The sequence below is a fragment of the Trichomycterus rosablanca genome, chromosome 15, assembly GCF_030014385.1.
Source record: "Trichomycterus rosablanca isolate fTriRos1 chromosome 15, fTriRos1.hap1, whole genome shotgun sequence".
In the NCBI taxonomy this organism is placed as follows: domain Eukaryota; kingdom Metazoa; phylum Chordata; class Actinopteri; order Siluriformes; family Trichomycteridae; genus Trichomycterus; species Trichomycterus rosablanca.
The window spans coordinates 8,012,634-8,432,756 of NC_086002.1; the positions used below are offsets into that span (position 1 = coordinate 8,012,634).

The following is a 420,123-nucleotide window of genomic DNA, read 5'->3' on the forward strand; positions in this document are numbered from 1 at the left end:
GACCCTGCACTCTGACCCCAGTATTTCAAAGAAGCTGGGATTCACAGAATAAGAATTTAGTTGTACTGTAGACTAGTGTATGTATGTATGACAGATAAAGGCTTTCTTTTTCGTACTGGTCAAGGTCACGGTGGGTCCCCAAAAACACTAGGCGCAAGGCAGGAACACATCCCAAACAGTGCTTGTCGTGTACTAATTAACATACACTCCATATCCAATGTGACCCTGAATATCTTTATTTTCTATCCTGACACAAACAGCTGCATAAACAAAAGATGCACCAGTACAACACACAATGCACATTTGTTTATTATAAGAAAAAGTTTAAAATTTTAAATGATAGACAACAATAATTTTATCATTCAAGAACTACATCAAATGATATGACTGACTTCAACTTCGTTAAGGCTGATTCTTAGCAAAACACATTTGTTAGCGCATTAAGAATGGTTATTGGCATAGTTGGAATTTTAGATGTACACATTCAAGATGGCACTACATTTCATATATATACAAATTTTAAATCTTTTTAAAATCTTGATAATTTAAAATAAATGTAACAATATAAAAAGTTTAAAAAGCCCACCTAAAAAATCTTGCTAGAGTCTTAAACATCTGTATCTTATATCTATATATGATTTACAAGTAAATCGTCAAGTGTACCAAATGTGCTAGGACAACCCTGTACAGAATAGACTGGCATGTCACAGTTCCCTTCATGTAAAATTGGATGCAGGATAAGAGTTAAAATAACTGAAGGTGTTAAATAAAGAGATAAAATGCATACATTCTGACAACCAAAACAACAAAAAAGTATTTATTAAATGTAAGCAGGTTACATTTATAAGTAACGCACTAACAAGCTCAAAGTACTGTACATAAAAACAGTTAATAAAACAAAAATAGAAAAAAAAACATCGAAGATCAAAGATGATAAGTTAAGATAAAGTAATTTTAGCCTTTTTTGGAAAACTAAAACCAAGAGAGCAGACCTAATATTTAATGGTATGCTCTTCCACAGACTTGGTGCCACAACTGCAAAAGCACAGTCCAAGTTTCTGGTGAGTCTGTGGAACAGCTAAAAGCAGATTTTCTAAGGACCTCAAAGACCTAAAACCTAAGTGACACAATCAGTAATATAAGAAAGCATCAAACATTGACTTAAAACAATAATAATAAAAAATTACTTTAAATGACCTTTAAGGAAAAGAAAGCCAGTATAGGCAGTTTAGGTGCAGGTACATGTAGAGTCATGCAGATGACACTAATTACACTAAGATGACATTAAGGCATTAATGGCCTTTTCTAAATTATGAGAAATCCCTCTGAGTTGTGGAAAATGAAGAATTATTGGGCAAACTCATTCAGTATAATGTAAAGTATATAAAGAAATATATTTGTAGAGCAACATTAAGAATACCAGCGCTTGATTAGAGTGATGTTCACTTGTTGGGTGTCCACTGAAAGTAGATGGAGTTAACTTTTTCTTCATAGCCTTTTCTATTGTGTCTTATGTTGGTTCTCTCTTGGCGCTTTGTAGAACCCTTAGTGAGCACAATAAGATAATGATGTTATAGATGCAGAACATCCCTACTAATTAATTTAATAGTTTAATTTACAGTACATAGGTTATTAAAGTCTTGTGGTTAATAGGCTGGAGATGTTGCGCCTGAGTGTGCTGGCCATCTTTATAAACTAAAAATGAATCCCTTACTGACTAATTTTTGTGGTTATGGCTTACTGCTAACTTTGCATAAAATAACATTATAATTAATTAATATTACAATAAATAATTGAGCAAAAAAAAAATGGTGTGGCAGTGACGCACACTTTAAGTGAATATCTGTCTTAATACAATTGTCCTGTCAAATATAAGTGCTGTTGTAATTAAGCTTAATGATCTAGATGCAACAACAACTCAACTGCAAGCCAGTGTATACTATTTTTCAAAACAGGACAGTTAAGTGCTAGATTGCATTTTGGTTTAAAGTCATCTGTCATGTGTCAAGGGGCTCTGTTTGTTTGGATTAATCCCTTTAGACATAGTAAAAAACCTAATGCTTTAGCATCCAATAAGACTGTAAGGCCACTTTGGCAAAGTCTCTTTAATGTTGCATGGCAGTATGGCAATGCTCCCTACCACAAGGCTAAATTTTGTACTTTGGCATGTCTGATCTGGACTGGTCTGTACAGGTCCTCATAATCAACATTATGTTATACAAATTTAGGGTAAATGAAAATTACTACTAATAGATGGGGGTGGAGGAAATTTGGTATTTGGTAAGGAATAAAAAATACAGACAGGCTTAAGTGCTTAAGTGTAAATATGTTTGTGTGTGTAAGTGTGTGAGTGAGATGCCCTTTGATAAATCTGACAGTATATTCTTGTCTTAGTCCCTGATTTTGGTCCCTGATGTTGGCAGAGGAAATACCTCCCTGAATAATGCAACACAGTTTTCTCTTCAGAAGACCATGTAAAATGCAGGTCTTACCTTTAATGTTAACTCATGGCTTTCAGAGTTCTCTGTTGAGTTTTTGCTCCTAAGGCAAAATTATGCAGGACATGAGTAATAAATACATGACACCAACTATTGCCAGTAAAATATGCTGTGTGACTCACCACTGCTGTTTTAGTTTATAGAGTACAATAATTAGTAACCATATTAGAACCAGAAGAATAGATGCCACCAGGCACAAGACGATTAACTGAAAATGTCTGAGCATGAAAGAAGTGGCTGGAGAAGTTAAAAAAAAAGGTAATTACAAAATGATTTCTTAATATACAAAATGAAGAAAGCATGCAAGCATGTTGTTACAGGAAAATAATAATTATTTTGATACAGCATGTCCCTGACGGATTTATTCTTCTTACACCATGTCAACCTTTCAACATTTTTTGGTAAACACAATCATAATTCTAACAATTTATATATCAGTAATAAAAATACAATGATGTAAACATCTGCAAAGCAGAGGTTGTACACAGAACAAAATAAAACAAGACACATTAGCTAACAGTCCTCTAGAAAATGTATTTAGGCACTAAGATTAAGCCAGCAATATTAATACAGGCATGTAGAATTTAAAGCTCAAGTTTCTTTACAACCAAATTTGGACTTAACCAAAGCTCAGCAGCTTTAACACTGTCATCTCACAGCAAGAAGGTCCTGGGTTCGATCCCCAGGTGGGGCAGTTCGGGTCCTTCCTGTGTGGATTTTGCATGTTTTCCCCGTGCCTGTGTAGGCTTCCACCGGGTGCTCCGGTTTCCTCCCACAGTCCAAAGACATGCAAGTGAGGTCAATTGAAGATACAAAATTGACCATGACTGTGTTCGATATAACCTTGTGAACTGATGAGTCTTGTGTAACGAGTAACTACAGTTCCTGTCATAAATGTAACCAAAGAGTGTAAAACATGACGTTAAAATCCTAATAAACAAACAAAAGCTTTAAGGCTCCATAGTACTGTATTTCATTGAGAACATGGTGGATGTAGTACACAGATCTACCCACAGGGGTCACCATTAATAGGGCTCAAAAAATCTGCATCATTCAAAAGGTGGCAGTGTTGCATAACCCAAGCTGGATTATTTAGTGTATTTCGAATATATTCAGACCCCTTGATTTTCTACACATTTTATTGTGTTGTACATTTTAAACGGATATCATTGCTGTTTTTATCCACCAATCTACAATCTAAACATTGTCATCACCTGTGATAATGTGAAAACGTAAACCTTTTCAGACTCTTCAGATTTTAATGGCTTTGTTTCACATCTGCATTTCAATTTTTTAAAGGATGTGACATCATGTGCTTTTTATAGTCAACATATCTGAAAGTAATTATGCCTGGAATTGAAACCAATTGTCTAAAATGTATACACAGTTTAATAGATGTTTACTTTGGACTTTATAAAGGTTGAATTAAATTACAGTAACAATGTGTAGTATGATGTTCAAATATAATTTATATTCCTTACTTGATGTCCATATAAATTTAGTATTTAGCACTCAACTTGACAAGCAGTTAGAACTGAGGCTTGCTGTTGTGAACATTTGCATTGCAGGATAGATAGACAGTAATAGACAATGAAAATTAGTATAACACTCTCCAAGAGACATAAAAAGAGCAGTAGTAAAGTAAACATTATAGTTATTTACATAAAAATGTTTACCATAATTTAATCTTACATCACTTTAGTAAATATGGTTTCATGTTTTAAGCTCATTTTTCTATGTCTTTAAACATAGAATAGAATTTTATAAACATTTTTGAGGGGGTGGCAATAATTCTCAAGCTGGCCAAATGGCAATATAGAATTTTGTTGCAGCTGAAAAAAATTCTATTGTATTACATTGGAATATTTTAATTGAATATTTTCTTTATATAAAGTTTTATATAAAGAAGGTAAGGTTTTATGTAAACCTTACCTGGATAAGTAGTTGTAGACATTCTGTTTGTTGGGACTGATGTGTCTTTTTATTCCACGTTCATGTTAGAAGACAAAAATGGATTTCAGGTCATTAAAGCCACATTAAATTCTTTCTAATAAAATATACCATCATAAATATTTTAGCTTACTTGCAGACATCCTTTCACTCTGTGGGTGTTAAGGTTAGTTAATAACCCACCAAGGACTAGGGGGGAACCCAAAGGCGAGTGCACAAACAACAAAACCCAGAAGTGATAATACGATATTTATTTAAACAAATAATAAATAAACGACCAAAACAAACAACCAAAAAGATAACAGAAAACGAGAGGGGAGCGGCAGGAGCGGTACTGGAAGCGCCGGGGAACTGCAGGGCGGACTGATGACCAGGAGTGATGAACCGGAATGCAGGATGACCAGGAATGGCAGGAGAACCAGGAATGGCAGGAACGCAGGAGAACCAAGAACGGCAGGAATACAGGAGAACCAGGAACGGCAGGAACACAGGAGAACCAGGAACGGCAGGAACGCAGGAGAACCAAGAACGGCAGGAATACAGGAGAACCAGGAACGGCAGGAACACAGGAGAACCAGGAACGGCAGGAACACAGGAGAACCAGGAACGGCAGGAACGCAGGAACGGGGGGGAAGGTCGTATGGCAAGCAGACAATCTGGCGACGAGTGAGAGAAAAGCCGGCGTTTAAATGCAGGAGTTGATGAGATGAGGAATGAGGCGCAGGTGTGTGAGGGGTCCGCCCTCCAGCGATCTATTGGCTGGTACCGCAGCAACCTCCGAAAACAGTACCGCTCCAGGCCGCTAGGGGGAGAAGGGAGCAAAACGGGAAAACAAACGCAAACCACCACCAAGAACAAAAGCGATCGGGGAAACTAAAGAAAACGGAGAAAAACAAAATACAAACCGGAATAAAAACAAAACGCTGGGAAACCCTGAAAATAAAAGGTAAGTGCTGGCGGATCCTAACAGTACCCCCCCCTCAACGGCCACCTCTAGGTGGCCTACCGGGTCTATCGGGATGTAGACGGTGGAACTCACGGACCAGGTTGGAGTCAAGGATGGCAACCCGGGGAACCCACGACCGCTCCTCAGGCCCATAACCCTCCCAATCTACCAGGTATTGGAGGCCCCGACCACGTCTACGGACATCCAGCAACCGGCGAACCGTGTATGCCGGATGCCCATCGATGAGCCGGGGGGGTGGTGGGGGTTCGGTCGGAGGGTTCAAGGGTGAGGAAACCACGGGCTTGAGCTGGGAGACGTGGAATGTGGGGTGGATCCGCATGTGGCGGGGAAGTTTCAGTCGTACCGACGTGGGGTTGATGATCTTCTCGACGGTGTAGGGGCCGATGAAGCGGGGGGAGAGTTTCCGAGACTCGACACGCAAGGGGATGTGAAGGGTGGACAACCAGACAGCTTGACCAGGAGCATAGGGGGGGGCCGGTCTTCTACGACGATCGGCCGACTGCTGGTTGGCGTCCCGAGTGCGCAGGAGGGTGGTCCTGGTGGAGCGCCAGAGTCTTCGGCACCTGCGAAGGTGGTGCCCAACAGAGGGGACTGCCACATCGGCTTCTTGTTCGGGGAACAGTGGTGGCTGGTAGCCTAAGGAGGCCTCGAAGGGGGACAATCCTGTGGCAGATGACACCAGAGAGTTGTGGGCATACTCGACCCAGGCCAGGTGGGAGCTCCAGGCCTTGGGGTTGCGAGCAGCCATGCACCGTAAGGCCGACTCCAGGCCCTGGTTGGTCCTCTCCGCCTGACCGTTGGACTGTGGGTGGAAGCCGGAGGAAAGGCTGACTGTGGCGCCCAGCGCCCCGCAGAAGGCCTTCCAAACCTGGGAGGTGAATTGGGGTCCTCGGTCTGACACAATGTCCAATGGTATTCCATGAACGCGAAAAACTAGGTTAACTAAAAGTTCTGCTGTTTGGAAGGCTGTGGGGAGCTTCGGCAGAGCAGCAAAATGTACGGCCTTGGAAAACCGGTCAACGATGGTGAGGATGACTGTGTTCCCGTTGGAATCCGGAAGGCCCGTGACGAAGTCCAAGGCAATATGGGACCATGGGCGACTCGGGATAGGGAGAGGCTGAAGTAGCCCCGCAGGAGATTGATGGGATGCTTTGCTGCGTGCACAGGTGGTACAGGCCGCCACAAATTCCCCAACATCCTTCTCCAAGGATGGCCACCAGAAATGCCTCTTTAGGAAGGATACGGTACGACTAGTCCCGGGATGGCAGGCGACGCGGGACTCATGGGCCCATTGAAGGACCGGCGAGCGAGCTGTGGCCGGGACGAAGAGACGGGTTTGGGTTCCTGTCCTGGGGTCTGGTTCCTGGGCCTGGGCTTCGGTGACTAGACGACGAACGTCCCAAGTGAGGAGCCCAACAAGTCGACTCGGCGGGAGGATAGTCTCGGAAGAGGTGAGGGCTTCCTTCGGGGCAAACTGGCGAGAGAGGGCGTCCGGTTTGATGTTCCGGGATCCAGGCCGGTAGGTCAAAGTAAAATCAAAACGGGCGAAGAACAGTGCCCATCTGGCTTGCCTGGCGTTCAGCCTCTTTGCCGTCTGGACGTAAGACAAATTCTTGTGGTCCGTCCAGACGACAAAGGGCTGAGCGGCCCCCTCCAGCCAGTGCCTCCACTCCTCCAAGGCCAGTTTCACCGCCAGTAGCTCACGGTCCCCGACATCGTAATTGGCCTCAGCTGAAGAAAGGCGACGTGAGAAAAAGGCACAAGGGTGCAGAGGGTTCTCGGGACTCACCCGCTGGGAGAGCACAGCCCCTACCCCAGTATCGGATGCATCCACCTCCACCACGAACTGCTTGTCGGGGTCGGGCTGGATGAGGATGGGGGCGGAAGTGAACAAAGTCTTGAGCCGGAGGAAAGCTTCCTCTGCCTCCCGGGGCCAGGTGAAGGAAATCTTAGTCGAGGTGAGGCGAGTGAGGGGTGCTGCCACGTGGCTGTAGTTTCGGATGAATCGTCGGTAGAAGTTAGCGAAACCCAGGAAGCGTTGGAGCTCCTTCCGAGTGGTAGGGGTAGGCCACTCTGTGACCGCTCGGATCTTGTGGGGGTCGGCTCTAACCTGGCCGCTCTCCAGAACGACCCCGAGGAATTCCACAGAGTCGACGTGGAACTCACACTTCTCGACCTTGACGAACAATCTGTTCTCTAATAACCGAGAGAGGACCCTCCGGACATGCGCTCCGTGTTCTTCCCGGGACTTGGAAAAAATCAAAATGTCGTCAAGGTAGACGAACACGAACCGGTTGAGGAAGTCTCTGAGCACATCGTTGACCAAGGCTTGGAAGACTGCTGGGGCGTTACAAAGCCCGAAGGGCATTACGAGGTACTCGAAGTGGCCGAGCGGGGTGTTGAACGCCGTCTTCCACTCGTCGCCTTCTCGGATCCGCACCAGGTGATACGCGTTACGCAGGTCCAACTTTGTGAAGATGGTAGCACTGTGCAGGGGTTCAAAGGCCGACGACATCAACGGCAGGGGATACCGGTTCTTGACCGTGATCTGGTTGAGGCCCCGGTAGTCGATGCATGGCCGCAGGGTCTTATCCTTCTTTTCGACAAAAAAGAAACCAGCTCCTAAGGGAGATGATGAGGGGCGGATGATTCCGGCGGCCAGAGACTCCGAGATGTAGCTCTCCATCGTGCTCCTCTCAGCACGAGAGAGGTTATAGAGCCGACTGGTAGGCAGTGGGGCACCAGGCAGCAAGTCGATGGCACAATCGTAGGGTCGGTGAGGGGGTAGAGACTGGGCCCGGTACTTGCTGAACACCTCGCGGAGGAAGTGGTACTCCCGGGGCACCTTGGACAGGTCAGGGGATGCTGCAGAGGGGGTGGTGCTTGTCCCGTTCCCCGGCTGAGGGATGGCGGAGACCAGACAATTGGCGTGGCAAAAGTCGCTCCAAGCCACAACTCGTCCACGAGCCCAGTCGATGTGGGGGTTGTGACGTGCCAACCAGGGGTAGCCTAGGACCAGGGGGGTCTGAGGAGCTTTGATAACTACGAAGGAGAGGGTCTCCCGGTGGTTTCCTGAGAGGATCAGGGACAAAGGCGCGGTACGGTGGGTCACCCGGGCAATGATCCGTCCATCCAGGGCTCGCGCAGTGATAGGAGGGTCCAGGGGCTCCAGGGTCCCCCCCAGCTGACTTGCCAGCCCTTCGTCTAACAGGTTGTCCTCCGCACCCGAGTCCACCAAGGCCTGGAGAGGGACCGAGCAGCCATGGCAACAAAGGGTTGCCTGCATGCGGAGGTGGCGTTGCTGGGAGGATTGGGATAATTGTGGGAGGGGGGATAGCTGAGAGTCGCCCGCCAGTACCCCCACGGCTACTGACGGGCGCCCTCTTTTGGCCGGACAGGGCATGCCCGGAGAATATGGCCTGCCTGACCACAATAAAGGCATTGCCCGGCCCTGAAGCGGTTAGCCCGCTCCTGGGGGGTTAACCGGGCACGCCCCAACTGCATGGGTTCAGGCATTGGTACTAAGGGTATAGGGGCAACACTGGAGGCACCTGAGGGCTCTGAGGGGCTCGAACAGGTCAAAGGGGAAGGTAGCCTGGAACCGGTTCTGGCCGCCCTTTCATGGCGGCGGCTGCGGAGGCGGTTATCCAAGCGGATGGCCAGAGCTACCAGGGAGTGGAGGTCGGGGCTCTCGTCCCTTGCCGCCAACTCATCCCTCAGGGAGTCGATGAGACCTTGCCGGAAAGCCTCCCGGAGGGCCTTGTCGTTCCACCCCGAGTCGGCGGCCAAGGTCCAGAACTCAATAGAATAATCAGCCACGGACCGGGAACCTTGGCGCAGGGAAAATAGTCGGGAAGAGGCACTCCCCGAATAATCCGGGTGGTCAAACACTGTCCTGAACCGGGCGAGGAAGTCAACAAACGAGCCCTCTCGAGGGTCCGTCTGTGACTGTACCGCTTCGGCCCAGGTCAGGGCCCTGCCTCTCAGGTGACCAATAATAAAGGCCACCTTACTGGCCTCGGTGGCAAAGGTAGTGGGACGCTGACGGAAAATGGATTCGCATTGGAACAAAAACCCTCTGCACCTCTCCAGGTCTCCACAGAAGGGCTCGGGGTTGGGGACAGGTGTTTCCACGGAGGACCCTGGAACCACGGGACCCGTCGGAGGTACGACCGGAACCTGGGAAGGAGCAAGAGGTACAGGATTAGGAGGTATTAGACGTACTACCTGCTGGGTCAAGTCAGCGAGCTGCTGGCTGAGTGTCCCCAGCATCTGGTTATGGCGGATAAGGATCCCCTCAACTGTTTGTGCACCCGTGGGTTCCATGGTGGCCAGATTGTACTGTTAAGGTTAGTTAATAACCCACCAAGGACTAGGGGGGAACCCAAAGGCGAGTGCACAAACAACAAAACCCAGAAGTGATAATACGATATTTATTTAAACAAATAATAAATAAACGACCAAAACAAACAACCAAAAAGATAACAGAAAACGAGAGGGGAGCGGCAGGAGCGGTACTGGAAGCGCCGGGGAACTGCAGGGCGGACTGATGACCAGGAGTGATGAACCGGAATGCAGGATGACCAGGAATGGCAGGAGAACCAGGAATGGCAGGAACGCAGGAGAACCAAGAACGGCAGGAATACAGGAGAACCAGGAACGGCAGGAACACAGGAGAACCAGGAACGGCAGGAACGCAGGAGAACCAAGAACGGCAGGAATACAGGAGAACCAGGAACGGCAGGAACACAGGAGAACCAGGAACGGCAGGAACACAGGAGAACCAGGAACGGCAGGAACGCAGGAACGGGGGGGAAGGTCGTATGGCAAGCAGACAATCTGGCGACGAGTGAGAGAAAAGCCGGCGTTTAAATGCAGGAGTTGATGAGATGAGGAATGAGGCGCAGGTGTGTGAGGGGTCCGCCCTCCAGCGATCTATTGGCTGGTACCGCAGCAACCTCCGAAAACAGTACCGCTCCAGGCCGCTAGGGGGAGAAGGGAGCAAAACGGGAAAACAAACGCAAACCACCACCAAGAACAAAAGCGATCGGGGAAACTAAAGAAAACGGAGAAAAACAAAATACAAACCGGAATAAAAACAAAACGCTGGGAAACCCTGAAAATAAAAGGTAAGTGCTGGCGGATCCTAACAGTGGGGGCTGTTTATCTGTTCATCAGTGCTGTTCTGAAGAAGCTGAGATATTAGTGGTCTGTTTTTACGTGCCTTGCATGATGCAAAGGAAATGGTGGTGTTAGTTTTAGCACTTCACTTTTTCCAAAGCAGCACAGTCATAAAAAAAGAAACAAATTAGAAATGATGTGGTAATTTAAATTATGTTCTTTATAGACTTAATCATGTAGTTAAGTATAGTTAAATGAGAAGCTTGGTCATTGCATTACAACACTGTGAAAATAATCTCTCTACTGGTATGTAAATATGTGTACAGCATGTAAGCAACAATGTCATATCCTCAAGAAGTAATTTTAACATTAATTTATACAATTGTTCTGAAATTTGTACCTACTGCAGTGCGTACATAAGTTCATCATTCACTTCATCTAACTAAAGAAAGGGGATACTTTCTATTTAACTCATATGACTTGGGTATCAATGTGCTTTATATTCCTCTTTTAGGACAGTGGTATTGCTCAGTGTTTAGGGCTCTGAGCTATAAACTGGAAGATTGCAGGTTAAATCCCAGCTCTGCCAAGTAGCCACTTCTGAGACCTCCAAACAAGTTGTCAAGCTGGTGTATGTGGAAAAAGAATTCCAGTGTACTGTACATGTATATGTATATTCAACACATATTTTTATTTCATTTTTAGCAAAGGTTTTCCTGTTTCAGCTCTGCATTGGATGCCAGTGTGACCATGATCAGAATAAAACAGTTAATATTAATAAATAAATGAACTAATGAGTAAGTAAAGTAATGTGACTTTCTTTCGCACAAGAGCATATTATATGACCAAAATCATGTGGACAACCCTCCTAATTATTTAATGAAGGTGTTTTAGCCCACACCGTTTGCTAACAGGTAATAGAATAAATGACATAAATTAAATGCTTTGTGACAACAGTTTAGGAAAGACCCTTTTATGCTCCAGAATGACTGTGCCACTGTGCACAATAATAAATTCCTGCACAGAGCCCTGAGCTCAACCCTACTGGACACCTTTGTGTACATTAACACAATCCAAAAAATACCTTTCCCAGAGGAGTGTAGGGACAACTGGCAACTCTATATGCTGAAACTGTACAATCACACTGTAATTATTAATAAAAACTTGTCTCCCCCCATGCTATAATTCCAGTTATGTTGTCTTTTCTGATGATGTTGTTTCTATCACTGTTTCAAAAGCTTGTAGTATTTCCTGTTGTATCAGTATTTAGATGAAAATCTTGGTTCTGTTTTAAGTCTGGACAGTTGGCAGTGATAATCACCTTCTTTCGCCACTAGTCTGTGCTGTCTGTCTACCACCACAGAGAAATCAAGTCTATTTGGCTATATGCAGCAATGAGCATAACAATATGTATCCATTTTAAGTAACCACTTAATGTAGATCAAAGTAACGACGGGTCTAAAAACACTGAATCCACCCTGGACCTGGCACCAGTCCATCACTTCACTCACATCACTTAACCACGTACACATCTAGGGTCATTTAGAATGGCCAGTCTGCCTACTGGTATATTTTGCAGGTGAGAGAAAGCCTAAACAACAAAAAGGAATTCATATGGACACTGAGAAAACATGCCAAGCCCCTAGAATATTGCATATTTAAAACAGTATACAAAGTATAAAATAATTAAGGGTCTAAAAACATTAATAAGACACTGTGACAACAAAAGTTAAGTTTAGATGCTTTATTTGTGACAATGAATTTGATCAGAACTTGATTTAAGCGGTGCACAAAATGAAGCATATAATAAAGAATGTAATCATTAATAAATATGGTAAAATAAGTTTTAAAACTGTGGAACACTAATGAGTAACTTAAACAAGGTTAATAAACAAGAACATTTTTCTTTCTAATTTAAAATATTGTACTCTCTAAAAGACACCCAGCATGTACTGTATTATATTTCATATAGTTGGTATAATTGTATGTCATTTATTAATGTATGCTTAATAAACTAATTAAATAATGTTGTTTTCTTTAGAAAAAGAACGCCCAGTTTTCTATACTCCTGTTTTTATTGGTCAACCAAAATTTTACCTGATTCGGCAATTTTTTATCTTTATCAAAAACAGTTAGCAACAATATAAAGATTAAAAAAATTAAAACATTATGTATAATTATCACAATGTGTTCAATTGCCATGTTCAAGTAAAGTCAAGCATTCACATAAACTTGTAAGTGATACTGTTAGTGTTAGGATTTTAATCATGTTACATAAAACATAAAAATTTAAGATCAGAAAAATTCAATAAGGGAATTATATGTTGTGTAAAGTAATTTAAAACCGTGGATTGTCTCCTTTTTCTTTTTACTTTTCCGTGCCTGTTAAAATTGACAGCACCCCTTATTCCACTTTCCATCTTCACAGAGCTTTCAAGCCTTAAAAACTAAGTTGTTATAGTTGTGGCTCAGTCTAATAAGCACAGTTAAACAAGCCACCAGCTATAGTCAATCATGATCACTAAGAAGAAATAAAGAAGCTGTGAGTTGTCATAAGTTAAATTATTAAGTCGGTGGTGTCGAAAGTTTGTAATTGTACTTAAGTTGCTGTATGAAAGCTTTTGACCCAGCAGATTTTGTCAGTTTGTCAGAAAACCCACAACTACAGAAATGACCAAAACTGTCATACATCTTGTCACAAGTGTATATACTTTAACTGCAGAGATACAGATTTTACCAAAGTTCTTACAGAAATACAGTGTTTAAAATGCAACTGCATGTAGGCCAAGCCAGATATTACAAAACACACATTACACACATAGATCGGCTGTTTTAGGATGAGTTATTGAGGTGAAAATATTGTTCCCCTGACTGCTTTGCAGATATAATCTGCTGATGCTTAAAATAATAATAGCAGTAAAGCATACATATACAGATCTAATAAAAAAATGTAAACAATATTTAATTAATCGTAATTTAAAATAAAAATTGGGATAGAAAATGTTTAAGTACAGTACTTTCATGAAACATAAAAATGCCAGTATTTATTCATTACTATATGGACCCTTTTTGGAATTAAAGTTTGGTATGCGTTTTGAATAAATGTAATTCAATTATAATTAACTAAAATAATGCTTAATGAAAGAAAAAACCTTTTTTAAAATTCCAAACTGATGTTCTGTCAGTCGTCATTTCTATTAATGTATTTCTAATTAATTTCTTTATACAGTATAATTTGTTTATACCGTCAAGTCATCTGACCTTGCTCTGCTGCTGGCCTTGCTCAGACTACTGAGAGGTCTCATGTCTTCTATTGTCTCACTGGCTTCCACGTCTCCTTCCACCAGCATTTCGTCCTCATTCACCTGAATAGTGCTGATAGCTCTGCTCGGTTCCACCATGGTTGTCTGTACATAAGAGGGTAATGTCTCATCATATGCCTTCGACAAGTCTTCCCTTGGCGCAGTTGTTTCATCTGTCTTTCCCACAAAAGACTCATAACAGGTAGGAAGCCTCCCAGTCTCAATGCCAACCACTTCACTCATGGGAAAGAAATGTGAAGTGGTTTTGTCCTCGTCCAGCAACTTGTAACCTTTTGATTTTTGGATGGCCATGGAGTGCAGCTTCTCTCCTGCCCCAGGTCCTTCAATTTGCGACCTGGCTGGCTTGCGGAAGACAAGGTGAATCTTCTTGAGACCGAGGTGGCTTATTTCTACAAAGTTGAGGAAAAGCGAGACGCAAGCCACTGCCAACATGAAAATAATGAAGACTGTCTTTTCAGTAGGTCTAGAGACAAAGCAGTCAACGGTGTTTGGGCAAGGCCAACGGCTGCACTTGTATAGAGGTAGGATGCGAAAGCCATAGAGAAAGTACTGACCTACAACAAAGCCCACCTCAAAGAGTGTTTTGAAGATTATGTGACAGATGTAGGTTCTGAGAAGTGTGCCTTCCAGGCGGAACTTCTTGCTGCCTTTGGTGCTGGTCTCTTTTGGTGTACGAATGCTGCCCTGGTCAGGTGCGAGCAGTAGCCGCTCCTCACTGGTCTCCTGCTGCTGGCTCAGCTCAGCCTCCTCGCGCTCTTTGCGCTTTTCCTCCATGTGGACATGGTGCACGGCATGGCCCACATACACAAGCGATGGCGTGGAGACAAAGATAATCTGCAAAACCCACAGGCGGATGTGGGAAATAGGGAAAGCCTCATCGTAGCAAACGTTCTCACAACCCGGTTGCTGTGTGTTGCACACGTAATCCGACTGCTCGTCGCCCCATACGAACTCGGCCGCAGTACCCAGGATCAAGATGCGAAAGATGAAGAGCACAGTCAGCCACACCCTGCCAATCACTGTAGAGTGCTCGTTGACTTCCTCAAGGATGTTGCCCAAGAAACTCCAATCACCCATGATCAATGATCGTCACTGTAAACCGCAAAACAACACTGATAATGAGTCACTGGAGGCCTATAAGGGTAAAAAGTTAACTCTGCATCAAACCTATGGTGGGCGCACTAGAACGTTACTGTTTTTGAATAATGCATCATGCCAACTAACAAATAAAAGACTTCTTTAAAGCCCTAAACATTTAGAAAGTCTTAAAACATCTTCAAAATGTTATGGATATGAACTATTACAACATATTAATCCCCCATTCTTAAAAAGCTACAAGTCCAAAATTAACAATTAATGCAAAAGACAAAGTTTAAATCCCAAAACTATCAGAACACCAAAAACTGCCAACAGTACAAATAATTACACAAGTTAATAACTTTAAAATAGCACAAATATAAGCAGTAATAGATTGGAATCAAATGGGCAACTTGCCACAGTGAGAGCTCCAAAGTGATCGTATTCCCCCTTCTCTCGACGCCCTGCAATATGAAGTGAACTTTTTTGCAATTCACTTCCCACCTAAGGCCCCCACTTCTTGACGCATCACTGAGCAGAAGTGAATGAATCCAATTTGATGGTTGGTTTTTACTTCGCTGCAATATTTAAGCTAGGAGCCAGACACCCTTTATTCAGGTGGCGACCATCAGTGACCGATAGAACAATAGACACCATCAACACAAACGGGTATATGTCTGACTCCACTTTTAGAAATGAAAGATGTTTTAGTAGTGTAACGAATATTTATTAATATATATATTTTAATTGCCTATTTTACCACTTCTTCATCCTGGTCAGGGTCACGGTGGGTCTGATTTATTGGACAAAAGGCAGGAAACTCCCCAGACAGGTCACCAGTCCATCACAGGACATACAGACAGACAGACACACACACACACTTAAGACAATTTTAGTAGCTCCAATTGGTCTGCCTGCATGTCTTTGGACTTGTTAGAGGAAACCAGAGCATTTAGAGGAAACCCATGTGGACACAGAAAGTTCATGCAAACTTTACAAAGAAAGGACCCTGGACACCTGGCTGGGGAATCAAACCCAGGTCCTTCTTGCCCTCCTCCGCCTTCTTGCCCTCCTCCGCCTTGTTAATAAACACAGAATGTGTATTATTTTATTATTTGGTTCTAATAGGAGCATAGACACGGGAAGTATAATTAATCATTTTAAACAGTAGGTTAAAAAATAAAGAAGATATTTCATGTGATATACAGTATTAAACTGGATACATGTGGATGCTGATAAGTGGATAAGTTCAGGTGCTTTTTAATATTAATCTATAAAAAACAGTGTATTACTGGACAAAGTACTACCATCTGTCTATTTGTCTGTCTGTCTGTATGTCTGTCTGTCTGTCTCTATCTTTCTATCTATCTATCTGTCTGTCTATTTTAAATCTTTGAGTTTCAGTTTCCCTACATTTGGTGCCCTGTCCGTTATGGTTTTACACTGAGTTTACCCTTTTGGTAAGCATTATTTGTTTATTAGGGTTTTAACATCATGTTTTACACTTTGGTTACATTCATGACAGAAACAGTAGTTACTCATTACACAAGGTTCATCAGTTCACAAGGTTATATCGAACACAGTCATGGACAATTTAGTATCTCCAATTCACCTCACTTGCATGTCTTTGGACTGTGAGAGGAAACCAGAGCACCCAGAGTAAACCCAGTTTGCCCCTTTGGTAAGCATTGAATGCCAAAAAATGAGCTCAACAACCAACAATGTAAAATTCTATTACACTGTATGTAAAATGGCTAAGGTTACAATATCTTAAGAATTGTCCTAGACTTTGAAGCTCAATATCAACCTGTAATTTCAAAACCAGTAATTTGCAGTGCTTTGCACTTATAGTAACCCAAGTGCAACTTTCCAATATGTTCAGTTGTCTTCCATCCATGCCTAACCCTGAGCATCTCTCTATAGGCACTACTGGTTGTAGTTGTAGGTGCTGGTGGCCTAAACCCATAGTACTGAATAGGTGCAGGGATTTCACACAAAAGCTTGATGTCATGATAAAACGTGCTGGCTCTATTGAGCACATGCACTGATGCGTGATTTCAGATTGTGTCAGTGAAGCAGACACAGGCACAGCTAAGCAGAGAAACATCCGTCTAACAAAGTTGTCTCGCAATCTGTCTGTGTACTGTTGCACCACAGCTTTTATGCTAATAAGGGACAAATTAGCTGACAATGGTAAAATTGTATAGGATGAAGATGCGGGAGACAGTTAACTTCAGTTTTAAGGAAGGGCAGAAATCCCTTAAAAAGGTGGCATTGCTATGTTTGAAGTCACTGTTAATGTTTGTCTATGAAGGTTTCATGAACATGCACTTGATATTTTTACATTTGTAAGCAATGGGCGAGTCTGAAACATGTGAACTCAATAATGAGAAGGGGTGTCTACATACTTTTAGCTATATAGTGTATGTCTGATTAATTGGCATGATTTTATTTGTCATTTGTATACTTTAGATTACACAATATTTGAATTAAACAGTATATGTGCACTTTTTCTGATCAAAAGTCATCTAGTGTACCACCAGTGGTACTAATACTGTAGGTTGAGCATCCCTATAGGATGGAATACTACGGTACATTTTCCTCACTGCCCTACTGAAGTAATCCCCATTAATCTCTGTATCAGTCCTAGTCTTTTTATGTTTCCAGTGTGGGTGTCTGTCTCTTCTGTCGTTTGTGCATACCACAGATACCAACTACAATAAAAAAGGATTTACCAGATTCAGTCTACATCTCTTCCATGTACTAGACAGAGCACAGTGAAGAGAGGATGGTCTGCAGCTTTGGTCTGTAAAACTTCTGTTTATGAATAAAATACCAATTTTTCTACCAAAGTTCTGTTTTCAATAAATTACCTAATAAGTAAAAAAATAAAATAACAGAGTACAAAGTGAATCTGTAGAAGTACCAGCAAAAGCTTGATGATTTAAACTGTTTTTAAATGTTCATTTTCTTCACAATTTAGTAAGTTCCAATTCCTTTTTACAATTCTTTTGCCACTTGCACCACCTCCATGCTGGCCAAGCAGGGCCACAGACTACACCAACAAGTGGTGGACTATTTCCCCAGACAGTTCTAATTGTTTGCCAAGCACTCAGCCAGGCAGGTAGCAACACTAAGACTTAAACTTGGTAACCTGAACTTTTCAAGGCAATTTTGTCTAACAGGCAAATTATTAATTCCTTGGCTTTCTAATTTTCTAATTCTAATCTACAAACATGTGTACATCAAAACACAGTTAATATATTATATCGTGTAAGGTTTTGTTTCCATTAAAAAATTACTAATATGTTAATGGAACTATACTTTTAAAAATGCACCTAACATTAGTTAGCTCACAACCTGTGTTGCTAAAGCTAAAATGCTGTGTTTCAAAGCATGCTCCAACTAAGGTGTCCACAGAAACGCAAGACAAAAAAGGTGGGGACTCAACTGTGGGGACTAATCAACTGTTCCCTGCAATCTACCAGGAAACTGACTTGTGCCTTCCTCTGTCTGTTTGGGTTGAGTGCAGGAAAGCAGAATAAAACAATAAAAAAGTGGAGGAAATAAAAATTGCAAATGACAGGGTGACAGATATAGACAAATACACAGGGTACAATGCGTTACCCTTAAAAAAAAAGTTTAGTTTAGGGCCGACAATATTTAAAACCATTTTTCTGAGAAATTCTGACCATTATTTTGTCTGTGGGGTTGGAATTACGGAAGCTGCTCACTGGTTAATGTCCAGCAATCTTGAAGATTTGGGTCTTTCCAAATTCCTCTGTATGCCAAGTTTCTGTCAGGGATGTGATACAGACCGTTCTGTGACAGTGGACCAGTGACAGGGATGTACTTTGTCAACAGATAGCCTTGGTCTCTTCTGGGTGTTGCTATCACAGATTAGCATTTTGCGTAGCCTGAAAGCTCTTTAAAAATAGGATGCGGTGATTTGTTTATGCGGTTTATTTCACACCCTTCCTCAGTTATCAACCTGATAAAAAAACAGCATGAGGCCAACAATTAAAAATATCAAAGACGTATGTCCTTGCTTAGCAATTGTTTCCTTGCAACCTTTATACTCAAGTACACTACATGGCTGACACCTCTTCCAGCTAGTCAGTTTAGCTACACACTGTTAATTGTTTTTGCGTTTTAAGATGCATTTTAGTGTAATAATAAAATAATAAAAAACACATATGGCATGAATTACATCTGTATTGGTGTAAGATTAAGACCAGATCTTAGGCATGTTTTGGCTAACATTAAATCTGCTTGTGAAGACATTTATGTAGTTATAAACTACTGTTGAGCAATCCTGTATTTAAATACTACACAAAAATATTTCCAGTTGATGCTGAAGAAATCATAAGTATAATGTACAGAAGGGGTCGCCACAGCAACCATTTAGGTTCAGGCTTGGGACAGGTACTTAGAGCGTACTGAAAATGCTCCCATCCAAATGGCTAAAGGATGACTGGTTGCTCAGTCTGGCAGTGATGACCCGGTTGATCTGGTACCTTTTGCCAGACAGCTACAGGTAAATGAGTTAGAATTAGGTGGGGTTGTGTCATCCAGAATACTGGTTGCTTTGTGGATGCAGCGCGTGTCATGAATGTCCATGATGGAAATGAGACAGACCCACTTACTGTACATTTGGCCCAGGTATGTATAACCAACTAGGCAAGTACAGAAGTGTACAGTGTTTCTCAGTCCAGGTCCTGGAAAAACCTGGGCTACATAGTTCAGTGTTTTCTTTACTTCAACACACATAATTTAGGGCACACAATACAGGACAGTTGTAGCCTAGCGGTTAAGGTATTGGACCAGATGGTTGCTGGTTCAAGCCCCACCACTGCCAGGTTGCCACTGTTGGGCCCTTGAGCAAGGCCCTTAATCCTCATTTGCTAAGACTGTATACTGTCACAGCTGTATGGGAAATGTCAAAAATGTAACTTGTTAGCTGAAAGCACAACACTCATTGCAGGTAGTCCTACCCTCCTTCCAATCAAATGTCTTAGGAATTTGGCATATTCTCTTTGTGTTTGTGAAGGTTTCCATCCATTTTGGTTTCCATCAATCTTCCAATAATTTAGTCACTTAATTTTTACTCATCATCTGGTCTTTACCTAGTTATTTTCATAATTAACAATCTAAAGAATATGGTGTATTTAAAGAAATGACTAAGTGTCTGTTTTAACACTTTAAAAGGAAAAAAAATCCCCCTACCAACCCATGCACAAATATCTTATTTATTGTATAGCATTTCTTTCATATCATTTATATGTTAACAAAATTAAAGGTAAAATGCATTTGCTCTGTTTCAATAGTATGTTATGTAAAATTTGCCCAGATGAGTAAATTGAAATAATACATATGTACATAATGACAGAATGTACATAATGACTGTCACAAAGCCAAGCAATTACAATAATTCACAGCTGTAAACATTCGTTATGCCTAATATGAATCATATTTCCTCTGTGATAAGGTAGAATAAAGAAAAACATCTTGTGAAACCGACATGCAAAGAGAAACTAATTCACAGCACACAGCCAGAGGTTGACCTTTTATTTTTGTCCACTTAGCTGAAATGCATGGAAAATAAAAAACAACTTTTGTTTAACTTTTAAGAGAAGTAATCCAGCTTCCTTTCTACAACAGCAACAGGTTTAGCTCTTATAAAAACAGAGGAATAAGTATATAATAACAATGCACCAACACAGGCAGTGAAAGTCAATGGGTTCATGGAGTCAGTGAGCTCAGAACAACACGTGTTTGCATGCACAGTGGATAGTGGGAAAAGAAAGTCCAGAATACTATTAAAATATTCAATATATAAACTCACACATTATAAATATAAAAAAAAAAACATGCATTTATTATTATTATTTCAACCCTTAGTTAATTTAAGTCACCTGTAAAAAAGAGACAGAATATATATTCCCAAATATTGTCTTTATTTATGAGTGTAACAGCTGTAAAGGCACCCCAGAACCAAAACTTTGCAACATACAGTAACCCTATGAGAGTAACACATTATAATAATGTAAAATACCTACAGACTGTTTCAATAAGAACTTTTTCCACCTAAAACAAAATTTTATTTTTATAACATATCAACATAAAGCCCCTCTAACATAAACCTGTTTTGTGCACATATCTGTGCCAACATTGTTCACACCCACTGTGACATGGATGAAATATAGTAGAAGGCATTTTATCATTGTCCATATGACCAGGACTAAAGAAGCACGATAAACAAGGCGTCTGGAGTCAGTGTTGTCGACAAGTACAAGTGCTGTGGTCAGACCTCACTTCCCAAACAGCTTCTGTACCCAGAACAGTGGCGACAATGTATTATTTCCATTGTTTTACTAATCAACATAATTTCTTTTTGTAATATAAACACATTTAAAATTTGATGTCTGTAGCACATCTGAAAAATGTGCTTAAAGTTACAAAATACAATTTAATTGGTCAGTGAAAACATTGAAAGTCTTTTGCCAGTTAAATTAAATCACAGTTTCTTTTGCAAGATGTCCCAACTTTTCAGGAAATGCGGAATGTTTTGTATCATAGACAGAGCATGGATCTATACTGCAATTTGGTAAAGTGGATATTATGCATATGGTCCGTGCCATATGCACCCATGCCTAAGTGTCTAAGCAGCTCTTGAATATCTAAATAAGTAATGACATAATGTACAACTTATAAAACTTTTTCCAGAAAGTAGGTCATTGTTGGTTAAAGTAATATAAATGTCTCTCATCATAAATGAGAATAATAACATCAGAAAGTGAGCTATATTTCAAGTACATGAATGTCAGCCCTAAGCTACTTAGGTCACATGGCATCTGTAGTCCCTCTGCCTAAAGCCAAATAATGGTCTTACCATGTGCTGGCCATAAAACCAACCACCGAAAACTCACTGTCCAAGTTTATGAAAGAAACTATTATTTAGAAAATGACTCTTTTTCCTTTCTGGGAGCCTTTCAGCAATGAGGAAACAAAACAGACTTGTTTTAGAAGTTGTAAATTTTACAGAAGTGTGATTGAGGTCGGGGTGCTGTGCAGGCCGGTCAAATTCTTCTACACCAAAATTGGCAAAGCACTTTTTTAAAACCTGTATTAATGTATTACCACAGTTGTCAAGTTCTCAGATATCTACGTATATACCATCACTAAAACTTAAGTTGTGCATCCCTAATCAATAAAAGCAATTTCACAACAAAATTGTGATATGCTTTACCCCAGCAATTGTTCAAAACCTCTTTCTGATTCCAGGCTTGTTTGTGGATGCTTAGCTATAAAAATCCCAATCCATGATGCCCTTGACAAACAGTTCATGTGTTGTACAGGAAGTGTAACGACAGATGACAGTACTTTTTTCCTTCAACCTATTTAACTAAACCTGCCGTGGTTAGCACTGAACAATTACATTAACAGCAGTTACTTTTAATCTGGAAGCTCTTGCTGGTCAGATGATGACCAAACACTGAAATTCTCAAGGACTAATGTTTGTTAACTACCTCTTAATTACCTTAGAAGATGCATCTACTAATGTTCTGTGCATGAACAAAAAGCTAGTCATCATCACAGTGCTGAGATTCTGAACACCCGGTTTGAATCTCAGCTCTGCTTCCGGCCGGCTGGTAGCCATCTAGCGGGCACAATTGGCAGTGCCTGCAGAAAATGCATATATAAAAAGAAAAAAAGCTAGTCATCGGTACGCTGGTGTTTTAAAAACGTATCTGGAAATGTATGTTTACTGCATTTCTACCTGGCTATCAGAAAGTGAAACCCTGGTAATTCAAATACAAAAAGGACTTCAGACTGTGACAGTATACAGTCTAAGTGATTAAGAGTTAAGGGCCTTGCTCAAGGGCCCAACAGCAGCAACCTGGCAGTGGTGGGGCTTGAACCAGCGACCTTCTGAGTACTTGTCCAGTACCGCTAGACTACAGCGTCGCTTTTTGACATCGCGTGTCTTGCTAATATATTGCCACATTAATAGTCACTAAGATTTTCTGTAAATCCCATTCTTCTACCAATGCTTATCCATGGAGACTGCTTGATTGTTTACTTGTTTTCATGCACCTGCTAGCAATTGGTGTGTTTAAAATAGCTTAATAAAAACAATGGAATTGTTTAATGATTTTTCCCATAAATTGTAGTACTGAATAATTGTTTAACCACATAATGGCAGCGTGAATTGTTAAGATGTATGTTCAAATCACCAAGCTGTACAACTAGAGTAAGCTTATACTAACAATAACTATCAGGGGACTTAAATGCCTAGGTTGAATTCCCATTGTTTCCCAATGAAAATTTTACTTCCCTTTCTGATCTTGAGATAGCCGTCTAAACAAAAATAGAGTACCATGGAGGCAGACAGGGGGCATTGTGACTTGATAGAGGAAAGAGAAGGAGGAGAATACATACGAGGGGGAGACAGTGGGAGGGTAAATAGAAGGATGGGAAGGAGGGGTATGGTGCACTCTAAACCATGGTCTGAAGCAGCTGTTTGACAGAGATCCATCACTATCTGCAATATATTTGAGAGCCCACGCCGCCGCTTAATAGTGGAGGACACTGAGATCTTAAGGTTCTTTGCAAAGTTCTTTGCAAGATGGATTCATATTCAGCCAACAGGAGAACTAGAATTGAGCATCTAACAGCCTGACTGCAATCAAGAACATCAGGACGAGAACGAGGACAACCAGAAGGAAGAAAGAATAATCTCTTTAACTTGAGAGATTTAATAATAATATGTGGACTAGTATCTCCCTAGGGCAGCACAAAATTAAACTCATCTATTAATCCAAAGATCGTAAGACTTCTTTTCTTTTGCAGAGCAAACGAAGGACTCTTCATCCTTATTACCAACACATTCAGTCTAGTACCAACTCAAGTACATAACAAGGCTGAACAACTTCATCAAAAAGACATTTCTGCACAGCTCAGAAAACACTGATCCCCAGAAGTTATTGAAAATTGATCTCCAAACTTCACTTTACTAAATTGAGAAGTCATCAAGATATTCACACAGCTGACAGACAAGCTGTGGGACAGCCTTGAGGAATTTTACATCAATACCAAGGTTGCACATTTACAGACGTGACAGTCATCAGTCCATCAGGTGAAAGAGAGAGCGGCTGACAGGTAACGTATCCTGACCCATTTTATGTGCACTTTAAAATAGAACTAACACTAATATTAATACTTCGTCTTTGACATTTTCATTGGTATCTTAATGTCAGGCTAAAATTTGTAAACATTCAATTATTTAAATCCAACCGTTTTAATATTAATCGGTTTTAAGCAGAGTTGCAGTAATAATTTATAGACATACAATAGTTGGGTACAATTACAAACCCAAGTTGGGACCGTAAGAAAAAATGTAAATAGAATAAAAGAGAGCGTTGATTTTCTAATTCATTATGAATTGTATGCAGTTAAAAATAGTACAAAGACAAAATCATTAGGATTGTACTTAATGAGCTTTTTATACATATACATGCTTAGTCTTAATTTAATAACTGCTACACGCACCACATAAGCTGGGACACCTTTTCTCTTAATAACCTTTTATTGTTGTTTGAAAACTAAGGACTCATTTTATTGTAGGTGTCATTAAGCAGCAATTTATAAAAAATGTAGCAGACAGAAAGTGGCTTGGTATTGTCTTTCTGAAACAAAGAATGGACGTCCCAAAAACATGGCAAAAAGATGTTAGAAAATGCTGTTAGAATCATATCACTTTTAATCCTTTAACGGTCTGCTCAGTCATGTGGTTGAGCTTACTTTGAGTCTAAATATTCGGGTAAAAATAAGCTGTATTTAAATCACCTTGTTTGGGCTGTATCTACTTCTTGGTTGACGTGTTAAACTCAACAATAGTGGTAGATGACACAAAGCTAGCAGCTGAAAAATCATCCATGAAAAGTTGCATCATTTTTGTGATTATCAGAATCATCAGAATCAGAATACTTTATATCTCAACTGTTTGGTCGAGGCTCATAAAAGAATACTATGTGCACTAGTAAAAAATATTAACTGTTTTTGGTATAGTCCCAAGAAACTAGGAAATGCAAGGAAATCATTTTATAAACTTTATTTATTTGCTGAGACCATTAAAGTGTTAATGCTTTGCCATCTGCAGGATCAAAGTTCACAGGTAATATATTAAAATACAGAATCTTATACTTTATTATGTAGAATTATTTTGGAATTTTTGCATTCAAAGTCATAAACTGAAACAAAGTAATACTATTTTACATTATAAACTTGAATTCATACATCATGTGGCATATGTGGATCCTATTTTAATTTGCTTTTAAGAAAGGAAAGGGCAGATATTGCATTATCTTGAGGACTTTAAGTTACAAGATTAGCAGAAGTTCCTACACATTGAAAAAAAAAGATCTTTCAGTCATGTAATGTAGACACAACAAACTTTACTTTATAGCATGTATTTATAAACATTGACCTAGCTGAGACTCAATTTATATCTAAACAGAGGAGTGAAAAATCAGTTGCCCTCTTACTGATTGCTGTTATTAAATTTTTACTTGTGAAAAATCTTGATTACTCAGTTTACCAGTTCACAATAAAATTTTATTTACTTCGTATTGTTTTACCACCGTTTTATCCTGTTCAGGAGAGAAAATACCCTGGACAGGTTGGCAGTCCATCACAGGGCAGACACACACACTGATAATTTTCAGTGTGATGATTTTCAAAATTGAACATTATTGAGTCACAGAAAAAGAACAGTTGCAGAAATCATCAAGAAATCAGACTTCCATGATATACAAATCCCTCACTAATGTATGGTTGGCTTTTAGGTTGTTACTGCTTCCAAGTTCAAACACAAAACGGAAGTGACTGGTCTCTGCACTGCATTTACGAACCAGTTGCAGTCCCCATTCCTATCTACACATTCCCCTACTGCAAAAAGAGCATTGTTCTTCTCTCAAAAGGTAAACAAGTAGAGGGGATGGGTGTGCAGTGCGCCCTTTTCCTCTCTTCAGGTCACAAAAGTTTTCTATTCATTCATTAAGAAAAATGTCATTACATTTCTGTCATGTGTTTTAACTACAAAACTGATTCTTAAAAAATCATAAATTTTTTATTATACACTGATACTGTATTTGCCTAGTTTAGACCGGTAAGTATTATGTAAACCTCTGGGCTAAGAACCTTTTCAAAATTCAGATATTCCAAATATAAAATAATATACAACACACACACACACACACACACACACACACACTTTTGTAAGATGCAATATACCCATCTTAACAGCAAAAAATCAGGTATCCCCAGCAGCAGAACACAAACTGACTACACTAAAATGGGAGAAAATGCATAAAATATAATAATAATAATAATAAAAGAAATGGTGTTCATCATGAACAAGACAAATTCTTAACAAATTAAAAAAACAGTAATGTTTCTACTGTCTCTATAGGAGAGGGTATATTAAAAATACTCTGTGAAGCATAGTGAAGATAGCACCACAGTTTGGGGCTGCTTTATTATTGTCATTATTAAGGGAACAATAAACTGTGCCAAGAGAACTGAAAAACAATTGTTTCGGAATGGTCAGTTTTAACATTGCTATATACTATACAGGGTCACGGTTGGTCTGATTCACTGGACAAAGGGTAGGATATACCCTGAACTGATTGACACTCCCATCACAGGGCACACACACACACCAATTAACCTGACTGCTTGTCTTTGGAAACCGGAGCCCCCGAAAAAAACTCACACAGACACTAGCAGAACATGCAAATTCCACACAGAATAAACTCCACCTGTTAATCAAACTCAGGACCTTTTTGCTGTGAGTTAACAGTGCTACCCACCGAGTCATTGTGCCGCCCAGTTACAGACTTGTAACTTGTAAGAGAAAGGCTCTTCATGCAAGAAATAGCAAGAAAAGTTCTTTTCACTGCTGTTACTGGTAATAAAGGGTACATATAGCTTTTTCAGTAAATGATTAATCAGTGTTTTTAATGGACACGGAAAGTACAAACTTTATTTGTAGCTGTCACTGAGTCACTGAGTGAGAACAATACTGGAAAAGTTGCTGTAAGTGATTGATATCTTAGCTTGCCTTTCATGGGTGAAGAATTACTACATTGTTCACATGTTCTATGAGTCGACTACATTGTAGAACAGCTATTTATTTAACAGATGGCTGACATTTACATGGGCTCTTTGTTTGTAAGTGCTAAATGTTGCCCTTTTTGGCCTCGGCGTCCCTAAAACATAAGCTTCCTTTCAAGTACTCTGTAAGAGGGAAATTATATTGTTTGAGATTGCTTCCTTAGTAAGAGGGAGCAGAATGGTAACTTGGTGGCACATACCTCAGGAACAGGAGCTCAGGTTTGGCCTCTGTGACCTCAGTCTACCCTGTTGAGGGTTCCACGCTTATTGCCAGAGCTGCAGCTTAAGATACTTATTAAATGTCCTAATACTTTTAATAGGAAATAGATAGAAAATAGAGACAGTCACACAAAAGGTGCAGGGTTTGAGTTGTTTTGTTCTTTTTTGTTCTGGTATTAAACAGTAAGTATGACCATTTAACAAATTCCATTATTTCACTGGAAGCTAAAGTGTTTCCAGTGAAGTCCTGTCTGACTAACTGCTGGATTAAACAATGCATTTTAGTGAATGAACTTTTACAAGAGCATCAACTGAGAAGTTGCCAACTATTTTCTGTTTTGTTATATTTTTACATATCATTTAATAAGTCCAACAAAGGATATTTAAAACCCTTAAATATGCTGCTTATTTAAGCAGGACAATGCCAAATCACATACTGCACAAGCTACAACAGCATGACTTTATGTTAAGAGCAGGTGCTAGATAGACTGTCCTGGAAATGTTCTTAGTTCAGGAGGGATTTTATTGGTAATATAAAAGGTGTTGTGACACTGGTAAATATGCCCCTGTCCCAGCTTTTGTGTTGCAGGCATCCAGTTTGGATTGTGTGTATATATACAAAAACTAAGTTTTAAAATGTAATACTGGTTAAACATTATGTGGGATGGCACGGTGGCTAGGTGGGTAGCACCTCACCTCTCCTCACAGCAAGAAGGTCCTGGGTTCGATCTCCAGGTGGGGTGGTCAGGGTCCTTTCCTTGCAAAGTTTGCATGTTTCCCCCGTGTCTGCGTGGGTTTACTCCGGGTGCTCCGGTTTCCTCTCACAGTCCGAAGACATGCAAGTGAGGTAAATTGGAGATACTTCATTGTCTATGACTGTGTTCGATATAACCTTGTGTGAACTGATGAACCTTGTGTAATGAGTAACTACCGTTCCTGTCATGAATGTAACCAAAAGTGTTAATAAACAATAAACTAATAAACAACAAAACCATTATGTATGTTTTAAAAGCATTTGCAAGCCAATACTCTCTGTTTAATTTGCATTTTTCCTTCTGTTCCAACTTTTTTGGAATTGGGTTTGTAGTTCTCTTAAAGAAAAGTTTCAGTAAACAAAAAGCTTTATAGCAGGTTGTAACGACAGGGGAAAAACAGCTATTTTTATAGATCACTGTTAACATGTGGAATGCTATGGGTCTGAGAGTATTCTACCCAGACTGTTCCCACAAAATCCCTTGAGGACTGAGACAGTAGCCTCAAACTGTCCACTAAGAGAGCATAAGTGGCATGCATATAATAAAGAATCATTGCTAACCCATTAGAATCAAATATGTAAAAAATTGCCCATTTAGTTACCTAATCAACAAATTACTGAAATGTACTTGTGGTTGGGTTTCATCAGACTACACCCAGGTGTTATTACTGTTAGCACAGTTGAATCTAAAGATAACCTAAATACACCTTAATTGTGTCATTATTTCTCTCTCCTGGCTTTTGTTCACACATGAGGACATTTAATAGATCTTGAGACAGTAAATTGCTGTGTCAGTTTACCTGTCCTTATACTCCAAGGTGTTTTTAAAAGTAACACCTATTCAGTAAATTGCTGGCTAACACCCAGGTAAATGTGCATGTGAGAAAGGGGGCATTAAATAATGTCACGTACATAAACAAAATACAAATACAGATAACCTTTCCCAAGACAGGGGAAGATAAGCCATATAATATTTTTGACTCCGTTTATTTTTAGGACTTCCTTACAACCATCAACCCATTTTTCCACAGTCTTAAGGCATGTGGGTGTATGGGAAATGTTTGTCCTCAAGTGTAGTGGTACTGCACACCCAGACAGGCACAGACACAGAATCATTAGAGCTTATTCCATTAATACCAACACTGAGTTAGACACTAAATAAGAGTGCAAATATACACCAATTTATACACCAATAGGCATAACATTATGACCACCTCCACTTTAGTATAAGAAGACTGTAGTCCATCTATTTCAGTACATACTTTTTTAGCCTACTTTCATCCTGTTCTTCAATGGTCAGGATCCCCACAGGACCACCACAGAGCAGATATTATTTAGATGGTGGATCATTCTCAGCACTACAGTGACACTGACATGGTGGTGGTGTGTTAGTGTTAGTGTGTGTTGTGCTGGTATGAGTGGATCAGACACAGCAGCGCTGCTGAAGTTTTTAAATACCGTGTCCACTCACTGTCCACTTTATTAGAAACTCCTACCTAGTTGGTCCACCTTGTAGATGTAAAGTCAGAGACGATCACTCATCTATTGCTGCTGTTTGAGTTGGTCATCTTCTAGACCTTCATCAGTGGTCACAGGACGCTGCCCACGGGGCGCTGTTGGCTGGATGTTTTTGGTTGGTGGACTATTTTCAGTCCAGCAGTGACAGTGAGGTGTTTAAAACCTCCATAAGTGCAGCTGTGTCTTATCCACTCATACCAGCACAACACACACTAACACACCACCACCATGTCAGTGTAGCTGCAGTGCTGAGAATGATTCACCACCCAAATAATACCTACTCTGTGGTGGTCCTGTGGGGGTCCTGTGGGGGTCCTGACCATTGAAGAACAAGGTGAAAGCAGACTAAAAAGGTATGTAGAGAAACAGATGGACTACAGTCAGTAATTGTAGAACTACAAAGTGCTTCTATATAGTAAGTGGAGCTGATAAAATAGACAGCCTGATCAGTTTATGTCATCAACATGAAACAAATAGAAGGAATAAAGAAGGGGCAAATACTTTTCATGTCACTGTATTTGTCTGTTTCTATAGTTATACCAGGTAGTGTAGGCTCAGAAATTGTGTCTTTCAAAAAATGGGGCAGGTTTTCGTCAGTAAACATAAAATGGACAAAGAGTTCAGATCTTTCTCTTGCAATGTTGTACTGTACTGCCCAATAAAGTTTAAGATATAATCTGATTTCCTCTCTTTATTCCTCTAGCAAATTTCCCCCAACTGCTTATGGCCGACTGGAGTTTGCTCGGGAACTTTCTGGAAGAGGTGCAGGAGCACTCAACGTCAGTTGGCAAGGTGTGGCTTACCATCCTCTTCATCTTCCGAATCCTAGTGTTGGGCACGGCAGCGGAGTCCTCCTGGGGCGACGAGCAAGAGGACTTTACATGCGACACAGAGCAGCCAGGATGTCAGAACGTCTGTTACGACCGTGCCTTTCCCATTGCCCATATTCGCTACTGGGTGCTGCAGATCGTCTTTGTCTCCACGCCGTCTCTCATTTACATGGGTCATGCTATGCACACTGTCCGCAGGGAAGAGAAGAGGAAGAAGAAGGAACGGAAGAGCCGGGAAGACGAAGGCGGAGGAGGAGGTGGTGGTTCAGAAAAGTACCCAGAAGAAGAAAGAGATTGTGGAAATGATGAAGGTGGACAGGTAAGGGTGCGTCTGCGAGGGGCACTCTTACAGACCTATGTGCTAAGCATTGTCATTCGCACCTTTATGGAGGTTCTTTTTATTGTAGTTCAGTATGTCATCTATGGAATCTTCCTTGATGCACTGTACATGTGCAAGGGCCAGCCATGTCCGCACCCGGTCAACTGCTACATCTCACGGCCCACCGAAAAGAACGTCTTCATCGTCTTCATGCTGGTGGTGTCAGCGGTCTCTTTGTTTTTAAGCATTGTTGAGCTCTACCACTTAGCGTGGAAGCAGTGCAAAAGATGGGCCAAAAAGTACTGGGCCAAAAGGTACCAAAGATCCAGCACAACCGTGGCAATTTATTCTGTTTCTCCAGAACCTTCTACACCAAACCAAGCCCGTACCCCGCCTCCTGACTTCAATGAGTGCCTGGCGAAATCGTCGCCACCCCAACACACCTTACATACACATTCAAGCTGCACTCCATTCAACAACACACTGGCACACCAGCAGAACTCTGCCAACATGATAACAGAGCACCACTGCGACGATGACAATCTTGGTCAAGAAGATTATCTTAAGATGAGCTACTCACAGGAACCTACAGATACGCATAATTTATGTGCGCCACCTACGCTGCTTAGCAACGGATTTCTGACTGACAAGAGAAGGTTTAGCAAGAGCAGCGGGAGCAGCAGTAGAATAAGGCCAGATGATCTATCGGTATAGCCTTCATATGGTATAGGACAAGTAGCCATTAAGAGTTTAACATACACTGATCAGCCATAACATTAAAACCACCTCCTTGTTTCTACACTCACTGTCCATTTTATCAGCTCCACTTACCATATAGGAGCACTTTGTAGTTCTACAATTACTGACTGTAGTCCATCTGTTTCTCTACATACTTCTTTAACCTGCTTTCACCCTGTTCTTCAATGGTCAGGACCCCCACAAAGCAGAGAAACAGATGGACTACAGTCAGTAATTGTAGAACTACAAAGTGCTTTTATATGGTAAGTGGAGCTGTGGACAGTGTGTGTAGAAACAAGGAGGTGGTTTTAATGTTATGGCTGATCAGTGTAAATGCCTTAACTTCAGGATTTAACTGTACAAAACCTGCTTTTCAAATGTCAAAATATACATTATATAAGAATACTTGAATATAAAGTATAAAGATATTTTGAATGGTAGTACCATACCAGATCAAACATCATTTAAAAATAGGAAATCGCTGCATGCTTTGTGGGCAATTTTAAAACAATAGAAATTGGCACATTCCTTAGTTGGTAAATGAGGTATACAAGCTTATAATCTAAATAGACACCTTGAGTTCCTTTTAAAATTGTGATCAGTTTATCTTCACTGATGATTTAAAAACAAAACATGTATGTGGGAGTATAATAAGTTACTTTGTTCAGCTTTAAAGGGCCTGTTTTTTATTTAATGTCAGTGCATTTGTGCCTTGCTTTTATACAATAACCAATTGTACTATAATGTTTCAACTTTAAAACAATTAATACTGATCAATGAAGCTTTTTTTTTACACTGGATTGCAATTTTAATTTTTATTAACTTTTATGATTTCTAAGGTCTTTGATTAGGTTTTGATCAGTGCTGAACTTTTTCTCAGCTAATATACATTGAAACACATATAACATATTTTACATTAGCATATGAAGTTCAAGTTAATTGGGGTAGTAACCTACCAAACACTAAACAAAGTTCATGAAAGTTTATTATGAAATTAATATAAATTAATATTATTATTTAACCTAAAATGCAAAAGTACACAAGCTGAGACACAGCATTGATCAAATTGAACTGCTAAAGGTAGTCTGATAAAGCACGACTTAAAAAAAAAAAGGAGGGATCACATTTTTTATACACTGATCAGCCATAACATTTAAACCACCTCCTTGTTTCTACACTCACTGTCCATTTTATCAGCTCCACTTACCATATAGAAGCACTTTGCAGTTCTACAATTACTGACTGTAGTCCATCTGTTTCTTCAATGGTCACGCCTCTCCCAGATCCACTACAGAGTAGGTATTATTTAGGTGGTGGATCATTCTCAGCACTGCAGTGACCCTGACATGGTGGTGGTGTGTTAGTGTGTGTTGTGCTGGTATGAGTGGATAAGACACAGCAGCGCTGATGGAGTTTTTAAACACCTTACTGTCACTGCTGGACTAAGAATAGACCACCAACCAAAAATATCCAGCCAACAAGGTGGACCATCTACAAGGTGGACCAACTAGGTAGGAGTGTCTAATAGAGTGGACAGGGAGTGGACACGGTATTTAAAAAATGCAGTGCTGAGAATGATCCACCACCCAAATAATACCTGCTCTGTGGTGGTCCTGTGGGGTCCTGACCATTAAAGAACAGGGTGAAAACAGGCTAAAAAAAACATGTAGCGAAACAGATGGACTACTGTTAGTAATTGTAGAACTACAAAGTGCTCCTATATGGTAAGTGGAGCTGATAAAATGGACAGTGAGTGTAGAAACAAGGAGGTGGTTTTAATGTTATGGCTGATCGGTGTATATTGTTTAACTGTGTTTTAAAATCTGAATCAGAACTGTATTTAGGTATTATTAGAAACTGTTAAAGGCTGTTCTGAATGCAATTATCCCAGATGAGATGTACCGACCGATGTGGGGAGGCAGTGGCTAACCCCGGGATATTCAACTCTAAATGAATAAAGACAGTATTGATTACTCTGGGTCCTGTGGCACTTCCTGCTGCCTGACTTAAGAGACAGGAATTTGCCCCAGGTAAAACAAGACAAACTATTATTTGCTTATGATAATAAGAAGAATAAGGCAAGGCTGTTATTTTATTTATTCTTATCTAAGATGGTGTTTCTTGCATGCTGGAGATTTACGTCCCATACTTTTATTAATCCATTCATTGTATGTTTTACCACTGCTTTATCTTGGTCGATTTATGTTGGCACTTTCAGTCTGGCCCTCAGAGTAGGCTTGATCTCTGCTTGCTGGCAGTCATAGGTTAAGCTTTTTACATACTTTTGTACACTGCTGTTGTTAATTTAACACCACTGCTATTAAGTACATATTAAAAGTCTGTTTTATCTCAACAAACTAAATCACATTGATAATGGGTAAATATGAACAGACATTCACAAATGCTTACAATCCCAAAACAGACACAAGGTCCTAACTATACACTCCAAAAATCAGATAAGGGAAGGCTGTTCTGACTGCAGGGAGGGTGGTCTGGGAGTGGGACTTCATATTAATCCCTTTGGTCTTACTTTTTGGAACTGAATAAACAAGTTTATGATCAGGTGTCTACATATTTTTGACCATATAGTGTATGTTCAAAACTTAAGCAAGTAACTTTTATTTTTGTTAAAAAATAAAATAAACCTCAGTGAGTTCTAATTAAAACATGGTGTTGATGTGCAGCAAAGAGTCTAACTAGAAAGTTTTGAAATGTAAAAATCCTGGGCTGGTCAGATCAGACCTTCTGAAAGACATACTGAGCCGGATGGTGTGATGAATAGAGAATTAAGAGCAACTAAAACTGAGTAAAAGCATTTAGTCTAGACAGCATTTTATTAACAAATTTAAATACTTATTACTACAAACTTGAATTTAATACTTTCCAATTTCATCATGATTGCCCAACTGTGCACAAAATAAGGTCAGTAAAAACACGATTTGCCAAGTTTGTTGAGAGTACATAACTCCATCGAAACCATCTGTAGTGAATTGAGATGTGGCGGCACGGTGGCTCGGTGGGTAGCACTGTCGCCTTACAGCAAGAAGGTCCTGGGTTGGGACCTTTCTGTGTGTCCGCATGTGTTTCCTCCCACAGACCAAAAACATTCAGTCAGGTTAATTGGAGACACTGAATTCACCTATAGGTAAATGGTGTGTGTATGTATGTCTGGCACCCCGTCCAGGGTGTTATAGTGTGCCTTGCGCCCATTGAAAAGCTGGGATAGGTGCCACCAACCCACAATTGGATAAGCGGTTACAATAGTGAGGAAGTGAATTGGGATGTTGATTGTGAGCCAGGCCTTTTATTGCAACAAAAAAGCTTTTTGGGTGGAAACAGGTAAAAATTCCCACAGACACAGTTAAAAATCCAAAGAGTGAAGTATGTAATAGCTGCAGAGTGTGAGCCAACTACCGATTTAAATACACTGTTTAACAAACTCATGTATCCACACTGTTTACCATTTAGCCTAGTTGTTGACATTCTAGGAACTGATTAGGACTGCAGCCAGTCATACATATGTGGTTTTTAAGAAAATAGTTTGACTTCTAGCCATAATGGGAACATATGGACTTATATATATATATCTATAACCTTGTGAACTGATGAATCTTGTGTAATGAGTAACTACCGTTCCTGTCATGAATGTAACCAAAGTGTAAAACATGACGTTAAAATCCTAATAAACAAACAATTAGATTGTTTATTTATTGATGTAATTTTGAAAAAATATCAGGCAAATAGAACACATCATATTTAGGTTTAAAATAAAAGATTGAAGACTATTTTAGATCAGTGTGGGTAGTGCTCAAATTAGTCCCGAACCTCTGCATTGTTGCATCACACTGCTGGACTCCATCAATCACATGACTTTGCCAATCTGCAATATTGTACTACAGTATTGCAGAAATGAAACCTCTGCAGCATATGTCCACCTGAGGGCACCTAAAACTGCCAGTGTGGTTAAGTACCACATTGCCTTTACTTTTACCACTAGATGGAAACAGTCCTGTTCTCACAGTGTCACTCGACCCTGCGTGTAAAACAAGCCACATATTTATCTAAATACCCCTCCAAAGCTAAAAGGTCACACATGCTCATCTGGTTACTCAAGCTCTCACGTTCTGGGATTTCTTGGCCAGAAACTGACATGCTTGGCTTTCTACAGCTGCTAAACAATCTTACCATGGCCTAAAATTATCCCTGTCCGCCATTTGTCTCTTATGGAATGCTGGGTAATTATAGACATGCAGAGCTAAAGCTTGGGAGCGATATGGAGAAATTGGATTATTCTGTGTTTATGAAAATGGTTCAGATATGCAGAAAAGAATAGAAAACACTGGGATGTAATTAATTGAAATAATCGAATCATAAAACATCCATATATTACAAAAACAGTTTAACATTGGGGTTGTAAATGCAATCTGTGTCTCAGTAAGAGTTGATTGACAGATACAATTAAATGGGTGCCGATTTAATTACCATTAATGAAAAGAATCATGAACAGTGAAACAATAAGAATAAGGGTTTGATCCCCAGGTCGGGCGGTCCGGGTCCTTTCTGTGTGGAGTTTGCATGTTCTCCCTGTGTCTGTGCAGGTTTCCTCCGGGAGCTCCGGTTTCCTCCCACAGTCCAAAGACATGCAAGTGAGGTGAATTGGAGATACTAAATTGTCCATGACTGTGTTTGATATACCCTTGTGAACTGATGAATCTTGTGTAATGAGTAACTACCGTTCCTGTCATGAATGTAAGTGTAAAACATGACGTTAAAATCCTAATAAACAAACAAAGAAAAATAGTTTTTAACTAAATCAAAAACTTTTTGATGCATAAAGAATGACTCCACCAGTAAATTCAATATAAAATGCAAATAATAATGTTTACAGGTTATATTTTTATATACTATATTATAATGTATTTTCAGTCATAATAACTAATGAATCTCTTGTTTTATTCATTCTTATTAAATTTCTACTGGTCTGGCTGGGTCTGACAGCACCCAGGAATACTGTGCACAGAGTATGAATACACCCTGGACAGTGCTCCAGTCAATCATTGTGCACAACAAGCTCTCATCGTGAGATAATTTAAAGCACCCAATCTACCTAATACATGTGTTTTGAGGAGATGCAAAACTCTTCAGAAGTCCTTTTTATTTCTACCAAAGACTGAGAGTTTTGCTGAGAGCTTTATTTTTGGTAACCTAGGCCACAACGATTGGGTTTTGGGCAATGTAGTACTTCACCGGGACTATTTAAGGAGTCTATTAAATGCAATTTGCCAGTCTAGCCAGACAGGAGCAAATATGAGGGATCTTCAAAAAAGTTTCCTTTTATATTTTGGTTTGAAACGGTGAGGGTAGGAGGAGTAGTAATTGGTCGTGTCTGAGAGACAGAGAGAGCTTATAGTCTGGATTTAGCGGCATCATTTCTACCTTTTTGGACTCTCAAAGAAGCTTTAAGGGGAAGAAGATTTTCATGTGATGCATCAGTGGCTACGTGCTCAACCAAAAACATTTTTGCCTATGGCATTAAAAAGTTGGTACATTGCTGGGAAAAATGCATCAGAAGGTAACTATGTAGAAAAGTGATGTCATTTGTTTTTGACATTCTTAATAAATAGAGTTTAAAAAGGTGCGAAAACTTTTTAAAGAACTTCTGTACTAACACTGAAGCAAAAATTAGATGATCCGCTGTGGAGACCCCTAACAGGAGCAGCTAGAAGAAGATGAAGCAAAATGGAAAAACAGGTGGTAAACAGTTCAAATTCTTCAATGTTGAGTGTGGAAAATGAGTTTAGGGCTTCAGAACCAGTAAATCTAAATATGTTGATGTAAAAGCAACTAAATAACAATGTTGCAATTTTGTTGCAATACAGTCACCCAAGATTGCTCTTGTTCATTTATTCTTCAAATACCTGTAAACATAATGAACCTGTGGCTAATATTAATAATAAAAAAAAAAAAACACACCCAGCTACATTAAGCAATAGTTACAGTGTTTCATTTAAAATATTAGGTTTTAGTGCCACCAAGTGGCTGTACACTTGAAGTGACACTGAAATAACAAGTAAAGCGCTTTCAAACGAGTGGTCACTTATCACCACAACTCTTTACATCAGATTCATAAAGCACATAAAACCAATTACATAAAATTAAATATACACCTTAAATTTTGTGGTAAGGCTGTGTAGGACTTTACCCATGTGCACAAAGTTAATATACAGTTTGCTATGAAGGATCTTCAATGACCTACACAAAGCCCCTTACCTCAGGCCCATCAAACATCTTTGGGATAAATGTAATCAATATTTATTCAAGTTTTGACGCATATTTTAATGCACATGCTGTATTTTTTTTTTTTTTTTTTGATCGACTGTATGCCAAGCATTTTTTTTTAAACATAACTGACCTCCCAAATGCTGTTTTGACTGCATGAGCACAAATTCCCACAAACCTAATTAAACCTTACCAGAACAGAGGAGGCTTTTATAAAATTAGGGGGAGGGGAGGGGGTGTTAAATGTTCATAGTTTTGAAGCAGAATGTCCAACAAAATATGCAATAAATTAAGAGCCATAACATTAAAACCACCTCCTTGTTTCTACTCACGGTCCATTTTATCAGCTCCACTTACCATGTAGAAGCACTTTGTAGTTCTACAATTACTGACTGTAGTCCATCTGTTTCTCTACATACTTTTTTAGCCTGCTTATACCCTGTTCTTTTATGGTCAGGACCCCGACAGAGCAGGTATTATTTAGGTGGTGGATCATTCTCAGCACTGCAGTAACACTGACATGGTGGTGGTATGTTAGCGTGTGTTGTGCTGGTATGAGTGGATCAGACACAGCAGCCTACCTACCTACTTAACCCTCAATTGCTTAGATTGTATACTGTCATAACTGTAAGTTGCTTTGAATAAACGCGTCTGGCAAATGCTGTAAATGTTAGAATTATTGGCCTTTTTATTAGGAACACATACCCTGGGTGTCTTCTTTTTTTCATGCACAATTTGCTTTGCTGTGAATGTGGGGATCCTTTTCTGTTTATAAATAGATTTCGTGGGTAATGGGGTGATCGTGTACAGACCAAAAACCAGCAACTGTAAACAGAAATTCCTTCATTCATCTTCTGATTTTGATCTGATGTGATGTGGACAGCTAAACAGAGGTCAGATATACTTCCGAAACATCACTTTTCAGGTTGCATAGCCGTATCATCCAACAGGGGGCACTGCAGGACCACTTACCCCAAATTACAGAAGGACACAAGAGTTCCCAGACACTTTATACCAAACAATATATTTTATTTGTCTTCCAACACCACAGCCCAGCCTTAGGAAGTGGTTCAGTACCAAATTCAATGGAGTTACACATGACAAGCATCAACACAGGAGGACTGGGGACATGGGGATAACCTATTAGCTTTTTCTGTTGTTTTTTTTTTTTTTTTTTTAATTATTTGTTTTCTACAAAAAGAAAAGAAAAAAAGTTAACCACCCATCAGTAATCCAGCACTGCACTTTGGAACCATCATATGCGGCTAAAACAATTCATAATTATTCCCTCTCAGCATCTTCCAGGTATTTGTGTGTTTCATTATCAAGACTCTGTGGTCCTGACAATAGCCATTGTGATGCTGTGTGGAAAGATGTGTAGTGTCCCTGTTACAGAAAAAAATTAACCACACTCACATCATACATCAGATTACCGCTGCTACCGCTGCTGACTGTCCCAAAAGTGTTTTCCTTTACAATACAAAAGTAAAGAAAAAAAAACACTTCTTAATCTTTACAATTAATTCATGTTTGTGCTTGTTTTTTAATAATACTATGATCTGTATGAGGTCTTAGTTTGGTTTTATTATACACGGGAGTAGCAAAGGAAATTAAATTTAAAATATTCTGTATGCCCCCCCCATGTTACACAGTATTTTTGTGGTGGTTTGGTGGAGGTACACCATATCGGCCATTAACACCTCCCAAACCCTCCCCTTTACAAATTAAGATGAAAAAAAAAACTATAGAAGTCACTGGTAAAATCCCTTTGACAGCACAAGTACAGTACACACATACAAAGAGCATTTCATGACTCGGAGGAAAGTGATGCGATGAGATGTAAACATACAGCCAAGACGGTGCAACTTGTGACAAAATGTTCCTTGACTTTTTTTTTGTTCCGTTTCCACGGCTGTTCACTCAGTTCGGGTTTTTTTCTCGAACCACTTTTACTGAGTTAACCATATCTTTAACGTTTCAAACAGAAGTACAACGATAAACCGCTACCTTAAGGTCATCATCCTTTACTTGGTTTGCTGCTGACTTTTTTTTACGTGGTCTTACGCCTTTACTATAGCCACGTAACATCAGGCTGGTAAAACCACCACACTAAGAGTCAATCTGAATACATTCCTAATGTTCTGGAAACCATTCAGTTTCAAACTGTGCTTAAATCTGGACCAAATGGTTAGGAAAGCACGTTATTGTAGTGTGCAGCGACAAGTCCCCTCATAGCACTTTATCTGCAAAATGATACATCCATTTTAATGAATGAGGATTCCCTCTTTACACAACCAGCTGTTTTGTGTGTGTGGGTGTGTGTACACACCAGCTTTGTCCTATCCAAGTTACCAAGGTGTGTATGTGCACGAAAAGTGTCCTGGTTCCTACACATTCTTCTACCAAAACACAAACCCACACACAATTCACAAAGGTTCCATAGTTTAAAAAGTCCCTATTTTTCACAGGTTGTACAGTATCCAGATGTTTGTCGATTTGTGGCAGAGGCTTGTAGGTTCCTTGTAGCAGCTCAGAACATTATATTCCCTGGGTTGCCGGGTCCTGGGTTAAACACCATTCCCATGTCTGCTGCCATTCCCCGGGGCCTCATCTGAGGAGGCATCATCATAGTCTGTTGAGGCCCTCCCATCCCTTGTAGTGACATCATGTTAGGGGAGCCTACTGGGCCAGGATGGCTGTACATGGGCCTCTCCTTGCTCTGCATCATTCCTGGGCCTCCCATCATACCCGGTTGCTGACCTGGCGACATCATCCGGTGCTGGGATCCCATCATGCCCTGGCCCATAAAGCCCGGTGGCCGCATAGGGTTGTGGCCAGGATTCCCCATTGGCATGTCCTGGGGCCCCATGTGGCCTGGTGGACCTCCCATGCCCTGCATGGGTAAGCCCATTCTAGGGTTGCCCTCTGGCATCATCCCCTGCATCGGAGGAAAGCCGAGCGGGCCGGCAGAATGTGGCTGCTTACCACCCGGCGCTTCTCCTCCACGGGGAAAGTAAGACAGAGTCTGGCTGGGCTTTTCAGAAGGGATGATGCGCGAGAGGTCAAATTCTGGAATTCCCGACGCACCTGGCCTCATTACCTCATGTAAATCGGAGTCGTTAAAAACACTTGGCATGTTGTTAAACTCCTGGCCCCCGGGCGTGTTGGGTTTGCACATTCCAGGTTCTCCACCAGGTCCATGAGGCATGTTTCCCATCCTTCCCATTGGACCTCCTTCTCCTTGAAAGCCCATTCCATGTGGGAAGCCACCCTGGGGCCCAGGACCGTTGTGAGGAAAGGGCAGCTGCTGCGGTGGTGACTGTCCAGGAGGGAAGCCCTGTCCTCGGTGAGGGAGACCCATTCGACCTTGGGGCATCATCTGGGTATTACCCATGCCTGGGTCTTGGGAGACATTGGGCATCATCATTCCATGAGACATCATGCCACGACCCATGGGCCCGGAATGAGGGGGCATATTAGGACCCATGGGATTGGGTGAGGGCATCTGGTTTGGCATGCCGTGAGAAAGAGGCTGGGATCCCATGGTGTTCATGCCCATAGGGCTAAGTGAAGGCATGGGGCCCGAGGCGTTAGGGTTCATCATTCGTGGATGGCCTTGGTGGTGATTTATCATACCTGTAACTCACAAAAATAACCTGAATGAGAAGCTTTCAAGATTTTTTTTAGTAATACGACAGAAAACTCGACAATGCACAATTCCAGAACTAGTCTTTAACTAGTATAATTAGAATCCAGACTGACAAATCAAACAACTAGCTGTGCTTTTTAATCCGTTAAGTATGTGCTTACCAGGCATGCTATTGTTCATGGATGGAAGGTTTGGAGATCTTGCAGGTGGCGAGTCATCATCCGAGCTGGCCACGGTTTTAATAGCATCGTGATAAAGCGGTGTGGAGCTTGGCATGGCAAACTTGGACATTTGCGACATCATGATGGACAGAGGGTTCTGGGATAGCGTGGGCTCTGGAGTCATTGTGTAAGGACTGCTGGACGGAAGACTTCCTGGAACGTTAATAGATCCAGGCTGGCTGGCAGAAGTATTGGAAGGAGGTGCGGAGGAAGGACAGTTTCCACCTAAAGAAAATATACAAGTTCATTCAGAAAGATCTAACAGTTTACATTAAATGTATAATAAAGTTAAATAAAAAATGACATTGTACCTTGATCCACATTGCCCATCATGTTAGGTGAGGTCATACTCAAAGAAGGTTTGTTGTTTTGGGGGATCCCCGGACTTTGCATGAGCGGCTTGGGCGATGACGTCCAGCTAGGCGAAGGGGCCGGAAGCGACGGTGACTTCATATGGACGGGTGACGCCCCAGCTGAACCCATCATCGGAGGAGACTTGATGGAGGCTGCAGCAGCAGCTGCTGCGGCGGCGGCTGCTGTTGGTTGCCCACTGAGCATGCTGGCCAACTGTGAAGGAGTCTGTGGAGACTTGAGGTTACCCGACGGGGAGCCAAGCATGGGTGACTGGACTTGCCGCAACGTGGGAGACTTAAGTGGGTTTACGTTGGGTGAATTGGCTGGGCCAGATTGAACGCTGAGGTCTGAAGGCTTCCTACCCATGTTCCTCTGGTTGAGTGGAGGACCCGAAGCATTGGGAGGCTGGTTAGGAGGTAAGGGTGGCATGTGACTGAGACGACCATTACCACCCATGCTGCCTCCTCGCTGGTCAGGAACGAAAGGTGGCTCGCCTCTGGGACCTCTTTGATTTCCAGGTCCGTGAGGGCCCATGCCTGGGAATTGTCTGTTCGGCCCCATGTTCCCGAAGTCACCCGGGTGTGGCTGGTCAGGAAATGGGGGACCTTGCATCATTTTTTGTTGTTGAACCATGTTCTCAGACATAGGACCTCCACTGTGCCTCATCTTCATAATCTCCTCTGGACTCATGTTCATCGGTGGCTCTCTCATCTTGGAAGGCATCATCTGAGGATTGGGCCCCATGTTGACACTGAGGTTGCCAGGTCCCATTCCAAATTCACCCATGTCTCTGCCCAAACCTTTTACAAACTCCATCCTTGAGGAAGGACTCATTGGACCTTCACCTGGCATTCTGGGAAACATCATACCACCATTACCAGGCTCCATGGGTCTTTGGTTACCCATCATTCTGTTCATATCCATCATCATGCCTGGTGGAAGACCCATTCCTGGCTTGTCACCCATACCTTGATGAAACATGGCTTCCTGTACAGACTGAGGGTTAGGGAACCTCTCCACACGCCCACCCGGACCACCAAACATTACCTGACCAGGTGGGAACACCCTGCCATCCCCCATCTTGGGCATATCATCAGGCCAGTTCATACCAGGTCTAGGCATAGGATTAGGTCCTCCCTCCATTTCAGTGTTCATCATTCCAGGGAAACCTGGCATTCTCTGCATGTGTGGATGCATTCCTCTAGGTCCCATGGGGTTCATTTGCTCAGGAAACGGCTCTGGACCCCCAGGACCCCACATATCACCAGGGTTCATTTGGTAGGGAGGAGGTGGCGCACGTATCATGCCCCTAGGGCCCCCTTGATGAAGCATCATGTCTCCTCCCATTGGCCTGTGCTGCATTTGCTCCTGCTTGCGCTTCTTCTCTTCATAGAACTCTTGCTGTAGTTTAAGCCAGGCAACCTGCTCTGGTGTCATGTGGTCACCATGCTCTCCACCCAGGTGTGAATTCATGGGTCCCGGACCTGGCGGAGGAGGCCCAAGCTCATCTGGGGAGAAAGGCATGTCCCTGGGACCTGATGGCCCAAACGGAGGCCCATCTGGTCGTGGACCTCCACCAGGTTTTCCCGAGCTCTGAGACAAGGCCATCATAGCTTGAAGTGGACCTTGTTCAGGCTTCTTGGGGCCACCCTCCATCATGGAAGCATTGGGTGGGGGTCCGATCATGTTCCCTTGTCCCATAGCTGCCATGTCTTTGTCATCCGGAAAAAGCATACGTTGAATGTCACGTAAAGTCTGTAGTGAACGTTCTCGATGCTCTAACTGCTCCTGGGAAAGACACTCGGGGTTGTCGCCCATGCTTGACATGATCTCGTGAGCTAGATGCTGGTGCTGGGCTGTTAGCTTAGCATCGGCTCCTTTAGGAAGGTCAATGGAAGAGAAGCTTTGCTGAGGGCCAGCGTTTGGAGCTTGGTTGGGACCAGGTGTCCCTGCAGGATTACTACCATCATGTGACCCAGCACCATCATGAGGACTGCTACTAGGGAGGCTCTTTGAGTCCATGCCCCCTGACGGCGGGCCATCTGGTGTAAGGCTGGCTGGTTTAGCCCCTTGAGCTGTCTGTTGAGGTTGAACTGGTTGAGCTGGAGGCTGCTGCGGCTGACCCGGCTGTGCTGCTTTAGAGGCTGCTTGGTGGTTCTGGTCAGAGGAGTGTGTTGATGACTGTTGCGATGGTGGCCCTTGTTGTTTGGAGTCATTTCTGTGGGGTCCGTGCTGATTGTTCTGAAAACAGACAGAGCAAAATATCACACTTTAAAGATTTACTCCCATAAATAAACCACTGCTAGAATGTAACCTTTAAAAATAAACACTTTTTTTTTTACCTGGGAAAGTTGTGGCTTGCCACCCTTGCCGTTGGAAATATTGTTCATGTGATAAGTGATTATGCTGTCTGCACGGCCTGTTATTACCGCTTCTGCCGCCCTGAAAAGCAAGAACACACACAGTGCCTAAGTAACAGTATACGCCGTTACTGTACTAACAACTACGCCCAGGGACAACATTTTTCACAAAATTTAAATAATATAACCGAGACACCTCATTAAATTCCAATTTCTAATTAAAGTTATGCATCGTAATCGGAACCATTTGCAGGACCGATTAGTAAATTGCTCTATATTCAAATTTCTATTCACAAATCTATCAAACGTAAGCCCTGTGATGACAAACTACTTATTGAGACACTCTCCTTATGGCCCCAGCATGCTTCTCCAATAGTGTATGTCACTGACATTTGGCATCCTGCTGTTGTGATCTAAGGGTTTCCTCTAGTTACAGCTATGACGTTGTCACCGCTCGCATTTCTCACACTTTGAACACCAGAAATGGCAAAGCTTAACCTAAAGCTTTTCAAGTGGGTTGGTATCAACTGTGGTTAACTAAGGCATCATCACTGGCTACTTTATTCATTTATAACATTAAAACCACCTCCTTGTTTCTACACACATTGTCTATTTTATCAGCTCCACTTACCATATAGAAGAACTTTCTACAATTACTGCCTGTAGTCTATCTGTTTCACTGCATGCTCTGTTAGCCCCCTTTCATGCTGTTCTTCAGTGGTCAGGACTCTCCCAGGACCGCTACAGAGCAGGTATTATTTGGGTGGTGGATCATTTTCAGCACTGCAGTGACACTGACATGGTGGTGGTGTGTTAGTGTGTGTTGTGCTGGTATGAGTGAATAAGACACAGCAGCGCTGATGGAGTTTTTAAGCATCTCACTGTCACTGCTGGACTGAGAATAGTCCATCAACCAAAAATATCCAGCCAACAGCGCCCTGTGGGCAGCGTCCTGAGACCACTGATGAATGTCTCAAAGATGACCAACTCAAACAGCAGCAATAGATGAGCGATCGTCTCTGACTTCACATCTACAAGGTGGATCAACTAGGTAGGAGTGTCTAATAGAGTGGACAGTGAGTGGACACGGTATTTAAAAACTCCAGCAGCGCTACTGTGTCTGATCCACTCATACCAGCACAACACACACTAACACACACCACCATGTCAGTGTCACTGCAGTGCTGAGAATGATCCACCACCTAAATAATACCTGCTCTGTGGTGGTCATGTGGGGTCCTGACCATTGAAGAACAGGGTGAAAGCAGGCTAAAAAGGTATGTAGAGAAACAAATGGACTACAGTCAGTAATTGTAGAACTACAAAGTGCTTCTATATGGTAAATGGAGCTGATAAAATGGACAGTGAGTGTAAAAACAAGGAGGTGGTTTTAATGTTATGGCTGATCGGTGTATGTCAAAGTACATGTCACAAAACTCTCAGTAAACAGAGATTTACTCTATTTATTTATTAGGATTTTAACGTCACAGTCGTGGACAATGTTTTGTCTCTAATTCACCTCACTTGCACGTCTTTAGACTGTAGGAGGAAACCGGAGCTCCCGGAGGAAACCCACAACCTGGACCGCTTGACTTGGGAATCAAACCCAGGATGTTTATGCTGTGAGGCCGCCATTGTGCCGCCCCAATTTTGATAGTACAATTTAATTAAAATTGTCAACTTATATTATTCACTCCCCAGGCTCAGTACTTGGTGGAACATCCTGCCTTGATACCAAAATCACATTGCTGAGAGGTTAAGCGCTAACCAAACATAATAATATAACCCTAAATAATTACAACTGTCACTTATTATAAAGACTTACTTGTTGGCCATTTCTGTGGTGAAGACGTAAACAACCTTTGACCCAGCTTTCTGACTGCTGCTCAATTCAGATGGGGTATTCTGTGCTCCAACAGCATTATGGGTAGGCGTCGAGCCAGCTAGGGCACCCGGATCTGGTTTGATATCACTGGGGTTGCAGTCTGAGAACAAAGAGAAGAATTAAATACTGAGGACAACCAGTTCCAACAAAGAGCTCAGTTTATTACCTAAAAGTGTTAGCAAGTGATGCAAAGGTGATGTCAAAATTAAAGGACAGGATCTTTCTGGAAAACATAACGTCATTAAATGTGTCCTACAGATTATTCTTAGTGAGATGTTCTAGTAGTCCAGGCAGATTTAGCAAAACGGATTAGATACAAAGAGAAGATCTTGCTCAGTCCAGCACTTACTGAAGAATCCTGTATCGTCTTCATCGCTCTCTCCTCCTGAACACCAGTCGGCTCCGCTGTAGGGTGGCCGTCGCTCAGCTACACATAACCTCTTAGCCCTAGTGCTTATCTCTGCAGGAATAAGAGAAAGACAAGTTGTTCAGGGTGCATTTCCCTTTAAAAATTTATTTATTTATTAGAACTTTAATGTCATGTTTTACACACTTCGATTACATTCATGACAGAAACGGTAATTACTTATTACACAAGGATCATCAGTTCAAGTTTAATATCAAAAACAGTCGTGGACAATTTAGTCTCCATTTGAATTTATCTCCAATTCACCTCACTTGCATGTGCTTGGACTGAGGGAGGAAACCGGAGCTCCCGGAGGAAACCCACACAGAAATGGGGAGAACATTCAAACTCCACAGAGAAAGGACCCGGACCACCCGACCTGGGGATCGAACTCAGGACCTTCTTGCTGTGAGGCGACAGTGCTACCCACTGAACAACCCATTTCCCTTTAAATAATGAAATCAAATACATGATTTTTTTTTTTTTAAATAGACATCCCATGGTATCATGTCTGCCACCTTTTTCTATAAAAATTGTCTTTTTATTTATTTACTTTTACATGGATTAAAGAGAGGGAGAGAATATAAATATACTGTACATCTAATATATATGTATATATACTGTGTATATATATATATATATATATATATATATACAGTGGGGCCAAAAAGTATTTAGTCAGCCACTGATTGTGCAAGTTCTCCTACTTAGAAAGATGAGAGAGGTCTGTAATTTTCATCATAGGTACACTTCAACTATGAGAGACAAAATGAGAAAAAAAAATCCAGGAAATCACATTGTAGGATTTTTAAAGAGTTTATTTGTAAATTATGGTGGAAAATACGTAAGTATTTGGTCAATAACAAAAGTTCAACTCAATACTTTGTAACATAATCTTTGTTGGCAATGACAGAGGTCAAACGTTTCCTGTAAGTCTTCACCAGGTTTGCACACACTGTAGCTGGTATTTTGGCCCATTCCTCCATGCAGATCTCCTCTAGAGCAGTGATGTTTTGGGGCTGTCGCTGGGCAACACTGACTCCACAAATTTTCTATGGGGTTGAGGTCTGGAGACTGGCTAGGCCACTCCAGGACCTTGAAATGCTTTTTACGGAGCCACTCCTTCGTTGCCCGAGCGGTGTATTTGGGATCATTGTCATGCTGGAAAACCCAGCCATGTTCCATCTTCAATGCTCTCACTGATGGAAGGAGGTTTTGGCTTAAAATCTCACGATACACGGCCCCGTTCATTCTTCCCTTAACACGGATCAGTCGTCCTGTCCTCTTTGCAGGAAAACAGCCCCAAAGCATGATGTTTCCACCCCCATGCTTCACAGTAGGTATGGTGTGCAACTCAGCATTCTTCTTCCTCCAAACACGACGAGTTGAGTTTTTACCAAAAAGTTCCATTTTGGTTTCATCTGACCACATGATATTCTCCCAATCCTCTTCTGGATCATCCATATGCTCTCTGGCAAACTTCAGACGGGCCTGGACATGTACTGGCTTAAGCAGGGGGACACGCCTGGCACTGCAGGATTTGAGTCCCTTTCGGCGTAGTGTGTTACTGATGGTAGCCTTTGTTACTTTGGTCCCAGCTCTCTGCAGGTCATTCATCAGGTCCCTCCGTGTAGTTCTGGGATTTTTGCTCACCGTTCTCATGATTATTTTGACCCCACGGGATCGAGGGAGATTATCAATGGTCTTGTATGTCTTCCATTTTCTTACAATTGCTCCCACAGTTGATTTATTCACACCAACCTGCTTGCCTATTGTAGATTCACTCTTCCCAGCCTGGTGCAGGTCTACAGTTTTCTTCCTGGTGTCCTTCGACAGCTCTTTGGTCTTGGCCATGGTTGACTGTTTGAGGCTGTGGACAGGTGTCTTTTATACAGATAACGAGGTCAAACAGGTGCCATTAATACAGGTAACGAGTGGAGGACAGAAGAGCTTCTTAAAGAAGAAGTTACAGGTCTGTGAGAGCCAGAAATCTTGCTTGTTTGTTATTGACCAAATACTTATTTTCCACCATTATTTACAAATAAATTCTTTAAAAATCCTACAATGTGATTTCCTGGATTTTTTTTTTCTCATTTTGTCTCTCATAGTTGAAGTGTACATATGATGAAAATTACAGACCTCACTCATCTTTCTAAGTAGGAGAACTTGCACAATCAGTGGCTGACTAAATATTTTTTGGCCCCACTGTATAAATGTTATTCATGCTTGTTTTAATAGTTATACCTGAACATGTTTACATTCTGTCCAGTGCATCAATTTAGAAATAGGATTACATTTTTGACTGGATCTGATTTTAAGCTAAATTGAAGACTGAACAAGAAACGAATCACTATACCCAGTGGTACCTTGTAACTCGACGTCCACTAAACTCAAAATCTTTGAAACTCAACGCCCTTCATCAAGAAATTTGTACCCTTAAACTCAGTGTTTCCCTTAATCTCAATGTGTTCAGTTTTTTTTTTTTTTTTTTATTTATTTAATTTTAAATTAACAATGAACAGTTGCTTTCTTCAGCGCTTGGCTTGAGCGGTGCGGTAATACATCATCAGTGTGTGCATATGAGACAAAACTGCATGTGTGTGGAATAACCATCAGATTCACTTTGAAAGCGTCCACATGTATCTGTGTTTAGCTGAATTTTCCTCACGGTTTCACTTTTAAACTTGTATTACAGCTCGAGGTTCTGAGAAATTGTAAGAATCAGCTTTTTATTTCAGTGTTTTTATATTATACTTGTGTTATTTTCAGTGTATACATGTTGAACAACTACATTATTTTACATTAGCCTAAAATATATGCAAGTCCAAGGGACCATGGAATGCATTAATAGGTTTCTCATACATCTTTATGGGAAAAAATACATTGAAACTCGACGCCTTTTAAACCCAATGCCAGTCCCAGAAACAACTGACGTTGAGTTTCAAGGTACCACTGTAGTTTGTTTTTTCATGTTTTAAATAGTAATTATTGAATATCGTTTTGACCATCAATAAATAGTGTTTAATTATTTAAAAACAACCAACTCTGACCCCTTGGGTTAATTAAACCACCCTCACAAACTCTCTTGAACATGATGTGCTTTGATTTTAAGTGTATTCAGGACATATACAGCATGCTCCCATTAGTTCCCATTCTTATTTTGTTAATGCCAAATAGATATAAAGAGATAAAGGCTCTGTTAAGAATTTTATCACCTCTGGGTAACTACTATTGTTTCTGCTTATGACCTTGTACTATAGCCTGACAGTCGGTACCATCTGTCCATATAGCACGTACATACAAAGCTTCCCTGTAGCCAGGATACAGCACACCCCATAACCACGACTCAGATAATAGAGTTGAAATAAAGACGACGAACATAACAGGACTTCCTGTGTGGAGAATACACTCACTGCCCAAGCAAACAAACGCCATGAGCAAACTCCCGACAGCAAAGACAAACACACAAAACCAACCTAACAGGCTGGCTCATGCAGACGTGCAGCCGCACAAAGCATCCCAGAATAATTCACTATGTTACCTGCCAATCGAGTCCATCAACACATGCACACACACAGATTTTTGCTGTTTATTTGATAATGCATTATTTTCATTACAGTACTGTGCGGTTAATTTAAGTCCATATTTAAAGTCTAAACAGCCCGTATTCATCTCAACTTTAAAGACCTGAGTGATTCTGCACAAGCTATTCCACATGTTTAATTAAAACGGCCAGTCTCGAGGCAAATAACCTCTATGCAGATGCATAAACCACCAGCAGGGGTCCTTCACAAAAACAACACAGAGACTGAAAAACGGCTCCCCCCTTCTCAGCTAACAAGATGGTACATTCCTTAGCGTTTCCAACATCTGAATCTACACTGTGATGTTTCCACTAGGAGACATATGGGGGTGTAGATGTCTTTATGCAGCACTACAGTCCTAAGCACAGTGCCTGGGGACAAGGGGACAGGACATGCTAACTCTCTGGCCTAAAACCGCCACTGTGTAAAAATGTGACTTCAATAACACACCACACATTAATGTCCTGAGGGGTTTAAAAAAGCTAAATCACATTTTGGACATGTATTACACAACGAGTCCAAACCAGTATTTATCGTTACACTGGGATTATTATACAGTTGATATTTAATGATTAAATTATTTCCTAATTTTAGTAATTACTGATAACCGAGAAAAAAGCCTTATGAATTAGTGTTTTGTGGTCAGATTAAACGAATGAATGTACAAATTCGGCCATACCGACCAGAGTTGCTTTAGGGTTGTTTTGTGGAAAGAATTATCAAGAGGGAAGATTAAAATTGTGATCACAACCTCAAACTCAGACTGGAGGTTTGTTTATTTATTAGGATTTTAACGTCATGTTTTACACTCTTTGGTTACATTAATGACAGGAACGGTAGTTACTCATTACACAAGGTTCATCAGTTCACAAGGTTATATCAAACAGTCCTGGACAATTTACCATCTCCAATTCACCTCACCTGCATGTCTTTGGACTGTGGGAGGAAACTGGAGCACCTGGAGGAAACCCACGCAGACACGGGGAGAACATGCAAACTCCACACAGAAAGGACCCGGACCGCCCCACCTGGGGATCGAACCCAGGACCTTCTTGCTGTGAGGCGACAGTGTTACCCACTTAGCCACCGTGCCGCCCCAGACTGGAGGTTAAACCTTAAAAGAAATCATACAGTCTGTGTCTGAAAACCAACAAATTTGGTTAAACCAGTTCAAATAAATTTCATTCCAATATGAAGACAAATTTGCTACAGCAAAGGAAGTTTGAGTTACTGTGTGCTTATTATAAGTGCATGTTTCTGTCTATATAGGAAAAAGCCAAGACCTAATGGACAGAAATGGAACTGTACAAAATGCCGATCAATTATAAACTGCTTTAATGGATTTTAAACAGAAAAAAATCTCAAATTAGGATCATTAATCTTAAAAACATTAAACAAAAGTTGAATTTAATAATTATAATAATTTAGTCAAAGATGGGGATTCCAACTCAGGCTGTACCAGGCTGTGAAAACGTCAGTACAACACTAGTGCAGTAACAAACCTAACATTACTTTCTGAAACAACACAGGACTTGTAAATGTAAATGCAAGCTAGAATTAAAATGAAAATTTCCCAGCATTTACATTAATGCAGGATAAATGTCAGAATATCAGTGTCTTTTTTTTTTTTCTTCCTTTTTTACATTTACCACCACACCAAATTTAACCAAAACCTAAAAGAACCAAGTCAACAACAACACACACAAGGTCCCTGTGTGCACTGAATGCTTCTGATTTCACTTAAAAAAATGAGCCACTTTTTGCTTTCTCTGTACTGTAAATTCCAAACTTATAAACTTTGTAGTTCTGTAATGTAGCCATTAATCAACACCTGCTAAAAATTGTTTGGTCCATGTGTCAGGAATAGCACATCAAAAGAATCCTGTCTGACCAATCAGTCCTAGCATCAATCCACCTGTTATTGATTCATGTAAACCATGCATGGCATAATGCTTCATTTATTGATCGTTGGAGGTTTTTTAGAAGGTCTCGGGTAATGAGGCTTGGATCTTGAGATTGGGAAATTGGGTACGTTGTCAAAAATGTGTGTCTTTTGAAAATGTTAATTATTTGAAATAGAAAAAGTTCAGCTGGCATTGCAGCTGAAGGTGCCCCACAAACCCACATTGGTACCCATTTCACAGTTTAAAACACACTGAATTAAACCATTATTATAACGTGCTCCTGTGTGCTATCTGTTGTTGGATGTTTGAAAATTTTTATCTTTCCTACCTTTCTGGTCCCCCTCGTTGTTGGGCGTCCCTGTATCCCGCTGCTCAAAAGACTCGATTGAAGTGCTTCTCTCCCTCTTGATCTTGCTTTTTGAATTGCCCGAGTTGCTTGTATTAAGACCCTGTCCATTTTTGAGTCCGATGCTACCCTGAGGGCCTTTGGGTGTGTGGCTTCCACTCAGTGCCTTGGGCTCGCAAGGGGAGGGCTGCGACTGGCTGCCGGCACCCCCTTGCTTTCCCTGATTTGGCAGTTTAGAGTCCATCTGGGCGGCGCTTGAAGGAGACATCACGGGTGGTGAGCGCACCATGGCCTCCTGTTTGGATTTTGGACTGCTAGAAGACAGGAGAGAAGAAATTGTGAGAGAAAATCTTATATTTTAGCGATTCACATCATTTACATTTAGTACACATAGCATAAATATTTAAAATAAAATAAGTAAAAAGGTTTACAACTTGGTTTAAAAAAAATGGATCTGGGTGCTGACATTTAACCCCAGTAAGACAAAGTCTAGGGATATGTCCAGAATGAATCATCTCTCTTATAGACTCCCAGATCACACCATGTAAAAATGAATGAAACCTTGTTGTTGTCCTGGATAGCCAGTTATCCTTCTTGGCTCACGTTTCTTCTAGATCAGAAAAATTCAGTAAGGCCTTTAAATTCTTGTCCAGTTTCTTGTCATTTCAAAACTGGACTTTTTGAATTTCCTCCTGACAGGTATTCCCAAGCCCAGTATCAGACCTCTGCAATCGATTCAAAATGTAGCCACATGTTTGTAGAGATGTGCTCACTTCACTGGAATTCTGTAGCTGCCTGCATTTAATTTAAAACAAATAATGCTGCCTACAAAGCTAAAAACAGACCAGCCCCAAATGACCTTAAAGCACTTATTAAACCCCGATTCTCTACATGCACCCTTCAAGCCACAAGTCAGTCTCATTTTAAACCCATCAGAACTTGGGGAAGACAGGTATTAAGGTTCTTTTCTGTACCAGCACCCAGGCGGTGGAATGAACATCCTGTGTCTGAGTCACTTGTTTTTATAAGGTAAAAAAGACCCACAAATTTACTAACTATTTAAATGGTAACCAACCCTGGCTTAACTCTAACACACCCTTATATTCTACAAATATCTCTTTGTTCTTAAAGGATTCCAGAAAATTTGTGTTCAGACTGTTGTCTGCTTGAACTATTCAGTCAAAAGAGCTTTTGAATAATTGGGCACTAATGTTGGGGGCACTGATGTTCAGGGCACTGATGTTGGGCAATAATGCCTCAACTGATGTTCCAATTCATTCCAAAACTGTTCAGTGGGGCCAAGGTCAGGGCTCTGTGCAGACCACTGGAGTTTCTTTAAACTGAACTTTTCTTCATGTCTTTAAACAGTACACCTTGCTTCGTGCACATGAGCACAGTCATGCTGAAACAGGAAAGGGACTTCCCTAAACTGTTGGCGCAAAGTTGGAAGCATATAATTTTTTATAAAATTGATGCAGTAAAAAAAAAACACATGAATCTAAGATTAGAATGGGTGTCCCAATACTTTTGTCCATAGAGTGTTAGCCTAAAGGGTAGGGCTTTGGGCTATCAGCTGAAAGGTTGAGAGTTCGAATCACAGCTTTGCCATGCAGCCACTGTTGGGCCCTTAAACAAGGCCCTTAACCCTCTCTGCTCCAGAGGCACCAAACAATGGCTGACCCTGCGCTCTGACCCCAGCTTCCAAACAAGCTGGGATATGCGAAAAAAGAATTTCGTTGTACTGTACACCTGTATATGTCCAAATATATGACAAATAAAGGCATTCCATTCCATTGTGTAGGTGTTACACCAATCCCAGCACACTAGTATCTTAAACCTGCTCTCTCTCTGTTTCCTATTCTTGTTGTCAACACACTGATAAGTTAAAAAACTGTAAAATGTAAAAATAAAGAAACCCTGTTTGACCAGATCGGTCACAAACCAGAGAGCAGGTTCTGAATCTCACGTTACCATAGTAAGAAAAACATCTGCACTAGATTTGAGATTACAAAGTTATTTACACATATCGTAGCTAAGGAAAAAAAATGACAAATCCAGTTAATGAATGTGCTAATATGCCAGCTAACATGTGACAACACACTGCAGGCTTAAAAAACACATCTGCCGCTCAGGTGGCGCAGCGGTAAAAAGAAACGCGCTGCAACCAGGGCTGGATTCTGAGAGCGTGGTATCGAATCCAGCCTTGCTTTACCGGTTCGAAGCTGAGTGGCTATATGAGCAACGATTGGCCGGCTGCTCATATGGGGGGTGGGACAAAGAACCGGATGTGGGTCTCTCTCTGTCAGAATGCGATTGCGTTCTCTGCCGGCTGATTGGAGGCGCTTACACAGAGATGGGAGAGGGTGCCCTTAGGGTGTGTCTCTCCGCATGCAACGCTAGGTGGCGCCAAACTCGTCAATGTGTGGGTGGCAAAGATGCATCTGGCTGCTGCTCGTGTTTCGGAGGGGATACGGGTTAGCTTCAATCACCTCCGTCAGGGCAGGGTTCGGCATAGACAGAGAGGAAGCACGATGCTAATTGAACAATTGGATGCGCTAAAAAGGGGAGAAAAAGGGGTAAAAAAATTAAAAAAAAAAAAAAAAAACACATCTAGGAATGGCATATCATATTATACCTCAAAATATTTACATTAAGAATCCAGACCTAAAAGTGGAAGCAAAGCAGTGATCAACCACTGACAAGCACTGAAATATAACTGGACAGCTTGAGTGTCATATCAAAAGCATTTTTGTTTTTCCATAGGCATGGTGGGTAGCACTGTCGCCTCACAGCAAGAAGGTCCCGTGTTCGATCCCCAGGTGGGGCGGTCCGGGTCCTTTCTGTGCGGAGTTTGCATGTTCTCCCCGTGTCTGCGTGGGTTTCCTCCGGGAGCTCTGGTTTCCTCCCACAGTCCAGTCAGGTTAATTGGAGACACTGAACTGCCCTATAGGTGAATGGGTATGTGCGTGTGTGTCTGCACTGCGATGGACTGGCGCCCCATCCAGGGTGATACTGCGTGCCTTGCGCCCATTGAAAAGCTGGGATAGGCTCCAGCAGCAAAGTGGAGCTGATAAAATGGACAGTGAGTGTAGAAACAAGGAGGTGGTTTTAATGTTATGGCTGATCAGTGTATGTATAAACAATAGCCTTCTTCTTCTGTTTTGTATCCTGTTTAATTTTAATACAAATTGTGTGTTCACAGACCCTCTAAAGTGGTCTCAGACACCCTACAGCTACCTCAATTATATTGCCAAATGCCCCTAACAAACAAACTGCTACATTAGTACAAAATCTGGCAACTACACCAAGTCTATACACAAAATGGAACCCATGTGAGGACCTAAAGGCAAAAACAACCATCAAGGCAGGACCTGGCCCAGCATGACTATGAGTCACTGCGCAAGACGGGCCGGCAGGATCCTGGCAGACCAGCAAGCCGTTCCTGAACTGGCCACAGAAACATAAGTCAACGAGGGCTGTAGAGCCTGGCAGGCATGGGATGGGGTGAATGAAGCAGGAGTTCTGACTGTACCTTAATGGGTCAATTACACAGGTGTTGAGTCAGACATTTGGGACAACGTCCAGAAGCTATGCTAAGCTTTTGCCCAAAAACACACTGCTAAAGTGGTTACCTCCATCTGTCTAGCTTTGCTTTGAAGATAAGCACACTTAGGGTGTGTTCGAAAAGCTAGTGTGCTGTCTACATAGACGCATTTTACGTCATCCTGTGCGCGCTCCCGAGAAGGAGGCTGTTCGAAATCCTAGATGCCTTAAAATCCACACTTCTGAGGCATCTTATTATTTCAATGTTATTTTGGCTCGAGAACGAGTGAGCATCGGACGCTGCCTTAGTGATCAAGACAATCCCAGCATTCATGGCTGACGGGGCGGAGAAACGAATGGAGTTCTTTTCAAACGTAAATAAAATATTACTGATTTTTAACTTGTATAAACTTGTACCGAGTGTTTTTATTTGCAAGTTCGGGCTTGTCAGGAAATTTAACCGTTATCGGTACATGAAGGGAGATGTTATATTGACGTTAGCGTGCTGTGCTACCTCAGTTTATTGGTTTTAATGGCCAACCAACCAAAAACATCCAGCCAACAGCGCCCCGTGGGCAGCATCCTGTGACCACTGATGAAAGTCTAGCAGATGACCAACTCAAACAGCAGCAATAGATGAGCGATCGTCTCTGACTTTATATCTACAAGGTGGACCAACTAGATAGGAGTGTCTAATAGAGTGGACAGTGAGTGGACACGGTATTTAAAAACTCCAGTAGCACTGCTGTGTCTAATACACTCATACCAGCACAACACACACTAACACACCACCACCATGTCAGGGTCACTGCAGTGCTGAGAATGATCCACCATCTAAATAATACCTGCTCTGTGGTGGTCCTGACCATTGAATAACAGGGTGAAAGCAGGTTTAAAAAGTATGTAGAGAAACAGATGGACTACAGTCAGTAATTGTAGAACTTCAAAGTACTTCTATATGGTAAGTGGAGCTGATAAAATGAACAGTGAGTGTAGAAACAAGGAGGTGGTTTTAATTAGGGATGCACCGATATGGGAATTTTGGGCCGATGCCGATATCCGATATTATACACGTACTTATCTACAGATGCCGATGCCGATATACACATTTATAACTTACAGAGAGATCAGACACCCCCGATTTACATTATAAACAAATGTACCATTTATTTGCATAACTTTTTAGCTTTCAACCAACTGTATGCAAACAATAAAATAAAAGGTGTCTCCTGAGAAAATTATTAGGCACATTTAGTTAGCTAACTGGTTCTACACAGACTGGTCACCACTTTTAAATAAAATAGATCTATTCAAACTAATAATATATAAAAAACATTTTAAAAAGTGATCTTATATCAAAGGATTTTAAATGAACAACTTAAATAAAATAATATCTACTCAAATTAATAAAAAATAAATAGATTTAAGTAAAATTAAAGCAAAGAAATGCCAGTTGCCTTTTAGCAGTGTAACTAATCAACGATACAGTAACAGTTAAACTCAGAATACTCACTGGACTCACATCAGATGTCCAGATGTCCGTGGTAAGGCTAATGGAGGACACATTATCATCAATGAGCTTGTGAATGTGAGTCGCTACCAAGTTGTGTAGCTCCGGTAGGGCTACGTCGGAAAAGTAACGACGGCTAGGTATGGTGTAACGTGGCTCAAGATGCTCGAGCAGCCGGCGAAATCCAATATCCTCCACAACAGAGAACGGCTGATCATCGAGAGCGATGAATTCCATCACCTTTGCTGTAATAGCTGTAGCTTTTGGGCTGTTTTTGTCAAATTTCTTAAATTTCTGAAGGAGTTGGTCAACCAGCTGAGTAGCTGCAGATTTTGCTGGCATGCGCGGTGCTGTGCGAGTCTCCTCTTTCACCGTGAGGAACAGTATATTTGTCAGGATGGTGTGCCTTCAGATGTATAATTAAATTTGTGGTGTTGAAATTTCTTACTTTGCTCCCTCCACGCAAGACGTTAGTTGAGCAAGTGTTGCAAACTGCATGCTTTATGTCATGCTCGCTCACTTTGAAAAACTTCCATACCACACACATTTTTGCTGCACTGCTGTAGCGCGGCCTGCGTCACCCCGTCTTCTTCCGGCAAATAATAAATGCGTCGGCAAATATCGGTTTGAAACATCGGCCAAATCTAAGCATCGGCCCGATGCCGATTGTTCTTAAAAAATATATTATCGGCAGATACAGATAGAATTCCGATATCATCGTGCATCCCTAGTTTTAATGTTATGATTGATCAGTGTATATGCTCATACATTTCTAAACTAAACTATACTGAGACACACCAATGTAACATTAACATTTTAGTTCATCCCAGTTTGGATGTAAGCAACAGCATGCTGCTTGTTCACTGAAAGCCACACAGTCCTCACCTCTGAGTGTTAGCTGACGGAGAGTTTCTCACTTTGGGGTTGCTGGAATGCATTGACGACAGGCCCAGTGCTACCGAGGCTGAAGCAGTAGTGTGCTGGTGAGGGCTGGACGTGTGCGAGTGTGTGTGTGTGGAAGAGGTGCTCTTGGCCCGGGCACTGCGGGGCCCAATGTTGGCGGCTGCAGCAGAGCCACTGCTGTCCTGGCCCTCCTCCTGCCGGTCTTTGGCTCGCTCCTTTCTAGCCGTGGCGCCCGGCGCCGTTCCGCTGCCTGTTCCCGTACCTGCTGCTGCTGTTCCTGCTCGCTCCTCCTGCACCTCCAGCATCTCCCCACGGAGCCCTCACAGCCCCTGGCCACACTACGGGCAAACAAAGAGAAAGAGGGCTAGTTTAGAGCAAAATCCTTTTCATTTTAAATATTCTAGAAGTAAGGCATGGTGTCCGAGAGAGTCCAATTAAAGGTATATACATATAGGTAATAAAAGCATTTCTAAATACCGCCTCCTTAGAAAACACCCCTATTGTGTTAAACTGCATTGGGTTAAATTAAAAACACCTCCAAACAACACGTGAGACTAAAAAATATTAACAAATAAAACCCTGCATATTGTTTAATTTTTAATAAGCTAATCAAATGCAAAAGAGGGACAGCACCACCTTATTATTAGGAAATGCAGTTAAACCACTAGCTTAAATACGATGGATCTTCAAAAAGTTGGAAAGTTCGTTGGAAACGGTGGGGGTGGGCTTCCTCTCCATTGATGCCAATTCTATCTAATCCCCGACCTGATTAAGGAGAACGAGACTGACACACACCCCCTCCGACACGTGTGCAGTAGCCGATTGCATCTCTTTACCTGCACGAGGCGAGTTGATATGCGGATCAGCTTTGTGTACAGAGATCAACCCTGATCAACACATCATCCCTTGAATTTGTGCAGGCACCACCAATCAGCCAGCAGAGATCGTAATTGCATCAGTTATGAGGTCCCTATCTTGCTCCCATCCTGTATGAACAACAGTCAATTGTTGCCGGATGGCAGAGCTGAGTTTTGAACGGATAAATTCTGGTGTGCTAGCATGTTTTACCGCTGCGCCACCCGAGCTGCCAGCATAATGCTTAGTTAAGATAAGGGTGTGAGTGCGGAGGGGGTGTGTGTCAGTCTCGTTCTCCTTAATCAGGGCGGGGATTAGACAGAATTGGCATCAATGGAGAGGAAGCCCACCCCCACCGTTTCCAATGAACTCCACACAGAAAGGACCCGGACCGCCCCACCTGGGGTTCGAACCCAGGACCTTCTTGCTGTGAGGAGACAGTGCTACCCACTAAGCCACCGTGCCGCCCTGTAAAAGAAGTATGCAGGACACAATGATCAGTGTTACATGAGTAGCACATCAAGAAGATCAAAAATCTAAAAGATCTAATTTTGCTAAATTCTGTAAACCTTAAATGATTACAAGCTTTTCAGGCCCCAAAGAGGCAAATCAGCTCTGCTTTACAGGTAAAATATACAGTGCCTTTATTTATTTATACAGAGTGGTGTGTGTTTGTTTAAACTGTAGTTTTAGTCTAATCTATTCAGAGAACATTGTCCCAAAAACATTGGTACATTTTTAAATAAGCATTTTTCTCTGTGGAGTTACTTAAAATATAGATATCATAACCTGTCGTCTTCCTTATCATACAAAACAACACTATCATATATACACTGATCAGCCATAACATTAAAACCACCTCCTTGTTTCTACACTCACTGTTCATTTTATCAGCTCCACTTACCATATAGAAGCACTTTGTAGTTCTACAATTACTGACTGTAGTCCATTTGTTTCTCTGCATACCTTTTTAGCCTCCTTTTACCCTGTTCTTCAATGGTCAGGACCCCCACAGGACCACCACAGAACAGGTATTATTTAGGTGGTGGATCATTTTCAGCACTGCAGTGTCAGACATGGTGGTGGTGTGTTAGTGTGTGTTGTGCTGGTATGAGTGGATCAGACACAGCAGCGCTGCTGGAGTTTTAAATACCGTGTCCACTCACTGTCCACTCTATTAGACACTCCTACCTAGTTGATCCACCTTGTAGATGTAAAGTCAGAGACGATCGCTCATCTATTGCTGCTGTTTGAGTTGGTCATCTTCTAGACCTTCATCAGTGGTCACAGGACGCTGCCCATGGGCCACTGTTAACTGGATATTTTTGGTTGGTGGACTATTCGCAGTCCAGCAGTGACGGTGAGGTGTTTAAAAACTCCATCAGCGCTGCTGTGTCTGACCCACTAATACCAGCAAAACACACACTAACACACCACCATCATCATGTCATTGTCACTGCAGTGCTGAGAATTATCCACCACCCAAATAATACCTGCTCTGTAGTGGTCCTGTGGGGGTCCTGACCATTGAAGAACAGGGTGAAAGCAGACTAAAAAAGCATGCAGGGAAACAGATGGACTACAGTCAGTAATTGTAGAACTACAAAGTGCTTCTATGTGGTAAGTGGAGCTGATAAAATGGACAGTGAGTGTAGAAACAAGGAGGTGGTTTTAAATGTCATGGCTGATCGGTGTATATTACCACACTTTGCTTAGACCATAACTTTATATCATTAAAAACCGAGCTTCAGTAATGATTATGTAACTGGATATGGATATGAATGTGAAGTAGACTGTAGACCGGCTGCACAATCCTCTGCCTTTTAGCAAAACAGCATATGCAAAACCTTACCATGTAACCAGCCTCTAGCCAGAACACAGCACTGCTATTAAAAACGAAACATATGGAAGTATTTAGCATTGGGCCTAAGGGTCATACATAGCTTTTCATACCACCAGTAACAATCCTCTATATGACTGACAGAAAAGTCACTAAAAACTAATACTTTTACTACAGGACCCAGGAGTTTTCTACAGGCTTCTAAACACAAAACAACTAGTTACTTATTTGGGTATTTTAAAGGTCATTGTTAAAAAAAATAAATCTTCCTCTTTGTCTCTCAATGACTGTAAGGTCTTCAGGCTTAAGACAGAAATACAAGCCCACAACATGGATGTTCCTTTTACTATGCTTCACAGCTGTGATAAGGTTGTGATCCTGGTGTACAGCACAATTTTTTCCTTTAAATGTGGCTTTGGTTCCACCCAGAACATTCACAAAGTTTAAATTGTGCCACAATGTTTTTATTTTCTCTCACATAGTGAGACTTTAGAAATGTCCAGAGATTTCTGAAGGGATTAGGAGTTCCTTGTTATCTTTACCGTGGTACAATGTGCTTCGTGTGATCAGGTAAACTACCAACATTACTAAATTCCTTCTCATTTCTGCCAGTTTGTCGCATTCTAAAATTGCACAAGGTGGAGGGTCTGAGCTTCGTATGTGTTTAAGGACAGGGCACTTCTATAACCGACAATCAATCAATCAATGACTGATCAATAAATAAATCAATGAAGGTATAAAGTACTAATGTTTGTGTTTTATTAGTTGCAATAATTGTAATTGCAATTGTTTACTATAACGTTGTTGATCACACTAAGCATTTAATGCACAAACCCCGTTCTGCAACACTGTGCCAACTGGTTGACTGAACTATGGGAAAATGACATTACATTTGTTAAGCATTACATAAAAGCAGTCGGACGGCACGGTGGCTAAGTGGGTAGCACCGTCACCTCACATCAAGAAGGTCCTGGGTTCGATACCCAGGTGGGGCGGGTCCGGGTCTTTTGTGTGTGGAGTTTGCATGTTCTCCCTGTGTCCGTGTGGGTTTCCTTCGGGTGCTCCGGTTTCCTCCCACAGTCCAAAGACATGCAAGTGAGGTGAATTGGAGATACTAAATTGTCCATGACTGTGTTCGATATAACCTTGTGAACTGATGAGCCCTGTGTATTGAGTGACTACGGTTCTTGTCATGGATGTAACCAAAGTGTAAAACATGACGTTAAAATCCTAATAAACAAACAAAACATAAAAGCAGTCATATTAATTAAGAAATACATTTAGGACACCCAAGTGGCATAGTGGGAGCACTCCAGTACTGGGATACTGAACTCGAGTTTAAATCTCAGCTCTGCGACCGGTTGACTTGGGGGCTCCCTAGCTGGGACAATTGGAAATGCCTGCAGCAGACAAAAGTGACCACTAGTCTGCAGGGTGGGAAAATGCCTGACTAAAAAGGGGGTGGGGTCTTAGATGCTGTGTAAGGACCCAGGTTAGTAGCTCGATATTTATTGATATTATTAATATTGATGGCATTTAGCAGACACTGTTATCCAAAGAGACTTACAGTACTGTGACAGTATACAGTCTATGCAATTGAGGGTTTAGGGCCTTGCACAAGGGCCCAACAGTGGCAACCTGGCAGTGGTGGGGCTTGAACCAGCGACCTTTCGATTACTAGTCCAGTACCTTACCTGCTAGACAACAACTGCCCTACAAAGGCTACAAAAAACGTACAGAAGTGGAGGAACGTGGAGATCAGCCTGTGACTCTCTGGTGGACTTGAGCGTAATTCCAGTCTTGCACACAAAGTATGGGCGAATAAGAGGGGGTCAGTGGACTGCACACACGTCAAAGACAGCGTGTGTCAGGCAAACATACGCACCCAAAACGTGATCAGGGTCCCAAGCAATGGAAGATGGTAAATGCAAGAAAATGCATTAATAATACAAAAGAAAATTATGTAATTAAGTTCAGCAATTTCTCACTAGAATCAGTTTCTATTTGGTGCCACTGTTATTACAACAAATCATTAAAACCATGCAAAACCTTGCATGACGTGCGCTTGATAAAATCATCCATTCACTCCCATTCATCACAAACACACTGATGTTACACATACACCAGACCACAGTGTGCAAACGATTACCAGGTATCCGTGTAGTTGTGATATATGATTGAATGTTTGCATTGTGAATTTTTCTGATCCCCAAGTGTGTACATTCTCTTTACATTGCTCTGTAGCCTCTGGTCAGAACAGGAGAAACATTTCACAATGCTGCACCGTCAGATTCCGTTGTCATCGAGAAAATATTTAGGTCGGCTTCCAAGATACACAAATGATGTAAGCTGCAGCCTGCCACCCTTCGGGTAAAAAGGGAGAACTGAACCAACGGAACTCATTTCATCTGCTCTTTCTCAACTTAAGATCATTAAAGATTCTCAAAGATTATCAATGCACAGATAAAAGAATGAAAAGCAATAAAACAATGATGGCCATACTTAGGCTGTACTGAAATGAATTACCATACACTAATCCACAGCATAGCAACACTAATGCAGACGCAGCATTTCCTGACACACTACAAATGCAAAACAAACTAAAAAGGCTCAGCATTTTAACTCCAAGTTAACCCAGTGAGATTAGTGTCAAAACTAGATTAACTGTTTATTTTACTCCTTCAGTTTTTTTATACTAATATTAAAGTATCTTTGGTCATATCAAAGACCTGCTCTGATTATACAACCACTTATTGTACTAGACTTCGGGATCAACCAATACGCTGGCCGCCTAAGCCCTCAGGCCAAAATCTGCAGCCGATTAGAGTTTGTTTGTTTATTAAGATTTTACCGTCATGTTTTACACTTTGGTTACATTCATGACAGGAACGGTAGTTACTCATTACACAAGATTCATCAGTTCTCAAGGTTATATCGAACACAGTCATGGACAATTTTGTATCTCCAATTCACCTCACTTGCACGTCTGTGGACTGTGGGAGGAAATCGAAGCACCCGGAGGAAACCCATGCAGACACGGGGAGAACATGCAAACTCCACACAGAAAGGACCCGGACCGCCCCACCTGGGGATCAAACCAAGGACCTTCTTGCTGTGAGGCGACTGTGCTACCCACCGAGCCACTGTACCTCCTCGACTTATAATTAGACTGAACACAGTTTGAGCAATTGTGGGTTAAGGGTCTTGGCAACTTGGTGGTGGTGGGGCTTGAATCTTAAGATTACTAGTCCGGTACCTAAACCGCTGAGCTACCTCTGCCCACAACATTGCCATTCATGCCAAGTTAGCACACTAAAATTAAAAAGGAGGGAACAGCAACTCCTGCTGTCGGTTAAAGGCACTGATACGAGCTTGAGAAAGGCATGTGCTAGCATGCAGCCCTCCTCGACCAACAAGGGTGTTGTGCAAGCGACAGGGGTGTCAGAGTACAACAGGCCTGGGTAAATCCAAATCAGGAAAATGCAAAAGGAAAAAAAAAAAAAAGTGCTTTACCACATTATAGATGGCTAAAGCACATTACGTCTTGTGAACTCCTGTTAGCGAACATTGCTAATGTTCAAGGTTGTTGTCAATTGACAATTTGGTCATGGCTTTTCTGATATAGAGCATTTTTTTATATCAGGACCATGTAACGATTTTTCTACACCAGTGCTTTTTTCAGAGCTTTCCCCTTCTGTAACACACCCAGTTTAACTTAAGTCAGACTGTTAATTAGCAGGCAAGTTGAAGCAGGTGTGTTGAAAAGAAAACACTGAAATATGCTGAAATAACTGAGGTACTGTAGAACCAGAGTTAAAAACTATCATTCTTTACAGGCCTAGTTAGTCATTTGTCCAAATATGTTCAATATATCAGTAATAATTTATAGTGTGAATACATTTTCTCTATCTACAAATGTTAACTGAATTTAATGCTGTTGATTTTAATATCTTTTTACATTTTTTATGAATTTATTGTGGGTCTGGTGTAAGCAGTCTGACTGTAAATACGCTCATCAAGCCCTCTTATTAGGTACACTCACATTTAGTGATTATTTTATAAGCTACATCTAAGATTAGAGTGACCATACATCCTCTTGTTCCCGGACGTCTCATTTTTGGACCTAAAAATTGTATCCGGCCAGGATTTCTAAATCACCAAAAATGTCCAGGTTTCGTCTCTTGTAGTCTGCGAGGGCTAAAATGCCCAAGGCCGCTCCGGTGGCACAGCGGTAACACACGGTAGCGCACCAGAGCTGACATTTCAAACTCATCGGTATGAAACTCAGCTCTGCCATCCAGCTGTGCTGGGCTGGGCGGCTACACAAATAGCGATTGGCTTGTTGTTCATAGGGTAGGATAAGCCGGATAGGGACTCCTCATAACTGAGCAAATTACGACCTCTGCTGGCTGGTTGATGGCGTCTGCTGATCAGGGTGTGTCTCTCCGTACACAAGGCTGATTCGCATATATGCACTCGCCTAGTGTGGGTGATAAAATGCATACGGATGCTGCCCACGTTCTCCACAAATCGAGGCGGGGGTCGGCATTAGCGGAGAGGAAGCGCGATGCAATCGGGCAATTGGACATGTTAAAAAGTCGGGAGAAAAAGGGGAGAAAATGCATAAACAGAATAAAATAAAAATTAAAAGTACTTTGCCAATTCTAATCCCCCCTCTACCCAGTGCAGGTGTCCACAAGTGTCCTCTTTTTTGAAAACCAAAATATGGTCACCCTTCCGAACATACAGATTTCATGAATTGCAGACATACAATTACTGACTGTAACTCATCTGTTGTTCTGTACACCATCACCTCCTGTAAGTCATTTATCAGTTGAAGAGGACCTTTATAGTAAACCACTAACCAGATGTTTTTTTGGGTGGAGGACCATTCTCAGCACTGCAATGACGCTAACAAGACAATGACATGATATGAGCGTATCAGGTGCAGTAGTGCTGACACCATGATGCCAATGCTGGGAGGAGGACAGCACTCCAACCAAAATTATAAAGCCAACAGCATCATGTGATTAGAAAGTGTCAAGTGATAAAAAAAATAAATAAAGAAAACCAACAAAATGTGCATAAAAGAAGTGGAGACAGGGTATGTCTCCCTAATAAAGAGGTCAGTACATTTAAAGTGTCTAAAAACACCAACAACACAACACACCACAGTGTCATTATCATGCAGTGCAAAATGATAACTGATCATTTTAATTGATAAAAGGAAGAAGGGGCTACAGTCAGTAAATGTATCACATACCACACCGGACATCTGTGTAGTACGTGTAGCTGAATGGTGTTCCTAATAAAGTGCTCAGTAAGAGTATACCATGGTCAGTGAAAATTTGGTGCTAACATTTTATTTATTATTTGGATTTTAATGCCATGTTTAACACGTGTGTCATTTTATGGCAAGATTTATTATGTTTCTGCTTATTGTATCTTGTCTGTATATTTTGGGGTCATTCTAAATTTCTGTGTTACTGTTTTAACTTGAAAAGATAAAGATAATTTGCTGAGGTTTTGTATCGACCAATTAACTAATCATTAGCTTAACTGTTTTCTAAATGTTTGTAATTAGTAATTGACCAATGTGGTTTTAAGTACCTGTTTAAATCATGGACCCTTCACAGTGGTAATCTCTATTTTACATTTTATATTTTACTTAAACACTCTTACACATACACCCTTAAATCAGGAGATTTACAAAAACCACGGTGGAATTTCTGTATATTAAAAACAAAAATCAAACCCACTTAATGTATTTATATAGACTCCGCGTTAGACCAACAACCACAGAGCCTCAGGGGAGAGGCTGAAAACGCCATTGCTGTGATTCATTGAGCAGTCTGATTGCATCGCTGCCTCCCCCCCCGCACACACACACACACACACACACACAAACAATAATGAGATGCTTGCAGTCAAACTAAGTTTATTTTGCATAGCTCCAGCAGCAGGAGACAGCTCTGCCGTCAACGCTCCTACACAGGCCAACCAGAGACGTCGCTACTCTCATACCCAAACCCACTGATGGTATTACCATGGCAACATTCATGGACCGGGCCCTGAAGCTGCATCACCTTAAGGCACATACACATCCAAGACGGACTGAATAATAATGTCTCCGCATTCACACGCACGCACGCACGCACGCACACACACACACACACACACACGCACACACACAGAGTGTTTTATCCACATTTAATCATCTTGTTTTCTCTGTATATTGAGTAGGAAGCATCTTGAGGATGAGAAGCAAAGTGATCAAGGTTGTGTAGGACAGACAATCTCTGAACACACATGCACATTACAGCGTGGAACAGCACACAAGTAAAGCACCAAGGGTTTTAGGGTGGCATGGATTAAATTGCATACAATTTGAAGCGATTATCGCCAAAAAGACACTGTGATAGCCAGATTGAAAAGGTGGTTTTTTTTTTTCAAGTGCCATTGTTGTTTTAAATAAATACTGCCCTCCTACCCCCCCCCCCCACTTTAATATCATTGTAAAACTGCACAAAATGCAATAACTTTATAAACCGTGTATATATATATATATATACACACACACCAATCAGACATAACATTATGACCACCTTCCTAATATTGTGTTGGTCCCCCTTTTGCTGCCAAAACAGTCCTGAACTGTTGAAGCATGGACTCCACCAGACCCCTGAAGTTGTGCTGTGGTATCTGGCACCAAGATGTTAGCAGCAGATCCTTTAACTCCTAAGTTGCAAGGTGGGGCCTCGTTGTTTGTCCAGCACATCCCACAGATGTTCGATTGGACTGAGATCTGGGGAATTTGGAGGCCAAGTCAACACCTCAAACTCATTGTTGTGCTCCTCAAACCATTCCTGAACCATTTTTGCTTTGTGGCAGGGTGCATCATCCTGCTGAAAGATTCCACAGCCATCAGGGAATACCGTTTCCATGAAAGGGTGTACATGGTCTGCAACAATGCTTAGGTAGGTGGTACGTGTCAAAGTAACATCCACATGGATGGCAGGACCCAAGGTTTCCCAGCAGAACATTGCCCGAAGCATGACGCTGCCTCCACCAGCTTGCTCTTTTCCCATAGTGCATCCTGGTGCCATGTGTTCCCCAGGTAAGCAACACACACGCACCCGGCCATCCATGTGAGGTAAAACAAAACGTGATTCATCAGACCAGGCCATCTTCTTCCATTGCTCCGTGGTCCAGTTCTGATGCTCACGTGCCCATGGTTGGCGCTTTCGGCGGTGGACAGGGGTCAGCATGGGAACCTGACTGGCCTGCGACTATGCAGCCCCATACACATCAAACTGCAATGCACTGTGTATTCACAGTGACACCTTTCTATCAGAACCAGCATTAACTTCTTCAGCAATTTGAGCTACAGTAGCTCGTCTGTTGGATCGGACCACATTGGCCAGCGTCAATGAGCCTTGGCTGCCCATGACCCTGTCACCGGTACAACCAACAAATCCAGCAAATACCTTCAATAAGAAGTTCATTCTGGATTTAGAACTCCTACTTTAATTAATACTCTGCAAAACCAAATCTCATAATAAGCACAAGGTTATTATATCTTATGTAAAAAAATAAAATAAAAAAAAAAATACCTATAATGGCACAGCTGCAGGGCACCAGGTTAAATCCTTGATTCTGATATCTATACAGTAGGGCTGGACGATATGGCTAAAATTTATATCACGATATAACTCCTAATTTCGGTCAATACGATATAATTCCGATATCGATATGAATAATACAAATTTCAGAAAAACTGCCAAAAATACCAAAATTGGATGCCGGTACCTGCAAACCTGTTTTCTGGTTTCTGGCAAAAAATACAAGCTGAATACACCACTGAATTAGTCCTTCATCTCTTATCAGCTATTTCATCTGCTTCTTTTTCAACTGTAGACCGTGGCAAAGCCAGACAGTTTTCATAGGGGTGGCCAAACTGAGACCATTGCTCACACATGGGGCGGCACAGAAACTGTCTGATATCTTATTTTTTTGTATGTGGCTAGTAGCTGTTGATCTAGTAGTGTTTTGGTCACTTACTTGTTTACCTATGGCAGTGAGTGCCATGTAGAATTACATCAAGCCTAGCATAATAAGCTTTTTTATTTTTTTCTAATTTTCCCTGACAAGTGAAAAACTAAAATATAGCCTATAACCTTAACATTATGAGGAAGAATTTCAAAGATATTCCTTTGCAATACTTAATCATTTGACTGCAAACTTGTGTGTACTGATGAGACTCATCTGAACCCCAGAACATGCCAGTGTGAATGCATGGAAAACAAATTTTAATTTTCTTTCAAGAACATGATACATTCTGACCAACACTATTTTAACTACTTTTAACAGCCTTCCACAATGTTGGGGCTTCTTAAAATTGAATATTTTCTTTTAAATAGAAGTGTTATTTAAATGCTATTAAATTGTTTTTCTAAAAAAAAAAAAAACCCACCCAATTTGGAGAAAAAACGCCCAATCTGGCTACAGTGGAACGCGCAGAGCCCGTTCGTGCCTTTACTTGTAGCGCGCCACAACTAATATTAGTTGTATTAGTACTCACTAGTATTAGTACTCACTAGTATTAGTACTTAGTAGTATTAGTACTTCTGTAATAGTGTTGGTGGTTGACATTTATGTCGAGTGTATTACTGCACTGTTTTGGTGGAGAACTACTCGCTTCAGGTGCGCTGTTGAATTGCTTCCCTGTGGGAACACCTGCGAGCAAAAATGCTTCCGCAAAAAAAGTACGCACGGATATAATATATATTGTTCGAATTTGTTTAAAAATCATATCACTGTTATTGAAACATTTTCTATCGCGATATATATCGATATCGAATTATTGTCCAGCACTACTATACAGTGTATTTCTGTTGTACGCCCAGTGTTTACAGCAGACACTGACTCTATTGTGACCTTAACAAGGGTAAAGCAGAAAAAAGAAAGAATAAATAAATCAAGTGTGCACTACATTTAAACCGAAACCAGTTGGACTGACTCTACATGTGTTTTGGGGAAGCCCCGTTATCAACACATATGCGGCTGCTGTGACATCTGGCGTCATGAATGTTTGCTTGACAGCTTCCCACGTCCTCTTCCTGCTGAAAGATGACTCTCTGCTGGTGCTTTCTGTTTCACAACGATGATTTTTTTCTGCAGACTGATACATCTACCTGGTAGCAAGTCACTGGCCTCAGTATTAGGTATATCTAACATACAGTGACCAGCCATAACATTAAAACCACCTCTACACACTGTGTTTCTACACACACGGTACATTTTATCAGCTCCACTTACCATATAGAAGCACTTTGTAGTTCTACAATTACTGACTGTTACTACTCACTGTCCGCTCTATTAGACACTCCTACCTAGTTGGTCCACCTTGTAGATGTAAAGTCAGAGACGATCGCTCATCTATTGCTGCTGTTGCTGTTTGAGTTGGTCATCTTCTAGACCTTCATCAGTGGCCACAGGACACTGCCCAACGGGGCGCTGTTGGCTGGATATTTTTGGTTGGTGGACTATTCTCATATCAGAAGTGACAGTGATGTGTTTAAAAACTCCAGCAGCGCTGCTGTGTCTGATCCACTCATACCAGCACAACACACACTAACACACCACCACCATGTCAGTGTCACTGCAGTGCTGAGAATGAAGAACAGCATGAAAAGGGGGCTAACAAAGAATGCAGAGAAACTGATGACTACAGTCAGTAATTGTAGAACTACAAAGTGCTTATATATGGTGAGTGGAGCTGATAAAATGGACGGCGTGTCGAAACAAGGAGGTGGTTTTAATGTTATGCCTGATTGGTGTACAATTACTCAGTGCAATCCATCTGCTGCTTTGTGTATTTCGTCACACCCTCTACCCTATTGGTGAAAAAGGATCCTACCAATGAGATGTTATTTGGGTGGTGGACCATTTTCTGAACTGCACTGACACTAATATGGTAACAACATGGTACTGAGTGATGTTCTACTCTAAGAGTATTTGGAGCAGCATTGTTGTTTATACATGGTAAAATACAAATACAACAACGATGATATTAGCACCAAAGAGAAAACATAATTACTAGTAACTGCGTGCATTCACAAATATATAAAGTCTCTGTGAATGATTATACATACAAATCTCACTATAAACCTACAATGCAGCTGATTGGTTTAAAAACACTCCTGTCCGTCAGTCAAAGATCCTGGATCATTATATTAAATTCTCGAAAGAAATCAGGACCCCCAGCAAAAGACAGACACACACACACACACACACACAATCTAACTATAAATGCATACAGTTTATCAGTATAGACCTGTTTTCCTTCTAACAGTAGTTCAGCTAAATATATTACCAGCTTTAAAATTTAATATCTGCAAATTATTTGCTGGGTCAGCATGTCTAGCCAAGCTTTAAAACCTTAAATTGTACATTTTAAAAATAGCTGCACATAAAGATACCTTGTTTTGGTCACTATCCAATAATTCAATGCATTTGCTATCTTCCTTATTGAATTTCTGTTTATTAAAGTCAGTAAAATTGGTTCTTGGCTAGAATGATATTAGAGTTTAATATTTTGTAGATGATTGTTTGCAGAATGACCAGTCTGAGGCACAAATACATTTTTCAATACATCCTTTTTGCTTAGAGCTAACAGTTTGAATTACTTGAGTAGGTAAATTTGCTGTATATAGTCGTATAAAAAAACAAAATATTGCTCTTATACTCAACTGACCAAGTCATTGTTTAATTTTAGAATAGACTGACCTTATAGGCAGTATGTGTGTGCAGTACGTTGAAGATGAAATCTCTCGCTGAAAGAAAACTACACTCTATAGCCAAAACTATGTGGACACATGACCGTATGGATTTATATGGAGCTGACTATCTGTGGCAATAACATCTACATTCATGGCATTTAACAGACACTTTTGCAACTTCAAGCAGTGGGGCTTAAACCAGCAAACTTTTAACCTTTTTACAACTAGAGCAGCGCCCCCCAAATCTTTTTGCACCATGGACCGGTTTCATATAAGATATAATTTCATGGACTGGCAGGGGCAGGAGGATTTAATATAGAATAACTATAGAATGGAAAATCAATTTTTATTTTGTTTTATGCATTTTCTCCCTTTTAGCATGTCCCATTGCCCGATTCTGTCATGCTTCCTCTCCACCAATGCCGATCCCCACTCTGATTGAGGAGAACGAAGCTAACCCACGCCCCCTCCGACACGTGGGCAGCATGCCGTATGCATCGTCACCTACACTTTGACGAGTGCAATGCGGATCAGCACTGTGTGCAGAGAGACACACCCTGACATCAATCAGCCAGCAGAGGTCGTAATTGCATTAGTTATGAGAGAGACCCTATCCAGCTCAATCCCATCCTTATCTGAACAACAGGCCAATCGTTGTTCATGTGGCCGGTCGGCCGAGCCCAGCCGGCAGGAGACTTGATACGATGTATGCGAGATCCCAGCTCTGGTTCCAGCGTGTCTTGGTCATTTAATTGCTCTTGTAGCAATCTCTAACTATTTATTCTTTCTGTGCAGCCCAGTAATAAATGACTAGTGTGTCCGGGGGAATTTGTTCTTATTCAAGCAAAACAGCATTTGTAAGGTCAATTACAGATTTTGGATGCGAAGGTTTGCAATCAAAGTTCCAATTCATCCCAACAGTGCTTAATGGAGTGGAGGTCAGGGCTCTGTGCGGGTCACTAATTTTTGGATTGTCAGTGGTTGTAAAAAACTTTAACAGTTTACTTAAATGCGACTTGATGTACCTCCAGTACAGTCATTTTAGCCAAAAAAAATGGAAATTGTTAATTCAAAACAAAAAGAAAAATAGCAAATTATTTTTACTTGTAAATTTTATAAAACAAAGTTATTAGACAATTGGACCAAATGTTTTCCAATTACTGAATTATAAAATAAAAATGTAGCATATTTATAGAAATTTGTAGATTATGTCCCACCAAAAACATCCCTGTTTACAACAGTGTAAGACTGCTTGCTGGTCTCAGGTGGTCTTCCAAGCTGGCCAGTTAAAAACAGCCTGACTAACATATAAAACTCTTTTAAACGTAAACTATACCAGCCTGACTAGAATCATACTAGACAGTTGAGAACTGTTACCCGATGAAACCACTTTGTTAGCCGTTTCCCCACCCCAACGATTTAATCCTCCACACAATGATCATCAAACATGCAACTTCATACAACTGTAAAAAGTTGCAGTGAAGCATCTTAATTTGGTGCCTTAATAACCAACAAACTATGTTCTGACCTTTGTTTCCACCAAAAAGGTTGCATAAAATTTGCACAAGCTCTAAATTAGAGAGGCAAATTTCACCTGATCACTTGGCAAGCCAACAGGTTTAAAATGCCAGATCGCTTTAGTATTAACCACTGGATAGCAGGTATTATATTAAAGTGTGCTGTTTTTTAACATCTAATTGAAAAAAAAACTTGATTTGATTGTCACTTCAATCCACAGGAAATTACATGGTCAGTTAAATATTTTCCAGCACATAAGTGATACAACTTTCCAACAAAGACTACATAACCAGTACGTATCAGCCTTCAGTATAAACTTGGTTAAGTTAATTACTGTAATATTAATATGTGCTGGGTAACTTTGGCCCCTGTAGATTGTGAGAGGGAAAATAAATTGGAAAGATTCCATAATAATAATAATATTCCCATATAGTATTTTATTGGAAATAATGCTAATAAAATGCTTTAAAGTGTTCTAGTATATGCATGCCAGACATTGGTGTGTGTGCTTTTTATCTAATACATAGGGCTTTATTGCACATTAAATCGCATATTATGCTGCTACTGAAACCCAATTGTGACTAAGCTGGTTTACCCCCACTTCCCTTCCTCACTAACAGGCAGAAATAGTATGTAAGCTTCTAAAAATTCAACTCTGCTGCAATTTCAAAAGGAATTAACATAAGTGAGTAAGAAAGAAGGCGGTAAAAAAGCGAAAGCCATTTTAGCACACCAAAGACTCCCACAGTTTTTTTCATCCTGGCAGCCACAGACGAAGTCACGTTCAAAGGTACACAGAATTTCGGCTCTTGGGAGCTTAGAGTGAGATTCATACCCACAGAAAGGTTGAACATAGTACAGACTGAATAATGCGTATACAAAAAAACCCAAACAAACTACAGACCAAATAATGTGTATGGTTGGTAAAAAAGGACCAACTCTGGGTTAACTGAAGATATTACACTCGTATAATCTGGGTTATGTTTGGTTATCCATCATTGTTTTAAATAGTGTAAAAACTGCAGTATTAGGCTTAACCATATGAAATAGAACTGGCAGAAACAGCAAAATAACAGCAGCAGCTAAACACAGGGTGAAGATAAATAAGACCTGATATCTATAAATATTCAATAATAATTAAGGACCGTGATCAAGATTGCCATCCTTAATTGAGTAAACTTATTGGCTTGTAAGTGTTGAGCAACTAACCTCATTACCTACAACCTGATTTATGCTTAGTTGCTTAGGAAAACCATCAATAACAAACCATGAATGCTAAAAAAGGATGAATGTGCATGTGTTGCTAAAACAAAGTGTGATGGCATTTGTCAAATGATGTGGAATAAAACATGTAAAATATGCCGTGTAGAAATTAAGTGGCTTAAAAATATAGTTTGCCCTCCAAAAAGACAAGAATCAGCTCATTGTACCAAAATGGAACCTTGAAGAAATGACACAAATAAGAGTCAAATAAGAGAACAAGGGGGGGGGGGGGGGGGGGGGACTGTTGGAGGAAGCCCACGGAGACACAAGGAAAACATGCAAACTCAACAAAGAAAGGACCCGGACCGCCACACCTGGGGATCGAACCCAGGACCTTCTTGCTGTGAGGCGACAGTGCTACCTACTTAGCCACCGTGCCGCCCAAGATTGAATCAGATCAATCGAATATTGATCTGCACCACTTTCTGATCAATACACAGTTTAACTTTGGCTATATTCTTTAAAAAGGAACCACACTCCAACCTCAATAGTGGGAAATGTAGATTACTTGAATAGCTCAGCATCACTGACCCAACTCAAATGGTTTGAGGACCTTTTATACAGAGTGTTTACATTTACGAAACTTCACATACCTTCACATAAGTTTTTTCACTGCTGAGTATGTCGAGGCCTTGAATGCCTTGGTTATCCTGATCCACGTCCATCTTTAGCTTATTTTTCTACTCTATCCTATCCTTAGAACAACTGACTATCATAAATGAATCTACAGTCTGAGATCCATCAAGTTCACAGCAGTGCTCACTGAGGTCATCAATCTGCAATATTAATTACCTAACTCAACTACACTGGGAACTGTAAAAGATCAATCCTATAGAGCTACTGGGAATGCCCAAGAACTAGTTATCTTGTTTGCAGGATCCCTTGTAGAGACTCTTCTCAAACCCCCCATCTCTCCATGCGTTTCTCACCCCACCCCCAACACACTCATATGCGAGGCTCAATCTCCGGCCCTGCGGGGCCCCTGCAGAGAAACCTTTGTTTGACAAGGTTCTGAAGACATCAGCAGCAGTTCTACTCACCATGTCTCTGTGTGTCACGATATAGCCGTGGCCATGGCTCTGTCTGCACTGCAACGGGACACCACACTAAAATCTAAAAGACAGAAAGAGAGACTCCAAATAAGACCAGCGCCCAAGTATTTTTTACATTAATATGCATAAACCATATACAGGTATGTAAGAAACATGCAAAACCAAAGCATAGCATCACTTAAACTCAAGTTAATAAGTAACTATGCAGTTACCCAAATAATTGCTTAAGAGTAGTCAGACAAATAAAAGTAAAATCATTGTTGCCTTTATAATATTGTACCTCAAATTACAACAAGTGGAAATATGTGAACACACTGAAACCCAATTGTTGAAACATTTTGAATAAAGTATCATATGTCTGAGAAAAAAGTGCTATAACAGCTCAGGACTGGTGTGTTTCCATTCCATCCATGAGTCAGGTTATGGATACACCTCTATACTGCACTCCCCATAATTTACCATGAAAATAATGTGTTATAGACGGTATTAACTCATCAATAAAGTTGAAAACCCAAACAAAGTAGGTAAAGGTCTCATGTAGAATTAATTTATGCTCTACTGCACCGGACAGTGGTTTGTTTAACAGTAGTGCTATAATATTTACCACAGATAAAACACAGAGGAGGAAATTGACAGTTTGTAATTGTTTTGGTAGTATTAATATTAGTAGTATTAGTCATTTCTCTGCTCCTTGATTATTTTAGAGTGCTGCATGTTCCCTAATTCTTACATTTTAAAATTGTGGCATCTATTACAAAATAATTGTCGGCCTGTTGTCCTTTACTAGTTCACAGGCTGTCCTGGCTGTAAAACTCACCTCCAGCATGAGATCTAATCAGTTTATTGGCTCTGGGAATCAAGTCCATCACTACTGTCTGCAAGAGTCGTGCTGGGCCAGATTGAGGATTAACATTTACGCAATTTATCCTCCATTAACTCATGGACGTGGCCAGTACAACTGCAGTAATAATATCTGCTTTAAAAGAAGTACCAAACACTGTAAAGATAGGTTTAAATGAACTGCAATGGTCTTTCTTAGAAAGTTATTTTAGTTTTTAGTTGAAGCTAAAAGTATCTAAACTTTAAAACAACTAAAATGAACTTAACCCCTTCCTATTGGTGTCCACTAATGCCTAGTTCACACTACACTTTTTGCCCTGATTTTCGATCGCCAACTGGTCGGCGCTAGATTTGCCGGCTCGGGAGCAACTCTGTGTTTGATTGGCGATGAAAACTTGGCTCTCAAACTCTATGTGTGAACTGCTCAACAGCTCGATCTGAAGATGAATATCTAGCATGCTAGATATCTGGATACGAGTCGGGTGACTGGCAATGAGTGCAGTGTCAAACAGCCAATGAGAACACAAGATACGGGGTGAGGGGAAATGCAGGGGAAGAGTTGTAAAAAGGTGGGACAGGGGCATGATATAGTTTATTTCAGAATACATCGGCACGCACCGTGAAACCCCCTATCGCCGATCAGTCGTGTAGTGTGAAAGCCACACCGACTTGAAAGACTCCCGATTACAAGAGATCCAGCTGTGTAGTGTGAACTGTACAGTGACCTGATGACTTGGAAAGTCGTGTACTGTGAACTTGGCATGAAAAGCCACAGACAAAATTATTTTGTGCCGACTGCCTGACAGTTCAGTTTGCTTCATCCTCCAGTTGACAAAACCCAAAGCAACAAAATGTAGACTCAAGAATTACAATTCCTGGGAAATTATCAGCCCAGCTATTAACAAACCCACTACATTACAGTGTAAAATATAGCAGGTTTAAAATATTAATAGTCCTGTGACTGACAATGCAAAGTATAAGTTTAGATAAAGTTTATAAATTCCTCAATTTCCTTCGGGATTAATAAAGTATCTATCTATCTATCTATCTATCTATCTATCTATCTATCTATCTATCTATCTATCTATCTATCGAAGTTGTTGGCCATTTGTGCTGAGGCTATTAGCTGTAATTAGCTAATCACTCGTCAGATGATTAGTGGAGTAGAAAAACTCTGGTAATAAGTGTTAGAAATCCCACCATATAGTAAGTGTGTGGAATTTGTTCTGCACCTTATTTGGATCAGACAGGTCTATAGTGGCAACAGATGACTTGTTAATAGCCCTGTTTAAATATGATAAAAGCTGCTTCCTTGCCATATTACATATACTTGCTTTATTTGCTTCCCTGCCATACTACATAGGGCAGCAGTTGTAGCCTAGTGGTTAAGGTACTGGACTAGTAATTTAAAGGTTGCAGGTTCAAGCCCCACCACTGCCAGGTTGCCACTGTTGGGTCCCTGAGCAAAGTCCTTAACCCTCAATTGCTTAGACAGTATATACTGCCACTGTACTGTGAGTCACTTTGGATAGAAGCGTCTACTAAATGCCAAAAATGTAAATGTAAATATATTGTAGCTTAGTGGTTAAGGTACTGGACTAGTAACCAAAAGGTTGCCGGTTCAAGCCCCACCACTGCCAGGATGCCACTGTTGGGCCCTTGAGCATGGCCCTTAACCCCTTAATTGCTTAGATTGTATCTTGTCACAACTGTAAGATAAAAGCATTTGCTAAATGCCAAAAATGTAAATGTAAATAATTTATGTGTTTATTAGGATTTTAATGTCATCTTTAACACACTTTGGTTACATTCATTACATGACAGGTAATTCCTGGTTACACAAGATTCATCAGTTCAAGTTCATTATCAAACACAGTCATGGACAATTTTGTATCTCCAGTTCACCTGACTGCACGTCTTTAGACCGCGGGAGGAAACCAGAGCTCCCGGAGGAAACCCCCGCAGACACAGGGAGAACATGCAAACTCCACACAGAAAGGACCCAGACCACTCCACCTGGGAATCAAACCTAGTACCTTCTCGCTGTGAGGCGACAGTGCTACCCACTGAGCCATCGTGCCACCCTGCCATTCTACATAAAATGGGTGTAAAAAAAAAGTTACAAGGAGCTGTAATGCGGAGAACCATACACAGTCCTGCAAATTTAACGCACAACAGACACAATACAATTTCATACCTTACTCCTTACTAGAGATATGTTGTAATTAACACAGACATTAGGATGCATCACTCATTTCAAAGCAAGTCAACTTCATTTCACAACTTTGTAGAACATTTAGCACTGACCTTAACTGCTTTACCAAAGTGCTTTACAAAAAGTGTTTTTCCATCACAGGGTATGGCAAGTAACTTTATATAATTAAAGGTGTACTGGACCATTAACAGCATAAAATCATCCAGTGTAATTGATCCACATGCACACACGGGAAAAAAAGCTCTACTGCTTAATTCTCTAAAAGCTCATAAAAACTTCTGTAACCTCGATACAAAAAGTACACCGATCAGCCATAACATTAAAACCACCTCCTTGTTTTTACACTCACGGTCAATTTTATCAGCTCCACTTACCATATAGAAGCACTTTGTAGTTCTACAATTACTGACTGTAGTCCATCTGTTTCTCTACATACCTTTTTAGCCTGCTTTCACCCTGTTCTTCAATGGTCAGGACCCCACATGACCACCACAGAGCAGGTATTATTTAGGTGGTGGATCATTCTCAGCACTGCAGTGACACTGACATGGTGGTGGTGTGTTAGTGTGTGTTGTGCTGGTATGAGTGGATCAGACACAGCAGCGCTGCTGGAGTTTTTAAATACCGTGTCCACTCACTGTCCACTCTATTAGACACTCCTACCTAGTTGGTCCACTTTGTAGATGTAAATTCAGAGACGATCGCTCATCTGTTGTTGCTGTTTGAGTTGGTCATCTTCTAGACTTTCATCAGTGGTCACAGGATGCTGCCCACAGGGCGCTGTTGGCTGGATATTTTTGGTTTGTGGACTATTCTCAGTCCAGCAGTGACGGTGAGGTGTTTAAAAACTCCATCAGCGCTGTTGTGTCTGATCCACTCATACCAGCACAACACACACTAACACACCACCACCATGACAGTGTCACTGCAGTGCCGAGAATGATCCACCACCCAAATAATACCTGCTCTGTAGTGGTCCTGGGAGAGTCCTGACCACTGAAGAACAGCATGAAAGGGGGCTAACAGAGCATGCAGAGAAACATCGGTGTATATTATAGTGCAAAAACAAGGATACGTATACTGTATTAACATTCACTCTGCTACACAGTGCACAAGCAAACTTTAAAGCCATATCAAATGCAACACAAACTCTCACATGAGAACCTCCCCAAGATCAACTGCCAGCACCTAAGGGCAACAAACCAAACACGTGTGTAAACAGTGTGAAAATCAGGTGATCAAACATAGTAATAATAATGATAACAAACGTCACCTACTGTAAACCTGCTTCAGGGAAGGGTGTGAGCACAGTACGTACCACAGGAGATTCTTATATTGACACAAAAAAAGAGAATAAATGCCAACTTTAACACCTGGTGCAGTGCCAGCACCTAAGGCCAACTATTTATCATATTAAGCTTCATGGATATTGCCGATAAAACACCTGAACTGGAATCTAATATACCAAACGTCAAAATTCAAAAAGAGTAAAGCAAAGCAAGCATAGAGCTCGACAGAGCAGTAACCAAATTACTGTGTATTGAACCAGGTAGGAACTCCCTAAACAGCCTATTTACTGATCAATTATTGACCATTTATGCAACTTCATTTATTCTCATGAGTTTGAGAATGTTCTTCCCCTGCATGTTAAAGAAAATATGATGTTTTGACAATTGGTTTGATAAACTAAACATATAACATTAAAACCACCTTCTTGTTTCTAAAGTTAATGTCCATTTTATGACCACCACAGAGCAGGTATTATTTGGGTGGTGGATCATTCTCAGCACTGCAGTGACACTGACTGGTATGAGTGGATAAGACACAGCAGAGCTGCTGGAGTTTTTAAACACCTCACTGTCACTGCTGGACTGAGAATAGTCCACCAACCAAAAACATCCAGTCAAAAGTACCCCGTGAGCAGCATCCTGTGACCACTGATGAAGGTCTAGAAGATGACCAACTCAAACAGCAGCAATAGATGAGCGATCGTCTCTGACTTTACATCTACAAGGTGGACCAACTAGGTAGGAGTGTCTAATAGAGTGGACAGTGAGTGGATATGGTATATAAAAACTCCAGCAGCGCTGCTGTGTCTGATCCATTCATACCAGTACAACACACACTAACACACCACCACCATGTTATTGTCACTGAAGTGCTGAGAATGATCCACCACCTAAATAATATCTGCTCTGTGGTGGTCCTGTGGGGGTCCTGACCATTGAAGAACAGGGTAAAAGGAGGCTAAAAAGGTATGCAGAAAAACAGATGGACTACAGTCAGTAATTGTAGAACTACAAAGTGCTTCTATGTGATAAGTGGAGCAGATAAAATTGACAGTGAGTGTAGAAACAAGGAGGTGGTTTTAATGTCATGGCTGATCAGTGTATATAAATATAATTTTTACCTCCAAGTCTTACCTGCTATCATGTGTTTGGGAGAAACCCAAACGGAAATAAGAAAGAGAAACATCAAGGAATCAAAGCTGTTTGAAAGATGTTTGGCATCAAAACTACCTCCTGTGGTATAACGCTGTCCACAGACATTTGTTTTAGTATGTTACATTTTAGAAATCAGTGCCAAATTGTTAAAATCATCATTAAATGTTTAGCATTTAACTTAAAACATGGCAGCATGTCATTCATCTTTTTACAACAAGGACACGTTACTTTTCCCACCAACCACCACGTATAAATAAATGATTTGGACATGTGCTTAATTACTAAGCAACAGGACCAGAGAAGAGTGCTTCCTAACTACACATTACAACCATTTTCCTTAGTGAAAAAGAAAAAGAGAGCGAGAAACAATTCATTGAAGATCAACTGGCTCTATGGGATCTTACAGTCCAAGCCAGGAAAAACTAGTGCCATTCATGACCAAGAAGGATTACATGTACAGGTTATAATGGACTACAGCTGACACTTTGGACCCATGTGAAAGGAAATAGCTCGACATACCAGAAGGTATGGACTGTACCACACTATATACTACTGTGCTAAATACATATAACAGAAAACCACCTACTAGTACAGATGTAGCCAATCAAAACAGCTCTCATGCCAGTATAAACCTGTTTAAATGATTTGCAAGGCATTTCCTTAAAAATACAGCTTGCTACAGTAGAGCTTTTCTTCTTATTACTAACCATAGTGATAAAAAGAATACTGCTGGGTGAATGATACCAAGTGGCCGTTAAAAAGTAGATGAACCAAAACGAAGTACTATACTTGAAGTAAGGCATGAGTGACATATGGTTGACATAGAACTTGACATTTCACTATTACGTTACATTTTATACACAAAACCAAAATTGTTCTACAGCTCCAGATCAACCACTGTTAAATATTTATCTCCATTCATATTTAACCCTTACATATTTCTCTAGTGTCAATGTGAAACACTAATAAATTCTATAAAAATAAATTGCACTGCAATTGGGCCGCTCAGGTGGCGCAGCGGTAAAATACGCTAGCACACCAGAGCTGGGATTTCGAATACATCGCATCGAATCTCAGCTCTGCCATCCGGCTGGGCGGCAAGCCAATCATTGTTCATAGGGTAGGATAAGCCAGATAGGGACTCCTCATAACTGAGAAAATTACAACCTCTGCTGGCTGGTTAATGGCGTCTGCACAGAGTAGAGGAATAATGTGAGCGATCAGGGTGTGGCTCTCCATTGGAGAAATGTAAACATCATTTTAATCATCTTTCATAGCTCGCTTATTTACAAGCTACACAGCAAAGCTCTTAGGTAAAAGAAGAGCAAATACATTATACGATACTATACAGTACAAATAAAAAGATCTGTTCTGAGATAGGGTGCCATGGTGGCTTGGTGGGTAGCACTGTCGCCTCACAGCAAGAAGGTCCTGGGTTTGATCCGCAGGCAGGGCGCTTCGGGTCCATTTTGTGCAGAGTTTGCATGTTCTCCCTGTGTCTGTGTGGGTTTCCTCCGGGAGCTCCGATTTCCTCCCACAGTCCAAAAACATGCAGTCAGCTTAATTGGAGACACTGAATTGCCCTATAGGTGAATGTGTGTGTGTGTGTGTGTGTGTGTGTGTTTGCCCTGCCATAGACTGGCGCCCCGTCCAGGGTGTTACTGTGTGCCTTGCGCCCATTGAGAAGCTGGGATAGGCTCCAGCAAGTGAGAAAGTGAGTGAGTGAGTGAGATATTTTCACACAAAAATATTTGGTTTATAAGAATTGAGGAGGTGGTGGTGAATGTGTGACTTCAAATGTATTAATGTTGTTGAGAACTGAGGAACCAACTCCAAAATTATGCAAAGACTAAAAAGACTCATTACCACACGTCTCTAATGTAAAAGGTAACTGAGTAAAAATTCACAAGTGCTTAAAACTTGTTACAGTATAAATAGTGCAGTCTTATAATCAGTTTAAAACATTCTAACACTATTTAGTGCCTAATAAAAAAACTCTATAGATGTGTGAATGTAATTTCAGTTGTAAAATGTCCAAATAAAAAGAATCAGGTTGACAAAACATTCTTATGATTTAATATTGCTATAACATTAGTTCATTGTGTAAGACAATTATACAGTAGTCAATCTTGTTACTGTAAGGTGCCTGTAAGCTAGCAATTACAGTGGCAGGCTCTTTCTTTCCAGCTCCAATGAAAGGCATTAATAAGTCAAGTCAGACAGGTGATGGTGTACTCAACTCGACACGCACGCGCGCACACAGGCGTGGTCCATGTCATAACAACATGACGGTATTGCTTATTTTAACTGCTTGATAGACACAATAGAACATTTAACACGTAGGTGTCCTGATACACACGTACTGTGTAAATAATAAACATACAAAAAAACTGCATCTGATAGGCTGAAGTGACGCACACGGATGTGGTAAAAATGAGGCTTTCATTGTACTGCAATTTCACAACAGCATTCCACACACATTTAACAAACCAGTTCAGCCATGCTAACATGTGAGAATGGGGTTGTATGTTTATCTGCTTGTAGGAGAGCAACCAGACGACAGTGGACGATTTCCTTCCATCTTGACTGAAAGGTGTAAATTGTCGAAGTCTTTGCATCTGCCTATTATGCAATTATAAACAAGAATGAAAACCTCAGGGCAAGCAAAATTAAATCACAAATTAATATTCTCCGATGGTTATATAAAGGCCAGTATAACAGCATTCTTGTTCAATGTTAAACGTCATCAAAACCTTTTTGACAAACTGAAATAATTTACCATTTAATAAGTTCAATTTGCTTAGCTGAGAGGTTATGACAATGTAAAAATGTTACATAAACATAGCTAGCTTTTGATTTAGAATGCAGTAGCTTGCAGTCCTTTTTTTAAGATGAACTAGCTAAACAGGCTTATATTAAAATATGGACGCAAATAATAACCTGCTGACTTTAAGCGGCGTCGACTTCTCTGGGCTCGGAGGCATCTAGGATGGACCATCGCACAGCAGAAACAAATGACGCAGTGTGCTCCGGACCAAAGACAAAAGGACCATCCAGACTGTTATCAGCAACAAAGGCCAGGGTCTGTCATGGTATGGGGCTGTGTCTATGCCCTTGGCAAAGGTCATTAACACTTAAGATGAACTAGCTAAATAGGCTAAAATTAAAAATTGGACGCAAATAATAACCTGCTGACTTTAAGCGGCGTCAACTTCTCTGGGCTCGGAGGCATCTAGGATGGACCATCACACAGCGGAAACAAAGGGTGCCATGTGCTCAGGACCAAAGAGGAAAAGGACCATCCAGACTGTTATCAGCAACAAAGGCCAGGGTCTGTCATGGTATGCTGCTGTGTCAGTGCCCTTGGCAAAGGTCATTTACACTTCTGTGATGGCAGCATTAATGCAGAAAAGTACTTTGAGATCTAAGAGCAACATATGCTGCCTTCAAGACGTCATCTTTTCCAGGGACGTTCATGCATTTTTCAACAAGACGATGCAAAACCACATGCTGCACACATTACAAAGACATGGCTGCGGAAGAAGGCGGTACGGGTACTGAACTGGCCTTCCTGCAGTTCTGACCGGTCCCCAATAGAGAATGTGTGGAGAATTGTAAAACAGAAAATGTAACAAGGACGACCCTGTACTGTTGCACATCTTAAGACGTGTTGGAAGGAAGAATAGGACAAAATAAAAGCTGAAACACTAAATCACTTGGTATCCTCGGTGCCAAAACGTCTTCTAAGTGTGGTGAAAAGGAATGGCAACATTACAAAGTGGTGAATGCTTTACTGTCCCAACTTTTTTTGGAATGTGTTGCAGGAATAGATGTTTATTAATAAATAAAATGAAGTTGACCAGATAAAACATGAAATATCTCAGTCATCCTGTCGGCAATGAAATAAAAGTCAAAGTAAATGTAAGAAACTTTTCTTTTTTTTAATTATTATTTGCATTTTCCATGCTGTCCCCACTTTTCCTGATTTGGGGTTGTATTTCAGGACATCACTCACCAACCCACCCTCTTAATCATACCTGTGGGCAATTTACCGCAAATACACTTCCTTTTTTTTGTTTTGTTTATGCATTTTCTCCCATTTCAGTGCGTCCAATTGCCCAATTGCGTCATGCTTTCTCTCCACCAATGCCGATCTCTGCTCTGATTGAGGAGAACGAACCTAACTGTATGCATCTTATCACCTGCACTTTGACAAGTGCAGTGCAGCTCAGCGTTGTGTACGGAGAGACACACCCTGACAGCACTCTTTTCTCATCTCTGTGCAGGCGCCATCAATCAGCCAGCAGAGGTCGTAATTGCACAAGTCATGGGAGAGAGACCCAATCCGGCTTAGTCCCACCCATATCTGAACAACAGGCCAATCGTTGTTCATGTGGCCGCTCAGCCTCAGCCGGCAGGCAGAGCTGAGACTCGATACGATGTATTCGAGATCCCAGCTCTGGTTCCAGCATGTGTTTTTACCGCTGCGCCACCTGAGCGGCCAGCAAATACACTTTCAACTGGCATGTTTTTGGAAACTGAAGGAAACGGTATAAACAATGAACCCAAGAAAACACATCTGGACACAGCGAGAACAGACGGTGACCAGTCGTAAGGATCAAACTCGGATCCCCCCAGCAAAGCGAATCGCATCATTTACTATGCATAATAAACCTGACTAAACAAGTGGAAGTGTTCTGGAGGAGGAAGAGGAAAGCTTTGACGGAGGACAGTGGATGGTTTCAGACTAAATTAACTGAGCAGACACTGTAGACGGCACTGACAGCAGTTAGCGCTGTGTTTTGGGGATGTCAGTTTACTAGACAGCCGACATTCATCTTTATCATTATTCTCATCACTTTTCCCTCCTCCTCCTCCCAGTCACTCTCCCAGCCATCATCACAAACACAAAGAACTGGAGAAATAATACAACAAATAGAAGAACAATGTTGGCATGTAGCCAGTCTAAGAGGTGTTATACTCCACCTTGGCATGACCGCTGCACTAGAAATGTACCTGTATGAAAAATCTTGCAGGAAATTATCAGTAATATTAGCAATAATATTGATAATAATAAAAGCTGTATTGCTGTGGCCATATATGAACTGAACCTAACTTAATGCTTTGATTTGGAAAAGGATTGTAAATGTTTTACCACCACCACTACTTGATCTACTGTAATAAACACAAAACAAAATACAGGTGTCCATTAGAAACAGCACCTCCCAGAAAAATAACAGATCTGAACAACGTTTGATAAGAATCAACAGCTAAATAAGAATTTATCAGCTCCACTTACCATATAGAAGAACTTTGTAGTTCTACAATTACTGACTGTAGTCCATCTGTTTCTCTGCATGCTTTGTTAGCCCCCTTTCATGCTGCTCTTCAATAGTCAGGACCCCCACTACAGAGCAGGTATTATTTAGGTGGTGGATCATTCTCAGCACTGCAGTGACACTGACATGGTGGTGGTGTGTTAGTGTGTGTTGTGCTGGTATGAGTGGATCAGACACAGCAGCGCTGCTGGAGTTTTAAATACTGTGTCCACTCACTGTCCACTCTATTAGACACTCCTACCTAGTTGGTCCACCTTGTAGATGTAAAGTCAGAGACGATCGCTCATCTATTGCTGCTGTTCGAGTTGGTCATCTTCTAGACCTTCATCAGTGGTCACAGGACGCTGCCCACGGGGCGCTGTTGGCTGGATATTTTTGGTAGGTGGGCTATTCAGTCCAGCAGTGACAGTGAGTGTTTAAAAACTCCATCAGCGCTGCTGTGTCTGATTCACTCATACCAGCACAACACACACTAACACACCACCACCACGTAAGTGTCACTGCAGTGCCGAGAATGATCCACCACCCAAATAATACCTGCTCTGTAGCGATCCTGACTATAAAGAGCAGGCTAAAAAGGTATGTAGAGAAACAGATGGACTACAGTCAGTAATTGTAGAACTACAAAGTGCTCCTACATGGTAAGTGGAGCTGCTAAAATGTACAGTGAGTATAGAAACAAGGAGGTGGTCATAATGTTATGCCTAATCGGACAAGCTGCAGCCAAGCAATGATCTATGTCTGTATTTTTTCTGCTACAATAGCCCATGTGCACATGCGCAGAGAAAATTAAACAGACGAGTATAGAAAGTAAAGCAAGCATGGATCAACTACTGGTAATAAGACACTACCTTTCCTTTACAACTTGACACGCCCACAGTTGTCATGACAGTTCGTGCTGAGAAACCTACTATTCTTTAGTTTCAGGTATCAATTCAGAACCTATTTTGGTGAAAATGGGCAGAACAGTTTAAGATTAGGTTTCACAATCTGTTTATCACGTTGGTTGAAAAGAGCTATCGTTCGTCACCTGTGTCTGTGCCTGAAGATTTCTCAAACCAGACTGCTGAAGGCAACCATGTCCTGAAATGAACTTGTTAACCCAAACGCTCCTCCCCGTCACTGTTCCTCACCAACTTGTTTTCTTTTGCTTTGGTCGAGTATCTGTTGGTCCTGTGAAGTTCCCATTCTTACTCTGCTACCAGAGTTGGCATGGATGCACGGCCAGAGAGTCTGGCTGCCAAAGGCTGGGTGCCACGTGGGCATGATGTCAGGCGGCCAGCTGGTGAGAGGAGTGATGTGCACTGGCACGTAAGGGTGTGCACGTGCATGCACACTCAAACTCTTTCCTAAGCATGCCTTCCAGATGCTCCTTACAGAGAGAAAAGAAACCTCTGAATGTGCCTCCTTCACACAAACACACAGAGACGTTTACAAAAGGAGTATCAGACTTTATCCAGCACTAAAAACTACAGGGTGAGTTTAGACATGGTCCTCCAGTTATGATTTTCCACTGATGTGTTTTAATAAGCTAGCGTTCAGTCTGGAACTGTTCATTCCAATAACTGCTGTTATAACGACACAACAGTGCTAGCAATTAAACACACACACACACACACACTCGCACACTAAAGTCCAGCAGAACCAGTTAAGCACTGGCCCATTTAGCCGCCTGGCAGCACTCTTCTCAAACACACACACACACCCACACCCACACCCAGAGGCTGGCACACTGCTGAAGTGACACAACCTGCTCCTGGCATGGAGAGAACACGTTGGCGCAGCTGGACCTCTCCACAACCAAGATAGGTTGGCATTGGTGCATACATACACACATGCACACACCCCTGCCAACACTTCAGAGCTTTTTTTGAGCCAGGGAAGAGGGAAAGTGAGAAATCTGCCTTGTTAGCAAATAGGAATTTTTAAACAAGAGGAGAAATAGATGCATTAAATACTGCATTTCCAATATATTACCACTTTATAGAAATGACACATTACCATGTTATGACAATTATGGGATTTTTAAAATTAAATTGTGTGAGTAGTGTCGTTGCGCATGCTTAGGACAAAAAAGCCATTTTAAATAGGTCGTGGTAGAGACCATGCTGATATTCCTGGGCATAATCCTAAACTAATTAAACAAAGATGAGTTTAGTTTTATTTGTTATTACTGCATTTTGAAGTAAAGCATACACATTACACACTGCACAGCCACAAGTGAAAGATCCTTAATTCATATTGATTAGATCTCTGAGGTACGTGCTTCAGTACAGATTATTTGATCCATTTTGGGTAGGCATATACAGTATTTATGGTAACAGCATCAGGCTGGCATGGAAAAGACTATTGAGGTTGTATTTAATAATGCCTGATTACTGTTCAAAACTGATTATGAATTATATACACAAATACAGTATATACACACACATATACAGGGGTTGGACATTGAAACTGAAACACCTGTCATTTTAGTGTGGGAGGTTTCATGGCTAAATTGGACCAGTCTGGTGGCCAATCTTCATTAATTGCACATTGCACCAGTAAGAGCAGAGTGTGAAGGTTCAATTAGCAGGGTAAGAGCACAGTTTTGCTCAAAATATTGCAATGCACACAACATTATGGGTGACATACCAGAGTTCAAAAGAGGACAAATTGTTGGTGCACGTCTTGCTGGCGCATCTGTGACCAAGACAGCAAGTCTTTGTGATGTATCAAGAGCCACGGTATCCAGGGTAATGTCAGCATACCACCAAGAAGGACAAACCACATCCAACAGGATTAACTGTGGACGCAAGAGGAAGCTGTCTGAAAGGGATGTTCGGGTGCTAACCCGGATTGTATCCAAAAAACATAAAACCATGGCTGCGTACCACCCAGACTGTTGCATGCCCAGAGTGAAGCATGGGGGTGGATCAGTGATGGTTTGGGTTGCCATATCATGGCATTCCCTTGGCCCAATACTTGTGCTAGATGGGCGCGTCACTGCCAAGGACTACCGAACCATTCTGGAGGACCATGCGCATCCAATGGTTCAAACATTGTATCCTGAAGGCGGTGCCGTGTATCAGGATGACAATGCACCAATACACACAGCAAGACTGGTGAAAGATTGGTTTGATGAACATGAAAGTGAAGTTGAACATCTCCCATGGCCTGCACAGTCACCAGATCTAAATATTATTGAGCCACTTTGGGGTGTTTAGGAGAAGCGAGTCAGGAAACGTTTTCCTCCACCAGCATCACGTAGTGACCTGGCCACTATCCTGCAAGAAGAATGGCTTAAAATCCCTCTGGCCACTGTGCAGGACTTGTATATGTCATTTCCAAGACCAATTGACGCTGTATTGGCCGCAAAAGGAGGCCCTACACCATACTAATACATTATTGTGGTCTAAAACCAGGTGTTTCAGTTATTTTGTCCAACCCCTGTATATATATACAGTACATACACACACACACACACATCAAAATGATGTTAACAATTGAATGGTGGAAAACATTTATTCAAAAACATACTTCATATGTGTAAGATGATTTACAGGACAATCTCAACCTGTTCACCATCATGTTCAACACACAAAAACCAGTGAGCAACAGTATCATTTAAAGCCAGGATGCATATTTCGCTGGAAATAGCTCCATTAATGTTAACATAATTTTGACTCACCCGGTATATACACCTCAAATCACAACTTAAAGATGAATGTTTTATGATAAGCAAGAGCAGGATAGTATGAAACATTTGGTTAGTACATCCTCTAAGAGCAAAGGGTAAGTAAACTTGATCTTTATTTATTATGACATTAAAATCAGTGACAACTGTTTAGTGTTGTTTGTCTTATGTCTTTATTATATGACTTCCCTTTACTGATTATTTTGTTTGGTGTGTTTTTTTTTTCAGTTCACCTACCCTGTACATACATAGACTGTATAATGAGATACACCCACACATGCTGCTGCACTATTCCAGTACAACATATGAGCCACCACCCAAATAATCTGGTCAATACTGGTCTTTTAGTAGTGGTTTCTTAATTGATGGATGGGACAGAGGAAACTTACTTTGTTGTAATGTGTGCCTAAAAAAAGTGACCAGTGAGAGTATTTTTCTTAATCCGTTTTAAATGTAGCGCCACTCAGTTTAATTGAGCTAATATGCTTTGCTACTAAAAGCACTGTACTTTCATTTCCACACATTTGCAGGCTACATACCATAGAGAATGTAGCTTCATTTCAGCAAGAGACCATTCTTAACTCTCACATCTTCCTCTATGAAGTGCTTATCTCAACCATCTAAAGACTTCAGATGCTGGTACTGGAGGAAGCTCAAACCAAGATTTTTAGAGGTAGCCATCACTAAAGAAGAAACTGGTTAAGAGCTGCAGAATTTCTGGCTAGTTTTACAGGTTGTTGTAGGGTAGCAAATGTTTATTAAACTCATTTTCCACATGTTAATTGATTACACAATTTACATTAAAGGGTTTAGCTGTAAATGACAACCAGTACCAGGCAGATGTTAGACAGCTGTTGCAAAAGTTCTTATTACAAGGCAACTCTCTCAAGCAGGAACTGACTTTTATATTGACCCAGAACATTAAGATGTTAAAGACGCCCTAGAAATATGAACAGCGAAGTTCTGCCACTACAGGAGTATACAAGTAAGAAATGACAATCAAATCTCAAAAGAATAAGGACCATCACAAAAGCACTGGGAACGAAATTCAAAGGCCAACAATAAACAGACTCCAGCGAATCAATACAGAAAATATAAACTAAACTGTGGTCAAATGTATGTGAACACCCCATCCTACTGAGTTTGTGTATTTGAGCAACACCCGGTGTGTAAGTGAGTAAGACCCTTTCCTGTTTCAGCATTAATGTACACCTTTGCACGCCATGAGGTCAGTAATGACCAGTGTAGTTGTAGAGGAACTTTTGCGGCCAGCACAAACCCCTTAACCCCACTGGGCAGCTTTAGGATGAACTGGAAAGTTGATTGTGAGCCAGGCCTTAACATCAATGCTTTTTTCACAAATGTTATTTTGACTGAATGGATAGACAGACTATACTGCAAATTTTAGTTCTCAAACTACGCTATTTACACGACCTCTTAAATAATAAAGCATTTAATACTTCAGGCATTTAAAAATGTTATGTATCTTATTCAGCTGTAAATAAAACTTATACTTCCACTTAATGGTCACTATTCTAGCCAGCTAATGCACTCAAAAAATTCAACTTGCATCTTAATTATATGAGCAGAGCGCTGAAGTCACTAAGATTCCAGTTCAACATCAATGGTCCTTTCCGCCGCACCCTATTGATACAAATCAAGTGGTCTCTCCTCGACTCACACACACTGGTTCTTTTAACCACTACAAGCCATTTAGATTACCATCAGCAAGATCATGCCAATTAAAGCTGCACGTGCTTTTATTACCATCAAGTTCAGCTATAAAACGGTTGACAGATTTTGTCTGAATGTTTGTCAGATACTTTTTTAATGACTCATTAATGCTTTGTTACTACAAATGATTTATTACCAAAACACTAACACATACTGTATGAATACCCGGTTAAGCTTAAGTGTAATAGTAACTTGTATAACCAGTACTGAACCAATTTTAAATTACCCACAATACAATCCTATACACTGAACATTAAGATTCAGAATGTAGTTTTAGGGATGCACCGGTACACTCTACCCACAATGCGATACAATTCACGATACAATTTTTTCTCGATTTTTTTTTAAACAAAATGAAATTGAAGACAAATGATGACAGTTTTCTTTTATTATTTCTCTTTTTAAAAAAAATTTTAAAAAAAATGTGCTTATATTTTATTTATCTAAATAATAAATGCCCTTTTATTTCTGAGGTAGGTACAAACTATGCCACAAAAATGCTTATTATGTAAAAAAAAATAAAAAATGAAATTTTAAAACAAATCCAACATTATATAAATAAATGAACAATACAAATAAAGAAAGTATCCTCACATAAATACATTTGGCTGGAAACTTCCGAACCTGGCAACCCTGTAGTGATGTAAACCAGGCGAAGTGAATAGCGCCAGTACCCTCTGCTGTTTAAAGTGAATATTGATTCATCTTAAATGAATAACCGATTCGAATCGTGGTACATGTGCACTGATTTTTAACTGTCTTGTGGTGCATCGTTACATCCCTAGTAGTTTTTGTAAGAAAATTTTTCATTTAAAGTAACACAGTTATTCTAATGACAAACTTTGTTGGGACTAATGCAGAGTTGCCACAAAACCAACAGCAATTTAATACCATATAAAAAGATTTTAAACCGGTACTACACACACTCGTCAGGTACTACAAGTAGTTACTATTAGCCCAACATTAACATATACCTGACAGTGTTCAGCTGCTGCCAGTTAGGCAGAATTGTGGTATTATTACTACTAAGTACAGTCAAGTCGATTTCAACTCCTGGCGACTATATAGATAGTGTCTCTCTGGAACATCCCACGCTCTAATTTGGTCTCTATGCATCTTTATGGCTCATTAATTTCTCATCTTGTTACTGCGTGTCCCCTTCCTCTTTTACCTTCAACTCTTCCAAGCATAATTGTCATTTCCAATGAACTGGTTCCTTGCATTATATGTCCAAAATAGCAGAGGTTTAGTTTGAATATCTGGGTTTCAAGATAGAGGTTAGGTTTGGTTTGATTAGTGATCCATCTGTCAGTCTTCTTTGCCATGTAAGATCCTCTTAAAATTCTTAATCGGCACCAAATGCACAAACAATTGTGAGCTTTCAGAAAATTGTGAGCTTTGTATTTTGTTATTGTAAAATTGGAAAGAGCCACCCCAAACCAGAATGGGCCCATGCATAAGGTAAGGTTTAGGGAAAGAACGTGTCCAGTTTTGTGTGGAAGAACTTGAGTCCCTGATCTTAATTCTATTCAACACCTTAAGAAATTACAGTGCAGACTGCAAGCCCAACCACATAGCCAAACATACTCGAACCTACTAATGCTAGAGTTCAAACAGCAAATCCCTGCTGTCATTAAGGCTCTTAGAGCAGGAAAAGAGGAAAGAGGAACTAATCTATGGTAATTCTTACAGTTTTGTAATGAGATGACCACCAGGAACATTAATGTGGTATTCAGGAGGTCACTTGCTTTAGCCGTGTAGTCTTATCCTTTATTGATATTAAAACTTGACTCGATATAAAAACAGAGTGAACCAGCTAAGCCATGCCTGTTTTTCTCATACATATCTAAGGCCATATCAGTATATGAATTCAGCAAAAAGCCTATTTAAGTCCAATTTAGCCATTATGAGGAGAATTTCTATTCATCTATTCATCTATTCATCTGTTCTATTCAGCAGAAATGGGTTCATTTTACTGTGACCAGCCATCTGCGCCAACACTGACCTTTAAGCGATACCCGATAAGTGAGCTTCGTTAATTGGTTTCTGCCATATATGCCAACCTAATCAGGCACCGCAAAACATTCCTAACATCATTTTCAAAGAGCCGGCAGAAAACATGGTCGGTACCAAGCAAATTAGTACAAATAAAAGGAATTACATGACTAAAGCTCTGGTTTAAACTGGTATAAAATAGGATGTAGAGTTCTACTCTATGCAGTGGGCTAATAAAGCTCTCCTGCTAATTAATTACAATGATTCCTTATTATAACTTCACCAAGCCCAGCGGTAACCACAACTTAAACACAAACACCTTAATGGGGGAGAAGCAGCTAATCAAAGGGCATGAAAGCAAATGAGGCTAGCATTACACGGAAAGTGCACACAATTAGCACACACCATGCAACCTCCCACCATGCCAACACAAACACAGAACACACTATTCAGGACACACATACATATGAGTGGTACATAAAGAAGCATTTATAAGGGATTAAGAGGAAAAGGAGCAGCAGTGGTGATTGTAACGAGCTTGTGCAGTACGGCATTTAAGGCCAAAGACTTTTTAATAGCTTGCTTTATTTTTGCTCAAATAATGAGCAATGCAACCATCAACAAAGACTATTTACAAGTATAATAGAACACAAATCATTGTAATATTTGCACAAACATGTGTACCTACACCTCTGGAAATAAGGCCGGGGAGGAAAACATCATTACCCTTAACACATTCACACAACTAATGTTTTCCCTTTTATTCCAAACCCAAGTAAAAGACCTAATATAAAATCCCAGTTATAATTTCAGCAAGCAACAAACTTTTAATGAGTGGTGCTTTAAATGTGTCAGGAGAATATTTCCCCTCATTAATTAATCATGCCAAATCTGCCTATTATTATTATTAACTTTTGCTTCAATTATACCAATGACAAAAGTTAAGAAAATCAAGACAAGTTACAGAAAAACCGACCTCTTTAGAGCCCTGTGACCAGACAGTCAATGACTTCTTTCTGCATTCATTTTTAAAAACACATTCTTGGATATATTATTTGCTTTAGAAGGGCACAATACAAAAAGCATTTTCCTTACTGCGTGGGATTTCATTTGACATTTTTGGTTCATGCTACTACTATGCCAAAAGCTGTTTTGTGGTTGGAGACCGACTCATCCATCCGCCACGCCGCACCAGCCATATTTTGTTTGTTTGTTTATTAGGATTTTAACGTCATGTTTTACACTTTGGCTACATTCATGACCGGAATGGTAGTCACTCATTACACAAGATTCATCAGTTCAAGGTTATATGGTTTTAATTTGGTTGAAAATGGTGAGGACGGGAGGAGTAGTAATTGGTCGTGTCTGAGAATCCAGAGTCTGGATTTAGCGCCATCTAATTTCCATCTTTTTGGACCGCTCAAAGAAGCTTTAAGGGGAAGAAGATTTTCATGTGGTGATGATGTGAAAGTAGTGGTGCATCAATGGCTATGCACGCAACAAAAACATGTTTTGCTGCTGGCATTAAAAAGTTACAAAGGTACGATGCTTGGAAAAATGCATTCTAAGGTGAATATGTAGAAAAGTAATGCGATTTATTTTTGAAATGTTTAATAAATAGAGGGTTTTTTTTAAAAAGTGTGGAAAATTTTGAAGAACCCTTGTATTAATGCTGCTCAGGAACATAATTCCCAGGTTCGATCTTTGCTTCTAATTGCTTTCTGTGAGCGGTTTGGGATGTTAACTCCAAACCAGATGAAGCGGTTAGTAAATTTATAATCAATATGATTAGTCAGTTACCACTTATTGGCTCTTTCTGTTGAAGGTGGCTAAATAGGTAGCACTGTCGCCTCAGAAGTAATAATAATTGGAGAGAGTATACAACATTCATTTCCAAATAAGTATCTAGTTTTTTTTTTTGTTTTTTTTTTTTACGTACAGCAGCAGAGAGGAAAGCATCCCAGTAGCAAAAGCATCCCCATTCTTCTGTGAGAAAGGGGACAAACGGAGGTGATGCTTGCATGCAGGTATATGTATGTGTGACAGTAATAAATGGCAGCCAGGGAGAGGCTGGGACCTTGGCACTGACACAGACAGAAAAGGTCTGTAGTGCCTGTAGGGTGTTTAACCCCATCAGCGAATATTCCCACACACATTCTTACACACAAATAATGTACTGACCAATAATGTAACACATACTTTTATGTTTTATTACTCTACAATATAAGTGGGATGTCATGATGCAACAATTTGAGTTGCAAATCATTCCATTTTTGGGCTATTCATTCATTTTCATTAAGGAAAATTGGGAGAAGTTTGTTGTTTCTTTTAAACAATGTTTATTTTAACAAACTAGTCATTAAGAAAGCATCTAAAAGTATATATAAAGTATTATAATATACAACTTTGAAATAGAAGTATGCACTATTTGGCAAAAGCATATTTACATTTACATTTTCTGCATTTAGCAGATGCCTTTATTCAAAGCGACTTACAGTATTGTGACAGTATACAGTCTAAGCAATTGAGGGTTAAGGGCCTTGCTCAAGGGCCCAACAGCAGCAACCTGGCAGTGGTGGGGCTTGAACCAGTGACCTTTTGATTACAGGTCCAGTACCCAAACCACTAGGCTACAACTGCCCCTGCCGCACAATGTGACACCTGATCACAAGCTTGGCCATCCCATTCCAAAACATTAATATAAAGTTGGATGACCGTGCCCCCCTGTCCATGTACACATGACTTGACAAGCTTGGTGTTGAGGAACCACAATGGCCTGCAGAAAACCCTAATCTCAGCTACAATAAACACCTCTGGATGAGAAGACCTCAACTAAACTTGTTCCCCATTAAACTAAAACTAAAAACAGATCGGCTACCAAAAAAGAATAGTAGTACATGCTGCTGACATTGTCTAGTCAAGTGAGTCTTAGTGGTTCTTAAATACACATCTCATAATCCTGACAAGGTTGCAGTCAAACAAGCTCTATATGGGCACATGCAGTCAGTCACTGACACAAACATTAAACATTAGATAACTTACACCAGTACAGAAGGAATAAAGAAAATAAAGACATTTCACCTTTTAGTCAGTGTTAACATGAGGATGTATTGTTACGTTCTTTTTCCAAACAAAAACTTTCATTTCTGAAATAAAAGTACTGGCCAAGTTCATTCATATATCTATAGTAACCACTGCAGTGTATCCTCTGGTCTGGCCTTTCACTCCACACAGAAAGGACCCGAACCGCCCCACCTGGGGATCGAACCCAGGACCTTCTTGCTGTGAGGCGACAGTGCTACCCACCGGAAAAAAAAACCAGGGAGAAAAGAAAAACACTGGATAAAGGTGTGGATTGGTATACACGGCCAGCAGGAAGTGTCTCTTCTGTAGAGAGAGTTGGAGGCAAATAAATATTTCTGCAATTAAAACGTGTATTACGGTTTGGCATGGATGATTACGTTACAAATACTATACAGTTTGTGTGTATGCCCGTGTATTCTAATAGAAACTATATTTTGTTGTAGCCAAGCCAAGGCTCCCCCGGGTTTTCCCTCACTCCGTATCCCGTATTCTCATTGGCTGTGGCTCGATATCACACTCGCTGCCTGTCACAACCTGGTCGCAACACTTTTCACACTACAAGACTTGAAGTCGCTGACAGCTCGATATATGTAGCATACTAAATAGTTTCCGGGATCGCGTATTTGAACAGTTCACACGTAGCGATCGAGACCCGATTTTCAAACCCAGAGCAAAGAACGATTTGCCTTCAAGCCTCACATCCTCCTATCTGCAACATCCAAAAGCTGTTGACGAGCACAAAATCAGGGCTAAGATTGTGTAGTGTGAACTTAACCTTACAAAAATAAATAAATAAAAGAAATGAGCATGCACTGCTTTTAAATCTGATGTGGAGGCGTAGCACACTCTAAATGACGTTACAAAGCAAATGACTATCAAAAAATATCAAAATTAATTTTTTATTAGATTTGAAAAGTTTAATAGTTTAATAAAAAGACAGATTGAACAAGGTTATGCTTTTTTTAGACTGCAGAAAATCTAATAGTCTAGTGTAACATAAAATCAGACTTCAGATGCCCGTCTAAATACAGCTTTTATGATCGAAAACAAAATGATGCCAGTTTTTAAGTCTCATGCTCTCCCTCAGCTAGAAGAAGCTTGTTTGCATATAAATACACAGCATTTAAACCACATGACAGAACTGGTTGTGTTGTCATAGTAACCTTACCTTGAATGACCCTGAGGTCTCACAATCTCCAACTCCTCCGCATCTGAAGAGACGTCCAATAGATCCTCGTTTAGTGTGTGACTGTACGATCCGTGTGCTGGTACACCAGTGTCTGACAGGGAGCAGAGACCAGGATCCAGAAAAGCAGGCAGTTGGGACTGTTGGAAATTACTGTTTTCTTTTCAGGAAATGATTACAATATCCAAACACAAACCTGCGAAGACAAAAAGGGGGTTAGCCTTGTTTTCTCATCTAACAAACACAAATGTGTATGTTAGTTTATTTGTAAAGAATATGCATCAGCATACAGTATCCCCAAACTTACACACAATAATAAATTAATCACAAAAATGAATAAAGAGCAGTGTATCGACATCAGCAATAGAAAACACTAATACCATGACTTAATTTTAGCATATACTTATATTTTTTTTCAGGTTGAAACTGGCTTGTAAGGAACAATTCTATCACATGCTCAGTTTACAAATCCGAGTGATGTGTTGTTAGATCTGCTAAAATTCCTATTCTAAAGTAATGCTAATATTCTACACATGAAACAGTGTCCAGTGTCCTCCTTTTAATTTATCAAGTCTTTATTGACAGATAAATCATTGCTTTTTTCCAACTTTGTGGAAACAAATTAGAAAAGAGGCTTCCTTGTTCTGTCACAAACTCAAGTGACCCGCACAGATCCATGACCTAAACCCTAGAGAACACCTCTGGACAAGAACTGATGTTTTAGACCAACATCAGTGGCTCACCGCACAATTGGTTTTTTTTTTTAACTAAAGGGACACAAATTTATTGACACTTAAATTTAGTGAAAAGACTTTTAAGAGTGTTGATCAGCTAATCTTGAAAACTGAATTGAACAATTAGTTTTATACACTAAAAGTTCATGTTAATAGTTAATTAATATACTAAAATAATGCATTATAGGTTTTTCACTCTAATAAAAGTGTTTGGTGTGTGTTTGTAATATAAATGAAGGAAAGAGAATCCTGTTACGGATGCACATTTTACCTATTTTCAATACCGTCAATAGTCACCAGTTAACATTAACCAAAAATGTTAGTCTCATTAAAACACAAGTTTTATATCAACAAGTTTGCATGTTTAAAAAACTGTAAAAGGGATAAACATACTTGTTACAGACAGAGATGCAGTTAGTAAATTAAAGCTCCTTCTGCCAACATTTCTGTAATTATTATATGATAAACGTTCTACATTAATAATGAAACATATGGCAACATATCTAAATCGCTTTGGTAAAAATTTATAAATTACATTAGACAAATATCCACATGTGCAGAGTTTAGTATGCAGTCAGACTCTATAATATATGCAATGCATCTCAATGATGAACATGGAAACTTTTTAATGACTTCAAGTTAGAATGGTGGGAGTTTCAAGAGAGGCTACACATATAAACACATACAGACCGAGACTGGGTGAAGGCGAGTCACATGTCAGCATCCTCACTTTGTACCATTTGTTTTTGTAAATGATTTTACCATGAATTTATATACATATTATTTTTAAACTGAATACATTCATCAAACTTCCTTTAACTTCCCCCTCAGTCATTGTTCATCTGTTAATCATTAACATCTCTAATTCCAATCTATCAGATAAACCTGCTGAGAATGAGGATGAACATGCAAAATCCAATGTGCTATAACCTTTTATCTATGTTTAGAATTTACTTATACTGAGCCAAATGATGGCAACAGAAAATAATCCTGAATAAACCTCCTCCTTTTACTTAAGTTCTAAACGCTCACCACACATACAGACCTAGAGTGTATGTTTGTTCCTACAAGAGGCCTTAAGTCATACATAAACTACATACATAAAAGTTTCATCAGCGGAGGTACTTGATCTAAACAGTTTGAGTCACCACTCATCACCACGTCATAGATTATTTTGATCTTTATATTATATTATATTATATATTATATTATATACATTCTATCTAGAATTTTTGCCACAAGTCACATCAAGCTCACATTAATCACCATTTAAGTTTCCATTGTCAATCAAGTATACTTAAGGTTTAATAAATTCACTTGGATTAACAAAATTAGGAAGCAGTTTATTATACAGTGCGGTTTTTCCTGTTGTCAAAGCTATTTTTTTTGCAAATTAAAAAGACAAACTTATTTTAATTTTAAATAGAATTTCTGAATTTGGCAATGATTTGAATTAAAAACCAGAAGGGTTTCCAGTGGAACGTCTACACAATACAAAACACAAAACCCAATCTTATTAAAACATCACCACAATCTGAAACCACTTTTATCAGTGTATACAAGACCCACAAGGTCAGAAAGCTGTGTGAAACAGAACAGACAAATGAACCCCAAAACCATCCGGACACATGCCAACACAAAGTGGAGAAGCCCTCTGGACAACTTTCCTCTTTTGAATCCACTAACATATTTCACCACATACAAAGATTACGGCATCAGTTATAAGACTCCGTCTGTTAATATGTGCAGTGGGTCTCATATTCCAAAGCACATACATGCTACAGGCAAAAAATATGTCTTGCCTTTAAACTTTAAAATGATATTGTACTGTCTTACTAATTGGATGAAAGGATGGTATTTATAGCTTAATATTTCTTATGTAATACAGCTGCAACAATGACAATATATATAAAAAAATGATCAAAACTGTGGGGAACCAATTTCAGGACAGATTAGTGAGTCTGTTGGTTATTCTGTACTAACAGCTAAACATGAAACAGCTAAACTGTCTTGTTCACACTAATGTAAATCAAATTCATGTCATAAAACTTAAAACGTTCAAAGTTCTTCAAAACATTTCAGGTTAAACTCTTCAGAAAGCACAGCAGCTGCTAAATGCACAAGAACAACTAAATTGAAAGGATGCACAGAGGAACCTGCAGGAACACGGTAGGTCTGTAATAACACCGCAGCAAATAAACCAATCCACTAAAAACAATGATGCCTTTACAGCAAAATAGGGCAGATGTAGCCTACTGGTTAAGGTACTGGACTAGTAATCGAAAGGTCACTGGTTCAAGTCCCATCACTACCAGGTTGCCACTGTTGATCCCTTGAGCAAGGCCCTTAACCCTCAATTGCTTAGACAATATACTTTCACATTACTGTAAGTCTCTTTGGATAAAACCAAATAAGTATAGCTTAGGATTGTTATTACTTTGGTATTGAATATTTTGACAAATTATACAATTAGCCTAAATATACAAAAAGTAACAAAAGAAAGTGGCAACACTAAACTGTAAGCTTGCAAACCACTTAATGTAAAAATACGAATAAAAATCAGGAGACAAGAACTTTAAAATCTGTATTTCAACTTTCAGTACAGCCTTCAAATTGCAGAACACTTAGCTGCCCTGTGTAAAATCAAAAATGTTTCAACTTCAATTTAAATGTCAGCTATATAAAAACGTATATTTGTTTTGCATCACTGTGAAGCTTGCATTTTCAATTCTGCACATTTTCTTTTTTTAATCTTCTTTCTTCTTCCGGCTTTTTTCCCCTTTTTCAGGGGTCGCCACAGCGAGTCATCCTCATGATCGCTCATTGATTTGGCACAATTTTTACGCCGGATGCCCTTCCTGACACAACCCTCCCTAATTTATCCGGGCTTGGGACCGGCACTACAATGCACTAGTGCATCTAGCGGCTAGGTATCTATAGGACAATTCAGTGTTTCCAATTAACCTGGTGGCATGTTTTTGGACTGTGGGAGGAAACCGGAGTAACCGGAGTACCCGGAGGAAACCCACGCGGACAACATGCAAACTCCGCACAGAAAGGACCTGGACCGCCCCACCTGGGGATTGAACCCAGGACCTTCTTGTTGTGAGGCGACAGTGCTACCCACTAAGCCACCGTGCCGCCCCACATTTTCTTTTTTTAATGATGTGGATATTTTGCATCATGTGGCAACAAAGATGTAATACTGCTCATCATCTTATAATAACCACTTGTGTTGTCAGAATGCACTTCAGCGTACTAAATGATTAGGATTATTGCAGATATAGCATAAAATCAGGAACATAAACATCCTAAGTGTAAAACTGCATTCATAATTTTTTACTAGCAATTAAAAAAATTATTTGGTTTTGCATTGAAAATAAAGATAATTTTATGTTATTTACTAGTTACACTAAGCAATAATAAAAATGGAGTTATGATATTAAACAGACATCATCTTTGATATGAAGTTCAGAGACAAACGCTTAAATGTGACGTGAACGTAACAATCACTTTAAATATTCCTGCCTGTCAAAAAAAACCTAAATTAATAATCACTTGTTAAGAAAACATATGAAGCCACAGAAGCTTTTGACAGGTTTGCAAGACAAGATTTCAACATACTTTCAGACCAATTAAAAAAGTTAGAGAAGCCATCACTCACTCCAAAAGTGTAGGATGACCCAAAAATGGCAGAAAGACACATACACAGTGAGCAACAAGCAATGCACCACACAAACAGTTTTACTGAAAACACTGTAGAAAAATTCCCTCATGAATGACTTCAACAACTGCACTTCTACAATAAATTATGGAACTGGAAGCATCATAATATGGGGCTGATTCTCTACCAACAGTACTGCATCATTACACTTCATCAAATGCTGCAAGTAAACATGTACTAGAACACAAAGAGGAGAACCTAGACATTAAAATTGTTACTTAAAAAACAAGGTCAAGTTAATCAGAGGAACCCTCAAAAACTAAGATAAGACAAATTGCTAAGATGAATAGGTCAAAAATCAAACCACAACCTTAGGAAAGTGCTTTATTTTTATTATTTATGTAAGGCTTTATTTACTACTGTAAATAATATGTTTAAATACTCCATCCATCAATTTGGTTAATAAATGTGATTATTCTAAATACATACTTTTTTTTTTTAAGACACTGTGTATACATTTATGCTGGGCATTTTCATTTAAAGTAAATATATCAAATACGAATGGTTTAACCCCCACTGTATATACTGCCAACATACCACATATTAAAGCTTTTTTTTTTTTTACTAAGTCCTTGTATTTCTGGCATACAAGGTTTGTTTACAGGTATATACAGGACTTTCAGTGCCAGCACACTCTATACTTCCTTGAACCCAATGCCTCGGTCATGGACAAAAGTTTTTCAGATAACTAAGAATTAAGTCATATTGTGTGTATTTTACTGCTTTTGTGTGGTTTCAGTGAATCATACAACAATTTACATGTTTACTTGTAATAAAAGCTAAATATTATATTACTTGGGTAGATTAAAGGCATCAACTCGTTTCAGAAGCAGAACTATTAGCACAAGACATAAGCCTTGCTTGCTACGGAACAACTTAAAAAGTTTTTTTAACAAGATTAAGCCTGCCCGTTACAAACTGAACATGGAAAATATTGATTGGAAAATACAGTAGAAAAGGTAGGGGTCACATGAAACAAAGTAATTAGTTTGATACTTTAAAAGTTATATACTTTAAAGTTTGCTTTGCTTCTGAAACGAGGGCAGTTGTAGCCTAGTGGTTAAGGTACTGGACTAGTAACCAAAAGGTCGCTGGTTCAAACCCCACCACTGCCAGGTTGTCACTGTTGGGCCCTCAACTGCTTAGACTGTAAGTCACTTTGGATGCTGAAAATGTCAAAGTAAAGTTGTTTCGTAAGTATCTAAATAATTTCAACTTTAAACAGATTATGATAATGTAACAAGGGTGCATCCTTAAAACATGACTGGATTTACCAAAAGAAAAAAAGACCAAGAAAAGAATCACAAATGTCACTTAATTGCAAAGGAAGCAAAGTTTGAAACTTATTTTCACATTTTTTTCATAATGTTTTAACAGTCCAGCGTTCCCCAACAAACAGCAGACATTGAAATGAAATTTGCAGCCTAAATGAATAAAAATTTTTGTTCCTTTTGAAAGGTTAACAGGTTTAACTTGAAATATTTTAAATGATTTTTTGATAAAGGGCCTATACAGCCAGTCAGTTTATGGAATCACTAATTATATTATTAATTGTTAGTGCCTTTTTGATCCACAATTTATAGTATCACAATGTAAACTCTTTTTTGAAACAGTACTTCTTAGAACCTAATATAAAGAAAGTGTAACTTCTAAACTTCATAAAATTTCTCAAAGGGTTCAACACAGAGGGCTGACAACCTTAAACATCATTTTATGCAGAAATGTAACATAATAGATTAAAATATACATACGGCAACTTATTACTTACTTTGTTGATGTAGAAAGTTCTATAATGTCAACAAGTTTCTTTGTTAGCGAGTATAGTTAGTGATTTTTTCTGTGTCTATATGATGAGGTCTAGTTTGACTGCATCCATTTGAAAGAACATGGAACATTGCTCCCTTGCTGAGCTCTACATAAGCCACCTAAGATGCAATTGTGGAATTCGGAGGCCATGCTACTAAGGTAAATAGTATTTATAAAACTTTCTATTACAAAGTTTTGGAAAAGTAAGCTTTGTATGTATGTTTAATCCATCACAGATTCAAAAATACTCAACTTTCCTTTTGTCAAAGAATGGTGTTACATTCAGTCATAGAATGCAGGAATCCTCAAAGACACACATCTTTAAAAAGAGTAACTTCTTGACTTCAACAGTAACAAACTACTGATAAATTAGCCACGATCAACTCAATCTAAAATCTTTAATAAAGTATTTAAAACAGTATAAAAAAGAATTTTACTTCCAAGTTTTCAAGAGTGGGGTCCACATAGAGGAAAACATGACTAGCTGGAGTGCTATGCCCCACAAAACATGGTGGTTAAACCATACCAACACATAAAAGTAAGGTAAGTACACGTCTAAAACACAACTGTGAAGTGTTTGTTACATTTTTACCTTTCCAATATGTTTCCTGTGTATACACAAAGGTAAAATGTTAGGCCAATTATACTATGAAGACCCTAATAAACTCTAAACACTGCCTGAGAGACTTCTTCCAACGCGACAAAGACCTGGGAAAAGTCAACCAGGTAAGTCGGTTGAGTACAAGCAAAGTTGTATTAAAAAAAAAAGCAAGTCAAAGTTAAAGAAATAATTAAAAATGCTGGTTTACCTTCGGTTATTTATAAAGAACGAGAAACTTAAAACTTTAAAGAAAGACTAAGGAAAATTGGTGAGTGGGAATGAGGGTCAGTTAGCATTAGCAAAACGCCATAACGATACACTTAAAACCTAAATAGCTTATGCACTAGATAGGCTTTAAGTAAAGTTACCTAATGAACCAGGTAAAAAAATATAAAACTTTTTAGCTACTATAAAATTCATTTAGGATTTAGACAAACATTTGAATACATACTTGATTTATTACCTCTATGGTTTAACGTTAAAAGGGAACAAACGATAACCACCGTCCTTGAATGTGTTTGTGGTTCTTAATTGTTCTGTGTATTTTTCTCCCAAAGAACCATCTGAATAGAAACGCATTTTAATGTGTGTTTTTTTTTAATTACAATTAAATTTTTACCTTTAAAGTCCAGTTTACATGTTCAATGATGCCACAAATGATATTAGCACCCCATATTGTACAAAGACATGTATAATATTTAGGATTTGTTGACCACACCAAATCATTAAGATGTTTTGTGGTTCATCATAAAACAATATATAACAACTATAACACATATGTTTGGCTAGGATTGTGAAAATGGATTATTTGTTCCTTTAGAAATGCACACATTTATTAAAACAATTTACTATTTTCTAAATAATTGGCCAGTTAATTGGACCAAAGCCAGACGTGTTTGTAGATGGCCTGTACGCGTGGATTCAGTCTGGGGTGAAACTAAATTGCTCAAATTTCTTATTTAAAATCTACCAGACAAGATATGTGCTTATTTTAAAGTTGTTCTGCTGTACGTAAAACCTTTTCTTCAAAAAAAAAAAAAAAAAAAAAAAAGTTACTTAGAACCATCTCCTGGATTAAAGCATACATAAGCACAAAAACATCACACACTACAACAAAACCTGGTTCGTTAATGTACCAAGATCAGGTCTTTGTCGTAAAGATTCAGCAAACAATTAAAACCTAAAATAATCTTAATAATTTGAACAATCCACTGTGTCTAAATACATGGCCGCTGAGCTGAATGGAACCCAAGCCAAACGTGTTTATAGCCGGGCAATAAGCATCGAGTAAAGTTAGCCATTTAAGAGAGATCAAAAGTAAATCGAGGCTTACCACGGGCTCTCAAGAGAGGTGTTAGTACATCCACCAAGTAGTAAAAGTGTTTCCATTCTGAAAGTGCAATTTAACACCAAACATCCTTTGTGAATTCCATTCTTTGCAGAAAAAAGAAAAGAAAGGTGAAGTATTCCACAAGTGACTGCTCCCCAACCAAGCCAACAATTATACTCCTCTAGGTAAGTCGGGTATTTTCCAGAAAGAGTTAAGAAACCCGCCTGGATGGTTGTTCAAACCAAACAAAGAGCAGCTACAAATCCAAGCAACACAAAAAAAAATCTCAGCTCCGGATTGGAAAGCGAAGTGGAGGCTACATGGCTGCTCCAAGACGTCCCAAACTTGTGCAGCCTTCTCTCTCTTTTTCTCTCTCTTTTTCTCTCGCTCTCTCTCTCTCTCTCTAAGAAGTTGTTCCTGTTTCGCTGAGGACTGGGGGAGGGGTGCTGGCTTTCTACACCAGAGCACAAAAAGCACCCAGTGCAAACGCTTAGTGTTCGGGAATGGCGACGATCTGTATGAAATATGAAGCTTTTCTGGTGTTGTTAAATGAACGGAGATGTTGGATCTTTCTCTGGGTCGTTTGTGCATTTGCACTCAGTGAATGTAGATGAGCGCTGTGCACTGCGGTTAATGTCAGAAATAGCTCTGGATCACATAATGTTTCCTCATGCAGACTGCGACTGGTTCTAGATCTTAGATAATGAAACTACCACGATTCAACAGGACCAACATTGGATGTTTTGCGTACTGCTTTGTATGATCAGTGTTAAACAGAATAGCCAGTACTGTGCGATCGTCTTACGCAAGTTGAGCAGGCACTCCTCCAAATTCTTAAAGCAATCCCTTCTCCCCGGACAGCAGGGCTATTTTAACACTAGTCCGAGAAAAAACCCTGATGTCTTTTACTCTGTTGACTGCCAAACACATAACACTCTGAGCCGGAAATGTACCATTTATACATATCACTTCATTAAAAAAAATCCAAAACAAAGCAAAGGTCTAATGTAACTCATACATATGACCCGTCAGATTATATAAAATCATCTAGTAAATATATCCAACAGTCCACAGCACTGACAAGTCATTTTCAACCCCAGAAAGGTGAGCTGCCCCCCCCCATGTCTTGGTAATGGTTCAGTCCAAACACTAACCTACTAAGTCTATGCAAACACAAATCGACACAGCAAGCTACACACACACACACACACACACACACACACACACACGTACTACGTGCCAAAATGACCAATATAGCCTGAATGTTCCTGTATCAGACATCGTTAGTACATGAAGTGATTCTCTGCCACCAGACAGGATAATTGAAGATGTCTGACAGATATCGAGGTGATAGATGGTGAAATGTAAACAGTAAGAAGCAGAGCAGCACAAGAGTAAAGTTGCCTGGTCGCCTGCTAAAATAAACCAGTAGTTTTCCACAGAGGAAGCTGCAAGAAAAATTGCTCTTGGTGTGTGTTGCCAAGTGTAAGCTCTTCTTACTAGTCTGAAATCATTTAAAATACCTTAATGTAATTATTTTTGTCCATTTCACACATTCATCTAAGTTACTGTGTTATATCAAACATGTTTATTATAGAGACAAAAAGGGGTGGAAAAATATACTGGTATAAGAATCAGATTTGCCTATATTGTGGACACTAAACCACAGTGTTAACAAAGAACTAAATATTGTGCTATAGCGTATAGCATTCAAATTCCAATATATATATACACATACACTGATTAGCCATAACATTAAAACCACCACCTTGTTTCTACACTCACTGTCCATTTTATCAGCTCCACTTAGCATATAGAAGCACTTTGTAGTTCTACAATTACTGACTGTAGTCCATCTGTTTCTCTACATACTTTGTTCTTCAATGGTCAGGACCACCACAGAGAAGGTATTATTTAGGTAGTGGATGATTCTCAGCACTGCAGTGACATCAGTGGATCAGACAGCAGCGCTGCTGGAGTTTTTAAATACCGTGTCCACTCACTGTCCACTCTGTTAGACACTCCTACCTAATTGAGTTGGTCATCTTCTAGACATTCATCAGTGGTCACAGTACGCAGCCCACAGGGAGCTGTTGGCTGGATATATACTGCAGTGACAGTGAGGTGTTTAAAAACTCCAGCAGCACTGCTGTGTCTGATCCACTCATACCAGCACTGTCTGAGTGTCTGATTCACAGCAATAGACTGACAGCTCTTTAAAGTGTGTCCCTTCCTTCTTGTCCCTAGTGGTGCCCACTATTCTGGGTTACTGGAGATCAATTATTACTTCAAAAGTTGGCACAGTTAGTGAAGTGCTAATAAATGCTAGACCTGTAGTAAATTAAAAACTCTTCAAAAATATGCCTACAGGCTATGAAATGCCAAAAATTGATTCATGAAACACATTCCAAAAAATTTAATCAGGAGCTTGTTTACTATTGTGTGACTGATTCAGTTTTTAAAACAATTATTATTCTATTATGTAAGTTTTAAGTTGCGCAATCACATTTGACTTTGTTGTAATTTCTGAATGTGACTTAATGTTGACATGTTATAATAAGCCTGAGCATCTCTAAACAGTTATCTAGAAGGCATCAATTGTGTATTTACAAATGTTTGGATTAACATATGATATATGTACATACTAGGGTTGGTCCAGACAGAGATACACTAGTTTTTTTTATTGTCCCATTCCAACTTGAAAGCAAGTATTCTCTCATATACAGTATAAGCAACTTTTTTTTTTTTTTTATGTTTTTGTTGTATTTAATTAAAATTCTATTCATTAACCTCACGAGTTTGTCTAACTTGTGGCTTTAGGCTCTGTGACTAGCATGTCCCACAAAAAATGTGGTTGTGTGCACTGTTGATGTCCAAGGAATACAATGCTTATTCTATAAAATTTGAAAAAGTCCTGGATGTTAATGAAAAGAAAGACTGTTCAGCATTTGCTATTTGTGAAGGAGGTGTTCTGTTTAAGACATGCTTGTCAAGTAGTCTGCAGTTTGTGACGTAGGCTTTTCATGTCTTCGTAAATGATCACAACCACTACCATCTTCTGAAATGTGAAGTCATATTCCACATAAGCACAACACATTAATGCACGCCAGCTATCAGCTGTAGTCTTCGCAGTGTATTTAAGTGCACGTTTTTACTGTAGTTGAAAGACATTGTGGCTTGGCATTTTCTTGCTGAAACAAGCCCTTGATAAAGACTTTGTCTAGATGAAAGCATATGTAGCATATGTACCCCTCAGCATTAAAGTTTCAAAGATGTGCAAGTCACCCATGCCATTGGCACTAACACACCCCGTACCATGACAGACTCTGGCTTTTGAACTTTGCCCTGCTAACAATGAGCCATTTCCTTTTTCTCCTCCTGGAAAAGATCCTATTGTTTTTAAAAACAGATTTGAAAGGTTGACTCGTCAGACCACAGCACAGATTTCCACTTTGTGTTTTTTCATCTCAGATGAGCTTGAGTGGATAAGTATATACAGTAGATGACGCTTTGTGTGAGTCTTTTAACTTGCATTTGTAGAATTGTCTTTCAAAATAATTCCCAATCCAGTGTGTTTATATTCATTACATCAGCATGTTACTTTTAATGCAGTGCCATCTAAGGAATCAGAGATCACATTGATTCAGTTTAGTTTTTTTTGGCCTTGCTCTTTGCATGCAGAGATGGATTGTCTGAATCTTTTATTATTGTTATGGGCTATTGATGATGGAATTTATACATTATACATACTTTGTAATTGTGTGCTAAGAAACATTGTTCTTGAATTCTTGGACTGTTTGCTCATGTAGTTTATTTCAAATTGGCAAACTTCAACGTATCATTGTGCCTAAACAACTGAGTCTTTTGTTAATGCCCCTATTATTCCCAGTAATGACAATCACCTGTTTTAGTCTTTCTGTTGTTTGTATTTGTTTCATTTACTTGCTTAGTATTCACTTCATTCCTGGTCTTACTTTTTATGGCACTTTTTAATGCAAGTTGTGTAGTTTGTATTGTTGTTTTTTTTGTTGTTGTTGCATAAAAATTATTTAAATTTTATTGCAATAAATTTGGTAATTAGGAGGCATGGTGTTGCGATGGGTGCAGTAAACTGGCACTCTGCTTAAAACCCAATGTTTCTTCAGATAGGAACCTGACATACTATAACCAAGCGAATGAAGTTGTTACTGAAGATGAATTAATTTACTAAATGTAATTTTAGTACAATGACAATATGTAGGATACCAACTGCCATAACATAGTCCACATGATTAGTAAGAAAAATGCTTCAAGATCAAAACAAAGTTAAATTTAGTTCACTGAGACAACAATATACTTTGTAAGTTTATTCCAGCCAGTAGTAACACACACAAGAGAACGAGGAGGAATATTTTCCAAACAACAAAATAACAACCGAGGCTGAGATGTTTTCATGCCTGTGTTTTCTTGCGTGTTTATATAAAGGTAAAATGCTTGTTCTGCAGCATAATAAAATGTAGGACGGGCTTATAAGATTAACTACATTTGTTTGCAATTTAAACCTGAACATGGACCCAGACAACCACTACATCCACCCAAGAGAAAAAACAAGACAGATGTGAGAAAATGCAAACAACTACATTCCCTGTTTTTGTCCTCCTTCATCCAGGAGTATCATTTATTCCTCAAGACATTTACTAGCAACTCTCTAGCAAATGCTCCTGATGTTCTTAATGCACTTACTCATGCAAATAGCCACACAGAAAATGATTTTTTCTCTACAACGAATACAAAACAACCCTCCCCTGTTAAAAGAAATAAAAACGCCTGTTGTGACTCAGTGAGTTCAGATTGTGAAACTGAGACTTGCTGAGTAAAATAGTGTCAGTTATGTTCTGTTTGAGCATGGATTTCTGGAGATCCGAAAGTAATATTTAATCATTTTAAAGACACAAAGTGTTATTTGAAGACGTTAACTTTTTTGATGGGCTCCAGATCCACCCAGACCAGGATAAAAATGGCACTTAAAAGAATAATGAATAATTGCTTGACATGAAAGTTTCACAGAAAAAAGGGTCAAACACATATTTTCCCCAATAAGCTATAAGCCCAACTGTATTTACTCTGCAGAACAGCTTTTTACATAAAGGCTCTTACTAGCTTTTATATTTTATAATTAATAACATACTGTAACACCAGCCTCTCATTTGTTTAATACTTACATTTCTACTGTGACATTTAGCTCCTCTGTGTTTTTAACAGAATGTGGCAGAATTATTCATTGCATTGGCAAATCTTATAGTATGGCGATGTCGTGCTGTGTGGGAGTGTGGGAGCTAGACAGCACCAGGGTCTTGGGGACTCGAGTTTGAACCTTTTCTTAATTTACTGTCCTAGAAGAGATGTTCTCCTGTTCTGCCTGTGTCTGTGCGGTTTCCTTCGGGTACTTCCCAAAACAGACAACGGGAGGGGGGGGGTCGGATTGCTAGCGTTATCCTGGTCAGAGTCGCAGTTCTGCAACACACCCCAGAAAGGATGGCAATCTATCACTAGGCCTTGACAACCCCTTTCTCTTAGACATTGCCATTTATGTCTGTATGCAAACATTCAACTGGCCAATAGCACCGCTGGGGATTCAAACCCTGGATCCCAGTAGTAGTTAGCTGGCATAATAATAATCACTGTGTCACTCACTGTATTATTGATCAGAATAAGGAGTTATTAAATGTAAATTAATAAAAGAGTAAATTAAGATAAATAAAAGAATAATCCAAGAATCCAAAGCGACTTACAGTACTGTGATAGTATACTGTCTGAGCAATTGAGGGTTAAGGGCCTTGCTCAAGGGCCCAACAGTGGCATCCTGGCAGTGGTGGGGCTTGAACCAACGACCTTTTGATTACTAGTCCAGTACCTTACCTGCTAGACTACAACTGCCCTCTGAATTAGTAAGAAGGCCACCAATCCAGAAGATGATTTCTGTGTTTTGTGTTTTTTTTTATTCAGGTACAATGATTAGAAAGAAACTTCATTCACAACCAGAACAAATGAATCATATCCTCTGCTTTGGGCTAGGGTGTAGATTCTAAACATCGTTACAAATAAGGCAAAGGGCATAAATCATGGGCCTAGTGATGTAGCAATACATAAAGAAAATACAGTTTTATAAAATTCTGACTGCAGAAGGAGACGTTTGTTTAGACGTATAAAACAATACCGGCAAATATTAGTTTTTGGCAATAATCTGATCAGAGTGGGTTTGGTTTAGGTAACTTGACAATGACAAAAATCTGTAATCTGATGACTTACTGAGCAATCAGAGTTCTTTTATGAGTGGGACTTCAGTAGTATCTATATGTCAAAGTTTATCTGCCAAATAATGGAGGGGATAACAGTATTATACTTATTATACACTATTTTAACATGTACTTTGGCAAAAATCATAATTTTTTTCACCTTTTTGTGAAATTGGTGGATGTACAGTTCTTTCACAAGTATACTTTATCAATTACTGATTTTTGTAGTGTTTAGCCTTTAGTTCTGAGACTAGAGTCTAGAGTTTGATTCTCAGTCATGCCAACTGGAAAAGGCGTGTGCTAGCCTGCACCCGTCTCACCCTTTCACAGTCAGTGTAGGTGTTGTGCAACTGGCTGAGGTCACCAGATTGCACAGGTAAAAAAGTTCATTAAAATTAGGCCAATGCAAAACAGTGGTAAAAATTCTCTGTGACTTCAGAGGTGGCAGGGTGGCGCAGCTGGTAGGGTTCTGCACCGTAACATGAGTCCTAAGGAACTAAGTTTGATCCTCAACTCCAGTCACTCTGAGTTCTCAGTTTTTTCCCCACATATTCTTAGTTTTTAGAAAAACAAAGGTTGGTATTTATGCGCAGCTACCAAATGTCCTCAAATCTGCTTGTGGTTGTACACTATTTTAGGATATTAGACAATGCTGTTTGTATGAGTAATTAAAAAATAGTCATTGGAATCCAATTTAAGTGGATTAATATTCTGCATGGAAAAACACTGAGACACTAAGTATTACCATAACTTCATTTAAAAGCTTGCTTTATAATTCTGTGTCATCAAAACTCCCCAGTTTTTTCCTGTAGTCTCTTTCCATTGCAGCCTCCTGACCACTTTACTGCTCGGATAGTCTTCATGCCTCAGTACATGGGTCAAATATCAACTGCTAACATATACAGTGAATGAAATGCTCCGATGAATTGAAAAGACATCAGTTAGCTTGTCATCAGCAAGCCTCCTAATAACAATCAGGTTAAACAGGCCCCGCATAATATATTCAGAGAATCAGTGAATTAAAAAAATCAATATGAATTATGATGTAATTGCTGCTTGGAAATTTAAATCATGCATTCACTTAACCTGGGTATGTGAATTGTGGTTGGCTTGCAACCGAACATATAAAATATTAATTGGGACAAAAGTGAACCATGTGTCTGTGATGGGTTTCTAGCTCACTGGCTGGTTTTGATACCTTTCTAAGGGAGCGCTTTTCTGCTCTTGGCTAATGTGGCCACTTTTTTGGCCGTGGTAACATCTGCCTCAAGAGGAGAAAATCTTTCAACTGGGCACAAACATCACAGCAAAACAAACTTCCACTGCCTGGACTTCATTCTTCATTTTAATCATTTCTCTACAATTTTGGCAGTATTCATAGCTCAGTTGTTCCGTTCGTCCTTTTACTCGTTGCTTCTCCCCAAAGTGCTGGACACTTTGTCACTGTAATAGAAAACATTTCTTTCTACAGTACAGACACACAATCCAAGAGATGCTGAGTTTACGGCTTTAAATAAAGGTTTGGAACCATAAAGCATCTGGATACCAAACACACACAATCTCTACACAGCACAGATTTAAAAAGCACAAATGCTTCCTCAGACCAACATATTTGCACACTGTACAACATGTACATCTATAAAAATGTACAACCATACAATAGCAGACTAACTTTTACATATAGACAAACAATGTGTGTACCAAAGAGACAACCTTCACCAGACATTCCCGAACACATGCCACCTTTTCATGTCAGTTGGTCAAGTTTCTGTCTTCCAAATGTAGCCAGGTCAACTAAAATGTGTTGAATCTGCATTTGAAAGCATTTTATCAAAACAGCTGTTTGTTACAATCTTTGTGGATTGAGTTCCATTGTCAAGAAGCCACAAACTAACCCAAAGCCACCATGTACAAGGTCAAGTATTGACTTGAGAGGTGTAAAGCACATAAACAATTGACTATGAAGATGTGAAATGGCATTTTTTTGGAGCAAAGAATCATGCTTTACATTCTGAAAGCCTGTCAGATAGATATGGGTTAGGTGAATGACAGAAGGATGCTAGCTGCCTAGTTGGATGGTGCCAATTAGAACATGTAGTGAAGAAGGAGTATTTTTTTCATGGTTTGAGCTGGACATTCTATTAAGACAAACCACAATTCTACATCATCCAATGACATTCGCCTTCTCATGAAAATATATCTGACATTCTAAGCAATATGTGATTGGTCTTTTACCAATCACTGAGCCCTGTCCTGTTGTACCACACTGGAACAGGAATTAAACGGTCCCTTAGCCATAGTTTAGAACCAGACCACCCTGGTTATGTTTATAGGGGATTCACAGATGTTATCCAGTAAGCTTGTCTAGCTATGATGGTGGATCCTTGGCACGAAGTCCACCTGCATGGTGCCCATATACCACATTAAAGATGCAGGTGTCCCTTTTGTCATCTATCTTCAGATCAAGTTCACTCAAGTCTGGGTCCTCACTGTATGCAAGAATTCTGTATTGATTTTGTTCATCATGAGCATCAGTGTAACATCCAAACATCTAATGTCAGGACCCAAATCATGATAGATTAACTATTCACTGTTAATTGAAGGAAGAAAAAAGAATCTAGAGGTGGATAATGTTTTAAATGTTTAACATTGATTAAGCAAATGAGGCTGTCTCAGATCAGCTCTGTGAGCTCTCACTCAGTTCTAACCAAGCCAGCTATTGAATATGAATTTAAATTATTTTTTAACTACTTTAATCAAACAATGACTTCTTTGTCTGTTTATTGGTTAACCAGTTAATCAGTAACTACAGTAATTTCATGCCCTCATGCATGTGCCAGATACCCATGCCATGGACACTTTTACACCTCCAAACCATGCTCCTGGCATTAAAACCTGTTGGTAACCTCATTTGCATTTGGTAATGCAGTGACAAACTGATTATTGAAAATTATTTTTCATTTATTCATGAGTCCATATCTATCACAGAAGCATGTCAGTTTTTAATGTAGTGCTGTCTGAGGGTCTGAAGGTCACGGGCATTCATTAGTGGCCTGGCCTTTACCAGTCAGGTATACCTCCAGATTTCCTAAATCTTTTTAAATACCATAGATCATGAAATGTCCAGTGTGATGTAAAACAGTTGATTATTTACTGAGGAATTTCTGGCAAAGTACCAAGCCTTGACAGACTTGCTAATAATAGGTCAATAATGAAGACATTGGGTGTGTTCGAAAACCTAGTGAGCTGCCCTGCTGTCTTACTGCCGACATAGATGCCTAAGTAGAGAGGATTCTAATAAGTCATCGACTTATAAGGCAGGTTATTCGAACGTGCTACTTAGACAGCGATTACAGCGATTCCATCAGATTTCGCTTACTAAGCTAACACAGTTAGCCTCATGCCATTCAAACCAATGGGATGAGGTGGCACAACACGCTAGCATGTCAACTAACATCTTCCTCCGTGTACCAAAAACGGTTAAATTCACTGACAAACCCGAATTTGCAAATAAATAAACTTGTGCAAGTGTATGCAAGTTAAAAATCAATAATAATTAATTTATGTTTGAAAATAACTCGTTTCTCCGCAATTTTTTTTCTTTTTTCTGTGAGAAAAGTTGTGCCGCACTGAATGCTAGGATTGCCTTCATCGCTAAGGCAGCATCGGATGCTCGACTCGTTCTTGAGTCCAAATACAGTTGAAATTTTAAGACACCTTACTAGTGAGCATATTAAAGCATCGAGGATTTCGAACAGCATACTTCTCGGGAGTGCGCGTATGATGACGTAAAATGCTGTAAAATGATCTAGAGAGTGCACTAGGTTTTCGAAAACACCCCTTATGTAGTGCTTTTATATCTAAATTCGCATTTAGTTTTTAATTTTAGCAAACAATTCTAGTGCTGTAGTTGGGCTAATAATGTAGCAGCTGAGTCTCTTGGCATTCTCATCTTTATAAACTTCCTATTCTAATCAGATACACACCACACAACATGGAAAACGCATCAACCCTAAGTGCAACCCATTAACTACTGAAAGCAAGCACTGTTAAATGAAAAAGCTCCAAGTATAAACCTTAGTGAGAGCTTTAGTATGTATAGCTATTTTTCTTTTTTATTTCATCTTAATTAACCACTTTATTTTGGTCAGGGTTGTGGTGTTCTAGTTCCACCGTGAAACACTTGGCACAAGGCATGGTGGTGGACTAGTGTAACAGACTGCTGCGCCACCTGAAAGCCTATTTAAAGATATTGTTAGTGCAATATTTTTATTAAGATACTGGGAACACTAGGTCAAAAAGATGACAAAATAGTCAGTCATGGTTGTTTTCCTTATGTACAAAATCATTGTGTTAAACAAGTGAGTTAAAGTTTAGGGAGGTGGTTAAATATTTGATGTAAAAATATCAGAGATGTACCATCTTGCATACTCTGTGTTCTAAGCTATAAATAGAAAGTGGTAAGGCATATTATCTGGCATGGCAGAGGTACAACACATAGCTCAGCACAATTATTTACCACTGGTGTATGGTGTACTGGTTGCTACAGAATATCCATTCTGATAACTGTGGAAAAACTAATTATTCATTCATTTAGCTACAACCAGTTGAAGTCTGTTAGATGCACATTTATTAGTAGACCAACCTTTTACATCTGTATTGGGTGTTTTATATTTATGAATTTATTGAATTATTTATGGAGGTATTTGTCCAGCAGTGACAGTGAGGTTGCAACTGCAACAGTTTGGTTTTGTAGACATGGGGTGTGTTCAAAAACCTAGTGCGCTCTCTACATAGACAGCATTTTACGTCATTCTACATGCGCTCCCGAGATGTAAATCCTAGATGCCTTAATATGCTCACTAGTAAGCCATCTCAAAATTTCAATGCTATTTTGACTCAAGAACGAGTCGGTAGAGCATTCGATGCTGCCTTAGTGGTGAAGGCAATCCCAGCACAACTTTTCTCACAGAAAAATAAAAAACATGCCGGACGGTGTGGAGAAACAAACAAAAAGAGTTCTTTTCAAACATAAATAAATGATTATTGATTTTTAATTTGTATAAACTTGCACAAGTGTCGTTTATTTGCAAATTTGGGCTTGTCAGTGAATTTAACAATTTGCAAGGCAGCTCACTAGGTTTTCGAACACACCCACTGAGTCTAGATCTGTGTTTATTTCAAATGTATAGCGCATCACAAATAGAAGAAATCAGACAAACGACTACTACAAACTGTTTAGCAGCTAAAAGTGTAACAAATAATTACAAAGTGTAATTAATAAGAAAATTGATGTATCACAGTGGTAAACATACCTCTGTCCTCACTGTTTTAAGTGCTGTGCTGTGCTGTGCTGCAGGCATCTAATTCTAAATGTTTTCATACCTAGAAAATGCATTTAACCTAATTAGTGTAAAAACTGAAAATCTTTTCTTTGCACTTTTGTCAGTTCAATAGAAATTAAAATCAAGAGAATAAACAAATCACAGATTCTTGTTTATATTTCATTGTACAAAATGTTGCAACCTTGGCAGTAATGGGGTTTGTATATAAATTACAGACGTCTGCACGTCTTGAGCCAAAAACCATCACAAGACTGGAAGACTAGCTGGGAAATCTAATTTGGAGCTTTGTTGCGGAACAAATATCACACGACTCTCGGTTACATTTCACAGAGCTGAACGTAATGGGAAGGTTTACTGAATTGATCATATGGCTCAGTAACTAAAGCCTTGTGTCCCCAATATGCTGCTGATTAGTGGTGGACATAGTGTACTAATCGAAATGCCAAGTCTATATTAATGTGACTTAGTGCCAGTAATGGCTTAATGCTTCATACATTTATTTAATATAGTTATCACAGGAAACTATCACAGGAAACAGGGTCGTGATAATTGCCAGGATTTAATTCTACTTGTGACCTTTACTTATCAGGGATATGTTTGCTAAACATCTGTGTATATTAATGCTTTTCAAGAAAACAAAAGCTCACTCAACATTTACTAACATTTACTAAGATTTTTGTAAAAATCATTTACAAAAACGTCTAAGCAAATGTAAGCTTTCGTTTTGCAGCATTTAGCTGGTTTGAAAAGATGTACTTAGCTGGATGTTTGTTTGTTTGTTTATTAGGATTTTAACACCATGTTTTACACTCTTTTGTTACATTCATGACAGAAACAGTAGTAGTCATTACACAAGGTTCATCAGTTCACACAAGGTTATATCGCACACAGTCATGGACAATTCTGTATCTCCAATTCACCTCACTTGCATGTTTTTGGACTGTGGGAGGAAACCGAAGCACCCGGAGGAAACCCACGCAGACTCCACACAGAAAGGACCCGGATCGGCCCACCTGGTGATTCAACCCAGGACCTTCTTGCTGTGAGGCGACAGTGCTACCCATTTAGCCACCATGCACCATACAAGTAGTAGAAAAGAAAAAGTATTTATTCTCATTCATTCCCAGTATTTATTCTCTCAGGCTGGTTGAAAAGTTTCTCAGAATTCTCAGGCTCAATTGGAGAAAATATGGGAAAATGTAAGGATCATAAATGATATCAGGCCGACACAGTGTTGCAGTTGGTACTACGAGGGATCTTCAAAAAGTTTCTGCACTTTTATATTTTGGTTGGAAATGGTGATGGTGGGAGGAGTAGTAATTAGTCGTGTCTGAGAGACTGAGAGAGAGCTTATAGTCTGGATTTAGCGCCATCTGAATTCTACCTTTTTGAACGCTCAAAGAAACTTTAAGGGGAAGAAGATTTTCACGTGATGATGTGAAAGCAGTGGTACATCAGTGGCTATGCGCGTAATAAAAAACATGTTTTGCTGATGGCATTAAAAAGTTACGAAGGTACGATGCTGGGAATAATGGATCAGAAGGTGACTGTAGAAAAGTCATTTATTTTTAAAATTCTTAATAGAGTTTTTTTTTTTAAGTGCGGAAACTTTTTGAGGAACCCTCGTATTAATGCTGCTTAGGAACATGATTCCCAGGTTCATTCTTTTTTTTTTTATGTTTTCTTTATGCATTTTCTCCCTTTTTAGTGCGTCCAATTGCCCAATTGCATCATGCTTTCTCTCCACCAATGCCGATCCCTGCTCTGATTGAAGAGAATGAAGCTAACCCATGCTCCCTCCGACACGTGGGCAGCATGCCGTATGCATCTTATCACCTACACTTTGATGAGTGCAGTGCAGATCAGCCTTGTGTACGGAGAGACACAGCCTGAGAGCACTTTTTTCTCATCTCTGTGCAGGTGCCATCAATCAGCCAGCAGAGGTCGTAATTGCACCAGTCATGAGAGAGAGACCCCATCCGGCTTAGTCCCGCCCATCTGAACAACAGGCCAATCATTGTTCATTGTTAGCCGGAAGGCAGAGCTAAGATTCGATACGATGTATTCGAGATCCCAGCTCTGGTTCCAGCGTGTGTTTTTACCGCTGCGCCACCTGAGCGGCCTCGATCTTTACTTCTAATTGCTTTCTGTGAGCGGTTTGGGATGTTAACCCCGAACCAGATGAAGCGGTTAGTAAATTTATGATCAATATGATTAGTCAGTTATCACTCATTTGCTCTTTCTGTTGAAGGTTGGGGTTCACTGTACTGACATGTTCATGGCTGTGGTGGTAACAAGCTACTTTTTGAGGAAAAATAACACGTTTCTCACCTGTGCTGGGTATTCAAACAGTGGAAAGCAAATAGAAAGAAAGATGGAAGGAAGTACGCTGCACACCAAGGGAAAAAGTGAAGGAAATGCTTGGCTGTAGAGGATCATTTTTAAGGAAAGACCAAATAGCAAAGAAATCGGTAGGAAAGAAAGCAGAGGATGGAGGGAGTCATAGCACCCCTCCCCACTTTACTGAAACAGTCTGCTCTGTGCTGGGCCCCTCGACCTGCTTGGGGCTTTGCCAGAAGCCACAGCACAGCCAGGAAACTTGCTCACACACACACACACACACACACACATACACACACACATTTACTCACAATGGTTAGCAGATACACAGTGAACTGACACAAGGTCTCATAGTCCCCCCTCCACTGACACAAGCTCCCACTTAAAACCACACATTTATAAACTTACTCACACACATGCACACTGTGCCAGCTCTCTGTCCCCCGATAAAGAAGCTTTTGAATATCAATGAGGTTTATTTTTCCTCTCCTCTCCAGCAACCTTTATAAAGCAAGTGCTGTGCTTGGCTTTTAGGGAGGGGGCATAATTAGGAAATCAATACCTTTCTCTAAACCCTCTTCAGCTATGCACACCAGTATTGACTCAGCGTATGTTTCCTCCCCCTCATATAGTCTTACACACGCACGCACACGCGCTCACGTCATTGAACAAAGACACAGGCTACACAAATACATTTGGCAGGAACTGCGACGGAGGGCTGAAATGGCATCAGTGATTTTACAACTGACTGTTTAGTGTCTAGAAAAGCTTATAGCTGGTTCTCTATCAATATACACTGTACACCGATCAGCCATAACATTAAAACCACCTCCTTGTTTCTACACTCACTGTCCATTTTATCAGCTCCACTTACCATATAGGAGCACTTTGTAGTTCTACAATTACTGACTGTAGTCCATCTGTTTCTCTGCATGCTTTGTTAGCCCCCTTTCATGCTGTTCTTCAGTGGTCAGGACCACCACAGAGCAGGTATTATTTGGGTGGTGGATCATTCTCAGCACTGCAGTGACACTGACATGGTGGTGGTGTGTTAGTGTGTGTTGTGCTGGTCTGAGTGGATAAGACAGCAATGCTGATGGAGTTTTTACACACCTTACTGTCACTGCTGGAATGAGAATAGTCCACCAACCAAAAATATCCAGCCAACAGCACCCTGTGGGCAGCATCCTGTGACCATTGATGAAGGTCTAGAAGATGACCAACTCAAACAGCAGCAATAGATGAGCGATCGTCTCTGACTTTACATCTACAAGGTGGACCAACTAGGTAGGAGTGTCTTATAGAGTGGACAGTGAGTGGACACGGAGAACATTCTAACTCCCAGGACCCAGGACCTTCATGCTGTGAGGTGACAGTGCTGCCCACTGAGCCACCATGGTGCCCCTTTGGGGTACGTCCAAAACCTAATTCGGGACCAATGGGTGCAATAGAAATATCCTGGAGATATCCTGCCGGTCCATCAAAGTCAATTATTTACACCTGGTTAAAATTAGTGTAGCCAATTCACCTACTAGCATGTGTACTAGTGACCTGATGTACTGTTTAATATTTAATTGTACTAAATATTGCAAAAGAGTTGCTAATATCTAAATGCAATCAAACAGAATTGTAAAAATAATTTTATTAAAGCTTCTTTACATTCCTACTGCTAGTCTTTTAACAGAAAGCCACCAGCAGCTCTTTACATAATCCCAGGGCGGCACGGTGGCTAAGTGGGTAGCACTGTCGCCTCACAGCAAGAAGGTCCTGGGTTCGATCCCCAGGTGAGGTGGTCCGGGTCCTTTCTGTGTGGAGTTTGCATGTTCTCCCCGCATCTGCGTGGGTTTCCTCCGGGTGCTCTGGTTTCCTCCCACAGTCCAAAGACGGGCAAGTGAGGTGAATTGGAGACACTAAATTGTCCATGACTGTGTTCGATATAACCTTGTGTGAACTGATGAATCTTGTGTAATGAGTAACTACCGTTCCTGTCATGAATGTAACCAACGTGTAAAACTTGACGTTAAAATCCTAATAAACAAACAAACTGGTCTTGTTTACATTCCTACTGCTTTTAACAGAAAGCCACCAGCAGCTCTTTACACATTCCCAACGTTATTGCTTATGAATAAAAATATGAAAAAATATCTACTATGATGCTATTTATTAGTCTTTACAAAAAACAGTGCAAATAGTCTATTCCTATTATTTTATTCAACTAATTGAAATTTCATGAGTGAGGATATCTGAAAACCAGTAAATCTGTGTTGTAAAAAAGTGTTGTGGATATGTGGATGTGTTGATGGTTGTGCATGTGTTCGTTGGCACTGGCAGACTCGTCTGTTGTGTAAGTGACAGGAGGCAACAAAATTTCCATATGTAAATTAGATGTAAACAGAGCTGCAGGGAGCTGCCAGTGTGGCAGGTCTTGATAAAGGGTGGGACTAGGGAGACAAGCCAGCCAAGGAGTGGTTGGTTCGGCAGCGTGGCTGAAGGTGAAGGGCCAAGAGACCTCTATAAATATCTATAAGAGCGTGAGTGACCTGGTGCAACCCTGTTTATGGAGTGCTCTGACATTATTGTGATTTAGTGCTTATTTAGAGCTTGCAAAGGAGTTGATTGTCTGTCTGTGTCCTCACTTTCTCACCCCCCTCTCTCTCTCGAGCACACAACACATGCAGGGCTTGACTAGGCCCGCATAATTAACCATCCTGAGCGTAGCCAGGATAATGAGGTCGAAGGTTAATGCTTACAAGCTTCCTGTAGCCTTGAGCTGGAAAAGAGCACGGTGTTATCTAGATTTTTTGAAATTACGCTTTTACAATGTTTTGAAGATTGTGCTGTTATTATTTGGGTTGCCACGTTACAACAGACTCATTGGGTTGCCATGTTAGGGAGATCCTGCACTGTGATACTGGTCTATAGTAAAGCAACACACATTCACTCAATTACACCAAGGGAGAAGTTAGATTACCCAGTCTAAAAACTGCTATTTTTAGTGGTTATCCACAATGACACATGCCAAACTCTACAAGTTCTGTTACTGGGAGCCAGGAGCAAACTGGGTCTTGGGAGATCAGAAACACTAACTTATGCAAAGCAACGTATTCTAGACTCTAGATTAACACTAGATTTTCTATTCGGATGTTTTTAATTTAGCTGTGTTTCATACCAGTTCTTGTCAGTGAGAGTGTACAGAGGCTATTGTTTTATTTGCACACACAAGAAATATTTACAAACGCGTTGACGTTTAAAACCAAAGCTAAAAAACCAAAGCTGGTTGACATAAGTAACCCCATTGACCTCAGTCAACTAAAAGGCAGTTACCAAAGCTTTAGACCATAGTGGTCTCACTATAAGGCTGTAGCTGCGAAGCTACCTATGACTTTCTGCCATCTTCCCCCTTCCCTCCTCACTTCCTCCTGCTTTAACTAAAAGGCCCCTCCCCTCTAGGACCTGGCGGCCAATCCTGAAGCAGGAGAAATTAGAGAGAGCATTTAAACACAGACACCAAATCACATTCATATGGCCATATCATTCAGTGTACACATTCATTCTCAATACATAATGCATATGCAGAACTTAAATCAATAAATCAGCTAGCTTTATTCATTATTCTGTTTGTTTCTATCTTCAGGTACCTTCTACACATCAAAGTCCCGGACCAGCACAGACCCCGCCTACACCCGGATCATCTCCACACAACAGGTAAGTACCTACTTATTTATTTACACTATTTACATTGGATAAATTAGTCTAGTCTCCTGGTAATCATCACACTGCAGTTCCCTTTACCTGTATTTGGAAATAAGATTGGAGGATCAACAGGGGAAAAAGTTTTCTAATGTGGTGCATGTAGCAATTTATGAGTGCACACTGCTAAAAATAGAGCTTACTTTATTTTGGATCTACGCCAACAACACAAATGACTGTCAGAGGCTGACACTGCATATCAGTTGCTATCTGTTGCTAATAAAATCTGTGGGTTACCAGTTTTGGTAAAGTTTTTTTAAACTGGACATCTGTGATAGCTTTGCTTGTGGTGATCTTTGCTCAGATTAAGCATATTTCAGCAGTTTCAGTTTCTCTCAACAACAGTTTATGACAACATTTTCAAGTGCATTTCTTTGTTCACTCTCTAATGTTTGATTTACTGTATGTCAGTACATTTTCCATTCATCTTTTAGTTTGGGGTGGCATGTAATACATCAAATGAGTATTTCTCTGGCTCATGCTGCCAGTCAAAGTTTTCAGCCTTTTCATATTGTAAAGCTCACACAGACAGAAAAGTGTACATCTTAGGACCTGTATTTTTTGTAGACAATGTGCCAATGAGCAAATATCATTAATATCAATAAAGGCTACTGCTAACTACGATACGTCTAGATTTATAAAAAATAACATGGCCTTACTTTCAGAATTGCTTATAAACAAAATGTCACATATTACACACAAATCAGAAACATAATAGAAATTTTAAATTCACGGTTTAGGTTACATTTTTATTTAAACAATAAATATTAATCAGTACAGAAATAAACCCTTAACACCAATTACGTGGCAAGCCTGCATTTCATCACGGGCCCAAAAGCCACCCACCACCTCACTCAGACACAGCCAACGATGTCTGTGTGTAGCAGCCCAACCGGTCAATATCACCACTGGGGGGCTAGCGTGATTTATTGCTGTGGTGTCATTGTATTTCAGTTTTACAGTGTTTTTTACTTAATACAAACCCCATTTCCAGAAAGTCCATGGTTAGTTCAGCAGGTTCGTTTGTTTATTAGGATTTTAACGTCATGTTTTACACGTTGGTTACATTCATGACAGGAACGGTAGTTACTCATTACACAAGATTCATCAGTTCACAAGGTTATATAGAACACAGTCTTGGACAATTTAGTGTCTTCAATTCACCTCACCTGCATGTCTTTGGACTGTGGGAGGAAACCGGAGCACCCGGAGGAAACCCACGCAGACATGGGGAGAACATGCAAACTTCACACAGAAAGGACCCGGACCATCCCACCTGGGGATCGAACCCAGGACCTTCTTGCTGTGAGGTGACAGTGCTACCCACTTAGCCACCGTGCCGCCCGTCAGTTCAGCAAGACAATGCCCAGCCATATTCTACACAAACTACACCGGCCATACCGATCTAGTAGATATTTTGCATCATGAAGAGAAAAATCAGACAGCAGCCTTGTTTAGAGCAAGAATGGGTAACATCTCCACTTGGAAAAACACAACAATTAGCTTTTCTAGTTCCCAAACGATTAGGAAGTGTAATTAATAGAAAAGGTCATATAACACAGTGGTTAACACACCTATGTCCCTTTGTATTCAAGAGGATATCCAAATAACAGATTCATTGTAGTAACTGTCCCAACTTTACCCGAAATAGGGTTTGTACTATGAGTTGGCTATTGTCCTCATGTCAGGAAGCTTAATAATAAAAATATGGCAGTAAAATGGCTCCTCAGATACATATCAAGGGTGTAAATATTAGCTTCTGGTTCCTAATTGATTGATTGATATTTCGGTTATTGATTGATTTTTAGGAAAGCGTGTGTGTGTGTGTGTGTGGAGAGAGAGAGAGAGAGAGAGAGAGAGAGAGAGAGAGAGAGAGAGAGAGAGAGAGTCCCGGCTAGGTAGGTGTTTAGCAGTAGTGCTCATTCCTGAAATACACCAGAACACTGTTCCAGCAGCACACCCTCTCACACTGAGCGCACACACTAAAAATATACCACACACTCACACAAATAGCGTGAGGAGCGGGGAGGGGCGCACACACACACACACACACACACACAGACACCCAGACACAATCTCTCTCTCCCTCTCACATACACTCACTGCTTCTGCTGTCCTTCCCATTATCGCCTTGTTTATTACCAGATTGTGATATCTATCGACCGATCCAATACTGCAACCACTCTTACACCCAGTGGTTCATTTTCTCACTCTTCATTTTCACAAATCTCCCAGTAAAAAAGCTCAGACACACAACCTCACCTCTTCATAAGTAGTACCTCGGTTAAACCTTGCCTGAGGCTCAAAAATTAGACCTATATATTTTATCTATGCCACCTTCACTGCTGCAGAGATCAGGTAGGACTGACTGTTAAAGGTGACTTGCGGTCCAGTTTTAGCGCCCCATATGTGATTATGAGTACAGTGCTGTAGGACTCTACTGTGCATTATATTGTGAATTGATTTAGGGGGAAAAATCTGTTTGACTGTTGAATGCGCATGACATTCAAGCTTAAACGGCATTGCATGATAAACTATTTGCTACTGTAATACACATAGCTACATGGGCTCAGGAGTACTTCAGAAAATCATTGTTACCGTTGTTACAGACCGCCACTGCATCAAAAAATGCAACCAGAGACTTTACTTAATTACTCATTTATTTATTAGGAATTTAACGTCATGTTTACACACTTTGGTTACATTAATGACAGGACAGGTAGTTACTCAATACACAAGATTCATCAGTTCAAGTTTAATGTCAAGCACAGTCATGGACAATTTAGAATTCACCTGACTGCATGTCTTTGGACTGTGTGAGAAAACCGGAGCTCCTGGAGGAAACCCACGCAGAAAGTCCACCTGGGAATCAAACCCAGAACCTTCTTGCCGTGAGGTGACAGCGCTACCCATCTGGCCACCATGCCACCCTTCAAGTTCTCAGGGCCTGAGCTAATTTTAAATGGAAATGTGTGATATGGTCAGATAAGTCCACATATCAGCTTGTTCGTTGTAAAAATGGACATGAATTCTTCATGCCAATGACAGAAAGGACCAGTGAAAGGTTCAAAAGCCAACATCTGTCATAGAAGGTGCATTAGTGCCCATGGCATAGATGATGTATTTGTGTTGGGATTTTAATGTCATGTTTTACACTTTGGTTACATTTATGACAGAAACTGTAGTTACTCATTACACAAGGTTCTTCACTTCACAAGGTTATATCGAACACAGCCATGGACAATTCAGTGTCTCCAATTCACCTCACTTGCATGTCTTTGGGCTATGGGAGGAAATCGGAGCACCTGGAGGAAACCCACACAAACTCCACACAGAAAGGACCCAGGACCTTCTTGCTATGAGGCGACAGTGCTACCCACCAAGACACTGTGCCGCCCCAGAACCAAACTATCAGAAATATACCCATCCATACTCAGCAGGTCTCAAAGTTGAGGTCTTAAATACTGCTCTTTGACTTCTTTTATGAGCAAACACTGAGTAAACAGGATTTAAATCATTTTTTTAGTAGGTGCAATCGTTTTGAAATTATTGTTCTTGGTAGTCGTTCATGCCTTACAGATCCTTTACACAGAGCTCAGGGTGAACAGTGTTAGGGTATTCATTTAAGTGACTTACTGATTACGGATCAGTTTTCACTATTCAGAATAGAAAGTTGATCCTTTGTCAGTTCTGTTCATTTGAGAAGTTTGATGTTCAGTTAGTGCGTGAGTCACTGCTTACACAGGTTACAAAACATCACTGATCTGAGAGCAGCTTTGTGCCTTGTTAATTATAATCAAATGTTATATTTGGGGTAGGGGAAACTGGTCCTAGATCAGCAGAGATAAGAGTGGGGGCCAGTACTTTTCCATGTCACCTCATCGGCTTAGAGCTGTCATCAGAGAAGGGGCTGTTCTTGAGAAGTGGCCTACCTTAGGAGCGCAAACACACACACACACACACACACGGAGGCAATGTGGCAAAGTGATACAGCCAGCTACACTAACAGACTGAAAATCCACTGAGCCCCACACTATACCGCACACACACAAACACTGTTTATATCTCGACTATACCCCACCTCCCAGGAGACCTATTCCACATTCCTCCACCTCCCTGCATTCTTTTCCAGCCGAGGAGGGGGAATGACCGACTTTCCTCTTTTTCCCTATCCTTCTGTTTTACTTTTTTCCTCATTTTCCTCCAAATTTGGCGCGCACACACTAAATCTTCTTTCCTTTACCCTTGCTCCTTCCATCTCTGTCTTGTTCTAGTTCTTTAAAACATGGCTGTAACGTGAGATACAAGGGGCGCAGAGCCCGTATCTCTGTGGCCTTTGGTCCAGTTTAGCTTTTGTCCTGCCATGCATGTTCCCCTTCTGTCTCATTCCTCTCCTCTCCCCCCTTATTCCTTTCCTCAACTGAGAAGTGAAGAGAGAGAGCGTGCCAGACAGAAATTTAGTTAGAAACGTCTTTTCAGTCCGCAGGGGTCCAAATTAAGAAGAAGAAGAAAAAAACAACCCAGAGAAAGCAAAGTGTGAGTGAGAGAAAGCTGTATATAAAACAACTGGTGGGCATGTTATTATTTGGGGCAGCAGCTGGAGTGGACTGATTTAGTGTAAATTTGATTTACTCTGAACAGAGAGAAAGATGAAGCCAATAAAGAAGTCAGACATCTGCACAAATTACCCACCCAGTAAAACGGTAAACAGGAAAAAAAAACGTCATACACACCTCCCTTTACACACTCACACTCAGACACACCGTCTGGGAAAAAGACAGTAAAGGAAAGTCAGCAGTGAAAGGTTCACAGCCAAGTCCATCCATACTGGTGTTAACTGATGATCAGGACTCATTCAGGCTTATTAAAGGAAGGGAATTATAGCTCTGTGTTATCCCTTTTTCCCTCTTCTGACTCCTCCTGCCTGTGTGTTTGTAAATGTGTGGATGTGTGCATCTCCATGAATCAATCTCTCATTAGGGCTTTGTCTCTGCCGGTGGCACTAATCAGTTCACTAGGCTCACAGTGGGAATGAACACACACATGAACACATGCGCCACTTACCAATACAAAGATGGAGAACTAATTATTAAAGTACCGTGTCATTTCAAAGCATTAAAACATTTGTTTAGGCTAATACTGGGACTGGGAACATTTTAACTTTCACTTCCGTTAAATGGGGATTGTACAATATGAATATGCACCCACTGGTCACTTTATTATATTTATGTATTTATTTATTAGTATTCTAACATCATGTTCTACACGCTTTGGTTACATTCATGACAGGACAGATAATTACTAGGGCTGGCACCGATACCGATGGTATCGGTCTGATATTGGCCCAAATCACTGGATCGGATATCAGAAGGAAAAAAACGTGTAATCCGAGCCACTGATCTACAACTCATCCGCAACAGCCATTCAGAAATTAAAACACACTGATCTACTTAAACTTTTAGCATTTAAAAAAATCATCTACTACTGCCACAACTAAAAACACTGTTTAAACACAATAAAAATCATCTACTACTGCCACAACTAAAAACACTGTTTAAACACAATAAAAATCGCCAAAAATGCAGCTAAATGTTCTGTGTGTAAAAGTTCAAATAAAAACAGCAATTTTGCAGAAGTGTGATGTTATAGGTTCTGTTTATTCCTTTAGAATATTTGTTTCACAGTCTGAGCATTGTTATTTAGATAGCTAGTTTAACCATGGTGCATTGAGACATGTATTATTACTGCTTAGTTGTTTGAGAGGAGAAATGACGTATCGGATTGGTATCGCTATCAGCAGATACTCAATATGCAGTATCGGTATCGGACATAAAAAAGTGGTATCGAGCCAGTCCTAGTAATTACTGGTAATTACACAAGATTCATAAGCTCAAGTTGTCAATGTCAAACACAAGTCATTAAAAATTTTGTATTTCCAATTTGTCTCACTTGCACGTCTTTGGACTGTGGGAGGAAACCGGAGCTACAGAACCGGAACATGCAAACTTTACAGAGAGAGGACCTGGACGCTCCACCTAGGAATCGAACTCGGGACCTGTTTGCTGTGAGGCGACAGTGCTACCCACCGAGCCACAGTGCCAGTGTCGCAATTGGACTTATGATATTCTCAGCAAATTGTTTAAAAGTGGCCAGTCCTGTTAAAACATTGACACTTATGGCACAGATGCAAACCGTATTATCTGCTGCCCAATGACCTTCTAGCTACCCTCCACCTGAACACCAATATTACCATGATTCACTGACCAAAATGTATTTCTGTGTTTCAAAATACAAAATACTGTATGTGATTTTGGTACCTTTTTACCAATTTTATGATATTTAGTACACTCTGATGTACCCTGCTCCTCCTGTCCTTCCTTTACTACTGTGTTAGGGCTGGAATTTTCTTTCTTAATGTAGAAGGAGGGTATTATAAGCAGGCCAGTTCAGGTCAGTTTTATTCGACGTGCACACTGGTGTAGTGTAAAGCCATTTAAAGAGATTGCCAAACAGTACAGTTCAAGCATGGAAGACGGCAGTGTTGGTATGGAAACAGGAATACGAAATGAATGGAAAAGGGAGGGGAGCGTAAGAGAGAGAGGACCGTTGAATAAACTGTGGTGAGCTGGGTTCTCTAGGTTCAGCTTTCCAGGTCACTCTTAATTACAAGTGAGCACCTCAGTCACTCAACCGCTGTAGAGAAACGAGCGGTCTCAAAACCGGCCTCGCTTACATACACACATAATTACTGCCTCACTTTTTTCTTGGCTCTTCATCTATTCTCTGCAATCTAGGTTTAATATACGTGTGTGGCAGTGATGCTGTGATGGTAATCAGAATCCAGGCAACACACTGGCAATGTTCTCCCAGGGATATTCACGAGCACACACACAAACCAAACATGTGGGCAAATTGCCTGATCTTAATTGGTTATTAACTACCTGTTTTCTTGCATAATGTGATTAACTTACTCGCAGCAGGACTCCTGTTGCTGTTGCTGCATCAGAAACTGACTAGCTGCTCATTAAACAAATAACTGTGTAAACAACCATCCATTGAATACTAATGAAGTATGGCTAATCACGTTTTTCTTTTCACGTTTCTCTCTTTCAGTGCCTAAACTGTCAAATGTAACTATCACAAATATAGAGCAGCCTACAGACTAACCTATAATGTAGTCCTCCTGACTGCCCTACAGCTGCAGCAGTTGCACCTCAGCCCCCAACGCCGAGTGACAACTGCAGCCACCCACACACTGCTGTCAGTCATGGCCATGAAGTCTAGACGCCGGCCATTTACAATCTGCCTCATCAAAGCAACAAATTAGAACAACAAAATTAAAACCATCAGGCTTACATTCTGTTTTGTTCTCCTTGATAGAGATGAAGCAACAACAAATGACATATACTTATTCCAAAACCTAAAGGACAATAAAATTACATTCATTCTGTTCAACAGTTTTAAGACTGACACATGCTTCTCTACTACTACAATATGTTAAAGAGAATCAATACCAGTGATTGGCTCCTGCCACTTACCAGAGAGCAGGGCCAAACATGCTCTCTCGGACTGCCATGCCTGGATATTCAAACTTGTGATCTCCAGTTCAAGTGTCTATCAGACGGTTGCACCTCCTAGGATGTGGTTAGCATGTGCATAGTTTAAGCTTAATGACTTGTTTAGAGATGCTTTCTTTTGATACTGAGCTCAGACCAGTTCTGTAGTTTTGCTCTAATGGTTAGTATCAGACTTTGGAAATAGTACACTAAAGCTGGATCACCAAAAACACACCATTTCTGCTATTTCTATAAATATAAAGAACATATGGAGGCACAAACATGTAAAAAAGATGGGACTTTGTGAGATCTTTGCATTTTTAGGACATGTACATTAATGGCCAGCGTGAAAGGGAGTGATTTTACATTACATTAAGATTTTCAGCATTTAGAAGACGCTCTTATCCAGAGCCACTTACAGAAGTTCTTCCACAGTAAACATTTTCCTACTGTAGTTTGAACATTTGGAACCCAGCTCACTGACTGAGATTATGTTCCACTGTACGTTTATACAACTCTGTGCTGTATTCAGAAAACATGGTTTGGGTTGGGAAATGCAGTAGTGGGGAAACATAGGTGGGATTAACTGCAGTGTGTGTGTATATACTGTATGTGTAGAGGGGTAAGTGCTGGCTGGATCAGTGGCCTGAAGCCTGATACTGGCCCCCCATAAGCAGCTGCTGTTTTTCTCTTTCCCCCTCGTCCTCCCTCTTTTCTCTCTCTTTCTCTCTCTCTCTCTCTCTCTCTCTCTCTTTCCTGTAAGGATCAAGTGACTTGGACAAAACCAAGAACATGGACAGGGATGACTAGAATGAGACTGACCCAGAGACAGACAGGAGTGGGAAGCAGTTAAGAAGTTGATAGACTTATCAGACTGAACTGGTGGATGTTAATGTGGTAGTTGTGTGTATTAAGTGTATGTTGATGTGTATAGATTTGTGCATAAATGTGTGGGTATGTTTCCAGTTTTACAAGGCAGAAAAGAAACAGAGCAGACTCTTTCCAGCTTAGCAGTGATGAGTGGGGGTAAATTATTTAGCTATAATGTGCTGGATGGACTTCCTATGGGTGTGCATGTGTATAATACAGCACAGTGGAGTAGTGATGTGCTACTTAAACTACACTGACCAACCAGCAGGTTCAAAATGTATTATATTTTAGATTACAGCATATTCGAAAAAATATAGTTTCCGCATAGACACCTGAGACACTTATTTACATTAGAAATACTTATAATTTGGCATTCGGGTGGCACAGCAGTACAATACACTAGCCCACTGCCACAGAGATCCAGGGTTCAAAGTGACTGGCTGGCATGACTGGCTATGTCTGAGGGGTTAAAGGGATGGCCGAACAGCCTAGCCACTGAAGGGAACACTGCAAATTCAGATAAAATAAGAAGGGGTTGCATTAGGAAGGGCATCGAATTATAAATAAATAAATACTATTAATTTATTCTCACCCAAAAACACTGGGCACAAGGCAGGAATAGATCCTGGACAGGGCTCCGATCTATTACAGGGTACTTAAACACTGACCCATTCAGTCACTCGCACTTAGAGACAGATGATGGTCTAAGCCAATCAAGTCTTAACACCAATCAGATGCAGAGAAACAAGGTGTAAATGTAAACAAACAAGATGCTCCAGCAGGTAAAAACACAAAGTAAAGACATCTGTTTACACAAGCTCTTGTGTAAAATAAGGAAATATGAAGAGGAAATACATAGCATTATTTCATCACACAGTGACACTAATACAGATCCAGTTTTCTATTTAGATCTCCACAGATACTGTATCTATTATGTTATTGTTTTTGGACCTTTTTTACAAAGCAATCTTTGGGGGGTGGTTGTTTACCATTCCATTAATGAAAATGCATCCACGTTTGCTTAAAAAAGTTTAAGTTTTGTTCACGTATCTTTCTATTTACCTGCTAATTCCCACCCACTAGCCGAGGCTGTCCTCTCACAAGACTATAAAGCTATAAATCTGGAAGGCAAAATGCTACCATGTGCTACCTATTATCAGTGGTCAAATGATGCTCAGGATGCTCATGTCAGGACTGGCTAGTGTCACTTTGATTAAGGATGAAGAACTATAAACACTCCAACCCATAAAACAGGGTGAATTATGCTCTCTTGGACTCCTGGACAAAACGTGCAACAGTATGGTAAAGATTTACTGTGCACTCACTCAGACTGAACGTTCTGCTCGGTTTGTTAAGTAGGGTTCTTCACTTTACTTGGCGCTGACGTGGCCATCACTAGAGCTTTTCTGTTTCTGTTTTGTGTTATATTTCCTTGCTTTTATCAATTATTATTCAAGAAGAGTTGAATAACTGGGATGATTAAACAGTGTAAGGTAGGCCACTGTGGTAGGCCAGACAAGCTCACAGAACAAGATTTCCAAGTGCCGTCCCTGGTTGCAGCACTCTAACACAGAGTAGTGATGTCTTCTCAAAAAACAGAAATCACATTTTTTGTTGTTGCTGTTGTGGCCCAGTGATCATACACAAGTCTAACTCATTCTGTACAATGTCATTTGGGTTGGTAAAAAGCACATCCCTGGACTCTGGAGCAGTATGCTTTAACTGAATTAATAAACTGCATTTACATTTACGGCATTTGGCTGATGATTTTATCCAAAGTGACCTACAGTACAATATACTGGCTTTGCTCAAGGGCCAAACAGTGGCAACCTGGCATTGATGGGGCTTGAACCAGCAACCTTTCAATTACTAGTCCAGTACCTTAACCACTAGGCTACTTGGCAGTTAAAGGGACAATTTGGGTTTGGTAGATGCCTGGAGAGTACAACCTATCTAATACTAAAGCTTCTAAATACGTAGTACCAATCCACCCAAGAGCTTATTTCACAACATTAGTGCCCATCTTAACTAATGCTAACTCATACTCTACTATTACTCTAGTACTCTACTGTCAATGTAGTTTAAAAAGTAAAGTACACTAGATTACAGGGACAGTGGAAGCCTAGTAGATAGAGCTTTGGGCTATCAATTGAGAAGTTGAGAGTTTGAATCCCAGCTCTGCCATGCAGCCACTGTTGGGCCCTTGAGCAAGGCCCTTAACCCTCACGGCTTCAGGGGCGCCCTATGTGGCTGACCCTGCACTCTGACCCCAGCTTCCAGACAAACTAGGATATGAGAAGAATGAATTTTGTTGTACTGTACACGTGTATATGTACTGTATATATGACAAATAAAGTGGTAGCCTAGTGAGTAGAGCTTTTTTGGGCTATCAGTTGAAAGGTTGAGAGTTCGAATCCCAGCTCTGCCATGCAGCCACTATTGGGCTCTTGAGCAAGGCCGCTTTGAACCCAGCTTCCAGAAAAGCTGGGATATGCGAAGAGCAAATCTTGTTGTACTGTACACATGTATATATATATGACAAATAAAGGTATTCTAAAGGCTTTCTATTCTACATAAATTGTCAAACAAGCTGATCAGGTGTCCACATACTTTGGACCATTAATGAAATCAACATTAATTTCACTTATTTAGAAATAAAATAATTTGGGAATACAGATTAATAAAGCAATGTGCAAAAAACACCTAAGTTGCCAGAACCCAGAACCTCTATTTTTAGGATAAGCAGCTTTCCCCATTGACAGCTTGACACAGTGACGTCTCTGTTTTTGCTTTTTTGTACAGTGTGTGTGTGTGTGTTCACAGCTGCACGGCAAATGCCTCACAGCTGGAGAGATGGTGTGCGAGGCTATAATCCTTGATCATGCCCGAGCACACATACACATGCATGAACGCATGCACCCACACACTCTCTCTTGCTTACCATACACGCTGTGTGTAATTGTGTGTGTGTCTACTTTGCTTGCAGCTCCTTCATACTAGCAGCAGCATGCTTCAGTTACACACATCTGTAGCTGATCTCATACCCTCAGTATGATGTGCATTGCTGTGTACACACTAGAATAATACTACAGGTGTAGCAGAATGTCTGTCTCATAAACAAAGCCTCGTTTGAAGTTAATCTACACTTACGTACCCTCATGTATTATGTTTAATTTGCTAATAAGTATGTCTATAATGCTGTGATTTAGAATAGTGTAATACGAGAAAGAACAAATTAAATTCAATGATGTAATTGATGAGGAAACATGATACTTTTATTAAGCTTTATTATTTAATTAAACAAAACTAACTGTAATTAAGCAAAAACAAAACATGACTGAGATTTATCAGTTGCATTTGTTGTCGACAAATCTCTTAATGACAAAAATAAACACATTAAACTTAAGTAACCTCTGTCACACCATAGTATGTAGAATAAAAAAAAAAAAAAAAAATTCTCAGTCTAGCAGTGACAGTCCACTCATACCAGCACAACACACACTAACACACCACCACCATGTCAGTGTCACTGCAGTGCTGAGAATGATCCACCACCTAAATAATACCTACTCTGTAGAGTCCTGACCATTGAAGAACAGCATGAAAGGGGGCTAATAAAGCATGCAGAGAAATAGATGGACTACAGTCAGTAATTGTAGAACTACAAAGTGCTCCTATATGGTAAGTGGAGCTGATAAAATGGACAGTGAGTGTAGAAACAAGGAGGTGGTATTAGTGTGTTGGTTGATCAGTGTATATCCGAGGTGTAACTGTATAATTGTCAGGGTTCTTATAACTGACATGTGGTGTAATTTGGCAACCTAATAAACCTCACAAAACTGTGTATATATTATATAATCTGGTTAAATATATATATATTATATATATATATATATACTGGTCAAAAGAGATTTGCTGATTTAAGATTTTGTCTGTTTCAATTTTCTTTCTAACATCCCAAATTTTTTGGAATTAGTTTTGTAGATTATTTTCCTTTTTTGTGATTGGTGGACCTGCAAATTGGGCATCCACCACTTAGCAATTTTGAAACTCTTTTAGTTGCCTTGTATTGCTTTTACTCATATATCCGAGGTGTAATTGTGTAATTGTTAGAGCTCTTTTATAGCTGAGGTGTAACTGTATAATTGTCAGGGCTCTTTTATAGCTGATATGTGGTGTCATTTGGCAATCAAACCAATAAAACTGACCCGTGCAGCTGTGTTTGTATTTGTGATTTATTTATTTTAAATTTAAGTCCCGTATTTAGAAGTTTGTCACATCATTATAGCTTTATTCATGATAGCATTATAGCTTTAGTCCTCTTTGTCTCATAGTTTTTTAAACAGCCATTAAATACGTACGTTTTCCAACATTATAACCACATCAATCAACAGGAATGACACTAGGATCACTCAAACACTCATTAATGCACTTCGATGCTACAGCTTCTGTTTTAGATTGAGAGGAAACGTCTGACAGTTAATACAGTGGTATCAGTGAAACACCTATTATGGTTATAAGGTATGAGAAAAATCTTCTCCCCTCCCTCACACTCTTTCTTTTGGAGTTATCCATATTCCAGGAGCTATAAGCCCCCCTTCATCCCCCTTCCCACACACACACACACACACACAATTACACACAAACACACACACACACACTTCTGGCCCTGCTCTGGCTGGGTTGCTATGGAAACAGTAGCAGACAGGTTCTCACGTCCCTTTCTTCAGATTCCTCCTGGCTCGTACAGCATTTATATTCATGCACACACACACACACACACACACACACTGAGCCACACACGAGTGTGTGCACAAGCATTCACATAAATACTCAGCATGCACCCCAACATATTGATCCAAGCCAACAGTTATGTGTGGATGGAAAACAGTAAGCAGATCTTTCCCTGACTATCAAACATTTCACTGCGACACACCATTATTACATTGTTTTTAATTTAGTTTGTGACACACACAGATTAGCCAGTGCGCCTCATCAGTATGCAGCGGAACAACCGGTGATGGAGGTGTCGTATTTGTCAAAATTATTATCAAACATGGCAGCCGATGACTCACACGTAGAATCAAGTCACGTGACGATAATCTGCTCTGTCGCTATATTTTACTTTGTTTTTCCTTCCAGCAGGTGAAATGGATAGAGGTTGATTTTTCTCATTCGTCTCTCACTTTCTAAAACTCATTTAGTTGGCTAAGCATCAGTGACCGATGGATGTTTTTTTCTTCCCTTTTTGAATGTAAAGAGGAGAATGGATATGGCAAATAATATTGCTTTCTCTCCCTCTCTCCCTCGTCAGCGCTGGACTCTGAATACTAACCAGGCTCACAGCATATACAATAAGCAGCATATCGCTGGCTGCGAAATTAAGATAGACAGAGAGAGCGAGAGAGAGAGAGAGAAAGAGAGAGAGAGCGAGAGGCAGGGAATGAGATAGACGCTTTAGGAAAAAAATACACCTGATTTGGGTTGCAGGTTTAATTTTATTCTATTTTGCACTCTGTGTGTCATTGTGTTGCATCAGCCATACATTAAACCCTGCAGCCTAGACAGAAACGTCCGGTGGAAAGTGTAGTAGACGAATGATCCCCAGAGGCTTTGTTATATTTTAAATGATAAAAACTGTGAAGAACTGTGCCTGCATAATATTACAATATTATTATTATAAACAAACACATTCTGCATTAACCTACAACACACAAATATAAAGTATTGTGAAAAAGTATTTGCCCCCTCCCAATTTCTTGTATTTTTGCAGTTCACACGTATATTTAAAATCATAAAACTGCTTTTAATATTAGACAAATATAACCCATGTAAACACAAAATGCTTTTTTTCTAAATGATGATTTTTTTTCATATATTTTTTTCATGCATTTTCTCCCCTTTTTCTCCCTTTTAGCGCGTCCAATTGCCCGATTGCGTCATGCTTCCTCTCCACCAGTGCCGATCCCCGCTCTGATTGAGGAGAACGAAGCTAACCCACGCCCCCTCCGACACGTGGGCAGCATGCCGTATGCATCTCATCACCTACACTTTGACGAATGCAGTGCAGCTCAGTGTTGTGTACGGAGAGACACACCCTGAGAGCACTTTTTTCTCATCTCTGTGCAGGTGCCATCAATCAGCCAGCAGAGGTCGTAATTGCACCAGTCATGGGAGAGAGACCCCATCCGGCTTAGTCCCGCCCAAATCTGAACAACAGGCCAATCATTGTTTATGTGGCCGCTCATCCTTAGCCGGTAGGCAGAGCTAAGGTTCGATACGATGCATTCGAGATCCCAGCTCTGGTTCCAGCGTGTGTTTTTACCTCTGCGCCACCTGAGCAGCTTCTAAATGATGATTTAGATGCAACAGGTTAGATTTAACATCAATGTACAATTTGCTTGACTGTGGACAGTGTCACACATGCTCCAGCAGCTTCCAATTCATGGCAGATCTGTTTTTTGTCATGTTTGGATTATATCTAATGATCAGTAGTGACAGTTTGGGTTTTCGAGTTGCCATAGGCAAAATATCACTATTGTTTTAAATTGGGTTCCATAAAACAAGGCCACATTCATTTGTCTTCATGTGTACAAAATGCTTTTTTCTAATTAATGATTTCATTTATTGAAAGAAAATAGCTGTTAAATTTAACCTGTTGCATCTGAACATCACTTAAATCAAACTCGTTTACCAGTTTGAAAGGGTTACAAAGCCATTGCTTAGGATCTGGGACTCCAGCAAACCACAATGAGAGCCATTATCAACAAATAGATCACAAACAGGTGATCCTTCTTAGAAGTGGCCAACTGAACAAAATTTCACCAAGAAAACATTAACAACTCATCCAGCAGGTCACACAAGAACCCAGATGAATATTTAAAGACTTGCCTCAGTTAAGGTCAGTGTACACAAATCCACAAGACCAAAGACACTGGGTAAAATGGGATTCATAGGAGAGTTTCAAAGACGTGCAAAGATTCCTGACCAAAAAGAACACAAGGGCTTTCATTTGATTTCAGTCCACAGAATATTATCCTAAAGGTCTTGAGGCTTATCTAGATGTTTTCTGGAAAGGTAGAAGATGTGATTCCTGCATTCCACAATAAGATCATCATATCAACAGTGAAATGTAGTGGTGGTAGCGTGATGGTCTGAGGCTGATTTGCTTCCAAAGAACCTGGATGACTTATCTTAATTGAACCATGAATTCATTGTCATAAATTCATGTCAGGACAATGATCTGAAGTACAAACAAGTCCACCTTGAATGGCTCAAAGAAACAGAATTAGGGTTTTGGTATGGCCGAGTCAAAGTGGCTTGAATTCCTTTGAGATGCTTTGGCAAGACCTTAAATGGAAGTTCATGCTCGAAATCTCTCCAATGTAGCCAAATTAAACCAAATTTACACAGAAGAGAGGGCCAGAATTCCTCCACAGCGAAGTGAAAGACTCATCACAAGTTATCATAAACGTTTGATTGCAAATACTGTTGAGGGTGGCACAACCAGTTAAGAGGTTTAGGGTGGCAATTATTTTTTCACAGTGGTGGTCTAGGTTTTTATCTTTTATAAATGAAATGATCCTTCAAAAGCTGCTACCCTGATTAGCAGAAGTAGAAGAAATCAGAATGAAGTCAAATACTTTCTCACAGCACTGTACAGTTGTATAATTATACATAACAATGATATGTGCCCAGGTGGCGCAGCGGGATATTCCACTAGCACACCAGTGCAGAGATTCTAAACTCCTCGGTTTGAAACTCCTTGTTGCCACCGGTTGGCTGGGCACCATCTAGCAGGCATAATAGGCAGGGCTGGATGACCGGACTATGTGAGTGGGTTTTCAAATGCTGTGTAAGGACCCTGATTGACATATAGAGAGGCGCCTGTGCAGAATGCACGGGTGAAAAAGGGTTCTACAAAGGGCTGCGTGCAGGTTGTGAGAAAATGGGAGAAAATGCATAAATAAAATAAAAATAAAAAACTAAAACATTATATGTCAGCACAGGGACGTAATTATGTCTGCACAGAACTACAATAGAAGTTTTATTGTGGCTATCCTGAGCAAATGCTGGATCAAAAGTATACATGCAACATACATTCTGAATTTGCTGGAACATGAATGACATTGTCCACAGTCGAGTGAGCTTTACATCACCATTGTCTAAGAGGCTGCAATGCAAGAATACTTTGTTTTGTCTATCTGATTAGAAACAAATCTAAACCTATGGCAATGAACTATTTGCTAGACTGTGGACAGTGTCACGCATGTTCCAGCAGCTGCCAATTCATGGCAGATCTGTTTTTTCATGTGGTGTTTGGATTATATCTAACCATAAGCAGTGACAGTTAGGGGTTTTTTTTGCTGCCGCTGGCAAAAAATCACTATTTTATTTTATTTTATTTTATTTTTTATTGGGTGTAATAAAACTAGCCCACGTTCTTTATTTGTCTTCGTGAGTCTTCATGTCTGGTTCCTCTCTGGGTTTCTTCCTTTGTAATTTTAAGTGAGTTTTTCCTTGCCACTGTTGCCCTTGGCTTGCTCAACAGGGGGGTTTTGGTTTTCGGTCCTGGATTCTATAAAGTTGCTTTGAGAAAATGTCTTTTGTAAAAAGTGCTATACAAATAAATTTGACTTGACTTGATGGGTTTCCTTCACATACTCTGGTTTCTGGCTACTCTGGATTTAGTGTTAGGCACTTCCATGGATTAGCACTTAGTGTTTTTGGGATGGGCTCTAGACCCAAAGTGTTCTTGAGCAGAAAATTAATGAGTGGATTAATGAATTAGTTAATATTATAGTGGTAAACGTTCTATTAAAATGTGTCATGTCTTGTATTACCAGCACCATTCTTTGGTTCCTTACACTTGAGTGGTATTTCTTATATCAAACAGATGATGCACATGCTTAAAACTTCCTCAAATGTTTTTTTTTTGCATTCTTTTTATTTCAAAACTGTCTGTCCAACTTTTTCAAAAGCCATTCAGTTTTAATATGTTTCATCGGATGCCTCTACACATGACCACATGTACACAGCCGTCTCAAAGTTACATTCCAGTTAATCCCATGTAGTTCAGGCTACAACCCCACTTAAATATCCATATATGCTCCAGCAAAGTAATATTTTCCCTTTTATTCTGTTTTGCTCGTCTTTTTTTCCCATCCTGTCTTTTTGTGTCTGCAACACTGAGCCCATCTGGGATGGGCTGCCGTAGTTGTCATGGCAACACTCCGTGCCAGGTCGTCCGATTGGCCGTCCGTGCTTGTGTGTGGTGTTGGACGCGGTGTTACTCATGTCCTCTGGGACGAGGGAGAGGGGGCCACTCGAGCTTCATGCAATGCAAATGAGACACCTTTGAACCGGGGACGTTAAACCAACATGGCTGCTTGAGAAAAGGCGACTGTCGGCTCTGAATGACAACGGCAGCTGGAGGAGGACAAAACGGCTCTCAAACACACTTTTTAACAGTTGTTAATGAGTTGTTGAAGAGGAAGGGTTTGTTTTTGTATTTCAGTCAGGGTTAAGGATAGGGGCTGTTTTTTTAAAATCCTGTTTTCTTCTTTAGTGGCTGAGGTTGCCATAGGCATGTTTTCCAAACACTGAATAAATACAAAATGATCAGAAGGTTCTGAAAAAAAGGACCTTTCAAAAAAGAAAAAAAACTATATGACCAAAGGTATGTGGACACCTGTCTAATTGGGATTTAAAAGCTGGGATTTAAAATCTCAACCTTTTAATTGATAGCCCAACGCTCTACCCGCTAGGCTACCACTGTCCCTTATGGAAGAGTTCACTAAGTAATAATGTGGCACATACAGTACATAGGGCCCTAGCACTTATGTTTACCCTTTTTTAACTGCAAATGCTGTTACTATGAAGTGAAATCATTTTCACAATAGCGGCAGACTTAAATTAAAATTGTCCCCCATTGCAACAGCATCAGCATCAGAGTTATGTGTTGGCTTTATGAATTGGATTTCACACAAACCGTACATGCTTAAATGTAAAGCATCGTTGTGATTGGTGTAAAGCACTGCCAGTGGATACAGGAGCAGTGGAATCCACCTTCACCATCCAACAGTCTTATTGATGATATTGTAATTAGTCCTGATTAACCCACTAAATATAAAAAAGCAACAATACGAGCCACGACTTATAGCTTAACATCAATGAATGGAAGTGAATTCCTGCCTTCATGTGACAAGATCTACAAGAAAACCTTCCCAGAAAAACAGAGGCTTTTATAATAGCATATAGGGCAGTTGTAGGCTAGATACTGGACTGGTTTGAACTCCACCAATGCCAGGTTGTCACTGTTGGGCCCTGAGCTTAGACAATATACTAAGACAGTACTGTCGCTTTGGATAAAAGGGTCTGCTAAATGCCGTAAATGTAAATATAGAGGAACCAGCTACATTAATGCTCATGATTTTGGAATTAGATGTTTTAAAAGCTCTTATGGACCTGATATTTGGGTTCTACTTGTAATTTAAAGGTAGCTGCTTTAGTCTGTTTAATCACACACATATTACAAACCCTGCTGAGATAAGCCTGATCAAAATACACCCAAATGTATGATCATGATTAACCCTATCGCCTCTGAATATTGCACATGTAGGAAAAAAAACCAGCTTGATGACAATGTGAAAGGCATTTTAATGAAACAGGCTGACGTTTGCTTTTGTGCCTTACAACCAATTGTCTTGCTCTTAGCACCACTAATTGAGCTGGATCAACACAGTCAATGCAGCTGTTTAAAGATGAAAACTCATCTGGAGGCAACCACCCTTACAAAGGTGTGGATTTAATCAGTACCGCAGATGTCAAGGTCAAAGCTGGTGGAGTTGAGACAGCTAAACGGACTAAAGCGGACTAATGATGAACCTTTTGGACCTATCTATAGAAGAGGAGGGGAATAGAAAATAGACAGAAGGTAGAGATGGTGCTCTTTGACATTGGGTGCTGACACTCCAATACTGAGTAAGTGCTGAGAGCTTTTTAGCTACAGTGGAAACGCTATTGATCGCCGCACTGTCCTGTGCTGAGACGCTCTCAAAAAACGCTTTGTCTTCCTTTATTTAGCCAGGTCTTATTATGTGTGTGCGTACGTAGGAGTGCGTAGGAGTGAGAAAGAAAAACTGTGTGCATTCAGGATGACTGAAGGAAGTATGTGTGGGTGGTGTGGCAGTGTGTGCGTATGTGTGTACAGTATATATATCTTTATGTGTGTAAGCAGAAGAGAACATACAGACAGAAAAGCAGACGGCAGAAAAGAGCAAAAGAAAGACGGCGTGGGAGTGAGTAAGAAGGGGAAGAGGAGGAGTATACTACAAAGTGCCGTCTTGGGGCATTACGTTATCATATTGCTAAAATGAACTTTTATCACCCATATCATACATGTATTAATAGTGAATAACAAGGAATCCTCAAAGCAGAAATTAACGGAACAAATTAAAACATAATGAGAAACCTTCATCTCAATTCACTTATGCTGCCAACTGAGCCAAGTCACAATCACTACTCCAAGTGTAACTTGGAGACAAAACATCATGTTCTTACAAAATCTTCCATATTAATGCTTATGATTTTGGAATGGGATGCCCATGGTCTGGTGTTCACATACTTTTGGTTATACAGTATACAGTATGTTTAAGTTGTTTATGCTTTAGAAGAAGATGAAGAATGCACTTGTTTTGTATATATTATGTTCTTACCAAGACAAAACATTGTCACTGATCAAATCAAACCGTATAAAAATATTATGAGCTGATGGGTTAAATTGATGGAACACACCTGGGAAACCCTAGTGAGCACTATTACTCTAGATGTGCTAAAATATAATGAACCAATTAGTTAGCTAGCTAGCTGACCTACAAATTCAATAGTCTAATATACAGTATATTAGTGTTAGTCCATGTGATATTGCCAGATGCACACTTTGCACATTCTGCCATGTACATCTTATATTATTTATATTCTTCTTGTATCACCCACCCTGTAATTTACACTACTTCTTTTTACTATACTGGTATATTGTGTGTCCTCTGTATAATGTATATATGCACAGCGTATTTATTCTACACCCTTCTTACTTACTTATGTTTTTGTATTCATTTTTCTTCTGGTTCTTTTTGTTAAACTACTGAAGGCCAAAGGTTTTCCTCAGGATGAAAAAAAGTATCTATCTATCTATCTATCTATCTATCTATCTATCTATCTATCTATCTATCTATCTATCTATCTATCTATCTATCTATCTATCTATCTATCTATCTATCTATCTATCTATCTATCTATCTATCTATCTATCTATCTATCTATCTAATCTATCTATCTATCTAATCACTGTGATTTATGTTGTCTCTTGAATGGCACAAAAGTACAAAATCACCATGCCATCAGAAGATTTACCTTTTAGTTTGAAACTTGACAATACCACAGCCATGTTGGGTCAACCAATGTGTTATGATAATGCTTTAAACTACTGTATAAACTTGTAATTTTTTTTTTACTCTGCAATTTATTCTACAAATTTCCCCCTGTTGGATAATAAAAGGCTATCTTGTCTTATCTTATCTTACAGGGGCCATGAAACAAAGTAAGGACCTGAGTCCCAGTATTGTAGGTGACAATATTTATATAGCCCGGTTTATAAAGACAGTCAGGATGTTTAAATGGTGTCCTGAGGATTCTCTGATATACAGAAATTCAAACTGCTAAACCAATTCACCAAGCATGTTCCAGTGAATCATTAAAACTTAGTAAGATTAAAGAACTGGTCCTGAATTTCTATCATCATGTGGACAGTTTTTTTGGCACAAAGAGCACACTATACATCAACATACATTATACATTAATCCCTGTGTCTATATTCTACCTACAGACTTCTACCATACAAACACACCTATACACACATGACTGAATTTCATTTTATTCTGTTGTGTAGAATGCTTAAGTTTTAAGTTTGTATGGGCAGTAGTAGTTCAGCGGTTAAGGTACTGGCCTAGTAATCAAACGGTTGCTTGTTCAAGCCACACTATTACCAAGTTGCTGCTGTTGGGTTCCTGAGCAAGGCCCTTATCGCTCAAAATGTATATGTCATTTTGTTACTATTTTTAATAAGGATAGTGGCATATTAGATAGTAAAAACTACAAAAATGTTTGACATATGCAAATTAGAAAAACCCTCAACTCTACTTACAACAAATGCATTCTCCTGGTAAACTGGTGTTGCATGCCCAGCATTTGCATACTTAAACAAAACAGGTTTGTTACCAATTCTTGCCAGTCACGTATTCATTACTAGATAAAACTGCTTCAGTGACAAAGTAAGAATTGTTAACAGATTGCACATTAAAATTAATGCCTCGATAGGCTTTCAGTCATAAAAAATAGGTATTATATAATGTGGGCAGTCAACCAACCAAGAATACCTGAGACAGGACCAAAAAAAAAAAAAGAATACTTAACAAAAAAAATTCCAACGTTGTGAAATCTGTACGAAGAATTTAGGTGGGTAGTGAAGGAAACAGAAGAGGAACAAGACAGAAATGTTATTGTGCTGGAACAGTAGGTGTAGGGAAGGTCCAGCAATGGGTGCCACCAAACTCTTTAGTAGCAGGTGATTGTTTTGCCCTTATCACTTGTTAAACTACAGATGTTTGGGTAAACGACGTATTTCTGGCTATTAGTGGCGTAGTCAAGGCTTTGCTGAAATTTAATAATGAACTTAATTATGATATAGTCTCCACTTTATACCTAACTACACCACTACATTATGTTTAATTTAAAGGGGATAAAAACTTGAATAAAGCTGTTAACCTTTCTGTGGCCACATGAATAGGGCTAGTTTGACGGCACCCATTAGACTAAGCCACAATCATTATAATGGAAAAACAGAAATCTCTAAAATAGAAATCTCAGAAAGAAGATTCAAAATTCACATCTATTGTGTGTGTTCTAAGATTCTAATGTTCTAATATTATCTGTCCAAACAACTGTCTAACAACTGTCCCAACAATTCATTCTTATTCTGTTCTGCACAATTGCCATTTCAGACACATTAAAACTATTCTCTCTGGCTACAGAGAAAAGTGAAACATGTATGCAGACATATCATGAAGCACCTGCCAATATTTTGCAGCTGAGAGTGTGTGCTGCCTCTCAGTGGAGCAGTCACCAGCACAGCTGTGCAGATGCTGGTGTGATGTGCTAGGCTGAGCATAAGCATTTACTGCCATGCTTGAAAGAGCATACACACACCGCTTGTGCCAGTGGCCATGGGGACACACTGAGATGTATGAGACTAATAAGTCACACATCGTCAAACCCATAGAATCCACCGGCGACAGATTATGAACACGTGTGTGTATGTGTGTGTGTGTGTGTGTGTATGCTAAACAGATCTGTGCAGATTTCTTTCATAGCACTGATAGTGCTTACTGTTGGATTTTTAATAACATGAAAATATTATCCATCCAGAAGTGTTAGAAGTACATGCTCTTTCAAAACAACCTGGTAGAAATGTTAAATTATTGGATAAAATTGTAGTACCTAAGTAAAACTGTCTTAAGTTAACAATAGTTTAGCTGTGCAGAAACCATTTCTGTGTTTTTATTAAAAATGACTTCTTCTTAGCTGTGCTTTAGCTGTGTTTTAGCTGAGCAATCTGAGTGGATTTGTTGATGACTTCTCTGTACTTGGTGTAAGCTTGATTTAATTTAATAATTTAATTTATAACTTTTAATAATTTAATAATAAAATAATTTACAGGAAGTAAAGATGCTGCTTGCTCTGTACTGGAAAGTAAACAGCTTTACCTCAGGTCATCACAGTTCCTCTTTAAGAAATCTGTTACTGACTGACTTTTTTTTTTATTTAATTAATAAGGGGCGGCATGGTGGCTCAGTGGGTAGCACTGTTGCTTCACAGCAAGAGAGTCCTGGTACACACTTTGGTTACATTCATGACAGAACAGGTACTTACTCGTTACAAGATTAATCAGTTCAGGTTTTTAATGTCAAACACAGTCATGGACAATTTAGTATCTCCAGTTCACCTCACTTGCATGTCTTTGGACTGTGGGAAACCGGAGCTCCCGGAAGAAACCGGAGCAGACACGTGGAGAACATGCAAACTCCACACAGAAAGGGCCAGGACTGCTCCACCTGCGAACTGAACCCAGGACCTTCTTGCTGTGAGGCAACAGTGCTACCCAGCGAGCCACTGTGCCACCATTTATATGTATTAAAAAACTGTGGAGTGACTTGAGGAGGACAATCCACAAAAGATCTTGGGAGATTTTCTATTGAGAAATGGTCTCAGATTCATTGCTTTGGATTCAATCATGTCATCAAGCATTCTAAGAAAAGTCTCTGTACTGCTGTGTTGGCACAGGAACGTTATAAAAAGTACTTTATGCAAGGTTGCCAATACCAAAACTTTCATTTTCCTGGAATATATTTATTCCAACCACAGACTAATTAAAAGCCTCAAACATTTAATTAATTAGCTGATTTTTATACCAGACATTTTAGACATTTTCCATAACCTCTTATAAACATCTTAGGTAAGAGTACTTCAGGAGCTAAATGTATTTCTCACTAAATAAAGGCATAGAAAAGTCCAATTTATAAAATGAAAGACTCAATTCAGCTTATAGCACACATCACAGGTGCTGCTGTTAAAACACAACTGGTTTACTGAAAGGACCCCGAAGTGAATGTCAGCTCTAAAGAGCGTGTGGCCTTCACGAGTGCCTGAGCATAATAGCTCTGCCATCACACATTTACACACTCTAGATAATGCAGCGTTGCTATTGGAAACAATTCTCTAAGTTATCTCACTGATGATCATACTGAAAAATATGCTGCTATGATCTTTTCTTAATTAAAATAAATAAATAAAAAAGAAGTTCTGCTTATTTAAACATAATTTTTATCGTCCTCATTAGTAACATACCCACAGAGCATTTTATTAGGTACACCTATCTTCTTTATTTTTTCCCTGACATTTAAAGAACGTTAACAGCAAAGAAGAGCATATTCTTGACTTCTACCAATGGAAACATGGTAATAAAAAATAAGCATTAAAATAGTACCTGACCTTCAACTGTATTTATTTACAGCTGCTTGGTTTTATTGCTGTTGGTAAATTTATTTCAATAAACACATTTCTACGATCGTTTTTACTTTAGGAACACTCCAAATGTCATATTTATTAAGGCACACCAACAAAACGGATGTTACTTTGCTCATTTAAAAGACCTTGACAGAACAGTTAGTAAAATCTATCAGTGAGGGCTGCAGTAAACAAATAATATTATAAGCATTTTTATTTCTATTCAATATTTCTATTTACTGTGTGGTTTGCGGGCGGCACGGTGGCTAAGTGGGTAGCACTGTCACCTCACAGCAAGAGGGGCCTGGGTTCGATCCCCAGGCGGGGCGATCCAGGTCCTTTCTGTGCGGAGTTTGCATGTTCTCCCCGTGTCTGCGTGGGTTTCCACCGGGAGCTCCGGTTTCCTCCCACAGTCCAAAAACATGCAGTCAAGTGAACTGGAGACACTGAATCGCCCTGTAGGTGAATGGGTGTGTGTATGTGTGTCTGCCCTGCGATGGACTGGCGCCCCGTCCAGGGTGTGACTGTGTGCCTTGCGCCCATTGAAAAGCTGGGATAGGCTCCAGCAGTGAGTGTGTGTTTTGCAATATTTATTTTTGCAATATTTATTGCTATATTAATTACCTAATTGGGACTTAATGCTGTCACTGACACTCAAAAAAACAGTAATACAAAAAGAACTAAATGTATGGGTGAACGGATGGATGGATGGATGGATGGATGGATTGATTAATTGAAGGATTACTTAGAATAGCACCAGCACACTGAATTGGCAAAGTGCAAAGTGTCCACTTTTGCGCAAGAAAATAAAAATGTGTGTATGTTTGGCTGTTTCGGGTGCAAATCATATTGATTCCTATTTTAAACACAAGCTCTGGTTGGCCAACAATGGTGAAAGTGAACTGTGTATCGATATCTCAAATAGTTAGAATTTATTTCATTTCAATTTCACCGACAGATTTATCCTGGTCAGGGTCACGGCAGGTGTGGTTCCACTGGGAATATACTGGACAGGGTGGCAATCCATCACAGGGGTTGTATGAGCTCTTGACGTGTGTGTTTGATGTAAATATTTCAGAATCTCCTGATTCACTTTATCAATGCTTGTGCCTTATGTGTTAAACCCCTGTTTTAACTCGCTCAGGTGGCGCAGCGGTAAAAATACGCTAGCACACCAGGAGGCAGGAGGCATTTATTTAAAAACTTTTGACAAGAGTAAACAGTACAGTGGCAGATTTGGGTCGTAAAATTTGGGACCTGGCTTTTTTGCCTTCCGTCACTGTCTGTGAGGATGCATGCACACTGTGTGAATATTCTCCAGGTTTACTGGTTACCTCCCACCTCCCAAAATCAGGCACTGATCAAATGTTGATACAGTGCACAGTTTTGTGAGTGTGTTGTTAATAAACTGGTTTAAACCAGCATTGGTGTCTTTCGCTGGAGTAATTATACTTGCAGTATACCAGCAACCTGATCAAAATCGGGCAATTTTGAGCCAAGCAAACTGCCAGTTGTATCCACGTCAAGAGGCTGATTGGTTCATTTCTAATAGAAAGATGCAGTAACAAAGCTGATCTATTCTTTTGTCATGTTTGCTGTATGGCAGGTATCTGGAATGAGATATTGACAATCGGTATAACCACACCACACACAGTCTGTCTCTGATTCATGAGGGAGGAGTCATTAGTGTCTTTCCAGAAGCTTCTGTGTACCAATAAACAGCAGCAGCCAAGCAAAACTGATCTAAATTCATCACTGTCTCTCTCTCTTGTTTAATCTTCCTCCTTTGCTCCCTCTTTTCCTCATTCTGTCTGTCTTTCTGTCTCACTCTCTCCCTTCCCCCACTTCATTTCTCTCTGTAGTTGTGAGCGGCTCCCTGATGAGTCACCTACCCTTCTGTCATCTGAACAGTGGCCACTGCTGCAGAGAGAGAGAGAGAGAGAGAGAGAGAGAGAGAGAGAGCAGAAAGGAGATTTGGGAGAAGAGAGAGAGAAAAGTGGAACCAGAGGAGAGAAAAAGAGACTCAGAGCATCTTTTCTTCAGTGTCACCTCTAAGGTGTCCTCATACTCGCCACTTTCTGTCCTTCTCTCTCTCTACCATGTGCTCTTTCAGAATCGAATTTCTAAGATCCTGAGCGTATCAAATTCAGCACGTTGCTTCGCGCATAAAGAAGCGGAAGGGAGTAAGGGAGTCATCTAAAACACCAGCGAAATGGAAGGCAAGCTTCTCCAGCGGAGTGGCTAAATTATGGAAATAGATAAATAAATAATCATAAAGTGCACAGTATCATTTCCACACCGCTGTGACTAATAATGTGTGTGTGTGTGTGTAAGAGAGAGAGAGAGAGAGAGAGAGAGAGAGAGAGAGAGAGAAAGTGTTGTGTTTGTGTCCTGCTGGTTCTTATACACGTTATCGTGCACTGGTAATGTTTTTTATTTCTTTTCTAAATTAAATTCCTATAAGTTTCATATTTTTTTAAAAGCTAAAAGGAAGCTTAAAGTTTTTAGACTAAAATTCCAGCCCCAATGTAATAAAATAATTTCACATTCTTAGCTGTGTTCAAAATTAAATACTTCTAGATATAGTTTGCCAAAACAGCATTTAGGAAAGATTGTTCCAACAAGAAGCGCAAAGTAGACCAACAATATCCTGTTACAATATAAAGTAAAAAGAAGAAACATGTCCACCTTATTGTCGATGCAGCACCGATATCAAAGCTGAGACTTAGCTGATATTAATCGAATACTGACGTCCTATCAAGTAATGTCAAGACATAAAAATTTCCATGTAAAGGCCGCACAGGTGGCGCGGCGGTTAAAACACATGCTAGCGCACCAGAGCTGGGATTTCGAATACATTGTATCGAATCTCAGCTCTGCCATTTGTCTGGGCTCAGCGGCCACATGAACAATGATTGGCCTGTTGTTCATATAGGGGTGGGAAATTAAGCCGGATAGGGACTCCTCGTAACTGATGCAGTACAAGACCTTTGCTGGCTGATTGATGGTGCCTGCGCAGAGGCGAGGAAAGAGTGCGGATCAGGGTGTGTCTCTCCGTCACAAGGCTGATTCGCATATATGCACTCGCCTAGTGTTGGTGACAAAATGCATACGGCTGCTGCCCACGTGTCGGAGGGGGAGTGGGTTAGCTTCATTCTCGGCATTAGTGGAGAGGAAGCGTGACACATTCGGACAATTGGACACGCTAAAAAGTCAGGAGAAAAGGGAGAGAAAATGCATAAACAAAATATATACAGTGCCTTGCAAAAGTATTCAGCCCCCTTGAACTTTTCAACCTTTTGCCACATTTCAGGCTTCAAACATAACGATATGAAATTGTAATTTTTTGTGAAGAATCAACAACAAGTGGGACACAATCGTGACGTGGAACGAAATTTATTGGATATTTTAAACTTTTTTTAGAAATAAAAAACTGAAAAGTGGGGCGTGCAATATTATTCAGCCCCCTTGCGTTAATACTTTGTAGCGCCACCTTTTGCTGCGATTACAGCTGCAAGTCGCTTGGGGTATGTCTCTATCAGTTTTGCACATCGAGAGACAGAAATTTTTGCCCATTCTTCCTTGCAAAACAGCTCGAGCTCAGTGAGGTTGGATGGAGAGCGTTTGTGAACAGCAGTTTTCAGCTCTTTCCACAGATTCTCGATGGGATTCAGGTCTGGACTTTGACTTGGCCATTCTAACACCTGGATACGTTTATTTGTGAACCATTCCATTGTAGATTTTGCTTTATGTTTTGGATCATTGTCTTGTTGGAAGATAAATCTCCGTCCCAGTCTCAGGTCTTTTGCAGACTGCAACAGGTTTTCTTCCAGAATGGTCCTGTATTTGGCTCCATCCATCTTCCCATCAATTTTAACCATCTTCCCTGTCCCTGCTGAAGAAAAGCAGGCCCAAACCATGATGCTGCCACCACCATGTTTGACAGTGGGGATGGTGTGTTCAGGGTGATGAGCTGTGTTGCTTTTACGCCAAACATAACGTTTTGCATTGTGGCCAAAAAGTTAGATTTTGGTTTCATCTGAACAGAGCACCTTCTTCCACATGCTTGGTGTGTCTCCCAGGTGACTTTTTATAGATATCTTTGAGAAATGGCTTTCTTCTTGCCACTCTTCCATAAAGGCCAGATTTGTGCAGTGTACGACTGATTGTGTCCTATGGACAGAGTCTCCCACCTCAGCTGTAGATCTCTGCAGTTCATTCAGAGTGATCATGGGCCTCTTGGCTGCATCTCTGATCAGTCTTCTCCTTGTTTGAGCTGAAAGTTTAGAGGGACGGCCGGGTCTTGGTAGATTTGCAGTGGTCTGATACTCCTTCCATTTCAATATGATCGCTTGCACAGTGCTCCTTGAGATGTTTAAAGCTTGGGAAATCTTTTTGTATCCAAATCCGGCTTTAAACTTCTCCACAACAGTATCTCGGACCTGCCTGGTGTGTTCCTTGGTCTTCATGATGCTCTCTGCGCTTTAAACAGAACTCTGAGACTGTCACAGAGCAGGTGCATTTATACGTTGACTTGATTACACACAGGTGGATTCTATTTATCACCATCAGTCATTTAGGTCAACATTGGATCATTCAGAGATCCTCACTGAACTTCTGGAGTGAGTTTGCTGCACTGAAAGTAAAGGGGCTGAATAAAATTGCACGCCCCACTTTTTAGTTTTTTATTTCTAAAAAAAGTTTAAAATATCCAATAAATTTCGTTCCACTTCACGATTGTGTCCCACTTGTTGTTGATTCTTCACAAAAAATAAAAATTTCATATCGTTATGTTTGAAGCCTGAAATGTGGCAAAAGGTTGAAAAGTTCAAGGGGGCTGAATACTTTTGCAAGGCACTGTATATATAATTTTCCATGTAAAAGTAAGTAGTTTGTGCTCAGGCGATGCAGGAGTAAAACACACTAGCACATCAGATCTGACATCTCAAACATGCAAGTTTCAATCTCAGCTCTATATAGACAACGATTGGCTCGTCTGAATGGTGGGAATACCAGAGAGAATTCCTTACAACTGCTGACCCCTGCTGGCTGGTTGACGGCGATCACTCTGTGACTCCCCATGCGTGATACGGATCTCCGCACGAACCCGCCACATGAGGTGAAAAAGAAGCATTCGGCTACTTTACACATCTTGACCCGGAGTGCAGGTCAGCATCAGTAGAGGTAGCGAAGTGCGATTGGGTAATTGGATAGAACTAGATTGGGATTAAATTTGGGAAAAATGCTTGAGTTGGTTGTGTATATTTGATAGAATATAGTGATTATAATGTGAACTTTAAAGCTGTGATGTGTTTATCTTATTAAGCTCATGAGGCTGAACATTTAGAACAGGAGCCCTTGACTGACTTGACTAACAAAACAGTTGTAAAGTCTAGCCCGTGGGTGCCACGGTGGCTCGGTGGGTAGCACTGTCGCCTTACAGCAAGAAGGGCCTGGGTTTGATCCCCAGGCGGGGCGGTCCGGGTCCTTTATGTGCGAAGTTTGCATGTTCTACCCGTGTCTGCGTGGGTTTACTCTGGGAGCTCCGGTTTCCTCCCACAGTCCAAAAACATGCAGTCAGGTTAATTGGAGACGCTGAATTACCCTATAGGTGAATGGATCTGTGTGTGTGTGTGTGTGTGTGTGTGTGTGTGTGTGTGTGTGTGTATGGGTGTCTGCCCTGTGATGGACTGGCACCCCATCCAGGGTGTTACTGTGTGTGTCTTGCGCCCATTGAAAAGCATCTTTATTATACATCTTTTGTTTATCTACTGATGTAACCACTAATTATTAGTTATCATGTAGTTGCTGATGACTTTGTCTTGTTCACTAAACTCTTGCTTGTGATTATATTATTTAGCCAAAAACATTAGCTGTGCACATCGAGACAGTTCCATCACTGTATTTTAAATATGTGAGATAATACAATCGTCTATGATCCTGCTTATCAGGCATGTGTCCTTATATTATATAACAGTATTTTAGTGACCACACTGACACTCTATTGCATGTGTGTGTTGATGCTGCACATCCTAAAGAACCATATTCAAACCTTACTCCCATTTCTATGTGACTTAATTACTCCAGTTTTCCCACCTCCTACCTGGTGGATTGCCAGTATATTGGTTTAGTCTTTGGTTTAGTCTTCAGTTTGGTATAGGCACCCAGTTTTCAGATGTTTTTCAGATAAACCATTGTTCTGGTTACTTTTAAATCAAGTGCAAGAGGGTGCAGATGTTTCCCAGTTTCTGTCTCTTACTACACGTTTCCATAACAAAACGTTCAACTGAAAACAGTTTGCATCACGTCTGGAAGTAAGACAGAGCATCCGGCCTGCACTGTCCAGACTAGCATCTCCTGCTTTCAATAGGACAATCATAGGAAATAGTGCAGACACAGACCACGTTGGCCTGATGCCACATGAAGTCCACTGCACCCAACAAGCTCCAAACTGCCTGCCAGGGGTCAAAACTGGTTTTGTTTTAAAAAGTTAGAGATATGTGCATGGTATATGTGACTGCAACAAGAGTCCAACCGTACCCCCTTCCTACCAAGAAGCAATGAAAGAATGACGAGCAGGAAGTGGCCTCTCCCACATGCTCACTGGCTCTCGTCAGCCGAAGAGATTCTTTCCCGAAGACATGGTGAAATTGGATTTCTGTCACCTGAGGCATAAAGCACTGGGGGCGAAGTACAGCAGGTAAAAAAGGAGTAGAAGAGTGATGGCCACACAGCAAGAGCTAGTGATAAAAGTAAGGTTCTTTACCCAACTGACATCCATACAAACTTTATTAAGTGATTCCTGGCTAAGTTCATTCTAAAAGCACAGGGAATTATGGGAAGAAAACGTTTATTTCTAACAACAAATTGCTTTGATTAAAGCACAAAATCTATTAATTTACACTTTTACATCTTTTATTTATGTATTTACTGCTCATGAACCCTTATGGAAGCCCATCCTGGACTTCACTCAGTACAAAGACAATGTGCCAATTCACCACTGGACATCACCTACTCACCCAATTACCCACACCTTGGGACATTTATGAGTTGCCATGACACCTACTGGCATGTTTTAGGTGTGAGGATTGGTAAATTTTTGGAAACCAGTGTTTCTTGGCCTTGAGCATTATAGAACAATTACCATAGCCTGTCATCTTACATTTGTCAAATTGCACTTCAAAATTTAAATATATTAAATGTAACTTTTTCATCTGTATTTTACACATTATAATCTCCAACATTTAAAACGATTTATATCTAAAATTAACTAAAATTTGGTTGTCAGTGCGCTCTCAGTGCCGGTCCCAAGCCTGGTAAAAATAAACGGTTGTGTCATGAACAACATCAAGTGTAAAAACTGTCCCAAGTCTGGTATGCTGACCAAATCAATTGTAGCAACTCCCAAATATAAGAGCAGACAAAATAAAAATCATAATAAAAAATTCTTTGAGGATTTCATTAATACAGTAGTAGTGCCTGGTGAGGCAAATAATTCACTGTGGGTGGAAAGGTGCTTCTAAAAGGGCTCTGAGATAAAGATAAAGATTTTTAGATGCTTTAACTATCCCTCTGAGCATTGTTTAGAGCATTATCATCATTATCTCAAAGTAAAAGTGTATGGCATCATTAGCACCTTGCATAGATCAGGCCATCCTTCCAAACTGGATGTCACAGCCAGGAGGATATTGATCAGGAATGCTACCAACAGCCAGTGGCATCTTTGAAATACTTTTTGGCTGAGGTTTGTTTGTCTGTGAATGAGGCATCAATCTTAAAAGCTTTGCGTAGGACTGGCCTGATTTACGGGGTGGCAAAAAGAAGCCTCTGTTTAAGAAAAGAAAGCCACACTGAGACTTGTTTGCACTTTGCAAAAAGTATTTGAAATATTCTGATGCCATATGGCAAAAGCTTTTGTAATCAGACAACATTACAATTGAACTTTTTGGACTGTACTTCAAGTGAAAAACCAGACACGGCATGGCAGGATTACCTTGACATAATCAAGGTAATCTACACTTTTATGTACAGAAACACTTTATGGGGTGTCGTGTTGCAGTGTCACCCACCAAAGCAATAAAGGCCAAAAACATCAAGTTTAAATCTGCTAGAACACATTCAGTCACCACTTAAAGACATTTCAGCTGTCGTCCTACAAATAAGCACACAAATTGTGTAAAAGACTAGTGTTCGAGTGTAATTGAAATATAAGTGTTATATGGTCAAAAGTTTGTGGACACCCCACCTAATTCCGAAGTTCCTGTTCTAGCATGACCGTGCCCCTGTGCTCCAAAAAAACATTTGACAAGTTTGGTGTGGAGGAACCCTAATGGCCTGAACAGAGCCTGACCTCAACCTTATTGGAACGCTGGAATGATGATTACAAGCCAGGCCTTCTTGTACAAAATTAATGTATGATGGGTCTGTACCTTTACAAAGAAAGGACAAATTCCCATAAACAAGAAAAATGGACAATGCACTGGTTTATGCATCCTAGCGGCTAGGTACCGATAGGACAATTCAGTGTATCCAATTAGCCTGGCTGCATGTTTTTGGACTGTGAGAGGAAACCGGAGCACCCGGAGGAAACCCACACAGACACAGGGAGAACATGCAAACTCCACACTGAAAGGACCCGAACTGCCACACCTGGGGATCGAACCCAGGACCTTCTTGCTGTGATATGACAGTGTTAGCCACCGTGCTGCCCCATATACTGCTGTAAAAATGATAAATAAAAATATTCCACTCAGTAGCTTTGTGTAATGTTAGGCTTCATTAGTGTTCCAATGAGTTATTGATAGGCAGGAACCCCAACCCACAATCCAATGTTTATTAATGTTTATTAATGGCTAGGGCCTTAAAGACAGGTGACCATGTACATGCTGTTTGCACTATTATTCTATTTGTGGCTTTGAGCTCTGTCTGTCTACTTATTAGAAACTCATTTTCTTTCATGTATTTTGCTCTCTTATTGGTTGCTGCTTGTTGTCATCGCTCACACTACATGATGTTTTCCAATCATTTTAAATACGCTGGAAAATACAGGTTTGGCCATAAATGACTGGCAACTAATCACCGACTGCTCACATAACACAAGACCATGACACAGTTTAGTCATTGATAAGAGAAGAACTCTTAACTCTGGCCTTAAATTGTGTATTTTGCAAAAATAATTAGTCCTCACCCTCTTGGTTTGGTAACTGCCATGCGATAGGAGGAGACTTGGATAATTGGATGGTTATTGGTGATGTCTAAATTAGGAGAAAATAAGCTAGTAGGAGCTATTAATTATGTAAAATGAATTACGCAGGCACTCTTTAAGAGGAGACACTTTGTTTCTAGTGTCTTATACGCTGTACTATAGTGTGTGATGATGCTGAAGAGAGTAAAAGAATTTGTTGATTGTAATCAAGTACGGTCTGAAGAACAGCTTGGTGACTGAAGAGGCTGAAGAGGAGGAGGGAAGGTGGTGAAGAGATCAGGGTGAGGGAGGTGGATAGGAGGGGAAGGGGAGGGGGAGTGCAAGCATCAGTGATGATTACACACCAGGCACAGAGGCATGCAACCAGCAATGCCATGGCAACAACACTCGTCTCTCTCTCCAAACCAGGCAGGTGATCCACTTAGAAGATAAGTGATTTCTCCTCTTTACTCGTGCTTGGAGCTCGGTATCTTTTTCACACCTAGTAGACTCTACAATCTATGTTTTTTACTGTGTGTCCTCACTCTTTAAATTATAGTCTCAATATGTTTCGCCTTCACTCTCCTCTCCATCTTTCCTCCTTACTTTTTTCTTTATGAATCCTATTCTCTGTGTCAAATAAATATCACTAATGGTGTCGAAGCAACGGTGAGATTTCTGTGAAATCCATTAAGCTTCCAGCCAATCGAGTCGCACAGAAGTCACAGATGCTCAAAAACAGAATCCAGCAAAACAGCCATGTGAGCCATACGGACAAAAGCCAAGATGGCAGCGAGTCCTTTTTAGATTACGCACTGTCTCCAAGTCTCAGTCATCACTGGTGCTTAATGAACCAGCGTCTACACGAAAAACAGGTGTGTTTTCTCTGCAGCCAATATGTGACATGTGGTAGGTGGTAAAAATCTAGGCACTTGATTGCCTGAGTTGAGCTCTGTTGCTCTCACCACAGTGATTGGTTCCAAAATAGCTCTAGGTAACGTAACAATAATCTGAACCAAAACAGAACCCTGTTTAGCATGTCTGGGTTAAAGCTTAATAAGGAGGCTCAGAGAGTCAGGACGCAAGAATGGAGGCCGTTATAGAAACAGTGAAGGGACTTTGTATTATTGTCTATGGTTTTGGAATAGATATATATGAGACACAGAATTGGTTGGGAATGTCCAAAATCAGTTACCCGAGTCGTGTTTTTAGTTGTTTTACACTCGGCATCTTGGACATTTTGACTAACTGATTGCTAACTGAATTGCTGTAGGATTGCTAGGACCGCCTCATAGTGCAAATTAACCAGTAAACATAAGGCACTTAAAAGCTACTCGAATTAAAAATGTTACATCGCTAAACACAAACCTTAAATTTTGAATATTTATTACACAGGAAACGGCTCACAGGAAAATACAGCTTTGGCAGTAAATGGTAACTGGTAATCACGGACTGCTCACATAACACAAGGCCATAAAAGTTACACACAGTTTACTCACTGATTAGGGATAAAAAAAAAAACCCTCTTTATTAAAATGTGTCCAGCAAACCAAGTTGCAAAGAAGTCGATGATGCTCAAAAACAAAATCCAACATAACAGCCATGTAAGCCATAAATACAAAAGCCAAGATGGCAGGGAGTCACTGCACTTCAAGTTTTAGTCATCAGTGGTGCTTAATGAAGCAACATCTACATGAGGCTCAGATAGTCATGACACTGTATTTTGACAAATTAAGAACAGAATTACTGGTAAGATATTTAAAAGCTGGCATTATAAAGAAAAAAAACATGGAAAAGCACATCTAAGAACGAGTCTAAAACACACCAAGGCATATGGGTGACATGATTAAACTTTGCATTATGTAAATTGTGTACTGCACCTACCCACTGGTTAGAGAACAGTTTTGCATAGCTCTTACACAGCAAAACCTTACATGGCTAAAAAATACATTTAGCTGGAATTGTCAGCAGCTGTTTTGATTCGTGCTAACTGACCCTAAATAGGTAAATAATTTTATAAAAATTGTTTGTGAAAGGTATAAATGAGCACCAGGGCTACATCATACCAACAGTTGAGACCAGTGGGCAAACGGCTCACAAATTACTTACTAGGTCCAACTGACCTAGATGTGATCTCAGAGTGAGAATGCACTGTACATACAGATCTAAAGAACTGTGAGTGTAGAGAACTGTGTCTTTAAGGTGAACAGGGGAAATATTTTTATTATTAGGAGATTAGGAGTAGTATTGTTACTATTTAGGATGCAGCTTGTGACAGAATTAAAAATCAGAAGAAAGAAGAATAAGAACCCCTTTATTTGTCATATATACAGATACATGTGTACAGTACAATGAAATTGTTTGTGCATATCCCGCTTGTTTGGAACCTGGGGTCAGAGCGCAGGGTCAGTCATCATACGGTGCCCCTGGAGCAGACAGGGTTAAGGGCCTTGCTCAAGGACCCAACAGTGGCTGCATAGCTAAACCTGGATTTGAACCGACAGTCTTCCTAATGATAGCCCAAAGCTCTACCCTGTAGGCTACTACTGTTCTATAATGATGTATGTAAGCTAGAATAAAAGTTAAGCATGTAGCTGTGTGTCTAGTGTATTAGAAACACATTGTGTGCAGTAAAAATGAACAATAGCTTTTGCGAAACAATAACTGATCACTTAACCCGTATTACACTTTAGCCATAGAACTCACAATCTGCAGCCTCTGGGCTATATGCTACCTGTGACACTCACAGGTATGTATAGTCTGCTCTTTCATATTATATTCCTGTTATTACTATACATAAAGACATACATGTGCCATACAAGGCTTGTCCTACAATTATGTTCGCAGTAATAAAAACATTGAGAACCAGTACAGTGGATTATAGGCAGCTGTGTGTCTTGTGTGTGATAAAGTTGTGATAAATTTGACGAAGGAATTTGACCCTACTGTTGCCCAAAGTATTGTATTGTTACCCCAAACAATATTAAAAAAAAAGACAGCAGAGCATTCAACACACCTCCAGTAAAACTTTCCAGTCGTAGACCTAAACCTTTTAAACTCAAGTTTAAAAAAGCAAAAAGCTATGCTAAAGCAAAATCTATGCTAAGCTAAGCTCAGGAGGGAAATCACCACAGCTTTATCTGTATATTGACAATCATGATTCGTTTCCTTTTCATCTTGTTTAACACTGACTCAAATGCCTAAAGTCCCCTTAGCCATTGGAGTGTTTAATTGTTTTAGGTTTTTAACCCTTGTGTTCCTCTGCTGGGGGATCCCTGATTGCAGTTGAGGTGGGTATATTGCTGCGTGCAGCCCTTAGTGGAACTCTTTTTGACCTATGCACTTCGCACAGGTGCCTCTATATCTGGCAAGCAGGGTCCTTACACAGCGTTTGAAGGTCCCCCCCACACACACATAGTCCGGTCATCCCGCCCTAGCAGAGACATGTCTGCTGCAGGCACTGCCAATTATGCCCGCTAGATAGCGCCCAGCCGACCAGTGGCAATGCCGAGTTTCGAACTGAGGAGTTCAGAATCTAGGTGCTGGTGTGCTAGCGGAATATCCCGCTGCGCCACCTGGACGCCCCTGGTAAACTTTTGAACAGATTCCTGAGTGCAAAATATGGGACTTCGGTCGCGGCAATGAGTGGACGCCTACTCAGTAGCTCTGTTTCAATGATTTCCATCAGGATCTGTCTGTCTGTCTATCTATCTATCTGTCTGTCTGTCTACCTATCTATCTATCTATCTATCTATCTATCTATCTATCTATCTATCTATCTATCTATCTATCTATCTATCTGTCTATCTGTCTATCTGTCTAGCTGTCCGTCTGTCTATCTATCTATCTATCTATCTATCTATCTATCTATCTATCTATCTATCTATCTGTCTAGCTGTCCGTCTAGCTGTCCGTGTGTCTATCTATCTATCTATCTATCTATCTATCTATCTATCTATCTATCTATCTATCTATCTATCTATCTATATATATATATATATATATATATATATATATATATATATATATATATATATATATATATATATATCTGACTATCTATTTCAACACTTCATCATGTGTTGGTATGTTTCGTTTCATATGATGAATAGCTAGAGTCTTTAATGGATGCTTACCAGGTCTGATCAACCTTGTATGGGAAGATGGGACTGAACCAAAACCAGGGAATGAGAAAAAGACAGAGAGCAAATAAATAAACGGTAGCTTGATCTTCTTTTCTTTGTCTGTAATAAACTAAAATAGGACTTGCGTGTAAACCCGTATGTGTAATGTGAATCTGGTGAAATCGGTTATTAGAGGATGTGAGAGGAAATGTCTTCAATCACTGGTGAAGCGTGGGGGAAAGCTGTGATTTACAGAAGGAGGTTGAGGGAGTAAAACCTGCCAGAGGGAAAGGAGACGATTCAAAACAAACCCATCCAGACTAGCCAAACATCTGCTGCAAAATACGAGAAGGAAAGAAGGAGAAAACAAGGTAAAGAGAGAGGAAAAACATTTAAGGAAAGACGGGATCTCTGACAGCCTGGGTGTGAGTGACACACTGTGGCTGAGGCTTCAAAGGCAAAGCAAATTACACCCCCGTTTTCTCCTCAGATCACACACGGCGACGTTCTGATCACAGAACAAATACATTTGAGTCCCAGGCGGTTGGATCAGCTTGGCTCACAGCTCTTTCAACTGGGTCTTTAGCTGAAGTAGATAGCATATAACCAGTGCAAATTCTGAAACCGATTTCACTTTATTAAGCCAGACAGATGCCTGATATAACTGGGTGGCATGTTCCCAAAATATCCTTGTTTAATTTAGTTTAAAATAAGTGAATCATTGGGATTCCGCTTAGTTCTTTTTCCAGTTTGATATGCTTTGTTTCCAGACGTCAGTGCAGAACATCTGAATGCTTAGATGGAAATTACCACACATTGGCTGGAGAGTGCTAGCACTTACTACATTAACTGTATACTCTTCATGTATGCTACACATTCACATTCACTTAATCCACTTACAGACCCTATGGAACATGTTCACTAGCAAGTTTACTTCCACATCGTATTCATTTAGATAGAGAGCTCAGTGGATTCTGTGTGGTGCATTGTGGTTAACTGGCTCACAGAAGAGCAGCAAATATTCAACAGAGCTAAACTAATTTATAACGTTTATATGATTTTATCACAGAACTTGATTTTATAATATTATTTATATACATACTGTATATATACACATATATATATATATATATATATATATTTTTTTTTTTTTTCTTTATGCATGTTCTCCCCTTTTTCTCTCATTTAGCGCGTCCAATGGCCCGATTGCGTCATGCTTCTTCTCCACCAATGCGATCCCCGCTCTGATTGAGGAGAACGAAGCTAACCCACGCCCCCTTCGACACGTGGGCAGCATGGCGTATGATACGATGTATTTGAGATCCAGCTCTGGTTCCAGCGTGTTTTTTTAACGCTGCGCCACCTGAGCGGCCCGATTTTATAATATTCTTTAAGATTATAACTAAGTATACCTTCAAAACTGCAAAAAACACAAGTTATGGGTTTACTCTTTACTCTAGCTGTGGATTGCTGTGGAATTATTAGGGTTCAAACCTGTGATTTTCTAGCGACAGGGCAAACATAAATATCAGGACGCTAACTCTGCCTGTAACTCTACCGTCAACCAGTCGTACCTTTATATGCAGATGTCAGTCATAAGAATCATAACAGATTTGCAAGTTTGCATTTTTTAATGCATTTTCTCCCCATTTTCCTGCCAATTTATCGACTCAATTTGTCTTCCGCTGCTGAGGGATACGCGATTGCATCTGAGGAGAGCACGCCTCTTTACACGCCTCTTATGCCAGTTAGTACACGCTGTACACGCACAGGCGTCTCTTCCGCCAGTCAGTGTCCTTCCGTATGAAGGTCCCACCCCACACATAGTCCGACCCCCACCCTGCAGATACGGCGGCAAATTAGTATCTGCTGCAGGCACTGCCAATTGTGTCTGCCAGATGGTGCCCAACCGGCCGGAGGCAACGCCGAGTTTCGAACCGAGGAGTTCAGAATCTCGGCACTGATGTGCTAGCAAATTATTCAGCTGCGCCACCTGGACGCCAAACTTTAAGCATTTTTAATTTAGGAATCAGTTTGCTGCCCTGTCATGGACTGGCAACCTGTCCGGGGTGTTTCCTTCCTTCCGCCACCCACAAATGAATGAATGAATAAATGAATGAGCTTACTTATAATACCTGCGTATACTTCACGGTCAGCCCATGCTATGCCTTTGAAACTATGCAAATCACACTAGTCATCCTCACTCAATGTATCGTCTTGAGCTAGCCTTGTCAAGCCTTCCTCTCATTCCATTTCTGTCTGTCTCTCATTCCCTTATTACATCTTTCTCTCTCCCTCATATAGTGGCTCCTTCGTCATGCCATGAATACAAATGTGCTTTAAAAACCCAAGACATCATCACCCCCTCCTTCCCCCATCCCTTCCTCCCTCCATCTTGGTTTGATAGACACCTCTAAATGAATTTACAATCATCTTGCTACAGAAGCAAACACCAAAGCTTGCACACATCCTACTCCATTCAGAAAGTTATTAGCTGGGAGAATATGAAGGATTAATGCAGGAACTCACATTCCAGCACAAAAGGAGGGTTTTTGGAGAAGAGAAATAGACTCTCTTGATGTCTGCCTCCTTTCGATCTCTTTCCAACTTCATTATTTTGTGGACTGAATATCTGTGCCAACCAACTAAGATTTGCTTATGCCTGGGGGAGATATTGAAAACAATTATGACAGCATGCAGGCATATCCTGGCATTAACTAAACTGGCATCTAACTAAATGCATTCTGTGTTTGCTGTGGGTTATTAAGCATGTCTGTAACACTGCTATACATTATGGATTGAATATCTGACAAGTGTAAAGTATCAATGTTTGTTTCCTCTGGAGCTCTCGCTCTCTTCAGAAAATGTTCTTCCTTTCTAGATGACCAAATCTCTCTCTCGCTCCCTCTTCTTTTATCATAAGCTCTTTGGGGTGTGCTGTACTACATTATTTACTTCTGTCCAGCTTGTTTAATCTTTAATTTTGTCCTGTTTGCTGTGAACTGTGATTAGAAGGTGGAGTATGGGAGGGTGTGGTTTTATAATGCTATTTAGAAAAACAGTGGCTAGCAAGAGTCACTTTTTCTTGCAGCAGTGTATCTCCTTTTAAACTGTATGGATGGACGGATTTGGGTGGATGGATGGATGGACGGACGGACGGATGGATGAATTGATGGATAGATGGGTGAGTGGGTGGATGGATGAACAGATGGATGGGTGAGTGGGTGGGCGGGTGGATGGATGGATGGATGGATAGATAGATGGGTAAGTGGGTGGATAGATAGATGGATGGATGGATGGATGGGTGGATGGATGGGTGGATGGATGGGTGGATGGATGGGTGGATGGATGGATGGATGGGTGGGCGGGGGCTGGGTGGTGGGTGGATGGGTGAGTGAGTGGGTGGATGGATGAAAAGATGGATAGATGGGTGAGCAGATGGATGGATGGATGGGTGAGCGGATGGATGGATAGATGGATAGATGGATAGATAGATGGGTGAGCGGATGGATGGATGGATGGATAGATGGGTGAGCGGATGGATGGATGGATAGATGGGTGAGCGGATGGATGGATGGATGGATGGGTGAGCGGATGGATGGATGGATGGATGGGTGAGCGGATGGATGGATGGATGGATGGGTGAGCGGATGGATGAATAGATAGATGGGTGAGCAAATGGATGGATAGATAGATGGGTGAGTGGATGGATGGATAGATGGGTGAGCGGATGGATGGATGGATGGATGGGTGAGCGGATGGATGAATAGATAGATGGGTGAGCAAATGGATGGATAGATAGATGGGTGAGCAGATGGATGGATGGATGGATGGATAGATGGATAGATAGATGGGTTAGCGGATGGATGGATGGATGGATGGATAGATGGGTGAGCGGATGGATGGATGGATAGATGGGTGAGCGGATGGATGGATGGATGGATGGGTGAGCGGATGGATGAATAGATAGATGGGTGAGCAAATGGATGGATAGATAGATGGGTGAGTGGATGGATGGATGGATGGATGGATAGATGGATGGGTGAGCGGATGGATGGATAGATAGATGGGTGAGTGGATGGATGAATAGATAGATGGGTGAGCAAATGGATGGATAGATAGATGGGTGAGTGGATGGATGGATGGATATTTGTTTTTATTTCAGATTGTAGTCCTTAATAGTTAGTCTATTTAAACTCTATTAGAAATCACACTATTTGGAATCTGTTTTTTAGAAATCCTTGCACATTATAAACCACATTGGCTGGCACTGGCTACATTTTCTTTGTTTTAAAAGTTAAATTTAAATGCTATGTTTAGGTAAGCATAGAATTGTATTCTTGGTTTAATGCACTGTTGTTTACAATGAAATGCAGTAGAAGTAACATATAAAGCAGCTGTTTGGTTAATAATGCTCTGCTTAAAAATTAAAGAAACACTTAATCAACAAGTTAATTAGGAAGCATACATGGTAGTAAATCAGTTTCACCTGCTTTGGTGCAAATAAAAAAGACAACAGGTGCACTTACAAGGCAACAGCAAGACAACCACCAAAAAGGAAATAGTTTTGCAGGTGAAGGACACAGACAAATACTTTCTCCTTATCCTTATTCTTACTGACTGATCCTTCTCTAGTTTTGCATTTTGCTAGTGTCCTTGTCTCTACTGGTACCTGCAGCCCTTTCAAATTGCACAGTCCAGTGCCTCCAGGATGACACATACCGTACGTGCCATCCCAGCATGGTCTCAAGGGCATGGAGAAAAGACCTAGGCTGCATCCGAAATCGCATACTTCCATACTGAACAGTACACAAAAGCAGTACATGAGAGCAGGTAGTGTGTCTGAAGACATAGTTTATATTAAACAGTACACGAAAAGTACCCGGATGACCTAGTGCATGGGCGGCCATTTTTAAGTATGCCGTATGCATCTTATCACCTACACCTTATCACCTCCTGCAGCTCAGCTCTGTGTACGGAGAGACAAACCCTGAGAGCACTCTTTTCCCATCTCTGTGCAGGCGCCATCAATCAGCCAGCAGAGGTCGGTATTGCACCAGTCATGAGAGAGAGAGACCCCCTCCGGCTTAGTCCCGCCCATTTCTAAACAACAGGTCAATCGTTGTTCATGTGGCTGCTCAGCCTTAGACGGCAGGCAGAGCTGAGATTCGATACAATGTATTCGAGATCCCAGCTCTGGTTCCAGCGTGTGTTTTTACCGCTGCGCCACCTGAGCGGCCCAGCCAGTCCATCATTAAGATGATATAGTAGAAAATAATACACTGGTATTTGAGAGCAGTCAAACTTTTGTTTGCCTGATTGGACATGTTTAGCATTGTTGGTGGTAAAGTACATTAATACTTGTGTTGGTAGTAATATATTTAAAAATTAATATATAAAATTTAAATGTTACAACAATCAAAACAGAGATGCTTTATAATTAATTAATTTATTAATAAGAATATTTTACCTAGAATAGTTTAGCATTCTTTTAGCATTTTATTGTGTACAAAGTTTGTTGCTTCTATTTGCTGATGTGAATGCTGTAGAGCCTCTATTTCCTCTCACGTTACTAAAAGTGACATTTGGTATTGGCACTAACCTTGGCCCAAGGCTCTTTTCTATTTTGCTGCCCCAGCGTCTTTGCTAGGCATCTCTGCCAAATCCCAGACAGACCACAACTTGTTCCTTTTAAACAAATAAACAATCAGATGAAGGTAAACAAAACCCGCTACTACACGGCAAGGCGATCGGCTAATGCATCAGCACATCTGAGACTTTTAAAAGCCTACTGCTTGAACCGGAGCTTAACGTTTGTGTGGGCAAGGATTGTCTGATTTACTTCCACAACCACAAGAAGTGCCTACGCTTGATGTTAAAACATATTTTGTTTCAATGCAAGGTCAGAGGTTAAGAATTTCAGACACCCACAAATTCCATTAAGGGGTGGAATCGTCTGATGTTAAATAGAAGTTAACCTTTAAAGCATCTGAAGTCAGCTTTGTGCTCTGGGTGGAATTGAGAAAATTCTCTTTTTTACCACATTACATTTTAGGTTGAAACATACTGTCTGTGATGGGTGTGATGGGTGTGATAGTAGCTAAAATATAAGATTCATACAACACACTTCTCAAAACTAATGAAAGGAATGATAGGGATTTATCAGCTTTTTCTTAACATTATAACATAGCATTTATCCAAAGCGACTTACAACTGTGAACTAGTACAACCCAAGCAATTGAGGCTTAAGGGCCTTGCTCAGGGGTCCAACAGTAGCAACCTGGCAGTGCTCAGGCTTGAACCAGTGACTTTCTAATCATTAATTCGGGAGCTGGACAATGTTGACAAGTTTTCTGTCTAAAAGAGATGTTTACTCAAGTGTATTAATCCAGTAGAAAGGTATACATTTCCCAAAGGCTTATTTTCTAACGATCAGAGCTTCCCAACTATGTAACCAACATTGTAAAGATTCCAGCCTGGATCTCAGTGGTGGTGGGCTAGAATAATAGACCCCTGCGCCACCCGAGCGCACCATTTAACATGTCGTGATATGTACACACGTACTACAGCTCATACAATCAGTTAGTTTGTGTGATATGTTTTGAAACTTGAATGAAAGTGTGTGGAATTAAGCACTGGAATCAATTCTTTCAATGTGTTATGAATGGAATCAGAGAATTATATCGTTGTTTTTGACTGTCTAGCAAATCCACATTTAAATCAATGATAGCAAACCGAACTCTTCATGTTTTTCTGTGACACCTACACCTACAAATCCTCTAATGTAGAAGTGGGCCAGGCATTAATGCATTTTGCTAGCAATCAAATTGTTTAAACTGACTTTCCCATAGTCAGTTTTGATGGTTTTTTAACTCAAATCATGTATGTTTTCTTTAAATGTGCCTGTATTTAACATTCAGATATTCTGATATTAGAATTTCCTAGTTCTTGGTTTCTTGGCATGCCATGAGATAATCAGCGAACCTCTCAGTGTGAAGGAGTTGTGTGTGCATGAGCTACAGGGAACCATGGCAGGCTTTATAAACAGCTGGTGGAGTGAAAGCAAACTGCAACCGCCATGCTGTGTACAGACCAAGAGCCCCCCCAGGCTGAATAGAACCACCCCCCACCTCAAAACGCTCTCACACACACACTGCTCCAATCACTGCAATTCACCTGCTGCCTAGAATGACAAGGCTGACACACTAAATGACAATGAAGCGACACTACTGCCACACGCAGGACCTAAATACCCTGTACCATACTGAAACACGAACACACAGCAGTGCCAATACTGCTGCTCTGGCAGACCTAGGACTGGGGTGCCATGAGTATGGGGTGCTATCAGTTCCAGACTATCTGATGACAGATTCCCAGGTCTTTCCATGACATGCATTCTCATGAACTAAGAATAATGTAGCTCTGTAGCTGGTCTTGTAATAGTAGACAAACAGTCCAATTGTTGTCCACACTCACACTCCAACGTGGATTCCTCTTTATCCTTTTTATACCCCCCTCTTTCAAAAAAGACAGGAAGAAATGTGAGAGCAGGCATGGCATTGAGGGAAAAAGCAGCCTACTCACCCTCTCTTGCACTACTGCAGCTTCTCCTCCTCTTTCTCTCGCTTCACTCTCTTTCTTTTCGGGACCCCTCTCTCACACGCAGCGCTGACACAAAACCAGTTGGGTTTTCATCGTTTGTCTCCACAGTTATTTCTCCCCGAGTTTTTGTCCCCCTCCCCTTTGTCCACGCCGGCCCGGAGGAGAAGAACGAGATGAAGTAGGGAAAAAAATTGCACGCACACATCCACACAAAGGGCTTCTCTTTCCCCGCAATCCTCGGTCTCCCCAAGCATCTAGACGCTAGGACAACATCAAAGCAACTTGGGGGGAACACTTCAGGGGCCTATTGTCTCCGGTCTGATCTGTTTTTCTTGCCTCTGTCCCCCCTCCTCGTTCGCCTGCACTTGGTACGGTCCAGGCATTCATGCCAAGTAGCTTTCACACATGCAGGGGGAGGCTTGTCTCAGGCAATTGCTGACAAGCTACAAACAAGGCAGCCACCCCCCTTTCCCAGCACACACACACACACACACACACACACACTTTCACAGACATATATACCCACCATCCTGCACACACATCTCTTTCCCAATGTGTGGTCACCAGCTCTAGACCTTTCAGCTACTACCGCCACCACCGTTCAGATTCCGGTCCTTCTCACTCGCCCTTGTTTTCTCTGTGTGAGATCCTTAAAGTCTGATGCTCTAACACAGACAAACACATCCACAGAGGCTTGGGGGTCACCCCTGCTCATACTTTCTCTCTGCTCACAGTTTTCTAAAATATGGAGCAAAAACACTCACGAGAGAAGAAGGGGGGGGGAAGGAAAAGTGAGAACAGGAGGGGGGTTGGGTGGGATGGTATCCGTCCTCTCATCTGGGCTCTCTAGCCTAGCTCAGGCCTGGAAAAAAAAGTGGGGGAAGCAGGGGGGTGCAAAAGGAGAGAAAAGGGAGTAAGAGAGAAGAAGGGGGAGGTGTAGTTTAGGAACAATGGACCCCAGACCCCAATCTGTGAGATGAAAGTGGAATGTCTGCACCAACTTTTGAGTTCTGACCTGTCCAGCCTACTTGAATTCTCTGTGTTTTTCAACAAGTACAAATACACAAATGTAAAGATGTGAAGAAATGTTTTTTAATGACTAGTTTTTTCTTTATTGTTATTGGGCGGCACGGTGGCTCAGTGGGTAGCACTGTCGTCTCACAGCAAGAAGGTCCTGGATTCGATCCCCAAGGTGGGGCGATCCAGTTCCTTTCTGTGCGGAGTTTGCATGTTCACACCGTGTCTGCGTGGGTTTCCTCCGGGTGCTCCGGTTTCCACAGTCCAAAGACGTGCAAGTGAGGTAAATTGAAGACACTAAATTGTCTGTGACTGTGTTTGATATAACCTTGTGAAGTGAAGAACCTTGTGTAACTACCGTTCCTGTCATGAATGTAACCAAAGTGTAAAACATGACGTTAAAATCCTAATAAACAAACAAACAAAATTTATTGTTATTACAATGAAAACGATATGAAAATGAACAGGTATGCAAGCTGCCTAACAAATATGAGAGAAAAAGAAAAGGAAGTGTTGACAGCTGGGAAGCAGACAGATGTGTGTCAGTCAAATGAGGTGGCAAGCAGATGTTGCCAGATTTTCACCCTGCCCGGACTGGCTTTGCACTGCTTTATGCCTCGAAATAGGTCAAGAGGTCAACTGAAAACATCTGATTAAATAGAGGAGCAATTTAGGCTGACATTCATCGGCACGGCCTAGAACCGACATGCACCGAACTACCAAACGACGGTGGGTAGCACTGTCGCCTCACAGCAAGAAGGTCCTGGGTTCGATTACCAGGTGGAGTGGTGCAGGTCCTTTCTGTGTGGAGTTTGCATGTTCTCTCTGTGTCTGCATGGGTGAACTCCGGTTTCCATCAATACTGTTTACTTTTAAATTCAGCGAAACAGCTTTGATCAGAATAGGAGGTGCTGTTTTAGTAGGCAGATGAATCCCCATTCGGCCTTCCCTCTTTCCAATGTGGACAATTATGTCAGCTGAGCGCCTGGCCAGGCTGGTGGCCCTGCCAAGGACCGTGTCCTGAGTCCTTTGGTGAGATCCTGTTTTAGACTGCTGCACTACTTGAGCGTCCATACAAGCTCATCTTCAACACACACACGCTTGTTAATATATTTACACACCTATGGAAAATTTTGAGTAGCTTCACATACAGTCACAGGTTTTTAATATCAAGATCAGATAACAAACAAAGCACATACCAAACACACCTAATGACAAAGACGTTTAGGGCACAGTTAATATCATATATAATTTGTCTTTATAAAAACAGTGCATTAAGTGAACATACTGATAGAGTTCAAAAGCACATTTAATGAGGCAAATATAAGAACATGGACGGCCCCTGTTTACAGAATTGAGTTCACATGGAGCTTAGAGGTAGTGCCGAGAGGAAAGAGTTAACAGATGAGCAGCTGTAATGTGGGAGAGAAGGAGGAGGAGGAAGAGGTGGTGGAGGTGGAGTAGGGAAGATAGGAAGGAGGCGCTTCTCCATTGAGAATCAGTGCCACTGACATGTCTGAGATTGAGCTCAACTATTCAGTCTCCTTTAACGGGGGTGTCTGATTCATTCCACTGCAGAAGGATATGTCATCATGTATGCCACATTTCGGCTGCTTGAATTGTGGCTAAGCACAAGCGTAAAGCTAACTGAAACAATGGTTAGTGTAAACATAAAGGTATGTAGAATTCTTTTACAGTGGAATACAGTGTAGTTAAAAATGTCCGAAGCAATTTTGTGTTTCATAAACACTTTACAGTTTTATTGTTTAATTTAGCATTGAATACGGCTGGACAGGACATTAGTCCACTGCAGAACACCACACACTCACTGATTCACTCACTCACTCGACCAGAATCCCACAAGCACACACAGTGCCTGTTGTATATATATCAGCCATAACATTAAAACCACCTCCTTGTTTCTACATACATTGTCCATTTTATCAGCTCCACTTACCATCTAGAAGCACTTTGTAGTTCTATAGTACAAATACTGACTGTAGTCCATCTGTTTCTCTGCATGCTTTATTAGCCCCTTTCATGCTGTTCTTCAATGGTCAGGACACGGTGGTGGTGTGTTAGTGTGTGTTGTGCTGGTATGAGTGGATCAGACACAGCAGAATAGTCCACCAACTAAAAATATAACCAGCCAACAGCACCCCATGGGCAGCGTCCTGTGACCACTGATGAAGGTCTAGAAGATGACCAACTCAAACAGCAACAATAGATGAGCGATCGTCTCTGACTTTACATCTACAAGGTGGACCAACTAGGTAGGAGTGTCTAATAGAGTGGACAGTGAGTGGACACAATATTTAAAATTCCAGCAGCGCTGCTGTGTCTGATCCACTCATACCAGCACAACACACACTAACACACCACCACCATGTCTGACACTGCAGTGCTGAGAATGATCCACCACCTAAATAATACCTGCTCTATGGTGGTCCTGTAGGGGTCCTGACCATTGAAGAACAGCATGAAAGGGGGCTAACAAAGTATGTAGTGAAACAGATGGACTACAGTCAGTAATTGTAGAACTACAAAGTGCTTCTATATGGTAAGTGAAGCTGATAAAATGGACAGTGAGTGTAAAAACAAGGAGGTGGTTTTAATGTTATGGCTGATCGGTGTATATATGTATTTGTTAAGCCCACCCCTCCACACTTTATTCTATGATGGTCTACAGTGCCACCCAGTGGTCAAAAAGCACACTGGATACCTTACATTCTAAAAAAGGCATTAAAGTCAAAGTAATACATCGTCTTCCTGAATAATAAGTATTGTTTAATATCTGCATATGTACATATTTGTATATTTGGACTAAGCTGTCAAAAATAGTGCATATTATCATGAATTTAATGCAACATATGGACTGCGTTTAGAGGATTATGTAGTATCAGCTTAGTTATGGGGTAGGAATATGGTAGTGGGATGATTCATAAACGCTTCTCTCAGACTGAGCTATTTAAAGAGACCAGTGGGGTTTGATTTAACGAAGCCTGCAATTTTAGCTCTCAGTCGATCCGAGTAGCCGTCTAATCTACCAATCAATAGCTCTGTGTGTGTGTGTGTGTGTGTGTGTGTGTGTGTGTGTGTGTGTGTGTGTGTGTGTGTGTGTGTGTGTGTGTGTGATTCTCTTAAGTCAATACCTGAGATGCAACCAGTCTGTAGTCTAATTGTCATAGCTCAGTCTGCTCCTGAAGTGAGGAGAAAGTCTTAAAGGTATACTCCAGCATTTCAATCTTATTTAAAATTGATCACATCTGAGATCAAAAAAGAATTTTACCATGTTTTGTTGTAGTAAAAAAAGAAATAACCCACAATTATACACTTCTGTGTGTGAGTAGATGTGTGTTATGCATTAACACCCAATAAACCAGGTTTATAAGATGGTAACATGTCTACAGGGAAATTATTTTTGTATTTTATTATGTTTGTTTATTAGGATTTTAACGTCATGTTTTACACTTTTGGTTACATTCATGACAGGAACCGTAGTTACACAAGGTTCATCTCTTCTCAATGTTATATTAAACACAGTCATGGACAATTTAGTATCTCCAATTCACCTCACTTGCATGTCTTTGGACTGTGGGAGGAAACCGGAGCACCCGGAGTAAACCCACACAGACACGGGAAAAACATGCAAACTCCACACAGAAAGGACCCAGACCACCCCGCCTGGTAATCGAACCCAGGACCTTCTTGCTGTGAGGCGACAGTGCTACCCACTACCCACCCATTTTATTACATTAACATCAGCTGCATGCTTTCAGGGATGGACAAACCATACATTTATGATTTCTTCCAAATACTAAGAAATGTGCTTACTTGATTTTCAGTCCCAAATATTAAGAAATTTTGAAGTGTATGCAATTTTCAAAGATTCACGTCTTAATGTAAACGTTTAATGTAAATCATTATGCTTATTATATGATTCATAATAAATTGTGTTACAAATAATAAATGTGAATTTATTCTCTCAGAATCTTGGCCCCCAGTGGATGAATTTAATGAATTAGCACCATTCAGTGTGTATCCCTGCCATTTGCCTAGTGTTTCATGTAATGCTTGAAATGACCTAAAACAATATTTTGTTTTATTAGTGACAATTCAGATCAATGTAATATGAGAGAAAAATAGCAGCAGAGATTTTCCCCACAACACCTTTTCTTAAAGATGCACTCATATTGATAATAATAATATTTTGAAGTGTTGATCTTGCTTACATTTCTGATACAATACCAAAAGCAAAACCAAACATTCTGTACTGTATTCTGCGCCAACTCTGTACAAGCAAGATATGCAAAATTTGAAGTTATGCAAATGCAATTATGTAAATTTGTGACGGCGGCATGTTCTAAGATGTGTGGGTTCAAATGTTCAGCATTTAATGTGTCTATATCTTAATGTGACTGTAATAATATGACTAATAATATGTCATAATAATATCTTAATTAGGGATGCATCAATACCATTTTTTCCCAACCGAGTACGAGTACAAGTACATGTATTTTTGTACTCGCCGATACCGATACCGATACCTATTTAGAATGATGCAATCTGGAGCATTATGGGATAGTGTAGTTTTTAGAGTAAAATAGTGCAGTGGAACAGTTGCTTCGGTTGCCATCACTTGCTAAAAAAAAAAACACCGCACAGACATCATTGAGAAAGCTTCTGACAAGCTAACGTAAACGTTCATTAATAAACGCACGTAATTAACGTTGTGCACATCATACATGCGATGCGATTCTGCTGATTGAAATATTTACTTTAAAAAGATAATACAGTCCGATCCCATCTGAGCCGATTCTATCAGCACGTACATTCGTGGTTCACCTCGGTAAATCGTAAACGACTCTGAGTCGACTCCCGCTCTGTGGTAATAACCAGTATAATTAAGCCTGAGCTTTATAATGTAAGCGAGTTACACAAAATGTTCTGTAGTAGTTGGTGTTTATTTACAACCGCATCATTCATTATAACAGTAAACACTGATAATTGACTGAGAAAAGAAACTTACGCTGCGCTTAAAACGAGTCGACTCATGAATCACTTGTATCGACACTGTAAACAGAGTATTGAACACACACACGTCCTGTAACAGCGGTCGCTGTTTTTGTAACCGGTTATCTTCACTGTTAGCTCTATTTTAAAGGGTTTTTTTTTTTTTCTCAAACGGAACTAATAACATTAAACGTGTATGTGAGCGTGGTCAGTGAGAATAATTCAGTCTGTCTCCTGTGGGTGAAAATGAATTGCTTTAGTTTTAGAAGTAAAAAAATCTCGTAATGTCGCGCCCCCCGGTCAGGCACTCGCGCCCCACAGGTTGAAAATCCCTGCGTTAACGCAGTAACGTGCACTAGGTACACGGTATGTTAGTATCGGAGCCTCGTTTGCGAGTACGAGTACTAGTATCGGTACTCATCCATCTCTAATCTTAATATGACCATAATGCATTAGTCAGTTTTTAATTGCAGACACTTGTCTTTACCACTAAGTCTAAGTCTCTTTTTGCCTCCTGATTTGGTTAAATACAATTTAAATATACTTTATAAATTCATATTTTTAACGTTCAAAATTGTAATTGTAACTTCTATAAATCTTCTGGGTTGTGGATGGATCATCCAAAAAATGATCCAAAACATGCATCCAAATCTACGCAGCACTGTACAATTACAATTTTACTCACCTTGAACCTTCATCCAGATGAAGAAAGTCACTCCAAAGAGTCTAAGTGTTGCAGGGCCATTTTAAGGGTCTAGGACCAGCCCACAGGGAGAGCCATGCTTTTTCAAATGGAACAGTGAAACAGTGGTGAATCTTTCTAGAAGTGGCTGGCTTGTTGATGTGTTCACAATGGTTCAGTGACATTTTTTGAGAAAAGACAAAGACCTTAAAAACAGCTGATGGACCCGATATGTCTGAACAATACAAAATAGACCAGGAATTTATGTTTTAGAAACGTCAGTGTTCGCAGACATATGACTGCTTGTAATGTAATGTTTTCACATTTTAGAAGAATCCCCATCCAGAACTAGAGTTAAGGACCCTCAGGACTGGATGCCATAAATAACTCATTATATTTGTGACAGCAAAAAGGTAAGCCTAGCATAACTGACAAGGTCTTCTAACTTTCACACATACAGTCTTTGTTGTATGTGTGATACACTCGATGAGACGGTATGGTTCACCACCTACGTTTCCATTCATCCCAAAAATGGTCAGCTGGGTTAAGTTCATGGCTCTGTTTAGGCCACTGGAGTTCTTCTAAATCAACTCATCTAACCAAGTCTTTATGGATGTAGCTTTGTGTACAAAGGCATAGTTAAGTTGAAACAAGAATATGCCTGTTTTATACTATTGCAACAAAAATAATTTTATATTACAGAATTTATATACATAAACTCCCTCACTTAACCACTTATCCAATCAGGGTCGCACCCTGAACAGGGCCCCAGTCCATTGCAGGGCAGACACTTATACACCCACACACATACACATACCCATTCACTTATAGGGCAATTCAGTGTCTTCAATTAACCTGACTGCATTTTTGGACTGTGGGAGGAAACTGGAGCTCCCGGAGGAAACCCACGCAGACATGGAGAGAACATGCAAAATACACAAAGAAAGGACCCGGACCGCCCCGCCTGGGGATCGAACCCAGGACCTTCTTGCTGTGAGGCAACAGTGCTACCCACTGAGCCACCGTGCCCCATACGTGAACTCATTAATTACAAAAGTAAACTTTACACCATACATAATATATGTATATTAAAGGAGAACTGTGCATCATTTATTTTGTGTTGAACTGTTGTTTGAAGTCAGAAGACATTCACAATATACACAGTAACAAGAAATACAATGTATTTTATTTTTAATCCCTTTATTTATGAAGTTTATTAGTCAGTAACACACATGATGTACCATTACATATTTCCAAGCATATTAAAAGCACCTGAACATGAAAAGCTTTTATGTTATAGTCAAAGAACAAAAATATAAATCAACATTTAGATTGAAATGATAATGCTGTAGTTCATTTCGTTTTCAACAACCACTTTATCCTGGTCAGGGTCACTGCTGGTCCGGTTTTACCAGGAAACATGCGGCAGGAATACCCTGGACATGGTGCCAATCTGTGGCAGGACTTTGGCCATCCCCCATACTGACATAGCCAATCATGTCTGTGTAGAAGCTTAAATGGGCTAGAGCACCACTGAGATTCAAACCCGAATCTATACATTGGTGGACTACCATAATAGACTGCTGCACCAACTGAGCACCATAAAACGCTGTATTTATACCAACAATATAATGACCACATTAGTGTATGTTGGTGTTTATTGAAACTGGATTTGGGTCACTGTGTGTACGAATGTTTGAATTACTTGGAGTGACACACACACCCATTTTATTTCAGGGAGTGTCATTAATCTATAGATAAAAATAGGCAAGTGATTTATATATTGGAATAGCTATATAAAATACAGTTAAAGTCAAAGGTTTACATACACTGGCAAGATACATGTTTTTTACAGAGGTCTTGGGATTTGTAACTGAATATTGAACCAAGTACCTCAAAAAATGCCCAGAAAGGTTTGTTTATGTGTGGCAGCCATAAAGCCCATGCCAGTGTGCAGCTGACTTAACTGAAGATCCATCAGCTTCTAAATTATAACAGAACTTAAGTTCAGAGAAAAAGAAAAAAAAAAACAGCTGCTGTACCATACATGTCCCAACCAAGCGTATTGACTTCAACTGAGTAAAGACCAGCACACCTCATCGACAGAGTTAAAGATAGAATACAAAATGCACACACGTACACACACGGGCTCACCAAGGCTGCACCGTCTTTTCTGCCACAAACTGCCCATGGGGTTTACTGGCCCCAGGAGGCAGCAGAGCTAGATAGACTGGTGTGATGGCGCCCTCATCTGGCGACTTCGGAGCATTAGGCCCTGCCATATCTGTCCTGACCCAGCCAGGGCAGCAGGCATTGCACAGGATCTGATCTCCAGCTCTCTCCCGAGTCAGTTTCCGAGCCTGGATCCTGGTCAGAGTCGTAAGGCCGGTCTTGGAGATACCATATGCAGTCTCAGGCCAGTCTCTTTGGGTGTGAGCGGCTTCCTGAGCATCCTTTACGAAGCGCTCCATCAGCCCCACCAGCTCCTCCTCAGTGATGTCATCGCTGCGGAAGTGGGCCTGGAGGTCGGGGCTGCAGCGGTTCAGAGCCATGGAACCCATCACACTGGAAACGTTCACCACCCTTCCTATAAGGAGTGGATCCGATAGATTCAGTCAGAACTAATGAAACTTTACAAAGAAATGGCCGGTCATGAACATCAGTGTCATGGTCTCACTGATGCTTGGTTTGTGCAGGGACACTTTGCATTGTGAACCTTCATTACCATTCATATCCATGATTCCCAAACACCTTTTAGTCACGTCTCTCCTTATTATGTCTCAAAGTGAATAAGTTCCAAAAATAATTGAACAAGAGCAAAAATTCGACTTACCCCCTGATTTGATGATTGGGAGAAACTCATTGCACATATCTCTGGTGGCAAAGAAGTTGGTCTTCAGAGTCACTTCAGCCTGGATCCCAAAAGGTGTTTTATCAGCATCTGTCACATACAAGTTTAGTCAGTGTTAGCAAGTCAATGTTAGCAAGTCAGTGCAGCATCTACCCAAAATTAGTCAGTAAACATTCGGACTAGAATTTGCTAGCTGTTACACTTTTTCCAAGCTTTTCTTAATATGGGGAGCACATAAAAATGATTATTATATAATACAGACACAATGGGTATTACTTGTAAACACTTCAGTATTTCCTTTGTGGAGGTGCCCAAATTTGGTCATAGAAGACCACAGTCCAGCACAGTTTGGTGATTTTCTTGCTTAGACAATGCTGTTTTAAGTTACCTGTTATGTAACAGGCATAACAGAGCAGTGAAATCAACAAACTGTGCTGCCCTGGCCATGCCCCACTGCTTTAATGCCAAGATGTAGAAGTAGTTTACTTTTAAATGCAATGCCCGCATTGTTGATAAGCACATCCACTCCATTGTACTGTGCTTTGAAGAAGTCACGTGCTGCTCGCACACTGGCCGGGTCTGCGATATCCAGCTGATGAAAAAGTGGAGACAGCCCCTCTGCCTTTAGTGCCTCCACAGCTGCTGTCCCACGCCTGACGTCCCGGGCTGTCATATACACATCTCCATCATATTGCTTGCACAGTGCTCGCACCACTGCCAACCCTATGCCTTTGTTTGAGCCGGTCACGAGTGCAACTTTGCTCGTCGACATGTCTGCAAAGTAAAGAAAAAGAATGCATCCAGAGTTACAAAATGACACCTGAGAGTTATTTGGCTTTTAGTTATGAGTGTTCTTTGAAAATGCCACTTTTTAAAACTCTATTTATTAAGAATTTCTCACTTTTCTACAGTCATCTTCCTTTGCGATGCATTTTCCAGCATCATATCATTATAATGCCAACAGCAAAAAATTTTTTTTTGGTTGAGTGTGTAGCCACTGATGCATCGCTGCTTTCACATCATCACATTAAAATCTTCTTCCCCTTAAAGCTTCTTCGAGCATCCAAAAAGGTGGAATCAGATGGCGCAAAATCCGGACTATAAGCTCTCTCTTGGTCTCTCAGACACAACCAATTACTAATCCTCCCGCCCTCACCGTTTTCAACCAAAATATAAAAGTGTGGAAACTTTTTGAAGACCCTTCATAATTCCCAGTGGTTAAATATTGCAGGAAAACAATTTATTTTTAATAGGATGGGACGTTCAAAAAAGTTGCTTACTGCTGCTATAAAGGCCAGGTTTAGAGTCACAGATTTTGACTGGGATGGCTTCAAGCCCAATATGTAATTTCTTATTTCTGCTCCATATTTGTATTTTTAGTGACTGCTAGCCCCCCTTTTAAAAACCTTAAACAAAGATACTGATATTAAATAGTACTGCATGCCTTCCTTTTGTCTCCATCACACAAATATGATTACACATCTTCTTCTTGTTCCTCAGCCTTTGTCCCGTTTTTCGGTTACGGGGTCGGCATTTTTTCGGCTTCTTCCCGTTAGGGGTCGCCTGCGGGATTTGGTACAGTTTTACGCCTGATGCCCTTCCTGACACAACCCTCCCTTTTTATCCGGGCTTGGGACCGGTGTTACGGAGAATTCAGTTCCCCCTGTTTCCCCTTTAACGCGCATGTGCAAAAATCATGACGTTTTTTTCAGTCGCTTCGTTGAGCGTCGGTTTATTTGGAATATGTATTTATAGCGGTATGTTCTTTTCACATTTCATGTTGTATGTTAGGTAGTTTGTGATTAAATACATACTTTAAAGTATTGAATGAACTACTGTCAGAGGTTTTATTGCTCCACCGCAAGTCAGAGGTTTTCACACTGCTGTCTTCAGCCTTGCTGTCAAACAACTAGAATTAACGTGTCAGATTTATTTGTAAATATATCCTAATAAAGGAAATGCATCTTATTCACACACTAGTTTAAGGTTATTCATCTCAGCTGCACTACCATTTACTTTCAAGAATAGTTTCATTCATGGTGATCTCTCGTTCATTTAAACTTCACAAACTGCATCCATGTGATGTAAAATTAACAAACAGTATGTAGAACAAGTTTAACCTATAGATCAGTCCATTACACTAAAACACAGGGGGGGAACACATTTACCTGGAGACCTGGGGAATATGGTTCCCCACATGTATATTACTGTGTGTGTAATTATAAAACACTACAGTGATGCTGGTGATGTATTTACCTGTTGTTATTATGTAGAACAAGTTTAACCTATAGATCAGTCCATTATACTAACAACACAGGGGGGGAACACATTTACCTGGAGACCTGGGGAATATGGTTCCCCACATGTATATTACTGTGTGTGTAATTATAAAACACTACAGTGATGCTGGTGATGTATTTACCTGTTGTTATTATGTAGAACAAGTTTAACCTATAGATCAGTCCATTATACTAACAACACAGGGGGGGAACACATTTACCTGGAGACCTGGAAAAAATGGTTCCCCACATGTATATCACTGTGTGTGTAATTATAAAACACTACAGTGATGCTGGTGATGTATTTACCTGTTGTTATTATGTAGAACAAGTTTAACCTATAGACCAGTCCATTACACTAAAACACAGGGGGGAACACATTTATCTGGAGACCTGGGGAATATGGTTCCCCACATGTATATTACTGTGTGTGTAATTATAAAACACTACAGTGATGCTGGTGATGTATTTAACTGTTGCTATTATGTAGAACAAGTTTAACCTATAGACCAGTCCATTATACTAACAACACAGGGGGGAACACATTTACCTGGAGACCTGGGGAATATGGTTCCCCACATGTATATTACTGTGTGATGATTCTTTTCTTTTTTTTTAGTGCAAACTACAGGCACACACACATTTTAAGAACAAAATATCTGTATTAGAAATTAGTGTTAAACTAAATTATGCATATATTACAATTATGCAAATATATAATAAAGAAATCCACCTCAATGCAAATTAAAACTTAAATACATATTTATAGCTTAATAGAAATATATATATTTTTAAACGAAATAAAATAAAATCTGGGATGGTGCCCTGGGATTGACTAGCATCACATCCATAGTGCACTCCTGCCGTACGTCCAGTTTCCCCAGGAACAGTTCTGGATCCTCCACGGCCATGACCAGGATAAAGCAGTTACTAAACAGAAATGAATGATTAATTTACTATCTACTTTTTAAATAAACTAAAAGAGCAACATAAAATAAAATACAGCAACAAGCAAACTTTTTAGAAATAACGTCCCAGTTAACCTTGGTCTAATCTTCAGTACATGCCGGACAATGAAGGTCTTCCTCTACTGGTGGGTTGCCAACACATGACTGGTGGTACCATCTGTCACATCCATCACAGGCTATAATAGATAGATCACTTTATTAATCCCAGAGGGAAAGTCAAGGACATATATAATAGCATGGTGCAATGAAAAAGCCAATAAAATTAAGGCATTATTTTTATTTCTTTGGTACCACCAGTCATGTGTTGGCAACCCACCAGTAGAGGAAGATCTTCATTGTCCGGTATGTACTGAAGATTAGACCAAGGTTAACTGGGACGTTATTTCTAAAAAGTTTGCTTGTTGCTGTATTTTATTTTATGTTGCTCTTTTAGTTTATTTAAAAAGTAGATAGTAAATTAATCATTAATTTCTGTTTAGTAACTGCTTTATCCTGTTCATGGCCGTGGAGGATCCAGAACTGTTCCTGGGAAAACTGGACGTATGGCAGGAGTGCACTATGGATGTGATGCTAGTCAATCCCAGGGCACCATCCCCAAATAAATTTGCACATGTCAGATTTTATTTTATTTAGTTTAAAATATATATATTTTTATTAAGCTATAAATATGTTAGTTTTTCAAGTATTTAAGTTTTAATTTGCATTGAGGTGGATTTCTTTATTATATATTTGCATAATTGTAATATATGCATAATTTAGTTTAACACTAATTTCTAATACAAATATTTTGTTCTTAAAATGTGTGTGTGCCTGTAGTTTGCAATAAAAAAAAAAAGAATCATCACACAGTAATATACATGTGGGGAACCATATGGTCTCCAGGTAAATGTGTTCCCCCCCCTGTGTTGTTAGTGTAATGGACTGATCTATAGGTTAAACTTGTTCTACATACTGTTTGTTAATTTTAAAATCACATGGATGCAGTTTGTGAAGTTTAAATGAACGAGAGAGATCACCATGAATGAAACTATTCTTGAAAGTAAATGGTAGTGCAGCTGAGATGAGTAACCTTAAACTAGTGTGTGAATAAGAGCATGTCCTGTATTAGGATTTATTTACAAATAAATCTGACACGTTAATTCTAGTTGTTTGACAGCAAGGCTGAAGACAGCAGTGTGAAAACCTCTGACTTGCGGTGGAGCAATAAAACCTCTGACAGTAGTTCATTCAATACTTTAAAGTATGTATTTAATCACAAACTACCTAACATACAACATGAAATGTAAAAAGAACATACCGCTATAAACACATATTCCAAATAAACCGACGCTCAACGAAGCGACTGAAAAAAACGTCATGATTTTTGCACATGCGCGTTAATGGGGAAACAGGGGGAACTGAATTCTCCGTAACACCGGCACTACAATGCACTGGTCTGTTCATTCGTACAGCGTGTCAGTAAGTGAAATTAGTCTTTAGTTTTGAATTTGACTGGTCTAAATTAAACAAATGGAATGCAGGAAAAGACCCTCCTCTTGTGGTTACGACCATTTTTACTGTCTTAGAACCGACGTGTGAACGCAGTTATGTGTCTTAAACATGTACGAAAGTGGAACACCGAGGCCTTAATCTAAACAAACCAGTCTAACCAGTTAAAACGTAACATTCAAACTGAATTTAAGTGTGATTGCGGTCATGTGGCAAGGTTCTAACTGAATTTCACAGTATAACTAAAATATATATATCGTGCATTAAATGCATAGTAATTATAATATTAAATACATTTTAAAAATACACCTTTTAAAAGCTACTTCTGCACGATGACACCTGCACCGAGAAACGAGCTCAGTCTGCAGAACCAGAGTAACATACGTTGTGTTTCAAATAACACCTTACTCTCTATTCCCTATTCCCTACAGCATGTGTAGCGTATCACTCGTGCTCCCTAACTAGTGCTCTACAGAGTGTACGTATTGTGGTTTAGGACATACAGATATGCTATGTTTTTCTATGCAGTGGCGAATTGTTGCTACCTTCACAAGCCCCAAAATTCTATGAATTTTTTGGTTTAGAAAATGCACATACAAACTTGTAATTAATTATTTAATTAGGTAATTAAATGGCTATTATAACATATAAAGGAATTGCAATTTGCGAGTTTAAGTCATTATTAAATCGGCTTTTGATAAAGATAGATAGATAGATAGATAGATAGATAGATAGATAGATAGATAGACAGACAGACAGACAGACAGACAGACAGACAGATAGATAGATCTATTTAGTAACAGTTCTGTGTATATATACATTTGTATAAAGTACAGTTATATATTGTCTGTATATCTTCCTGTAAATTTGCTAAAATATTTTTATTGTTTATTTTATCTTTATTCACTTTTGTTTTATGGTCATTATCGTTGTAATGCTTTGGCAACATTGTTTTTTTTACAATCATGCCAATAAAGCTACTTTGAATCTTGAATCTAGATAGATAGATAGAACAGTAAATGCCAACAACACGATAAATTATAATATCATAGTTTTAAGGCTTTAGAGTAGTTTCCGGTAGGTTGGAAACTCATATTTACCACAATTATTACTGAAAATGAAGGTAGCAACGATTTGCGCTGATCTGTATGACATGTAAATCGTCTGTTTTTATAGAGGCTTGAACACACATGGTTTTGAACTTAGCTTTAACATACCGGACGTACTTCACGCATCAACCAACAACACACATGGTCATAACTTGGACTAGGTTAAAGGAGTGTAATTGTAGAGGAAAACGTTTATAGCTCCGTAGTTTAAAGTTTCCTAATTTTAGTTATTGCATAAACATGGACTCGAACGAACAATATAAAACACGACAATGAGTTACTAAACGTGAGAGAGACAGCCATGAGCGTGCAAAACATTCAGCTATCACAAAATAAGATCTAAATCTACATGGTAGCACATAAGTCTGTATGAATAACCGCAGTGGGAGAAGAGCGAGGAAGAAGAGGAGAAAGAAACAAGAAAATGCTTCAAATGGTACAATTCATTTGTAAATAAATTTGTCTTCAAAGTAAAACATGCATGTGACTGCCATAATAACTGCGAAGTCTCCTGGGCAATTTGGCAATCCTGACAAATACTGAAATTCTGAAGATAACCATGTGCAATGACAATCACTGGCTAAAGTAGTGGAAGACACACTGCATTCACTGAGCCAAAACACGGTCTGGCTGGTAGTGGTGGGCGGATCGGTCCAAATATCGATATTATCGATACCAACGTTGGTATTGGTATGGGATCGATACTTTAGTTTTACTTTTTCTCCGCTACATTTAGCACGTTTCTCCCGTTTAATGAGAAAGTAAAGATCATGTGTGTACAGACGGTAGCAGCTCCTCTCACATCTTACATGCACACCTCGCTCCTCCTGCTCTGCTGTGTTTTGTTGTCGTACCGTCACGTTATTATGTTGTTAAAATTTTAACACACATCAGTACGTTGGTAGGCATAGGAAGATTGTAAATTTTTGAATACTTTGCTTTGCAGATACAGAAATATGAGCAATTTTATGGAAACAATAGTGTAAACTATACGTACGTAAAGTACGGACGCACCTTACGCACTTTGCGCACCGTACGCAAATGAATCGGCGCATGCGTAGTGAGGCTCTTATTTCGCGTGTTTGTGTTTTGGTGAATGAGAGCTCTTTTCTTTTGACTTTGTGCTTATAAATGTAAACAGAAAAGCATCTATTTTTTATTTTAAATTAACAAGGGCACACATATTCTGTCACTATTTAAAATTTTCTAATTTATTCACCCAGCAAACACAACTATATGGTATGAGTTAGCCGCTTGGTGGTGATACGCCATGATGGTAACGTTGTGAGAAAGTAAAGCACCAGAAACAAGAAACTGTACCGCTTTAAACATCTGAATTTATTTACAACCCTACTGAGAGCAGCTACTTACAAAAAATGTGTGTATAACGATAATACACTTAAAGGTCATAAAAATTAATTCAGATTTAGCAATTTGATGATGCATCTACCTTAATTATTACAAAGTATCAGTGGTACTGGCCCTGTATTTACTTGGTATCGGATCGATACCAAATTTTGCAGTATCGCACACCACTAATGGCTGGCTGTTAAGAAATATTGCCCAGTCTCCCCCTAAATCTAGTTGAATCCAGTTTATACCAATTGCAACTTTCTTCACAGCTTCATACCCCCACCCCTGAAGAACTGCAGACTCATGCACCCCATCTGACATGCAAAGCCACTGACTGCATGTTTTTACCTCTCACAAAAGGGTGAGGCCACACAATTTAAACTTGCTATGAGAGTCAAGTTTGAACTTGTAGTAACCACATATACATAATGGAACTTAAAATAATAAAATTTTTCTCTTTAAATGTTAATGCAAGGTTATTTTATATTTGGTGGACATGACAAAGAGAGAAAATAAAATGCTGGCATGTGCAGAACTTCGGACACATAAGCTGGTTCTTTGTATAATCACCTTTGGCTGACATTACAGCTAGCAAATGATTTTTTATTTCTATTCTTGTCTTTTGTAGAACCTTTTGTAGATTTAAGAAGATGGCTCAAACAGAAAGGCTTCAGTTCAAGGAGTTTAATTCCCGCCAGTTTTTCAGGTAGTATGTTACCTAATCTTATTAGAAGTGTGTAATAATAATGCTCTGATAATCTAATCATATGGTGTATGTTTACTGTGTAGATACTGGCAGGGGGCTGATGGCTACACAACCTGTAAAGGTAGGTTATAAAATGCATTACTCTTTCTACATCACAAATCTACAAGCTTACGCACTGACTTAAGATAAATAAAAGTGAAGCCTTTAGTGATGCTGTTGTCAGTTTAATACCTGTAAAAACAGTTTACATATATAATAAAAACATTATGTTATATTTGCATTTTACCCACCTACTTCTATTAAATTAAGTTTGTATAATCCACATAAACTTAAAGAGCAAAGTTTTTTTTTTACAGGTTGTCAAACGTCATGTCTGAGAATTTAAATTAGTGGCTGGTACATGTACACTTAGATGTTTCTGAGCACTGTCTGTAAAGAAACTACAAATTAAGCATGAAATTAGTCTAGACAAAAATATAGTAGCAATAGCAAATATTGTAAGGATTGGTTACATTTGCATTTATTCTTGTGATGTCAAGGATGCTATTTTCAGAGTGGACTGTTTTGTGCCCTTTTTTTTACAGGCAAATGAGTTGGTGATTTCCTTACCTGAGAGGTGTTTGCTTACCACAACCACAGTTCTGAAGAGTTACATTGGGGATTATATAAAGAGGTACTAATGTCCGACTGCACAACACTGATACAGTGTTCAATTTTATTTTTAGGCTTTCAATCAAAAAATGTTAATTAATGGTAAGGATAAGGATAAAGATAAGGATGACTGATGATTTCTGTTCATAGCCTTCACTCGTCTTTTAATTTATCCACTATGTTTTGGAGGATGACTGTGATGATTAATTTACTTTGTGCAAGCCAGGCAATATCAAATCATCATCAAGTATGGCCCATTATTATTTTTCTTTCTCTACCAACTTTTATACCTGACACTATGGTTTTAGGCAGATAGCATTCTTCTGGTATCTGCTAAACCCAGATTCTAAATCAGATCAATCAGTTTAAAGAACATCTCCCACTACTTCAAAGTCCAACATCAGTGTGTTTTACAACATCCCACCCAAGTCTTGTGCTTGGTGACTTTAGACTTGTGTGTATTTGTTCAGACGTAAACCAAATCTAATTTCCTGACTAATTATGACATTTTGACCCACTGATCTTGACATGATTGTCTCTCTCTGGCTCTTCCTTTACAGGTGGAAGCCCCCAGTATCTCCTCTTGTGGCTCTATGTTCATTCCTCATTGCAGAGAGACATTATGGAAAAGCAGCAGAATGGAGTGCCTACATTCAAGTCCTCCCTAAGTCTTATACGTGTCCAGTTTACTTCTCAGATGACATCATGGACCTCTTGCCTCCAGATGTTCGACAAAAGGTGTCAGTGCAAAAAGAAAAGTTCCAGGAGCTTTATTTCTCCTCACTACCATTCTTCTCATCCCTTCAACCTATTTTCACTCAGCCCATAGAGGAGCTGTTTACAGTGGATGCGTTTCGCTGGGCGTGGTGCAGCGTGAATACCCGCACTGTATATATGGAGCACACCCAGAGCGAATTTCTCTCAAGGGAAAAAGATGTCTTTGCATTGGCACCATACCTGGATTTACTGAATCACTGTCCTGAAGTTCAGGTAAAAGTTCTGATTTAATGGTAGTTCTTTAAGCAGATGTATTAGAACACTAACACTAAGCTCTAAATACTGAGGACTTACAGGTACTGTAATTGTGACATTAGATTGTTATTTAATCAGCTAATTTTAGGTACTTTAATTCCAGAGTGTTGGGACTGTATGTAAAATGCAAATTGACGTTGCCACTATTAGTGATCTTGTCACTATTATTAAGCTTGCCACTGCTAGATTGAGTTTACCACTATTATTTCCATTATTTTTAAAGTGGACATAAACACATGCCTAACTTCTTATACACAACAGAGGCAAGGTTAAATCCAGGTGCTAAGAATTTGCTACCTTCTACCTACCTGTTGCACCACCGTACAGACTATATCTCAGGTATGCATTATTAAAGAGCATCAAGCAGTTGATTCTGTTTCTCTTCTTGTCAGGTTGAAGCAGGGTTCAATAGACTGACTCGATGCTATGAGATCAGAAGTGCCCAAGGTTGTACAAAATATCAACAAGCATTTATCTGCTATGGTCCCCATGACAATCATCAACTTCTTTTGGAATATGGATTTGTTGCTTCTCGCAATCCACACAGTGTGGTCTATGTTGACCTAGGTGAGGGGCCATAATGTTTGAAATACAGCAAATGTGTGGTGGTAATTAAATCTGAGATATGTTAATAATCTTTCATGGTTTTTATAGGTACTTTGAAGTTGTGTCTTGATGTGAGTGACAAACAGCTACAACAGAAGCTGCTCTTCCTAAAGGACAACAGTTTTCTTAGGTTTGTTTATTAGACTAGTCAAAATGTTTGATTTAAGGCTGGGCATCTGATTTACATTTACAGTTGCAATCAAAATAAGTTTGTAGTAGTCATTAAAACTGGCATTTTGTGTTGAATTTGGAGAAAGGATTTGTTATATAAGTTGTGTTGAGCTTTTTATATTGTTCCTGTTTGATTATTTGATTGCAAACAGCTGAAAATTTGTACATTTTGGTAATAAACATAATTTGTAGTGGGGGTTGAATAATTTTAATTGCAACTGTACATTTATGACATTTAGCAGACGCTTCTATCCAAAGCCACTTACAACTGTAAATGCTCAAGTATTTAACTATGGAAGATGACCTTGTGTGTTGTATGCTTGCTCTCTCTTCTGTTATGTAGAAACCTGACATTTGGATTAGATGGACCATCCTGGAGGCTGATGACCGCACTGAAATTACTGTCACTGAAGCCAGACCAATAGTAAGATGGGTTGATTTTCAAAGCACACATGGTTTGTTCATATGATCAAGAAAGACTGTTTTCAATACCTAGGGCAGAAATAAAAGATTTATTTAAGAATATTGACATGGCTTGGTGCTTTGTCCGGGGTTACTGCCTTGTGCCTAGTGTTCCCCAGTGAAACTGAACCTACTGGAACACTGATTAAGATAAAGCAGTTGTTTAAAATACTAAAATAAAATAAAGTGAAATATTGCCATATAAATTAATAATAGTGATTTAAAATTGATTTTATGCTCGTTTTTTTTCTCTCTCTTTTCATGTATTGTACTTATTTAAATTGAATTTAAATACTCATACACAGTAGATGCCTGCTGAAGGTATTTTATCACTTCTAAAATGCTGATCTGCATGTTCTCTGCAGCTCCTGCTGGAAGAGTGTCCTTTTAGGGGCACCAGTGAGCCAGGACAGAAAGGAATGGTGTCTTCTCAATGCCCAAATGCTGTGCCAGCATCTCAGCAATGACAATACCGATGCACTTGAGAGGGTAAGTGTATTTAAGTATAAAGGAAATTCCCCATTTTGAAAAGGAAATTCCCTATGAGTGTTAACGTATTCTCTTAATGTAAGTGTATACAATGTACCAACCAGGCAGGTGTGTGCAGACATACTGTATGATTAAGGTCAGGTAACATTCGTTTTTTGATATGAACATTGCTTTCATTACCTTAACATATACTTTATAATTAAGGTCCTACCTAATTAATGGCTGTGAAAATCGCATCACGAACCATGAAATATTTCCAGTGTAATATGCAATTTGCTGTGAAATTCAAAATTCAAGGTTTGTGTTCAGCGATTTAACGTTTTTTATTTGCATAGCATTCAAGTGCTTCACGTTTACTGGTTAAATCACACTATAAGGCGGTCCTAGCAATCCTACAGCAATTCAGTCAAAATATCTGAAGTATAAAGCAGCTAAAAACACTACTTGGGTAACTGAGTTTGGAAAACTCCCAACTAATTCCATGGACGCAGAGGGCGGTGATTGAATTCTGTGTTTTTTTAAAACGAGGTCTGTGAAATTAATCAAATTTTCTCGTGAATTTAGTAGTGCCCTATTTATAATATATAGTTTAATATGTATATTTTAACAGATATCTTTTCAAATATCTAAACTGTGTAAATGCTGTGGAAAAAAACTGTGGAAGGAAATCCAGTAAAACTGTGTTGTATAAGGTATGCAGAGCAGAATGTTCCGCTGGTGTGACACCTAAATACGGGAGCAGCCAAAAGAAAAAAAATGGTTGAACCATATTGAGCAAATCACATTTACATTACATGATGAATGATAGCATGCAGGGATGTATTTATGGATTTATGTAATATTTAGCTTGTCGTTTTTCTAGCTCACTCAGATGAAAGCTGGTGCTGATGAGGCTCGTTTGGAGCAGCTCTGCGTGATTGAGAATCTCAGACGAGAGGAACGGACGATTCTAGAACACTCCAAACAAGTTCTTCAAAGCCTTTTGTCCTAATTATCGCCATGGAAACAGAACAGCATTCCGAACCACCGTGCCGGTGTAAACAAGTAGTTGTTAAAAAAAACGATTTTAAGGGAAATTGTCAGGCAAAAACAGACATCAAACCTTTTTTATGTATGTGGGTGACCTCCATCCTGCTCTGTGCTATGTGGCGTTGATATGTTTTATCCAACTTTTCAAAGCATGCCAGTAGGTGGATTGTCTATTCTAAATTGCCCCAGGTGGGAAAAAAGAGAATAAATAAGTAAGCGAGCATGTGTATTCAGGAGTGTTTTGGGCTAAACCTGGACCAACCTTAGCCTAACAGTCCTTCGCCTTTAGATTTAGATTACAAATAAATGGTATGAGAAAAGCAGGTCAGCAGTGGTGTAGTGTAGCATGATTATAAACAGAAAACTCATATTTTGTAAAGAATTGTTACTCTCTTTATCTTTTTAATGTATAATGCAATTTTATATTTAAAAATAGAAAAACAATTTCGAGTTTCATCTCATTTATAAACATGTGAAACAAAAGTTTTTTTTAAACTGATCTCATGACTGATCTCACCTTGTTCTATGAGCATTACAAAACATAAATACAATACATTTGAAATGTATTCTGAGGCAGTGTTGCTTTTGGAATCTGTGTAGCAGTGCAGAAAAAAATATATATATATGATCCATACTTGGTGCAACAAATGTTTAGCCACAAATTGTGTGGGGGTGGAATCACATGGACTTTCTTGTAGTTCTCTGTATGCGATACAGCTCTGTGTGGTAACCCAAAACTGGCAGGTGATAAGAAGCGGCCACAGATTGGACCCGTGTTGAGAAGGGATTGGGGGGGGTGGGCATGTGGTGATCCGGCTCTCTTTGATCAGATCAGGGGTTCTGCAAGCGGCAGTAGATTCACAGTCGGGAACTGGAAATTAATAGATTGGGAGATCACAGGGGAAAATCTGAAAAGGAGATGCCTACATGCACATATGCAAAATGGGAAATGTCAAGAAAAACATTTTATAATTATGAATTAAATTATAAAGCTTGTAGTTCTGACATCTTTAAAGCTTCACCAAAACTCGTTTTCTGACTTGTTTCCTTTGAACCATCTCCATTGAAACAGTTGCTTCATACAGTGGCACAGGGTTCTCCAATAGTGGCCTAGAAAACAAAAGGATACGATTTAAACACCATTTGCAAACAGTTTGTCTATAATGGTTTAATGCACCTCTCAGAGAGACCTACATGCACCCGCTTTTTTATTTCTTATCATACCTGAAAGTCCTTGTTGATAGCTTCTCCACCACGTCCTTCAATATATCTAAAAGGGAACAGTAAAGGCATATAACCTAGTTTAAACAGGCTGACACATGGAATCTACAGTAAACAGGCCACTTGCAGCTGGGACGGAAAAACCTTCTGAGACCTTAAACATATTTACTGCGTGCCTGCCAAGTGCATACTGTAGGCCCATCGGCTCATTACCAACATGGATTAAAAAACATCAACTTTCATATTTCGTATTTTGTACTAGCGCTAACAGAACCATTTTGGTCATTGTCAGTCCCTCCCAAACACCCCTATAGATATTTCACCTGATTGCAATAGTTCAAGATTAAAATCTGGACAATATATGAAATTACAGCTAAATTACATAGATCAAATGGGAAAAAATGGTGTTAGGTTTTACATGCCCTGGGAGAAGCACATATTCTCTCAAGGGGTGGCTGTAATTTCATATTTGGTCGGGTTTTTAATAGTGGATTGAGCGGAGCCTTTTTTATATTCATTCTCTCTATACAGTCTGTACCAAAACAGACCTCATCACAGACCTTGTGCTCTGAGTTATTCAACCCAAGAACAATTGATTATTTGATCATATTACTCAGAATTAGCCATTCAAGATGGTTTAACCATTTAAAATAAAGGCTTTTAAGTTTAACCACGCTTTAAACTTGGATGAAACAGAGTGGAATTGTGAAATCGCTCAGTGGGTTCTGTAAGGATACGCAGATATCTGCCCTGTTTGGCTCTGGATGCTTCCCACACTTCTTCATTTAAAAATGACATGGAGGCTGCCTTAAGGAAGAGAGTACGACTGTCTGGAGGATCCAACTGAAGAGTGCAAACACAAATAGAAACATTAATCCAACATGAGGTACTTGCTTTATTTTAATAAGATCTGTTTGCCTACATTTCCATCATATTTACCTGCATGTTGGCTTCTGTGGTGACCCAGTGACCGCCGACTCCAAGAAGAGAGATGATATCGTGCTTGTGTTGGAGATGTTTCTTGACCTCAGGTTCCTCTTCATAAAGTCGTACTAATTAAAGAAATATAATGTAAATGAAAAGGTTTGCATATGTGAATTCAAAATAAGTCCTGATTGAGGCTGTACAGTATATATCATGAGAATATTGCAATCTAGCCAGAATAAAAGAGCTTAAAGCTTTACCTCCTGCATCAATAACTATGTCCACCCCAAGTCCTCCAGTCTCTTCCAGACAAGAATCCACTAGGTCCACTTTCGAGTCCCATACTCCAATTACTCTGGCTAAACGGGAATATGTGGACACTTGACCATGAGTTTGTTAGACATCATATTTCAAAATCATTATTTTTACATGAACAATGTAATATTAACAAAGTAAAGTCTTTGATTAATGTGTAGAATGTAAATACATTTACAGATTGGACAGTTTGGATAAGCAGCAATTAGCTCCTTCTTAATTAGCTTCTTCACTGAGCTGAATGAAATCTCTGTGTCTGTTTGGCTGATGCATGATCATGTCACTGTGTGTTCTGTCAGACTGATGCTGTTAGTTTGATTGATGACCGTGCGTCAGTGTGTATAATTTGCTAATGGATTGTTCTTTAAAAAATCAATTGCATCACTGCATTTCACAGATGCCAAGAATATCTATGTAAATGTAGCCTAAGAGGCTCTATAATAGAACAGTAATAACAAGCATCTGTGTACCTTTTTACAGTGTAAGTCTGTTCAAGTGCCAGAACAAAGATCGGAGGCAATGTAAAATGTAATTACTGGCTTAAAGTTTAACCTTCTTACCCACACTTGGTCGAAGCTGTTCCAGAAACTTTTGGTCATCAGGGGTTATAGCAGTAGCAAGGACTTTAACTCCATGGTAGTGGGCAAGCTGGATGGTCAGCACTCCAAATGGCTGTACACATAATAATAAAAAGCAGAGATGCATGGGCAAGAGAATGTGTGAAAATACTTGGTACTTAAGCCATCAGAGGCCACAGACAGGCACTTGATTTCACTAATGTGCTGATTTCAATAAAGGGCTCTAATTGGTATAATATAGTGAAAATGATTAAATAATTAGGTTAAAAAAATTATTGAATTAAAAATATTAATTCCACTGAATACACATAATAAATAAATACATGTATCATAATTGGGTGGCACAGCATTAAAATACAATATCACACTACTGCTGAGACCCAGGTTTGGAATCTCTTAGCAGGAATGATTCAGGGTACCGTTATTCCATAAGTTAAAAATAGAAAGCATAGTTTGGAAAATGTGGTAACATACACTTGCTCCATCCAGCACAAGCAGTGTTTGTCCGACAGCCATCCGGGCCTGAGTGTGCAGAGCTGTGTAAGCTTTAAGACCATCTTTAATTGCTCCAGCAGCTTCAAACCAGCTTACTTTCTCCGGCTTCTGAACTGTTAACACACACATTGTGACATGGTGAAGCTTATGTATACAGAGCACACATTATCACACCATTACAAGGCATACATACTAACAGCATACTGCAGTGTTTTTTAACCTAATCAGTAGAGTGACAATAATATCCCTATACAAAAAAAGGGACAAAAAACCTTCTTGAAACTCTCTAATAAAAGCAAGCTCAAGTTGGGATTTAAATAAAAAAAGAACATATTTTGCCAGGCATTGATCGTTAGTCTGATCAGATACATACTTAACACTAAACACAACAGGACAGTTAATTCATGAGCAATGGTTAGCTACTTAAATTTACCTAAATTATATTCATCAATCAGGACAACATCACACAGACCAGACATCTCAGCATCCAGTGGTAGAATTCCTAAAAATGCACACAATAAAACTTTAGATTTCTTATGCTTATTAGAGTTCTCAATAGACTGGTCAACGATAAAATGTTCCTACCTACAACTTCATCATCAGGCTGAAAAAATGTCACCTTAGGCCCGACTGAAAAGTTGAGTAAAAATAGCTGTTTTTTTTTTGGCATAACAACAAATACGTAAACACATTCCATAAAATGTAAATCTGCCCACGAGCAGATCAAATTACTAAAAAAGGTCAGAAATTTAACCTTGGAGAACGACTCCTGCAATCTCTCTCCCAACTGGGACATGTTCCCTCTGCTGCTTGAAATCCTCATACAGCTAAAACACACAGATTTGTTTGTGTTTGGTGGTTACTGCACTAAAACAAAAATCTGGGGCAAACAGTGTCATGCTACATGGTTGATAGCAAGAGCTGACTGAGTGAACACTCACCTTAATGTCAATAGGACTAAGAGAACAGCCCTTCACTTGAACTTTCACTTGATGATCTCCTATTAATGTGGGTACAGTCTGCTCATAAAACAATGAAAAGAATTTCATTAGCTAGTAATCATAATGATGCCTTTGCATGGATTCTTTTAATGTGAAATAATTTATACTTCATGGTAAAATAGTATTTTATCAACTCACCGTTTCCTGTATTATAAATTTTATATCTCCAGCTTCATCCAGCTTGCAGTACAGTCCCTTCATGATAATTTTCTAGCAAAGGTTTTATAGGGTACATTGACAAACAACAGTTAATCCACTGATCATAAATGGTCCGGCATATGTTGTGTATATGTGTAATACATTGTAAAAATTAGTTGTTAGTTCAATTAGACTAGTATGATTGAGAAACCTGTTTAGGGCATGTGACCATTTTACACACATTATATGGCTAAGTATGTGATCACCCCATTCTGATTATTGAGTTCAGGTGCTAACAGGTGTATAAAATCATTATCGTTATAAATCATTAAATTATATGTGCACAACTTTTATCAACAGTTTTGGATAGGCCATTTCCATATCCAGCAAGACTGTGACCCTATGCTCAATGAGATCGGTGTTAAGAAAATCCACTGAACTTTTGGGATAAATTAGACATCATTTGTGAACTAGGCCTTCCAGAAGAGTGGAGGCTGCTATAGCTGCAAGGAGAGGGGGTCATAGCAAATGGCATAGCAAACAGGCTTTATACACCTGTTGATGTTTGTTTGCAACTCTGTAATGGAGACCATACCGATGTTAGTAATGGGAATTTCCAAGTTAATGGTTTTTTATAGCTAAAAATTCTAACTTCAGTAAAAGCTGCATTCAATGTTATGATCCATAATTGTCTGGGTTTGTCTATCATTTAAAAGCAGCCCAGGGACCCACCAACTTTTAGTTGTTCCTTTAGTACAGGAAAGCTGTCTGGGTTAAACGCAGACACAATACAGATGCAACCTACTTTTAAAAGTGCTGAAATATTCATTTTACTTGCAAACTAAAAATGTACACACATATGCACTGGCTGTCATAAACATACTACAAATGTATGTTTGTTGTTCGCTTTTCTGTCATAATCATGTTACTTAGCTGTCACAGTCCTGGCTGAATCCTAAATTGCTCGCTATTCCCTATATAGGTGCACTATATGTGGTATGAAATAACGGTCTATAGGTCATTTATTGTGCACTTTATAGTCATACATGCTGATTGCAATACAGCCCATTGTGTCTACGTATTTATGTATGTAACTGGCAAACTGGCAGGCTAATCAAGTAACAAAAGAGACTAGATATCACGATTTTAAGGTTTTCATGTAAAACATAAAGCATAAGCATTATTATTATTCTGTTATATCGTTATGATACAGTTTTTGATTGCTACTTACGGTATTTTCCTGCCAGTGTGATGATCACGTTAGCTGTATGTCCGCAAGCACATAGTAAAAAAGCATCCACTACATAGTGCACTAGTTAGGGAGCGTTGCAATTTCATGAAAAAGCTCAAACGCACAATATTGCCCAGCTAGCGCACTTTTTGAATCACTGAAACAATTGTAATGAATTACATTTCAAATGTTCTAGCCTAAGAAGCTCTCAGCGTCCTCAATTCACTTAGTAGTTTGTAGGAAATAGGAAACAGGGCGAGATTTTGAACACAGCCCTGGTGACAAGTGGGTGATGCAGCCAGTCCAAACCGATGACGCTGGTTGTCTCGCGTTCTCTCGCGATATTTCAAAAATTCCAACATTGCGTAGCGAAGCAATCCGGCGGCTGCAGGAGAGAGAGAGAGAGCTGGGTGTTGAAAAAATAATCCGAAATATTGAATTAATTCAAAGGATTTTCGGCTTTTATTTTGACTTTTTGTCTCATTCCTACTACAAATAACTGAACTAGAATGGAAAATAAACGATGAGGTAAGAGTTTTATTCACTCTCGGGCTTGAATATCATTTTTGACAAGCACCTCAGTTATCGTCGATGTGAGGAGAAAATCTCCGTCGGTTGTGTCCCAAACCGCATATTACTTACTACATAGTGTGCCTAATTAGTAAACCAACACTATTAGTGTTGTTTGTATTCCCCCCCCCATGCAAAATGTAGTGCATAATGTGTTGTTTAGGATGTAGCCGTGGTGTGTGCTCGCCCAGCGTAAAGATGCTAAATGCTACATCTGAAGTACTTACTAGGATACTAAATAGTTGGTAAGAATAGTACTCAACGGTCCGTGTAACTATTGTGAAATGCGTACTACTTAGTATGGTAGTACGTGTATCTGGTATACAGTGGTAGAGCTTTGTGCTTGTCATACATACAGTATGAAGGCTATTTAAATCAATGTTTAAATGTTTAAAAACCTACCCGTCTGACAAACCATACCAGTTGTAATAAGACACAGCCTTTTAAATGTATGTAAATCCCTTTTGTGAGCTTAGAGTCTCAGCTTAGAGTATCTTAATCTGCTAGCTAGCTGCATGCCTTCATAATGCAGATCACCGCCTCCCCATCAGGTTCAAATGGCTATTTTACAAATATTGATCTGGACTTTGTAAATGATTTATGGGACTTCCGACATGTTTTAATCACACGCTGTCGTTTATGCTGATGATAATAGCTTTCTCTAGTTTTGAAGCTAACGTTAGCTAAGCATCGCATGACCTTAAGCTGTGATTCCTCTACCTAACGGGTAATGTGAGCAGATCACACCATAATAGCTCATCTACCTTCATTCACACACTTCTTCTTCTTTTGGCTTTTTCCCTTTTTCAGGGGTCGCCACAGCGAGTCATCCTCATGATCGCTCATTGATTTGGCACAATTTTTACGCCGGATGCCCTTCCTGACACAACCCTCCCTAATTTATCCGGGCTTGGGACCGGCACTACAATGCACTAGTGCATCTAGCGGCTAGGTATCTATAGGACAATTCAGTGTTTCCAATTAACCTGGTGGCATGTTTTTGGACTGTGGGAGGAAACCGGAGTACCCGGAGGAAACCCACGCGGACACGGGGAGAACATGCAAACTCCGCGCAGAAAGGACCCGGACCGCCCCGCCTGGGGATTGAACCCAGGACCTTCTTGTTGTGAGGCGACAGTGCTACTCACTAAGCCACCGTGCCGCCCATCTACCTTCATTCACACACAATCACCTGAAATACTGAAAGTCTGATCTTTCCCCTTAGCTGATTTGTATAACATGCGATTAAAACGCCTTGCTGAGCTGACATATTTTGAACTAAATTGATAGTAATTAAATGAAAATATGATTGCTTTGTGCTTAGTCATATAATGTAATTGTTTTCTCTCTTGTTTATATTATGAACAGTTCTGTACTATATTATATAAATCCTATTGGCTTGTGTATTTCCTTTTGTACATAAAATCATTTGGATTAAGTCATGTTTTTAAAAGAACTCGCAAAATCTGATCTACAAATGATTTTGCTTCTTCTACTTATTGGACTATTAAATTTATTCTGATGTACCCGGTTAGTGATGTGACACTCAGAAATCTGATATCCTATTTAAGTAGATATGACTCAAACATAGAGATAAACGGAGAGGTTCAAAAAAGTAAAATCTAACAAGTCTTTGAAATTTACTACTTTACCCTGTGCTATCAGATTTTAAAAACAATGATTGCATTTGCTCATATAAAAGTTTCTTTGTTTATTAGGATTTTAACGTCATGTTTTACACTTTGGTTACATTCATGACAGGAACGGTAGTTACTAGTTACTCAAGATTCATCAGTTCAAGTTCAATGTCAATTACAATCACAAGCAATTTTGTATATCCAGTTCACCTAAAAGTGTTTTTGGACTGTGAGAGGAAACCGGAGCTCCCGGAGGAAACCCACACACAAAGGGAGAGCATGCAAATTCCACACAGAAAGGACCCAGACTTCTGAACCTGGGAATGGAACCCAGGACCTTCTTGCTATGAGGCAACCGTGCCACCCTATGTACCCCGGTCCAATGAAATGCTTTTTCCGCATATCCCAACTTGTTTTGGAAGCTAGGGTCAGAGTGCAGGGTCAGACATTGTACCGTGTCCCTGGAGCAGACATGGTAAGGGCCTTGCTCAAGGGCCCAACATATATGACAAATAAAGGCAATCATTCTTCACATGATGCATTCAGCCAAGTATGCCACTCGACTTGACTTTGGCACCTAAGCCATGTTTTAAAGAGTTTTTGTTTGCTCTACTCACTGTTTGCTACGGTGGCCGAGAAGTGCAAAACAAATTTACATTTCAGAAAACAAAATTACAAAAAAACAAAAACAACATTTACAATGAAAGCAAAAACAAATTTACAAGTGCTTGGGTACCCAGTGTTTGTAAATTTGTTTTGGCATATGTAAAAGTGTTTCAGCACTTGTAAATTTATTTTCGGCATATGTAATTTTGTTTTCTAAAATGTATATTTGTTTTGCACTTCTCGGCCGCACATTTCTGACGGAAAAGGCAGGGACAATAACACCGGAAGTGCGTGTTGCTTACCTGCTGTCAATCAAACTGTTTCTCAGCGGTGAAGTGAACGGAGTTTGTGATGGTGACGATAAACAAGGTTTTGTCTAGTTTGTGGAAATCATTTTATCCAGTTGACCCGCTATTGTTTTTCTTGTGGAAAGTTATTAGATTGTGCAGACGTTTAGACGTGGCGTGTGCATCTCTATTTACCGTCCGCTCTTCTAAACATCTAAGGAATTCCCACAAGAACAACAAAAGCGAAATAATGAAAATCATTAACACAAAATGGACAAAACATTGTTTATTAGGGACGGAACATTTGATACCGAGGCTTGTTGAAGCTTGTTTCACTTTTGTAACACTGGACTCAGTGTATCGGAGCTTATATTAAAGCAGCAGCATGTGCGGGACTGATGAAGCTTTGGTGCTGTGTTTTATCTCACTCTCTATATAAGAGACAATCAAACCAGGGTTACCCACCATCCTGTAACATCCACAATCCTGCTTTATCTGGAGACTAAACGCCGCGTTCAGTATTGAACTGATACAGGACGCTTTGTTCCGTATTTTTATCAATGGGAGACTGTGGGAATTATATTAAGTAGTATTCACTTTTATTCTTAGTAACGGTGTGTGTGCGCTGGTTATAGCAGCAGAACCTGTGTAATACACCGCTGTATGAGTAGCACAGTGGGCAGAGTGCGTTGTTTTGCCTAAAATATGGTTCTGACTTATCATTATAAAGAATAAAAATAATAAATGTTAAACACCATAAATAAAACCTTTGTTCTCATGACTGTGTAAGGTGCCCCCCCCCCTCCCCCAGGTATTTTCAGCACAATCAGTAAAAGAGCTTCAAAAGCTTAAATGAGGCTTCATCTGCACTCCGCCCACTGCGCTACTCGTACAGCGGTGTATTACACAGGTTCTGCTGCTATAACCAGCGCACACACACCGTTACTAAGAATAAAAGTGAACACTACTTAATATAATTCCCACAGTCTCCCATTGATAAAAATACGGAACAAAGCGTCCTGTATCAGTTCAATACTGAACGCGGCGTTTAGTCTCCAGATAAAGCAGGATTGTGGATGTTACAGGACGGTGGGTAACCCTGGTTTGATTGTCTCTTATATAGAGAGTGAGATAAAACACAGCACCAAAGTTTCATCAGTCCCGCACATGCTGCTGCTTTAATATAAGCTCCGATACACTGAGTCCAGTGTTACAAAAGTGAAACAAGCTTCAACAAGCCTCGGTATCAAATGTTCCGTCCCTAATAAACAATGTTTTGTCCATTTTGTGTTAATGATTTTCATTATTTCGCTTTTGTTGTTCTTGTGGGAATTCCTTAGATGTTTAGAAGAGCGGACGGTAAATAGAGATGCACACGCCACGTCTAAACATCTGCACAATCAAATAACTTTCCACAAGAAAAACAATAGCGGGTCAACTGGATAAAATGATTTCCACAAACTAGACAAAACCTTGTTTATCGTCACCATCACAAACTCCGTTCACTTTACCGCTGAGAAACAGTTTGATTGACAGCAGGTAAGCAACACGCACTTCCGGTGTTATTGTCCCTACCTTTTCCGTCAGAAATGTGCGGCCGAGAAGTGCAAAACAAATTAACATTTTAGAAAACAAATTTACATTTAAGAAAACAAAATTACATATGCCGAAAACAAATTTACAAGTACTGAAACACTTTTACATATGCCGAAACACTTTTACAAACACTGGGTACCCAAGCACTTGTAAATGTTGTTTTTGTTTTTTTGTAATTTTGTTTTCTGAAATGTAAATTTGTTTTGCACTTCTCGGCCACCGTAGTTTGCTCTATTCTAATGCATTTATCTGACCACAGCAAGCCCAAGAATGTGCTTCTTTTTTTATTTTTTTTTATTTTTTTTTTTATTTGTAAGAAAAAGACATGGCAGTTTAATTGGATTGAAGGCATTTTTTCAGGCCTGTGTGTGGGCCCTTTTGAGGCCCTGTCTGGCTTGGAAGCCAGGGGAGAGTTGCTCGGCTCATTTGGAATCTGTTCTGTTTCATTGTTAAATAGCCCAGTAGGAGAATTCTATTCTCTAACTGTTTTTTCTCATTTTTATTCACACCACCTTTCTTGTTTCAGCCATGATTCAGTCTGGAGAAAGTGAACAATCAGCTGTGTTTAAGTGGGAGGATGACATGCCTGCCATGGGGGTGCATGATGTTTGCCTCTGTTATCGGCATTGTTTTGTGTGGCTCAGAACGAATCTTAAATTCTGTCTCTGGCTTTGGGTTGGTGTTGGTGTTTGTGGGTGTGGTTTTAGGGTGCAAGGCTGTTCATCACATGAGGACAGGATGAGAGTAAAATTTTAATATCTGCTCATCGTTGTTAAAATTGTTTTTGGGAGGAAATAGGGATGCTGTTTTTACCAGTTTCTTGTATCTTACTGTCATTAATAATTGATTAACTGATGTAGCTTGTAGTGTCCTATTAGAACATAAAACACATCAGAGTTTCCTGCCAACAGGTGTTTGTAGTTTATTTAATAAAAACAGTGAACATGGCCATAATGTAGAACAGTAAGATGAACAAACACAGTGAGCAGAACCAGTTCAGCGTTATAGTTATTATAAAATACAATATTAAACAGTTTAACATTTAAACTGGAACATGATGCAGAAATGTCCACAGAATAATAAATAATAAAAATTCCATTACACACAGATCCACATGTGCAGTGCACACATGCAGCAAGCATCAGCTGTGGGAAATGGATTTAAATGTCCTTTTTAACTGTAGAGCAACAGCGTTGTTGGTTATCGGTTAACCAGTTAACTATCAGTATTTTTAGTAGAAATGTAGGAGAATTAGACGTCTTGAGTTTGAACACCTTGCAAGCACAGCGTATAGGCATTATGTTTTTTATGTTTTTTGCTGGATCGCTGAGCTGGTTATGGGTAGTAAATTTCGTTGCTGATTGATTAACTTCCTTTTGTCTAAATGCATGTGTGAGCTTAAAAGGACGTCATGCATTGTGGGTGGTGGCAATTAAAACACTGACTGAGCACAGCAATAAATTATTTACTGCCATCAATATACTCAGAATAACCGCTTAATTATAGATTACACTGTATGGCCAAAAGTATGTGGACACCTTTTCTAATTATTGAGTTTCGGCCTTACCCATCACTAACTTAAAGTCTGTGAAATATTTAATGTGCTTTAATGTTGCTGCAGCAGTTTGAGGAAGCTATTTTACTGTTCCAGCATAACCACCATAGTTCAGTAGTTTCCTTTGGGATACATAGTGTCTGTCTGTCTGTGCATCCATCCATAGATCCATCTATCCATCTGTCTATCCATCTGTGCACCTGTGCGCAAAGCAAGGTCCATGAAGATATGGTTGATTGAGTTTGGTAAGGGGTAAAACCAGTGTGACCTCAACCCTACTGAACACTTTTGGGATAAATTTGAATAATGATAGCAATCCGGCACACACGCTGGCTTTTACACAGCAGTTTGGCATGTAGCACCCTTTCACAAAAACAACTCCGTACTTGCATTGTGACAGACAAGTCTTACATACAATAGCTTCTGGTATTAGTCATGTTTAAAATGATTAACTTTGTTATGTATGATTGTCTGACAGGTTTTCAAAGTTCTGTGTGTGTGTGTGCGTGTGCTTTAGCTTTGTGGTTCTAATACAGTGCAGGGATTGTTTAGTTTCATTCTCATCAACCGTTTTATCCTGGTTAGGGTTGCATCATGCAGAGATTTACCGCCAAACACTGGGTGCAAGGCAGGAATACCCTGGACAGGGCATCAATCCATCTCAGGGCTTCAGTCATCAACCCCCCAGTTATAGCCAGTCATGTCTGTTTAGATGCACGATCAGCTGGTAGCACAACTGAAATTTGAATCTGCTTAAAGGGCAATGTGCACAGTTTTATTTAATAAGTAACACACTACTTATTAACCCTCACATTTTAAGAAGAAGATTTAATCACTTTGCACATACCCATAGTATTCACTCAGCAAATTGCTCTCACTTCTTATGCCAAGTTCCCACTACGCGACTTTCCAAGTCGTCAGGTCACTGTACAGTTCACACTACACAACTGGATCTCTTGTAATCGGGAGTCTTTCAAGTAGGTGTGGCTTTCACACTACACGACTGATCGGCGATAGGGGGTTTCACACTACACGATCTATCACCAACTGGAATCGCAGGTGAGCTTCTCTGGTCTCCCAAACTACGTTTTGTCACGAAAACAAATGAGAAGTGACGAGAGGTTTAATGATACCACATCCAAAAATACACAACAAGAAGTATGAGCGATCAAAGTTTGTGCGCTGATGTGCAGCGTAAAATCAAGGAGAAAAAATAAATGAATGTGAGTGGATTTGGCTACGCGACCAACATGGATTGTTCTGTAGTGAGTTGGCGGTTAATAAATATTTTTTGCAATGCAGTGTGGGTATTATGTTTTGTAGAGAACGATAAGGTCAGAAATACTGTAAAACGCGTGTGTGTGCCGATGTATTCTAATATAAACTATATTATGCCCCTGTCCCACCTTTTTACACTCCTCTCCTGCGTTTCCCTTCACACCGTATCTTGCGTTCTCATTGGCTGGTCGACATAGCACTCATTGCCAGTTGGGCAACTCAGATTTTGATATTTGACAAGCTAGAAATCTCTCGTGCTCTTGCCGAGCGAATACCAAGTTGCTCCCAAGCCGTCAAATCTAGCACCGACCAATCGCCGAGGGAAGATCAAGGCAAAAATTGTGTAGTGTGAACTAGGCATTAGTTGTGTTTAGGAAGCAGATAGGCTATTTTTACTGATTTGTAAACTAATGGTATGTTTAAGGTGTTCGCCATGGCTCTGTAGCTTATTCCATACCAAGTGTCGTGTAATTATTTTTTCTCTGATGATTTTAGGAAGCTGATTAATTTGTTGTGTGAAATATTCCCTAAGTGGAATCTGCATAAAAAATGTTGTTTGTATCATTAATATGTATTTACAGCATTTAGCAGGCACTCTTATTCAAACTGACTGACCACTGTGACTGAAGACATTGCAAGCAATTGAGGGTTAAGGCAGCAGTATTTTGCTGTAAAAGCAAATCTCTAGGAAATCCCTGTGTGAATTCTCTTTAATGTTCTTTCATTTTAAGATTGAGAGCTCTAGGCTTAAATAAAGCTGAGAACTTAACTCCACACAAAAAGTGTTCTGTCTGACTGATTAAAGCCAGATCTAGTGTTACCCCTTTCTAAAAGCACACAGCCCTGTAAAAACTCCAGAGTTCGTGTAGCTAGTGTCACACTCACATCGGGTGCTGACTCTTGGCAGGACCTTGCTAATTGCCGAGCATGTGTTGGTGTGTTTGTGTTTGCAAGCTCTGTCTTTAAGTGTCTGACCTACTTTTTCCATTTAAGCTTTTCTCAGGACAGTGCTTTTAAGCACTGCGCTACAAATAAAAGCCCAGGAAATGGAAAAAAACTCAGCCACAGTGCATCAGCAGGAATAATGAGAATGGTCACAGAGTGGATTTCAGGAGTCAACTTACTTTAACTCTTATGCTGATTCATTCAGCTTTATTTTGTCCTGATAGCAAAGAAAAGTCTCAATCTAGTCCTAAATCAGCTGTTAACAGGATGTTCTATCTAATGTTGCTTTGCACGCCGGTGTGTTTTGCGCAATGTTGTATTTCTTCTTTACTGACGTGAAGCTCATCAGGACTGCACACCCCATTGAGGCAGAGATAATCAGGAGGACATGATGTCATACATCTGCAATGCTGCCATTGGATGAGTCGTTAAGTCCAGAGCTCTGTATTATCCTTGTCAGACCAATGTAGCATATTTTAATGCATTTTCTCCCTTTTTTTCCTCAATTTTTTTGCGCATCCAATTTTTACCCAATTGCGTTATGCTTCCTCTCTACTGGTGCTGATCCCCGCCTCTGATTGTGGAGTGCAAACTGACACACGTCCCCGCCGACACGTCTGCAGTCTGCAGTAGCCGACTGAATTTTTTCACCCGCATGAGCCGAGTTCATATGCAGATCAGCCTTGTGCACGGAGAGCCACACCCTGACTGCATTATTCTTGTACTCTGTGCAGACACCATCAATCAGCCAGCAGAGGCCGTAATTGCATCAGTTATGAGGTTCCTATCCGTCTCTCTACGCTGTATGAACAACAGCCAAACGTTGTTCATATGGCCGGCCGCCCAATATGTGTATGTTTACAGAATTTCAAGGTTGCGTGAGCTTTGTTAAACTGGTAATAAGAAACCTCATGCATACTTTCTCATATTTATCAAAAGAAAGTAAAAAGACGTTAATGTAAACAATTCAAATATCATGTAGAAAGATGCGGCTTGGTTGCCATCAATGACCATTGTAAAAAAGCTGCCATACAAACTAGATGTGAATGTTTATGTACTGGATGGGTGTGCAGGTGGTGCAATGGTCTGTAACACATGGGCAGAACTAGTTCATTAACTAGTTCTACTATAAATTATAAACAAAGTCAGTAGACAACAGTTATAGGACTAAAAACCTTATGTTAATAATGAAAATAAAGACAGTCAGTAACGTCCATTGTAAAAAGCTCCATACAAAAAACTTTGACTTGACTAGTTAATGTGGCGCAATCAAGTCTCAGTTTGGAACATTTTCTCAAGTCTGAGAACAAACCTGCTTTGAATCCACCAAGCCTAGTTTGTAGAGTTTGTTGTTTTTCCCAGAGGGACTCTGGTGAACAGTTACAAAAGGTGTGACTGTATAGACAGCGGTGCAGAAGTTGCATGTTAAGGAAGTGTTTAGCACTTTATGACTCAGTTTTTACTGGATGTTCTTCAGTCTAAAAGAATAAAACCAGGATTCATGTTTGCATTCCGTCAGTCTCTGCTTTAATGGGACCCTGCTGCTGCTGGGAATGGGAGGAAGGAGGGCTAGGGGGCACTTGTGTAAGGATTGTAAGAGAGCATCTGGCACTGATTGAAATATTTTGGGCTGAGTGCTGCAGGGTATCTCAGCTGGTGTATGTGGTGAGAGAAAATGTGATGGTGAGTAAGTGTGGGTGGATGTACATGCACTGTGGCAGCATTTTCACAGCTGCGAGATAACTGGTAACAGACGGTGGATCTCACTTTTGCTAGCTGCTTTTTAATGTCATTTTTTGTTTTTCCTCTCTGTATTTCACTGACAAGGTGCCAGTTCTAGTTCAGCAAACCATTTGAAAAGTGGCAGGCATTTCTACTGGTATAAAAGCCAGACCATGACTTAATCTGTTGTAGAAGCAGGAAAATACTAACCTGGCAAATTTCAAGAGTCCTTCGGCATCTAGCCTAAGCACAACAGAGCACATGGCTATAGACATCAATTTCTTACAAGTTGAGATATAAATAGTTTTTACGTGCAGTCAGTACGTATATCAAAAATGTCAATTTTTTGACTAGCAGAGTTTTACTTTTACTGGGACATGATGCAAAATATCCAAATCATCAGTCACACAGCTCCACATGTGCAGAGATTAACGTGTAGCCCGACTCTATACTGACACAGAACAGCTTTCGCTTGTGATTTTAAAACGTAATAGTTCTGTCATTCACAATTTAATCTCGGAATTGATCTGTAAACCTCTAGAGGTGGCGCTTGTGCACTGAGGGTGGATGAATATTTGTTACAAATCAGCACTCTTGGACTGCATTCACATAATATGTGGCAAATTTGCTTTGTGCTGGCTCTGCCATTGTTTCCTATAAAGTGAGCCGGTGCTGCTTACTTTGTTGATGTGCTACCATGAGCATCGCACACCACAGATTTGCAGCTCTGTTTTCACTGCTTTTTCAGTCTGACCCAGTTTGCCCCCAACCTTTTCATAGTGCCACCAATAAGACAAGTTGTTTGTATGATGTAGACAGAAGTGTAGCACAGGCACGGTGGAGAGAAATTGATCCTCACTGTTTCACAAAAGCCTGATCTATTTCATTTAACCTTAAATCTAGCATGACATGAGTGAGAAAAGTTTGGCATGATGACTAGTGATCTGTGAAATGTGAGACTGTGTTTATATTACAGATAGCAAGTTTCATAATTCCAGAATCTCTTGTTGTGGCTTAGTATCTCTTCAACATGATTTAACTCGCCCTTAGATTAACAAAACAATGAAGTTTCATGAACTCACTTTATTTATTGCTATCTTTTCACTTTTCCAAATGACGACCATTCCCAGAGCTTCACGGTATTAAAGTAAAATACATTTCATACAAAACTGTCTATAGTGTTTATTGTTGCAAGATTGTCACTCAGTGGCACAGCCAGCTGAAAGAGGTTTGGACGCATCACATGAAATGCCACAATATCATTTAATTTTATTTATTTATTAGGATTTTAACGTCATGTTTTACACACTAGTTCTACAATTACTGACTGTAGTCCATCTGTTTCTCTACATACCGTTTTAACCTGCTTTCACCCCCACAGAGCAGGTATTATTTAGGTGGTGGATGATTCTCAGCACTGCAGTGACACTGACATGTTGTTGGTGTGTTAGTGCTGGTATGAGTGGATCAGACACAGCAGTGCTGCTGGAGTTTTTAAATACCGTGTCCACTCACTGTCCTCTCTATTAGACACTCCTACCTAGTTGGTCCACCTTGTAGATGTAAAGTCAGAGGCGATCGCTCATCTATTGCTGCTGTTTGAGTTGGTCATCATCTAGACCTTCGTCAGTGGTCACAGGACGCTGCCCACGGGGCGCTGTTGGCTGGATATTTTTGACTGGTGGACTATCCTCAGTCCAGCAGTGACGGTGAGGTGTTTAAAAACTCCATCAGCGCTGCTGTGTCTTATCCACTCATACCAGCACAACACACACTAACACACCACCATCATGTCAGTGTAATTGCAGTGCTGAGAATGATCCACCACCCAAATAATACCTGCTCTGTAGTGGTCCTGGGAGAGTCCTGACCATTGAAGAACAGCATGAAAGGGGGATAACGAAGCATTCAGAGAAACAGATGGACTACAGTCAGTAATTGTAGAACTTCAGAGTGCTCCTATATGGTAAGTGGAGCTGATAAAATGGACAGTGAGTGTAGAAACAAGGAGGTGGTTTTTATGTTATGGCTGATCAGTGTATATGCTTCATTTAAACAAAACACTCTTACAGCATGCTCTATAAAATTGCACAGGGTCTTGGCTGAATCCACCAGGATTAAGCAGTACTGTAAATACCAATTACAGATTAAAAAGGTTAGTTTGTGTGTTTGGTTGGTATTCTGTTCTCATGCAAGCTGTAATTTCCTATGAATCTCCCATTATCAGTATTATCCGAAAATACCTATTGAGAGAATTCCTGGAGTGAAAGAAGGGAAAAGGAAATGGTGTAATGGTGTAGAAATGAGTAATATGTGTGTGTGTTTTACAGGGGTGTAGCAGGGTGCAGCTAACTGACTGAACCATGGCTCAATTTCCCACGCCCTTTGGAGGTGAGTGCCGTTACACACCCAGGCAAATTTGTACATACATAGGTACAGTCATGGCCGAAAGTGTTGGCACCCCTGACATTTTTCCAGAAAATGAAGTATTTCTCCCAGAAAATTATTGCAATTACACGTTTTGTTATACACATGTTTATTTCCTTTGTGTGTATTGGAACAACACAAAAAAGCAGAGAAGAAAAGGCAAATTTGACATAATTTCAACTCCAAAACTCCAAAAATGGGCCGGACAAAATTATTGGCACCCTCAACTTAATATTTGGTTGCACACGCTTTGGAAAAAATAACTGAAATCAATCGCTTCCTATAACCATCAACAAGCTTCTTACACCTCTCAACTGGAATTCTGGACCACTCTTCTTTTGCAAACTGCTCCAGGTCTCTCATATTTGAAGGGTGCCTTCTCCCAACAGCAATTTTAAGATCTCTCCACAGGTGTTCAATGGGATTTAGATCCGGACTCATTGCTGGCCACTTCAGAACTCTCCAGCGCTTTGTTTCCATCCATTTCTGGGTGCTTTTTGAAGTATGTTTGGGGTCATTGTCCTGCTGGAAGACCCATGACCTAGGACACAAACCCAGCTTTCTGACACTGCGCCCTACATTGCAACCCAAAATCCTTTGGTAATCTTCAGATTTCATGATGCCTTGCACACAGTCAAGGCACCCAGGGCCAGAGGCAGCAAAACAACCCCAAAACATCTTTGAACCTCCACCATATTTGACTGTAGGTACTGTGTTCTTTTCTTTGTAGGCCTCATTCCGTTTTCGGTAAACAGTAGAATGATGTGCTTTACCAAAAAGCTCTATCTTGGTCTCATCTGTCCACAAGACGTTTTCCAAGAAGGATTTTGGCTTACTCACGTACATTTTGGCAAACTGCAGTCTAGCTTTTTTATGTCTCTGTGTCAGCAGTGGGGTCCTCCTGGGTCTCCTGCCATAGCGTTTCATTTCATTCAAATGTCGACGGATAGTTCGCGCTGACACTGATGCACCCTGAGCCTGCAGGACAGCTTGAATTTCTTTGGAACTTGATTGGGGCTGCTTATCCACCATCCGGACTATCCTGCGTTGCAACCTTTCATCAATTTTTCTCTTCCGTCCACGTCCAGGGAGATTAGCTACAGTGCCATGGGTTGTAAACTTCTTGATTATGTTGCGCACCGTGGACAAAGAAACATCAAGATCTCTGGAGATGGACTTGTAACCTTGAGATTGTTGATATTTTTCCACAATTTTGGTTCTCAAGTCCTCAGACAGTTCTCTTCTCCTCTTTCTGTTCTCCATTCTTAGTGTGGCACACACAGACACACAATGCAAAGACTGAGTCAACTTCTCTCCTTTTTATTTGGTTTTAGGTGTGATTTTTATATTGCCCACACCTGTTACTTGCCACAGGTGAGTTTAAACGAGCATCACATGCTTGAAACAAAGTTATTTACCCACAATTTTGAAAGGGTGCCAATAATTTTGTCCGGCCCATTTTTGGAGTTTTGTGTGAAATTATGTCAAATTTGCCTTTTGTTCTCTGCTTTTTTGTGTTGTTCCAATACACACAAAGGAAATAAACATGTGTATAACAAAACATGTGTAATTGCAATAATTTTCTAGGAGGAATACTTCATTTTCTGGAAAAATGACTTTTGGCCATGACTGTATGTATAAAAAAAGATTACATTAGAATTGTCTTTTAATCTTGGTGGCATTTTTTTATATCCAGGTTGTATTTAGGTGTTCAAACAAAACATACTTGTTTCTGTGCTTTAATTCATCAGATTCACTGCATTCTTTAGCAGTGAATCTGATGGAGAGGGTGGCTGTAGCCCTGCGTTGAATTGGCTCCCCAGTATTCATGTGTTTATATACACAGTGTGTGTCAGCCAGTGATTTGTCCCTTTTTGAAACACTGTAGGTGGGTAATCACCACTTGTGAGCACCTCTTGATGATTCAGAGATACTTTAACCCAGTTTTCTGACCATAACAATTTGGCCATTATTAAAAAACAAAAACAAAAAAAAAAACATCTGTCAGCAAGTTAGTTTCAAGCTAGACTGATTCTTTACATGAAGCCAAAAATCTTATGGGACAGCCACGCTTAGATTACGTTCACCTAAACTGTGTGTGTATGTTTTCTCTATGTGGCAGGGGGGCTGGATACGTGGGTTATTTCTGTGGATGAGAGAGCCAAACATGATCAACAATTCCATAGCCTGACCCCCACACCTGCTGGCTTCATCACAGGTCAGTTCACACAAATGAATTCACACCTGACATTGTTACATTCTGAACACATAGGTAAAGGTTAAGAATGAAGTGTAAACAGTAGAGCTGGCTTTTTTGACTGTGTGTGGCATCATAGAATCTCAGAAATACAAGGCATTTTGAGGAGGAATGTTGTGAGGAATTGTAACTATGACGTTCCATATTCCAGTGGAAAACATTTTTGGATAGGTGAAGGCTTTTCTAGCTGAAAAGTTTAAGATCGTTAATAAACATGGTTCAAAGTAAGACGTTCACCAAGCACATATACAGGGGTTGGACAAAATAACTGAAACACCTGTCATTTTAGTGTGGGAGGTTTCATGGCTAAATTGGACCAGTCTGGTGGCCAATCTTCATTAATTGCACATTGCACCAGTAAGAGCAGAGTGTGAAGGTTCAATTAGCAGGGTAAGAGCACAGTTTTGCTCAAAATATTGCAATGCACACAACATTATGGGTGACATACCAGAGTTCAAAAGAGGACAAATTGTTGGTGCACGTCTTGCTGGCGCATCTGTGACCAAGACAGCAAGTCTTTGTGATGTATCAAGAGCCACGGTATCCAGGGTAATGTCAGCATACCACCAAGAAGGACAAACCACATCCAACAGGATTAACTGTGGACGCAAGAGGAAGCTGTCTGAAAGGGATGTTCGGGTGCTAACCCGGATTGTATCCAAAAAACATAAAACCACGGCTGCCCAAATCACGGCAGAATTAAATGTGCACCTCAACTCTCCTGTTTCCACCAGAACTGTCCGTCGGGAGCTCCACAGGGTCAATATACACGGCCGGGCTGCTATAGCCAAACCTTTGGTCACTCGTGCCAATGCCAAACGTCGGTTTCAATGGTGCAAGGAGCGCAAATCTTGGGCTGTGGACAATGTGAAACATGTATTGTTCTCTGATGAGTCCACCTTTACTGTTTTCCCCACATCCGGGAGAGTTACGGTGTGGAGAAGCCCCAAAGAAGCGTACCACCCAGACTGTTGCATGCCCAGAGTGAAGCATGGGGGTGGATCAGTGATGGTTTGGGCTGCCATATCATGGTATTCCCTTGGCCCAATACTTGTGCTAGATGGGCGCGTCACTGCCAAGGACTACCGAACCATTCTGGAGGACCATGTGCATCCAATGGCGGTGCCGTGTATCAGGATGACAATGCACCAATACACACAGCAAGACTGGTGAAAGATTGGTTTGATGAACATGAAAGTGAAGTTGAACATCTCCCATTGCCTGCACAGTCACCAGATCTAAATATTATTGAGCCACTTTGGGGTGTTTTGGAGAAGCGAGTCAGGAAACGTTTTCCTCCACCAGCATCACGTAGTGACCTGGCCACTATCCTGCAGGAAGAATGGCTTAAAATCCCTCTGACCACTGTGCAGGACTTGTATATGTCATTTCCAAGACGAATTGACGCTGTATTGGCCGCAAAAGGAGGCCCTACACCATACTAATAAATTATTGTGGTCTAAAACCAGGTGTTTCAGTTATTTTGTCCAACCCCTGTAGATGTGCTGTTTCAGTTCTTTTGACCATACCAAAAGGCAGAGAGGTGGTTTCTTTGGGAAAAGAGAGATCCCCTTCAATCTTCTCTTGTAAAAGGATTTTCCATTTGCCCCTATACGCACTCTGAATGTAGCAGATTTTAGCTAAGATAGACGACACTGACCCGACTATGATCCCCGGTGACTAATAGGCCTTCTTTGTATTGGTTAGAGAAGAGCTGCATGGCTACAGGCCCACAGTCAGCTGCACTGAGAGAGGGAGCGGCTGCTTTTAGAGGGAGCGGCTGCTTTTGGCTTGAAGGTTATAAAGATGCTCTGTGTGTGATGGTAGGAAAAGAGCAGAAAGCTAGAGGTCAAGATACATCCTGTTCTAATGAGTGGGGCTGTGTGTGTGTGGTAAACATTAATAGGGGACAAATATGACTTTAGTGGTTTGGAAGTAAGCTCCAGCGGCAACAATATGCAAGAGTAGCTGCTTTGTCAGGTGGTCTATCGTATTTTTATTTAATTTGTGAAAAGTAGAGATTATGATGGCTTGAATGGCTCTTGGGGCATGTCTATAATGTGAATAACAGGATAATGCCAACAACAGTCCCCTGATGTATCTGATTGGTAAAAAGTAGCTTCAACAAGTTTTGATAATTAAGTAGAAATGAGCTGCACTATTATTTAATTAATTCAAACAATGCTGCCCACGTAGAACACAACATCCAGGGATCCTTTTCATGTGAAACCCTCTTTATTTTTATGAAATACAGATTAAGCACCAAAATGACTGGATTCCCAAATGATCCCAATGAAAAATTGCATGCATTAATTTTGTTAAATTAAGGTGTCATGAAATTGCTCATTAAAGATGATTTGCCAAAATAAATGGGCCAGAATTATACTGCAATGCTGAAAAAGCTAACTTTTCTTACAGCAGATCAATATAGCTTAATAAGTGCTAGTGACATTTTAAACATTTTATACATGTTTTTACTTATATTTGTTAGTAAATATACTAGTTGACGTCAAATTTAAAAACATCATTAAAAGTGGTTGATGACTTGTGTCTCCTCACTATAGTAGACAAGATTTCCTTTCACATAGTACATGAGCCAGTTAATGTGTTGGTGTATGTTTATATACTGTACAACACTTGGACTGTTTGCTTTTAAGCATTTTTGTGTAAAAAGTTTTCATCTGGAAAGCTAGTCTGGTTAAGAGGAGCAGGGTCATGATTAAATACACAGCTGAATCCTGCTAGGTTGTTCCCCTTGCTTACACCAGCTTTGATGGGTGTGTGGATAGATCCAGTCCTGACGCCAAGGTTTTTTTGTTTAAGGGTAAACCGTCTGGTTGTATGACTTTCCACATGTTGAATTATAATTGCAATTAAATGCTTTGACGACACTTTAGGAGTTATGGGTCTGAGTCACAAAAATAAGGCCCAGCTCTTTGACTCTGTTTAATATTACTGTTTGTGTTTTGAACAGGGCTTTCCATGCTCCTGTCATACACTAACCTTTTATTTTTTTCCCTCCATAGGTGACCAGGCCAAGAATTTCTTCTTACAGTCAGGCTTACCTGCCCCTGTTCTGGCCCAGATATGGTATGATCTGCTCATTCTAATTCAGATTATTTTATGATTTTGGTGCAGGTAGTTTCTTTAGAAAGTTTAACTGTGCAACTTGTTTTGCAGGGCTCTAGCCGACATGAACAAAGATGGGAAGATGGACATGCACGAGTTTTCCATTGCCATGAAGTTAATCAAGCTGAAGCTGCAGGGCCACCCACTACCTCCCAGTCTGCCCCCCTCCATGAAGCAGCCGCCCCTCTCCCTACCTCCTGCTGCTCCCTTCGGTAAAAGTGGCTTCTAATGGCATCATAAATCATCCCAACCTAACTAATAAATTTTTATTTTAATGTCTAATAGGCCAGTTACAAAGCTCACACCAAAGTCAGATTATAAATATTAAATTAAAGGAAAATGCTAATATATATTTATTCAGCTTGACACTTATCCCAAACATGGAAAATGATGATGAATAAGCAAATGTGGCTTATAGCTCAGTAGTGATTCTCTAGTGTGAAATAATTTGTGAGTTAGAGAAATGTAAGGTGTACTATTTTGTAGTAGCTTTTATTTGGGATTGTCGGTGAATAGTCAAAAATCAAATACACACCAGTTGTAGGAATACTTTGCTTGTTGCTTTTGTTTTTAGGTTGATAACATGCGTGTCTTGAATAACATCTGTTGTAATGCATCATGTATGTTTAGATTTATTTTTCAGTAATTTCAACGTGAATTTGCTATTAAAAGTTTGTTGTTGGTCTTGCTGTTTTTAGGACTGCCCAGTATGGGGGCTATGACTGCTTTACCTCCAGTGCCACCACCCATGCCTCTCCCTCCACTTCCTCCCGGGGTGCCTGGTGTCGGACTGTCTCCCCCACTGGTGTCATCGGTGCCCCCTCCTGTTCCCCCCCTGGCCAATGGAGCACCTTCAATAATGCAGCCCATATCTGGGTTTTCACACCCACGTGAGTTCAGGCACTTGTAGAAAATCCACGTCTAAATATGGGAAAAAATAATTCCATAAGCATTTGTAATGGATATTGGCTATATCATGCCAAGGCCTATGTGTAATGTTGTTATATTGTTGTGTAAATAATTTTTGTAAAGACCAATGCTTAAAAATTCACCTAGTCGACTATAATACAAAGATTAAAAATTACTCTTAAACTCTTCTATTTTTTAGCTCCTCTTTCAGCCACAGCTGTCAACAAAGGCTCATCTTTCAGTCGCTCTAGTGCCAAATTATCCAAAGGCCAGTCTTTTGAGACACCTAGGTGAGATTCCATCAAACATCTATATTAACACACATATAAAGAAAAAACATTGCATACTTACCCTAAATATTATTTTTTTGTGTCTTAAGTGCACCTGCAGCACCTGTTCCCACTGATTGGGCTGTGTCCCATTCTTCACGCCTAAAGTATCGCCAGCTCTTTAACAGCCATGACAAGATGATGAGCGGCCATCTAACAGGTACCACACATGCACTGGAGGAACTTTTCATGTATTCACATGATAGTTTGAGAATATATTATGTAAAAGCAGTAAATCTCATATGATGCATGTTTTTATAGGGCTATGAAAGGTGTTTAAAATGTATTTATTTATTTATTTTTGATTATTTGAAGTCGACCCATTTTAACAGAACTGACTTAGTGGGATCTACAAGGTTGTCAGTCAGTCTGATTTTTACAAGTGATAATAAAGCACTTGTAAAAACTCACCAGTCAGATGTTGCTCTAACCATGTGATCTTTGTTCTAAATCGTGAATCTAAGCAGCGGTGGTTTCAGTAAGCCTGTGCACTTTTTTCAGCACTTATCATAACCAGATTTTTCCAGACGTAATCTTGCTAAAGATTCTTTCTGGCTGTGTGAGACTACACATTGTAAACTATTTAGCCTTTTTTTAAAGGTCTGCGGAGAAACTAAACGGCAAATAAACATTCACAAACAGCTGCTGACAATGTAGACTTTTATTGCTGAGCTTAAAGTTCAATGGTTTTGTATTTGGCTTTATTGGATATAATGGTATATTTGCTCTGTGTGCGTGCATGTGTGTGTCACTCAAACTGCAACTCTTCTGATGAGTCAATAAAGTGAACTGAATCCTGAAAACATATTGTCAGCATTGTCAGATCCTGTTTCATGTATCTTTTTCTTTCTGACCTTCTCTCAGGGCCGCAGGCTAGAACCATTCTCATGCAGTCCAGTCTACCACAGACTCAGCTGGCTACCATTTGGTAAGGGAATTCCATTCCATTGTTTGTTTTCAGTATCAAAGGAATTATAAACACATGTTCTGCATACTGAAGAACATGTGCTGGTATAGGTTTCCAACAAGTTCATTAAAATAAAGTTCTAATAGAGCTGCCCTGCCCTGGTCAGCAGGTGCTCTTGTTGTGTTGCTTTGGGGCTGAGCTGACATTTTACAGCAACATCACAAGTTCACAGAGCGGGACGCCAAAGTGCCAAAGCATCGAGAATGTAATATAACCACGCTAGAGACTGAACTCACTACTGAGTTACAATCAGCTTTTGGGATCAATGACAGCAGTCTGAGTTTGGTTTTGTATTTTAGGCCAGTGATATACAGTAGTACAGGTATAAAGCACACTTTTATTGACTAATAATGGAAACATTTTCTAAAGTAAAGAATCATGTATTATCATGTATTTTGCCTGGTGCCAAAAAAAATCCACCTCCTCAATGAATGGAGGCAGAGGTAATATTTTTTCAAGAAGGTAGGAGGATTTGGCACAGTGTTCTTCCAATTTTCAGGCTAAAGCTTCAGTTCCTTTTGCTGTTTTAGCACTGCATTGCCACCATGAAGGGTTGTATGTTGAAACACCATATTTTAGTTTTTGTGGTTAAATGCAAGTGCATCTCTGTTCTCTACTTTTCAAAATCTAGTGAAAAACCTTTTGAGAAGAGTGGCGGCTTCAGACAATGTGTCTGTGCATCCTTAAATAGTGTGAAATTGCATTTAATTAACTTGAAGTCTCTAGTATTAAATGCTAATGTATGGCAAAAAGTATGTGGACACCTGACCAAACTTAGTAAGGTGTAGACACTTTTTAGCTTCAGTTTCTACGGTAATTTTAAAATCAAATGCGAAAGATGGAACACCTTATATGTTTCTTCTTCATATCACATCTTGTTTAGAAACTGGGGTCAGAGGGCATGGTCAGCTATTGTACAGCACATTTTGAGCCGAGTGGGTAGTGGACGTTGCTCAAGGGCTCATCATTGGATGCACAGCAGAGCTGAGATTCAAACCCAAAACACCAAAGCTCTACCCACTAGGCTACCAATGTCCCTGTAGTTCTGTTGCCCCTGTTGAAAAGTTATTCAGTGGAATCCATCACACCATCTTCCTGTGTAATATTTCCAGTGCCACTGGCTGCCACACAACATGGCATAATAAATGCACCCACAATAAACAAGATGCTGTTTTTATTAAATGCTGATTCTTTTCACTTTCAAACATATCATTGTTAAACACGTTTCTCAAATGCTTCTGCCCTATCTAGATCATTTAGTATGCTTCATACGTTGACCTTGTAATGGGTTTTTAAGTACGTTTTTCTTCTTCTGATGACTAAATTAGATCCTGTTTGTACAAGCAGTGCTGCAAAGTAGAATAGTGCAATAGCCCTGTGTCAGCATAACCTTCCGCCAGGTCCTTTGCTATTATGTATTGTTTGGCCACATAATAAGTTTTTTACATTACATTTATGGCATTTAGCAGATACTTTCATTTAAAGTGACAACCTGCCAGAGGTGGAGCGCCCTTCTGATCATTAGTCCAGTATTTTAACCATTAAATTACCACTGCTTTAGTTGCATATGTTGCAGTAAACTAGTGCTGTCATGGCAGTTTGAACAGACAGAAATGAACAGAGGCGTTATTACTGTGGCTTTTCTTAACAGTGATGCACAAACGTATTTCAATCTCAGTATTTACAGCGACGTTTGTTTGTTTAACTGCTGCTTTTTTGTCCAAGAATACACGACTTGTTTTGCCTTGCATGACGTCCCCTGAATGTGTGGTTGCTATAGGAACCTGTCGGACATTGATCAGGATGGAAAGCTCACGGCTGAGGAGTTTATTCTGGCCATGCATTTAATAGACATGGCAATGTCTGGCTTGCCTCTACCCCCGCTTTTACCCCCGGATCTTCTTCCCCCAACCTTCAGGTCAGTCACCTTAATTTAAACATTAAACATTGAACAGTGAAAATTGAACAGATCTTTATTTAGAAAATCAAGTAATCAAGACACATGTAAACAAATACACTTTTTAGCATTTCTTTCTAAGTAAACGTGTTTCTGTGTGTAGAAGAGTGCGTTCTGGCAGTGGTGTCAGTTTGACCAGCATGCACTCTGTAGATCAGTGGGTTCAGGAAGAGCCTGCAGAAGAAGAGGAGAAAGATCCAGAGAAAAAGCTTCCAGGTCAGAGAATTTACATTTCTTCTTTCCATTCTTTCTTTCCATCGTGTTTTGTGTCCTCCTGGAAGAAAGAAATAAATCAAAATGTCCACATAGGATCTCACTTTTTTTTGTCCTGTGGCTTTTTTTTTTATCCAGTGACCTTTGAGGACAAGAAGCGGGAGAACTTTGAGCGAGGGAACCTGGAGCTGGAGAAGCGACGGCAGGCCTTGCTGGAGCAGCAGAGGAAAGAGCAGGAGCGGCTGGCGGCCCTTGAGCGCGAGGAACAGGAACGCAAGGAGCGTGAGCGTCTGGAGCAAGAGCGGCGGCGCCAGCAGGAGCTGGAGAAGCAGCTGGAGAAGCAGCGGGAGCTGGAGAGACAACGGGAAGAGGAGCGGCGCAAGGAGATTGAGAGGAGAGAGGTGAGTGGTTACAGTCTCAAAACAGTGGGACGATGGCTCGGTGAGAAGCACTGTCGCCTCACAGCTAGAAGGTCCTGGGTTCAATTTCCAGGTGGAAGGTGGGGCGGTCCGGGTCCTTTCTTTGTTGAGTTTGCATGTTCTCCGCGTGTCTGCGTGGGATCCTTTGGGAGCTCTGGTTAGGCTCCCATAGTTCAAAGACTTGCAAGTGAGGTGAACTGGAGATACAAAATTGTCCTGAAAGTGCATCTCTTTATAGCTATGCTGTTTGGCCATTTTCCCTTTATCAGACATAGCCTGTCTGTCTGTACAGATGCCTGACTGGCCAATAGCACTACTGAAATTTGAACCCCAGATATTACTGTGTATTCATCCATTTAAATCACCAACATATGTGCATGTTAATGTTTATTTTTACAGTTCGATTTATCAGTGGATTCCTGGCCTTCTATCATATTCTATGGACTTAGGATACAGCTTCAAGTTTGAACAGACAGTATTGTGCAGCTGACTTACCTCTTAGCTGTTTCTTGATAGTTCTGATGCATTTTTTCACCTTGGAATTGTTATAATAGTCCTGAATTAATATTCCTGACATTCCTAGCCACACCTCAGCCATGTACAGGAGCCTAAACGCGTGTCATTGTTTGTTTAACGTGTTTTGTTTGTGTGTGTGTAGGCTGCTAAGCGGGAGCTGGAGCGACAGCGGCAGTTGGAGTGGGAGAGGAACCGCAGACAAGAGTTACTGACTCAAAGAAACCGAGAACAGGAAAACATTGTCCTGCTTAAAGCACGCAAGAAAACCCTAGAGTTTGAACTGGAAGCTTTGGTAAGCACACTAACACCCTACCTTTGCACCAACTGTAATTCCAAAAAAGCTGAAAATGGGTTGCTGCAGTTGGATTAGGGGCTTCATTTTTTTCTTGCTTGATATAACAGTCTGAGAATGTGAAGAATATCTGTCTCTGTAGAATGATAAGAAGTCTCAGCTGGAGGGGAAGCTGCAAGATATCCGCTTTCGCTTGTCCACTCAAAGGCAGGAGATCGAGAGCACAAACAAGAAGCGTGAACTTCGCATTTCTGAGATCACCACACTGCAGCAGCAACTCCAGGTACTTAAGAGTCTCACACTGTGGTGAAAACTTTAGTGCACCCAGGAGTGCTGGTGAGACTTCTGTTCTAATGCTTATTTTCAAAATTAATATTTTATTTTTTCTCTCATGCTTTCAGCTTGAGGATTCTTAATCTCAATCTTAGTGATTTCACTTCCCTGTGTTCTGTTTGCTTCTGTTTAATTTCTACTATAATGCTCACTTCTGTGATCTTTTTTTTCTTACTTTTAACTTTTTTCTGTATTTTCCCCTGTATTTTCTGTATTTCTCTCTCTCTCTCTCTCTCTCTCTCTCTCTCTCTCTTCCCCCCCCCCCCCCCCCCCCCTCTCTCCCGGTAGGAGTCTCAGCAGTGGCTGGGAAGGCTAATTCCTGATAAACAGTGTCTAAATGATCAGCTGAAGCAGGTGCAGCAGAACAGCCTACATAGTAAGCTTTTAATTTTTATGGATACTATAGGTTTTGCTTTAGCAAGGTATGCAATGACTTCTGCGTGTTGTCATATTCTCCACAAAACTATATACACCGATCAGCCACAACATTAAAACCACCTCTTTGTTTCTACACTCATTGTCCATTTTATCAGCTCCACTTACCTTATAGAAGAACTTTGTAGTTCTACAATTACTGACTGTAGTCCATCTGTTTTCCTGCTTGCTTTGTTAGCCCCCTTTCATGCTGTTCTTCAATATCAGGACTCTCCCAGGACCACCACAGAGCAGGTATTATTTAGGTGGTGGATCATTCTCAGCACTGCAGTGACACTGATATGGTGTTGGTGTGTTAGTGTGTGTTGTGCTGGTATGAGTGGATCAGACACAGCAATGCTGATGGAGTTTTCGAACACCTTACTGTCACTGCTGGACTGAATAGTCCACCAACCAAAAATATCCAGCCAACAGCGCCCCGTGGGCAGCGTCCTGTGACCACTGATGAAGGTCTAGATGATGACCAACTCAAACAGCAGCAATAGATGAGCGATCGTCTCTGACTTTACATCTACAAGGTGGACCAACTAGGTAGGAGTGTCTAATAGAGTGGACAGTGAGGGGACACGGTATTTAAAAACTCCAGCAGCGCTGCTGTGTCTGATCCACTCATACCAGCACAACACACACTAACACACCATCACCATGTCAGTGTCACTGCAGTGCTGAGAATGATCCACCACCTAAATAATATCTGCTCTGTGGTGGTCCTGTGGGGGTCCTGACCATTGAAGAACAGGGTGAAAGCAGGCTAAAAAGGTATGTAGAGAAACAGATGGACTACAGTCAGTAATTGTAGAACTACAAAGTGATTCTCTGGTAAGTGGAGCTGATAAAATGGACAGTGAGTGTAGAAACAAGGAGGTTGGGTGGGAGTGGTGTTTTTCCAGGATGACTATCTACAGAGCAAGAAGAGTCTCTGATGTTTTTAATGCGTAGGAACATGATGTAAATAATATGCTGTGGTTTTGGTTGAGCATGCTATACGTGGGGGTTTTTTTGGTAGTTTTTTTATTTTATTTTATATGATTTCTGTACTAATGATTCATTTGATTTTGTGGGTGATGTAGGGGACTCGCTGTCCAACCTGCAGAGAGCTGTTGAGATGAAGGAGACGACCAGACAGCAACTTCGTGAGCAGCTGGATGCTGTAGAGAAAGAGACACGCTCGAAACTGCTGGAAATAGATGCATTTAATTCACAGCTGAAGGTACAGACCACACGCTCACAAACTTTTACGTACATCAATGACAGACAGGCCTCCAAGCTTACACAGAACCAAGTTTAGCCCTATTTTCTGTCTGGTATGCATGTATGTGGGAGAAAGGGTGGAGTGATTACTTTGTAGCTACTTCATAAGACTGTGACCTTCACTGGATAGTTTAGCAAAACATTTCCCTGGATTGCTCCCTCTTTATCTACCAATGTAGTCATTTCCAGTTCCTGATTATGAATCCGCTGCCACTTGCATAACCCCCAAACTAATAAAGGAGAGCCAGATTACAGATCTTAGGTAATCAGAAATGACAATCAATCCCATAATGATCTAAATTCCTCTTCTTTCTCTTGAAAGTCTGACCAGCAGCAACAAGCACTATGGAAAATTATTTTAAGCCTGGACTGTAAATGATCATGCAATGTGTTCTGTTTAAAAAGAAAATAATTTTTTTTATTGTGTTATTAATTCAGGCTAAATGGATTGGGTGGAGATTAGACCCTGCAGACATTCAGGGAGGATCAAAAGTGTTAAAACACTTCTTGCTACTGTTTAATGTACATACACAAAAAGTTTAATTTTCCAGTGTTAGGCGGCTTTCACAAGTGTTTTGTGCTTCATTTACCTTGAGGCTGGGCGAATATTTAAGCCTTTCAAATAATACCCGGCAAAACCGCTTTCTGCTGGCTGAACGCCACTAAATGCCAAGCTTGAATAAACACTATAGACAGAATTGAGTGTTTTACATACAGTTTTCTATACTATGTATTTTAGTTTAAAACCATGAAGCTCTGGCAGTGCTTATAACCCAGCAAAAGAATAAAGTGCATTTATGAAACTAATTTCATTCATTTCATTAATCTAAGGGCAAATTAAATCATATTGAAGAGCTCTGAAGCCACAACAAGAGATTCCAGGATTATGAAACTTACTATTTGCAATGCAAACCCAGTCTCTTTATTTCACTGATCAATAGTCAGCATGGCATATTTTTTTAACAGTTATGCTAGAATTAAGGGTTGAATTTAGTAGGGCCCAGTTCTGGTTTTGTGAAACGGTGAGAATCAGTTTTTCTCCACCATGCCTGTGCTTTGCTTCTGTCTACGTCATACAAACAACTTGTCTTATTGGCGATGCTTTGGCAAGGTTAGCAGTAAACTGGGACTAAGTTCAACCAGGTTGTACTTTGAGCACAGGGACAAGCATTAAAAACCAAGTGTCAGTGGTAAATCTGTGCTGTGTGTGATGAAAACAATAGTACAGCCAGCGCAAATGCGGTTTTGCCGTGCATCATGTGAATATAGCCTTAAACATGAGGTAGAAAATAATTTTCTTGCTGCATCACTGATCACTTTTTATTGCTCCTTGGTTATTTTTGTGATCATTGTTTTTATCTTTTATTCACCCTGGCTTTATGCCTTAAACCATTTTGTCTCCACAATCTCTCTATGGCTGGGCCGGTCTCCTTCACCCTGCCTTTCCCATTTTTTTTGCCATGTTGGTACAGTCCTTGAGCCTGTTTTATCAGGCCCACACTGCCCGGATAGAGAATCTTCGGCTGGAACTACTTCTTGAGGAGCAAAAGGGGACACAGGTAGACAATCAGACCCGCTGCTACCCCACCTGAAAACTACCAACACCAAACAGTCTCCTATCCCCCATTTCCTTACTCATCGCACTGTGCTGTTTACTAGCCTCAGCAGAAGGGACTGCAGTACCGCATCATCTCAGTATTGCTTGCAGTGTTTTCTATTGCCCTCTACTAAGCTAATAACAGGAAAGCACATTTAACTGTTAGTAGTTTGTTGTGCTTTGATCAGCTTTGTCGTTCTCTTTTTCTTATAGTAATGAATAATCACCAGTAGCCCTACTCACCATCAGAAAGTTGATTGTTATGGCAGTATTAATTGTACAAACCAGTGATCAATTAAAGTGACTTATTAAGTAGGACAGCATCAGTGCAGTTCTGATAATACAACTGAGCATTTTCTACATACAACAGATAATGTTTGGATATTAATTGATTAACAGGCCCAGGTGACTTTTCTTTTAGACTAAAATGAACAAGGAAAAAGTGACTAAGTGACTTTGAAAGAGGTTTTGTGTTCTTTAATTTGTCACCTATCTATATATATCCAAATAACATGATCTTACAGCCCTTGGCTTTAATCAGGTGGCTCAATGGGCAATCTGCTGTTTTTGGTCTATTTAAAGTGCTTTGATGTTTACTTCTAGCCCTTCGCCTCACAGCCCAAACCGCAAACATAAAAATGTGCAGAACAATCCTTTGATGTAATACTCATTTTCCCTTTCTCCTCTTTCAGCAGAGTGAAATACACTCCTGATCAAAATCTTAAGACCAGTTAAAAAATTGCAAGAATTTGCATTTTGCACTACTGGATCTTAAGAAGGTTCTAAGTAGAGCTTCACAATGCTAAAAGAAGAAATGGGCGCAAGAGACAAAAACTTTTGAGCAGGCAATTTATTGAAAACAACAATTTAACTGAAATAGGTTGTTCATCAGCTGATCAAAAGTTTAAGACCATAGCTCAAAAAAAACCAAAAACCCCCTCAAAACAGAAATCAAAGTGTCAAAAAAAGGACTCAGTAATGAGTAGCTCCACCATTCTTGTTGATCACTTCAAACAATCGTTTAGGCATGCTTGATGCAAGTGTTTTCAGGAGGCTAGTGGGAACGTTGCTCCAAGTGTTGAAGATGGCTTCACAAAGGGCATCCACTGTCTGGAACTGATGTCCATTTTTGTAAACTTCCCTTGCCATCCATCCCCAAATGTTCTCATTCAGATTTAGATCAAGGGAACACGCAGGATGGTCCAAAAGAGTGACGTTATTCTCTTGGAAGAAGTCCTTTGTCAGGCGGGCATTGTGAACTACAGCATTGTCCTGTTGAAAAACCCAGTCGTTACCACGCAGACGAGGGCCCTCAGTCATGAGGGATGCCCGCTGCAACATCTCCACAAAGCCAGCTGCTGTTTGATGCCCCTGCACAACCTGAAGCTCCATTGTTCCATTGAAGGAAAAAGCACCCCAAATCATGATGGCGCCCCCCCCCACTGTGCCACGTAGAAAACATCTCAGGTGGGATCTCCTTGTCATGCCAGTAACGTTGGAAGCCATCAGGACCGTCAAGGTAAAAATTTTTCTCATCAGAGAATAAAACTTTCTTCCACCTTTCAATGTCCCATGTTTGGTGCTCCCTTGCAAAGTCCAAACGGGCAATTTTGTGGCGTTGAAGAAGACGTGGCCTTTGAAGAAGTTTTTTGTTTCTGAAGCCCTTCCCTCGCAGATGCCGTCTGATGGTTATTGAGCTGCAGTCAGCACCAGTAATGGCCTTAATTTGGGTCGAGGATTGTCCCGTGTCTTGACGGACAGCCAATCGGATCCTGCGGCTCAGCGCTGGTGAAATGTTTTTGGGTCTACCACTTGACTTTTTTGTTCCATAACCCTCAGGGTCTTTTAATAAATGCAAAATGACTGTCTTACTGCATCCAATCTCAGCAGCGATGGCACGTTGTGAGAGGCCTTGCTTATGAAGCTCAACAATCCTACCACGTTCAAAGTCAGTGAGCTTTTTTGCTTTTGCCATCAGGAGGTCTTGACAGTGTAAATACTTGACAGAAAATGACATGGAATCCAAATTTCTGCGCACATTTTGGCTTTTAAAGGCTGTGGTCTTAAACTTTTGATCAGCTGAAAAAAGCATGTTTGAGTGTAAATGCAGTTTTCAATAAATTGGCTGCTTAAAAGTTTTTGTCTCTTGCGCCCATTTCTTCTTTTAGCATTGTGAAGCTCTACTTGGAACCTTCTTAAGATCCAATAGTGCAAAATGCAAATTCTTGCAATTTTTTAACTGGTCTTAAGATTTTGATCAGGAGTGTATATAAACCATTCATTCAATACCAGCAGCTTTCAGCAGAAGGCGCTGATCTGAATGGGCTTTTTAAACCATTCATACAATACCTGCATCCTAAAGTCTATATAAAACACCTTACTACAAAGGTGAAAAACCAACCAAAAGCTCCACTGCTGGACTCTGAATAGCAAAATGCAGTCCAAAGCCGAAAAGAGACATCCTTCACCAGTTTGCTGAGTGAATGGGTTTAGTGACGCTGTAAGGATGGTCATGTTTTAGCATGGCATTGCTAATTTTTACCCTTGGGTTGAACTGGATGACTGTGCAAGCTAAGCACCAGTAGCTGATCATATTAATTCTCCTTTAAGCATGCTCCAGTTTTGTTTTAAAATGTAGTAAAAAGCCTCGTGATGGATTGGCGTCTTACCCCAGGGTGCATTACTGCATTGTGCAGTGTGATTTCGGGGAAAAAACGGACCCATCGTGACCCTGACCAGGGTAAATCGGGGAGTAAACAAATGAAAAGAAATGAAATAAGGAAAAAAGCGAACATGCCCTACAGCTTTGGCTTTGTTTACAGCAGCATCATGCTTGAACCTGGTTGTCATTTGCTTTAGTTGTTTTGGTTTATTTTAGGTTTGTTTGGTTGAGGCTTACTGATGCATTTCAAATCATGGTTTGAATCCTTATGATTTCATTTGGTTACTGTGTGACTTGGAGGCCTGTGCAGTCAAATTCTCTACACAAATTCTCTTTGCAGTCAATTTCTATACAAGCTTTAGTAGTTTGAGGAAAATTAAGCACAATGATAATGCATTTGAAAATAGCAAGGATGCATGTATTCATAACTAGTATTTTACTAGTGTGTGTGTTTTAACCAGTCACGCTGTGATAGCTTTGGTGTGTGTTTGTGTGTGTGTATGCATGGTTGTTCTTGTGCCTGGTTTCACACTGAAAAACTGTTTTGAAACTTGTTCTGTGATACTTGTATTTTTTTATCCCTTATTCAAATGTGGAGAATAATATCAAGCCATATGTAACTGTAAACATGTGTCATTTACCATGTAAACACATTACACATGTAAACGTAATATATTTATGTATTATTGAGTTAAGCAGTCAATTAAATCTACTAAAATTCATGCAGCAATTATTAGAAATGAATTCTTATTTTCACAACTATCACATGTAATATAAAATTGGCGTTGACCTCACGTTAATCATGAATATGGCGCTGAATAGTAACGGCTCTCTTTTTCAGCTGCCTAAATTCAAGAATTATCTCGGTGGCGCTAGATCTTATAAACTAAACAAATTAACGATTCCTATCATTTGCTCCTGTTCAGTGTCGCCACAGCGGATCATTCATCTGCACATTTAATGTGGCACATTTTCAGACAGATGCCCTTTTTGACACAACCCTTCTATAAATCCGAGCTCTGGAACGGCAATAAGGGTGCACTGATTTGTGACCGCCTTAATGGCTAGGTTCACGTAATGCTGCATGCCTGTTGTATTTGTGAGCCCAGCCTGGGCACTTAGGAACTGCTGTTACCAGCAGTGTGGCTCTATCTGGTTCCATACAAGCTCACTTTACAAACTAAGAAAATGTTACATAATAATGTAATAGTACATAAAGTATTTGTTGAACCAAGCTAAACATGATTTTTATGTGTGGTGGGCGAAGTGGTTTGTTAATTATAAGACATTAAGTACCATGTCTTGAAACCTCTAATTTGCCCTTTAAAATGAATACAGATATATAATTCATCTCATATCTGGTTAGTACGAGTTACTAGAAAACTACAGTAATTGATTAGCATACGCCTCTGCTTATTTCAAAGTGGTTTGTCCAACAGCAGAAGTATGGCTAATGGGTGTTGCCAAATTTGGTTCATACTAATTTGTTCTGCACAAAGAAATTAAAGAAATGACTAGAATTGCAAAGGTCATGTGACTGACCATGATTGAGACAGTATTTGGGGGATAACATTCTTTACAAGCTTTATATGCTGCCCATGAACAATTGATTATTGGAAAAAACAAATATGTTGATAAAAAAAATATGAATTATTTAGAAATTGAATTAAATAGAAATTGCTTCTGGTTTTTAATGTTTGTACAGGTACATCTAAATAAAGCCTGCAGTTTAAACTTAAACTATTAATGGGACGAAATTAATGGAACTTTAACTTCTGAAGCCAAGCCAGTACAATGCTTGTAGTGCAAGACTGGAGTCACGAAACTTGTTTTAGCTGATCAAATACATTAAATTAAAAAAATGTATTTAATTTTGTGGTAAACCACTCATTTAGATAGAACAACCACCAGTGCCAAGTGGCCAAAACAACCACTTGATTAACCACTTGATTTACATTTATTTTAGAGTTGGAGAGATAAGTGTGGTGACAAAAAGAAGCTAGTATACATATCAGGTAAACGCCTGTATGAATAATTAAAGGGGTTAACATGGTGCTTGCAGGGTACAGTTGCTGACATCTGTGTAACAGAGAGAAGGAGAACGTTCTTTTAATCCCAGTCCCCTTGTGGTACATCATTCTTTTGTGCAGGAGCTCAGGGAGATCCACAACAAGCAGCAGCGGCAGAAACAGAAGGAGTTACAAGGGGACATCATCCACCCTCCATTGGACAGCAAACCTGCAGAGCTGCAAGACAGCCGGTATGAATATGTACTTAGCTTATTATCCAGAACTGTACTGTTGAAATGTATGTTATAACTCACCAGCCCCAGTGCCTAGCTAGTTTTATTTCTTTGGTTCTGAAACTTTAGTGGCTATTTGTGTATTTGAATTGCTATCTTCTCTTCTTCTGCAGACTTTTGGGTTCTACCGATGGCCCGACTCTTGCCTGGCGGGACTCGACATTAGCAAGGGACCCCACACCACCAGTCTCTGAGCCCTGGGTCAGCCACTTGGGAGAGGAGGATAGCCAGAGCAACAGAGGAGATGTGCAGGACAAACTGTCAAAGCTGTTCATGCAGCAGCCAGAACCAAGCAAACATCTGGGGCAGTCACCCTGGCCCCCAGGAGGTAAAGACAAGTACAAAAAAAAGGTTTGTGTGTATGTGATGCAGATGTATATTAGTTTACCAGGTGGATAGGTAAGTAAGTGATGGATGGATGGATGGATAAATAGATAAATGGATTAAAAAGTTAGTTGTATGGATAGATGGATGAATAAATATGTGTGATGGGTAAATACGTGTAATGAATAAATGGACTAATATGTGTGATGAATTGATAGATGGATTAGTGAATAAGTGGGATGGATAAATCTGTGGGAAGGATAGATGGAATACATAAATGTATATATATGTGGGATGAATAGATAAATGTGTATGTGATGCATATGTAGTTTAACAGGTTGATGTGTTTTAAATTGATGCCTGGTCAGGTGGCTGTTTAAGTAAGTGATGTTTGGATGGATGGATGGATTAAAAAGTTAGTTGGATGGATAGATGGATGAATAAATATGTGTGATGGGTAAATACATGGAATGAATAAATGGACTAATATGTGTGATTAATTGATGGCTGGATTAGTGAATTGGTGGGATGGATAAATGTGTGGGAAGGATAGATGGAATGAATAGAGGGATATATATGTAGGATGAATGGATAAATGTGTATGTGGATGTATGAATGGGTTAATATGCTGGATGGATGAATGGGTTTATTAGTGAGTGGATTATGGATGGATAAATGTGTCAGATGGATGGGCAGATATAACTGGGAAGAATGGATGGATGGAGTAATAAGTACAAGAGGTGTGTGTGTGTGTGTGATTGACTTATAAGTAAGTGGGATTAAATGTGCATGAAAAGTAACAGGAAGTTTAAGAGCGAGTAATTGAAAAGCTATTTTATATTGAAATGACCCATTTCTAAGCTGTAGAAAGAGTAAATAGCCCATTATTCTCCTGTGTGTTTCAGATAAGGTGCCAATGTCAGGTTTTAACCAGGATACGGTAAAGGTAGTGTACTACAGAGCACTTTACCCGTTTGAAGCTCGCAGTCATGATGAGATCAGCATCCAGCCTGGAGACATAGTCATGGTAAGTACTAAACACTAATAACATGGTTTTTAGCAGGTAACCATGGTTTCATGTGTGCTGTGATGGCTGGCATATATTTCACATTTTAAGCATAGACGGAGTGTCCAGCAGGATTTGCCATTTGTCTAGATTTAGAAATGACCCTGGCTTGTTTGCTACTTAGTTACTACTTGTATTTATAAATGTATGACAAATCAAAGGACCCCTTTAAATAAATGACTAGATAAATATAAGTGCAGATCCAATCTGATGTCCCTTGGAGCACTGGGTGGTGGTTATTGTACCCGACTATTAATTGGCTTGTTCAGACCTTCCAAATTACCACTGTTGTGTTCCTAAACAAGGCTCTGAACTTTCCTTTGCTTGAAAATGCATTTAATCACATTTGTAAGTGGCATTGGGTTAACAAATAAATAAATATTGATGGGATATACGTATGCTTTAACTGGTTTAGTGGCATCTGTGGTGAACAGTACAGGCCTAATACTTAACTACTAGTGTCTCTGTTATGCTGTGGTGAGCATTTGCAGGCATAATTTGAGTCCACCTTGTTCTGAGTAACTGTCTAATTGATATTAATATTTATTGTAAAATATTTTTTTCTGGTTGAAGTGATTTTAGGATGAAAATGCCCCCATACACAGGAAAATAATTAAAACCTTACATTATGGCTTTTGGTACATAATGAGCTTTGTTTCAATTCAGCTCATAAGCACTAGGAAGGGGCACTTTGGAAAGATAGTAAAGTTCAGGAAGAGACGCAAACATGATGTGCTTATGTCAAAAAGCTGTTTTTATTTTTTTTCAAATCTACTATATCTACTAATATTGCACAAATCACAGGGTTGGATAAAGTGTACTCCATTTCCAGTCTCTATCAGATCCCTGGATGTGAAAATTATATTTTAATAAACAAGCATATCATTACACCTCTACTACCTCTGCTATATCTGTGTGTGTAAGAATTAATCTCTGACTACTTTTTCCTGACTATGCTTTCTCGGTGTGAAGGTGAAAGGGGAGTGGGTAAGTTCAGGTCCACTGCTCCACCTCCAGCAATTTCCATCTTTTTGTTCTGCTTGACACACCTCCGCTTTACCAATACCTTATTTCATCAAGCGAAATTCATCCGTGTTGTCCAGAGAAATCCATTAAACTCTTGAGATTTGTTGCTGATAATGACTTTAATGCTTTGATGTAATCAATATTACATCTTTTATTTATATTTTATGTCCATAGTGAAACTTTTTAATAGTAATTTGATAATTAGGTTTTCTTTGGACAACAACTATTTAAAACATTATAAAAACATTAAACAACCGCTTATTCCTGGTCGTGTGCAGGGCAGGTTCAGCTTCAGTCACTCCCCCTCAAACATAGCCAATCATGTCTGTGCAGACACCCAGCCAGTTGATAACACCGCTGAGATTCAGACACGGATCTCAGCCATGGTGGGCTAGTGTAATATACTGCTGCACCCCCCCGAGTGATTTTTTTACATTTTGTATTATGTTTTCATTTAGTTTCAAGAGTTCTTAACTGCGCAGTGGTGTTTAGCATTCACTCTGCTTGCATGTCTGTGTTTGATTTTTATTGTGTTTGGTAAAAATGGTTGCTGTAATGCATTTTTAAAGCTGTATAGTATAAATAGTTCTAAATGATAACCTAGAATAAATGCAAAGACTTTGTTGTAAATGTTGGGACCTACTTTAAAATTATGCTTAATTATATTTGCATTTGTTTAAGTTCTTATATATTTAGTACAAAGAATAGAATTTTTTATTTAACTGTTTGGGTCTACAATTGTTTCTTTTAGGTGGACGAGTCTCAGACGGGTGAACCTGGATGGTTAGGAGGGGAGATAAAAGGAAAGACTGGCTGGTTTCCTGCCAACTATGCTGAGAAAATTCCAGAATCTGAAGTCCCTCTCAATATGAGAGCTAGTGGCTTTGCTTCAAAGCTGGTTACACGTGTCACACCCACACCCTCCTCAACCACACCCACTACCATGCAGTCAGTCACCATGGAGACAGCGGTAATAGCTCCACCCTCTACAGCTGCTCCAGCCTCCTCATCTTCATCTGCCTCTAGTAACTGGGCAGATTTTAGCACTACGTGAGTTTGCTCTTTGTTTCAGCTTCTGATTTTTCAAAACATTTATTTAAATGTCCCTGAACTGGTCTTTTAAACAGTGAAAAGAAAACTACACTGGGGGGGTTGTTTTCGTTATGTAATCTACCTCCATTGCTCACATCCACTTCAAATTCCCACACTTTAAACATATACATTCAAACACAGTTGTTTTTTAAAGGCATAAAGAACTGTTTAAGCAAATAACATGATAAAAAAGTCAGTTGCAGCGTGAACATTTTCTACGGTAAGAAATAATTACCTTTTTGAAGCGTTGTTTTGACCCATTCAAGGTTGAGAAATTATGCAGAACTCAAGTCTGGTTTGACCATGCGAGCACCCTCGTATTGTTGTTTAGAAACTATTCTACATCTTGGGGTTTTATTTGCACAAAGGAGTTTTTTTTTTTGCAGAGTTCAGAGATTGCAGTTCAGTTCATTGCTTATTGTTTTTAGTGTAACTGTTTCTTTTTTGGTTTTTTTATTCATTCATTTTCATTAACCACTTATTTCAGGTCAGACTTGTGGTGGGTCTGGCACAGCGCAGAAATACACCCTGCACAGTTTGTCCATTCATCACAGTAAAGCTATAAATGATTAGCTATAAGCTATATATGGCTCTTTTATTTTGAAACGCTGAAGAGAATTCAGCAGCCTCTGATGCTTGTACAAGGGCTGACTGGTTTCTGTTGCCCTCACACATATAGAGGAACACGCTATGATTTATGTATTAATCTACTGCTAATGCCAATAACCTGACCGTACAGTAAGAATTGCTCTTGCAATTGCAATGGTCAGGCCTGTCCTCCCTCAGGTCTCTGCGGTGGTGAACTAGTGTGTTAGACCTCAGTGCCACCTGAGCACTAAGTGCACTTCCAAGATTAAAACAAGAATACAAATCTAGATAATGTTAAATATGTTATAATAAAATATCATGCATGCTAGCTTTTAATGATATTATGTTCAGGTTAATACAGGTCAGCAGGTCTCACAGGGATTTATAAAAGCTTTTAAAAATAGTTAAGAGAGCTTAAGGGAAGTCATTAGAGAGTTTCAGTTACAGATAATTACACATACAATCAAGGACATGATCAGGAGTCATTTTTTGCTATAACTTCTTTTTCTCAGATGGCCAGCTAACTCTTCAGCAGAAAAGCAGGATACTGATGGTTGGGAGGCGTGGCCGACTCAATCTGCACAGCCCTCTCTGTCCGTGCCAACCGGAGGCCAGGGTCGACAACGCTCAGCTTTTACTCCTGCTACTCTCTCTGGTTCCTCCCCCTCACCTGTACTCGGCCAGGTGATATTTTAGCATATAGCGTTTAGACATGAACCACATATTCAGCAATCTGTGCTTTGGTTTTGTTTAAAGAAATGTACCAGAATGTAAATGTATTTCCATTTACTGCATGTGTACAGTAAGACTGAGCTGAAACAGGCTGAAAATGAATGGCAGTTTCCTTATGGAAATATACAAGCATTACCAAATTACTATTACTACACACAATAACATTACGTAAATGTACCCGTTATTTAAACTAAGAATTTTAAAGTATAACCAATGACTGGCTGATGAGTTTCTCCACTGTTTGTGTTGTTGCCCTGTTTGGACAGCAAGAGCTTCTTCAAAAATGGCCAGTTGTGTGTCTTAAGCGCTTAGACAGGCTCAAAAAATTTAAGTATTAGACTTCTTAAGACTCAAGCTGATTAAAATGAATTAAGTTGACCTAAAATTTTATTCCAGTTGAGAAAAAACATGCTATTCTTTTTGTTTCCCTCTTTTAGGGTGAGAAGGTTGAGGGCATGCAGGCTCAGGCTTTGTACCCGTGGCGGGCGAAAAAAGATAACCATCTGAACTTTAACAAAAATGATGTGATCACTGTGCTGGAGCAGCAGGACATGTGGTGGTTCGGAGAGGTGCAGGGCCAAAGAGGCTGGTTTCCCAAGTCATACGTCAAGCTCATATCCGGACCTGTGCGCAAGTCTATGAGGTGAGAATCAGAGTGGATGTGGGTGTGCACGTGTGTGTGAGAGAATAAGATTTAATAGTTTACATTAAATAAATTCTTCTTGTGTGTATGTTGGAGCTGTTACTTGCTTTAGTTCAGATAAAATAGGGAGGGTTGGGTCAGAATAGGCATCTGCTGGTAAAAATGTGCTAAATTAGGTATGCAGACCAGAATGACCTGCTGAGGTGACCCACAAATATAGGGGCAGCCAAAACAAAGGAAAAAATTCTCTCAGAAAAAAGGGCTTGATGTTCACAGGGTTGTTGATTTTATTTGAAACTTCATAGTTTAAAATGGGGGCAGAAGGCAGAATTTGTTTAGTTTATTATTGGTAACATTGTTTTTTTCTCTCTCCAGTATTGAGTCAGGATCCTCCGATAGCCCTCCCAGTATGAAGAGACCCAGTCCTACCCCTAACAAACCCATGGAGCTTGGTGAAGGTGATATTCAACTTCAAGTTCTTACACAGTTGACAATTAGCAAAAAAATAGAGATCGTTCACAACTGAGTCAGGCCTCACTTGTATGCATCAGAGGAAATCATGCAATAGAAACTTCCCTCTCTTTAAGGATGGGTTGTATGCTTTCTTTTCAGGTATAGCAGTATGAAATGTGTGTATGTTTATTATTTGTACAACTGCATTAAATTGCATTTATTTCATAAAGTCCTGATCTTGTTTTAAAAAAGGTTTCAACATGCTGTGTTATGTTGTGTGTGTGTGTTCGTTCATGTTCTCAGAGTTTATAGCAATGTATACGTATGAAAGCAATGAGCATGGTGACCTGACCTTCCAGCAGGGCGACATCATCACAGTGCTGAAGAAAGAGGGCGACTGGTGGACAGGCACAGTAAGCGGAAAGACAGGAGTGTTCCCCTCCAATTATGTGAAGCCCAAAGATTCAGAGGTGAGAGAATGCTCATGCTCTGTAACACCAAATGCGAAAGATTTAATGCTATAAAGAAGAGCTATTCAATTACAATTCTGTGAAGTCATTACATTTACCCTCAAATACCCTTCCATGCCCCGTATCTTGTGCGCAATGTTTCAGTAAACTAGCGCTTATTTTATGGAGATAAACATTGCTACTGTTTAACACAATTCATGTTTGGTAACCTCACATATAGTGAAGTCCACTAAGGGTGTAACCTCATACATGCACTTTTTATTCATGCACCATCATTGAATTCAGTGAATAAGACCATGTGACTTGTACAATGCAGAGAAGATAAATGTATAGTGAATTTAAAAGTGTATTTAAAAATCTGTTTCTAAATCTCAGCCTTATTTACAGGGTCTGGGGCCTGCTGGGAAATCAGGAAGTCTGGGAAGGAAACCAGGTAAGTGTTCATGTGTAGGGGTCCAAAACTGTGCGAAAAATAATGATCATTAATGCTTTTATGGTTTAAAAGTGTAATGAATATAAACAGTTTAATTCATTTGATTTCATAAATTCAGTGCGTTTATTTCCACAGGGCAGGTATTTTAAGACAAAATATATTAAAATTATCCATCAACTAGCATTGTTTTATTTTTAGTCAAATAAAAAACCTGTTTCAGATGTGATTTTAGAACAAAGAAAAAGAACCAGACTATGTTATCACTTTACTCTCCTAACATTAGTCCATTAAAACACATTTTTCACCAAATGATCCGCATCTCATCTAATCAGTGTGATTACATATATAATTTTTTATTTTTCAAATCTCTAAGCAGTTTATGTTCTTTATTACAAAAATTATAGAGCTCCTAATTATTGAATGCCTTTAAAAAGCGGCATGGCGGCTCAGTGGGTAGCACTGTCCCCTCACAGCAAGAAGGTCCTGGGTTCGATTCCCAGGTGGAGCGGTCCGGGTCCTTTCTGTGTGGAGTTTGCATTTTTTCCATGTGCCTGTGTGGGTTTACTCCAGAAGCTTCGGTTTCCTCCCACAGTCCAAAAACATGCAAGTGAGGTGAATTGGAGACGCTAAATTGTCCATGACTGTGTTTGATATAACCTTGTGAACTGATGAACCTTGTGTAATGAGTAACTACCGTTCCTGTCATGAATGTAGCCAAAGTGTAAAACATGACGTTAAAATCCTAATAAATAAATGTCTTTAAATTATTTTCTGACTTGATTTATTTTCCCCCATGCCATTGTTTTATCCCAAGTTTTGATCTAACGTCTTTGATCTTCGTTTTTTCCATGTTTAGAGATCGCTCAGGTGATTGCTCCATACACAGCCACGGGGGCAGAGCAGCTGACTCTGGCACCTGGACAGCTCATCCTCATTCGCAAGAAAAACCCTGGAGGCTGGTGGGAAGGAGAACTACAGGTGTGTATACATGTAGATTACATTCTTGTTAGCCACACTTCTGTCTTCTATTGTGTTCTGTCAGAACGTTGACTGACTAGCTAGATTTTTTTTTCTTTGTTGTACCCGGGTGAGTACTTGTCTGGGGGGGCGCGAGTGCCTGACCAGGGGGCGTGGCATTATGAGATTTTTTTACTTCTAAAACTATAGCAATTCATTTTTCACCCACATATTTGATTAGTCTCACTGACCACGCACACATGCACGTTTAATGTTATTCAGTTCAGTTTGAAAAAAAAACAGTGAAGATAAACCGGTGACAAAAGCAACGACCGCTGTTATAGGACTTGTGTTTGTCTTTAAGAGAGATGCTCTGTTCACAGTATCGGTATAAGTGACTCAGGAGTCGATTCATTTTAAGTGCAGCGTAAGTTTCTCTTCTCAGTCATCTCTCTGTTTTTACTGTTATTAATGAATGCTCCGGTTTTAAATAAACACCAGCTACTACAGAACATTCTGTGTGACTCGCTTACCTTAAAAAGCTCAGGCCCAATTAAACTGAGTATTACCACAGAGCAGTAACCGAGTCAGATGTGCTCATAGAATCGGCTCAGATGGGATCGGGCTGTATTATCATTTTGAAGTAATATTTTCAATCAGCAAAATTGCATCGTATGTATGATGTGCACAACGTTAATTATGTTAATTTAGCTTGTCAAGAGCTTTCGCAATGGTTTCGGCGCAACTTCGCGGATGGCACACGAAGGGGGCCGCATGTCCAAAAAGGTTGAAAACCCCTGTGTTAGACTGCCAAATACAGATACCATAATAAGCCTGTTGTTGAGACCGAAGGGTAAACTGGAACCATAAGACAGGTCATTGGTACTGCAAATACAAGTGACCAAATCCTTTTATCTGTTTATACTGTATTCAGTTTGGCTCCTGTTGCCATAGTAACACAGGTGAAAGTTTGATATTCTGCAATAGCGTTTTACTTAAAAGCCCAGCTATTAACATGTACAACATGGTAACCAAACAAACAAGTGTAAAAATGTTTTTTTAGCTACTTAGACTGCTCAAAATGTGCCTAGCACAAATCAGCTTGCATACCATTACCAGCATTTGCAGCAGAAATTTTCATCTTGGAGTAAAATTCCCATTACATTCTTATTTTTACTTTTTCTTTATTAAAACCATAGGCAAGAGGTAAGAAACGCCAGATTGGTTGGTTTCCAGCCAATTATGTGAAGCTCTTGAGCCCTAGCACCAGTAAGACCACGCCCACTGAACCAACTCCACCCAAGCTCCCAACACCAAACGCAGGTAAATACTCTACATGTATTATACAATAAGTCTTGTAGTATTGCCATATTGTAAACGCATAAACCGGTCTGGTGGGCAGGGAATTTTTTTTATGTTTTTGCCAAGGCCCATGTTTTAGTTGCTTGGAAAAATCAATACAAAGCAAAAATGGTAGGTAGTATGATTTTACTTAAATGTATTATGCACAACTTGGCCAAACAGTGCATTATGGACTAACATTAATTATAGATGAAATTTAGTACTGTTCAATGTGAGCAGTGATGCTTCAGTGGATGAATGTTACTGTTTCAGTGAAATCAAACAGATTTTCCATCTATTACAGGTCTGCACAAAAACAACATAATGTAAATCCTCATAGAACAATAATAACACGTTGTTTTTAGATTAATGACATGGCTTGACAACACTTATTTCAGCTGTACCGCTACCTGTGCTTTTAATAACAGAGATGAGCAGAAAACGTCAAACCTGTTCAAATTACCATACAGTCCTAATGCAGAGAAAATGATTAACTACATTTGACAGATTCAAGCGTCCATTATTACAGACTGGTGTTCTGAACGTTCTTGTCGAGCTGATATAAATCATGAAGATTTTGTTTGGTGACTTTTCTGTGCCCTACATAAATAAAGCTAGTTTGACTGCACCTGTTACAAAGCCCATAAAACAGTGGTGATCTCCCAAGGTCTGGATCAAAACCAAGACCCCATCCTATGCTAAGAGGAAAGTTATCCGCACAGTTGTCCAAAAACAATCAATTACAGGTCTGTCATGAACTAGAAATGGCAGGAACATAAGTGACACTGTCCACAGACAAGTAAGTTTTACATTGTCTTATATTTGGAAACTACTGCACAAGAATGTTTAAGGTCCTGGCAACAGACCAGAGATCCATTTACATTTAATAGGGGGAGACAAAGTAGTCCTGTTTATGAGTAATCATCATATGCATATGTTTTGTATTACACCACCAAGTTTTGACACCCAACTAGTTACTAATTTGAGTTGCTGTATGTATGTTTTTTAAGCAGATATTCAGAAAACCCACTATAAAACATAAATGTTGGGTTGTGTTAGGGCTACTGATTTGACCCCCGTTTGTCTTCTGTTTTGCTTCAAGTTTTATACCATTTAAAATCATTGTTTGTGTTTAGTGTGCCAGGTGATCGGCATGTACGACTACACAGCTCAGAATGATGACGAGTTGCCCTTTGGGAAGGGTCAGATGATCAATGTCTTAAGCAGGGAGGATCCTGATTGGTGGAAGGGGGAGCTGAACGGCTCAGTCGGCCTTTTCCCTTCCAACTACGTCAAACTGACCACCGACACAGATCCCAGCCAGCAGTGTGAGTACAAAGAGCTCACTTTTCTTTTAACTCCTATTTGATTTTTCTCTTTGGTTTTCTCTTCTTTCCTCTCTTCTGTCCGTCTGAGACATGCACACACTGATTCTCTCCAGCTTGCCCACTACAAAAACTGACAACTTGTGATTTGCTTAACTGTTTGAAGAAAAACGAGAATTAATCAATATCAAAGTCATTTGTGGTCTAATTATAAACAAATTTAACACCTTGATAGTAATGCAAAACTGGCAAAAACCTTCTTAGAGGTCATTCACAAAAGAATATTTACTCTGTCATAGGGATTTGAAATGCTGAATAAAAAACATTAGACGTAATTATTTATAAAATGTAATCTGATCTATATCCACGTCACAGTCATAGACGAACATATTCTGCCCAAGCTAATACCATACAAATATTTGCACTTTAAATGTCTTTATTGAACACATTGAATCATTTTCTGTATCGTTTATGTGAACCTTAAGTCTAACAACTTCTCTTCTAGTGAGCTGTTGCTGATGATAAAATGTTTTAATGTTTTGATTGCCAAGATGCCCTGTCATTTAACAATGCTCACAAAGTCTAATGAGCTCCTGTCGAGGAAGCTCTGTTCCTGTGAATCATGTCCTGACCACAACTCATTTCAGAGAATGTTAGAGGAAGAATGGCTGAGATTCATGAAGCTCAAACAGGCTGAAGATAAACATCTGAGTGTTGGATAAGTTCATATTTTGGGGTAATCCAGTAACGGCATGAAAAGGAATCCACTTGAACGTTTCACAACATTTTTGTGTTTTGTTGCTAGAAAAGCCAGAACACTAAAAGTTTTTTTTAATCATAGCTAAAAATGCATAAAATTGCTGAGGTCCACCAATCCTTTCTTATTCTCCCATGCTTCGGTGGATTTGCACGTATGCTTCACGTACAGATGGCTCTGGTCCTCCACTTTCTGTACAGGTGGCCTGGGCAACCAAGGTCCTTACACAGCATTGATAACCCCACCCCGTTAGTCCGGTCCAGTTGATTATCCCGTATTATCCCACTGTGTCATCTGGGCACCCATAACACAAAGTGTGGGATTGCTCACAGAGTCATGGTTTGGTTTTAAATCTAACTTTAACAGTTCCGTAAAACGTGGCAACCAAAGCTTAGCTCGAGTTTAGAAATGCCCCCACACACTCACACATTCTCATACTTGCTTACACTGTGATATAAAAATAGCTGATCCATTTTGTGCATGTGCCTGATGAAACCGGAGTGTCCAGAGCAAATCAACACAGTGACAGCATGCAGAACTTCTCATGGACAGAGGTGAGGATTAAGTCCATGGGTTAAGGACCCATGTTGCTGTGCAGCATCCGCTTTGCTAGCCGTGTCACTGTGCCCTCCTAGCAGTCCATCGAAGGTTATGGGAAGTTGCAAAATACACAAGTTACTCAACAGCCGAATCGATGAGAAAGAAAGAAAAGGAGAATTTAGGTTAACCCATGTGGGATGTTGTGGTTTAGCCTAAAGAGGGCTGTGCAAAAATTCCCATAATACACAAAAGGACACTTATTGCTAAAAGCAGGTATTTAAAGTATATGTGAATGTAAGTTTGGAGGTTTGTTTGTATTTCCAATATTTAATCACTGTGTTCAATAAAGTACTTAAAAGTACTAGTTTAAATCTAGTGATTTTTATAGCCAGTATTTTTCTCCCCCCTGACCACACTAACACTGCCCTCCCTCTTGTTCTCGTAGCATGTTCTCACCATCATATATAACCACCGAGTAGTCTCTCTGACTTTCTCTTTCTTCTTTGTCCCCTGCATGTCCTTGTTGAGTCGCCTTGTAAGGCATGTTTCCCAAAAAATAGTCCTCCTAGCTTGTACCGTTTGCACATTGTGGGTGTTTTTCTTTTTAAAAACCTTTTTATTTATTTATTTATTTTTTATTCATTTTAGTTTTTTTTACTCCGTTTTTTTGCTTATGTGCTGTGTTTTCCTCTTTCTAGGACTCTTATGTTGCCCATATCCCACTCAGCCTTGAAAGTCCTCAAAGCGACCCACTATCCCCTATTCACTGCCCAGCGGGATGATGGGAGATGGAACCCCCACATTGGTCATGTGACTGCCCCCTGCTGGCTTTGTGGCCAGAAGAAACGAATACAGAATACTGCAGAAAGAGCAGTCATTACCCTCAGAAATGTAGATGTACACAAAACATGCAGCAGCATTCTCTGCATTAAAGAAATTTTTAAAAAAGAAGAAGAATGCATAACTTCTGTTAATTGAAATGAATTCACTTTTATTTATTTATGGACGATAACCAAATATAATTGCTGGATAGTGGGTCCTTTTGTGGCTTTCTGTGATCTAGTTGTATAGCTTTTCAGATGCATTTCACATCAAAACTATTCTAACTAGTAGGTTCTGCCCCACTTTGTTAATTGTTTGCCCTTTTGTTCCTGCCAACCCTGACCTCCTGCCCCCTTCACTGGACCCACAGCACCACAGAAAGACCCACTATTCATGATCTGTGACATCACAGGGCTTGGTAAACTATGTGTATCATAACTGACCTTTAGCCTAGTGTCATACAAACTGGAGGAAAACAGTGTTGTCCACTACATATCTGACTGATGTCTTTTTTTAATCCAATTTGTATTTTTGGTTTCATGCAGTTGTTTTGTTCTGAAAGTTCACTGATGAGTCAGTAAAACACAACCAGCACAGCCTCGGGGCTAGTTGCACCAGCAGTTTAAATGGTTAATTTGTTAAACAGGCTTCTTGTTGTCACACAGTTGTAGATGATATACGTTTGGAGCACAGCACTTTATTTAGCTTTGTACCTGTTTTTGCTCTACTTTTGCTCAAGTGTAATTTACCAGGGCTTGCACAGCCTTTTCCAAACAAAATTAGGCATAGACACAACCTGCTGTGCTTATTCATGTCACAGTGTATATAACAAAAACATTTATGCAACCTGTTTGCCAATAGCAAAATCAAGTAAGCAACTGCATTACATTTACATTTTCAACATTTAGCAGATGCTTTTGTCCAAAGTGACTTACAGTACTGTGACAGTATATTGTCTAAGCAATTGAGGGTTAAGGGCCTTGCTCAAGGACCCAACAGTGACAACCTGGCAGTGATAGGGCTTGTGATGGGGCTTGAACCAGCAATCTTTCGAATACTAGTCCAGTACCTTAACCACTAGGCTACAATTGCCCTGATCATCACATCATGCAAAAGTAAAAAAAAAATGATAGGCCTGTAAGACTCAACACAGTCATGAACTCATGGATCCTCCAATTCAACGTGGGAGGATTCAAGATGCTATTAGTTGTATATGTATTGCCGTGTAGATCAAAATTTTCCCACATATGTGCCCACCATCTCCTCTTTCTTTCATAACATGTTGGCCCAACACAGTCATGAACTCATGGATCCTCCCTTATCACCATGTTTACCAATTAGTATAGTGAGCAAGTATAATTTCTAATGTTACGCATTCATTTATCTTCTCTACCACTTCATCCTGGTCAGGGTCTCTGGTTTCCTCCCACCTTTTTAAAAAACATGCAACCTACGGTTTAGGTTGTATTGTATTGAGTGCCCAAGAAAACCAATGCAGACATGAACAAAACATGCTCCTTACACACTGTGAGTGGAGGCAAGGACCAAACCCAGGTCCTTAGAACTTGTGTTGCTTTGTGGCCTCCTGACTGTAAACTCCCCAAAATATGAAACCCAAATCCAATGGTGACTATTTTATTAATCTTAAAATAAAAATAGATAGTGAATACCTTTGCAAACCCCTGTTTTACTGTTTCTTTCAAGGATTGCTTCAAACTCTGATAAGCTTGATTTGTATTAAGCTTGATTTGGTGGAAACAGATTTGGACTTTTCACCTGCTGCTAGCTAGCTGTTACACCCAGTCATACATCCATGTTGGTGCAACCAGCCCCTATTACCTAAGGTCCTATATGTATTTTTAGAAAACCTTCACATTTCTAAAACACACCGGTCCTGTCAGTGACTGTAATGGGCAAGATGGGACTTCTCCATGTATTCAGTCTCATAAATGTGTGTGTGTGTCCTGTGTTCATACCAAACTGTTGGATGAATAGGATTCGTGTGTGTGTTTGCTGGTCTGTTCTGTTTCATGTTGGGGTTTTTTATTTTAGTTCAGTTTGTTTGTGTGACGGGGTTGAGAAATGGTGTTACAAACCAAATACTGCACAACTGCCACTGCGAACGGTACAGCGACGGGTAGCGTCCACGCAAATACACATTTTACGTTGGAAATGCACATGTAAAGACTGCAGCCTCCTATTCACTGTGTGGGGGATTTATGATGGTGTTAGTTGTATACGTATAGCCGTGTAGATCAAATTGTTTACTTTTCGTTTGAACGGTTAATTTTTTTATTTGTTAAGGTTGGTTTGAAGAACACGGTCTCCTTGTTTAAACTTTCTATTTTTATAACAATCTACAATTGTAATTCATTCACACCATTCATTGTGTGCTTTCCTGTTTAAATGGTGAATTGATATCTAGGAATGATGGTCACCAAACTCTGTGAAATTAACAAAGTTCCTGAGTTTAAAGCGTACTCCCTATAACAAGCTTATTAGAAAAATATAATATTATTCAGATATAATATTTGCTAATCAGAAATGCTAATAAATTAAAAACGTTTACAACAGCAGAAGAGAAAGGCATCTTTGATACTGCAAGCATCCAAGTTGTGAACTCATTTTTTTGTTTTGCTTGTTAGGAAAAAGCATGAGATTAATTTATGCTTAAACTTTATTGTACTGGAGGTACCATATCTGGTTTTTTTTTATCATCTAACAGTATTGTCATTTTGTCATAACAACAATGAACTGAAAAGTTTCTTAAAACTTTGGAAATCAACTGAAGAGGTTATCAGGTTAAGAGGATTTTATTTTTCCACGTTTGTGATTCCACATGAGAAAAGTATTGTAGTGTGCTGCGTTAAATAGTCTCCTCAAACTTTCCATCACGTCTTTGCTCTTGGACTTCTGTGGACTCTGGAAGCAGAGCAGAACTGCAGGCTTCTCGATGACTTGTAATAACTGTGATCCTGTATATGAACATGAAACACATTGAAAGCTCTTTTTTTTTTCTTTGGTTTTGAAGCTCACACAACACGTCCAAAATCCTCTACAGTTGCACTCGGTTAATGCTGCAGTTTATCAAATAAATGAAATGAATGTACGACAGAAAATAAATCAGATCCCTAGCTTTAATAAACTATCATGCCATGTTTATAAAAAATACTTGTAACCATTAAAGAACTTCATTTCAAAAGTAAAACTGTGTATTTTTTTATTTATGTATTTTATTTTGGGGTTTGTTCTTAATTGTGTTGACCGTGGTACAAAGTTTATATAGTGAGGGCTGCACTTAAACTTCCAGTTTTATATACACCAATCAGCCATAACATTTAAACTACCATTTTATCAGCTCCACTTACCATATAGAAGCACTTTGTAGCTCTACAATTACTGACTGTAGTCCATCTGTTTCTTTGCATGCTTTGCTAGCCCTCTTTCACCCTTTTTTTCAATGGTCAGGACTCTCCCATGACCACCACATAGCAGGTATTATTTAGGTGGTGGATCATTCTCAGCACTGCAGCGACACTGTTATGGTGGTGGTGTGTTAGTGTGTGTTGTGCTGGTATGAGTGGATCAGACACAGCAGCACTGTTGGAGTTTTTAAATACTGTGTCCACTCTATTAGACACTCCTACCTAGTTGGTCCACCTTGTAAATGTAAAGTCAGAGGCGATCGCCCATCTATTGCTGCTGTTTGAGTTGGTCATCATCTAGACCTTCATCAGTGGTCACAGGACGCTACCCACAGGGCACTGTTGGCTGGCTATATTTTGGTTGGTGGACTATTCTCAGTCCAGCAGTGACAGTAAGGTGTTTAAAAACTCTATCAGCGGTGCTGTGTCTTATCCACTCATACCAGCACAACACACACTAACACACCACCACCACCATGTCAGTGTCACTGCAGTGCTGAGAATGATCCACCACCTAAATAATGCCCACTCTGTAGTGGTCCTGTGGGGGTCCTGACCATTGAAGAACAGCATGAAAGGGGGCTAATAAAGCATGCAGAGAAACAGATGGATTACAGTCAGTAATTGTAGAGCTACAACGTGCTTCTATATGGTAAGTGGAGCTGATAAAATGGACAGTGAGTGTAGAAACAAGGTGGTGGTTTTAATGTTATGGCTGATCAGTGTATAAACCTAATTTCAAAGAAGTTGGGAAAGTAAAAAAATATAAATAAACAGAGAGCAGAGTAGGAATTATTTACAAATATTTTGGCCTATATTTAATTAAAACAGTTGGAAGACACAATGTTTACTGTTTTAACTGACTAAATGTATAGGATTTTTGGTATATTCACTATACGGCCATGTGGACACCTACCAATGAGCATTTTGGAAATCCTATTTCCTAAATCCATTATATGCAGTTGGCACCTCGTTCAAGGCTATAAAAGCCTCTACTTTTCTGAGAAACCTTGCCAGAAGCTTTCTGGGAATTTGTACCTATTAAGTCAAACCAGCATTTTCAAGGTCAGGACAAGAACGCCTGGCTTAAAATTATTCTTCCGATTCATTTCAGTAGTGATTGAAGTTTCTCCATACCAAACTCCTCAAACCATGTTGTCATAGAAAGTGCTTTGTGCTGAAACACCTTAAACTGTTATACAAAGTGAAAAGCATGTGATATAACTTGTAAGAATGGATGTGGCTAAAACACCTGATACACTTAATAAGTAGTGGATGTCTTAATATGTTTGGTTAAATATGTTTTTTTACTGAGGACACCTATGCCCCCCATTTCTGTTTAATCTTTCAGCTGTTTAATAGTTGAGGCTCTTCAAACAAGCAAGGGGCCCATATGCCCATGGGGTTATATTCATTTTAGAATATTTCAGTTTAATGCAGTGCCGTCTAAGGGGTAAAAGGTCTTAGGCATTCAGTTTTATATTTGTCTTGTCCATTTCTCTGGATTTTTAATACTCTGGATTTTTAAAATCTGTTAATACTGTTATGTGCTGTAGATGAAGTTAATGTTCCTTTTATACTAAATGATGAGCGTCACCTTCAAAATGCTTTAAAACTTGAGTAACATAAATGAGTGAGTGGCTCATAAGTGAATGTGTATGTACCCTCACTCAGCAATTCATGTACATCTTACTGCTATGTACATTCATTTTTGGTAAGCTTCACCTACTGTACAAATGTACTGTGGTAATGTGAAATTACGATTGTATCCTAGATGTTACTTTGTATGAATTGTATGAATTTGTATATTCCTTTACCTTTACTATGGTTATTGATGATAAAGATGACATCAGTTTTACCCCATAGAAGACACTTAAGTGTACTTGGAACATTTATGATAAATGGAATTTGCTTTAGTTAGGTTATTTGAATCAAAAGTGTCAACGGACCCACAATGACAATAGGATAGAGCAGTTGTTATAAATTAGTTAATAAATAATAGACTTTCACAGACTCTTAGAGAAATGTTAATAGTGTATCAGTCAAACTGCCTAATTAACCCATTCCTTACAAAGACCAATATATTACATTTTGATTCAGATTTGCTACCTAAGTTCTATTACATGAAACTACTGTTTTATTAGTGTAGCTTTCTGTGCTACACATGAAAAAGGGTTTGAAAAGAGATGAAAGTTATGTTCTTTTTATCTACAGGGTGTGCTGACCTCCATCTTCTGGATATGTTAACCCCAATGGAGAGAAAACGGCAAGGCTACATCCACGAGCTCATAGTCACCGAAGAGAACTACGTTAACGACCTGCAGTTAGTCACCGAAGTAAGATCAGAAATGTTTATATCTGGGGTTAAAGTAGTTTAAGGTCAGAGAATCTACACAAAATTGAAGGAAAAAGATTTAAGTAGCAAGATTATTTAGTCCTGTAAATCTACATCTAAATGTGATACGTTTTTCTGTAAAATTATATCAGTTTAACTAAATGTAATATTTAGAAAGCATATTTCATAATCAATTTTTTGAATCCATACAATTATCTGTCTCTCTCAGATCTTCCAGAAACCTCTGCTGGAGTCGGAGTTGCTGACCGAGAAGGAGGTGGCCATGATTTTTGTCAACTGGAAGGAGCTTATCATGTGCAACATCAAATTACTCAAGTATGATTCCTGCTTATCATGTCCTTAAAATCTTTACGCTATACAACTTTGAAGGCCATTCAGGTTCATTTACACTAAAGTCTGCAAAACGTTGCTTTTAATTAAAAGACTTTAGTGCTGTACATGGGATGTAAGAAAGTATGAAAAGTGTGTGTAGTCAGTATACAGTATGTGTATGTATATATATATATATATATATATATATATATATATATATATATATATATATATATATATATATATACTGTATATATATATAATTTTTTTATTTAGAAAAAATGAAAGTGCATTAAATTCAGATAAATTTTCTGAAAAGATATTGTCCAAAACAAAAAAGGTCAAATACTTAATGCCTGATTATTATTAAACTAATGCCCATTTTTAATTAAATAAACCAAATACACACAGCTGTTGGATTTAGTAGGTAAACAGCATTCAATTGTGTGCAAAAAAATGAATGAATACATGACAATTGCAGCTTGTCCTAATCGCTAGTCTTAAAAAATACTGGTTTCTGGTTTAAGAATAAGACAGGTCTGAGTAAACAGTACTAACAAGTGGCAAAATGTTTTTAAGTCAGAGACTGCTTAATATTTTTGAATTTCCTTGTCTTTTTTACTGACAGTAAGTTTCTTTGTTGCAGGGCATTGCGTGTAAGGAAAAAGATGTCGGGTGAACGCATGCCAGTAAAGATGATTGGGGACATTTTGACTGCACAGCTACCCCACATGCAGCCCTACATACGCTTCTGCAGCTGTCAGCTTAATGGTGCAACCCTCATTCAACAGAAGACTGATGAAGTTCCCGACTTCAAAGACTTTGTCAAGGTAATGACATGAATTCTGAATTGAAAATCATATTGTCTGTTTTGGGACATCTTATAGTGAGGTGTGTTTAATGTAAGTAAGTGTGTATGTGTTACAGAGGCTAGCCATGGATCCTGGATGTAAAGGAATGCCTTTGTCCAGCTTCCTGCTAAAACCTATGCAGAGGGTCACCCGCTACCCCCTCATCATCAAAAATGTACGTACATGCAAATAATGCAAAGCGATGATTTTTTTATCAAGATGAACGTAGAAGAAAAGCTCAGAGATTTATGGGATATGATGTACGATTACAAACAAGCCCCTAACTAAAAAACATGGACCTGAACAAACATGAATGAAGAGTAACAGAGCAGGTCAGAAGGTTACAGTCACATTATGCTCTTGGTTGGCTCAGCAGTCTTATATGCTCATTCTCAGCTCTCCTCAGCCAGTTTAGGCATCAAGAGAAGGAGAAAAAAATGCCGTTTGTTTCAGAACAGGTGCCGGAACTGAGTAGAGTCAAAGTGGCACAATGCAAAAAAAAAAAAATGAATGTAGCTATTAGTCTTGGCATGCATTCTTCCTTTATGTTAGAAAAATGTTTCAGGTTTCAGGCTTTAATTAAACAGAGATCAAATAAAGCCAGCTAGAAACTGGAAATTGTAATGAATCCAGAGTCAAAAAATGTGGGTATAGTGCTGCAAATGACTCTGAATGGTCTAGAGCAGTGGTCCCCAACCACCGGGCCACGGACCGGTATCGGTATACGCTTTATCACCATTGCTGATATCTGGGTTTGAAGCGCAGCTGACTGGATTGGCTGTGTCTGTAAGCCAAAGGCCTAAGATGGATTGACACCATGTTCAGGTTATTCCTGCCTTGTGCCCTGTGTTTTTGGTGTAACCAGACCTTGTTGCAACCCTGACCAGAATAAAAGTGTTGATTGAAGGGCAATTGAGAAAAAAAGTGTTTTGTGGTCATAAAGGACACATCTGTGTGATTATTGTTAGGAAGAAGTCTTTAGGATATGGCAGTTAGATTGCAATAGACTGGTGTTTTAAATAAAAAAAAACTTTGCTTTTTAAGACTCTCTCATTAGCTCCTTTTGAATATTAATAAGTCATCTCATCCTTACCAGATCTTAGAGAACACTCCAGAAAGCCATCCAGACCACAGTCACCTGCGTCAGGCTCTTGAGAAAGCAGAGGAACTGTGCTCGCAGGTGAACGAGGGTGTACGGGAAAAGGAGAACTCAGACCGTCTGGAGTGGATTCAAGCACACGTACAGTGTGAGGGGCTTTCAGAGGTGTGTGAAACATACAAACATCACACACACATCAATATTCATGCTTGTGCTGTTTAGGGTACTGTTGCTCTTTTTAAAGTTAAATCCTTAGCTTGCTACTTTTATATTCCACCCATGATCTCATCTCTTTCTGTTCATGTCTGCATTCTAGCAATTGGTATTCAACTCTGTGACCAACTGTTTGGGGCCGCGTAAGTTCCTGCACAGTGGAAAACTCTACAAAGCCAAAAGCAACAAGGAGCTGTATGGCTTCCTCTTCAATGATTTTCTGCTCCTAACACAAGTTATCAAGCCGCTGGGCTCCTCGGCTGTGGATAAAGTTTTCAGCGCCAAGTCCCACCTGCAGTACCGCATGTACAAAACAGTAAGAAAATGTATTTTTGTTTGGGTTGTGGGCAAGGTGGAATGATTGCCACTTCAGATTTTTGTATTGGGGAGATTGTGAAATATTATAGTATATTCCCAGTCTCCTAAAAATCTCACAGTCTAACAAATCCCAAAAGGTTCTCTATTGGGTTCAGATCTGCTAACTGGGGAGGCAATTAAAGGACACTGAAACCATTGTCATGCTAGATGAGAGTGGTAAATTTTAGACTTGAAGAGCTCACGTTGAAATGAGCTGTGGCATGTAAATGTAACTTTTTGCCTTGACCCCTTTCTTTCCTGTTTGTTTCCCTCTTCAGCCCATCTTCCTAAACGAGGTTCTGGTCAAGCTTCCTACTGACCCTTCTGGAGATGAACCTATATTCCACATATCTCACATAGACCGAGTTTACACCATCCGGGCAGAGAGCATCAACGAGAGGTACACACACTGTCGTACAGAGGCCTCCATTCACCCACTTCATCATTAATCACTTTTATACTATTGATGCTCTTATAAAGAGTTACAGAAGCTAAGAGGATGTACAGGGTGTGAATTAAAGGTTTCAGCACAGGGGCACAATTATGGCTGCAGAGTTATGACCTTACCCAAATTAAATTACCTGAAGTCAACAACATACTTTTGGCCATATAGTGTAAATACATTTCAGCATTTACAACATTTAACAGGTACCTTTTATCCAAAGTGTTTTACAATCGTTACTAAATACAGTGCAAGCAATATGGTTGACAGCATCTTGCTAATGGGGTGAAATTGGATTCTAATTTTTCTTTTTCTTTTTCTGCTTAGGACTGCATGGGTGCAGAAGATCAAGGCTGCCTCTGAGCTCTTTATTGAAACAGAGAAGAAGAAAAGAGAAAAGGCTTATTTAGGTAAGCATTTTAGGCTGTGTTCAGGATCACTACTACATATTATACTGCATACTGCACTCAGTATATACTGTACTGCATACAGAATGAGAGCCATAATGTTATAGCGTGTAGTATTTTCTGTAGTTAAAATGAATTTCTTGGTGTGATGCTTTAAAAATAAATGTCATAAGACAAAAGAAAAAGACCAAAATACTGCTCTCAAGTGGCACAGCAAATGCTTTTCTTGTTGTTTGAATTTCTACTGTTTGATTCCACCACCACAATCAATCAATGCAATGTCATGAGATCTGAATACAGCAAAGCACCTTGGTGATGTGACAAAATAGGAGATTTACAACTTGAAGTGTGCTGCTTACAAATCTGCATCAATTACCTGATGTCAAGATGTCAGCATGGACCAGAATGTTTCCGAAACCTTGTAAAATCCATGCCACAAAGAACTGAGACTGTTCTCAGAGCAGCGGGGGATCCTACTCCTATACAGTATAAGAATAGTGTTCTTAATAAGTGGCCAGTGAGTGCATATGTTATATTTTGAGACAATAACATTTTCAGCTCAGTTCTGGAAAAGAATGGGACATAAATACTGAAGTTGCACAGCTATCAGTTTACAGTTTTAATTAAGTTTACCTGCCATAAATCAATAAGATTTTTTTAGAACTTCAGCTTAAAGCTTTATTAAAAGCACTTTAAGTTTATTAAAAGCTGTCAGTGGGTTAATCCTGGTGAAGTTTTGAAACATGATTTGGGCAGTCTTCATAATCAGAAAGCCAGTAGTGATTTTACAGATGCGTGATCTGCTGGCTGGTTTGCTCACCTGCATTGCATCTGTGTTATTTACGGGGACTCACCTGTGCTGAAGTAAATGTGTTGTGATGCATTTATTTACTCTTTTTTCTTGTGTGCGTGTGCGTGTGTGTGTGTGTGTGTGTGTGTGTGTGTGTTTGTAGTGCGCTCTCAGAGAGCTACAGGCATTGGTAGACTCATGGTAAACATTGTGGAAGGTATTGAGCTGAAGCCCTGCCGTTCACATGGTAAGAACCCCTCTTTAAGAATGTAATATTTTTAATGAAATGTTTCAGCAAAAAAATCACCTTAATATAATTTGTTACATAACTCGTTGTGTTAGGCCAGCCAAGACATGTTTTGTGTCCAGAGATTCAGCTTTTCATGTTTGGCATTTTTATGATCCCATGCAGAGCGTAACCAGAGTGAGGTATAAAGAATAGGTTTAAAAAATTTAATGTCATCAAAGGAATGGAATTATGTGCAGGGACAATCTAAATTAAGCAAAAGTTTACCATGCATGTAGAGGGACAACCATCTTGACATGTCAGCTACTAGACTAGTAACTCCAGTGTAAAATTAAATAAGCCACAAACTGTGTTATTACTACATTTGGGGTGAGTGTAAAATTGTGGGCAACTGTTGTTAAACTGGTTTGCACATAATAATTAAATTCTGAAGGATTATTAGTAGTAGTATTCATATTACAGTAGTATTTTTATGCTGGGATGTATTCCTGCACTGTGTTCAGTTATTATTGAAAATAATAATGAATTACTAACTACAGGGACAGTGGTAGCCTAGTGGGTAGAGCTTTGGACTATCAGTTACAAGGTTGAGAGTTCAAATCCCAGCTCTGCCATGCTACCACTGTTGGGCCCTTGAGCAAAGCTTTTAACTCTCTCTGGTCCAGGGGCACCGTACAATGTCTGACCCTGCACTCTGACCCCAGATTTCAAAACAAGCTGGGATATGCGAAAAAAGAATTGCATTGTACTGTACACTTGTATATCTAAATATATACAGTGTATCACAAAAGTGAGTACACCCCTCACATTTCTGCAAATATTTCATTATATCTTTTCATGGGACAACACTATAGACATGAAACTTGGATATAACTTAGAGTAGTCAGTGTACAACTTGTATAGCAGTGTAGATTTACTGTCTTCTGAAAATAACTCAACACACAGCCATTGATGTCTAAATGGCTGGCAACATAAGTGAGTACACCCCACAGTGAACATGTCCAAATTGTGCCCAAATGTGTCGTTGTCCCTCCCTGGTGTCATGTGTCAAGGTCCCAGGTGTAAATGGGGAGCAGGGCTGTTAAATTTGGTGTTTTGGGTACAATTCTCTCATACTGGCCACTGGATATTCAACATGGCACCTCATGGCAAAGAACTCTCTGAGGATGTGAGAAATAGAATTGTTGCTCCCCACAAAGATGGCCTGGGCTATAAGAAGATTGCTAACACCCTGAAACTGAGCTACAGCATGGTGGCCAAGGTCATACAGCGGTTTTCCAGGACAGGTTCCACTCGGAACAGGCTTCGCCAGGGTCGACCGAAGAAGTTGAGTCCACGTGTTCGCCGTCATATCCAGAGGTTGGCTTTAAAAAATAGACACATGAGTGCTGCCAGCATTGCTGCAGAGGTTGAAGACGTGGGAGGTCAGCCTGTCAGTGCTCAGACCATACGCCGCACACTGCATCAACTCGGTCTGCATGGTCGTCATCCCAGAAGGAAGCTGACGCACAAGAAAGCCCGCAAACAGTTTGCTGAAGACAAGCAGTCCAAGAACATGGATTACTGGAATGCCCTGTGGTCTGACGAGACCAAGATAAACTTGTTTGGCTCAGATGGTGTCCAGCATGTGTGGCGGCGCCCTGGTGAGAAGTACCAAGACAACTGTATCTTGCCTACAGTCAAGCATGGTGGTGGTAGCATCATGGTCTTGGGCTGCATGAGTGTTGCTGGCACTGGGGAGCTGCAGTTCATTGAGGGAAACATGAATTCCAACATGTACTGTGACATTCTGAAACAGAGCATGATCCCCTCCCTTCGAAAACTGGGCCTCATGGCAGTTTTCCAACAGGATAACGACCCCAAACACAACCTCCAAGATGACAACTGCCTTGCTGAGGAAGCTGAAGGTAAAGGTGATGGACTAAACCCAATTGAGCACCTGTGGCGCATCCTCAAGTGGAAGGTGGAGGAGTTCAAGGTGTCTAACATCCACCAGCTCCGTGATGTCATCATGGAGGAGTGGAAGAGGATTCCAGTAGCAACCTGTGCAGCTCTGGTGAATTCCATGCCCAGGAGGGTTAAGGCAGTGCTGGATAATAATGGTGGTCACACAAAATATTGACACTTTGGGCACAATTTGGACATGTTCACTGTGGGGTGTACTCACTTATGTTGCCAGCTATTTAGACATTAATGGCTGTGTGTTGAGTTATTTTCAGAAGACAGTAAATCTACACTGCTATACAAGTTGTACACTGACTACTCTAAGTTATATCCAAGTTTTATTTCTATAGTGTTGTCCCATGAAAAGATATAATGAAATATTTGCAGAAATGTGAGGGGTGTACTCACTTTTGTGATACACTGTATATATATATATATATATATATATATATATGTATATTTATCTATCTATCTATCTATCTATCTATCTATCTATCTATCTATCTATCTATCTCTATATATATATATCAAATAAAGGCATTCTATTCTAATCTCTTGTGCGTGTGTGCGTGCACAGGTAAGAGCAACCCGTACTGTGAAGTGACCATGGGCTCGCAGTGTCACATCACTAAAACAGTTCAGGACACTTTGAACCCCAAGTGGAACTCCAACTGCCAGTTTTTCATTAAAGACCTGGAACAGGACGTGCTGTGTGTGACTGTGTTTGAGAGGGACCAATTTTCACCTGACGGTGAGGAACACACTTTATAGTCAAACACTCAAATATTTCCATTTTTCTGAGAACATCTCATTTTAGTTACACATCTGTATCTTCATCTAAGCCTTTATAAACCAAATACCACATTTACACAGCTTTACTTTGTGTGTGTGTTTGTGTTTAGATTTTCTGGGCAGGACAGAGATTCGGCTGGCGGACATTAAAAAGGACCAGGGTTCCAAAGGTCCAATTACTAAGCGGCTGCTCTTACATGAAGTCCCAACAGGAGAGATAGTGGTCAGACTAGATCTGCAGCTATTTGATGAACCGTGACCCTTTTTAATTCACCACCAGGTTCCATCTCTTACCATCAACTGTGTAACCAGCCTAATGTGACAATCCCACAGCACTCAACACAAGGCCCCCACATGTGTGTGTATATGTGTGAGAGAGACACAGGGAGTATGAAGGAGCGGATGTCAGTCTGTTAAAGTAAGCTGGAAGTCTAAACCAGTTAGTTTATTGATTTTAGTACACATGGTTTATGGATGTGCTGATGCTTAAAGCTTTCAGAACTAAAACAGAGTCTTAACGTAAAGTCTTAAAGCTACTATCATTCCATTCCATCAATTTAATTCGATTAATCTGATTTGCAAAGTACAATGTCCAAGCAAATTTCCACCACATCTGTATAGTAGATCTAGTTTTAACAGTTTGACCTGTAGTTGTCGGAACAATCAGTTACTGATTTTGTTGCCCAGACAAATCTCCTGTCCTCAGACAAATTAGGCCTGAAATCTATGTAAATCACTTCTACAGAGATGAGGGAAAAATCTATAACTGTGTATTATTAATATATTTGTGTTAATCTGGTTGCACATTAAAACCTTAAAAGCTTTGGGAGATGATAAACAACTGAAAAATAAAGGTTACTGGAAGCTTGGATAAAACTAGGCAAGAACTTTAGTAAGATGTTTGTTTCATCCATATTATCTTTACTGTTGGAGTGCAACAGTAGTTTGTAGTTTTGTATTCATTTATCTAGGATTTAGTTCATTTAATCTGTTTCCAACTTGGTGTGGTTTGGTTTGACAGTGTGATCCAAAATAACCAATCAGAGTGCTTGTCAGAGGTTGCTTAGTCACTGGTCATTTTCAAGTAAACTTCAGTGCAGTTTGTGTACTGGAAATAAGTGTTTCAATCCTGACTCAACTTTACAAAAAAGAAAATATTAATGATTAAACAGCCATCTAACGTGGAAAAAAAGTGTTAATGTGCTGCTTGTTTGAGTCAAAAAACACAAAGAAAAATACAGAACAAGCCCACAGTCACTGCAAAGTGTTGCTGTTGTCTGGTCATCCTTAATTTGTGAAATGTGAAACAATATTCTTTAGAATAGAAAAACAAGACAGTTTTACAGCAGTATAGTTATATACTAACTACTTACAAGCTACACTTGCATACATCAGGTAGGAAGTTCTTGCCTTGTTTGTTTGATGTTCTAGAATCTCAGCAGCTACAGAAATAAATAGTATATCCTAAAATCCTACATTTCTTCTGTGAAAAAATAGTTTGTTTAAAATGATGCAATTTAAGACTTCAGAGTATGTTCTATAATTATATCAGCCGTAGAATTAACTGTAGAAATCAGAAATTTGTTCTAGAATAAAATTTAAACAACTTAGTTAATACCAAAAGCGTTGTACCATTCCAGAAAGTGTACATACACACATACATACATTTCACAATCAGATAATCTTTCACTCCAACTTTATTGCGTTAGAATTTGTGTCAGCCTCAATCTTACAGTTGATCTTACACTCCAGTCTTATTTGAAACCCTTTGTTAGGATGAGTATATATTTATTTTATTTTTTATTTCAATTTTTTTGCATTCAGTTTCTGTTTCATTGTATTTTAAATGTTTAGTAGTAAAATATTTTAAAAGGTTGCTTTATAAAATGTAATTTTAAACCTTTGATGTGTACGAGAAACAGATCTGTTCATGTGAAAATCTTAATAATAAATAAAGGGTTCATTCCACATGTGAAGACTGAGGGAAGTGACCAAGACTTTTATTGCCACCATGAAGGGTAGAGAAATATTCTGTTTTTATTTTTTTATTTTGTACTTCTCCACATTCTAATAAATGACTAAAATTGAGTCAATGACAAGACAGGAAACTTTTTTGTTAGTTTTTTTATAATTTAAAAAATATTTTAGTGCATCAAAGTAAAATACATTTTAAGCATTCCAAAACATCATTGTTATCATACATTGTTATGCTTTCGGGCAGCACGGTGGCTAAGTGGGTAGCACTGTCACCTCACAGCAAGAAGGTCCTGGGTTTGATCCCCAGGTGGGGCGGTCCGGGTCCTTTCTATGTGGAGTTTGCATGTTCTCCCCGTGTCTGCGTGGGTTTACTCCGGGTGCTCCGGTTTCCTTCCACAGTCCAAAGACATGCAAGTGAGGTGAATTGGAGATACAAAGTTGTCCATAACTGTGTTCGATATAACCTTGTGAACTGATGAACCTTGTGTTATGAGTAACTACCGTTCCTGTCATGAATGTAACCAAAGTGTAAAACATGACGTTAAAATCCTAATAAACAAACAATGGTATGCTTTCAAAAGTGGAAAAAATGTTTAAATATATTTTATTTTATGCCAGATAATCTGACCACATATAAAAAGGTGTGTATAGAATATTATCATCTTAACTCTAAAATAAACTTCCAATGTCTTCTGTAATGTACATAGCACACATTTATATTTGATACACTGTCAAATTTTAAATACATTTTCAACTTTAAATTCATATTTTTAATAGAGTCTGGTTGGTGAAATTAAATAACTGGTTGGTCTAAAATGTAATAACCCCAAGTGGAACTCCAACTGCCACATTTTAAAATCTCAGAAAGAATTATTAAAAAAATCCACTTTTGAAACTTGTGTTTGTCATTGACCCAATTGAGAACATTTCAGGAAGAAATTGAGGAATTAAGAACGTTATATGTTTTATTTATGTTCTAATGTAAAAATGTTTTTTTTTTTTTTTTTTACTGTTTTTTTTTTTTTTTTTTACTTTTTTTATAATCGTGTTAAATACTGTTTGTGTGCTGGGCCAATGATTAGTACTAAACTTGTGTACATGTTACTACCTTTTGTGTTTTCCTTTTTCATTTTTATTGTTTGGAAATCAAATTAAGCTATTTAACATTTATTCATATTTATTCTCATCATGCTGTTGTTACTAACTGTTTTTAGATGTACAGGTGTCTCCTTTAAACGTAAACCCTGTGTAGATAGTAGTTAAAAGGTAGTTGATAACACTGATGCTGGATTACATTGTAGGTGAGATGTATCAGGCTTGTTGTTTTTATAGTATGTGTACTTAAACAGAAGTTGTAAATGTAATATAAAAAATATCAAGTTTGGAAATCTTGAAAGTTGTAACACAGAATTGATGTGTAATTTCTTATTTAAATGCAGAGATCGGGAACGATTTTGTGTTTTTGTTTCATTTGTTTTTATTTTTACTTCTTCTGAAGGGATAGAGTAATTATAGAGCTGGGCATGTGTTTTTGGAAGAATTGTAAATGCTGAAATGTTAAATGTGTGTTTTTGTATGTTTATATTCGTTCCCTGTGTAGATGCAATACAGACATGGCAGTTCCACTGCTGTGCTAGTGAGATGTCCGGGTCATTGCAGAGAACTGTTAGTGTGATTGGGGGTGTGTGTGAACTTTGTGCTGGGTCACCCTTCAAGCATCTTAGTGAAAATGTTTTACATTAGAGGACTGTACGAGATCACTTTTACCACTTCAACTCTTTCGTGTCTCTGCCCTTACATCCTCATTACCAGTTTCTCTTTATCACTGTACATCACGGACCAGTAGGACCTTGTCCGCATTTTTTTAATATTTCCAGATGTCAACGGTACAGTGTGTGTTTGTGTTTAAAAGGAGTATAATATATTACAACTGGAACAATAATTATGTTGATGACAGGATATTGTCATCAATGTAGAACTAGTGTGTTGTCATAAATGTTAAAATTAAAGCTCAGTTGGACCAATGAACATGGCTGTGTGGTGTTTTATTAAAACCTCTGATTAATGCAGTCTACAGATTTCAGTGTTAAAAATCCGAGATTTCAACTATCAGTGTGTAGTGTTTAGGTTTTAACATTTACAGTCATCAGTCTAGTGTGTACGATCACCAGATTGTAAGACGAGGGTTCTTCAAAAAGTTTCCGCACCTTTTTAACTCTTTTTATTAAGAATTTCAAAAACAAATGACATCACTTTTCTACATAGTCACCCTCCTTTATGATGCATTTTTCCCAGCGTCGTACCATTTTAATGCCATCAGCAAAAAATGTTTTTGGTTGAGCGTGTAGCCACTGATGCATGGCTGCTTTCACATCACCACATGAAAATCTTCTTCCCCTTAAAGCTTCTTTAAGCGGTCCAAAAAGGTGGAAATCAGACTGCGCTAAATCTGGACTATAAGCTCTCTCAGTCTCTCAGACACAACCAATTACTACTCCTCCCGCCCGCACCATTTCCAACCAAAATATAAAAGTGTGGAAACTTTTTGAAGATCCCTCATATTTTGTCTAGAGACATTGTTTACAGTTTTTTTGTAAAGTATTCCATCTCAAAATAAAAAAAGCACCCACAGTCTCCAGAACCTGATGAGCATGCCACTATTCAAGAAGTTGCTCCTAAGAAAGTAACTTTATTCTTGGATGATGTTTCTGAAAGCCTGAGGGAGAACAGGAAATCAAATCCACTTCCTATTGTACTTGTCACCTCTTTTGTGAGTTTGTTTACATCAGAGTGAACACTGGCAGCTCTGTTCAGTTATGATTGATTAAATTAATAATGACAGTCAAACAAGCCTTCACACATTATAGTCAGGCATGTTGTGCCAGACAAAGTACCTGGCTGTGGTGTTACGCAACAACCTTTTGAACATGAATGTAGTTTTTGGATCAGTTTTTTGCCTTTAATGGCACCATTTAACAATTCAAGTGCACTGTGGAATAGAAAAAAAAAAATTTAAAGTACAGAAATTACACTCTCTATTCCTAGAACAACTTTGTGAATACTTAGCTAAGTATGCACAGCCATATTCGCATGAACTGGAATAAAAACCCTCCAGCTATTTACCTTTGCTTTAATATTAACAACCTGCTAAACCATTTATATTAAATGTTGAGTCAAAATGCTTGTTTTTAATGTCAGTTCCTCTGCCATGTCTCTTGGGGCTTGTAATGGGTCGGTTGATGCTGGTCCAGAGTATAAAAAAGCATTTTCTGAGGAACTAGTTGTGCTTCAAAAAGCATTTTCAATCTTCAGGTTCCCAGGTCAGTATGATTTTGTGTCACTATAACATTGTAATGCTGTAATGGTCTGTGGTGTTTTGTTTTTTTTACTTTTCAGTGTAATTGATTTCTTTTTCTCAGTCATCATTTCAAATGCCAGCTAAATCAGCAACTACAAAAAATACAATATTTAATAAAGTTTCTAAAAACCCAAGTACTTTGAAAGTAAATTGAAACAGCTCCAGTTTTGATTCATGACTCCATAGATCTGTTATCCTGAACTCTGCAGGCCTATCAGTACTTACAGTACTGTGACAGTATATTGTCTAAGCAATTGAGGGTTAAGGGCCTTGCTCAAGGGCCCAACATTGGCAACCTGGCAGTGGTAGGGTTTGTAACTTCTTCTAAGGTACTAGTCCAGTACCTTAACCACTAGGCTACGATTGCCCCGTACAATAATGATATAGATTTACATTTTCAGCATTTAGCAGACGTGTTTATCCATTTTATCCTGAGGGTTAAGGGCCCTGCTCAAGAGCCCAACATTGGCAACCTGGCAGTGGTGGGGCTTGAACCAGTACCTTAACCACTAGGCTACAACTGCCCTGTACAATAATGATATACATTTACATTTTCAGCATTTAGCAGACATTTTTATCTATTTTATCTTAATTGAGGGCCTTGCTTCATGGTCCAACATTGGCAACCTGCCAGTGGTAGGGCTTGTACCTTCTTCTAAGGTACTAGTCCAGTACCTTAACCGCGAGGCTACAGGTAATACATAGCTTTTAATTTAAATGTCCAAATAGTAGACATGTTTAGTATACAGTGGAAATGTAAATAGAAAATCTGTTAAATAAACACAACAGAGGCTGAACACGTCTTGCCTCTCTCTGTAAGGAATGCTGTTCTGATCCTCTGGGGCCGAGAGCATTTTTATCCGGCGCATTGACTCCTCCCACCTAATAAATATTCATGAGCAGAGCGGCCTGCGTGCTGTGCGTGGTGACGCAATCCAACAACTGCGGGTCCCGATTGCTGCAGCCGCTTGTCATTGTGACGAAGATTGGCACTAAGGTAAGCTGTCACTCAAAATCTTCTTTTTTTACTCGCTATCAATCAGGCTATCTGAGCATCGCGCTATAATGCTGCGGGCACGTAGTGAGCCCTGTCCGTGGGGAGAAGGGTGCCCATGGCTCGCTTTTATTCCGATGTGGGGGGAAAATGACGATGGCGGTTTTGGGCAGCGATTTTCAGTGCTGACGGAGGACGAGGATAGGAGCAAGGCCCAGTTTTTTTCTGCTGTTTAGTAGAAGTGCGAATGGCGGCAGGCTGTAGGGAGGATACTCCGCACTACTCGCGTTTGATTGATAGGCAATGGGCAGGATTTTATTTGGCTTCAGCCAGCACACCAGGAGCGCTTTTATTTGTGTCCAAAACAGCCAAATGTTCGCGGAACGGACTACTTTTTTAAACGGGTTTAATACAGACACATTTAGTACTTATTAGTAGTAATTATAGAATGTTGTATTTACGTAAATATCCCAAACGGAACAACTTTAAACGATAGAACTGTTGGTGGTTAGTTATGACAAAGTAAACTATTAGACGCCTTGGTTATGTTCCAGCCGCATACTTAGTTGCTACATAGTACGTCAACATAGTATTCTACACACAGCTACATACACAGCTTCTAGACATTCTTACATACTATTTAGTAGAGAAGTATGCGCACAGCATAAATACGTTCAGAGGGAACATGGCGGCTCTGGTGTTAAAAGAAAGGGAAATAGCTTCCTAACGGACATGCAACAGTCTCTCTTTGTCGCCATTCATTTTTTAAACATGTAATGAGTTCATAACATTCGATTGTTTTTATTTATTTATTTGAAATTAGATAGTAGAAGACAAAACCCACAGTCTAGTTTCACCTCAGATCGCTGCCCGACTGCTGTAAACACGAATGTAATTCACACGCTACAGTGTTGTTTTAAATGTCTTTTGTATAATTAACGAATTACTCATTTAACTTGAGAATATTCAAATAAATAAAGTATCTCGTACACCCCTGCATTGGTCTCTTATGAGCTACAAGTTGTGTGACCCTCTAAGCATTCATCTTAAATTTCACACAAGCACGCTGTGTGCTACATTTAGCAATGTGAATGTGAAAGCCAGGATTATTATTTCATTAGTGTGTGACCAGTAACACATGAAGCCTCAATTCTAACACACACTAGAAACAGTTTGGTTTTATTACATGTTTATAACGTTCAGTCAAGTTTTGAAGCCTGCACAGTGTGGCAAAATAAGTATTTAATAACTTTGTAGTACACTGTCAGTGCCTGTGTCCATTTCAAATGTAGAATACACTGACATTCCAGTTTGTACTTGAACAAACACACGTTTTTGATAAGCATAAACAAAAATATCTCTAAGAAACTAAATTGGTTTAAACTAACAGTGTTAATAAATGTATTCAGACCCAGAAATAACATTAGTACTTTGTAAGCCATCGTTTACAACTTTAAACCATTGTTCAATTTTGACCATTTAAAAAAAAATTCCCAAGGTCCCTTAAAGTTTTAAAATCCTCCAAAATTTTTCAATTTTACTTAATCAAATTCCACTGTCTGGGCTGGAGACTTATTTCCATATGAATTCCCATCCCACTCAGCAAACAATTTACATTAAGACTTAGTCGTGAAGATCTTATGTGGATAGTTTGATGGTAATAATTGGATGGGGAATAGTTGGATGGAGAGTTGTTGGATGGGGAATAGTTGGATGGAGGGTTGTTGGATGGGGAATAGTTGGCTTGGAAATTGCACACTAAATTTTGTACAATTACAATAAAGGTTTTCTTTGATTTATTTGCACGTGGTATTCTCATGTATACAGTTTAACATAGTGACAGAATATTTTATTAGTTTCTAAATACATACTTTAGGGCCAGTGATAGCTCAGTGGTTAAGGTACTGGACTAGTAAACAGAAGGTTGCCGGTTCAAGCCCCGCCACCACCAAGTTGCCACTGTTGGGTCCCTGAGCAAGGCCCTTAACCCTCAATTGCTCATCGTGTTCTGCTCATTGTGTGAGTCGCTTTGGATAAAAGCGTCTGCTAAATGCTGAAAATGTAAATGTAAATACTTTTTGTCTACATTTCTGAGAATAAAGATGTGTGTAAATGTAAAGTTGATGTATACACTATATTAAAGTACTAAACTACAAAGTGATTGTTTTCCCTCGATAAAAAAATTATGACATTATATTCCTAATTATTCATAAGTTTAAGACTTTAGAATGGTTATTAAAAATCCTTTTTTTTGCGTTACACTTTTCTACTGAAGCATGAGATAAAGCCCAGCACCTGTAAGAATTAAAGACTGAACCCAAATGCAGGATGCTTAACAAATGTACAACAGTACTGTGGCTAAAAAGCCACAAACAAAACGGGGATACATGCAAACAAGCGAGGTGGCCAAAATAACAAAAACAGTGTAACTAAAAAAACATTCACAGGCCACAACAAAGAACGTGGATAGAAAAGAGAGCAGAACTGAGAATTGGTTGTCACAATTTGACAGGCTACTCTGACTGGGAAAAATAGGAAACCCAGTTGTCATGAAAGGATCAAATTATGCTGGCATCCCACACCAGCAGAAAACCAGACCAAGCCTGGCAGCATGCTTCCAGAAAAAGAACAGATTGCCACAAAGAGGAGCCAGCAACTCTGTTAGGGAGAACATGTGATATATAGAAACATACCCATCTGGAGCAATTTAACAAGACACAGGTCACTGTTAGTTAGGAGGCACTGACATGTCAATCCTCTGTTTCTCCATGCCCCCTCTGCTGGCCAAATCTGACATTTAGAGGCCCCGCCACAAAGTTAAGTGTCATTATAGAACTTTCTATTGCACCAAATTAATAATGTATATTTGCAGTATGCATATACCCAACAGATGTTGCCATATTCACAGAAAAGCCACAATAAACATAAGAAAAAATAACGACAAAGTTAACGTGAGCTACTTTGTAAAGTTGGATCATTGTTAGGTTGCATAATCTAGTTCCACTAGGTTTTAGTTTCTTTAATATTAGTAAGTAATGTAGGACCTTATGCTGCAAAGCACTCCATAATATGCCAAACAATGTATTGTTATTTCTTATTTGGGGATTACAGGTTTTAAAAATATCACAACAATACAATTGTTTTTAACTTTGCTCCCCTCCAACAAATTCTGTTTTGCCTGGTCTCGCAAGCAATTATGTGTAACAAAGTCTGAGTCAATCAGAAAGAGTTCAAGTGGATAATCAGAGTCGCTTGTGTCCCTCTAGTTTTGAAGTCAGGGGCAAGAATGCTCCAGAGGCAACAGTAGCTATGATGACGTCGCCATCATCGGTGTCTATGGAGGAGTTTCAGGAGGCCCAACAGGTGAGGAGTGACATGCTTCTATTGATCAGTCCCAAAGTTTCTTTTACAGGTTAATTTATATTTGTCCTACTGGTAAAAACTTTAATCCTAAGTGACTTGAAGGAAGGCGAAATCTTAGGAGATGATCCAAGAATATCCATAAATGTTAAGAAAAATAAGACATGAGACGGCTACTTACAAACTACTTTCAATTCATTCAAATTACAACAGATTGACTTTGAGACACATCTCAGGATAGTTAAGAAAAACAGGACGTAGATGCACCTGACCACAATTTGAAGTGCTGTCTCAGTGGGTCTAAATACTTTTTTGAGTTTCTACATTTTTTGTTTGTAATAAATTCGTAACAAAAGAAACACTTTGAAACACTTTGAAACATGTTTTCACTTCATTATAAGTTATTAACTATAAACTGATGGGCATAATTACATCCATTCAAAGTCAAATACAAATTGCAAATACAGTGGCCAAAAAGTCGAGGGGTCTGAATACTTTCTAAATCCATTATATATCGGATACACTTTACTCACCACAGCTGTTGGCGAGTTCACTCTCACTGGCCATTTGCACTTTTGTGTATGCAGCCTGCACCCAACACAGTCTGAGGTTGGGCATTTTGCATTTTAATCAGCTGGGTCCCACATGTCCGATCTACACACCATACAGCATGCAAAATCAGCGCTTAGTGGTTGGTTCTTTTGCATGTCAGTCAAATTTGCGTTTGGTCAAAGTTGAAGGTTTGTGGATGCCCTGAAAAACAAAAAGTATTTGATTTCTGTCAGCATTTAGCTGATTTCTTAAGCCCAAATGTAAAGAAGCATAAGACAGTTTTCAGGTGCTCAGGTAGTAGTGCGGTAAATTACGCTAGCTCACTGTCTCTGGAATCCAGGGTTTGAATCTCCAAGTATCCTATTAGCTGGTTAGTCATCTACATACATACATAAACACACAATCATAAAAATGAAATTATCAAGATGAACCAGTTTGTCCTAATCAGTTTTCTGATAAATCCAGTGCTACTCTGAAACACAGGTGCAAGACAAAAATTCACTATGTGCATGATGTAGACACAATTTAGAGTAGCCAATCCACCGTTTGCACCGTTTCCAAACTCATGCTGAGCTTCCTACAGACTGACTGGAAGTGAGGCTTGATCACAGGTCAAAATATATAAAACTAAAGATTTGGTCCCCCAAATTAATTTTAAAACAAGGCTTGTTGGGCATTCCATTCCAAATCATGAGCATTAATATATATGCAATATATATATATTTTTTTTTTCATTTGTGGGCAGTGGTGGTGCAATCAGGGAGGCATTTTAATTATAGGTATTGAAAAGAACTACATTGGTACTTAATAATAATAAAGAAAGAAGTATTTTGGGGTCAGGCACTGATATGTTAGATGAAAAGGTCTGGCTCACGATCAGCGTTCCAATTCATTTCAGTGTTCAATGAGGTTTAGGTCAAAGCTCTGCACAGGCCACTGGAGTTTCTTCACACCAAGTGTTTCAATCCCTGTCTTTATGTACCTTGATTGTAATGCTGGTACAGGTACGGGCCATCCCCAAACTGTTGTCACAAAGTTGAAATTTTATGTATTTATATTTTTTAGAATTGATTTTATATACATTTCAGCACTGGGTCTGAAACCTTATCATTTGCTTAATGCACAAATTTTAAATGTGTGTGTAGACAATATCTGACACACACACACACACACACAATTTAAACCTCATGTCTCCCCTGTAGGCTCTCGTCCTCGAACATCACCATTTCCTTTATCCTGCCCTCTTCCCCCATCCAGTTTATGGATGAAAGACATGCAGTGTTTCTAGCGACCTGAGGCTAACCTGCTAGCATGCTTACCGTCACTACACGTCATCCAACACAAAAGTACAGTTGAATTTGGCCCTTATCTTCCTTCTCTGTTTTTTCTTTATTTCGGTGGGTAGATGCAGGAGGAGGAGCATTTTGTGAAAGATACAGAGGAGAGATTGAAGGAGGATGAGGAGAGAGAGGAGGCGGAGAGGGGCTCAGTGCCAGCCGACCCCCAGTCGCCTATGGAGGCCCAAAAAACTGCCATCTACAGGTAGACCCCACTTTTTTTGTCTTTTAGGTTACTGGTAAGGTAAAAGTGCCTAGGATATGTTACTTATTTACATGTGTGTTTTGTTTGTGTGTGACAGACATCCCCTGTTTCCCCTGCTGGCGCTGCTGTTTGAGAAATGTGAGCAGTCCACTCAGCGCTCGGAGTGTGTGACGTCAGCCAGTTTCGACATGGACATTCAGAACTTTGTGCAGAGTCAGGAGAAAGAGACCAAGGCCTTCTTCAGTGATGACCCTGAGCTTGACAGTCTGGTGAGGAGTCGTTACCTGTTGTGCTTTGAAGCACATACGCCATTACCACGGTATCTCTGTACTATAGAAAGAATAAAGCATCTGTTCTCTTGATCATTAATCATAGTGGAGGCCTAAAGGCATGGAAGCTGATTGGTCATTGTGCATTTGAAATGCTGTTATGTAAAGGATTTTTACGTTTATATGCATACTCGTCTTCTAAATGTAAAAGTTAAACCCAGTTTGAATTTATAATTATAAGTTCCCATAATGGCACTTGGCATCATTCGTTGCTCGTCCAAATAAAAATCAATTTTCTTTTGCTTGCTGTCCATTGAAGCAAAGCACCAGTCACTGGGGTGTTAGCAATATTCTGACTACATGCTATACATCACTGATTATTGGCTAATGCGACGTAGAGCTGATTTAGATTAGATTAGACATAGATGATAATTCTAAACCTGACTATTTTTTTATGTATTGGAGTTTTTAGACATACAAGTGTTGCCACATCAGGATCTGTTAAAAATAATTAAGACTTTAACATGACCAGAGTTGGTGAGCATGGTGGCAAAGCTGGTAAAATGGGTGCCACAAAGCAACATGGGCCCTTTGGACCTGAGTTTGATCCTTCCCCTTGGTCACTGTCTGTAAGCATTGAGGCATGTTATCCTAGTGTGGACTGGTTACTATTAAATGCCCTTAAATGTACACCGATTAGGCATAATATTATGACTGATAATATTTTGTTGGTCCCCCTTTTGCTGCCCCATAAGCAACAAACTGTGATGCACTGTGTATTCTGACACCTTTCTATCAGAACCAGCATTAACTTCTTCAGCAATTTGAGCTACAGTAGCTCATCTTTTGGATCGGACCACACGGGCCAGCCTTCGCTCCCCACGTGCATCAATGAGCCTTGGCCGCCCATGACCCTGTTGCTGGTTTACCACTGTTTTTTCCTTGGACCACTTTTGATAGATACCGACCACTGCAGACCGGGAACACCCCACAAGAGCTGCGGTTTTGGAGATGCTCTGACCAAGTGGTCTAGCCATCACAATTTGGTCCTTGTCAAACTCGCTCAAATCCTCACGCTCGCCCATTTTTCCTGCTTCCAACACATCAACTTTGAGGATAAAATGTTCACTTGTTGCCTAATATATCCCACCTACTAACAGGTGCCGTGATGAAGAGATAATCAGTGTTATTCACTTCACCTGTCAGTGGTCATAATGTTGTGCCTAGTCGGTGTATGTGAATGTGAATTCCTTATGCCCAGTACTTTTGGGTGCTGCTGGTCTTTGGACCGTATTTGTATACAGTATTTGAGTATCGTAATAACAAAACATTACTTCTGCTTTAATATCTGGAATGAATCATATATTACTCAAATGATTTTACGATTGTACTTGGCTTTGCTACTGTTATGGTAATGTACTTCTAAAATTGGTATGCAAAGGCTTTAGCAGTTATAACTTACATTTCTAGAATACAGACAAAACGTACTTTTATTATCTAGTATAAGATGCCATTTGGGATTCAGCATAACAAGGGTTGATCAGTGATGGAATAAAAATATACTTATAATGCAACAATAAAGTATTTGACCTAATCATATTTCTAAGAGACCTTTTGATAGGCAGTAGACAGATAGATAGATCAAAATACTAACACTATTCAGTCAGCAGAATCTTACCAAAACAAATGCAGTAAAATGTGAATACTGTGTGCTTTTAACAGATGGTGAAGGCGATCCAGGTCCTGCGCATTCACCTGCTGGAGCTGGAGAAAGTGAGCGACCTGTGTAAGGACTTCTGTAGCCGCTATATTGCCTGCCTCAAAACCAAGATGAACAGTGAAACTCTACTGAGCAGTGCTGACTCAGGCAGTCCTTACTCACCCACACAGGCTCAGGTATACGCCATTGTTTACACCTGTCCACATTTAAAATACATATTTACATTTCTGCATATACATGGGATGTATGTAAAGAACTTTAAACATAGTGCTGTCAGAAGATGCCACCCTCATGCATGTGGAAATTTGTGCACACTCCCAACACACAGTAACCGAAAAGCAGTCGAACTTAAGTCTTCAGGACTCTTGCTTTTACTGCTGTAAAAGTCAAATAAACATTTTCCATATTAAAACATGTAACAAAGGTTTTGGTTCCATTTTTGATTTTGGACGGAAGTGATTTTGGATTTTAACATCAACCATGAGAACAGGATTGTTGATTACGATATTCAGCTGTATTGTTTTTGTTCTTTTAGATTCCTAGCTCTTTCTCTGGGGCAATGAGTCCTCAGGGAATTGTAGTACCAGCAACCGCCTTGCAACAGGGCAACGTTACTGTGACAGCAGTCAACCCTTCACATGTAGTGTCAGGTGTGTATTTGAGCTGCCACACTACTACAAGACCAGCTCTCTTTTTTTATCTCTTTTCCGTCATGTTTCGTCTGTTCCATACTTCACTAGTTTTCACCCTATCTAACTTAAGGTACAAGCTTTTAATTTAGAGCTGAATGATTTTCAGATTTAACAAGACCGGCATGGTCTAAGCTAGGACTTTAAGATCATATATGCTTCAGATAAAACCACAGCTAGAACAGGTCACTTACTCATCTGACAGTATCCCACCTATTCTAGCTGGATGTTTTTGTTGTTTTTGTGATCTCAGAACACAATACAAGTTAAACCTTGTGGTGGATAGACTACTTAAGAAGAAGTGCACCATGGGTTTCACTCCTGTTATCAGAATTCAAGGCTACAGTGGGCACAGGTTCACAGAAAATGAAGGAATTAAGGAGTCTAAGGAATCACAATTTCTTTACTGTAACATTCAGATGGGAGTATGAGCAGTAGGCATAAACAGCATGTTCCTGTCTGACAGGAGGGAAAACTGGTCTTTTCTAATTGTAGTCCACCCAGTTCAAGGTTTAATGTGTATTTACATTCTGATATTGCATTTTAATGCCTAAAATTGTTTAAATTAACATAAAAGTGTGTTTTATTCCATAGCTAGATAGTTTGACTCAGCATTTCGACTCACTGTGGCCATGTGTGTGTTTTTAGGTGGGACAGTCTATCAGCCTGTTACCGTTGTGACCCCACAAGGCCAAGTGGTCACCCAGGCCCTCTCACCTGGCACAATACGCATCCAAAATTCACAGGTGATACAAACACTTTACACTGAACAACACCTTGTGCAAATGTATGTGGACACCCCTTATAATTACTAAGTTCAGAAGTCAGCCACATAGATTGCTAACAGAAATGTATAATTAAACTGTATAAAATCAGCTAAAGCATGGCAACTTTATGGCAACAGTTTGGGGAACAATCTTTCCTGTTTGTTTTCCTGAATGACGTTTTTCAGGCCTGAATGTTCCCCTGTGAACATACGGACTATTAAGACAAGACAGCTATTGGAGACCCTAAATTTTCCATGACTGTGTCTGATATAACCTTGTGAACTGATGAATCTTGTGTAATGAGTAACTACCGTTTCTGTCATGAATGTAACCAAAGTGTAAAACATGACGTAAAAATCCTAATAAACAAACAAACAACTCTACTGCGCATGAACAATTACCATCGTTCACATCAGATTTGCACTTAAACACGGACAGACACACACATGATTGAAACTGCTTTGTGTTTGTTTGTGTTTTCAGCTCCAGTTTCAGCTCAACCAGGATCTCAGCTTTCTGAGTCAGGATGAAAGCTCATCTAAGACCAAGCGTGGTATTCTTCCCAAACATGCCACGAGTGTCATGCGTTCCTGGCTCTTCCAGCATATTGGGGTGAGAAAAATTCACTTTCTGCACTTTAACTCGCATTTTAACTTTAAATGATGATAACAGATAATAATATTATTATGAGATAAATAGAGGTGTTCGTTTGGACTATTCCTGCTATTTAACTTCATATACCAGGGGCTACCACACCTATTAGTGCTAAAATGTCACACCTAAATTCAGCTGTATAAAAGCGTGCTTACAGCAGTGTGATGCTGTTGTTGCATCTTTTTAATATGATGTATATAAAAATAATACAAAAATAGCAAAGATGAAGGAAAATGTTAGCAAATGGAGGAGGAATAAATAAAACATTGTGACTCATCAGACCGAACATTTTAGCATGGTAGGTCAAGACTGTGTGTAAAAACAAAGAGAGAAAAGGAAGACTTGAAAAAGGAATGACAGACACATGATGGCCAGAAGCGAACTTTTAAACATTCTGATACACCACACACACTCACACACGATTGTTAGCTCCCTCATCTGACTAGACGACTGAAAGGTCATCAGTAATGAGGAGATCAGCATGGTCTGTTAACACATCAGTTCACAGTAAGACCTTGTTCTGATAAGACTGTGTCTGTCACACGAACACCAATCACACAGTCAGGTATGATCACTGTAAATATTAATACATTTGTTTATCATTTAACATAATTTTCAAAGTGAAACACTTTACCATAAGAACAGAGTTTATTTACTAGGTTAATAGATAAAGTGTTTTTCCAGTATAAACATGTGAGGGGCTTTGCAGAATGAAGACTAGACAAATAGGCTCAATGTAAACAGGATGGGAAAATGTACAACATCAACATACAACTAGTCAGGACCAGGATGAGGTGTCTTTACTGAATATGAGCATACATACTTGATTAAACAGCAGCTGGCCTTACTGTGATGATACCATGTAGGTGGTGAATGGAATTAGTGATTCATCATATGTCTAACTGGACATTCAAATGTGTGACTGGGTGAATCCTGGTAAATTACAGGATGTGTTGACTCACCATAAACACTTTGCCAGGATACATGCTGCTGTAGGAGAGTTCCTCACAGTTTTAATATCTTTCATAACTGATGTTTGATCAAAGGCAACAAGAGTAAATGTTCAGTATAGTCGCCCCCTGCAAATTCAACTTAATGATTGTATGAAGGTTTGGGCTGCATGGTGGTTTAGTGGGTAGCACTGTCGCCTCACAGCAAGAAGGCCCTGGATTTAATTCCCAGGTGGGGCGGTCCAGGTCCTTTCTGTGTGGAGTTTGCATGTTCTCCCCGTGTCTGTGTGGGTTTCCTCCGGGAGCTCCGGTATGCAAGTGAGGTGAATTGAAGATACTAAATTGTCCATGACTGTGTTTGACATTGAAGACTTGAACTAATTAATCTTGTGTAACCAGTGATTACCTGTCATGTCATGAATGTAATCAAAGTGTGTAAAACATGACGTTGAAATCCTAATAAATAAAAGTATAAATGTTTGTCTTCAGCATCCATATCCCACAGAAGAAGAGAAAAAGCAGATTGCTATACAGACAAATCTCACCCTGCTACAAGTCAACAACTGGTGAGTTAAATACCAAAACATACCCACAGTGACACTAAAAACATCTAAATAGGAGTAACTCAGCCATACCTATTATCACTCCTTCATTTCAAAACCTGTCAGTCTTTACTGGATCAAAATGCTGCTCTCACCTGTATTGGGATCCTCCTTTTCTTACCAATTGAATAAATAATTCAAGCGTTTATTGTTTGTTTTTTCATGTTCTTCAGGGCATTTAGCCTAATGATGCCTTCATCTTGGGTAGGGTCGTGCCACCCAGGTCGGTTTTATTACAACCTAACAATTGTTTATCCAAGTTGATCCAGTCTTAGAAGCTTCCAGTTTGTTGCCATTTCATTCTTTTTCATGTCCCTAGCTGCACAAATAAATGGGGCCTTGTTGTTGTATTTTGTGCTGTGCTTTATGATTCACCATACATCTGTCATTGGATACACATCTGGACTGCAGGCAGACCGGTTCAGCAGCTGCATTATACAGCTATGCTGTGTTGTCATATTTGCACTCAGGTAGAGCAGCAGTAAATTACTCTAGCCCACTACTCCACTGGGATTCAGGGTTTGACTTCCCAGCAATGTTATCAGTCGGTCAGACGTCTACATACAGAAATTAGCGTCCGGTTCCACCGTGACCCTGACCAAGATAAAGCAGTGATAAAACAAATGAATGAAAAAAAAATGATGCTGTCATTAAATAAAGCCTGGACAACTTTTTTAAAAAGACTTTATAAAGCAGGCAGAATATGTTTCTCTAAAATTTCTAGTTTCTTTTTTAACTTCATGATGAAAACTATCTAGTCTTTGTCTTTTTTCTTCTTTGACCTGCAAAACACAATGTCCATTATTTTCCTAAAGAAGTTTTCATAAATCTGTAAGTCTGACTCAATAAACTACAATTGTTCATTTTTACTCTGCATCTCTTTAAGTCATAGAACAGATTTTATCTGTGGTTTTGAAATATCAATTTACCTAACAATATCAATTCATAATTATTATAACTGTTTTTCCTCACTGTCTTCTTTTGATTGATTGTCTCCTGTCTCAGGTTTATTAATGCACGAAGACGGATCTTGCAGCCCATGCTGGATGCCAGCTCATCAGAGGTGCCCAAGAACAAGAAGAAAACACCGCAGACTCGTCCACTTCAGCGCTTCTGGCCCGACTCCCTTGCAACCTCAGTCTCCCAGCAACAGGTTGCCATGGAGGATGGTATGTCCTATCATATCATTATACATTAGCGCAGTGATATTTACAGCTGTGACTTAATGAGGCGTTTGAGTCGATAAGCCATGAGTGGGGTCTTGGTACAGACATCTATTATGTATATATACTGAATAGTTTAGAAAAATTAGATGGAATGAATTCTGTTCAGAAGATTGTATTGACTTGTGTCAGTTATCAGTGCTGGACCTCAAATTTGCACACAATTTCTCTGTGTTAAGCCATTGCGCTTATGTTTTTACCATCCAGCTGTAGATTTCTGCTCACAGCTGTAATTCACATGGAGGAACACGCTAGATTACAGTGTTTCTCCACTCAACCTTGACCTGACAGCAGGTGCCTGTGTATTTGTTTTTTAATTGTGATTTGTGTGAGCTGTACACCATAGGCTTTTTAATCTGGTTGCAGTTACAGCATTCTGAAAGCAGGGGGTGCTGCAGCACTCAGCACTTCCCACTTTGTGCGTCCTTATTGATATTAAATACTGGTCATTTCATTTGCCCACTTTTAGAAACTCATTATTTAATGCCCTGCTGAACGCTATATTGTTTTCATGCTCAGGTACCATGGTATCAGTTGGCATGGTAGCCGGAGAGGATGGACTGCAGACACTGTCATCAGATGGAGCGACACTGGCCATGCAGCAGGTAATGATGGGAGGCCACAGTGAGGAGGACGAAGACGAGGACGATGAAGATGAGGACACTCTATCCCACTCTGACATGATCAGGCTAGGCCTGGACACCAGCGAATGAGAAATTACACACACACACACACACACACACTGACAAGGATGTAGAGTGATGCATTAAATAATGTGGTGAGAGAGACAGAACGTGAATAAGATAAAAATGATTTGAGAAAGAGAAAAAGAAATGAAAGAAAGACATTTTCTCACTGTGCAGTTTGAAGTGCATGGTCATGTACTGTGTATATCACATTATGAACCATCAAGTTGTCAAACAGCTTGATGTTAAATAGATTGGAAGGCTCAAAGCCAAACACGCCAAAAATGCAGTTTATGTACACATACATTCACTCAGACACGAAAATATAAAGCACAATAGTCCCACACAGCTGAGGTTTCTTGCACAGTGAGGATATGCATCGGTCTCATTTCAAAAATGTTTTTGTTTGTTTATTCAGCAGCACAAAGGAAACCTCATGCACTTTTTTGTATGATACTGTAAACGGCCATGTGAAATCGTAAAAAAAATGAACGAAAAAAAAACATAGGTCAATGCTGGATGATTTGGCTTTGTTGTACTTGTCTACCTGGATGAGTTTGTGTCTCTTGCATGCCTGTGTTTGCATTATTTTCAGGCACCAGAGAAGAAAAAAGCTATTTTTATAATAACACTGTTTATGAATCGGTGCCCTTTTGCTTCGGCTTAGTTTTCTGCGTTTTTGGTAACGGACAGTTTATGTTGCCGATGAAAAAAGTCACTTTTTTGATATGATGGCCCAGTTTTAGGGGGAATTTTGATAATGCCTAGAACCTGAAATACAAAGAATGAGCTCTTGCAATAGAAGAAAGCTGAAGTAGGAACAATGTAAGACTTTTATGTTTTATTAAGTGAGACTGGCTTCATTTTTTATTGGAAAAAGTTAAACCAAGCAGCATGTCTTCAGGCCCAGTCTCTGTGGAATCTACCATGCATTAAATGAAATCATGTTAATTAATTATTCTGCATTTAAACTGTGTTTCAGTACTGTTTTAATGTGCCCTCAACAATTTCATAAAAAGCAAAAATAAGCTTAGTGGTGTATTAATGTTGAAGCTTGATGTTTGAAAGATTTAACATTTGAATATTTAATACATGCGTCTTTAAAGTGCGATCAGTGACAAGAAAATACACAGAAAAACATTAGCGAGCAAGCTTTAAGCTTCAAGACACCATGCTTGTTGCTGAGGAAGAGTTAATTCCAGTTGACAGGTTTAAAAGGGCTTGTTAAAACAGTATTGGAATGCAGGATAAATTTGTCAAAGTAAATTATTTTATTTAAGGAGTTACAGTTAATAATGCTCTGATCAAAGTCATTTCAGTTGTTGTGCATTTTAACAAGCTTTCAAATGAAAACAATCATAATTTTTCTGGGATTTATTTTTTCATGATTGCACTAGGAAACTCACAGCCTAACTTATTTCAGTCTTCATGTTTTAAACTTCTTTAAGAATATTTTCAGTCACAAACAAAAAAGACAATTAGTGTTTTGAGTATGTAGAGATTTATTGCATGGGTTTGTGCATTATTGCTGTAAAGAAATGAAAACACTATTATTTACGAGCTTTGTATACTTTACAGAAGAAGACAGACAGCGTGTGAAGTTGCAGAAAGTTTACTGTCAAAACGTGTTTAGTCGGCCAATTTGGAAATCCTTCACTTCAATATCACATTCAGTAAAAGTGTAGCTGATATATATCATTTTTTCTGTTTGTTTTTAACGTTTTGCCAAATATTAACATTGGTTTGCATTCTTAAATCCATCACTTCAAAACTATGAGCTCTTAGTATCATTTTATGAAGAAGATCAGCTTATGGTTTGTTTTTCATTATTTTTATTTAAGCTTTCTTATCAGCTAGTGCTTTTATTTTTAGCCGTTGCCTTGTGTGATGATGTGATTGGGGTTAAAGCTGCTCTGGTGAGCTCAGGTTTTTTGTCTTTTTGTTTGCATGGTGGGTTTTCCACATGCTGCATGTTTTCTTTGAGCTTCATAAACAGAACAACTTGCCCAAGTATGCTAATGTGATGCTAGCAGGACATGGCTAATAATAAATGAGTATGATTTGATGGGCATCATGCTGAATTGCCCGGATAACTTTTATTCTTTATTAGAAACCTTTTTTAGGTGGAACATTGTTTTAAAATCTTGAACTGTTTTTCAGGCTGTTCATGCTGCTTTTCACACTCACGCTCATGTTTGCCTTTCTCTGTTTTTTAATAAACTCAACCATTGAGTATCTGCTCGTGATTTTCCACTTTTCTATTTTTATAACACTACATATGCCTATTATAGCTTTATGTACTGCTAACAGGTAAGTTATATCAAGCATACAGCCAGGAAATCTCTACAGGTCATTTAATTGGTTACAGCATTCACAATTGAGTTCCACGCTGTTTTTGAAAGCAACATCAGCTCAGGAATCAGAAGCTGAATAGATTGGGCCTAAGATCTAAGATCACCATACAAAATACCAAGCATCTGCTGAAGTGGTGTAAGACACCACCATTGGATTCTTGAGCAGTGAAAACATCATAGTGATAAACAAATCTGGGTTTGGCACATGCTTGGAGAACACTATTACTCTAGTGTTCAATTTACAGTTTGATGAGAAGTAAAGCTCTACAGCTACTGGTTTGTGTTATTCACTTTCTTTGAATCAAAGTGATTTTATTCAGTCATAGTCCCACAGTTTCTGTCTTTTTATTTTATTTTGAAGATGCCCATGTGCAAATGGGTTACAACATGAATAATCAACTGGAAACTCAATAACCACCATTAATTTGCTCTGAATGTGACGTGTTAAATAACACCAACCAAAGATTCTAGGTGTGTTGCAACCATGGTGCAAACTAAGCAGCTGTCACAATTTTATTGAATCAAAAGGGAAACAGGTATAAGAAGATTTCCAAGACCTTGAACATTCCTGGAGACAACATTGTGCATATTGTCTGGAAATTTCAAACCTACGGCACAGCAGCAAACCTGCCTGGCCACGGGAAAGAAACCAAAATTTTGTCCAGATGCCTTGGCATGGGGATTGAATAATGGTACACAAGGTCGTTTGTCAAAAGAACTAAATTTATTTCATTTGAACTCAAAATTATGATAACTTATAAAATTGCTTGTATGTTTTTAAACACATCACAATAATACATTTTTGGGGGGAGGAGGTTAATATTTACAATTGCTGATGGATGGATGGATGGATGGCTAGATGGATGGGTAGGTAGGTAGATAGACAGACAGACCGAGATTGCTTTCAAACAAACAGTGACACTGTGCTTATGTAAATCTGTCAGGCTTTGAGTACACTTATTCATTGATAATCTGGTACTTGCTGAGTTCCATACAAATACAGTGCTTCCTTTTGCTGATATTGTTGAAGGAAAACACCACTGGAAGTCATGAATGATGCTCAGACTGCCTCTTCCTCTTCTATCTAAAGAAAGTAAAAAAATACATAAGAAAAAATAGTTTTATTATTTTTTACTGCTCTGGCCTGAGACAACTTGTTTATATTATTGCATATGCACGACATGTGTGATTACAACAGATTAGTGTCACACTACTAATGTAGGCAGCTAAGCTACAAATGTAGGTCAGATACACTACAAGCTAAACAGTAAATGCAGTTTAACTAGACTCAAGCTACATCCATTATGTCCTTTTTATTAACTGACCTTTTTACTAATTACTTATAGTTATCATGTAAAGCAGCCAGGGATTTGTTCTTGTAAAAAAATTACAAAACATTTCTCATTTGACATGATACTTTGTATTTAACCCTCAATTGCTCATTGTGTTCAGCTCATTGTGTAAGTCGCTTTGGATAAAAGCGTCTGCTAAATGCTGAAAATGTAAATGAAAATGTAAATGTATTTCTAAGTATTAACAGCTAATAATTATGCTTTAAAGGCCCATAACTAAACTCCAACACATGCTCCCACAGCAATCAATCATGCCACATTTGAAAGAAAGCAAATGGCATCATATATTTGAAAGGTGGAGCAGTAAAGCAAAGAAGAATCAGTTTCAGCTGCCATTTTATGAGTAAAAGCAGTAAATCAAGCTCTCTGAACTGGATCAGACAAATGAGACACTTGTTCTCATCTTCTGCCATGATTTTCAGTTCAATAGCACTGTAGAAAGTGTATTTTGCTAAAGTAAACTGTGTACTAAATTATTGTGAGAGGAATTTATTACATGTCTTGGCATACAGTTAACTGTCATAGCTTTTTCCCAATTACTTTCCGTGTTTCACCAAACAACTTGCAACTTCCACTTTCTGGTTGATTAGTGTTGCTTTAAACTACAGAACACAGGAATGCCACATCCCTACCCAGAAAGCAGTTGTGCTCTCTTGTATTCCAGTCTTTGATGTTGTTTCCACTTAATAGTTGCCTGGCCCTTTAATATTTTTTATAAATATGATATAACCCCTCAATTATATTTGATCAACAACTTTGTATTAACATTCTCAAATGGTCCTCAACCAGTAAACCTTTGTTCATTTGCCAAATCAGACAACATCTCAGCTGATGTGATTTCCACATGTACCAGTCCATCCACCCACCCAGTACTTCTAATGTACTTCTTATGTTCACACCCCACATAATCTGTACACTGCAGTGAGTTTTACCTCCATGATTCGGTGGATCCACTGTAGAGCATAAGTTATGCTGGTATAAACTCCAGGACTGTTTTTCTTTCCACAGCCCTGATCCCAACTCGCTGCTCCCAACAGCTTCCATACTGAAACCTTACAGGCCAGCGGACCACCACTGTCCCCCTATTAACATTCACATGTACACATATTTCATTAAATATACAGCTTACATTCTTCAGCTCTTTCTTGATCATTTTCTTTACCTGATTCCTTCCTTCCTTCCTTCCTTCCTTCCTTCCTTCCTTCCTTCCTTCCTTCCTTCCTTCCTTCCTTCCTTCCTTCCTTCCTTCCTTCCTTCCTTCCTTCCTTCCTTCCTTCCTTCCTTCCTTCCTTCCTTCCTTCCTTCCTTCCTTCCTTCCTTCCTTCCTTCCTTCCTTCCTTCCTTCCTTCCTTCCTTCCTTCCTTCCTTCCTTCCTTCCTTCCTTCCTTCCTTCCTTCCTTCCTTCCTTCCTTCCTTCCTTCCTTCCTTCCTTCCTTCCTTCCTTCCTTCCTTCCTTCCTGGTTTGTTGTCTTTATCACATACATCATTGATTTTTTTTTTCTTTGTCATTTTTATTGATTCTTGTTTGCTTTATGCTTTGTTGCATTTGGCATTTCTCATTCTAAGGTTTTTTTTTCCTCTCACTGACATCAATATGCTTGTGTGCTTGCTTCAAAGTTGCTTTCTCACATTCTATATTTTTTTCTCTTTAACACCTTTTCTGCTTTATATTATTCTTCCTCATGTTTATTACTTCTTTTGCTGAACTTTTGGTGCATTTTTCCTTTTTCTTTTGTTTTTTTTCATGATTTTTAAATATCTTGCTAATTAATTATGTACCATATTCCATGCACTTGTTCTTTGCCTGTTTCTAAACAATCATAGGACAGTTATAAAATAAGACATATTAAAAATATGCATACTGTAAACATTAAAAATGAAGCATTTTTGTAATCAAAATTGTAACACCAGCAGTTATTCACTTTTTATTTACACATTTAGACATTTACCTGACATATGTCGGCTCCACCTGCCAGGTACCCAGCACAGATATTCCAGGGTGTAAGTCCTGGCCTTTCACATGCTTTTGTAGAGAGAAGTTGAACTGGTGCTGATTGTAGAGACGCACTAACTTCTCCTGCACATCATATACACATAAACATGTCAAAGGGCCATTAGATTAGATAATAGAAATGTGTACATATTATATATTAATTAAACAATGAATGTTAACATATCATTATGGCTGTTTGAAGTCCATTAGATTGTGTCACATGTCTTTTTATTTAGTTACCTTGGAAGTTTATTCCACACTAAATTAGTTTAATCTGGGTTTTTGTTTGGATCTCACCTCCAGTGTCCGTGGCTCCCCAGCCTGATATCCAGCACAAAGATCCTGGTTTAATACCTTCTTCAAAGTTAGGCAAACAGATAGGCTGGATATTATCTTAAGAGAAAGAAGAAGAAGATGTCTGAATCAGTCTCTGCACATGAGTCCTACCACAAAATCTTCAAATTTGAATGTCTTGAATGTCTCAGTTTTGAATGTCAGATTTGAATGTCTCATGTATTTGTCCTGTATGACAGGTCTGAGCACACTACATGGCAACATGACCAAAAGTATAAGGTCAAAAACAGAATGCACATGGCCAGCAACAACGTCTAAACATCTTTACACCACCATCAGACTGAACTGCTGACACAAGGCAGGTTAGGTCCATAGATTCATGCTGTTTATGCCAGTTTTACACAGAAATCAGCAGTCAACACTCATCAATCCTTGACTTTCTAATTTGGCTACCTATGGAAACTGACTCATCTAATCAGCACCACACCAAATAAGTCCAAATTTGTATCAAACATTGGAACCACATTCTTACCATTGAAAGTGACTGGTTGTGTTATCTTGATGAGGCCAATATCATAGCTAAGGCCCTCTGGGTGGTATGTACCATGGTAGAGGATCTTCATCACTGCAAGATCTTGTGCTCCATTCCCAGGCTGGTCTATAAGACCCACTCGAACTGACCATAATGATGGATTGTCAAAGCTAGATCACACAGAAAAAAAGAAAATGTCTATTTATGACTGGTAAAAGTACCTGTGACTTTATACATAGATGCAATCCTTTAAATAACACAAATACTTTATGTGTGGGTGCATATGTGTTTTTTGTGTTGCTTACCCATATACACAGTGTGCAGCAGTAACTATCCACTGGTTGGTTATAAGGGACCCTCCACAGATATACTGGTTCTGGTACTGCAAGCTTACTTGCCAAGGGTACTGCCCAGAAATAGACTCATTACCCCCTACTATACGAGTCTGAAGACCAGGTCTGATACCACACTCTACAAAAAAAGCATTATGAATACATTTAAACCATTGGAATATTTTTTATTAAGGTGGTCAGGGTTATGTAATGAAAACCACACAGGCTTAATGGTACACACTCACGCATATGATACGATGTAAGAACATAAGCAAACACAAACACATGCCTGCACACACACAAGCTTAGCTCACCTATACACTTAAGTACTGTGACCATCCCAGACCTACACTGAAACGTTCTGAAAAAAACAGAAAGCTTAGTTGACAACATAATTTACAAACCCAATTCTGAAAACAGTTTTACATTATTGTTTCTTCTAACAATGTTCAGTAATTGTTTAGGAACTGAGGACAATTGTAGTTGTATTCTATCATATGTTTTAGTGGGAGAGAGGTCATCTACATGTTGCTTCAGTATGCCTGTAGGTACCTGTACCTCTTAGCATTAACAGTACCTTCACAAGTGCGCAAGTTACCCATACCATGCCTCAAATCCCCCCACCCCAATCCCAGAAAGACACTGGCTTTTAAACTCAACCATCACCCCCTCAGACAATGTCAGTCATCTGTGTATAGATGCCCAGTCAGCTAATAGGACTGCTGGGGATTCGAACCCTGAATCCCAACTGTATTGGGCTAACTTTATTTTCCACTGCACCATAGTACTGTGTTTTATGAAAAAACTCCCAACGCTTACTTTACTCCACTCATCGTGTCAAAGGTTGCAAAAATGGATTTAAGAATAACAATTGATGGTTGTAAGTTAGTTGTAGGGTGTTAATACCTGAGGTAGGAACTGTTGTGAATTTTAAAATAGGTCTGAGGAATTGAAAAGCGGGAATCTAGTGTCACTGTATTCCTCTTGAAAGTTGACTCGACAGACGATAAAGGAATAGAGCTGGAGTTCACGTAGCTGTACAGAAAGATAAAAAGACAGCTATTTGTGAACATATAAAGTATTTAAGCAAAACACCATTCCAGATATGAATCACTCTTTCCTATTGTCAGTGTATTGTGATTGTCACATACAACAAAGTAGTTCTGTTATTCCCGTTAGTAATCTGATTATAAGCAGCTGTTCTGTGGCACTGTAATCCATCTTTAGGTCAAGGTCTAACAGAAGCACAGTCTCTGTAAAAGCCACAATGACTGATGCTAGTTTTTAGAAATGAGGAATGGTGGAATAAATGTCTGCCAGTGGGTATAATGAACACCCGGACCCACTTGTAGTGAAAGTGTGTTTGGTTGAATGATTTTTTCCACTAATTTAATGGAAGAATGATTTTAACAAGATTAACAAAGCTGTTAAATAAGGACTGGAAATTATAGAACTGTATTACACCCACATGCTGTGGCAGGGAGACAAACAACCTGACAGATCTGCAATTGACACAGTGAAATCCGTGTTTTGCTCAGGAAAAAGACATGTCCCTAATGTACCTTTAAAATGAACCATTAAAATAATATTTTTATGTCTAAGAAATTACTGATATAGCCTAGCAACATCCAAAAGCTTGAATTATTTTAAATGCTCGTATTTGTAAATATGCATTATGTTCAAAAGGAAACAGCCCAGTGTCATCCTGTAATCACATTTTCACAAATTTAAATAACAGTAACAAAAACAGCTGCCATATCTTGAATTTGAATCTTGTTGGTGCCACTGGTCTGGCTGGATGCTAAACGGACACAGTTGGCAGTGCAAGGAGGCTGGAAGGTTGGGTGGGAAATCTCATCTTTGCCACTGCAGCAGTGACCCCTACTGTCGGGTGTAGGTGCCAGCACAAGCAGTGGAAAAATACAAAGAGAGTAGCATGATTATTTTTTTGTATGTGCTCTGTATAAGAATACAAATTTTTACCATTATAACATATTTTACCTAAATTTTTTTGTTTATTTTAATAGCGTAATAAATAGGATTTTACTGCTCCAAGATTATTAGGATATAATTATAACCGTGTCTATGAACTTTTGGCTTTTTCCAGGTAAGGTTTAAACTGGTTAAACTACCTGTTGTAGCCAAGCTGCTTGCATGCAGCTATTCCCAGACTGGAGCTCCAGTTCTCCCAGCACACGGACCTCCAAACCCCCCTACTACGAATCTGCAGGAGAGAGTGCTTCCCACTTACTCTCACTGCAAAAAAAGTGAGAAGAATAAGATGAAGAGTATCAGCAAGAAAAGGTTAATAGAAATTAAGTACCCATCCCATTTTTACATAAAAATACATAAAAACATATCTTAGCAAGACTCACATTTTCCTAATTTAATTTCCTAATTAATTTCTCTTACCACAGTTGAGTTCATCTTCTCCCTCACCACAGTCTTTAATTCCATCACAAAGAGCGGATTTCCTGATGCACTTTACTGACGACTCACACTGGAATTTTCCTGAACAGCTTAAACCTACTGGAAATGAGGTAAAATCACATATGCACTACATTATTATAGATTTATATCTATATGTAAAATCATTATTTTACTGTTTAATTTTATTATTGATTTAATTTAATTTTAAGTTTTTTTTGTGTCTAAAAGAAAGAAAAGCATTAACACTAATTGTCTGCAGGTATGTTACAAAATGTAAAGCTAAAGTTTTATCACACAATTATGCAGCTAAAGTTAAACTAAAATAGTCTTTAACTAAAATAACCTTGTGTTTGAATTAACATTGAGTGTTTAATTACTATAGCATCAGATGGTAAATTAAAACAGCATAAGGTGTTTAACTGAAATGGCATTAATGCATTAATAATCAATCACTGGACTGTAAGACTTTTACATTAGATTAGCATTAGAAAGGTAAACAGAGGACAAGGCAACTTTGTCTGAAAACAAAAACTACAGTATCTCTGATATCTAAAAAAAAAAATGACAGTTTAATTTATCATAGTTTAATTAGTGCTTATTTGCTCACTCATCAACACAGCTTGTTCTTAAGATGCAGCACAATGCTATTAATTACAGGATGTAGCTCATAAAATATGTATAACACTAAGATACTGAAGAGCTGTTTACACTGTAGAACAGAAACACACACGCACACACACACACACACACACACACACACACACACACACACACACACACACTTACCTCCCAGACCAATTCCTAGAACCACAATAACTGCTATTAACAAACAAATGAAGATCAGCACCATCAGTAACTTGTGAGGTATGAAAGGCAAACATGAGGACATAGAGTCAGATAGATCTTCTCCTTTAGAGAGATAAAAACAAAAAGATCAAGATTTAAAACTTAAGCAGTCTATTTTTTTAATCTATTTCTTTGTGTATGTAGAAGATCAGTTATTGCACTTATAAAAAGTTGGGTGATGATTTATGTATATATTTACTAATTCCTGATATAATGCTTGCAACATATTTGAAAAAAATAAAATAGGTGTGTCTGCTTGACTGGCTGGCAGTCCAGATTTGTCACTTATTGAAAATGTTTGGTGCAACATGAAGAGGTTGATCAGACAACAGCACAACTGTTGAGCTGCCAAAGTCTTGTATTAAAGTCTTGTATGCAATTGGCATCCTCCATTCCCGAATGATTATAAAGTGTCATTAATAGAAATTGTGATGTAATACTGTGGTAAACCTGCCATTGTCCCAACAGTGTGTTACAGGCATTAAATTGTAAGGTTGTAGAGTGTACGATTCACCAAACCACAGTTTTTTGTTGCATTTTACATAGTGACCCAATTTTTCTGGAAATGTGGTTTATAGTAAGCTAACTGCTATTCCATACTGTGTAAATTCAAATAGTTTGACATGAAAGCATATTTTTATACAACAAATGTATACTGCGATAGTTTGATATTTCAGACGAACATAAACATCTTTATATCTGCGCTGTATGATGCAGTACATACCATTTCTGAAGGGTTGGACTTTAATGATGGATGTTCTCAGACTCTGTGAAGTTGTGATGGTGTGTTTTTTGTAGATGGGCAGTGGGTTAAATGCCTCAGTGGGCAGGCTAACAGGCACATGGGGATCATGGGTGTTGGGCTCAAAGTGCTGGGGAGGTCTGGCAGTCCCCCAGCCCCCTACTGAACTGCTGATGGGACTCACATTAATCACAGTGGGGGTGTCGATGGTTTGAAGGTCTTCACTCTCTGTGTCTGCCTCAAACTGACCAGACTCTGCATCCTCTTCAACAGAGCTCTGAAATGTACAGAAATACAGCTTTGTTGAGTCATTACTCATTTAACAAACAGTGTTTGTACCTGGGTCCTGTTAAAATACCCTCATTTGGCTTGGTTGTTAAACACAGCAATTGTCAGATGTAATTGCTCCCATGAGATGCCTGCTAATACTATTAAATCCATCACCATGTTTAAAGGGTGGAAACCAATATAATGGGTCAATAGCATCATTCAGATTTTAAACCCAAAACACAATACACCCAGATGTCCAGGTTTTCTGCTTCTTATACAGTAAGTGGGCTTTTCACCAACTTAACTTTATCCTGTAAAGCTTAGCAAGCTCACAACAAATACTATAGTTTTAATATATTTGCTTATGTGCTTACAGTTCACCTCAACTTTACAGTTCTTTGGCAAATCACACACCAGATATGACCTGTATTATAATCAAAAACTGTCTGTGAAATTGGGATGGTTGACCTGAATTGAAATGGTTTTATCTGCTCCTGCATGAGGACTTACCACACTTTTGCAGTATTGGACAATAAATAAGATTGTTAGACTAAAAAATAGGGACACTGAGTATTATATTGCTTACCTTATCTGTAGATTTCTTTTCCTCTGTAGCAGCTTTTTCTCCAAGGTTCTTTTCAAAGAAAGCCATCACCTCTCTGTCATCCTTTCATCTGTCCATGGATATCACAAAAAGGCCACAGTGACACCGCAATGTCATCGGCAAAGTGAAAGATCTAGATTATTTTAGTCCCAAGGTCTATGTTGACCCGCTTGAATTAAAAAAGTCACAGACTTTTTTTTTTGTTAAAAAGCTATTTAAACACAAGCTAATTATTCACTAACGCATATATAATACTACAAATTGAGTCGATAAAGTCTAATGCAACATTCTAATCTCATTTTTGCCTACCAGTCTATAAGACTTAACTCGTTCTCTGTCTCTGCTCGCCTGTCTCTTTCTGATCCCTTTCTTTACCACACCCTGTCTGTAACACAATAAGACATTTGATCAGGTGAGCAGTGATCTGTCTGATCCACTACAGCTGTGGATCAGATCTCATGGCAGTGTGTCACGTCCGTTACTCCAGTTACAAAAGACCAGTTGGACATATGGAGGAGGCACGCCAGCATACTGCCAGCAGAGGAGGCCATGCATGAAAAGGTCAGCACACAAGGTCAAAACTCATCAGCCTAATCAATGCTTGTACCTTGTAAACATTTTTCCTTTTAGGTACAGGACCAATTTTCTTCAGCAATAAATACAGATAAAAAGGTTCTGACTTGAGTACTGTATAGGTTTAAGTGATATCCTCTCTGACATGACCTGGGGGGACGTCTCTCCTATTGTGGTGAATAAATGATGCATTTTGCAACTGGGTGAAAATTTATTTATGTATACATGATGATATACGACAAAAGTTAAGAGAACTTAAGAAACTGTACAAGAAGCAGAAAAGATGACCCCCTCTGAGAAGGCTGGAAGACTTCATTATCCCTGCCAACTTTCCACATGTTCCAACATATGCTAAAATAAGTAAAGTGTTAATGGGAATGGAGAGGGGTACTCGAACAGATTTCAAAGAAAAAAAAAAGAATGAAATCACAATTACCACAGATAGTAATAAGTGGAATGTTGTATTTTTATTATAGTATGTATAATCAAATTTATGATAAAGATGTGATGTCATAAATGTGATGCAACCCACATTATATCATTTAGAGGTGAAGAGGAGTTTTTACACAGGAGCCCTGATACTGAGGATGCCATGCCCTTAGAACCACCTCAGACATAGCCAATCATGTCTGTGTAGATGCCTGGTCGGCCAACAGCATATTCGAACCTGGATCTCAGCGGTGGTGATATTGTTTTTATTTACACAGATTACAGATCAATAATTATTTTTATTTTAACTCGTTCGAAAGCTGTGTCCCAAAACATAGTATATATGCCAGGTGTGTGTGTGTGTGTGTGTGTGTGTGTGTGATAACATAATTTGACCAGAAGGTGTCACAAGAACATGTTCCCACTGTTTCTCTTCTCTTCTCTACAGTCAGCCATGCTGCTGTGCTGGCCTAATTTCTGCTGTGTGCTGGAGAAGTGGCTTTCGTGTTCAGCAGTGATGATTCACCAGCCTGTGTGCTGACTGACTTCTGTGTAGCTATAATCCTCTTCTCTCACGCCTCTTCCGCAGTCACGACCACAGAGACAGATCCATCGTGACTCAGCTGTCAAAGAAAAGCGTTCAAATTTTCTACACCAGCAGCATCAGCAGCAGCACCCGGCAATATGCTTCAGCACCTACTAATGAAATATGTTCACCCAGTTTTTTATGGGGCAATACATCTTGCCTCTTTATAATTCAGGGCCACTTGCTGGAATAGACTGCTATAGATGGTGCTGATGGTCTAGGCCAGGGTTTCTTAGCTTCAGTTTTAAGTCATATTACACTGCACAGTCTTCAAGCTTTTCCTGCTCCTCATAAGTTATAATAAACTGAATCAGTTACCTGAACTGACATTGAATAAACCAGGTCTGGACTGGTGCTCAGGTCGCACAGATATCAATAATGCTTGCCACCCCTGAAATCTGAGGTATCACTGGCCCAGTCAGGTGTACTACAAACTAAGTTTGCTGTGTCTGAGGAAGGGGGGGGCAGATAGTGTATCACCTTGTTGTCTGTACAACAGTGACTTCTATTGTCTGGTTGTGCAGCAGGTAGGTAATGCCTGGTGTAAAACAATGATAGTTTAGTCATGCATTGTTGTACTGAATTCTGTGAATGCAGCAAATTCAAACAACACCAACTCATTTTAAAAACCACAATTTATGTGTTATTAGGGTTATAGTAATGGCAGTGCCTGGTCTCTCCTTGGACTGAATGGACAAACATTTCCACTGACACACTCAAACATCTTTTGGAAAGCTTTCCCAGCAAAGACGTAAATGTTAAAACTGCTGAGGGCAACACCATATTAATGCATGTGATTTTGAAATGGGGTGTCTAACACGCCTATGGTCAGGTTTGCACGTTATTTGGCCATATAGGGCAAATATCCACTTCAGATTTACACACATAATGCCTTTTAAGTTTGTAATTAAAATATAAACAAATGTAGATGTAGTTAATACAGTACCTTGTGACTCAACGTCTCCTGAACTTAAAATCTTTGAAACTTAACGCCTTATACTTTAATGTATTAAAAGAACGATAGAACATAGAAACACTAAACCTCTCTTTATTATTACTGCTCATAAGTTCTCTCCACTAATAAAATTTCTTGCTCATTTTAGTACAGTAAGTCACGTTAAGCTTTGTGCACCGCCACACTCCATAGAAAATATCGGTACAGCCAGCGAAAAAGCGGTTTTGCCGCTTCGCATGTGAATGCGCCTTTACTGAACAGAATACGGTATTCCAAGATCAAGCATCTCCAAGATTAAGAAGCGTAAGGAAACAATAAAGAAGTAAAGTGCAGCTTTTATTGTATATTTATACTGATTTTTTAAATATTATATTTGTGTTATTTTCAGTGTATAAGTGTCAAAAACAACCCAATTATTTTACATTAGCCTAAAATATATGCAGTTCCACAGGACCATGGAACGCATTAACAGGTCCCCCTTACATCCTTATGGGAAAAAATACCTTGAAACTTGACGCCACTACCAGAACCAATTGGCGTTGAGTTTCAAGGGAACACTGTATGTGTATCATACATTATGATGCTAAATATAGCAATGGTGAACCGCAACAATACGTACATGTACTGTAGTTCCACGTTCTGATGTGTATGAGAGTCACACACATGTTGCTAACACGAACTACGTCAAAGCCCACGCAGAAATGTCTTTGCGTCATCGAGTACAATGAAACTGATTGGAGGATTCCAGCGCGTGACGTATTTCAGGAAGGACCCAATTTCTGCATGGGTGTGTACAAAACAGCAACAAATCCACTCTATAGTGCACTACTTACATTGTTTTGTCATTTTCTAGTAAAGCATGAGTAAAGCACAGTAAATACAGTGTACTTTTTACGGTGTTTTGCAGGAGGTTTGTGTTCAAATATCGCAGCCTTGGTAAGCCAGAGTGTACTAACATGTCTGTAGGAGACGTGGAGAAGAGCTGTATTTGGAACACAACCCACGTTATAACACTTTCAAAACAATTTTACTCTTGAGGTTGTAATATACAGTATATGTTGCAGAATTATACTACAGGCTGCTAGTTTTGTAGTAAACTGAAAGGAATGACTTGAAAAATATGTTTATAGCAGTTTTAGAATTTGGAACACATGCCTTTGTCAGAAATAAATATTTGTATTTTAATTAAAAACCTTTATAAACTTATTGTGTTTTTTAAATTATGCTAAGGCAAAAATATTGACACACTAATTTGGTATGGGAACTTAAATTTTACATTTACAGCATTTAGCAGACACTTTAATCCAAAGCAATTTACAGTTATCCCTCTGTACAGTTCAAGCAATCGAGAGTAAAGGGTCTTTCTCAGGGTCTCACCAGTGGCAGCTTGGCAATAAGGGGACTTAAATCAACAACCTTCAGATTACTATACCTGTACCCCAAACACAGAGCTACCACTACCCTCAGGCATGTTTTGCTAGTTAACCTTGTCATGTGACCTCATGCTATTTTGTTAGTGTTTATGACAAATTTTCTCTCAGCGTAAGGTGACAGTTTGGGTTTGGACAGTCTTTCTGAGTTTAGCAAAAGACCACAGTTTTATGTACCTTTTCATATGTGCAGTCAAACTAGTTCTGTTTGTATGGACACACCACCAGTAAATCAGCAACTGATTATTTTAGATAGAAGGCCTTTATTTGTCATATATACATACACAGGTGTACAGTACAACAAAATTATTTTTTCGCATATCACAGCTTGTTTGGAAGCTGGGGTCAGAGCGTAGGGTCAGCCAATGTACGCCACCCCTGGAGCAGAGAGGATTAAGGGCCTTGCTCTGAAACATAGGCAGTGCTGGGTCTTTAAACAATGTCCTTAAAGCTCTAAGCATCAAGTGATGCAAAATCATGACTTACCCCAACTTCTAAATTAGCCGGGGTATGCAGAGAAAAGAACTGCATTGTTAGTGAGGGTGGCACGAAGGTACAGCAGGTAGTGCATGTACCATATAGCATCAGTGTGACCTTATCTGGTTGGTTACTGTCTGTGGATTTTGGCTTTTCTTCCAACCTAAAACTATTCAGAGTGTTTGTTTTGTTTATTAGGATTGTAACGTCATGTTTTACACTTTGGTTTCATTCATGACAGGAACGCTAGTTACTCATTACACAAGGTTCCCCAGTTCACACAAGGTTATATCGAACACAGTCATGGACAATTTAGTGTCTCCAGTTCACCTCACTTGCACGTCTTTGGACTGTGGGAGGAAACCGGAGCGCCCGGAGGAAACCCACGCAGACACGGGGAGAACATGCAAACTCCACACAGAAAGGACCCGGACTGCCCCACCTGGGGATCGAACCCAGGACCTTCTAAGAAAGTGAGTGAATGTGTGAGTATTTATTACCCTGCACTTGACTGACAGAAGAGACTGTCCTTGGTCTGTTCCTGCCTTGTGCCCAGTGTCCACTGATCCAAACCCTGCTTAGGATGAATGAAGCGGCTACTGAAAATGAAGAAATGAAAGCACCACCATGTCTATATAATAAAAGGCTTTATTCTTCTGTCTGTGTGCTTATGTAGAGCATAAGGGACGTTTTAAAAACTGATTTATGAGGGCAGGAGGGGGGGTAAACGAATGGAAATGAAACAGTCAATGAGTCTTGGTGATGTCAGAGCGGTTTAGGTGCTCGCTGAGAATGCCTGAGTAGTTGCGGTCTGGCTCTGCCTCACCAATGACGGTCTCTCCATGTTGCATGTCCTTCAGTTCGGCGTGTGGCTACTCAAATTGCCATCACGGATTCCGATTTGGAAACAAGACGAGCCGGTCGGCTGCTCAGCGTGCGGCTCGCAATCGGGAAAGACGCGGTGCGGTCGGGGGATACGAACCGAGCCTGCCAACAACTTTATGCGGGAGATGGAGTGCCGAGTGCTGTCCATCCAGAGTCATGTAGTGAGGGGGTATGTGGGCAACAAATCCGCCTCCTTTCCTTTACAGGTGAGCTGTATGCATGTTCTCTGTGTAACGCGGTACATTTCGGTTCACAAGTGCACGCTGTTACTGTGAAACCGGCGAGTCGATAGCACCCGGTGTAGTAAAGGTCACATGGTAAAAATATCTTCATGAGTCTCGTCTTGTCATCATCTACCATCAATGCTTGTTTACATCTTTAATTCTGACCTGACTCATAGACGTTTAATAATGTCCTCATACAGTTCTTTGAAAACCTTGTAATCGTTTTCTAGGCTGCTAGAAACCTTAAGACACGTTTAAACTGACCGTTTGATCAATCAAGTGGTTGTTAACGGATGCATCGATGCCATCGGCTGATGTCGGACACAATCATAGTGACAAATCTCTGTTACCCTCCAGTACTGATCCGATACCGATGTTATGCTTAAGGTCACAGGTGTGAAGGTGTGATGGCCTTTAACACTAACTGTGCAAAACCTCATTTGCTTTTACTTACCGCTGTATTCTGATCAGGGTCGCTGTGTGGCTGCCATCACCTGGTTCAGATAAGCAATATTCCCAGGACAGGGCAATGCACTTGCACATTCACTCACACAGAGATAATTTAGAAGGCATCTTCAGCCTGTTTTGGGAGGCAAGTGGAAAGCCATGTGGATATCTGGAGAACATACTAAACTCTTTTAGCAGACGCTAAGCAGAGGTGAAGAGTATAGTGCTCTGTGGCATTTAGTAGTAGTCTATAGAAGATGGGAACCAGTATAGTTAAGGCCACATGGTAATAAAGTCTTAATGCTTATTTTGTCCTCATCGATGGTCAGTGCTTGTTTATATTTTTTATAATTTTATGGTTAACTTTGTTAACATGTTCGAAGCTTCTAAAACCTTTAATACAGATTTAAACTAAACGGTCAGTTAAATGGTTTGTGATGAGATTGCATCAGTACACCATGTACACTTTCAACAGAAATCTTTGCTATCAGCTAATACTGATCTGATACAGACATTTTCAGTAGCCGATTCAGGTGGGACGATGGTTGGCGTTTGTGCAAGACATTTGGTGCAAGTTAAAAGCACCCTGACACCCACTCTCACACATAAAATAAGTTGAATTTGTTTATTTATCTATCCTCAGTAAGTGCTCCATTCAGGTCAGGGTTGTTTAATTAGGAATGTGTACCTTAGTCTATTCCTTGTCTCGTTTATAATGTTAGTAAAGCATCAGCATTGAACACTCTTGTAGGTATTTTGTAGCCTAAAACAAGCATTACACTGTATGGTAATTGGCCTTAATTTGCTACTGTAGACAAAAATGCTCATCGTAAAAAATTATTTGGCTGTGTGTTTTAGTGATCTTGGAATACTGATGGTCAATTTGCTGATGCTGTGATCAAAGACAGCTGACCAAAAAGTTCTGGCAGTGTCAAAAACTTTTGATTAAAATCATACAGTGTAAATGTTGCTCCAAATGTTTCTACAAGCTCGTCTGAAATCCATCAGTAGGAAGATGACAGAGATAATACAAAACTAAAAAAATTGTATGGAACATTGTGACTTTGTTATACAAAATGGTATTGTTTTAACAAGCGCTTATTTAAAATACCAACTGTTTAGCTTAATGTAAACCTACATATATATGTTAGCCTGACCCTGCAAGGGCATAGCTGTTGAAACACATTTAACACTGTCCTCATAAAAGATCCTTTTAAATATGCTTTTGTTTAGACTGTTACTACCATTATGCCTTTGTGTTTGTGATTGATGACGTGATGGTATATTTGCAGTTCTGTCATTACAGAATATTATTGTATAATCTGACATTATGTACACATGAACTCGCATAATGTGTCGTATAAATATAATCAGCAGTTATCAGTTACAAATACTTTGAACATTTTCTTGTGATCTGGGCAAATTCAGCAGACTCAGTGTTTGTAATGTAGAAATTTGTGCACAGAAAAGGCAAAAGCTACATACTAACAAGCAAAACACACCAGTTTAGTCTTTCTGTCTATTATCAGCATTTAAAAGTGAAAACTTTCTTTTACTTCAAGAATGAAGTCATGCCGTTGCTTTGTTGTTGTTGTGATTAAAACATAACTTTTTTTGTGTTTTAAAAATGTGCCAAAACTGCTGGGTCAAAAATACAGAAAGTCAATAAATTATTATTTATATATATTTATGTAAGTATCAGGACACCCCTTCTAATTACAGACTTCATGTGTTTCAGCCACACCAACTTCTAACAGGTGTAGAAAATCAGTTATGTAAAGTAAATCATAACATGACTGTTCTCCTGTGCAGAAAGCAAGACATAAAGAAAAGCTTGGTTTAAAGAATCTTGCACATGCCTGCACAGAGCCTTGACCTCAGTCCCACTGAACAACTTTGGAATGAACTGGAGCATCAATTGAGGCTATTTTGACCAGCATCAGTGCCCAGGCATACAAATTCTCATTTAACAGTATGGGCACAAATTCCCACAGACGTACTTCAAAGTTTTGTGAGAAGTTTTCTCAGAAAAATGGCTGTTGTTATAGCTGAAACGATCACACAGAAGTCACTATATTTTAATACCATTTGTTTTTTTAAATAGGATGTCCAAGAAGCTCATGGTCAGTTCACCTGAGGTGAGTTTTCTGTGCCCATATAAAGAGGTGTTATATTGTGGCAGCCACTACAGGGAACATGCAACAGTGGAAACTCTCACCTTATTCTGAGAAGACATTTGGTTAGATGGTGAGATCTAACCACCAAAAACAGATTTGCCACAGGAGATTTACATCCTTTTGGGCTTTCCTGAATGACGTTATAGAATTGTACTAATGATCAAATTAACAAGTGACAGTATGTATAGTTTAATTTTTAGTACATATTTTTATAAATGTTATAATAGGATATAAAATAGTAAATTAAAATTATGTTTTGCATTTATAACAAAAAAAAATCACAGGCTGTCTTTCGGCTTGCAAAAAATGATTGTTAAAAGAGCTAGGTGATTTGTAGCCTAAATCTAAAATAAATGGAGTGCATCATTAACTGATGGTTTTCAGTGATGAGTGTGAATCTGACACAAATCCCTTCCAGTTAGTCAGTGCTGATAGCTGGCAATGACAAAATGGTCATTATGGACAACAACAGCAATTATGTTGTTTAGTTGTGTCTTCAGGCCAATTTAGAAAGTGTCAAAATATGCGAGAAGTAAATAAATCTGATTCATGCAGGCTGTTTTTTATGTTTTTAAATAAAGCTGCTCCAAACAGCTAGAGGATTACTTTTGGACATTACAAGACAATAACTTCTCCTATGTTTCGACTTGAATTTTATTTATTTATAAAATTCCATAACTGCTGCTTTTGTCCTAAAATGAAAATCTTACTAACTGTACTAGTTGTACTATATTTTTTGAGACTTTGACCAAAAGTAAATACATAAACATAAAAGGTTAATTTATAAATAATAAAATGAATCAGAGGAGGTGGCACAGTTGGTAGAGTGAATGCCGCACAAAAAGCCAGATTATTAAGTCTGTGGTTCAATTTTCTTTCAATACTTATTAATCGCTCTGTCTTCCAGAAGGTTAAAGAAATTAGATGTTGATACTCTAAATTGCTCCTAGTTGTGAGTAAATGTGGGGTTTTTCTTATATCCACAGTTAAATACAAGGGTTTAAACCGAAGTTGGTTCAGCTTTGCCATTTTTAAATATCAAATTTTTCTCTTAGATCTCTTTTTAGATTCTTATGTTTAGGCTTTGACAGAGGTAACTATTTGTGAGCAGCAGTATGGTTTCATGCCAAGAAAGAGTACCACTGATGCCATCTTTGCTTTGAGGATGCTAATGGAGAAGTACAGAGAGGGTCAGAAAGAGCTTCATTGTGTCTTTGTTGATTTAGAAAAAGCGTATGACAGAGTGTCAAGGGAGGAGCTGTGGTGTTGTATGAGGAAATCTGGAGTAGTGGAGAAGTATGTCAGACTGGTACAGGACATGTATGAGGACAGCAGGACAGTGGTGAGATGTGCTGTAGGAGTCACAGATAGCTTCAAGGTGGAGGTGGGGCTACATCAAGGATCGGCTCTGAGCCCCTTCTTGTTTGCTTTGGTGATGGACCGACTAACAGATGAGGTCAGGCAGGAATCCCCATGGACTATGATGTTTGCAGATGATATTGTGATCTGTGGTGAGAACAGGGAACAGGTGGAAGATAACTTGGAGAGGTGGAGATATGCACTTGAAAGAAGAGGAATAAAAGTCAGCCATAGCAAGACAGAGTACATGTGTGTGAATGGGAGAGAGACAGGTGAGGCTACAAGGAGCAGAGGTCACAAAGGTGAAGGACTTCAAGTACTTAGGGTCGACTGTCCAGGAAAATGGGGAGTGTGGTAAAGAGGTCAAGAAGAGAGTTCAGGCAGGGTGGAGTGGATGGAGAAAAGTTTCAGGAGTGATTTGTGACAAAAGGGTGACAGCAAAGGTCAAAGGAAAAGTTTACAGGACAGCGGTGAGACCAGCTATGTTGTATGGTTTGGAGACAGTGGCATTGACAAAAAGACAGGAGAAGGAACTGGAAGTGGCAGAAATGAAGATGTTGAGGTTCTCCTTGGGAGTGACAAGGATGGATAAGGTTAGGAATGAGATAATCAGAGGTACAGCACAGGTTAAACAACTAGGAGATAAAGTTAGAGAGGCCAGACTGAGATGGTTTGGACATGTCCAGAGGAGGGACAGCGAGTATATTGGTAGAAGGATGTTAGACATGCAGCTGCCAGGAAAAAGACAAAGAGGAAGACCAAAGAGGAGGTATATGGATGCAGTTAGAGAGGACATGGAAGTAGTTGGGGTGAGGACAGAGGACGCAGTGGACAGAGTGAGATGGAGGAGGATGACTCGCTGTGGCAACCCCTGAAAAGGGAAAAGCCGAAAGAAGAAGAAAGAAGATGTTTAGGCTTTGACAGGGATCTATTTAGACCTGGATGTACAGTATGTTGTGGAATATATTGTTAGTCTTCTATAAACTGTATAGATTTACAGCAAAATTATTTTGATTTTAAATGTCAGAATGACATTTTTTGCTATTTCTTTAGCACTTGTGTGAATAACTTCATTTTCATTCTGTTCTAGGTGATGGGCTTTGAAGTGGATTCCATCAACTCAGTACAGTTCTCCAACCATACAGGTATGCTTGTAGCTAGGGCTAAGTGATATGATGGTAAAAACTAATGATGAAAGAAATGTTTACCAGTAGAGAGTTGGCTATACAGTTTATACCATGGCCAGTGATAGCTCAGTGGTTAAGGTACTGGACTAGTAAACAGAAGGTTGCCGGTTCAAGCCCCGCCGCCACCAAGGATCCGCCGCCGCCACCAAGTTGCCACTGTTGGGTCCCTGAGCAAGGCCCTTAACCCTCAATTGCTCATTGTGTAAGTCGCTTTGGATAAATGCATCTGCTAAATGCTGAAAATGTAAATGAAAAAATGAAAATGTAAATGTTTCTGCCTGGTCTGGCTCTCCTGTAGACCTCTTGAGTTATTTAGGGCAGTTGTAGCCTAGTGGTTAAGGTACTGGACTAGTAAGCAGAAGGTTGCCGGTTCAAACCCCACCACTACCAGGTTGCCACTGTTGGGCCCTTGAGCAAGGCCCTTAACCCTCAATTGCTTAAAAAAAAAACCTGTATACTGTAAGTCGCTATGGATAAAAGCATCTGCTAAATGCTGAAAATGTAAATGTAAAATGTAAATGTAAATACCATGATATGGAGAAATCTTCAAAGCTGTTATGTAAACTAGGATAAAACTTTGCTGCTCATCCTAAATCTACTATACAGAACTGATCTAACATCCCACTACAAACTGGATTTATTTTATTTTAATTTGTATCAACCATCTCACCCGAGTTGACACATGAAGTGTCAGTTGCATTCTTAAATTTAGGAATGATAGCTAATGAGTGATTAGTCCTTAAGACTTACTAAACACATGTATTAACCAGGAATTATTATCAGACATATTAATTTACATTAATTAGCTTCATTAATTTAATCAGCATAATTATAAAGCACTTACATACAGTTAACAGTGGTGTAATCAATTCCTATATGTCTTTTAAAATGGTTTAAAATGTAATGAGTCCTTATTTATCTAGACTGACACATTATAATCAGGCATAATTACTGGTTGCTATTCTTGATATCCTTTCTCAGCAACGGATAGCCAATCAGGTGTCTGTATAATGAGGTGGTCAGAGGTGTGTATCATTGCTGTGCAGGCAGTACTTAAAAGTGGCATGCTGGATACAGGTTGTGAACCAGCCCTGTTCCTCTGAGACTGGTATTGCCTTTATGCTGCAAGACAAAAAAACAAGAAAACAAAACAAATATGCTAGAATGTGGCTACAGCTACACCAACTGGTAAAGTTTTGCTGTACAAATTAGTGTCAGATTTAATATCCTTAAGTAGACCATAATAGAGAACGATAGGAGGAGGACGTTTCAGGACAGAGGTAATGATGACTTACCTTTCTTGGGCATAATGAGGTGGAAATGATTTGACTAGGGAAATAAACCTACCTGCTAGTTTGTGTGTCCAGGATGATCAGTATGCAGGACACCACTGGAGGTAGTCTGAGAGTTGCAGAAAGTACATGCTGTGATTGGTCAGAACTTTAAAGGACAGCAAGAGATAGAAAGAGATATTTTTGGATTATCGTGGTAGACCGTTATTGAAAATGTACATACACCTGCAGGGGACATGTAATTAATTGCAGTTTTGGGATTTACATGTCATCTGCCAGTGCACTTTCCTTGTAGACTGAATAATTAAAACACATTTAAACACTTTATTTAAAGGGAAAACATTAAAAATAAAAAAATACCTGATGGGTCAAATATGTGCAAGTTTAAAATAGGTGTTTTTAATCATTCCACAAGCTTTACAATGTTACATTGCCTCTGTCCTAGCATATTTGGAATTTGTTACAGGTATTTAACAAATTGGTGTAGATCTAAAAAGTATATCAAAGTGTTAAGGTAAAATATATTTCTTCTTTCTTTTATTAAAAATATAGTTTACAAATGAGTACTTTCTGTTTAATTTGCATTTTATCTACTGCCTACCTACTGCTTTGACTGTTCTCCATTCATCTGGATTTCAATGTGCTCTCTGTCTTGGTCCAGTGCCTGTCTCTCCCTTTGGGCATCAATGTTGTCCTTAGCCACTTGAGCTACTTTGTCTCCCTAATGGAGCTTAAAGTGGAAGACTAAAGGGGTGGGGGGAAAGGCATGCATTGCTTGGCTGATGTTAGCCCCTCAGGCTGGCAGCGTCTAATAGATGGCAGGCTAGTTGTTGCAATACCTAATTGAGATGTGTTTGAGCTTATTGCAGGGGCAGGTTTTGGATGTCAGAGCAGTCTGCTATTGGTTTAATAGCAAATATGATGTACAGATGTGATGCTGTAAGAGTAGTGTGTCATTATAGTGACACATCAGCAGATATCAGTAGGATGATTGTGAGCAGGCTGCCCCGGTGGAAATGGAAAGGATGAGGATGTGTGTAGAATAATTAGGTTGTGAAAGGAGCTGGCAGTTCTGGAGGGATGAAGGGTTTTCTGAATGGGAGAGCTGCACTCTTTTTGGTCGAAATCTAAAGTGGAATGACGCAGAAGGCTGTACATTTCTCTGCATAAGAGTAAGAATGTGTTCAAATTTGCCAAGCTAATTCATTGTGTGTGTGTGTGTGTGTGTGTGTGTGTGTGTGTGTGTGTGCGTATGTGTGCGTGTTGGCTCATTAGGATCCCACACCACATGGCACTGTCTCACACTCGGTGTCTCTCATCCTGGAATCCCAGAATGACTGGGTCTGGGAGTAGAAAGAAAAAAATATGAAAGGCGCAGAGACAAAAATAGACTTGAGACCACATGGAGGAGGGTAACAAACCGCAGGTGAGGGATTGAAATGGCGGTAGAGACATGGAAATAGTAAGATGGATAGAGAAAATGGTGTCTGACGTCAGCCTGTGGTGATGGTGCCAATGCCCTGCTTCTAAATCAATAGGTAGAGTGACGGGTCTAAATACTAAAACAAATGAGGACAGATAATCATGCTACAACATTATTAGTTTAATTAGTAATTAATTTATACTGGTCAGGGTCGTGATGGCTCCAGTCCAGTACCCGTACCCACTTCTTCCGCAGCCATGCCTTTGTAATGTGTGCAGCATGTGGTTTTGCATTGTATTGTTGAAAAATGCATGGATGTCCCTGAAAAAGAGGACGTCTTGAAAGCAGCATATGTTGCTCTAAGATCTCAATGTACTTTTCTGCATTAATGCTGCCATCACAGAAGTGCCAAGGACACTGACACAGCACCATACCATGACAGACCCTGGCTTTTGGACTTGTTGCTGATAACAGTCTGGATGGTCCTTTTCGTCTTTGGTCCGGAGCACACGGCGTCCATTTTTTTCAAAAAAGACCCCTGGAATGCTGATTCATCTGACCACAATACACGTTTCCACTTTGTGATGGTCCATCCTAGATGCCTCAGAGCCCAGAGAAGTCGACGCCGCTTCTGGACATGGTTAACATAAGGCTTCTTTTTTGCACAGTAAGGTTTTAAGTGGCATTTGTGCATGTAACTCTGTATTGTAGTGCAAAGGTTTGCCAAAGTAATCCCTCACCCATGTGGTTATATCAGCTATTGTCGAGTGGCGGTTCTTGATGCAGTGCCGTCTGAGGGATTGAAGATCACGGGCGTTCAGCTTAAGCTTGCGCTCTTGGCCTTTACGCACTGAAATTCCTTCCGATTCCTTGAATCTTTTAATGGTATTATGCACTGTAGAGGGAGAAATATGCAAATCCCTTCCAATCTTTCTTTGAGGTACATTGTTTTTAAACATTTCAATCATTTTCTTAGCATTTGTTGACAAACTGGAGATCCTCTGGCCATCTTTGCTCATCAAAGCCTCAGCCTATCCTGGATGCTGCCTTTGTACCAAACCATGATTACAATCACCTGTTGACATTACCTGTTTGGAATCACATCATTTTTTACCTCATTACTAGCCCTAAATTGCCCTGTCTCCATTTTTTGGAATGTGTTGCAGGTCTGAAATGCAGGAATGGAGGTACAGTATATTAATAAATGAAATGAAGTTGAGCAGACAAAACATGAAATATCTCAGGTTCAGTAAGTAACTAAATAAATGTAAGGAACACTGCATTTTTATTTTATGTGCATTTTCCATACTGTCCCAACTTTTTCTGATTTGGGGTTGTAGATGATCTTACAGACGATCTTTTTTTTTTTTTTATTTAACATGTTTGATGGTATATATATATTTTTATAATTATATAGCTATTAAGCAACTCTAAACAGTTTTTAGGACTAATGTGGTACTTTGCTATTCTTAGTTTTTTTTTTTTTTTTTACCACCAACATATTACTTCATTTGAAAGTGATTTTAAGTTCTAAAAATTTTATTACCATCAGCAAATTAATTTTTCTGACTTGTCTAGGTTGTAATAAACATAACGTTATCACAAGCTATTATTGATGTTACGTTTATGTTACTAGGTGACAGTTTTATTTATTTTTTAGTTATTTATTTTGGGCGGCGATGACTACAGTATAACATTTTCTAAAAAGGCTGTGATATTTATCTTGACATTTGCAAGACCGGTTTGTGTTTTAGGAATATGAATATAGGCTGCAAATCCCTGGAGCTAAAAACAGCATTACTGCTACTGCCTCATAGATCATTATTTGGTCATTCAGTGTTAAATAAATTGTCCAGCTGATGTGTACAGGATTTTGTGTGGGTAGGACCTGGTCATGTTCATCTTCCAACATAAAGACATTGCTGAATTGCAGAAGTACAAAAAGATGACAGGAGGAGGTCTTATCTCAAAGAATCCCCTATACACACACACACACATACACACACACACACACACACACACACACACACGTGTGCATAGCGGAGACAGCCCCTCCGGCTTTCTTCTTCTCTGTTGCTTAGCAACAAGCAGCACATCATGTGACCAGTTTGGTGATTCACCTGAATAGTGACATCATGGCTTCCCACGGCAACAGTAACCATCTCCAGTGAGGCAGTAGGCCCCTGTGCCAATATCCATGCCATGCCATGACGTGTGTGTGTGTTGTAAGTGGTGTCATTCTTTTTTTTTCATTACTGTAGCTTTCACATTAGTGACACTCAGCCAAGCGCTTTAAGGAATATTTCACCCTGAAACATTAATATTGCTAATAATAAATGAAATGAATCATGCTAACTGCTCCCTCAGCTTACAGTCGTTAGTGACCAGATAGATTTTGTGTGCATGCTTCATTAAATAAATAATACTTCAGCATTTTTAGCCTAATCTGTATAAATCTGTAATTGGCTAATTTGTGGTAGACTTGTATGAAAAGGTTTGTGCATTCCTGGCCAAAATACACATTTGGTTAGTTTCTGAGGTGAAGTACACACAAGCTTTGCAGCTTTAAGAAATGAAGGTTGTAAGGATGCAAATGATAATGTACAATTACTTTACGGTGGCTAAGTGGGTAGCACTGTCGCCTCACAGCAAGAAGGTCCTGGGTTTGATGATCCCCAGGTGGGGCGGTCCGGGTCCTTTCTGTGTGGAGTTTGCATGTTCTCCCCGTGTCTGCGTGGGTTTTCTCCGGGTGCTCCAGTTTCCTCCCACAGTCCAAAGACATGCAAGTGAGGTGAATTGAAGATACTAGATTGTTTATGACTGTGTTTAATATAACCTTGTGAACTAATGAATCTTGTGTGGTGAGCGACTGCCGTTTCTGTCATGAATGTAGCCAAAGAGTGTAAAACATGATGTTAAAATCCTAATAAACAAACAATTACTTTACATTTTTTAAATTTTAATAAATATAATTATGGCATGTGGAGTTTAAATATCTTTCCAGTTCTAAAATCATTAGGCAAGATAAAACTGTAATTAAGAATCATCGGATGTGTTATGTGGCATCCAGTGGAACAGAAAACATTGCACAAATTAACTCAAAATAAATACCACAAAATCTGAATGCAAGCGTAACAAAATGTCTCAAAGTGATACTGAAATGAGGCTGGTAACTCAAAATCCACAAAGAACCTTATAAGAAATGCAAGATGGGGTTTCTGAAATAGCCCTTACAACCCCCTGACTGGAACATTATTGAAGATGTGTGAATAGATGCTGTACATGCTGTGCATGCAAGAGGGCTTTAGACCACCTCAGAGCTAGAAGTGTTTAGCAAGCAAGAGTGTGTAAAATTCTCTCACCTGGTATAAAAAGACTCATAGCTGGCTTTAAAAAACATTTGCAATATGTGATATCTTGGTACTAAATATTTACTCAAGGTCATTATTAAGTACTCATTTAGTAGGATGTTCAGGGCTTCCCAAACATGTTTCATTCAACTGTATATGAGAGATTACCTGCTCTACAGTTTTTTCCTGTAGGGCAGCACATTCGTGCAGCAGCTAGTGTGAATACTGCACTTTAACAGGATCCTGTGGTCCTTAGTTTGATTCCAAAATTGTACGTTGCTTTAGATAAAAGTGGCTGTTAAATGCCTCAGATGTAAAATGAAAAACCTTACTCTTCTTCTTCTGTTTTTTGTTCATTATACAGGTTATGCTCACTGGAAGGGGCAGGTAGTGACGGCAGATGAGCTCCATGAGGTGTATGAGGGAATCAAACTGAACAATGTTAACAAGTATGACTACGTCTTAACTGGTAGGTTTTTGATTATGATGCATAAAAAAGATAAATTTTTTTATAAGGGGTCTTCAAAAAGTGTCCACACTTTTATACAGTGGACCCTTGACTTACGAATTTAATTGGTTCCAAAGGGCTGTACTCAAGTCAAAATGTTTGTTAGTTAAACCTATTTTTCCCATAAGAAATAATGTTAACAGAATTAATCCGTGCCAGACCTCCCAAACCCCCCCCTTTACCTAACCTTTCTGTCTTAATGTCTTAAATGGTCTTTTTTGTTATAAAACAAGTATATTTTCCCTTAATCTTAAATTATAGAATAGGCATTACTGTAATAAATAATAATAAACAACAATACACAGTAGTAGTACTGTACTCTACATAAAAAACACAAATCACATTTCAGTATGGGTGTGTTCGAAAAGCTAGTGTGCTGTCTACATAGGCAGCATTTTACGTCATCCTGTGCGCGCTCCCGAGAAGGAGGCTGTTCGAAATCCTAGATGCCTTAAAATCCACACTTCTGAGGCATCTTAATATTTCAATGTTATTTTGGCTCAAGAACGAGTGAGCATCGGACGCTGCCTTAGTGATCAAGACAATCCCAGCATTCATGGCTGACGGGGTGGAGAAACGAATGGAGTTATTTTCAAACGTAAATAAAATATGACTGATTTTTAACTTGTACCGAGTGTTTTTATTTGCAAGTTCGGGCTTGTCAGGAAATTTAACCGTTATCGGTACATGAAGGGAGATGTTATTGACATTAGCGTGCTGTGCTACCTCAGTTTATTGGTTTTAATGGCGAGATGCTAAATGCTAAACGCGAAATGCTAAACCCGATGTTATCGCTATCTAAGTAGTGCGTTCGAATAACCTGCCTTTTAAGTCACTAACTTATTACAATACTCTCTACTAAGTCAGCTGCCTATGTAGACAGTAAGACAGCAAGGCAGCTCCCTAGGTTTTCGAACACACCCTATGTGTGCTGTACCATACACCATAATACATCATCTTCTTTTTTTATAAAATGTATCTACCAGAAACAACAATAACTCTCATATTTCTCTATTATTTCCTTCTTTATTTCAATAGTGTTGTATTTTGTAGGTGTAATTGCACGAAAGAAAGAACACTTTACTGGGCCGACTTCCTTCTTCTCTCTCACTCACTGTCCCCTCTGTCTGATACACAGTGACAGCTACTGGCAGGAGTAATTATACAACAACAAATGTACAATAATAGATTTTTACATTTTCTCAGCACTGCACGTCCTCTGCACCTTCTTTGGGGACATTTTAATATTGAATTTTACAAAATATAAAGAAAACACCGGAAAAACACTGTCCGCTGTCCGAATGTTCGCTCACTGTATATATATATATATATAGAGAGAGAGTCAACTTGTTCGTGACGTCACGTGTTTCGCGAATTTCTGTTCGTAATCCGAAATTTGTTCGTACGTTAAGTTGAAAAAGATCGTTCGTAACCCGAAATGTTCATATGGTAAACCGTTCGTTACTCAAGGGTCTACTGTATTTTGGCTGGAAATGGTGAGGGTGGGAGGAGTAGTAACTGGTCGTGTCTGAGAGACTGAAAGAGAAGCTTATAGTGCGGATTTAGCGCCATCTGATTTCCACACTCAAAGAAGCTTTAAGAGAAAGAAGATTTTAATGCAGCGCTGATGTGAAAGCAGAGGCGCATCAGTGGCTACACGCTCAACCAAAAATATTTTTTGCTGATGGCATTAAAAAGTTGGTACAACGCTGGGAAAAATGCATCAGAAGGTGATTGTAGAAAAGTTATGTAATTTGTTTTTAAAATTCTTAATAAATAGAGTTTAAAAAGTGCTGATTGTTATTGAAGAACCCTCGTATTTACAAGCATAAACAGTACAGTAATCTTATAACATCTAAAAAAAAATAATTTTAAAATCATTCATATATTCTCATTACATTTTGAATCAGGAGACTTGGCTTGGCCATTCAGGCACCTTCAACTTTTTTATTTTAGAAACCTTGAGTTTGTTTGGCTGTATGTTTGGGGTCATTGTCATTTTGAAACACCCAGGTTTAGTTTCTTGGCCAATCAGATAAAATTCTTGAGGTGTCACCCAAGTACTGTTTGCCAAGAAGCAGCCTCATGTGACACTGCTCCCATTTCCATACTTTACTGTGGTTATTAGGTTTTTAAAATGAACCCCCATCCACTTTTTCTTCTGAATTACTCCAAAGAGTTCTATTATTTCTATTATTTGTTCATATTTGTCTAAATTTGTATGTGCAACATTTAGATGTGTATCTCGGTGCTTCTTTTTCTCTTGCAATGCAGCTTAATGTTGACTGTCTTTGTTGTTTCTCTTGTTTTTATGTCATCTTGCGACTCTTTTTGTAGTGACTGAGGGTTTATTACTTACCCTCTTTAACAGGTATCTTAGAACATGCTGTGAAATCTTGCATTACAAAAATGGAAATGGTACTTGTTCTCCTAAACTACATGTACTCCTGTCCTGTACACTCCTCAATTTTGCTTTAGTCTTTTCTTTTCTCTTTTATTAGGATTTTTAACGTCATGTTTTACACTTTGGTTACATTCATGACAGGAACGGTAGTTACTCATTACACAAGGTTCATCAGTTCACACAAGGTTATATCGAACACAGTCATGGACAATTTTGTATCTCCAATTCACCTCACCTGCATGTCTTTGGACTGTGGGAGGAAAACGGAGCAGACACGGGAAGAACATGCAAACTCCATATACAAAGAACTTGGACCGCCCCACCTGGGGATCGAACCCAGGACCTTCTTGCTGTGAGGCGACAGTACTACTCACTTAGCTACCGTGCCGCCCCTCACTTTAGTCTAAATATTGGCTCCATGGTTACCGTTGCAATAAAGAGAAATATTTTACGTACTAGAAGATGAAGAATGTGCTGATCCTGAAATAATCAAATATACTATAAAAGAGTGTAAAGAGTGTTCCTCACACTATATTGCTTGCACCTTTATCACATTACAATGAGGAGTGTAGAGGACATAAGGTTATTTAGCAGAAGGTTAAACACAGACATGCCTTAGACATTATGCACCATTTCCAATTGGATTGTGGGTGTGTGAGTGTGACTGTGTGTCTTCTGATGGATGAACTGTTCTCTTTTCATCACCTTGAGATGACAGGAAGAGAGGAAGAGGGCAACAGAGCGAGGAAGGAGAGAAATGTGCATAAATGTGTTTTTATTTCTAGTTCTAGGCTTAAGTGAAACGGTGCTGAATATTTGTGCAGTGTTGCATTGACCTTAAATTTAGTTGTTCAGCCAAAAAGGTTTGGAGTTTTAGGTAAATGTGTATTTAATCTAGCTATAGTTAAAGACAAAAGTTTAAACACACTTAGGAACGTGTAGGTCATGGCAGTCCTCATTATTAAAAAAAAACATTCCTGAATAAATAGTCACTGGCAAAAACAACATTAAAATAAGTGAAAAATACACAACTACTAAGATTATTAATAAGTTGGTAGGGCGGCACTGTCGCCTCACAGCAAGAAGGTCCTAGGTTCGATCCCTAAGTGGGGCAGTCCAGGTTCTTTCTGTGTGGAGTTTGCATGTTCTCCCCGTGTCTGCGTGGGTTTCCTCCAGGTGCTCCGGTTTCCTCCCACAGTCCAAAGACATGCAAGTGAGGTAAATTGGAGACACTGAATTGTCCATGACTGTGTTCGATATAACCTTGTGAACTGATGAATCTTGTGTAATGAGTAACTACCGTTTCTGTCATGCATGTAAGTGTAAAACATGACGTTAAAATCCTAATAAACAAACAAATAATAAGTTGGTATAGAAAGTAATACAATGACATTTAATTTCATAGCACAGATTGTTTGGGAATGGTTTAAAGAACATGAAGAGGAGTTCAAGGTCTTGCCATGGACACCAGAGTCCCCAGATTTAAATTCATTTGAGCATCTGTGGGATATGCTAAAATAAGTCCTGTTTGTAGTTGATCCACTTTGCAGTGTACAGTGTACAGAGTTGAAGGAAACATCTAGTAATGTAGTGGTAACAGATACAATAGAGCATCTTAGGGGTCTTGAGGAGTCCTTTGCCCTGGTGGGTCAGAGCTGTTTTGGCAGCACACGTGGTCACAAAAGCATATTAAGCTGGTGGTCACAGTGTTTTTGGTTCATCATTACTATAGAAATTTCATCTCTCACTTAGACCAGGCCTGCAAAGTCAGCAGCTTAAGTACCGTCAAAGTACGAATTTTAAGTGATAAGCCTGTGTGTATGTGAACATTTTTTGTGCCACTCACATGCCATCAAGTCAAGAGCTAATGCCAGTAATGCCTGGCTTCCACTATCTGCTAATTATGCCCATTTTCGAGATAAGTGTTATAGATAGACACTTATCTTCCTGAATAATTTTTTGTTGTGAGGAGTGTATTGTGAAATGTTAACCTCTTAGTTTACTTATAGTCCAGTTGAAGCTGCCTTAAACTAAAAATAGAAATGTCATTGTAAGACATCCTCTGCTGCACGTATACATCAGTCAGTGGCGGATACTTACAGAGCCTAGGCACATACAGAGGACCACATTAGCAAAACTGTTTTTAGGCTTTTTAAACAAAGTGACTGTTAAATGTTTTCCTGCTTTTTAAAGAGTTTCACATTGAGCCTGTCTTTATCTGTAACCTTAGCACTCAATGTGATGGATAGGTCTGTGTTTTACAAGCACCATTAACCTACACTGTTACAAATGGACACTAGATTTTTCAAAGTAATTCATTGGTAAATGCAGTTGGTGTATTTTGTAGCTTATTTGGTGGGGCTAGTTTTCCAAATTTAGTGACCAGTCAGCATTTTAACCAGCATAAAAAGTAATGTTTTATCTGTTTCAGTTTTAATATGGTTTACCAACTTAAATAATGAATTGTTTAAATAATACAGACTGATAGGACATTGTGCTTTTGCATTTAGCAGGTGGGCAGGTTTTGATGTTCTGATGTGTTTTCTTCAAGTAATTCAAAGTGAAGTCAATCAACATCTGTGTTTACTACCATGCTAAGATTAAAGAATTTTGTCAAAAGAAAAAGGCTCAAATGTAATCTTAAAAATTGTTTTGAAAATAGTGCTAGCTTCATCAAGAATGGCACAACAATTTGCCAAACAATAGAGCTAAATGCTTACGAATTTCACACTTTATTCATGTAGAATAAGTTCAGAAATATTTTAAGCCCTTATTCATAAAAAATAAGTTTTCTGAATCAGAATGCCTCTTTTGCACAGGGTACACCAGAGACACTTCTTTTCTGGAGATGGTGGTGGACATTGTACAGGAACTGAAGAGAGCCAATCCTAATCTTGTGTATGGTCAGTATGGTAACTTTGTACTTCTACTGTACTTCTAATTTGAATGTAGCAGTATAGCTGTCATGGAGTAATGTTTGGTAATTACCTTAGTGTGCGAGCACATACAGCAGTGTACTGGTTTCAGGATGCTAGTTAGGGACCTCAGACAGACCTTAGTGTGTTTGTGTTTACTTTGGGAGATGTCTGGAATAACCATAAATATTGTGTTCTTACCTACAGTGTGTGATCCTGTCCTTGGGGATCATGGTTCAATGGTAAGCTGTTTTACACGTTCCTTTAACTTTTTATTGCTTTTTCACTTGCTCCTGTTATTTGCTTTTTCTTACTATGACCAATGGCTTTTTTCCCCCCTTTTCTTCTTTGCATGTATAAGTATCACATTTTAGATCACTGTAAAAATTTGAAGATTCATTAATGTACATACTCTAGAGCAATGTGGCATTTTATTTTTCAATTAACCAGACTTTCTCTTTTATTATAGTATGTGCCTCAGAATTTGTATCCAGTCTATAAAGACAAAGTGGTACCAGTGGCAGATATCATCACCCCAAACCAGTTTGAGGCAGAGTAAGTACCACAGCAACATCCATTTACACTAAATGGCCAACAGTATGTGAAAACAGCTTCTAATTTGTGGGTTTGACTGTTTATTGACACTGGCATTAGAACAGGTCATACTAAAGAGTTTTTTTTAATTGTGAAATTCATAGGACGTCTGAATTCTAGATTGTCAGATATCTGCCCTGGATGCTTTACTGTGACATGGAAATGCCTATGAGCATTAATCGGTCAGTGGCAGGCCACACAAACTTACAAAAGATAAGAAAGAAAATAAAAATAGTGAACAGCAAATTTTTCAGCACAAAAGCTGAGCAACAACAAGCCCAAGATTACCATGTGGAGTGTCAAGTCATGGCTAAAGTAGTGTAATGCATGCAACCATTACAGTCAAAATACCATATTCTTCGCCAAATGCATAGTAACCTTTGTTATTTTGATGAAGGATGATTAATGATCTGGGGTATTTTTTGTGATACAGTTTGGGGAAGGTCAATTCTAGATCAGCATAATAATGCCTGGTGTAAGCAAATTCTATAAAAAAGTTGTTTGAATTTAGTGTGGAGAAATTTGACTGGTCAGCACAGAACCATATCCATATTCCACAACCTTAAAAATTCTGAATGTAGCATGACCCTATCAGCCAACATCCATGACCAACCTTAATAACAAAAGTATTTCTCTTTTGTTATTATTGATGTTTGACCTTTTAGTTTATATGTTAGTTTATCTTTAGAAGAGTGGATGTTTTGATCAGTGTTTCATTTTTGTCATCTCTGCTTTTCGAATATTAGTGTCTTGTCGTGTGTAAGAGTGTGTGTGTAAGAGTGTGCGTGAGAGAGAGAGAGAGAGAGAGAGAGAGAGAGAGAGATCCTGCATGATGCTGAATCGTGACTTCATGTGAGTTAATTGGCAGCAGGCAGGTTTTTCGTGTTCAGGAATCCAGTATTGTGTCTCCCTCTAATGGTTGTACATGGAACTGCATTATCTATGTTGCAGAATTCATACTTTGTTTTATTTATAAGGACACAATCAAAGGGATTTTGCCATATTAAGCCTTGGTTTCCTACTGTATGTGTAGGAAACATAAAAATCATAGATATGTTTGTATTTTAGGCTCTTGACAGGGAAGACTATCAGCACAGAGAAAGAAGCAGTAGAGGTAAGAGTCCAAAGTGTCTAGTTATAACATGCCAGCTGTTTATCTGTCCTTGAATCTTTGTTTTCTCTCTGTTTCAGTACAAAGACAAAAAAAAATTATCTGCCCCTTTATTAAGTGTCTTACTTAGATGCTCCTAATTCTTGGTTTGTCTGCTAGGTGATGGATCTGCTGCATAATATGGGACCAGACACAGTGGTCATTACCAGTTCTGATCTGCCCCCTCGCCTTGGAGACCGCTTTCTGGTGTCTCTTGGCAGCCAACGCATTGGTGTGTGTTTAAGCGTGTGCATGTGTGATGTTACTGTTTAAACCATTTATATAACCTCAGTTGTGCCCAGGTGACAAACATAAATTCACAAATTTTGTGGCCGTTTCAGCCCAGTTGACAAACAAGACTAAAAAATACTCCCAATATTTGCAGTCATTGCAGTTTTTTAACAAAACAAACAAATAGTCCTAAAATGCTTTTAAAATGATGGTAAGTGTACAACTGAGCCATGAATAACATTTAATTTAAAAGGTGGCGTGGACTCCAAACTATGTCATTATAGACCACAAATGAAAATTAATATTTGTCTCTCGTGTTCTTTCATCTCTCATTCAATGAGCGGATCAACATGCTTACACAACAAGAAGGCCTGCAGGTTAGCACATGCCTCTTCCTGTGTATGAAGCAGCAGATCACTTTTTACAGCCTTCAGATTCATACAGAGATAATTAACTTCAGTGCTGTGCTATTCGTCCTCCTCTGTGCCGACACCTTGACTAGATAGTAGGAGTCGCTGATGCAGCAGCAAGGAGGTGACTCCCCTACCTTAGAATTTTTTCGGTTGTCTGTTGAGCACCCGACAAGGCTGTTGGCATAAGAATAACATATTTGATAAAAGGCGCTGGCTGCCTGTATGTATACACATAAACTTCGATTCACCCAAGATCTTGCATTGCATTGACTCAAACTTGTGACCTCTGGACCACAGGGCAAATGCTTTCATGGTGCCCCATGAATGTTGCACATTCTCAAATGTCTACATTGTTATTGCAAAAAACTGGCCCAATAAATGTGTGAATAGTGTCACAAATGTTGTCTCAGTGTCTTGCAAAAGCTTTGTGGTGTGATTAATACTTCTAACAGCTTTGTTGTTCTGTTTCCCCTGTAGTAAATCCAGACGGTACATACACGACCCAGCGGGTCAGGATAGAGGTGCCCAAAGTGGATGCTGTGTTTGTAGGGACAGGCGATCTATTTGCAGCTATGCTGCTGGCCTGGACACATCACTACCCCACAGACCTGAAGGTACATCTAACACACATACACTATTGTGAATATGAGTCAGCATTAGTGTCATGCTTAGTAGCATATCTTTAGCCAGTAATAATAACCAGCTGAGTGCTAAGCAAGCAATGTATGCTACATTCAGTTTTATAGCCTCTTTCCTCTTTTTTTGATAGACGGCTTGTGAGAAGACTTTCTCAGTCATGCATCATGTCATCCAGAGAACCATTTCTTATGCCCATGGTAAGTCTAGTGGGTACTGTTGGGTGTCAGTGTTTAAAATAGTATTAACCAGCTAGAAGACGACTGTAACACTTAGATGACTAAATGTCATGTTTAACTTGTGCTCTATATAAATATAATAGATGTTAATTCATACATTACAAGTAAGGTACACTACATGGTGGTATCTTATAACCTATAAGTGGTATAAGGTGGTGTCTTATAACCTAAGGCAGCTAAAAACACTACTCAGGTAACTGAGTTTGAAAAACTCCCAACCAGTTGGGACGCAGAAGGGTTGTGTGTCATCTTTTAACCATTAAGGTAGGCTGTGCTGTGTATTGAAGCTTCCATTTATTTTATCATTTAGTTTATGAGTGCTATTTAATGACTGCCGTGAAATGTGCCACTTTCATTTAAAAATCCATTAAAAAAAACCCAAAAAAAACAAGGTCCGTAAAATTAAGCCCCCTTTTTTTCGTGCATTTAGTAGGGCCCTACCTATAAGATATCTGTGACCATGCCTCTTTAAGAGTTCCTAATGCTTCCAATATATTTGCCAGATAGTTTTGTTAAACCTGACTGTATTGCTTTAAATGTGTACACATACTGTGTTACAATATTTTTGCCCTTCCTCACATGTAAGTTGAATTATTTTTATTGCTCTTTTTTCCTCAGAGATGGCCGGTCCTGGCAGAAAACCCAGCCCGGCTCAGCTAGAGCTACGAATGATCCAAAGCAAAGCGGATATTGAGGATCCAGCCATTGTCATGGAGGTCACTGTTCTATAGAAACTCCACGTACACACAAACACACTTTCACTTTCCCCTTGCCACAATCGCACAATGTATAGATGTTGTACATTTTGGATCTGTAATGTGACATTGCCTTAGAAATTTTAAACAGAGCACAACATTTCATTAGTACGGAGGAAAAGCAGGGTACAGCCGTGTTGACGGCCGAGAGAGAGAGAGAGAGAGAGAGAGAGAGAAGGAGAACGCTGTGATAAAAGAGGACAAAGCGGGAGATTAAAATCTCTTGTTCAGCTACTTTTCCTCTCATTTTATCTCCTTCTCCAAGCTAGTCTCGAACCCCTGGTTGTCCTGCACATTGAGATGCTTTCCACATGTGACCTTTAAAGCATGATGAAATGCCCAGGAGTGAATAAATGCCTTTTTAAATCCAAATCTCTAAAGAAACTGCCACTGCTCAAGCAAGCAACCACTGAAGTAAGGTCAGTAAGAAGCATAACATTAAAGGTACGGTCAGCAACATTAAGGCATGTAACTTAATTTTAGAAGAGGAAAAAAATTTTCACATTCAGGCTCAGAAAATAATCAACCCTTCTTGTGCCCCAGGGCCCTGTAGAAGAGTTAAAATACAGATAAGGACTACAAATCTGCAACCACTCAGGCAGTGTCTGTACTTCACAATAAGAAGGAGAATGCCGGTCTAGGTGTTACTAGGTGTTAGATTGTTTCAAGGCATCACACACACTCTCATTCATGCTCACTTTACATTACCTGTTTTAACAAACTAATTAAAATATAGGGCTATGTAATGGTTAGAATGATAATATATATATATATATATATATATATATATATACAGTATATATAAAATATACATTGATCAGCCATAACATTAAAACCACCTCCTTGTTTCTACACTCACTGTCCATTTTATCAGCTCCACTTACCATATAGAAGCACTTTGTAGTTCTACAATTACTGACTGTAGTCCAGCTCTGCTGTGTCTTATCCACTCATACCAACACACACTAACACATCACCACCATGTCAGTGTCACTGCAGTGCTGAGAATGATCCACCACCCAAATAATACCTTCTCTGTAGTGGTCCTGACCATTGAAGAACAGGGTAAAAGCAGGCTAAAAAGCATGTAGAGAAACATATGGACTACAGTCAGTAATTGTAGAATTACAAAGTGCTTCTATATGGTAAGTGGAGCTGATAAGATGGACAGTAAGTGTAGAAACAAAGAGGTGGTTTTAATGTTATGGCTCATTGGTGTATAATGATAAATACCTCTGACCTAGCAGCCAGAAAAGAACTGGGCTTAAGTGAGTATACATAGGATGAATACATGATCTGTAATCTAGATTTACAAAGTGGTTAATCTACCACCTTGCCACCAGAAAACAAAACGAACAGCCTCAGTTAGTCTTCAGTACAACAGTAACTTAAATAATTTAGAATGTTGAGTGACTGACGATCCTGTCGTCATCATAATCAGAATGTTTAAGTGCACATAAACCAAATTATTCCCAAAACTGGATTTTTGTCTGGCTAATTCATGCTAATTTATGCCAGTGACAGTTACTGCATGAATTCCTACTTTTTATTATTTCATTTTGCCTGAGCCATGTTTTTAATTTCTCAATTTCCTTTAAGTGCTTGAAATATAAGATTCTAGCATTTAAACATTTCAAAAAGTCTTAAATTCCATTGCTGTGATCTTACTTCACTTTTAATAGATTGTATTTTACAAAAATGAACTAGTTTGTAAATACAAGATACTAGTATATAAATAGTATTTTCATATAAACATATTTTTCTGTCTGTCATTCGTCTTTATTTCTTTTTGTCTGGACTGGATAGACTGCTTGAAACAGTAATAAAAAGCAGACCAGTCCTGTCTTTTATCACATAATCAGCCCACTGCTTTATAAGCCATATTTATATATTGTAATCACTGCCAGTGTGAGTGTCTGCTTCATGTGACATTTACATGTCATACTGTCTGTTTTCTTTTTTTAATCATCCATACTTATACATCCGTGCTGTCTGTTTGTAACTTCCTGAACAATGATCTTGTAAGGTTTTGGCATTTAACAGAACTATTGTCAATGTGCAGGACCAATCAGGGGTCAGTGTTGCTTTTGGTAATGCACTTCCTCCTTACCTATTCATAGCGATGATGTATTAAATATATGGTCTAATGTGTATCTGTACATTTGAACATATGTGTTTAAGTGGGTGGGAGGATTCTGTGTGTGTGTATATATATATTTATGTCCTTAGGTAAAATGTGAAGGTGTAATGGAGTATTTTGGGGACATTTAAAACAACTACCACTACATGTGTACAGGCAGCTAAACGTAACTATCCTAAAGAAATAAGCCAGTGCATTTAAACCTACCTTTTACCAACTGTGATGAACTGATAATTACTGTGGTCAGTAACTTCAACACAGTTGAACACAGTTGGTCGTTTCCTTGTACTAAGAAAACAACCAAAAACCTGTTTAGTTCAAACTCATAATAAATACATTGCCAGCACTGGGATTCACAGTGGTAAGAGCTGACACTTCTTGAAAAGCCAGCCAAACCTTGTTTAATGTTTACATTTGTTTAAAATTGACACTCAGATTTAGATTTTTGCTCTGCTCTGAAAGGCCAGTAAATATTTTAAATTTTTGCCATTTCTCCAAAATGCTACAAGCGCTTTCTATAGCGGTGTAGTAATTAAGATTTAATACAACGGACCTTTGGTTCAAATCTTGCCTTCTTTCACTGCCTGTGTGGGTTGTTTTCCCTGTTTTCCCTGAATTCCCTGAAAACGTGTAGGAAGTGAATTGGCTGCTTATTAAAACATTGTAAGAATTAAACACCATGTCCATTTGGTGGCTGAACAGGATTGGCAGGTGATTGTTAATGTTTTAATACTGTTTTATCATTGTAAAATGGCCTAATAATGCAAAAAACAGTTCCGTTAGCTTCTTGTGGTTGTTATTTCTAGTTCAGATTTCTGTTTAGTGTATTAAATGCAACCAAAATGACCGGATGTAATGGAAGCGCTTGTCTAAAATGAGTTCTTTTCTCATTACAGGGAACCTTGTTAAAATATGCTAGCGATTGGGTAAAATGCTGGAGTATTCCTTTATAGCAGTACTCTGTACTTGCTGGCCAAACAACATAGTTATTCTTAGGATAGTTAACAGTGGACTTTGGGTTTGAGTATCTGATACCAGATAATGACAGAATGACTCCTTTTAGAAGCCTGTCGACTACCTGCCTCCACACATTTCAGTCACTGCCAGTATGTGTAGACAGTTGTGTGAGTTCTGAGGTGGGATTGAATGGGTACATGTGATTGTCTTTAGGACAGACACTTACCCCATTTTGTCAAGCTTTGACATCCCAGAAAAATAAATCCTATCAGTGCAGTTCAATTTCTCAGTGGGTGAGCAAATATTTTTGACTGTTATCACAGTGATGTTAGCGTGTTCCCTGAGGGAAATGTAGGGCGGATGTTTTGCAGTGAAATGCAACATTTTTGTTTGTTTCATGTACATAGTGTATGTATTAATGAATATTTGTGTAATTTGTGTGGTGTTGATTGTGAGACTATGAAGCAAAAGTGAACAAATGTTACTTGTCATTAGAAGACACTTATGGACAGGGGGTGAGATTATCCTCCGTATCTTACAGAATCATTGTGATTAGTTAGGTCTTAAAACAATCCTTAGTCCTAGTCCCAAATTGCATTGTTTCTGTAGCTGTAATGCCTTCACATTTGTTTATTCTGATAACCAGTGGAGTTATATAACATTTTTATGGCTTGAAACATTTCAGAGTAATGATAGAGATCATTGTTTCCTGATTTAGTCCTTGGAGATTCCATATGATTGGCTGCATTCCAATACTGTTTCTAACATGCCCTTAACTTCTCCTCATGTCTTCCCTTTAAGAAAATCACTGTCCCAACTTAAAGCTTTTTGCAAAAAGAACTTACACACTTCTCCTGTCTCTAAATTTAAACATATTTGGTGTTTATTGTCATGAGCTTATATAAATATATTTATATATACTTGAGCACAGTTAAACATTAAATTGATAAACTGATAAACAGTGTGGTGTCCCTGGAGCAGAGAGTGTTGAAGGTGTTGATTTAGAATCTAACAGAGGCAAATAAAAATGTAAAACCTCAGATTTCTGATAGCCCAGAGTCCTAACCACTGAGCTAACACTGCCAAAGTAATGCAAGTCTAATATACTTGCTTTTAACATTAGTAAGGTGCATAATCTTAATCAAATATAACCCAACTTGTCATTATTATCACATTAATAATAATGAATTACTGACCAGGATAAGTCTTACCACAAATTAAAACTTTGTTAAATATAAACCAGTAAGTTCATGTTTTCAGCCTACTTCCTTGCTGGGTTGACCTTTGTGGTCTTGAGTCTTGCAACTCAGTAGATAAAAAAATTGCTCTAGTTTTGGAAGGTGAATTAAATGATAGAATTTTGTTTTGTTTGTTTAGTTTTTATTTCTTATGGGTGACGCTTAGCTCGCTAACATCTGACTGGAATGTCAGGCAAACTTCCAATACATTAAACTTAATGTCCACATAGAACTTGATTTGATACTCCAAATAAATTCTGAGACAAAAAACATTGCGACACTTTAAATAGCAAAAGCAGCATTCATTCTTAAATTCCAAGTACTAAGAAAGTGCTAAGTTACAGCAATGTTAACACCAACACTAAAATTGCAGTCTCCCATTCACACTGTGGTTAGACCCATTTCCTAACATGATGTAAATGCCAAGGTTCTAGTGTAAACACAGCTTAACCCTGCAAATGGCTACTCCTGTAAAGTAGATGATATGCACTTTAAAGTCAAGAATGAAATTAACATTGTGTGTTAAAATCAGTATATCAGTATCAGTACATACTCAACTTCCTGCTTCATGTATTTGTAAAAAATGTTATGTCAAATAGCTGCTGTTTAGGATTATCATTTACAGATTTTAATAAAAAAAAAAACAGACTGTGAATAAAAAGTGTAAAACTATAGAAATCTCATTCTAGTTTTAAATTATTTTATGCAGTGCAGCAAGCACTGTAAATGGATTTAATAATTTTTCTTTTAAAAAAATAAGTGGCCAGAATGGTAGTGCAGATAAAATAAGTTACATATTTTTGGCGTACAGAATTAGAAACAATAGGCTACATTGTGTTCTGGGTTTGTCAAAGTGATTTCAGTCACTATCCTCACCTGTCACCCTAATGTATTAATCACTGTGTTTGCTGTAGTAGTCCTTCCCTTTCCTTGTAGATCTCTGTGGCAAGAATCTAAAAGTACAAACCTTAGAGTATGTACTTGTTACAGAATGGCTGCCAGCTGAAAAGTCTAAACAACAATGATGTCAGTAGGGCAATGGCCAATGTCCCACACTTACCCCGCAGTAACTTTGTGTCTTAGACAATCTAGTGTCATGTCTGTGAGTTGCTACTTGTTTTGCTTTTCTTTCTGCTGTTGATTGATTGGTTTTGTTTTTGGGGACAAAAATATTTAAAAAAATGAACAAACTGTAAATGTTTGGTAAAAGTTTATAGTGCTTTGTTTTCTGGTTCTGAATATTTTTTAACGTTACGAAGAAGATTGTAGTGTACAAATCCACATTTATAATATATAAAATGTATGTTATAATGCAATAAAGAGAAGGTGATGATTACATACTTCTTGTCTCAATGTGTTTGTTTATTAGGATTTTAACATCATGTTTTACACTTTGGTTACATTCATGACAGGAGCGGTAGTTACTCATTACACAAGATTCATCAGTTCACAAGTTTATATCGAACAGTCATGGACAATTTTGTGTCTCCAATACACCTCACTTGTATGTCTTTGGACTGTGGGAGGAAACCGGAGCTCCCGGAGGAAACCCACGCAGACACGGGGAGAACATGCAGACTACACACAGAAAGGACCCGGACCGCTCCACCTGGGGATCAAACCCAGGACCTTCTTGCTGAGAGGTGACAGTGCTACCCACCGAGCCACCGTGCTGCCCTCAATGTGTTTGTAAACGTAAGACTATATGATAAAATAATAAATAGATGGATGGACATGAGCAGTATATTAATGACTTCTGTGACTTATTTATGAATAAAAAAACAACCCAAAACAAAAGGTATGGGTGCTATTAAACAATATTTTTGCCGAGCTAAAATATTTGAGGGGGGTCAACCGTACTTTAGTCTTGTTTCCAGACGAGCAGCGATTGCAACCAGACAAAAATACTTATTCCCCGGTGTTGTGTTATTCACACCCGTATTAAGACAAGCCCGCTCTCTAGCGCTAGCGCTGACAGACAGTCCACACTCGCATACTATTGGACAGCAGAATAAAACTGCCAATCAGAAACCAGAGGGCGGGACTTATCGGACTGTGGGTATGAAATATACCGTTCAAGACTGCGATGGTGACGAGCGGACAAAGAGTGAACCAACAGTCAGTCCGTTTAGGGATTACAGTTTTTATTTCACATCTGAACTAATCGTATTTAGAGGAAACCTTTGGAAGAATTTTGACACCGTGTTCCTGATGACAGCCTGTATTTGTCTGGAAGCAGGTATTTAATGTTAAATTTGGCTTGTTTGCTGCTGTGTGTATGTAGTTGGTTCTACTGTAGATGTTGAGTGTACTGTTCAGACTGTAGTCAACATACCTAGTTACCAAATACTAACTGCATGTTTATTAATATTTAAGCGACTTAGCGTCTTAAGTCTACAATGCAGCGCCGTATACAGCACATTACCGAGCAAAAATAGAGTTAATAAATAATAAATAACACTCACTGCACAGACCAGCGTTCACCCAGCATGTAACGGGTTACAGTTAGCAACATGCTAACCGACATGTGAATTCACTCCCTTATGTGACCTTTACACTTACATAAACAATGAATAAGGAAATGTACCGTGTTGAAACTGCAGCGTGGAGACCAATTTCATTGAATTTGAATTTAATAGTTATGAACAAGTTAACGTGGTTAACATGACACGCTTTACTGCGCGTCATTGTGGTGCGATGCGGGGTTACTTCAGTGCACAGTGACGTGGGCGGGGTTACGCAGAGAGGGCGTGGTTTATGAACTGGCACGTAAGTTGGTACCATTAGAATGTTTGTTTGTTTATTAGGATTTTAACATCATGTTTTACACTTTGGTTACATTCATGGCAGAAACGGTAATTACTCATTACACAAGATTCATCAGTTCACAAGGTTATATCAAACACAGTCTTGGACAATTTTGTATCTCCGATTCACCTCACTTGCACGTCTTTGGACTGTGGGAGGAAACCGGAGCTCCCGGAGGAAACCCACGCGGACACGGGGAGAACATGCAAACTCCACACAGAAAGGACCCGGACCGCCCCACCTGGGGATCGAATCCAGGACCTTCTTGCTGTGAGGCGACAGTGCTACCCACTGAGCCACCGTGCCGCCCGGTACAATTAGAAGAATCGAAGAATAGAATGCCTTTGTTTGTCATATATACATATACAGGTGTACAGTACAACGAAATTCTTCCTTCACATATCCCAGCTTGTTTGGAAGCTAGGGTCAGCCATTGCACAGTGCCCCTGGAGCAGAAAGGGGTTAAGGGCCTTGCTCAAGGACCCGACAGAGGCTGAATGGCAGAGCTGGTATTTTAACTCTTAACCTTTCAGTTGAAATCCCAAAGCCCTACCCACTAGGCTACCACTGTCCCCCATATTGGAGCTATAAAGGATTATAAGAACTGAACTGCTAGTGCCCGTCTCTGTAGTGTTGTGCTTTATATCACAATGACTTCTGTTTTTTCTGTGCACTTAAGTGTTTTTCTCTGTCCACTGTCAAGCACGCTTCTTTGTAGATGTACTGCAATCTACAACTTTAGTCAAGCTTAAGAGCCCCGATTTTAGAACAAAGGGTTTCTGTGCCATATGACTGCTTCTAAGCCAATGGCAACCCCAAACTCACTTGCCTGTGACTTCTTGTTCCAGCAGCATCTAATCTTTTACAAAATCAGATTTCAGTGTTTTTAGTATTTTACATATTACTATTTAGACACATTTCCAAAAAAGTCTGCATTAGCTGACAGTCCCCCTAACATTGGTAAGAGAAGGCTGCACCATGTGCTGTTTAATGAGTCAAATGCAGTCAAACCAGCCAAATTTTTATGGGTACAGAGAAGTCAGCATCGCCAACTTCAGGAAAAGGCCCAGTTCTATATTATAATTACCTTGCAACAAGCTGCTCGGCTTTCATGAATAATGCCTCAAACACTTCTGATAATGCATGAGTGTTTTCATGAAGTAGTTTGGATATTATTTGTCCAACTAGGAAATTGCAAGTGTATTTTTAAACATGCAGGTTAAGGTCTTATTTTCAAGTCACTTATCTAACATGTATGAGTTTATGATGAGCGCTTGAATAAAGCATTAGTTGGGTCTTGTTTCAGCCTTGTGGTACCTTGTGTTTGATGTAATACAGACCTTCTGTGTCATTTACTGCCATATGGTCACCTAACACACACACACACACTTTTTTTTGTCAGTGTTTTAGTGCTAGTGTCTGATTATGGAAGTAATGATTTTGCCATGATCAGACTGCCCTCCATGAACTTAAGAAATCAAACAGCTTATAACCACTCAAATTGAAACTTCAAATTGAATAAATCAAAACAACGAAATAATTATCTATTTGAAAAGGATTGTTCTCAGTTTCGCCAACTATATTTTTCTAGGTAAGGTTATCTTTTGCATGGGGATTTTTGTAAACACTGCAAGTGATCAGTCAATTCAGAGCTTTAAATTGCTGCATGTTCTCAAAAACTGCTGAATTCAGCCTGAGTGCTAATCCTCTCAGATGGTGGGGTAATTAAAGCCAACCCTATTACTGTACAGGTACTGTGTTAAAACCCCTCCAACAGTACTGGTTTCCAAAAGTTTGAGTTCTGGGCCTGGTTTATAGTGTCACAAAATGAGATCATTCTAAACTTTGAGATCCTTCAGATGTAAGGCTCTTGGAGCTTGTGTTCTTGTTGAGCAACCTGTGTCTTGATGTTAGCATGTGGGTCAAAGGTTTTTTTATTTATTACATCCAATTAGGATTCTTGTTTGGTGGCATGTTGATTTATTCATAAAATTTAGATGTATTTATTAAATGCAGTTAATACTTCAACACTAAATTGTAACCTTTTCATAAAGTAGACTGGCCAGTTATTATACTAGCCAATCATTAGTTGGGGAAAAAAAACTATTTCATTACACATTTTAGTGCATTTAGAATTTGCATTCCAAATAAGCGTTGGTATATTATTCCTGTGGATAATTAAGGTATTGGACTACTGATCAATTACTTTCACCAGGCAAGCAAATAACCAAATAAGTAAAAAGAAGAAAAAATACTAAAATACATGAGCAAAGTTGAGTTTCAGACAGTTTATAGTTTAACAGCAGCTAAAAAGCAACTATCATAATACAATTAGCAAACCATTATGTTTAAAATATGATAATTTAAGTTATTGATATTAGATATTGTTTGCCAGTGTATAAAAGTAGAATCTGACAATAAATTGGAGTTATCTCAATCACATTTGCTTTAGATAATTGCATTTGCTGACACATATTTGGTGGTAATGTGTAATAATTGAGATGGGCCTAGGTTGCAGGTTTTTTTTAAGAAACGAAAAAACATATATCCCGCCCTTGTGTTAGATTAGGTTTTTACCATCATGTTTTACTCTTTGGTTAGATTTATGACAGGAACGGTAGTTACTTATTACACAGAAGGTTCATCAGTTCACAAGGTTATATCCAACACAGTCATGGACAATTTAGTGTCTCCAATTCACCTCACTTGGATGTCTTTGGACTGTGGGAGGAAACCGGAGCTCCCGGAGTAAACCAACGCAGACACGGGGAGAACATGCAAACTCCACACAGAAAGGACCTTTTTGCTGTGAGGCAACAGTGCTACCCACCAAAACAAGAATGTAAATCTATAATAGCTGTCTGACTACATAAAAATAATAATGCATCATGTGGAAACTCTTGTTAGCTGATGAATATATTGAGATATACTTGCATCTTTAGGCTAAATATTTCACACTGTCACTTGTTTATATGCACTGTAAAGTTTTTATCATCATGACTTATTTTTGTAGATGGAGCAATACTGTATCTTGAGCTGCCACTTGCAAGGTCGCAATAATCTATGGCAAGAATTTTTTTCTGCTAAATGTTTTTCTTTTTGCTAAATTCATGCAATTAACATGTTGCTGTTTTCTTATTTTTAAATGTGTTTTTGTATGGTTTCAGATTATGAAACGGCCTGTGCATGTTCACTAGATTGATTTTTTTTTTATTAGTTGTCATATTAATTGGCCAAGATCTGGTAGAAAGGTTTTAAAAACATCTATCCTTGTATTTTGGCGTTTCTAACAGATCCGTATTTATTGAGGTAGTTTAATTAGCACACGGAGAAAGAGAAGCACATCCTATAAAATTACTTTAAGTGAGCAATACTTAGATGAACTGAGAGATGTTTGTCTGTCCTTCTCTTGTTGCATTAAGCCTCTAGCATAATGGAAATCATGTAGGCAGCTAACATGCAGTGTTCTCAAATTTGGAGATAATGAAGACAAACGGAGCTATGCCATTAGAAGCAACAAAAATGCCAGATCAATTACATTCATTATTTCTGTCAAAAATCTGCACTTGTCTTTATTGTTGGAGGCTTCAGTGTTGATGTGGTTGATCTCAGCTTTTGTTCAGAGACCATTACTGTTCTCAATGTACTCATTGTTCCAGGAAAAAAAACCATTATGGTTCAGACAATAATCTGCTTTGTCTTTTACGGACATGGTTGATCAAGTCCATGCAATTCAGGCTCATCTGGAGGTCAAATATGTCCCACGTACAGATTTTAACTGACCTTTTTTAGAGAAACAAGTATGTAAGAACGTTTTGTAATTTAATATTCCTCAGCTTGTGTACCCACTTTCAGTTTCAGGACATTTTGTCTTGTAGAGTTCAGCACTCAGGATGACACATCATCTGCTCTGCATCTGATTCATTAATCTTTTATTTGCCATCAAAATTAGCTCTGATATTAGCATACTTAATGATGATCACAGCCATAGCACAGTGGTTAGGATACAGGACTATTGATCAGAGGTTTTAGGGTTCAGGCCACATGACTGGCATCGTGACTGTTGGGCACTTAAACTCTCAGTTGCTTGAGTTGTATTCTGTATAAGTTGCATGTTGCCAAATGCTTAAATGTATAAATATCTCAGCGTTGTTAGCAAATAAATCTTAACAGCAGGCTATAAGTTGTTTGCAGGATATATGTGCAGATTACATGCTGACAATACTTCAGCTGAATTTACTACAAGCATTTCCTTTTTGTACATATTATAGTTCATTTATTCATTTGCTGTAATTGATTTGTTTTGATTTATGGGTAAATGTGGAACTGACTGGGTGTAATGCCCTGCAAAGGTTTGGTGCTCTGTTCATTTATTCATTCATTCTATGTCTCTTTTACCATTGCTTTTTCCAATTCAGGGTCACAGTGGGTCAGGGCGAAAGGCAGGAAACACCCTGGACAGGTTGCCAGTCCATCACAGGGCACACGCACACTTAGGGCAGTTTTAGCAGCCCCAATTAACCTGACTGCATGTCTTTGGACTGTGGGAGGAAACTAAAGCGCCCGGCGGAAACCCACACAGACACAAGGAGAACATGCAAACTCTACACCAAAAGGATCCAGACCGCTCCACCGGGAGATCGAACTCCTTAACTATATAGTCAGCGATGCGCTGACTGTATCACTGGCACTAGAACATCCCAGAACGTAATACCCCCAACATGCTTGACAGCTTGACCCCCTCCAAACATAATTCTGATCCTTGTTGCTGAATAAATTAATGCTAATACAGAAGACTATACCCATGTGATCAACAACAACCTTTAGTCTACCCTGAAGATGCCAATCCTGAGTCCTGAATCTGCTAGAGTTTCTCTAGTGCACTGTAAATGCTGTTATTAAGAAGTGTAATTAATTAGAAACAACAGCTTAGCCACAAAGCTTTATGGGCTCGAATGGAAATGCTGAAGGGCCCAAATTTTTTTTTTTGTTGCAGCCACTGGATGCAACATCAGCACTAAAACTGTTCCTCTTGAGCTTTACAAATGGGGGTTTCTGGGCTTAGACACACACAAGCCAAAGATTTGTGCAATCCCAGCAGTCAGCTAGTGGGCTAATCAAGTTTAGGCACTAAACATAAAGATTTTTCTCAAAGGACTAACAGTCTGGTGCTGTTGTTAAGGGTTTGGACTGGGTACCTTACCTGTGTAGTTTAATGCTCCAGAGAAATTAAAGTTTGGGGAAGGTCCTTTTTGTTGTAGCATAATGTCCAATTATTAATTATGAAGAAATGGTTTGCATAGTTTGGTTTGGTAGAAATTGACTGTTCTGCACCCCAACCCTGTCCAACATCTTTGAGATGACTTGGATCCCACCTGTGATACAGACTATAAACAGTTTCTGCTGGGGCTAAAGTTTATGTCACTACAAACAGAAATACTCAGAACAGACTTTGACCAAATATTTACAGCACTGCACCTTTACTTTGAGTGATGCTAGGATCACCCAAGAAGAGTTGCTATAAGATATTAGCCTTGCCTTAGCTTGATGTAAATGAGATGTGACTTATCCAGGGTGCATTTCCAGTGCACTAATCACTGCTAATCTAATTCAGTGGGGATTAGTAAAGAGGAGGGCACAGTTTTTCAGTGTTTACAAATAAGTGTTCGAATTGTTTAGTCTTCTTTGCTGGACCAGTTTGCCTCTACTGACAAATTATTACCTGGAACTGTGTTTGTGGATGAACCAGCATTTCGTTGCTAATGGGAGACGTCTTGCCCGACAGCCTTGAAGATTTCAATCTTCTTGCTTTGTGCTGATGCGGTGGTTTGACGTGGCACCTCCGTCTTAGGTTGATGGGATCTCGATTTGTTCTTGCAGACTGTAATCTCGTATACCTGGATAAGCATGAGCATGGCTGGTTAGCTTGGTAGCGTGTAGGAGTTCCTCTGTAGAATCGATTGCCTTTCGACAAAAAAATAATAATTTCCAGGACGATAGATTCGTCGATAGTTATTTTGCTTTCTGCGTTGGGAGCATCATCTCACGCTGAGCATGCTAAACCAGGGAGCTGTTATAATTTTCACAGAGATCTGTGGGGCACTAGTTGTCATGGCAGTGACCTACTATGCCTACTGGTAAGTGCTGCTAAAGGATTTTTGTCGTACTAGAGTTAGGAAAAGCGTACTTCCGAATTCCTACAATTCTGTTCCCCATTAGATTCCCATTAAAATACAAAACACACCATTGAGTGTCATTTCAAAAAAGGTTTCATGCTTTATTGCTTAAAAACAGCTTAACATGGTGAACACAGCAGTGGCGGTGATGTAAACCATTACATAAACATGAATAAGAGTGGCTATTTTGATTAAGGTATGTTCCAAACAGTCCATTACGAAACAGCACTAACTAAACATACTTATCAAATAATAGTGATGCAGCTGGACTAGTAGGTTGCTGTCACCACCACTGCTGGGTCATTTAGGAAGGCTCTTAACCCTCAGTTGTTATGCCATGATACTAATTAGACCAATTTAGACTCATTACCTGGATTTTAGAATTTGCATATCCATGCGAACCAGAGTGAACATGATATGTAATCAGTAAACAACTGGTATTTCCTACCATGATGTTCATGAATTGATGTGCATTTAGATTAATCAGTTAGTGACACGTGGTATTAAACCACTGCAAAGATGTCCTGCTTAAATGCACTATTCCTTTTCCATGCCCACATTTCCACGACTGCTTAGCTGTACAACACTCACATTACACCACATTAGCAGACACTTGGCACTGCACATGATAACAGTAAAGCATATGACTATTGGACACTGGAGGATCTAGGATCAGGTCATGTCAGAAGAATAATACACTAGTGCAATCTCTAAACTTAAGGGTTTGAATTGGAACAGAAATCAGACAATTTTAGACTTGTGGAAAGTCCATCTTGAGATAGCTTGAAGCTGGCTGATAAAACATACTCTGCAGCAGCAGTTTTGTCTCTGTTTTCTTTATTATGTCATCTTATTATGTTAATGAGGTCCCAAGCCAATAAACATGCCTCCTTTGGCCATTTAGCTAATGAACTCTGTAGTCCAAACAACTTGGTATTCTCTGAGGGATTGTTTTGACAATAAAACACTCTGATAAGACTGAAATTTTCTATGTAAACCTTTTTTATTTTACACAACTGGGTACCCCCGTGTCTGCGTGGGTTTACTCCGGGTGCTCTGGTTTCCTCCCACAGTACAAAGACATGCAAGTGAGGTTAATTAGAGATACAAAATTGTCCCTGACTGTGTTTGATATAACCTTGTAAACTGATAAACCTTGTGTAATGAGTAACTACTGTTTCATGTCATGAATGTAACCAAAAGACTTACAATTAGCCTTAGCCTACAATTCAATATGAGGTAGATTACTGAGCAAACATGCTTGGCTACACACCCTGATTACATGGTAGCCTTTGGACAGTCATATTGGTGTAAGTCTCAGGATGAGTCAAGTTCCACTTTCTGTCTGTGACTTCCTTCTCAAAGCAGCTAAACCACTCAAGATGCAAATGTTCAGATTGTGTTTCATGCATGTTACAGTTGGTTAATGTTTAGGATGTGGAATAATATAAATGTGTGTGTTACTAGCTTGCTTACAAAAGGGAATGTCATCAGTGTATGATAAAGTAGACAGTCAATACTGAATTTAAAGGCTGATTTAGAAAACATGCTTTTGTTGGGTTAAATAAATACCCTGTAGGAATATACACCAATCTGGCATAACATTATGACCACCTTCCTAATATTGTGTTGGTCCCCCTTTTGCTGCCAAAACAGCCCTGCAACTGGGATGCACTGTGTGTTCTGATTTTTCTGTAAGAACCAGCATTAACTTCTTCAGCAATCTGAGCTACAGTAGCTCGTACGCTCTCAGTGCCAGTCCCAAACCTGGATTAAACAGGAGGGCTGCGCCAGGAAGGGCATCCAGCGTAAAAACTGTGATAAGTCTGGTATGTGGCCTAGATCCGCTGTGGCGACCCCTAAATATGGTAGCAGCCGATAAGTGATTATATTTAGTTTCTATCAGCAGTCAACCTCTAGTAATAAAAACATTGTTAATTGTGTAATTTGTTTAAAGCTTCACACCAAAGCAACTACCGACAATAAGTATGTTGGTAATAAATTATACTTAGTGTAGCTAGTTTGAAACAATAATTACATGCTACCATTATGCAGAGAAGACCTCAATGTCAAATGCAGTCAGAAAAAAAGTTGTATTTAAAGTTGGGATTATTGAGACCAGAAAGCAGGAACTGGAGTATTGCACACAATCTTTATGAAAACAACAGCCAAGAAAAGACATTGGCTGATTCTCTGTGTACCAAGCACCGCGCTTACCGAAGAAAAAAACAGCAGAGACGGCAGAACCTGAATATTGTGTGAAATTTGCAAGGTAAAAGAGCCTGAGGAGAGGAAAGAATTTGTTCAAGCTGCATGAACTTTCACCTAGTTCGAGTAAGAGTGTGTGAGAGAGAGAGAGCGAGCAAGAGTGCAGTGCATGATGTGCCACATTGCAAACTGTCACCATCTTAATGGTGGGGTTTAGAAATCAGACATGGAAGGTGCATGAGCAAAATAGCATTGTTAAAATAATTGTATTTTGATTGAAAAACCAGAATGAAAACACAGTTAATTAAGTTGCTAAACATGCATTTCTGTGCCTGTTCAATCTAAAGCATAGACTCTGTTATCTGACTCGGGGAGTGGGAGTAGGGTGTAAATAGACAATGGGCTGTTCGTCAATGTAAGCACATCTGTGCATGCGCCTTTAGTATTACCATATCTTTTTCTCCCTCAGGTCTGTGGTGCTAAGTGACGGGCCGTGTAAACGGGGGCTGTAAAGAAGAACCCACTGTGGTAAGTTTAGTCCTGTGTGTATTTACGTGCATGAAACTATTTTAACCCCCAAAACTTTTTTGTCCTTGACCTTCACAGGCTTGTGGGTGTAAGCTGCAGATAGCAGAACCTTAAAGTGCACTTTAAACTTTAGTGAAGTGGCATGATCTTGTTTTACGAAGCTGATTTTGCCGTACTGCAGATATTGTGCCAATAGACACGGTCCAAAAAATGTTAAATGCTGCGATGATTACAAACGAACTAATTGACTAACTTACATTTTTTTGAATAAATGTGTAACCAAATTAAAACATTCAATCCCCATACAAAGCCAATTTGAATACCAAAAAGTCCATTTTTAATCTGATTGTGGCTCTTCAGTTTTAAGAGCCGGGCCTGCATGATTAGTTAATTATTCAATTGCTCTTGTGGTTGAGCTGTTAGATGTTCAAATGGGTTTACAAATGCAGAAATCGTGGTCAGGTCTCTTGCAGTGGGAACTGACACTCATACAGAAATAATTTTAGCATAGGACATACTAAAATGTTTCATTGCTGTACAGTGTACTCTCAGCAATGCAATTCAGCTTTTTAAAATCTCAATGTCCATCTGGCTTAACAAGGTGCCAAGGCTTACCAATGCCAAATGTTACTATGGGTGGTGCTGGTTCCTTTTGTAAATAGCACATACATTTTACTGTTTATAAATAATAATAAAAAAAGCTTGCAAACAGAGTATGGAAACCCCCCAAAATATCTTACTTTTTTAAATGTTTGCTAGTGCCATGGGACTGTGTGGCAGATGTTTGTTTCTCAATGCCTTTCAGAGGTTACTAATAACAGCTGACTTATGATCATCCTAAATTAGGACCACTCTGCATTTGGTCGAGAGAGGGAGGATCAGTAGGGGAGTCACCTAATTTGTCACTGCAGTAATGCTGGCACAGTCAATGAAGAATCTACAGTGACTTACTACTGTGAATTAATACAGTTGAAGCAATTGAGGGTTGATGGCCTTGCATATGTGCCCAGCAATAGCAATCTGCCAAGGGCTTAAACCAGCAACCTTCTTATTACTAGTCCAGGACCGTAAACTGTTTAGCTACCACTTCCCAGACCGAGATTACTAAAAAGGGTGGGAAATGGGTGGGGTATTTTAAGTGTAAATACTGAAGGCTAATTTGTTAACCATTTTCCTTTACAAAGTGGTGATTAAATTAGTAAAACTAATTACATTTCCTCCTCCTTTTCTTACTGATTTTAAATGCAATTATTAGCTTTTTAGTTGTATATACTTTATAAATAAATTGGTTGTATATACTTTATAAATAAATTGGCCGGCTATTAATATTTAAAATTAAACTCGTATGAATATGTGTACATTTGTATGTTCTTTGTTCTTTGAAGAATCTACATGTTAATGTCTAGATGCAGTTGAGATATGGAAATTGTTTTGCATTGTATTTCTATGTGTAGTGTCTGGCAGTTGATCTGCTACAAACTTTCTATCTCCTACCACAGGTGTGTGTGTGTATATGTGTGTGTGACGTTCAGGTTCGTCCGTCATGGGTTTGTTGGCCTGGCTGAAGAGCCAGTTCATCTTGCAGCTTCTCATCGGATTCGTCTTCGTGGTCAGCGGCCTCATCCTTAACTTCATCCAGCTTTGCACCTGTGTGCTTTGGCCAATCGACAAGCAGCTTTACCGAAAGATCAACACCCGACTGGCCTACTCACTATGGAGCCGTGAGTAATACAAAAATACCAAAGTAGAAGAGCGGTGGGTTAAGGTGCATTTATTTATTCAATGCATTTTAAATGCAAAGAAAATTGCTTTCATTAGAACCCTGCTTTGTGTAACTGGGGCTTTAAAATGTAATTATATTTGAACAAGGAACATCATTAAATTGCAATATAAAGAATCTACAGAATGGAAACCAAGTCTCTCAATGAACATAAATGGATCTTTTTTTCCTTCTTTTCCCCCCCCAGAGTTGGTGATGCTTTTAGAATGGTGGTCAGGGACTGAATGCACACTTTACTCTGATCAAGAAACAGTGGATAACTTTGGCAAAGAGCATGTGATAATCATTCTCAACCATAACTATGAAATAGATTTCCTATGTGGCTGGACGATGTGTGAGCGATATGGCGTGCTGGGGGTGAGTACGGCAGTAGATTATTTAACTCACAGTATGGATGCTACAGTTATTAATATCAACAAGTAATAAAAATCAAGTATTTGTGGTTAAATGTTTGGTTGAAATTAGGGATGCATCAATACCATTTTTTCCCAACCGAGTACGAGTACAAGTACATGTATTTTTGTACTCGCCGATACCGATACCAATACCTATTTAGAATGATGCAATCTGGAGCATTATGGAATAGTGTAGTTTTTAGTGTAAAATAGTGCAGTGGAACAGTTGCTTGGGTTGCCATCACTAATTGTAAAAAAAAAAAAAAAAAAAAAAAAACACCGCACAGACATCATTGAGAAAGCTTCTGACAAGTTAATGTTCATTAATAAACGCACTTAATTAACGTTGTGCACATCATACATGCGATGCGATTCTGCTGATTGAAATATTTACTTTAAAAAGATAATACAGTCCGATCCCATCTGAGCCGATTCTATCAGCACATACATTCGTGGTTCACCTCGGTAAATCGTAAATGACTCTGAGTCGGCTCCCGCTCTGTGGTAATAACCAGTATAATTAAGCCTGAGCTTTATAATGTAAGCGAGTCACACAAAATGTTCTGTAGTAGTTGGTGTTTATTTACAACCGCAACATTCATTATAACAGTAAACACGGAGAGATGACTGAGAAAAGAAGCTTAAAATGAGTCGACTCCTGAATCACTTGTATCGACACTGAACAGAGTATTGAACACAAACACGTCCTATAACAGCGGTCGCTGCTTTTGTAACCGGTTATCTTCGCTGTTAGCTCTATTTTGAAGGTTTTTGTTTTTTTTAACGGAACTAAATAACATTAAACGTGCGTGTGAGCGTGGTCAGTGAGAATAATTCAATCTGTCTCCCGTGGGTGAAGAATGAATTGCTTTAGTTTTAGAAGTAAAAAAATCTCGTAATGTCGCGCCCCCCGGTCAGGCACTCGCGCCCCACAGGTTGAAAATCCCTGCGTTAACGCAGTAACGTGCACTAGGCACAAGGTATCGGATGGTTAGTATCGGAGCCTCGTTTGCGAGTGCGAGTACGAGTTAATGAGCGCGGTATCGGGCTAATACCCGATACTAGTATCGGTACTCATGCATCTCTAGTTGAAATATTTACTTGCTATGTAAAGAGAAACCATTGTATCCCAGAAATCAAATTAAATACTATTCTGTCTTTTTATCCACCTCAGGGTTCCAAGGTGCTGGCAAAGCAGGAGCTATTGAAAGTTCCATTAATTGGATGGACCTGGTACTTTCTGGAGATTGTGTTTTGCAAGAGAAAGTGGGAAGAGGACAGGGACACAGTGTTTAAAGGACTCGGACAACTTAAGGATTATCCTGAATACATGTGGGTAAGTGTGTTCCCATGAACTCTGTTCACAGGACCTCAGTGCTCTGAGAATTTTATTTTAGTGTCTGTACACAGCAGTCATTAACATCAGGCAGGGCCCAAGATCCACTCTGAGCTCCAGTCAAATATCTTTAATATAAAATAATGTTTCTGGGGTCCTGGGTTGAATCCTTGCTTTCGGTCACTGTCTGAAAGGAGCTGAGCTAGCTACTTTATATTACTTATAGATATAAGCAAGTAAGCTTATATGTTGCCCTGGGTTGGTTTGATGCCCTGTCTAGGGTGTAACCCTATGGGCAGTGTTTCTGGTGGCTGCCGGATCCTGACCAGGATTAAACATAATGAATTACAGCAGCTTTAACAGACATATTGTTTGATTCACATCAGCACTGATATTTATAGGTTTTCTGACACCTTTGGTTTTAGCACATAGCACTTAGTTTTAAGTGCTTCCGATCTTGCAGAGAAGACACATCACAAAAAGCATGGGGTGTGCACTGCTGTGCAGGTCGTTTTCAGTATTATACATCATGGTGTTGACAGTGATTTGCCAAATGCTCATACTGCTGTTTTTTTTTTCCCTGCAGTTCCTGCTCTACTGTGAGGGAACTCGGTTTACAGAGAAAAAGCACCAGATCAGTATGCAGGTGGCAGAAAGTAAAGGTCTCCCCAAACTCAAGTATCACCTACTGCCACGCACAAAGGGCTTTACCACCACACTGCAGTGCCTGAAAGGAACCGGTCAGCACACACACACACACACACACACACACACATCCCTAAATACTCATAAAAGTATATGTACTGTGTAACGATACATTCAGTAATTGTATGGAACAATCTTTGTCAAAGAATAATAAGCGTGAAGAAATAGAAGGGCCATTTAGTGTTTATAGGGTCTGTCTGAAAACCTGGTAAGCTGCCTGGCTGCTCACTGCAGCTGCCCAGATAGAGAAGGCAGATTATTTAGATGAAGTACTTAGACAGCAATTACGTCATCGACTATCCCTGCTTATCACTGCAGTGTTAACTTACTTAGCTAACATTTTGTCTTAAGCCATTCAAACCAATGGGCTACGGTGACACAATCCACTAGCATGCCAGCTAACATCTCCCTCTGTGTACCGAAAACTGTTACATTGTCACTGACCACCCCAAAATTTCAAAGAAATATTACACTTCTACACATTAATAAACATTTATAGATAAATGAGAATTACAGTGGAACCTCGATTTAACGGACTACAAAGGGGGAGCACTAGTCCGTACAATGCGATTGTCTGAAACAGCAAGGTTTTTTTTTCCAGGGGGTGCGAAAATATATGCAAACCAGTGGCGATTTCTCTAAGACTGCAAGGGAAGCTCAGCTTCCCCTAAAATGTCAACAATTAAATGGTCAAATATGTACAGTTGTGTTAACATTTCATTGACTACAAATGCGTTAGAACACGTTCATCTTGAAGACGAGTTCGTTCAGAATCAGCTACTTATCACAAATCGACTCGATTTTGTTAACTTAACTCATACATTCCCGGAGCGTCAATGCATTTACCCGCAGACGCTGAGCGTCTCTTTGCTTCTATGGGGCTGCATGGGCGGGACTTCGAAACTCGCCGGTCATTAGATAAATGCCACGATTTTGTCCCGCCCCCAGACGCTGAGCGTCTCTGGGGGTGAATGGGGCTGTGGGCGGGTCTGGACGCTGAGCTTCTGCAAGATGATTGGAGGATCAGTCGAAAGGCTGAATCCCGTTTTGATTGACAGCTGTCGCTGGGAGCTTCAGTACCATCGCGGATTTTGCGAGTGAAGTCGGAAGACAAACTGCAACCCATTTCATGCCATTTTCTTGAAAACTAACAAAGGGGAGAATTTATACATTTATATATAAATAAATTGACAAATTTTATGATGTAAGCCGACAATGAGCTTCCCCTCTTTGAAAGACCAGCAGCCGCCACTGATGCAAACACAGCACTAAGGTCCACAAAAGTTCTACGTTTTACTGATAAACAGTAAAATGAACAACCTAAATAGATATGTAAACATTTAATGCAAAACCTGTAAAGAAATATTACAATTGGTGTACTGTACTACTGGGAAGAATTTTCATTTACCTTGATGTTTTTTGCCGTGATCGTATAGTATGGACTCTATAATTCTAATACTCTATTACTCCGAGTCTGAAGCCCTGCTGGTGGTTACTGAAGCAGCACTGGTGCATAACTAAGCACTAGAACTGCAAAAATTAAGCATAAAACACAGAGAAAATGGCGAGAACGAAGCAAGCCTCCTGACAAAATAAAGCCTATCACTCATGTAAACGGAGAGACGTCGCCGACTAGCGGACAATTACTGAACTACTGGTCTTGGTACGCTTCTCTCGGGAATTTTTAACAATCGGACTGGACATTTTTCCGATTTTGTCTGTTAAATTCGAAGTCCATTAAATCGAGGTTCCACTGTACTTGCATTTTAAAAATATTCAGCTCGCTTTTGTCCACTATATTAGAATTTTTTGGTGAGAAAAGTTGTGCCTTGGTCTTGTTTTTCAGTAAAAGCAGTATATGATGTCACATTGAACTTCAAAGATAAGGAGAACCCTACGCTGTTGGGCATTGTCAGTGGCAAGAAATACAAAGCAGACATGAAAGTTCGGTTAGTATGCACACTATACAATGATTCTCTTAACAACCTTCAGTGGACCTGGATTTAATCAGATTCTACATTTTCTGATCAATTTGCTAAACTTTCATATCTGCTAAATGTATCTAATGTTGATTTATTAAGTATAGAACATCCATGTAAACTGCTGTATAGCGCTTAAGGCCAGGACTATATTTGCTGCATTACTGTGTGTATGTTTTACATGGTACCTTTACCTTTACAGTGGTACCTAAAAACTTCGATGTCAGTTGGTTTTGGGAGTGGCGTCAAGTTTAAAAGATATTGAGTTTCAAGGTATTTTTTTTACCATAGGGGGATGTATGATAAAACCTGTTAATGTTAATTTTATGTAACTGTATTTAGGGCTGGGCGATTTTCACGATTAATTCGGTTAATTCTAATGAACATTTTCACATGGTTAGAAATGTGACAATCGCGATTGTTTACATACTTTATATTTTAATTAAAATACCAACATGTCACGAGGCAGAAACTGACCAGACGCTCGCGGAATATAAATCAGGTAAAGTTTAATATTAAAAGGGCAAAAACAGTGTACAAAATCAGGCAGAGTCCAAAAACAGAGGATAAACAGACAGGCAGGAAACGGACGACAGCAAGGATCATACACGGTAACGGTTAGATTCAGAAATAAAGACACAAACACGATCAGCAAAACTTCACAACGAGACGCAAACAGAAGAGTTTAAATAAGATTCATGGAACCGAACACAGCTGAACTGAATCAAAACTCCGGAGACGGTGAGCACGATCAGGATTGGCTGACCGGGGACATGTGGTAGTCACGTGACAGTCCAGGGGCTCATGGGAATTGTAGTCCATATGGTTAGACGTGCAATGTGCCCCCTCCATCCACCCCCCAATCACAAGAGGACAAAATCAAAGCTGAGCTGAGTGCTTATTCGATGTCCCCCGGTGTAGATACTGATACAGACTCACTCAGTGGTGGAAACAGTAAACAGGCTCGAGTTCCTTTTAAAAAACATGTAAAGAACTGTTTGTGGTTTTGCACTTTTCTTATGCTGCACATTATTTAAAGTGAGTTGTTTGTGAGTTTTTTATATAAAGGATATAGCTAATTAAGATTTCTATTTTGTTCAAATTATTGTTAATTATTGTTATATTGTTATTGTTATAAAATTTGAGTTCCTTGACAGGATAATTAGGTGGTGCTGTTACTATTTTTGCATTTCTGCAGTCTTTTAAATTAAAAATTTTCAATTGCAGAATCAATAATACATTTGAAAATAATAAAAAAAAATTTTTCAATATCACCCAGCCCTAACTGTATTACAAATTCATGTGGACAGATCTGTAAAAATGAAATGTGTGGCCCTCTGGTTTAGGTGTTTATGTGAAATCGGCCCTTGGTAAAAAGAAGTTGTGCACCCCTGTACTAAAATGAGTGAGGAATTTCATTAGTGGAGAGAACTTATGAGCAGTAATAATTAAGAGAGGTTTAGTGTTCATGTGTTGTTCTTTTAATACATTGTCATGTTAACCTTTTTTATGATAAGCGTTTTAGACTCTCTGGGAAAAGACGATTCTTACTATTTCTCAGCACCCCGAGCTATAACACAAGTTTAAAAGTGAAACAGGAGGGAAATCCAGCTAAACACAGATACATGTGGAGCTTCCAGAGTAAATTTGACGGTTATTCCACACACATGCAGCTTCATCTCATATTTGCACTTTGATGACGTTTTACCACACCACTCGAACCAAGCGCTAAACAAAACGGCAGTTGCACACACTCCAAGTTTAAGGGAAACGTCGAGTTTAAGGGTGCAAATTTCTCAACAAATGGTGTCGAGTTTTAAAGATTTCAAGTTTAGGGGACGTCGAGCTACAAGGTACCACTGTATTCCAGTTTCGTATCACCTATCAAATACATCCAAAAGGGGGATTGGTCACTTTAAATTGCCTCTAGGTGTGACTGTGTGACAGTGTTTGGCTCTGTGATAAACAGGGACCTGTTTATGTATGACTTCATTGCACCCTGTTTTTTTTTGGTTGGAGCCAGACAAACTTCAACTCTCATAAGGATTAAGAAGTTCATTAAAGAAAGAAAGTAATAATGATTAATGTAAAGATTGTAAGATTGTCACAATGGTGTTAATATGTTACCTAAAAAGGCTCATATTACTTATTTTGGACCTGGAAAATAAAGAGAAATGGCCTCCAACTGGTGTGCCATATTCTGCATGACTGTAGATGGTGCACTGTTCAGACTCGTTTGTGTGGAAGGTTCTAGGGTGTCATCATGCTGCATTAGCAAATCTTGCAAGACTTGCATTTGACCTTATTGTCTTCCTGCAACGTCTGTGACATTCATGAGAGCAAGCCTACCAATGTGTTCTTCTCTGCAGTGCTGCTGCCCTCTTGTGGTATGGTGCACACTTCTGACTGTTGTGTTCTATTTTTGCTAACAGGCGTTTCCCAGTAGAGGAGATTCCTGATGATGAGAAAGAGTGTTCAGACTGGCTACATAAGCTCTACCAGGAGAAGGTCAGTGTTCTCCCTAATGCTGACAGAGCCGCTGTGCTTGCTAGTGCTTTCTCTTTTCTGTTTTGGAAAAATGTAATTGCAGCTACCTGATACCGGACCATCATGTACTGTTTGTCCTTGAGTATGTTTACATTTAGGAAATAATCTGATAAACTGCTTTAAATCTGATTTAGTCTGTATTTTGATACCATCCATTTACACACAACGTGTAGTCTGATGGAGGACATTTTCAGGCCTAAATCAAAATTCTTACTTTGTGTTAGTGGTTGCAAGATACATTGCTTGGATGCGCTGGGGTGCATCATCAGTGATGTTCCTGGGGTCACAGGAGGTTTCGGGTCTTTCAACATCAGACCCCCTCGCCCAGGTGACCCATCTGGAGTTGATCAAATCCCGGATTGCACCCCAGCAGCAGCCGCCCACAAGCTCGCCCTCTTTATCCAGAGCCACCGTGTGGCTTTCTCTGTGGCTTCTGTGGTGGAACAAATGGCCCTCAACTTAGTTAGTCCTAGGCCTGACAGTGCTTTACAGAGTGAGCGCCCAGCAAACCGCCGACAGCCCACTTTGATTGGCTCACAAAGCGCTTGCCAGCCTTGGCTCCTGCACTGCCCTACTAGCTCCTGATATTTGGCCAGCTTTCTCTCATGAGCTTCCTCCATATTCTCTTCCCATGGCTCTGTCAGCTCCCACATGATCACTTGTTTTGTGCTATCTGAAAAAATGATCAGGTCTGGCCGGGTGAGTGGGTGTGTGTATGTGATGCCGTGTGATGGATTAATGTCCAATAAGCTTGTGTTCCCACCTTGCACAGTGAACTGAAAAATTACTAAACTATTTAATATAGATATAAGCTTTATTTAAATCACACTATAGCTTTATCATATATATATATATATTAGGGCTGTCGAAGTTAACGCGATAATAACGCATTAACGCAATCTCAATTTAACGCGATTAAAAAAAATAGTGCCGTTAACGCAAAGTGCCATTTCTGTTTGGCTCTGCGAGTCATCCGTAGTTTATATTGAGACTTGACCGTGCACGGCATCTCTCATTAAGACGGCGTTTCTGAAATGTAACCGAGCGTGGTATAATGCACTTTCTTAATAAAGAAATAAATACACGGTATATTCACAAGTTTCGGGAGCATTTAACACTTTATTAAAGACTTCTGTTACAGTACCGAATAGCTGACAGCCAGAGCCCTTGCGTTAGCCGAGAATGCTATTACATGCACTATGGAAGACCCAAAGGGTCAAAACACACTCACTTTGTGTAGAAACGTCCATCACGATACAACCACAGAAAAGTCTGTTACAATAACTACGCCTTATCCCACCTAAAGCACTGCTGATCTACAATGTTTGCTGATGGAGAAATTTTAACCTACAATCTGACATTTATACGAAGTCAAGGGTCTCTGCTGGATAGTATTACTGCCTAGTATGTGAGTAAATAAAACTCCCTTACAGTTTTCTCTTGTCCCAGCAGTTTTTAACATAAGTACATTTAGCATAAAATGAGTTCACCATTTTAACTGTAACATTTCACTTAAAAATCCTTGTTTTCTATAACATTTACACAGATTTTTTTTAATGCGATTAATCGCGATTAACTATATAAAATTCTGAGATTAATCGCGATTAAAAATGTTAATCGTTTGACAGCCCTAATATATATATATATATATATATATATATATATATATATATATATATATATATATATATATACTGTGTATATATATATATATATATATATATATATATATATATATATATATATATATATATATTAGGGCTGTCACACGATTAAAAAATTTAATCACGATTAAAGAACAAAATTAATCACGATTAATCTCGATTAAAATTTTTAATAGTGTGACAGCCCTAATATATATGTATTCATCTCAATTAATCGCAAACTAATAATTAAGCAAAATTTGAACAGTTATGCACATTGTTATTGCAAGAACGTGTTTACCAATAAAACATTCATAAAATATGATAAAATTATTAAATCTAAATTCATCGTAGAAAGCACATTATCTGAAAAAAGTGAGGATCTTTTCCTGTTCATGACCCTGACACTGAAAACAGGTGCACCAACCATAATGTTTTGATCTAATATAAGGCATCATTAAAGCATCAAAACACAGATATGATTATTTCATAGATCTATTAAGAAAACCCTTTAATACTGTGTTTGTGCAGAAAGAATACTGGGAAATACTGTTCTAAATGACCATTTAAACACCTATAAATACCTGAAACAGTCAAGTCAGCAGACATTATCTATAAGTAATTGACTAGCTATATAAAAAAAGTGTTAATTAAAACAGTCCATGTAAACGCTTAGTCCATATAAATATCAGATACGAATGTGTTTTTAGAAAACTACAAACATCACAAATATAAATCATGTTTATAACCATGTGATAGAATAACCTGAATGAACTGTACAGTAGAGATGAAACATCACACAGAGTTTCACTTCTTACCGGAGGGGGAGGAGGCGGAGCTACGCGGTTTTGATGGACAGCTCTAGCAGCCAATGGAAATACTCGTTACAAAGCTTGCGTGATTTCATTCATCTTTTCAACGCGTAAAAAAAGTGAAAACCGCTAAAAGTAGTTTATCATCGGACAGTTCATGCGCTTTACATCCTAATTCATCTAAAATACAGTTAATTACCACAGACACACATGTATGTGGCACAAACAGCCAAATAGAAATAGTTAGATTAAATTTTTTTAATCGCGATTAATTTTTTTTCATCGCGATTAAAATTTTAACGCGTTAATCGCGTTAATTAACGACAGCCCTAATATATATGATAAAGCTATAGTGTGATTTAAATAAAGCTTATATCTATATTAAAGCTTAAATCTATACAGTATTTCTTTTTTGCATTGTTAATAAATTTTACTATTGTTATTTAGAATTGAAATCTAATTATAAATATCAAAATAATACCTCTAAATTGTGAAATTTGCTTGTGCTTTGCTCGAGTGGCTGACTCAGCTGACTGTGTGTATGTGTGTGTGCGCACACTGGCTGAATGTGTCAGTGACACGCTCAGTGTGCTTGGTTGTTTCTTTACTTGTCATTGCATGCAACCAGCAAACCAACTCGGCTCTATGGATTTGTATCGGTACTGGACAGATGTGTACACTTTGAGTAAACACATGTATGACGCCAGAGTCCCAGTCGACCCTCTTACCACTTGTGATGCACAGTTAAATAACACGTTTTTTAAGGCTAGCATGTAAATACTCGAAAATGTTAAGGCCTGTTTTTTATCTTAGTTTGCTGTAAAATGTCACACATACACATTTCATTTTTCTAATTTAAAATCATAGAGCCATATGAAATAATATAATTATATAATCGTGTAAACTCATGATTATGGGACATACTTTTAATGTAATTGATATTGATCACTAATTCACTTTTCTTCAACAAATGAACATGGTAAAGGTTTTTTAAATGGTCGATATACAAAAAAGTTGGTTAAAATTAATGTTATGTGGCCGCTCAGGTGGCGCAGCGGTAAAAACACACGCTGGAACTCTGCCTGCCATCTAGGCTGAGCAGCCACATGAGCAACGATTGGCTTGTTGTTCAGATATGGGTGGGATTAAGCTGGATAGGGTATCTCTCTCTCTCATATCTAATGCAATTACGACCTCTGCTGGCTGATTGATGGCGCCTGCACAGAGATGAGAAAAAAGTGCTCTCAGGGTGTGTCTCTCCGTATACAACGCTGAGCTGCACTGCACTCGTCAAAGTGTAGGTGAAAAAATGCATACGGCATGCTGCCCACGTGTCGGAGGGGGCGTGGGTTAGCTTCGTTCTCCTCAATCAGAGCAGGGAACGGCAATGGTGGAGAGGAAGCATGACGCAATCGGGCAATTGGATGCGCTAAAAGGAGAGAAAATGCATTAAAAAAAATTATGTTATATTGATCATTTAAGAGGCATTTTTGAATCTGTTAAAACTTGTCTGCTAATTCTAGAGCTGGTAGATTCTCTTTTCGCAGTGTCATATCAAACTTACTGTGAATTATTTTATGATTTAGTTTTAAACTTTAAGGAAATGTGCAGAAAATGACTGAAAGGTGTTTGCTTCACATGTTACATCTGTCTTGTGTGTCTGTTGGTGTTTAGGATGAACTGCAGGGGTTTTATGAGAAAGAGGGCTATTTCCCTGGAGAGATCATCAAACCAAAGCGGAGGCTGTGGACGCTGCTTAACTTCTTGTTCTGGGCTACAGTGTTGCTCTCTCCCCTCATTAACTTTGCCTGGGACGTCTTTGTCAGCGGATCACCTTTCCTCATCATCAGCTTCATAATTTTCCTCATTATTGGTCAGTATTTTCATAAACCATTTTCAAACCTTTGTTTGGCTGCAGGTGTGTTATTATGTTACTATTAAACGTGTGATATTTATTATTATTTTTTTTTCTATCCTCTCTTTTCTACATGTAGCCTCTATAGCCGTGCGCCGTCTTATCGGTGTAACTGAGGTGAAGAAGACTGGATCTAGTTATGGAAACGCAGAAGCCAAGAAAGCAAACTAGGACTTTGCACTGGTCAAACGGGTTTCTGATCGCTCACTTTTACTGCTCGGGCTTGGAATCGCCCGCCTGTGCAGTCTTTTTACCATGACATACAAACAACAGCAAAAAAATAATAACAATGTCAACATGGCATTGAAGCATGTGGGAGCTGAGGATGTAGATAAATATAACTTGATAACCTAGAATAAAACTTGTTCATTTTGATTATTTGTTGGGAACAAACAGTCTGAAAATATTTGAGATTATAATCTCCCTCGATTTTGAGTGGAGAGGCATCTGGACTGGACTGACCACTGGAATGACAGCAGGAGGATGAGGGGCAGATCCCACCTCCTCTTGCTTAGCTTAGCCTCTCTAGATCTATTTTATCAAGTGTCTCTACACAGCTGTGTAGAATGGAACGTTTTTGTTTTAATTTTTATAGCTGGATACCACCTATTTTCTGCCACTATAGGTGCACTCTTGTCCTTTTGCTGTGTCCTGCCAGCCCTATCTGCCCAACTGCTACATTAAACAGTGGTTCCCTCTGCATGGCTCTGCACTGTCCAGCTGTATTAACTCTAGCTGTAAAGGACTGTTAAAAAATGCTATGGCACAATGTCCTGGCTTTCTTTGTTTAAGTTTTATTTAAAGTCATATATTTTGGTTTATTTTACTGATTTAGTTTGTAATAATTCAGAGGTGAAGAATAACAGTAGAGTTAACCTTAAAACCCAGAGACAACTGCATTATGGAATGTACTGTGATGAGGTAGCTAAGGGTCTGTTGTCATCAAATGAAATCAATAGGATTTTCACAAGAAAAGCCTGAAAAAATAAATAGGCTTTGGCAGGTTAAATGTTGAGTGCTTGAAAATGGGTAGCAAACGTAAAAAAATTCTAAGAATTTCAACATTACAATATGAAGGAACTGTTGGACTGAAGCCGGGTTTATACTTCTATTTTAACAGGCTTCGCAGGCCTTTAAATAGTTAGATGGGTGCTTCAAATAGGCAGAGCAGTTTGATAAGTCATTGGGAAGCATTCAAAATTTAACTCACTTTTACAGGGACTGACCAGCAAAGATTTGTGATTACATAAATAAAGCTTTAGCTCTGCTGCAGAGATGAGATTAGGTCATTTGGGTCATACTGCAATATACTGAACTAGATAGTACCACTTGTGTGTCTACATCAGTTTAACCCAGGCATTTCAGCCTGCAGCTGTTTATCCCAGTCTATTCAGCATATATTTGTTTATCCCAGGCCATTAGCGTACTATCTGACATATGTCAAAAGTTTACAGAACAGCATGGCTAAATGTTTTGACTTTTCATTTGTCCAACTCGCTGTTTTTTATTTAGCAATTTATACATTTCAACAGCACATTTCTCCTTTAATTCTACATAGTTCTAGTGCACTGGCTCTAATAAACACACCAACTGTCTTACTACACTAACTATTGTAGGTACACAATTGAAGCTCTCTGCCCAACACTGCCGAAGTGGCACAATTCTTCTCACAAATCGCTGTGTCTGCATTTTTTTTTTAAACAAAACATGTGCTTTTACATACTGTAACTGCATGTTTGCTACTTTGCACCCCTTTTTAGTAAACAAATATGAACCTCTATTTATTCTGATAAATCCTGAATGCTCATGACTTTTAGAAACACCTCTGCCTAAGCATAATACAGGTTTAAGGTTTAGTTCCATCCGGTTTAAATAGTTTACTCACTGTGATGATGACTGAAGCAAATATGATTTAAAGCTATTCTAAAATGAACATTTTTGGCTGTTGTAAATAAATTTCTGGAAATCTTTTGATCTTTTGTTCTCTGTTTGTTGTCCTGTCCTGCAGCCTTAGACTTGATCTTGTAATCAGAATACACACTTGTAGATTTACTTTTCAAAAATTAATAGTGAATGCAGAGACTTTACCCAGTAAAAATGCCTACATCTAAAGCCTGTACACATTTAATATAACTAATACAAGCAAAACAATGTCAGGACTTTAGAGCACAACATGCATATTTAATGTACTTGTTTACTACTTTGAGTGACACCACTTAGCCCAGCTACAAATCTTAAATTTGTCCTATAAATCTAGATTCACAAGTGTAGGAATAACCTAGTTTTTATAGGAAATTTCCTCAGATAGTTCTTCAGATGTGTATTCTCGTTCTGGCCCCACAATCACCAAGTTGACACTGTTGGGCCACTGAGTAAGGTCCATAACACACTCGAATTGTGTTCAGTCATAATTGTTAGTTGCTTTGGATAAAAGCGTCTGCTAAATGCTACAAATCTACATGTAATCAGCTCATCAATCTTATCACTCAATTAGCTTCACTTCTCAACACTGCATTGTCATTTTTACATTATTGTTATGTCAGCTACAGCTAGCTAACTCTTGTTTTTATTCAAATTTGTTTTTAAAGGCAACACAGGGCTGCACAAGACAAACTTGATTTTATAGGTTAGAAAGTTACCTCTCCCGTCCTTCTGACCCTTAAAAGAAAAGTATAGCTTTTCTTATAGGTTTGTGTATTTAAAGTTTGCTTTTTTATTTTCAAAACTAGTGAAGTGCAATGGTGAAAAATCTGTCTGCTGGTTTGCATAATTGTCTTTATTATAAAGATTTGTGCAGGGCATATGTTTTGCTTGTTTCCAGTGAGAGGTTCAGTAGACCAGGCCAAAAAGTAATTTTGAAAAACATATCATAATTTAAACAATTATTAAACAATAAACTCCAGTAGGTATGTCAGACCCATAAGTGGTCCTCTCCTACAGTCCTGTTTTTTGCAAGTTATTTAATACAGTAGCGCTGGTTATGTTGATTACGCCACACTTTATTACAATTGGGTAAACCTGTTTAAAACATGGTCTTTTTTAAGGTACTAAAGTTATTTTTAAAAGATTGCTGTCTGTCATGAACATTTACTCGGGATAGGCAGCAACTGAGTTGCTTTGTGAATTTGTTCCCAGAATGAGGTTTGTGTGGGAGAATGGAACAACACATTTCAAAATAAGGAGTGTTTCTAACACTGGGATTTTAAATATGTAAGATAACATCCTCCTTCAGAAATTCTGTTTTTAGGTTTTAAGTGTCAATAAAGAGAGCATAGAAATAATAAATTGTTATAGTCTATTAAAATTACATAATTTCTCCTTTTTTGTATCATATACCAAATCAATTAAAGAATTCAGAAAGTGATTAACGTTTCTTCATCTCTTTTATTTAAAATCTTGTTGGTTTTTTTGTAATTAAATATATGTTCAGTGAATGTATCCACATAAAATTTATACACAATGTCTTTTAAACTTATAACTATATATACACACGTGTATAATATCAACAGCAAAAATAATTGATAGAGGTGAAAACAATCTGGGCAAATACAATTGTACTTTGTTGCAAAGTTGTGGTTGGCAACTGCATCTGCAGGGTAAGACAAATTTGGTTTTTGGTAGCTTCGGGATTTAATTTTGGCCCTCTTACTTTTGGCAAATTGACTGCCATACCCCAAAGATACTCAAAATGGACTCAAGAATGAATCTCAAAACTCCCAATATTTTTAATAGTATCACCTTAATTTCTAGTAACCATTTGTGTATGTGGGGGTTATACGTGTATGTGACTTCAGTCCACACAAGGAAAAACGTCCTACTATTACTTTTAATAATTGTTTTCAAAAATTACGTTTTAAAATTATTATTAGATTGACAATAAAATAATATAATTTTCCACTACTGAAATCATTTAATCAAAAAAACAAGTTTAACTAAGTTTAAAAGTTGACTCAATTTAAATTATTTTTTATCTCTTTTTATGTAGATAGGTAGACAGAGAGACAGACAGTGTATTTTTTATTTTTTTTACTTGAACATAAATCCAAGCACATTTAGGTTTTTAGGTCAAGTCGACATGTTTTCTGTTCTCTCAGTACAGGAAGCAGTGCCAAAATTAGTGTGTGGGAAAACCACACGCTACAGATATGCATGTACTTAAGTCTAAACAGCAGGAGTATTTCCTTATTTGTGAACGTTAACCTAATGTTTAGTATGCTTGTTTACTGTGGTGTCATTATGGGTTTGGCAGTAGGTTATTGTGTGCATGGAACACATTGTATTAAAGCTTACAGTACATGTAACATACAAACTGACTGAACTGCACGTAGATAACATCAGCTGCGTACCAAATAGCGCATTACTCCCTATACCTTAACAGACAGCAAACTGTTTTCAGTCCTATGGTACATTGTATAGACACCTCTCATGTCGGTACATTGATTGGTTTCATAGTTATGTTAAATGTGCTATATTGTGTTAAATATGATATATCCAGTATTAAAGCAATAGATGGCAAAATTCACACGCTAGTGCGCTACGTAGTGAACATGGTGCGGTTTAGGACAGTCTGGTACAAGTCAGGCGCTCGGTGATTGGATGAGACGGTACTGAAGTGCGCGTGTTCTCTCCAAACAACCGCATGTGGAAGTTGCGCAGGACGCACACACTGAATAACGAGATCAGATGACTTGCTATGAGAATCTTTCTTTTCTTTAGAAAACTATTTGGTAGTTGTTAACGAAACTGCTTGGACATTAACTGGGTGTGAATGTGGAAATATGAGACACAGCTCATTGAAACATCAAATGGATGCACTGAAACTTCTGCATGAAGTGCATTCTTATAATAAGCTTAGAAATAACCCGGTATCGTCCAACAAAACTCAAACTTTGGCCGAGAAGGCTAGAGAAAGCTTACTAACTCGTTTCGAGGAGATATTATCGCAGATCATATCTATAGAACAAGATTTAATAGACCATCTTCCCGAAGACATGAAGACTTTTCTCCGACACAAGGTGAGGTCCTTAGGTTATCTGAAGTCATGTCAATATTTATAATATGACCATTTGGTCCAAGTTCATAAATATTATATTATATTTCATATTCCAGGACAGCGTGGATCTGAACAACATTTGTTTGAGAATGTGTGTGAGTGAAAGCGGGTATCAGTCGGACAGAAATCTGAAGGAGCTCCGTGTCTGTCTGCAGCTCATTGTGAACAACCTGCTGTCAGCAGTGCGCGATCAGAATAATGTATCGTCTGCAGGAGCCACTCGGCGCTTAATGGGGATATCCATCACTTTACCTGACATCTGAACAGCCGGCTTATCTGCAGAGGTGCCTGTTTAAATGCAGACCTGACAGCCGTTTTGCCTATATAAATTGTTAAAGAAGTAGAGTTGAAGTAGAGTTGGAGCAGTTGGAGCAGGATATGCACCAAGTCTGGCTAAAAGAACAAGTGACAAAACTCAAATCTACCTCAGAGGAACAGTGGATCCATCTGCCAGTGTCAGGACAAGGACCTGCTACAAGAATGCACCTTAAAACTACACTGAAGTTTTGTTGTTGATCACATAACCAAAAAAATAGTGGGAACAGGAGCTGCTTACCTGCAGGACAGCTTCTAATCCTATTTAAAGCTTGCTTGATTGTGGACTGTGTCAACCATACATTTCCAGTTTCTTATTTGCTATCAACCTAAATGACTGTGTGCATATTTCTAACCCAGCATATTTAAAGAGAACTAACAATAAACTTATAAAAGAATTCAAATTCATAAACATGATTAGCAACGTGTGTTTCATTTATTTATTCAAAGAATGAACACTTGAACATTAAACAAAAAATCTATTTATTTATTTGGATTTTAACATCATGTTTTACACACTTTGGTAACTTTTGTGTGGGTTTCCCCCGGAAGAAACCCACACAGACACGGGGAGAACATGCAAACTCCACTCTGAAAGGACCCGGACCGCCCCTGGGGATCGAACCCTGGACCTCCTTGCTGTGAGGCGACAGTGCTACCCACCGAGCCACCCTTAAAAAAAGCTACATCTAAATCATTTTTATCCCAAGACTGGATAATCCTAAATGGGGGGGGGGGATTTAACAAATGAGGTCAGATGCAACTCTTGCATGGATTAATTAAAAAAAATGCCACCACAGAGGCTCTTTGTGAATAAGATTTAAGATTTTAGGATTAGAAGGCATTACCACTTGTGATTTTTGACTTCTGTTGCAGTCTGTACCTTAAAGACCTACTAGGACAGAACTGATGTCACTGTTTGCTTGATATTTTGCCAGACAGATTGGCTTCATAATTCGATATAGGTTTCGAGATTGCTAGTACGCTTATTTACTCCATTATGCATATGGCATGGGCCCATGATCCTGTATGATTTATTCAGTAAAATAAAATTTTTATTCTTTCATCCTTTTTAAAAAATAAAAGCTGCCTTGACAATGTTGGTGCCACCTGAAGCCAGTTTTATTCATCTATTCATATACAGGATTTACCAGTTGACTGTACAATCAGACATTTATTTTTATCTCAATGATGTCAAACAGGACATACCTATAATGCCTTTGCCTTAGCAAGCAGTTAAACGGGTGTAACAGGTTCAGTAGCTGACTGAGCAAAAAGTATGTGACTAGCTTTATTTGTGCTGCACCTAAACAAACAAAAATTTGGGTTTGACACGTCTTATTGAAGAAAACGCAAATTACCAAGCTAATGTCAAGGCTGGGCCTCACACAAAATTATATAATAATATTTAGTTGTCCTGTGGTTTGGCTAGTTTTAGGTTTAATTACTTTAAAAAAATATGCTACTCTCCAGCTACTGCATATGTCCACAGGCAACAGCCAAACACTGTATACATAACACTGTATTAATAAAAAACTAAAAACATTTTAACCTAAGAATCTAAGGGCAGTTACAAAGACATTTCTGTTTGTAAATTAAGCTATAATTCTGTAGCAGGCTGGTGGGTGGGTGTCTGGGTCTAAACCACTTAAGGCAGCTTGTCTGTTTGTCTTAGAACCACTTGAAGCAGCCTGTCTGTCCCAAAGGAAATTTAGGAAAAACAAAAAGAGTGATGATAATCAACCATCACCCAATTTCCTTTTTAATATTACTGTCCTCAGTAGAGGAATATTTGCTCATTTACCACAGATGCAGTGGGTACAGATAAACTCAAACAACAGTGGTGTACTCCTAGATGCAGTGGTCAATACTTTTATTGTTTTCACTATTACAAATAAGGTGAAAATATCTGGAGCACACAGTGAACATATTTGATGTCAAGAAGATGATCTCAGTAAGGTTTGTATAGAACACTCTCTATATGTATGGACAAAAGTATTGGGACACCCCTTCTTATTACTGAATTCATGTGTCTCAGCCACAACAACTGCTAACAATACATGAAGAAAAGCTTGGTTTAAAGAAACTCCAGTGGCCTGATCTCAGTACCAGATCTCAGCATCACTGAACAGTGTTGGAATGAACTGGAACATCAACTGAGGCTTTCTTGGCCAGCATCAGTGCCAAGTCATCCAAATGCTCTTTAGACTGAACGGTCACAAATTCCAGTGGGCAAACTTAAGACTTGCGAATTTTGATGCACAAAAGCCCATAAAATTATACTTCATGCCCTGTTTTCTTTTATATTAATTTTCACCAGCCACCTAGTTCTAGTCAGGGTCGAGGTGGGTTTGATGCCACCCAGAAACTGGGTGCAAGACATGGATACATACAGAGAAGTGCACCTAACCTAGGTGACAAACTGAACATTAACTTACTTAGATCCATAGACGATTTAAATGATCTCAGCCTGGACAAAACCCAAGCAGTCAATGATGAGAACATACCAAATTCTTTACAAACGTAAACCCCAGGGCAAAGATAAATAAGCTCCAGGACTTGTTCAAGTGCTTTTTTTAAACTGTTATGTTAAATGCCCACTAGATAGCGCAATAAGCCAGCTGTTGCAAAACAAAGTTGACTCCTGAAGTACACGCTGGACCGGGTGTTCTCAGGGCATCACGCACCCAAACTTTACCCAATCACTCTATTGCTTACAAATAGAGACAAACTAATACGCATGTCCACTTACAGCAAAAATATTTAAAGTTGACCAGGGCAACTCAGGTGTGGCAGCATTTTTTATTAATTGATTTTTTGTAGAAGTAAAAATCCATGATGGAGTCAAATTAAATGTTATTGAACTCTTCAGTATAACCCATTTGACAACCAATATTTATCCATGAAGACTGAATTGCTGTATGCCTGTTCCCATGCATACAAGGTGCATACATGGTGCATACATGGTGCATACATAGTGTGGGTGAGTCTGCCAATAAATGCAAAACGTGGGTGTAAATAGACATAAGGTGAATAGAAATAAGGTCAGCAGGGGTGTTATGAATTTATGTATTTAGTGACAGTTGATCATTTGTGGAATATTATGACCTGGATCAGGTTTGATTCCATACAGTAGAGGTCACCCTATACACACAATGTCGCCCATTATCCAAAAAGAAGGATTTGGTCATAAAAAGGTTTTTTAAAGTAGAAATAGATCCACCGTGAACAATCATCTAAAGACCTGATGATTTTATTATATATACTAAATGACCAAAAGTTTGTGGACGGGCAATCAAAACATAAGCTTCCCATCCAACACATTTAACACCCTTGGTTCAGATTTTTCACTGTTAATTATAAAGATAAATCAGATAAATCAGTTATCTGTTAAGATAAATCAGTATAGTTGGGAAGTTGGGAACAGAAAACGCTTAAAACTGTGTTAAGGCCTGAGCTATACTCAACACCATTATGAGCTTCAAAAAATGTTAGCGCAGCAAAGAATAATTCTGGTTTCTGAAAGGTTTTCAGGGTAGAAATTGTTGTACCGTAAACAATTAATCACCAAACGAAGCACTGAGGATTCCCTTCTGACTAATGTGATCAGAAGCTTGTGGACACCCAAACCTAACCATTACAGCCCACAAATCAAGCACACCTGGTGCGAATTATGAACTAATTATTAATCCCCTGTGAGCTGAATCAGTTTATGGAAAGCTTCAAACTCGGTAGAGTAGAGAGCAGATCTCCACAGGTGAGTTTAAGAAAGCTTAATCGATATAGTTTATTAGTAAGCCAAGTTGCACAACAGCAGATATATAAAGTTAATTAATTTTATTTATCAACTTCTTAGACCAAGAACCAGCCTGGATTAAACCAAACCAAGCTTTACCTGTAAGTTTTCCCACAGAAACACACACAATAGATAGGGCTGATGAAGCCAAAATCTTTTGTCACATACAGTATATGAAATGTGGTTATAATAGGAATGGAGATATTAATTTACATTTTCATCATTTAGCAGACACTTTTATCTAAAGCAACTTACATTATACAGTCTATGCAAATGAATGTTAAGGGCCTTGCTCAAGGGCCCAAGGGTTTAAACCAACTTTCTGCTTACTAATCCAGTACTTTAACCACTAGGCTACAACTGCCTACCAAAATAGTACTTTTGTGATAGAAAAAAGTTACTTGTGTGTTTGTAATCATATTAATTTGACAAATCAAATGATAAAAAAGGGGAAGTTGATGTTACTGGCTGCCACCCTCTATTCATATTGTTGAAGCTGGGCACTGGTACCTCAGTGGTAAATACTCGACTAGTATTCAGAAAGTTGCCAGTTCAAGCCCTGCCACTGTTGGGCCCCTTATCAAGACTCTTAATGGCCAAACTTGTATTTAGTCATAATTGTAGGTTACTTTGGATAAAAGTATCTGCTAAATGCCACAAAACTTGGATTTTTGTTCAGTAGAAGCAGGTGTTATTAAGTCTTAATCTAAAAGGTTTGCATTTTAGTAAAAGTAAAAGGTCCTGAAAAGAGGTCACTTTTATGTAGTATTGTTATTAAACACACTTAAAAAATTAAATATACTGTATAATGCTTTCTCATGCATTTTGAAAATTATGTATGTTAGAAATAAAAAAAAATTTGAATTTTAATTAATTGTCATTTATTCCAGTAATTGCAGCTGCTATGATTTAAAGCAAGTACCATCTCTGCCATGGCCTAAATATCCAGGTGTAATAAGATACATTTATTGTTTTAAATGTGTTCAAGACTGCAACTCCTTTAGATGTACTTTACACATTTACAGTACATTTAACACCTCATGCTCTATTTTAACTAATAATTAATAAAATAAAATGTATAATCTGTGATTTCCATACATTCTATGAACAAATTATAAACTAATGACTATTTAATTTTATCATTAGTTTCTTTAGTTTTGTCTTCTTACTCTGATAATTTACTTTGAAATTACATTACATGCAAAGGTCTCTTGTGCAATAAATGACATGGAAAAAAAACAAATTTATATCAAAATCTCCATTAAAAAGGGATGTCCTTGTTATCCCTTTGTGTTGGCCAAAAAACCAAGCACGCTTTTTCCAGTTTACACTTTATACAAAACTAGTTGTTGTAAATTGGGATTGTTTGTATGTCATCTCTGACAAAATGCCAATCAAAGACATGTAATATAAAACAGACAAGTGCTGACCTAAGATCCCTAGATTCTTTATGTAATAATCTTTAAGTAATAAAAATAATCTGTTATTTTGTCAAAGAATAAGACCGCTAAAATGAAACCATTGGCTTGTCTGAGGGTTATCATATGGCCCAGAGCATTTTGCTGTAGCGTTGCTAATGTGGTGTGGAAAGTACCCTACATAAAAACACTTTGATATTCAGGCTGATCTACAACCAGCTTTTGGGACTGTAGTACTACATCTTGGAACCCTTAATTTTTTTTTATTAGAATTGTCCTCTGGCACTCAGAGTTTGCTCCATGGCTGTTTTGTTGTTGGCATCCTGATTATTTGATATACAGTATTTGATAGTTTGGCCTCAACGTGTTGTTTATGTGATGGGGCTAAACCCAGTGACCCTGATGCTGGTCTCGGTTGCAGTAATGGCGACCTGATGTGGGTTCGGGTTATACAGGTCCCAACAAGGTTTGTTCCAGACATTGTTGAGAACAGTGGGTGGTTGGGTCATTGTGTCACTTCCCATGACCTGGCGAGTCCAGACAGAGATGGGTGAGTCAGTGATGAGTGCAGTATGAGGGAGGAATTGGGGTGGGACAAGCTTTGCAGGGGGCTCTGCCATGCCAGTGCTCGTTCTGTCTGGATATTTTTTTTTCCGTTCTTTTTTTGTTAGTCCCCTTTTCTGTCATTCTTTATCTGCTCCCCTGGGTTCCATTTCCTGCTTTTATTCATTTGTTATACTTTTGGATTGCCATTTCAATTTATCCTGTATGTTTATTGCATATTAAGTTTAATGTAGATTTTTTTACATCAAAAACAGTCATACAGCAACTAAGAATATGTAAGGTTTTATTGACATTTACATTTGTAACATGACCTTTAATTAACTGGTTGGTGATTATAACTGGTGACTCTGTTCCCAATAAATAGTGTTAGTTTGTTAAAAATACATGAGACCAACCATGTCATGTGCTATGAGGCTGCTTTGCAAAAAGGAAAGCCCTACTTTTTAAAACATTTATAAGTTTTACTTTTTGCACAGCAGCCAAGGCTTATGCAATGGCAGACCAAATGGGGTTTAAAAAAAAAAAGTTGCACCTAAAAAGTGTTAGGATTCCTAGATGGGGCGGCACGGTGGGTAGCACTGTTGCCTCACAGCAAGAAGGTCCTGGGTTCGATCCCCAGGTGGGGCGGTCCGGGTCCTTTCTCTGCGGAGTTTGCATGTTCTCCCCGTGTCTGTGTGGGTTTCCTCCGGGAGATCCAGTTTTCTCCTACAGTTCAAAAACACGCAGTTAGGTTAATTGAAGACACTGAATTGCCCTATAGGAGAGTGTGTGTGTGTGTCTGCCCTGCGATGGACTGGCGCCCCGTCCAGGGTGTTACTGTTTGCCTTGCGCCCATTGAAAAGCTTGGATAGGCTCCATACAGGCTAGGTGTATGTCATGTGAATTTGCAGATGCTAACATGCCGTTAAATTAAACACACAGACACAATGGGTCATGTCTGAGGAAGGAAAGGCTGACTTGGATCCTACATTAGCGGCTCCTACTGTGTTCTTGAGGTGCCAGTGTGAGTGGTAAAAGTGGTGAAATACTTCATGCCTTAGCTTACAGTTGGAATCTGATGCTAGTCAGTGAAGTTTTGATTGGTGGGTGTAGGTAATTGGTTATGGCTATATTGAGAGAGATGTGGCCAAAAAATGCCTTAAGAGCCTATAATGCTAAAAGTTTATGTCCAGTTTCCCTGTGTTCAGCATCATTTTCTTGTTTTCCACACCTCCAACCTTTTCCATCCTCTGAAGCCAGACAGGCGGCCATAGTGAATATATGTGTGTCTGGGTGTTTGTGTGTGGTATGAGTCCTTCAAAAACACCCTATTCTTGCTGGGGGGTCTGAAGATGTTTCATCCTTATGATATCCCCACCCTGTCCTTTCTTTTATCTTCTCTGTAAAGGCCAGATGGCGTTGATGCTTTCTTTATTATTAGTCACTAAATGAAACTTCTTTTCGAAGAGGAATAAATTGTGATATCTTTCTTTCTTCTCCCTCACCCCCCCTCTATCCAAACGAATAGTGTGGTCATGAAAGAGTTATGTGGCGAGTTGTTGGTGTGGGCCGAACTCTCTTTGTGGGGTCTGCAGTAGTCAGATCTTGTACTCATTTCTCACAGTTCATCTCTTTACAAATCCTTCCATTACTATAACATCTTTCTTCTTGTTCCAGCACATGGTTAATTAGCTTGAAGGCATGAGTGATGGGACCTTTACAGTTGATTCATACTCTGATCTCTCACTTTGTTCTGTTCTCCTGTTTATTTTATTTTTTGGACATTTTGCTTCCTAATGCAAATTTCACAGGCAGCTCTGACTCAGTCTAACAGGCAACTCTGTGCATGTGTGCTTTTGCCTAAATAATATGGCAAGATGTGGTAATTTGTCAAACCTCCATTACTAATCCAAGTCAGTGTCCTATTATATTTGTAATTTACACTTTAGTGTTTTAGTTTGTAGAGTAATTTATACTTGTAACATGGTCCCCTAATTCATTGTTGTCACTTATAGCTTGACTACAGCTATTGACTGCTCATATAAATAATGATAGTTTGGCTGCACCATTTACAAGCCTTGCATGCATTGCAATGAAACAAAGGCATTGTTAAAATCTCCAAAAGCTGGTCAAACAGTTGTTCATTGTACAATATACAGTGTATCACAAAAGTGAGTACACCCCTCACATTTCTGCAGATATTTAAGTATATCTTTTCATGGGACAACACTGACAAAATGACACTTTGACACAATGAAAAGTAGTCTGTGTGCAGCTTATATAACAGTGTAAATTTATTCTTCCCTCAAAATAACTCAATATACAGCCATTAATGTCTAAACCACCGGCAACAAAAGTGAGTACACCATTTAGTGAAAGTTCCTGAAGTGTCAATATTTTGTGTGGCCACCATTATTTCCCAGAACTGCCTTAACTCTCCTGGGCATGGAGTTTACCAGAGCTTCACAGGTTGCCACTGGATTGCTTTTCCACTCCTCCATGACGACATCACGGAGCTGGCGGATATTCGAGACTTTGCGCTCCTCCACCTTCCGCTTGAGGATGCCCCAAAGATGTTCTATTGGGTTTAGGTCTGGAGACATGCTTGGCCAGTCCATCACCTTTACCCTCAGCCTCTTCAATAAAGCAGTGGTCGTCTTAGAGGTGTGTTTGGGGTCATTATCATGCTGGAACACTGCCCTGCGACCCAGTTTCCGGAGGGAGGGGATCATGCTCTGCTTCAGTATTTCACAGTACATATTGGAGTTCATGTGTCCCGCAATGAAATGTAACTCCCCAACACCTGCTGCACTCATGCAGCCCCAGACCATGGCATTCCCACCACCATGCTTGACTGTAGGCATGACACACTTATCTTTGTACTCCTCACCTAATTGCCGCCACACATGCTTGAGACCATCTGAACCAAACAAATTAATCTTGGTCTCATCAGACCATAGGACATGGTTCCAGTAATCCATGTCCTTTGTTGACATGTCTTCAGCAAACTGTTTGCGGGCTTTCTTGTGTAGAGACTTCAGAAGAGGCTTCCTTCTGGGGTGACAGCCATGCAGACCAATTTGATGTAGTGTGCGGCGTATGGTCTGAGCACTGACAGGCTGACCCCCCACCTTTTCAATCTCTGCAGCAATGCTGACAGCACTCCTGCGCCTATCTTTCAAAGACAGCAGTTGGATGAGACGCTGAGCACGTGCACTCAGCTTCTTTGGACGACCAACGCGAGGTCTGTTCTGAGTGGACCCTGCTCTTTTAAAACGCTGGATGATCTTGGCCACTGTGCTGCAGCTCAGTTTCAGGGTGTTGGCAATCTTCTTGTAGCCTTGGCCATCTTCATGTAGCGCAACAATTCGTCTTTTAAGATCCTCAGAGAGTTCTTTGCCATGAGGTGCCATGTTGGAACTTTCAGTGACCAGTATGAGAGAGTGTGAGAGCTGTACTACTAAATTGAACACACCTGCTCCCTATGCACACCTGAGACCTAGTAACACTAACAAATCACATGACATTTTGGAGGGAAAATGACAAGCAGTGCTCAATTTGGACATTTAGGGGTGTAGTCTCTTAGGGGTGTACTCACTTTTGTTGCCGGTGGTTTAGACATTAATGGCTGTATATTGAGTTATTTTGAGGGAAGAATAAATTTACACTGTTATATAAGCTGCACACAGACTACTTTTCATTGTGTCAAAGTGTCATTTTGTCAGTGTTGTCCCATGAAAAGATATACTTAAATATCTGCAGAAATGTGAGGGGTGTACTCACTTTTGTGATACACTGTACATAAAACAAGTGTCTAATTCTCACTGTCAAAAAGGAAACACAAATTTGTCTGGATGGTTAGATGGTTAGTTATGAACCATAACCAAAAAACCGGCATGGCTGAAAAATTGGTGTCTACTGTCCACAGTAAAGCAAGCTGTTGGTTACCACTAGCTTACACCAATATAAAGTTCTAGCTAGATAAAATTTCCCTATTAAATATTACAAATAATAATTACAATTTTAGCATGCGTTTGTAAAAAGTAAACCTATGCGAACATACATAGTACATGCCGATTGACCAGAAGCGATGATAGAACCCAGGTCCCCAGGATCCATAATACCTAATGTACCACCTCACCATGCTAAAAGCATTATAGTTATATACTTTATTCAGTAAATTATACCTTTAATTAACTTTATTTGTAGATCCTTAGTCATATGTTTAGAGTAGCCCATGGTTGTTGGGTGTTACACAGGTGGGTAGCACTGTTGCCTCAAAGCAAGAAGGTCCTGGGTTTGATTCCCAGGTAAAGTGGTCCGGGGTTTTTTTGTCTGGAGTTTGCATGTTCTCCCCGTGTCTGCGTGGGTTTTTCTCCGGGAGCTCCAGTTTTCTCCCACAGTCCAAAGGCATGCAAGTGAGGTGAACTGGAGATACAAAATTGTCCATGACTGTGTTTAACATTAAAAACTTGAACTGATTAATTTTGTGTAACCAGTAATTACCCGTCCTGTCATGTAACCAAAGTGTGTAAAAAATGATGTTAAAATACTAATAAAGAAATTTAATTTCTAGCCACTAATGTGTGGAAATAAAATAAATGGAAAAAAAAAAACTTGTGGTAGAATACTTGCCCTCCCACCCGCTGTGCTGCTGTGTTTGTGTGTGTACGTGTACATATGAGTAACCTCATATACCCCCTGCTATCTCACGAGTTGGATATTGCCTCCAAAAGTGTGTGTGTGGGGGGGGGGGGGGTTTGTCTGCCCATCTGCCCCCCAGACTGTAACCCCCAGGTCTAGCTCTGTAGCCGAAGGGACTTTTTCTTGCAGGCTTTGTGTGATTCATCATTAAGTCACAGAAGAGGGTGACGTTCTCCTGCGTGATCTTATCCTTCCTGCTGCAAAAAAAAAGAGAATCTGGTTATTTTTAGTATAAGAAATCTTAAAATAGGTCCTGTTGCATGTAATCTTACCTCTTGAAGGAAGCCTGGTCACATTTTTGCTTGCTGAAATCAAATATGCTTTGAATGAAGTCACGAATCATGACTTCATAGGGGTTTCCACCTCCTCCCAAGTGGTTAATTTGCACTTTGCTTGATTTTGTTTAAGGTTCAAGATAAGAAATATTTACATATTAGTTCTGCAGCTCTCAGTTGGAAAATATAAAGATGTTGATTAAAAAGAGCTTATGCTGTAGTGACATTGTAAATGGAAGTCATTTCAGGTCACTTTGTGTTTATAGACTTTTGTTCTGTTTTTCTTTTTGCTTTTTTTGATTATGGTAAAGGCATGTATAAGACCAAACCACACTAAGAGCCATTATCTTCACATAAAAGCTTGGAACATTGGTGAATACAGCAAGGTGTGGCCAATTATGACCAAAGGACTGTGGAGAGCCGTCCTGTCCAATGAGTTCAGGTTTTCGATCCACACCTATTTCTAACAGGTGTAAAAAATACATTTGATAAAATATACATTGCATGGTGCTCTTGGTCAAGTCATAAAATATTTTATTTATATTTATTTTCCATAAAAATACAAACACTACAGATTTCTATACAAAATATACACCGATCAACCATAACATTAAAACCACCTCCTTGTTTCTACACTCACTGTCCATTTTATCAGCTCCACTTACCATATAGAGGCACTTTGTAGTTCTACAATTACTGACTGTAGTCCATCTGTTTCTTTACATAGTTTTTTTAGCCTGCTTTTACTCTGTAAAGGGCCTGACTTTACATCTACAAGGTGGACCAACTAGGTAGGAGTGTCCAATAGAGTGGACAGTGAGTGGACACGGTATTTAAAAACTCCATCAGCGCTGCTGTGTCTGATCCACTCATACCAGCACAACACACACTAACACACCACCACCATGTCAGTGTCACTGCAGTGCTGAGAATGATCCACCACCTAAATAATACCTGCTCTGTGGACGTCCCGTGGGGGTCCTGACCATTCAAGAACAGCATGAAAGGGGGCTAACAAAGCATACAGAGAAATAGATGGACTACAGTCAGTAATTGTAGAACTACAAAGTGCTTTTATATGGTAAGTGAAGCTGATAAAATGAACAGTGAGTGTAGAAACAAGGAGGTGGTTTTAATGATATGGCTGATCTGTGTATATAAGCATTTCTATAACTTAAGTAAACAATGAATCCTGGAAGGATTTAATGAAAGTTAAAATACATCAATCTGGAAAAGATACAAAGCCACAAACACAGGAAAACATCTAAAGAACTGCGAAACTCACTCATTAAGGTGAGAGTTCATGAGCATTCCACCATAACTGGATTATCCATAAAGGAGTTGCAAGGCAGAGACCACTGCAAAAACTACTGCAAACCAAGAGGAACACCATCATACGGTATGCCAAAAACACCTTGATACCCACAAATCTCTTGTGATAATGTTCAGTGTCTGGCTAATAAAAGTTGAACTATTTGGAAGACACTGGTTCCTGTAAATCTGGCCTGAAGCTAATACAGCATTGCACAATAGGAACAGCACACCAAGAATCAAACTCGGGATGCATTGCTGCTTCAGGGCCTGAGCGACTTGCATAAGTGACTAAACCACAAATTCTATTAGACTCTCTTGAAAAAGAAAGTCTGCATCAATCTGTATTATCTGGATTACACCTCTACATATCTCAGCAAAAACAAAAAGGTGTTAACACTCAAAGTTCAAGTTCAGATTTTAAGCCAACCTGCTTTAGACGTTGTGAACTTGAACCCAATTTATATGTGGCAGGATCTTAAACAGGCAATTCATGTGCAAAAATCTACCCCAAACCTGATCAGGACAAAGCAAGTAAAGATGAATGTATGTTAAACAAAAATGTAAATAGCTATCAGATGGGTATCCCATTTTGTCAATATTTATGGAATAATATTGACATACATAACTGCACAATTACATTAAAATTGTTGTCTGATTATTTGAAATCATCTAATCACCCTCATTTTCCTTTACTTAATATTGTTTAATAGCTGGCTCAGACAAGACTAATTATGAAAACAACAAAAAATCATCACAATGTCAGTCAAATCTTAGCAACTGTCATTCTGACTTGTAAAATCCACAGAGATCATTAAACTTTATTCCCCAACTCTGTGCGACCACAAAATCGGGCTTTAAAGAGCCTGTTAATTTATCTCCAGCTTACTATCTGTTTTAATAATGTGCTCAAGTCACTCTTTTTCCCACCAGATGCCTGGCTGACTCCTTGCTGACTAAGTGTCTATTTGAGAAAACAGGAAGCGTATGGGCGGCCTTGTGTTTTGGAGTCAACAAGTGCTGAAGGTTCACAAAATGGTGGACAGGTTTTATTGGTGACTTGCAGCTGCACTACCAAAAATAAACCATGTCAAGATGGCGAATAAGGACTAATATACACTGATCAGCCATAACATTAAAACCACCTCCTTGTTTCTACACTCACTGTCCATTTAATCAGCTCCACTTACCATATAGTAGTCCATCCGTTTCTCTACATACCTTTTTAGCCCCCATTCATGCTGTTCTTCAATGGTCAGGACCCCCACAGAGTAGGTATCATTTGGGTGGTGAATCATTCTCAGCACTGCAGTGACACTGACGTGGTGGTGTGTTAGTGTGTGTTGTGCTGGTATGAGTGAATAAGACAGCAGCGCTGATGGAGTTTTTAAACACCTCAATATCACTGCTGGACTGAGAATAGTCCACCAACCAAAAATATATCTAGCCAACAGCGCCCTGTGGGCAGCGTCCTGTGACCACGGATGAAGGTCTAGAAGATGACCAACTCAAACAACAGCAATAGATGAGTGATCGTCTCTTGACTTTACATCTACAAGGTGGACCAACTAGGTAGGAGTGTCTAATAGAGTGGACAATGAGTGGACACGGTATTTTAAACACTCCAGCAGCGCTGCTGTATCTCATCCACTCATGCCAGCACAACCACCACCACCATGTCAGTGTCACTGCAGTGCTGAAAATGATCCACCACCTAAATAATACCTACTCTGTGGTGGTTCTGTGGGGGTCCTGACCATTGAAGAACAGGGTAAAAGCAGACTAAAAAAGTATGTGAAGTAATAGATGAATTACAGTCAGTAATTGTAGAACTACAAAGTGCTTCTATATGGTAAGTGGAGCTGATAAATTGGACAATGAGTGTACAAACAAGGTGGTTTTAATGTTATGGCTGATCAGTGTATAACGTATTTGTTTATACAAATAAATAATTAACAAAAAAAATAAACATGCCCTGTCAGGGCCAATGCAAGTCAACGTGTTAGTTTTAAAAAAATGAACAGGGAAGGTGTTGAAAGAGAGGGGGCGAGTGGGCTTTGGTTTCATGTTTACATAGTAAAAAACACCCAGTTTCAGTCACACTGTCCAGTATCTACATCAGTGTCAGAGTCCACCAATCTCTGTTTATCACTCGGTTTTATAATGACATAATGCAGTGTTGAGGTCATACAGTGGTTCCTGTGGAGGCGAATAAATTGCAAGTGTCAGGACAACCTGTCAGTCAATCTCTCATCAGTCCACTGATTTAACCTTGCCTCCCTCTTTTCATGTGGCTTGTGTTAATTTGAGACTTCAAGGCTGCACTTTCTGCCATCACAAGCCACATTTTTTTTGGTGTGTAATGCGTTCTCACTCCATTGACTAACCTGACCAAAAATGAGGCATTCTCATTGCAAATCACGGTTTTAAAAACTAAGGTAATTTTGGTCACCTGTTGGGTTTTTTCGGGGGATTCCAAGAATTTTCCCTGCTTTTAAACTTGCATGAATCAGTAAAACTCGATAGTTTTAGTTAAAGGAAAATAACACCACCTGTAGTAATCCTTTCTGTTTTTATAAGGGGTTCAGTGCAAGGCTTGTTTGAGCTCTAGTATCAAAACTTCACTCATTAGTTTGTGGATTTTCAAAAAATATGACAAATGTGTTCTAATTATTTAGTCAAAGAAAAAACATTAAAATCCCAAGATTGACACATGGTACATACTGTAATTGTAAACTTTTCACTTTAACTGTGGATTTAAGCTGTTCTTTTAGAATATGTTTAGTGATGTGAAAATGGGCGTTAAACTTTTACTCAACTGCGTCACTTATTTCCTCACACCCCAGCAAGGCTGTAAACTTTGCAAATGAGTAGTTTGATAATTAACCATGGTGGCAAACACCAACTTACCAGCATTAAAACACCAAATGAAGTACAATCTTGTGAAACAGCGGTCTTCCCTCCTTCTAGTACACTGTTTTGGGGACTTGCTGAGGCACAAACCCTTAGTAAGTGAATGTTTTATACTTCAATTTGTCACCCATCTGTGTATAACCTGGGAACTTATGATTGCGTTTGTGTTAGTGGTGGGTTCAATGGCACCCAGAAACAATGGGTGCAAAGTGGAAGTGCTTCCCAGACAAGGTGCCAATTCATTACAAGGTACCAGACATTTACTCATTTACTCACTCATAATAGGGGCAACCTAACGCAGCCAATCCACCTGCTTGTTTTGGCAGACAGTGACCTGATGCAATAATCAAAACCGCTGTTGAACTTTGCCACTCTGTTTTAAGAAAGTGTATAACATGATTAATTAGCTAAAAGCTTCTCTATGTGGCTGGAAGGTTTGCAGTAAATAAAATCTGAATTGATATTATAAAACATTGCTACTCTAATAGAAGTGAACTCTTTTAGAATTACGGTATGCATATTTTCAGGGCACTCAGTGGTTTGTGAAGTATTCAAAAAATGTAAATAATTTATGATGTCATCTCATGAGATGGGGATGTTAATGTTTTTCAGGCTATAACTGCACTATATGGCCAAAAGTTTTTGAACAACTGCCTATGAGCATGCTGGACATCCCACACCGAAGCCCCATTCTACACACTCTTCTGGAAAAGATTCCAAAAAGATTGTCTGTCTGTGGTCATTTGTGTCACAAAGACCATTTGTGAGGTCAGGTGTTTATTTGGGAAGAAAATGCAGATGTTCCAATGCATCTTAAAGGTGTTCGGTCTGGTTGAGGTGAGGGTGCCATGCAGGCACTAACTAAAGTTCTTCCACATCAGACTTATCAAAACATGCCTTTATGGACCTTGCTTTGTGTATGGTGGTGCAGTCCTGCTGGAAAGGTCCTTTCCTCAAATGGTTGCAAAGTTGGTGTCTACACATTTTTGGGCTTGGCTGTAACTAATCCTAAAGAAGCTCTTTTTTTTTTTTTTTTATCTGACAGGTAAATGGATACCAACAGTATGTAAAGTTTTCATGCTTTCAATTTGCACATTAATCTTTGGCTGTCTTTTTAACACTGCTCTGGAGTCCGAGTCTATATTTTGATTTCAGAACAGCTGTAAACGGAATCATCTCCAAACCCCCTCTCTGGAGAACTCTTCATCCTCTTCAACTCTTCAAGTACTGTATTCACTTATGGCTTATGAGTGTCTTTAATTGAAAGGTTACACATATTCACCAGTGCCCCCCTGTCTATCTTTCTGACACAGTCAACCTGGCTGAAAAAGTCTCCTGGGACACATTTGTCTGCAAAAAAGCAAATACTCTGTTTAAAATCCATGTTTCCAATTTGGCAGCACATGGTTTGAATTAGGACTGTATTTATTGAGGTGGGGGAATGGAGGGTTAACCCCAAAGGACAGAGGTGAGAGTTAGATTCCCATATAAGTGATGAAAAACACCCCCGGATTTCTCAGAGTAGCCTGAAACTTTTGATTAGAACAAACTTTGTTGGAACTGGTACAGGAGTAGAGTGATTTGTTTTACCAAAAGCTCAATCCACCACATCTGTAGCATGTATGTGGTTACTGTGAACGACAAATTTTCCTATTGTAAAAAAGAGAACTGAAAATCATTTAACACTTGTAAGAAATTATAATAAGGGTTGTTTTTGGTGCAAGCAGTTTGGTGTGGGTGTGTGTGTGCCTGTGCCTCAAATTCTTTGGAAAAAATATTTGCATGTTAGGCTGAAAAGGTCATATAGGGAGCTGCAAACAAACTCGGGGGAGGTACTGTAAAAAAGCATGTAGTGTAGGTGCCACAAAGCACCAGGCTCCTGGAGACTTGGGCCAGTCTGCACTCTTGCACCAGTCACTGTCTAAGTAGTTTTGCTTATTCTTGTATTCATTGTTTCCAGGTCTTTCTAGACCCATCAAAAAAGAGTCATGAAGGAAAGAACATGTTAAGAGTTAGATTATTTTGCAGTGTTAGTAAGAAATTACTATTGGAATACTCACTCACTCACTTTCTTAACCACTTAAGGGGGGGTTACTGCTGGAACCTATCCCAGCTTTTTAATGGGCGCAAGGCACACAGTAACACCCTGGATGGGACGCCAGTCCATCGCAGGGCAGACACACATACACACACCCATTCACCTATAGGGCAATTCAGTGTCTCCAATTAACCTTTTTTGAATATGGGAGGAAACAGGAGCTCCCGGAGAAAACCCATGCAGACACGGGGAGAACACGCAACCTCCGCACAGAAAGGACCGGGACCGCCCCGCCTGAGGATCGAATCCAGGACCTTCTTGCTGTGAGGCGACAGTGCTACCCACCGAGCCACCGTGCCGCCCTATTGGAATACTGATAAAAGTGAATAAAAGTATGAATGTTTGATCCTATTTTTATGAAGAGCGTTTTCAAGTGTGTGTGTGTGTGTTTCTAGCTCTAATGTAGCTACTAATTCTAGCTAATCACTCTAAAAAAAAAAGATTCATTAAAAGTAATGAATTTCAAATAATTTAACGTGTCTAATAAAACATTTTAACACTACAGTAATCGTGTGCTATAGTGCACACTAAAGGGGGTCAAATGCTGAGGAGTCAGCTTTCAGCAAAACACTGATGTTTACTACATGGTGTTGATGTGTATAATATCCACAGCTCCTCTATCAGTTCTAATCTTTATCGTTATTGAGTTTTTTAACTGACAGTCTTGTTTAAACAATAATTTAAGTGAATTTTCATTTTGAGTCCAGAATCTTAACATTCTATATTAGCGGATTAAAAACGCATGTGGTGGGCAGTAAGGTGGCTAAGTGAGTAGCACAGACGCCTCACAGCAAGAAGGTTCTGGGTTTGATTCCCAGGTGGAGCTGGGTCTGTGTGGAGTTTGCATGTTTTCCCCCGTGTCTGTGTGGGTTTCCTCCGGGAGCTCCAGTTTCCTCCCACAGTCCAACGACGTGCTAGTGATAGCAATTTACCATAATTAATAAAAATATATAAAATTCCTATATCTTACCATATAATTTATTGATGAGCTAGGAATAGGCCATGTTGAACAGGTACATTTTTGGTAGAGCATTCCTAAGATCCTCTGACACAATATTCCAGAGTTTGGGAGTTATATAAAGCAGCTGTATAAAAACAACACTCTTCACTGAATGAACTTTGAGTGATTAACAGGTTTCACACAGTCCTGTATTGGTTAAATGATGCGATTGGAATGGGCTATATAGCATTAAGCAATCAGCAAGATGTAGAGGAGAGAGACCATTTAAGGCTTTAAATGTCACTGACAGGACATTAGCAGGTCTTTGTGGACTTCAGGAGGCAGCCAGAGTAAATTAAGTAAGACCAGTATAATAGAATCAGACATTTGTCTAGTAACAAGTTACAGAATTGTAAACTCATTTTTGAGAGGAAAGAGTCGGTTGTACTAATGTAGAATCTACGCTTAAAAAGTTCCTCAGGATTAATAATTTCAGGAAAAGCATTAGTAAAGGGGATTCATGGGGATTTCAGAAATGCTGTTTAACTAAATAACTCTAAATACCAAGAGTTTCAATACCTTTATTAATAAAGTGTAATCGCTGTAGATTTTCATTCTCTCTATGTATGCTTCTTGCATAATTTTTATGTTTTGATGGAATTTATGTACTGTTATACTTCTATTCTAACCAGTAGTGAACGGTGACCAAAACCTCGGCCCACTAAACACTTACACGTATGTTAACACTTATCAGCCATAACATTAAAACCACCTCCTTGTTTCTACACTCACTGTCCATTTTATCAGCTTCACTTACCATATATGAGCACTTTGTAGTTCTACAATTACTGACTGTAGTCCATCTGTTTCTCTGCATGCTTTGTTAGCCGCCTTTCATGCTGTTCTTGAATGGTCAGGACTCTCCCATGACCACTACAGAGCAGGTATTATTTAGGTGGTGGATCATTCTCAGCACTGCAGTGACACTGACATGGTGGTGGTGTGTTAGTGAGTGTTGTGCTGGTATAAGTGGATCAGACACAGCAGCACTGATGGAGTTTTTAAACACCTCACTGTCACTGCTGGACTGAGAATAGTCCACCAACCAAAAATATATACAGCCAACAGTGCCCTGTGGGCAGCGTCCTGTGACCACTGATGATGGTCTAGAAGATGACCAACTCAAACAGCAGCAATAGATGAGTGATCGTCTCTGACTTTACATCTACAAGGTGGACCAACTAGGTAGGAGTGTCTAATAGAGTGGACAGTGAGTGGACACAGTATTTAAAAACTCCACCAGCGCTGCTGTGACTTAAACCAGCACAACACACACTAACACACCACCACCATGTCATTGTCACTGCAGTGCTGAGAATGAGCCACCACCTAAATAATATCTGCTCTGTGGTGGTCCAGTGGGGGTCCTGACCATTGAAGAACGGTAAAAGCAGGCTAACAAAAAGTATGCAGAGGAACAGATGGACTACAGTCAGTAATTGTAGAACTACAAAGTGCTCTTAAATGGTAGGTGGAGCTAATAAAATGGACAGTGAGTGTAGAAACAGGGAGGTGGTTTTAATGTTATGGTTGATCGGTGTATATATTATATCATATTATATAAGGTTATATAAATATATATTATTTTTAGAATATCTTAGGCCTACCCTAATTGTTCCCCTCTGTTTATAACTAAGTTCATTGTGAATGTTTCTTTTTCCATTACAGGAAATCAAATTTCACACATGCAGTTTATTTACATGTACCAGACATAGTACTGGTTAATATAGTAAGTTTGCCAAAATGGTTTGCAGTCCTAGACTGTTTGGGAATAAAAAACAATTTCAATTATAACAAAAAGTACATTTTCTCAGTTAATAGTGGATTAAAATTTTATTATTAATTATTTGTATTTTTTAAAACATTTATGAAGCTCAAAAAATCAAAGTGTTAAATATATTTGGTAAACAATGTCATTTTTACTGGTTTTATCTCTAAATTTACCCTTATACTAACAACTCACTATGGAACAGTAGATAAAAACTGTTGCTGAGTCTGAAAATTGGCACATAATGGAATTTCTTGCATTACGTCATTCTTTATGATGTCATCGCTACTGGGTGACTTTGGCACATTGTGACTGATTGGGTGAAGTCACAGATTTGTACTTTTTTTTTCTTTTTCTTTCTTTTTTTTTTCACTTGCGGCCCTGCACAGGTCATTTATAACTAAGCAGCAGGTTGGGCAGGCCACAGACGACCGTTAGCCTAGCAGGCCCTCCCTCCTGTTTCTCCATTACTTCTCTCATCAGGGGGCTGTTGAAAGAATGACGTCTTCGTTTTGGAAATCAGGAGGGGAAAAAGCATGGAAGCCTGTTGTTTTTTCTCCTGGGGGACATCATAATGATTTGATTTATATCCATTGACTGTCATTTGATCATCTGTGGCTTTCTAAGCCCTGGGCCTGTCTGTCTGTCTGCCTGCCTGTCTGTCTCTGTCCACTTTTCTTTCTCTCTCTCTTTCTAAATGAAGTTCAAAAAGTGTAGCACATAGGCTCTTAGCGCTGGAATCACATTCATTTTCATTAGGTTCTGATAATGTCAAATGGAGGCGGGCGGTGCACGAGCCAGAGCCATAAAAACACTCGCCTGCTCCCGCCATTACCTCATACAGATCAGATCATGCATCGCATCTCAGAAAGCCTTCAACAGTCTTAAAATGTTTTATAAAATATTATTTTGTGGCAACCAGGTGTGAAACCCAGATACAGTTGTACAGCTGTGTGTAATTGATGATGATTGAATGATTTTAGACCTTTAAACAAAACATGATGATAAAGAGAATTTGAGTTAAAACTCGTAACATCTATTTAACTTATAAAATATTTCATTTATTAAAGGGTTAAAATTATCCAATATCTATTAGCACTGGGAACTGAGGACACAAACTGTTACAGTTTTGTAAGTAGATTTTTTTTTTTGCCCATTCTTGCTTGATACAAAACTTTAGCTGCTGAACAGACCAGTTAAGCACATGCACTCGTGTCTATGAAGCCACACTGTTGTAGCATGTGCTGAATGTCACCTGGCATTGTCTTTCTGAAATAACCATGAACTTTCCCAGCAAATAAATTGCTATGACGGCAGCTTGTGTTTCTCTAAAATCCAAATACATGTCACCATGTCAGTGATACCTTCACCCATATACCATGACCGATGTTGGCTTTTGCACCTTTTGCTGATAACAGTCTGGATAGTCCTTTTGGGCTTTGGTATGAAGAACTCAACAGCTGATTTAATCAAGAACAAGTTAAAACATGGACTAACTATAGCACATCACAACATTTAGAAAGTTGGGCTTAAAATGTCTGCATAGAATAATCCATTTTAGCCCACTAGGATTTTAGAAAACAATCATTGCAAATCAAAGAAGCAATGCTGTTTCTCTCAGTTTGCATTTGTTTCCTTTTTCTACCCTTAAATATTTTAGAGGAAAAATCTTTTTTTGCTTTGTGTAATCTAGAATGAGTTATTGTCAAGACTGGAGTTCTACCAGTGTTCCAACTTTCTTGGCATAGTGTTAAGAAACTGACGGACTGATGGTTTAGTTGAATGAGTTACATTTTACAGAGCTGGCTGTGTTTTAATTTGGTAAATTGGCTTACTGCTGACTAACTTCTGTGTTTTTTCTGTAATTGCATTTTGTTAAATTATCTGAAATAATTCTTCATGACATTCATGAAAGTCATTGTAGGAGATTTTTTTTTTACTTTCTTACAGTAGGTCAGTTCTAGTAAAGGCTATAATACACCAATCCAATGCTGACTGCTGCATTAGGGCCAAATCTGGCCTAAAATACTGGATTGGATATGACATTTTTCCATTTAATATAATATGCTGTATTTTATCTTGTAAATGTTTTTGATATTAACTAATAACATTGATTATACATATAAGAGAACTTGTTAAAACTGAGAAACTGAGGATGGCAGTATCAAGTATTGGCCACACATTTATGGTAATTGCCTAATCTACAGCATGTGTATTGTTTCATTTTTCCCAATTCTTAATACCACTATCAGATCTGTTTATATATATATATATATATATATATATATATATATATATATGTTTATATTTTAAATAAGACTGTTATCATAAGTATACTCTATAGGGCCAAAATTATGTGTACACCTCTCTTAAATGACCTCTTTTTAATGCCCTTGTGAAGAAAGAGAGGTCTACATAGACATGGATTGATAAACTTAAATTACTTGAGGTACTAAACTAAGTCTTGTGCGTATACAGTTAATTGGCAGTTTGCATTGCTAGCAAAATAATTCCCAGCAAGCTAGCTAAATTGGCACCCATGAAAGTAAAAAATACAATAATAACATTACACTATCTAATCCAACCTTCTGGCTGTCTGCAAACAATGTCACAGCTACACTATATGATCAAAAGTATGTGGAACCCATTAACAATATTACAGTGTGTTCCCCTGTGTACAAAGCAAGATCTATAAAGACATGGTTTACTAGTTTTGAGCAAAGGAACTCCAGTTGTTTACACAGAGCTCTGATCTTCACCCAACTGAACACTTTTGGGATAAATTAAACTTTAATTTTGAGCCAGGCCTTCTTAGAGCATCAGTTCCCACAGACACACTCTAAAATCTTGTAGAAAGGCTTCCCGGAAGAGTGGATGATATTACAGCTGCAAAAGGGGAAGCAATTTAATATAAATGCTCATGGTTTTCAAATAGGATGTCCTACAAATTTTTGGTCAGGTGCCCACATACAGTACATTTGGCCATTTAGAGTATTTATATGGTATGTAATTTTGTCAGTTGGTACTGTTGTACTGTCTTGCTGAAGTTAGTTTTCTGTTTTTGATTTACAACACACCAAAACAGTTCTGCTATAAGTGGTGGGTAGTTACAGTGAGTAAATAAATCAACATCGGCAAAATTAGATTTTTTGGATAAAATTATATTTCCTGCTCATGATTTTCTATGCCTATGGTTTAGCGGTTTTACTGCCTGTTCCAGTAAACATATTAAACCTTCATCAATCCGTAAATATGCACTTGACAGGCCTTTTATTAAAAAATGCTTATAGTATGTGTGCTGGCAATACCCTGCAATACCCACCGATTCCCTTTCATAAGTTACCAACTATAAAAATACTAGGTGTAAAAATCATCTCCCCTTTTGATTTATTTGTAAAATACACTATGGAACTACAAAATACACTACAAAAATATGTGAACTCATCTAATTATTGAGTTTAGATGTTGTAGCTTTGAACTTTGTGGCAACAGTTTGGAAAAGCCCTTTACCTGTTCCAGCATGACTGTTCTTGGGCACAAAACAAGATCCATTAAAAACATGTTTAAATTTAATGTAGAGGAACTCCAGTGGCCTGCAAATAGTCCTGACCTCAACCCCACTAAACATGGGTTGGAACATTGACTGTGATCCAGACCCTCTCGTCCAACATCAGTGCCTGACCGCTTAATAAATGCTCTTTTGACTGAATGGGCACACATTAGCACAGAGACTCTTTACATGGAAAAAGCTTTTCTTGGATAGTAAAAGCTTACATGCTTATGGAGGCCACGGCATAATAATGCCCGCAAGGAACCTGTTTGAGCACCCGCCCCCAGCTTAAGACACACCCACTCATGTCTGTGTTGGCACCTGGTTGGTCGATAGCACAGCTGAGATTTAAACTGTTGTGGTTGGCTATGCATATTAGACCTCCATGCTTATGGAGGCCACGACATAATAATGCCCGCGAGGAACCTGTTTGAGCACCCGCCCCCACCTTTAGACACACCCACTCATGTCTGTGTTGGCACCTGGTTGGTCGATAGCACAGCTGAGATTTAAACTGTTGTGGTTGGCTATGCATATTAGACCTCTATGCCATTCACGCACGAGCCTTGTTAATGTTTTTAATGTGTGAATAACTAATGCAGGCAATAGCCAAAGAGGGAGAAATATAAAATAGAAATAAATTAATAAAACGCGGCAAAAAATGGAAGAAGCTCATCTTGGAGAGGTTGATTACTTGAGTTCCAAAACAAAATATTTTAATATTAATATTTTTTGCACACCATAAATTCACTCTACAAAAAAAAAACAGTTGTAAAAAAAAAGCAGTTTATTGTTTAAAAATCTTTATTTTGTGAGAGAAGCCTTTTTATCTCAAAATTATTTTGTATTAAAAATAATTTTTCATATTTAATTTAGTTTCTTGCTAGTATCGTATTTCCTAGGGATGTCCCGATCCGATCTCACAGATCGGGATCGGGGCCGATCAAGGCATTTTTAACTGATCGGAAATCGGCTTTACTAATGCCGATCATAACCCGATCTTTTGTTTTACGTCAGCATGTCCGCTGTGTGAAAATACTTTAAATTGGAAAGTGAAACGAGTCCAACAGCGGTGTAATGTCTGTAATGCGAGCGTTTCACGAGGCGGTTCATTACTGTAGAATTTTACTGTTTATATGGTGTGTGTGTGAGTCGAGGATCACTCCGGTTTACAAAACAATAACTTTTAATCCGAGTATGAAAACTTTAGGACCATAACATACAGCTTTTACGAGTTTACGTGTTACAAGACTGAACGACATCTCAGTATCAAGCTCTCTGATTGGCTTAGTTATGTAACCGAGCGTCGTAGTGATGCACTCGCTTAATAAAGAAATAAAATACACGGTATATTCACAAATTGTCAGGAGCAAAACACTTTATTAACTTATTCTGTTCCGAATAGCGGACAGCCAGAGCCAAGCACGCTATCCCATGCACTATGGAAGCCCCAAAGGGTCAAAACACACTCACTTTGTGTAGACCCGTCCATCAAACCATTGTCACAATACAAGCACTTTAAGAACTGGCTTTCCTTCATAACAAAAGAGTGACTTTCCATTTTATTTTGGTATTCAGGTTTTACTGTAATGCTGTTAAGTAACTTATTTGTTTTTTTATATTCAAGTTAAGCTGCTACACCACTTGTGAGTGGAGATTTTTGTTCATTTTTAGTGTATCACTGCATTAAACAGAATTATGTTCTTTGAATATAAAGTTCAAAGTGAAACTAATTATTTCACTTCATTTGTACTACAATGCTGCACTAGGTTTGTTTACTTTTATTTTGTAAAAGAACATTAAGCAATAGCTTGGATGCAGGCAATTTTTTTCCTACAGCACTGCAGAGCTATTCAGTTGTTAAACATATACATTGGATTAATTTGAATAACTGTAATGTACTTGAAGTGTGCACTGTGTAAACAGTGTTATCTAGTTCTTATCTAGACAATATCTAAAAAATACAAGTATCGGTTTGAGAATCGGTATCGGATCGGGATCAAAATTAAAGATCGGGATCGGTATCGGGAACAAAAAAACTTGATCGGGACATCCCTAGTATTTCCAACTACTTTTTGCCACATTGCCTAACCACAACTGTTTATTATTAGCCTAAAGAAAATCTTTTTTTTGTAACAGCACTGGGATCTTGTTAAGCAATTTCATCACCACCAGCACACCAGCACTGACTCATTCTGCCATATCACGTCTGGCTTTGTCTTGGGCAAACAAAATACACCACTTTTGTTCACTTAATCTCAACTAACTAGTCATACATTATGTGCTGTTTCTAACCTTATCCAAAGCAATTAGGGCTATGGGAGTTTTAATCAACCTTTATTATCATGTTCACATAAAGGTATTTATCTTTATTTCTTTCTTCTGGCTTCTGGACAATCATGTCCTTCCTTCTCACCATCCATCACTCACTGTAAATATTTTGTCAGGATGCTTTTTACAGATCGCTGTGTGTTTAAGGTTTAAGCCAGACAGAGAAGGTCAGTGGAGATGGACCTGCTAGATTAACTATCATGTTCCCCATGAAGAAACATTTCCCAGTGGACCTGGTTGATGGATATGTAGGGTTTGGAATTGATTTGGTGTTGCGTTCAGTCAGGTCAGACAGTGACAGAGCCTTTAACAACAAACCGTCTTATGTTCCTAGTTGGAAAAGCACAACAGTCAATTTCAAACTGTAGTTAGCTGAAGAGGTGGTTACAGTAGCCATTACTCAAATAAAACTAATGTTAAAAATATTTACATAAGTAATGTCAATTATCAAAGAAAATACTAGATTAGTAGTGAAAAGTACCTACTCTCTCTTAAGACTAGATTTTGTAACTTGACTGAGGTTTCTTGCTTCCAGTTGGATTAACAAGACCATTCGTTGAGCATTTTAGTTAATCCCAAAGATTTGAACAGGATCTTTGCAGGCTGGTCAGATTTTTCAAAATTACTTTCCAAACTACTTCATTATGGTCCGTACTTTGTCAGATTGACTTACTAATACCAATCAGCAATACAATACATCTGTTAAACTATTGTAAAGCATACTGACGTTGGAGTGACAACTTCTCATCTATCAATCTTCCAGACATTTTTGTGCAGACAATGTCTCTAAAAGCATGTTGAAAATTGTTAGCAGTTGTTGGAATTGAAGACAGGACTATTTATAGCCAGATATGACACGTTTCAGCATCTGGTGGTCCCATTTTGGGACTGTGGGTGGGCTACCACTTCACAGTTAAGCTGCTGTCTCAATGATGTTTGCACTGTAGAATACAGCACTTGGTTAACCAGCTTTAGCAGGGCAGAAATTGAATAAATAACCTGTTGGAAATGTTTTTATGACTGTGGCGTGCTGATAAATCCTGATACAACTGTATGTGAAACAAAAAATAAATAAATAAGAACTAAATACTAAGTGAATCTTGCAGTGTCTGTGGCTGTCTTTAATGCATAATCTGTTTAAATTTGCTATGGTTTAACTGTTCTATCTGAGCTAACCTGAAAAACATGAAGCAATTAGGTTAACAGCTAAATGCAGTCACAGTCCTGTTGTGTGTGTTGACCTATACAACTATTTGTTGTATTCCATTGAAGTGATTTATTTGATCCTGTGGAGGCAGACCAAAAACCAACCATGCTAGTTATTCATGAAATAGGTCTGAGTGATTCTTGGGCACTGGCCACATCCATGATGTCACTATGCTTATGCTTAGACTTTCAGTAATGTATGCTGACTTGAGTAGGTACTCGCACAGAAACAAAGACATAGGCAAACTGGCTTTCAAAATAGTTGGTACAGCACTTTTTGTCTCTTTTGGGGAAACAAACACTACATGATATTTAGTGTTGTTCAATTGAGAGCTGAGTCAGGGAAGTTATTTTATGGTGTACATGTTAGTTACATCTCTACATTTTACCAGTTTTTCCACAAGCTTCTAGTAAGAAAAAACAGTGTCCTGATTATCTGCATAATCTTAGTTGTTCAGAAGCCGTATGGGTAAAATAATGACGCATTGCCTTCTAAAACAGCTCTTTTGCTATCCTTTTCAGACTTTTTCAGTTTGTGGTCTCCTCTAAATGCTTTGTTTTCTCAGCAACACAAAATATCTCAGCCCTAAACAGTCCCTGGATGCCTGTATTTCCCCTATGGGTCCTGAATGCACTGTTTGTTTAGTCTACTTCACTTAGAAAAAAACAGACTGAAAAAAACAGACTCTCTAGTCTCTAGACATGCACACTAGGTACACTCACACCCATAATTAAATTAACATATAGTGCTATTTAGGGTACTGTAAGAAACTACATGACATCAATAGGTATCTACTTTTTGAAAGCACAGTTCTTTTTGATCAGTGATTAAAAAATAGTAATAAGTTAAACCAGTACACAATAATATACTCCAACCACTGTATTAAGTACACCTATCTGCTATGCTCACTAACTGACGCTTCACCTACAATACAAATAAAACATGTGGATACACAATTACTGACTGTAGCCCATCTGTTCCTCTGTACACTTTGTCACCCCCTGTGTCCTATTTATCAGTTTTAGGGTAACCCAAGAGGACCCACACTGACCAGATCTTATTTGAATAGTAGACCATTCTCAGCAGCGCAGTGACACTAGCTTAGTAAGGACATGCTAGTTTGTGTCTTGGACTAATATGAGTGCATCAGGTGCAACAGTGTTTTTGGAATTAGAACAATTTTTTGGACATCTGATTAAAAACCATAGACATTTATATGGAGTTGCCTTCAAACTTTGGAAAAAAACGCGAGGTCAGGCCCTGATGCTGGCTCGCAATCAACTTTAATTTACCTCAAAGGTGTTCAGTGAGGTTGGTCAGGGCTTTGTCCAGGCCACTGAAGTTGCCACAGAGTGGCAAATTATATGGTTCACGATGTGTCGCTGAAATATTTTGCATTCGATTGGGAGGGGTGTCCACATGCTTGTGATCAGTGCATAGGGAAAAAAAGATTTATTATTATTATTATTGTGGAATACAATGGACTAGATCAGGGGTTTTGAACCTGTCTGGGGGGATATGACATAACGAGATTTTTTTTACTTCTAAAACTAAAGCAATTAATTTTTTACCCACAGGAGGCATATTTGATTAGTCTTGCTGACCACGCACACATACATGTTTAAAGTTATCCAGTTAAGTCTGAAATTTTTTTTTTAAATAGGGCCAACAGAGAAGATAAATCAGTGACAAAAACGACTGCTGTTATAGGACATGTGTGTGTGTGTGTGTGTGTGTGTGTGTGTGTATGTGTGTGTCTTTAAGAGAGGTGTATAGTGGGAGATGCTCTGTTCACAATAGCACTCTAAGTGATTCAGGAGTCGATTTGTATTTATACTGTTATTAATGAATGCTGCTGTTTCAAATAAACACCAGCTACTACATAACATTTTGTGACTCACTTTCCTTTTTTATTTTTACCCTATAAATGTGGTATTATTCCCTGATTCACATCCATTGATTTATTATAGGAATACTTAACTGCTTTTCTGGTGACATTATCCCTTCAATTCGAGGTCATATTTGGCCAGAACATACCCAGGTTTTCCCACCTACTGTGCAATATCTGGGATGGCTGTGGTGTCAATTGTGCACATACATCATTGTGATTTAAACTTGTCTTTTTCAATACCCTTGAGTAGGTCATTCAGCGGATTAAGCACAAGGCGACGAAACAATCAATTTTATGGGGTCCAATCCAGAGATGAACGTCATCGCCTGTTCATGAGAGGAAAGGAGGGGAAAGTGTGTGAGTGTGGGTGCGTGAGTGAGAAGAGCATGAATAGCTGCTGACAGATAGCACCATCAGACCAACCCAGCCCTTGTTGATGCATTGTGTAGCTTCTGCAGCAACTTCCTGTTATCTCAGACTCACTAACTGTCTCCCATCTGGTTCTGCGTACTGCCTAAATGCCTTCATGTTCAAGTCATTTCTAAAACTGTAGGCAGGAGGATGCTTTGACATCCCTCCGCAGCCTCTGCTAGAGACTAGATAGGAACCAGTGATCAGCAATAACAGGAAGAATGTCTCCCAGTTTAGAAATACTTTAAATACTTCTGCTGGCAAAGTATTGCATGCTTGTTGCTTGCATTGTTAAGAGAGACCTTGTTGGAATGTCAAGGCAATTACAAATTACATATTTATATACAATTTATGTATTTATAATTTATATATATATATATATATATATATATATATATATATATATATATACAAAAAAGAGACAGAGAGGGAAATATGTGTGTGATTGCCATGTGGAAGAATCAGACGGTTAGTCATGAATTCCACAAGTCGTGGAAAAAAAAAAATCCCGCCAAGAACAGGAATGGTAGGGGGATGTGTTAATGTCTGAATTGTTCTGTGATAAAGTACCTTTGTTGGGACTCTGACTCATATACTGGGGTCGATGTTGGAAAGGACAGAGACTGGGGTCTGCATGTGAGGTAATCAGACCTTATTAGATATCCAGACATCCAAACTGACAAGCAGTAGAGTCACGATTCAAAACCCGGGGAGAGCTATGAGTCAATCTTGGGGGGGAGTATCTGAGACACCCCCTTTATGGGAAACTACTACAACCATTCACACAGAGTCACTGTATTAACTCACTAATGCAGACCATTTCTGAGAATGAGTAGCCAAATCTCACAGGTGTTCACTCCAAATGTGAATCTTTTTTGTTTGGTTTATCCTTAGACAGAATGGAAGGCGGAAGCATGAGTAAAGAGGCAGCTGCCAGTAATATTTTTCTTTTATTATAATTTAATTGAAATGTAGATGCCATTGATGTAGCTGTTTAAAAAAATACTGTTTTTTTTTTTCAACTAATGTCTGTCCAGCATCTGTATTATATGTGACAAAAATTACACTAATATACTGAGACTGATGTGAACCAAAGCTGTGGTGTGTTGTTTCATCCAACTTCTCAACACTAGAGCATCATGGTAAAATGTAATCCTGGTTTCTTTTGTACATTGACTTGACAAAATTAATAATCTTTGAACATTCATAAGCAAAAATATTTTGTTTGGCAAGAACTTAATATACAGTAACAAAGTTTACATTTTTAAATTGGCTGCAGCCATGTATAGTAATGTAATCGTTGTTATTTAGGAGATACTATACTACATCAGATGTCTCCTCTTATTCAATAAACATTTGGCTCAGTGTATGGCATAGAGATCAAAGGCCCTTGAGCAAGGCCCTTAACCCTCAATCGCTTAGACAATATACTGTCACAGTACTGTAAGTCGCTTTGGATAAAAGCGTCTGCTAAATGCAGAAAATGTAAATGTTATGTACATAATCATTGGCCATGTTATGAGTTAAACCTACTGTATAAATGCACTTTGTGAGTATACAATTATATAGCCTATATTTTTCCTTATACACTTTTACCACCTCTACCATATCAAGCGTCCCCAACAGGGCCTGCACTGACCAGATGTTTTTTAAGTTGTGGATCATTCTCAGCACTGCGGTGCCATTACTATGGAGATGGTTGTAGTCAGACACTGCACACTACTGATGTGTGGTCTATGTGTAGTAAATTAAAAGCTTTTTGATTATTATACTTAAACGACATTTCTGCAAGTACATAATGTATATATCGGAAATAGCTATAGGTAAATACAAAAAATGATGCAATGTTTTCACCATACAAAAAGCACATCTGTATAAACTCAGTATGTTCATAATAGTTTAAAACATTTTGTCTCCTTTGGTTTTACTATAACTTGCTATTTATCTTTTTTTTTTTACTATAGACCACCTGCCTAATATGCTGTTGAAACCACTCTAAACCACTGAGAATTGGACTCCACAAGACATCTGAGGGAATTCATTGGTATTTGGGATCAGGACATTGTTAGCAAGACCTTCAGCTTGCCAAGTCATTCACGAGATCTTCATCTTCAGTGTATGTTCTTACTTCTAATCAAGTAAGTTTTTGAACTACTTTTACACAAGCTTATTTTAATGTATTTAATAATTCAACTTTTAATATTTTGCTGACATTTACCAACCTCAAAAATTACACATTTAAAATTAAGATAATTAATACTAAAATGTGTTGTTGGATATATTAATTAGTGCCCATCCCCTTCTGTTTAAGCTCTGGTATGCATAGGGATGTAATAAAACACTACTGCGCCCTTTAGTTTGGGGGGGAAATAATGGACATCCTGATCACACATGTACTACAGATGCAGTGGAAAAAAATTTAATAGAAAATGCTAGTGCAGTGTATTGCTTTTTTTTTTACCTAATAACATATGACATGTAGTGCAGGAAAGACTTTATATGGACTTCACCATCCTACTTCAAATATGTGGGAGGCTTGTAAATTCCAGGATTTATTTACTCATGGTTGATTTTGTTTTTAACCATGTATTCCCACCATTCAGCAAATAAAGCACATATGATTTTTCCACTAATGCCACCACATGCACCACTGTGGTTTCCTATTTGTAAACCCTTTTGCCCTGCCAAGTTGGTAAACATTATGCTCCTAATCTCAAAACTGCAAAGCACTTTATGACCCTGGCCTGTAACTAACTTAACAGGCAGCAGGCAAACATTTGTTTTTTTCTGCCGTATAGATAGTTAGGAATAATTTCAAGAATCCCAGGTGAACTGGAGATCCAAGAAAACTCGCCAGAATGACAACTGTCTAAAATATGCAATGGATGGAAATAACCACTCAGGGGGCCCTAAATTTCTACTGACCCCCACCCAAAAAAAACAGTGGCCAAAGATGCCTTAAAAACAGAATATGAAGGCATCTAGCATTATTCATATTCCCTAAATAGATGTCACTCCACAGAGTGGTTTAATGGTGGGTAAGTGGTATTTGGAACTGTCCTGTGATGAACCACTATAAGTTTTTTCAAACCTACACAGTGACTTGCTGGTGTATTGCTTCATTTAATGACAGTGTCTGGCTACTTTGGTCTCTAATTTCTCTATGCCACAAAACTCTCCTGTCAGAAATATTGGGCTTGCTTGAAATTTCAAAAGAAAGTAGCAAGAAGTAGCAAAAGAAAAAAAAGATAAAGGAGAAAAAAGGAGACAACCATAGACAAGAGAGAAGCAGCAAACAGTAATTAAAATTAGCAAGTGTTGAGTAGAACATGGTTGGGGGTTCAAAATATTCTTGTCTTACTAATAAATAAACTTTCCTGAACGTATTTAACTACTTCAGAATATTTCTATGTAGAATACATGTAAAAGGATGTATGAACAGGATTGGGTGGAATTCTTTACAAATTATTATTATTATTAGCTAAGAACATATTAACACAGTCAATTAAAATACAAACACACATTTAAATTATTAAAAACACATTGAAAAATATGTATGAAACACTTAGGTGCAGGCAGGTGCCTCTGTGCCAGCAAATCTAGACTTTCTCTGGTCCTTTACATTATAGAACTGGATATAGGTGACATGGTGATGCTGCAAATTTAAATAGGTTTCTCTGGCTACTCTGGATTCCTTCTACCTCAAAAACATACCAGTAGGTTTTTTTAAAAAGTGATTGCCATCCTAAACTTAATAATTGGTTGTGCTTCCTTGTGATTCAGTGATTTATGTAATGGTTGCCAAATGTGAAAATATATGAAGTACAATTATGATTTCATCTTGTTAATGTTAGTATAAAGCTAACTATGCTCTGCCACATATCAGTTCAGCTGTAGGGGTACTTTTTGGATTCTTTATGAGTGAAATCACATCAATAAAGCAATTAATATTCTTAATTACACAAATACAAAACATAAAAATCCTAGTTCAGCTGAGTAAACACATCAATGATGTATCTGCTCCTACTGGCTGGAGTTACACCTACAGAGCTGAATCATAACAGTTTATCTCCGGAGGAGTCAGTTTGACCCATGTAATTTTACTGTGTGCCTGTCGGGTTTAAGAAGGCTCCACAAAGGATAGTGATGCCAAAAACAGTAAGGAAAAAAATATCCTCACCTTTTCCAGTAGTCGTGAGCAGTTTGCGGGCACCAGCTCAGTGCTGTTGATTGTTGGGGCAGTGCTGTGTCTGAATTAGAGACAGGCCAATTTTGTCTTGTTAATTTGATACACTGACATATTTCTAACCAAAGCTTTTCATTAGAGCACTGTCAACTAGTGCTTAATAGCAACGTACTGTTTGTGCAAAAATTTGAATGATAGCCGTAAATGTGTAGGCCAGAGTTTGGCCTTGCTTACCATTTTCACCACCTTCAGTGGGACTTCTTTTTTTAACACGAATAGTATTATATGATACAGCACATGCATTTAAGATCTATTCCAATAAAAAAGCTATTTTTAAATGGGAAGATCAAAGGTTTCTAACCTTCCTAACAATTCTGCCAACAAGATTTTCAATTTACTTCTGTGTGGGCAGATGAGTGTATAGTGGAGGTAGAGTTTACATCATGGTTCCACTTTTAGAAAGCAATAAAAAATTTTTATTAATTAATTTATTTTAATAAAATAAAAAATAAAATAAATTGTCTAATACTAGTGCATATATAAAAGAGACTTGAAAGAGGCTTGCATGTGTACTGGTTGCACAAAAAGCTAATTTTTAGATTTACATTTGTATATTGATATTTTTACTAATTGTTTGATTCTGGTCAGGTTGGGTGGTGTGGTACCACTAGTTTTCTATGGAGAGTCAATGATTTGCAACATATGTGGCAGAAATTGCAGAAGCCACTTGTTGGAAGAGATGCCCAAATATTCTTGGCCATGTATTATATTTGTATTAAATAATAAAAGATCCAATGCATTTCCAGGCCTTTAGATTGATTATTAATTTTTAGGGACACTATATGGCTTAAATAATATGGACACTTGCCCATGAGCTTGTCGGACGTTCCATTTCAAAACCTGCCTCTTAGCATCTACAACAGTCTTTTACACTTCTGGGAATGTTTTCCTCAAGATTACGGTGCAAGTCTGTGGAAATTTGTGCAAATTCAGTTAAAACTCATTCAATATTGTGTCCCTCTTTGTAAAAGCATCCTATAGGCCCATTTCTCACAGATATAGACGCTGTTCTGGGCCATGTGAACACAGAATGTTTTGATTGTACTCAGGCATTAGCAAATTCTGTTAAAAACACCCCTCTCTTCTCACTCGCCTCTGATACACCCTTTTGAATCATCGCCTGCTATACACTTTGATGACCACCCACAGCTTGGCGTCGTTTATGGTTGGCCACCCACCTGTGTGTGTTTTCCTAACCTCCACTCACTGTAACTGTACATGATGAGATATGTGTAGCTCTGCTCTTAGTGATGAAAGTTTTGATCAATGGCCATTTTTACGAAACACAATGTGGTTCTATTGCATGGCTAGTGAGTATGGTTACTCATATATATATACTGATGTTGGTTAAGAAAGCCTTATTTGATATTCTAGAAAAGCTGTTCAGGTCAGGGCTCTGTGCAGGTCACTGGAGTTTCTTTAAATTGAGTTTTTCTTCATGTCTTTATAGAGCTTGCTTTGTGCACATCATTGATGCAATCATGCTAGACGTACAAAGGCAAAAGACGTGGTAAATTTGGTGGATGGATGCACTGGAGGTGTATTATATAAAAACAAAAGCAAAGTCAGGTGCTCAGGTGCTGCAGTACTTAATTACTCCAGCCCACTACCATTGGGATCCAGTGTTTGAATCCACAGCAGTGCTATTGCCTGGTTGGATGTCTACATGCAGACATGATTAGCTACAGTGTATCACAAAAGTGAGTACACCCCTCACATTTCTGCAAATATTTTATTATATCTTTTCATGGGACAACACTATAGAAATAAAACTTGGATATAACTTAGAGTAGTCAGTGTACAACTTGTATAGCAGTGTAGATTTACTGTCTTCTGAAAATAACTCAACACACAGCCATTAATGTCTAAATAGCTGGCAACATAAGTGAGTACACCCCACAGTGAACATGTCCAAATTGTGCCCAAAGTGTCAATATTTTGTGTGACCACCATTATTATCCAGCACTGCCTTAACCCTCCTAGGCATGGAATTCACCAGAGCTGCACAGGTTGCTACTGGAATCCTCTTCCACTCCTCCATGATGACATCACGGAGCTGGTGGATGTTAGACACCTTGAACTCCTCCACCTTCCACTTGAGGATGCGCCACAGGTGCTCAATTGGGTTTAGTCCATCACCTTTACCTTCAGCTTCCTCAGCAAGGCAGTTGTCATCTTGGAGGTTGTGTTTGGGGTCGTTATCCTGTTGGAAAACTGCCATGAGGCCCAGTTTTCGAAGGGAGGGGATCATGCTCTGTTTCAGAATGTCACAGTACATGTTGGAATTCATGTTTCCCTCAATGAACTGCAGCTCCCCAGTGCCAGCAACACTCATGCAGCCCAAGACCATGATGCTACCACCACCATGCTTGACTGTAGGCAAGATACAGTTGTCTTGGTACTTCTCACCAGGGCGCCGCCACACATGCTGGACACCATCTGAGCCAAACAAGTTTATCTTGGTCTCGTCAGACCACAGGGCATTCCAGTAATCCATGTTCTTGGACTGCTTGTCTTCAGCAAACTGTTTGCGGGCTTTCTTGTGCGTCAGCTTCCTTCTGGGATGACGACCATGCAGACCGAGTTGATGCAGTGTGCGGCGTATGGTCTGAGCACTGACAGGCTGACCTCCCACGTCTTCAACCTCTGCAGCAATGCTGGCAGCACTCATGTGTCTATTTTTTAAAGCCAACCTCTGGATATGACGCCGAACACGTGGACTCAACTTCTTTGGTCGACCCTGGCGAAGCCTGTTCCGAGTGGAACCTGTCCTGGAAAACCGCTGTATAACCTTGGCCACCATGCTGTAGCTCAGTTTCAGGGTGTTAGCAATCTTCTTATAGCCCAGGCCATCTTTGTGGAGAGCAACAATTCTATTTCTCACATCCTCAGAGAGTTCTTTGCCATGAGGTGCCATGTTGAATATCCAGTGGCCAGTATGAGAGAATTGTACCCAAAACACCAAATTTAACATCCCTGCTCCCCATTTACACCTGGGACCTTGACACATGACACCAGGGAGGGACAACGACACATTTGGGCACAATTTGGACATGTTCACTGTGGGGTGTACTCACTTATGTTGCCAGCTATTTAGACATTAATGGCTGTGTGTTGAGTTATTTTCAGAAGACAGTAAATCTACACTGCTATACAAGCTGTACACTGACTACTCTAAGTTATATCCAAGTTTCATGTCTATAGTGTTGTCCCATGAAAAGATATAATGAAATATTTGCAGAAATGTGAGGGGTGTACTCACTTTTGTGATACACTGTATGTCTATGAGAGCGGATGGTCAAATCCCATGATGGAATGGCGTATTGTGCGGAGTGTGTTACTGCATTGCACCAAGTGATTCCAAAGACAATGGACCCACTGCAACACTGACCAGGATATAGTGGTGGTAAAACATGAAGAAAAAAATAAAATGATAAATACAGTAGAATAAAGTACAACATAAGTTCATTTACTTAAGAAACAAATTCATCCAACACCTTTGTAAAAAAAACATGATTTGACATTGTGTTATAATTTTTTTATTATTAATGTTCCAGCATGACTGTGCCCTTTATGTATAAAGCGATGTCCATAAAGACATGGTTTGATGAGTTTGGTGGTTAGCACCACTGGTTAGCACAGAGCCCTCACCATAACCCCACTGAAAACTGTTGTGACAAATCTCAATGTTAATTGCAAGCCAGGCATTCTTGTCCAACATTAGTGTCTGACTTTACAAATGCTCTCTTGACTGCATGGTCACAAGTTTCCACAATTACTCAAACCTTGTGGGGAGCCTTTCCAGAGTCAAAGAATTTCCAGCAAGCTCATGGTCCAGTGTCCATATACTTTTGTGATTTCTATTTTGTAATTGCTTAGCCAGTCTAGCCAACTGAACATAGACACTCTTGATTCTTGCTCTTAGTACCATATTCAGGACTGAATTAAAAACACTTGTATTATTTGTAGTCCAGGGTAGTAAATTGCTCTAAGTAGAAAGAGGAATTGCCATATAAAGTCGCCTTAATATTGAGTTGATGTCTTTGTGTAAACAATATAAATACTTCATGATTAATGTAATTGTGTCTTCCAAAAGGTCCCATGATAAAAGAACTCTGCCCTTCTATTTATTAGAACCTTAAATGCCTGCAGACATAGTTGACATTTTTTCCTCTAGAAGCAAAGTGAAGGTTAATAGTTCACAATAAAAACATCAACTTTAATTGGTCTACAGATGTTTGGCTCAGCCTCTGGCAAGTATCCAGCCTTTCCTGTAACCGTAAGGGAGGTTTGCAGGGGGTGGAATAATGCTGGAAGTTACACGTGTGGTCCTGATTGTTCAAAATACCACTCTGATGATGGATCCAAAAATACCAGACATTTTTGTTTGCATTATTGTGATATTTTCCATTCAGGCAGAGAATGAAGAGTGATAAAAGAAAAAAGAAAAACACAAGGCTCTTTGATACTTCACATATACTTACGCACTGCTTCAAAGGGCTCCCTGCATTCCTTCCTGTGTGGAGAGTGTTTCTTCCTGCCCATATTTGGTAGAGAAAGGGAATCCCTTACAGTGACTCATCAACTATTTTTTTTTGGCCAAAGGGGGAGCCCGCTGAATCAGAGTTGGATTATAGAGTCTGTGCAGGGTAAAGTCTCTCTTTGAGGCAGCTTCTAAGAGAGTGTAACATTTAAAGCTTATGTAGCCTTTGCAGCTTCAGTAAGGAACTATTAAACTGATTAAATATTTAGTTAAATATACATTGGATTAAATTAAGTTACATTTTGTTCTATCAACCAAAACTACTGCTAATCGGTGCATTATATTTAGCATAAGCGCTTGAAAAAGCACAAGAAAATAGTCTTACAGAGCTTTAAATGTGACATGGTCCTGCTAGATCTGTCCTGTTTTAGAAAAGAAAAAACATTTAGGACCAACAACAGCTTAGGCACAATGCTATAAGCCACACAGTCTTGTCTTGTCGCAGACCTTACTTAAACATGTACTGTAGCATCTCTCCAATGAAAATACAACAATTTTCTTTTGTTGCCCCCCCCCCCAACCTTTTCCTTAATCTAGTCAATACATCAATTGATTGCCTATCTGTCATTTTCCACCACACCCACACTGACTGAGAAGAGCCTCACACTAGCACCTGTACTCTCTGACATTTACACTCATCAGCTGCTTATTTTCATCAGCCAGGGGTGGATTTTCACAGTAAGCCATATCATTTATGAACAGTCATGCTGTGCCTCATGTAAATTCTCCACCACTTGTGCTACCATTCAGACCCATAGCACCACTGACACTGAGTCTGCTGTTTACCTTATATGATTTTAAGGTACAATAATGTCTCTTCTTTTAAAAAAAATATGCAAACTAAAATATCAGCAGAATAAATCGAAGGATTGCATCAGGAGGGCATTTGGCATAAAACTGCGCTAGATCAGATACGCTGACAAGGAATGATCCGCTGTTGTGAGCCCTGAATACAGCAGCAGCCGAAAGGAAAAAAAATACTTTACTAGAGTTTCATGGCCGAGCAGCTAAACACAAGAGTAAGATCACCATGCCCAAAGCAAACGCTGGCTCTTGTGATGTAAAGCACTGGGCCATTAGACCCTGGAGTAGCTAAATCAAGTATGTGCCAGCATGTCATTCAAAACTGTGCTTGGCAAATGTTGCAGTTGATTTCAAAAGGCAGATTTTAAAGGTTTGTGAAGGAAAAATAATGGACCGGAGCTGTTTTTTTATAGTTAGGATAGATTTGAAAAAGAAATCTTAATCAGACAATGTTGTTGTAAATGAGTGGACCAACTTCATATTCATATTGATTTAAAGTGAAATACTCAATCATGTGGATGTAATGTCCTGGTGGACACATACTTTTCGATATATAACGTACCATTGTATATTTAAGATCAGGGGCATCATTTTCACACAACAGTTTATAAGGTTATTACAATGTAAAGCTTGTCTGTATTAAGCTTCTAACTGATATCAGACCTGAGTTGTTGTTTTTTGAGGGAGTAGGTGTTGTGGCATTTGGATTAGAACAGACTATCCAGACACATTTCCTCTCGACATGAAGTAACAATGTAGGTTTTTTCCCAAAAGATCTTAAAGCATGTTCCAGTCACTGTCACAAAAATAGAACAGGGTTTTAACCCTTATCTGTTTGTTTGCTCTGTTCACTTGTGTATACTATTTAAAAATCCTAAACATATATTATAATAATCCAAACTGTTAACAGTACTGTCGTCAGTTTGTTTGTCTCTTTTTTTTCTTCTTCTAATGTTTCAGGCTTGACATGTTCTAATGTAAACCATGTTGGACTTGAACACAAACAAGCTAAACAAGTTAACGATCACAACCATAATAATTATGAGGCCTGACTCGGGGATGGGGCCTTCTCCACCCCTATACTTTTGGATCAGTTCCATCCTGGATAATGATGGTACCATTTCCTTCTGATGCAGAGTTAAGATGAGTTGTGGCTGTCGTTTTAAATGAATGCTCCAGTGTTTTTGAACCCAACCTCTACTGTTTCTGTAGCATTTTTGCAATAAGATTGTACAATAACATGATCACATTTTTTTACTTTTCACAGTAACATATCTAACTCGGGTTGATATGACATCATCATATTTTATGTAAAATGACTTAATAAGATGATAATATGCATGCATACTGCACAATATACACTGATCAGCTATAACATTAAAACCACCTCCTTGTTTCTACACTCACTGTCCATTTTATCAGCTCCACTTACCATATAGAAGCACTTTGTAGTTCTACAATTACTGACTGTAGTCCATCTGTTTCTCTGCATACCTTTTTAGTCTGATTTTACCCTGTTCTTCAGTGGTCAGGACCCCCACAAGACCACCACAGAGCAGGTATTACTAGGTGGTGGATCATTCTCAGTACTGCAGTGACAATGACATGGTGGTGGTGTGTTAGTGTGTGTTGTGCTGGTATGAATGGATCAGACACAGCAGCGCTGCTGGAGTTTTTAAATACCGTGTCCACTCACTGTCCACTCTATTAGACACTCCTACCTAGTTGGTCCACCTTGTAGATGTAAAGTCAGAGACAATCGGTCATCTATTGCTGCTGTTTGAGTTGGTCACCCACGAGGCGCTGTTGGCTGGATATTTTTGGTTGGTGGACTTTTCTCAGTCCAGCAGTGACAGTGAGGTGTTTAAAAACTCCAGCAGCATTGCTGTGTTTTATCCACTCATACTAGCACAACACACACTAACACACCACCACCATGTTAGTGTCACTGCAGTGCTGAGAATTACCCACCACCCAAATAATACCTGCTCTGTAGTGGTCCTGACCAGAGAGTCCTGACCATTGAAGAACAGCATGAAAGGGGGCTAACAGAGCATGCAAAGAAACAGATGGACTACAATCAGTAATTGTAGAACTACAAAGTGCTTCTATATGGTAAGTGGAGCTGATAAAATGGACAGTGAGTGTAGAAACAATGAGGTGGTTTTAATGTTATGGCTAATCAGTGTATATGACAACAATATTATAACAGAGACGCAGTGCTGCTCCCAAATCAGCATTGATAGGCAGCTTGTATCAGCACCATAAGGTGGAGGGGAGGGGACATGGAGAGCCTGTAGTCATGGTACATGGTGTGAGGGGGCGAAGGGGGTGGTTATCCTTGGCTGCTCTGTAGGGTTTTGGAGCCCGCGTATCAACACTGCCCTGTCATTTGCCAGGCGCCCGTTGGGCTGGGCCATGTGAACGCCAGTCATGGCTGTTCTTTAATTAACTCCTGCTCCAAAAGAGAGCATAGTGAGTGAGAGATGGTGAGAGACACTAGGAGAAACTGAGAGGAGATACTGTCCGAACAGAAAAGAGGCTGAAAAAAGGGTAAAGACATGCTTAAATACATTATGATGAATTTTTCTGACAAAAAGAGTTAACCAAACAATTAAATTATTTACCTTTGTAAATCAGTTAATTCCCTAACTCAGCCACTTAGCCAAGTCATGGCAAAAGTTAATAACATAATAGAAGTCAAAAAAAAAAAAAGTCTAAATTGCTTTATTGTCAAAACCTGCAATATGTACAGGACATACAGAGGATTGAAATTTCGTTACTCTCTGACCCATGGTGCAACATTACACATTAATTAACAATAAACCTATAATAAAAGAATAAAAATTGAATAAGAATAAACACACTCTGAAGCGCAAAATATATACACTGACAAATATGAAAATATAGAGGTAAAAAATGACCACCTGAAGAATTATAAAAAATTATAAAAAAATAGAAGTTCAACATTATGCACACTACAAATACAAGTATGATAACAATTGACTGTTACTTTGTTGGACATCCCATTTCAAAGCCTTGGTCATTAATATGCAGTCCCCGTAGAATTGGACTCTCTCTCACTAAAGAGGGCAAGCATTTAGGTCTGTACCATTCTCTTGTTATATGATGATACATACAGGCTATTAAGACGATTGAGCAGTTTAAAGCACATGCACTAAATGTCTCGACAATATTTCTTATCATTTTTATATCAGAGATACAATAGAGCATGATGTGATGCTCACAATTTTGACATGCATTTCACCTGCATAAGGTCATCTGCATGTTTTTCAGTCATTTATTTAGGTTTTCCTTTTGAATTGCCTCTCATCTCATATGTCTCATGCTAAATGTGCTGTAGAAATGGCGACTGAAAAAGGCTGCATCATGTTGAGAGGGTGTGTTTTACAGTCCTGGGGGACCTAATAGGCAGCCATTAAAGCATTTTTTTTCTTCTGCACACATATACACACATGGACCCCTTCAGCTTTGCACACTTTAGAGTGAGGTCATCTTATGCCGAGCTATTTGACAAAACCCTCTCTGACCCAAATGAGACACACAAAGTCTGACTGACGGGTGTAAAAAACACCCCCTTTACACACTAGCTTCACATTAATTACATAGGATGGGCTGGTTGCAAAAGAAAAAACCAGCAGTAGAATAATAAGCTGATTTAGGTTGCTTCATCTGTCAGACAGCAAGCACAATTTAAAGCCGAAAGGGAAAAAAGACCATTGTGTTAGACTGGCGCAGGGTTAGGCAGCCTTGCTGTGAATGGCAAGGTCAAAGTTGAACCACAGGCCTAAAGGACAAGCCCATTTATGTCGGTCAGAATGCTAGCGAGTCAAGTTCAGCTCATGAAGTCGGTTGCAGTGATGTGAAGCAGGTCAGAGAAGAAAGATGGCCTTTGTTGAGCAAAAAGGAGAAATCTGTTTTTAGGACAGACCCTCAGTGGTTCTGTCCAGCCACTGTGTGCTTCTGTTTTTAGTTCACTGCATTTACTGTAAAACTAAAAGATTTGAGTTTTATTTTATTCTAACTGCAGGGATGAGGCATAACATTATGACCACCTCCCTGTTCCTACACTCACTGTCCATTTCATCAGCTCCACTTACCACATAGAAGCACTTTGTAGTTCTACAATTACTGACTGTAGTCCATCTGTTTCTCTACATACTTTTTTAGTCTGCTTTCACCCTTCAATGGTCAGGACCCCCACAGGACCACTACAGAGCAGGTATTATTTAGTGGTGGATCATTCTCAGCACTGCAGTGACACTCACATGGTGGTTGTGTGTTGTGATGGTATGAGTGTATAAGACACAGCAATGCTGATGGAGTTTTTAAACACCTCACTGTCACTGTTGGACTGTCACTGAATAGTCTAGAAGATGACCAACTCAAACAGCAACAATAGATGAGCGATCGTCTCTGACTTTACATCTACAAGGTGGACCAACTAGGTAGGAGTGTCTAATAGTGGACAGTAAGTGGACACAGTATTAAAAAACTCCAGCAGCACCGCTGTGTCTGATCCACTCATACCAGCACAACACACACTAACACACCACCACCATGTTAGTGTCACTGCAGTGCTGAGAATCATCCCCCACCTAAATTATACCTGCGCTGTGGTGGTCCTCACCATTGAAGAACAAAGTGAAAGCAGGCTAAAAAAAAGTATGTAGAGAAACAGATGGACTACAGTCAGTAATTGTAGAACTACAAAGTGCTTTTATATGGTAAGTGGAGCTGATAAAATGGACAGTGAGTGTAGAAACAAGGAGGTGGTTTTAATGTTATGGCTGATCGGTGTATATATATTTATATAAACACAATGTCAGAAGTAACAGAAAAAGTGTAGTTTTTTGAAAACTTTGAAAATAAAGAATTTAATAATAATAATAATAATAATAGTTTAGTCACACTTTAAGGTAAAGATAAAGAATAAATCACTAAAACTCCAAGGCATTTGTGTGTGTGTCTGTATATCGGTGTGAATGTGTGTGTGTGTGTCTGGCCTGCCCTATATTGTCACTGCTTGAAGACAAACACAAAGCCTGGCTTTACAGGAGGTGAAGGGTGGAGCTCCTGGCTGACTGCTTGCTCGGCCAGTAAATGCACTTTGTAAATGCAACTACACTAACTAACCTTATTTATTATTAATAATAATAATAATAATAATAACAATAATAATTAATGAACTGAAGTCAGTAACTGCTTATTGTAAAATATAAAACGTACTGCAGTGTGTCTGTTAATACTGGATGGAAATGCTGTGTAAATAGTACAACGTGACCATGTGTAAATATAAGCTGTCCTAAACACGCACTATAAATAGCAGTCTTGCTAAATGTGAATGCAGGATGCAATGCAAATATGACAGAGAATGACTGTAATAAAGTGGCACAATCTCTGGTTAGACTCGGTCCTTAATTTAGAATGGAAACTAAGCTATTTTTTGTTGTTTGACCCACTGTGATCCACTAAAAAGGCTCAAAATGTCCCACAAATTGTAGTGTACTTATGATGTTTGCGTTAATCATCCACATATGCTACAATCCATAGCACAGGTGCTTACAAGGAAGAAAATCTATGAAAGGGGAGTAATGCAATGTGGCATTTGTGTATGGGTATTTGGTAAAAATACTATAATGAAATAAGTAAATTAAGCTACTTCAAAACATTATCTACAAATAACAACTTATCTCATTTGAAAAAACTTCTAGTGCATCTCTATCTACATGGGATAAAACGGAGACGACAGGGGCTCTGTACTATATATATATATATATATATATATATATATATATCTGTTATTTTAGTGACTACCCTAGTCAAGTGCTCTAAAGACACAAATAGCCATGTCTGAGGGAGGGAAGAATGAATGGGCCATCATCTCATTGCTGCTGAGACAGCAACCACTAAAGTGTCTTAGAGCTCTATGAGGAAATCTGCCACTGGCTGGGGAAAAGAAGAGCCTGATAGCTTCCATGTGTCTGATAGTGATGCTTAAACATAGCCACATTTGCAAAATAAGCTATGGCAAAGTGATTTTGTGAGCAACATGGTGATGGAGCAAAAGTATTTAAATATGGACCTTTTAGCTTTGTGGGACAATCCTGAGCTGAGATTTCTGTCTGTGAATTTTAGCATGTCAGTGTATGTTCGTTTGAGGCACTTAAGGCCCTTTCTAGTGCTGTTTGTTCTAATACACCAGCAATGTACTGTATACCTATGGCGTGTGCATATGTACAGTGATGTCTTTTAGTTGAAACATGATGATATTAAAAAGATTGAGCAAGGGGTACAGAGAAAGAAGGACAAACTGGATAAAAAATAAACCAAGCCCACAACACTCTTCTTCTTGCCTCCTTCAACCCCCATACACCCCCCCCCCCCTTCCCCCGCTGAAGTCAGTAGCCTTGCAGGCAGTTGCAGGGGCATGACTTCAAAGCCACAGCTACCTCCCTTCTCTGTGGGCAGAAACACTGTGTAATTAGTATGCCGTTAATGGGCCATGCTATTAGTGCCTTTAAGATAGTGAGGTTTTACACATTAGCCCAGTGTAATCACAACCAGACCTTGTGAGGGTCTCATATAAACAATGTGAAACTGTGAAAGAAGAGGTAAGTACTAACTCGATATGTAGAAATAGCTAGACATACTGTGTCTGAGTGTATATAAATGATATGGTCAAAAGTATGTGGTCACCTGACAATGACTTGGTTGACAACCAAAATTATAACAATTATGGCTGGTTAAAAACTTGTGTCTGGAGAACTTTTTTGCCAGTTCAGTCGAATGAGCATTTGTGAGGTCAGGCACTGATTGGATTTCTTCCATATCAAACTTATTAAACCATGTCTTTGTGGGGCTAATTTGGGCACAGAGGCACATTCATACTGGAACAGGAAAGAAGTGAGAGCATATATAGTAATATTCATTTCATTTTTATCAACCACTTTAAGCTGGTCAGGGTTGTGACAGGTTCGGTTCCACCAGAAAACACTGGGTGCAAACCAGGAACACCATGGACAGGGTGCCAGTCCACCCACTTTATTTTTAAGGTTCCCTGATTATTTATTTAGGTACACATATCTGGTATATAGATTTATTGATTATTTTATAAGCTACACCTACCATAAAGATGAACTTGGTGGGAAAACAATAGTTGATTGTAGTCTGCTGCTCTGTACACTTTGTGACCCTACTGAACCCCATATATCAGGACCTGTTTGGGTGGTGGAACACTCTGACCACTGCAGTGACACTGGTTAATGACCTTGTACTAACATGAGTGTATCATGTGCAGCAGAGTTGCTGGGAACTTTAAATACCTCATGTCAGTGCTCCAACCAAAAATATGAAGCCAAAAGCATCCTGCAATCAGTGATAAATAACTAGATGAAGATTAACACACACGGTGCATAAGAATGCCTCTAGTCTCCAACTGTACACCTATAGTGGAAGCTAATAGGGTATGTGTTCCTAACAAAGAGGCCAGAAAGTGTAAGTATGCTTTTTAAAAATTCTTAAACAAATATATCCCTCTGAAAAATAGTTCTACAACTACTCTTAGTGCATATTGCATATTGCATGATTTGTAAACCAAATTATTTGGCAAGAGATGCCTGAACCTCCCCTTGATTGACACCTAGATTTGCTGTGTGCTGTCACGATAGCCTCTGTAGATTTGCCTTTTGATGAGTTTGCACTAACATAATAACAAATATTAAGGACTTTATTTTAGTGATAGAAATAATTAAATAATAAATAAATAAAGACAAGAAGAAACATAAAATTATGCTTATTTTATCCAGAACCTATTGTATCACAATGGAGTGCTTACAAGGCAGAGATGAGCCTCTGCTTTCATACACAAGCTGCATTGTCTCAAAAATCATACTACCTGCTAAACAGTATGTTAAATTAGTTACTATTTTCAACATGAGACATGGTTTTTTACATAGTAAATAGATAGCTGTTTGTTTGTTTGTTTATTAGGATTTTAACGTCATGTTTTACACTTTTGGTTACATTCATGACAGGAACGGTAGTTACTCAATACTCAAGGTTCATCACTTCTCAAGATTATATTGAACACAGTCGTGGACAATTCAGTGTCTCCAATTAACCTGACTGCACGTCTTTGGTCTGTGGGAGGAAACCGGAGCATCCGGAGGAAACCCACGCAGACACGGGGAGAACATGCAAACTCCACACAAAAAGGACCCGGATCGTCCCACCTGGGGATCGAACCCAGGACCTTTTTGCTGTGAGGCGACAGTGCTACCCAATTAGCCACCAGGCCACCCCAAATAGATAGCACTGCCAAAGATAAAGTTTAGTGATTCTAGTAAACAGGTGTTTTTTCTGGGGTTTTTTTACATGATAATTGATTAAAGTTTAGTATTAGTAATACATGTTCATATGCTATAGATTCAGTAGATAGATGGTTAAGAACTCCTAAATATTTCTTTACTATGTTACTGATTAAAATGGACATTTATGACTGTCTTTACATGCCTCTAGCTGTCTATATAGACAATTTTAGGCACTAGTGGTACTTCCTGTTGTCGATATAAGTGCTCATAAACATCGTAGTGGGATTTATAAACAAGTAGCATGTGCATTCTTGACGTTCTATAAAGTCCTTAAAAGGAGACCAGCAGTAATGTATTCAAGGCAAGTTCTTTTTCTCACTACACTTTGTATGCACTGTAATATTTCGGGTTTGTTTGAATGGTATTTAATATGCTCAAGTTGCAGCAAACATTCATTTACAAGGCAAATTAAATGAATCCATTCCCACTCAGTTACCGGGTTTTACAGGGGATAGATCACACATATAACAGAAACAGTGGCACACACAGTCATTACTTCTGACTCAGTGACAGATGCATTAGAGTCAGGAGTCCTGGCAGTAAATCCAGCTCTCTCTTTTTCTCCCTTACTTCGGTCCAAAGCCTGTCGCTCCCCTGCCTAGTCCAGGTCTGGCCCAATCTGGAGTTAGTTACTGCTGCCCAACTGTTTTCTTACACTGATCTACTGCCTGTACACAAGAGGGTGGAACCACAGAACGTAAATAATGACAAGTTTTACCACCCGGCAAAATCCCGGCTCCAAAATTACACACCTTAAATACTATACATAAAAATAAATACTATAAAAATAAATGCTTTTTGAGGAATTAGTCAGCAGAAATGTATATGTACACAAGGATTTCAGTTTTTTCTACACAAAAAGGGGATTTTTCACCCTCAGTTTTGTTAATGTGTACAGTTAGTACAGCTGCAGGTCAACCCCAAAAATAAATAGTGATTTTCCTGAAGCTCTGGTGCTGATTTTACACTCTAAGACTGACTTAGCTCAAGTTGCCCATAAACTTCATAAATCAAGACCACAAACTGTTGTTTTTCTTTGAGGAAAGCAGAGAACTACAATCTAACTTTGTGAAAACAAACTTACAATAAAAAATGCATTATGAGATTATTGTAGCTAACCAGCAATAAAGTAATAGTCTACAATTCTTTATCAAAACCTTTGAGAAAACGTGCCATTTTTATTAATATGAATATAAAATGATTGAATGTTTGTTCAGTGATTGAATGACCTAAATATGTCAGTTGTACAGAAACATAACACAGCAATCTCTTTCATTTCAAGCTGTACACAACTGAAGACTGGGTGCATTATTCAAGTTAACATAAAGGTGAACACAGGCACGTATACAGACACACATTTAGATATATTTGACTGGTGCCACAAATATTTGACTGGTGCCAGCCAGCTAGATTTCATCTTTGCATCAGTGCCATAAAACTGTTTCCATGCCTGTTTGGATCTTGTGCTCTTCCTCCAGGTTTACTCCAAGTATTCCAGTTTCTTACCACCCACCACCCAAACAGGTGAACAGGCTGATTTAAACTTTTCTAAGGTGGAAATAAGTGAAATGCCCTTTAATAGATAGATAGAAATTTAAAAGCATTGTTAATTCCTTTTTAATTGTTCACCCGTGAGTAACGCATTTATTTTTGCTCTCCAAAGCAAACACACCTCAGTGAGATCTACCTTAAGATCCAGCCCCAGTGTGAGATTTATGTTTATTTTTTTATTTTTGTTAGACTATTCAGTACAGAGCACAAACAAACTGCTGCGTTTGTGAATTACAGTATGTTTCATTTTTTTAGTAACAGAAAAAATCATCTGCAGGAATTAAAAATTAAGTCAAATTTACTTTAATGGTGTGCTGTTAAAGTCAAGTGTACACATACTTTTAAGGGACATTTTAAGGGACATGTTCGTCATGGCAGCTTTGCTTTGTCCTGGTCAGGGTCACAGTACGGTTGTCGCAAGGTAGAAATACGCCCCAGTCAGTTCAAGCTCCACCACTGCCAAGTTGCCAGACCCTTAACCTGCAATTGCTTGTATTGTATTTGGTCACCAATTAAACCCTTTGGATAAAAAATGCTTCTAAATGCTGTAAATGTAAAAAAGCTTTTAACATTGCCACTAGTTTGAATGTTTTTAAGTAATCAATAAAGTTGTGTTTAAAAACAACCTGAAGTTTTGGAGACTGAGAGGGGTCTACAGTAAAAAGCAGCCACTATTAAAATTTATTGGTTCCATGTTTACTATTTCTTGCAAAGGATCTAATTTAACAAAACAAAAAAAACAAAAAAACAAAAGTAACAAGTTAATTTTGCTTGAACTTTAATGTCTCAATATTGAGATGTGGCCATTCTTTTTGCATTCATCATAATTTTCTGTGAGTAAGCGGAAGCAATCTGTAAGGGGGCAGTGCTGCACCTCCCAGTGCCCTGCTGTGCTGTGTATGTGTGTGTGCATATTGCTGTTTACTGTTGGGCCTTATGGCAGCAGAGTGGCACTGAGAAATGTAATTAAACCAACCCACCCCCTCCTCATATGTCTTTCACTTTCCCGTTCTCTCACTTTTCTTTCACTGTCCGTAAGCCAGCTAATCCCTGGTTACCACTGCTCTCCAATTTATTGTTTTACTAGACTCGCCATCATTCTTTTTTTTATAATTTGTTTATACTTTTTATGCTTTTTATACTTTTTGACTTTTTATTTGTTTATCTCTCTGCAGCCCATTACCTTTCTCTTTAACCATCTCTCTTTGTTTTTTAATGGTGCAGCGGAAGATTGTCATGGCTTGTTCTGGTGCAAGTGTGTGTGGTAGCACCATCCTACAAAGAAAGAAAGAGAGAGAGAGATGAAGGTAGGTAGTAAAAAAGAGAGAGATAAAGGGAGGGAGGGAGGGATGCGGGAGCAGGGGAGGAGGCCGTGATGACACTGCATGGTGAAGTCATCCCCATGACATCATCCTTTGGGCAGAAGCCAGGAGAGCCAGCAGTCTTTCAGACCTCTTTCTTATTCGTTTAGTGTGTATGTGTATGAGAGTGTGTATGTGTGTCTCTGACACACACACACACAACACACACACTTACCCTCTTTGTCCAAAATGCTGGAGTAAAAACTCTGGCCCTCTTTTGTTCCCACTATTTACCCCCCTCCTCCCCTGCCCTTCTCCCTCTCTTTTTCTCGTAGTGCCCCGGGGCATGTGCTGCTAGATGAGTTCTGGCTGCAGCACGATCAATACAAGCACAGTAAGTCGTGTCCCTATGTCTCCTGCCTCAGCTGCACACACACACAAAGCCAGTTCATTAGGTGTTCAAGAGTAAGCAACACGTGGTTTTGCATTCACCATTCTGAAAAGCTGCTGCCGCTATTCGCTCTCAAGTTATTTCCTTTGTCACTGATACACTTTTTAAACTAAAACTCCTCTATGGACAAACCATTGGGCCTAGTTTACACTGAAACTCTCTTTTTTGTGTTTTGGCCACACCTAGTGTGTTTTGCTGGTGTTGTTTTCTTAAATTGTTGAGGGGGTATATCTGAAGTTCCTCTTTTTAGAATATATAGTATTGTGCAGGTGCCTGGAACATTACATTTATTACATTTCCATGTAATAAATGCTTGTTTTACTGCACCAGTTTAATGAACTGAGACAATTTTCAGACGGTTTTATTTCCTCTACGTTTGTGCACTACATAGGGTAAAATACACTGGTTTCGACATATGAATTTTTGTTTTTTAGTATTTGTCTGCTGGCTGTCATAATTTTAAGTTTTACCAAAGTATCTGTTCTTCAAAGTGTATTTTAATCACAGTAAGACTCAGAGCACATTGTTAAATGACTGAAAGCTGTCCGGCATAATTTTAGCAGCCTATAAATAATATAGTATGCAATATAATTTCACTCATTTTAATATATACTGTCTCAATGTCAAGTTGTTAAACAATCACATTTCAAAAAAATTTAGATGCACTAAAATGCACTATCAGTAATGACGATGTTAGAATGCCAATGTCGTTGGTTATATTATTCCACAGAACCACAGTGAGAGTGAGAGTCAAATAGAGGAAAATTTAACCAGCGATGAATCTACCCACGAGTGGCCACTCTGCTGGTTTTTATTATAGGTTCAGAAACAGCATATAACAACTAATGTAAAGTACTGCAGATGTCTCTAGTCTAGGCCATAGTCTGTACATCTTTACTAAACAAAGTTTTTTTATTTTTTTATTTTAACTAAATTAATTTATGGCAGGGGCAACGTGGTGAAAATTCACAAAAACAAACACTTGGATTATCTGCATACCCGTGGACAGCTCAATTGAAAGTTTTTAACACTAGTTCTTGTTATGTCTGGTAAAAATTTTATACGAATAGTCAAACATGGTGGTAGTATTATTGTTTTGCTGCATGGACCTGGACAACTTGCAAGATTACTGATGTACTGATGGTACAACATTGTACCATCTTATGGGCTGATCTGGCACACTATAAACACAACTGTCCATGTCAGAGTGAAAAAAACAAATTGGCTGTCACCATGGAGAAATACAGACAGTGTGCTGTTTTCCTCTATGCGTGCACACAAATCTGTATAAAACTGTCTGCTAAAATGAGGCGGCTACAGGGTGTTGAATTTCCATTTTCCTTTGAAAAATATTAAATTTATTAAGATCTAGATGTAAACAAGATTAGCCAATTAAATTAATGTGATATTAAATGTATTGTTCTTTTTTACACTAAAGCATACTTAAGAACAAGGACGGATTAAGGATAGTCTGGGCCCCTGGGCAAAGCATGGCTAGGGGCCCCAAAAGCATGGCTAGGGGCCCCAAGAGGCCCTGGGGTCAAAGTCCCTAATAGTCAGAGGATCCTTAAAATGGAGGGCCCTCGGAAATAAAAATATATTGTATCATAAATGTTGATAGGCATCGCAAAATGTTTTGGGCCAGGGCCCCCCCGGGGCCCCCTAACCTCAAGGGCCCCTGGGCGCTGGCCCCACTGGCCCGGTCAGTAATCCAGCCATGCTTAAGAATACTAACTGTAGTCAATTTGCCAAGATCTGGCTTGGCCTCTTTAGTCATTTAGACTAACAAATTCAACTTCCAATAGCTTTTTCTCAGTTCAGTCTAGCCTATTTTACCTATATTGATGCTACTCTGGCCATAGTTTAATGTGCAAACAAAAGAAGAAAAAGAGTCCTTTATTGTAATATGGAAAGATTTAATTTTTTGGACATTATTTAGGATTAAACAAGCTTTTTTGCTCTGTCCTTAAAAATTTCAGTGTTAATGACTTGATAGTCTAACAAATTGTGAAATCAATAACATCCAAAATCAATAATTAACACTAATTGTTTATCATTTTACCAGTGCTGTTTGTTTAAAAAAGTCATTAAAATACATTTTGAGCAGGTACTGGTTGTTTGAATTAAGCGCAGAGCTGTGAATATCACGCATCAGTGGCATGTGGAGACAGCCAGTGTTGACTCAGCAGCATTTGATCTCCTGAGTGCATACACGAGTTAAACACAAAACATTTATCACATTTATCACAACACAAGTCTTCTGCACTCCTGAAAATAGGTGCATCCTCTTTTTAGACTGTGCTTTATTCAAAATATTGTGCAATTAATTTTTAAGCAAGATGGTTCACCTCTATGCTGCTGCAATAACTTTTACTGTTTGTCTGTGGCACCAGAATGAGTGGTGAAGGGATACAATAAACATAGTGTAATCTCCTGTACATGTGGAGGCTCTTTTAGAATATGCCATTGGCTGGTGTAAAGAAGTTGTTCTGCAGTGGGAGAATTGCAATAATGATTTAAAAGTGACTAAATTGCAAGAAAAAAGGTACTTAAAAAGGTATAATACACATTTATCTCCATTAGCTATGTAGATAGATTTTTTTCAGTTCATCTATGAAAATCTGATGTTTACCTTCATACCAATGCTTTGATTTGGCTTGTGCCATTCAGACAATTACTGTAGCCATGAAACCCACAACCCAATGAAAGGTTGTTGAAATACAGTGTGGCACATTAAGAACACTGTGAATGCACTGTATGCACAGTACGGTCATGTGGATATGACACAAAGACACAACTACAGTAAAGTCTGACCACCCCACACTTCTCCACCTCCTCCTCTTCCTCCCTCTGCCCTATAAACCCACTTCTTTCTGGGTGTGAAGAGCCGTTTTGTCTCCCAGGCCTTTCAGAGACGGAGCCAAAGTCATACGACTCTGAAATCTGTATTCGTCACACACTTCTATTCTTCCTTCCTCTCCATTTACCATGTGCTCTTGTTATTATAGTCTCATCTACAGTATTTTTTCAATGCTCGTTTATTCTGTCTTGTGATAAATAAGTAAACAGATAGTAAAAGATTGTTTACTACTGTAGTGAAGTCAGTAATGTCTGCCAGAAGTCAGAGAAACTTATTTTTAAAAACACCCCTGTGTTTGTGTGATTTATGGCTGTTACACAGCAGCTAAGTTGTGTTGTTAGCTTTTGTTAATATTATTTTACTGACAGCTTAACCAACCAGTTCTTTAGATTTAAACCTGTTGAACTAGATTTGCAAGGACCACTCCCCTGGAGATATGCCATGGCTAGAGTCTCTGTAATAATAGGGCCTAACTGTGACCTTATGATTGGACAAAAGGATCATAGTTTGGTCTTGTGAAGGTTGTTTTTTGCCATGTAACTCTAAATGTGCAGTTTTAAATTTAAATGATACAGTAATTACATTCTGTGAGCAAAAAAGGGGGGGTTACAGAAAGAACAAAAAAAAACTAATAATAAAAGCGCCTTTGGCTGTTTCAGCTACGCCCATTGCTAACAGTTAAAAGAATCAAGCATACAACCACGCAACCTTTGTAGAAAAACATTGACATTGAAATAGGTTTTACTAAATAGCTCAATGAGTTAAGCACTATGAGTATGCTTACTGTTTACTTATTTATTTATTAGGATTTTAACGTCATGTTTTACACACTGGTTACATTCATGACATGACAGGTAATCTTAGGTTACACAAGATTCATCAGTTCAAGTCTTTAATGTCAAACACAGTCATGGACAATTTCGTATCTTCAGTTCACCTCATTTGCATGTGGCTGTGTAGAATAGTAAACAACGATGACTTATATTTATTCCTTGATGTCTGTATATATTAAGTATTACAATGAACCTTTTTTAAGTGTGTATACATTTTGCCCCCACTGTATATGAGCCAACATATTTTTGTGTGGGGTGCTGAGTTTGAGTGTAGGATTATGTGTAGGAATAGCAGTACAAGTGTGTACAAAAGTTTGTGTGTTTATTTTGTAGTCTATTTTGTAGTTTTTGTGGCATGCTTTATCTCGCACTATGACTCAAAAAAGGTGAGTAAGAGTATATGAGGAGGAAAAGTATAAACAGGCTTTTGTGTACAGACTATAAATACAGTAGTAACACATTCACATCAATCTTTACACCTAGTATGTAGCTAAACTGACATTGAAAAAATAGTCTGTCTTGATTTCTTTTTGTAAAGGATAAAAAGTGTGGACGTGTATATGTGTGACTCAGTACTGATCATGACTCATGGATGTCAGGCAATGTAAAACACAAACACACCTTGTGCATGCACACATACACACATAAAATGTGTGATCAAGCTGAAATGCACTATATAATGCACTAATTTGTTGTATTAAATGACACTTTAATCAAAAAACCAACTCTGTTGTGGTAAAGAAAAAAAAAACCTCACAGAACATCAGTTGACACCATGTTTATTACAGTAGAGTAAGGTATACAGTTTGTCTACCACAGTTACATATGAGTTTACATTGACCATTGTTTACAGGCTCACTAAACAAGTCAGTGTAGACACTGACTAACGCAACACTACATTTTGCCTTTACAAACACTTTAACACCCATTTGCCACCCTGTAACCACCTTCTTTTACTTTGTCTAGGGCCCAACTAAATTCACGGGGAAATGTGCTTCATTTCACAGAACTTGGTTTTTAAAAATCACATATTTCACAGATTTTTAAACGAAAGTGCCTCACTTCACAGTAGTCATTAAAAAAGACTCATAAATTGAATGATAGAATCAATGGAAGCTACAATACACAGCACATCCTACCCTAATGAATACGTAAATACGTAGGGCCTTAACTATGTCTAAAGCCACTTTTTCACTGCACTATAGCAGGGTACATTTTTATCTGTGCTCCTGCATTTAGTGGTTGTTTACATTGCCAAGTGACCCATACTGTACCAGTGCTGAATTTGGAAACCTTTCTAGACCAGGGACCAAGTGTACTGAAGTTGGCTGTGTGGAAGGGGTGAGACACAGTGCAGATCATTGATTGGTTGAGCAGAATCACAAACATCAATTCTACAAAAAATCTTATCAACTCTTAAACAGGGCTACAGAAACTTAAACACCACAAGAGCAGAGGGGCAAACCAAAAATCATCCTGCTATGAGTTACTCTGGCATATTTGCTTCACAGCCTCACATTCAGCAAATTCCTCCTACTTTCAGTTTCACTTTAATGCTACGTTTATCCTTAACTTTGGTCATAAAGTGTTGTTTATTGTTTTTATGTTGACACCTGACCATGAACTTGGACATCCCATTCCAAAACCATAGGCATTTATATGAAGTACCCCCATCCCCATTACATGGCATAATGAATGCAATCGTTCTTTTACATCCTTGCCAACACACACAGCAGACACACGATGCCAATGTAGCTTGAATGTGCACCCATATTAGCCCATCTGTCCTCATGTTATCTTTACAGGAGCAAAAATGCTAACTAGGTAAACTGGCCTTTGGGCAGGTCTAGCTGGTCTTTCAGTCTGACTAACGACTAACATCTGAAAACCACCAAAAATTATCCTGACTAGTCTGACCAGGCTAGTCAGACCAGGCTGTTTTTTGAAGAGGAGGCAAGACAGGGTATAATATCCCATTTGAGCCTACATCAACCCAGCACAGCACAAAGAAGCTGTACACCCAGCATTGAATATGGTTCAAAGGTTTCTACCCCCTCTTACACTCCTTCAAACACACACATACTCATGCATTCATCACATTATCCATGCAACTCATCCCTCTCCTTCCCTTTCAGCTTCTTTTTATTTGTCCACTTATTTCTAAATCTCTCTCTATTTCTCTTTTCCCGCCTACATTCTATGCTGGTTTTGGACCAGTGAAATCTTGAATCCACGCAGGAACCTGTGACTCACAAGTACAGTTGCAGTGAGCTATTGGAATTACAAACCCCATTTTCTAAAACACTGGGAAATTTTTTTTAAATGCACTAAATAAAAGAATCTGTAATTTGTTAATTTTTAAGCATTTATTGAACTGACAAAAGTCCAAATAAATTATTTTCAGTGTTTTTACTGACCTACTTGATTGTATTGTGTAAATATAAACACATTTTGCAACACACTTAAACAAATTTGGGACAAAGACATGGTAAACATATTCTGAGAAGACTTCTCACAAGACTTTGAAGTATGTCTGGGTGAATTTGTGCCCATTCAGTCAAAAGAGCATTTATATGGTTGGGCACTGATGTTGGTCAAAAAAGCCTTGACTGATGTTACAGTTTATTCCAATGCTATTCAGTGGAACTGAGCTCAGGGCTCTGTGCAGAACACTGGAGTTTCATTAAATGAAGTTTTTCTTTATGTCTTTATAGAGCTTGCTTTGTGCACAAGGGCACAGTCATGCTGGAACAGAAAAGGGCCTTCCCCAAACTGTTGCTGCAAAGTTGGAAGCATATAATTTTCTTTATATAATTGATTTATCAAATGTTTTTATTCCAGTTTTATTCTTTTGTTCCAGTTATATAAGGGTTTAAGAGAATTAACAAATTATAGTGTTGTTTTTGTTTCATTTGACAAAAATTTCCAACTTCTCCAGAAATTGGGTTTGGGTATCTTGATTTCTTTTTTTTTTTTTATAAAATAGTTTTTTTTTTATAAAATCTTTAGTCATAATAATACAAACACATTCTTACTAAACTAATAGTAACACACAACATTGAACTTGAAAATGGTATCTAACTTCATTTGCCATTCAAAATCTTATCTTTTTTTTTTAACTGTATTATTCTTTAAAAGTGTAGTAAAAGTGTATTGAAATCTTACATTGTCAAATTTATTTGTACAGCAATTTTCACACAAAAAAGTGTGAAATCTTTTGAAATGTTTTAGAGGTCCATAACACCCAATGAGCAAATGGTGACAGTGTAAAGGAAAAAAAAACTTAACTATATGGAAAAAAAATCTAGAGAGGAACTAAACTGAAATGGACCTCATGCTCATTGGGCAGCCAAGGAGAATAAAAAAAAATTTTTTAGATAAAATAAATAGATACTAAATAGATGTGTAAACCTGTAATCAATTAAGTTTGACATTATGTTGCCCTGAAAGTAAGTGTGTGTGTGTGTGTGTGTGTGTGTGTGTGTGTGTGTGTGTGTCTGTGTGTGTGTGTGTGTGTGTGTGTGTGTGTGTGTGTGTGTGTGTGTGTGTGTGTGTGTGTGTGTGTGTGTGTGTGTGTGTTTTGGATTGGGAATAGCTGAGGCTGCAGTGAGTGAGGTGCTGTGGTGGTGTAGAGTTGCAGTGGTGTGTCCTCACTCTCTCACTCTGAGGGGACGGACTGGGTCGAGCTTTCCTTCCTGCCTCCACACGGCTGTGCTGTGGGCTGCTGTTAGCATCTTCTACAATCCACCCCCTTCTCTTTCTGATCCAGAAACAACACTCATCACTTTATTTAGGCGAAAAACAGGACCCTAGATCAGTGAGGAAATTCATTAGAATAATGGGGGAGACATAAGATTAAAAATGCGTAAGAAATGCAGAATGATTTTATTCCCAGTAAAATGCTAGTTGTAAAACAGCTAATTTGTAAAATGCATACAGAAAGTGAACATGAATACTAATCATTTAAATATGTGATTTTATATGGCTGATATTTCAGTAATATATAGTATATCCACTTAAAATGAAGGGGTTTGGTGTTGAAGGGTTTTATAGATATTAGTTGAGTCTTATTTTATGTCCTGTTTTGTGTTCCATGACAAGTTAAAAGTTCTGCTTTAGCTGTAGCTATGCCACAATTCACAATGCAATATAGGGCGTTAAACATCTATCACATCAAAATAGGAGGTCATCTTTATAACTTTGATCCATGACACTAAACTACTTGTACTACACTTATCACATCGTGCCCTTCCACCTTATAAACATAATATGCATTTCTCAAACAAAAACAAACCACTGGGGTAAGCTGACTGTAGTCTATTGCTCTGTACCCTTTGAGACTCTGCCCAAAAGAAAGGGACCTTGTAGGATATAATAAAATAGACTGTCAGTGCTACATAGTAATGACATTGTATTGTGCTGTACTAATATATCAGGTGCAGCAGTGTTGTTTGGATTTTTAAACACCTCATTGTTAATGCTGGGACACTAATATAATGCCAACAGCATTATATGGCAAAGTTTCCACAAATAAAAAATAACAGGGAGATTAACACACGTTGTGCATAAAGAGTAAATAGCTTTAGTCTCTAACTGAATACCTACAACATGTGGTATGTGTTACTAATGACAAGTCAGTGTTTTAATGAGGAAGCCAGTATAAATAGTGTTTAAAAATCCTAACAACACTCCTAATACTCTCACATCAAAACAACCCACTCTACCATATTATTATGTTAATGTCATTTTGTGTCCAGAGTGATCCATCGGGAAATCAATCTTTGTCTTATTGTCAGTTAAATAAATGTATTAACAAAGTGAATTAACAAATGATAGATTTATTGCATTTTACAAGATGTCTCAACTTTTCTGGAAATTGTATGCTATGGCCTTCAGTCAAACGATCTCAATCCAATTAGGCCTACAACCTACTAGCACATTATGCTGGTTTTTTTTTTATTTTCTGATTTTAAACAGGACACATTTCTGAACTAATTGACTACTGTTGACTTTACTTTATTGTATAAGACATTTCCATAAACACATGCATATTCATTCATTATTTTTAAAATGCTTAACTGCTTTTCCTGTGCAGGATTACACTGGGTCTTTAGTGCCATCCAACTTTGGACACAAGGTAAAAACCCCCTGTACAGGGTATCAGTCCTTTGAGTAAGCAAACATGTTACGTTTATGTTGCGCTGCACTCAGTCACACACACCTAAGGGTCATTTTGAGCAGCCAGGTAACCTACTGCATGTTTTGGGTGGTGGACAAAACCTGGGTATCCAGAGAACCCAGACAACCAAAAAACTTCTCATAGACAGTGAATGTAGGCAAGGATCAAGCCCAGTTTTCCAGGACCCAGGTTACTGTTCAGCATGCACACAACCCCAAACACATACTAGAAAAATCACATTTCCTTCATTTTGTTCTCCTCTGCTTATTGCGCATGGTGGCGTGATTGATATTTACTGGAAAATGCAAAATCCATCACTTGGTCAATGACCATTTCCCATCATGCAGATGCCTTTTACACCCTCATATCATAACGAAATGCACTTTGTACATTTTTCAAGTTGACATTGTAGCAGAAACAATATTTAGATGGGTCACAGCTTTAATTTCTATAAGAATTTACACTCGAGACACTGAGATTCTGTTTTTAATTTTTTTTTTAATTTTGAATTATTTACATGTATCAGTATTTGGACATATTTATTGCTTTTATTGAATAAAATTGTACCTTGTAGCCAGATGCATTTTAATTGTACGATTTTCTCCAAACACTACAGATGTGACGAATACTAAACTCATTTTCGAAGGAGAACAGAATCTTCAACATGCTCCGGTTCATTGAGTCATTCTTAGTAAATTGCTGATGTGTGACTGCTAATGCTTGTAATGGGTGGGCCTTTGGCAATAATGATGATTCATTTAAAGTATCAATAACATACTCACTACTGAATTTGATCTTTGTTTTTTGCTTGTGGTCATTGTGTGGGTTACCTAAACCGTAGATGATTCATTCCACATATCTGAATGACAGTTTACACCAAGCATATGGACATAATACACCAGCCATGGAATACGTTTTTTAATTTTGTATTTTATTGATTTATTATGCTGACTGCTTCACTGGGTGCAGAGAAAGAATGAATCCTGGACCCTGGTGACTAAATATATATATATATAAACTCAATACCTACATTTGGCAATAATCTTTAAACCTAATAAATAACGCTTCCATTACATTTCTACATTCTACAATTCCACAAGTGGTCAAAGAAAACTGGATTCACAAAAGGAAAAAAAAATTGAATTAATTCTCTTTATTATTCTATCGATGCTTAAAGTATTTTCAACATGGCTAACACAGATGTGACCCAGATGTGATCTATCTCTCTACCTATGTACCCATCAATCATGATATAACTTCCCAAACATTTTATACAGTGTTAATGTATCAAAACATCTTAAGAATGGCGTACCAAAGTGTTTTTTGGTATGTCTTATTATGATGGTGTTGTTTATCCTTTTGGAATACTTTACACATAGTTAGCTGTGTAATAAAAAAAACATTGAAGAGTTCACCGGCTCGAACATTGTGTGTTATGTGTCTAGGTTGAAGCACTTGTTTATGCTCACCCCCCATATTGGTAGTTGTCACATTTTAGGGGAAAATCAGCTAATGGGTCGGACCTGGGAGTAACAAAAGCACAGTATATTAAAGAGGTTTTATGTATCTCTATGAAAATAAGCTATAGCTTTGTAAAGCTCTGCCACACCCTCGCACATGTCTGACCCTAATCTGAGCACCATCTGGATGTACAGCAGCCTTTGATGATCTTTCTTAAGAGATTGTTAAGTGGGGTGGCATCTGTGTGTTTAAAACACCTGTCTTGCTTTAAACTTTGGGGTGGTTGGCATGCATCATTAGCAAGTGCAAATGGTTTGAGTACATGTTTAAATGAATTGAGGTACATTCCTGCTTTCATACACTCGCTCAGGCTGCTCCTGAGACCATTTAAGTGGATGAAGGGAACTCTAGGAGGGACGAGAGTAAAAGAGAGGGAGAGTGAGAGACATAAGAGAGTACAGCAGAAGACAGAATCTCTGGCATTCATGCTGTGGTTTGCTGTGGCAGCTCTGACATGCAGTCAGGCAACAGCTGGGGGTTGGTTACAGACACCATGAGTGTGTATCAGTGTGTGTAGGGTGTGTGTCTGTCTGTCTGTGAGCCACACAGCTGCCTTTGTTGGCAAGTCATACCAGAGACATTTCAGCTACTGAATGTACTGCCAGTCCGCTACAGTATGTAATAACTGCACTATTGCTTCTGTTACTGTTACTTACAACTCACTGCTGTAAGGGTATACTTTTATTTTTGCTATTTTTCTTGAGAACTATTTTATACATGATAGAAAACTACACATATAAAGTTATATATCACCCTAGGTTCTATATTGTCTCAAAAGTGTTCATCCATTTTTACTAGCTGCTCTGTCCTGGTCATGGTCATTGTGGGACAGGAGTCTATCTGTGAAACATAGGGTGCAAGGCTGTGTAGGGTTCCACTTTAGTTCAAGGCATTTATACTCAACTTACTCTTTTGAACTCATTCACCCCAGGTATGTTTTTGAAGTTGGGTTGCAATTGGAGAAGAAAATCTATATAGAGAAGAAGACAAAATGAAAAAGTCCACACACCTGCTGTCCCGTATGAATATGTTTACCAAAATAAAATATACATACATATCAAGTTTAACATTCCTATAAAGTTGGTACAGCTCAATGAATTGTAATAATGTAATCTATATGTGGTAATTTCTGGAAGTCACTGTTTTACCCATATAATTACTACTAAACTGCTTTTCCATTCCAATTAAATGGTATCAAGTCCATTAACCATTTAGCACTGGTGTGTGGTGTTTGAATCCGACCTGGTTCACTGTTGTATCTGACCTCATGAATTAACATAGAGACAAGCTGACTGAGCAAGGGATGCATGGCATTCACAACATTTCAGTCTGTGTGTGTGTGTGTGTGTGTGTATGTGTGTATGAGTATGTGGTTTTCATCGCAGCTAGGATAGAAATGTAACCCTTATAACACCATGAACATGCAGGTTGTCTCTAATAGCTAAAATGTGGGTGATTTAAAAGATTTTTTTTAATTTACTCATACAATACCAAGTTTTGGTACATGCAAAATGTACATGTGGACATGAAAATTAATCACAAATATACTAATATCAAAGCTTTGTACGGAGTACAGCCATACAATCAAAAGAAGAAGATCATTCTTAAAATGCTCTCATACAAATCCTGACTTGTTAATGGTGTCTCTTTAAGAAAAACCATTAATTCCAGTTGATTGTGGAATTAACACGGTGGTGGGCACTTTACAGTCCACATTCCAACTTCTTATAAAAGTGTAATGATGTTTTAAAAACTTGAACCTGCTGTTCATTAAAGAACTTATTAATAATTTAGCAGTATGTATGGTGGCATTTTTATCTAGTTTGATGACTCTTTACGGTGGGATGAATCAGTCAACTGAGAATTTAAACATTCTACCTCTTTTTATTACATATAGCTCACGTGCAGATATTTACTTCAAACGAACACACTTAAATGCCATTTGACTTTTATGCTGTTTATGCTCCTGAATACAAATACGTTTACAGAACTTAACTAATAGAGAAAAAGTATTTATTTGCCTTATTAAAAATGTCTCATGTAAAGATTACATCAAGTTTTGGATGTTAGTGCTGCAAATAAACATTTTGGTTACATGAAATCTCATTCAATGTCTTAACAAAACCAGGTGCAATGTGCATGTAGAAACTATTGTAAAGGTGAAGACATTTTCAAGAAGAAACTTTAATGGAAAAGGCCACAGAGCTATATCAAACAGCTTAACATTCATGTCAGTACAGAATCAAGAATTTTGCATTGAACTGCACCATCTCCATTCTTACACGCCATTGGTTGCACCTTTGACCATATAAACCCTAGCAGCTATACTATGCTCCATCTCTATTGAAGTGTGTCTGTGAGGAATTTGTGCTTTGTAAAGTCAAGCACTGATGTTGAAAGAGAAGGCTTGGCTCCCAATCAGTGTTCCCATTGATCCCATCATTATTGAATGGGTAAGAGTCAAGGCTCTGTGCAGTTTACTGGAGCTCATCAACATTAAACTCAAAACCATGTCTTCGTGGACGAGCATGCAGTCATGCTGGAGAAAAAAAATGCCTTTCACAAAAGATTGAAAGAAAGTTGAAAGTGTATACTTTAATTTATGTAATTATTTGTCAATGAGTGTGGCTAAAACACCTGAACTCAACATAGTTTTACAACATTTTTTGTATACATTTATTGTAGCATACCAACATTTTGGTTTACATCAGACTTGATTTTATTACTCTGATTTAAATTTAAAAGAATAGATTTCAATCATACAGCTAACAAAACCAAAACTTATAAAAACTTATATGAAACTACGAATGCTGGCTTTGCAGTTTCTGGTGTGACATTGACTATATTGGCCAAATTTGTTTAGATTAGCTGAATGAAAATATATTTAACGTGTAACCCATTTGTTTAATTACATCTTGTGTTTCTGTGTTGTAAATTCAAAACACCACCAACTTATAGAAGACTAGTCAGTTTGTTTAAGATTAATGCACCCAACGTGTGAAATATTCTGAAGTTTTGTTTATTTACTCCGTTAATTTCAAACCGGATTTTGGATTAGGTAGTTGCATGAGTGTGTTTTTTACAATAAATTTGGGTTACACAGACTTTCATTAAGATTAGCCTTAAACTCCAATACAAAACATATGTTTGGCAGCAAAGAAATGTTGATTTTGCTGAGTATATTTTCTGTAAGTGGACATTTGCACAAATGTCAGGTTTTGCTAAACCATTCTTTAAGCTATTATACTTAACTCTGACATAAATTAAAAGGACTACATTTTGTATGCTTTTTTGCATCTCTACAATTTCCAGGAAGTCAAATGGGTGCTGATCAGAGAGGTTTGTCATGTGTCTCTGGGACATGTCTTGTGACAAGGACCCTTGGCCCTTCATCTGCTGGCAAGATGTCACAGTTAAATAAAGAGCAGCCCACAATTCATTACAGGAACATGTAGGTCAGCCTTACTATCTAATTATCATTCCATTGGGAGAAAGTCCCAGAACAGGAGGGAGAGATAGTTAGGTCTATGTTGTATAGATTTTCTTTTTGCATAGTAGACACATAATTGTAACTCTGTGTGGTTCTGCTATGTGGATACTGACATTGTTCAGGTCAAGGCAGCAGTGAAGTCTAAAATCCAAAATTTTAGCTCCCACTTAAAGTCTAGTCCCATGGCCACAACTTTTCTACCTAAACAATTACATTTAATGTCCAATATAGTCAAGGCAAGTAGGGCAAGGCGAGTTAGTGATCAATACATGTGCTAACTGAATAATGTTTACTCTGTTGTCTTATCAGAAGGCTTTTTAGGTTCGTAAACTTTCTTGCAAATTATTATTAACTGCAACATAAATAAATGGACTTAACATGTTAATATTCTCTTGTTCGCTTTAAGGGCAGTACAGTGGTGCAGTGTGTAGCACTGTTGCTTCATAACAAGATGGGCCTGTATTCAATTCCCCGGTGGTTCCTTTATTTTTAGAGTTTGCATGTTCTCTATGTGTCCATGTGGGTTTTCTCTGGGTGCTCCAAGTTCAAAGATATGTAGTGAGGCCAATTGGAGCTACTAGAAATTGCCCACTGTGAGTGTGTCTGGGATCCTTCTTGTAATTTGCATAATGAATCTGACCCAACGTGACCCTGATCAGGATAAAGAGGTGGAAAAACAGACAATGCATAAATGGTTAAATGAAAGGTTTTATTAAACTCTTATATAGCAATATTTTAATAGTGAATAGTTTTAAAAACTACATTTAGTAATGTATTACCACAACTGGCACTATAATGAATTTTAAGTAAGTTTTTAATTCTATGTTCACTACAGAAAAAGTTAATATTTATGTCTGTTGTATTCTTTTAAGCGTGTGTTATAGACACAAGAACTTCTGACCTTCTAACCTTGACCCTTCAGTTTCCACTGTATTTGTTTTCCGTCTACGCTGAACACTTGGACAACTCCCCTGGATCTCTTTTCTTGTTTGGCGTGGTAAAATGGCCTTGAATGTGCAACAGTATAGGAATGAAGAGTGGAAACTGAAACTGAAGAGGCTAGCAACTCATTATAAATAGTTCTGAGCTGATATGAAGCATCATGGTGTGGCAAAGCTGTTTCTGGATCAGTTTAGATCGTCACTCTCCAGTTACTGACATGGTGAAACCCCAGGTCAAAGATTCCTCAGAAAGGATGCAAACCCTGATTTCAGATTTGCAAATCTGACTGAATATTAGATTACTGTAATTTTACAATTGTAACTTAGGTACTTTAGTGTGTTCTGCCATAAATAAATTTACACTGTGAATTATTTTGGACACAAAAGTAAACTAATCCTTAAACAAGATGGAAGATACGTAGATGTGAACATGGGACACATATGAATAACAGACTGATAACTGAAGGTAAGAGACAGGAGGACATAAGACAACTATAGGATCCCTTATCCTCAACACATGTCTAAAATTAATAAATACAGTAGAGGTGCCACAGAATGTTTCTTGTCAAATCACAAAAATTAAATAATTAGTTTTTTTTGCAGATATAATTAAGCACTGTAAATACTGTCTGCCAATTTAGAATTTTTAATGCAAAATAAAGAGAAAGTTTTTTTTATTTGGCAGCACAAAAGTATAATGGTAGAGAAATCTAAAAGCAGGATGTGATTTTAAATGCCAATTTGGCCTAATGTCATAGTAGGTAGTAACAGGCACATGCTGCTTTGCCTTGGAACATGAAGTTCCACAGTCATGTTCCCACAGTTTATCCAATACAGCCTTTACATACTTGTCAGACTGGTCTATTAGCCACTTAGTTTGCTAGGATTCTCTGTTTTAATACATGTTTGTTTTTTCCAATTTTATTTTATTCTCATTTTTAATAAATCCCATATTATTTGTAACGTTTGGGTGCTTGTGTGGCACAGCAATAAATTGCACTAACCCACTACCACTCAGGCAACCTAATACAGGGTGTTTTCCTGTCCTGGACAGGTGCTGGTCACACAATCTGTCAACTAAAGGTGAATAAATTAATACAATTAAATTGTAATTTTTAAAAATAAACAATTAACAGCCATCCTACTACTACTTTCATATTATCCAGTATAATAAAAGGGTAAAATTTAGTAATACATTATTCAAACTTATACGTAGACATTGGATTGCTTTTCATGTGTAAATTTAGGACACTGACCTTTAACTACAATATACGTTTGATAGGACATGACAACATAAGTCATTGCAATAAATAAACTCAGTGTTTATTCATAACTGACTAGGCCTAAAATCAACACTTTGTGTTCATTCAAAACCGTATCAATAAAAATGACAGCAAATTTTGTGAAGAATTTATAATCACCCCCATAACTTCTTTTAATGCAACAATAAAATGTTGACTTTAATTCTTAATGTTTATTTACTTGACATGCAGCCTACCAGTCATAACAAATGTGTTTATAAGAGTTTAAGACAGTATTTTGTATTAAATGTGTAGTATTTACTTCAAGTGCATATAGGTCAATAAAGGGTAAGGCCTAATTCTTGCTGTCATAAATGACTAAATATAAAACTGGGTTATCTAATCAAGAAAATGACAGTAAAGTTTTTTTTCATACAAAGTTCACATAAGCACAAGAGAAGTTCAGAGATACTGAAACAGTATGACCTTTCACACTATATTCATATAGGCCCTACTTTACCAGCTCAGTCATTTTCAGAATGAATTTGCTAACTATAAACCTGTGACTCAAAAAAAAAATGATGAAATGAAGATAATGTATCGCCTGTATCAGGTTTAGGGCAGTAAATTAGATAACGCGTGACTGACTTAGGCTGCTATTTACTTTTCACTTCCAAATTGACTGTAGTTTATTAAAAGTTTGTAAAATTCAACAATTAAAGTTGCTTATAATTAAGCAGTACGATTATTAGATCAGCGTTCACTTTTATATTGCGTCACACAGTTACGTCACTGCTGAAACGTAATAATTATACGCTTAAAGTCCTGAAATAAGCTTGAGTAATGTTCAGTCTTCTGACACAGAAATTTGCAAGAAGGTGACGAGCAACATTTGGTTTGAAATGGTGTATAGTGTGCTGTATTTTATTTTCGATGCAGATACTTTTTATTATTCGGTTTGAACATAGTTCCTTTAATTACTTACTAATTAGTCGCAAACACTATAGAGATGTAAATGTGCTACTAAAGTGCTAATATGTATGAACTTAGTTTCAGATTTATTTCTCTTATTTGTTTATTTAAAAAATGTCCCAATGAAATATGATTCAATTTAAAAAGAAAAATATGCCAATGAAATATGATTCATTATAAAAAGAAATAATATCTCCTTGAAATATGATTTATTCACTCAAAAAACAAAATGCTGGGCTGAAAAACAGCCCAACCTGGGTCATTTGGCAAACCAGCGCTGGATAAATATTGGACAGAACACATGCTGGGTTATTTTAACTCAACTTGTTGGGTTATGCAATTGAACCATTGTGCTGGGTAGTTAACAACCCAACTGTAAGGTTCTTTTCTCCCAATGCTGGGTTAATTTTACCATGAATGTTGGGTTGTTCACCAATGCATTGTTTACTCTAATGCTAATATGTAAATAATAATACTAATACTGCTACTATTACTACTTCTAGCAATAATAATAATTATAACAATAATAAACCCATGGAGCATGTTCTAGCACTCATAAAGACTAAAGACTATACTACATATCTGTTGTTATTTAACACTACTACAGCTTAGTATATCACATTACATATCTCATCTAAATATCTATCTATCTAAACAGTCAGCACAAAGATGTTTTCGAGTTTTTTATTATTTAGAATGAATATAAAATAAATTATTAAATACCAAAATGTATATGGATACACACAAAAAACAAACTGGAAAATGTTAACATAAAATCAGACAGATTCATATATTATTTACACTCAGATTTACACTTGTGTTACATGAGTTTATTTAATTCCAGCCCACATATTATTTGTATATGCTTGGATAAGAGACGCAGCTCTAAAGGATAAAACTAACGGGAGGGACTTCCTCTGTTCCTATGTTGGTTCCAGACTGTTAAAAAGTAGCAAAAAGAGATCATGATAAACTATGGTTGTAAACAAGTATAAAATCTAACTAACAGATTTATGCCTACAGTCTATCCAGCATTTTTATAGCTTTGAAATAGCCTGAAATATTCATGTAATCATGTAACGTGCGTTTCAGGAATTTTCGTTTGGGAAACAGAAGCTGCATTCTAGTACATTTTTATCCCGTTACTTTTGTCTTCACGCATCACTGTGATTCTCCCACGAATTCATTCACCTACAGATGCGTAAATCGTGTTTGTTTAGCCTTATCAACAACAGCTTTGTTTCGGGGAATTCAGAAATGTCAGAGGTTTAAAATGAAACTGCTCTGTTTACCCGCAAATAGTGCGATAAAGTCAAAAATGCGCAACTCCGCAGGAAAAATAATGTCAATTGTCCCTGAAAAACGAAACTAAAACTAAACTACAACTAAAAACTAAACATAACTAATAACTATATATGCGCGTTGGATAATAATAATCCAGTCTCATGCTTATTAGTGCCTTAATTTCCTTCAGCATAAAATCATCAGCATTGTATAACTCGCATAAAAGATCAATATAAAAACAGCACCGAATCGGTTAATATTACAAGCAAGTTTTCTTAATGTCCAATGTGCTTTCAGACTGTGAGTACATTTAAACACAGAACACGTATCAAATAAATCGTTTTATTTACAGACCCTTCTGATATGACTTTTCCCCTGTGCGCACATTAATATTGCTTTGTTCTGTGACACTGATGACTCTTAAAACAGTTAAAATGAACCATATGAACGTTCACTTATAGTCCTTATTCAAATCTGATGTTAAGCATTAGTTTATACAATCTAAAAACTGGTTTAAAATATAAACACGTCAATATCTGGATCCTGTTAGTGTTAAATTTCGCGTCCTGTGTATTTGTGCATGTGATCCTGTGTACATCGAATAATGCTCGATCACTCAAGTAAACATGTTCATTCATTTGCATGGTATTTAAAGTAATCTGTCTAATTGACCTTCTTCCATTATCCATTTACAGAGCTAGGCTTTATGGACTCGTTGTCCCATATGTTACACACCCATGATTTGACACCTGTAAGCTCTGAATACCTAGACAAAGATGGGCTGTAAAGGCTCGATTAGGCCCAAACCACAGGTTCTCTAAGTTTATTTATATATTAATTTATTAGGATTTTAACGTCATGTTTTACACATTTTGGTAACATTCATGACAGAAAACGGTAATCACTCGTTACACAAGATTCATCAGTTCACAAGTTTAATATCAAACACAGTCATAGACAATTTAGTATCTTCAATTAACCTAACTTGCATATGTTAGGAATGTGGGAGGAAACCGGAGCCTCCGGAGGAAACCCACGCAGACAGGCGTGGACTACACACAGAGTCCCGGAGGAAACCCACGCGGACACGCAAACTCCACACAGAAAGGACACGGAGGACACCCCACCTGGGGATGGTCCGCTGTGAGGCGACAGTGTTACCCACTGAGCAACAGGGGTTTTTGTATCTGTTGGTCCTGGATTTTGTAAAGTTGCTTTGAGACAATGTCTATTGTAAAAAGCGCTGTATAAATAAATTTGACTTGACTTGAGCCACCGTGCCGCCCGGGTATACCCTATGTTAAAAATACAAGTTATGTGTTAATTTTAACATCTAAAGCTACTCATCTTCTAAACATTATTACACATCAAATTTGGACTCCCCCGCAGTATTCGGAATGAAATTAAAGTCAGATGTGGCACAAAACACACTTTTTGTTTATTCAGTTTGATGAATAAACCTCACAGACTACTTCTTACAAGTGCAGCTTGCTTTTAATAATTTTATAGTATTTACTTATACACACCAATCCGAACTTTCAAAATACTGTTTGAAGCCAACACTTTCTTTTACTGGCTGATTTTTCCTAACAATGTTTGCAGTAAGTACCAGCAAAACAGTAAAATATCAAAACATCAAAATATAAAAAATATCAAATATTTTCAAATAAACACGTATTCAGGAAAAATAAGAAGGAAACTGGTAAAAACAGAATTAAAAATGTATTCCAGAAGAACTTGCCTAATTGCTTTCAACAGCATTTTCAAGAAATGCTATTATGACAATGTATTTCAAAATCTCTATCAGTAGAAAAACGCTTTGTCCGTGAACTTACCACAGAAAAATAATATTATTTAGATATGCTTTATTAAAAATAGACAGGGTATTGCATCGTAAAGAAAGATACCAAGTAGCATTTGGACAAATACTAAAAAGTAATTTTAAGTTGGTTTACTTCACCTTCACTTCACCATGTGTATATGTCATGTTTTCGCATCATGTCATATTTACATGATCCCGGTTCGAATCTCAGCGGTGCTATCGGCTGGCCAGTCGTCTACACAGACATGATTGGCGATGACTATGTGGAATGACGAAAACCCTGCAATGGATTGGTGCTCTGTCCAGATTATTCCTGCCTTGCTCCTAGCGTTTCCAGGTAGAACAGGACCCACGACGACCCTGATCGGTGTGATGAAAAAGATTGTGTTCTGTATTCTGGTGGTTAAACAGTCTGTCCATTTAATAGTTTTAGTTTAACATTTAAAAGCTATCATTTGGGTGGCTCGGTGGGTAGCACTGGCGCCTCACAGCAAGAAGGTCCTGGGTTCGATTCCCAGGTGGAACGATCTGGGTCACTTCTGTGGGGAGTTTGCATGTTCTTTGTGCGTGGGTTTTCTCCCACAGTCATGCAAGTGAGGTGAACTGAAGATACGCAATTGTCCATGACATTAAACTTGCGAACTGATCAACTTGTGTAATAAATGAATGTTTTCAAAGTGTGTAATAAATGACGTTAAAATCCTTATGAATAAATAAATCACTACAACATTAACATCTTAGTTTCGATTTTAATATGTTCTTTTTCATTCGTGTAAGTCATTTGTATATTAAAAGACAGCCATATGTACTATTTAGTGAAACAAAACACACTTTCACAAACACTTGGCTTTATTCTGTAGAAGAACCACGAAGGCACGGTTACCTGAGGAACAGACGCAGCGTTTATTGGTCGAGAGGAAAATGATTGGCAGGCAGAGAGGTAAGCAAACTTCGTGATGCAACTCGACTGTAATAGCTATAGGGCGAAAAAAACCCACATTAGGTTATCTTCTACCAGCTACTTTAAGTCGCGATCTGAACCCAGTCCATGTGCACGTTGAATCAAGCTGCAGTTCTGCACTGTTCCTTTAGTCAAACAGATGTAATAAAGATCTGCTACTGGTGATCGCTGCATGGGCTCCAGTATTTCCACCACTGAAGACTTCTCGTACCACTTTGTATACCCACTTCCCAAAATCCAAAATCCATATGCACGCACCAAATCGGCGCAAAAAAACAGGGTGCAAGTGCGGGATCACGTGGGTAATCTAGCTAATGGGTCGATTTGTAGGGTGGTGAGTACTGGGTTTGTGTACATAAGGTCGTGTGCGCGCGTCTCTCTCTCTCTCTCTCTCTCTCTCTCTCTCTCTCAAGATTCAAGATTCAAATTAGCTTTATTGGCATGACTAAAAAAAAAAAAAACAATGTTGCCAAAGCATTACAACGATAATAAAATTATAAAATTACAAAGGAAGCAATAAATGACAGTAGAACAATAAACAATAAAAGTGAATAAAAATAAAATAATAAAAAAATAAACAATACAAATATTTTAGCAAATTTACAGACAATATATAACTGTATTCTATAAACATGTGTGTGTATATATATATATATATACAGAACTGTTACCCACTGTCTCTCATGCGGTGCAGCGCTGATACATACTGTGCGGCGAGGGGGGCAGTGTGCCCTTCTTTAGAATTTTTTGTAATTTTTCAAATTCTGCGAGTGTTTGGTAATTTGGGATCAGTTGTTTAAATCTGTCGGTGAAAATTTCTCGTG

At 39.2% G+C, this 420,123-nt stretch overlaps 13 protein-coding genes and 1 long non-coding RNA gene across 29 annotated transcripts; 9 read left to right on the forward strand and 5 right to left on the reverse strand.

Annotated features, from left to right (window-relative positions):
* Positions 1-13,775: 13,775 nt before the first annotated feature.
* gja8b (gap junction protein alpha 8 paralog b) lies at positions 13,776-14,936 on the reverse strand. The gene has a single exon (XM_063010909.1). It carries the CDS (start codon positions 14,934-14,936, stop codon positions 13,776-13,778), a length of 1,161 nt encoding a protein of 386 aa, XP_062866979.1.
* A 9,059-nt stretch (positions 14,937-23,995) lies between these two features.
* On the forward strand, positions 23,996-31,498 carry gja5b (gap junction protein, alpha 5b). Of its 2 annotated transcripts, none has more exons than XM_063009615.1 (2): positions 23,996-24,098; positions 30,308-31,498. In XM_063009615.1, exon 2 carries the CDS (start codon positions 30,328-30,330, stop codon positions 31,465-31,467), a length of 1,140 nt encoding a protein of 379 aa, XP_062865685.1. In that variant the 5' UTR covers positions 23,996-24,098; positions 30,308-30,327; the 3' UTR covers positions 31,468-31,498. The 2 variants fall into 2 exon arrangements, with proteins under 2 accessions (XP_062865685.1, XP_062865687.1); XM_063009617.1 differs by lacking the exon at positions 23,996-24,098 and adding an exon at positions 25,850-25,918.
* A 7,277-nt stretch (positions 31,499-38,775) lies between these two features.
* On the reverse strand, positions 38,776-169,913 carry bcl9 (BCL9 transcription coactivator). Of its 4 annotated transcripts, none has more exons than XM_063009838.1 (11): positions 169,603-169,913; positions 98,240-98,453; positions 75,733-75,805; positions 58,418-58,773; positions 52,462-52,793; positions 46,589-46,699; positions 46,180-46,339; positions 44,337-44,436; positions 41,952-44,235; positions 41,581-41,865; positions 38,776-41,406 (listed from the first exon to the last, which is right to left on the reverse strand). In XM_063009838.1, exons 4-11 carry the CDS (start codon positions 58,738-58,740, stop codon positions 40,301-40,303), a joined length of 4,701 nt encoding a protein of 1,566 aa, XP_062865908.1. In that variant the 5' UTR covers positions 58,741-58,773; positions 75,733-75,805; positions 98,240-98,453; positions 169,603-169,913; the 3' UTR covers positions 38,776-40,300. The 4 variants fall into 4 exon arrangements, with proteins under 4 accessions (XP_062865908.1, XP_062865910.1, XP_062865911.1 ...); XM_063009840.1 differs by lacking the exon at positions 169,603-169,913 and adding an exon at positions 106,456-106,503; XM_063009841.1 differs by lacking the exon at positions 169,603-169,913 and adding an exon at positions 105,742-105,777.
* Positions 106,563-132,780, forward strand: LOC134328674 (uncharacterized). Its single transcript, XR_010014746.1, has 3 exons — positions 106,563-106,637; positions 124,047-124,117; positions 132,482-132,780. It is a non-coding gene; the product is annotated as an uncharacterized LOC134328674 (long non-coding RNA).
* A 7,602-nt stretch (positions 169,914-177,515) lies between the features above and the next one.
* cbr1 (carbonyl reductase 1) lies at positions 177,516-184,296 on the reverse strand. 4 transcript variants are annotated; one of them, XM_063010567.1, is made up of 4 exons: positions 184,228-184,235; positions 179,670-179,957; positions 179,166-179,273; positions 177,516-178,919 (listed from the first exon to the last, which is right to left on the reverse strand). In XM_063010567.1, the coding sequence occupies exons 2-4, from the start codon at positions 179,953-179,955 to the stop codon at positions 178,483-178,485; spliced, it is 831 nt and encodes a 276-aa protein (XP_062866637.1). In that variant the 5' UTR covers positions 179,956-179,957; positions 184,228-184,235; the 3' UTR covers positions 177,516-178,482. The 4 variants fall into 4 exon arrangements, 2 of the variants coding, with proteins under 2 accessions (XP_062866637.1, XP_062866636.1); XM_063010566.1 differs by lacking the exon at positions 184,228-184,235 and adding an exon at positions 180,464-181,048; XR_010014859.1 differs by lacking the exons at positions 177,516-178,919; positions 179,166-179,273; positions 179,670-179,957 and adding exons at positions 182,198-182,392; positions 182,506-182,606 and having other exon boundaries at positions 184,228-184,296.
* Positions 184,297-185,148: 852 nt separating this feature from the next.
* setd4 (SET domain containing 4) lies at positions 185,149-191,970 on the forward strand. Of its 2 annotated transcripts, XM_063010484.1 has the most exons (11): positions 185,149-185,463; positions 187,009-187,086; positions 187,170-187,207; positions 187,671-187,759; positions 188,298-188,475; positions 188,560-188,727; positions 189,162-189,336; positions 189,424-189,505; positions 189,890-189,970; positions 190,374-190,497; positions 191,360-191,970. In XM_063010484.1, the coding sequence occupies exons 1-11, from the start codon at positions 185,397-185,399 to the stop codon at positions 191,486-191,488; spliced, it is 1,209 nt and encodes a 402-aa protein (XP_062866554.1). In that variant the 5' UTR covers positions 185,149-185,396; the 3' UTR covers positions 191,489-191,970. The 2 variants fall into 2 exon arrangements, with proteins under 2 accessions (XP_062866554.1, XP_062866553.1); XM_063010483.1 differs by having other exon boundaries at positions 188,298-188,727.
* On the reverse strand, positions 191,971-197,514 carry cryzl1 (crystallin, zeta (quinone reductase)-like 1). Of its 4 annotated transcripts, none has more exons than XM_063010487.1 (14): positions 197,430-197,514; positions 196,199-196,270; positions 196,001-196,078; positions 195,814-195,886; positions 195,645-195,689; positions 195,493-195,561; positions 195,039-195,172; positions 194,547-194,658; positions 193,932-194,030; positions 193,687-193,799; positions 193,485-193,590; positions 192,751-192,796; positions 192,549-192,636; positions 191,971-192,449 (listed from the first exon to the last, which is right to left on the reverse strand). In XM_063010487.1, exons 2-14 carry the CDS (start codon positions 196,259-196,261, stop codon positions 192,405-192,407), a joined length of 1,071 nt encoding a protein of 356 aa, XP_062866557.1. In that variant the 5' UTR covers positions 196,262-196,270; positions 197,430-197,514; the 3' UTR covers positions 191,971-192,404. The 4 variants fall into 4 exon arrangements, with proteins under 4 accessions (XP_062866557.1, XP_062866556.1, XP_062866558.1 ...); XM_063010486.1 differs by lacking the exon at positions 197,430-197,514 and adding an exon at positions 197,004-197,120 and having other exon boundaries at positions 191,971-192,397; XM_063010488.1 differs by lacking the exon at positions 197,430-197,514 and adding an exon at positions 197,004-197,120 and having other exon boundaries at positions 191,971-192,397; positions 192,533-192,636.
* A 217-nt stretch (positions 197,515-197,731) lies between these two features.
* Positions 197,732-256,970, forward strand: itsn1 (intersectin 1 (SH3 domain protein)). 4 transcript variants are annotated; one of them, XM_063010893.1, is made up of 40 exons: positions 197,878-197,957; positions 209,956-210,016; positions 212,175-212,270; positions 215,336-215,399; positions 215,490-215,650; positions 216,137-216,328; positions 216,547-216,637; positions 216,727-216,836; positions 217,541-217,604; positions 219,424-219,561; positions 219,704-219,816; positions 219,952-220,214; positions 220,891-221,040; positions 221,183-221,323; positions 221,662-221,749; positions 222,879-223,018; positions 229,469-229,578; positions 229,734-229,948; positions 230,850-230,971; positions 231,983-231,997; positions 232,788-233,086; positions 234,229-234,400; positions 234,886-235,091; positions 235,467-235,549; positions 235,848-236,014; positions 236,402-236,447; positions 237,304-237,425; positions 238,604-238,727; positions 239,882-240,073; positions 247,829-247,950; positions 248,179-248,285; positions 248,929-249,112; positions 249,210-249,308; positions 250,230-250,397; positions 250,549-250,761; positions 251,081-251,202; positions 251,572-251,654; positions 252,605-252,688; positions 255,210-255,383; positions 255,535-256,970. In XM_063010893.1, the coding sequence occupies exons 2-40, from the start codon at positions 209,989-209,991 to the stop codon at positions 255,681-255,683; spliced, it is 5,217 nt and encodes a 1,738-aa protein (XP_062866963.1). In that variant the 5' UTR covers positions 197,878-197,957; positions 209,956-209,988; the 3' UTR covers positions 255,684-256,970. The 4 variants fall into 4 exon arrangements, with proteins under 4 accessions (XP_062866960.1, XP_062866962.1, XP_062866963.1 ...); XM_063010890.1 differs by lacking the exons at positions 247,829-247,950; positions 248,179-248,285; positions 248,929-249,112; ... (6 more) ...; positions 255,210-255,383; positions 255,535-256,970 and adding an exon at positions 242,066-245,397 and having other exon boundaries at positions 197,732-197,957; XM_063010891.1 differs by lacking the exons at positions 197,878-197,957; positions 247,829-247,950; positions 248,179-248,285; ... (7 more) ...; positions 255,210-255,383; positions 255,535-256,970 and adding exons at positions 198,210-198,244; positions 242,066-245,397.
* A 4,779-nt stretch (positions 256,971-261,749) lies between these two features.
* Positions 261,750-274,874, forward strand: pknox1.2 (pbx/knotted 1 homeobox 1.2). The gene is made up of 11 exons (XM_063009375.1): positions 261,750-261,756; positions 265,020-265,116; positions 267,071-267,207; positions 267,305-267,476; positions 269,199-269,372; positions 269,732-269,846; positions 270,534-270,631; positions 271,136-271,264; positions 272,746-272,822; positions 273,864-274,027; positions 274,601-274,874. The coding sequence occupies exons 2-11, from the start codon at positions 265,063-265,065 to the stop codon at positions 274,792-274,794; spliced, it is 1,314 nt and encodes a 437-aa protein (XP_062865445.1). The 5' UTR covers positions 261,750-261,756; positions 265,020-265,062; the 3' UTR covers positions 274,795-274,874.
* Positions 274,875-277,826: 2,952 nt separating this feature from the next.
* tmprss3b (transmembrane serine protease 3b) lies at positions 277,827-287,039 on the reverse strand. The gene is made up of 13 exons (XM_063010405.1): positions 286,499-287,039; positions 285,625-285,919; positions 284,841-284,963; positions 284,037-284,153; positions 283,757-283,880; positions 282,531-282,659; positions 281,939-281,985; positions 281,598-281,763; positions 281,293-281,462; positions 280,764-280,859; positions 280,423-280,550; positions 279,406-279,555; positions 277,827-278,205 (listed from the first exon to the last, which is right to left on the reverse strand). The coding sequence occupies exons 1-13, from the start codon at positions 286,562-286,564 to the stop codon at positions 278,182-278,184; spliced, it is 1,635 nt and encodes a 544-aa protein (XP_062866475.1). The 5' UTR covers positions 286,565-287,039; the 3' UTR covers positions 277,827-278,181.
* Positions 287,040-291,808: 4,769 nt separating this feature from the next.
* On the forward strand, positions 291,809-313,885 carry pdxkb (pyridoxal (pyridoxine, vitamin B6) kinase b). Its single transcript, XM_063010445.1, has 11 exons — positions 291,809-292,057; positions 297,149-297,203; positions 303,675-303,779; positions 309,042-309,125; positions 309,345-309,379; positions 309,607-309,692; positions 310,800-310,845; positions 311,002-311,113; positions 312,003-312,139; positions 312,295-312,361; positions 313,019-313,885. Exons 1-11 carry the CDS (start codon positions 291,809-291,811, stop codon positions 313,129-313,131), a joined length of 1,089 nt encoding a protein of 362 aa, XP_062866515.1. The 3' UTR covers positions 313,132-313,885.
* Positions 294,628-296,951, forward strand: LOC134328668 (uncharacterized). The gene is made up of 3 exons (XM_063009833.1): positions 294,628-294,660; positions 295,781-296,210; positions 296,323-296,951. Exons 1-3 carry the CDS (start codon positions 294,628-294,630, stop codon positions 296,931-296,933), a joined length of 1,074 nt encoding a protein of 357 aa, XP_062865903.1. The 3' UTR covers positions 296,934-296,951.
* Positions 313,886-319,590: 5,705 nt separating the features above from the next.
* agpat3 (1-acylglycerol-3-phosphate O-acyltransferase 3) lies at positions 319,591-345,686 on the forward strand. Of its 2 annotated transcripts, none has more exons than XM_063010453.1 (10): positions 319,591-319,729; positions 329,152-329,210; positions 330,710-330,931; positions 331,178-331,347; positions 332,560-332,721; positions 333,308-333,461; positions 335,273-335,375; positions 337,838-337,913; positions 342,082-342,280; positions 342,402-345,686. In XM_063010453.1, the coding sequence occupies exons 3-10, from the start codon at positions 330,754-330,756 to the stop codon at positions 342,491-342,493; spliced, it is 1,134 nt and encodes a 377-aa protein (XP_062866523.1). In that variant the 5' UTR covers positions 319,591-319,729; positions 329,152-329,210; positions 330,710-330,753; the 3' UTR covers positions 342,494-345,686. The 2 variants fall into 2 exon arrangements, with proteins under 2 accessions (XP_062866523.1, XP_062866524.1); XM_063010454.1 differs by having other exon boundaries at positions 330,743-330,931.
* A 1,414-nt stretch (positions 345,687-347,100) lies between these two features.
* dleu7 (deleted in lymphocytic leukemia 7) lies at positions 347,101-348,084 on the forward strand. The gene is made up of 2 exons (XM_063010841.1): positions 347,101-347,337; positions 347,432-348,084. The coding sequence occupies exons 1-2, from the start codon at positions 347,101-347,103 to the stop codon at positions 347,636-347,638; spliced, it is 444 nt and encodes a 147-aa protein (XP_062866911.1). The 3' UTR covers positions 347,639-348,084.
* Positions 348,085-420,123: the final 72,039 nt, after the last annotated feature.

Coding starts and splice junctions, on each gene's coding strand:
- gja8b (XM_063010909.1), bottom strand. CDS start 14,936: ATGGGTGATTGGAGTTTCTTGGGCAACATCCTTGAGGAAGTCAACGAG.
- gja5b (XM_063009615.1), top strand. CDS start 30,328: ATGGCCGACTGGAGTTTGCTCGGGAACTTTCTGGAAGAGGTGCAGGAG.
- bcl9 (XM_063009838.1), bottom strand. CDS start 58,740: ATGCTGGAGGTGCAGGAGGAGCGAGCAGGAACAGCAGCAGCAGGTACG. Junction 44,437..46,179: donor ACCACAGAAATGGCCAACAA/GTAAGTCTTTAT, acceptor CTTGCTTTTCAG/GGCGGCAGAAGCGGTAATAA. Junction 44,236..44,336: donor GCAAGCCACAACTTTCCCAG/GTAAAAAAAAAA, acceptor GTCTGTTTTCAG/AACAATCAGCACGGACCCCA.
- cbr1 (XM_063010567.1), bottom strand. CDS start 179,955: ATGTCGACGAGCAAAGTTGCACTCGTGACCGGCTCAAACAAAGGCATA. Junction 179,274..179,669: donor TGCGGGCATTGCATTTAAAA/GTAAACTACTTC, acceptor TGTATGTGACAG/ATGCTGATAAAACACCTTTT. Junction 178,920..179,165: donor CCCAATCATCAAATCAGGGG/GTAAGTCGAATT, acceptor CACTCCTTATAG/GAAGGGTGGTGAACGTTTCC.
- setd4 (XM_063010483.1), top strand. CDS start 185,397: ATGAATAACCGCAGTGGGAGAAGAGCGAGGAAGAAGAGGAGAAAGAAA. Junction 187,087..187,169: donor AATTCCCGCCAGTTTTTCAG/GTAGTATGTTAC, acceptor TTTACTGTGTAG/ATACTGGCAGGGGGCTGATG. Junction 190,498..191,359: donor ATACCGATGCACTTGAGAGG/GTAAGTGTATTT, acceptor TCGTTTTTCTAG/CTCACTCAGATGAAAGCTGG.
- cryzl1 (XM_063010486.1), bottom strand. CDS start 197,027: ATGAATATTTCAGCACTTTTAAAA. Junction 196,271..197,003: donor ATATTTCAGCACTTTTAAAA/GTAGGTTGCATC, acceptor AACCTTTGCTAG/AAAATTATCATGAAGGGACT. Junction 194,031..194,546: donor ACAGCTTCGACCAAGTGTGG/GTAAGAAGGTTA, acceptor ATTCCCGTTTAG/CCAGAGTAATTGGAGTATGG.
- itsn1 (XM_063010893.1), top strand. CDS start 209,989: ATGGCTCAATTTCCCACGCCCTTTGGAG. Junction 221,041..221,182: donor AGTTTGAACTGGAAGCTTTG/GTAAGCACACTA, acceptor CTGTCTCTGTAG/AATGATAAGAAGTCTCAGCT. Junction 236,448..237,303: donor AAGTCTGGGAAGGAAACCAG/GTAAGTGTTCAT, acceptor TTCCATGTTTAG/AGATCGCTCAGGTGATTGCT.
- pknox1.2 (XM_063009375.1), top strand. CDS start 265,063: ATGATGACGTCGCCATCATCGGTGTCTATGGAGGAGTTTCAGGAGGCC. Junction 267,208..267,304: donor CAAAAAACTGCCATCTACAG/GTAGACCCCACT, acceptor TGTGTGTGACAG/ACATCCCCTGTTTCCCCTGC. Junction 272,823..273,863: donor CTGCTACAAGTCAACAACTG/GTGAGTTAAATA, acceptor CTCCTGTCTCAG/GTTTATTAATGCACGAAGAC.
- tmprss3b (XM_063010405.1), bottom strand. CDS start 286,564: ATGGCTTTCTTTGAAAAGAACCTTGGAGAAAAAGCTGCTACAGAGGAA. Junction 281,463..281,597: donor GCTGCACACTGTGTATATGG/GTAAGCAACACA, acceptor TGTGTGATCTAG/CTTTGACAATCCATCATTAT. Junction 278,206..279,405: donor GGATCCACCGAATCATGGAG/GTAAAACTCACT, acceptor TACTTTCTTTAG/ATAGAAGAGGAAGAGGCAGT.
- pdxkb (XM_063010445.1), top strand. CDS start 291,809: ATGTTGCATGTCCTTCAGTTCGGCGTGTGGCTACTCAAATTGCCATCA. Junction 309,126..309,344: donor CAATCCTAATCTTGTGTATG/GTCAGTATGGTA, acceptor TCTTACCTACAG/TGTGTGATCCTGTCCTTGGG. Junction 311,114..312,002: donor TCTTGGCAGCCAACGCATTG/GTGTGTGTTTAA, acceptor TTTCCCCTGTAG/TAAATCCAGACGGTACATAC.
- LOC134328668 (XM_063009833.1), top strand. CDS start 294,628: ATGTCCAAGAAGCTCATGGTCAGTTCACCTGAG. Junction 294,661..295,780: donor TCATGGTCAGTTCACCTGAG/GTGAGTTTTCTG, acceptor TCTTATGTTTAG/GCTTTGACAGAGGTAACTAT. Junction 296,211..296,322: donor AGATGATATTGTGATCTGTG/GTGAGAACAGGG, acceptor TGTGAATGGGAG/AGAGACAGGTGAGGCTACAA.
- agpat3 (XM_063010453.1), top strand. CDS start 330,754: ATGGGTTTGTTGGCCTGGCTGAAGAGCCAGTTCATCTTGCAGCTTCTC. Junction 331,348..332,559: donor AGCGATATGGCGTGCTGGGG/GTGAGTACGGCA, acceptor TATCCACCTCAG/GGTTCCAAGGTGCTGGCAAA. Junction 332,722..333,307: donor ATTATCCTGAATACATGTGG/GTAAGTGTGTTC, acceptor TTTTCCCTGCAG/TTCCTGCTCTACTGTGAGGG.
- dleu7 (XM_063010841.1), top strand. CDS start 347,101: ATGAGACACAGCTCATTGAAACATCAAATGGATGCACTGAAACTTCTG. Junction 347,338..347,431: donor AGACTTTTCTCCGACACAAG/GTGAGGTCCTTA, acceptor TTCATATTCCAG/GACAGCGTGGATCTGAACAA.